Source organism: Peromyscus eremicus, chromosome 5 (assembly GCF_949786415.1).
Source record: "Peromyscus eremicus chromosome 5, PerEre_H2_v1, whole genome shotgun sequence".
In the NCBI taxonomy this organism is placed as follows: Eukaryota; Metazoa; Chordata; class Mammalia; order Rodentia; family Cricetidae; genus Peromyscus; species Peromyscus eremicus.
This window is the reverse complement of record NC_081420.1, coordinates 66,280,087-66,856,802: the sequence shown is the minus strand read 5'-3', so window position 1 is coordinate 66,856,802 and position 576,716 is coordinate 66,280,087. Positions and strand designations below refer to the sequence as shown.

General features: G+C 40.7%; 3 protein-coding genes across 4 annotated transcripts; 1 reads left to right on the top strand and 2 right to left on the bottom strand.

The window, feature by feature from the left end:
* Positions 1–39,216: 39,216 nt before the first annotated feature.
* On the bottom strand, positions 39,217–64,905 carry Arl5b (ADP ribosylation factor like GTPase 5B). The gene is made up of 6 exons (XM_059263618.1): positions 64,383–64,905; positions 48,643–48,703; positions 46,879–47,026; positions 43,316–43,399; positions 41,060–41,211; positions 39,217–39,833 (listed from the first exon to the last, which is right to left on the bottom strand). The coding sequence occupies exons 1-6, from the start codon at positions 64,429–64,431 to the stop codon at positions 39,785–39,787; spliced, it is 543 nt and encodes a 180-aa protein (XP_059119601.1). The 5' UTR covers positions 64,432–64,905; the 3' UTR covers positions 39,217–39,784.
* A 6,836-nt stretch (positions 64,906–71,741) lies between these two features.
* Positions 71,742–124,541, top strand: Nsun6 (NOP2/Sun RNA methyltransferase 6). The gene is made up of 11 exons (XM_059263617.1): positions 71,742–72,204; positions 73,595–73,750; positions 79,378–79,457; positions 86,662–86,771; positions 88,263–88,416; positions 90,492–90,573; positions 104,434–104,553; positions 112,267–112,411; positions 117,449–117,597; positions 121,985–122,110; positions 124,293–124,541. Exons 1-11 carry the CDS (start codon positions 72,130–72,132, stop codon positions 124,524–124,526), a joined length of 1,431 nt encoding a protein of 476 aa, XP_059119600.1. The 5' UTR covers positions 71,742–72,129; the 3' UTR covers positions 124,527–124,541.
* Positions 124,542–128,794: 4,253 nt separating this feature from the next.
* Cacnb2 (calcium voltage-gated channel auxiliary subunit beta 2) lies at positions 128,795–496,224 on the bottom strand. Of its 2 annotated transcripts, none has more exons than XM_059263616.1 (14): positions 495,916–496,224; positions 485,974–486,066; positions 237,933–238,052; positions 161,033–161,155; positions 159,225–159,361; positions 155,916–155,992; positions 151,811–151,944; positions 148,363–148,443; positions 147,911–147,969; positions 138,196–138,305; positions 134,375–134,526; positions 132,957–133,052; positions 131,461–131,646; positions 128,795–130,574 (listed from the first exon to the last, which is right to left on the bottom strand). In XM_059263616.1, exons 1-14 carry the CDS (start codon positions 496,021–496,023, stop codon positions 130,086–130,088), a joined length of 1,965 nt encoding a protein of 654 aa, XP_059119599.1. In that variant the 5' UTR covers positions 496,024–496,224; the 3' UTR covers positions 128,795–130,085. The 2 variants fall into 2 exon arrangements, with proteins under 2 accessions (XP_059119599.1, XP_059119598.1); XM_059263615.1 differs by having other exon boundaries at positions 131,461–131,649; positions 495,916–496,223.
* Between the last annotated feature and the right edge of the window lie 80,492 nt (positions 496,225–576,716).

Here is a 576,716-nt window from a genome sequence, read left to right as displayed (position 1 = left end):
TGACAAACTTGGGTTTTTTAAATTCATTTTCTCTCTGCAATGACATATAGGAAAACTCAAAACACAGCAGACTGGCTTTGCCTGAACCTACTTAACACCACACAGAAGGACTAGGATGATTAGTTTCTTGTTCTTAGTAACAAATAGGCTTGCTCTCCAGTTTTACATTAATACACTTTTCATCAGGTTCTAAAATTGAGAATATAGCTTTTGAGTATCTCATTCTCATCCTTCAAGCTGCTCTACTTGTGTTTCTTAAAGACGATGAACAATTGTCTTTTGCCCATTAGTTGTTATTGGTATTTTACTCTTTTATAGGGTCTGCCACCCAGCTTTCAAATAAATCACTCACGGAGGCTTAATCTTAATTATGAAAGCCTGGCCTTAGCTTGGCTTATTTTCTTGCCAGCTTTCTTAACTTAAATTGTCTCATCTCCCTTTTGCCTCTGGGCTTTTCCCATTCTCTTACCTGTAAATCTTACTCTTACTCCGTGGCTTGCTGTGTAGCTGGGTGGCTGGCCCCTGAAGTCTTCCTCCTCTGGCTGCTCGCGATCTCAGATCCCCTCTCTCAGATTCTCCCTCTATATATTCTCTCTGCCTGCCAGCCCTGCCTATCCTTTCTTCTGCCTTGCTATTGGCCAGTTTTTTTTATTAGACCATCAGGTGTTTTAGACAGGCACAGTAACACAGCTTCACAGAATTAAACAAATGCAACATGAACAAAAGTAACACACCTAAAAATATTCCACTACACCTGTATTTTACCAGCTCTGTGGAAAAACAGTTATTTGTTGATCAAACCAACTTTGTAGTTATATATATGAAGGTGTGTGTTTCTGTGACTCTCAGAAAGCTTGATAAAGCTCAGCAAAGGATGGTTAGCAGAGAAAGGTTTAAGTAGCTCAGATGAAGATGACTCAGACAATCCTGCTAATTTGCTGTCTCTTGCAGACAGTGGTTTTGAGCTCAGCTTCAGCAGCTAAAGGGTCTTCTGCATTTATTTCTGAACTTTAATGCATATCTGTGGCATAAGCTGTTAGAGGCCTCAAAGCCATAGTTGAGGTAGGTTTGATGGCCAAGAAAAGCTAGCCCTGGCCATGACTAGCCCAGACATGACTGCTTTCATGTCAAGCAAACATGTCTCCTCCTACAAGGAAGCTATTGCTTCTTCCACAAAAGCAGCATGCAGGTGGCAGGTCTGTGCCAGTGAGGAGTCAGCTCAGGATGAGAGGCTTTCCTCTGCCCAGGCTGAGTGATTCATGTACCAATGGTGTTTGGGCTGAAGTAATTGTTCCCAAAGCACTTCCAAAGCACCACTTCGCCTGTTTTAGCAAGTGGACAGGTATTAAAGGCAAGTTGGCAGGAAAACAGAGACTCAGAGTTCTAACATAAACAATATTTACCTCAGAAGGCTGGAGGAAAAAAAATACATTATTAGTGGTTTTAAGCCCCATGACTGAATCCCAAGTCTCTCTCTCTCTCTCTCTCTCCCTCTCTCCCTCTCTCTCTCTCTCTCTCTCACACACACACACATACACACACACACACACACACACACAAGCTCTTGATTCCTACCCATCAAAATGCTAACAAGGCTTCTTGCAAATAACAGCTTGCAGTGACTGTCCTATGAGATGTCCACACCCATTGATCCTTTGAATGTATAAAACTTCTTTTTTTCTTTCATGTGTATGTTTCTCTTTCCCGCTATTAATAGCCATGCTTAAATGAGTATTAAAACCACTTCTTAATAAAACTCCAACTTTGCTTCAAAACATAAAAAAAGCAAATACTAATTTGCTCCTCTTCTCCTTTGTCTGTCCTGTAGAGAGGGAACAGCAATGAGGCCACCCAAAGGAAGAGGAGAGAGGATGGGGGAGGTGTAGAAATGGTGACTGAGGCAACAGCAGTGTGGTTAGCAGACTGGCATGGGGGTTGTCTAGTATGCAAATCAATACAACAGAGATGAATGGAATCAATTTTCTCACTGATAAGGACTGTGAAAATATAAAGAGCAGGAAGTCCATAAAGAAGTCCATTCCTCAAGAGTTAAATTGGAATAAGGATTACCTGTATGAATACATGACCAAGATGATACATGATAGAAGACAGACAGATAGATAGATAGATAGATAGATAGATAGATAGATAGATAGATGGTAGATGGATAGATAATAGATGGATAGATAATAGATAACAAGTGGATGAGAGAGAGGGGGGCAGAGGTAGAGATAGATGAAAGAGAGAGAAAGAATTTCACAACTTCACTTACCCATGCTCAAATGCACTCTAAAAACATTAAATAGAAACTTTCTGAAAGAAATAATACAGCACACTGCCTGAAATCTATATGGTCAAGAAGCATGAAACAAACACAAACTTTGAGGCAGTCCACAAAAGTCCTAAATGGTACTTCTCCAAGGCATCAAAGTCAAGAACAACAAAAGGTGAGACCCTATAACAGGTAGAAGGTTGAAGACTAAGGAGGCTTACTGTCTAAATACACCTTGAAATCCCACAGTCATCCTTGGAACAGGAAAGAAGATATGTGAAAAGGTAGGTGAGATCACAGAAGAAAAATTCTATAGTTTAATAAATGAATTTCAATGTTTACTTCTTAGTTTAATCACTGTGTCATGATTATGTAAAACACTGACATTCAGAGAAACTGTGGGAAGGGTAAAAGGAACTCTGTTCATGTAATTCTTTCAAACATTTAAAATTACTTTAAAATAAACTAAAAATGTAAAGGACTAAAAACTGTTACCTCAATATTTTATAGTTCTTTAAAAAAAAAAGACATGAAGTTGAGAGGAGATACGTTGGCGAAGAGCCCTTGGTTAGTTGAGGTGGAGAGTGGATAGTATGCATCAATGAAATTCTCAAATAAATTAAGATATTCTAAAATTCAACCTCCTTTGGATGTTCATATGCTATCCTTCAGTCCTGTGGAAATTTTTAATAACATATTTTTAATTTAAAAGATTCACTTGAAACAAGAAAATGAGAAGATAAGGTACAATCTGAGAGGAATTTAATAAAATACATGCCTAATAAAGGGCTGATTCCAGACATACAAAGAACTCTTAAATCATTAATAATAAGAAAATAAGTTAGAATTTTTTTTTAAAGGGCAGATGCTTTAGGGGTTAAGAGAATGAACTGCTCTTACAGCGGAGCTGAGTTTGGCTCCCAGCATCCATGTCAGACAGCTCACAATCACCTTATAACTCTAGCTCCAGGGATAATCTGAAGCCCTTTCCTGGTCTCTGTGAGCACCAGCACTGATACATGCACATATGTACAGATACATACATATAAACACAATTAAAAATATATCTTAAAAATGTTAACATGCCATCACCTGCCAAAGAAGATGGCAAACAGCATCTAGAAAGATGCTCAGTGTCCCATGTCATTGAAGAAAGTTGAATTGATTAGCAATACTACACACATACAAATGGCTTAAACCCAGAATACTGACACCACCAACAAATGCTGGTGAGGATGTGGAGCTCCAGCAACTCTCTCTAACTCTTTATAGTCTTTGGAAGACACTTGGATAGTTTCTGTCAACTAAATATACCTTTACAATGTAATCTGACCTCTAAGTTCCTTGAAATTTGCCTCAATGGGTTGAAACCTTATACTTCCACAAAAAAACATATATATGAGTATTTATTATTATAGTTTTATTCTTAATTGTCAAAACTTTGAATCAAGGATATCCTTGGTAAATAAATAAAGTGAATGTAGCTTATGCATACCATAGGATTATGTGCCTAAACAGTAATTAAACCTCAAAATATGAAAGGAGCTAAAATGCCCATGGTGGTGTGAAAGGAATCAATTAGAAAGGTCTGAATTCAAAATATACGAGATTCTGGAAAAGAGAAGACTTTGGAGATAATGAGGTCAGTGGTTCCCTGGGATTTGGAGGAACTACAAAGATGAATAGGCCTATCACAGACCATTTTTAGGGTAGCAAAACTATTCTGTATGATAGTTTAGTAGTAGATACACAGTATACCATAATTGTCTAAACTCATAGAATGTATAACCAAGAGCGACTCAGTATAGACTACGGACCTTGGGTGGTGATGTATTTGTGTATGTGCACCCATCCTAATCAGACTGATGAGTTCATGACAGCAGAAGAGGCTGTGCACTGGAGGATTCTCTGGACCATCTGCTCAGCTTTGCCATGAACCTAGTACTACTCCCCCAAAACAAAGTGTGTGTGTGTGTGTGTGTGTGTGTGTGTGTGTGTGTGTAAAATTCCCAAGTAATGAGTAAAGAATATGTACAGAGAAGAGAAAGCAGCTTAATCTTTTTTTGAAAAGTCACACAATTAGCTGAACACAGTCTGCTCTGTGTCATATTCAAAAAGCTTTGTGGGCATAATTATGCTTAATAATTACAGCCTGGCTGTGGAGCAGTGACTTGTATAATTACTACTTTGCAGAAAAGGAAGCAGACAAGGAGGTGAAGCAAGCAGCTGAGAAGGCACAAAAACAGAGACAGGTAAAGGCTGCCTCTCACTTTTTGGAAAACAAAAAGACAGGGCTCTCCTTAAACATTTTTTTCCTTAAGAATATAGCTGAAGGCTGGGGAGATGACTCGGTTGGTAAAGTATTTGCCTTGCAAGTATGAGGACCTGAGTTCAATCCCCAGAACCCATGGAATAAAGAAGAAGAAGAAGAAGAAGAAGAAGAAGAAGAAGAAGAAGAAGAAGAAGAAGAAGAAAAAGAAGAAGAAGAAGAAGAAGAAGAAGAAGAAGAAGAAGAAGAAGAAGAAAAAAAAAGAAAAGAAAAGAAAAAAGAAAGAAAGAAAGAAAGAAAGAAAGAAAGAAAGAAAGCAGACAGTGAGGGAGGGGGAGAGAAAGAGGGAGGGAGAGAAGGAAGAAGGAAGGAAGGAAGGAAGGAAGGAAGGAAGGAAGGAAGGAAGGAAGAGAGAAAAACTAGGCATGGGGGTGTATACTTGTAATTCCTCCTGAGGAGGCCAAGATTAATGGGTCCTCAGGGATCACTGGCCAGACAGCCTAGTTGTTCTGTATGGTCCAAGAATGATCTACAGTAGCCAGACTTTTGGTTTTAGATGAGTCTGTGTATTAAACATGTAGCAAGCCCAAGTAACAAAACAAATAAGTCATGACAATTCACCAATATTATGCATATAAAACTAGTCTACTTGGTGAGCCTACTAAGATATCCTACTGAGAGATCCTCTATCAGAAGGAAGGAAGAAGAGGAGGAGGATAGCTAAGGAATAACAGCTGTGTACATATGTACATGCTTCCCCACCACACACACAAACACACAAAAGAATGTACCAGACTTGATATATTGGCACACATCCCTATAGGTGGGGTTTCTCATTGGGACTGCTAGTTCCCCAATAAATGACACAGAGACTTATTAATTATAAATACTCAGCAGATAGCTTAGGCTTGCTTGTTACTAACTAGCTCTTACAACTTAAATTAACCCACATTTATTAATTTACATGCTGCCGTGTGACTCATGGCTTGTTACCTCATTTTCTACAGGTCCTGCTTTCTCTGCATCTAGCTAGTGACTCTGCCCTTCTTCTTCCTCAAGTTCTCTCATTCTGCCTTTTCTGCCTAACTCTTCCTGCCTAGCTATTGACCAGTCAGCTCTTCATTAAACCAATGAGAGCAACACACCTTCACAGTGCACAAAAAGATTATTCCACAGCACATCCCTAATCCCAGCACCTGGGAAGCTTGAAGCAGTAAGATCACAAGGAAGTTCAAGGTCAGCCTGGGTTAGTGAGTTGTGAATGTGTCACAACAAACAACAAAATAATAAAATAACAAAACAAACAAAATACAGCTGTATTTAGTGACCTTAAACAGCGTTCTCCTAATCAATGTCTTGACATTTTATATTTTGTATACTATAATATAGTACTAGTTAATACCTAAAATACACATGGAAGCACAGAAATCTCAACAGAAACACACTTGGTTTTTATGAATTCTGAATGCATTTTCCCCATCTATCTTTTCTTTAAACTTGTGCTTAGCTTGCATTCCAACAGAATGCTACTGCAAAAGAATTCCCATTTTATGTTAATAAAAGCAATCATCCACTAATGAGTTTGTATTATCAACATGTGACTAAAGGCAAACTTGATGTACCAGGTGTTTATTCAAAACTAATCATGGAAGACGCTGAAGTCATTAGACTATTTATTCTAAAGAAAGGCTTCTTTGCATTTATCATTTTGAATACATCAATGTAGTGAAGAATGCATTAGGTAGTAAATAACCTTCTCAGAGGGTAGGGCACACATAACCTTATGTGAGGACTCACAGTACTTTCTGGAGCTGCAGAAGTCCAGTGATAAGGCAGACAGAAAGGTTAGTAGGGCTGATAAGGGCCTTCTACTGAAGCTCCTTTATCAGTAGTGCAGAGAAAGAAGGAACAGGAGAAAGAGAAGAGGATGGGAAGTGGGGGTGGGTGGAACTGATATTTATACCTTTGTGTTTTTCTCATTTCCAGGAAGTGACTTGCAAAATCCTTAAGATAATATCCTAGCTTTCTTGCCACTGATTACTGAGCTGCATTTCCAGGCATGACTTCCTAAGTTCCAACCTCATTAGATTACTTTACTTCTAATTCATATTTTACCTTCTCGCCTCTGTGCCCTTACACAGCTTAAAATGTCCTTGTGCAAGGTCTATTGCAAACCCTAAACTGGCTGAAACACTTTGCAGACTGTATTTCACCAGTTAGAATTTGCCCAGTCCCTCTCTGTATTACCCATGTGTACCATGGTTACTGTATTTGTTCTAATGCAGTTATCTAAGAACGTCCTCTTTCTTGTTTCAGGGCTATAACGTGAAAGAAGACACCACATATTACTCACCTTGGATGGTTGGTCCCAGAATGTCTATTGCTGTGGTGGTTTGAATGAGATTTGACCCCATAAATCTGGAGCATTTAACATAACAGTTGGTGACTGTTAGTGGAGGATTAGGAAGGTAGCCTTTTTGGAGGAAGAATGTCTTTAGGGGTAGGTAGCCTTTTTGGAGGAAGTATGTCTTTGGGGGTGAGCTTTGAGGTTTCAAAGGACTCCATTTTGAGTTAGTGCTCTCTGCCTCCTGCTTGTGGATGGAGATGTGAGCTCTCAGCTGTTGCTCCAACCACCCTCTAGAATCAGAAGGAAATTAAACTCGTTTATAAGTTAACTTGGCCATGGTGTTTTATCACAGAAATAGAGAAATAATGAAGATGACTGCAGTGCCTGAGATATAAAGACGTTCTACAACCCAAAAGCTCTGATAGGAAATGTTATAAGCTCTGATAGAAAATGCCATAAAGAAATGTCGGATGGGGAAAAGGCATAGAAGGTTAGGAAAAACAAACTGGAAAGAGCAATAGAATAAAAAATATTTGTTAAGATCTATATGCCTCACAATGGTACGTACACCCTTCATATGCATTATTGTCAAGGAGCTCTACCATCCACCTAATTCTCATAGAAATGGGATATGGATGGGCCATGGGAACAGGAAGAAGGATTTAATTAGTGACTAAGATGCCACCTTGCTTCATTTCCTTCTTTTTCTCTCTCTGGCCCCTTGTACACTTTAGAAATCAGGAACCACAGATCTGAATTATGAGCATTTTAAGACTAAAGACAAAACTATTCCCTAAACAGGAAACATTCATCGTTGCAAAGTTGCTCTGTACTGGGTGGATCCTGAAAGAATGGCTGGAGGTCATGGCCAGACTCAGACAATCTGAACTATTGTGATGGACAGCACCAATCTGGCCTCTGTTTTGGTTAGCTATAGAACACAGAGATAAGAACATTGGTGACTTTTTTTTAAATTTTGTATGTATGAGTGTTTTATACCTACATATATATCTGCACACCATGTGTATGCCTGGTTCTCATGGAAACCAGAAGAGGGCATCAGAACCCCTGGAACTGGAGTTACAGGTGATTATGAGCCACCCTATGGGAGATCTATAAGAGCAGCAAGTGCTCTTAACCACTGAGCCATCTCTTCAGACCTAAGGAGTCATTTCATTTCAGATAGTTAGATTTCTCCTCTTCCAATGTGGTCCCGTTCTTGTCTTCATCACCTTTTGTCTCTGTCCGATTGTCTGTCTGTCTATCTATCTATCTATCTATCTATCTATCTATCTATCTTCATCATCATCATCATCATCATCATCATCATCACCAATTGGCAGTACTTATACATGCTGATTGAACTCAGGGCCTTATACATGCTGAGAACCATTTGCCTCTTAGTTGGCTTTTTGGGAGAGGATAGCTGAGCTGCAACTTCCTGGAGCTGGAGCTTCTGCTCTGTCCACACAGAAAGTACAGCTCTCACTTCCAAAGGAGTACAAGATAGGTAATTCTAGAGCCAAATTTGAGTGACTAACAATGGCTGAGGAAACATGGAGATAGGTTACTTCAGATTCCATGTTCCAACATGGAAGCAGTTTCATGAGGTTTTATAGTAACAGAACAAAGAAAGTTATAAAACAATGCATTAAAAAATACATTGGTGGAAACATTAAGTAGCTTTTCCACTGGTGAAGAATGGCATTTTATTAAGGTAATACATTTCAGATGTTTTTATGTGTTTATCAGAATTAAACAAGCAAGGAATGGCTCTCTAGGGTAGGAGCTAAAGAGAGCCAAAAGAAATTGTCATTAGGTTATTGGATCACAACATTCCAAACTCTCCATAGTTGAAGTTTTTAATAGTCAGCTAGCCTTTGCAGACAGCTTCTTTCCTGGAACTCTCATTTACCAACTTAACTCTAGTGCCATTATCTCATTTAATTTTTACAATTCAACAAGGTAGACATTGGTTCCATTCACATTTGGTAATAATAGAGCAAACCTGAGATACAAAAAGATTAAATAAGTTTCCAGGGTAGAGAAACTAGGAAATCACAGAGCCAGATTTCCAGTCCTAGGAAGTCTAACTCTGACATCTGGCTGTAAAACATGTTTTGATAAAGGGGCATTTCACACAGGAGATGGAACCCTCAAGAAGCACATTCCATCTGGTAACATTAGATATCAGCACTAGGGGAAGTGGGTGCAACATCTTGAACATTACAGTCCTCAACCAGCTAGGGAGATATCTTAGTTGGAAAGTACTTACCACTCAAGTACAAGTTCGATCTTTAACACCCATGTAAAAAGCTAGGGATGGTGGTGGATGCTTGTAATCACAGTGTTGGGGGATTAAAGGTGGTCCCCAATGCTTGCTAGCCAGGTAGCCTACTCTAATTGACAAGTCCAAGGTCTCTGTAAGAGACTGTCTCAACTAAAAAAAAAATGCAAATGGCTCCTGGGGAATGAAATCTAGTGTTGACCTCTAACCTACACACATATGCATATACACACACACTTTTAGAATCGATTTTAATTCTCATCCAAAATGGTCAACACTTAAAAATACTATAAAGCATCCATATTTCTTGACATTTTTAGACAGCTTTCTGTGAATCCTATTATAGAAGGCCCCTGAAAATAGAATGCTCAGTAACTAAACCATGCATCAGAGCAACCACAGAGGAAGTTCAATAAATTAATCAAAAATCAAAAGCTGGGTAGTGGTGGTGCACACCTTTAATCCCAGCACTCAGGAGGAGGCAAAGGCAGGTGGATCTTTGTGAGTTTGAGGCCAGCCTGGTCTACAGGGTTAGTTCCAGGACAGCCAGGGCTACACCAGGAAACCCTGTCTCGAAAAACTAAAAAAAAAACTAAAAGCAAAAACAAACAAAAAAAAGCATGCCTGCCACCACCACCCCCATGAGAAATGCTGGCTAGGAAGGCCCACAGAGCTTTCATTGTCTGTCAACTGGCCCTGAAGCAGCCCTTGGTTCTTCTACTTAGTAATAATTCAAAGCAGGTTGCCTGTAGTAATGATTTTTTTAAAGACTAATTTTTATAACTTTGATGCTAGGCAAATATTTCCATTTTTCACATTCCAATCAAAGCTCAAGAAAATATTTATGAACTACTGAGGCTGATGGTTCCGTTTTCAGTTTTTAAGCAACATGGAATAACACCACGTATTGACGTCATATACATTCTCTGTGGTCATAGCACAGACAGGCTGTTAAGTCCACTTGACTTAGGGGAAATGTGTAGATCAGCTCAAGTTTCCAAAGCTTCTTAAAATTAGTCAGTGTAACAGTAGAGCAGACTCATAAATTTGAACACACACACACACACACACACACACACACACACACACACACACTTTGCTCCTAGTGGTTAGACTGTTCCCAGGGGCACCATTCATATTGTAGTCTGAGTAAATATTCCCATTTAGTATTCTCTTTCTTATTTATAACCTCTTCTATCAAGTGGCCTCAAGGTGCTTCCATTTCCTAGGACCCAGATCTCTTGCCTTTCATACAAATTACAAATATAAGAGCCAAATTTAGGCCTTTAAGATATAAACTTCTTCTTAACAGAAAGAAAAAAATGTATATCTATTTTGATCAGATTAAGGCCAAAGGCTTAAGACTTTTAGCATTTCAGGCAGTAGACAGCAATAACAGAAAATATCTGAAGATATCCAAGCATCTCATTTTTATAATAAATCCTATAAATGCAAGCATCTAATCCTCTTACATTAATCCAGCCCTGCCCCTTACTTTTTCATAGAACTTCCCAGTCCTTAGTCCCTCGCTGTTTGCAAACTGTAAATGTGCCAACACACACGGAGATGGGTGGGGAATGAAGCAGAAGGCCTAAGGCTTAAGCCCATTTTTGTTTTTTTGCTGTGTAGCCTGAGCTGGTCTCAGCCTCCTGCATGCTGAGGTTCCGGGAAGACACCACTACACTCAGTCCACTGTCATCTCTTACCAGTCACTCCAGCCTCAGTTTCCCCATCCCTGCTCACTGTTCTGGTTGTTTATGCATTCCTTCCCTTCAGACAGAAGAACACTCAACTGTAAACCCAGAATGACAGTAATACCATTTCATGGGGTGTGGCAAGTTTTCACACATAGACATTTGCCTTGATCTCTGTGGCACCCCATCAATACAACTGGTGTTGTGATATAGAAAGTTTTGCAGAATCCAATCTCTACAGAAATGGCCCCACAACTTGCTTCTTGTTTACAAAAGCTGGCATTGACTGGGCCCCAGGCTTTCATTACTGGCTCCCACCAAGATGACAGGCCTCCAGATGTTGTTTCTCTTCTTTCAAATTGCATAACACCTCTGATGCTTCACTTTCAATCAGCCCTAATAGGTCCTAATTGCAAACATTATCGATGCGAATGGTGCTACTTCCTGATAAATGAGCTGCTGTACAGGGTGTCCCGCCACAACACACAGATGAGCACAGAGAAAACAGCCTCTTCCCACAAATCACTCTTGGCACCTAGGATGTGGTTGGTGGCACCTGCAGCCTCCTTGTTTTAGGCCACTTTGCTTTGCCAGTGATGGACTGTCATCCAAGAACATAGTCTAGTGTTACTCTATGGTGTGCTTTAGCAAAGAGACTAATTCAAAAATAGTCCAGTTGGTTCATTTCCAAGCCACTGGCAGAGTTGCATAGAACAGAGGACATTTTGGTGGCTTCACGAGTTCTAGGATGAAAATTAGGCAAAATGAAAGGCTGTGTTTTGGCTACAGTTTGAGACCAAATGCAACCAGGGTCAAAAAGAGGATACACACTCATGGCCTTCTAATGGTAATTTTTGCAAAGAGTTTGAGTAAATTCTTTGGTTAAAATGTTCTCCAAAAAATTAAACATAATCCATACTACAGAATATATTCTATAACTGCCTCAAGCTTGAGCTTGAGCGATTAACCTCTCAAGTTCACTGACATGTTAATGCGTTGCAGATGATTTTAAGTAAATAGAAAGGCCAAGACTGGGGTGTGCAAGCCAAATATAATAAGCTCAGCCATCGGTGAAGGTTGAGGGGAAGTGAAAATAATACCTTTGATCACATCCATTTTACAGAATATGGACAAAATAAAAACCAGGAAGGAAAACATCTTATTTTTCTGGATAAATGTGTAAGTCACTTCTCAGAAAGTCTCTTTCCCACAGGCCAGAAGATGTTGGAGTCAAGGTTAGGCTCTGGAAGATCCTCCTCCTGCCTCTTCCCAAACTGGTTAATTTGGTGCCTTCAATGCATTCAGCGCGTCCACATCTCAGAGCCTATACTACTCTCAGCCTTGAACCTGCCCTAGGCCCTCTAACACCGAGGTAAGTACCCACAGTTATCACGTTTGCAGAGTCGTTCACTTGCTTTCTTCCCTCACACCCTGACACAGCATCACCGTCCCACATTCCTCTGTAGCCACACACACCCCTCACTGGCCCCACCTATGGTTTTTTTTTCAGGGAACCATTCCTCAGACCACTCTTGTCCATGAAGACCAATACCACGTCTTCTTGATCATTGTGTATCTAACAATTACTATGGGGCTTGGCAGATTTTAGGCACTGAATAAATGCTTGCTGAATTGGTTACTATTTTTAAAGAAATAAATACAGGTGCTTTGATGTACTTTCACAGGGTGAGCATAAGTTGACAGAAAAAGATTGCTGCGTTTACAAAAGTGACATCAGGGGCATTTCCCCACCTCCTTCATCAAAGAGGTGTGTCTAGGAACCTGGTTATAGGTGTGGCTTAAAAGACAAAAATTAAAATAACCAGGTATGTTGTAATCCCAACCCTGGGAGGCTGAAAGAGGAGGATTCAGGGTTTAAGGCCTAGGTGAGCTAGTGAGACCCTGCCACAAAAACAAAACAAACCAATGAAAATCTTAAGAATAAAACAGAAGGCCCAAAGCCAGGCTGTGGTGGTGCATGCCTTTAATCCCAGCACTCAGGAGGCAGAGGCAGGAGGATCTCCTTGAGTTTGAGGCCAGCCTGGTCTACAGAGAGAGTTCCAGGACAGACAAGGCTACACAAAGAAACCCTGTCTCAAATAAATAAATAAATAAATAAATAAATAAATAAATAAATAAATAAATAAGGCCCACACTACATCTTGGTCTATTTTCAAACTAATCTACAATACTAACAAGGAAGCTGTTCTTTAGTGAAGAGTGTGGTTCTGTAAATCTAAGCCTGCTCTTGCTATTTGTCATTTTCTAAAGGACTGTGGAAAACCAAAAGGTTTATAGACTATAAGAAAAATAAGTATATGTGCATACTATATGAAAAACAAGCAGGGCTAAGGCTGTAGCTCAGTTTATACACTACTTCCCTAACACGCAGGAAACCCTCTATCTAGTCCCCACCACTATGTAAACTCAGCCTGGTAATGCTACCCTGTAAGTCCCAAGGTGGCGGCAGGAAGAAGAGGGTTAAAGGTCACCCTCGGCAACATAGCCATGGGATCCTCAAGACCCTATTTTGATGAAAAAAGAAAAAAAAAAGTATAGCAAGTTTTACTGTGTCCCACCAGCCAGCTCCCAAATCACAACATGGAGACTTATTATTAATTATGAAAGCTTGGCCAATAGCTTAGGCTAGCTCTTATAACTTAACTTAGCCTATATCTTCTAATCTACGTTCTTTTATGTGGCTTGGTTACCTTTACTTTATAATGCCCATGCTGCTTGCTCTGTGCTTCCTCTGGTCTCCCCTTATTCATCCCAGCGTCCTCTGTGCCTGGAAACCCTGCCTAGCTATTGGCAGTTCAGCTTTTTATTAAACCAATCAGAGTGATGCTTCTTTACGGTGTACAAAAAGATTTTTCCACAACAGAAAAGTAAAATAAACAAGTACATAAGACACTAAAATGTAGAAATCTCAATATAAGTTAACTGCTTGCCAAGATTAGTTGGACAATGATGAGAAAATATAAGCAGCATCCATTCCCGTGGGCATAGATTGCATCTCAACCCTTCCCAGCTGCTTAGCTAGATCATGGTAGAAGTGATGAGTACTTGTGTCACTGGTAATGGTGGGGAGCAAAGTGGGACATAAAATGTCCTAAAAATTGGGCCAGTAGTATTGTGTCCATATATAGAAAGTCTGTAGTGCTGTGGAATGTCGTTCTGTATGCTGTATGTGTGTTGCTCTGATTGGTTGATAAATAAAACGCTGATTGGCCAGTAGTCAGGCAGGAAGTATAGGCAGGGTAAGCAAGCAGATGAGGAGAATTCTGGGAAGAGGAAGGCTGAATCAGGAATCACCAGCCAGACACAGAGGAAGCAAGATGTCAAGGCAGAACTGAGAAAAGGTAACAAGCCATGTGGCTAAACATAGATAAGAATTATGGGTTAATTTAAGTGTAAGAGCTAGTCAGTAATAAGCCTGAGCTAATGGCCAAGCAGTTATAATTAATATAAGCTTCTGAGTGATTATTTTATAAGCAGGCTACAGGACTGCTGGGGCCTGTCAGGTCCACAGGAAAACTTCAGACTACACTGTTGAATCCCAGGATGACTAATTTTCATTGTCAACTTGATTGAATTTGTGATCACCCAGGAGACCCACCACTGGGCATGTCTTGGAGGATGTTTTTGGAGAGAATTAACTGAAGAGCAACAATCCACCTTAAATGAGGGCAGTGCATGCTGTGGGCTAGAGTCCAAGACCGAATAAAAATAGGGAAAAAGATAAAGCCAGCTCAGAGTTGGCATGCTCCTCGCTGTTTCCTGGTCTGTAGAGGTGTGAGGGTTCCCTACTGCATATTCCCACTACAGACCCTGTCATGCCTTTCCTACCATAATGGATGGTTCCCTTAAACTGTAAGACACAGTGAACCCCTCCTTCCTTAGAATGCTTTGTGTTCAGTATTTTGTCTCAACAACAAGAAAAGTAACTAGTACAAAGCCACACCACTACTATTCTGTTCCATTGCCCTTTACATTGTGACCCTCACTGGTTGTGTGTGACATGATAGGCATGGTGTGCTATGGTAACAAATAGCATGTGAAGTTGGAGCGCTTATTCGAACACAAGGTTATCTCTTATTACATCTTTCATTTGAGGAGCTCATTATTTTCTGAATTATGGTTTAGCCAGCATATTTAGGCAGAAATTGACTAGGAAGTAAAATCCTTCCACTCACAGTCCCTTGGACAGAATTCATCATAAAGATGATGCATGTATACTGAGAAGTACTAATAGTCCTTACAGTCTATTTTGATAGCTACTCATGTATTTTGGTACTGGCCAGTGTATTTTGGTATTATCAAGAAATTCTGCTCTTCGACATGAGGTCTTATATATTTACCTAAAGGAACTGTTTCCTTTTCAATAATTGGATTTAGCCCAGAAGCTTTTAAAGTGCATTCCCAGGAATTGCATCAGTATTTTTGGCATTATATTCAAAACATACTTAACATACTGCTGTATGTAATCTATTTCTATATAAATTACCAGAGGACTTCACAATTTCAAGCAGCAAATATTTATCACTACTCAGTTTCTGTGGTACCTGAGTGGAAGGCTACGTTGGGAAATTCTGGTTCAGGTCTACCATGAGGCTGGAGTCATACTATCAGTAGAGCCAACAAAGGAGGCTCTTTGCTAAGCCCACTCCCAAGGTTAGGGCAGGATTCAACTTTTCTCATACTGTTGGGCTATGGGCACAGCTTCTTACTGGCTACAGTTCCTCAATGGTTTTGAGCCACAGTATTTTCTTTTTGTTTGTTTGGTTTTCATCTTAGTTCGAGTTACTATTGCTGTGATAAAACACCATGACCAAAGAACTTGGAGAAGAAAGGATTTATTTGGCTTACACTTCCACAACACTGTTCATCATCAAAGGAAATCAGGACAGAAACTCAAACAGGGCAGGGACTTGGAGGCAGGAGCTGATGCAGAGGACAAGGAGGGGGGCTGCTAACTGGCTTGCTCCCCATGGCTTGTTCAGTCTGCTTTATTATAGAACCCAGGACCACCAGCCAGTGGTGGCACCAACCACAATGAGGTGGGCCCTCCCCCAACAATCACTAATTAAGAAAATGTCTTACGGGCCTGCCTACAACCCAATCTTATAGAGGCATTTTCTTAATTGAGGTTCCCTCCCCTCAGATGATCTTAGCTTGTATCAAGTTGACATAAAACTAGCCATCGAAATTTTGTTTTTGTTTTGTGATAGAGTCTCACTTGGTAGCTCTGGCTGACCTTGAACTCACTATGTAGACCAGGCTGACCTAGAACTCAAGAGATCCACCTGCCTCTGCCTCCCAAGGGCTGAGATTAAAGGTGTGCCACCACATCTGGCTCACAGCACTTCCAAGTTCCTTCCATAAGCACCTCTTCATTGGGCAGCCCATATCATGGTAGATGGTTTTCCTCAGCACAGGTGCACACCATGACAAGATAGAGAAGCCAAGGAAGGAAGCCATAGTTTTTGATAAACTAACATCGAAAGTGGCAGCCATAGTTCTCACACTCATTAGTCGTGAACTGTGAGATCAGGCCACCCAAGGGATGGACATTTTACAAGTCATGATTCATCAGAGAGCATTCAGAGGCTGCTTTCCACAAATTTTCTATGCTATCTTGCTTGGAACTGCCTTTTTTCATTTCTTGTGTTTTGTTGCTTTTTTTTTATTTTTTTGAAGAGGAGGTCAGCATTGCATTGGAATTCTTCTCAGATCATGTTACTGAACATTATATGTGATGAAATAGTAGTAAATAATCAAAAAGTGAAGCCAAAACTAGGTCCTTGTTCTGCGGTCATTTAAAAATTAAGAGTGTTACCCTTCTTTGAACAGCTACCATTATGTTATATATATTCTCCTAGTTGATCTCTTACAGGACTTGCTGGGGTTTGAGGTTATCTGAGTTTTTAAAATTAATTTTTAATTTATTTTTTAACAGTTTCATTATATAGATATAGGATATATCTTGATATATCCATTCCTCTGTTTTTTGTTTGTCTCATTATTGTTCTGTCAATTAAAATAGTTCAAGAGGTAAGTGAAATGGTCTATTAACAAATTTGAGTATATTCATGATTATTTATTAATCATAACACTTCCATTCATAGAAAATTTTGTTGCCTGATTGATTAAATAGATTAAACCTCATTGATTAAATAGACTAAAACTTCCAAGATTCATTTCTTGTTTTTGGATATGTTCTCTCTCAACGGGTACAGTGGATGGAGATGGAATGAAGTACTGAGGGCTTATCACCGTGGAGCATTGGTTAGTGGTGGCACTGGAAAACTCAGGTTAACTGAGAACATTATCCCAAATGTTGTCACAATGCTAAAGGAGAACTTTCCAGAAGGTCTTATCACAGCAATTAGAAACTTGGCCCAGAAGTGACATGCATCCTTCATATTCTTAAATCATTGATCAAAGCTATTTAGTAGGTTACCAATGGCTGGACTAGAAGTACAATTGACTCATCTGCCCAAAGTAGGGAAAGCTCCAGATGTTAGCAAACAACACGGATGAAAAACTCTGACTTGCCATCAAATGTCACTAGGAGAAAATATGTCATCTTCGTTTACAACTTGAAGGTCAAACAGCACTATTAATGCAGTCAAATTGTGTTTTATAATAACAACAACCACTGTTCTTTCTTCCACACCCCATAGATTCCTAGAATTTCCATCCAAATTGCTTGGATCAAGTGCCTCGGTGTGGTAACAGCTGAATCTGGGCACAAACTCAGCACCCCCACAGTCTGTGCAGCCTGAGAGATAGGACCCGGTGTTTCTTTTATGGGGTGTGTGTGTGTGTGTGTGTGTGTGTGTGTGTGTGTGTGTTCTGTCTGTTGGTGATTGATTGGAGGGCCTCAGGCATTCTTGCAAGCACTGCATTATTGAGCTACACCCTCAGGCTTCTTTTATGTCTCCTAATATTTAAATTAAGACATCAGCAGCTGCTAGGAGTGATGGTGGGCTGCCTTTATCATCTCAGTGCCAGAAAGCTGAAGCAGGAGGATCCAGAGTTTGATACCAGCTTGAACTACATAATAAGTTCAAGGTCAACCTAGGTAACATAGGGATATCATGTCTCACTCTCTTTAAAAAAAAAAAAAAGGCATTAACTTGTTTGTTTACATTTCTTTTATTGTTTAAAAGTTAGCATAATGATCATTAGCAAAATGATAGGTTTCATTACATTTTTATATATGTATGCCATTGTCAATGACTCTTTCTGTTCCCTGAATTCTAACATAGCATATGAAATACAGATATTGGAGCCATATAAGACAATATAAAACACTAAAGCTAACTAGATTTAAATGTCTTAATGGGTATATGAAGTTTTAGTCTCTGAGATTTTGGCAACAATATACAGTTTTATATAAAGTATAAAAATACTTAAAAATTTTATTATAACTCTCTTAGCTACTTTTCTTTTTTTATTTATTTTATTTTATTTTACAATATAATTTAGTTCTACATATCAGCCATGGATTCCCTTGTTCTCCCCCCTCCCGCCCCCTCTCCTCCCCCCAACCCACCCCCCATTCCCACTTCCTCCAGGGCAAAGCCTCCCCCGAGGATTGAGATCAACCTGGTAAACTCAGTCCAGGCAGGTCCAGTCCCCTCCTCCCAGGCTGAGCCAAGCGTCCCTGCATAAGCCCCAGGTTTCAAACAGCCAACTCATGCACTGAGCACAGGACCTGGTCCCACTGCCTGGATGCTTCCCAAACAGATCAAGCCAATCAACTGTCTCACCTATTCAGAGGGCCTGATCCAGTTGGGGGCCCCTCAGCCATTGGTTCATAGTTCATGTGTTTCCATTCGTTTGGCTATCTTAGCTACTTTTCTACTGCTGTGGCAAAACACAATGACCAAAGTAAATTGTGAAATAAAGGGTTTAATTGGACTTCCATTTTCAGAGGGACAGAGTCCATGAGGACAGAGCACAGAACATATGAAAGTTCACATCTTGATAGATGACTAGCTAGGAAGAGAATTAGAATAAAATTAAGTCTCAAAAATACAACTGTATTGTGAAAAAAAGTTACAGACATTATTGGGGTAGTTTGAATGAGAACAGCCTCAGATGCTTGAATGTTTGATCCACAGTTGGTGGAACTTCTTGGGAAGGATTAGGGGGTGTGGCCTTATTGAAGGCCACCAACAGACAGAACACACACACACACACACACACACACACACACACACACACCATAAAAGAAACACCAGGTTTTATCTGTCAGACTGCACAAACACTGTGGGGTGTTGAATTTTTGCTCAGATTCAGCTGTTTCCACACCTAGGGACTTGGTCCAAGTAGTTTGGGTGGAAATTCCTTGGGCTAGAAACCTGGATTGTTTAAGGAGAAAGGGAACTGAATTCATGCATTCATCATTACTTCTTGACTGTGGTTGTAATGTAAATAGCCATCTCAAACCCCTGCCACTGTAACTTTCCCACTAGGGTGGGCTGGACCCTTGAACTATGAGCCTCGATAAAACTGTCTCTGTTGTTACTTTAGCCGTGGTATTTTATCAGAGTGACAGGACACGAAACTAAGATACCCACTCAGCAAAGTAATTTTAGAGGAACTTGAATCCAAAAGGAAATTCCAGAAGGGCAAGACTTTCCCCTCCAGCACTATAAACCTCCAGACTTGACAAAGAGCCTGGTTGCATAATAGCCTTTTAAATAAGTATCTGCTGTTGAAATTCATGAATAAATGCCAAAATTTAAAAGAGTCACTGCTTTGGATTCTTACAATGTGCAGTAAAATATTTCTCCAGCCAATACCTTCTATATAAGAGAAAGAGAGACAGACAGTGAGGAAAAGAGAAGAGAGAGAGGAGAGAGAGAGGAGAGAGAACTCTCACACACTGCAAAAAACAACCTATGAATTTGCAGACAAGTCTTCTAAAAATCTACGAAAGGCATAAAGGACAATTTGAAATTGCTCACCTCTGGGCTAACCTACGAGGAAGTGGAGCAAAAAGACTTCTTAGAGAGACTAGTCTAATCCTGCAATCTAAGAGCCACGTGCTGAATTCTTTTGAAGAAATGAATTTGAAATCCCTGTGATATCACAGCCAGAGCCTAAAGAAGGCAAAGTCCCAAGGCATCTGCCAGCTTCCTGTCCTTCCATCAGCCCAAAAAATGCTGTCAATCATAGCATCCTTTCCCTTGGCACCAGAATCTTCTTTAAGGGTCTCCTAGAAGTCATGGCCGCAAGTACTCTAGAAATCCATTTATCATTATTGCCTCTACATTTACCAAAAACAAATCTGCTGGAGACTGAGAAAGCACAAATCATGTTTTTCTTTGTTGCCTAACACAGACATTACTGAATTTAAACTTCAATATGGCAAATCTAAAATGCAGAAATTAGGTTTTGTTTGTTTTGTTTTTCTCTGGGTTTTGTGGTTGTTGCTTTGTTTTGAGGCAAGTTTTCACATGGCTGAGGCTGTCCTCAGACTCACCATGTATCTCAGGATAAGCCTCAACTCCTGACCCTCAAGCCTTTACCTCCCAAGTGCTGAAATTACAGGCATAGGCTACAAAGCCCAGCTAGTTTTCATTACTAGAAATGAGTCTTCATCACTTCATCCCTTTCTAGTAGATATTGATCTTCATTTTGGACTATATTAGGTCCAAACTTTGTGTAGTAGGAAAAGAGGATCCCTCTCAAAAAGAAGATTACACTTCAACTCTGGGGTATATTTCCTTAGAAGTTTGAGATCAAATGTGACTTATATTCAAATAACTCAAATTCATAAGAATTGACAGTCACTGCTATATGGGGAAAAGTATTCCCAAGTTGGAATAGGCTATTGAGAGATGGAAGAAAGCTAATAGATGTCTAATGGTAACTGTGTTATGAGAAGACACCTATGGTATCATACACTCATAAATAATTGGTGATTACTTAAGGAGCATGATATGAACTCCATCTTTCAGATGTGACTAACTTAAAATTCCTAATAATGAAATAGGCTCTAATCTAAAGCTTATTTTGAAGGTATCCTTAGGGAAAATGTATTAGTAAACAAGTTTGTGACAAAGAAGCCATCTTAGTTACTGTTCTGTGGCTGTGACAAAACACCATGACCAAGGCAACTTACAAAAGAAAGCATTTAATTGCGTTTATGACTTCAGGGGGTTTGAGTCTGTGACAGAGGCACAAAGATATGATAGCAGAAATGGTGGAGAGCTCATACCTTGATCTGTAAGTAGGAGATTGAGAGGGAACACTGGGAATTGCATGAGTCTTTTGGAACCTCAGGGCCTGTTCCCAGTGATGTATTTCCTCCAACAAGGCCACACTTCCTAACTCTTCCCAAGCAGTTCCACCAACTGGGGACCAAGTATTAAAAAAATATGAGCCTGGGACAGGGGCATTCTCATTCAAAACATCACAGAAGCAAAGATTATAGTATAATTCATCTGCATAAAAGAGAATATTTAGCCAGGCATGGTGGCGAATGCCTTTAATCCCAACACTCAAGAGGCAGAGGCAGGTGGATCTCTGTGAGTTCCAGGCCAGCCTGGTCTACAAAAAGAGAGTTCCAGACCAGCCAAGGATGTTACACAGAGAAACTCTGTCTTGAAAAATAAAACAAAACAACAACAATAAAATACAGGAAGGAAGGAAGAGAGGGAGGGAGGGAAGAGAGAGAGAGAGAGAGAGAGAGAGAGAGAGAGAGAGAGAGAGAGAGAGAGAGAGAGAGAGAGAGAGAGAGAGAATATCTTTGAGGACACCAGCAGGTTTCATTTAGTAGCAACAATATATTACTGATAACAGTCAGCTAACAGTATCACCTAACTGTGAGAGCCAGTCCAACAGTATCTTTGTCTTTGCCAAGATAAATCATTAGTAACTGATTCAAATCCAAGTTTATGAGTGTTGACATGGTGCAAGAAATGGAAAATTCTATATGTGACTCCATATATCAAAATTAAAGGACGCTAAAAATATAGTATAAAATTCAAAGCCACATGTACATGAACTATGAGCGAATTTTCTGATTAGTGGTGAGTTCCATTCCCTACATAGCTCATGATCTACATACATACATGTATGGAGCCAGACTGACCCAAGACTTTCTCAGAGGCTCTGACAAAAGTACAAAGGGAACTTTAATTCTGTATTCTTGTCCAGGAATGGGCTTGGCAAGACTGGCCTGAGGCTGGAGCCAGTGCCTTGAAAGAGTCAAGGCTATGGTTTCTGGGGACCTGACTCTTCGCCCTGGGCTGTGGTTATCAATCCTAAGACAGCTGTGTCTGAAGGATCTTGTGTTCTCTTTGCCAACACTGTGTGATGTAGCTCTTGGCTGACTTTGGCCATTTTCCCCCAGCAAATAGTATACAAGATGCTGTGTTTCTTAATAAACTTTTTGGCATAAAATGTAGCTTATGGAAGACCTGCTGGGCTCAGTGTTTATCTTCTCTATCTTCTGTCTTTTCTGTCTTTCCCTAGGCACCTTCTCATCAGGACCCCATCACTGAAGAACAAACTGCTGTTCCAGCTGTTCCAGGTCTGTCTCTGTCTCTGTCTGTGTATCTCTCTCTTCCACACAGACATGCACACACACACACACACACACACACACACACACACACACACACACGCAAACATTTCCAAATCCAGACTCTAAGATCCAAACATTCCTGTTGGAAACATTTCAAAAACAGAATACTGAACTTGTATAAAAACTCATCATCAAACATAACATCAAATTTGGGTTAATTAAAATAATTCATTATTTCCATCTCTCAGGGATCTACTAAGTCTCCTTTTGAGGATATGTGAATGGAAAGGATTTATCTTTACAAAAGAAAAGATTTAAAGCATGTTAGTTACCAAAGAACTAAAACCTGTAAAAATAGGAAATCTTTCGTGAACTAGCCAAAAGGAGTCAACAGTACAAAATGAAGTCCTATTCTGCCATCTAGAGGACACACACTCACGATTAGAAAGTGATTCTAATCCAGGGCCTCTTAGCCCCTGAAACTTAACAAGAGATCTTGTTTTACAAAAGAAAAATGTGAGGCAAAGAGTTGGCTCAACAGATAAAGGCTACCAAGCCTAGTGACCTGAGTTTGATCCCCAGGTCCCATGTGGTGGATGCAGAGAACCAACTCCCCCAAGTTGTCCTGTGACTGCCACAAATGTGCTTCGGTACACACACACACACACACACACACACACACACACACACACACACGCACACACTTTGTGAGGATGATCTGTGTTACTGTATCAAGTTTCATTACAGAGAATTATTTTTTTTTTAAAAAAAAGCATTTTTTAAAAAAAAACTATGGGTTATCTATAAAGCCAGTACTATGGAAGCTGAGACAAGAGGATCATAACTGAAGGTCAAGACTGGGATATATAGCAAAATCCAGGCTAACCTGGGGTAGAGAGAGACCTTGTCTCAATGCAAAACAAAAAGCAAAAACAAAGCAAATGTGGATTATACATGTAAAACTGAGTTTTTAGCCTTGTCAGGTCTGCACCTCCACCTGTTCTGGACAGCTTTGGCAACCTGCAGATGCAAGGGTTTATCCCCAGCTTCACCGCTTTACACTGGCCAGACCTGATCTGTGTTGTGCTTGCCATGTCATAACCATAATTATTATGGACACTTCATTTTTACCTCATTGGTGTGAATCAGCCTTCCAAATATTGCAGTAGATGGGGGCTGGGATGATGATGGTTCAGTTAATCGAGGGCTTGCCTGAAACTTGAGGACTTGAGTTCAGGCCCAGCCCCCAGCCAGCCTGGAGAACTCCAGCTTCAGTTACACACCCTAACTCAGAATATGGAAAGTGACTGAGAAAGACTTCTAACATTGGTTCCTGGCCTCCTTTGCATGTCTGCATGTGCACACACACACACACACACACACACACACACACACACACACACACGAACACACAGAGACATATACAAAGAGTAATCCAAGATATGGTCTCATTGGTTCTGTCCACCAAATGAGTTGTTCCAGAATCCTTCCATCCACCTTACTTTGAGAATGCATGTCCTTCAGCAGCTGCCTGTGTTCTTCTTTGAATATTATATGACATTTCAACTCCTCACAAGTTCTCTGTTAGATGTCAGGGGACAAGAAAATGAGAAGAGCAAGAATAAGGCCAACAAGAAAAATTATATCCCTCAATATATTCTGTGATGGTTTAACTGCATCTCATCCTCCCCCCCCCCCCCCCGCTTAAATTGGGAAGGAAGAGGAGGAAGAGGAGGGGAAGAAGGGCAGAAGAGAAGGAAGAAGAAGAGGAAACAAAAGACTGAGGAAGAAGAAAATAATGAGAGACAGGAATGAAACCTCTGGATCCTCTGATTGCTGATGAGCTACTCAACATTTTCATACTTTACATTTCCTTGTTTTGGATGGGGGAAGGGGATGCACACACCAAGGAGCATATGCGGAGGTTAGAGGATAACATAAGGGAATCCATTTCCTCCTTCCACCATGCGAGTCCCAGGGATCAAATCAAGATCATCAGGCTTAGCAGCAAGCTCTTTTACCTGCTGAGCCTTCTCAAGGACCCTAATGACCTTTATTATTATTTCATCTTAAACTCTGGTTTTTGCAATTCCTTACATTATAAACTTTATGCACCACTGTTAAGATTATATAACTTCCCTTGGCTAATTTCAAAATAGCATTATAAACAACAATTTAACTATATTAACAGAATATTTGTATCACAATGTATATTGCACACATGCATGTAAGCCACACAGCTGCCTGAAACTCACTGGGATGCTTGTGAACTCTGTGTCATATCTGCACCTCTCCTGGCACCCACTTTGGCTAGCAGATTGGTCTCAGTGCTCACTGGGATGCTTGTGAACTCTGTCATATCTGCACCTCTCCTGGTACCCACTTTGGCTATCCAATTGGTCTCAGTGCTCTCCAGCTGCTTTTTATTCTTCAATGTACATCATGCTTTGTGATGCACTGTTGAAAGCCAGAGATTCTGTACTGGTAGACGCACCTTCAGTGTGAAATTCTATGTTCATCTGGCTAAGAGGTAGGCCATGCTCACTGATGCAGCTTTGATGTTACAGGCCAAATCCCTGAATGTCCTTGATTTGGCCTTTGCCATTGTTTTCTTCTTCTTCTCCTCCTCCTCTTCCTCCTCTCTTCCTCCTCCTCCACCTTCCTCCTTCTGATTCCTTCTTAACTATGTTTTGCTGTAATCACCATCTATTCCTGGTAAATGGTGATTTCTTCACTCTGCTTGTCTTTGTCTCCAGTTATAGAGAAATAAACCAAAGAAAATCAGTTTTGCTGTGGCTTCTGTTCTCTGAGGAATATAAGATGGGTGATTATTTTTCAGTATCTTTGCTTATTTTTTGATAAGGATAATTTCTAAGTTCTTTGCTAGACAAGAACTGGAAGTCCTCCCAAGAACTTTTTAAACAATGCAATCTTACTTCAAAGGGCTTGCTTCCGGTCTTGTGTTGGTACCAATTTGACAGGGTAAGTGGTAAAACTAAATGTTGTGTTTGGTTCAGTTTTAGGTCAGAATGTTAATGGTTTTGACCAAAGGTAGTTATGAAACTACTGAAATAAGAAAAAAATACAGGTTATACTTATTTATTGATTGGATTCACTATGTTGCCCAGGCTAGCCTAAAAATTTCAGTCCTCTTGACCCTACTTTCAGGGTATTTGGGCTTCAGGGGGTGCCATCCCAGCTGTATTTTTAATTTTATTTTCTAAGGCTAAAACAGAGATATTGGCATGCAATTTCAGAGTGATAGTCCCCTGAAGCATTTATCTTTAGAGATCCAGGAAGAGAAAGGAAAGGCCTTGCAACAAGTACTTTGACCAGTGATTTTAGGTGACTCCAATGCTGGGCATTTCCTGACCAGTTCATAAAGGCACAGAATAGACCCGTTCATTTGCCATCAGACTGCTGTAAGTATAGAGATTCTAGCTTAGCCATTCTGCAGTATTAGGTCTGTTGCTAATATATGGGAACTTTGTTGTACAGATGATAACACTTCATTATAGTAATAATTATCATTTATTTCAGTCCATGAACTTCCGTACTCTGGGCATTCTCTTAAGCACTCTTCCTATCTTAATTCATTAATATTTTCAATACACCAGATGAGGGTTTCAGAGAAACTAGGACACAAAAGTATAACCTGCCCAAAGATTTACAAAGTAGAAGAGCCATGGCTGAGATGTACCTAGCCTGGTATTTGAAGATGCTCTGCGTCGTTTAGATCAGTGGACATAACTTATTTAGTTGTGACTTGACAACTTTGTAACTTTATTGGGTCCCACTACATGCTAATAACTACTGAACTTACAAATGCATTTTATTATCATTTCAATTTTACAGTTAGAGGGCTTTATCTTGACCTTAGAAGCAACTGGCACAAAAGACTATGAATAGGTTTTCTAAACCTGCCCTTGAATTTACCTCTGAAATACTATGCTCAATAACTTTATGATATGGAGTATGGAGAAGGTAGTAGAGGTACATAACTATCACATAGCATCTATTTTTTCATCATAGTGAGTATAAGACTGGTACCAGAATCAGAATCTAGGGTGATACATAATGCACAACAGTAGTTGTGTTTACATTACTCTTGGCTTCTGTACTGGCTACTTTTATGTCAACTTGACACAAGCTTGAGTCATCAGAGAAGAGGTAGCCTCAATTGAGAAAATGTCTCCATGAGATCAGGTTATAGGCAGGCCTGTAGGGCTTTTTCTAAGTGATTGATGGGGGAGGGGAGGGGAGGGGAGGGGAGGGGAGGGAGGATGGTGCCATCCCTGGGATGGTGGTCTTTGGTTCTATAAGGAAGCAGGCTGAGCAAGCCAGTAAGCAGCCCCCTGCATGTCCTCTACATCAGCTCTTGCCTCCAGGTCCCTGCCCTGTTTGAGTTGTCCTGATTTCCTTTGATGATGATCAGTGCTGTGGAAGAGTAAACCAAGTAAATCCTTTCCTTCCCAACTTGCTTTTTGGTCATAGTGTTTCACCTCAGCAATAGAAACCCGAAGACAGCTTCCTTCTCTATTTGTTTTCAGCTTCCAATGACACCCCAACTCCCAAATAATGCACATGCCTACACTTGTGTTCAAGTTCACTACTCACTTCTGATACCTAGCTATAAAGTGACCCCCTACCTCACTCTGAGCCAATCATAGTGCTTCGCCAGGATGCTAGCAGGAAAGCAACTCTGTTCTGTGGCCATAAAGCTATTAGACTGAACCTAGAGCTGCTGGCGATGGGGTCTCTGCTGCAGGGAGGGAATGGCAGCTACTGATTATGAATGCTGGAACTGCTGTCATTTGCAATGTACAATATGAACACTTGCATGGAAACAGATTTCTCTAGAATGATGAGGAAAAGTCATTACATACTATCCCATAGCATTTAGAGAAAAGTGAAGTGGACTGCTTTGATCAGAGATTTACTCTTAAAGGTAACTAAAGAAATGAGAATTGAAGTGCAAGAAAAAAAGTTGAAAATAATGAGAGCCATAGTGCTCTGCAACAGAAATGCTTTGTCTCACAGTTCTAGAGGCTGAGTCCAGGGTCTCCAGGAGAGTTGATTTCTTTCCACTGTTTGTCAAAGATTAAAGCTTCCTTCCACAGTCTGTCTGGTATTGTTACATTCCTATGTCTTAACTCTCCTCCACGAATATTTCTGTGCCCAAATTTCCTCTTCCAAGGTACCAGTCACATTAGATTTCAACCTACCCCAATGGCCTCATTTTTTAAATTGAAATTAGTTTTTTTCCATACAATATATTCTGATCATGGCTTCCCTTCCCTCATCTCCTCCCAGATCTTTTCCACCCATCCAATTCCATGCCTTCTTTTCCTATCTCTTTAGAAAATGGAAAGACCAAAAAAATTAGACAAAAAAATCAGAAAAAAAAGAAAAAGCATGAGAAACACAGAAGGGGAAGGGATTTGGAGGGAGGGTGAAAACAAAAGACAAAAATCATAAAACATGTATTTGGGAAACGTAATATTTAAGCAAAAGACCCATAAGGTAGAAAATGTCCAAACAAAGCATTATGAGACAAAACATCCCCCAAAATACAACTGAGTTTGTTTTGTGTTAGTTGGGCATGGAGCCTGCCCTTTAGTATAGTTTGTATACCCAGTGAGACTCCACTAGAGAAAAGTGATTTTTTTCCTTTTGAGAGGCTGTCAATTAGAGATAGCTTCTGGGTCAGGGATGGGGACTCCTGTCCAGTTACCCTCTCAGCACTGAGATCCCTATGCATGCTGCCAGTTTCTGTGAGTTCATACTGTGTGTGAACTGTTCAGTCCTTTGGTGTCTGTAAGCACTTTCACTGGCTGTCTTCCAGCCACACTGGTTCTTACAATCTGTCTCCTCTTCTGCATAGCTCCTTGAGCCCTGAGGGGATTTGATTAAATCATTCCCTTTAGGACTGAGTGATCCAAAGGTCTCAATCTCTGCACATTGTCTAGTTGTGGGTGTCTATACTAGTTCCCATATACTGCAAGAGGAAGCTTCTCTGATGATGGCTGAGCTGGGGGAGACACTGATCTACGGGTATAGCAGAAGGTCATTAGGAGTCATTTTGCTAAGTTCCTTTTGAAGAACGCTATTATTTGGTTTTCCCTTAGGTCTATGGCCTATCTAGTCTCAGGTTTAATAACTTCATTTTAATTTAATTACCCTGATAAAGACCCTACTTTGAAATAAGGTCATACTTATTTCATAGCAATATCACAGCTATAAAGCTGTCCCGACATTCTTCTCATAGAACACCATTATGCATCTCTACTGGATGCTCCTTAGATGGGTTTTGTTTTCATCTTACATACAGATAGACTAACCTATTAAAATCAGTCAAGTAGTGTTCGGCTGTAAATGGGACATGGGGCATCTACCCGACTATCACCCTTTCCATCCCCTAAGGCTCAGGGAACATCACCAAAGAAGGGACAGAAAGAATTTGACCAGATAGAAGTTTTTTGAAATGCTGTTTACTGAACTTGACATAGTTGCCACACCCCTTAACTCACAGCAGCAGTGGCTATCTGCAACAAAACCGGGCCATCAATGTTCCACCGGAATGAGGAAGGGCTTCCTAAGACCCCACCCTTCCTTGAGGATCCAAAGAAAGCTAATTGTTGCTGGGAAAGGAGTCAAATAACTCCCAGCCATGCTCATACAAGCAACAATAACTAAATGCAGCACTACAAAGAGAAAAAGACATGGAAGTAGGGGGACTTGTTGGGAAGAAGGGGTTTGATGGGAGGAGGGATACAAGATTGGCAGGATATGATCAAAGTATTTAAAAATCAGTCCAACTTCATTAAGTAGTTGCATTCTCCTCTGCTGCTCCTTCCTAAAAGTCTTATTAACTTAAAATTATGATTACAAACACTTCAGGTGTCAAAACTCACAGGTGCTGCAGATGATTGGGCATCCTAACTTTGGAAAACAAGAAGTCCTCAGGCTGTCACTTCGACCTGCATTTATTATAGCACAAGTATTTGGCACCAGTAACTGCAACTTACATTCATTATCTCCACAACTGGGTTGTATGCTCTGATGATGCAAATTCACAGCTGTCACCTCAAAGGGAGTAAGCATATATTCTTACCAAAACGTGAGTGATCATGGCTCAGCAACACAGAAGCGGAATGCCAAACACGACGTTCTACTATGGTAACACCAAACACCATCTTCCAATATGCTAACAGTTTCATGAAGTTATTGTAGTAGCAGAACAAAGAAAGTCATGAGTTACTTTTAAAGCATCTTGTTGGCAGGCACAAGAAAACAGGGGCATTCTACTGTAAGCCTCAGATGTTATCAAATGACATTCTTAGCTTTTCAGATGGGAGAAGCTAAAAGTCTGTACATTCCCAAAAAAGGTCTGACCTGACAGTCTAGAGGTGAGCAATGAATGGCTATTGAGAAGGCTGAAGATGGACAAGGATAATTTGCCTCTGGACCTGTAACATGCTCTATAATCATTTAAATTCTAATCAGTTAGTCAGCTTTGTAGAACTGTGAACACAGGCATGCCCTGCCCCGAACTTCAAGTCACAGCTCTGTGAGGAAATGGCCCATTGTGACGTTTTTACTATTATGTGTCCAGGGCTTGAGCAAATAGGTGTTGAATATACTTTCTTTTAGCCAAGACTGATAATACAGGACTATAATCCCAGACAAGAGTAGAAAGAGGTCCAAGTTCAAGTCCAGCCTCCTAGGCGGGCCAAGGTCAAGGCAATCCTGGGTTCATTTAGTGAGAGCCAAATTAAATTAAAAATCAGACTGTGGACATAGCTCAGGGGTAGATCACATAGGTTCAATCCCCACCACCACAAAACAAGTGGAAAACTTTCTTTACTTGTAATATCACAGACTTCAAGAAATAAGCTATGAACAGGTAATCAAAGCCACACCCCCATCAGATTTCTTCTGTATATCCTGGGAGATTCAGTGGTATGGAGTTAATCAGTAACCACCTGACCCCATCCTGGGAGCTCTAGGATGTGGAATAGATTCTTAAGGGATCTTGTGAGTCATAAGCATAGGAAGCTATTTCTAGGGAAGGCCAGAGTGGGAAGTGGGTACATAATTCTTTACTTGTGTTGATCTTCAACACTCTCCTGTGTATTATGTAGTGAAGAATTTACAAGTGAAGAAATTTTAACATTGGTGAGAAAAGAATAAACATTCAGTCTGTTCAGCTCCTTTTACTACACATAGTGATGTATCCACATGCTGTGAGGAGTCAGTGAGCATGTCATGGGTTAAAGAGGCATACTTCCTGAACCAAAGCAATCCCTGCAATCAGTGGCAGCTGCAGCAAAGGGAGGCCCTCCAACAAACCACTTGGACATCTCTAGCCTGTCTGCGCAGTGGGTGACGCCTATAGGGAAGTCCCTGCATTATCAGCTATGATGGGAACTCTGGGCTTTAAAATGCCAGCAGAACCTGTTCACAGAGCTAGTATTCACACTGGACTTCATGGTACCACTGGAGCTGAATGTGTGGAGCACTCTGCAAGCCCAGCAAGGCTGAAGCAAGATCACCAGGTCAATGTCAGCCTGAGTTAGAGTCAGACTGTCTAAAGACTAAGTTTATTCCCTAGCTACAGCCCATTTTGTATTTCATATTTTGATTAACTAGTATTTTTTGCACAGTAAAATTTTTCTGGACCATCCAAAACTTAGAAATATGCCTAAAAGACAATGATATTTTTTCAAAGTCACATTAAGACACTATCAAGTTCACTTTAAGACTATCTTTCAATATGCACATAATTTTCTTTTAATTATTACTATCAGCCGGGCGGTGGTGGCGCACGCCTTTAATCCCAGCACTCGGGAGGCAGAGCCAGGCGGATCTCTGTGAGTTCGAGGCCAGCCTGGGCTACCAAGTGAGTTCCAGGAAAGGCGCAAAGCTACAGAGAAACCCTGTCTTGAAAAAACCAAAAAAAAAAAAATTATTACTATCAGTTAGGCCCTAGAGTCTATAAAGTTACATACACACAGATACACAGACACACACACAGCTTTGCATCAGCTTCATCACCTATTTGTTAATTACTGGGTTTATTTTTCAGTCTTATGTAGCCCAGGCTGGCCTCCAATCAACATCCTCCTGCTTCAGACTCCTGAGTATTGTTGCTACAGAGTGTGGGACAATTGATGGCTAAATAAATTTTTGACAAGTGTTCACTGGATACATACAATAATGTTTTATTATTGTTATTTGTTGTTGTTTTTGAGACAGAGTCTCATGCAGCCCAAGTTCACTTTGAATTCCTAATCCTTTACCCACAACCCCCATCCATGTGATAGCTTTACAGGCTTATGTTACCAAGCTCAATGAGAGTTAAATTTTTTTAATTTAATTTTATTTTACAATACAATTCAATTCTACATATCAGCCACGGATTCCCTTGTTCTCCCCCCTCCCGCCCCCCTCCCCTTCCCCCCAGCATACCCCCCATTCCCACCTCCTCCAGGGCAAAGCCTTGCCCGAGGATTGAGATCAACCTGGTAGACTCAGTCCAGGCAGGTCCAGTCCCCTCCTCCCAGGCCGAGGCCTATTAACCCTGTATAAGTCCCAGGTTTCAAACAGCCAACTCATGCAATGAGCACAGGACCCGGTCCCACTGCCTGGATGCCTCCCAAAAAGATCAAGCCAATCAACTGTCTCATCCATTCAGAGGGCCTGATCCAGTTGAGGGCCCCTCAGCCACTGGTTCATTCATGTGTTTCCATTCATTTGGCTATTTGTCCTTGTGCTTTATCTAACCTTGGTCTCAACAATTCTTGCTCATATAAACCCTCCTCTTCTCGCCAATTGGACTCCCGGAGCTCCACCCAGGGCCTAGCTGTGGATCTCTGCATCCAGTTCCCTCAGTCATTGGATGGGGTTTCTAGCACAACAATTAGGGTGTTTGGCCATCCCATCACCAGAGTAGGTCAGTTCGGGCTGTCTCTCGACCATTGCCAGCAGTCTATTGTGGGAGTATCTTTGTGGATTTCTGTGGGCCTCTCTAGCACTTTGCTTCTTCCTATTCTCATGTGGTCTTCATTTACCATGGTCTCCTATTCCTTTTTCTCCCTCTCTGTTCTTGATCCAGCAGGGATCTCCCGCTCCCCCAAGGAGAGTTAAGTTTTTAACTCATAAAAATTAAACTGACACCAGGAGTCTCTTGTTGAGAAAACAAAGGCAACCAACCAAGGAATCAACCAACCGAACAAACCCCAAATCTTTCCTACAAAGCATAGGAATTCCTCATAAGTTTACAGCAGTGACCAAAAACCAACATTTTTAAGATATTAAGAAAGTAGACTTTATGTGAAGTAACCCACAAATCTGTGAGGTCATTTTCTCTGCTTCACTGGCTCCCCATGAGAATTGGGCTGCTTTGCTTCTCTCCCTGTCTGCCATGAAGTTGTTTCTCAGGTATTGGGTCACGCTACACAAAAGTAACTAATACAGTAACTGCTGACACAAAGTTCTTACCACCCTATGTATTTAGGGATCTTTCCTAACATTCTCAGAGTCTGGGGAAGGGTGGCATTAAAAACTACTAGTAAAAGGGATCTAAATAATGAACACAGTATTTTCAGTCTATTCATTAAATTGCATCAATTGCTTTATGGGAATGTAGGCACAAAATACAGGCATCCTCTTCCATGCTTTCCTGCTCCCCAGGTTCCCCTGGTTTAAATGGACCCTCTATTTAGCCAGCTGTTTGGATCAAAGAGGCAAACTGGCTACCTTCAGGCTAGTGAATTTCTCTAGGGAACAAGGAATTGTTTCTAAGAATCCAACAATGATCTGACTTTTCCCTTGTACAAAGAAATATAAGAACTATTAGACTTTGGAATCATAGCTGCCATGTGGACAAGAAAACAAGAGTCAAGTTCAATGGAAGATTAAAAAAGAGGGGCAGAAGGAAGGTAAGTCCTGGTTGTTCACAATCTTCCAGTATTTGGCCTGAGAGTTGTGGAACTGAGTTGTTTCTTACCTTGGGTTCTATGAGCCTCTACCATATCACCATCATAATAAAATTCCTGTTAGCTTACCTGGATTCCTATCATTTACAACCAAAAAAGCTGTTAAACTACACCCTATCTTCAAAAGAAAACACAGGCTACACTTGATATTGGAAAAGTATTTATTATGACAAAAATAAAACTGTGGACTGAAAACAATTGGATGTTATGCTATATTGCACCATGATTGCAAATGAGCCAAAAACCTGTCTAAAGATTAACATTCCAGAGGAAACTGCATCTTTTTACTTGGGTAAGTCGGCATGCACACAATTCATTAGAACATAATTGCAGAAATAAAAAATCATGAGCATGACCTAACATATAAAAGAAGCATTTCATGATAGTGAAAAGTATTAAAATCCAAAACCCATGTCTTTTCAACAACCTCACAATCAAACAAGCTTGGAACCATTTGTGGGGCGTGACAGTGTGAAATGCATTTGGCATTTGCTTTTACATTTTCTTGGTTATCACTTAAGTATGAGAGCAATGGCATAGATTTCAGTTGCTTGTTGAGGGTTCAGAAGCTGTGTGTGATGTGGACAACATTGTTTCCTCTTGTATAAACACCAGACTGTCCACAAAGAGACGGGATCCTACCTTGATCTTATTAATAATATCTTCTATTGAACTGGACTGCTTGGTAAAGATATTGTGAGAACACTTGCACAAAGCCTGAGATGTAACCAATAGCAATTTATATTTAAATCTTATGAAATGAACATACATGTACATTTAAAGAGTTTTACAATCTGAGCTAGAAGTATAATGAGTACAGGGTTTACTTTCTCTTTAATATTATAAAGCACCAAGTTATGTGTGAAGATGACAATGTGTAATTACAACCATTACACTCCCTTTAGAATAAACGGGACAGCAAGGCTATAACTGCCAGGAATTTGCTTTCCTTATTTTAAACTACATTCTGTGGAACAGTCGAGAATGGGGAAATAGAAAACTATCTCATAATTGGAAAGGCCATAGCCATCATTTTATTTCACAATTTCAATGAAACAGCAGCTAAACTTTTTTCAAAACCAAGATGACAAATGTTCATGACTAGACTGAAAGTTTACTCCAAGAGAATCCACAGGGGCCTCAGAGTCCCTGAATTTCCTGAGGGAAAATTTATGTGAAAATGATTAGTTTCTCATTACTACAGCTAAAACATGCCAATAAATCATGAACTACTGGGATCAAATGATGGTCATTTGCTGTCCTAGCACACTGATAGTCACAGTCTATCATCACTGATCAAATTACAGTACTTTCCTTAACTAATTATTGTCTGAGTGCTTGCTCAAGTGCATTGACTGAAAGGATACCTGTTCACCTTGCTGCTGAGAAACAAAGAATAAAACCATAGCCCCACCTAGCACTTGCTTCAGCTGGGAGTCCTGCATATTCAAAGCCATTTGGGTGAAGGGGGATTTATGGCACTGCACAACATCCCAGACACTTAAAGCACCTTGAGAACTAAAAAATGAGGTAATTATTAAAATTAAAATTTGGTAAGTTGTGCAAGAAAACATTTTCATTCTTTTAGAAGTTTCATTTGCTATATTCAGTCTACACACAGCACATATTATATTTCTCCACTCCAGGAGAAAATGCAGAGAATTAGTTTTAAAAAAAAATCAAGATGCCTCTGTGTGATTAAAGTTCCAGATTCTAAGCCAGAATGCTAGCCAGTCTCAGGCTTTCCAGCCATGGTAAATGCAATGTAGAGTATCTACTTCTCCCATGTTGCCAGAATTAAATGCAAAAAAAGGGGGGAAAAATCCATGCTCTTGCATCCATATTTTCTTACCTAATTTTAGATGATTTTACTACACCAAGTTCATCTAATTTTGAATTTGTTTCTAGGAATACTTCTAAGCTTCCAAATAAACATTTAAGCATTTCACCAAATATAAAGGTGATTTTAGGTCCAACTGAACACTTTTTTTCTTACTTTAAAATGAAATAATAGAACTCCTTCCCCCTTTCTATTGGACTCTATTCTTAAAATATACCTTTCTTTTAAAGCCTGGCTCTTGGGTTTCAGTCTTTACACTAATATTAAATGAACAGAGATGAGATGACAGTGAAAACTGCTGACCTTAAACATCAGCCATTTTCACACTTAAGAGGACTTAAGTCTGTAACATACTGATGCCCTGGTCCATGCTACTCTTTCAGTACTGGAAAGTGTTTGGGATGCCTTAAGGAAACAAACAGAACAAGCTAACCACTTCCATCGAGTCAGCAAAGGCAGAAAAATAAGGTATGTTCTCCAGAAGAGGGTATCCAACACACATGGGTGCTATTTCTAAGTAACCCAATGCCATTTTCTGATGAATATGGCTTCTCTTTTGCATTGTCATTAGCTAGAAGTTCAGTTTAAGCTGAAGGAGAGTTATTAAGTTATACTTTGTTCCTACCTGATTGTATACACATACTAGAGGAAGTGATACTGGGAGGGGGAATCAAACAATAAATAAAATGACTTAAATGTGATACTACAAGCATTTCTCCATTATTTTAGATTTAAAAAAACAGTAATAGTATGTAAGGCTTTAGAATATTAAAAACAGAAGACATAGCTGAGACTTAGCTTCCTTAAAGGCTCCTCAGTTTGGGAAGAATAAAAAGAAGGCCACGAACAAGAGTGGCTTAAGTCAACTAGACACATGATAAACGGGCAGATTGGGATCAGAATCCACTTCTTTAGACAGCCAGTGCAATGTTTGGCTAGATACAGGACAGGAAGATATATCTTGAGGTGACCCACTGATAGAAGATTAAAGGACCTTTAAAACTAAAGTTTAGGTGTGTGAGGATCTTGTTCCAGGGCTACAGATAAAAAAGTTGGCCTCTAGAGATAAGTGCCAATAAAACTCCATCATGGAGAGGCACAACCCCTGTTTGCTTGCTAATGTATGCTTTACACAGTGAAGGATAAAATGAATGCCCTTGGAAATAATTCTGCTTAGAATTTGTTCTGAGATACAACATCAAAGATTTAAAAAGTTTTATCTTCTTCAAAAATTTCTTCATAGCCAGACTTGCCAGCATCAAAGACTATTGTTTTTAGCATTGTCTGTATCCTTCATTGTTCCCACAGGAAAATAACTGGTTTCTCTCTATGCTACAATGAAAGTTAAATTACATTTAATTAAATACCTATGGCAATCCTGGCACTGGGGATGCAGAGGCAGGAGCTTTTACTATAGGAGTTATTTAAATGTTTTTAAAGGAATGAAATGTACATACTGTTTCTCTAGTGAATATGGAATAAAAGTACTATCCCTTTAAGAATGTTAACACAAGAACCTAAAAGCATATGTTATATATTCAACCCTCAGTTTTCAATAGATTTTATATATATATATATATATATTAATATTTCCAGTTTTAAGAAATTAAATCACATTAACAATAAAAACACTTAGTGCATTCCCTTACAGAAGCGAGTGCTACTTCGACAGTGATTCTCACATGTGCTCAGGGCAGAAAATGGCACACTTGATTCGCAAGGGTAGGTTTTTTTTCTCTTTTTTCTTTTTCTTTTTTTTTTTTTTTTTTTTTACATTTTTAGCTGTAACATATTGAATAGATTTCATACAAGCTTAATTTCTTCATTTCTGAATTAAAAATACAAGGTTAATTTCTGAAATTAACATGTAGACACAAAGGAAAATGTGAGATACAAATCAATCCCCTCCATCTCATCAGCTGTTAATGTGACCTCTAAAGAACAATGTAAAAAACTGAGAACTCATCTCAAAACAACAAAGGTACCATCACAATTTTACATTTTTTCAGCAAATAACATTTTACGGCCATTTGATTTTACAGTGACCATTCAAGTCAAATGCTTTAGCATCATATACTTGTTTGGGTCCAAACATTCTCTTGGAGTAAAGGATAACTAGTTTCACGCTGCTGTAAACCAAAAGACTGACAAAAGCCTCTAACTTTTTAATGAACCCTATCCTAATCAATGGCACAATGTCTACTTGAATACTGATTTCATATTGAGATGCCTAACAGACGTTGCTTCTAATCCAAACTAATCATATGCTTTTAAAAAAGGGTGTAGAAGTAAAATAAACTGTACTTTTCACAATTCAATAGCAAATCTGCATCTATACTAGTAGCTGTTTGACAAAATATAATCAACTATTAAAAACACTTTCAATATAATGCTGATGTGGTAATATAAAAATAACCATATTATCTGATAGAAGAAAATTGAACCAGCCAATCTTATTAGATATAAGGAGGCAAATAATTATTTCATAAGAAGAAATACTGGGGCATTAAATATGTTTTATCTCAAGACAGATTTATGAGATTTTTTTTTATATTTATGGTAAACAATATAACGAAGTAAAGTTCAGGCAAAGTGTGCTTTAGGTAATTAGTATTTTCTTAGTTCCCACCCCCAACCCAACAAACACCATCCACACTGATTTATATTTGCTTTTCTCTCTCACCTTTGATTATGAGTTATATTTAAAACACACAAGAAAATTAAACTTACCCTCTACTTGGCATAGAATCACTAAGAAAAAGATTCAAAGTTTAAACGATTTCCCACAGCCCAGAATACTTTTCCTCTGGCCACTTCCTCAGATCAAGGGTGCAAACACTAAATAAAAACATCATCAGGTTCAACTAAATTAACTAAATAAAACAAACGAGTACACCTGAAAAGAGAGCAAAGTTTAAGGCAACTTACATACAAAAAACCTGAAATTAAAATACCAATTTCGAGCAGGTATTTATGAATACTGAAGCTTATTTTGATCCAAATAAAAAATACTGCAAATGAGGAACTGTCCCTAAGTACACATTATATCCCTTACATACAGCAAATAACACCCGTGAAAGAGACGGGTAATGACAACACTTGTCCCCTTTTTTCTTAAGGGTTCACTCTTACTTCCACCTTAGACAACTGCCTTGGGAACCGTTACCACCACCCAGTAAGCCTGATGCCTTAGGCCCTTTTCCTCCATTTTTGTAGTCAATAAAAGCATTTGTGTTGCTAAGTATATGACAGCCTGGTCGACCTAGTGAGTTCCAGGCCAAGGATTACTTAGAGAAACCATGTCTCAAAAAAACAACCAAACAAGAAAGAATATGAGCATTGAGTCTTATAGGAATATTCTAAAAGCTAGGGTTAGATTCAGCAGTACCCTAGAAGATTTTAGGACACAAAGTCTACCTACAGAGAGAGAGAGAGAGTATGTGAGACAGCAACTGTCTGAAGCCTCTTTCACATCACCCTCAGCCAGATTTAAAGAAAAGCCATGTTATTTTGCCTTTCAGTAACACACTGCTGGTGATAAAGATGCTCTGACAGATACTACTGCAAACCCAAGAAATAAAAAGGATTGTTCACACTTTGGCTGCTGCCCAAAGCAGGTATGGTATCTCTGACAAAATAGCTGAAGTTTTTGCTGACAATAAAACAGGTAGCAAACTGATAGAAAAACATATTCCAAATGTCCTAGCTTAATTTCATGTTGGTGTGTTTTACTAAATTCTGACAATTATATACACAGTGAAAATCTTAAGCTATCAAATGGAGCCAATAATATTTCCCATTGAAGCTGGCTTTCAAATTCATGCTTCACCAAGTGTTTTTAACCAAATATTGTTGGCAGAAAAGTGAACTTAGTTCCTTACATAAATAGATGGACTACTTAATTCCCATGCAAAGAGCAACTTAAAATTAAACTATGATATGCAATGAAGTGAGGGAAATTTAAAGGCAAGTATTCATGATGTTTACTCTTGCACACACACACATACACACGCATACACACAGCTTCTAGGTAATTTCATCATTGTAATTAATCTGTCCAAAGATAAAAAGGGTTTGAAGAGAACAAATGTTTAGCGCTGAAGAAGTAGTACATGACAATTCCTACTACTGCTCTGTCAAACCACTAAGAACCGGGGAAGAAGGAAGCAGTGGCCAAGAAGTGAAAGAAACGGGATGTAAAGGACATAACAAAATTTCAGATAACATGAAATATATGACAAACAGTGTTTACAAGGCAGTCACTAATAATTAGAATAAGAAGTCAGAAGAGTTCTGTTGCTGCAAACATAGTTAGTTACACATTATGTTCATCCAACTGAAGATTAGTGCATCTGAAACAAAGGGAAGAAAACATCTTTATGTTCCAGTACAGCGGCACTTGATTCAAGTGTTGCTCAGAGGTTTGTGTTGTTATAAATTAAACATGCTGCTGCCTCAGCAGCCAAAGGTATTAGGAAAAATGTTCGTGTCACGGAATAAATAGAGAAGTCTTTTTCAAGCAAAAAATTATCTCACACCAATCCTGGACGTCATCCACTCTAGACCTTGGCATAACCTAAACAAAAGACAGAAGTATTTTATAATTAGAAACTTTCTGCTGAAAGATTGAAGCTATACTTATTAAGTCTTACCTAAAGGTTCTCATTACAGTCAAATGCTATTTACAGATATTGGTGACAACCTTTTTTTTTTTTAATCTCCCAAGGAACAGGGTCTCATGCATCCCAGGCTAGCCTCAAATTCTCTATGTAGAAAGGATGAACTTAATTAAGCTTCTGATCCTGCTGCCTCAATCCCACCTCCAAGCATTGAGATTACAGACATATGACGCCATACTCAGTATATGCAGTAATGCGGACGGAAGCCAGGGCTTTGTGCATGCTGGGCAAGCAGTCTACCAACTGAGTCAGATCTCCAGCCTCTGTCAAGGACAGCTTTCAAACAATGTTCTGAGTGAAATTTTAATAGAAGTGCCACTTAAATAAAATGATCTTACTATTTAAACAAAGTGGCAAACTGCTCTGGTCTCATCTCAAGTTTGTCCGTTTTTCCATCAAAGTTGTAAATACCACATCCACTCCACCCCTTTAAAATGAGCTGAAATCACTATGAAAAATAGCAGAAACTTCTACTTATTCACCCAATTTATAAAGAATGAAAGCTTATAGTCTACACCTAGGTATTACATTGCCAAGAATTTTGAGTTAAGAAAAACTAAGTAATCAGGTTGATATGAGGGTCCTAGGCATAAACTAAGTAATAATACAAGGCACACTGGCTTCTCCTTGGCATAATATCTACACTCAACGTTCCTAGGAAAGCAAGAATACACTATAATGGCATTTGTCAAATGTTTACTGTCTAGAAGTATGTCTCCTGAAGGACTCTTGATAATACAGGAGATACATTCTTGGAGAAGACTGGCTCAGTTAAGTCCTTTTGGAAAATGTGTAATTCCTTTAGAGCTTTCTCTTTAATTCAGGTGACACTGCAGTTTTTGCTTAGTAAATAAATGATGAAAACAACAGATGAGCAAAATACCTGAATTCTAAACATTTAATCCCAAAGCTGCTTATGCTTTTGAAAAGACTGCATTTATTTTTAAAAATATGAAGAATTTTGTTGGTAAATTGTTCACTAGAAGTATTTCCAACTGCTAAGCCTGAGAAACAACATACAAACCATTTTTAAGAGAAACAACAAAGGGAACGAGGACCAGGAAGTTACGAAGTTGTCCTAGAACTGTGAAATGACCTTCTAAGGAGCCCCAAGAGCACCTACCCTTCTCCTGTTAGTGCACAGCATGACTGGATGTGCCACGGGTGGTCCTTAATTGAACTAAGGGTGAGGTATTTGGAGATTTCAGCTGCCGTCATGCACCCTTTCATATCCTGTTTATTGGCAAAGATGAGGACTGCAGCTTTCCTTAAATCCTGCAATTGACACAAAATATTGAAATGCCAAACTTGAGAACAATCAAGAATCAAATTACTATGTGAACTATCATAAAACAAATTAAACTATGAAGTGAGAGTGTAAGACATACCCTGCTAACTATATTAAAACACCTCTATTTGCGAAAAATCTTATAGAAACATTTAATTGTAAAATAATCACATTTTAATTATTCATTCTAATAAAGTATATGTGTAAGTCAGATAAATAAGTTATTTTTCTATTTTTGGATGAAAATGGGCAAGTTGAAAAGAAAATAAACCTCAGGTTAAACACTAACTTAGCATTGTGTGATACTCTATGCAGGTGAGAACAAGGTAAACTTACTAGCCTTTACAGAACTTAAACTCACTGAACAGTGTTCACTGTGGCTTTGTTTTTTTTTAAGCAAAACAATATGACATTACCTAGCAAAACAGATCAACTGTGACAGACTTACAGTGAAGCAGTATCACTTCTGAAAGCAATGAACTTCAGCTATGGGCATATTCTTTAGCTATGCACATATTAACATAGCGAAATCTCATGTTTACAGTGTTGGTGGGGTGAATACCAGTGCAGCCACTATGGTAGACAGTGTGGAGTTCCCACAAAATACTAGAAATATAATACCATATGACCCAGTTACACCACTACTGGGTGTATACCTCAAGAACTCTTAAGCCAATAGGCCACACAGATACAAGCACATCCATTTTTATTGCTGCACTAATCATTAAAAGCACAAAATGGAAGTGGTCTAGATGTCCATCAGTAACTGAATACAGAAAATATGGTACATACACAATGAAAATTTTCAGCAATGAAGAAAAATGAAATCCGACTTTTTAAAGGACATGGATGAAACTGAAGATTTTAAGAGAAATAAACCAGACTAAGAAAGACAAGCGTATTTTCTCTCATATATGTGTTCTAGTTCTAAACTGGTGTGTGTGTGTGTGTGTGTGTGTGTGTGTGTGTGTGTGTGTGTGTACACAGGAGGTTATTAAGGAAGAGATCTTAGGGGAGAAGGGAGGAAATTCATGTGGCCTGAAAGCAGACAGGAGGACAATTTGAAGAGGACTAAGGGGACCAGCAAGAGAATGCAAGGGCACAGAATCAACTCACTGGGACTCATGGGGGCTCGCAGAGATCAGGGAGCCTGTAGAGGTCTGACATAGGTCCTCTGCATTTGTTAGGCTGAGTAGCTTGGTGTTCTGGTGGGATTCACAAGAGTGGGAGCAGGGGCTGTCTTCGACTCTTGCCTACTTGTGGGATCCTTTTTTCCTACTGGGGTCTCGTCTGGACCTGATGTGATGGTATGTGTCTAATCTTATCGTAGCATGTCCTGCTATGTTTGGTGGATGTTCCTGGGAAGCTTGCTCTTTTTGGAAGAGAAACAGGGGTAGATCTGGGGGAAGGGGGAAGGAGAGAGACGTGGGAGAGGGGAAACTGCAGTCAGGATGTAACATAAGAGAGAAGAAAAAACAGGCCTGTGCCACCAGTACTCATGAGGTAGAGGCAGACAGATCTCTGAGTTCATGACCAGCCTGGTTTGCAGAGCTAGTTTCAGGACTGCCAAGGCTACACAGGGAAACCCTGTCTTGTATAGGAATAATAATCACTACATTAAGATTTGAGATCACCTAAGAAGGAAAGAAAATCAGACTGGAAAGATCTCACAATGCATTTCACACCTCATGTTAAACAGCACGTGCAAGAATGTTTTACTGTCAATTTTTTATATCTCAAATATTTATAATCAAGCTACCTCAATTTATTCTTTGAAGTTATGTTAAATTCTTGGCTGAAAGACATTTAAGTTTTGTTGCCCCCTCCACACTCCTAATCTCAATTTATCAACTTTTTTAAAGCACAAATCAGTAGTTTTAATTCTAAAAAAAAAAACAAAAACAGTTTTTAATAGTTGTAGCAAACAAATCAACAGGCTTGAAAATATAATGCTATTTTGATTCAACTTAATATATAAAGTTTTGCTTATGATGAAATGACCAACACTGTTTCACATTAATGTTTGCATAAAACAAAACCAGTACATAGATAACTTATTTCATGTTTTAAAGACTTGCTTTCAAAATTTACCTCATGAGCCAACATTCTGTATAATTCTTCTTTTGTGATAGCCAGTCGTTCCCTGTCAATGCTATCGACAACAAGAATGATGAACTAGAAGGCAAGTTTAAGATAAAGGAGGAAAATTAGTGGCACGTTTGGTTTTCTGCAGAATCATTGCAGTGACATTAGGTCTCACTTGGCATCCTCACTAGTGCGTCTCCATCAGAGGGAGCTTCACACAGAAACACAGCAAGCAGGAAATCCAGATGCTAGCAAGAAAGCAACCTGCAGCTTCAGCAACTAAAAAGCAAGACCAACCTAACTTTTAAAAGCTCCTGATTGTGGGTAATAAAAAGTAATATTTATAGCAAAACTGGAATTTAATACTTTCATTAAACTTCAAAGTCTTCATTCTACCAACCAATTACACCAATGGGGGGGGGAATGACCCTTTCACAGGGGGTGCATATCAGATATTTACATTACAATTCATAACAGTAGCAAAATTGCAGTTATGAAGCAGCAATGAAATAATTTGGTTGGGAGTCACCATAATATGAAGAACTGTATTGAAGGGCTGCAGCATTAGGAAGGTTGAGAACCACTGAACTCCAGACAATTAATAATCAATTACTTCTTTATGTATAAAGTCTTTTGCCTATTAAAGAAAGAGTTAATTTGACAGAAAAAGCGTGTTTTTCAAAAATAACAAATAAGACATTTTTTACAGAAGGAATTGAAGCAATAACAGCTCAAGAAGAAAGTGTGCTGAACTGTGCTAAGTTACATGCACTGACATTAATATGCTAAGATGTGGGTTATATTAGAAAAAGGCAGGAAACTGGAGAATCTCTGTGTATGCATCTTTGTGTTGGGGTGGGAGACAGGGATAGGAGTGTGTGTGTGTGTGTGTGTGTGTGTGTGTGTGTGTGTGTCTAAAGTAGGTATTAAACATTAAAAATACAAGCAAATAAAAACCTAAATAAAAGCAACTTTGTGAATTACAAACAAGAAAATTGTGAAAAAGAGCTACTAAACCAAATAATGCGCAAGAGAGTGTTAAAAACTCAGGGGAAACAGTGTCATCTCTCTTATAGAACAGGAGTGATAAAAGCCACGTTACAATAGAGGGGCTGACAGCAACTTACAGAATAGCTACCTATAGTAATCTCAATACAAACTAGAAGGGCTTAGAAAGGGACAAAAGGAACGGAGCATGGCATAGAATGGCAGACGATTGGCAAGTGACTGGGTTAATGAAAGGAAGCTATCAGGAATTAAGGCCTGGAACTCCTTACATTACAATGGAGATATTCACTTTGGAAGGCCATCGCAAAGCAAAGAATTTTCTCATGCAAGACTACAGGGGTGAACAAAGTGATGAGTGAAACATCACCTCATAAAATCTTTTCCTGGAATCTAAGTCTGCTAATGTAACAGACCATGCTGGTGTGTTGCAGTAAATTCTTTGTGGTAACTGAAATATACTTGTAGCCATGGTTCACAAAAAGAACATTTATTGCTAATAGCATCAGTAATGAGATATCTCTGTTTGGATCCAGGTTAAGCCTTGATTATCAGCAATTTCAAAAACTACCCCCTTGAAGTGCTTTAAGTGCACTCAGCTTGAGTCATCTTTAACCTATTTATGTATAAGAACTGCCTTTCTTCACAGCTGGAGTCAACTGTAGGCTTTGACAATGAACTTTAAAAAGGACCTGTTACCTGAGTATATTAAAACGCTGTTATTCTCCAGTAGTATTTTACTATACACGTATATTCAGCTGCCTTAAAACCATATTTGCGGGCGGTGGTAGCGCACGCCTTTAATCCCAGCACTTGGGAGGCAGAGGCAGGCGGATCTCTGTGAGTTCGAGGCCAGCCTGAGCTACAGAGTGAGTTCCAGGACAGGCTCCAAAAGCTACAGAGAAACCCTGTCTCAAAAAGCCAAAAAACAAAAACAAAAACAAAAACAAAAACAAAAAAACAAACAAACAAACAAAACCCCCACCATATTTGCTTACTAGCTACTTCTGTGCTGCCCAGCCCCCACGAAGAAGATAGTTCAGTGCCATTACAAGTGTTACATACTGGCAACATGCCATTTTGGCTCATGCACTACACTGGACTAGCACACACCGAAAACTGTATTAGTAAATACAGATCCAAAAAGTGTTCTTGTATTTTATTTTACTTTAAAAGGCAACTTGTGCACCAAAAATTCTTTGCTTTATACTCTTTCAGCTCCATTTTTATGTCATTTTAGAAAATATGATTTCTTAGCTTTACCTCCTTACAAAGAAAGCTTACATGTGTAACTGCACACCATTATTCAAAGTGATAAAAACTAAAAAACCCTGTATAGGCATTAAAACAAATCTGCCTCTGGACAGACATACAAGTGAAGATAATGTGGATATATTCCCCAAGCTAATACTGAACTAATAAGTATTTATTAGAAAAAGAAAACAATACCCTGGAAGGCTCCCTGCTTAGAAATTGCTTTGCTGTGACACTCTGCAGACACACTTGTTGCAGAATTTCCCATGCACTGCCCTCTCGGGGCCCACTAGAGACCAACACATTCATCTCTACAGATGATGCTCCCGTGTCCTTTAGTCACTCATGTGCGGGCCTACATGACTTCTTCTATAATCATGTCAGCAACAGAACACTGGGAACCCATTCTCTTGTGCAATGGAAGTTTGCAGAAGTAAATATTCTTAGGTGGCTTCTCTTGATTAACTCCTCTATTTACTTTATTTTTAACACAAGCAATTTCTTTCCATGTTGCAAAATACTCAATAAATATATAATAAAAAATTCAGTGTTCTCTGCCTTTTTCTGTCGCAGAGGAAAAAGTATAAAAATAACCTCTAAAATGATAGCAATGGCTGGGGATGGCCTGCAAGTCTATTTTTCACATTAATTACATCTGAAGATCTGGGATGTTATTTGAAAAATTATGCTTAAAATATTTTATGCCATCCCTCATCAGATACTTGTGTGAAGCTCTCAGACTGTGGGAAGATTCATTATTCAGCTAGTGTCACATTTCTCCAGTCCATGGAGCACTGAGAGCACCACTGTGAGGATGGACTGAGCCAGCCAGAGGAAGCGCTCAGCTAAGAAGGATCTTGGCCATGCATGGTGTTGAATACTTACAGTCCCAGTCGTCTGGAGGCAGAGATTCAAGAGGATTGGTGTAAGCTAGCTCCAGGCCAGCCTGAGCTGCACAGCAGGTTCTGTCAGCCAGGTATATTTTACATGTATATAACCCATTGACTTTAGTAAAACAGGTTTACATTTCAATGTTTTCATTGACTCTTCCATCCCCTTGTAGGGAAAAACCGCAAGCACCCTCTTGGATCTTACTCCTAAACTCCCCTCTGTACAAGTCTCCACAGTGAGACACCACTGTGAACAGAACACAGTCTTTACACTCCTTTACCTGCCTTTTTCTTCCACGATGAATTCTGAATTCCTTATTAAAAGCAACTGCTAACATGCCTCATTACAGCCTAGCCATCTTCTATGCTGATTCTTAGAGAAATTTTTTAAATTAAAATTCAAGGGTAATTTTGGCATACCTCTGTGTTTGAATAATAGGTGTTCCAGGATGACCGCAGGGACTCTTGACCACCAATATCCCACATAAGAAAATGAGTGTTCTTCACAACTATTTCTTCAACATTGCTTCCTATGGTTGGAGAAGTATGAACTACTTCATTCATTAAGCTGTTGAAAGACACCATTGAAAACTCTTTTGTAAATCTTGAGAACCCCAAGCACGTTTTATCTTTTTGTTTTTAAGAGAAGTCAACCTTTCCTATTTATACCAATCATAATAATTATTAACACAAGAAAGAAAAGCTTGAGACTTCCTGTACAAATAAAGATGTAAACACAGTTAACCCCTGAAGAATGTTTTCTGCTTTTTAACGAAATGAATTGCAGGCCTAACAGAGAGATGGGAACACAGTGGTGTGTGTTTGAATGTCTGTGGGCAAAATGCCAATATGACCAGTTACTGTTTCAGAACCAATGTTCCATCTTGAAAGTGCAATTTTGGATAACTGAGACAACAATACTTACAAAGTAGCAATAACTCAGTAATATTCTATGCATTCATTTTGCTTAATGTCTATGTAAGCAAGGTGAGAGTTAGTTCAGCCCTAAAAACTATTTTAGGCTTACCAACCTATAGCCTTAAGGTCACAGACAAATAGAAATTTTTCTTAAATTGAACTATATCTAGGATATTGATTCTCATATCACTTGTATTATCTTAGCAATTGCTTAAATACTTTATTCAAAATGCATATTTGTTGATAACATTCCATGATACACTTATAATTTTCTCTTGAGTTTTATATGTTACATGTTTGACACTATGTACAAGTCTGTTACCAAAGATGAGAAGTTTCAGAGATATTTGAGCTTCATATTAAAGGCTAAATGATATTAAAATACATTTTGGCCAATGAATGAAGACATACTAAAAAAAAAATAATGACAACTCTGAAACAATAACATATAAGGAGCCACCTGTTAGCAAATGTGTCAGTTAGGCATTGGGCAAGGGAGCATCTTTGGCAAACTGAAGGCTAACAATACTGCTTTTTTCCCACCCTCTTCTTTTGTAGTGCTAACAATTTAGCCCAGTGTCTTGTAGGAAATTGCTCTGCTGAGCCATAAGCCAGCCAGAAACCAATAGGCTTTAAACACAAGACGAGGAAGGGAAAGGTGAGATCAATATAACAGTGCCAAGTACTGAGTGGCTATTTGTTAAAATGCTCTGGGTATGTAAATCCATTTCCACAGCTTAAATGTCTTTGGCCCTGAAAGAATGGGAACTCCTCAGACAGTGGATTCATGAGGTGTTAACATTTACTGATGATGAGCCTTAATGTATTTCTGAGAATTTCAAGCCTCTCCCTTTTGAAAGCTACTAAAGTAGTATTTTGACGGCCATCACTTCAGACAAGTCTGGCTCTGCTAAACAATCCCAAAGCTCTTAGGGGAGAGCAGCGTCCCAGAGACAGAGTTCTATTTACACAGGGCTCCTTCGGGAAGCATTAAGTGAGAGTCATATTATCACCTCACCCCAGGATAATCTGCCCTTTAGTTTAGTTTAATATTAAAGTCCATCTTCCTTGGGAAGTCAGAAGGAGAGTACTTGTAGGAGGCTTTAGTGAGCCTAAGACATTTTATTTTACTTTTTTATTTGGTAAAATAGAAAAGGTTGCACGTCTAAGCCTAACTGTTGTATTATTAAAACTGGGAAGATTGGTATCTCATTACTTATAAAAACAAAGTTTTTCAACAACTATTAAGTAGGCACCAATACTTACAACTGATAAAGAATGGTGGTTTTCCCTGCATTATCCAGTCCCACAATGATTACTTTGTGCTCTAAAAAAAGAAAACAAGTCATGAACATTTATACTATTGCATGCATGCACTCTACAGTACAGGCTTCCCACAGAGATGATTATAACTGAGACTCATCTATTAAGCACCCACTACTGAAGCATTATAGGAGGAAACTTTATGCAAGTAAGGACCTGCCGTGAGTGAAACAATCCACTACAGTGTTTTCTATGGAGTTTTCTCATAAAGGTGTTTAGACTGGTTAGCTAGAAAAAGAGGCTATGATCACTTATGAGTGGAGGCAGGGTCACTCAAATACAAACCTGATATCATGACTTAAACTGTAAGTGTAAAATGTTAGTTCTACACACCTGCTCAATGTCTGGTATTCAAAATGGCTTTAAGTTGTTTTAATATAAGCAAATTTTCCCACCCACATGTACTAACATTTTTGCCTTTCATTTAAAAATGACGTTTACTGCTGAAAGCTGCAATGCTCTTTCCATTAGCAGACAAAATTTTATTTTTACATTAATTGGCAGAAGTAAAAGCAATTACTTAGCCTTCAATGGTTTTTATTGAAACATGTTTTATGTAATCATTCTAAGTAGATGTTTCTGCTGACACTGTCCAACAAAAGCCTTTCCCCTTCTGATGACAGGCACTAAATAACCATTCTGTTAAAGGCAGTTATTAGGCCTAATTATTCTGTTAAGTGGTACATATTTTGAAATCTGTTTTGAACGTATGATAGAAAATCGCCCCACATCTATTCAGAGTATGTTCAAAATTCCTCTCTCTTGGGAAATAGGGGGTTCAACAAGCCCCCACCACTAGCTGAGAAGCTACTGATAGTTGATGACTCCCGGGGAGAGGGATATTCAGTTTTCCTTAGGGCGTGGCTCCTGGTAGCCACCCATATTCCAGTGAATGGCCCCACAGGCAAGAATATGTGAGCAGCACAAATAGGGCTTGGTAGGTGAGGGAGGAGAGAGACAAAAAGACAGGGGTGGGGAGAAGTGAGGGGGAAGGGAAGAAGGAGATGAAAGGGAAGGAAGAGAAAGGGAGGGAGTTGAGGGGATCTGGGGGTACATGTGAGGAGGAATGGGGAGGAGTTGGGGGAGGAGTGGGAGGCGAATGTGATCAAAAGACATTGTATGTATGCATGTATGGCATTTTCCAAGCACAAGATACACATAAAAATCCCCCTCTCTAGCACAAAATGCTTAAGGAGCTGCTACAGTGCTTCAGCAGGGCAGGGAGGGAAGCTCCCCAGGAACACGGACAGGAGAGAGGCACTTCTTTCGCTAGCTGCTGCTTCTCACGTGCACCACTGAGAGTGAACTCTTCTCTTGCCTTTACCCCTACTTCCTGTCTCTTTCCCTGGCCTTTGGGGATGGGTAGCTGTGGGACCCCCAGGACGGGACCTCTGACTAAGGACTCCAGGGACATTTCTACTCTCGCACCAGATTAGAAAATAGTTTAAAGGTTGATGATGTCAGATATGAGGCAAGAATGTAGGTCCTCTACTATTTAACCACCATTAAATGTGTAACAGTCAGTCTGAAAGACAATGTGATAAGATATGTTTAATTAAAAAGGGGGAAAATGTGTTTCCTCTCTGACCCACATCTTCACCTTGACAAATTTTCTCAAGTTTCTACAAAGACAAAAATGCTCAAGAATGACTGCAGAGTTTCGCTAGCAAGACCTTGGAAACACCCAGACATTAGTGGGCAACCACGTTTAGCTTACAGATATAAGAAACATTAAATGAGTCTTTTCTATCAAATACTATAAAACGTGTTTATGACAAGGAATTTAAATCTTTGTATCTCCCAGCCTTGACCTTGTAAGAAGACTTTTATGCAGATGTTTTAACACCCTTCCCGATGTGCCCCCAAAGTAAAACCTTTGTTTGCACAAAGGCCCTGCACTTGGATTAGAGTGGCAGACCCTTCCCCTTTATTTCCTTTGCACCAGGGCTTTTAAAGCTAGCTAATTTCAAAAGACCATGAGGCCAGACCCTCAGACAACAGGGAAAAAACAGGGTACCCACCCCTATCAGAATTAAAACTAAGTGCATATCTCTGAGTGCTTGCTTTCTGAAGTGCACCCTCTTGACGAAGAGGGAAGTTTGGACAGGTGGAGACACTTCAATTGGAATGGTGGTCTCTTTTTTAAGACCCCAAACTTGCTTCTAACACAGAGAGGCAATATAACAAAACAGTTTGTAGCCTAAGAAGATGTGGGAGGCCTAAACATTTCTCTGTGGGAAGCCTACTCCCACTTTTTCCCCAAGGTACTCTTGAGGAGGGAGGAGGGAGAAATATTTAGATAGAGGGGAGAGAAAAAGATAGAAACACATGATAGCCTCAGGAGGGCCTGGATCAATATCCACCAGCCCCTTCTGTCTCTTCAAAAGGGATTTCTATAGGAATGCCAAGGAGTGGAGCAAAAGACCTCCCCCTCGCACAGCTAAGTGCAGACCCTTCCAATCACCTGGTAACCTTGCAGGTAGCCAAGCAATCCTTTAATGCAGTCCTGCTGGGTAAAGCAAGCTCAGATTTCACTAGGAAACATCTGTGGGCCTCCACAACTTCTGTGGGTCTCCACAAGAAGAGAAGGATGCAATAATATCTAGCACTATGGTGATATGCTCATTACTTAAGCAAAAAGAACCAGCGTAGCACCAACCTGTAAGCTTAGCACTCAGGAGGTTCCCTAAGTTCAAGGCTAGTCTGAGCTACATAAATAAAATGCTGCCTTAAAGTAAACCAAAGAAAAGAGAAATGAGACTGCCTATATGATGCTCAATACTGGAAACATTTCACTTTAGAGCTCTGCTTCCAATGATAAGCTCTAAAGAGCATCAAATTACTGCTAATATATTTTTAAAAGCCTTAACAGTGCATCAACCAACAAAAAGACGAAGCACAATTTGTAGACAAGTTGCGATGACAAACTTCTCTGTCTTCCAATGATGTATTTATCAGAAAGAACTATCTGTAGTATATTACAGGACAAGCAGACAGTGGAAAGGCTATTTTCATGTTGGCAAACTGCTTCGTAGAACAACAACAGAATGATTATAACTGACTTAATTTCCTTTCTGTGACTGTTGGTTTGAATTCCCTAGCTTCTAATGGAACCAACCTTGATGCACTCCATTGGTTTGTTGTTCCTTAAAAAATAAGAACAAGAGCACTCTTTATCAACAGAGGCACAAACAGACTGCTTGGCACCAAGCATTCTCGATCTTTTTAACAGCCTAGCTCTAGAGACCTCGGGTGACTGCAGCAGTGAGAAAACAGCCACTGGAACAGCAGAACCTGGTTGAACAGAACTCCTGCTCAGGGAAGAGAATGGACAGTACCACCAGATGGTTCACTGTTGAAGCAACTTGTGGGTAACTGCAACTATTTTTAAACCATTTTGTATTATATTTGTACACTATGAAGATGTGTCTTTGCCAAGGCGCCTTCTGACTGCTTTAATACAGAGCTGAATGGCCAATAGCTAGGTAGAAGAGGATAGGCGGGATTTCTGGGGAGAGAGAGGAAGAGGAGGAGGGGATTTCACCCTCAGACTTGGTCTTGCCTTACTGAGGAAAGGTCACGTGTCAGAATGTAGATTAATAAAAACAGGTTAATTTAAGCTATAAGAACTAGTTGGGAAAAAGCATAAGCTCTTTGATAATTAATAATAAGCTTCCAAGTCATTATTTGGAGGGTGGCAATCCAAAGACTAAGCTTACTACAGGTGAAGATCACAGTATTAAAGGCCTGATGTTTACATTCATAAATAATGCATCATTTTGAAATTTGGTCTCCAAGTGAACTGAGGGAAAGAGACTGGTGCTGGATAGGGTATAGACTTCAAACACTAAGGTTTTATCTTTCAGATCCCCTTCTCTTCACTTTATAGGGAACTCCGGCAATTAAAACAAAACACATAATTTCAGTCTTTCCTAGGATGAAGGTATGCACCGTATCCTCCAGATAAAGTGGCCTAACTACTCATGAAAACTGTCACCAACAACCTAAATTTACACATACGACCAACAGAAAGGACTGTCCTCTGTAAAAGTATGAAGTGATACAGTTTAGTTAAGATCTTAGCTCTGAAGAAGTATCAACACCATCTAGAAAACAAGAATGAAAGCAGGCTCAAAGGCCAGCTACTAAAGGCCACGTTCAGAAAGGCCATTTGCCCTGTTATGTAACTGCACCTCTCCCTCCAACTGCCTGCTATGCTTAAGAGATTCTCAGTTTGTCAATGGCTAAACAATTCAAGTCACATATACTAATTAGTGAAGTTTTTAGCACTCAAAGAGCTGTGAAGAAAATGGAGAAAGTGATGTGAGTGTGTGTATATAGAATCTACTTCTTCTAAGGAAAACCAAAAACAACAAAACAAATCAACCCTGAATGCATTGTCCCTGTGCAACGCTTCAATTAATAAGTCGAGAAGCTTCTTAAAAGGTGCCCTTGCCAGAGTGGTCTGCTTCCAGTCAATCCACTGACTGAGCTACTTCTGTGTACAGCATGTCTATGTCTATGTACTATGTCATGTCTAAGAGGGACCCCAGGCTTGAAAATATGACAGCACTTGTTCTACACTGCTGTCTTTTGGTTGGGCATAATCAATAGGCCTCACACATACAACTCATGTGTAGGAAACAAAACTGAACTCTTTGTCAGAGGCACTTTCTGTGATGTTGCGTAACTATTAATAATTTTCCTCATTTGTGCCTTAGTAAACTACAGTAAATGTTGAAAGGTATTTATAAATATGTAGCTGTTACTAAAGCAGTAACTGTTAGTATCTGTTGACCAAGGAGGTTAAAAAGAAGAAAAAACAAAACAAAAGAAAATGAGAAGGACTCTATCCCCAAAGTCAAAATTGCTGCCAACCTGATGGGGCATTAACGTCACTTAATGTAAATGAATGTAATTTAATGTCATTTTGACCTCAGTGTAGGAAGTAGAGATCTCTATTTCACTAGACTTTAGATATCTCAAGTTGTGCCGAGACATTTAAAAACCCCATCTGATTCTCAAGGTATGGAGAGGAAAGCCAGCATTCGTACTGTACTTCTAAGTCCTCAAGCCTCTCTCAGGAAACTAAACAGTCAACGCACTCTCTCAGTCTAAATTTGTTACTTAGAACAGGTTTTGAAATATCAAATGAACCCTTTAGCCATTATTAAACTCAACTTGCTGTCACTGAGCACAGGCAGGAATACTCATGATGGAGGCCACACACCACAATTTGCATCTTTTGTGGAAAGCTGGGAAGAGTGGCAGGGCTGTGAAGGACTGAGGCTAGTCTGGGCTACTACACAGTAAGACTGCCACAAATGAGAACAAGGAAAACTAAAGAAAAACAAACTGTGAACAGTCACGTTTTTAGGTTTAGGGTCATGCTTGTAGATAAGCACAGGTAGAAAAATGGTTAACAAGAAATATAATTAAAGGAGAAATTTCAAAAAAAAATCCAGAAAAATTTAAGTTTTCTCCTTCATTTTTTTTTAACTTTCACTAACATGAACCAAACTGTTTATAGTGTTGGTCCAGAATACCACGTGTTACTGAACAGAATAATACTATTGGGGGGAAAAAGATCAGAAAATCAGAAAAGCACTATGTAGAGACATGATTTTTAAAATTGTGAAATAAATAATATGCAAATTTAAGTTATCACATTAAAATTCCATCTTGTTAAAACATTATAATTGTAAATTTCTTTTTAATGTATACAGGAAATTTCATGACACATAGACTGCTGCTTTCTAGGTATAAATGGCTGTATCAACACCATCATTACGGGAAGTTTTACATGAATTAAATACGTAAACCACCATATAACCAAGCTAATATCAGATACAGCACACGTGCAATAGTCATACCACAGAATATATCTGAATTACTGCAAAGGCTAGAGGCTCTTTTGCTTCCCTGCCTAGTTCTCCAGCCTCTCCCAATCCCACTCAATGTATCTGTCCAATGCATCATCCAATGTATCCAGTCCATCTGATGACTCGCCAGTTAGAGTCAATGTATCATGTCGATCTGATGATTCAACACTTACCTCAAGAGTCCTGAAGGTAAACACTTGCAAAATCCCATCAGTACAGAATACCATTAGGACAAAGTAACAAGAGAGTGAGCTATGTATCTCTTGAAAAGCAAGAGCTGAACCCCAGCTTTCAGCTAAGAAAAGCAAGGCCAGTAATAAAAAAGTAAACTCTTAAGTGGTTTATCTTTTTTATTTTTATTTTTGAACACAAAGTCTCCTATAGCCCTTGCTGGCCTTAAACTATGTAGACTAGGCTCGCCTCAAACTCAGAGATCTGCCTGACTCTCTCTGCCTCTGAGTGCTGAGATTAAAGTTGTGTGCCACTATGCCCTCCTATGTTTAATGCATATTTTATAAATTAATATTCATAATTATCCTGTGACAAAACGCCATCACCCCTCATTTTACTGTTGAGGGAACTAGGTGTACTGGCTGGTTTTGTGTGTCAACTCGACACAAGCTAGAGTCATCAGAGAGGAGGGAGCCTCAGTTGAGGAAAGGCTTCCATGAGATCCAGCTATAAGGCATTTTCTCAATTAGTGATCAATGGGCGGTGGGGGGTAGCGGGGAGCAGCCCATGATGGGCGGTGCCATACCTGGGCTGGTAGTCCCAGATTCTGTAAGAAAGCAGGCTCAGCAACCCTAGCCAGTAAGCAGCATCCCTCCACGACCTCTGCATCAGCTCCCCATCGAGGGTCCTGCCCTATTTGAGCTCTTGTTCTGACTCCCTTTGGTTATGAACAGCAATGTGGAATGTAAGCCAAATAAATCCTTTATCCCCCAACTTGCTTTTTGGTCATGGTGTTTCGTCACAGTAATATAAACCCTAGGACACTAGGCCTCAGGCTATATAGCCTGCCCAACATCATACTACTGGGAAGGAAAGATGGTCTTAGCTGGCATGTAAATTCAGGGACAGGGCTCTAGATAATGTACTGTCTTGTTGGTTAGCTTTGAACTCTATATCAAGTAGCAGTATGAAGACAAATTAAAGTTTACCCCTTTTTTTTTTTTAAATCCCTTCATACATTAAATGCTTAAAATGAGTACAAAATCTCTATGGACATTAAAAACACATAGTTTGTCTAAGGAAAAAGATAATCATGCTATATGCATCTTAACTTCTCCTTGACTTAGTAGTATAAAAACATACTTTATCAGTAATAAACTACAAGTCTGAGTATGATGCTTTCCTAGTATGATGATTCCCCACTTCAGCCAAGATGTGAGTCTTAACCATACTTTAACTGTAAAAAATAGTTCATCAGGTAGAGGAAAACAAGCTTCTGATAGAAAAAAAGAACTAAATACAGGCAGAGCAGCATCAAAGACTGAGAAGTTCCTCCAAAGAACTAAATATACAGGCAGAGCAACATCAAAGACTGAGTAGGTCCTCCAAAGAACTAAATACAGGCAGAGCAGCATCAAAGATCTGAGTAGGTCCTCCAAAGAACTAAATACAGGCAGAGCAACATCAAAGATCTGAGTAGGTCCTCCAAAGAACTAAATACAGGCAGAGTAGCATCAAAGATATGAGAAGGTCCTTCAAAGAACTAAATATACAGGCAGAGCAGCTCAAAGACTGAGAAGGTCCTCCAAAGAACTAAATACAGGTAGAGCAACATCAAAGACTGAGAAGGTCCTCCAAAGAACTAAATACAGGCAGAGCAACATCAAAGATCTGAGTAGGTCCTCCAAAGAACTAAATACAGGCAGAGTAGCATCAAAGACTGAGAAGGTCCTTCAAAGAACTAAATACAGGCAGAGCAGCTCAAAGACTGAGAAGGTCCTCCAAAGAACTAAATACAGGCAGAGCAACATCAAAGACTGAGAAGGTTCTCCAAAGAACTAAATACAGGCAGAGCAGCTCAAAGACTGAGTAGGTCCTCCAAAGAACTAAATACAGGCAGAGCAGCATCAAAGACTGAGTAGGTTCTCCACAGTAACAAACTGCTATGACTGAAGTGTCTGCAGAGATAATGGAGATGTGTTTCTTCAACTCACTGAACAAATGTAATAGTAAGATTTCAGACCTGAAGTTTACAAGCTGCCCACCCGAAGGCTGGAAGGCTGATGTTCAAGGGCACAAGCATCTAACCCATGTGTTTTAAGCTTGTTCTGAGCAGTACTACAGTTGAAAAATAATTTACTTTTTGACCCAGAACATTACCTTAATACCTGAGATGGATTCTGAGTGTTTGTATTTTAGAAAATTCATTTCTTTTTAAACTAATTACTGGTCTTCACTAAATATGCATCCATAATGATTCATGCAGTTGAGAAAATATGGAACTATAAACTGAAAACATAAACTGGGTGAGTACAAAAATGTGAATAACCCAAATTTGAGAAGCTTAGTAAGTTTCAAAAGAAAAATGTCAAAGAAAAAGTAGATTCAAAAAAGCTAATTTGTTATAAAGGAAAAAATGAAGGAAAACGATGAAAGCAACAAGAAAAAGAGAGGAAAAAGTCAGGACACACAAAGAGAAAGAAGACAGGAATATCAACTGATGTCTTTCCAGGAAGAAAAAAAATCAGCAGCTGTAGTCCACACACCAAGAAAAAAATAACTGGCCAAAGATGCTGTAATCAGCAAACATGTATTTTACAAATATAAGCAACATAAAGACATTTAAGGTAAGAGACTGTCATCAATACAAATAAGATGAACAAATATGAGATAAGTTTATCCCTCTCTTAACTTTACTGCATATAGGAGTTGAGTTGCACAGCAAACATTATGCCACCATATTCTTGGAGGTTTATTAAATATGCAGACATAACAGAAGTCACAATCCGGCAGCATAAAGACAAGTGGTGGATACAACTGAGCTGCAAGTATGTGCATTCTATAAGAAATGTGGCATTTGCTGTCTTAGCTGACAGCACAAATAATCTATGTTGCACTCTCTAGGAGGGTGTCATAAAAATAATGCAAAAAGGAAGAGATAGAAAGTCAAGAAAGGAATTCTTTCACAAAAAAAGTCACTTAACTCTAGAAGTGGAAAAGAACAGCACAACTCCCACCAGAAGCCAAGCAAAGGAAACACAGTCAACAGTGAAGTGGCAGACCTCACCACATACATAAACAAACGCTACCACATCGGTAAGTTCCACCAAGCATCCCAGTCAATTTAACAGGGCAAGTTTCACAGTGGGCTCAAAAAACACAGCAGTGTGCTCTTATGTAAGAGATACACATGAAAACATAAAAGGTCTGAACAAGATTGAGGCAACCTTAACCTCAGGAACATTCACAAAGCATTATACAAGTATGGAATACAAGTTTCCTCTCCAAAGGTACATGGACCCAAAGAGATAACAGAAACATCATTACTCTCAATAAATCTGAAACAAAATAGAAACCTCGAGGTTTTTACCACACTAGGAAACAAGATTATGCTACCAAAAACAAACGGACTCAAAAATCAAAACTAAAATTATGTGCAAACTAGGCAACAAACATCGATATCCAGTCAAAAAAGAAATCACACAAAAATGTAAAATACTTCAAATTGAATAAATGAAATACAACACATCCAAACAAGTGACTACATAATAACCAAAGGGACATTTTCAACTCTGAAATGCTTATATTTGACATGTCCTTCAGGATCTAGTAATAAAAGACAAACCCAAAGTAGATAGAAAGAAGGAAATAATTAGCAGTAGTTTAAGTTAGAAAACTTTGCGTTTCTTTATTCCCATTAAAAGATCAAGCAAAGTTCAAGGACTCTACTGAACTTCAAAACTCACCACGGTTGTAAGGTCATAACTGAGATTATGAAAATGGCCTAAAGATCAATGCAACAGAACAAAACACAGAGATAAGGCTCACTTTTTTTTTTTTTAAAATGACAATCTGAGTTTCTACAAGGGCTCCAAAGGAATCCACTTAAGGGAAAATGTCTTCAGAAAATCATGTGGAAGAAGTAGATGTCTATGTGAAAATACGGAAATTCCACCCCTATTCACATCACAACACAAGATAAATTGAAGTCTATCACAGACATTAACTGAACAGGCAACATTTCTGGAGGAAAGGAACAGGTATCTTGAAGTTACCAAAAGCAAAGAGCCATTACAAATACCTTGAGAGCTGGTTTGATGGCAAAAAGTTTAAAAGTTTTTTAAATGGGTAAGGAATCTGAACTGTCTACAAATAGCAAGTAAGGACATGAAAAATGGCATGGCCAACTCTCACCAGAATGACTAAAATTAAAGGCTGATGCCATCAATTGCTGGTAAGGCCATGGAACACTGCTGCCAAGAGTATGAAGAGAATGTAGCAACTTAAGAAAATAAGAGCAGTTTACCTGTTCTTTGACTTAGAAACGGCTATTTTACATTTAAGAGAAGCGGAAATGTCTATAAAAGTTCTCACAGGGGTAGAGAGAGGAGTGGCTCAGAGTGGAGCACTACTTAGCCCTTATTAGGCCCTGAGTTCTATGCCCTGGACCATAGGGCTGACTGTCTTTTGACTACTCATAGTGTTTTAACCCATCAGGATATAAGGGAAGAGTCGCAAGACAGTCATGGCGAACACTTTCAATGCAAAAAACTGTTCAAAACTAAGTCAAAACATAAAATAAGGCAGTATCAAAGAAAAGAGTGACAAGAGCCTTTATAAAAATATGCCACCAGAATGCTAAGAACATATTTGCTGAACCAAAATATTCAACAGGAAGACTGAAAGACAAAGGAAATAACCTAAGACTAGAACCTGGTCCCCAATAAGAAAATGTTCATGTGCATCTTTGACAGTCACCTTAGCATACACTGACAATAGAATGTACAGAAAAACAAAGGAATAAACCCTAAAAATAAATAAATTCCCTAGGACCAAAAAAGGTACATCTTTAAATTGAAAAATTCCTGAGAACCCACAGAAATGAATGAAAAAAACAAACGTACATGGAATTACATCTTTTTGAAACTTAAAATTATCAGAGATAAAGATACAATTCTAAAAACAAAAACAAAAAACAAAAAGCAAAAAAACTCTACGAGATAGAGAAAAATAAATCAAGATGCTACAGTTTTACTTAGCAATAGTAGAAGGTGAAGGTCAAGGCAATGTCTTCAAAATTCTAAAAGAAATGTTTTCCAATTCATAGCTAAACCAGTTATAAGTCAAAAGTAAAGATAAGTGATATGTCTCCAGGCATCTGAAATTGAAAAAAATTACAATTTATAGATACCCTTTTTGGTGGGGTGCAAACAGAGTTCCTCTCTTTCCATAACCTTGGCTGTCCCTGAACTCAGTATGTAGACCAGGCTGGCCTTGAACTTGAACTGAAGCCTCTACCTCCCAAATGCAGGGGTTATGTGTGCCATCATGCACAGCTCTATAGATAACTATGTGGCATCTTTTAAATAATTGTATTGTTCTTTTGTTTGTTTGTTTGTTTGTTTGTTTGAGACAGGGTCTCTCTACATAGCCTTGGCTGTCCTGGAACTCACTATGTAGACCAGGCTAGCCTTGAACTCACACAGATCTGGCTGACTCTGCCTCCCAAGTGCTGGGATTAAAGGTGTGCACCACCATGCTCGGCTAAATTTGTATACTTTTAAAAGGAAGACATAGTGTAAGTACAGAAAATCACTAACATGGCAGCAAAGACAAGCCCAGAACAGCTATGTACCTGAGATGCCAAAGGGAAGCCAAAGCATCTGCTGGGGGCGAGGTGGGCAAAACGTGAGAGCCAAGCTTTGGACACTGCAGAATCTCTCAGCCAATGAAAGGAAAACTAAGATGACCTGTGATTTTCACTCTAGTAACAAACTGAAGGAAAAACAGTAAGACAATTAGAGCAAACTGTCGCTCAGGATAACCAAATTTTATCCTCACAATAATGACAATTCAAGGTGTAGAACAAACCAAAGTAACACTGGGATGGAGGAAGGGAAACAGGCAGTGCCTTTTCCTCCTCTACCAGAAGAGGAGAAATGATCATGGCTAAAATCCCCATCTAGACATACTTCTCAAAATGAATACAGCACTGGAGAGAAATGTTGAGAGTTGAAAGATGGACTCATACATTAAGACTTTAGCATTATTTCACTTTAAAGTATAACCTACATGTTACTACTATACAAAATTTTATACTGAATGCAATAAAACAAAACAGCTGGGTGGTGGTGGTGCACGCCTTTAATCCCAGCACTCGAGAGGCAGAGGCAGGCCGATCTCTGTGAGTTCGAGGCCAGCCTGGTCTCCAAAGCGAGTTCCAGGAAAGGCGCAAAGCTACACAGAGAAACCCTGTCTCGAAAAACAAAAAACAAAAAAAAAAAAAACAAAAAAAAAAAAAAAAGAAAGAAAGAAAAGAAAAGAAATAAAACAAAACAAACAAAAAGGCAAAAACTAACACCCAAAGTAAGTATATTTTGCCAGTGAGTAAGAAAAAGTTCATGCCTTAGGGAGATTATTTCCACTGATTGAAGTAAACAACAGAGAAATTTATAATACAATTACAAACAGTGATAAACATTACCCCCGAAACCAGTAATTACACAGAGTTAATGCTAGGCAAGAAGTATGTTGCTTCTGGTAAAACTGTCAAGAAATGACTCTAACTAGTGAGTCTCTTTTTTATTTATTTATTTATTTATTTATTTATTTATTTATTTATTTATTTATTTATTAAATTTTTGAGATGACAGGGTTTCTCTGTGTAACAGTCCTGGCTGTCCAGGAACTCGATTTGTAGACCAGGCTAGCCTCGAATTCACCTGCCTCTGCCTCCTGAGTGTTGGGATTAATAACTAGTGAGTCTTGATCAGAAATCTGAATGAAATTAAGGACTGGACTTTTCAAAAGTAGGATACAAATACACTCTAAGAGACTGGGAATAGATTTGTTTGATGTGTAGGGAACTAGTGAAAATCTAGAATGAAGAGCAGAATTACCCAAAGGAAAAGGTTAGGACAACCGCCAGAAGGAAAAGCAACACTTATTAACAGCTGATAGCGCCCAGGTGGACAACATGAAATTTACTAATGAGAAGGAAATGAATTAGATGACAAAATTAATAAGTTATTGCTTTTTGGTTATGAAAATGAACTATGATTAAAGCCTTATTTGTCTTTTTGGCTACACAAAAATCTGGTGTCAGGTATGTACAGTTAAAAAAGACCAGGCCTATGGACGTTAGAAAATTTTTAAAGTGTAAGTTAAAAAAAAAAAAACCCTTCAAAACTTTGAGAGCTTAAGCATCACACACACACACACACACACACACACACACACAAGCATGCATTTTATAAGAACACATGAACAGTCACAGGCTATTTCCTCCAGTGATAATTTATCAGCCTTCTATTACAAATCAAACAATACAAAGTTCCATTAGACAATGCACGGTTTAGTAAACTTATCCCTAGGAAGATATCTCACATGAAAGGATGCTTGGAGCTCTTTAGAAACCACAAAAACAAGGTAAGAGTGAGGACTTACTGAAGGAAAGATAGGAAAGAAGTCTGTAGGCTACTGTCAGCTCTTTCACACTGGCCACGCCTTACAACCATTGCCATAGATGTCCACCCCACCCCATTCTAACTTAACCGGTAGAGTGAAGACTTGGACATATTATTCCAATAGTCAACTCTAACTGGGCACCACTACATAAGAATTGTACAATGGGAAAAAAGGAAAATGCCAACACTGGTAACACTGTTTACACAGAAAACAAAAATTCCAGACTACTAAATGAATCTGATCCCATTATTCCACCTCAGGGAAAACACCTAAGGACCACAGTCTTCATGGATTCCCACTGCTTTCTTATTCAGTATACAGTCTTGGTCAGCATGTAAGAACCTCAGTGATACAGTTTCCTGGCTACTGCTCCGATCTCATCAAGTGAACGACTGTACAGCCTAATTAAACTACGCTCAGTCTCTTTAGGTGTATCCAACTGTCTCTTCTCATACATTAGTCCATCTGCCTTCACCAATATGCCCAGTTCTAGTCAGTCTACCTTGCATTTGTCCCAAACTCCCACTCATCATCAAGTCCAGGTATATCCTACCCTGAAAGGCTTCGAGGAACCACCTGATAATGAACACGTGCTTCCCTAGCACCATCATGCCACACTTAGAAATGTCTATAAGCCATTCCTCCACTAATTCTTGCGTGTTCTGTGAGCACAGGGTAGGCATCTTGTTTGTTCTTAATCTCTGTAGTTACTGTGTCTACTTTGGAGGACTGGTTTACCGACTAAGAGAAACTGATCATGAATGAGCATAAAGTGACGTAACCACTAGTTCCAATTTTCAGAAGGAAGGATAAAGACATTTCAAGTAGTAAGGGAGCTATGGAAGCTCAAACAATTATGTAAAGATGGATGTGGACCATATGAAGGCTTTCATCATCTTTGATGACTGCTCTTTTAGTTTTTCCCCCTTTCTAGTCAGCTTATGGACTCCTCTAATGAACAGAGATAAATAAAAGCAATAACCAGACTATAAAGGGAGAATCAACGCTTTGATGATTTTTATTGCTTAGGCTAGGGGGTGGTGATATCATTGTGTAATTTATTTATATTTACACAAATTTAATTGTGTAATCAATACATAATAAAATTATATATTGAAATATTCCTTGACATGGTACATTTACAAGCATTAGAAAATGTTAAGTTGCTTAAAAAAAAAAAGTCTTACATTTATGGGTAACACTGCTGGAAGCTGAACTCTGGACACTTTGAAGTCTCTTTAAAAGGGTATTTATTGGTGGCATTTGCATACATACACACATGTTAGTGTGCTTGCATGTATTCATACTCATAAGCTTGAAAAGGGCTTTTTAAAAATCAACCCACAGAACAAGTGAACTAAAGTCATTTACATTCATTTCATGGTTTAAATCCACAAAACAGATAAGCACCTTAATGGTAAGAAATTGGTACTCATAAAAACAAAACTAGTTTATAAATCACGCCCTACAAAATGAAACAAATGGGAAAAAAGCAAAACAAAACAGGTCTTAATTCTCCGAAACCATTCTGTTACAAGAATGCCCAAGACTTTATCTCTGGGCCCCATTTCTGTCTGGTACTAACTCTTCTCAAGACATCATTCTGACTCAGAACAGGTTTTACAACTTCTAGGTATTTCCTGACCTGTTCTAGAATAATTACGGCCACGTAACATCTTACACATAACCGAAAGCATTTAGTTTTTTTTTTTTTTTTATTTCAACGCCTACGGGGGTGGAGGGAGCTGTGCCTGTGTGTGAAATTTTCAGAAACCTGTACACCTGAATACTCACTCCTGAGTCAGACGTCAGAGCCAAGTCAGACAACGTGGAGGTGCACTGGCTTACACAAGAGGAAGGTAAACAATGCAAAACTAGTGTTTCGTGTTAAAGGAAAGGAAAGTTTTGGGCTCTTGTGGAGACACTTTCCTACGGCTAACCAGACCTAAGGCTGGTTCACTGAGGCGGAAAAGGCCCGCAAACAGAATGCAGGAATCTGTTTCCACCTTGCTAGGCTAAAATCCGCACACGCATGGGATTCCCGGCCACCAGGTGCCTCCCCTGCCCGGGCTCCCAGTCCCCAGATCCGAGTTCTACCCTGAGCCGGGTCCAGATCTCAATCTGGACTTGCCGGCGCCGCGTCCGCCAACCCGCCGGCCTCACCTTGGTTACAGAAAAGGCTCCACAATTTAGCGAAGATCAGCCCCATCATGAGCCCCGGGCGGGACGGGCTCCCTGGGCAGCACTCGGCGGCAGGTGCCGCGGCGCCCGCGGTGGAGCCGAGGCGAAGCCGAGCCGGAGCCGCGGAGCCTCAGAGTCCCGCGAAGCTTGGGTCCTCCGCGGAGCCGGGAACCGCCGCAGACTCCTTTGTTCGCAGCGCGCTGAGCCCAGCCCCGACCCGTAGTCGCTCCGTCTGCGCCCACCTACCCAGCACAGCCTCAACCGGCCGCGAGCCCCGCCCCCGCCCCGCCTCCCGGCCTCAGCCCGGGACCACCCATCGCCGGAAGGTCGGCACGTGACCTCGGCGGGCTGACGTCAGCTGGCGCTCGGACGTGGCGGGTCCTCCCTGTGCACTTCCGGTGGGTGTCCCGCCGGCCGGTTGGCGTCAGCGGGGGTGGGGAGTGGCGGAGCTGGGGATTTCCTCGGCGCGCGCTCCCTCTCCCGTCACTCTGAGGAAACGCGGACTCGGCTCGTTCCCCCAGCGGCGTCGCTGCTACGTCCCTCGCTGCTAAAAGCTGGCAGAAACTCGGCTTGTGCGGTCCTCTGGCTGCGCGGGCAGGAGTGGGTTTTCATTCCTGTTCCCCCCAGGCTGGCCGTCTCGGGATTCCAGCGTGATTCTTAATTCTTAATAGAACTGATGGGGACACGCGCGCTGGAATCCCTGTAGCCAGGATGCAGTTAAGTTTCTAATACCGGTCGTTGATCTCAGAATCCTTACCAGTTGAAAAATGGAAGTCTCATAGGCCGGAATAGTGCTTGAGGCCGCCTGGCGGGCCCCACATAACTAGAGAAGGATTTTTAAGGCCGGGTTAGCACCATAACCTATTCCATGACCTCTTCTAAATAAAACAAGTGAGTGTGACTTAAGATACCCTGCCGGTGCTGCGCTTCAAAGACCAGTGAAGACTTAGGTGCAAGATCATGTTCGCCAACTTGATGACACTAAACCCTAGCTCCAGTCTCTCATATGGAGGAAAAGATGTACTGATCTTTCAGCATTCAAACATTCAAACTTAGCTTTAATGACCATTTCGTTGGACCATAAATATAAACGAGTTTATAGTTGTGTAAGCAGGTTTAAAGGGTCATGATGTCTGCTCCTGGTTTCATTATTAAAACGACAACTTTAGATTCTCTAACATCCCTTTCAGTTGAGAATTTAGAAATTTGAAAGTTTTACTAACCGGAAGGAAAGGAAACCTACTCTGACTAAAAAAAATTATGCTGACAAATATGGTTGAATATTGCTTAAACAAATATGCTGATGTGTGTGTACTGATGTTACAAAAAATGGCACTTAAATTTATGCTGTGCACTTGTAATGATTATATATATTAAATTGTAGTAGGAATGTTTATCAAGAATTTAATGAAACTAGAAAATTCTAAGAATGTACTTTTTAAATGTAGCTCATACAAACTAAATACTTTTTCTTTAAATATCCCTTTAAGGTTTTGTTGACACTAATTTCAGTGTTGCCTTTGGTATAGAAGAGGTAACATTGTTCTATAGAATGGTGCCATTTGAAAATGAATATAATTTGAATTCTTGAGATGAGAATAACTGCATGAAAATATCAGGAATATAGGCTATTGTGTTATGCGTTGATTGGAAATGACAACTTTCACTAAAACAGAATCCCGGTAAAAAAAAACTGTCCAACAAAATATTTGAAAGGTTTAAGAGCTAAATTAGCAAAAAATAAACTGAAATTTCAAGGAACTCATGGAGCTTAAAAAAGCAAAACTTCGTAGATTTTCATAGGAGGAACCATTATAAACTTACCAGATGACACTTGGAAAAACATGATATCTTTGGCATTGAATTCAACTTATTAATCAGTTAAGTTAGATCAGTTTGTACAGAGCTTGAAAAAAAGCATTCGGGGAACTTGGTGTTCTGCCAGCTGAGGAGGAAAGCCACTCTTCCAAAACTTAACCTTGCTCAAGTCAACTGGATTTCAGTTCAGTTGGTCGGCTTCCAGATGAGTTGGGATTGATTGCCCATCAGGAAGTTCTTTTCTGCCATATGGTCAAAGAAATCAATATAACTTCATTCAGTAAATATCTATTAGACACTTTTAGATGCTGTAGGTGATTGATTGATGCAAGCAATTTACTATATCATTCCTGAAAGTAAGAAAGAACATATTGACAAATTTCTGATGAAGCTGTCTTTTAGAGTCACAAAGAAGTTACATAAATACCCTGTATTAAGGCCAAAATATCCTTAAGTCTATGACTCTGGTCATAACTTATACAACGAGACATGACGTCTCTCCTCTGTACTTCAGGCATCACCACAGTCAGCCTTCTCATAGTTTGTAAGTGTTCCTCCAACCGGTGCTTGGAAGCTCTCACATTGTGCAATGATATCATTTAGGGGCATGATTACTCTCCTTCCTGGTTCAATGGAAGCCAAGGGAGTTTGTAAAATACGATTTGTGGGAGGATAGGATTTTGTGACATGTTCTAGTTCTCTCCTCTTTAGAAACCACTGTATCCTGCCCTTTGTTCCAATCCTGTACCTTCCGATGGGACCTATTACACACATTTTTATAACTTCATTAAAACCCAGAAATCTGCACTCGCACCTCCCTTACAAAACTAGTTAATTCCTGATGTGTCAGAATTTGGGTCACTTCAGTTCTTTCCTACTGAGTGAAGACTGACAGCCATTCCTTCAACATGGGTGATCGTGTCATCTAACACTTAGAGAAGCTTGGCCTTTTCCAACACTCTTTAAAGCAGGTTATCTAATGTGCAGTCTTTAGTAACACCATAAAGCATGACGTGTTATCTCCATTTAGATGAGAAAAATAAGGTGTAAGAACTCTTAATAATTTGCCCAGTGTGCAAGAGCCATCATATGAATCATAGCAGTCTAAATTGGCAATGAAATTCTTTTTTTTTTTTTTTTTTTTGTTTTTGTTTTTTTTTTTTTTTTTTTTTTTTTTTTTTTAAAGATTTATTTATTTATTATGTATACAATGTTCTGTCTGCACACATCCATGGAGGCCAGAAGAGGGCACCAGATCTCATTACAGATGGTTGTGAGCCACCATGTGGTTGCTGGGAGTTGAACTCAGGACCTCTGGAAGAACAAGCAGTGCTCTTAACCTCTGAGCCATCTCTCCAGCCCCCGGCAATGAAATTCTTAACAGTTAAGAAGATATGGCTCATTCAACAACTTGATAAACTCCATCCTCTAAAGTTAAAGGCATTTTATTTTCAGAATCTTTACTGTTTGTTTCTTTCTCAACTGGCAAGGATACATTCAGGACAGAACAGCAGGGATTTAGGCTTAGATTGGTGGATCTTCAGAGAGGTCTGGCTTGTAGCCCGTTGTGGTGCTAATCCTCAACGTTTTGTAACCACAGCAAGAGAAATGAGGAGGTCCAGGTAAGGTATAGACTATAATTTGTAGAACTAAAGATGAACAAATCCAAAAGCTGATGTGCTTAGTCCTGGCAGCATTCTGAACTAGATTATATTCATTCTTTGACTTTCCAGACACTGTAGGTCCTAGTTTGTATTTTCTCAGATGACAACTGTATTTGAAAGCTGAGATACTATATTTACAGGATTAGATTTGTGGCTAAATGGATGTGTGTAGATGTCATGTTGTCTTTATAGAACATGAGGGATTATCAGGAGGAGCTGGATGTTGTGGTAAATGCCTATAATCCTGTCTCTCACAAGGTTGAGATAGGAGGATTGTGAATCAAGAACACCCTGGGCTATATAAGGAGGGTCTGTCTCAAAAACAAACAAACAAACAAATGCAGCTAAGGAGAAATTTTAGATGCCCAGCATTTGGGTTTAAAAAAAAAAAAAAAACAGTTGGACTGTAGTCGGATTTTTCTTTGGGTTGCCAGCTAACAAATAACGATATGGAGACTTATTATGAAAAGCTTGGCCTTAGCTTAGGCTTGTTTTTAACTAGCTCTTATAACTTAAATTAACCCAATTCTATTAATCTACCTTCTGTCACATACAGGCCACCCTGCTTCCTCCTGTCTTCTCCCCACCTCTCCCTGTCCCTGTCCCTGTCCCTCCGTACTCCCCTAGATTCTCCCTCCTACTTTCTCTCTTTACCTAGAAGTCCTGCCTAAACCTGCTGCCTAGCTTGACCACTCAGCTTTTTTTTTAAGATTTACTTATTTATTATGTATACAGCATGTATGACTGCAGGCCAGAAGAGGGCACCAGATCTCATTACAGATGGTTGTGAGCCACCATGTGGGTGTTGGGAATTGAACTCAGGACCTCTGGAAGAGCAGTCAGTGCTCTTAACCTCTGAGCCACCTTTCCAGCCCCCACCCCCCTCAGCTTTTGTATTAGAGTAATACATCTTCACACAGTGTACAAATATCCCACAATACTGGGCCAGGAGTGTGTGCATGTAATTCCAGACATGCAGATCCCTGGAGCTTGCTGGCCAGTCAATCCAGCTGAATCAGACAGTTCCAGATTCAGTGAGAGAACTTGTCTCCCCAAGATAAAGTGGGGAGCAACTGGGATTGCTACATTGATCTCTGGCTTTCACATGCATGTGCATGCATATGAACTTGCACCTGCACACACACATTTGTACACACACACACACACACACACACACACACACACACACGTGTTCATGCTCATCCACACAAATCCAAGAGAAAAGCAATGAAAGAAAAAGGAGTAAGTTCCCTTTACTGCAGAAGTCTAGAATCCAGAATTAAGATTCTGTTCCCAGGATCAATCTGAAATAACAACCTCAGAGATGAAATGAGGTCAGGTTGTGGTAGAAGAAATAAAAGGTGAATATGATAAAATATAAAATGAGAGAATTAGATAGAAACTGGAGGTTAGATAGAAATTGGTTGTCCTTTTTTGCATTGGGAGTGAAGAAGCTACTTTGAAATCAGCGTTTCTTCACCATTTAAGAATATCACCCTTGTCAGTAGCCTTTCTAAAATCACCTCCCCTTCACCTTGTGACCCCTCCTCATGAAATTAAATAAGGATTAAATCTTCTTATGTGAAGTTCAATTTTGGAGTGCCATAAACAAGCTTAAAATGATGGGATTATATCTGAGATGTATTCCTCCCATCAGTCCCTACCTGGGGGCCATACTATCCCTTTAAAGAATGCATAACCTCAGTGGTTTCTGCATGCCTGTATTCCTATAGGAGTCTTCCTTTGCTTAGACAGTACATGCTCACTTTACCAACTGTAGATTTATGACATGTTTTCTTGATTTTAGTTGTACAACACCAGCACACCTACTCATCCACATAATTGCCACTACAATCATATCTAGCCAAGATTAATATAAATATCTAGTCACTGTTCAATGTTCTAAAGTAGTGAACTACTTTATATTAAATGTGTGTTTAACAGTCATTTCCTTTTCTACTTCACAAAGGTGTCTGTGTTCTATTAGTCATTCAGGGAGTGGCCTTTATATGTCAAACAATGAATACACTATGTGGAAATGAAATTTCTCCCTCCTGGAGTCTATATTCAAGTTCAGGTTTTCTTTATTTCTAAAGATGTCTACTGCAGCTAGTGTCAGGGCCACTATAAAATCGCCTGTCAGAATTCCCTTCCTTCGTACGCTTGGCTAGCCCTCTGAATCCTCGCCAAGGCATCCATGTTGCCGCAGGATGCCACTTACCTGTTCTACCTGCCAGACTGTAGCAGAACAGGCTGCCCTTCCCAGGCTGGACAATGTCTACTGACAGCAGCAGGATGGCCGTGACAGCAAGGCTAGAGCACACATGCACATACAGCCTTCCCCAGAACTTGGTTCATCCGGGCCTCATATTGTCTGAGTCTGGGTCACCTCTGCTGCTTTTATACCGGTAGCTCTCTGTTTATGTCAGCTCAGCTATAGACCTAGAATACAGCCATATAAAATAGGAAAAATAGGAGTGTGGTGGGAATTTTGGGTGGTGAAGCTGCCCGTGAAGTACCCATCCTGCTGTATGTAAGTAAGCCTAACAAACAAATTTATTTTTCCAAGCTTGATTTGTCAAGTTTTTCTTTGATCACTTCATGCTTCTTATTTGGGGTGAATAGATGTTGTCTTCTCAGGAAAGTCATGCAGTGTTTTCAAAACATGTGTCTCTTGGACATTTTCTTTACTGATTTTAGATGATTAGATCAAGAAAGAACCCCATGCATTCACTGAAGATACATGATACTGCTGAAAGACTGGGTATTGGTTTCTGAAAACAACTTACTGGTCCTAAGTCTTTTTTTAAAATGATATAATGGAAAGTTCTTTCAGCTTTTGGAGCCTTGGTTTACTCATTGAAAAACTGTTTATAACCATGTTGCAGAACCATGGCAGAGTGCCATTGCCAGTGTTTTCACCTAGTAAAGAGTTGGCATGCCATTGAAAGGAGCAGGTATATTTTTTTAAAGCCAATGTGAAAACTTAAAAGATTTAAGAAAACAAAACAAAACCCAACAACAACCCTTTCCTACCGTTACAAATGAGATACTGCCCAAAACAACAAAAAGCACAAAACAAAAACAAAACACCCACTCAGCGGCAGAAACAGAACTGTCCTTCATGATCAAGTATACAACAGCCCTGTGACTTTTTGGTTACTTATTTTTAAATCCTTTTGTCCTAACTATGATCAGGAAAGTCACATCAAGGCTCTTTTCGTGCTCTGAAGTACGTTAACTATTAGCCTTATGACTAATTGTAAACACTGTTAGGGCTTTTAAGTTTTACCTAAGTACTCATGGGTGTTAGCACATTAAAAAATTGTGGATATTAGGGCTAGAGAGATGGCTTAACAGTAAAGAGCACTTGTTCTTGCATAGGACCCCGGTTCCATTGCCAGCACCCAAATGATGGCTCACAACCATCATAACTTCAGTTCCAGGAGATCGAACAGGCAAGCACGTGGTGCACATACATGCACGCAAGCAAAGCATTCATACACATGACGTAAATATGTAAATACGTTTTGTTGTTGTTGTTGTTGTTTTAAAGAGTTGGTTGTGTTGTTTCACAGCTGATGTCAGATTCATGTGTCTGAGGGAGGGAAATAATTTCATGAAATCCAAGGCCACATAAATTGTGGCCTTCACCACCACTTGCACGGGGGATACTAACTGGAAATCTCACTCAGACTAGCAAGGTATTCTGCTCAACCCAGGCCGGTTCCCAGGCCCGGAGCCCAGGCTGAATCAGGCAAAGAGCGTTCCTCCGGGAGAAAGCACCACCCTCATGGGTCAGGACTGGAGGTGATTGGCAGGTGCAGATGGGGCGTGCACAGAAGAGTGAGCTGCAGGCGCCGGAAGTGACGAACCAGGAAGCGACTTTCTGCGCCCGAGTTGGGGGCGCGGTTTTGGAAAATAGTATGTCAGAGTGGAAGTCGTCGCTAGCCGGTTTCCGATCTGCGTCTAGGTACATTTATTTGTCACGAAGCCGTTTTTTGGCTCAGCGTCTCAGTGGCGTTCGGAATTTTCTCACAGCATCCTAGAGAACGACAAATCCAGAGAACGACAAATCCTGGACCCTGCTCACTCCTGAACGCAGCCCCTCAAAGCACTCTGCTCGGCTATTGGCTGGCAAGACTGTTCGCTATAATTCCGAAAGAAAGAAAGAAAAAAGAAAAGAAAAACACAAACAAAAAGCTTCCCAACAATTTTCTTGGACAACTTCAATCAGAAAAAAAGAAATGCCTATTTTTCCTAAGATATCTTTGAGACCCGAAGTTGAAAACTATCTCAAAGAGAGCTTTATGAACAAGGAGGTAGGTCATATAAATAGATATTTGCAACAGTTCAAGTACAACTTCTTGGGAAGCAGAAAGAAGACAAAAAGGCAATCTTTACAGCCTTGGTTTTTGACACTAGATTGTTAGAATGTCTTGCGTTGATTCTTACTGAGATAACATGAATATATGTGCTCGAACTTAGATGTCAGAAAAAAAGTGTTATGTGCTTACTAGTACACTTGTTACTGAAGGGAGAGAGAAATCAACAGGGAAAGTTCCCTGGCCACGACACTCTAGATTTAATGTAAATGATGGACTGGTTCTTTTAAAGCGCATGCTCTTGGACTCAGTTGAATGGGGGCACACTATGAGTGCCTCTTTAAGTGCTTTCAGTTGTTTGATTGTAAACCTCTACATTTTAGACTAAGCAATCTTGGTAGAGTGATTTGGTCTCGTTTTTAAGAACTGAAATCAGAGTCCAAGGAATCCTGTTACCCATCCAAACTGACCTAACTGTCAAACAACTAAAGCTCAGGTATAATGAAAGAAAAAGTCAGATTTAGATCTCGAAAGCTTGGTTTATTTATTTATTTATTTTATTTACTTATTGAGATAGGGTTCTGCACATGGCCCTGTCTATCCTGGAACTCACATCTTATACCAGGCTGGCCTCAGACTCACAGAGATCCGACTGCCTCTGCCTCCCGAGTGCTGGGATTACAGGCGTGCCCCACCATACCTTGATGGAAAGCTTTATTTTCGTATGAATTACCTTGAATTAATTCTCACTGTTAAAGCTTAATTTACTCTGAAAGTCACATAGACTTAAACGTACTTTCGAAAGTTGTCTTGGGCATCAAACTTAAGGGAAACCAACTACGTTGATTTGGCAGGCGAGTCTTCAAAAAAAGTGTCAATTACTTGTTACTGGATACACTTAACACAGAAGTTCCCAGTGAGTGTGGATTGCCTTCTAATGAAAGGTTCTTACATGTTCTGATCACCCTACCCTGCCACCCCTAGGCAACTTTGTTTTTTTTTTTCCTACATTTTTGGTTTTCTCGCAAAACTAAATCCACTTACACGCTTTTTATTTTTGAACATTATTGGAGCTGGGATTTTAAAACTGATTTCTATGTCTTATTTCCTGATTATGTTAAGAGGATAGACTATATGGAAAGAGAAAATATTTCATGTTTAGCTCAAGGGGCCCTATAAAGTGTGTGTTAAGAGAGGAAGGAATATTTAGCAATCATTTTCAGCAGTTTTATACCCAAAAGGTATATGAATTTTTTTTTTTTTAAAAAAGGAACTGTTGTCAAACAGTTTGGAAAGGAAAGAAATAATACCAAACAAAACTAAACCTTACATATGTTAAGACTGATGGATACACATTGAAATTGAAATCGTGTTTTTTTCATTTCAGGTTGTGTCTGCCTCAAGCAAACAAGAAGCAGAAAGGAAATTTGAAGCTCTGCTCATTCACTTGTCACACCCTCCGTCCTTCACAACTGTCAGAGTGAATACCCACTTAGCATCAGTTGAGTATGTCAGAGGTCTGCTGCTTGAAGAGCTTCAGAAGGTTTGTTCACCTGTAATACATTATGCAATCACACTTCTATACTCTTGCCACAGTGCGCTCCATCAAAATCCCATGAACAATATAATATTCCAATTTTTTTAAGCTTCTGAATATTTAGAGTTTATTATTTCATAATTTTTAAACATTCTTAGTGGAAGTGTTATGGAATAAGGAATATATTTTAGATATAGAGGTATTACCTTTTACATGCCTTTAGTGTTCAATTAAATCATATACCTCTATGATATGTTGACAGCATTTCAGTGGTACATGTCAATTAAGTATACACTATAACTGTACTTCTTAATATATTTACACTCAAAATAGAACCCTACTGAATAAAGAGATTTAAACCTTTGTGGATATTTCAGTTTTATAAATAAGGAAATTAAGTTATAAAATGTTAAATTGTCCGAAGGTTATAAGAGGTGAGGTTAGAATGGGCCTGGAACTTCTGAGTCTAAGTTTATTAGTACTTAGGCTGAGACTCTAAGCCCTACAGGCTTTATCATTAAAATATATGAAAACGTTCATTCTGATGTGTAAACCTAATCATATAATGAGCAGCATATAAATGATTAGGAGGGTTGCTTGTGCTTTAAGATGAGTTCAGAGATATGAAGATACCTGCTAAGTAGTTGTAGAATCATATGTGTTTTTAAAATAATTTTGGGGTAAACGAATGAGTTTATTGGGCATACTTATAGAGCATGGGTGAATGGTCCTTTTAGGAGAGTGGGCGACCCTGAACAGTTAGCTGCGTCTGCAAAGTCCCACCCCATGATGGGTGGTGACCTCACAGAAGCTGCATCATGGAGTCACACTTTCAGTTCACCACCTCAGGATTTTACTTTTAATTGTAGTTAATTGAATTAAACATATGTGTGTTGTTATAAAACCACCAAATTAGGAAGAATATGGTTTAAAAATTTTTAACCAATAGGTTTTATCAGAATTACTCATGTTCTAAGTGGAAACAATATTGTGAAGTGGCATTTTATAATTAAGCATAAAAGTAGTATTTGATTATGGTGTTTATATTGGAATCATATTGCTTATATTGTTACCTCTTTATTTTCAAGAGCTTTGTATTTTGTGTTATAACATTGTACCCTGAAATTTGTCTCCAAAGAGACATAAGGTTGGAAGGAAATTGACGGTGGAGGGATTTACTTATGAATTGCATATTGTAGTTATAAAATATTTGATGACAAATAACTGGTGGGTGTAAGCAGATCTGGTTCCATCTAATTCTCATATAAATTAAAAATGAGACAAACATGATTACAGATCCAATTGTGTATCACAAGCTGTTATCAGTGTAGAGTAAATACAGTAATTGGATGTTAGTCTGTTAAATGCCACTGGCATTGATTCAGTTGTCTCCTTTGTGTGTGTGCTTGTGTGTACATGTATGTATGTTTGCGGGGGGGAAGGTGCACAAGTGCATGTCTGTAAAGATTAGAGGTCAACCTTGAGCATTGTTCCCCAGGCGCCATCTACCTTATGTTGGAGATAAGGTCTCTCTTTGACATGGAGCTCACCACCTTCCCAGAGTTAGGATTACAAGTGTGTGCCGCCATACATGGCTTTTTTTTTTTCAACCCCAGCATAGGTTCTAGGGACCAAACTGAGGTTTTCGTGCTTGCGTGGCAAACCCCTTTCCAACTGCACCACCCCTCAGCCTCTTCCTTTTTTTTAAATCTCATCATCTTCGTGGCACATCTCTCATGTCATGCTCTTTTGGGGAATAGTTCTATAATTTCAGGTTGGACTAGCTGATGGTGCTATCAGAAGAACCGAGTAAGACTGAGGATCCTAACTCAGTCTTACTAACTCTGGGAAGGTGGTGAGCTCCATGTCAAAGAGAGACCTTATCTCCAACATAAGGTAGATGGCGCCTGGGGAACAATGCTCAAGGTTGACCTCTAATCTTCACCTCAGTGTTTGAGAACTCTGATTTTGAGTCCTAGCACTATAGACACAGACGGACAAATGCTCCACAAAACCCAGCTGTGATGTGTGAGTGTATGAAACTTAAGATGTAGTACAATAATTAAACAAAACATGAAGATGTTTCTTCGTGGACAGTGATGCTGTTGTTGAGAGCAAAGGCAGGCATAAAATATGAGCAGTTCCTTTAAGCAACCAAAAAATACATATTCACAGCATGCACATATACCTTTGGCTAAAAGGAAAGCAACCGTTTCCAGAGTATTGGAAGGTGTGTGAAATGCTGACGAATCCAGATTGCTTTCATTTCTACAACTGTGCTACTCTGGCATCCTAATCTCATAGGAACGGCATCGAAGGAGCTAAGATCTAAAGTGTCACTCTTGACTGGGTCCCTTTCATTATTGTTAAATTAAAAGAGAGGGACCATTGAGATGGCTCAGTGAGTTAGGGCACTTGTTGTATAAGCCAGAATTCATGTAAAGATGGAAGGAGAAAACCAGCTCCATAGAGTTGTCCTCTGACCTCTGCACACACACTGTGCCGCACGCACACCTACACTTACATACACAAAAATAGTAGTAGTAATAATAATAATAATAATAATACAAAATAAATAAAGCTGAGCAGGAAAGCCCAAACAGTTGGCACTCGATGGGAAACTGATAGGACAATTCCTAGTTCTAGAGTGAGAGAGGATCAGGAGTGTGAGATTGGACACTTCCTTCTTCTTCCACCCCAACTCTGCGTGTTCCAAGAACAGCTCAGATGGAAAAACACTTGGTGTTCTATGCTCACATTTCTCTGACCACATATTGGGATAATATCCCTTGGCTAGTGAGAAGGAATAAGCTGAGACCTTCCTACATCATAGTTGGTAACCTAAGATCGTGAGACCGCTGTAGAAAAGAGTGTTGTCATCTCTTAAAGACTTGTATAGAAATGTACAGGGTACCCCAGTGATTCCACTCCATGGCATCTACCTGAGAAAGTAAAAACGTGTGTTCACAAATTCATGGCTGTGAGTCTACATAGCAGCATTATGTGTAATAGTGAACGGGAGATATGATCCAACTAGTGACAGCTAATTAGAATATTCCTATGGTGAGATACTGGTCAGCAATATAAGTAGTTACTGACATGTACTAAGATGTGGATTAACCTCAAGACATGAAGTAAGAGACAAGATATCATATCTTGTATTACACAAAAGGTTTAGAAAAAGCAAATTATACAGACAGAAAGATGAGTAGTTGCCCAGGATGACAACAGGAAATGCTGGCAAATGGGCCTGGGAGACTTTTGTGGGGTGATGGAAGTGACCTGAAACTGGATTGGGGTGACGATTGTGCAGTTCTTTAAATGTACTGAAAATCTCTTAACATATATATGGAATGGGTGGATTTTATGACATATGAATTATACTTTGAAAGGCTATTTTAAAAAAGGGAGGGGTGCAGGGGTGGGATGGTTTGGTGGGTAAGGGTGGTGCTTGCTGCCAAGCCTGGTGACCAGAAACTGCATGGTAGAAGAGAGCTGACGAGGTCCCGTGACCTCCATGTGTACACCTTAGTATATGCGTTCCCTTCCCTTAGAGGCAAGGAAATGTCAAATACTTTTTTTTTTTTTTTTTTCGAGACAGGGTTTCTTTGTGTAGTTTTGGCGCCTTTCCTGGAACTAACTCTGTAGCCCAGGCTGGCCTTGAACTCACAGAGATCCGCCTGGCTCTGTCTCCTGAGTGCTGGGATTAAAGGCGTGCACCACCACCACCACCACCACCACCACCACCACCACCACCACCACCACCCCCAGCTTCAAATACATTTTTGTTATTAATTAAAACATTTAAAGGGTAGAGGAAAGAAACTGAAAGATATTGGGCAGTATACTTGGCTTGACAAAAACAGCTCGTTTGTGTTGTCATGAAAGGGAGTCACTTGTGTGACGTTTTCTTTCTGTATCCAGTTCACTTGTTCTGATAGGAAAGGAGAAGAAGTCTTGACGCGACAAAGACTCATCTCTATGTAAAATAATTGCTGTGGTATAAAGCAAGTAGAATCGCTGAACAGAAATACATGACAAAATTCATCTCCTCCTCGGAAATACCATGTTTACAGTAGTTTCTCTGTAAGGTCATCAAAACGGCGAAGCAGAGAGGGAGGAAGAAGGAAAGGAAAGGATCTGGCCTCAGTGAGAAAGGACTTACCATCCAGATTGTCCATCAGTCACCTGCTGGGTGTGGTCATAGTCTGAAATAGCCTTTGGAGGAAGTCAGGATGGTGTTGGCTTTGTGGACTTACTTTCTAAAATGTGGGATTTTTTTTCTCCTCAATTTAGAAATAATCTGGATTTGTACACTTATAATTGGTATGGATTCTGCAATGTGATGCACTTAGTTTTGTTATTACTCTTTCAGGTAGTATGGGGAAATTAATAAATGTGTAAATCCAAGCCATGCATAAACTTTTATCAAATATTTGTGTATTTCCCCCATAGACTACATAGAGTGCCTGTTCTCAAACCTGCTGTCTGCTCTCTACCATGCTGCTCAGAGGCTGCCCACTCAAACTTAGCCTGTAGTAGCAATATAGTGGCTCATATTCAGCAACATGTTTTCAAAGAAAAATAACCCTGACTTATAGTGTTTGATAATTTTACATGGTATAAACACTGGCATGAAAATTGATCTCAAACTTCTAGTGTATCCATAGAATTGGAAAGAGATGCCCACAATGAGTCTATGTAAGCTGTGCCAGTAACTTATAGCTCCAGGCCTTGTATGTATATCCAGTCTAAACAGCTAAGTAAGTATAATTGATTTTCAAAATCCTGACCTTCTAATGAAAGTACATTTTGATATCAAAAATGACATGGCCTCCAGTGTTCATGGTATATGTCATATTTAGTAATTTCAATCTTTAATGTCCTATTCTGAAACTTTTAAAATGACTTTCTCTGTGTGTATATGAGTTAGGATTTGATTATGTATCCAAGGCTCACCTGTAACTTACTGGGTAGCTTAGGTTTCGCTTGTATTCATGATCCTCCTCCCTCATCCTCTCCAGTGCTGGGATTACAGACGTATACCACTGTACCCAGCTTAAAACATGGTGCCTGCATGTGATTATGAGTAGAAATATGTTTTCTGAGTAAGTCACTTAAAATAAACATGGTTTGTGTTTTTAAAATTGAACAGTAAGCAAAATTGAATCCTGTAAAGAAGTCAGAACTGGGTGTGGTGGCCTGTGCCTGTAACTTCAGCTCCTACAGAATCTGAGACAGGAGGACTGAAAGCTTGAGGCAATTGTGGGCAATGTAGGGAGATTAACTCAAAATTAAAAATTAAAAACGAGCTCAGGGTACATCTCAGTGGTTCAGCACTTGCTCAGTATGTTTGGCCCCCAACACTCTTTCCCTCTAAAGTTAGGATAACATTGAATCAGAGAGGAAATACTTAGAGATGTGTTTACTTTCACAGTATTCCATGAAGTAGGGTGAAATAGGCCTAAATCAAGCTTCCTCTGGTGGGAGATGGTGGTGACACTGTGAAACTTGTTGCAATTTACCAATTGCACTGGGTTCTTTATCACCGTGTTCATGGTGACATGGAGAAGCCTGTGAGATTTACCGAGTGCACTGGGTGCTCTGTAACTGGGTGTGCTTGTTTTTAATAGCAATTCAGTGGATTCAGCATTCCTGTTCTTCGGCATCCAGCCCTCCCAGATGTCTTACTCATTCCTGTGACCGGACCAAGGTTTGTGGCTGTTTTCTTTTCCCTTTATTCTTCTAAATTAAAATTTCTCCCAAGATCTTTGCTTGTTGGTAGTATTGTCTGCATTCTTAAAAACTCCCTAGAAACTGGTAGTCACCAGCTTATAACCACATACTTCACATTCTGTTATGTACTATGCTAAAAGACTAGGACTGAGCCTGAGACCTTGAAATAATGCATCTTATATCTGTGTAGTACCATGATGGATGTTATTCTAACTTTTTAGAAGTTTCATTTGTTTACTTCTATTTTTTTTAAAACGGATTTATTTATTTTTATTTTATGTGTACAAGTGTTTGTCTGCTTGTGTATATGATACCATGTACATGCAAAGGCCAGAAGAGGGCATCAGATCCACTGGAGCTGCAGTTAGAGATGGTTGGAAGCTGCTGTGTGAATGCAGGACTGAACCTGGCTTCTCTACAGGAGCACCAAGGGCTTTTACCTGCTGAGCCATCTTCCCAGCCCGTTTACTTCTTTCTTTTTTTTTTTTAATTTGTTTTTTTGAGACAGGATTTTTCTGTATGTAGTCCTGGCTGTCCTGGAACTTGCTCTATAGACCAGGCTGGCCTTGAACTCACAGTGATCCACCTGTCTCTGCCTCTCCAGTGCTAGGATTAAAGGCATGTGCCACCACCACCCAACTACTTACATTTCTTATGAGATTCCAGCATTAAAATGTTTTTTGAGTTACAAAATAAATAAATACATAAAAAGTATTATATTTCATAATTGGGTTTGTAAAATTTTATACTTAACAATTATGTCAACTTATTTGTTACCTAGTTCTCCTCATTAACATATTTAGGAGATGTATTTTTGAAAATTGAAAAAGAGGCTTGCATATTATAATGAGGATTTCTTCCCAGGTAGTACATTAAAGTCCCTAATTATGCTATAAAATATTTAAACTTGAGTTATGGTAAATATAAAAATGCTCGTATTGCTAAAGCTTTGAAGTAGTTTGAAAGTAACAAAACAATGACTTTATAAATTATGCTTTGCTTGATCCATGCTATGAAATATGCAACCATTAAGATGGCAGGGTTTTGTGAAGCAATATGAGATGTTTATGATCTGTTAACTATTAAAAGCTAACTGCCTCACTTAGAATAATTATAATATTTAGCACTTAAACATAAAGCTATGCATTTTTGTTTATTGTATATAGAAAATGTCTATATATACCACATCTACCTATGAACAGTGGTTTATGCTAATGAGGTTGGATTCAGAGAAATGGAGACTTATTTATAGAATTTTTTTATTATAAACATGTATTAGTTTTGTAATTAAAATTTGATTTTACAGACTACACAGTTGAACAGAGGTGCAATTTATATACTCATTGTAGAGGCATGGTCTGTGTCTAGTTTGCTAAATGTTGCTATATATATCCAGCTGCCTAGCCAAGACCCAGTCTACCACAATGTACAGCACTTTGATCAGCTTGGAAAACTTTCTTGTATTCTTCTACCTTACAGGACAACCCATGTTGATTCTGCTTCTTAATTCTGAAGCAGTGGCTACAGTAGACGGTAATCACAGGCTATTTGGTTTACATTTTTCCTGTGGATGCAAAATTGTCGTTGATTAGCTTCAGCTTTTGGCTGTCTCATTATGTAATAATAATCTTACGTTCATTTAATTTTCTGTGTTGTTTTCTTTTCTCTCCTCACATACAATATGAGGTATGTAGATAGGTAGGCTGTACAGCCAGCACAGCCTGGCTTCCAACTCTCCATCCATTTGTCTCCGCCTCTCTGTGCTGGGATGCTAGGCATGCTATATATAGCACACCAAGTTTTAGTTTGTTGCTGTTAATGAGCAGAATTTAATTAGGGTTTTTACTTTATGGGAACTCAGACAATTTATCTGCAAGAGTGACTATTTAGAATTGTGTAAGCAGTCTCAGAGTTAATTCTCATGACGTGAGCTACTGTTCAGAGGCTGCTGCATGCCTTGGACATGAACTCCGTTTTAAAAGTGGCCCTTTGCCAATAGTATATTATGTAAGTTGTCTGTCTTCCTGCTTTGTTTTTCTGGTTTCTCTAGTGGGAACTAAAATCCTTTGCTGGCTGCAGGACTTGGGGTGGGGGGCTTCAGTAATTGATTAGAGCAGTACATGTGCATTGTATATATTTCATTAAGAGTTAGCAGTTCTTACCTGTTTCTAACTAAATTTGATTTCAGAAATTTTGCTGTCATTTGTTTCCTAAGTTTATGTTTTTATTGTTTTGTATTTTCATTGTTCTCTCTCTTTTTTTTGAGTTTTTTCTTAAGTGTATTTGAAGACACAGAGACATATTCGAAGTATTTCCCCTTTTGTGCACCCTTTGTTTTTTGTTTTTGTTTTTTGTTTTTTTTTGATTTTTTGAGGCAGGGTTTCCCTGGAACTTGCTTTGTAGACCAGGCTGGCCTTGAACTCACAGAGATTCACCTGCCTGTGCCTCCGAGTGCTGGAATTAAAGGCGTGTGCCACCACTACCTGGCTTTTGTGCATCCTTTTAATCTGCCTTGTGCTTATTAAGATTACTCTTTTGGTATCATGTAGGCACAGGTTCCTTGTTGCAAAAGTCTTCCGGCATGTCTCTCCTTTCTTTAATTGTTTTATGTGTATATGTGTGGGCCTGAGTGTGGAAGTCACAGGAGAACTTGCAGGAGTGAGTTCTGGGGATCGAGTACTTTTATCCACTGAGCCATCTTCTGTTCTCTCCTTAACTTTCCTGTTAACACTCCTGAAGGGTCTCATTTTACCAGAAGGTCTGAATTTGTGCTGTATGTAGGGCATGTAGGGGTTACAAAGATGACACATCAGTTGTTGAGTCTGCAGTCAGGGAGCTCTGGAGCAAGTCATCCTGTTAGGCTTCCCATTTAGAAGTACAAGGAAAGTGCCATTAGAGGTAGACTAGGGAGGTCTGAGATCATAGGGATTGGCAAATGTTTTATTTCAGTTAAAGATGATTAGTAATTAGTAATGGAGGAGATAGGGTGCACAAGGGTGTGCTGGATAAGGAGAGAATAAAAGCAAAGGCACAAAGACATGAAAAGATGTAGTGAGCCTTGAAAGTGCTCACATTTGACTACTAAGTTGGTTTTCAGAAGGGCAGGTGAAGTCAAGAAGTTGAGAGAGGCAGGCTAGGAAATGCAGAGGACTGTTTTGTTTTCACTAAAAGCATAGCAGCCAAAGACTGGGAATGAGGGTAGTGATTAGAGCTGCAGCTTAGGAACGACACTGGTAGAAGTTACTCATGAAATAGTGCATCGTGAAATGAGTTCAGTGGTTGTATTGTAAGCATTTAAAAATAAATGGGCCGGGCGGTGGTGGCGCATGCCTTTAATCCCAGCACTCGGGAGGCAGAGCCACGCGGATCTCTGTGAGTTCGAGGCCAGCCTGGGCTACCAAGTGAGTTCCAGGAAAAGGCGCAAAGCTACACAGAGAAACCCTGTCTCGAAAAACCAAAAAAATAAATAAATAAATAAATAAATAAATAAATAAATAAATAAATAAATAAAATAAAATAAAAAAATAAATGGGGGGAGTGTTGGAGAGATGGCTCAGCAGTTGAGAGTCCTGACTGCTCTTTCAGAAGACATGGGTTCAATTTCCAGCACCCACATGGAAGCTTACAACTGTCTGCAACTCCAGTTCCAGAGTATGGACACCCATGGCAAAACATCAATATACATTAAAAAAATGAAAAAAAAGAGATTTGTTAAAAAAATAAATGGAAAGTTTAATCAAACTGTTATTCTCATAGTAAAGGAGTTTTTGAAGTTTATTATAAATATAAATGTATATCCATATATTTAGCATTCATTGCATTTTTTAGATCAGGTTATAACTGAAATTGCAAGAAATCTTTGTCACAAGAACATGAATTGCAAAGCTGTAGACCAGCTAGGAAGTTATTACAGTCTTTTAGTTCTAATAATATAGTGAACTTGATAATCTGAAAAGGCTTTTGCTGTACACTTTTGGGAATCCTAAATAGAGAGAGTAAAGTGTTTCATAAAATGCAAAGCCAATAAAGAACATGAGTGAAAGCGAGGAATTAGTAAGAATAAACAGGACCAGCTAGAAGAACTTGAGCTAATATTAGGGAGCTGGGCTTTGGGAAAAGCTGGCTAATGGCTGGTTTTCCAAATGTATGGTTTTTGGTTTTAGCAATGGGTTAATGCTGGCAGTGAAGACTATCCAGCAGTCAGCTTAGGAAGAAAGTCTCTCATTGTAAGATCTAGATTTGAGGAAAAATCCTTCTGAGAATGCAGAATGGTTGCAGATCTGCCAGAGTCTTAGAGTTTTCTTCTGACTACTGCAGTTGTCTTAGAACCTTCAATCTGGGAAATTGCCACAGATGTTTGATTTTGTCAGTTCTTGAGAGGCATGGTGGAAATGAAGCCCAACTGTTCTGTCTTCACATGTTCTGAATCCATGCCACATACTTTTCACTTCACACTGTATTAGAAATCAACCCACCATGAGAAAACAGTATGTACAGTAAATGGCAGGGGAATTTCCCCAAAAACTTTAACAAATTAGATCTATCTGGTAGACACATAATGGCTTTCTTAAAATGATTAGGCATAAAAGACTTAAGAGGAAAAACAAGTTGATACAGAAATCAAGTATCATTGGAATTAAGCACTTGTTTCATAAGTTAAATTTAGACACAGCTTTCAAATGTATCTGTCTTGAGAAACCAAAAGGAAAAAAAAATTACTGAACTAGCTGATGATTCTGAGGACATTAACTACAGTGCAGCAGAGACAAAAAGCTTAGAAATATGAAAGCAAATTAACAGAAAGGAAAAGGCAGCCTGGGTTCCAGATGTAAAGAATAGAAATAATTGGTGAAAGACAGTAGTAAGAAAATGTGAGGATAGGAACTCTCCACAGTTGTGAAAGACAGCTTTAGGAACCACAGGCCTGAAGTCCCAAATGAAAAAAAAGCAAAATAAAACAAATACCAAAAAACTGAAAGCCTCCCAAAAATGTGTATCTAGACACTTGAGAATGAAACTGTGGAAGTTTGAATGTAATTGCCTTCATTGGCTCATAGGCACTATTAGGAGGTGTGGCCTTGTCGGAGGAAGTGTGTCACTGTGGAGGCGGGCTTTGAGGTCTCATATATGCTCAAGATACAGCCCAGTGCCTCCGACCACTTCCTGTTGCCTGCAAGTCAAAGTGTAGGGTACTCGGCTACTTCTCCGACACTGTGTTGCATTGTGATGATATTGGACTAAACCTCTGAAAATGTAAGCTACCCCAATTAAATGTTTTTCCTTTTATAAGAGTTGCCAGAAACCCTAACTAAGACAGAAACCAACACCCATCTATGCTGTAAAGAATAGATGAAGCAAACAAAGACAGAAGTTGGGAAATTGAGTAATGGGCTTAGGAGACCTATCAGATAGGCACAGCATGACTCTCACTTTGCAAAAGGGTTAGGATTGTGCAGTGTCTTAGTCTGTGTTATTGTAAATGCTGGAGATTAGGTAATAAAGAACACCAGTTTGCTTCCCATAGTTCTAGAGGCTGGCAATTCTAAGACCAAGGTGCTGACACCTGGCTTTCCTGCTGTAGCCTCATGTGATGGAGGGTATGAGCCTAAGTGAGAGGGAGCCCATTTCTACAAACCCTAGAGCAGCCTCCATCCATTCATGAAGGCAGAGATCCTATACTTATAATATTGTTATACTGAGAATTACATTTTATAAAAGGTGAACTTATGGAGACATCTGTAGACCATAGCTCTGAGCCTTCTAGTTTAATTATCTAGGTATATTTCATTCAAGACTGAGAATGAAAAGACCTGCTTTCATGCCAAGAATTTAAGCCATATATAGGCAATAAATATTGCTTGGTATTTGTTGAGTTTGGAGTGACTGTGGTTCATCTATGTGTAGTTATTTCTACATCAGTAGAAATACCAGTTCTAAATTTTGAAATATGAAATGCTAAGGATATTTTGCTGCTGTTCTTTGGGTTTTGGTGACTGGTTTCACTGTGGTGTTCAGACTGCTCTTTTAACAAGTTACCTTCCTGATATGTTGGGTCTCCAAGTCTCATAGCACTGTGACTAACCGTGGGTTAAGATTGCCAGTGGCTAGCATATGGGGTCAGTAATACATGGTGGCATGTTTTGAAGGTGGAGGAATAAGCCTCTTTAAGAAGTAGGCACAGAATGTGAATTTGTGGGACCAGGAAGGTGTGAGGTTGATAAGTGCTGTGAGATTTGGTCATCAACCATCTTAGGGGAAAGATGGGAAACACTTGGTTTACTCCACAGTGAGTGGTGGCAACACCTGAGAAATACCGCCAGCCGGAGACGTTCATTAGGAATGCAGTGCTCAGAACTGTTGAGTGTTGGTCAGGAGGAGTTTTCTCTGTTAGGAATGATGCCAGGATTAGTGGTGTGAGGAAAGAATGATCTGGATGTGAGAACGTGGACAACTGAAGGCTGAGCAGCAAATGAAGGAAGGATAACTTGTTTTCTTTTGTTTAGCTTAAAATATTCATAATTTACCATGCAACAATATAACCACTTTAGAAGTATTTTCATTCCTTTTGTATTATAATCCTTTCGGTTTTGAGGGCAGCAAAATCTATTTAACTCCTAATGCTGTTATGAAAACAGTATTGCTTGTTAAATGACCAGCAGCTTCTCAGGCCACTTGCCTTCTTTCCACTAGAGGGCCCTCTTTTTCTTTTTCTTTCCTTTTTTCAATTCTCTGTGTGTGTGTTGGGGGGGGGGCAGGTGGGGGTGGTCAGAGGACAACGTGCGAAATCAGATGTCTCCTACCACATGGACCCAGGGGTATGGAATTCAGGACCCCAGCCCTGGCCGCAGCTGCCTTTTCCTGCCGAGTCATCTCTCCTGCTGGCCTTTTTGTGTTTTCTTTTCTCAAGGGCCATTCTTTTACCTCTTCACCCCTGCTTTTTAAACTGCTGCTTTGTATGCATCTTTCTTTTTCAGCATTTTCTTTGTGATTTATTCAGGAAAATCAAGACTTAACAGGCTATGTATAGGAAGTCTTTTTTAATAATATTTTACTTTTTTAAAGTTTTATATATTTATACTGTGTGTATTGATCATATCCATCTACTACTATCTCTAGTGAAACATGTAAAAGCTTATGGCCCTAGAAGAATATTATTCTTTTTTGTGTTTAAATATTCCTAGAAAGAACATAGAAAAGCAACAGTGTGAAGTGACTGTTGGAGCACAGTGTGGCAATGCAGTATTGAGAGGAGCCCATGTCTACGTTCCAGGAATTGTGGCAGCTTCCAAATGTAGGTATAAGATTTGGGGCGCCCTACAATTCATGAGTGTGATCAGTTGGAATTTACATACATTAACTCTGCCTTTGTTATGTATTTCCTGTGGAGGATTTTATCCTCTAAAAATAAGTGTGATGGTTAATTTGAATTGTTATTGACACAACGTAGAATCATTTGGGAAGGGACTCAATGGGGGGATTGTCTAGATCCCCTGGCTTGTGGCATATCGGAGGTGGATTGTCATGATAATGTTAACTGGGGCAGGGAAGCTTGCCTGATATTGGCAGAATTCCTTAGGAAATGGGATCCTGGATTGTCTAGGAGTGGAGAAAGCAAGCTGAATGCTAGCTAGCATGTGTTCATTTATTAGTTGCTCTCTGCTCCTGACTGGATGTAATGTGACTAGCAGCTTCAAGTTCTTGCTGCCTTGATTTCCCCACAGTGATGGACTGGAACCTGGAACCATGAGCCATTGACCCTTTCTCTTAAAGTGGCTTTTGTCACAGCCATAGGAAGCAGAACTTAAGACAATTAGGCATCCACATAAAGCTTTTTGTCACTGTTCTGCTTTTCCACATGAGAGCCATTATGGTGATATTTCTCTAGGGAACAGAGAAATATAGAATGTAAAATGATAGTGAAGGAGACTGAATGTTCATAGTTAAGAGCACTTGTTGCTCTTGCAGAGGACCAGAGTTCCCTTTCCACTATGTCAGGTTGCTCATAACTGCCTGTAACTCTCCCTCGTACACATGGCACAAGCATGGATGCGTATGTGCACAGACATGTTTTTACAAAAGGTAGTGAAGCTCCATTCTCTGTTCCTGGCTTCACTGCCTTAAAACCGCTATCTAGTCCCAGGATATTTATCTGGGTGACATCCAGAATCCTAGACAGTGGGATGAACTTGATATTCTTCATGGGTTCACTTTGGTGATTTTGAATTAAATGTGCTTTGTTGCTTCAGTGGGACCTTATTTGGGCTTGTATCAGGAAGCACTAGTTTAGATCTATTATAGACGTGTTCAGTTCCTGGACCTCACCCACCGTGTGTATGATGATCTGGAAAATGATTGCTAGCTGGCCTGATTGCTAGCATGGCCCTGGATTCTTTTTTAGTGTACATATTTGTTGAATCTTTTTGTAGGCAACTTAGAATGTTGAGTCATGATACTAAGACTTATATAATAACTTTTACTTAGTATTAGATTTGGGGGAAATAAGTCATATAGATGATACTTCCTGTTTAGTTGAAGATTTAGGTCAATGGTTTGAGTACCATTTCTGTGTTTGTAATGAAAATCACTTGTCCATTTAGATGTTAGGGAATGTTTAAAAGCTAAGAGTTGAGTTGCTGTTGAGGATTATGCTGAGGTAATGAGCCAGTTTGGATTGTTTCTTGTCCATAATTGATATCTCTACAGATAACCATTTTAGCTTGAAGGATTTTTCACTAGTCTGCCAAAGCATGGATTAACAGTCTGATTTTCTTCTTTAACTTAGTTATGAAAGCTGGAGATGTTATTTCCGTATATTCTGATATTAAAGGGAAATGTAAGAAAGGAGCCAAAGAATTTGATGGAACTAAAGTATTTCTTGGAAATGGAATTTCTGAACTAAGCCGTAAAGATATCTTCAATGGGATACCCGATCTGAAGTATGTCATCGAGCTCTGTTGGGGAATAGCATCCTTTCTGTGGTTCAAAAAGCTCTAAAGAGTGAAAAGGTGTATTTTGTTTTACTACATAAATTTTTAAATGACTTCAACTGGAAAAAATGAGCTGATATTTCCATGATTTGTGGAAAGAGCTCTTTTTTGGTCAAAAAGGGTAAGTGGATTAAAAACCAAAGCAGTAGAATGTGGACAAAGCTCAGGGATAGGGTGCAGTGCTGCTCTGCCTGAGGCCCTAGTTCAGTCCTCAGCCATACAAAACAAAGCAAAAAGCCCGGGCAAGTGACTGATCACTGTAATTGTTTAAGAATTTTACTTTTAGATTTTAATTGTTTAAACTTTGAGGAACAGTACTTATTTTAATACAGAATTAGATTACTTACTTTTTCAAACATTCTCATTTTATCAAAAAGTTTAATTTTAATGTAAATCAAATATAAAAGAATTATTTTAAGCAAAAGTAAATTAGACTTGAAATGTAGCACTCGTGAATGTTTGTCGTCAAAACTAAATGTTTCAATTTGTTCAAGCCACAGTGAAATAGAATTAGTTCTAAATCATATCTGGATGTTGGTTGCACTAAGTAGATTGAGGCCATGAACAAAGGAGGCCCCGCTTTGCTTTCTTCAGCTTGTTTTAGGAGTGCCGTGGAGCGCCATTACTCCAAAGTTGGCAGCTGGCACACAATGCTGAGCACTGTGAATTGAGCTATTTAGAAAGGGGCCAGAGCCCTCATTCCTGGACAGTTTGTCACATTGGAGCAGTTTTCCTATGTGAATGAAATCAGTTCTCCTGAAGAAACAGATGATTAGCCTCTTAAGGTCTAAGAAAGAAAAACTTTGCAAGTGTCTAGAACCTGGTTTTATTCTCCTTGGAATGTTTTGTTGATAGAGTTATGTGTCTCTGTGTCTGTAGTAGGAAGTTGATAGCTTTGACTGCCCACTTTAGTTGATGAGTAATAGAGTGCTCCTCAGCCTCTCATTTGATGCAGTGTTTCTAGTGATGTGCTGAACTGTGTTTGCTTTTCTAGTGGGAGTAAAAGAGCCTGTCGGTTCTCTCTGCCAGTGCTCGTGAGCTCTCTCCCGCTTTGATAGTTATGGCACACGCCTCTCAGGTGCAGTGTTTGTCTTTATGAATCACTGTACATCATGCCCTTCCTGTTCCCAGCCCTTCCTGTCCCAGAAGCTCCACTGTCACTAGGGAAATGGAACAGAGGTAGAAAAGGTCAACTGGGGACAGTATCAGTACTGGGTATACTGGGTGTGCTGGGCAGCTTTTCTTTAAAAAGATAGGGTAGAGCAGGGTCCTGCCTTTGTCAGTGCTCAACATCAGCCTGAGTGTCGATATTTTCCCTGTTTGTGCTACCAGAAAGAGTAGAACGAAGCAATAAGGATTAGGTCTTGTTTCCTTTTTAATTTATTGACCTCTTTAAAGGAACTCGTGTGCTTACTAAAATAGTTATGTAACTTTATTTGTTTATTTATTTATTTGGATTACCTCTCCTATAAAATAAAAAGCAATCCACAGGACTATGTAATTTGTTGTTTGCTGTGGGATGGTCTGTATGTCAAGTGTGTTGCTGATTGGTCAATAAATAAATCACTGATTGGCCAGTGGCCAGGCAGGAAGTATAGGCGGGACAAGGAGGAGAATAAAGCTGGGAAGTGGAAGGCTGAGTCAGAGAGACACTGCCAGCCGCCACAATGACAAACAGCATGTGAAGATGCCGGTAAGCCATGAGCCACGTGGCAAGGTATAGATTTATAGAAATGGATTAATTTAAGCTGTAAGAAAAGTTAGCAAGAAGCCTACCACGGCCATACAGTTTGTAACCAATATAAGTCTCTGTATTTACTTGGTTGGATCTGAGCAGCTGTGGGACTGGCAGGTTATAGAGATTTGTCCTGACTGGGCCAGGCAGGAAAACTCAAGCTACATTGTTAAATAAAAGAAGTCTTAAAAATGAAGAACAGTTTATATTTGATGTGTCATAGTGGGTGTTCCTAGAAATATATACTATATAACTTATACAGACTAATGTTTAATTTCTTACTTTTTAGAGGTATAGGCATAAGAATGACAGAACCCATATATCTCAGCCCTTCATTTGACAATGTTCTACCCAGTTACTTATTTTTACAGGTGAGTAAAGTAAAAATTGAGTGACATTGAATCACTCAGATAAATTATTAGAAATTATTTTTCTTTTTTATTGATATTCTTGTGGTCTCTTCATATTCTGACCTACCATTGTCAAATACTAAGACAGTCTTATGAGCACTCTTGTTTTCTTTTCCTATATTAATTTTAATACAGTTATTTAATCCTCAATGTCCAAAGGTGACTGCTTTTCATCTCAGAATGTTAGTCAGAAGTACTGATGTGCAGCTGTGGGTTCTAGCTGTAAGAGTAATATGCCAATGGTTTGCTGCTGGCAGGTTTTGTCAGGTTGTTGATGAAGTGCCGTGACATCATGAGCTCTTTTCAGTTTTTGGCTTCTTAAGAACATTCACAGACATCAGCTCATTTCAGTGCTGTTATTCTTTTGTGAAGTAGAAATACTAGACTAGATCTGTTGGGGTTCTTGGTCAAGTCACACTGCTAATAACTGGCAGCATCTGAAATTAAAGCCAAACCCAGGAGCTCCATGCTTTCTTCTCTTCCCAGTATGAAGCTCTGGGAGAAACAGAAAGAGTTTGCTGTCACTTAACCTCCTCAGGACCCACAGCTTTCTGCCTACTTGGTTGTGAATCACTTCAGGTGATTTTGTTTGATTGCTTTCACTTGGTGGTTATTTGCCAACACACCCATGACTCACTGTGGGTGTTTTCTGCACACCTTCACATTGTTAATAATGAAAGAAGTGTTAATTTTCGCTTTGGTAATATAAAGGACCACAAGCCTCCTCATCATATAAGTTAGTTTAGACTTTGGAAAGGAGAAATCCATGTAGTACAGACTTCTTTTACATCTCTTACTGTTATACCAACTTCAGCTACCTTCCCTCATTTGGGACTTTATATTCTTTTTTCAGTGTATGTATGTATGTATGTATGTATTTATGTGTGCATTGTGGGTATGTGCTCCAAGTGCAGGTGCCAAGAGACCAGAAGAAGGTGTTAGAGCCCCGCAAGCTGGAGTGGGGGTGATTGTGAGCTGCCTAATGTGAATGTTGGTAACTAAACCCAGCTCCTCTGCAAGAACAGTACACTCTCTTAACTGCTGAGCTGCATCTCAAGCCCCCTGGATTTCCAACTGTAAAAACAGCTCAGGGATGGTTATAAAATATAAATCACATGACAATTTGTGATCCATAATATCCATTCATGCCACAAAGTTATTGTTTGTCATTCTGTAACAAAAGAATTAGACCACTGCTGGACTAAAGCTTTTGTATCTGAGGATAGAGTGTAACTTTTCTCATTTTCTTAGTGGAAACTGTTTTATTATATATAATATTACAATATTATATGTAACTGGTCATTGATTGGCTAGTGAAGCTGACTAAAAATTATAATAATGATTGCAGTTAATGTGTACTGAGTATTTACTTATGTTCCACAAGTGTTTCATATATACTTCATGGAACATTTAAAAATCTCTAAGGTCATCGATAATGGAACAGAGGCTTAACAAAGTAAAGTATATGGCAGGCAGTGGGCTAAATGCTTGCCTCGCTGACTGTGAGACAGACAGAAAGAGCAAAGCCAAAATTTGAACCTAGGTCTTTGAATCAAACTTGTGCTAGTTCTTTAGACATGGCTCCTGGAGACCTACACACACATTAGTACAGGGCTCATTTAAGATGCAGGCCATAGTCCAGTCTGAGCTGGAATGGAGGCTCTAAGTCAGCAGTTCTCAACCTATGGGTTGCGACCCCTTTGGAGGTTGCATATCAGGCATCTTTGCCTATTTGATTTTTACATTATGATTCATAACAATAGCAAAATTATAGTTATGAAGTAGCAATGAAATAATTTTACGGTTGGGAGTCACCACAACATGAGGAACTGTATAATAAGGAATGCAACATTAGAAAGGTTAAGAACCACTTAGAGTCTAAGCAATTTCTATGTTTCCTAAGTGTTCTAAATGCTGTTTTTATGGCTTTGTGGCCAGAGTTTAGTTGGTCTAAAAACATTTATTGATCTTTTTCTATCAAATTTCTCTTTACAAACTAGTTCAGATCTAGCAGATTTTTTTCAAGTGAAAAAAAAATTCTATACAATATATTTTGATCATGTTTTTCCTCTCCAGCTCCCAATTTCTCCCAGGTTCCCCCCACCTCCATACCCTGCCCATCTTTATGTTCTTTCTCTTTCAAAAAACCCAAACAAAACACCAAGCAAAAACAACAATAAACAAGAACAAAACCGAGAAACATACCCCTAAAGAAACCCACAAAACAAGCAAGCAACAGATCAGTAAGACACACACACACACACACACACACACACACACACACACACACACACACCACACACTTTAAAACAAAGCAAAATGAAACAAGAAGTCCACAGAAATACCATTGAGTTTGTTTTGTGTTAGCCAACTACTTACTCCTGGGCATAGGGCCTGCCATGGTATGTGATTTAAAAATACCCGATGAGACTCTGTTAGAAAATTAATTTTCCTTTACCAGCAGGTATCCATTGCAGATAGCTTCTTGGTTAGAAGTGAGAGCCCATGTCCACTTCCTCCTCTCAGTGCTGGGACCCTGTCAGTCTTGAATCTGTGCAGGTCTTTTGTGTGCCACCACACTCTCTGTGAGTTCATATGTATATCAGTCCTGTTGTGTCTTGAAGAAACTTTCTGTGGTGTTATCTCTCGCTCTTACAGTCTTTCTGTCTCCTCTTTTGCATAGAATTTTGAGCCTTGAGGGCTTTGATGAAGACATCTATTTAGGAATAAGTGTTTGAAAGTTGCACAGTGTCTTCACACTGACCAGTGGTGGCTCTCTGTTAATTTCCATCTATGCAAGAAGCGTCTCTGATGAAGGTTGAGCCAGGCACTGGTCTATGGGTATAGCAGTGTGTCACTATGAGTTCTTTTATTATTCTGTTCCTTTAGCAGAAAAATAGTATTTATTAGTATTTATATATCTCTAGGTCCATGATCTAACTCAGGTTCTTGGCAAGTTTAGTAGTGTTAAGTATGGGTCCCATTTTATGGACTGGGCTTGAAATCCAATAAAAAATTAGTTGGAACATTTGTGCCATTTTTGCACCAGTGTGTCTTGCAGGCAGGTCAGTGTTCTAGGTTGTAAGATTTGCAGCTGGGTGATATTGATGATTACCTTTCTCCTTTAGTAGCATACAGAGTACCTTCCAGCACCATGACTGCTAGTCAGTGGAGGTGAAGCTTCTAGTTAGGTACTAGCTTGTCTTCTCAATTATTCGATGACATATGTAAGAGTTGTTGTCTTAGTTAGGGTTTCTGTTGTCGTATGTGATATGGGCTTCACTGCCTAAGCTTGGCTGTCTTGAAACTGGCTCTGTAGACCAGGCTGGCCTCAAACTCAGAGATCCACCAGCCTCTGCCTCTGGAGTGCTGGGATTAAAGGTGTGCACCACCACACCCTGCTCTAAGCTTTTATTGAATTCCTTTTCACAAGTTGGAAAATTAGGTGGGTGACATCTTGCCCTGAGGTCACCACTCTCTTTATTCCATTTCTTAATCTGTTTGTCTCCTTGATCAGAGGATTTAGCTCCATTCCTCTTCCTGGTGCTCCCTTTCTCCTCAAATTGTACATTTCATTTTTTTCCCTGCTCAACTTGTTCCTTTTCATTATAAATCTTTATAAGCATGAACACTAATAACCACATGACAGAGTCTGTACTAGACTGTTTGAGATTTCCTCTGCCAACAAAATTAATCCAAATCTCTTCACTTTAGCCTCAGACAGACTCTTCAGACAAGGGCAAAAGCAGCCATATTCTTCACCAAAATATCACACAAACAATCTCTAGGTCCTCACAGTTCAAATAACTCCCAGTACCACTTCCATGCTCTTGCTATTATGGCCCATAAAGAAGTGCTTAAAGCATTCCACTGCTTTGCTAACCCAAACACCCGAAGACCAAATTCTTCCAAACAAAAGCATGGTCAAGCCTATCACAGAAATACCCCAGTTCCTGGTACCAACTTCTGTCTCAGTTAGGATTTCTATTGCTGTGAAGAGACAACATGACCATGACGATTCTTATAAAGGAAAAGATTTAACTGGAGTGGTTTACAGTTCAGAGGTTTAGTCCCTTATCATTATGGCAAGACATGGCAGCATGCAGGCAGACATGGTACTGGAGAAGGAGCTGAGAGTCCTACATCTTGATCTGCAGGCAACAGGAAGTAAACTGTGACACTGTGCATAGCTTGAGCATAGGAGACCTCAAAGCCCACCACCTCAGTGACACACTTCCTCCAACAAGGCCACACCTCCTAATAGTGCCTCTCCCTTTAGGGGCCATTTTCCTTCAAACCACCACAGTTATCTTCAGCAATAGCGCTTTACCATCAGGTTGTAGAAAACAACCAATAGCCTTGGCAAGAGTCTGTGATGTTTGGGAGTTCCTGTAGAGACCCTTTGGCAAAGGACATGACAAGAAGTAACCCATCCCTTACACTGGATGTTTTACTTGGTGGCATAAGCTACCTAGTTGGGGCATTGTCTCCCTTGTATTTGGTGTCACCATTTAGATTCCTTTCTTATATGTGTCTATCTTAGGAAGCTTCTACAGTAGGTTTCTATATGGTATTTCAAAAGCCTTTTAGTGTTAGTTGTCCCTCCCCATGTCTCTGCCTGTACCCTTCATGCTGATCTCCTTCCCTATTTAATTATCCTATTCACTTTTCCTTTATCTCTCTATAACACTATATTCTGTTTCCCTTCCTTGGAAAGCCTTTCCCCTCTCCCCAGTCCCTTATAAGATACCTAACCTCTGTGTTATTTGTTTTGTAGCATACATTTCAAAAGCTTAAAAGCTAATATCCACGTATAAGAGAAAACATAGACTATTTATCTTCTGGGATCTGAGGTTCCCTCATTCAGGATGATTTTTTTTTTCCAGCTTTATTCATTTATCAGATGGACATCTAGGCTGTTTCCAATTTCTGGTTGTTATGAATGGAGAAGCATCTCTGTAAGTGGGATGTAGAGTCCTTTGGCTGTATGCCTGAGAGTAGAATAGCTGGATCTTGTGGTATGTCAATTTTCAGCTTTCTGAGGAACCTCCATACTGATTTCCATAGAGTGTGTACTAGTTTTCACTTCCACTAGCAATGAATAAGTGTTTCCTTCTCCCTGCATCCTCACCAGCGAGTGCTGTCATGTGTTCTATTGACCTTGGGCACTGACTTGGGTAAGTTGAAGTCTCACAGTAGGTTTTTTTTTTTTTTGTTGTTGTTGTTGTTGTTTTCCCCCCGAGACATAGTTTCTCTGTGTAGCTTTGGAACCTGTCCTGGAACTTGCTCTGTAGCCCAGGCTGGCCTCGAACTCACAGAGATCCTCCTGCCTCTGCCTCCCAAGTGCTGGGATTAAAGGCGTGTGCCACCACCGCCCGGCTGTCTCACAGTAGTTTTAATCTGCATTTCCCTGATGGCTAAGGGGATTGAACATTTCTTTGTGTTTCTCAGCCACTTGGTGTTTCATCCTTTGTGAATTCTTTGTTTAGATTGATACCTGATTTTTTAAATTGGGTTATTTGTTTTCTTTATGTTCAGTTTTTTAGTTCTTTGTATATTCTAGATGCTAGCCCTCTCTTAGATGTGTCTTTTTCCATTCTGCAGGCTGCTGCTTTGTCCGAATGATGGTGTCTATGGCTGTACTGAAGCTTTTCAGGTTCATGAGGTCCCATTTATTAATTGGTCTTAATGCCTGTGCTATTGGTGGCGTGTTCAGAAAATCCTTTCTTGTGCCAATGAGTTCAAGACTATCCCCCACTTTCTCTTCTATCAGATTCAGAGTATCTGGTAATATGTTGAGGTCTGTAGTACATTTGGAGTTGAGTTAGAGGCAGGATGATAGATGTGGATGAATTTTCATTCTTCTACACGCAACCATACAGTTTGACTAGCACCATTTGTTGAAGATGCTGTACTCCTCCAGTGTGTATTTTTGGCTTCTTTATGAAAAACAAGGTGTCCATAGGTGTGTGAACTTACGTCTGGATCTTCAATTCAATTCTTTAGATAAACATGACTGTTTTTATGCCAGTACCATGCTGTTGTTATTATTATAGCTCTGTAGTCCAATTTGAGATCAGCATAGTTTTACCTCCAATAGTTCTTTATTATTCAGCATGTGTGTGTGTTTCCATATGAAGTTTAGAATTGCTTTTTCAACTTCTGTGAAAAATTGTATTCCAATTTTTATGGGGATTACATTGAATCTATAGATTGCTTTTAGTATAATGGCCATTTTCACATTTATTAATACTTCCAATCCATGAGTATGGGAAATCTTTCCATCTTCTGGTGTCGTCTTCAATTTTTCTTTCAATGTCTTAAAGTTTTTATTATACTTGTTCACTTTCTTGGTTAGAGGTTTCCCAATTTATTTTATTTATTTATTGAGGCTTATGAAAGGTGTTGTTTCCCTGATTTTTTTTTTCTCAGCTTGTCATTTATATATAGGAAGGCAGCTGATTTTATGTGTTAATTTTGTACCCTGCTATTTTCTTGAAAGTGTTTATCAGCTCTAGAAGTTTCCTGGTGGAATTTTTAGGCTTTTTTTATGTGTAAAATCATTTCATCTGCAGATAAAGATATTTTGACTTGTTCCTTTCCTATTTGTATCTTCTTGATATCCGTCAGATGTCTTATTGTTCTAACTAAGACTTTAAGGACTATATTGAATGGGCATGGAGAGAGTAATCTTGTTCCTGATTTTAGTGGAAATGCTTTGAGTCTCTGTTTAAGTTGATGTTGGCTGTAGGCTTGCTGTAAATTACCTTAATTACATTGAGGTATGTATATTCCATATTTTGCTAGGACTTTTGTCGTGAAGCGATGTTGGATTTTGTCAGAGATATTTTCTGTATCTAATGAGATGGTCCTGTGGTTTTTGTCTTTTGGTATGTTAATGTGGTGGATTATGTTTATTGATTTACATAGGTTGAACCATCTCTGTCTTAGGGATGAAGCCAACTTGATCATGTTAGAAATCTTTTTGATGTGTTCTTGGATTAGGTTTGCAAGTACTTTATTGAGAATTTTTGCATCCCTTTGTGTTCATAAGGGATATTGGGCTATAATTTTATTTTGGTAGGATCTTTGTATGGTTTGGGTATCAGGATAATAGTGGCTTCACAAAAAGAAGTAGGAAATGATCCTTCTGTTTCTTTTTTGCAGAATAATTTGAAAAGTATTGGCATTAATTGTTTTTTGAAGGTGTGGTAGAATTCTGCACTGAATCCAACTGTTCCTGGATTCCTATGGTTCTGAGACTTTTAATTGCTGCTTCTGTTTCACTAATGCTTATGAGTCTATTTAAGTTGCTTATTTGATCTTTATTTAAATTTGGTAGGTTATATATCAAGAAATTCTTTGATATTTTTTCAGTTTTCCAGTTTTGTAGAATACAGATTTTTAAAGTATGTCCTATGAATCTCTGAAATTCTTTGTTGTCTGTTGTAATGTCCCACTTTTCATCTCTAGTTTTATTAATTTGGATCTTCTCCCCGTTAATTTTAATTAATTTGGCTTGGGGGTTGTCAATCTTGTTGGTTTTTCTCAAACTCTTCATTTTTTTTCTTATTTCATTTTATTGATTTTAACACTGAGTTTGATTATTTCTTGCCGTCTGTTTTTGTATGTTAGGTTTTCTTGTTGTTGGGCGTTCTGGTGTGTCTCTATATCACTAATGTGACATCTCTCCAGATTTTTGATATAGGTACCTAATGCTATGAACTTGACTCTTAGAACTGCCACCATTGTGCCCCACAAGTTTGGGGTGTGTTGTGTATTCATTTCCATTTGATTCTAAAAGGTTTTTCATTTCCTTCTTAATTTCTGTCTTGACTTATTTTTTTTCATTTGGTAGTGAGTTAAGTTTCCACAAGTGTATATACTTTCTGTTGTTTGTGCTGCTGTTGATATCCCGCTTTCATCCATGGTGGTCGGATAGAATCATGGGCATTATTTCAGCTTTCTTATATCTGTTAAGACTTGTTTTGTTTCCGAGTGTGTGGTCAATTTTGGAGAAAATTCCATGAGGTGCTGAGAAGGTATATTCTTTTGTGTTTGGGTGAAATGTTCTGTAAATATCTGTTAGATCCATTTGGTCTATAATGTCAGCATTTCTCTATTTAGTTTTAGTCTGGATGACCTGTCTATTGTCGAGAGTGGGGTATTGAAGTCACCCACCCTTGTGAGGGTCAGTATGTTATTTTAGCTGTAGTATTGTGTCTTTTATGAATATAGGTGCCCTTGTGTTTGGTACATAAATGTTTAGAATTGCAATATTCTTAGGGTATATTTTCTATTTAATGCATATGTAGTCTATTTCCCTATCTCTTTTGATTAGTTTTTGTTTGAAATCCATTTTGTTAGTTATTAAATTTGCTACACCTGCTTGCTTCTTGGGTTTGCTTTCCTAGAATTTCCTTTTCCATCCTTTTACCCTGAGGTTATGTCTATCCTTGATGATCCTTGTTGGATGAAGCAGAAAGGTGGATTGGTTTTTTTTTAATCCAATCTGTCAGGCTGTGTCTTTTGACTGGGGAATTGAGACCATTAATATTGAGAATTATTAATGGAGTTTCTTGATTCCTGTTACTTTGTTTTTCTGGTGTTCATTTTTTTCCTTCTAATTTATTGTTATAGAATTGTTTATTCCTTGTGTTCTCTTGGGTCTAGTTAACCTCTTTGGACTGCAGATTTCCTTCTAGTGCCTCTGCAGAGCTGAAATGATTGATGGAAATTGCTTATTTTCGTGTCTCTGTGTGTGTATATATGTGTGGAATATTTTTCTTTATCAGTTGTGAATGGTAGTTTTTGCTGCGTATGGTATCTGGACTGGTATCTCTAGTCTCTCAGTTTGTAGAACATCTGTCCAGGCCCTTCTGGCTTTTGGAGTTTCTATCAAGAAGTCAGGCATTATTTTTATTAATGGTCTTTAAATGATTATTATTATTATTATTTACATCCTGACTGTAGTTTCCCCTCCCTGCTCTCCTCCCAGCCCCTACCTCCCACCTCTTCTCTTGCCCCCCCATCTACCCCCTCCTCTGTTTCGATTCAGAAAAGGGCAGGCCTCCCATGGATATCAACCAAACATGGCATATCAAGTTGCAGTAGGACTAGGCCACCTCCCCTTGTATTAAGGCTGGTCAAGGTGACCCCGTATGAGGAATAGCACCCCAAAAGCCAGTAAAGGAGTCAAAGACAGCACCTGCTCCCACTGTTAGAAGTCCCATAAGAAGACCAAGCTATACGACTGTCACATATATGCAGAAGACCTAGGTCAGCCCCATACAGGCTCCCTGGTTGGCGGTTCAGTCTCTGTGAACCCCCATGAGCCCAGGTTAGTTGATTCTGTGGGTTTTCTTATGGTGTCCCTGGCCCTTCTGGTCCCTATAATTCTTCCTCCCCGTCTTCCCACAGGATTCCAAAAGCTCCACCTAATGTTTGACTATGGATCTCTGGGTCTCTGCATCTGTTTCTGTCAGTTGCTGGATGAAGCCTCTCTGATGACAATTGGCTAGGCACCAGTCTGGTCACAGGAGATGGCCAGTTCAGGCTACATATCTGCTATTGCTACATTTCTAAGCTGTGATTATCCTGGGAGTTTCCCTTGCACCAGATTTTTACCTGACCCAGAAATGCTCTTTCAGTACTCTCCTCCTCCATCCTTGCCCACAACCTGATCACTCATGATCTCATCCCCACCCACCCTCAGTCTACTCATGAAATCTCTTTTAGTTACCCTTCCCAGGGAGATCTGGAGCTCTTCTTGTTGCTTAGCTTCTCTGGGTCTGTGGACTGTAGCATGGTTATCCTTTACTTTACAGTTAATATCTAATTATAAGTGAGAACATACTGTGTTTGTCTTTCTGGGTCTGGATTATCTCACTCAGGATAATTTTTTTCTACTCCCACCCATTTGGTCAGGTGTTATTCTAATGGACCTGCATTATATGTGACTTGGTCTTCTTCCCTTTTGGCATTTAATATCCTTTGTCGTGTACATTTAGTGTTTTGATTATTATTTTTTCTGGTCCTATTTAGTGTTCTGCATGCTTCTTGTACCTTGATAGGCACTTTCTTCTTTAGATTGGGGAAATTTTCATCTATGGTTTTGTCAGAAGTATTTTCTGTGGCTTTGATCTAGGTTTGTTTTTTTTTTTTTTTTCCTCCTTCCTCTTTCTTCCTATTCATGGGTTTGGTTTTTTCATAGTGTCCCAGATTTCCTGGCTTTATTTCTGGATTTTATTTATTTATTTACTTATTTGGTTTAATGTTTTCTTTGGCTGAGTTGTTCAACTCCTACGTGGTCTTCAATCCTGAAACTCTATCCGTGTCATGTAATCTGTTGTGAGGCTTACCTCTGAGGTTTCTGTTTGACTTCCTAAGTTTTTCATTTACAGTTTTTTCAGTTTGTGTTTTCTTTAGTGATTCTGTTTCTACTTTCATGTCTTGAAATGTTTTCATTATTTCATTCAACTGTTTATGTCTTCATTAAGACAATTGTTCATATCCTTCTTAAGGTCCTTGAACATATTCATAACTTATATTTTAAAGTCCTTGTTCTAGGCTCCGCTAAATTGCATGTTTCAGGGTCTACTGCAGTAGGTTGCTGGCTCCTGGAGAAGACACATTATCTTGGCTGTTCATGTTTGTGTTTTTGCTAGGAACTAGGCATGCTTGAGGTATTTTTTTGCATAGATATCTGGTCTTGTCTTTGTTGGGTGGGTGTTTTATTCTTTGGTGCATTTGCCCACTATGGATCCTCGGCAAGTATGGTAGCAGTGAGGCCACAGTAGAGAGTGTTGGCAGCTGGAAGGAAGTCTGAGAGGGGCAGTAGTGAAAGAGCCAGGCCACTGGGGTGTGCACTAAGAGGCAGAGGGAATGGAGGTGATGTGGGAGGAGGGCTTCCTGTAGGCAGGCTGCACAGAGGTGATGTGAAAGGAAGGGAGGGGCTCCTATAGGCAGGAGGCATGCAGCAGGGCTAAGAGCGAGTCCGAGAGTTCAGAATGGAGGCGGGAAGGATAGTGAAAATTGCTGTCTGCATCTCAGCACAGTGTAGCCACTGGGTTTCCTAGCTACCAGCTTCTTAACTAGACCTTGTTTGATCTAGGAGAACCTGAATAGGTTGGTTGAATCTAGGCCAGAATTGGAAGACAGTAGTTTCCTTAAGGAGTTAAAAAAAAAAAAAATCAGAAGAGTAACTTTTACCCAAAATTACATTTATATATTCATAATTTTGGAGGGGGCATTTGCTGCTATGGTCCATGTGTAAAGGTCAGAGGACAGCTTCTTCTACCATGTGGGACTTGAGGATTGAACTCTGGTCATCTGGCTTAGTGGCAAGCCATTTTACCTGCTGAGCCATCTCAGTGGCCCACATTTAAGATCTACATTGAAAAAAAAAAATCATTATCATCATTGTTTAATTCTTTTTTTAAAATTTTATTTTATAATTTAATTTAATTTTACATATCAGCCACGGATTCCCTTGTTCTCCCCACTCCCGCCCGCCCACCCTCCCCTTCGTCTTTTTCCTAGCCCATCCCCCATTCCCATCTCCTCCAGGGCAAAGACTCCCCTGAGGAGTTCAACTTGGTAGATTCAGTCCAGGCAGGTCCAGTCCCCTCCTCCCAGGCTGAGCCAAGTGTCCCTGCGTAAGCCCCAGGTTCCAAACAGCCAGCACATGCACTGAGGACAGGTCCCGGTCCCACTTCCTGGATGCCTCCCAAACAGATCAAGCTAATCAACTGTCTCACTTATCCAGAGGGCCTGATCCAGTTGGGGGCTCCTCAGCTATTGGTTGATAGTTCATGTGTTTCCATTCATTTGGCTATTTGTCCCTGTGCTTTTTCCAAATTAATTCTTAAAGATGTACTAGATTATGACAAATGGAAAAGTTTCACAGTTGTGCAAAATGGTATAAGAATACAGATGGCTTTTTAGACAGATGTGAACATTCAAGTGACTGTAGTGTTCACAGTTGATTAAAGGGTAGACACTGAAAGTGCGGTAGAGGCACCATGTCAGTCTGAATGGTTTTATATTTTTAAATACTATTCTTAAAATACTATTCACGGGCTGGAGAGATGGCTCAGCGGTTAAGAGCACTGACTGTTCTTCCAGAGGTCCTGAGTTCAATTCCCAGCAACCACATGATGGCTCACAACCATCTATAATGGGATCTGGTGCCCTCATCTGGCCTTCAGGAATACATGCAGGCAGAACACTGTATACAAAATAAATAAATAAATCTTTAAAAAAAAAAAAACTCTTATTCTTAAAAAAAAAAAAAAATACTATTCACAAGCTTCAAATCACCCAGGGAGGCTGAGGCAGAAGGGTGAGTATTGTTATGTTGTCCTGGGTGGCATACCAGACCTTTTCTCAGAAAGAAAATATGCATGCACACACACACACACACACACACACACACACACACACACACAACTTCAAATGATGAGAAGATACTCTGCTACTCCAATAACAACTTGGAAATCCTTTTTGCTCTTAAGTAGTTGTCAGTATCCACACTTCATTTCTTTGAAAGCTAAGAAACTATTGAAAGTCTTGGCTTGCTATGTTCCTTCTGGTTTCAGGGATTCATTTGCGATAATACAAGAGATGAGAACTGCCCTTCCTAGGTCAGCCTACACAGAATCTTGCTGTGTAGTAAGTTTTACAGTGCCGTCACAGCAGTCAGCAGGACTCTATAAATTACTACATGCCACTTTACGTATAGAGCTGAACGTTGATCTACCTGGGGTCTGTTCTTGGGGAGTTCCTTTTAAAAATGAAGCAATCCAGAAAAAATTCCTAATTGCAAAGTCTAATTTTAGAATTGCACCTTGGTGAGGCAGGGTCTTGCTTGTTTCTGCCATCCTGCTGTCTCCAGCTAGCTGGCCCCTGAGCCGCTGGATGGCTGTCTCCACCTCCCATCTCTCCTTAGGAAAGGTGGGATGATTGTAGATGCTGCTTTTGAATGTGGGTTTCATAGCAGGCTTTCTCCCTCTGAGCCACTAGAAAGATGAGTAATGCCATCTCACTTTGAGTTTAAAATTCACTCTTGTAATTTTTCAAAACATCTTTGAAAATATGAAAGCCTTCCTGAACTATAATATGAATTTTGATACAAAGTAATATTCCTTATTATTCAGTAATCCATGCCAGTGGTTGTTTTCAAAGTTTGATATTAAATTGGGCACTTTATATTTATTTTGGCTTATAACTTAAGAAAATGGATATTGTTCTTTTTATTAAATGTGTTTGTGCACTCTCTCACACTCTCACATGTGTGTACATGCATGCATGCATGCATGCACCTGTGTCAAAGCATGTGTGTGTAGGTCAGAGGACAACTTGTGGTAGTTAGCTCTTTTCCTCCATCATGTAGGTCCTGGGGATCAAAATCAGTTCGCAGGCTTCACAGCAGGTGTCTTTACCCACTGAACCATCTGATCAGCTGTGGTACAGTTTCCTGACTGATATTTAGTAACTAACTTTTGAAGAAGTAGCTTGGGGATAACTAAAGCAGTTACATCTTCAAATCACGTGGGGGTATGCTAAGAGTTTGGCAGAAACTAACCCTTGCAATTCTTAGGATTACTGAAGTCACTGTAGAGAGCAGGTGGGGAAACCTCTAGGGCATTTGTGGTCTTCTTGCCTTTTGATGCCTCTTTCCTTGTATTTCTCTGGAAAAACCATTATCTTCCAAATCTGTGTCCTTCATTTCTCCAAACAGTAAATGCAAAAGTGTTATGTGTGTTTATTGAGTTGAGAGGCTACATTGCCAACACCCTGTCTTTTTTTTTTTTCTTACAGAATTTACCATCTACTGTTGTAGCTCATGTTCTGAATCCTCAACCTGGAGAGAAGATTCTAGATTTGTGTGCAGCACCTGGGGGCAAAACTACACATATTGCAGCATTGATGCAGGACCAGGTGAGAATGTCTTCATGGCAGGCTCCTCTCAGATAGTTACCATGGCCACTGAAAGTAACCTAGGTAACAAGGGTGTTTAACTGAAAGACTCTTCAGCTATGCCATTTACTACATTCAGTTCAGTTGACAGTTACTTGTGAGGCCAATCTCGAGATAGTCCCAGTTTGCTAATACAATTATATACTTGTTCTCTTATAGACTTTTTAGCTGAAATATTTAAGAGATCTTTTCTTGCTCTTAATTTTGAGATTTTTGTACTTAGATGAACTACTAAGACATAAACTTCCATTAAAAATTAATTTGAGAGAATATTATCAGTGTTGACATCGTATGTATGGTCTGTATGCACACATACTCTGTATCAATAAACAGATGCACATACATGTGAATGTTCAGTTGTGTATCTACAAAAGAATATAGTCCTACTAGTGTTTCCTTATCACAAATGTGAGTAAGTCTGATCCTGGATAACTTTCATCCAAATTTTACTGCATTTTTCTCTATATGTGTGTGTGTGTTCCAAAGAGCTTTCTTTTTATTATGGGCTGGTTTTCTCTGTGTTCAAAACTCATTAATGTTGTTCTCATTTTTTTTCTTCAATTGAAGAAATACAGCCATTTGTTGCTGTCATTTTTGTTTCAGGCTTTACAAAACTAAATGCTTGCTAAAATGTCACATGCAGAGAATGGGGCAGTGCAGTGAGATTGAATTCAAGGAGTGTGGATACTTTTGATAATGTTTGTGTGCTAATGGGGATATTCAAGTGAGAAGTTGAATACATCAGGGAGAGAGAATAATGACAAATAACATCTGAATAGGAGACATGGACTAGAATTTGACATGCAGGTGACGTTAAGTGGTATCATGAAACAGTTAACTCTACAAACAAGAAGGAAAGTCCCACACACGAGTGTAAGTGCTGGTGAAATGGAACACATTCTCGCACTCGCTTCAATTTTCTCAATGAAATAGGAAGAAAAGTGAACAGATGCGAAGAGGATGGGGAGAAAGTAAGAATTTTGGGGTGTGAAATATCAGGCTAGGAAATTGAGTGCAAAATGAGATAGAAACACATCCACTTTTTACTAAGGGGTCATGATGTAGTGGTCAGAACTTTATGGTGAGGTTAGTTGATGTGACTTTATGCTCTTTAGCTGTGTCGGAGTGGGTGAGAAATTGACAAAGAACTGATTTAACCATGGCAGAGAATATAAATCTGCAGCAGAGAAGCATGGTGTGTATATGGTTAGGCATGCGTAGAAGGGAGTGACTGATGTGGTACAGGATCTAAGATAGTTGAGGGTGTAGCCTGTACATGGAGCACTTTGGGAGGCCAAGGCGTGATGATAGCTGGTAGTAAGTCAAGGGTTAATTTATGGAGTATTTAATGTACATACTTTTTCAGTTTACTCAGAACTTAGATGTGATTATCAATACGCTTTAAAAATGTGATGATCTGCCTATAATTTGTGATATATTGGTTGTATTTGTTAAAAGCAGTTTGCTTGGTTGTGGGTCTAATGCTGGGGATTGAAACCAGGGCCTTTGTACAAGCCAGGCAAGTACATTTAAGAAGCTGTACTCGCTAGACATTTTATCTTCTCTAGTAAAATCTTTCCAAAGAGAGAGAATATTTATAAATGAATCCATTTGCAATGATTTTATGATTCTGCTTAAAAATACAGTTCCCTGGTGGCATTAAATGTTTATTGAGCTGAGGCAGTTTAGGGGATTGGGCTAGTCTGAAGGGTCTAGTCATGCACCTGGTCAGCTGCAGATAAACTGGTGCTTCTGGTAATGTGGGATGAGCTCATTTGCTTGGTTTTTATGGTTTTTACTTAGCAAGCAACCTCTACTGAAACAGCTAAGATGCCCTGCCTCTCTGGTCCATGTGTTTATCTCCCCTGCTAATATCTGAGGACCTGCCAAGCAAAGGGCAGTAGTTGAGGCTGTTGTCAATTGTCCAAACACTTTTATGTATCTTCTTATATCCCGTCCACCATCTTGCTGTCAGCCAAAAATAGCGATATGGCCTAGTTCTAGAGTGGAAGGTTGTTGAATACTTCAAGTTTGCTGGAGCTTTAAATTTTTTGTTATTAGTTAAGCAAGCATATACATGCAGCTTCTAGACTTGTGCATTTGTGAACATGGCCAGGAAACTTTTTCTTTTTCTGTAGTGTAGTTGAGCCTTATTTGGCTTTTTTTTTTTTTTTTCCCCTTCTACTTTTCCTGTTCAGGTCACCTTAAATGCCAAGGTTTTGCCTATGCAGCCTGTTTGTCAAGGTATTGGATTTTTTATTTTTAAGCCCTGATGATGATGAAATATGACCAGAAAATTTCTGTATTATAGTATTGATTCATGAGACATGTAAGGGTGATATATATATATATATATATATATATATATATATATATATATATATTTTTTTTTTAAAGACAAGAAAATATACAGATGAGTTGATCCACCATGTATGCACTGTTACTTAATAGTGTGTTTCAAAATCTCACCCAGATGACTCAGTATGTTCTTAAAACTGTGACTATATGACTTTGACTTAAGTGTGATTGGTTAATATATCTTAAGTTAGTTTCATTATGACCTTTCCATACATATTGGTCATTATACTTTGTTTTTCTTCATCTCCTTTATCCTTTGCTCTTCCCATCCATCTCTCATGCTGTCCCCTTTCCTCCCCACAAATCATCTTTGCTTCTGCTTACATGTCACATAAATCCCATTACTCTTTTTTCCTGCCTCCCACTTCCTTTAAAATTGCTTTGTCTGTTTTTATGGTCCCCTTCTACTTTCATGATGAACACACACACACACACACACACACACACACACACACACACACACGCACAAATTCTGCATATGGGAGAAACTATGTAATACTTGTATTTTTTTAATCTGGCTTGTTTTGCTTAACATAATGATATCTTCTTCCATCCATTTTCTTGCAAATGTCATTCAATTTCCTTTGCATGTATTTTCTTGAGGATTTTTGTCTGTGTTTATCAGAGAAATTGGTCTGTAGTTTTCTTTGTCATGCTCTTACCTGATATTAGCACAAGGATAATCAATACTGGCTTCAAGAATGAGTTTGACAGTGGAAGAGTTTGAGTAACATTGATTTTAGCTCTCTTTTAAAAGTTTGGTAGAATTTAGTATGAAGCTTTCTAGTTCTGGGTTTTTCTTTGTTAGGAGTCTTCTTTTCACTGCTTCAATCTCACTGGTTGCTATGGATCTGCTTAAGTTCTTGAATTAATTTTAGTAGATCATATGTGCTTAGGAATTTACCCATTTATTCTACATTTGCTAGTCTTTGGAGCATCAGTTTTTACAGTATTCTTTAGTGAGCGTCTGTATTTCATTGCCATCGGATATAACATCCTTTTTTTTTTCCTCTTTAAGTTTATTAATTGAGTCTTGTTCTTTTGGAAGGACTTGTATGGGTAGAAGTGTATTAATCTTGTTCATCTTTTCAAACAACATTTGGTTGAGTTTATGTTTTATTCTTTTAGACTCCATTTGATTAATTTCTGCCCTTTGTTATTTCTTGCCTTTGTGCTAAACTCATTCTTACATTCCTGAGACCTCAAGCAGCATCATGAAGTTATGTAGTTGAGAACTCTGATCTTTTTTAAATGTAAGTGCTCATAGCAAAAACCAACCAAAAATGTTCCTCTTCAGAGTTCTCTTAGCTATGTCCTAAATGTTCTGATATGTTTTCCTTTCATTTTAATTTTTTTCTAATTAAAAATTCCTTCTTGATTTTTTTCAATGGTCTACTAGTCACTTGTAACATGAATATTAAGTGGTCTTATTAATAAAAAACTCAGTGCCAGCTATTGGGGTAAATTCTGAAAGATCAAAGAAGCAGAACAAGCCACAGGTAACCTCACCTTGCCAACTTCTCAGCCGATCCTGTTTCCATGAATCTTCAGACAGAAAGCTTCTGAGTGCTCATCCGAATTGGTCTCCCCTGAACTGCTGCTAAAAGCCTAACAACTTAAAAGGCTCTAGTTCCTGGTCCTCATGCCTTATATACCTTCCTGCTTCCTGCCATCACTTCCTGGGATTAAAGGCATGTGTCTTTCCCAAGCAAGACATGAGATCTCAAGTGCTGAGATTAAAGGTGTGTGTCACCATGCCTGGCTGTTTCCAGTGTGGCCTTGAACTCACAGAGATCCACCTGGCTCTGCCTCCCGAGTGCTGGGATTAAAGGCATGTGCCACCATAGCCCAGCTATTTTAAATTATTTTAAATATCAGTTTCTTGATAAATTTTTCTTTCATGTTTCTTTTTCTTCCATAACACCTTTTCCTTCATTTTGGTGACTTTCCTATATGTCTTGGGTTGAATTAATCTGCCTGCTTGTCTCCTCTTTGATTCATCAGTCATTTTGCAAGCAAACTTCTGAAGCTGTCCTCCTGCATCCTCTAGTCACCATCTTTGAATGTACTAGTTAAGGAGTTAGGGTGTTTCCCAAGCCCCATTGCCTGGCTTTGTATGTTTCTTGTGTATCTGTGATATGATTTGTTTATTGGATGGTCTGGACAGCTCTGCTTTTCTTTGGGGATCTTATTGAACATCCTCCTAGTGAAGGCTTCTTTTCCACTACTGCCCAGAGAAGAAAATGATGCCTTGCTGGAAGAGCAACAATGTCAAACCATGTAAGATATAGAAATACCTTTAAAAATCTATTGGAGCCATTGATATTTATGTTATCAAAGATCATGAAAGAGAAAAATGGTAAAACTTACACAGAATAACAGAACATGCTACACAGTTAAAAAGTACTCAACGTGAGTGCAGAAGTCGTGAGAAAACAGAGAACTATGAAATTAAAAAGTACTGAGTGGGAGTGTGGGATTATCAGTGAGGTCGAAGGGTGGGAGAGGAAGGGGAAGATGAGGAAGTGAGGTTTAGTGAGTGGAAGGAAGTGAGCAGTAGTGGAGAGACATGCTGTGAGAACAAGGAAACAGCACAGGATAGGTGAAGCACAAGAAGTAAGATTTCCCATTAATGAGGTGCTTTAACGGCAAAATTAGAGGGAAGCTAAGGAGTAAAAGTGGAAAGCATAAATTTTTATTTTAAAAAGGTAAAGAAGAAATGTTAGTGTAAGTACCAGCACTTACTTACAAATCAGGATGTCCTGATATGGTCAGTGGCAATGAAAACCAGGCCGGGTTGGAGGGGGTCTCAACAACACTGAGGCTGAGACAAGTTTATTCCAAGCAATTGGGCTTTTTATACCCCTATCAAAACAGAGTACCATGGTGGTTGCCAGGACAGTGGTGGTTGTAATTGATACAGGGCATATAAGAATAATGTCTAAGACTTAATTGTCAAACTTCTGCATGTGCCAGTAATTTCTGAGGGAAACAGAGACACAAGTGACCTGCATGCTTCACTGCCTGTGGGGGTGCCTCAGTTTCTCAGGAACTGAAAGACACACAGTGCCCCAGGAGCCATGGACTCTACCCTGAAAAATTTGTGATGCACGCCTCTTAGGGCAGCTAGCCCAGGCCCACTCCATGATTCCCTCATGCTAGAAAGGAAACAATTGGAGAACAGGAGACAAAAAAGAATAAAACACAACAAAATAGATTTTTCTAGTAATAAAAAATGCATTTAAAATGTAAAATAAATTCATGAAGGGCTATAAAAAACATGAAATGTTCTAAAATGCAATGAAGTGAAAATACTGCTAAAAAGTGCTAAGAAGAAAAAAAGGAGGCAGAGGGGACAAAAGAAAAAAAGGAGAAATTGTTGGAGTAGTTTCTGGGGTCCTTGAGATAGAGACTAAGGGCAGTGAGTGGGTCAGATGAGTTTGTGGCCTCTTGTCTTTCCCCTGGTTTGTTCTGCTATTGAACCTGTATTGGCTCCTGATTCCCACCAAGCTCTCTTGACTTTAGTAGCTTCCCTTTGCACACCAGGTACCTCAGGTGGCCACCTAGCTTTGCAGTCACATGTGGGTATCTTCACTCTGCTGAAAAGCTCTGGATTTTATCTTTTGCTATTCTAGCTGAGGGGTGTCTCCCAAGCACACTGGGACTGTGGAAAAGAACTACAGCTCTCAGATCTGTACAGGAGGAGGACCTGTCTTCATAGTTTCAAAACCTCCTGAGTCATAATCATCTGCACTCCAGAGTTCTTAAGGATCTATAACACTGAAGGGTGCTAGGTGGCTCTTGAGGTCCAGCCACCCTCTGACCTCAGGCTCTGTCCACCAGGCACTACTCCTATTCCCACTCATTGAGATAATGCCTGCCTGCGGAGGTTCTGGTGCAAGACTCCTGCAGCCTGCACTTTTCAGACTGTCAGCCCCTGGCCCTCCTGCTCTGCCCAGCCAGCCCCCAGGCCTGTAGCAGATTACATTTAAATTCCCTGACATATGGTCATTGCCTGCTCTCTGGGCTCAGGGTAGCTCATTTTAAATAATAGCATCCTTCTTGAGATAGCACCCAGGGCGTCCTAGGGAGTGACAACTGGGAGTCCTCTCTACTGCTGACCACCAGAGGCACTGCCTCAGCAAAACCTGCTCTAGGCTTTGTCCTAAAAGTAGGACTGCCAGTCTTTCTTCACCAGGATCACCTGGGGATCATGCTGCTGGGCTGTGTTCCTGTCACTGCCTTTGTGGCTCTGACCCTCTTCCTCATCCCTCTTTGGAGAGGAGTCTTTCCTTTACTGGCTTTCTTATGGTTTCTATGGCTGTGGAGAGACACCATGACCACAGCAACTCTCATAAAGGAAAACATTGAATTGAGGCTGGCTTACAGTTCAGAGATTTAGTCCATTATCATGGAGAGAAGCATGGCAGTATGCAGGCAGACATGGTGCTGGAGAGGAGCTGAGATCTGGATCTGTAGACAGCAGCAAGAGAGAGTAAGCCCCTGGGCCTGGTGTGAGCTCCTTAAACTTCAAAACCCACCCCCAATGACACACTTCCTCCAATAAGGCCAAACCTATTGCAACAAGGCCACATGCCCTGATCCTTTCAAATACCACTCCTTGTGAGCCTATGGGGGACATTTTTATTCAAACCACCATACTGGCTCACACTTGAGAGCTTCTCAGTTGCCACCTGATCCTGGTGTCCTATACGAGTGTTTGAACTTCGTGTCTTTTCAAAGCATTGTTGCTGTGGTATACAAAAGTTTGGGCCAATGATATTCTCATTTTGGTTACCGTAGTTCAAAGAATTTTGTGACACTTGAAAATATTAAGACGAGGATCAACTTTGCAGATACTCATTTGTATGTAATCCCTTGAAGCTAGATGTTTCATATTTGGAAGCTCACTTTTCCCAAGGTAAGCAGTCACTCAAGATTGGTGGTTTATGTTTACCTTCAAGAGTGTTTCTAAGCTTCTTAAAATATAGCAAACATTTTTTTTCAGTTTGATTTCTGTAGATTAAAGATAGGCTAGGTGTAAGAACAATTGGCAGGTATGTGTTTGTTTAAAGGAAAGATTAAGTATTTAAGGAATTAATTTTTCAGTGCTCGGAACTGTCTCTGGGACCCGTGCTTGCTAGGATACCCTCTACCCCTGAGCTAGACCCCTCAGCCAATGTAAATTTGATGTCCATTTGGTGAAAGGTTTCAGCAGACATGGGAGGAAAGCAGGAGACCACAGTTTTACACTAGTATTTTGTATTGCTTATTTTCATAACTGCTTTGGATTTATGCTTTATTTTCATTTTTTAGGGAGAAGTAATAGCACTGGATAAAATATTGAATAAAGTGGAAAAATTAAAGCAGAATGCTTCATTATTAGGACTTCATTCTATCAGGGCGTTTTGCTTCGATGCAACAAAGGCACTTAAACTTGATATGATTGATGGCATAGAAGGTAACCTTGTTTTTCTTGTTCCGTGTGTTTTGCTCATAATTACATGTACTCATTTGATCTTGATACAGTTATGAATGTGGAGTGAGCAGAAAGTAATTAAGATAATGTATTAGTGTTTATGTAATGTTTAATGTAATGTCTGTGTTGATGTTTTAATGTAATAATGTTTAGGTGTCAAGACACTCAAAATTTACTCTTGACAGCTTTGAAATGCAGTATATGTTATTACTAAGTGTAGAATCCTGTTGTGCACTAGGTCATAAAAATTTACTCTTCCTGTCTAGGTAAACTTAGTAACTTTTCTACAATATCTCCCTGTCCTTCCCAGCTATTCCCCGATAACTACTGTCTCTCTATCTGCTTTAATATGTTTTGCTTTTTAGCTTCCAGATACAATTGTCTTTTGGTGCCTGGCTTAGTTTCATTTAACATACTATCCTCTGGATTCTTCGATGCTGTTGCAAGTGGCAGATTTTTTTTTCAAAGCTGAGTAATATTCCATTGTGTATATGCACTACATTTTTTTCATAATGTTTCTTGTTGGTAGACTCTTGAGTTGGTTCTGTAGCTGCTTTTATAAAAAGTGTTAAAGTGAGCATGGGAGTGTAGATAACTAACAACAGTTCCCATCCATACATTCCCACTATCAAGCATGATTGCTGTATCACACAGTTGTTTTATTATTTGTTTGAAGAACCATGCCACTTCATTAGTGGTTATATTAATCTATGTTCTTACAACACTACATGTGTGCCCTTTCTCCTCCATGCTCTTACCAAATTACCTTCTAGTTTTCTTTTGATAAGTACTTCCTCATAAGGGTCAGGTTGTATGTCTTACGATTTTCATTGCATTCTCCTGAAGGTTAGTTGTAGTGAGCGTCTTTTCCATATACCCACTGGCCATATCTTCTTTTGAAGAGCAATTAATGCCAATCTAAATCTTCCCCTTTGGGTTGTGTATTAGTAGCTATGATAAAACACTGACAAAAGGAAACTAAAGAAAAGTTCCTTTTGCTTCACATTGTGGAGGTGTACCCTGTGTTTCTAACCTCCCGTCATGGTGTACTCTGTGTTAATGAGTTTTCCATCATGGTGTAGTCTGTCTTAATGACTTTTCCATCATGGTGTAGTCTGTCTTAATGAGTTTTCCATCATGGTGGACTCTGTATTAATGACCTCCCCATCATGGTGCGGAAGGTGTGTGCAGTGTCAAGTGCTTCTCCAGCTGTTGCAGCAAGAGCCTGAGGAACTGGTCACATTACATCATAGGTAGGAGGTAGAGAGAGAGGAATGCTGCTTTCCACTTCTTTGTCCTTCTTTTCCTCCCGGACTTCAGCCCAGGGAGTGATGCTGCCAGGTTTAGGGTGGGTCCCCTCTCCAGTTAAACATCTCTGAAATGCCTCCACAGACACACCCTCACTGGCACTTCCTGAGGTGTGTTTCTTAGGTGACCTTAAATCCAGTGAGGTTACAGTGATGAGCCATTACAGCAATGAATAGTTATTTTTTGTTTGATTTTAGTACGTATAACTACTGTTTTTGTTTTTTTGTTTTTGTCTGAAATACTGAATCCATTTTATTCCAATAAATAACTGAGTGGTGAAGACTTGAGCCATTTGTTCCGTATTTCCTAAGTGATGTGTAGATGTGCTTGCTTTCTGTGTTGCTGCCTTCTTTTGTAATTAGGTGTGTTTCTAGTGTGCAGTTGAAATCTTCTGCTTATCCATTGTAGGTTTTGGTCACCCAACTTACCAACTTTACTGTAAAACTTATCCATCACAGGCCATTTGAAGCTGATAAGGACTGAATTTTGCATTAAAAGCTCAAGATTTTTTCTTAGTTCTCCATTTTTATTTTGTTTTTATTGCATAATTTGTATATTTCTATATTGTGTATCCCTAAACAAATTATTGTAAATTACTCTTTTTGGTGATTTGGATGAAATGTCTCTCACAGTCTCAGGCATTTGAACTTCTTGCTTTACTTTTTATCTTCTTCCTTTTTTCCTTCTGACTATATATTTTTCAAATAATTCCTCTTTGGATGCACATCATTTTTCTTCTACTCAATGAATTTTCTCTTTGACACTCTTACTTGTCTTTCTGTTCGTTATAGTTTTCAGCTCCATTTGTTGAAGAGTCTGTCTTTGCAATGCACATTTTACACTTTTGCCAGAAGCGAGGTAGCCATAGCTGTGTGGGTTTAAGACTTGTGCTCTGTTCCTTTGGTTGGTGTGGTTCTATGTGCCTTTGTCCCAGTGTGCCTCTGTTTTTATAGCTTTGTGGTGCGATGTGAAGCTGGTATTACTAGTATTGGCATTTCTGTTTAGGGTTGCTTTGGCTATTTGGGTCTTTTGGCTTCTGAATGAATTTTAGGATTGCTTTTTTCTGTGAAGAATGTCATTGGAAATTTGATGGTTCTGGTATTGAATCTGTGGGTGTCTTTGTAGAATAGAGCCATTTTCACAGTAGTATTCTACCAATCCATGAGCACGGGTGATCTTTCCATCTCTTGGTGCTTTCTCCGGGGTTTTAAAGTTAGGAAGAGCTTCTGGTAAATAGAACATATGTATTCTTACAGTATATTATTATTTGTTTGTATTTGCCTTTCTGGTTTTGTTTTGTTTTCCAAGACAGGGTTTCTCTGTGTAACATTCCTAGCTGTCCTCGAACTCACAGAGATCCTCCTGCCTCTGCCTCCCAGCATTAAGCACACCATCTTAGCTTCATGTTTGTTGCTGTAACCAAGCATCTGACAGAAACTTAAAGAAGTAAAGATTTAATTTGGCGTTTCAGTCCATAGTGGCAGGCAGGGCATGATGGATCACAACAGTCCATTGTGGCCACCAATAACCAGAGCAAAAGGGGATAACATCTAGGGCAAGATACTGTCCCCAGGACCATTCCCCCAGTGTCCTCCAGCTAGTCCTCCCTCTTGTCTTCTACCGCCTCCCAACATTAGGAATTAGTCAGTGTCTTAGATTAGGGCCCCTGTGATTGGATCTTCTATGGAAATAGCATCACAAACATACCCCAAGGTGTATGTAAAGTTACTAATGTCTCAGGTATTTCTCAAACCAGTCAAATTGGCAAGAAAGAACAGCCATCACAGTTTATTAGGAACGGTGAGATTAGGCATTGCCATCACCTTCATCAAATTACAGGTATAGTAGTGCCCTATAAAGTGTGAGTCAGTTCTGAATTACAACCTGTTATAGGTTTTCAAAGTGCTGGGCCCTGCAAATACGGAGCTTCAGAAACATATTCAGAACAAACTCATAGTTTGCGTGGACGTTCTTTGTGGAATTGCAGGTTTCTTAGTTTTTAGGCAATTGTTGAGAGTTGTATTTCAGGTGAATTATATGGTCACAGAATAAAAAAAATGTACAAAGTATTTCAATAGCTAATTTAGTTTAAATTTAAATCAGTGAGAGACTACTTATATGAAAATAAGCAGTAAGAAGAACAAGGTGAATGGATACTTGCAGGCTGTAAAGCAGAAGGGAAACTGTGGAGACCTAGAACTGCCAGCTGCTGGGGGGAGCACTGCTTAGCTGCTGCAGGAGTCTCCACACAAGCAGGGACTGCCTGCACCTGAGATGTCGTTACCTGGAGAGGGCTCTGGCTACTCCAGACTGTTACTTAGAGGAAAGGGTGGAACTTGTGGTGCCAAGGTAAAAAGGACTGTGAAGGTTTTGACAAGAAAATAGAGGATGAGGAGAAACTCTGTTCTCCATACCTGTTGTCTTTCCTTTCCCCACCCCATCACATCACTCTTGGACCTCCTGTTAGTGGCTCTTGCAGGCAGCAGGCAAGTATGGTAGTCATTAGCGTCATTTTAAGATGACTTCACACTGGGAACCACTTGAAGGAATGAAAGCAAAGTTTTAATAGTTGACATTTGTGTATTCGAGTTAAAAAACTAAAGCTATGAAAATAGATTGTGGAAAATATTCATAGAATATTATGGGAAAGATTCCTATCTTCTATATATAAGAGATGTTCTGTTCAGTAAGAAAAGGCAATGATTTCAGTAGGGAAAAGCTACACAAAGGATGTAATTATTTAAAGGAAAAATACAATTGGTCAATAAAAAGGTGTTTTGATGAGGATTTGGGGAAAGCGGGTACCCACACTCATGATAATGACAGTATGCATTGGTATAATTTTGTGTGTGTGTATGTGTGTGTGTGTGTGTGTGTGTGTGTGTGTGTGCGTGTGCAAGGGGGGGATTATCAGTATGTATCAGAAAATAAAGATTTATTTGCAAAGTATTTTTTCCAAGACAGTAGAAGAAACAAAAAAAAAAGATTCTAGATTAAAGTGGGTTAAATTGATAATTGCTTGTGTCCTTACAGCCTTCTAACCAGATAAAAACAGAAGGTGATTCTGGGTTTAAATAAAAGTGTTCAGTAACAATGCCAAGCTTGCAGGTAAAGAACACAATTTTCATAACTTTCTCCAGTAACACCAAATACATCAGAAATTATTCATGAGCACACAAGGGAAACCTGATGGACTGTTAACTCCAGGGGGCTAGTGGATCATAGTAGACAGTAGCCATACACATTGCCATAAAAGCAGGAGAATAAACAACAGCAGCCAGACCAGCATGCTTGACCAGAGCCGGGTAGGCTCTGACTTTTCGAGAGCTGCCTGCAGGGGGCGTTACCAAGGAAACAACTTCCACTATGACTGATGACTGGAAGTGGTACTAGCTGCTGACTCTGGGGCATTATGGCTTCTAATACTGGGAGTTGAAGTTCTTCATTTGATTTGGTGTGGTTTGTGTTATACTAACAACTCCCGTCTACACCAGCTGCATTTTAATGTTCTTACAAAGTCAAATCTATATGAAATAGAAGTAATTCTTAGCTTAGCCAAGGACTTGCTTAAAGGGAGAAAGGATTTTTCTTTCTTTAATATCTTGGATTATGATGTAAATTTCTCATTGTTGCTTCTATCTCAAGAGTATTCTATTCTTTTCTAGACCTACATGTAAGAAAGCAGATAATGTTTAGAATTCTCTTTTATAGGGGCACCTCCATTCCTACCAGAATCTTTTGACCGAATCCTCCTCGATGCACCCTGCAGTGGGATGGGACAGAGGCCAAATATGGCTTGTACTTGGACTTTGAAGGAAGTGAGATCATATCAGCCACTACAGCGAAAACTCTTTAATGTGGTATGGATCGTTTGCTGTGAAGAAATTGACCATTACTAGTTCAGTGTTCAGTCTACCAAGACTATTGTGTGTAGCAGCAGCCTTCACTGTGATCAAAGGGTAGATGGCGGCAATCAGGAGTCATGGGCAGAGACTGCATACATATAATTTGATATGGCCACATTGAATATTTATTCAGCCTTAAAAAGGAGTGAAATTTGGTACATGCTACAATATAGATGGCCTTGGAGACTTTATACTAAGTTAAGTAAACCAGACACAAAAGGAAAATTTTGTATGATCCCAATTATAAGGTAATTAGAATAGGCAAATTCCTAGGAACAGTCAGTAGAACAAAGGGAGTATGTTGAGAGAAAGGGTAGTTATTTAATGGTTATGGAGGTTAAGTTTGGGATGCTTACACAAATGAATGCTTAATGTCATTGGGTTATTCAGTTAACATGATAAATTTTATTTATCTTTTTTTATTTGTTTATTTGCTACAGACAAGAAAGAGATTGAGAACACCTAGTGTTTTGTTTGTGTGGCTTTAGTTTTTTTTTAAGACAGGCTCTCATGGTGTATCATAAGCTGGACTCAAGCTCTCAATATTCTACTCTCAGCCTCATAAGTGCTATGATGATTTGTATGCATTATCATATCCAGTTACAGCTTTAAACCTAGGGAGCTTTTCTTTATGTTGACCCGTTCTTTAAAATACACAACAGTAGCCTATAGTATGTTTTCATTGAGACATTCAGTGAATTGGAAACATTCTACCCCTTAAATGAAAATAGAACAACAGAACAAAAAGACAATTAGCTGAGTTGTTCATGCATAGTTGCTAATTGAAGTGAATAATTCAATATAAATGAATTACTCTTTACTCTTCCTGGCTTAGTTTAGTTATGAGGTTAGAAGTCAAAAGTCTAATACAAGGTAACACATTATTAAACTAGGCATGATAACATCCAGAATGTAGAAGGATCATAACAACTGCAAATTTAATTGATCAGTACAGTACACATAGAATATTTGAGAATTTATGTCCATTTTGTTAAACTTAGTATATTTCAAAATATGATGTACTTCATTTTATGTTAATTTCAGTTTTTCTATTTTAAAAAATTTATGAGCAGATGTGTGTTTATTTGTCTGTATATATACTGCCTGAATGCAGGAGTCTGAATAAACCAGAAGGCCTCTGAAACTAGAATTACAGGTGGCATGAGCTGCCATGTGGATGCTGAGAACTGAACCCGAGTCCTCTGCAAGAGCAGTAAGCGCTCTTAACTGTGGAATCATCTTTCCAGCCCCAATATGTTCTTTTGATGAGATATGAATTCATTATTTCTCCCTTTTCCTGCAATGATAATGCATAGACTACAGCAATAAGTAATATGCTGTAATTACTCAGTCTCTAAAGTTGTCTTCGAGTACATTTCTGATCTTTCTTTCTTGCTGCCTCCTTTCATAAACAATAGAAGCCCTGGTTGTGGATTATTTAAATAGTTTTCAGAATAGTCATCAAAGAACATGCCTCTGGCCTGAAAGGATGCTTTCCAGACAAAATGCCTGAGGGTAAAAGAAAGTTACCGCTTTATTGCTTTTTCCTTCTGTTGTTGCTTTTGGGTTATAGTGAAAATGGAAATTCAGAAAGGTTGCTGAGAGTAGATGGATGATTTCAGTGCAGAGTGCCAGCTGTGAGGGAGAGCTTAGAGAGCAGGTGTGCCCTGTGCCATGGCTAGACCGCCAGCTGTGAGGGAGAGCTTAGAGAGCAGGTGTGCCCTGTGCCATGGCTAGACCGCCAGCTGTGAGGGAGAGCTTAGAGAGCAGGTGTGCCCTGTGCCATGGCTAGACCGCCAGCTGTGAGGGAGAGCTTAGAGAGCAGGTGTGCCCTGTGCCATGGCTAGACCGCCAGCTGTGAGGGAGAACTTAGAGAGCAGGTGTGCCCTGTGCCATGGCTAGACCGCCAGCTGTGAGGGAGAGCTTAGAGAGCAGGTGTGTGAGGCACGGTTAGACGTGGAGAATGTGAACTTTAGGATCAGAACTGTCTTCATTGGAGCCATGACTCCTCTACATTAGTGACTTTGGGTACGTCGATTTCTAGTTGGATGAATGGGGAGAACAACACTATGTCGTAGGAATACTCTATTGGAAATAGCAGCCTGGCTTCATTGTTGATAAAGATTCTTTGAGAAAATTCATGTGAAAGTCTTTAGCATAGTAGCTGGCACAAAGTCAGTGTTTACATTCCTTTAGGTAAGGCACAAGTATGGATTATGATTTTTTGAAAGCTTTTTATTAAAATTTTAAACAAAATCATAAGTTTATTTAAAAGGAAACAAAGTTGACTGGGTAGGAAATGGGGGAGGGAGGAGAGTGAATCAAGGGAGAGTTAGGAGAAGAGGCTAAATAAGACCAAAACAGATTGTATAAGATCCTCAGAGAACTCAGGAAATCTCTATGAGCTTAAAAAGATAAACTTTAGGGATGTAGCCCATTGGTAGAGTGCTGGCCTAATGTGCTCGTCACTTCTTGTTGCTGTGACAAATACCTGATGAAAACAACTTAGTTTTTGAGATCCAGCCATCATGGTGAGAGTCATGGCATCTGGGGCTGAGGCATCTGGTCACATTGCATCTGTAGCTCGATGCTGAGAGCAGTGAATGTTAGAACCCATCTTGCTTTCTTCTTCTAATCAGTCCAGAACCTTAGCCTATGGAATAGTGCTCCCACAGTGAAGGAGAGTCTTTCACCCAGGTTAACCTAATCTAGACAATCACAGGCATGCCAAGAGGCCTGTTCCTCAGTGATTCTAGATCCTGTCCAGGTGACACTAACCATTACTCCTGTCATGCATGAAGCTCTGGATTAGATTCCCAGTAAGACATACAGAGTGGAACAGTACACACCTGTGATCTTAGCACTTGGAGATAGAGGCAGGGAATCCCAAGTTTAGTGTCATCTTTGCCTAGATGGGGAATTCAAGGCCAGCCTGGGATATGTGAGAGCCTGCCTAAAAAGAAAAGAAGATAAACTTAAGATATTTGGGAGAAAATTACTTTAGCATGGTAGTACATATCCTGATTCCTGCTAAATACCTACAGCATGCAAAATAATGTCTAGATGGTAACCAAGAAAGCGAATAATCCCTGCCCTTCTCTAAGAGCTTCTGTTCTGACTGGCGGTTTGTTCTATTACATGATAGTAATGTTGTAGAGCAAACAACAGAGAGAAAGGAGTGCTGTGGGTCTGTTGTGATCAGGAAGAGCATTTCAGAAAGGGGATCAATGAGCAACAATGGGTAGACCATCGTGAAGGAACAGCAACTTAGAGAAGTAGAGTTTCTAACCTACTCAAGGATCCTCAAATAGCAGTGACTTTGGGTGTTAGAGGAACAGCAGAAGGCCAGGAAGGGCAGAAGTGGGGAGGTCAGTGTGGCAGGAACACCTGTATGTAGAGCCTTGAAAACTTTCAGGACTTTACTTGTGAAGCTGAGAAGCAAAAAGTTGAAAAGCATTGTTCAGACTAGTGTGTAGAGACTGGCTTGTAGGAGGGCAGAGAAACAGACTGGCAGATTTAACTGATGTATAATCCAGCTGAAAGTTAAAGAGTCTTGAATTGGAATGATGGTAATGGAAGCTGGGAGTGGTAGCCAAAAACTGGATTGTGTGGGTTCACACACATATTTTTTATTTATTCCATGTGTATACATGTGTGCCTGAGTGTATGTATGTGTACCATGTGCATGCAGGCACCAGGAGATGTCAGAAGAGGGCATCAGATCCCATGAAGCTGGAGTTATAGGCAGTTGTGAACCATTATATAGATGCTGAACTTGAACCTGAGTCTTTTGCAAAAGCAGTAAACGCTTTTATCCACTGAACCGTCTCTGTATTACATATTGAAAGAAGGGCCAGTAGGGTTGACTAGTGGAAGGGAAGGTGAAAGGACTACAAGCATAATTGGTGCTCTGAGGTTCAGGGCTGGAGCTTTGGGAAGACTGGGAAAGCTTTTCCAGCAGGTTTCAGAGACTGATGAGTATTTATTTGGGGACACATTACCTGAGATAGCAGAAATGTTGACAGACAACTGAATATGTGCATATAGGATTCAGAAAGGAGGTCTCCCTACAAATATAGGTGTGGGCATACAGATAACATGGGAAAGAAAGTAACTGAAGGTTGTGTGTGAGATGCTGAGTCCGTGTATATCATAAAGCTCCCAGGTAAGGCTGCATGCGGTTTGCAGCGTGTATATTGAGCTCTAACAACAGGAAGAGGCTGCTGTCACACAGGACAGCATTTTATCGTCACTTGTAAGATACCATGTGCCATTCTATAACTTACTTTGGGTTATTTATTGGATCTTGTGGCATGCATAGTCTGATCATTGATTTCTTTAGGCAGTTCAACTGCTGAAGCCAGGGGGAGTACTGGTTTACAGCACATGTACAGTAACTCTGGCAGAAAATGAAGAGCAAGTTGCCTGGGCCCTCACAACATTCCCCTACCTTCAGCTTCAACCCCAGGTGAGAACACTAACATTTCCCAGTGTTACCAGCATCTCACAGTGTGACATGCACTGTTACACACAGGATGCTATGGAGTGGTATGTCAAAACTCTGAAGCACTCTATTCATAAGAGTGATGGTGTGTTCTGACTGACCATGGGGATTCACATGACCAAATGAGAAAACAACTCCTCTCTCTGTACTCTGCCATTGTGCTAAACTGGGACAGGCATGGGTATCTTTCTGATGTTTATTCCACTTGCTAGTATTAACACTGCATCTCAAAAAAATGCTTTTCCTTTTTTTCTTTTTGGTTAGATTTACTCATGTATATGAGTATGTTGCTCACATGTTTGTATATATACTATGTGCATTCCTGTTGCCCATGGAGGTTAGAAAAGGCATCAAATCCTCTGAATCTGGAGTTACAGATTGTTGTGAACCACCATATGTGGATACCAAGAACCAACTCTGGTTCTCTGCAAGAGCAGCAAGTGCTCTTAACCATTGAGCCATCTCTCTATCTGGGCAAAAACCTTTTTACTTCCTTTACAGACCTACATTTTTCTAATTTGGAAACAATTGAGCAATTTTGCCTCTGCCACATCAAACATACTGCAACAGTGGGCTGTAGGACGTTTGAAAACTAGACATGGGGACAAACTGCAGCTCAGGAGTGTCACCCTTTACACTTTTATGTTAATATAGGATATTATTCAAGCCCTTTGTAGTTTGTTTAGTGACCACTAACCTGAGTTCTTTGTTACATTTTTTATTAAAGCTGATTCAAGTTTGAGATATTTATGTCTACAGGGATGTAAACATTCAGAGACATTGAGTATCTGACTTTGTGGCTTCCTATGCAGAACTCTAACAGGTTAATAACAATCTAGAAAAGGCCCTAGACAAAGTGATTAAGATAATTACATGTAAATGAAAGTAAGACTTCAGAATGCATATGGGAATCTGTTTAAAGAAGTAATGGAAGATTCTCCCCATCACTGCCGTGGATAACTGTTTTCTTGACAGTAGTTTCTTTTCCACCAGTGTCCAAAACACTTGTCTGTGGAATGATGACTTGTTGGCATTTCTGGATCTTTAGCACTAGTGGTTTGTTTTTTTTTTAAAGTCACTGAATTCTCTCTGATTCCTTAAAACCTAGTTGATGCAGCCATGATTTACATATCCTTTTCTAATATGTATTCTTCTAGTGTGTATAAAATAAGAAAACTTCCATAGTAGAGTTGATGTAGTTAAAGGCATTTTAGATGTCTCAGGGGCTAGCTCCTGTGGCTGTTAGAGAATGAGAAGACTGACTACTCATTTGCTTCATCGATAAAGTTCCACTCACTGAGTGTCAATGATACACCAGGCCCAATAGTGTTGTGCTGTGGGATGTTCTGTGTGCTGTGAATATGTGTTGCTCTGATCAGTTGATAAATAAAATGCTGATTGGCCAGTAGCCAGGCAGGAAGTATAGGTGGGGCAAGCAAACAAGGAGAATTATGGGAAGAGGAAGGTTGAGTCGGGAGTCACCAGCCAGACACAGAGGAAGCCAAGGCAGAGGATGACAAGGCAGAACTGAGAAAAGGTACCAAGCCATGTGGCTAAACATAAATAAGAATTATGGGTTAATTTAAGTGTAAGAGCTAGTCAGTAATAAGCCTGAGCTAATGGCTAAGCAGTTATAATTAATATAAGCCTCTGTGTGCTTCCTTGGGGGACACGAGCAGGAGAGATTTGTCCCAACTGCCGGCAGGCTGGGACACAGGAAAACTTCTGACTACAGTATTGTCTTTATTTAGCTTAAGAACTGGGTGTTTTACCTATCTTATATGTGAGTAAATAGAGTTAGGTAAAGCTGCTTGCTTAAGTGTTATAGCTGAAATATATTAGAGCTGCATTTTTAAATCTACAAGCTTCTAATCATAACCTTCAGGCCTTTTGTAATATCATAGAACTATATAAACATGGAGGATCCTAAATAAGTAAGAGCTCCTTCATCAGGTGGCCACATAGCACTGCTTCTCTACTTCCCTCAAATTGGCATGTGCATCCCATAAAAGCAAGAATGTTTACTTTTACTTATTCTTCTGGAAGGGGTCAAATGCACAACCAGTTTATCTTTTTAACTTGCTATGAAGAGGCAACTTACTAACTGTAGGACATTCAACCCTATTTGTTCATTTCTTCCCAACAGGAACCACAGATTGGAGGAGAAGGAATGGTGGGAGCTGGCCTATCACCACAACAATTGAAACAGCTACAACGATTTGATCCATCTGCTGTGCCACTGCAGAACGTGGACGCTGATTGTCTCGGAGATGGTAAAAGAGAAGACATGATCTGGCTGGCCAACAAGGATTGCATAGGCTTCTTTATTGCAAAGTTTCTAAAATGTAAAAGCACAGAAGAGAAGGTTTCTCAGAAATGAAAATTCAGAATATTTTCTCTGTGTGTTGCTTTTTCTTACACCAAAGTGTTGACAGGCCGATGGAGTGATAGCATCTTCCTGTTTGCTGAAAAAACATGCCAACAGTTTCCCTGGGATCAGAAGGAGCAGTGTGTATATGTGGCCCTGGAGAAGTGGAGGGCTGGGAAAGCATAATCTGCCTTAAATGATACAAAAGGAAAGGAGGAATTCCCTGGTGGGGGGTGGTCTGAAAAATATTTTCGGTTTTAACTCATAAATATTAGTCTTTCTAATATGAAAAAATAGTCTAAAGATGAAAGAATAAAACTTTAAACTTTTCACATGTTTATGAAAAAGCTGTTTTCTATTCAGAAGATGGCAGTGACCATTTCATTATGCATTCAGGCCAGGGGCAGTAACACTGACTGCATCATGCCTGAGGTAAGTGGGCTTGTTACCTGAGTCTCCCCACTCTCTCTGCTTACTAATTCTAAATCAGGCCTCTTTTAAATATTTATTCACTTAGTCACTGTGTATGATCTGTGTGTGGAAGTACTGCTCATGCCATGGCACATATGTAGAAGTCAGAGGACAACTTTGGGAATCAATTGCCCCCTTTTACTTTGGGTTCTGAGGTTCAAACTCAGGTTGGCAGGTTTGTGCAGCAAGTACTTTTACCTACTGAGCCATCTTATCAGCCCTCAGCTCTCTTAAATGAAGTTTGGAGTTGTGCTGGATAATAATCTAAAAGGTGAAATATAGGTATTTACTTTGCAGATAAAAAAGCAATTGAAGCCGGGTGGTGGTGGCGCATGCCTTTAATCCCAGCACTCGGGAGGCAGAGCCAGGCAGATCTTTGTGAGTTCGAGGCCAGCCTGGTCTACAGAGCGAGCTCCAGGAAAGGCGCAAAGCTACACAGAGAAACCCTGTCTCGAAAAACCAAAAACAAAACAAAACAAAAAAAAAAAAAAAGCAATTGAGAATAGTCCATATTTTGGCTGTATTTATCGTTTTTCTGGAATAGAAATCATGGGAAATTATAGAAAACTGGTTGGTAAGAAGCAGAAAAACAATTACTGACAGCTAAGACCTGGCGCTGTCTGTTGGGCCTCAGCTGCTCATGATGAACATAAGCAGCTTCACAGAACACAAGCTCCAGGCAACTGTGTCTGATAGGTAAGACAAAATAAAAGCTCTTCCTATTAAATCTGCGCTCACCTCAGACAAAAAGAAGAAGCTCACCCAGTCTGCAGAAGTGACCAGGCATCCTGCCACTGTGGCTAGTCTACTCTGGATAATATATCCAGTCTGCCTGGGCCACAGTAGCAGCCTGAGTATCTGCTTTTCAGAGACTTGGTCATGTCCTCAGGCAGGCTTCATTCTACCTGATTTGGAGATATACTCTCTTAAGATTTCCAGTACCCAGCCACATTGGAAAGGTCTCGTGTGAAACACACTAGACTGGCTTGTTATCTTTCATTTACATCCTTCCAAATTACTGGGCTTTGGTTGTGTCAAATGGACAATTGGAAGCAGGTGCTAATAGTTTCTTTTCCTTGTAGGTTTCTTGTAGGAAGGTCTCACAACAACTTACCATATCCATGATGACTACAGCAGCTCTTGGATCAGGAAAGCCTTTGGGTGGCTACTTCCTGGAGAAGTCTCTTAGCAGTTGTGATTCCAGTTTACTATGTGTTAGCTTGAGCTCGTTGCTACACTTGGGAAATGTACCAGGATAGATAAACGAGGTTTTTTTTTTTTCTCTTCACTATCACTGCTTCAGAGTAGATAGTCAATAGGTGTTTATTGAATATGAAAAATTATGTTGAATTTCCTAAGATTCAAGTATATAAACAAGCCCTTTTCCATCTTTCATTCTGGTTGTGTCCAGTAGATGCCATTTAGACTAAAGAGAACACCATCTCCTTGTGGTACTTCTCTTTCAGGGACTCAGGGTAGCCCCTCTGATTTTAAAAAAACGCCATAATCATTTTTTTCTACTCTCTGCACATCCTTATGTGCTAAGGTGGGGTGAGAATGGGAGAGAAACAGCCTACCAGCAAACCTGCATGGTGTTACCTTTTAGCCATTCTAGTAAATACCAGAGTGCATTCAGAGCTAGCGAAAGATAACTCTGCATGTGTTCAAAACAGCAAGGACACAGAATACTGTTGACAGTTTTCCTATTTAACATGGGCCATTTTCAGTGGATTTCTTCCCCTTAATTTGAAAGCAAACCACACATTCTTCAAGGACACAAAAATGTTAGAAAAAGGTGCAATAAATGAAAAAATCAGGGACACTTGGAAGGATATTAAATATATCTTTTTAACATAGTTTTAATATAGATTATTTCTATGAAAACAGAAAAAATATTTAATTCAATGGTAAATACATATTAACTAGAACCCTATGATAGATTTTAGTTTATATAGCAAAGTGAATAAAGCAGTTAATAAGACAGAGAGCCAGCAGTACTCCACTTGCTGGAATAAGACCAGAGCATCAAGGAGCGGCAGCACCTCACTGAGCAGACAGGGAAGCTGTGGGTCCTCTTAAACATGAAATAAGCCTCTAGGTATGAATCGGGCTTGTTCTACAGGTTGAATTTAGGAGGGAAGAAGATGCCTCTGGTTTACACTGTAAAAATTTTGACCTACCTTGTTTTTGTTTATTTCTTAAATTAGACATGAGGGGGAAGACCAAAAGAACACCAGGTTATTGGCATTGGCCGGATGACGATGTTCCACATGGTAAGTGTGGAATCTAACATGTTCATTCCTCAAATGGCAACTAATACCCCTGGTAAACAGTGTAGAAGCCAGCTCTTTGTTTCCATGAATGACTTTAAAACAAGTTCGTTAAACAGTTTAGTGTCGTGACAATTCGTGTTTAACAGGAATGCAGAGCAGGTGATATTAAAATGTGGCATTGTCTCGAAGTACAGTATGACTGAGACATCCTACGTTTAGCAGCACCTTTTTTGGTATCAGTTAAGTAAAAGAGCAGTAAAGAAAGAGCAGAGGAAAAACTGAAATGACTGACATAGAAGTATAACACTATTAACTCTATTTCTAGCATTTCCTAGGTTGACTACGGAAAAAAGAAATAAGGATTCTACAACTGAGTAGGTTAAGATTAAGCCTTTGCTTGTGAAAAGACTGGCATTACATTTCACAAGTCAATAAATACCCCCGTCTTCCTTGGGATTATTTTCTTATTTCTGGATCTGCTGCCTACTGCTGATATAGCCCCACTGTGCACCTTTCTACAGATGTGACCCTATGTCAGCTCCTTCAGCAATATAGAGGAATGCTCTGATGTGCAGAAGCATATTCAGAGTAAAGTGAGGACCTAAGAATTGAGTACAAAATTTACCAGGTGGACACCATTAGAACTATTTTCTGAAAGGGATGAATGGTGACAGCAAGTGAGAGAAACAGCATCCTTCATGAGTCTGAGTGCCTCAGAGCCATTCCATTGGATGCAATAACATATAGGAAGGGATTAGATCACTGCTAAACATCTGTGAAATTACTTATATGTTATTTTATGAAAACAATCTTAATTTGGGTCAGATTAATTTATATATATAGTCTGTAAATTCTATAAGCAGTATAGTGCTGATTCTAAGGGGGAAATTTCATTTTATAAGCATCTAAAACACTGGTAAAATATGTATACAATTCATATTTTAAATGTTTTAGTTTTCTCGGGTATAGGATAAAGTATTAAGCGTAAAACTGCTTTAAATACAAAATTGCTTTACTTATAAATGCCTAAGAATACTTGGGAAGAACCTGGAATACCAGGAAACAAATCAAAAAAATATATTTATTATAACCATTATTTGTTTTAGTAATATATGGATCTGGTTGGGTAATCGCAGATAGGCATTTTCCTGGGAAAAGCTTCAAATGCTAGTGGCCCGTGCAGCTAATACAGTCTTACTTATCCATCAGCACTGGACTCCTGAGAGATACAGGTTTTATAGCCTTAGCATAAGAGCATTGTACACTTCTTAAAGCAGGCAAATTGAGGTGTGAAGAAAGGGTCTTCTAGGTTCTCCTTCAGAGTAGATGTCTCATGTAAGAAAATATTCTTAACTTTTTTCACTTCAAGTCATTCCATTTTTGCCCTTATAATATCTAAGGACTTAGCAGAAACTTGGGTTATAAGAAGCACTTCTGGGTTCTGATGGACAGTGAAACTGTTGGAGTGGATTCCGGGGAGACCAGTAGGGAACTGACGATGCACAACAGGAGCAGTAGGCAAGGGTGGAAGTGAAGTGGGATAAGTTATAAAAATTTATTTCCCTACGAAATAATTGCACAAGCTGTGTAAACATTTCTTACTAAAACAAAATACTCTGACACACAAGATTGTACATTTCCAGTGGAACACTCACAGTACAAGATGCCCGTGTTTTCTCTTTTCAGGAGTAAAGCAAGGAGGCAGCAGATGAGTGCTCCCCTAGTTACCTTTGGCAGCAAGCTTCTTCACATTCCCTGGCTGCTCCATGGGTTTTTAAAGCAACATAAAACACAATTAAATACTAAGCCAGGTGAGCAGAATTCTCAGCCATCAGCCTCTAGTTTCTGCATTAGTCTTTTGTATTCCACTTCATCTCAGTCACTCACACACTCACACTCATGTGCACACGGCAGCTTCGGCTTGGATACTCCAGTGCAGTGACTATAGCAGACACTAGCTGCTAAGAACGTGTTTGTCACAATCAGTTGTGGACTGTATGGAGTAGAAAAACCTCTGGAGTTTGGTTATAGTTACCATAATTTATGGTTAAAATTAAAAACTTCAAAGGATGGGATAACATTCAGAAATCAAACCTCAAGTCAAGCAATCACACATATTTACAATATGTACAGTCTCTCTTTTAGAATGGGGAGAGGTGTCTAGACAATTTTATTAGAAATTTCCTGAATGTGGGCATTTCTAGTCCCTGTGATTCATAAAGCAAATCTGCTGACTTGGCATTAAGACCCTAAAATAGTGTGATCAAACTGATATATATATATTATATATATATAATTATAATAAGGTGTTTGCAGAAATAACATTTACAAACTGTCTATACAGTACACAGTACTAGTACATAGAAAATAGATTCTAACTTTATAATCCCCTTTGTGTAAGGCAAGACTGAATCTGTCCCCAAATTTAGTCAGCCAGAGGTACAAGCAAGAAACAGTGGTCCAGGAAAGAATGACACAGGTCAGGTATCTGGGTATTAAAAACCTGGAGAAATTCCACTGGTTATCTGTGCTGCGTCTGGCTCACTGGATACATCAACTACATTTCAGAAGCCACTCTGTTACGTGGCAGCTACCCCAAACAGCTTTGGGAGAGTCCAGGATAAAGGTGGAGGACTGCAGCTGGACTAGGCCCATTTCTGTGGTACTTACAAAAGAATGTATATTAATACTCGATTGCATGCTATTGCTATTCAAGCAACAGCAATACAAAATATACAAGACAGATCACAGATGGTTGCAATGTACCCCCAAAGATTTTGCTTAAGGATGATGTTACACAAGACTTGGGGGGCAGGAACACACACGGTCATTGGCGGATGTAGACGTCTCTGTTCCACTCGCCAGCCTCGTTCCTTCTCTTGGATATTACTTCCCCTTCCTTGTCACAGTAGCGATCCTTAGATTTATGCCGGCTTCGCTGTTTGTTGCACTCGTGGTCCTGCTCTCGACCCACGTCCCTAGAGCGGTGGCGAGACTCCCTGTGTCTGTGGCCATTGCTGCTGTGGGTCTCGTCTCTATGGTTATGTTCACGGTGTGGGGCATAGTGGTCCACATGTTCATGTGAATAGTCTTCCTTTGGCTCCACATAGGCAGAGTCTCGGCTCTCCTGGGTTTCAGAGTCAAATGTCTCTTGCCTAGAGAGGCCTCGACCTGTCCCACTGCGGTGGTTTTGGTGTGTGGCTGAGGAGGAAGAACGATGTTGGGATTTCTTGACTGGTTCCAGACAAGGTTCTTCTTCAGCTTGGGAAGCAGACCGGGGAGCAGAGCGATCAGTCCTCTGATCACCTTGAGAACCCTGAAGAAAAGGAACACATGAGGGCATCAACTAAGGACAGAACCTAAGGAACTTGAAAGTGTAAGTCCATCCCTTTGAAATACCTAGAATGCTGAAAGGAAGCCTAGCTTAGGCACTTTTTGAAACATTTGGCGGCACTGCTTAAATTGGACTTGTGTTCATGGTAACATTTCATTTTAATGATGGGGAAAGAATGTTCTTTTATAGTCTTTTGTGATTCTAGTACTAATACAGGTGTCTTATACCATTTAACTACTCTGCTTGAGTAGATTAAAACTCATTAAGATGGGGCATTTAATGGACAGGTACTACTCTAGAACCCTCCCAAAGGAGACAGTGTCCTTAAGTCAGCTGCTAACTTTTCATTCTCCTGCCTTAGCCTCCAAAAAGGCGAAGATTATAAGCAAGTGGTATAACATGGAGCTAAGTACTGCTCCTTTACGTCAGTTATTAAGCCCTTTGGGCTAGCGCACTGTTACGGTTTTGGAAGCAGGACCAGCCAGAGAACTTGCTGAGGTTTTAAACACAGAAAAGCAGAGCAAAAAGGGTTTGACTGCAGCCTGTCTACCACCTTAGTTACCATGCGGTTAGTGGGCTTCAGAGGCTGAGCTGTTGGGAGTGTGTTCAGTTTACAGGTACACAGCTCATACTAGAGAGACTTGGTTAAATGGTACACATGTTTCTTAGTTTGGTTAGCAAAGGATAGTAGAGCAAGCATGGAATTACCTCTCTGGGATTGAGTCCCAGAGAGCAAGCATGGAATTACCTCTCTGGGATTGAGTCCCAGAGAGCAAGCATGGAATTACCTCTCTGGGATTGAGTCCCAGGGGTGTCAGCTCAGGCAACCTAGATTCCCTATGAAAACCATAAAAGGAAGCTCTCTTACCTGTGAATTAGAGGCTAGGGTGGGGCTCATAGGTAAAGTTGAAGTGGCTAAAGTTCGGCTAAGGAGAGGGTTGGGGAGGTTACTGCTGGGTGGATGGGTGGCCTTCCAGTAGGCCTCCAGATAGTCGGCAAGATGCTCACAAGCATCCTCAAGCTGGTTCTCATCCAAGATCACATCAAATGACTCCTGCTAAAGCAAGCATTTCAGATAGAACATAAATGCAACCCAGGACCAAGCTCCCTCTCCTCCCCAAACCTACAACCCAGGACCAAGCTCCCTCTCCTCCCCAAACCTACAAGTAGAGGAGAGGCCTTGCCCATTGTATTTGTTCTTGCCCTGTTTTCTTCTTTTCTGTTGGCTGAGTCTCTTAGCTTATGCACGTGTGTCACCTCAAATCCTTAATTAAAACACTGAATGGTGGTTAACTGATTGCCCAAAAGTGGACAGTTGTCAGCATGATTGGTAAGGGCAATGTACAGGAGTTATTATCATTTGTGAAAAAAACACACAGATACTATGGTTGAAAAATCTAAACCGTTTAGAAGGGTGCTTATTTTTGATACAGATTGCAGGAAGTTCTGGAAGCTAATGAGACAGGATTAGGTCATGCACTTTGGCAGAAGTAGCTCAAACTACTGACATTTTGACATGACCCAAACTTCACAGTTCAGTGGGCAGGAGAGATCCTTTACTTTTGAAGATTTAAAGTATGTTAATTTCTAGATCAACAATTTTAAATCAATCCAATCCAGAATTATAGCTTTTGAAATAGTTGTACTTTAATGAACACTAGCTGGGATCTATAGTCTCAAAGTATATAAAACTAGGAATGTATTTCTGGGAAACTTCCTGGTTAAGATAACTCACTTGGTAAAAGTGCTTTCTGTGCTTTCTCCAGAACCCATGCCCAAACTAGATGCATAGCATTGCGCTTCCATAATCCCAGCACTCCTACAGGAGCATAGGGCACAGGCAGGAGAATCTTGGAAATCAGCTAGCCTGGCGTACACACTGGCCAACAACAAAAGACCTTGTCTCAAACAAGACAGAAGGTGAGGCTGACACCTGCAATTGTCCTCTGACCTCCATGTAGCCGTGGTAAGCTAGCTCACATCTGCATTCTTATATATGAAAGTCAATGTTTAGTTTGACATGATCCCAAGTCAATTTCTCAGACACCTGTTAAGAGGAGACAGTTTATTCCCTGTGGCTAGATGTGGATAAAAACCAGACTCCAAATAGGTCCATCTTACAAACCACAGTCCTGTATTAGAAAGTGAGGCCTGCATAGGATGTGTGTAGCATTTTTGAAAGGGTGATCATTACCTGGCCTACAGATGCTCAAAATGCATGGTCACATAGGCTGTGACATACTTTACTTTTTTGAAATGAATGCCATTGTAAGTAAGGAGGAGTATCTTCCCACAGTATGTAATTGCAGTTTTTAAAATGTGGGTCTGATCTCTTCAGCTGTTTGCACTATGTAGATAACTTACCGGAGGACACTGGGCCAGTTTATCAGCTGCTACCATCTGGACATTGAGGTGTTTTGCTTGAGATTTCCCTCGAGATTTTATTAACCTTTGTAAAACCTGGAAAAGGTAGGGATTTGTAACATGAATATCTGTGCTCAGGTAGGCTACGGGGTACACTATGAACTCCTTTATAATATATACAGTAATATAATACATGGATGAACAGCATATATCATTGAGAAATAGAATACAACAGAGATTAATGTTTGCAAGAGACTTATGCAAGAATGTTAATTTGGGGATTAAACACTAGTATAAAACTGATGCAGAGTCTTTTTTTCTAGCCTAACAGTTCTCAAACTTTCTGCCTCAGGACCTGTTTAAGTTTAAAAAAAATTATGAACCCCAAAGGGCCACTGTTTGTAGGAAATATTTCTAATATTTATCAGAAATCTTAGCACTGTTAATTCATTCAAAAACAAATCTAGCACATGTTAATATAAATTACTTTTTAAGAAACCTTTTATGAGAATAATGCTTCTATATGCAACTTGCTATAGTGTACAGCTTTCTTGATAGCTGTAAAGAGAACATTACAGAGTTAAAATAAAGGGGGTTGTGCCTCTTCAGAGAGTTGGTGACATTCTTCAATGCTATACTGAAGATGAGTAAGTTTATTCCTTCCCATAAAGACCTGTGGCCAGGAAGACTCAGGAGCCACAGGGAACAGCTTCATGTACCAGACAAGTGCAGTCTTGTGGTCTGTACTGCAATATGACTGGACCTTTCACTATGCATGCTGTGTGAGGTCATTCACGGTATTCTGTATCTTCTACACATTTCCATACTTCATTGTTTACTATTAGTATTGTTGGCAACAAATGGTTCTTCTGAAGTGTCAGCAGATCTTTCCTTCAGCAAAATCAGTCAAAGTACGTAAGTCTGAATGAGCACAGTGGCATTGGTGTTGCTCCTTGAGACAGTTCACTCTGGACAGTAGCTGAACATTTTAGTTCATTACACAGGGTGTCAAACAGTTTGTTACTACTGCATCAGGACATTCTTATGTGGAACTGTGAGAACATAATGTGTTTGCTGCTACATGCACTCATGCTTGGACCCCCACAGCTTTAGCACCATGTATGCAGATGCCACAGTGTGGAAAGGAAGCAACTTCTTCATTTTATCATGGAAGCGGCTTCCACATTACGAGCTCTCTGAAATCATTCAGTGAGCCATGGCCCACACTTGAGACCACTGCTCCCAGCTATAACACTAACCATGCTCATACTTCTCTTCAAACTTCTTGACTAGTATGGATTTTTTTCAAAAACTCTATGTCCGTAATAAAGGCATAGCCGGTGACTACTGAAAACCAGAGCAATAAAACACATTGCAGTAATTTCTGAATATAGAAAAACAGTGGCAACCTCACTTACCTTAGGAGAAGAAATCTTTACATACACTATAATAGGGGCCAAAGAGGTCTTACTGAGTTGAGCTGGGTGATTGATCGTATCTGCATCAAGGACTACCAATTGTAGTGTTCTTGCAAGTTCAAAAATCCTTTCGATTTCACTCTGAACTTCCGCTGTAAAGGTTAAACAGAGTTAATTTTTTAAAAGGACACATTTTTAAACTACAGTAAGCTGGAATAAAATGGCACACTATTTCTTTATCCAAAGAGTCAGCTGCTATTTTAATGATTATACTCAATATGACTGATGAAAGGCAAGGGCTAGTCCTCACACCTGTAGTACTCCAGGAATTGTTCTTTCAGCTAGCACCAAATACACCACCTTTCCTTGCACATGAGCTTACCTCATGTTGTTGGATCATCCGTTAATAAAGATGTCCAACATAAAAAGAGAGAGATGAAACTTGGCCCAAACCATACTTCATACTTTCCACCAATGAAGACATGGTCTTAACGGTAATAATCTGTTCAGTCCATACAGTGCTACCTGTAAGTGTGTTTTCAGGGTTGACCGTTTGGTACTGGTGAATGAATTGGCATGTTCTGCCCTGGGGAGGACTACCTCTCCCATTCCCAGCTTTCCTCAGTTGCTTATAGTTCTTTGTGTGAACCTTCCTCCATCCAGTTTGTTATGTTCATTGTTATTGTTCAGCTCACATTTGGGCAGTCATGTTCCTAGGAATATATATGTATATACATATATGGTTTGTAAAAAAAAAAGAAAAAAAGAGGCCATGAATTTAAAGGAGAGTAGGGGAGGGTATGTGGGAGAGTTTGCAGGGAAGAGAAATGTAATTAAATTAAAATCTCAAGAATTAAAAAAAAAAATGGCCTTGTAACATGCTTCAAAGTGCAGTTTCCCACTAGAAGCAGCGCGTAAAATTATATAAATGGTATCAGGTCTTCCACTCTGCAAAGATTCCACTACAGGACTTCCTAGTTGAACATCTGTGATAATGGGGGATACTTTCCACTCTCTGTGTGGTGGCTGCTAGCCATGGGTGGGTACTCAGCACTTAAAAATGTAGCTATTCTGAATGAAAAACTGAATTTTTTAATTAATTTAGTATTGAACTGTAAAGCACATGTGGCTTGTAGTTCTGAGGGTGAAAGGTCAAGTTCACTGGATTCCTTCAGACCAGCCAGCTAGTGCCTGTGAATGACTTCATTTTCTTTGATTCATTTATATTAATAGCAGAGCATTCCCGAAGATGGTTTTAACTCACCTATTCTTCTAGAAAAGGCAAGTCACTAACTGTCTGCATCAAATTCTTTACTTGGATGCTTTGAGAAACCACAACCTACTCACTTGAGATACTAACTTCAAAATAATGTTTGCTCAGATACCTCTGATACATACAGTCTTCTTACAATAAATACTACATAACACATCTGATCAACCTTTTAAGTTTACTAATTTATAAAAAATACAGGGAACATGCCAGGCGGTGGTGGCGCACGCCTTTAATCCCAGCACTCGGGAGGCAGAGCCAGGCAGATCTCTGTGAGTTCGAGGCCAGCCTGGGCTACCAAGTGAGTCCCAGGAAAGGCGCAAAGCTACACAGAGAAACCCTGTCTCGAAAAACCAAAAAAAAAAAAAAAAAAAAAAATATAGGGAACAGAATTGGATAAATGATAACAGTGTAACACAGTCAGCAAAATTCAGACCATCAGAAACTTTCAGAATAAGTAGCCCAGTTTTTCAAGAAAAAAAGTTTTATGAAAAATGAGACATTTGAAACACTGAAATACAGTATATAGACTCTATCCTATTAAGATAGTAGTTTATATATTTGTAATGAATAAACTTGGTAAAAACATGTCTGCGTTTGCTTACCAATAATCTGTGGGTGGGAGGTGAAGAGTCTACGTACAACAATCTTTAGCTTTGCAGCTACCTGATGAAAGTGTCTCCAGCACTATATATCTACAGGTGTCACTGTCTAGGATGTCATTTCCTCCCCAGGGCCGTCCTTTTATCCAGTGAAGCCCTCCTCAATTTATTCTCTGCTCCCTGGGCTCATGAGCCACTGACCAACTATCTGTGATTTCTAGTTCATTTATATATCTTTTGTGTCCTTTGCTTCTATGACTCTGGCACCTAGAATACTGCCTAGCAACCGTTAGTTCCTTAATGCCTTAAAAACAAGCTCCTTATTGTTTTACCTTGCCTCTTAATGATGTTCCTTATACCTCCCTTTTCTTTAGCCAAAGTGACGTATGTTTTCCAGAAGCTTCTTAAAATTGCCACTGTCTCAAATCATCACCTTCTCAACCACTTTCCCTTCTACATGCTTTCAAACTTTGAATCTCAGCTCAGGATACTTCCTGTGAAAACCTTCCCCGTGCATGGCCTACAGCTACTGCAGCATTAGCTCTTTGGCACTGGGTTCAGCTCAGGAACACTGTGTTCACTCTGTACTCCAGTGACTCTTATTTGCCTTATTGCTGTTCTGAGCTCCTGCACCCAGCCAGGCTTTAGCACGTTATTTAGTACCTATGCTCAATAAATACATGGAGTAGAAGAGGCATTTAAAAACTGCACAACCAATAGTTGTAAAGCCTTTTAGTTGGTCACTGTAAATAAACTGCTTGACTTTGTTAATTGGTTAAATCTATGAAATGATAATGTAACAATTTTCTCAAGTATCAGATAAAATAAGAGATTACTATAAGCAAAAAGTATCACATTTTCCTTCTTAAGAAAGAACAGTTATAAGAAAGAACAGTTATAAGATGGGGTATCACTGTGTGGCCCAGGCTACTTTCCGCCTCATCCTCTGAAGTGCTGAGGTTAGAGGTATGTGCTACCATACCTACATCCCTAATATATTTCCAGACCTGTTTCACTAAAGATTCACCACTGAGGGCTTATTAGGAGACAAATTGAAGTTTTATTTTATGTGTTATGTCAACATGCATGCAGGTGCCCACAGAGGCCAGAAGAGGGTATTGGATCCCTTGTAGCCAGAATTACAAGTGGCTGTCAGCTTCCTAGTGCATACTAGGAACTGAATTCCAGTTCTCTGCAGGAGTAGCAAGTGCCCTCATTCATTGAGCTATCCTTCCAGTGCCCCAAAACAGTTTTATAAAGTATTACTAAAAGATAAAATGTTACTATGTTTCTCTATTTATATAATTATAGTTCAGAGTAACTGAGAAACTTGTATTCTTAAAACCTGCTTCCCAAAGGCTTTACATATCTAACATAAAGAATTAAGTGAACCTAAACATGTCCCACAACTTTTAGAAGTATATAAAACCAAAAGCCTAACAATATAATAGTTAAGCATACCAGTAATTAAAGCACCAAACACATATTTCAGCAAGCTATAGTAGCTGCTAGAAGTTCTGAATTTTATCTTACTGTATGTTAATAAACAATTTCCAGTCACCTCTCTATAAATCTGTAAATGCATCAAAGTCCCCATGCTGGTTTTACAAATAAAAATACTGATGCAACTCAGAGGACAGGACAGACAACTGACTTCTGTTTGCTCTGTTATCAGCCTCAGCATGTAAATCATAGTTTTGAATATGATTTCATCACGGATATAACTGTTCAGTGAACATTTCTGAGACAAACCACACTGCTGATGGCAGGTGGAATGTTCTGACTTAAGTTATCTTAATAATCTACACTGAAATCATTAGGACTACAGACTGTTTACATCAGTTTTTCTATATGGTACCTGGAGTTATTCTCTATTCAGATCTGCTCACTGTTACTATTAGGTAAGGAATATTTAAATAGCTTAAGCTCATTGTTATTGACTGACTTACCTAAGCTTGACCTTGTGTTGGATCTCTCTATTATTGCATGCTTACTGGGATTGTTTAACACTGAGCGTTTGGCGAGGGAGATATCAGCAGTGACTCTTGTGATGGATATCCTGTTGGAGAAAAGAGAAAACCCTAAGGTTCTTAATCGAATAAAACAGAAGTACAGGTCCAAAATTTAAAGGATGGTTGATATATAAGTATACACATAAGGGGCTAAAGAGATGGTTCAGCAGTTAAGAGCATTTGTTCTTGAAAACTCAGGTTTGGTTCCTCACACTGACATGGTAGTTCATAACCTTCTGTAACTCCAGTTCTAGGAGATTCAATGTTCTTCTGACCTCCATGGGCACCAGGTACACACATGATGTACATAACATACATGAAGACAAAACACTCATACACATTCAATAAATATAAACTTGAAATACACATGTGTAAGTATCAACATATATCTATATTCATACACATACATATATGTTTCAAAACAGACTTATTAGGACAAGCAGTTGTTTATTATGCACCTGTTTTGCCTAACATTTACTGGTTGCTTACCAAGTCTGACTAAATTGTCCCTGAAACTTGTAAGAGATCCACATTTGCTGATGTAAAATAAATAGAAAGGAAATTACAAGCAGCCTTATCTAAAACTTCGTGTTACTGTAAACAAAAACAAAAATTACTCTTAAATTGAACTGAGATTCCTAATTCTGTAGTCTCAGTGCCTTTACAGTGCTGTGACATTCGTGAAGAAGACAGCCTTCAGAGAACTGAGAATCTAGTGGCGGATGGAGAATGAACATAGACCCTAAATGATGACAGTATGATATGCGGAGCACGTGCAGTCTATTATGACAGCAGTGATGAATTGAAAGGTTTCACATGGGGTAGAACTAAAGCAGTAGTACATGGGAGCTGAAAAGAGGAAGCAGCTTGTACTTGGGAAAGTTGAATATTCCGGGAATATTCAGATAGGCAGTAGGAAAACTGAGAAAAACGGAAGGCTTACAGTATCCATGAAGAAGCCGGTGACAGTAAAACCACAACCCAGAGGCGTGGTTTAAAAGTCTAGCCCAAAGTCAGAGCCCCTAGAGCATCAAGTGGCCTGATAAGAATTATCTATTTGGTGTAAAGCCAGAGACTTATGGGAGTAAATCAGAGGGCCCCTGACTAGGGGGCTGTAGGCAGAAAAAGAGGGGCTGGGAACATTAGATGGCGAGGGGAAAAAACGATTCTGAATGTTGAGTCCTCCACCTACTTCTCCATCTTGGACTTTTGGAAGCCCGGCTTATATTTATTCTTTTATATCCTCTAGGTGTCAGAAAGGAGGATGCTCCTCTGGACAAACAGCAGAATGACTAAACTATGTGCACCAGATGTCTCCTCTACAGATTACTCAGCAAGAATGTCCTACAGGGAAACGAGAAGCCAACAAGCCTCAGCTATGAGCACATACTTTCTGCTTATGCCTGTTTGCCCTTTTCTTAAATATAAGAGCAACACTAGGGACCTCTGTAAATGTCTTACAGGGGAGGCTATAAAAGAAACAACCATTAGTAAATACATATGAAGGCTAAATTATGTTCATAGAACTGAAACATAATTTATTTTTAAAAGCTCAGGATAAGATTTTTGGAAATTTTTAAAAAATGACAGTAGAAATCAAAAGTGAAAGGATGGAATTAAGGGCTTCTCTGAAAGAATTAAAGCAAAGAAACAAAAAATAGGAAAGTAAAGTTTGAAAGTTGAAGAGTTGCCCAGCAGTTCAAACCCCATATAGTTATAAGCTAAACAGTTAATTCCAGAATAAGAGTCTGTATTTTTATATTGAAAGCACCTAGCACTGATTAAAATCCATACCAGACATAAATCCCATCACACCAGGAACCAAAAAGCTTCCAGAGGAAAACAGAGCAAGAGCAACAATGGGGCTAGACAATAACAATGCAACAGCCTTCAGAATCTCCTGACCATGTCCAAGTGCCAAAGGGTACACTTGCCATCTCAGCACTTGGAAGGATGAAGCATGTGGACTTCTAGTACAAGGCCATCCCCAGCTACGTAGTGAGACCCTGTCTCAACAACAATAAAACCCGTAACCATCTACACCATCAGTTAAGTAGGTTGATTAAAGACCTTTTTAGACATTCCAGAAAATCATTTTAGGGATATGATTGAAGGATGTGTTTGGCAGAAATGGAAGGATGAAGGTTGAGAGATGACAGGAGACTGAGGATAGAGGAGCACCAACCCAACAGCCATTGGAAGAAATCCCCAAGGTACAGTGTACTGGGATGTTAACACAAAACGCTCTCATGTATTTGGGGGTGAGACGGTAAGGTGGAGTGGCAGCGCTGGGGAAGCTCCAGCTGTACATCCCATAATAGGATTCTTTTTATGCTGAGCACAGAGAACACATAGCTACTCAAGTCATCATTCCTACAGTACATGTTTACAGAATACCTGCTGTATGTTCACTTGGGTTGGGTATGTTTATCTGGGCAACATAGTAAGATGACCTGACTTCCCCCCTCAACCCCCCCAAAACTCATTAAAGTTTTATAGAATTTAAACTTTTATGGAGGAGCCAAGATGGCAGAGAAGTAGGCAGACACCTGATGTCGGTGTGGCAGGTCCCATTTAAAAATTAAGGCAGGTTAGTGAGGATGGAGATGAAACAGTGTGGAGGGTATCACTTCAGTGTTCAGAAAGTTTGAACAGTCCATTAATGTGGCATGTAGATTTGGAAGGAAGGAGTCATGTGGATACTGAGGGAAGAGGATTCCAGGCAGAGGGAAGAGCGGGTACCTAAGTGAGAAGCATTGGTACCACGTGATGCTGATGACCAAAGGGCTAGTTGTGAGCCTCCAGCAAGCTCCTGCTACTCACTGGGAGGCAGCTGCCCTGTGATGGGGACCATCAGGGGGATACAGTGGTGACACATGTACTACCTGTGTGGTAGGCTTTCTAGGCTGCATAATTATCGTTGCTTTGGATCTGCCCCCAAGTAGTTGAAAATCTAAGGGCAAAATTTCTGGAGATAATTAGGTTTAGACTAGTGGTCCTCAACCCTCGCAGAGTATCTAAATCATCATACAAGCATGTAATGATAGATTCCTTCCTATATCTTAGCCTCCGAATTTGGTCCAAGTCAAAATAGGATATAGACTCTTAGGAAGGTTGCTGTTCTAAGGACAGAGGGGGAGAGAGATGTGGAATTGCAGTGTGTGTGTAAGGGGGCGGGGGCTGGAGATGAAGAAAACTAGTGCAGTGGAAACTCCATGGAGTCTATGAGAGTGACCCTAGCGAAGTCTCCTAGTTATGGCTATCTTCTATAATCAGGCAAGGCTTCTAGCAGTGGGGCTGGAATGTCAATCCACCCACAAAACCACCTACGTACAATCTGCCCTGCCTGCAAGATGTCCTGGGGTAATGGTGGTGTAAAACTTGTGGGAGGGGCCAACCAAGGACTGGTCCAACTTGAGGCCCACAGCACAAGAGAGAACCCACGCCTAACGCTGCCTGGATGACCAGGAACCAGAGGCAGGACATCCCGGAGACCCAGGGTAGAACCAACATGAATGGCCAAAAAAAAAAAAAAAAAAATGAAATGATTCTTAATGATACTCTGCTATTCTCATAGATTGGTGCCTAGCCTAATTGTCATCAGAGGGGTTATCATCCAGCAACAGATGGGAGCAGATGCAGAGACCCACAGCCAAACACTAGGTGGCGCCAGAGGAACCCTGTAAAACGGGGAGGGAGGATTGTAGGAGCCAGAGGGGTCAAGGACACCATGATAAATATGGCCCACAGAAACAACTAAGCAGGCCTCACAGGGGCTCACAGAGACCAAAATGACAAACACAGACCCTGTATGGGTCTGATCTTGGTGCTCTGAATAAACCTTATGGTTGTATAGCTTGGTGTTCCTGTGGGACTTCCAACAGTGGGAGTAAGGTGTGTCTGACTTTTTTTGCCTGTGCTTGGGACTCTTTTCTTCCTACTGGCTTGCCTCATACAGTCTTGATATGAGAATTTGCACCTAGTCTTACTGTAATTTAGGCCATGTTCAGTAGATATCCCTGGGAGGCCTGCCCTTTTTTTTTTTTTTTTTTTTTTTTGAGATAAATGGAGAAGTTGATGGGGGAGAGAGGAAGTATGGGGAGGAACTGGTAGTAGTGGATGGAGGGGAAACTGCAGACAGGATGTAATGTATGAGAGAAGAACAAAATAAGAAAGGATATACTCTGTGTCATGTAGTTCTTCCTGCTGCAGCTTCCTAAGTACTGGAACTACAGGTATATGTCACTAAGCCTGGTCTGTCCTCAACCCCCATCAAGTGTACTTCAGATAATTCTGTTCTGTAGACCAGATATAAAACTATTAATTTTGAAGACATTGTCTCACATCTAAATAAATTTCCTACACCAGAATATAAAGTGATGTAATGTTTCCCAGGATTATTGATTTCCAATAAGACTCCTTCACAGAACATTCTGACAACAGTGTCTAATATCCCTGTAGCAATTCAGTACACATTCCACACATTTCAGGGCTGACAACTGACATTTGAGAGTCACCAGGGAAGAAAGCCAACTTCACCCCAGATGGTAGCTTGCCTTCTTCACTACTTCCTTGTTAATGCACCTGTTATTGTCCTGAAAGTTACAATGATTGCTTTGCTTACATGGCAAAAACAGGTTATGGCAGGTCCAGCTGCTCTACATGCTGCTGGAAGAAGAGGATTTACCAGCTCCTCCTTAATGTGACACATGCTGTTTCACAGCCCACAGTGATTTTGACTGGTCTCCAGAGCTCCCACAAATGATCTTAACTGTGAGGGCTTAATACTACAATTCTTGATAGCCTAGAACCTTGGCATTGCCAACATTTCCCATTGTACTCCTCCCTTGTGGCCTTAACATTTTAAAAATATAACTCATTCAGTGAATTCTAAAGAGTACTTAAGTTCTCTTTTAGACTGCCCTGTGCACACACCTATTAGGCTTCTGACAAGTTCCCACTCTGTCTTGCTTTGCCAGCATTAAAGACACTTACTCTGGATATGCTTCCATAAGTGAACGTGAAATTTTTACATCCTTTGAAATTCTACTTTACTTGGGAGCCCTTAATTCATGGTCACAGGACCAGACTGTTGAAGAGCGGTTCAGGATGGGCAAGGCAAGACCATCAGTAATACACATGAAAATACTTTTTGCTACAGGCTGCAGCAGAAATATGAAGTAGAAATTCTGCTGATTATGACAAAGCTATACCTGGAAGAAGCTAAGGGCCTTCCAGAGGATTAAGCCAAATCTCAGGGAGTATTTGGTGTTATTCAGCGTTTAATATATCAGCTGTTTCCTGCAATGAATTTCATGTGTGCTCATAACTTCCCCCAAGAACTTTTAACAATGTATTTTATCTGAAATACTTCTCAAGCATCCTAGACCAAAAAGGCAAACAGACCAACCACTGTCTCCTGAATTAAGGTAAACACCCTTATGGAGATACCCCCTAGCATAGCTTTGTTTCTTGTGCAAGTGAAGCTCAGACTCTCCTTCCTCTGAGCCCAAATGGCATTCCAGAACAATTGACTCAGAACAAAAGGGTTTTTTGCATACCAGGTGCAATGAGACTTTGAGGCAGGTTTCCTGAAAAGCCATAGGGCAGAGTTTTTGCAGATGGTAGGTGGATTGTATTGGGCACCAGAGTAGGAGAGGAAGGAAAGAAGATGGACAGAGGAACAGACAGAGAGGAAGATAAGGTGGTGACGTAAAGAGCCTAGTTAGAACTAGGACTGTAAGAGGACAGGAGGTGAAGGGACAGAGAGGAGCTAAGCATGAGAACAGAATTGAAGCTGTGTAGATAGAATTTTGTCTCAGAGGAATAAAGTAGATGGATGAAAGAGCTCAATGTACTTAAATTCATTCCCTCAGGTTACCCCTGCTGCTGTTCATAGCATCTTCCCCGGGACTCTCAGAGAAATCTCCTCAGGGCAGGCCCCCAGAAGAAATTTCAGTACCTTTTGTCTAGAAACAATAGATTGACCCTACAATCTGTTATTTCATTTATCCTCTTCCCAGATAAAATAAATTTGGCTATGTGATTCCATAGAAAATAGGTCTGAGATCCAGATTCATAAACACTCAGGGTTGAACAGAAGTAGTAAGTTTGTGAATCCTATTGTCTATTTTTTGCAGTTAGAAAATGGCAATGAGGGTTGGGGTTTTAGCCCAGTAGTAGAGCGCCTGCCTAGCAAGCACAAGGCCCTGGGTTCGGTCCTCAGCTCCAGGGGGGGAATGGCAATGAACACATCATTCATAGACATCATAGAGCCCACTTCAGCAGAATTTGAGGGTTATGCAGATAATTCCAGATTGTGATAAATGAAAGAGCCAAAAACAATGAAATAAAAATCATTTATAGGACCATTTGAAGCCTGTCTTGCCTGGCACAAATGATGAAATACTTGATAAAGTTTTGCAATACTCTAATGGCATTTGGCTCTGTAGATGTTTACTATAATGTCTTCTGTACTGTTGAAACATAGCTGCTGCCCCTCTATTTCCTTCAGTCCTTCGCTCTATCACACACGGTATCAGTTGTGCTATAAAAATTTCCCTTCCTATGTCAGAAATGATTATATGTGTAGGCATTGTCTACACAACACTGTATAGAAATAGAAAGGATGCTGAAATCTACAAATATGATCAATTGTATTTTTGGTGTTAGCATAAAGAAAGAAGAATATGGCAAAGAACCAGATTTATCATGTGAGAAATGAAAATATGCATGCTAGTGCTACATGCTCTCGGGTTGCCTGTTAACTAGTCTCAGTTTAAACCTTGAGGTTTTACATTCTGGATTCTTACCATGTTTCTGATGGGCTAGAGTTGGCTTGGTGTTTATTATGACATCCATTGATTATTTGATTCATCTGTCTTTTAGCAGTTATACATGCTTTCTGTTGTCTCTGTGATTACAGGAAATAGTTTCCTTCAGTTCTATTTGTTCTAAGTAGCTATTTATCATGTGAGTGTAGTATGTTTGTGTCTGGGATACTGTAGCTCTTGTACCAGTGTCCATAAGCTAAACTTGGCTTGACCCCTGCTAACTAGCTGCGCACTCTGTGTGATCAACTGGCCATACCACTCCCCATACTCTTATATTCACTTTCTCCCTCTTCCAGAAGACTTGGACCATTTTCTCTCTATGTAGATCTTTACCCTCTATGTAGCTGAGGTCCCTGCCTTTTTTACTTTTTTTTTTTTTTTAAGTTGAGGAGAGAAAGGATTGAGTCCCATCTCTTGGCCAGGATGTTTTAGTTATGCCCCATGGCTATTAATGGCAATATCCTGTAGAGGTCCTCGGAGTTCTCTAGTTGGCTTGCTTTATTACATCATTCCTTGGTACCTTCATTTCCTTTCCATCCTCTATTGGCCACGCCTTCCTCTGATTTAGTTGGTGAGATCCTAGTAGATTAAAAACCTTTCTGGACAGTAACATCCTCAAATCTGTTGATTACTCCTTTCTCTGTACTACCTGTACATTGTATACACACACACATGCTGGGATGCTCTTGTATTTATATTCTGTTTGGCTATACAAGTTTCAACTTAAAATTTGCATACAGGGAGCCAGCAAGATGGCTTAGTGGGTAAGTGCACCAGCTGCCAAGCCTGAGGATCTGAGTTCAATCCCCAGGACCTACATGATAGAAGGAGAGAACTGACTCACATACACATATGCACACATGCAAATAAAAATAAATATTATGTAATAATTATTTAAAATTTGCATATGGGCTCTTCAGAGGCAGGGGCAATGGCTTCAATGTGTCTGCATTTCTCTAGCAAATAATATACAGCAAACACCAATTCAGCACTCAACTGTCATTTTCATATTGAGTTTCTACAGGCATGGAGAGTACCAGAGTTCACAAAACATTAAATACTCTGCCTTCACATTCTTGTTGGAGAATGGTAACAAAAAATTGTCTTACACAAAAAAGAACATTAGAAAAATGGAGAAGGAAGAGAGGCTGGGTTACCAGGAGAGCATGTGAAGAAAAAGTTCCTACCAGAGAGAACAGCAAGCAGACACTGATGTGGACATGGAGCTGGCTGGCTGGAGCACACATAATGCTAAGGAGTGAGTGTCAGATGCTGGGAAGTGGAAGGCTAAGGCAGAGAGATGCTGCCAGCCACCACCATGAAAAGTGAGATGTAAGGTACTGGTAAGCCACGAGCCACGTGGCAACTTATAGACTAATAGATATGGGTTAATTTAAGATAGAAGAACTAGATAACAAGAAGCCTGCCACGGCCATACAGTTTATAAATAATATAAGTCTCTGTGTGTTTATTTTATAAGTGGGCTGCAGGACTGCGGGGACTTGGCAGGACCTGGAGAGAAGTACTTCAGCTACAGTCAGGAGAATCTAACTGGAGTGGATAGGAAAGTTGAAGGAGAGCAAGTACAGTATGAACAACCCAGTGAGATCTCTAGGAAGAAGGGAAAACTTAGGTATCCGGGTGGGAGGTAGGAGGGATGTTAGGTCAAGTGTGAAGAGAAATGACTACAGCTAATGGCATCTCCATTGGGACAAGAAATACTGATGAAAGAAGGATGTAGGTGAGAACAATGTCTGGGTCGTTTGAGTGGGAAGGAAATGAGGGATGTGGTCTAGTGCCCAGGTGGTTGTGGGTTAAGTTAACCATTGCTAAGAGAACCATAGGAAGGGGAAATGAAGAATATTCAGACAGACATGTAAGCAGGGATAAATGTAGTAGGGCTCACTCATGTCTTCTCTTGGCTTCTAACCCTCCAGCCTCCAGAAAGAATCTAGCTATGAGACCTAGTCTGGCCTTATTCCTCTGCCTCAGGTCAGGTGCAGGTATGTGTCAGTCCCTGCTTGCTTTTTTTTTTTTTTTTTTTTTTTTTAAATGAAGCAAGAATATAAGTTCACTGTAGGAAAGTGCAGAGAGAAGAGGTTAAAGGTCGATGAGGGAGAAGATGGTAGGAAAGTCTTTTGGAAAGGTGGGAACGTGAATAGAAGAAGATGTGCTCATGGTATCTGGGCAGCAGTGAGGACCAGTGGCTCCTGAACTGAAGGAGAGACAAAGACCAGAGGTGGGGCCACATCCAGCTCCCAGATATAGGTGCTGTGGGAGGCCAGCTCCCACCTTTCAAAGGGTTCCTATGAGGAGGAGAGAGGGACAAGAAACTTAGATAGAAAGATAGCAGAGAGGAGACAGAAACACAGGATAGCTTCGGGAGGACCTGGATCAAAACCCAATGGTCCCTTCTGCCTTTTTGAAAGGGCTTTTTATAACAATGCCAAGGGGCGGGGCAAAAGACCTCCTCCTTGCTAGATCAAAGCATACCATACAGCAGATACGTCCAAACACCTGGTAACCACACCCATGGCCAAATCATCCCCTTATGCCATCCCTGCTGGGTAAAGCAAGCTCAGATTCTCGACTCTTAAGTTCTCACTAGGAAACTTGTGTGGGTCTCTACAAAGTGCAGGGACTGGAATATCCTGGGATGAGGATACAATGCAAACACTGGGTCAGATTGCACTAAATGAAGCCTACTTCCTGTCATAGAGAACAGAAAACAGTTGACTCTGGGGATCGACTATCTACCCCACAGAATTTGACCATCTTGAAGACAAAAATGTCCAAAACCAGCATTGTGGACTACTTACCGCCCTTCAAATCTGTGTTTTAAAAAATCGAACAGTGCTTTTTGCATCATATCTGTAACCTGTAATTGGATAATAAATTAAAATGTGAGAAAATCTGAGGATTAAAAAATTGTTACTGATTATGAGAACCAATTTCACTTCTCATCATTAACATTTAAAAACCTGAGCATTATATTTGGAAGAAGTGTGGTTACCACATTTCCTGTTTCCAAGCCCTAATGAAACAACCAGATAAAATTTCTGAGCTTATGATGTTTTAGTGACAAGAAATTACTTTCAAAGGCTTGCAGTGTTCTCCATTTGATATTGTTTCCTGGATATGGTGAGTTATAGCTAGCAGGAGTATCCAAGGCAACCTTCAGGAAAGCAGAGTAGTGAGCAAACTATACCACAGCCTGAAAAACAACATGTTTGGCTGCTGTGAGCAAAGCTCAAATTCACCTCACACTCACCTCATACCCCTTCAGAGAAGGGCCCACTAGGACCACTGGTCGCATGGAAGGTACCACATCATAAGGAGGAGTGTGCTCTGTCTGCAGAGAGAGGAGACATTTTTAGACTTCTCAAAGGCAATGGACCTAAATACTTTAGGCATAAGGTACTCCTTTCTAAACTCTAATATATAAGACACTGATTTTTCAGACATTTAAATATTTCCATAATTGCTTCTTTTCTAAGTAAATAAAACCAATTAAAGATTGGTAGCTTTCTTTTCCTAAGGTTCAAGTTACTGAATAATCTCTAGTTTCCTTGCACACAAGCTACTTGGTAGAACAAACAGAAACATGCCCAATGCAGACTAGGTGCTTTAGGCTCAACTGTACATGGCTTCTTTGCTCTCCAGGTACACTTGGACTTTCTGAAGAGTTGAAAGGATGATGGTTAATTATGGAAGAAAAATTCCTGTTAGCTTTGCATATGAGATGTTGGTCTTACCTGTATAAACCTTAGTTTCCACACACTGTGCCTCTCACTACCAAATGCTTAGAATTTCCACTGAAATTAGAGGAAGCAGCAATTGGCATGCATGCTTGCTTCTTAACAGTGATAATCATCACTGTTCACAGCTTCAGGACTAATGCTTTGGAAATTTTGACCTTTGTTTTTTGGCATTTATAAAACTTCTCAAATCAAGGTTTATGTGCATTGGAATGAAGGTGAATGATTTTCATAATTTTATTTGACCATGCTTCAGTGGCTTCAAAATGCTTATTACTGCCTTGCATATCTAATATGTTTTTGAAGCACATATTAGCTAGTTTCTGCTCCATAACTGATTCATACCTTTTTAGGGATACTTTGTTTGTTTGTTTGTTTGTTTGTTTAGAAGAATAGGGTAGAAACTAAATTTTATTGCCATTTCTAAAACTATCACTTTTCAGCTTGTTTTTTTTTCAAATAAAAATTTGAAACTTGGGTAACATAATTTGCTTGATGAAATTTAAACTAGCTCTGGTAACAGGCTATTGTAAAGTGATGGAGAAGTAACCTTTCTTAATGCATGAGGGCAAGAGATAGGGCTTCGGACACTGGATGAACAAATAATTTACTCTTGTTAAAGACGCATGAGCTCTGTAAGACACATCCTCCATTAAGGAGCATCTGAAAAATGTATTTTAAACATGGCATATACCAAAAGAATTTTAAGAGTTTGATCAACCGATGTGCATGCAATGTTTGCACCATTCTGTCACTAAAAACCATTTGACCGTTGCTTAAAACACTCATCACAAACTTGATGTATTCCTATGTTTCTTTTGCTTATGGAGCTATTTAGACACACATCAAATTCAACAGCGTCCACATGAGCTTTCGCCAGTAGCTGTAGACCATATAATCAAAGGGGAAAAGATAGTACTGTTAACTGGGACGTTCACCTTTTACTGCTCAAAGTTTTCCCTAGCACTCAAAGCTTCATTTTAATAGACATGATAAAGATAAAATACATATTTGAATGAAATTTTAAAAATTAGACAAACACAATACAGTGACAGCACAAAAGGCAGACAAGCAGCACTCTAAAAGCAACCTAAAACACGGAAGACAATTGATGTGGACTCGCACACAGCCAGCTCAGCTCTCCTGTCTAAACTCCACATTATCACAGAATAAGGAACACGAGAGTGAGCATCAGTGCCGCAGGCATCAGAAGCAGATTTGTTAAGTGACTGGATCTCATAGCACATGGGTTTGTACTGAAAATGCCTGGAAACCACATCCTTTTGATACTGGAGTAAGAACACCCCTTTCACCATCACCAGTAGGGATATAAATTGCACACAGTGTAAGAACAGCTATTAAGAAATCCGAGTGGCCCAGTATTAGACAGTACTTTGGTTCCTTCAGTCTGTGACTGCCAACTAGCAAGGGTTACCCGTGCTGGCCATCAATCAGCTTCTCTATCAGCAGGGGCAGCAATAGAAATTACCTTATTTGATGGAATATTGGTACTCCATGCCATATTGCTAATGATAACATTTTTATCTGTCCTTTTTGGCTGAGCTATTTTTGTTTTGCACCTTTAGTGGAAAAATTAGGATAAACTTGTTCAATGTTTTGAAACTTACAGGCAGGTGAACTGCAAAATACTCTCTGATGAACATGGTCATATCAATGTTGCTACTTGAAGTCCAGAGTGGCTGAGTAGTGTTGACTGTCTGAGAAACACCTGCATTTACCTAGCTGCAAGCTTCAGCTGTGGTGACAAGGACAGACCAGAGAGGTGGCCCACTCTTGTGGAAGATCATCAGGTTGGGGCTTTCTGTGTCAACACAGGTGTTTAAACATGTTTTATTTGTGGAGGTAAGACTTTTAATTTTCTGAAAGTCTAGGGAAGAACAGATTTTGCTTCATATATAAGTTAAAAAGTACCCACGCTTGTGCCAGACTTGGTAACAATAGGGAGTATGAGTCTGAAAGGATAACGGCTTGGAAGGTGTTATGTCAAAGGAGAGGAAAAAAAAATGGAAATAGGGAGGGCTTTTAAAAATAGTGCTACAAAGCAATGAAACAAGCCGAGAGGAAACTTGTATACAAAGAGGTCTTGGGAATTCCCTGGAGTTTCCAGTCAGGGTACAGCATCGGTATATCATCTTGATTGGCCAAGGAAAAAGGCTCTACATATGGCCAGCAGCCCCATTGTCTAAGAGGTGAGATGCTGAAATCTGACTGATGGAGAAGGCAAGAATATTGGGAGAGTGTTTATATATGACAATAGGAAAAACTCACAGTAAACCGCCAAAACAAGCCTGTAGTTTTCCACTGGTCTTGTTCATCAGCAGATTTTGCACCTAATGGATTAGAAGTTTAAATACTGACTGAATTAAAAATTGAATAACCTTTTTTAAAGCACAAGCAATGTATCTGGATATTATAAATCAGAATCCAATAACTGCCTTAATATGCTTTATTATAAGTTATGCTTCTGGCAAAAAGAGAGACAGACAATAAAAGCATGTACAACTGAGGTGTGTTGTACAGCATGGCCAGTGTTGGACATCCTTGAATATTTAAACAAAGTCTCTTGTGGCAGATATTATTCCATCAAAAAGGATAAGTATTGTAATGGCATTTCAACAGGCCACTCACTGAATTTAGGTGGTGTAAGATACATGGATTCAGTTAGCTGTTGATAGGCTGTTTTAGGACCCGGATGACTGTACTTAATAAAACTGAAGGAACTGATGCTAATGATGCCAGTGACAGGAAAAACACGGGTATGTCAATGTGGACTTACCGATTTCTGCTTCTGCTTAGCTACAGCAGCATGGAAAAGAAACAAAGAATAACAGAGCATGCGTGTTATTGGCTTGTCAAAGGACGCAGACAATCAACAGGACTGGAAGTGTGACGCAGTGCAGTTGAGCAAGTGGACAACAGGAGCTGGGAAGTCTGTGTTACCTTCTTAAAGAAGGGCATTCTTTTCTCTTTGGAGTGGGGTGACGTTACACTGTTTGCACTGGGCTTAGGGGAGCGGTGGTTTGCTGGAATATCATTCTCTTCTGCATCTAAGCCAGTAGCATCTATGTCTATAGCTATATACAGACAAACAATTCAAAAGTCATCAGGTGGATATGAGAGGAAAAGTAGGTTATAAAGAAAATAAAATGAAAGCAAATAGATTAACCACTGTAGAAGAAGATTTATCATGAGTGAGCAGCGTATTACAGAACAAAATATAAACATAAAACATTAAGGATGCAATGCAATCGAATTTATCTAGACTGAGAGATACCCTTGGGATAACTGTTTTTCGCACAAGTCAGTTTTGTGCTAGATTTCCTGAGTACTTTTAGAGAAACATTTTTTACTGTTTCAAATGTTGATATTCTTCATATTAGCTTATAAATGTAAGATACAAAGCATTTGGTCTCACTTTGTACAATGTCTTAGAGCTCAGCTCTTAGGTAAAAGACAAGTGCTTTGGACACATTTAATGTGATAGGCCTCAGTCTTCTCATTTTGTTTGATTTTAATGTTAGGAGAAAGGGGACCACATAAAAAGTTTCATCAAAATTATAGCAGACATTTGAGGAAAAGAGACTAGAAAGCCCTTAATCCAGGCAACACCCAGGAAGTCATAAAGAAGACAAATGATTGTTAGGGTGTTCTGGGATGGGCAGGATTGAAATGAGTTCAAGTTAGTGTGGGTGCTCTCAGAGAGCCTGATGGAAGACCGATGGGAAACAACAGATTAATGAAATCATTATATCAAAATCAGTTAAGATTTGTGTGCTTTCCAAGCCTCTGGGGCAGAATGCAAGGTCCCAAAGGCACAAGAGAACAGGCCTCTTCTTTCCTCATGAATAAAATAAAGGTTCCAAGTTGGTTGCTTGACATGTTTTCACTTCTGAAATTCTTTTACCTGAAAATATAGCTCTAAAACTAGACAATGAAAAAGGCTGCATAATTTCACTTTCAAGTTTCTGCAATCTTTCTAATATGAAATTGCTATAAAATTTTATCAACTACAGAAGCAAGTGGTAAGTTACAAAGGTCAACTCAAACACTTGGTTTTTAAGACTTAGAAGCTAAACCCACAGAATGAAAGGGGCTTGCTCTTGGCAGCGTTCCTGCCTTAGAGCTGTACCCGTTCCTGCACCACACTGCCTTGTGGGCGAGGTGCCTTCACCATCTGAACGCATTCTTTCTGTTCCTTTTACTTCTCTGTTGCTCATGTCCTTGGGCTCATGGTTCAGAACAATATCAGATTTGAACTTGCTAGGCAATTACTTTATGGGTGAGATTAGGTCAAGCAGAAGAAAAGAAAATTTATTCATCCCATTAAGCCTCACGCAAAATATGTTAACTCTCAAACAAATTCCACATTGTATTGATATAAGGGATAACCAGTTAGAGTAACAGTTTGATACTTAGGTTCAGCTCCCATGCCCTGTGATACACAAGCTGAGCTGAGGGTTACAGAAGCCTCTCCTGGCCTTTTCAAAGGACCCGAGATCATCTGAGACAGCACATCATTCTGCAGGTTTGCAGTTTCTGTGGTCTGAGAGGTTTCAGACTTGAGAACAGGGATTTTCTGTGTAGTAGTTCAGAAGTCTGTGAAGGGGTGAACACCTGACTTATCTGCACAATGTTGCAATTATCAGCTCTGGTATTTTATGGGTAGGGATTTCTATCCTATGCATACTAATTAGTTACAAGTTCAGACCTTGATCTGCAGAGGAATGTCATAGTCATAGGATTTTCAGACCAACTTAGATTTTTACACCGCACTATAGCTTTGCTCATGTTGGAAGGTTTCTATATGGTGCTTCTTGAGCAATATTATCCTGAAGAGAATGTGAAAGCAGGTCTTGAATCCCAACAAGGAAGTATGCTGTTACAACTTCCAGACATGAAGGTGAGGATCTAGGCTACTATTTCATTCTTCTAATAATAGGTCTTAATCAACATCAAATCTGCTTCCTTTCTGGTGATGTATTCCCATCTACTTCATCGTCCCTACCTTTCCCTGGGTTTATGAAAGCCACATTTGAGGAACAGTACCCTCCAAGAACTTGATTGGAACTGAGACTAAAACCCCTGATAAATGCGAGAGTTCATAGACCTTCATGATGGTGGCATTTCTGAATTGAATTTTAGGATTTATTCACTGAATCTCATCTGTTATGGTCATTGGATGGATTTGTTTTAAAAGGAAATTCATGAAATGGATTTAAACAGGAAATTCATAAAGAATGGAAATGCATACAGGTCTAGCCCTGACAAGGATGAGCTATTCAGCCCCCTATAGAGAGCCTGAGTTCCAGATGGAAGGTGACCTGCACCTCAACACCAAGGGCTCCAAATCCCTTTCCAACTTAGTACTTGGTGACTTTTTGTTTAAATTTAGGTCTAGAAGTGTTTGGGTTCATTCTGAAACAGAATTCTAAAATGTCACATTCAGAACACATTAAGAAACATGCTTTTCAACTCTTCAGTTTTCTGTACACTTCACTGAACTCAGATAATTCTCCTCCTGAGAGATGCTACCCACTTTTAATTACATACTTGTATTCCCATACTCTAGCAAACACTAGCATTTACGTGGGGAAAAGGTGCTTCCACATAGTTTAAACTATTTTATTATTCTTCACTATTATTTACTTCTTGTCTCATTCCTTATTTATTTAGAAAACCTTAGGAACATATTTTAGCTTACTCTTAGAGCTTGGGTCAAGTCAAGCCAAATTCATGACTGGGGTCTATGCACAGGTATAATGTGAGGTACTATTGTGCAGTTGGAGACTACCTCATTGTGTATATGGGAATTGGAAATTACTCCTTGGTCTAGCAGTGAGTTGGGAATTATAGTTGGGACCTCTGGTAAGCAAAAGAGATGAAAGTTACACTTGTAGACCAGTCTACATTTGTTATGGAGCAGTTAGTTGTCTTTGGAAGTAGACTTGGAAAATTTTCTCTGGAATTTTCTGAAGATTCCCTTTAGATCCATTGAGCTATTGATATGAAACTCATTACAGAGCTTAGATATTCTGATAGTACATCGTACGTTTGGTTTTATCTTCAGTCCACTCAGTCTCAATGTTGATTTTTAGTAATGATGACATGTGACTCCAAAATTAAATACTATTTTGCATTCACACCAACTGACTTGTTCCCCAGTACAAAGGCACTTTTCAGCATTTTGTTAACACCAATCAAGGTTGTGTTATCATTAGAGGACATGGAAGAATTCTACTTGTCTCCAGCAGGGGCTTTATCACAATCTGATATGACTTCTTCCCATGTTAGGGCCCTCATGACAGTCTTCAGATATAGCCTTTTAGAATGTTAGGTTATCTTTAAGGGCTAGAGAGGAATTCCTGTAACTTCACATGTTTGAGCAAGGGCAGGAGTGGACTCCTTCCCTTGTGCATACAGAGATTCCTGACTCCTCTTTCATCATGGTAGACACATGCCCCACATTAATACTGCAGGCCTTCAGTGTCTGCTCTGAGCAGACTAGCTTGCTTAATTTTCTGTGGCTTTAAATTGCTGTGAGTTACAAGTGTATAGTCTTTCCAACCAACCCAGATCCTAAACTGACAGTTCTTTTTCTGCTCATATTTTCTCACTTAAAAATTTATACTTTTGGTAAATGTTTACTTGATAAAAGGTGTCAACTTTCAGGAGGCACATATAGATGAACTTCAACTTCGAACATGACAGATTTATCAGGTAAAATACAATGTAATACACTGAAATTTAAATTTAAATTCACATAAAACTTTTCTGCCTTTGACAACATGTTACAGTAGGAATAAGGTGAGCAATGACATTACATCTATCATTTCTGTAACAACTTAGAGCAAACACAGGCTATTTCCTTGCTGGATCTTCAATACCAAGAAAAAAAAAAAAACCTGTCCATACTGTCCCTAATTTCATGGGGGCCTTGTTATTTCTGATACACTTTAACATGTGTAGGTTTGTAAATTCACATAACTAAAGTAGTCAGGGTAGCATGAAAGGTGTATACAGTGGTCAACACTGATCACCTACTTACCAGATGATGGAGGTGTCGATTTTCTGGAACTAGGTACTATGTCACCCAGACTGGATGATGAATTTCCTCCTGATTTACTGAAGTAAAGTAAACATTCAGATTAGACTCAACCATTGTTTTAGATGTTAAAACATTGTACTGCTCAATAAATGTTATAATTTTTCATGGTTTTTAATTGAACCAAAAAATGTCTGCTTCTAAGAAGGAAGCAAATTTCCCAATGGAGAGTATTTCCCTAGAGAACTTGAAACAGTTTTATGATAGTGTCTGTTTTGAAGTTCATGTTTTAATTTTTTGAAGTCCCTGGGAGAATGGAAAAGAGCTAGGATAATTTCTGCAGCCCTCCAGTTCCATGCCCAGATGACAGATGGCTAGACAGAAGAGATTTTCTTTGCCTTTACATTTAGAGGACTTGGAGGCAAGGTGTAAGACATCAAGGCTAACACCAGTTCCTTTGGCTTAGCTTGATTACTTTTAGTATCTTAATATTAAAAATTATACCTTGCATGGCAACCTGTAAATGAAAAACGCCCCAATTCACCAATCTTTAAGATAAAAGATGAAACTTAGACACAGATTGTAATATGAATTAACTAGAAGACAATAGTGAAAATTTTCAAAACAAGACAAACAAGGATCCAACTTGGTTGCATTGTGAAGATTATTCATTACTTATGAACAGGGCAAAGGGGTATCTACTAAAACATGCTTATAAGAAAATGTTATGATGACATCTATATCTTGTATGATAATTTTAAAAGTAAAAAATAAAAATTAAAAAAACAGTTATAAGATTCTAATGTGATGGAGCATATGCTTACATGTCTTAGAAACTTTGGAGTTTATAGTAGAATGTACGGTTCACCAGTACATAGAAACGTATGTCAGCTCTTAACACATAAAGATCCCAGAAACATGCTCACAGAATGTCATGGAATTCAGACCACATAACTGCAGTGCCCAGGGCTTCTTATTATGGATGGTCCAGGTCCTACTAGAAAGAATTGTGGACCATGGCTGTGCCTCAGGGGACCCTGCTGACAAAGCTAAGTACTGATAAGCAGGTAAAAGATATGCCCTTAGTGATTGGTTGAATTTTTTCTAGTCTTAATAGCATTTTAATATACAAGCAAATGTCAAGCACTTTACTAAACAACCAGCAGGTGGGTTCTGTCTCTGTAAGAGCTTAAATACTTCTGCATATCCAATAAGGACATGCAGGGGTGTATACAGTTCATAAAAAGTAGAACTTACAGAATCACTTTTGCCAATTACACAAGGATACTAATCGCTAAGACCAAGCACTTCCTTTCTGTGGCTTTTACCTTTTGTTTGTATCCTCGATAAAATCCTAAGTCCAACTTTAGTTCAAGCATGGGTGTGCTCTACTTTATTTATAAATTTTAATAGGCAATATATTGTGTTGCGAAAAATTGTGACAGATGTTGCTAGTACCTAAACTGTTCAGAGGCAAATGTGTCCTTTAAATGCCATATACATGCCCAATTCTTGAACTGTGCACCTTTGATTGTTAATCTTTTTTTTTTGTTGTTGGTTTTTCGAGACAGGGTTTCTCTGTGTAGCTTTGCGCCTTTCCTGGAACTCACTCTGTAGCCCAGGCTGGCCTGTTTGTTAATCTTTTAAAACATTTTATTATTATTTGTGAGTGTTCTGTCTGCATATATGTAAATATACCACCTGTTTGCAATGTTGATGGGGGCCAGAAGAGGGCATCTGAACCCCTGGACCTGGAGTTACAGAAGTTGTTAGATTCCATGTGGGTGGTAGAAACTGAACCTAGGTACTCTGGAAGAGCAGCCATTACTCTTAACCCCAGAGCAGGCTCTCCAGCCCCAGATTTTTGTCATACTTTGAAATCTTTGTATAACCATACATATATGCATATGTATGTGTGTATATATAATACAAATAAGTATATGTGTGCATATATACACAAAATTCAGTCTTCTTTTAAATATATATATATATATATATATATATATATATATATATATTTAAAAACACTGGACTCTGACTCTAAACTGGGCATGGTGGCTCACATCTTTAATTGCAGCACTTGGGAGGTTGAGGCAAGCAGATCTCTATGAGTTAGAGGCTAGCCTGGTCTACAGAGCAAGTTCCAGGACATCCACAGCTTCACAGAAAAACTCTGTCTCAAAAGAACAAAACAAAAGAACCCCACTGACTCTGATTATGTCCTCACAAAATATACAAAGTGTTAAAAGGCAAATGTAAACACTGTGGAAGTAAGTAGAAGTACTTAAACATAACTAGACAAAAGCTTAGTAAAGAGATGTAATAAAATAAAATCAGAAAAATTAAAGAAAGAGTATACAGTTTTAAGAAAAAGTAACCAGTTCAGTAGAATAAATTGCAAGATGTTGATAGTGTGACAATGATCCAAAGCTAGTTTTAATAAGGTTGAGTATATTCTATTTCACTTGTCTGTTGACAGTAGGTGAAAAACTTGCTAACATTAAAATATTATCACTAACAACAGAGTTTATGTCATCATATAAACAAGCAAGATATAACAGAATGAAAACAGAAACTCAGCTGTCCACATGAAGATAAAGTCTTCTCCATCCCCCTCCATCCATCCATGTGAGAAGCAGCATGCCGTGCTCTTCAGCTTGGCTCTGTCGGCTTCAATATGAAATTCACCACATGGATGAGAAGCCCTCCTAATGAGTGTCTTGGTGAAGGGAAGGGAAGCTTAAGCCTCCTAGGAAGGTGCAGTTGGAGTAATAGGCTCAGCCTATTATATAACTCAGCTAACAACTATTGGCAAAGGCAATTTTAACATGCTTCAGACATAGTGTCTTTTTACAGGCTCAACAGCTGGGAGAACTGAAAATTGAATCTGTCTGGTGAACACAAAACTAACAGACTACAGAAGCTGCTGTTTGCTAGTGATACCTGAGACTGAAATCCCTAAAGAATCTCTCAGCCACATTGGTTAACTAGAGACAGTCACCATGGCTACTACGTGCCTGACTATATTCAGCAAATGATTAGGACTTCAGAGTCCCCTCCGTGCTGAAGGCAAAATTTAATGCTTTGTGACCTTAGCTGTTTTTATTAATGACCATAATGAATTTGATTCTCTCTCAAATGGGATAAAAATCAGAAGCTGGGATGAAGTGTTCTTAATGGGAGCCATGGTGCTGTCAATGGACTGCATGGACATCTACTAAATATGTAATAAGGATCACAGCTCTTAGTGAGAAACAAGACAGAAAGGAGAGCATCGTCTGCATTTCATAGAAACAGCTATTTTCCTCCTACCTGGAGTAGAATTTCCCTTGCTTGGCTCTCTGTTCATGCTGTAGCCTCATGTTTTCTAGTTTGACTGGGCTTGGAATAAATCCGATTTCACAGCCTTCTTTAACCAATCGTCCTATCCACCAGTCATTATTAAATTTCTACACACAAAATCAAAAGTATTAGAATGAATTAGTGCACACAAGTTTAAAGATCTGAATCGATTTCTTCTATAGCAACTGCTTTCACTGGAGAGAAACACGGCAGTTAGAAGCATGCATCGAATACCAAAACTCGAGAAGCCCTTGGGTTTATGGGTTCAGCTCAGAAGAGTGAAGTATGCTCGGTGTGATCAGCCAGCAGCCAAAGAAAGGCTTTGCATTTCCTAGTCTCCCTTCCCAGTGCTGCTTTTAGGACCAGGCTGATTCTGTGAGAAGCTTTCAAGGTTCTATTGTCCATACCTAGCAAAAGACAATTAGGAACTAGGAAGTCTTATAGAGCCCTTCCCCTTATAAAACTGGATTAGCTGGAAGTATTAATATTTAGAGAGAAGTATGGAAATGTACCTGAAATATTTTGTATCAGCAAAATGTACTGCTATGCTATTTTACAATCATATAGTACAGTGTTCACAGATGGTTTTTCTCATGTTGATGCTGACGGTTTGTCTCTTGCAGGTAAAGTATTTATCTTGAGTCTTCACAATCTAATTTTAGTTTCCTCAATTAAATCTATTTTCAAACATTTGAAAGAATGCCCATGGTTTTTCTTTCCACAGTAGAAAATGATCCCGCTCAAAGTACTGGCGTCAAGCAAGGTCCCCATATTAGTCTAGCTTCCTACTGTAAAGTAGTTCACCATCATTTCTGAACACCTTATCTACTCTTTGGAAATTGTGAGCTCTCCTAATGGGCGGTCATGAGCTCCTTCACTCGTGCCCCTTAGTGCACGTCTCAGTTAACTGTCATAAGCTCCCTATGAATTCTTCCAACTCCAAATTCCCTCGGGTCAAAAAAAAAAAAAGCTTATGTTCACACAGACTCATCTAGAAAGAATTACTGTCACTATGGTGTCCCACAGAGCAAGCATGTGACATGTGGACACCAAACAAAACTTAATTAAAGGTGAATTTTCCAATCTCCGGCCTGTGTCATTGTCAGCTTAGGGGACAGGGGTTTTCTTGGCATCAGCTTCTGGTCTCACTTGCTCTAATTCCCACCGTTTCCTTCCCACTGCAGAGATTATGCTTCTCTGGTAGAAAGCAACCAAACCCTCTCCCGGGAGGCAGGCATGGTGACTCACAAATATAATGCTAGCACTCAGGTGAATGAGGTGGAGGGGAGTGATAAGTATGGAGATCACAGCAAATTAAAAGCCAGCCTGGGCTATATAGTTAGCTTCAGAACCTGGGCCTCATAGAAAGTTCCAGGCCAACCTGGGCCACAGAATGAAATCTTGTCTCATAAGAAACAAAAAAGAAAAAAGACTCTTCCTTAGATAACTCCAACTTCAGACATCAGGGGAAATCACACATAGTCAATCAAGGTTAATCATTAAGAGAGACAATGCAAGACACACATAAAAATGGATCACCTAACAAAATAGTTCCCAATTTCTAGGACACAAAGCCCAAAGGGGCCCTGGCATTCCTGCTGGGAGTCTCTGACTCCTTTCTACATTCAGTTTATTTATACCAGAAAAGGCTGCGAGCCGCTGATTTAGCTGTATTTTAGACAACTGTAGCTAGACATGATGCTTTTCACAGCAGTAAGAAATCAGTGAGAGTCAAAGGTGAAAAAAATCACACCGAAAGAAACTGAAATTTTCCTTACTTCCTTAACATGCAGAAAATCTTTTGCCTCGAATGAGATGGCCATGCCTGGCACCGGAACATCATCCTCCTGGGCTGCGCTGTACCTGACATTGGTCCGAACTGCAAACGCAACAGGTTTTGTCTAAAGAGGGACGGGAGGAAAAAACAATAAGAAAAGAAGTAACAGTGGCCCTCCCTTTTCCCCCTCAAGTACAAAGACACCCTCAAAAACAGTTGGAATCACTGCTCCTCCTCATCGGTTCCTCATCACAAAGCAGCTTGTTAGTATTCTCAATGAAGGTGCTCGGTCTCGGCCACACCCACCCACTTCTGAACTAGAAAACAAAACAGGTATTGTGCTCTTTGAAAGCACTGAAGTAATGGAAGTGAAGATAAATGAATGAAATACGTGTTTACAACACTATAGCGGGCAACAACCGGAAACCACGAGACACACACACACACACACACACACACACACACACACACACACTGCCTAATTTGGTTTGGATGGAAACAACAACAACATAGAAACTGCCCCCCCCACTCTGAACATCCACTTCAATTAATCATTAATGATGTAATTCCCAGTAGTATAACATTTGGAATGGAAAAATAACTAGAGAATACATGCTCCAGTCTTAGCAACTATTATTCATGGCTGCAGGGAATTATGAAAGCATTGACCTTTTTATCCTACCATTTTTCCTCCTTGAGTTCACTCAGCCACTAAAGATAACATTAATTTAGCCATCCTTCACTGTTTGGTGCTTCTGAAAATTCACAGATAAGTATCTGTTCTCATTGGCAATACATGCATATTCAGGAGATGGATAAATTAAGGAGGCTGATTTTTGTGGCATGCATATTCTGAGACCAGGGGCTATTTTCCCTTTCCTTGTTTCCTGGGTGCAAGATCAGACAGAATCTGAGACACCTTGGCCTTACAGAGGGCTCACGGGAAGGTGAGACAGGGGAGAGCATGGTTATAGACTCGTACAAAAATCTGGGGCACAGTGGGACCCAAGAGATGATCTAGACCTTGAGGGCAGCAAAGCTAGGTCAGCCTTCTAGACCGAAAATCAGGATGAGCTCTGAGACTGAGTTCAAGCTGCTCTTCTCCCAGCTTCAGGCTCATGGACCTCCCAGGTTGATCAGAGGAGCTTCTTCAGGGCTTAAGGTAAGGTGGCAGGGAAAATGGACTGCCCAGACGCAGGGCTAGCCTGCAGCCCTGGTAAGACATCTATAGGGGGACTCCAGGGCTGGCTGTTGCAGAATTATATTTACACCCATGTTTATTCAGAGTCATGATTAGGATACCAGGTTGGCTGGGGATCACTGTGGTCATTCCGCTGTCACTGGACTCTGTCACTGCTCTAAGGACCACATTCTCAGACCACTCTCCTGGCTCCAGTGTGCTAGTCCTGCATTCCTTTCTAACTTGCTTTCCTGCTGTGAAGCACAAGACACCTGAAGTAGCAGTGGATCATCCAGTCCAGTTTCACTTACGACCCTGTGCCAAGGAGCCATGTGGGCACATGCTATACTGTTTAAGGTTGACTAGTAAGGTGCTTGTGCTCTGTTGCCCCCTTTATGGCACATAGAATTCAAAGCTTACTATAGATCACCTCGTGAAGTAAACCTAAACAGATTACTGAATCAATAAACACTACTTCACAAGAGAGTAGCACATCACCCTCCAGGTAACAAAGTAAAAGTGCTTCAAGAATATAAAGTGAAGGGGCTGGAGAGATGGCTCAGAGGTTAAGAGAGCACTGGCTGCTCTTCCAGAGGTCTTGAGTTCAATTCCCAGCAACCACATGGTGGCTCACAACTATCTATAATGAGATCTGGTGCCCTCTTCCGGTGTGCTGGGATACATACAGACAGAACACTGTATACATAGTAAATAAATAAATCTTTTTAAAAAAAAAAAAACCAGGTGGTGGTGGTGCACGCCTTTAATCCCAGCACTCAGGAGGCAGAGGCAGGCGGATCTCTGTGAGTTCGAGGCCAGCCTGGGCTACAGAGTGAATTCCAGGACAGGCTCCAGAGAAACCCTGTCTCAAAAAACCAAAAAAAAAAAAAAAAAAAAAAAAAAAGAACATAAAGCCATGTCTTAGTTACTACTGTCTTCACCCTATTTCTAGTACCTAAGGAGATGAGAACCAGCACATGATACAAAAGTTAAAAACTCCCATTCTTTTCTTCTAGGTGGTTCTTCGCCTTGCATGTGACATAGCTTATAGTGAAATTAGAAAAGCAAGACTGTGGGAATGTCTGCCACCTGGCAAGCAGTGTGCTGAGTGGTGTGCATACAGTGGTGAGTATCACTAAGTCACCAATGGTTGTTTTCCCAGATGAGGCTCCAAAAGCTTTCCCAGAAGCCTGGCATGGTGGCTCACATGGCTAACCTCAACACTTGGAAGGCTTAGGCAGGATGAGAGCATGTTCAAAGTCAACCTGGGCTAAAGACCAAGACCCACTTCGTAGAAACAAAACACACCACACCAAAGTTGTCCCAGGTTATAAGCAATGGAGTGGTTACTCAAACGCAACCTCCTCCCCCCAAAAGCCCAAGTTCTTTTAGTAAACTTAACTTCGTGGCAGTCTCAGGCTATTTATGTGTTTGTATGAAATTTTGAAGATCTGAAAATTATATTTTACATAGTGTTAAAAAGTTGACTGCTGTGGGATATCTTTTCATATGCTGTGAATATGTTACTCCCATTGGCGAATAAATAAAGCTGCATTGGCCTATGTCAGGGCAGGATGGAGCCAGGTGGGAAAATCCTAAAGAGACAGTGAGAGAAGAAAGGAGAGTAAGGAGAGACACCAGCCACCACCCAAGGAACAACAAGATGCCAGCAGACTGGTAATACCACGGCCATGTGGCAACATTTAGATTAATAGAAATAGGTTGAGTTAAGTTATAAGAACTAGCTAGCAAGAAGCCTGACCCATAGGCCATATAATTCACAATTAATATTAAGCCTCTGAGTGATTATTTCATAAGTGGCTGTGGGGCCAGGTGGGACCGGAGAGACTTCCAGCTACAGTTGACTAGTAACCCCCAAAAGAAAAAAAGCCATGAGTCTACCTTGATTCTCATAGTAACTGAGCAGGTTCACAAGGGAAAACTGTCGTTCATTAGTAAAGTCACACACTTTCATATTGTTTTGCTTGAATCAACTTGAGGTTTAGTATGTCAGTAGCAATGGTAAATAATATTTTTCATTTATTTGGATATATCTTTCTTATCTCTTTTTTCCCTCAGGATATAAGGCAGTATTCATGCAATGATGATTGAGATATTAAAATTCTGTTGCTTCTTAGCTTCTAAAAAGCTCTTAGGGAGACCATGAGGAAGGACATACCTACCTGTATTCTGAAAAAAAAAAATAGTAGAAAGCTATGGAAAATTCCTTGGGATGAAGTATTAACCATAAGGATTTTTAATAGCCTGGAAGTTATTTCAGGAACATGATAGCTTTACTTTGCAAGTTGACTAATTTTTTTTTTTGTGTGCAAGACTGATTTTCTGTGTACCTTTGCTGTGGCAGCCCTGAATGCCGTGGCCCAGTGTCCTCTACAGAGTCACTAAGAACTCCGTGGTTCATCCGCATGCCTCAATTCTGTTTCCTTACAGTTTTCATCAGTTTATGGCTGTCACCATGAACTTCCTCGGGAGATGAATACACTTCATTCTAAGGTGAGCCCTGCAGTTGCTAGACATGTTGCTAAAGATCCAAGCCACATGGTATTATCACCACCCTCTGATCCTTCACTCTCACACTAGCCCTACTTGACCTAGAGACCCAAAAGGCTTCCAGAAATATCTCCTAACACTAGTCCAGCTGTCCACCTTTAGATGCTCCTGCTGACTCCAGCCCTCTATCCCTCACTCTAGTCAGACAGTCTGTCTAGAGTCATCCAGTGACAAATGTGTACACAGAAAGCTAGTATGACAGCCCCAGAGGATGGTCTTGGATAGCTCTGTGGGTACAGGACTTTTGGTTTTTTATATCTAGTGGGTGTTCTACTGGCTCTACAAAAGTTTCTGTGGAAGCCTGTCGGAGATGAGCTTACAGAAAGAGCAGCTCTTATGTCCTCACATCCTCCTACAGCTACTAGGCTTCACTGTCAGAAAGCAATTATCGTAAGCAGAAGATAATTCTGTTATGAACTCCTCTGGTCATAAAGTAGAATGAACAGACCATCATAGATCTATGATACTAGCTCCAGCTTTCTTCCCAATAGATGACTTAATGAGTTCATATTGAAACTAATAGTTTAAATAAGTACAACATAATATTTGTTTTAATTTTACTAAAGCATGCCAATTGCATAATACTATTCAAAGGCCAAAGGGAATTCCTTGAAGATTAAAAACTTCCAATTATGAGTAGTACAATTATGTAGATTTTTATGCATGGACTTCTTTATTCTTACAAAGCTGCATTATATTATGTTAAGTAGCAAAGCATACATTTTCATTAGGAAGGAGCAAAGAGCATAGGGTGAAATTTATAGTTTCTCTTCTAGTGGTTATGATGGGCTTGCCTTAAATATGAGCTACTCCCAACTTGCTATCTTTTAATGAATTTACAGAAAAATACAACCTAATTCCCATTAGATGGGATGATCAACAAGAAAAGGGGCTGGAGAGCCATGGCTCAGTGGTTAGGAGCGCTTGTTGTTCTTGCAGAGGACTGGGTTGGGTGCCCAGCACCCACATGGTGGCTCACAACTATCTGTAACTCCGGTTCCAGAGAATCCAATGCCTTCTTCTGACCTCGGGTGACACCTGGTACACACATGGTGCAAGCCAAACACACACAATAAATAAATAAATCTTTAAAATCTTTCAAATTGCTGACCTGACCTAACCTGATCTAATATTCCAGCAGAGATGATTTCTTAAGTAGTGCATTTCAAAGAAGTTACAAAAGTTACATAGAGATACGTCAGCACAGAGTAAACATGGGGATGCTGGACGGCCGAAATAAATCAGGGTGATAAGAAAGGCTTTTCTGAATTCTCAATGATCTGTGAACCTTCAGTCCATCCATCTATTATCTTTGTATTAGAGATTGTTTTGAACAATGAGGGTGCATGAATGAACAGCATTGCTGAGACTACCTGCTCTCCAGAGTTCACAGCTGCAGAGACAGAGCAGGTGTGTCAGGATCTTCTAGTAGGCCAAGAGGATGAGGACCAGAAACTGCTGTGTGAACCTTATAACCCAAAGGCCAGCTGTTGATAACCAGTTCAGCAGCATGATGAGGGTAAAACCAAACAGAAGAGGGGGAATAAAAAGAGAAGACACAGTGGGTATATAGAATGTCCAGGGAAATCTGTGATGAGAAAGAAAGGGATGGAATTGGAATGTCACAATTTTTGTTTTTCTCTTTCAGTAGATGTGAATAAATATATGATGACACACGAAAATGAAGAAAGAATTGATGGTAAATGCTTAAGATAGAAACAATGAATTCCATGCTAGACAAAGGCAAGAAGGTGGACTATACACATACACTAGAGGCTTCAATGATAGAATGTTATCTCAATGACTCACTTTCTCAATGGAACAGGAAGATGGGGTACAGGCAGGGGAAAAGGCAAGGTAGGGGTAGAAGAGAGACAGATGGTCTAATACTTAGCTCATCTAAGAGTGAGTTAAGTGAGTGGAGTAAGCAGTTGTGGTGGGCTTTGAAGCAAGCTCCTGTGAAGTCCAGGTAATTGATTTCTAAGCTATTTGTAAGCTAGTTCTGCTACGCTAGACTATAAGGAAAATCATAGGTAATTGAGTTAAAAGTATGGCCCTTAACAAGATATAACAGCTTTAAAACTGCCTTCACCATGTTGCCTTCAATGTTACACAATAATTTGTTATATATACACATATATATGTATATGCTCACATACATAACATATATATAGATAGATGTATACACATGATATATGTCACACATATATGTTACATACCTTGCATGCGTTACATAATATATGTAACATGTATGCATAAGTGTGCATATGTAACGTGCATATATATAAAACCAATCTTACCTATGAATCTCAGAAATGAGTTACTAACCATTCAGGTGATTTGAATTCCTATTTTGATAAATGTTTCATGTATTTCCCATAGTATTAGTTATACTTTAGTTACTGCTAGAGAAATCAAGTTGATTTCTTTCTTTTAGAGGAACCAAATATTTAGCAGGTACTCTACACGGGACACTGTTGGGAATGGTTAACTCACTACAGACACCAGGCTATAGTCTGATCAGGATTAAGTTTTAGTTACACATCTGTAAATGCAAGTGTATCTGTGTTTACTTAATTTAATTAGAATTAAGAAGTGTGTGTGTGTGTGTGTGTGTGTGTGTGTGTTCCTATATTTGTGTTACTTTGGAATTAACCTGGGATCTCAAACATGCTAAACAGGCATGACACTGCTGACCACAGCTTCAACCCTCTTTTTATTTTTTACTTTAAGACAGGGTCTACGAAGTTGACCAAGTTGGACTTGAGGCTAGCCTTAAACTTGTGTCCTCCTGCCTCAGTCTTATGAGTAGCTGGGATTACAGATTTACATCACCATTCCTAGCGAAGGAGTAAGTGTTTTAAAATAAAATTTGAAATTTCATCATGCTAAAACTATTAAACTTTGAGAATATGAAGTTAGAGTTGTATATAAAACAAAATATATAGGATATTTATTTTATCTTCTAAACAGACAATTTAAAGTGATAAACCTGTAAAAGCTCCAAGAAGTAAATAGTAATTCCTAAAATATAACTTTAAAGATCTTATGATGGGAGAATGTCTTTTTGTATGCTGTGAAAATATGTTGCTCTGATTGGTTGATAAATGAAGCTGTCTGGCCAATGGTGAGGCAGAATAGGGTTAGGCGGGGCATTCTAACTAGAGAGGAGGAAGGAGAAAGGAAGAACAGATGCTGCCAGCTGCCACCATGAGAAGCAAGATGTAAAGATACTGGTAAGCCACAAGCCACATGGCAAAGTACGGATTTATAGAAATGGGTTAATTTAAGATGTAAGATCTAGCTATCGAGAAGCCTGAGCCAGTAGGCCATACAGTTCGTAATTAATATAAGACTCTATGTATTCATTTGGGTCTGAGTGGCTGCGGGACAGTGAGGCCGTGGGAGCTGGGTGGGCAAAGGAAAACTTCCAGCTACAATCTTATTTGAAAGGAAAAATAGGGCATCATCCATGAATACCCAAACGGGGATAGTGCTCAGAATTACAGAATCCTATTGCTAGTATAACAGTGACGACAGAAATATGCAGCAATGTAACACATTTCCTTTCTCAGACTATTCACCCTGGACCCATAGCTTCCCACTAAAGTATACTAGAGCATCAATTACTAGCTTCTTCAGGCTGTATGCTTACGCTCCCATAATCAAAGGTTAAGTCCTAATCCCAAAGTGATGGTATGAAGGCGGAACTCTAGGAAACAATCAGGTCATGAGGGTTGAGCCTTCATGAGCGGACTAATTGAACTCATGATCTTCCTTTTTTAGCCTCTTGATGGCTAGGATTATAGTTATGCGTCACTAAGCCTGGCCTTATCTACAGTATTTTTATACCAAAGCCATTCTAGCCAAATATTATTTATTTGTTCGAAATTCCTATATGCATTGAAAAATTTTGATAAATGTTCTGTAAGTAGAAATCTGCTATGTATTTTGATACTCATGTACTTAGAATTCTTTTTTATTTGAATTTTTGTTTTTAATTCAGCGTTGCATAACTGACTGGACAGGGAAGTTCAGGACACAGGGCTTGCATCTGCATGTTGCCTGGGACCCCAGTGGGAGAACTCATGCTGACCTCAGACAGAAGACAAGCTAAGCAGTGGAGATGCTTGGCTTCCCATGTGCATAGATTCAAACACAACTATTAGGACTCTTAGTGGCTGGCTATATCTTTTGTGTACTTGCCTCATCCAAATCTCAGATAAACAGCTTTATTTATATTCTTTGCTTATGCTTCACCCACTTGAATAATCCTATTTCCTAGCCACTTTCTCCCAATGTTGCTTCTATCTTTTTGTGAAGTACGAAAACCAACAAAACACAAAAAGTGGAATGATGTGGGGCTATCTTTCGAGACAATAGCAACAACAACACTCCCTGAGGGGCCTCGGTCCAGAGTGTGGCCCAGCAAACTCAGGCCTGAGGCACTGCCTACGTTTACCTCAGCCACCATGGTTCTGCTCAGTATTTTTCTCTTGCACAAGGATGGGAGGGAAGGATTTAAGTGGAATCAATAGCAGGGTCTCTTTAAATGACTGCCTGGCATTTAAACTATTATAAAATGTCTATTCTATACTTATTTAGAAAATTACACACTACAAGGAATTTCCAAAGAAGCATTCTAATAAATGCGAGAAAAGCCCATTCAAAGTCCGTGCTGACAAGCACAGGCAGACACATTATGTTTTGTGGTAATTAGCCAGCATCACTTTATCCTCTGCTCAACAGCTGCGGTCTTTGCTGAGGTTGTAAGCTCTAGAGATCAAGAGGTATGCAAGTACTGGAGCATCTCTTTTCCTATTTCACTGAGAGTGGTTTGTTTTCTTGAACTGAAAGAACTGAGCAGATCATCCCCATGACCAAACCAAACAATTTTGCAGAGCAAGTTAGCACAGAGAATTGTAGGTAGTCAATTCTATAGAAATGTACAGTGTCGTCCGTCCCGTGCCCCCCCCCCTCCCGTAGCCTGACTTCGCTGTTGTGGGCCTTTCTAAAGTAAGGCTCTGTGGCTGGCAGATGCTCAGACCGAGAAGGTGGGATGGGGTCCAAAGAAGTGAACACCAGGGGAAGACAGAAATCTGTATTGTGGATGAAAAGGCGTTTAGGAATGAGGGACACTCAGTGTGACCAAATTATCATTTAAATCCACAAATGAGCTCTGAAAAAAACCTTGTAATATGAGATAGGTGAGATGGCCTAATGATTAAGCACATTGGCTGCCCTTCCAGAGGATCCAGGTTCAATTCCCAGGACCCACATGGCAGTTCAGCACCATTTGTGCCTTCTTCTGGTTTCCACAGGCACCAGGAATACACATGGTATATAGACATGCATGCAGGCAACACACACACATATCGTTAAAGATATTATAACGTCTTTAAGGGTCAAAGATAGGCTGGGCAGTGGTGGCACACGCCTTTAATCCCAGCACTCAGGAGGCAGAGCCAGGCAGATCTCTGTGAGTTTGAGGCCAGCCTGGTCTACAGAGTGAGAAGCAGGACAGGAACCAAAACTACACAGAGAAACCCTGTCTCAAAAAACCAAAAAAAAAAAAAAAAAAGGCAAAGATGTTCTAAATGGTCACTCAAGACATCTTCATTTCAGTCTCCCAGATATTTACAAACTCTATGGCCTTCAGAAGGCAAAATGTGGAAAATAATTAGCAGTTGGCGATGGTGGCACATTCCAGTGACCCCAGCATTTAAGAGGTCAAGACTAGAGGAGCATGTGTTCAAGGACATCCTGAGCTACAAAGTAGTTTTCTTCAAAACATCAAAACCAAAGCAAAGGAGACAAAAAGTAAGCGGATACTACTCTGCGATCACCTTCAGTTCACACGGACCAGATCTGCAGTGCTAGAAACATGATTTAACTGGAAACACACTTCTTTTTTCCAAATAGTTTTAGAATACAAGAGATAAGAATAAGCTTAATTTGAATACTAACCATAGAAATCAATATGCTTTGTAAATCATCTCAATTACTCCTCTTACAAACACACACACACACACACACACACACACACACACACACACACACACAGAGACAGAGAGAGACAGAGAGAGGAGAGAATCATGAGATATGGCATTACTTCTAATTACTGAAAAGAAGAAACATGTCTTTTATATAAAAAAGTGTGTGAGTGTGTTTCTGTGTGCATGTGTGTGTGTATCTGTATTGGTGTATGTATAGATTGACAGATATGTGCAGACATGTATATGTAGCCTATGGAGTCCATTTAGCTTAGCTTGGATATGTATGTGTCCAGGGCTGACCACTTGGAATGGGATAACCTGTGTGGGAGTTTTCCCTGGATTCTCTCTTTCTCAGCAGCCATTGACCTCCTGTGGCTCTTCCTCTATGGGTGGAACCATGTGGAATCTCACTTGTCTACACTGGCATGCCAACTGGTATTATCATTACTGACACTGGTCTTGTTCATGCAACCTTATTGGATGGATGCCTTTCCCCTCTTATGTCTAGGGGATATAATCTATCCATGGGTGTCTTGGGCATCTGCTTCTTACAATCTTTCCACTTCCTCTTCCATGATTTTTCCTAAGCCTTGGGTTTAGGGGTTGATTTTAAGATCTATATACCCCACAGTCATTCATTCTCTGCATTTTGATCATGTGTGCGTCTCTGTTATGGTCTCTATCTGTTGCAAAACAGAACTTCTCTGATGAGGGGTGAGAGCACACTTACATGTGGGTCTAAGGGTAGGGATTCAGAAAACAGATATTACATGGGTTTAGTATAGTGGCAGAAGTAGGTTCTCCTCTAGGCTCTAGGGCTTCCCAGCCACAGGTAGTTGACAAGGTTTACAGAACTAGGCATGATTTCCCCACTGCTGCAAGGGCCTTTCAGTCCAATTAGACAGCTGTTGATTACCTCCAAGGTAAAAGTGCCACTACTCCACTACTGTGGATATCTTACTGGTCCAGGTTTTGTGGTTCAGGGACTTTATAGCTGAATAGGACTACACTACTGATTGTTTCTCTCCCTTGACAGCTTGAACAGCATCTTCTGATACTATGAGGCTTTCAGGTCAGTTCCTGTCTTAATACTTCCAAGTCCTGTGTTTGAAGTGCATGGTATCTTCAGCAACAGAGGCTTACCTCCAAATTCTGGGAGGCAACCAAGGGCAATGGCAATAGCCCATATTGTTTGGGTGGGTCTCTTGAACTCCCTTGACCAACCTTACAGGAGGAGATTTCCCCTCCATGTTACTGGGGTTTTGTTAGATAGTTTATTGCTCTGTGTGTGTGTGGAGGTGCATCATCAGCCCAAGTGGTGTAACTTACTTAAACCATATATTATATGTAATTTGAGGTAAACAAAAATATTTTTAATAGTTAAAAAAATGTCTAATAATAGCATAGACACCTCTCAAGTACCCCTACAGACCTTTTTGGTCACTACCTGCCTCTTGTGCCAAGCATCTTCTTGGCAATCCCCTTATATGAGGCCCGTGAGTGGTATGGGATCCTCTTCATCATGCTTGAGTATAGAGAGGAACAGACATGATGTCCAAGGGGCAGACCTCAGAACAAGTGTGATTTAAAGTGCTAAGTAACATCATCTATCTGACTGTCTTGAGACACGGTTTCTATAGTACCTCAAGGGACAATCTGAAGGATTAAGCAATCAGTCACACTGAGAGGCAGTCAAGTCAAGGATGGCCATCACATTGGCTTTCCTTCCTTCCTCCCTTCCTCCTCTTACTTTGGACTTCTGCTGTGTTACATCACCCACATAAACTCTTTGCTTCTGCTTTTTAGGGAACTGAGAAGTTGTTTAGATGGGCAAATAACCTATGTCATGTAATTAAGTGAATATACAGATATGTGTAGCCACTGAAAAACACATACAGAGAGAAAGCATCTATTTAAAAGAACCAAGGTTAAAAATTGCATATCTAATATAGCCGCCATATTGGGTTTTTTGTTTGTTTGTTTTCACAAAAATGTGTATACAATCTCTAAGCTGTTAGATGGATGCTGAGTTCATAAACAACGTTCCTTTTTTAGGGGTTATTGCAATCTAAATAGTTCACTTCTGTAGGTAATATTTAGAAAGAATTCAGCTGTATGTGCTATGAAAAATTTAACTGGGGGACTGGAGAGAGAGTTCAGCAGTTAAGGATGCATGTGGTTCTTGCAGAAGACCTGGGTTCTATTCCTAGCTTTCATATCTACCAGCTCACAACTCCCTATAACTTCAGTCTCAAGAGATCTAATCCCCTCTTCTGGCCTACATGAACACCTGCACACAGGTGCCACCCCCACACACACATAATTAAGAATGAAAATCTGAAAAAAAAAAAAACCTAGGAAAAATAAGAAATGCAATGTAAAAGCTCTATGTCCAATACATAGCAAATAAAAATAAGTGTTATTTTTAATAATTAGTAAAAATTTATGAGAGAGACTGAAATAAACTTTATATGTCAATGAGATGCAACGACACACAAAGGCCTTAAACTGGAGACTAAATAGAAAGGAATGAAATCTAAAGTCTTACGAAAGAGGCTGTGATCCCTTTGGGTGATGGCACAGAACATGTGCTTTAACACACACACACACACACACACACACACACACACACACACACACACCAAAACAAAAAAGCCCTCAGTTGTTTCTCTCTGTGTGTGTGTGTGTGTGTGTGTGTGTGTGTGTATGTGTGCCTATGACAGTAATTTAAAAAGAGATCATAGATTGGGGGAGGGAAGAGTCCTCATGCACGAAATTCTCAAAATCCTATTAAAAAGAAATCTAAAAGTATATTTTCCTGTTTCCTTACACAAATTCTTAGATCAAAAGGTATTTACATCTTTAAAAGTTTGCCATGAAGTACCAAACTCCCCTTCAGAAAAAATTGCTAATTTTCACGCCCACCAGCAGAGGATAAATGTATCTATGTTCTCCACAGCTCCTAAGCTTTGGGCCTGAAAATGACAGAATAGGTGAAATTTGTGGGTTCTATTTTCTGTAATTGAGCTTGTAACACTTGACAGAATCAGGACAGTTATTAAGTTATTTCCTCTGAACTCCAGAATTTACTTGTTAAGTGTCTCTCACATCCAGGGCATATTCTTGGCAATGGGAACACAGAGAAGAATGGGTTTGCTCTGACCTGCTGGAACTCCACTGAAGAGAACAATGAACTTTGTCCATTCTTTGTATGTGTGTAAGTTTCCCAAGGGAGACATTCTAAATGATTAACGTCCATAGGTAACACAGACACAGGGGTTGCCTTCCTCTCCAAGGTCAAGGTCAGGAGTACCAATCATTTACTGGCCAGGCTGGCAACTTAAAAAAGAGAAAATACAATTCCATACTTCTAACACTTCTAATTTTAATAATCTAACATTAAAAATTCATAATCTTCAAATAAATGAAGTATTGCTTAAAACTGGCAAGTGTACATAAGCTTATCAAAGTGAGAGGTGGGTCCTACAAGCAAATGTCTTTGGGGGAAAAGGTACCTATGTTCTAGATTTGCTTCTACTGCCTGGAAGCAATTTAAAATTCATTGTTGGAAAGCATCAACAGAACCAAAGGCATAATATTTTCATGCCCTTAATGTAGGTAACTCATTTTCCTTTGAGAGCAAGTTACCTTTCTGAAATAGCCTGGAGCCATTCAAGGCCAAGTTACATGGACAGAACAAGTGGATGATCAATTTGGGAGATAAACTTTTTAAATTAAAACCATTGCCTGAGGGGCTGGAGAGGCGACTCAGCAGTTAGGAGCCGCCACTGGTCTTTTGGAGAGAACCTGAGTGGCTTTCCCAGTACTCAGGTCACAACAGCTGGTAACCCCAGCTCCAGAGGATCCAGTACCCTCTCCCCACCTTCACAGGCACCAGACTCATGTTCACATACCCCATGCTACACACAGGCATGGAATAAAATATAGAAAAAATTAAAAATTTCACTTGACTATGAGTCATGGGTATTTTCCTTGTACACTGAATGTACTGTCTCAGAAGTTAGTCCTAGTAGTCGGTTAACAATTTTTATGAAAGAATGTCAGCCTTACTGTAAACCAATTTCTAAACGGTCTTATTAAATAAAAAACACGGAGCCAGAAATGTGGGTTAAAGCCTTAGAGAGGTCAGGGAAATACGGAAAGCCATCAGCCAACCTCACCTCACCAACCCCCGCAGCTTCCAAAGAGAGCAGCTTCCTATCTACCTAGGCTTATATGCCTTGCTTTTCTGCCCTCTCATTGGCTCTTAGCCCAGCTACCTCACTTCCTCTTCCTACACAGATCTGTCACTGTCTGTCTGTCTGTCTCTCTCCAGGTCTCTATGGTTGGTACTGGGATTAAAGGCGTGTGTCACCACGCTTGGCTCTGTTCCCTCATGTGGCCTTGAACACACAGAGATCCTGCCTGCTAAAGGATTAAGGGCATGTGCTGCCTGACTTCTTTGTTTACTTAAAATGGCTGGCCTTCCCCCGCTTCCCCATCTCCAGGCAAGCTTTATTTATTAACACACAAATAAAATATCACCATATTTTAGCACAAATAAAATATCACCACAGTCTTACTATTGAAAATCTAGAAGTTTCCTTAATTTCTTTGGTTATCATAAGCTATAAGATTCTCAGGTATGGTCCTGTGATTGCTCAACACAGGCTTGTCAAGAGATAGGATCACAAAGTCTATAAAATTTGTGTTTACTCTTCATAGAAAAAAATCAGGAATGGGGCTTCAGGACACACACATGCACACATCTCACATACATATACACACACATATGAAATCACATAAAATCAGTATATTGATATCGGGCTATTTTGTAAGAGGGATTTTTTTTTTAGGCTGTGCAGCATTTGGTCCCATTTTGAGTGTAAACACAGAAGCAGGATGACGCCGCACTTTACTGTGCCTGTAAACACGGCCATCTGTCTAGCATCACCCATACGACACAGAGCAATAATTAACTTATTTGTAAAAGCAAAAAAGGGTACCACCCTATATGCTTTTCAAAATAGACGGGGAGAACATCAGCACATGGGCACATTAAAACTGCACCAGAGGAAACAGGTCTGAGAACTTAAACACAGCATAAAGCATCTTTATCTGGACTCCATAAAGAGGACCCCTAGACCAAGCAGTGATGGCTTCCACCACCCTGACATCTAACCATCCAGTTAATGACAAATGGGCTGACAGGCAGAAAACTGCCCATTGGCTGAGGGGCTTCAGTTTAGCTCAGCTGCCACTGCCAACGTGGCCTACCTTATTTACCATTCGCCCCCACGTGCCCCATTGATCCTTCTGAGATCAGTCCTCTACGACTTTCATGATCCTGCATTATTACGGTTGGTTTTAATGTCAGCTTGCCACAAATTAGAATAACCTGAGTAGGGAATCTCGCCTGAAGAATTGCCCTGATTGCCTTGACTGATGCGGGAAATCCCACTCTGATTATGGGCAGCCGCTTCTGGTAGCATCCCAGATTAAAAAGGGTACTTCAGGAGGAGGTTTGTCTCGGTTTTGCTTGCTTGGCCTTTCCATCTTGCTGAAGAGTTGATTACCTTGTCCCTGCTGCTGCTGCTGCTGCTGCTGCTGCTGCTATTTCCTTGCTGATAGTAGACCAGTATTTCTAAGCTTCCAATGTGGACTGGGGGCCAGTGGCTCTCCAGGAACCTTTGGGCGCCTGGTGCCAGAGTAGGAGTACTGATGAACCCTGTCTCGTTGATTGAGTGACTACTGGTCATCACCTCCCCCTGCCCCTCCCCCGCCCCGGTGAAAGACAGCTATTTTGGAACTCCTCCAACTGTTGAAGCATCCAGCTTCTAGGACCAATGACAGGGTCTCAGCATCCCAGGAGTGGTTTGGCTATTGTTACTATTTTAAAGTTCATCTAATAAATTGCCATACAAACATCCATCCATCCATTCCATCCCCTTGGTTCTGCTCCTCTAGAAAACACTTGATAACACATATACCAACTTGACTCATGGTTCTGTAGCTTGACTCAAGCCTGAGGCTCAGCCCAAACCTGCATCCCTGTGGCTTCTATCTAACTAACCCACCACAGAGATTCTTTGCATCTCTGTCATCCTCCTGCCTCTTTCTCTAGGACTCTGAACTCTGCTGTGGTTTCTTTAAGCCTATTGTAGCCATTCTGTTACATGCATATATGGGTGGATGTATATAGTACATATAGGTAACTATATGCAGATTCATATAGTTACTCTTCAATGTGATATAAAATTTTAGAGTTAATATTAGTGGTTAAGATTAGAATGGGAAAGTTTGTGTTTGCCAAGGGCCAGCTATAATGTGGACTATCAGCAAGCTGGAACTGAAGGACTAATGGCCTAAAAGCCACAGGTGGATTGAGAAGCTCTGCACAGAAAGGCTGGCTTGACTTATAACTTTTATGGAAGCTTCTGATGAGGAGATTCCCATACCAAACCTGCTGGTGTCTACCACTCCGAGACTGCAGGGGAACTGACCTGTAGATGGACTCATCCATCACCCCTTTTCCATCCTATAAAACCCCAAGTCCCCTGTGCCATGTGTGGACAGACTACTTCCTCAGAGACTGCAGCTCCTCAGTTGTTCGGATTAAAAGATTCTGGAGATGCCAGTCTGCTTTTGTATAATTCCAAGTCGCCGCCATCAATCCTGATTTAACAGTAACCAGTGAAACCCAGATAGCTTATGACTGTGCCATTTAATAAAGTCTGACTTTGTAGAAAGAAACAAACATATCCATCTATGCTTATGATATAGCATGTTCATCAAACATGGGTGTCACACCAAATCCATTTTTCTTCTCTTAAAAAGAAATGCTGACTATTATCCTGAAGTTTAACCACTCAGGTTATCACAGGCTTCTAGGATTTACCCCCATGGTGTATGAAAAAGAGTTTGGGGAACAGAGCAACAAAAGCAGGATGAAGAATTTACTCCTCATTCATTTCAAACATCCTGTGGCCTGAACTTAAAGGCAGGTGTCATCGGGGATGCCTGCGATTGTTTGGGATGAAACCTAAGGAATCTGTAGTGTGTTTGAGCAGGAAAAGGCTTTGAAGAGCATTTTCCCCCCTGAATGTCTCTGCCTCATGGGAGGGCCCCCTAGAAGCTCCAGAATACCTATTTTCATTGTTAAGATTTTTCTGGCGGTGCTAAAATTGAACATGGGGCCCAGCAAGTGCTCTGCCTCTGAATACATTCCTAGCCCCTGAATAGCTACTGATAGCCTTGGATGGATATTTTTAAAAAACTAATAAAATAGTCAACTTCTTTCAGTATTTATTCATAATTGACTTATAACTATACATATTTATGGAATGTGGTGTGATGTTTAATACATACACACATTGTGCAACAATAGCGGTAACTGTACCCATCACCTGGGACATTTATTGCATTGTGGAGGAACATTCAAAATTCTCTTCTGTCACTGCTTTGAAATAGACAATACCTTATTGTTAGCTATAGTCGCCCTACTGTGCAATAGAACCAGATGTGGAGGGGATTTTCAACCTGTATCTGCAAACAAGGAGAAGATGAAGAAAAGTGGAAGCCTTGTTACAAAAGAAAATCTGCACTCAACCTATTCTGTAGCGGCATCAGCAGGAATCTATCAAAAGCAGATGACACATGCTTTATTGCAAGCTTTCTATTAATTGCCACTTATCCTTTCCATAGTGTGGTGGCTGCAAGCTTCTCTGCTCTGATTCGATATAAAACTTCCTGCCTCAGATTTCTAGGTTCAGCTGCTATTTGTGTTCCCATGATCTGCCTTAAGCTTAAAACTGGCAACATTTGTGTCCATACTCTACCCCCTCTCACTGGAAAGAGGAATATCACAGGTGGAGCAAACATGGGCAGAGCCCTGAACACCACCATGTGGGCCTCCAGCTGCCATTGTTTCCTTATTTTAGGAGCTTAACAAGTTTTCTAGTTAGGGATCATGGCATATTTACTAACATTGTATGTTTTCCACTGCACACCTTTTTTTTTTTTTTTTTTTTTTTTTAACTAAGACATCCTTGGAGAGTGCAGTCTTGTTCATGAACTTGGCGTGTAAGCAAGTCACTGCCCCTCAGCTGTTCTCAGCCACTTTGTAAAAGTGAAACCAAATGGAATTAACAGCACTGTGCATGACCTGGTCAAGGGAGGTATGCTTAACAAAGATTAACTGTCAGTATATAACCAATCTGAATTCTGCCAGGTTAGTACTGCCAGGTAGATGAACAGATCCATTATTTGGAGGGAAAGCAAAAAGGTTCCATGGAGATAAACCAATAATTATAGTTATACTCTAAGAATGTGGCCTAAGGGTAAGCATATGTTATAGTGAATGCAGTTTTGGTACACGCCCCTGCTCCCTAGAATATAATTCCTAAAATTCTTAGATTCTTCAAAATGAAGAGTCTTCTTGTATGCTAATGAGATAACCACTGGATAGTGGCCTGGGCTTCCTGGTTAGCCTCAGGATCAGAGCTGCCAGGCAAATCCAACCAGTGATCAGGGGTTAAAACTTTTGACCTCACCCAAAGATACCCACAGGAGAGAAAATGGACTGAGATTGCCTTAATTACCAGAGATCAATGATTCAATCATTCATACATAAGTAATAACACCTCCATAAAACCAAAAAGAAACTTCTAGGTTGGTAAACATGGAGGTGAGGTACCCTGAGAGCATGAAAGCTCTGTCCCCTTTCCAATGCCTTGGTTTATGCCCTTTTCCCATATTATTCTTACTGAGCGGAATTCTTTTTATAATAAATTGGTCATCTAGTCAGTAAACGTGGTTAATGCGTTCCATGAGTCATTCTTTTTTTCTTCCTTCCTTTTTTTTTTTTTTTTTTTTTAGTTTAGTTTTTCAAGATAGGGTTTCTCTGTGCAACAGTCTTGGCTGTCCTAGAACTCACTTTGTAGACCAGGCTGTCCTCGAACTCACTGAGGTCCGACTACCTCTGCCTCCTGAGTGCTGGGATTAAAGGTGTGCGCCACCATTGCCAGGCTTCTTTATTTTTCTTAAAGACTTTTTTTTTTTTTTATGTATACAGTGCTTTGTCTGCATGTATGCCGTAGACCAGAAGAGGCCATCAGATTATGAGCTGTCATGTGGTTGCTGGGAACTGAACTCAGCACTTTTGGGAGAGCAGCCAGTGCTCTTAATTGCTGAGCCATCTCTCCAGCCCTCCATGAGTCATTCTTACAAATTATACAAATTATTGCATCCAGGGAACAGGTATAGAAACTTCCAATGTATAGTCAAATCAAACAAATCGTGTCTAACTTAGGGGCCCACTGGTGTCTGAAATGGGGCTAATCTTGTGGGACTGAGCCTTTTACCAAGGAGGTATACACAAACTCTAAGTCAGAATGTCAGAATTTAATTAAATTATAGGGCACTGAGCTGATATCTGTAGAAAATGGAAGACTTTCTTGGCATATGGTTGGAGAAATAACATACCTTTTATTGGAAGTGCTGAGAACTGTAAGGGAATAGAAAGGATGCTTCCCTGCTAGCATCCCATGATTGAACACAAGGCTAATGTAGTCAACACTGAATTTGATCTTTCAAAAGACTAGTCAGGTGCTTTGCTGTTCTTCTCAGCTACCAGCTTATCCACCAAGGCCTTCTCCTTGGGAAATGGGAGCTCTTACCAAGAGCATGAACAAGGAGGTCACAACTCCTAGGGGGCAGGGAGGTACATTGACATTCCTACCATTGTCCATCTCAACAATGCACACTATTGATTAATGCCATCTTCATTAGCCCAGCTAGAACCGGCTTACTGCCAGGCCTCATGCCATCAGACTACAGTCCATGGTCCCAGAGAGCCAGTCATCCTTTGGGACCTTGGCTTCTTTGTGTACTAGACAACAGGTACCCAACTGTCCCAACATGTTGTCATATTCAAATTTGCAGAGTTCCCCTACTCCACCGTGAAAGCTCCTTTTACCCCAAACTCTAATTTTTATCTTTTCAAAAGGCCCCATTCCTGGGTAAGTAATTTCAGCAAAATATCTTGAACTATCATGTTTCATGATCTTCACTGTCAGATCTAGAAGGGCCCTTTGCCAGAGAAAGCAATCTTCTCATTTTAAAGATGAAACACTGAAGCCCAGCAATTGCGTGTCTTGTTCAAGGTCACAGAGAGCAGCACGGCAGGGAGCTGCACCTGGGCTCCCAGCTCCTCCAGCACTGTCTCCAGTTACACCCAATCCTGGTTCTGATACATGCAAAACACAACTGAAACCTCAGCAAACTATTTTTACCTTGAGGTGGTAGCTTTTAATTGCTAGTTTACAGCCAGGAAAGAAAAAAAAAGATATATTTTTAAGAGGCAAGAAAGACTGTAAAGTCGATCTCATTCCCCACTTTGGCTATTTAAAGCAGGCATGTTAATTCTCTGTGTGAACGACAGAGGAAGGCACCCATTTCTGGCATCACTTCCCAACACACCAGTGCACCAGATGAGTATTGACTGATGGCTCCAGACACTAATAAGTCCAGAATCTGTTCCTAGGAAAAGGCTCTGCCTGCGTCATGGGGGCTATTTTCAGCCTTGCTGCCTTCAATTGAATGTCAACCAGCACTGGTGATTCTGAATTTAAATGGGATTTCAGTGAGGGGAGGAGAAAGTGAACATTATTTTCAGGTTTTGGAAAGTTGACAATGTTTTTTAAAGGGTGCATTAAATTTTTAGGCATTTACAAGACTTTTTAAAGCCCTTTGAATGATAACCCAAATAATACCTTTATAATGACTGATTCATATTTGATGAAGTAGAAACACGGCTGTCTAAATCATGTATTTATTTTGACTGCAGATGGATTCTAGCATTCTGTGCTGCTATGGTTTAAATAAGTCAGTGGTCTTCAGTCTGTGGTGCTTTCAAGAGATGGTGAAACCTTTAAGATGTGAGATACAGAGGAGGAAGTGAGGTCACCAAGGGCATGACATCCATCCTCTCACATTTCTTCACTTCCCAGCTGTCAGGAGGTGAGAGCCTTCCTGTCCTCCCACTCTGATATACTGCCTTGCCCCAGCCCCCAAACCAATGCCAATAGACCAAAGACCAGAACCCAGGCCCAGCTGGACTTTCTTCTCTTGGACCCACTTGGGATCAACAGAAAGCTGACTAACACATATGCTGGCTGGAAATGGTTTGTGGTGTGTGGGGAGAGGCAGTTTGGGTATGAAGTACACACATTAGTGTACACCACTATGTGTGCACATGCAGTCAGGTAGCCTCTTCTATTACTCAATGCCTTATTGCTTTGAAAAAGAGCTCTTTGCTGAATTGCAAGGTCACCATTTTGGGTAGACTGCTCGGCCAATGAGCTCTTGGGATCTGCCTGTCTCTGTTCACAATGCTGAAGTTATACCTACACTCAGTCATGCCTACATTATTATGTGGGAGCTCGAGATTTGAACCCAGGTGCTTGTGCTTACATAACATGTGCTTTTACCCACTCACTCATCTCCTCAGTTCCATGTACTTTTTAAAAAGTAGAGCTGGACCCACCAGAAAATAATTACACTGGAATGGGTGGATCCAAAAGCACTGAAACATCACAGTTGATTTTCATTGATGTCTGCAAGAGCCGAAGACCGCTAACAGCCCTGCAAATGCTGCTGAGCCGTTTTACCATCTCACAAAGTTCTGAAATATAGGTCTGCAAGTAAAGAAGTGCAATGTGTTCATATTCACATATTTTCTTCTCTCTTTTTAATCTCCCTCTTCTCTATTTTTCTTTCTTTTTTTTCCTTTTCTTTTCTTTGAGACAGAATCTGATATAGTCCAGCCTGGCCTTAAACTCACTATATAGGCAAGGAGATTCTGAATTCCTAATCATCTTGCCTCTATCTCCTGGCTGCCGGACTGCAGGCTTGCATTACCTCTCTTGACTCAGAACTTACTCTTTTCACAATGGCACTCAAGTTCTGTTTTATAGCAGATGTGACCAGTACAACGAAGTTGTCAAAAATGAGAAAGCAGGTCCCACCACAACCTGATAAGCTGAGATTACTACAGAAAGGTAGACTGTGGTAGCTGCATTCTAAATAAAGCTACATAGAATATTCGGAAGCGTACAAAGCCTAGTGACCAAAACTACTAGAAGCTTTCTCCTAAGTCTCCCCAGTTTCTAAAGACTGAAAAAACAATAGTCAATTGGGAAGTTTAGTTGGGAGATATATTCATGTTAAACACAATTGTAGTATCGATTCAAGTTTAACAAAGGACCAAACCCTCTCCTATTAATTCTGCAAAGCCCCACTCCCAAGAGTAACATTACGATGATGAGGAGTAGCTGGAGTTTAAGAACAAAGTTAGGCAGGAAGGTGGGTTATGGAGTCAACAGAACTGAGACTGACAGATTCAGTCAGTCAACTGGGGCTGAAGAAGCAAGAAAAGAGCTGAGACCAGGAAGCCATGGGGTGAAAGTGGAGGAGCCTAAACATGTAAGGTCACAAGAGCTCTGCAAGAGATGGGTGGAGCGCTGCAAAGGAGCCAGAAAGAGTTGACTGGGAGAGGAGGAGATGCTGGTGTTCAGCAGTTCTGGGGTGTGACTGGCATGATTCTTCCTCTAGGCACTGATGTTCCTGAAAGGCAGCTCGGCAGAAAACATGTGTACTTTTGTCATGGTGTTGGGTGGCAGGTGCACAATAGGGGTTTATCCATCAGAAAACATTTGCAAGATGTTTTGTAACTACGCACATATACCTTGTGCTTCCTTTTCTTATTCCTTCTCTCATCCTTTCAGGTTTTTGGAGACATAGTCTCACTTTGCACTACCTGGCCAAGAACTTGCTCTTTAGATCAGGGTGTCCTAGGATTGGCAACGTTCCTCCTCCTTGAGCTTCCTGAGTACTGAGCTTGCCGGCTCCAGCCACCAGGCCTGGCTTTAATCATGTCTCCTTTATGTAAGTTATATAAAAGAATTTAAGGGCCCTCTGAGTTACAAAGTCAAACACTTCTGCCAGGGACATCGAGTGTTAGTCTTCCCACTTGGCAAGTTAAGAAAATCAGATGGCAGTCCTAAAGCAGATGGCCGTATGTGGTAGGGACGCTAGCCCATAATTTCAACTCCCCTACCCCATAATTTCTCCTCCAATTTTAGGCTTTGGTTAACTCATGAACCAGAGGAAGTGGAAAAAGCCAAAACCCATGGGCAGTTTAGTAAAGACCACTGGCATTTGCATAATGGCTTCCTCTCTTGCAGCAAGTAATCGCTATAAAAAGATTGAGTCTTTAATGTATCAAGGCAGATATTTTAATAAAACTTAATGAGAAAAACATAATTGGTTTTTAATCACATGTAAAACTTTAATTTGAAGGCTTTCTAAAAACAGTTTTTTGAAGAACCTTTCCATTCTATATAACATCTGGACATATGACCATGCGATGTGGGCAGGCCTTGAGATGGCACCTGCAGTCACGTCCATGATGTTGTTTGCTTGGTGCAGGTACTCACTCCGGCTTTGCAGGTGTGCCTCTGTCATGAGATCCAGGCCCATAAGGGGAAGAAGATAGCTGCCTTCTATCTTTTTATTTATAAAAGGCTACCTACCCTTTTATCTCTTTATTCTGCCACCGCCAACATTTGTTATCCCAAGCATTCAATAACCAAGCATTTGAAAGCTGAGCGGAGAGAGACCTGGAAAAACCTGCTGAAAGCATTGTACAGAGCAGGTGTCCGAAGATTCGGGGAACGAGCAATTCTGGTATGAACAAACTGGTCCAAGTCCAGGGAATAAGAAAAGCCTGTGACAAATACTGTAAACTATATTTCTACTGAGTCTTTGGAACACTGAAGAAGTTTATGTTTGATTCATGAAAAATTATAAACATGCACACACTATACACATACTGAGAAAGCATTTTGAAACAATGAAACTGAGTAGAGAAATTCATGCAGATATATATCTGCTGCTAGGTGCAGGGGTGCATGCTTATAATCCCAGCACTCAGGAGTCAGAGGCAGACTGATCAGTGTGAGTTCAAAGTCAGTCTGGTCTACATAGGGAGTTCTAGGCCAGCCAGGGCTACAAAGACAAACCCTGTATCAAAAAGTAACATTAAATTAATTAATTAAAATCCAGCAACTACAAAGTATGTTGACATAATTATTTGGACTCTTGTCCACTTGTGATAATCTGAAGTTCTTCCCCTCAATTCATTTCTTTTTAACCTAACACCTTTTGGCTGGTTTAGTTATCAGGCTTCCTTGAATGAAGACAGAAATGCATGCGTTTGTTTGTTTGAGACAGAGTTTTTCTCTGTGTAGTTTTGGTGCCTGTCCTAGATCTTGCTCTGTAGACCAGACTGTCCTCAAACTCACAGAGATCCGCCTGGCTCTGCCTCCCCAGTGCTGGGATTAAAGGCGTGCGCCACTACAGCACGGCAAGAAATTCATTTTTTATAAGTTTATGTCTAAGAAGTAATTACTAAGCTGAAAACTTTTATTTTTAAATGTTTGTGATTAACTTACATGTATACTACTGATTGAAAATATGACAAATGACAGGAAAATAGATCGAGCATGCATGTTTGCATTGTTGATTTTCAGCAACAATGAATAGAACGAGGACCCTCAACCTCAGGACTCTGTGACTAGTCAGAGTGGAACAATCTATGTAAGTACAGTTGTAATGAAACTCAATAGAGGAGAGTTACAAAAATGCAACCAACCATTAAACTTCTTCTTGGTGGCGTATATTACTTGCAGAGACGTGGTAAGATTTGATAGGGTTGTTGGCATAAACTGTGTCAGGTCTATGGAACTTGGTGAACTAACACAACTTCCGCCCCAGGGAAGCGCAGGTCTCTATGACTCAGGCTGCTTAAATGCAGAGTTGGGAGGTAAGACTTGGATTGCCATTGCTTCTCAATAAGTCATCCCATGAACCTGTCATTTACGAGAGTCAGATTTTTAAGTTTGAGAGTGTTCTAGGAATTTGCTGGAAGTAAGTAAAAGTAACTTGGAACATCTACAGTCACTTCTTTCAAAACCTATGAAGTCAACCTAAGGTTGGTTTTGTTTGTCAGTTTTTACCCAGGGGCTGGCTGTGTACCCCAGGTTGATCTCTAAGTCAAATTCCTCCTGCTTTAGTCTACCAAGCACTGGGATTAGAACCATGTGCCACACACCTTTCCTTCTCTTTCTTTCTGATCACCATGCACCTGGCAAAGCCATGCTATTACAGATGTATAAGGGCAGAATTATAGTGTTCCTAACAGCTTGTGAACTCACTGATTCCTTTTATTCCTTATAAAAGAAACATGGAAGGGGGTGTTGTAAGAATACTGTAGGGATCACTTGAAGCTCTAAAATGATTCACAGATGAACATACTGTAATCCCAACACTTAGGAAGCTGAGGCAGGAGGAGCTCAACTTCAAAGCCAGCCTGGTCTAAATTACACCACCATAACTCAACATATGCAAAAAGGGAAGAGACAAAACAGCCTGAAGGAAGTCAGAGTCTTGTAGGGGGACACACTCACACAAACAACCGTGACACACAACACAGAAGAACCCAAAGTGTAATAAAGAGAGGTTTGTGGACTGTATCAGAGGAAGGGTCTTAGAATCACTGAGTCCACAAAACTGCTCCAAAGTGGGAAGCCATTTGAGATGGATGGAAAAGACAAATAAATAGTGTTCCCTGCTCCCAAGCTGCTGCTATTGAGTGAACATCAGTAAATTCTTTTTCTGGTTACTTTTACCATAGCCTTCCCATTCCTCCTCCCCTGAAACACAGGGAGGGCCTCACTTCATGTGTGTGCTCCTCAGTTGGCATATGATGTCTACTACATCTCTGCACATTTTATGCAGGTCAAATAGCCAGACTGCAAACTCATCCAACTGTGAACTGTGTGGGGCAGGAGCCATCTCACATTCATCATCACTTTTAGTACTTGGTATATGTTGGACACAAAGGTTGATTTAAGGCTTTCCAGAATCCAGATGGAAATTGGGTGAAGAATTCAGCATTAATGTCTGAAAACCAGCGCTGACCCCAATCAGTAAACACTGACATGTCATCATAAAAGGAGACGGCAGAACAAACTTATCATTTCAGTTGGGAAAATCACAAGTATCTTACCTCATACTCTGAAGTGGAAGTCCTTTCTGTTTCATCCTATTCCATCTAAAGCATTGTTTCCATAACGGCAACATTATTTGCAGTTTCTTTAGACTTGCTTCAATCTGGGAGCTAGTTTATTTACATGTATTTCTAACTGTTGTTAGTCCACTTTTAGCTAGTTAACTGTTGTTAGTCAACTGGTATCCCAGCACCACTGAGCTAGTTTTTGAAATGAATCATGAAGTCCCATGATAATGAGGGCAGTTGGTAATATGCATAATGGATTATCCAATGACTGGCTACAAAGGAATCTGGTGTTTGTTTGTTTGTTTGTTTTTTGTTTTCCTCTCTGCCAAACACCAGGCCAGACCCTTTTGGTAGGATTTTCATAGAACTCAAAAATTAGGGGCCATAGTCAGAACAACAAACCTCATCAGAAGGATAGGGTAGAGAGATGAAATGGATTCCTGCTTCAGTGCCTATGGGTTATACTATGTGAGTGGCTGAGAGGTTTTAGTTCTCGATTTGAAATTTTGGCATCATGCACTATCAAGGAGCGTGTGAGATAAGTAATGCCCAGGGAGGGCAGGTGTGACTGGATTTGTCTGTCAAGTGTTGTCACTCTCTCACTGGGTTTAGATAATTGAAGATTTAAGTGCCAAAATGTTCAACAATGAAGCCTTTATAAAGAAGGGGGACATGAATGCTTATAATGAGTGGAAGACTGAAAGGGACATAGGTACTGTGCTTCCTTCTGTGTGTATCCTGTGAATGGATATTAAGTGTGGTAGGACACAGTGAAGAGACAAGAGGTCCATGCCTAGGGCCGGAAGAAGAACAGCAAGAGGTACGAGATGTCAACCTGAGGCCAGTGAGCAAACATCCTTAGTCTTCCATTGATACATTTTTTCCTCACTGCTTGTATGCATTTCCATGGATTCAGACACAATGACATAGGTATGCATATTCATCCAGTGTCTACATATTTAACCTGGGTATCTTGGTTCCAGCTGTCTATACTCAAATACCTCCAAGCATATCCTGGTGATCCCAGAACTTACATTCAGGAACAACCTACCGATACCTAGTTTTCCTGCCTTTCCCATTTTGTTTGACATCTTCTTTGTTCTTACTATCTACTGATCACCACAGTCGCGTGTCCTACTTGCTACTTGTTTTGAAATGCATCCCTTCTCCTCTAGTCCGTATCATCCCTCCACAAGACACATTTTAAGGACCATTTTCTCCAATTTTACTTCTTTACCAATTTGGAAATGAACAAGAAAATAAACAGTGTTCAGCTGAGAAATGAGGTAGCTGGTGTTAGTGTCACATTTTATAGGTAAGATGATAGGACATAGTCATGCTAGGACATTATTGAGAAGGAGAAACCAAGCATGAGCACACTGAGAGTAAATCAAGTGCTCTGATATGCACAAGTTCATTTTGAGGTCCATGTGACTATAAAGTAAGTATCAAGGCCATACAGGCAGTTGGGCATAAAGTCTGAAACTCTGGATGGCAAGTCCAACAATAGAAAAAAAAATGAGTCTTAATGTTGAGAAATTGAGCAGAGGTTAAAGAGCCTGTGTCCCTGTACTCTCCGGTTTTTTGTTTTGTTTTAAATCTGGCAGGAGTTGGCCAGAGAACATGATGTCACAGAAGTCAAGAGCTGACAGCATTTCAAGTTGGAGAGAGCAATGGACTATTTTGAATGTTGCTGACAGCTTGAGTGAGATCAGGCCCAATTTATGACTTATTTGACAGCCCAGAGATTTTTGGTGACCTTGCCTGGAGCCTTCTGTTGGAGTTTTGGGGTGGACATGGATGCAGGGGAGTGAACATGACTGGAGTAAGGAATCCAGAAAGGGGAAGAATAGAGGAGAATATCCTCACAGGTGGAGGGTGCTCCTGCTGTAACTACAGAACATCTAGACATGAAGGGGCGAAGGAGGGAGAAGCTATAAGGGCGATTCTATTGTGAAAAGTCTGGCTGGGAGAGAGTGGAGATGCTGAAGCAGCATCGGGCAAGCTGTGATACAGGGGCTTTATTTACACTTTTAGAATGGCTAACACCACAGTCTACTGTGGTGTGTGGATTGTCCAGAAGAGATAGATGCGAGGCATGGATGATGCAGGGGAGTGAACATGCCTGGAGTAAGGAATCCAGAAAGGGGAAGAACAGAGGAGAATATCCTCACAGGTGGAAGGTGCTCCTGCTGTAACTACAGAACATGAGGAGATGGGGGTTACAGAGGAAGACAGTTCACACATTTGATTAGATATGATGATATGATACATGACCAGCTGTGACACTTTCTGGGTGGAGCAATCAAACAAGTGGAAATTAATGAGGTAGGAGTGAGTTACTTGGCACAAGTTTAAAGGGAAGAGGCAAAATAACTGCAAGTGAGAGATTAAGTTTGAAGAGAAGGTAAGAGAATCATCTCAGGTTACGTGGAAGTAAACATTGGTTGGATATGCTTTACAAAAAGCTCCTACTTACTTACATTTGGAGGGTACTGTGAAAGATGCTTTTAGGCACATCGATGATTTCTTATATCAAATATTCTATCCTAGGAGCCTTAGGAATTTCACAAAGAAAAAGATTGGGAAATCAAGCCTACTGGGAATCTCATGTAAAGAGTCCCTGCAGGGAGAAGAGGGACAAGGTGAATTTCCCATTCTGCAGAACTGGGTGAGTTCTTGTTTGCTGATGACAGAGGAGGATCTTTTATAGTGAGTATATCCAAAATGAGAAAAAATAAGAAACACCAGACATCTCTCCAGAGCTCCAGAAGGATTTCTGTATGTGGAGGCAGCTATGTTTTCTCAGAGACTGGGTGAACTTCCTCCTGGGGTGACAAAGGACAGATTGGGAGCTAGTAACATGTCATATTTGAAGAGTTACAGACTTTTGGCAGAAGTATAATCTCAAAATATAGAATACATTTCAATAGACCCATGGGGGAAGCATCGACTCTGTGTTTGAAGGGAAAGAGTGAACAATATTGCACATGGTAAGTAAATTCTAGGACAAGGTCTGTCCAGAGCGATGTGTCTGTCACAAGTTCGTTCTGGACAAAATTCAAAACCTCAGTGCAGAAAGGCCCGGAACCACGAGAAGAAGGTTCTATACAAGTCAAGAACTACAGAAGAGACATCAGCATAGAAAAGAGGAATCTCATTGCGAGGAGAGGGTTTCAAAGACATCATGCTTTGCCGAAGAGACAAGTCTCCTTGAAATGTGTTGGGGGCAGTTTTCAGGGGGTGTGTGGGAAGGGAGAGCTGTGGGTGGTTAGGATCAATATACAGCATACATTTGTATAAAGTCAAAGAATAAGTAAAAGATATGTATAATTATTTTATGGGTATTATTTCAGCATGAAATTTTTGTCTCATGAATGTCTTAAATTTTGTTTAATTTCATGTTTAGTCCTGAAGGAAATCTAAAGTTTCCAAATGATACCATTATAATCATTCATGTAGGTACAGTCAATATGTATTGAATACCTACTGTTTGTAGAAAACAAGATATACAATCCCATCTTCACAGAATTTATACAATATATTAGAATCACTACAAGCGGAAATTTCCCAAGTGCAAATGAAACGTGAGCTGTGAAAAATAATTAGAATCAAATTTTTATAGTTTTTCACTTACATAATACTTGATTTTCCAAATTTGTTTTTGATTTTTAGCTGGGAGGTTAATATTTCTCATCTCCAATGAGTATTACATGGGGATATGGGGATTCATCTATTACCAAGCATCTTAGTAGATTATATTACTTATTTTCAAACACGTCTCAGTGCTTGAATAGGTTTGAATACTGTGTATTTTTAAAGGGAGTTTTTCATGAATTTCAGAAGGTAAAAGATCTCCCTCAGTGTCATGAGTATGGCTCCAAAATAATGGCTCAGCAAAATACATTTGTAGTCAAGACTGGTAATCATCTAAAACAATTAGCCACGCTAAGAGTAAGTAAATATATTATGCTAAAATATGCTAAAAATAGGTTGTTTTATTTTTCATATTCGGTTCTTTAAATGTGGTGTTTACCCTAAAAAGAGTTTCTGTAGAAGATTTCTACTCTGCTAGAGAGAGCTGGCACATGTTTAAACCCAGTCCGTACTACTACCCCGAAGCATTTGAAAGTGAGGCACTTCTGGGGAGGAAGAACTTAGCTAATGGCGTATAATCTAAGAAAGAGTGTACATTTTCTGATATAACTAGTAGGATTTCATCTGAAGGTTCTTGGGGGTCGTTTGGACACCCATGTCCACAGAAGCATTTAAAGGGCAGAAGTAAGGTGTTTGACAAGAGATGAAGGAATAAAGCAAGTACCATATTCACAAAGATCAGCCCTAAAGAAAAGAAATTCACATACAAGCTCCAATACCCACAGAACTAGATAATACAATAGAAGTCAATTGAGCCTATCAGAGAAGGACAAGCATTGTATGATTCCACGGACATGCACTTGGCATAGTCCAAGTCCTAAGCACAGAAAGGAGAACAATGGCTTCTAGGGATGGAGGGGGTGGAGTTGAGTTCTTGACTGATATGTGGCTCAGTGTCCTAGATCACATTAAAGTGTCCTAGATCACTGAGCCTTAGGTGCAAGACTTGAATGTAGATGTATCAGCTGGACTGTAAGAGCCAGAGGAACAGGGAGTTTGCTGTGAGATTATGTCTCCTAGAAATGTCAGAAAAGCTACACCCATAAACTCTCAGCAACATGGCGGCCTAAACATGACCTGAACAAGGAGGACACCAATAGACATGTTAATGTAAAAGGGTAAAGCTCACAGGGCTTCAGTCTTAGACAAAGAACTACAAACCGCTAAAGAGTGGGAGAAATAGTCTTTCCCAGGGATGAGCACACCAACTGGTTCTCTAATATGAATAATACTCATTCGGTACTGAAAATATATACATACAAGTAACAGATTGAGCAGGTTGTATTCACGTATTTAAGAACACACACACACACACACACACACACACACACACACACGTAACAAGTAAGGGAAAAAAAAGACCATGAATTTGAGAAAGAAAAACAGGTGTGGGGGGGGTAACAGGAGGGTTTGAAGGGAGGAAATGATATAACTATAGCATAATTTCAAAAATAAAATGTCTTGGAAATGGATAATGGGGATGGTTACACTAGTGTGTGAATAGCTTACCCTGTATTGTCTTAAGGCTGTTTTCTTTCTTTTTTTTTTTTTAATAACACAATTCTTTATTGATTCTTTGAGAATTTCACATCATGCAACCCAATCATGCTCACCCCTTAGTCCCTCCATATCATCCCCTCACCCCTGCAGCATCCCCCCAACAAAGAAAACCCAAAAAAAAATTAAAAACAAAACAAACAAAAACCCCACCTCACTCCTTCATCCTTCCCACTTCTCCAGCACCACTTCATTCACCCTAGTGGCACTGGAAGCTGCAGTGTGTCATGTAGTAGACCCTTTTGTCCACTCATCCCCAACAGCAAATGTTCATTGCAATGAACCATTGGTCTGGTTCAAGGCCTCTGGCACTCCATCATCACTGGATCCTCACTGAAACTCTTCTTGGATATCATGTTGTTGGCCTGAGTCATGGATCGTTCAGTAGGACCAGTTCCTTCATACGTACCAGCAGGTCATAGATGGGGTAGATGTTAGGGCGGGCCAACCCAAAGCCCAAGATATAGGCCTGGGTAGTAGCTGAGCTAGTCAGTCTGGGCCACTGGGACCAACCGCATCAGGTAAGGGGCAGTATGCCCATGCCATAGGGGCCAGTTCTCGCACATCTGTGGTGAGGGGTGGGGCCATCTCTCCCGAGTGGGGGAGTGGGGGGGCGTGCAGCTCTCCTGCTGTAGTGTCTAGAGAAGGGGCAGGACAGGCTCAGCACAGTCCTTGGATTTCAGCACACATGGTTCCTATAACCCCCTGTGATAACACAGGCCATGGACATCAACACAGTCCCAGACATGGCCCTTGGAAGCAGCTTGGCCCAGAAGTTACCATGGCCCCAGGTGGCAGCACAGGCCAGTGGGGCCCTGGCAGCAGCATGGCCCTTAGACACCAACATGGTCTCAGGTAGCTGACCTGACCCCAAGCATCTGCATGAAGACTGTGTTCTTAATAATGTAAATTAATTTTATATTATGTGGAATGTGTCACACTAAAAATTGTAAAACTCACCACAAAAGTGTTAAAATAAGGCTTTTAAGTGGTAGTACATGACAAGATTCCATGAAGTTTTTAACGAGAGTTCTTCTAAGAGATGAACACTCTATATACTCATCCAAACAATTGCTATCAAATATCTTTCCTCATTTATTATTTGAAGCCTTGAATGACAAGTGAAACCCACATAATATCTGTTTTGCAAGTAGTCATCATTACACTTATCCAATGTAAGAGAATCTCTGCATTGTTGGATCAGTGGGTGAGTAACAACAAGACATACTGAGTCTTGGGTAAGTTCCTGAGTCATTTATAGCAATGTTAAGGGAGTAAACAAGAAAGAAATGTATGCCTAAGCAATAGTAAAGGGTTCCCTCTGTCTATAGTGAGAGTGAACAGCATTTATTGGGTGCTTAGGTTATAATCATACATAGAGTATGCACAGTAGTAAGAAGCAGAAGTGAGGGGCACTGTAGGGAAGAGAGAATACTAAGCAGCAATGGGGGACAAGAATTGAAGTGGCTGAAGGGGTAAAAAGAATAAGAAGATTACAGCTCAGGGTGTATGATTGGAATGAATAGCAAAAAAAGAACGTTTAAGAAGAATGTGGGTTAACTACAAAATAGAGGACATTAGCAGCCTGTAGGAAATACATACAAAGGTCAGAATCTATCTCACATGAGAGGCATTAAGAAGTGATGATTTACATTAATTTGTCCTCAAAATGATGATTACATTAACAAAACAAAGAATTGGCAACAGGGAGCCTGGTTAAGTGACGAATGGGTTAAGAGTCAAGCAAGTGTCTGCTCTTATTTCTGTCGCTGTACAACCCACCCTCAATATAAATAGGGATGTCAGCTTTAACAGGACTAAATGTCGCCCTCCCTAAGCATCCTTCATGGACCATCAAGCTAGGCCATGTCTCACTTCACTGCACATCAGTAATGCTCACTTCTGCTTGGCTAAGGAAATGAACTTTTGCTCAAAGCTCAGAACTGGAAGCTCGCTGCATTTGAGCTCTCCACTTCCTGTTATCATGAAGTGTTATCCCTTTGCTACTGCCAAATACCAACTATTATACTGAATGGAGCCTGTGGAGTTAAACCAGAGAGCAAAGCTTTGTCTCTTAACCTTCTTAAAATTCCTGAAAGATAAGCAAGTGTTGACTGATACACAGTTTGCCCTTGGGCTCAGTTCCATCCCTGAAACCTCCTTCAGCAGCATTCCCCACACACACCCACTGAGGACGAGGCCCTGGGTATTATTCTGTTGCTGCCTATGCTCTGACTTGCAGCCACAGCACTGGTGGGATGTAAAAGTCACTCTTTCTCTGAAAATGTTTACTGGGCTCCGTGAAGCTGTAAACTCTCTCCTACTCCAGCCTCTTCCAGGCAGCTTTATCAGCACTTTACCTATTCATGTAATTGTTGTTTCTAAACCTAAGTCTTAGGCTACTCTCTCTACACTACGTCACTTCCCTAGTATACCACCAAGAATTCTTGGCACCAAGGAGGCCATGTGTGCTCCTTTCCACACCATGCAGTGATCACCCTGCATTTGCCTGTTGAGGGGACCCACGGAGATTTCACTGTGTGGCCATATTCCATCTTGACTCAAGGTCAGAGAGTCTGAGCTTGTTTTGCCCCACAAGGTAGCATATAATAGGATGTTTTGGCCAAAGCCATGGTTTACAGGTGTCTTATACTTCAAGGTCTAATTACAGGATATTTTGCTGAAAGGCATGGCTACTAGATGTTTTGAGAATTAAGGAAGTACTTACACTTTTCTGTACTTTGTACCTTAAACCATGGTGTCCTTGAGAGGGTCTTTTGTCTTTCCCCTTGCTGGTGTATTAAAAGTCCATGAGGAATAAACTCCTGTGGTATTGACCCAGAGCCCTCCTGATGCTATTCTGTGTCTCTGTCTTTTTCTTACGTCTCTATTTTTTATATCTCTTTTTCTTAATCCTCACCCCTCCTTTCAAGGACTGTTCGAATAGTCGGGCAGGACATGGCAGCCTGTCATAATTTCTCCTAAAAATACAAGAGTTTGCAATGCATCATTTCATGCTCTTTTTGCAGGTCAGTGCCCCATGCCATATTGGAGAATATTTTTATGTGAACTGTTGTTATGACTTTGATGGTGACTTTTAAATTTAATGAGTATGATGCCACTTTTTTTTTAAACAAAATTCAATATCATCCTTCTCCCTTGGTGTTTTGTTTTGCTTTAAACATTACCTATCATTGACATTTGTTTGCTTGTTTATATAGTGATTCGCTGATATAGTGACTGTGTGTGTGTGTGTGTGTGTGTGTGTGTGTGTGCGCGCTTGCTTCCTGGGTGTATGTGTAGAGGCCAGAGGCCAGAGGCCAGTACTGAGTGTCTTCTTCAATCCCTTCTCCATCTTACTTTTGAGACAGTGTCTCTCACAGTTTTGACTCTACTGGATGGCCAGTCAGTCCCTGACATCTGTCTGTCTCTGGTCCCTAGGGGTGAGGTTACAGATGCGCACCACCATGCCAGCTTTGGCTTGAGTTTTGGGGGTTCAAACTCAGGTCCTAATGCTTGCACAGCAAGCAAGCATTTACCCACTGGGCTATCCCACCCAGTCCCACCACTAAGACTTAAAAGAGGAAATACTACAATGATTCTCAACCGCATTTTCTTCCAAGTGTGGTCCTGTGAGCTATGTCAAAGCTTAATATATGAATTTCAACAGGGAAAATGCCACTCCCAAGGAACCAAAATCTGATTAAGAGATAAAAGGCAATGTTACTTTTTAATGTATAAAGAGCCAAATACAGCATAGGATGATAGAAGACTATAAATGTATCTACATCATAAAATTTTATGTCAGCCTTCACAAGCACATGTACATATGTACTCATACATACTCAAATATATGCACACACATATTCACGCGAAAAAGTAGGTAAACAATATATAGAACAATCTATAAGCCATAGGCTTACCATCCCTTATCTACAAATTTGGGGGACTGCTAATGTCTTAGTTTTCTTTCCTGTTGCTGTGATAAAAGCAACTTACAAAGGGACTAACTTGACTCACAAGCCCCGGTGACAGCCCATCACTGTAGGGAAGTCAAGTTGTGAAGGGGCCCCAAAATAGCTTGGCCACACAGCAGCCATGACAGGCTTAGGGGCCTAGGCACAGCTTCTGTGACAGGCTTACTGGCAGGCAACACCCAGATCCAGGAAAAGAAGCCTTAAACTGATACTACCCAGGGATTCACCCAGGGGTGAGGAAGTACCTAACATCTCAAACATTCCAATCATTAGATAAGGTGGCCAGATGTCCTTGAGTCTAGAACACACCAATTTTTTTGTTTTACAGATACCTGGAAATCCCCTTACCCCAACCTCTGCTATGATAAAACAAAAACAAAAACAAAAACAAAAACAAACTGCCCCATCTGAGCTCAGGGCTCTCTGCTCTCACCATTGTGTCAGACTGACAGAGGGACCAAGCTGCAGAGCTTGAAATAAAGGCTCTTTGCTTTTACATGCGGGATTCAGTCTCCATGGTGGTCTTTTGGGGGTCCCTGCGATCTGGGCATAACAAAGTATGCAGGCACTTGAAGCAGCCAGTCTTGTTGCATCCATAGTCAAGAGCAGAGCACAGGGGACTGAAGCATGCACGCTAGTGCTCAGCTCACTTTCTGCACTCTCACACAGTCCTGGGTCCCAGTCAGGGATTGGCCCCACCCACAGTGAGCAGAGGCCTTCCCACTTCAATTTGTAATCTAGACAATCCCCCATAGGTATGCACAGAGGCTCGTCTCCTAGGTATTTCTAGATTGTCAAAGTGACAATACTAATCATCATAGGTCTTATTGCAGGTTCTGGTTTGTTAAATTTTAGAATATTTACATATACATAATATAATACTTCCAGGATGAGATGTAAACCTAACCATAGAAGTCATCTATAAAAATGGACTTCTGCATAACACCTGCAGGTGACTTTACACAACATTGTTAGGATAGTTGCCTTTCCACTGTGATACAGCATGAAACCAGGCACCGGATTTTTTTGTCTGTGGTATAATGTTGAAGGTTGGGGTTCAGAGACCAGTATCTGTATCTGAATCCCATGAAGGTTCCATGTAGACAGGGGTCAGGAAGAGTCACTGAAGAGGTGACAACTAGTTGGTATGTAGAAGATGACAGAAGGCAGCTACACAATGGCCAGGGAGATCTCTCAAGCCCAAGAGACAAACATGGAGGAAGCTCAAGTGGGCAGGAGACTGAAGCATGTTCCAAGCAATGAGCCTGGAGGAAATGACAGAGAAGTCAGGCCAAGAGAGAGTTCACACACCACCTTCAAACCACAGCAAGGGCTGATGTGGCAGCAGAGCACCAAGATTGGTGTTAAGCAGGCTAGAGACAGGACCCAGACACATGTGAGGGAAATCTCTGTGGGTGTCCTGAGGTGGGATAATGGAGAGAGAAACAGTGGAGAGAGGAGACAGGCAAGAAGGCTATGACGTAGAACATGATGCAGACTAGTGTGGTAATAGCAAGATGAAGTCAGGTAGACATATATGAGTACTCTCAGCTGAAGGAAATGAAATAGGTATCATTTGCCAAGAGGAGCAATGTGAAGAATGCATAATGGATAATAAAGTGAGTCCAATGTAGACTTGGACTCTGACTTACAGACTTTCCATCCAATCCACCATACACATGCCTTGTAATTCAATACACTGAAGGTGTACACTTTACCAGCGTGTTTACATTGGTAGCTGTTGGTACAACCTTTAATGACTTTGGGTAATGATGTTCTCTCAGTAGAGTTGTGGCACAGCCTATATAGTAGGGAACTGTGGGGTCAAAGATCTTTTTATAGGTGTGGGTAACCAAGAAGATCATCATTTCCTAGAGGGAAATGATTTGCTTTCGGGAAGGAAAATGTTGAAAAGCCAGTTTTCTTCTTTCGACACAGGGTCTCACTATGTAGTTCAGGCTGACCTTGAACTTGTGATCTTCCTGCCTCCACTTCCTGAGTGGTGGCATTACAGCACATGCTATCACATCTAGCTCCAATCTCTCAATCTACTGGATCAGGAGGACTTCACACCGCTTCCTTCTGCTACCATCCAGTTTAGAATGGTGCTAAGTCGACATATGTCAATGATACATTCTGCCCATGCCTAAAATGTACATGCACAGGATTTGAAGCAAACCATAGGGGCAGAGGGAAGTTTTTATGTCTACCTGGTTTAGAATTGAAAATAAGTTATAATGATTCTAATCTTGTTGGAATTACAACTGTCTATTCATAAGCTAAACCACCCAGACAGCTGCTGCTTTACTTTGGATCTTTTATTGGAATGTTGTTCTTTAAGGCTAGGGAGATGGCTCAGTTGGTATGGGGACTTTCTGAGCAACCATGAGAACCCGAGTGCAGTCTTCACTCATGAAAAAGCTGAGCTTGATGGCATATGCCTGTATACTCAGCACTGCAGCCAGAGACGGGAGTTATCTCTGGGGCTCACTGACCAGCCAGTCTAGGGGAGTCAGAAAGCTCCAGGTTCAGGGGGAGACTCTGTCTCAAAAACTAGATGCCAAGTGATTGGGGCGTGACATTTGAAGTACATTCATACGTAGGTGCACAAGAACATGTACAAACATTCATACATACATACACACACACACACACACACACACACACACACACTCTTATGAGTGGCTTTTCACATATCCACTGGCTGAGAACAGGAGATAAACGGGAAATGCTCATACATTATTACCTCACAGCCATTTTTCAAATCCCAGCCTGGACTACTTCCCTTCAAGTCTGATAAAGGTTGACAGTCAACTCTGTGGTTTTAGGTACATTTTAACACTTTATGGTCCAAATTGCAAATTTTTCTATATTGCTCCCATTATTATGGTAGCTGATGAACTGTGTTCCATGTAAGATTTTGAAATATCAGCAGTGATTTTGTTGTTGTTAAAAGGTAAGCTGGCATGAGGGAGGGTCATTCTCACGTGCTTTCTCTTCACCTGCCTGTTTGGTTGCTCTGGTGTACTTCCTGAAGAGTAAGTATGATGGAGTATCCAGCGCCTGTATTTTTTTTTTTTTGTTTTTGTTTTTGGTTTTGGTTTTTCGAGACAGGGTTTCTCTGTGTAGCTTTGCGCCTCTCCTGGAACTCACTTGGTAGCCCAGCACTCGGGAGGCAGAGCCAGGTGGATCTCTGTGAGTTCGAGGCCAGCCTGGGCTACCAAGTGAGTTCCAGGAAAGGCGCAAAGCTACACAGAGAAACCCTGTCTCGAAAAACCAAAAAAAAAAAAAAAAAAAAAAAAAAGAAGTACAGAGAAACAGCAAAATGCTCTTTTCCTCATGCTACCAGTACTGTGCCCTACACACTGGTAAGAATGGGCTCCTTATGCACTATAGTTCTGCCTGTCTCTGTCTTTGCGCTCCCTTCCCCCATCCCCCCACAGTTCCATTTTTCAGTTCAAGCTGCCTTGCAATTACAATCCTCCAGCCTCAGCCTTCTCAGTGCCTGTGCTCTGGGCTTTTTAACACAGGCAGTTGGATACAGTCTTGGCTGCCTCAGCAAGATTCACAAACATGGAAAATCTCAAGCAAAATCCTCATCTCCCTGCTTCTCCCAGCCTGTGGGTGGTGTCAGCACTGGGTCCACAGCACTGCCCTCTACCTCACTCCATCCAGTATCATTGTCAGAAATACAGTATCCATGGCGACAGCCTTCTGTACTCTGGTATGGTGTGTAATTCTCCATTTCCATAGATTGCCACCTCGATTGTATTTCCTCTTCGAAAGGTTAAGTGTCTTTATCCAGTGTTTCTTTTTCCTCATTTCTGGTAGGTTGTTGTTGTTTTTTTAAACAAAGATAAATCTTTTTGACCCAAAGCTTCCTCTTTCTCTTTTTCAAAGCAGAGGTTCTCAAATAGTGGTACTCAGATCAACAGCCATGGCACCTGGGAGTTTGTTAGAAATGCCACTTACTGGGCTCCTCAGATATATAGAAGAGCAACAAGCCTGGGGGCCAGTGTAGGCTCACACAAGAGCTGTAGTTCCAGGCTGGAGATATGGTTCTGTGCACACAGCACTTGCTGCACAAATGTGGGACCTGTGTTTGAATCCCCAGAACTCTTATAAAGCTGGGCACAGTGGCACACATCTGTAGCTGTGTGCTCCCATTTTAAGATAGGGGCAGAGATGGGAGAACATCACAGGAAAAAAACAAGAGATGGGTTCTGTTTCCAGCACCCACTTTGGACGGCTCATAACTACCAACTACCTATAATTCCAGTTCCAGGGAACTGCACACTTTTTTAGAATCTGCAGTCATCTTCACATATGAAGTGCACATAAATTCCCTCATGTGCATACACACACACACACACACACACACACACACAAATAAGCAAATCTTAAACAACTATGGCCACAGGAGTCCAACAGTAAGACAGCACAGCTCTCCACCCCTGCCCCTTTTGCTTCTTTTTCTTAACCATGATCTGAAAAAACCTGAATCTTGCTCCTTCTGCAAACTTCCATGAATTATTTCTTTCATAGACAGCATTTTCCTAAAGAAGGGGTATAATGTGTTTTGTTTACATAGTCACCCTAAGACTCCTTAAACCGGGATTCTAGCCCCACCCTTTCACATCTATTAAAAGTCCTCCTTCCATCCCAGTGATAAGTACTTATGTCCCCAAACTTTAGGACACTTCTAGTCCTCAGTCTCCCAGCTGAGCACCTGCCTAGTCCTGAAAGCTAGCCCTATTTTTCTAAAAGAGCAAGGATACATTGTCCTTCTCCCTGGCCATTCCATATCCACCTCACTGCTCACCTGCTCCTGCACCAGCCTTGCTGCATGGTGCCTATTCCTGCACCAGCCTTGCTGCTGCTGCTGCTGCTGCTGTTCACCTATTCCTGAATCAGCACAGCTGCTCCCCTGCTTCTGCATCAACCTTGCTGTTTGCCTGTTCTCCTGTGTCACAGAGATGTTTTCCAGTTCCATCCACTCTACAGACCACAAATTCACTCACTGTCCTAACCTCTGGACAAAGCTGCAGTTCTATAGGACAAGAAAGCTTCTCGAGGCTTCCAACTCAGGGCCCACAGCACCTCACACTTAATAATTTCCAAAGTTGACCTACCATCTTCAGCCCATACCAAATTCTAATTTTAGTCTCTTGATTTTGATTCCTGACACCCTTATTTTCCAATGTACTTCAGTGTGCTGCCATGTGCTCATAATAATCTTGCAGAACACCATAGACTTTACAGTTACATCGGGGAAAGCTTTGTAAGGACTAGCAAGTTCAAGAAATGGGCCATCATCTTCTTCGATGTCCACTTTGGGTAGAAACAAGCTCTGAGAAATCCTCCATAGCAAATAACAATGCTTGGGCTACAGATGGATTTGAGAAAAGGCTAAATCATCTCCTAAGACTATGGAAGTACCTGTTTCCATCCATGTCTCCTCTCAGCTCAGTTATCTGCCTACCTCACTGATTTCTCCTTGCAGAATGTCTGTGTCCAGTCATGTGCACCATCCTGCCTCAGGCCCCCCACTGCATCCTGCCTCAGGCCCCCCCCCCCCCCCCCCGCTGCATCCTGCCTAAGGCCCCCACTGCATCCTGCCTCAGGCCCCCCACTGCATCCTGCCTCAGGCCCCCCCCCCCCCCCCGCTGCATCCTGCCTCAGGCCCCCACTGCATCCTGCCTCAGGCCCCCGCTGCATCCTGCCTCAGGCCCCCGCTGCATCCTCCCTCAGGCCCCCGCTGCATCCTGCCTCAGCCCCCCCCCCCACTGCATCCTGCCTCAGGCTCCCCCTGCATCCTGCCTCAGGCCCCCATTGCATCCTGCCTCAGGCCCCTGCTGCTTGCCCTTGCTCTAGCATTACCGCTAAGCATCTGTCTCCCTCATGCTCCTGAAACTCAAACCAGCAAAATGAATTTCAGGCCAGATTCATTTGCCTCAAATGCTGCTCAGATCATTTTCACTCCCTGGTTCAAAAGCTTCATTCAGTGAAAGAATAAATGTCGCTATACAGAAAAATAACAGGTGATGTCCTTTCTAACCCAGACTGACTGCTCCATTTCCGGCCCCCTAGGCCTACCTGTGTCCTGTGTCTCATCTAGAGTGGACCCATTGACCCTTACATTCCCCCACCCAGCTCTAGCTCTTGTTGCTATGTATGCAAGGCCACCCCTTTTCAAGACTTCTCAGTCTTACCTGTTCTCCACAGATGAGCTGCACTCCCACCCCGCCCACATAGCTCCTTGATGCTCTGCTTATAAATTATTACTGCCCCGTGGGAATCCTAGAGCCTTTGTCTTCCTGCAGAAAGAGGCATGCTGAGGACACCAACTGTCTCATTCATATTTATGTTGTCAGCTGTACCTCACATTGCAGCTTGCTTCAAGAGCTCTAGAAACAACTTGGATACTGGATGAAAAGCATACTTTGTTGGTTTGTGCTTCGAGGAGGAGATGCATGCCCTTTGATTCAGAAGTAGCCATACTGGAAAGCCAGTACAGTGGGGAACGGAAACGGAGTGTTCTTCCTTCAGGTGCAAGCTCCCTTCAATACCGAGTGCTATAATTTGGTTAAACTGATACTTCATGGGGTCATTATAAACACCAGAGCTCAAGATTAACCATCAGACATAGTAATTTACACCAGTTCCTAGGAAGCCAGCTGCTCCACCAATGCCGCTTCCTCCCAAGAGGCATCAAATGGGTCAAATGTCCAATAAAACTTTAATGCTGAACTGAAGAACCACAGAATGATATGGAAGCATTGGCATTAGCAAAAAATGTCAAGGGCATGAGTGGGGCATGGAGAGAGGACCTGCTGTCATCCTCGGTATACATCTGCCAAAGAAAAGCCAGATGAGTTCACTTTGCTTTCTAACAACCAGCAACAAAACTAAACAAAGACACCAAAATTACTCTCTCCACAAGAGCTTTTCACCTCTCTAGAAAACAAAGACAAAAACCACTGAATGAAGACCCAAAACAGTAATTTTTAAAACCTACTCTTTGTATGTCTTTATTATGCCATTATTTTCTGTTTTCTACTCCCAATGCACAATTCTACATACTCTAACCTTTCCCTAATAGTGCAGCCCAGCATGTCCCTTGATCCTATGTGAACAGCAAGGGAAGGCAGGAGCCATCTCCCCCCACTCTCCCCCACCCCTGCACCCCGTCCAGTCTCATACATTCTAGGTATGAACCATTCTACCACCGAGTCACATCCTGGGCTAATTGCATCACCATAGCAAGCTTTGCTAAGTGCTGATTATTTTATCAATTATTAAAACCTGCTGATTACAGAGGGTATATAAAGGGAGTTACAGTGTAATCAGAGCATGAATTCAAATCCTGGCTTTTCTTCTTTACTGACTCATTATGTAGTTTTAAGCAATAACACTCCTTGCCCCTAAGCCAACATACTGAAGTAACTATTTCCTGAAGTTGTTACAAATATTAAATCCGTTAAGTGCTTAGAAAAGTGTTGGCCATGGTAAGCTCGACATGAAAATATGTTTTAAAATCAATAGAAAATGTAATCAACCACTGAATACTTGAAGACCATACAGATAAATAGTACAATATAGATTTTGGCTTTGGAGGGGAGGCAGTGCTAGGGATCAAAAGCAGGGACTCATGCTGGACAAATGTTCTATCCCTGAGCCATACTCCTAAGCCCTAGTGTGAAGTTTAACCCAGGTCTTTCTGGCTCTTTCACTCCATCATCCTCAATGGAAACAATAACTATGCTTTACTTACAAAATAAAATATAAGCTATTGTAGTTATAAATAAATATAAATGGAAGGAAAGCATATGATATCTTTCTCTGAGAAAAATGTCTGCCACAGATTGAACTGTTTCCCACCAAGTTCTGATGCTGAACTCTTAACCCAGAGCCCTTTAGAATACGGTCTTCATAGTGTGTTATGGTTAATATGAATATCCTCTAGGGGCTCCTATGTTCAGTGCTGGGTCACTTTCTTAGGAAGTTCTAAAAACTTTAGGAGTCCGTTCTAACTGGGCAAAGTAGGTCACTGAGGACGGGTTCTTGGATGTCTATTACATGTGGCTCTTGCCTATATCACTTCCGGCTTCCTTTATGCCATTAAGAAAGCACCTGTCTTTTGTCACTCACTCCTGCCACCATGATATCCTTCTGCCTAGGCACATGGGACCAAGTGACCATGGACTGAACCCTCTGAAACCATGGACCAAAAAAAATCTTTGTACTCTTACACTGTTCGTGGCAGGTATTCAGGCACAGCATTGATAAGAATGACTACCACGCCTTTAATCCCAGCACCCAGGAGGCAGTCAGGCAGATCTCTGTAAGTTCAAGACCAGCCTGGTCTACACAGCAAGATCAAGGACAGGCTCCAAAGCTACACAGAGAAACCCTGTCTCAAAAAACCAAAAAAAAAAAAAAAAAAAAAAAGACTACCACACACAGGTTGGTCATCAAGTTCAATGGGGTCATGGGTCCCCAAATAAACGACTGGTGTCATTAAGCAAAGAGGCAATCTGGACACCAGGGACATATATAAATGGAAGTCACTATGAAGACAAAAGGAAGAAATGACCACTCACAGGCAAAACAGAAAGGCCCAAAGAGACTCCTCTCTCTTGGACTTCAGAAGGAACCTAATCCTAGCTTCACATTGCTTTTGGACTTCTAGTTTTCAAAAAAAAGTGAGACCATCACCCAAGTCAACAATGTGTTGTTATGATAACTAGCGAATATAGACCTATGACAAACAAAGCCTAGTACAGTGATGTCCTGAAGCTGATTTAAAGTTTCTTCCATGGGTGCCTGTGTTAGGTAACTAAGGCTGCTATATCAAACAATTACATGCTGGGTGGTTTAAATAACAAAAATGTACTGGCTTATAGTTCTGGCCACTGAAGCTGAGCATCTTTTATGAAGGTGCTAATCCCCATTTATGAGGGCTCTGTCCTCACAACTATCACCTCCCACAAGCACCACTTTCTAATTCCAGCACTGTGGGAATATAATTCTTACTTATGAAGTTGAAGGGGACAAGAACAGATCACAGTAGGCCACGGCAGACTACAGCAAATGAACTTCTTAAGGACAGAAAGGATGAGAAGAAAATCAGGTTTCAGGGTATGGTTTAAGGGGGGCACACACAAACTGAGTCATCTCTGCACCCAGATGGGAAACAGACCACATTCATGATGATATGCTGAGGAGTCCTGGGAGAATAAAGTATAAAGAGATTCTTATCTTTAAGAGAGCAGCATTTGTTGGAGGAGTTAACACCCTTTCAGGTGACTTGGAAAACTGGCCTGTGCTTTCCTCTTAAGTTGTTCAGACAACAACAAAACAAGAAGCAAACAGCAGCCAAGGCCCTGCAGAGAAGCACGATGGGGTGAGAAGTTCCTCTGGGCTCCTGCCGGCCTCTCACTGACTACCCTGCTGGTCAGAATCCACTATATTCACCTTGTCAACCAGACTAGAAACCCCAGGTTCTTGGTACAGTGATGCCTGCCAGATAGTGTCTTTTTACCTGGAAATGACATCTTCCTTCTGTTGGCGTTTACTAACTTGGCATTTATTGCACGGACTCCATTGACTCTCTCTAAACATAGCATCTATGGCTCAAACAGTGTGCTTGAGGTGTCAAAATGGACACAACATATTTATTCCTTTTAATACACTATGATCAGATAAAATGCATCCCCCAAATCCAATAAAACCAGGTAGAAAAAAAATGGAATTGTGGAGCCTCTAAATTTCACTTATGAGTATAATTTTCCCTTTAATTATCCCACTTATTTCCTGGAGAGGTGTGATCATATTTTCTGCACAAACAGACTGATCATATTACTTGACTGTAGCTTATACACAGAGCCAGGTTCAAACTAGGTGTGTATCTACCAAACACAGGCCCTTTCTGTTCCCTCCCATTGTTTTTGTTTGCCTATTGCATTCACAGGACTAGCTTTCTAATCATGGAACACTGTAGAAGGAATTATGAGAAGAGCTTGAGTGTACCTGAAAATAAAACAAGTTGTACTGCCTTGTGTGTATAGACAATGCTTATGTAGAGCAAAGCGCCACATTCAACCTGACAAATAGAATTTTCAATGGTCAATAATGCCTCAACAAAGCTAGAGGAAAGCAAAAGAGATAATGATTTTCTGCTTTAATATAAACTAGAGAAAGAGAAGGGGGAGGGAGGGAGGAGAGAAGGCACAGAGAGGCAATGGGGGATTACTAGGATGACAGAAGATGCCACCAAAACCCAAACTCCACCCTGCTGGCCTTAGCCCATCCAGTGGTTATAAAGCTGGATCCACGGCTGAGGTAGATACTCTGGGTCAGGACTCCCATCTGATTCACTGTTGGCCTTCAACACTTGCTTCTAATGGTGGGCCTGCCTTATAAGTACCAAGTGCTTCTCTTTCACTTTTTTTTCTGATTTGGATGGCTCTCAGGATTTAAATTGAATCATGTTACCCTAGCTCACTGCCTCTGGTCTAACACTCTGTCATCCCCAATCCAATCTAAAGGCTCTAGTCAGTCTATAAGTTTCTGTCTAGTCTTCAGCCTGCTTCCCTTTCCCTGAGTCTAGGACTCAAGACATGCTGGTTGGTTTCTAGGCTACTGATAGAATATACTGATAGCAAAGACTTTGCCCTTTTCATCCATATTACCTAGAATACTGCACTCCATCTCTTAAACACCCCACATACTCATCCTTTCTCCTCTCGCTCCCTTCCCCTTATCTTTCTCCATCCATTCAGGATCCTGATCAAATGTCACCTGGGTAGAGAATCTCTATCTGGTATCCACAGTTCCTCAGACCCTTCTTAGTTTGTGCCATGGTCTGAATGTATCACCTTCAAGTTCATGTGTTGACACTAAGTTCCCAGCACAACAGTTTTAAGGAGTAGAGTCTCCTGGGATGGTAAGTCAGGAGAGCAGCACTACTATGGGATTAGTGCCTTTCCAAAAGGGCTTGAGGAAGCCCATTGTCCCCTTTCTCCCCTCTGCCCCTCCTGCCACATGAGGACACAGCAACCAGGTGCCATTCATGAAGAAGAGCCTGAGTCTTTAGACATTGAACCCGCTAGCACCTTGGCCTTCCCAGAACTGTGAGAAATCAATTTCCACTCTGTATAAACTCTTCAGGCTTTTATGGGTTGCTGCAGCTGCACAATATGGGATTCTGGTGTTTTCTTGTTGGTTGGTGCTCTGTTTTTTTCCCCTTGATACAGGGTCTTACTATGTAGACCAGAGAGGCCTTAAACTCTGGAGTCTCCTGCCTCAGCTTCCAACGTGCTAGAATTACAGGCATGAGCCACCATGCCCAACAAAAAAGTTTCTCATCATTTCCTGCCATGTTACATTATAGATGCATAGACTTGTATACAACCTTTTTCCTTCAAATAGTCCTTCTGAGGACAGGGACTTATTCCTGGTTGCTGGAAGAGAAGGAAAGACAGGAGAACAGGAAGAAGGAAGGGAGGAAAGAGAGAAAGGAAAGATCTATCTTCATTTCAGCCAAGAATCAAATGAGACATCTTACCTTATGCAGACAGCAGCAGAAGCTGCATAGATAGATAAATAATTAAGTTCCTTTATAGCTTATTAAAACAACTAATCTCCAAAGATCCCTATTTACAGAAGGATCATCCGAGGGGATCTTTAGAGCATAATTTGAAGGTGGTAGTGGGATTGGGGGATGTATGCATCCATAGGAAAGCAACTAAGAATGAATGAAGTGAGGGAACAGGTATCCAAGTACACCTTGAAGGGATCAACCCATGTCACCCCAAAGTCACTTTGGCATAAAGATTATTTTGAGCTGAAGCCAAATGAAACCCAACCAGAAGAGATCTTTGCCATTCCCTCATTTCACCAACACCAGGGCACTGATTGATTCCTGGGGTTCCTCCCCTCACTCCATCCTGTTCCTAGTCACTGACAATGGAAAGTCAACATTGAGAGTGCAAATGGACATCTTAGACAACTCTTACCTTCCATTAGGCTCCCTGTGTGTTTCCTAGTGTGACTGTTCTACAATGCAACATATCTTAAAGTCCAAGTCCATTTCCTTTGCTATAAATGGCATCTGAGCCCCTAAAGCAGATCACTTTTTGAGTTTTATGTTTTCCTGGGAGTATGGTGCATGAACACATGTGTTCACATGTGTGTGAGAAAATGCGTGTGGGGACCTGAGGTTGGCATCACATTTTCCTCAATCCCTCTCAATTTTGGCTAGTGCAGGCAGGCAGCATGCTGTGGGGCTCCTCTGTCCCTGCCTACCCTGTGCTTGGTTTACAGGTGCACCTTCCTTATCTGGCATTTATCTGGCTGCTGGTTGCTGGCAATCTAGATGCTGTTCCTCACAGTGGCATGGCAAGTGCTTTATTAGGAGAGCCAGCTCTCAGGCCCAAGTTACATTTCTTTTTGGTGAATGCCTCTTCTTCCCTATTCATCTGTCTTTTGTTAATTTAATCAGAGGCCATTCTAAACTAACCTCAGAAGATAAAGAAGGTTTTCCTCCCTGACAAGCTGTTTCACCACCAATTCACATGCCTTTCTAGTTCATTCTCCTCAGTGCTTGGCCAGATCAGAACTCAAGTGTTTAATCTGGCATGTGCTATATTTTGTTAGAGCTCTATTTATATCACATTCTCACTGGAAAAGACAACGTAATGGGCACAGGATGATATTACACGAGGACTTGGGTGTTATTAGGCCAAGATTAAAAAAAAGAATCTTAAGAGAAAAAGATGATCAAACACACCACTAGACCCAGAGGGAACAAAACCTGCATCAAAGAATTGATGGTACAGAATGTCAAGTCTCTGTCTTTATAACCCAGAAGTGGTTGGCAGAGGGCACGGGCTGCCAGCCAAGAAGAGGAAACATGGCCTTTCTCAGTAGCTGTAGAGTATGCATGTAGACACTTTAACAGGCCTGGAACAGTCCCAGCGGCACTCAAAGTAAACACAAGCAGAGCTCAGGTAGGCCTGGGACCTCACAGATCCAGCTGTGGGGACTTTGCTGCCAATGGACAAATTTAGGCATCACTTTGCCCACAAAGTAAGGTGGATTAAACTGGTTGCTGGCTGCCATGGTTTGAATGAAAACGGCCCCATAGGCTCATAGGGAATGGCACTATTGGGAAGTGTGGCCTTGTTGGGGGAAGTATGTCACTGGGGTTTCAGAAGCCCAAGCCAGGCCCAGGGGCATTCTCTCTTCCTGTTGCCTGCTGATCCAGATGTAGAACTCTCAGATACCTCTCCAGTACCATATCCTGCCATGATGATAATGGACTAAACCTCTGAACTCTAAGCCAGCCTCAATTAAATGTTTTCCTTTATAAGAGTTGCTGAGGTCATGATGTCTCTTCACAGCAACCAAATCCCAACTAAAACAATGGCCAACCCAGTTCCTCAGGGGCCCAGGTTCTGAGGAGATGGCTGAGGAGAGCTGAGTGGCAGTTGGAAATGGCAATTAAACAGTCCTATGGTTTCTTAAGCAACTCTTATAACAGAAAACATTCAATTGAGGCTGGCTTACCGTTTCAGAGGTTCATTTCATTATTGTCATGGCAAGAAGCATGGTGGCATGCAGGCAGATATGGTAGGAGGAGCTGAGAGTTTTACAACTGGATCCATAGGCAGCAGGAGACTGTGCCACATTGGGCATAGCTTGAGCATAGAAGACCTCAGAACCCACCTCCACAGTGACACACTTCCTCCAACAAGGCCACATCTCCTAATAGTGCCACTCACTATAGGCCAAGCATTCAAAACACATGAGTCTATAGGGGGGCATACCTATTCAAACTACACCAGCTGAGGCAGGTTGTTGTAGACCCCAACTTACGGACACATCTCTCAATCTACTAATGCCGCTGTGTTGTTTCAACAACTAAAGTTTGGCACATGTCATCTGAAAGGGGGATGACTCTAAGACTGGAAGAGGAACAACTCTACTAAGAAGAACTTAAAAAAATAAAATTCATCGGAATAGACTGATACGTCTTAACCAGAGAATCCTTTAGAAAGAACAGGAAATGTAAATAGAACTTAAAGTATGGCTGGAGAGGTGGCTGAGTGGGTGAAGTACCTGCTATACAAGCATGAGATCAGAATTTGAACCCCCAGAACTCATGTACACCTGGACATGGTAGCACGCGTCTCTAATCCCCATATTCACATGGTGAGATAGGAGGCGGAGTCAGCAGAGTCCCCAGCTACATCGACATACACAGCAACAGACAACAAAGAGACGCTGCTGTAAACAAAGTGGACGCTGAAGACTAGTATGCAGAGTTGTCGTCCCCCCCCCCAAGACAGCCATGCATGGCCATGGCATGCACTCACACTCATACACGTGGACAGACACATGCACATATAACAAAGAAGTCTTAGATTAACAGCATTTGCTCTTCCTTACTCAGCACAGTTGCTTTGAGACATTTCTATGTTCCTTCTATGTCCCTTTCTCTTATTTGGAGGAAGGAAAGAGAAGGAAGAAACAGTGTAGTTATAATCTCAAAAAAAAAAAAAACCCAAAAAACCAAAAAACCAAAAAAAACAAAAACAAAAACAAAAACAAAAAAACAAAACCCAAACTAATAACTTTCCTCTCTGACTAGAGATTAAAGGCAAGAGTTCCCTATGTGTAAACAAGGAGAATCCAAATGTAATATGATCATATATTCTACAAGTACCACGTGTAGTCGTGCATACCTTTAATTCCAGCACTCTACCTGGGATGCCGAGGCAGGAGGATCACATGTGAGTTAGAGGCCACCTTGGTCTGCAAAGTGAGTTCCAGGACAGCCAGGGCTGTTACACAGAGAAACTCTGTCTTGAAAAAACAAAAAACCAAACAACAACAACAAAATATGGTAGAAGATGCTGTGGGAGAGACATTCCCTGCTCACTAACTCCATTTTCCTCCTTGGCCACAGATGCTATGTAGTTTTAGCTTTCCTTGTAGAGAAGTTTAGCCCAGGTGACTGGATTTTAGCCAGTGAAATTCCTAGCCACCATCTTTCAGCCTGGCAACAGAATGCCACAGGTAGAGGTCCTTTGTCCTTTCTCTTCTCTTTGGGCAGCTCTGGAGGCTGGGTGTTAAACAGGGAGTGATCACAAAGCAGACAGAGCCTGCGTCACCAAGCACTGCTTAGAGAAGAGCAACTTAGAAGATGCTGGATTCTGACATATATGAGAAAGGAAGTCTTTTTTTTTTTTTTTTTTTTTTGAGACAGGGTTTGTCTGTGTAGTTTTGCGCCTTTCCTGGAACTCGCTTTGGAGCCCAGGCTGGCCTTGAACTCACAGAGATCTGCTTGGCTCTGCCTCCCAAGTGCTGGGATTAAAGGCATGTGCCACCACCTCCCGGCAAGAAAGGAAGTCTTACAAGGACAAACCAGTGAGCATCTAGGATTGTTATAACAAATGACATTATGTGGCGTGGCCCAGTATACACATCTCCTTAAAATTCAAATACACACCATTTAAATGTCATACTGTGTAAATATAACTTTACAAAGGAACATTGTGCAAATGCTTCTACCCCTTTGTGGACATTTGTAGAGATACTAGAATATCTAAACCCTTTATAAAGGATACTTTCATCCAATTTGTTGAGACTAATGCTTGTTTGAATAATATTGAGTTTACCCTAATACCCATTATTTACCATTGTGAGTCCATATTCCCAGAAATGAATGCTAAATCTCTACTTAAATGGTTAAGATAAATTTACCAGGTGACTTACATAAACACATGAAAGTAAGATTGATTGAGATCATTTAGCTAATGTCATCTTTGGTAAACAGCACACAGTAATTGAGAATGTGCTCTCCTTTTTCCACTAGGGATGGCTGAGAGTTCAAGAATAGGCTAACTCTCTTTTCTACAGAACACCTTTGAGGGGTAAAAGAAACTCATCTTATATTCAGGCATGTGTGGCAATCTTTGGCAGATTCCTGTTTCTGAACACTTACTTCTGCACATTCTCTTTCTAAAGTGCAGATGGAAAAAATAAACATGATTTATTTTTGTTCACTTGTATAAGCTCATTTGGGTTGTACATCCATGTGGAGAGGGAACTTTGGAACACTGTGTACATATGGGAATCTCTGCTTCTTTTTTTCACATGTTTTAAGGTTAAAAAAAAGTCAAATATACTATGTAAGCAAAAGCATTTCTGATTATAATTCAATATAAATGAAGGATAATTAATTCACAAACAAGTTCAAGAATCAATAAGACCTAATGCTTTCTTATTTTTAAAAAACCTATTGGTAGAGGGCAGGGAAGAGAACGAGACAAGTAGACAAGCTAAATGGAGTAGTTCTGGCTCTTCCAGTGGTTTTGAATGTGTTTTTCACTTAAGAAAAATCCAAACTGTTGTTCTCAGATTTGCACTACAAGACAAAATTGTTCTAGAAGGCTCAAGTTTATACTTTCCTATCAAAACTGCTGGGTTGCCAAAGTATACTTGAAATGACTTCTAAGATTTTCCTGAAATTTGGAATTAAACAGAAGTTTCTAAACTCTCACAAGAAGGGGAAGCTCTTACCAGTCAACTAACGATTGCTGTTCATAAAATGTAAGTAAATTCACTGTTTGTCTTATTCTTCTTTCAATGCATATCATACATACCTAATAATTTTTACCTTTTAAAACAGTCTCAGGCCTGTGTAGTAGTGTGTACTTTTAATCCTAGCACTTGGGAGGCAGAGACTGGTGAATCGCTGAGTTTGAAGCCAGCCTAGTCTACATGGAGAGTTTTAGGCCAGCCAGGAGTAGACAGTAAGACTTGCCTCTATAAATAAACGAATAAATATTATTTATAGAAGGTATAATGGTCACTTACGAAGTCCTTGATTTATTAAACTCACACTGTTTAAACATTATGTAAACATTACATATCTTAAGTACTTAAGTAGTTTTCTTCTCAAGGCCGAGTCCACAATGAACATGCTAATGTTCTGGGTTCACTGATACCAGGAGCCCCACCAAGAGAATCACACTTAGCCAACCTCTAAGCAGATGATAGAAATTCTGGTGTGTGTGTGTGTGTGTGTGTGTGTGTGTGTGTGTGTGTGTATGAATGTTTGCATGTACAAAGTTTAGAATAAACATATTGAAAAGTTCTGGAGAAAGTAGCCCAAGATCAAGTTGGTTATATTTGTTTTTACTGTTCTCAGATTGAGACGAGGAGGCTGTCATTGGAAAGGGGTATGGAGTTTAAGGAATAGCATGATAATTTTCACTTTACATCTATGCAGAATCATCAGCTGGGTAGATTTTCATAGGTGTTTAATAAGGTGCACTGGCTAATTCATTGCCGGTTCAGGATGGCGCTTCTCTTAGCCTCATATTTCTCTGTATATGACAGCCCATGGATGTCTGGCATATTCTATATTTACAGAATCTCTGCCAGTGGGCTCTGGTTGGATGGTTCAATGGGGACTACTGTGTGTGAGACATAGAAGGCAGGAGGGAAGCCAAATTATTGCCCCATCTCCATCAGAAGGCAGGCACATTGGCACGAAGAGACAAGAGACTTCTCAGATGCATTAGTCCAGAAGTACTTAAGCCTGATTCAGGAGCCCCTAGAAGTAACTGAGACCCTTTTAGGAATGCCACAAAGTCAAACCGATTATGACTGTACTAACATCATTGACCCTTTTATATACCCATTTCCTCATGATCACACAGTGTGGTATTTTCCCAAAGCTACAGTTGACCTGCAGTGAGCTCCTTCATCTCTTGATTTGAGGGAATGCCTGCTTGTGGAGTCTTAAGGCTCTGACATTTCTTTTTTATTTTTAATGCAATAAGTATCAAGAAATACAGTGTACAGAACAAAAGTTCTTTAGAGTGTTCAGCAATTTTTAACAATATGAAGTGTTTTAAAGAGCAAAAAGTTGGGGAGACATTTTTTTTTTTAGTTGTCCTGAGAATCACACACCCAGAGGTTCAGGTAGCTATAATGGTCAGTGTTCGTTCACAGCAGTTCCGCCATCTTGAATCTTCAAAGGCTTCTGGCCCACTTGAGAACTGAGGGTTTCTTCTGATTTTATTCCGTCAGTCCTTATTGTTTATCTCTTCATGTTTCCCTATATTAAATCACTTCCTCTTTGAAATACTTAGAATGGTCTTGTTTTCCTGATTAAATCATGAATAGAGCTGACACTCAATACAGGGTACTACAGATTTGTTACAACTTTAAACTCATACCATGTGGGAAACATCCTTCTAACTTCCACTACTAATTAGAAAAACCTACTTCCAAACCACTGCCTTTATCTGATGCCCTACACTGTTCACTTTTTTTTATGTTCTAAAAAGGTTATTCTATATACAATATGCTATATGCCCTTCCAAGAAAGTTCAAAACTCCAAAAGCTTTATATGAATTCCACCATAGTTCTTATTGACATTTCCATTGTAACATAGTTTGTACTGACATGGTATTTGTGTCTATTAATAAATATTCTAATTTTTTAAGCTATTCTAAGCTATTAATAAATAAGCTGATTAAATATGGGTTTAATTTCAGGGAACAAGGAACAGAGGCTGGAAGGTGTCAAACTTTGAATAAAACAAATACTGCCTGTAGTATTTATATAATTCTTAAATTAAAAACTTTCTATAAATGCTAGTTATAAACTTACCAATATATTATCTCATTACATCTAGTGTTTTTAAGGGAAAGGACTTTTCTTTCTTTTTGAAATGCAGGGATCGAATCAGGGCTGCATGAATGTCAGTCTCTACCTCTGAGCTATAGCTACAGCCCCTACCAGTACCAGTGAGCACCTATGCCTATAGGTTCTTAGATGGGCTTGTCATTCTGAGACAAACCAATGCAATTCCAACAAAGCTGCTGAGTGGTATAAATGACAGATACTCTTCTTGTGTTCTTGCATGCTTATTCTTGGATACCAGACATTCCTAAGGCTTGACTCAGTCACACTTTTCCCCTTGGCTCTGATTATGAGTTAGCCAATCAAGTCAGTCTGTGAAGTAGTGTTCCCACCAATGGGGTGAGACACAGTCATCACCCTGCTTTAGGATGAGAAAGTTCAGCACCTTCCAGGGCTGGCTTACATGCTAACAAGGTGTGAGCTATTACACATTCTTTTGCAAATGTAAAAGTTGTCTTGCTGAATTACTTTTACTTTGTTCTGGTGTCCGTTTTGCCACACTAAGTCAGTCTTTTTTTTTTTTTTTTCCCGAACACACGTTAGTCACTCTATGAGGTCTCCTGACACAGTCTAGGGACACAGTAAATGTGATAAATGTGAGATGATGCAAGCATAAAACTAAATTGTGTTTCACAGCAAGCTTTTTCTTTCATAGGCAGGAGTCTGAGCTACACTAAGAAGTATAATCTAGTAAACAAACAACAGCCATTTGGTGGAAGTCTTATCAAATCCTGTGGTGTATTTACTGTACATAGCCATTAGTAATAATCTTGGTATGAGTGGCAGCACAATGTTCCCATGTATTAGCCTTCCCTTAGATAATGCCTGGAATGCGACAATACAGTGGTTATGATGTCACAAGGAATTCAGCTTGGCTCTAATCTTAGGGGTCCACTGTGGGATATGCAGTCCGCTGCTGACTGAACTGTTATATGACGTGTGACTACAGTTCTTCTAAACTGCAGACGAGATAAATTCGGATTTAACCATGTGAGTGGGGGAGGGGGAGTAAGTGGATACCAAGGGCTCCCTAGCCAGCGAGTGTAGCAGGAATGGTGAGTTCCAGGTTCACTGAGAGACCTTGGCTCAGGAAGTAAGGGGTAGGGGTGGGGGGTTCCCAAAGGCAACCTCCAGCCTCTACACTCCCATGTATCGGTGAACACCTGTTTACACACACACACACACACACACACACACACACACACACTAATAATATCTTTGAAAAGATACAAAGATAGGAACTTAATATTGACAATTTTTTAAACCCAGCAATTTTGAATAGAAAAAAACTTCTTTACCTCAACTCAGTGTGTCTACAGAAAGCTCACCTAAAATACTATACTGAATGGTAAAAGTAAACATGTTTTTAAAGGTTCACTAATGGCTTGTTAAACCAAGCATGCCACGTGTAGCCAACGTTGCAATACGGGCTGTAGCCAGTATACTTAGATAAGATAAAATCCAATCTGAGAAAGGATTTTCATTATTCACACATACCTGTGACTGACAGAAAACTTAAAATCTACAGAAAAATTCTGAGCACTTAATAAGCTTAGAAATATTGGAAAATAAAAGGATATAAAACCAAACAGCATCCAAAAGAAAACAAGCTTAAAAAAAAAAAAATCTACGAAGCGCAAGCAGGGCTCTTTTAGAGAGAAGAGTGCTGGGATGAAATGTCAGACTCCTGGATGATGAGCAAATGCCCTGCCAATGACCCAACCCTCAAGCCCCTCTGCATGGTTGTGGTTGTAGTTGGGCTGTTCCCACCCGAGAGAAGGTGCCCAGGATGACCTCTTTATGAATCTGAAGTTTTTATTGCGCTGCCCAGAGCCAGCCTGGGGCATGCACTCTTGTGCTTATACATGTAAAGAGTGGCCTGAGTCAGTAGAGGAGGAAGTTCACGAAGGCAAAAAGCACGAGTTGGGTACTTTCCCTGACGCAGGTGCAGTGAGAAGAGCATGGCAACACAGGGGCTTCTTATAAGAATTGGGGCTAGCTGTTGAGGTTCCAGAAACAAAGCGACGGACGGCAGGTGAATTATGGTTCCTGTAAAGTACTATGCATACCTGAGGGTCAGACTGACCTCAGTTTTAGCCTGAGGTTGGGTAAGGGTTTAACAAATATGTTTTTTCTCACTTCAGTTTTTATAGGAAAACTTGTAAAATACTTATGAACAAAACTAATGAAAAAACATTTCTTATTCACAAATAAAATAACTCAATGCTGTAACAAAGGCCTTTCACCTAAATTGATGTAAAGACTTACTGTAATGCCCAAATCTCAGCACAGTATGTTTGAGTCTTTCTTTTCCTTTCTTTATGTCTCTCTCTCTCTCTCTCTCTCTTTCCCTCTCCCTCTCTTTGGCCGAATTAAAAATATGGTGTCTAAAATTTAAATACAATTGAAATGTATAAGAGCTGTTGATTCTATCCTGAGCAATAGAGTGTGATGAAGTGCTGAAAATGTATCAGGGTTTATTTTCACACTCTAGTGACTAAGCAGCAGTGACTGTAGCACCAACACAAGAAAAGAGGCCAGAGGCTGACCTGCTCAGTGATGGAAAAGTCACGTACGGCCGAGTAGGTGTTTCGGGCTGGAGGGAGATAAGCCATCAAACAAAAATACCCATGAAAGAAATAAGTATCCTGTGTGAATCACATCCTTACCTCACATCAAACACAAAAACTAACTTTAGAGAGATTAAGGAATTAAATACAAAAGATAAAAACTTGAAACTATTAGAAATAAAGACAGAAGAATTTCACGAACACTGGTAGTAAAAACTTCTTTCCAAAGACCCCCAAATCAGACAGAAAGAAAAGAGAGACTTAGGACTTGGCTGAATAGAGCACGATAAAGAAATGAGACAAGAGCAGCCGTGACCCAAAGTTTTTCAGCAAATGATCAGCAAAACTAGTGAGAACAAGAAAACATAAAGTTCTTGTATCAATTCTTAGAAAACACAATTTGAATATCAATGAGCCCAAGGTTATGCACAGCAATTTCACTGGCGAAGAAAACAAAAGTTAAGAATAAAAAAGGAAAAATGTCCCAATTTCATAGGTAAGCATGAAAACACAATTTAGGTTACAATGAAATTTTAAAGGTTACACTTGCTAGATCGACAAGAAAATTAAATGTGCTAAGTGTTGTCCATGTAGGAGAACATGGAACAAAATGAACATTTCGATCATGGTGTCACGTTTACCATTTTCCTAGTCATGGTGGCCTGGTTTTGTTTCTATTGCTGTGACAATATACCGCCCCCCCCAAAAAAAAGCTATTTTAAGGGGAAAGAATTTATTGGCCTGAGTCCGGATTACAGTCTACCACTGTGGTCCAGCTAGTCCAACAATGGCTATCTACCAACAGAAGGTCCAAGAACCCAGTAGTTATTCAGTCCACGAGGCTGGATGTCTCAGCTGGTCAACAGGACACAATTCAAACTAATCATCACAAGAGGTAAAGACATATATACTTTATCTCACAACAATTTTACTGTTACACACACACGCAATATATATATACACACACACAATCTTTAATTATGACTGCGAGGCAAAGGCCATTAGATTATTATAAATAACCCCATTTATTAAGCTATTAAGGCATAATTGAAAAGTCACCTGACATCCTTATTTCAATAAATTTTTATTCTGTGACTTGTTCTCAGTCAACACTCGTAGAAAAATGCTGCCAGTGAATACCAGTTTGCAGCGACAGCTTATGTACCAGGAATGAGAGAAGAACTCTTCCCAGGAGCCAAGAAGTTCTCCAAGGGCGTTTTGTAGTTCAGTCCATAGCATTTTCTTCTCCAGACTCAGTAATCATGTAGTTTTCTCAGGACAGCACAGGAGGCGTTTTTCATGTCTCCTACTTATGTCTTTTCTAGTGCCCTCTTCACTAATTATTCTGCGTGACAACAACCAAACCTCACATGAACTGAGAATTCAGAACACTTGTTTGTAGGATATACATATACATACATACCTACATCTACACATACACAGAACTAAAAGTCAGTCTGCAAATCCCTCTATAATGGGCTGAAGGCTGAAGAGAAGAAGGTCTGAATTAACAGTATGCCCTCAATATCCCCTTAGGTCACTTATAGTGGGGACAAAACATAACCTTAGAACTGGGGAGATGGCTCAGCAGATGATGCCCTTGCTGACAAGCTTGATGAACTGAGTTTCATCCCTTGAGACCCACATGGTACAAGGAGAGAACCAGCTCCTAGAGGTTCTCTTCTGACCTCCACATACATGGTATGGCACGGGCACACTTATTTATCCACACACATATACACACATACAGACACACACGCACAGATGCTGGGGGAGGGAGAGAGAGAATAAACAAGTTTAATTTTAAAAATCAATAGTATCATTACGTTATAAAATAATGATGATGAAATATTACAGCCAAAGTTCTAGTGTTCCTGTATACATCCCCTATTTCCTATTACTTAACAGATCCCATGATTTATTTCTTCTCCAATGATATGTTAATGTAGAAAAGAATTAATTGCAAGTGTCAAGAAAGGTCTCAGTTGCTGTGAGTTGTGTATGCTTGGGAAGATAAACAAATGACATCATAGAGGTGAGAGAGGTACAAAATAGTTTTCTGAAGGTGAGAGAGTTGGACAGAGCAACAGTCCATTTGGTAACAGAGCACATAGGTACCAGAGGGCAGGGAATGTGTCAACAGAACCTTTAACATTTAGCCACAAAGTGTCCTCTGCTGTTGTTGTTGAATAAGCCAGAAAGATGTCCATGTAATCCAGGGGAAAGAACAACAGGGAATCAAAGGTCCCCAGTCGTCCTTCTGTGACCACAGGCAGACAGAATCTCCTTTGTACAGTTAACTCATGTAGTTCTCTAAGTCAGATAGATAATCTAGGCAAGAATAAACAGAAAAACCATGGCAATTACATTTTATGTGAGTTAACACAAGATAAAGCAACTCAGAAGCCACAAACCAGTAAACCATACCGGCATGTGGCCAGCCAAAACCACAGAGAAGTTTAGTTCCCACCCTCTGCTCAGCTTCTTAAACTGGAGAGGAGGTTTCCATTTGATTTACTTTCCTACAGACCATTAAGAATCTCAAAACCAAAACACTGAAATCCTAATCCCTGACAACTGTTTAAACTAGAACACGACCAACAGCTATAGAACATGAAAGTATTTAGAGTAGCGTGTATTTGTCCAGCCTCCACTTCCACGCTAGACTAAACACTATAGCTGAAATCAGAGCTTGGGACCCATGTGAGAATCAAGTATTCAGGAGCAAAGGAAAACACTCCACATACTTACTTAGGGTGACGACCCATAGTCTTTTGGCATCAGCCATTCTGACTGAAAGATGGCTGGATGACTACCATGAGTGTCTCATAGTTTATATATCCTTAGGAGACCCGTGAAGACCCTGCAAACACAAACCAAGCTGTGGCAATATAAACTGACTGTGCCTCTGTAGAAAGCTCATAGATGTATCATATATTCAAAAGTATTTGGGATACAGAAAACAACAGTAACACTGTTTCTGAAATAAGAGCATCATTTCTGAGCTGCTATAGTATGAATTTCCAACCAAGAAAACAAAACATACATCTTGCAGAACTGTGAAAGTTAATTACTTATTTTATTTTACTATTTTGAGATAGAGTCTCACTCTACCTCTGGCTGGCCTGGAACTTGCTGTGTAGAACATGCTGGTCTTGAACTCACAGAGATCTGCTTGGCTCTGCCTCACAAGAACTGGGAATAAAGGCACGTGCTACCACACCTAATTTTATTTATTTTTATTTTACGTGTATGAGTGTTTTGTCTACATGTATGAATATGGTATACCATGTACATGCCTAGTATCCACAGAGGTCACAAGGGGACATTGAATCTTCTAGAAATGAAGTTACATGGGTTGTGAGCACCATCTAGGTTCTGGGACCTAAACCTGGGTCCTTGGGAAAAGCATCGACTCAAACTGATAGTTTTTCTTATTTATTTATTATTATTGTAGGGGAGGCAGAGGGAGGGAGGGGGAAGGAGAAGGGAGGGAGAGAGCATATCAGATCATACACATGGAAGTCAGAGGATCATCAATTGACAGTTGGGAGTCACTTCTGTCCTTCCACTGTAGGTTCTGAGTATCAAACTCAGGGCATGAGTGATGTGAAGTAACCAGTCACTTTTGAAATGCCAACTCAAAGTTCTACCACACGGTAAATAGGATACATAGAGGTCTCGTTCTCTCTCTCTCTCTCTCTCTCTCTCTCTCTCTCTCTCTCTCTCTCTGTGTATGTATGTGTGTGTATCTATCTATCTATCTATCTATCTATCTATCTATCTATCTATCTATCTATCAATCATCAATCATGATCTCATTCTAGCACCCTTTTTATTTTTTAACTTAAGTTACTATGTGCCTGCTACAGTACATATGTGCGGTCAGAAGACAACTTATAGGAGTAGACTTTCTCCTTATTCTATGTGTGTCCCAAAGATAGAACTCATGTTTTCAGACTCAGTGGTAATCACCTTAACCTACTGAATCACATTGCTGATGCTATTTTATTGAAAAAAAAAAAAATCGAGGTGGGTGCAGCTCGTGGGGGGCAGGGGAAAGGGTCTTTTTTTTTTTTTTTTAATCCCAGGTAGGCCTTAAACTTGCTATGTAGCCAAAGAGGATCTTGAAATCTTGATCTTCCTGCCTTCACCTCCAGAGTGATTAGATTATAGTCATGTGCCCCACACCTGGTTTAGGTGTTGCTGGGATGGGATCCAGGGATTCATGACTTCCGAACAAGCACTCTACCAACTAAGCCACATCCACAGTACATATCCTCAATGGAAATCAAGGAGTTGAATAAGATGGCATTGCACATCATCCCATTACTATTTTAAATTTGCTCTTAGGCAGATCACAGCCAAGGGTTAATCGTTTTATTTCCCCCAGACTGTCACTCAGCACCACAAGGTGGGCACCTCTTGCAAGTGTGAGGCCTAAACAACATTGATACAGCATGTAGAGAACTTTTCTACACAAAAGGATTTCCCTCCCATTCTGTTCATCCATTACATGACCCGTCACAAATGAAGTCAGGAGTCAGACGTTCAGGGCAAGCAGCAGTCTGCTGCCTGCCTAGGGTGACATCCCCTCTTCTGTTAGTCATTCCCAAGGATCTCCCTTTAGTTGGGCTGAGCTCGTGTGTGACACTGAGTTCCTTGTAAAGGAACCTGTAACATAACTCTCATGTGTAAGGAATTGTGGTTGACATAAATACAGGAAACAATTGACTCTGTAAAATTTCACTTAAAGATGAGTACAGTTCCTCTTGGGAAGAAAGGTAATAATTAAACATCCAGGGAATACAACTTGAATACTCAGGCCAGACTGTCTATATTTTTGTCTAGCTTCTTTCCCCACCCACTTCCTACTGTGTCTAGGGAGGGCATGATGACCATGGTTTGGACCTCAAACATAAAAAAATTAACATTAAAAAATAATATATGCTAATTTTGCAAATAAGTATCAGTACAAAGAACATTTGGTAGGAAATCATGGGAATATAAATGATTTTGATACCTAATGGTGTGATTCATCCTCTGCTAAAAACAGGGTTTAGCTTTTCTTAAAGCCATAAATATTTTTTTAAAAATCATTATGGCAGTAGTTTCCTAACCTTCCTTTGTAACATTTCTTTTCTCTTAATCGTCAGTGGTGAAACAGATTTTCACTTTTGTGTGCAATGATTTTCTCTCATCTTATTTTCTTTAGAAACAGATAACAATGAAGTATCTCTTTTCAAATCATTTCATTATAAATTTCAATCTTCTCTCCCTTACATACTCAAACTTTTTCTGCATTCTTTATGTAACCCAACTCCCAGGTAGTTGGTTGCACTTCCATTTCTCCACAGAAGTCCCACCACTGTGGCTTCAGGCACTTGCCTCTATCTCCAGCTAACCAAGAATAGACTGTGCATATGCTCCGATCCCTTTCGTTAACAACTCATTACATGAGGAATTTTAGCACAAGATGTTTGTTTAAAATGTGAAGATGGAGGCTGGAGCGACGCCTCAGAGGGTGAAGGCACCCGCTTCCAAGCCCTGAAGACGTGACTTTGATTTCCAAGACTCACATGATGGAAGGAGAGAACTCTCACAAGTTGTCTTCTGACCTTTACATGTGCACCAGGGTACATACATATACACAAGTGCACTTGCCGTGTGCAGGCAGGCACACGCACGCGTGCGTGCACACAGGCAGTCAACCTTTACAGTGTAAAAATGCAATTACTTCATGTCGGTCTCATATACTTTAGTAAAATCATACTCTGCTTGTGAACTCCATTTGTACTACCTACACTTGATAGAAAAAAATAACACAGTGTTGGTTTTACTTTAACAATCATTTTGATGGCTGCTCCATTTTATTTTCATCTTTGTCCTTAAAGAAGAGTGTTTACTAAGAAGGGGGTGCGCTCATTGGCTAGGTGAAGGAAGTTAGTTGTTCTTACAATAATTTTGCCAGTTAGGAGCTCAGTGACCTTAGGCAAGATTGTTTACTACCACAGTTTCTTCATTTATAGCACGAGGTTGTTGTCAATTCCCTTTTCCCTCTCTGGAATAGTTACATGGACCAAGGGAGGGCAGTTACTGAGTGAGAAGTTAAACAGAGAGATTCTGAATTAGCACAAGCTGTCATTGTTACCTATTGGTGGCTCAGCTGGTAAAGTGCACAAGCATAAAGACCCCAGGTCAGGTCCCCTATACCATGTAAAAAGCTGGCTGTATCTGTAACTCCAGCTCTGCGGAGGCAGAAGCAGGAGGATTCGAGAAGCTCTCTGGCCAGTCAATCTAGCTTTATCAGTTAGCAGCAGGTACCATTGAGAGACAGTCTCAAAGAATCCCAAACAAGTAAACAAAACATTGACTTCCCCCAGTGTTCTAAGGAAAGGTATCAAGAGTGACCTCTGCCCTCTGTGTGTATGGTATGTTATGTACATCCAAACATCAACACCCCCTACAAACACACACACACACACACATACACACGAGAGTAAAAATAACACTTCAATTAAAGACAATCTCAAAATTAAGTGAGGCTTAATGTTAAATAAAAAAAAATAGTAGCCTTTGTTACATTCTCAGTTAGCAGCCCTCTTACTCCCCTTACAGAAGCACATGGCTGACCAGCAAAGCCTGGGTCTCCACAAAAAGATTCACTTGACAGTGGGGGCCATCCTATCCCTAACCCATGCTGTCCTCTGAACCTTCTCCAGCACAGCAGTACAGAGGTCTACCTGCTTGACACCCCTAGAGCATCTGGCTTGTAACAAGGCTGCCAGTCTCACATCTGTCAGATCACTTAGTGCAAATGGATTATGACCCTCTTGGGGGAAAACACCATACCTAACCTTGACTTCCCCCAGCTCTCCTCAACACGATACTACCCATCCAATGTTGGTTAATAAATTCTACTCTATCACAGTTCTGGTTCTCTGTATTCAGCGGTGATGGGGCAAAACTCAGGAGAACAAAGAGGATCCACTCAGCTCTCCATAAGGGTCTTTGGCTGACCCGTGTTCATACCCGGAAGGGAAGAAACAAGAGAATGATGGGGGTATTTATAGCTCTGTTTACAACAATACAGCAAAGATGTCCGGCTACAGCTCTTTAAGAGATTGAGAGGAAAAAGACTTGAGCCATAAAGTTTATAATCCTCTTTGCCCAATCCATTTATGGTTTTGAAATGGCAAGAAGTCTCTATTATGCTAACAGTCCTTATAAGGATTCTTAACCAAGAGTACAGGTTTTTTTGCTTTTGCTTGTATACATATGTTGTGTGTGCATGTGTGTGTGTGTGTGTGTGTGTGTGTGTGTGTGTGTGTTTGCATGCATGTGTTCAAATGTATATGTGTACACAGATAGGGAGTGTACATACATGCATATATGTATGTGTAAAGGCCTTAGGTGGACCTGGACTTTTTCCTCACTTTTTACCTTTTTCATTGAGGCAGGGTCTCTTAATTAAACCCAGAGCTCACTGATATAGGTAGACTACCTAACTAGTTTGTTTAGGGACTTCCCCTGTCTGCATCTTCACGGTGCTGGAATTAGAGGCAGGCTGCCATTCCCAGCTGGAATTAACTAGAGTTCCTGGGACCCAAACTGTGGCCACTCTTGTACAGCAAGAACTTTACCCATTGAGCCATCTCACAGCCATTTTTAATATAGGAAAACTTCAGTCAGTCCTCTTGAACTTCTGTTAATAAAAGTCACCCATGCATTGTAAGAGAGTTCTTGTATTGGACTTTATCTAATTATATAAAGCATTGGGTTCTTTTTAAAACATGGAACTTTATCAGTAAGAAACTTAGCACATACTCATAACAGAATTCCAAGTAAATATAATCCTAAAGTAGAGTAAGCAGCATTTGAGTGTATTCCCAAATTATTCCAATGTTCTCAGAAAAGAGCATAGATATTAAATTGCACTTGGTTTCTAGGGGACCGATCAGCTCTGTGTGGTAAACTACAAGGTGCATCTTTAGAGGGAACTCAGTCATAGTTCAAGAGAGAAGAAGAGTACTCTGGGCATAGGAATGGGGAGAGATGCAATCTGAGCTGTCGCAGTGACCCACCATTAGTGTGTCCATGCCAGCCATATATCCCACTCAAGTCTGCAACGATTAGGTGCCACAAATCTGCCTCACAGCACTCGCCACCCTATCAGAAGCTAGTCATGCTGACAGGATAGTGACTGTATATAAAGTAGTGTATTGCAGCAGTATGTCACTCAAAGGGAACAGAGAGTTTTATAACTTCTGATATATGCTCCCATGAGACAGCAGGCTGAGTGATGAGAGGTATCACAAACACCAGTTCCTATGCCCATCTCAAGAGGTCCAAGACGAAAGGAGGTTCAGGAACCATGTTCTTGACTCGCACAAGGTCATTCAGATAGCACTGCAGTCTTGTGAGAAGCAAGACTCGCTGTCATTTTACAAATGGGAAAAATGACCTTACCATGTCTTTGTTACTATTTCATTGCTGTGAAGACGTACCATGATCGAGACAACCTATGGAAGTAAGTATTTATTTGAGGGGCTTGCTTATAGTTTCAGAGGGTGAGCTGAGGTCATCATGGCAGGAAGCATGGTAGTAGGCAAGATATAAGCTCTGGATCAGTAGCTGAGAGCTTATATCAGATCCTCTAGCAAGTTGACCGAGAAAGTGAGAAACTAGGCCTGGGGTAGGTTTTTAAAACCTCAACATCCATGCCCATTCACACTGACACACCTCCTTGAAGAAGGCCATACCTCCTAATCCTTCTTAAAAAGTCCACCAACTAGAAATCAAACATTAACATTTATGAGCCTATGGGGGCCATTATCATTCAAACAACCACAGCATGTAATATATCAACAGATCAAGATCATGCTTGTCCAGGGCAGAAATGGAATTCAAATTCATTTCTGAGTTGAGCTGCAACAGAGATCCAAGGTACCTAAAATATTCCCTACAATCCTTTATAGGAAAAAAAGTTGGTAAATCTTTGATCCCTGAACTAGGGCTTCAGCCTTGGGAAGATGGAGACAACAATGATGTCAATGGCCAGCCAGCCAGGCTATCTGAAACAGTAAATTCTGGTTCAGTGAGAGACAGTGTCTCAAAATTAAGGTGGAGAGCGATAGAGGAAGTCTACCTATGTCCTTCTGTAGCCTCGGCATGTGCAGCCCTTGGCATACACACACACACACACACACACACACACACACACACACACACACACACACACAAACTATCTGAAGGGAAATAGCCAGGCTAGTTAATGACATAGAGAGCTGATTTGTCAGATGTGCTGGTTAATTTTTGTGAACTTGACACAAACCTAGACAGATCTAGGAAGAGAGAATATTTTCTTCATTAATGATTGATGTGGGAGGACTCAGTTCATTGAGGATGGTGCTACCCCTGGGCAGGTGGTCCTGGGCTGTATAAGAAAGCAGGCAGAGCAAGCCATGGGAAGGAAACTATTGATAAGCACTACTCTGTGGCTTCTCTTTCAGTACCAGCTTCCGGGTTCCTACCTTGAGTTCCTGTTCTGACCTACCGCAATGATAGCCCTCAACTTGTAAGGCCAAACAAACCTTCCCCTTCCCAGGTTGCTTTTGCTCACCATCTTTGTCAATAAAAACCTAACTAGAATACCAGAGAAGGGGAAAATGTGGTGACATTCTGAGCAGGCACCGCAAGCTTAGCCAAAGGTCAGTAAACATGGTGACAGAAAAATCATCAGAGACCATCAGCAGAGAAATACGGAAATCATGGTCAAGGGGTTAAAGGTTAAGTGACAGAAGAAGTAAATAAATTGAGGATAAATGGAGTGGTATTTGCTTCGCCCATGACCTTGGGCTATAGGGCTCAAAGGAGAAGGTGCTTCCTCCTGTTGTTTGTTTCCTGTTAAAAGGAAAGGGAGAGGGATCACAAGCCCCTTCTCCCTGCTTACTACTTCTTGGTGTGATGGAACTGCAAGGTGGATTTGCTCCTGGGTCAGATCAGAGCAGGACTTCTGCTGTCCACTCCGTTCTGTATTCGTGAGTGTATTTCCTCAATTTACCCTAATAAATTTCCCTAGTACTCCTTAACTAGACTCCTGTGGATATCTCACATTAGATAAAGCTTGGGTGACAAGGTTGGCATAAAGGAATAAATAACAGGATGGAAGAGGTGACAGAGCTGAGGATCCTAAATGGTAGAGGAATTTCTTCTTCCAAAGAAAGAAGAAAGAAAAGGGAAGCATGGGCAACTGTCTGCACAGATCCACATGCTACGCAGCTCCTTGTCTCCACTGATCTGAGATCATCCTCGTGACTTGCTTCAGCCAACACAGCACTAGCAAGCGTGGCACAAGAGGAAACTGCTGATCACCCCTGGAACTTGCTCTTTCTTGTTTTGTTAAGGTTCAGGGGACACAGTTCAGGGCCTTGCATATGCTAGGTGTGATGGTTAGTCCTGAATGTCAACTGGACAGGATCTAGAATCACCCAAGCAAGCCTCTGGAGACACCTGTAAAGAACTGATGAGTCAGCATCGGGGCATGCCTATAAGGGCTTTTCTTGATTTGGTTAACTGAAATGGGAAGGTACCCCTGAATGGAGGCAGCGCCTTCCTTCTAGAGGTGGCCTGAACATTAGGAGGTGTGAGGGAACGGCTTTTACATTTTGCTGATTGCCTGTGCAGCCTTTTGGCAAAGTCATCTGTTCTATGGCTGCTGTTACCACCCTCTGCTGACCATGGAACCCAATGCCTTCAACCTTCCAATATGCACCGACGACCAGTGTCTCTCCAGGAATCCTCCAGGCTTTGAGTGCTAGATTCAGACTGCTGAAGCATCCAGCCTTATGTACTAAAAAAACTACCAGTTCTCAGCCTCCTCCGTGTGAAGACAGCCATTGTTGGACTATCCAGACCATGCCACGTCAACCAATCTAATAAATCCCTTTTAATGTGATCACTCTATGAACTCTGTTCCTCTACTAGGCAAACACGCTACCACCTAGTAAAATCCCTAAATTTCTCTTGATGCATCTCTGAGAATAGCACATGAAGGTGCCAACTCAGCCTGTTGGAAGACAAGAGGCCACCAAGATAAAAACAAACTACTGAAGGTGACAGCTGCCCATGATCCAGATCACCTTGTCACCAGCTAATCTACTAGCTAGACGAAGTTGCACGGTCTTGAGGGATGGGCGGGTAGCAAAATACACTTTAAAGGACTAAGCTGAGACTGCTTCATAGTATAGCAAACCTCAAAGGATTTTTGCTCATGTTTTTAATCAGAGAGTGAGTGAGGGTTCTGCTAGCAGAGGAAGAATCCATGCTATATATTCTGCAGGGTCATGACTGTCCAACAGTATTTAAGCTGAAAGACACATAGGCTTGTACAAATATGTTTCGTGTGATGGTTGGACAATGAAATGTCCCCCATAACCTCATGTGTTGGAGCACTTGGTCCCCAGCTGGTGGTCCTGTTTGAGAAAGTCATGGAACCTTTTGGAGGCGGAGCCTTGTTGGAAGAATTACCTGCTGGGGGCAGGCTTTGAGGCTCTATAGCCTGGTGCTAATGGGATGTTCTCTCTCTTTCCTGAGTGAGGATATAATGTGATCTGCCAGCTTCTTACACATGCTGTTTGTTATGTTGCCATGTCTTCCTTGACATGATAGACTCTGTGCCTTCTACAAGTAGAAGCCAAAACAAACCTCTTATTTATCTTATATCCTGATTGCTGATTCTCCTGGCTCCTCTCTTCCCATTCCCTGCCCTAAGCTATCCGCCGCCCCCCCCCCCCAGTCTACTTCTCTGTTTCTGTCTAGAAAGGGGCAGGCCTCCCTTCTGTATCAATAAGGCATGGCATATCAAGTTGAAGTAAGCCTAAGCACCTTCCTTGTATTTAGGCTGGGTGTGGTTGATACATTGTGTACCCTAATAAACTTATCTGGGGGTCAGAGAACAGAATAGCCACTAGATTAGACATAGAGGCCAGAAAATGGTGGCACACATGCCTTTAATCGTATCTCTTGGGAGGCAGAGATCCATCTGGATCTCTGTGAGTTCAAGGCCACACTAGGAACAGAGCCAGGTGTGGTGGCACACACCTTTCCCAGCACTTGAGATCTCATTTCTTGCTTGGGAAAGACACATGCCTTTAATCCCAGGAAGTGATGGCAGGAACTAGAAAGGTATATAAGGTGTGAGGACCAGGAACTAGACGCTTTTCAACAGCAGTTCAGCTGAGATCCATTCAGGTGAGGACTCAGAGGCTTTCAGTCTGAGGAAACAAGATCAGCTGAGGAGTTGGCGAGGTGAGGTTGGCTGTGGCTTGTTCTATCTCTCTGATCTTTCAGATTTCACCCCAATATCTGGCTCCCGGTTTTGTTTTTTTATTAATAAGACTGTTTAGCAATTCTATATTGTATCCCCCAATATATTGTATACTCTAATAAACTTATCTGAGGATCAGAGGGAAAAGCCAGGAACTATATTAAACATAGAAGTCAGGCAATGGTAGCACATACCTTTAATCCTAACATTTGGGGCACAGAGATCCATCTGGATATCTGTGAGTTCAAGGCCACACTGTGGAACAGAGCCAGGCATGGTGACACACACCTTTAATCCCAGCACTAACCACAGAGGTCTGGAGGTCTGTACAGACAGACAGGAAGTGATGTAGCTGGGCGGAGAGAGGAAGTGAGATACAGAAACAGAAAGGCATATAGGTGTGGGTATACAGGAAGTAGGTCTCTTTGGAAGCTGAGGATTTCCAAGTGGTAAGATCGTGGCTGGCTTCTTTCTGCTTTTCTGATTTCTCAGTTTAAGCTTTATTAGGGTGCACAATATATTGCAGGGATACAATATATCACCACAGCTGGGCAAAGCAATCAATATGAAGAATAGGTTCTCAAGAACCAGCTAAATGGGAGCAGGGGCTGTCCTAAATCTCTCTTTTAAGGTGTTTTGTCACAGCAACAGGAAAGAAACTAATACAATTTTATATTATTTATCATGATACTAATCAGGAGTTATTGTTTTCATCACTATTACTGCCAAAAAACAGTAGAAGTGAGTAGAAAAGTAATAGTATTGGGATATGTGACTGTACCTTCCCAGCATGACACAGGTCCAGGGGCATCTCATGAAGAGAAAAGGCAATTTAAGCTAACAAGCCTTTGAACAATAAACAAATCCACACTGATGGAAACGTGCAAATATTTAGCAAACAAATTTAGCCAGCGTTCTAGCTCTTAGAAATTAGATGTTTTGATAAAAATTAAAATTTCAGCTGCAAATAAAAGTTTCAGCTGATGGGTTAGAAAATAAGTTTTAAAAAAATCAGAACAAAACAATAAAGAGAAAATCAGTGCAGAAGAACTCTCTTCATCACACGCCTGACACCCTAGAACCAGAAGACAATAATCAAGGACAGACTGAGAAGAATTCTAGACCGAAGTGACTGGCCCTTCTCAATGCATGTATAAAAAGCCAAGCACAATAAACAAAACGATTCACACCAAGGCACATCAAGCCCAGCTGTCAAAACAGCAGAGGAATCACAATTCTTAGAGCACAGGAGAACTGAACGTGCCCACAGCATATTCGTCAGTAGAGTACCACTGTGCTCTGACAGCTCTGGAAACTAAACCACAAACCAATGCCTTCACCAAACCGAAGGCAAATGTTTCTCATTATTGAATATTATACCCAGACAAACCAGTAATTAAATGTGGGGGTACAACAGAGACATTTCCAGTTGGCAAGAGCTTCAAAAAATTAACTTCTTGCTGCCCTTAGTTCTACCTGCCTTTATCAACTTTGCACCTCAGGCCCTATGTGGTGCATCCATTGATTTACTCTGCATTTGCTTTCTTTTTCAGGCACAGAGCTTCATTTGTCTATTGTGTGGGACCTGCCCCCACTTTTTACCCCAGGGTACTCTTGAGCAGGAAGAAGTGAGAAATATTGAGATAGAAATATAGACAGGAGAGAGACAGATAGAAACACAGGATAGCCTCAGGAGGGCCTGGGTCAAAACCCAACAGCCCCTTCTGTCTCTTCTAAAGGGCTATTTATAGAAATGCCAAGGGGTGGAGCAAAAGACCTCCCCCTAAGCACAGCCAAGTACAGACCCTTCCAAATACCTGGTAACCACACATGTGATCAATCTATCCCTTTATGCAGCCCTGCTGTGTAAAGCAAGCTCAGATCTCACTAGGAAAACTGTGGACCCCAACAGTCTATCTTGGAAGGTCTAGCTTTAAACTTCTACCTTCTCCAAGAAGGATTTTCTGTACCAGCCATCTCGATGCAATGTTTTCTTTTCCTGTTCACAGACCCTTCTACCTTACCAGGTACTTCTGTTCTACCTTTAAAGAAGCTTCAGTAGGCAAAAGACCTACCTGCCCTTTGCCCTTTGTCACTCTGGCTTTATAGTTTTTCCTATATACCAAGGATCCAAGTACAGCCCTTTTATAGTAGACAAACATATTGAAAAGAGCAGTCAAAACTGAATGTCAGTCTACTCTACTGAAAATATCACATTGATGTGGTAATATTTTATTTGTGCTGAAATGTGGTGATATTTTATTTGTGCTTTAATAAATAAAGCTTGCCTGGAGATCAGAAGAAAAAGCAAGCCATTACAAGTTAACAAAGAAGTCAGGCAATGGTAGCACACACCTTTAATCCCGTCACTTGGTAGGCAGGGATCTGTCTGGATCTGTGTGAGTTCAAGGCCTGGAAACAGAGCCAGATGTAGTGGCACATGCCTTAAATTCCAACACTAGTTAATCATGGAGGCCTGGAGGTCTGTACAGACAGATAGAAAGTGACAGAGCTGTGTAGGAAGAGGAAGTGAGGTAGCTGGGCTAAGATAGCCAATGAGAGGGCAGAATAACAAGGCAATAAAGGCGTGGGTAGACAGGAAATAACTCGCATTTTCCCTGATCTAAGGCTTTCACCTCTATATTTGACTCTGTGTTTTTTATTTAATAAGACCATTTAGAAATTCATCTACACATTGAGACTATTATATCTGTGTGCCACAACCCCCCAACACATCCAGATTTCCCAACATTGTGTCTACCTACAGAGAAGATGGCATCATTTTGACAAGTATGAAGGGTAAAAAAGAACGTAACTCTTCTAATAAAAATGTGATTCAACAATTTTAGATATATACACAAACTAGATATATGTCCTAGTTTGTTTTGTTGCTGTGATCAAATACCATGATCAAAAACAGCTCTGGGAGGAAAAGGGTTTGTTGGCTTGTAGGTTAAATTGAAGGCTGAAAATCAAGGCCATAGCTTGAAGTGGAAACCACAAGGGAATGCTACTTACTGGTTTGCTCCCAGGCTTGCATCCAGCAACCTTTCCTGTACAGCACAGAACTATCTGCCTAGGGATATTATCAGTCTATAATGAACTGGGCCTTCCTATATTCATCAGCAAGCAGAAAATTCCCTATAGGCACCCACAGGCCAATCCGATAGAGGCAATTCATAAATTGAGGTTTCTTCTTCCCAGGTATATCAAGTTAGTAACAAGACTAATGAAAACAAATATCAACAATCCAAATGCCTTCTAATTGATAAATTTGTCAAATGTGAAATACAGATGTAATGGTATATTCCTTGACAACAAAAAATGAAGGGATGATAGGTGTCATTGCATGAGCAATAAAAACATTAGGTAAGAGAATGTAGGCATTCACAAATGACCAGCTACAACCTATTTCATAGAAATATATTCAGCATCCAGAAGAGATACCCAGAGAGAAAGTTGATTGATGGCTTTCTAGGGCAGGGGGTTGCAAAGAATAAGAAATAACTTAATGGACTTGGGATTTCTTATAAAGGAAATGAAATATACTAAAATTGGTTATAATAATGATAGTACAACTCTAGGTATCAATTTTTTATCTATCTTATTTTTTGGAGACAGGGTCTCCAAAATGTTATATGAGCAGAGTTTGAACTCCTGATCCTCCAAAGTGCTAGAATTACAGGCATGAACTACAATGTCTGGCTATCATATACAGTTATTCTCTTGTCTGTAAGTTTATTTTTAAACTCTTTGGGGGCCCATCACCCTACTCTCAAATAAATACATGTAGACTTCTTACTTACGAATAGCCGGGCTTAACTTGGCTTGTTTCTAGCCAGCTTTACTAATTTAAGTTATCCTGTTTCTCTTTAACTATATTTTGCCTTTGGACTCATTACCTTTCTTTATTCCACATATCTTGCTTTCCTTCTTACTCCGGGGCTAGCTATGTGGCTGGGTGGCTAGCCCCTGGCATCTTCCTCTCCTTTTCTTACTCCTCACTTTCTTCCCTAAACTTCTCCTCATTTATTCTCTCTGCCTGCCAGCCCACCTATTTCTCTTTCTTGCCTAGCTATTGGCCATTCAGCTCTTTATTAGACCAATCAGGTGTTTTAGATAGGCAAAGTAACACAGCTTCACAGAGTTAAACAAATGCAACATAAAAGAATGCAACACATCTTTGCATCGTTAAACAAATATCCCACAGCATAAACAAATGTAACCCATCTTAAATTAATATTCCACAACATTGTCTCTCAATTTGTTTATTAAATGCAGAATATAAATTTATCTCTCACAGTTCTTTAGACTGGAAAGTGAGAAATCAGGGTCCTCATTAGTTGAAGACTATGATGCTTAGTGTTGTCAGCTTGACAAAATCTAGAATGACTGGGAGATGGGCCTCTGAGTGTGTCTGTGTGGTTTGTCTGGATTACAATAATTATAGTGGGTAAACCCATCTGCTGTGGGTGTCATCATTCCCTGGCTGGGATCCTAGACTACCAAAATGGAGAAAGAGAGCTGAACCTTAGTATAGTCTCCATCACTCTCTGTTCCTGATTCAGGTGTGATGTGACCAGATGCTTCAAGCTTCTACTCCTTAGTTTCCCCACCATGATAGTGTACCACTGGATTCCAAGCCAGAATGAACCATTTCTCCCTTAAGTTGCTTTTGTCAGGGTATTTTATTACAACAACAGGAAAAGTAACTAAAACAAGGGCCTTCTCTCTCTAATAACCCATAGTAGAGGAACAAAGAGAAGGCAAGAAAGAGAAGATACCAAATTCTCTTGATAAGAAACCCATCCTCAAAATAGGAAAACTTAATCGTATAGAAGCATCATTAATACATTCACAAAGGTGGAATCTTAGTGACCTAAACACTTTACATTAGGCCCTACCTTCCAACATTTGCAAGCATCTCACAAAGAAAGTCCAGTGCCAGCTACTAATAAACAGAACCAGAGACCACTGGAGCACCTAATTAAAAGACCATCCTTGTCACAGTTTCACAAGAATTCATCCCTTTTCTGATTCATCCAATAAATATTTGTTTGGTGTCTAGTATATGCCAAGCTAACTTTAAATGGGGGATTATGTCTCAATATGTCTCAAAATAAAGAAGAGATTAGTAAGAACTCATTAAATTCATATTACTTGTCTTTAAAGCAATCTCAAAGTATATGAACTTTTTCAAGGCAGCGTATGCAAAGGATGTCAGAACTGAACAAATCAAAACACATCTGGGACCTAAAAACATCAAGGTAAAAAAACAAGGTCATCCACTGACAGTAACGCCTCAGAAACTGATCTGACCTCTGCCCACTTCATGCATATTATCTCAGAGAGGCCAGAACAAAGTGGGAGGGGGAATTCTGGGTTTCAGTGGCTGCATGGCTGTCTAGTTACATAACCTTTTGTAGGTCACTTAATTTCAGAAGGCAGTGTTTCTAGTTTCACTATTTGCCAATTGCCTTATTTCACATAGGTATGATTAAGGCAATTAATGGATAATGTAGTTCATCTTTATATAGGACCAGGAACCAAAAGCAGTTCAAGTCTAGTCTAGGTATCAAACATATGTATTAATGTGATCTGTTGGCCAAGTAAAAACACCAATTTGTAGTACACCTTTTTTCTATTGGAGGGACATTTATAAAATAAAGGTTAAAAAAAAAGTTTGATTCTTTCAGAGCAGATAGGGAAATGTTTAGATTATTTCAAGCCAGATCTTTAATTCGTGTGTTTTTATTTTTACTTGTTTGTTTCTGTGATGGGGTCTCATGTATCTGGCCTCAAAATCACCTTGTAGCTGAGGATGACCTTGAACTTCTGCTCCTCCTGACTCCTCTGCTTTCTAGTGTATTTGGTGTAAAGGTCTGAACCCAGGGCCTCCTACAGGCTAGGCAAGCACTCTATTTCCTGAGCCACACCCCCAGCCCTAATATACTCATTTGTAAATTCGAAGGTCTCATTTTGAAAAGGTCCCACAAGGCCATGATGGTGACTGACAAGGAGAACATGCAGAAACAGCCTAATAAAGAGGTCGGTGGAGCTCTAACCCTGCTTTTACATTCGATCTTCAAGGAGACTAGAATTTAGACAAAACCCACCAAGCCACAATTTGAAACAAACGCTTAAATCTCAGTCCTTCCATCTTTAATCAGAACAAATTCAAGTTTTCACTCCAGATTTAGTCATCAGAACACCTCAAAGGTTTAAGGTATTGACCTACTTTGGCAGATACAGATATAAATAAACTATTTTGATTAAACATAGGAAAGAGTTTTTCCATGACTTTGCCGTTGTTTTAAATTGTCTTCCTTGTTCTTTCATAGTTCACATTATTTTCATCTAGAGCAGTGGTTCTCAACCTGTGAGTTGCGATCCTTTTAGGGTGGAATGATCCTTTCACAGAGTAGCATATCTGATATCCTGCATATCAGGTATTTACATGATGAGTCCCAACAGCAGCAAAAATACAGTTGTGAAGTAACAACAAAAATAATTTTATGGTTGGGGGGGGGTCACCACAACATCAAGACCTGTATTAAAGGGTCGAAGCATTAGGAAGGTTGAGAACCACTGATCTCTTCAGGCAGTGAGACAGAAACATGAGCCTGGTGTGACTTAGCAGCCACACTTTGATGCATGCTAGGGTGAGGGACTTAGACCTTTCAGAAGCTATACCAATGAGTCCCTGACTTAACAGGGCATAGCCGGGGCCAAAAATATCCCAGTCAGATAATTAAAGATTTCCACGGCCAGATCTATAACACACCAGGTTGTAGAAAAATAGGGAGGAAAATGGTTTAAATCTGTGAACATAAATTAGCTGCAAATAGAATAATCTAATTTTTGAAAATAAACACTGCTAATTTTTCTTTGCCCTTTCTTTCAGTTCAGATGCAAAAGATAGAATGTAGAATTGGGTTCTGAATTTCAAAACATGTCTATGACAGTATACCCTTGTGGCAGATTAACTTTACCAACCTTTCATTATTTGCAGTTATTTATCTTCAGCTCTATAGTGTTTTCCAATGGCTAATTTGGGTGGAACAGGTCGGTGGATGGCAACTGGGCTACACTTTGCTTTTCGGTTTCCACTGCCAGAAATCCCTCTCTGCTGCTGCTCTTAAGATGTGTCTAGCAATTAAAGCTGTGAGACCTGGAGACAATTTCCCTGCCAGCTGTTAAGGCAGAAACACTGTTTGGTAGAGGTCAAGGTAGCTTGGTAACCACTACAGCAGCTGTGCTAGAGGCCATGAATATTACACAAGGTCTGTCCATGCATTCAAGCCAAGTCACCATTCCCATAGCAACACACATGGATTTTACTCCTCCTAGAGACAAGGCAGCTAGCAGAAACACTGTGATAATGTCCTGATTTTCCTAGCAAGATCAATGTCCTACTTACTCTTTTTCATAGTAGTAATTTTTTTTTCAAAAGGCAACCAATAACCACATTGAAATATGCTCACTCAAAAATTACAAACCAAGACACCTTCAACTTGAACAACAAGCCACGGTTTCAAATTAGCTATCATTCAAATGACTGCAGGGGATGATAATAAAATTCCAATCATAACCATAATGACTTGTCATCATTTCATAGTCCTAGTGAAATCCAGCCTCAGATCAATTCCTGACAGACCTCAGAACTGATCTGCAGTTTCTCCTCCATGAGCACACACTTCCTCATCATGGAACAAAGAGGCAAACTTTCCAGAGGAAGGCTTAGTTTAACCAATGAATCCTTTGTTGCTTTATTTTTCAAAAGCAGCATAAATAAACACATAAGGAGACAGCATTATAAAACACCTATGAGGTAAACTTTAGGAGAATGGTTGTTTTAGACTAGAAAAATAAACATTAGCATCAAGACTGTTTTGTAAACAGAGATGGTTCACTGGCAAGATCAAGCAAAATATTTTGGTATTATATGCAGTTTTTCCTTTGTGTATTTGGAGATCCTTTTATTTGTGTTTAAATTAACCTCCCACCACGGAAACAAGTTGCTTAGATTATAAAACAACATTAAAGATTATTATTAAAATCACATTTCCCCTTAATTATGCCTGTGTTAAGCCAGCTGATGGAACACTCCAGTGGACCAGGCGTGAGCTTAGGGGGATACGTTCACAAGCAGGCCCTCAGAGACACAGTGCCATTCCCTCCAAAAAGATGTGGCTTTTACCTTTGCTTTTTCCAACTGTGCCTGGGCCTGCCGCTCAGCTTCTCTACGTACTGCCTCCCGGTCCTCTTCCAAAGACACATCTGAATCGGATGGGCGGCTGGTGTAGGAGTCTGCCGAACCCTGAAGAGGAGAACATATATTTTTAAAATAGATCCAGTGTGTGATGGGTGCACTGGAAAAGCCTCACTGGTGTGGTAGTTTGCTTCCTGGAATATGGTGTACATTCCTGAAAAGAGGAGCAAATAATGCATTTTGCTGCACCCCACCTAGAAAACCACACTTGGCAGAGTCGTCACTAAGGTAGTTGTGTGTACCAAGATACCATTCCTCCCCCAGGTTCATTTACCCGAAACTACCCCTTCTGGAAGCCTCTACCAGCTCTTATATCATTAAACCAACTCCATGGTGCAGTGCAGAGCTGAAGGGCACTGATGTGTTTCAAGGATAACTCCAAGAACAGCCTGAGGGCTAAAGCAAGTATTTACACCCAGAGAGACCAACAAAACGCATCAAGGGCAATCTGATGAGTTACAAGCTTGAACCCTCCCTCCATAATCTGCTACGATACAACTCCCATTATCATCTTCAGGATGCTTTCCACGTTACGCTTCACCTGCTACCTTCTCAAACTAGCTGGGGAGACACTCCAGCCTGCTTCCCTCCCACTTTCAGAAACATCTTTAGAAATACCTGGACGCAGACATTTAGTGAGAGCTGGCTACAGAAAACACCTGCTTGAGAGATCTCCTCTGGTAATAAATCACGACGCAGGAAAGGGAGCTCAGAAAAATGACAGGAATCTCCCTTGCTCCCTCTCAGGCAATCATGAGCGTCTTAACCAAATCAAACCACCCTCTCCGCAGGCACTTGCTGCAACAACAGAAAAGCAAAGCAAACAGTGTCTCCCCCGAACAAAAAGCCCTCTCGCTTACACAGATGTCCGAATTCTTCAGCCTTCCTCCCTTGGCTCTTTTCAGAAGCCTGATCCAGGTGGCCTTCATGAGCCGGCTAGCGCCTTTATCGTCCGCAGCTGCAGCCCCGGGCACAGATCCTCAGAGCGCGCTGAGCCCTGGAGAATCCCAGCACCTTTGCTATCCATGCTCTAGGAAGCCCCTCTTCTCAGTCCCCTTCTCCCTCTGGGGCTCTCACTCTCAGCCCCAGTAGACTCCTGTCTGAGGAGAAATCTTCTTGTTTTCCCATCTCAAGAGGAAACACACACACACACACACACACACACACACACACACACACACACAGAATCTAATGATTTCTATTGCTTTCAAAATAAAGACAGGTCCAAGTGCAGAGACTGGCTTCAACTTGTTTAAACTTAATGCATTAGATTACTCTAAATATTCTCTTCCCTGCATTTGGCTTGTTAAAGGAAATTAGTTTCAAGAGGACATTTAGAGAAAAAAAAAAAAAAAAAAAAGTAAAGACGCAAACAAAACCCCCAAACTATGCCCTGGTATTTCCAAGTGTAAAGTTCAAGCCTTATCTTTAGAGATCTGGAGGGGGGTGATGGGGGAGGGAGGATGCACTCTTTACACTGGGCATGCTCCACATGAAGCGTCTTTGCAGATGCTGGCATCACACTGTTGGTTTATGTCAAACTGCCATTTTCCATCTGAAGTGTAAACAGCTGGGAGGGTCTCTCAGCTCCTACAGTAACAGGCACGGGGTGTGTCTGTCAGCTTTCGGTTCCAGATGAAGCCATGTCTCAAAGACAAAACTTACTGTCTTTTCATTGAATAATCATTCTCGCTCCCTGCCACAGACAGGATATGCCATGCCATAAATAATAATTCATATAATAAACATCATACACAATATTAAACAGCCAGAACTGAATAGTGCCCATCCATCCTATCAGAAACTAATCTTTATAAACAAGATGCAGACAGAGGTGTGGCCATGTAATTAGGACACAAAGTAATCACGGCTTTATGAAGCAATGGATTTAATGGAGCTCAAAATTACTCTGGCCTGCTTCTCCCAGTGAGAAACCATCACCCAAATAAGTGCGTGAATTGTTATAGTGATGCATATAAAGACTTTTCAAAGCTTTGCTGATTTATTAGCTGGTGTTAACATTCACAAAATACATTGAATCCAAATTCTTCTTGTAGATAAGGGGGCTGGGGCTTAAGAAGGAAAGATGAGAGGTATCACTGTCCTGGGTGAATAGGGTTACATTTTTAATGTTTCCTCATGAAGAAATGCACAGTGCCAAGTTTCACAAAATTTTAAAAACAAACTGCATCTATATGAGTATGGCAGGGGATTACTTTGTAAAGTCTCATCTAAATAAAAGAAATGTGTTATTAAGAAAATCTTAGCTAGGCAAAGTGGCACACATCTCTAATGCCATTACTCAGAGGCAGGAGGATCATGAGTTTCACCAGACTGGGTTACATAATGAGATGCTGGCTCAAAATAAATAAACAAATTAATTAATTAAAAATAATAATAATGGGCCGAGCGGTGGTGGCGCACGCCTTTAATCCCAGCACTCGGGAGGCAGAGCCAGGCGGATCTCTGTGAGTTCGAGGCCAGCCTGGGCTACCAAGTGAGTTCCAGGAAAGGCACAAAGCTACACAGAGAAACCCTGTCTCGAAAAAAAACCCAAATAATAATAATAATAATAATAATAATAATAATAATAATGACTTCTTTACCTCCATTCCCTTCCTTTGGACACTCAGCTAATACTAATTTACAGGCGCCAAAGGCCAGAAAATAAATATAGCAGGGACTATATAATAATAGTTAGAAACTGATTGCATCTGAACTTAATATTGTGACATAAATTAATGGCTTATTTATATTGTTATGAAGTTAATGTAAAGTGTCAGGGGCTTTGCAAATTTTTTTTGTTCAAGCAAAATATAAAAGGGACAAATTAATCCTCAACACAGGAGGGTTTCTAGTCTTCCAAAGCTTCTCCCAACTGTAGCACCCAGCTGGGAAATAATCAAGAAGCACAATTAGACTCCACGGTGGGCCTTGATCCCCATCGTTACCAGTTTGAGCATCTAAAATCAAATAGCAAAGGTTCAGTTCACACCCCAGTGCCGCTAGAAAGTCTCTGTCATTGGTGCAGTAGTCAGGCCACAAAACTCTTGTCTGTCTTCCCACCCTGACATTCTTTCTGCTTGCTCTTCTTCTCCAATGTCCGCTGGGCCTTAGACAGGGTGATACAGGTGCTTCACGGGGCCTCCTTTCAGACCCAGGACTCAAAAGTCACTTCTCCTCTGTACTTGCATCAGTTTGGAGTCTGCATTAATCACAACCGACTGCAAATGAAGTCACCGCAGCTCTGGGTACCTGCACAAGGGTGCCACCAGGCTAGACCAATCACCATTTCATCATGCACGCTAGAGGGCTTCATGAGGTTCCACAACCCACTGAGGGGTTATGAGAAAGTAATGTTCACTGGGGGAGATGTGTGTCATTTTCTTCAGTGGTTAGCCACGGATATGTTGCCCATGTTCCAGTAAATAACTCCTCCTGACTCTTGCTCAGGAAAGCAACTACAATTAAACTCAGTGGAACACACACACACATGCACGCACGCACGCACACACGCACTCGCACGAGAGCGGGGAGAAGGAGAGGGAGAAGGGTAGAGAGAGGGATGAAAAAGTAGGAGGGAGCTATGATAGGAAGAAATGGATCAATAGGAGAGAGAATTAGTGAGGCTAAAAGGGTGTGCATGGGGGTGACAAAAGTTGATTATATACACGCATGAAACTATTCATGCATTAATGATAACAGCTAGTGTATTTATCACTCTATGAAAAGAACTCATTATTAACATTTTTTAATGAGTGGTCAGATGGTTCAGTGGTCAATAGCACTAACTTTTCTTTCAGAGAACCCTAGTTCAACTCCTAGCACCCACGTTGACTGTTTATGACCATTTGTAACTCCAGTCCCAGGGGATCTGCCGCCCCATTTTGGCATCCTTGGGTACCAGGCATGCACATGGTACACAGAAATACATGCAAACAAAACACCTATAAATATTAACTAAATAAATAATTAAAAAAAATTAAAAGACAAAGCTTCTTATCAGGGAGAATTCACAGGATCCAAAATCCTGATTACTTCATTCTCTTTTAAACAAATTAAAGACCATTGCTAGTAATCAGCTTTAACTTTTACACAGAAAAATCATTCTGATGGTGTTTTCAGGTTTGAAGAGTTCATCAGTCTTTAAACATCACTTCATCAATGTTTGTTAATGATCTTTTGAATATTTGCAGCAATTTATTAACCTCTGACTATCTTCTAAAATGAGACTATGAGCTCCTCTTCATAGGAGCTCAGTCTATCTAAGAGTGTATACTCACAAAACAGTTGTCCTAGGAGACATATGTACCTATTGTGGAAAGAGATATGAGGCCACATCCTTAAATTCTCTGATCCCCAGTCACTGTTAAATAGTACAAAGTTTAGTGTCAGAGTTGCAGCATTTTTGAAAGTCACACATCCAACAGAAGCATTGCTCTTAACCTCCTTTCTTCTGGGAGTAGGGAATTACGCAGAGAAAGGTGATCTCTCCAATTAAGCTTTTGCCTTTAGTACCATATGGACTTTCTGGGTCATCGTGCCTGGAGTAGTCTTGAGTTGAGAACATCTGGCTTTCATTTCCATAACTATTGGACAGGTTCATTATAAAATGTATCCTTGATGAGCTGATTGCTGGTAGCATTTGTCCTTACAGACACCATCCTTTCAGCTATGTATTCTTCCCTTCTGCCTCTTCACATTCACACTGCTGATTGCACAGCCACAAAATGCAAGTAGAGCCTCATGTCTACCAAATGATCATCCCAGGAGCACCTCTATTTATCTTCAGAAGTCTCACTGCACATCTGTGTTTCTTGCTTACAAGAAAACTGAGTTATCTCAGATCGACTTATGGCTTTACCTGCTCTTCAATTTCTCTTTCTGCTTTTATATCAAATGTGTGCACAACAAAACACTATCCTTTTCCTTCAGTGTTCTTCTTATGTGTGAACTTTGTTTTCTTGAAGCTGTACTCAGTTTTACAATCTTAAATATCCCCCACATCAGTCTTCTTGAGCATTCTTGTGTTTTCTTTTTTCAAGTCAAAAGGGTAAGAGCTCTAAGCCTACTTGAGACTAGCATCCTGAATCACAAGTAATATCATCTCCTTCTGTAGGAATCTTCCCATGCAATCTAAGGCAACACTTTTGAGCAAACCAACTTAACTTCTCAGTTTTCTAGTCATCTGGTTTCTCCACCTGGAGACTGCAAACCTTCTCCCCATTCATAAGACTCCACCAACTCCCTAGCAAATTTGACTCCAATTGTTTCCCTGCTTGGACCAACCATGGGACAGTTGTGCCACCCATCACCTTCCTGGTCAGGAGGGAACAGACAAGAAGCAATGGGGAAGGAGGCTGCATGTACCATCTGCTGCTAGGGGCAGTTCTTTCAGTCCCCATACTGTCATCGTCACCGTCTTTTTCTAGAGTTTAGAATTGGTTTTGCTTTTCGGTTCAAGAAGTGACGTAGTTTTGGTTTTTTGTTTGTTTGTTTTTGTTTTTTAAAGTAATGTGATTGGCAGTTCCCTGCTTCATGGATTTCTTCACAGATACAATCCTAAACTATTTTTATCAATAATGACAGATCTTGACTCTAAAATTTCAGAATGATGGTAAGGTGTTGAGATGAAGCATGCTTTCTTAACTACTGGATACGTTAGTTGTAAATGTCACAATAACTGCTCTTCAAATTCCTATGATAAGCGTCTCAAATATGACTGACTATTATTTGGCTCAATGTCCAAACAGTAACTCAGGTGGCAGTAAGGGATTCTTGCAAGGCCAACCCTCTGTGATCCTTTCATGTTTATATAAAAAGCCAGTGTGTTAGCTTCAATTTTATTAAGAGAATATGAAAATTTACAGACATTATAGCACTATAGTACACACTGATGAAGAGCTCAAATTTTAAAGTCAAAGATCCCACAACCCCCTAAACTATGTGCATTTACTGAACACATACTACTTTGAAACTGTTGTAGTACCAACCAAATATGGGAGATGTAGCTGTGGAAAAGACTCAAGTGCCCTGCTGTCATTGAATTTGACAGAATTATGAGGAAGGTGGATTTTTTTTAAAGGTTAGTAGGAAAAATACCTGTTATGTGAGAACATTCAAAAGGCTGAGATGATAGACTCATGGTGGGAGGTTTGGTGTATAGGTAGGGTGATGACAGTCTTTAATGACACTAAGCCAAAGTCCAAGTGATAAAAGAAACTAATTCAAACTGGGGTGTGTTGAGAGAAAAGACAGAAGGAACAGCACATGATAAGACTCTGAGGACAGAGGAAATGAAAGGGTTTGTCTCAGCTCACATGTCTGGGTCACACACAGCCCATCACTGAAAGAGGTCAGGGCAGGGAAACATGAGCAGAAACTGAAGTAGAAACCACAGAGGAAGTGTGCTTACTGGCTTGTTCTCAGTCTCATATCCAGATATCTTACTGTTTTAATTAGTCCAGCCCACCTATGTAGGGAAGGGACTGTCCACAGTCACCTCTGTAGGAAAGGGACTGTCCACAGTCACCTATATAGGAAAAGGATTTTCTACAGTAGTCTAGGACCTTGAACATCAACTGGGAATCAAGAAAAAACCTAACAGATATCCACAGGCCAATCTGATGAAGGTAATATCTCACTTGAAGTCTTCTCTTTTCAAGTGTGTCAAGTTCACAACCAAGAGTAGCCACCACAAAGATGTCTGTGTAGCTGACAGGCTATATTTTCAGGAGGATTCATTTATATTCTCTTCCTCTGATGACGTAGATTAATACTAAAAACTACATGGACTGTGTTGAGACTCCTGCCTACATGTTCTTATCCTGCTGAACTTACACACTTATTCTTAATTAAAGGAGTGCCATTTATGTTGCTATCAGTATGATCTCCATTATTAGAAACATCATTGCTTCCAAGACTTTAACAGGGCTATTAGGTTTCTTCCTTTTAAATCCTTCATTGCCTCTTAAAAGCTAAGATGTGTGTTTTTTAGACTGTCCTGGGCTATGCTAAAAGGACAGTCTACCCATGCAAGTTAGGCTTTTTGTGTGATTGACAGAGAGATTGTTGATTTATGAATGTTTATAATAGCACCAGGCACTGTACTAACAAGTCTCGCCCAATGGAATCTCTAATCATCTTTATTTTTACTGAGGAGAAAGCTGAGGCATTGCGAAGTTAAACAACCTAACCGAAGTTACACAGCTCACAATTGAGTTGGGAATGAACTTTTAGCAAAATGAGTCCAAGTCCCATCATGGGCCAGTTTACAAAAGGTAAGGCAGAACTAACCTCTGTATGCAACTGATGTTCCTCTATTCAAAAGCAGGCTTTTCTGTTTGCCTGCCATATGTACTGTACTTTCTAACAGTTGTGAAGCACCATAATGACTTTTAAATTAGTGATTTCATCTTTGTGAAGTTTGGTACATGTGTGTATGTGAGCCCCACTTAGCATCTTCATTGTTTTCCAAATTCCACCTTGCCAAAAGGCATGACGAACATACAACGAGGATCCAATAAAACAGATAATTTCACATTTATTCATGCAATGCTATTTTGCAGATTTGGCCGTGACTCTGAAATTTTCCTCAGAGTATCTCAAAATTGTGACACATTATTTCGTCACTTATCTATGATTAAAAAGTAGATGGTAGAATGGGAGAACAATGGAAGTCAAGGAACCTGGTATTAACATGTTTCTCTCTTCTCTGGAAATGAGCGTAACTTTGGCAAGCTGGCCTTCGGAAGCCTCAGTGGCAGCCAGCCTGCATTGAATGGGCAAGAATTCAAGATCATCAGAGTAACCTTTCTGTTCAACAGGAAACACAGCCACCTCTTAGCACTGAAGCAGAAGGTATTATAAATTTTAATGGCATGCTTCAAACTCAGAGATATGAGCTCTGGTGTGTCTATGAAGGTGTTTCACTGATGATTAATTTAGGGGTAAGATGAACCCTGACTATGGATAGCAAATCTAATGGACTGGAGTTTTGATGGAACTATGGAAGAAAAAGAAGGTAAGCTAAGTGCCAGCACACCTCTCTCCCTATTGTTTGGCCCAACAAAGAACACTGCAAACTCCCATCTCCATGGGTGCAGTCCCTAGATATCACCCCTTCCCTGCAGGATGGATTGTATCCCCTCAAACCAGAGCCAAAAGAAATCCTTCCCCTGTGAATTGTTTACTCTCAGGTCCTTGTTCACAGCCCTGAGAAGGTCACTAAGACACAGGGACATTATTATTACTACTCTTCACATGTGCTATCATTCCTCTCTTCCTTTGACTATTCGCTCTGCCAGCGTCTATTTCATTCTCCTTTGCAGAAGAAAATTACTCCAGAAAATGCCGAGTATATGGAATCCAATTCTACTTCTCTCTTAACACTGCTTATGCCCCCACTCCACTAATACTCGGCATTTCTTACCCATTGGCTGCAACTTCTAAGTCTTGCTTTCTAATATCTTTTTCTCCATCTCTTCCTCCATCCCACCTCTACATGCTCACTCTTCCTAGGCCCATTCTCCTCATAGAAACACATCTTTCAGTCTTAACTTTTCAGGGTCATTGATGCAGAGACCAGGAACCTTCTTCTCCTATTCGTCTACATAAAACCATCATTGCCTCCTTTTAATTTTTTGCTCAAAAATTTTAATTGTTTTCTGCAAACATATCATTTATAAAACTGTGACCTGCCTATCAATGATTCCAATCTCATTTATCTTGTTTTACTTATAGAACCAATGTTTCTACCTTCTTATCCATAATTTACTTACTATATTTACTGTTTGTTGTCTAATTCTACAAGGGTTTTGTTTTCCTTCTGTTTCATTTGCTCATGTGTCAGAAGTGTCTTGAATAATGAGAAGCATGCTCTATAAATATTTATTGATTGAATAAAAGTTGAGAGAGAGAGAGAGAGAGAGATTCTCCCTCACATTTTAAAATTTCTTTAGAGGGTAACATTCCTAAACCTTTCTAAACATTACTGAACATGCCCATGCTTCTTTCTTAATAACCAATCACAAACAGAAACTTGACTGCCCAGGATAAATATTTATGAAGAGTAAAATACTGAAACAAAGATTCCAGCTTGCATTTATCCTTCATGCTTTATCATAAGCCTCAGTAAATACCTACTCTATTAACTTACTGCAAATGTCGACCACGGGTCCATTGATGGAAAAACCACGTTGTGCAACAAGCTAGCCAACTCCAAGTGACAAAGAAGTTATTAATTATACTGAAAATTTTTATCTGATCCTCCTTCCAAGCATACAGAGGTTTTATGTTTTGACAATATGACTAAAGTTTATTAGTGTGCAAATGTGCAAGTCTTCTTTTCATAGAATTTCATTTTCTCATTTTAGGAATGCAAGGTTCCAACCCTAAAACTGCCAATGACTCATAGCACACCCAAAGGCAACTCATGTAATCACTAACCCCCACAGGCTAACTTTTCCCTGTCTGATGAGCATGCTGAACTGGGGTGGCTAGAAAGAATGTGCTGGAAGATTTTCTTATAGATGGCTCAAAACACACTGTAAATATTATGCTGTGGATATTTCCTGACTGTCATCCCAAGGTACTGTCCCTTCCATTCCTACAGAGCTGGACCTTAAATTCACAGCTGAACGTGTGCTTACCATATAACATCTAACAAAATAGAGTGTTTTAAAAGCTCAAGCCAGAGCTGAGTGTGGTGATACACTCGAGAGGCAGGAGAATAATGAGTTTAAGGCCATCCTAATTTACAGCCTGGACCTTGTCTCAAAATAACAACAACAACAATAAACCACTACCACCACCAACAACATGTAACAACCTAGAGTGAGTACTATTTAGGAAGAAGCAGAGCACCTGTGGGAGGACCCAGGGGAGATAAGAGGACATCAGAGCCATGAATATGACCCAGTACATTATGCACATGCATGGAAATGTCATGAAACCATTATTATATAGAATTAGTAAATACCAATTAAAAAGAATAAAAACATCAAGTGCATACAAGGAGGAAATAGCTCTTCAAGTAATTTTGAATGTATAATACATAACTATACATTTACATATATATATATACATATCAATATACCCATATTGTAGTGAACCTCAGTCCCCAAGCATACTAAATATGTGTTCTACCACTGAGTCAAATCCCTAGGTCCTATGAATGCACTTCACTGAACAGATACAAAATTCTGGAATATCTTAATGAGCTCTCTAATAGTTAATAATGGTCACACGAAGAGATGGTACAGGCACATGTTAGCCTTTCTCTTTGGCTGCAAATCAATCAGACACATGAATCTTTACTCTTTTTCTTCCAAGGTGAGCTTTCCAACGGACACTAATGCACAGCCACCATATGCGCCCTCCACACTGCTGTGAAGGGAGATGGCTTCCATCCTAAAGAGTTCACCTCATTTAACATTTTCTTGGCACATGCAGGAGGCATATTACTTGGTGAGAAAACCAGTAAGAGAGGAAGAGATGTAAACAGACAAATGATCTGAATAGAGAACTCAACAAAGAAATCAACAGCCCCAGGCATCTGGAGAAAGTATGCTATCTTGCTAAATTAAACAAAATACCATTTTCCTTAGTGAGTGATACTCTTTGTAAAGTACCAGTTCACAACAAAGAAGGGACACAATAACAATGACCTCACATACCTTACCAACAGCAAGACTAGAACATTTTTTGTGAAATTCAATTTCCTTGTCCCTAGACCTTATCAATAGTTATACTTTTGTGCACCAGCTTAATAACATTCATAAGTTATGGTTTACCTACGTAGGCTATTAGAAAATCTTAAAAAGCAATTACAAAGACTCAAAAAGCTAATATAGAGGTAAATATTTATGAGGACACTAATAGAAAAGACTAAACCATCTATATAATATCTACATGTAAGTACATTCACATTTCATATATGTAAAAGTACTAAAACTGTAATAAAAATAAGAAATAAGGTTTCATTTGAAAAATTATAATGTTAACAATTCTATGAATGAAAATAAAAAGCTCTTCTGACTGATATTAAGTCTAAATAAACACCTTGATTTTTTACCTCCACTTTTAGGTAGTGAAGCCAGGGCCTAGCATTAGCATATGGTAGGCAAATGTTCTACCATTGAGCTACTTCTCTACCCTTCTAAACAATATTTTTCTTGACACTGGGTCTCTCTAAGTTACCCAGGCTACCCTTGAACTCACTATGAATTCCAAGTTGCCCTAAAACTCAGTCTATAGTACCATCTGGCCTTATATTTGAGGATCCTTCTACCTTAGCCTTCCAAGTAGCTGAGGTTACCAGCCTACACCACCATGCTAATTTTGAACATAGCTTTGATGTGGCAAAAATGGCATACACACACACATACTTCTCTAAATGGTTGGTTTAACCTTAATAATATTTTTCATGTAATGAAAAGACCTAATGAGCAAGTTTCCTCAAAGATCTTTTGTTCACTTTGAGAACAGAGTAACAAAGTAAAGGTTGATGTGGGAGGTAAGTCAGGTAAGGAATTAGAATGGAAAGAAAGGGTTTACACATAAAATGTTAACATTCTAAATATTTCCCATTAAAATATATAAACTAATCATTTAAGTTTCCATTGCAAGCACTAGGTTTTTCTTACGTGAGTAATTAGGTGATTTGTTGGTACTGGGTGAGGTATTTAAGCAGGCAGGATGACTCAGTAGTTCCTTAGTACATTATTAGTACACTGCTCTAAAATTCTGACCTTCCAGAAGGATATGACTTTGGTTCTGAGAGATTTTAATATTAAAAAGAGGTTACTCGATCAGGGAATTGGTTAGAAAAACACTACCAGTATGGTGTGTTCAGTAATCAAGTACCTCAGAGCACCCTAGTGACCTAATAGAGTTAATTCATCCTTTAAGCAGCTTAGCTACCTTTGGGAACTGATTTAAGGAAAGACAATCTGGGTCACATGAAGCTGGGTATACTAAAAGGCTGCAAATTCAAGATGAGTCAGCTAGAAATGTGCCATGGGTATGTAATATTCATGTTGTAAAATCCAGGGTATGCGAAGCTGTTTCATAAAACATGGAATATATAGAATTGGTTAAAATAACTCATGTACTGTTTGTGTTGCACAAATGAGAAAACAAACAACTACTCAATAGATATTTAATACACAGAAATACCTGCTATTGGGTTTTTGTTTATTTTTAGTTTTTATTCAATTTTTTTTAAGGAGCATTTTAAATGAGGTGTCTTAATTTCTCCTTGCTGTGACCAATACTCTGACAAAAGTACCTCAGAAGAGAAAGGGTTTACTCTGGGTCACAATTCAAGAGTGCCATGCAACACGGGGGTGGGGGCTAGTAGGGGTGCAGGGGGAGGGGCAGTACAGTAGGCGTTCTAAGCATCTGGTTAAGAAGCATCTCCAATCAAGAAGCATGAATGCATGCGCTGCTTGGCTCCCTTTCCTCACTCACATAGCCCAGGATCCCAACCTGGGAATGGCGCCACCTACAGGGGGTGAGTCTATTCACCTCAGTTGACATAACCAACCAAGTAATCCTCCACCTCCCAGGAGATTTTCAATTCTACCAAGTGTCAGTCACACTGACCAAGAGCATTTTGTCTGTCTTCTGCTGTTTCTATTGCTCCTGCTGTTTCTATTGCTCCTGCTGTTTTGTTCTCCTGAAGGGTGTTTACAGTTCTTCCGGAAGCTGAGAACCAGAATGTGAGACTCCTGTAGGATACTGTCTTCGTTTCATTTCCTATTGCTGTGATAAAATACTTTGACAAAAACATGAGGGAGAAAGGGTTTATTTGGTTCCCAATTCCAGGTTACAGTCTATCACTGCAGGGAGCTCAAAGCAGCAGGAACTTAGAGCAGTTAGTTATACTGCAGCTGCAGTCAAGAGCAGGCAGCAGGATGAATGCATGCTGGTGTCACCTTGTCCTCTCTTTTGCATTTGGCCTAAGGCCCGTCCCATAAAATGATGCCAGCCACCCTCAGGGTGGGTCTTCCTATCTCAATAAATCTGTTTAATAAAATCCCTCTCAAACATACCCACAGGCCAATCTAAAAAACTCCTCAGTGAAACTACTCCTACCCCGAGGTGATCCCGGCTTGTGTCAAGTTGACAAATAAACCATCAAGGATAGTGTGTAGGATTTTGCTTAAAATAGTGACAAGATAAAAAAGACATTCAAGTCTCATTCCACCATGCAAGTCCAATCAATTTTGTGTTGTCCTTTTCATAAAGAACTCAGTCTACCAGTGGTGTTGCCTAATGTTCAGAGAGGGGCCTGAGATCAGTGGCTCCTATCTGCCTCGTGCCAACAGCACTTTGGAGTTACAGGCAAAGCCCCTGATGAATGAGTGTCATTAGGAAATGATATATTTCAGGACCTATTTCTGTCTTTAGTTGTCATTAATACAACACTCACTAATACAGCCCTGTTCCTCCGTACCCCAAGCTCTGTAATCAATTAAATCATATTAGAATGCACTGTCTATTATGTAGGAGAGGCAGGCCTTCCTGCTTGTTATTGCTGACAACAGAGCCAATGGATAGTGGTCGAGAGTGTAATTTCCCCAGCTGGAACGACATCTGCAGCCTTGCTCTCAGCAATTACTAGTAAGAACTCTGTTGATCTCACGTCTTTCTACTTTTGGAAAAACCAGCTGCTCTTATTCTTCAGACTGGCTCCTGGGGGCATTTTCAAGCAAAGCAACCCACCACAGAGGGAGGGCGCTACAGTTTTCTTTATGTATGTGTGTGTGTGTGGAGTGGGGGATGTGCTCATTAGCATAACATTTGAATTACATGAAGAAAGTTTATACTTTTTTTTAGAGTAAGAGCCCCAGTTGATATCTTATTTCTTTTCCCATTTTTATTTTGTAGCGATTGAAAAAATGTGTAAAAATATTGCAATGCTTCTTTCTCTAAACCTAGTCTCAAAAATCCATTTTTCTGTTTATTTTAGAAAGCAGTCAGAAATTGGCCTGTTCTCACGAGCTCCTCATTCCCATGCAAAGAAAGCACCTGGATTTCCCTAGTTAGTTTATAATATTCAATGATTTCAACCAACCGAGTTGTTCATTTCTCTCTCCCTGTGAGTGTACATGCATGTGTACATGTGCATGTGTGTGTGCACGTGCACTCACCTTGTGCAGGTGCCTGTGGAGGCCGGGGGCGGATGTCAAGTGTCATTTTCGATTACACCTTCAGCCTATTTTTTGAGAAAGGGTCTCTCACTCAACCTCTAGCTCACTGTTTAGGCAGACTGAGTGGCTAGAAAGCCCCCAGGATTCACTACCCTCTGCCTCTAGCGCCTGGGCAGATGTCACCGTACCCAGATTTTTGTGTGGCCACTGTGAATCTGAGCACAGGTCCTCATGACCACACAGCAAGCGCTTTACCCATTCAGCCACAATCCCAGACCTGAAACTCCGATTTTGAGCTACAATAAAAGCAAAATGAAAATGTTGCCTGCTGGCTGTTCAACTGCCATCTGAAAATGCTTTTGAACAGAATTAGGAATACTATTGATTCTTGAGTTAGCAGCTTTAACCTGATTGAATCCTCACTTAAAATATTTTTAAAATTAAGAGTCTCTGATGACCCTTGAGGATATCATATGGGCTAAACTAGGCCAATCACAAAAGGATAAATACCGTATAATGCCACGTTATGTTGGATGGATGACAAAGTAGAATGTTGGTTGCCTGGGGTTGGTGGGAAGTGAAAAGAGATCAGGAAGTCAGTGTGTAATGGGGCAGAGGGTCAGGTGAAAAAGAAAAACAATTTTGGAGATGTGTGGAAGCAATGGCTGTAAAACAATGTAAACATATTTAATGCCCTGGGATTGTACACTTGAAAATGGTTAAAAAGTATATGGGGACTGAATGTGTACCTTAGAAGTAACTTGTTTAGAATGTGAGAGACCCTGAGTTCAATCCCCAGCATCATACACACAAAATAAAAAAATGATAAATGTATGGCACCCAGGCCCCCCCCCCCCCACGATCACGATTTAAAAAAAAACTGAAATAAAAATTACTGGTATTAAAACTAGAGTAAGCTTTATTAAAAATAATCATCAGAAAGACTATCAAGCTCACTAACAAAAGCTTTCTAGTGAAATACAGGGCTCCTCCATGCACTGGATTGTCTGTTGTCCCAGCACCCACATCAGAGAGACAGCAGGTATTGCAACTACTCAGATTGGTTCTGGGGGGCCGGGGGCAGAAGGGAGTGAGGAAAGTATGATCTGATGTTTATACTGAAGCTCACAATGAACAAACCAGACTAGTTCCCAGGCCCTGTGCTGGGGACAGGCAGACTCCAGCTACCAGGATATCACGTCTGACAGTTATTAATGGATTTATATACTTAAATTAAGCAGTCAAACCTAGAGAAACACATTCTGGATGTGTTATCAAATTATAACATTGAGAGAATTTCACATTGTGTGAGTGTTTTAGGTTACAAATCATTTCAGCACTGAAACATCTAATTAACACTCATTCAGAATTAAATGTTGACATATCGCCACATACACAGACATTAGCTGAGTATAATAATTCAAATGTGAATAGTGACACATTTCAATACTACATTCACACCTACGGAGTTTATGGTGGTTACAGGTTGGGTGTTCTTTGTTACTGGTACCTGTAACTTGGCCCTCCCAGGTTTCCTGGTCTTTAGGCCCAATAATCTCCATCCACATTCCTAATTAGACCAGCTCTAATAGCAGAACCTGTTACAACCAAAGCTTGTGCTTCCAATTAACACAAAGACAATGACCTTTCCAAAGAGCCCCAGGAAGGAGTTCAAGGACCTTTCACATCTATGATGTTTCCAGTCTGTTGCCAGACCCAGGTAGAAATCTGAAAGAAACACTGGGGTTAAGGAGTGATGGTTAATGTTCCTGTTGGCATGTGTGACTTTTCAGAATCCTCAGTAAAAATGCTGTTTACAAAGTGACAGCTGCAGTGAATTCTAGATTTCATATGAGGCTCTTACAGAAAGCACAGTATATTTACTAATGTAAAAAATACCATAGAGGGGCTGAAGAGATGGCTCAGTAGTTAAGAGTACTTGTTGCTCTTGCAGAGGACCTAGCTCTGTTTACAGCACCTACATGGTGGTGACAAGCATTGTTAGTTCTAGTCCAGGGGATCTAATGCCCTCTTCTGGCTGCCACAGGCACCAGACACACCCATACACATAAAGAAAATTAAAACAACAAAAAATACACAATATTCGTTAAAAAAATGCCATCAAAGTTCTGACCACATACCTCCTACAAGGAATTAGTCCACTATACATTCAAGGAAGTGATCAGCTCAGCTGCCTCTTTTTATATAACTTTTGAGAATGATGTTCACACTTTTAAAAAGTTAAAAATCAAAAGAATAGTGACTCATGGCACATGAACATTATATGAATCTATGATTTCAGTGTCTGTTAATAAAGTTTTATTGGAACATGGCCACAGTCACATGAGTTACGGTGGTGGCTACTACTCTACAAGAGCAGAATGGAGCAGTTGCAACAGAGAACTTGAGGCTGCAAATATTTATGGTCTTCAACATAATGTTTGTTGATGACGCTTATACAATATTGATGACAAATCAAATTCTTTTTTTTCTTTTGGTTTTCAAGACAGGGTTTCTCTGTGTAGCCCTGGCTGTCTTGGAACTCACTCTGTAGATCAGACTAGTTTTGAACTTTCATAGATCTGCCTTCCTCTGCCTCCTGAGTGCTGAGATTAAAGAAATGTGCCACCACCACACAGAGATAAATCAAATTCTTTTATTATTATTATTATTTTCTGAGATAGAGTCTTGTTATACTGGTCATTCTGGGCTTGAGCATCTTCTTCTTCTCCTTCTCCTCCTCCTCCTCCTCCTCCTCCTCCTCCTCCTCCTCCTCCTCCTTCTTCTTCTTCTTCTTCTTCTTCCTAGACACGGTTTCTCAGTGTAGTTTTGGTGCCTTTCCTGGACCTTGCTCTGTAGACCAGGCTGGCCTCGAATTCACCAAGATCGGCCTGCCTCTGCCTCCTGAGTGCTGGGATTAAAGGCGTGCACCACCACCGCCTGGCATGGGCTTGAATTTCTTTCTTTCTTTCTTTCTTTCTTTCTTTCTTTCTTTCTTTCTTTCTTTCTTTCTTTCTTTCTTTCTTTCTTTCTTTCTTTCTTTCTTTCTTTCTTTCTTTCTTTCTTTCTTTTTTTTTTTGTTTGTTTTTCGAGACAGGGTTTCTCTGTGTAGCTTTGCGCCTTTCCTGGAACTCACTTGGTAGCCCAGGCTGGCCTCAAACTCACAGACATCCGCCTGGCTCTGCCTCCCGAGTGCTGGGATTAAAGGCGTGCGCCACTACCGCCCGGCGGGCTTGAATTTCTTATACAGCAACAGCTGGCAGGACACCTGACACCCTCTCTTGGCTTCAGCATATGCACAGGTATGCTTAACTGCATACATACATGTATATACATCATATGCACACACACATGCACAGGTACACCCACCTGCATACATACAAGTGCATAAATCACACACACACACACACACACATACACAGGAGAGACAACAGTATTTAGACATCCACTATTCAGCCTTCCTGTCTACTGGTGGCCACACTCAGGCCTCTGAGTATCAGCTATCACTCAGAGTACAGGGTGCTCCATGCTGCCACTAAGGCAGGGTTCAAGAGAGCTGAAGTTTCTAATTTTTGCTTGTTGTGTTTTGTGACAAATACTACCTTTGATTTCTAAGCTTTAAGGAAAAAGCTTATTTAGGGAAATAGGGAAAAAAGTCTTTTCAATAAATGCTTTTTTTTTTTTTTTTTTTTTTTTTTTTAGTTTAAATGGCCTGACGTTTTCCCAATGCAGAGATCTGAAGACTCAAGCTAAAGGGTAAATGAGACCTACTAAAGGAGTCAAAGAATGATTAATCTAATAATGGACTTCATCCCCAGGATCACACTCAAGAATCTTTCTCCTTATAGCATTCGGACAGGCTGGAGAAGCCAAAATCATAGAACACAACAGAACAGAATGAAACACTTCAAAACACTCAGCTCCCAATCACTTTTGGTCTCTGTACCAGTGAGATTTTTGGATACTGTAACAGATAACCTAAGATAAACTCATATTACAAAGAATAAAGACTTATTGGGGCTCATAATTTTGAAAGTTTCAGCCAAAGACACCCTTAGATCTCATTGCTTCATGCTGTGGTGGCAGAGTCCATCAACATGGAGAAGATGTGCAGACAGTGCCAGCAAACAAAAAAAAGAAAAGAGGATGCATCCAGTGTCCTATAATCTCCATCTGGACACACCCTCAGTGATGGAAAAGCCCCCCCTCCACTTGTCTCCACCTCTTCGAGTCTTCATTCTATTACCATAGTGCCAATCCAGAGACCAAGTCTTTAGCACACTGACCTTTGGAGACATACCATAGCAAAACTGCAACCATCTCTAATCTTTTTCTACTAATTTTTATCATGGTAAATCTTGAAGAAAAGTCTATTAGCTATTTGTTACTCATTTTGTGTGTGTGTGTGTGTGTGTGTGTGTGTGTGTGTGTGTGTGTGTGTGTGTGGTATAAGCACATAAACAGGTACGTTCACTTGTGCTGGCACATGTAGAAGCTAGAGGTTGATGTCAGGTGTCCTTTTCAATGGTTTGCTTCTCCACTTTATTTTTTTTGATCAGAGTTTGTCAGTAAACCTAGAGCTCATCATTTCAACAAGACAGGCTGGCAAGCAAACCCCATGGATCGACTTGTCTTTCCCTTCCAGCACTGGTGTGACAGGTGCATGCACCACATCTATCTGGCTTTCACATGGGTGACAGCATGTTCTTTATCCAGTGAGCCATCTTCCCAGCCCTTATCTTGTTTTTACACAGCAATGCAATAAATATATAGTCTGGTATTTATGAGTTGAGCAACATTGGTGAAGTTATGTAACAGTAGGAAGACTGTTTAAGCTGGGGAATAAGAAAGGTACACAGAGAGAAATAGTACCCAGAGAAAAGATTTTAAATAACACTTGTAGGGACCACACTGTCATGTGAGCACTCAGTCATGTGTTATTTGAGGCTACTTTGTTATTATTATTGCATAGGACCTGAAATGCTAAGTAATATAGGCTGCTAAGATACTTTGTAGAATAGGGAAAAACCTACTGTGGTAGTTTGAATGTAATTAGCTCATAGGGAGTGGCATTATTAGAGCTGTGGCTTTGTTGGAATAGGTGTGGTCTTGTTGGCGCACACATGGGAGTATCTCAGTTTACTTCCGGGTGCCTGTGTATCAAAGATATAGAACTCTCAGCTCCTTCTCCAGCACCATGTCTACTACATGTCACCATGTCCCACCATGATGCTAATGGACTGAACCTTTGAAACTGTAAACCACCCCTATTAAGTGTTTTCCTTTATAGGAGTTGCCATGGTCATGGTGTCTCTTCATAGAAATAGAAACCCTACTTATGACACCTACCTTGGTGACAAAGGTCACTGAAGGATTATTCAGACCCTGTCTTTTCTCAGTGGCTGTCTGCAGGCCTCCCTTCTGCAGAAGGCTGGCAGATCTAACACCAGGCATCATGAGACAGTGTTGGCCCGTGATGTGGAGAAGGCCATTGGGGTCCTTAACTTCCTTCAGGACTCAGTGGGGGGAGGGAAGGAGACAGGAAGGAAACTTCCTCTGAGCTACAGCATCTGTTCAGTGGCTGTGCCATCTCACACCAAGCAGCAGTGGACTGCTAGAAAGCTGCCATCTCAGTGAAACATGAGAACCATACACTGGAGTTTGGAAACTTCTGGTGGCTGACTGGAAAAGCAGCTCAGGATGAGAGACAGAAATCCTGGTTCCTAGGAGCTGAGAAATGCATCTGGAACTCTTGGGTGGGGACTCTTAGAGACAAGAGACTTGGAAATTAAACTTCTCTCTATTACTACCAAATAGAAAACAGAAATAAAGAAATATATATTATCCGGGAAGCAATATCAGCTTTCCCTGATGGTATTGCCTCTATTCCAGCCCACAAGGTTCTTGTCCCCAGCAAACATTTCCTTTTATTCATTCAGAACCAGCTCTTCTATGTTCACCTTTGGAAAGCAACACACTTCTACATGACATGTCTTTAGCAACTCATTTCCCCCTCCAGTCCTCTCCACCTTTCTGGAAAGCTCAGAAAGCACGAGTCATTTTCAAGTCTTCCTTCTCTCATCTACCTGGGTCTTTAATGTCACCCCTAAGTGTCACTCCTAAGTCATGTGTTAAAGGCTGGAACCCCACTTGACATCACAGCAAGGCAGTGAAGACTTTGAGAGGCAGAGGCTATTTTTAAGTCTTTAGGAGCATGCCCTTGTAGGAAATGGAAGGTTCCTTGCAGGAAATGGAAGGGCCCAGGCTCCTTCCTCCTCTATTTTCACAACTGGTCATGAGGTAGACGGGTCTCCTTCACAGTGTGTTCCTGCCTGGATGCACTGTGCTGCCACAGTTCCAAAGAAATGGCCAACTGGGACTTATACAGCTGTAGGGCAGGACAGCCACACACACACTCCTTTTAGAGGCAAGGTCTCACTAAACAACCCTGGCTGGTCTGGAATTCACTATGTAGACCAGGTTGGCCTTAATCTCACAGAAGTCTGTCTGCTTCTGTCTTCTGAGTACAGGGGTTAAAGGCATGCACCAGTGTGCTTGGCTCATTATCTTTTTTTTTTAATTTAAATAAGCTGATTTATCACACATATTTATTACAGTCACTGAAAGTAGAGAATTGTGGCTTTCTGGGTGATTTCTGCAGCCTTTCCAACCTGAATTATAACATCACTTTACATCCCCTATCATTATACATATTCTTCCCTTCTTCTGTGCCATTCTGCATAGCCTTGGTCATATCATACCCTAAAATACATGCATAGGTATAACAATATAACATGGAACAAAAAGGAGAGAGGCTAATGTATATATTTTGCATTTGATTATATTCCTTTATGCACATTTTCACAATTTCCACACAACTTTGACCTTGGATCGATTTCTTTACTTTGTTTTGTAACTGTGGGTACTCTCAGGAACCAACATCAGCATCATTTTGGAAAAACAGCTGGTATAAATTCAGACCCATGACACATGGACTTCAGAAGAGATCTATTGAATAAATAGTTCTCTCCAAGCAAATACTCTGTCAGCTGAGCTAATCACTATTATTAGTGAGTAGTACCTTAGTCACTGAACCAAAACAAAACAAAAACTCCAATTGTTGTGAGGTATTTTATCACACTATGTGAAACTATGTTGCTGCTTTATTCTGATTGGTTTAACAAAGAGCTGAATGGCCAATCGCTAGGCAGGAGAAATCAGGCAGGACTTCAGGAACTCTGGGTTAGAATCTGGCAAGGCAGGCGATGCCAGTAAGACGTAGAATGGAGGAAAGGTAAAAAGCCATATGGCAGAACATAGGTTAATAGATGCAGGTTAATTTAAGTTAGAAGAGCTAGTTGGGGACAAGCCTAAGCTAAAGCCCAAGCTTCCATAATTAATAAAAAGTCTCCATGTCATTGTATGGGGCTGATGGTCCCAAAGAAAGTCCGACAAGAAAGACCAACTACACCTAATGGATTCAAAAGTCTGGAGAAAATATACTAATATCAAAAACTTGAGAGAGGAAGTTGAATAAGTGGACATGGCCTTGTGAAAAGAGCAGCCTGCAGCAATAGAGAACTGGAACTTAACAGCCAAGTGGCCCAGGTTTGGGTTCTGCTTCTACAATTGTCTATGTGATCTTGAGCTGATTTTTAACATTCTCAAGATCTTATATCTTATTTTCATGATAAGATTATTTTGAATAATTAATGTACAAAAATACTAATATGTACTTCCCCACAATATTCAGTACATAGTAGCTGCTCTCACCACCATCATGACCTCAACAAACATCCTTTTACAGCAGGCTGAGGTCTCACCATCAATATTACCATCATGTTAACACTCTTTCACAGCAGGCTGAGGTCTCACCATCACCATCACCATTAACATCCTTTCACAGCAGGCTGAGGTCTTTTATTAGTTTTTTTTCTATTGCTGTGACAAAATATTCTCACAAAAGCCATTTAAGGGAGGAAGGGTTTATTTTTGCTCACAGTTTCAGAGGGACACAGTCTACCATGGCAAGGGAGACATGGTAGCAGGCAGAGAAGGAATGGTAGCAGAATAGGAAGCTGGCTGGTCAGATTGCATCCATACATATAAAGCCTTAAGGCCCACTCCCAGTGACCCACTTCCTCCAATGAGGTTATCCTTCCTAAAGGTTTCTCAACCTTCCAAACAGTGCCATCTGCTGGGAACCAACTGTTCAAAACTGTGAGCTGGTGCATGGTATTTTTACACCCAAACCACCATGGGTCTGTTAAGGAAAGCTACCTTAGCCTTGTTTGAGACAAACAAGGACTGAAATCAAGATATAGGAATGGAGGGCTATTGTTAGAGTGTGGTGGTAGAGTACTTGCTTAGCATGTGTAAGGACTTGAGTACAATTCTCAGTACTACAAAACAGCAACAACCAAGTAGATACACCCACACACCCTCCATACACATGTCAACCTGAGAATAAGCAGGAGGAAGTACCAGTGGTCCACAGCAAGCATTCAATTAATACTTGCTGATAAATTGATAAAATAAATGGAAAGGGCACGTGTCCCCCCCTCATCACGCATGATAAGATTCTTCCAAAAGAGGATGTTTTGTCCTTGTTTTTGTAATTTTCCATTCCACTGGATGGAATGTTTCCTTCTGGAAGTGTCCCTTTGATGATGCCGTTAACACTCAAGAGTCCTCAAGGACAGCTGTATAGATGTTCAGCTAAAGATGTCATTCTGTAGTTTCTAAGAAAGAGATGGCAGCAGCAGAGAGGATGGAGACCCTGCCAGTGAGTGTTTTCCGCTGGTAATCACAATAATGGAAAGAAGGTTCTCTAGAGAGCACCAAGGAGCTAGGGAATTTTGAACTGTCATTTCAAATCAAAATCAGAATTGGTGTAGTGTTCATTTAATGAAATTCCTATCTGGTTCATTATGTCAGAAGACGAACAATAGCAAAGGTTCTAAGTCTACTGAAAGTCTGCTTAACTGACCTCCCTACTGGTTATGGTGTTCGGTCAACAAAAAGGCAATACCCCTTCAGTGTCAGTGAGACACTCTGGCAATGCATACCTCTAAAGATGGCAGTTATGATGGTAGCCAACAGGTAACAGGAGCCATAAGCAAGACTACTGGTGTAGATGACTTGTGTACTTATTAACTTGCTTCTCACAAAGGACTGCACACTTCTGAGTGGCCTATTTTCTGTACTGAAAACACACACACACAGAATCACTTCTTATAACTGCAACTGCCTGGCTTGGTGTCACCCTTTGTCATGGCATGACAAGGAAATACACCAGATAGCTATTTGGAAAGTGGCATTTAAAACATCCTTTCTATGGCAGCCACCACTGAAGAACAGCAGCCATGTCTCTAAGCCAGTGGTTCTCAACCTGTGGGTCGCATATCAGATATTTACATGACAATTCATGACAGTAGCAAAATTTCAGTTATGAGGTAGCAATGAAATAATTTTATGGTTTGGGGTCACCACAACATGAGAGTATCAAAGGGTCGCAGTATTAGGAAGGTTGAGAAGCACTGAGGCTAGGCCCAGTTCTGTTGGCCTCAACAAGGGTCACAAGGTGCAGAAGAACGTGAGCAAACCCAGGCACTGCCAGTACACACAGGCATCTCACCAAACACACCAAATACTTGCAGGACATCATCCAGGAGGCACACAGCTCCACTCCCTATAAGCAAGTACCATGGGGTAGTTCAAGGTCTCCAAGGACAAGCTGGTGGTCAAGTCCAGCAGGGAGAATGTGGGGACACACATCTGTGGCAAGAGACTACCAGAGGAAGTGTGTACTGCCAGTCTTGAGGAAGGCTGTGGCCAAGAAGGACAGAGCCCACTCCACCTGTCCCTTCTTTCAATAAATATTTATACTACCAAAATGAATAAGGCATTCCTTTGAAATGTGGCATATTTTAGGCTGTTGCTTATTGATATACAGTTTTCGTTTGTGCCGATTAAATCAGTACTATGATAGTCTCACACATGAATATAGTGTATTCTGTTTACTCTCACTCTCCACTGTCTCTCACCTCCCTCTCATCCCTGTCAATTCCTACCCTTCCCTACAGGGCCTGGCCCTTCAATGCCTTTTGTTTGTTTTGTGACCCACTGATTTGACGCAGTGTTATTTGTGTGGCTATGAGTTTGGGGACTGGTAGACTCATTGTTTGGTACACAATTGGAGAAAGCGACTATCTCTATGCCAGGATCTACCAGTTGCTAATACTTCAGCCATCCTTGCTAATACATCCTGCTAATACATTCAGCCAGGCTGAATGAGCCTCTCCAAGGCTCAGTCTTGTGCAGGCCCAGAGCAGGAAACCACAGCTGACATACAATCGTGTTTGCAATGGCTGTGTCAAGCCCAGAAGACAGCATTTCACAGAGCTTCCCCCTGCCTTCCAGCTCTTATATTCCTTCCACTTCCTCTTCTCTAATGTTCCCAGGCCTTACAAAGTATGGAATACATGCCCTGCTCAGGGCTAAGTACTCAGTCATCGTTTGTTCTAAGCATCTTGAGAAGCCCAGTCTCTACATTCCTTGCTGCTGACTGCAAAGAGACTCTTCTTACTAAGGATAAGAGTAGCATTTATATGTCCTCACTGGGTGCTGGCCAGGAGCAGAAATGTCAAAATATGTATTTCATATTTAAAATAAGACTGTCTCTAGAGGAAAATGATTACCTTTCCACAAAAATGAAAACCTTGCTATAGACAACACCCCAGGACTGAGGAAATGACTGGGTTAGATAAAGTGCTTGGTGTGTAAGCATGATGACCTGAACAATTCCTCAGAATCCAAATCAAAAGGTAGTAGGTCCTCTAATCCCAGTGCCAGGGATGCAGAGAGATAGGATACCACCCGGGGCTCTTTGGCCAGATGGTGGTATCTAATCTTTGAGCTCCAGGTTCAGTGAGAGACCCTGTCTCAAAAAGGAAGATGGAAAGAAAGGAAGGAAGATATCTGGTGTTGACCTCTGGCCTCTGTAGGCATGCGCACACAGTATATATGTATACACAAGCACAAACTTGTCTACATGCAAAAATAGCACATTATACTTCTGCTGTATGTACATGCAAAATATAGGACATTTCAAATCCTCAGTAACACTGACCAGTCAGCACAAAGAATGAGAAATGGCAAAGCAATATTTTATTCATGGGTATAAAATAGAAAAAGGATTTTGGAACTATAAGAAATAAAAAAATTATTTTTTATATTTTAATATTTCAAATTTTAATTTAAGTAGCATTAGTCTAGTATGTTTTTCTTATAAATCCCAAAAGAAATATCAGACCCACAGTTTAAAAGCCAGGCTGCCAATATAAAATAAACACACTCAAATTTCTTAACTCTGTGAATTGTTTGCTTTGATTTTCAGGGACTTTACCATTTAAATAATTCAAATTTGGTCTCATAACCAGAATGACAATCAATTCACAGAGACTCTACACCTCAAGTAGATATGAGGTCCTTGTCCTTCCTGAGGTCACGTCAGTCAAGGTCAGCACATTCTTTATATAGTGGTTTGTTCTGTAACTATGTAACACGGGTACAGTGATTGGTTGTGTAACTGTATAAGGTGAATAGAGTGATTGGTTGTGTAACTGTGTAACATGGGTGCAGGGACTGGTTGTGTAACTGTGTAACATGGGTGCAAGGATTGGTTCTGTAATTGTGTAACATGAGAGCAGTCTTTAAGTCCTCCTCCTCCTTCTTCATTATAACCAGAGCATATGGTTTCTCAAATTATGTAAAACAGATGCAAATTATTCATGAGAAACTGGTTCCTGTGCATAATCATAGCAACAGGTGTCTATTTTAAACACACTAGGGCTAACTAATGAGTGTTTGTATTCCTAAAATATTCTCTGGGATGTATTCTAGGAAATCATTTTTGAAGACATTCATGGAATTTATTAAAAAACAATGAATCTTGGAAATCATTTTCAGGGATGCTCTCTTTGCAACATTGATAGCATTCCTCAAAATACTTTTTTTCTGGACCAGTGAGATGCTTCGATGGGTGCAGTGCTTGCCGTACACACGTGAGGACCTGAGTTAAGATTGCCAGCTTCCATGTAAGAAAATAATGAACTTCTCCACTGTGGAAATCACTATGGCAGTTCCTCAGAAAACTAGAAATAAATCTACCATATGACCCAATTATACCACTCCTGGGCACATACCCAAAGGACTCTATTTCCTGCTACAGAGACACATGCTTATCCATGTTCATGGCTACTCTATTCCAAATAGCTAGGCCATGGAAACAGCTTAGATGTCCATCAACTGATGAATTGATAATGAAAATGTGATAGCTATGTCCGATGGAATGTTATTCAGTTGTAAATAAAAATGAAACTGTGAAAATTTCAGGTAAATTGATGGAGCTGGAAAACATTATACCAAGTGAAGTGACCAAGACAGTAAAAGAAAAGTTATTTATGGTCTCACTCATGTGGAAATTGATAATTTGTAGAATCTTTAACTTGGAGTACCTGTAGAATCCAAGAAGCTAAGAAGGGACAATTGGCTGGGAGGGGGTGAGAAGAAAGACCTTAAGAGAGGTGGAGTAGTAGAAGGCAGGTAATATTAACGAAAAAAAGAGGAATAATAGGGAGGGGAGATGTCACAGGAGGGCAAGGGAGAGGCACCAAAAATGAGGATAGTTGAAGAAGCCATATTGAAGCCTACTATTTTACACACACACACACACACACACACACACACACACACGGAGTTATGTAATGCACATCATAGCTTGCTAAATAAACATCTCAGCGCTAGATGCGGGATATCTCCCTTCCAGTTGTTGGTCACGGTGTTTCAGAGACCACAAGACAATATGGGCTATCACGATTGCTCTTGGCTGCCCACCAGAACTTGATGGCAAGACTATACTGCTACAGATACTAGATGCATTGGTCACAAGACATGGAGAAATCAAGTTGGTTCCAACCAAGATACTTTCGCCCTGGTGGGTAGCACTTCAAAGGTGTTAACTAGGCTACTGAGGGGAAAAGCATAAACAGTCTTACTCAGTTGTGAAACTTGTGAGGGCTAGCATGGAGGATATGTCCACTGGTGCAATTGTGGCAGAATGTCATGGGGTAACCAAGTGCTCTAGCTTGCATATTTGCTAGCTTTTTTTTTGTTTTTATGGAGTCCAGGCCCACTCTGGTGCCTGAGAAACTGACAAATGGGGAACCTGCATGGGACCGAACTAGGCCCTCTAAATGTGGGTGACAGTTGTGTGGCTTGGTCTGTTTGGAGGGCCCCTGGCAGTGGGACCAGGATTTATCCCTGGTGCATAAGCTGGCTTTTTGGAGTCCATTCCCTGTGGCAGGATACCTTGCTCAGCTTTGATGCAGGGGGAGGAGCTTGATCCTGCCTCAACTTGATATGCCAGGCTTTACTGACTCCCAAGAGAGGCCTTGCCCTCTCTGAGGAGTGGATGGATGGTGGGGTGAGGAGGAGGTGGAGGAGAGCAGGGGGAGGGGAGAAAGGGGGAACTGGGGTTGGTTTGTAAAATGAAAGAAAATTAAAATAAAAAATAAAATACCTTAGCACAATTTCAAAAATCCGTAATTCACTAAGTTTAGTCTCATGGTATATTTACTTATACAGAACAGGTGGCTGCACTCTGTTCATTTTGCTCTATATATTAACACGGATTTTTATATAACTTAGAGTGATCAAGATGTAAACTTCTCCCTAGTTATAGACTGTTAAAATACTTTTTGGTGTCTAAGGACAGCATGGCTTAGAGTGCAGTTTCACTAACAACTATGTAATCACAAGGACTTAGGGCAAGTCATGTGTCCTGTGATAACTTTCACTTTAATTAGTTTCAACTACATTCAACAGATATGATTTCACTGGAAAATCATAAACCTTTTTAAACTCTAACTCACTTAGAGTTTAATACAAGATCTTCAGAAACCATCTTTTGAGAAGATGTTAAAAATACTGAAAACTATTTCCAACCCAAGTTCAAGATAAAAAAATAATACCAACTGCAAAAATTAGCAGACAACAGACATAACTTACGTCCTAAAATTTCTTTTAGAAGCAAGTCATCTTACACTTAATTAATGACTACCAGAACTCAAGTAAAAAGTTTAAAAACACTGAACAGGTAAAAGAACAGATAAAATGCTACTTGTCAATTATACCGTGTTTAAAGCACCAAAGAATGTTCCCTGTAACTGTCATACCTCGTACACACGTTATAGGTTCTCAACGTTCCATTAAGAAGAGGCTTTCTGAGGGAAAGAACATAACCACAGAGACCTGCTTCCACAGAAGAAACAACTTCCCATGCTTAGCAGTCTCTTAATACTACAGGCTCTCAGTCCCAGAAACAAACAGAAAAACAAGACAAATATTTCCATACACCTCAGGAAACATCATTACAGAAAATTCTAGAACCAGATAAAATCAGTTCCATGTAATAATAATTGTGTTTAAACAAGTTTTCATTATATTATCCAGGCAGGGCTTGAATTCATGAATTCAAGTGATCCTCTAGCTTCAGCCTCCTCCAGGTACTACAGGCATGTGCCATCGTAATTGGTTTTCATGAAATATGACAGCTAATTATGAAAAGAAAAGCCATCTGCCTTTGTAGTGTGCTGGGCAGCACATCAGTCTCATAAAACAGAAGTTAATGAGGGCCCTGTGAGCTCAGTCAGTAGAGTCCTTGCTCCTTAAGCAAGAGGAAGCTCTATTTTCAGAAGTCACACAAAGAGCATGGGCCATGGTGTTGTGCACTTGCAATCCCATTGCTGAGGAGAAGAGATGAGCAGACCTTTTAGCTGACTGGCCAGTTAGACTTAGTCTATTCATTAAGTTCTCCAGCAATGAGACATCTGTCTCAAAAAAAAAAAAAAAAAAGGTGGACGGCATCTAAGGAACAAGACTGGATGTTGATTTCTGGCCTACACACACACACACACACACACACACAGAGACAGAGAGAGGAAAATCAACTAAAGAAAATGCTGAACCATAGATCCTTCTTTCAAGGTTCTATTAAGTAGGTTAGTCACCTGATTTAGATCTATACATCAAAAGCTCCTACAATTCAGAGCTAGGGAGATGGTTTAATGCAAAAGAGCATTTGATGTGAAAGCAAGAGGACCCGAGTTCAAATCCCTAAGATGCATACAAAGTCAGGCATGCTCCTGTAATACCAGCATTGAGGGTGGAGACAGAAGATCTCAGGAGTTTGATAGTGAGCCAGCCTGGTCCACACAGCAAACTTCTCAGTAAGAGATGCTATCTCAAGGCAATAAAGCAGAGAGAAATAGAGGAAGACATCTGATATCCTCATCTCCTACATGCACGCACGTACACACGCACATGCACCACCCCCACAAAAGATTCTACAACTCCATGGAGGACTATGCAACGTTTTAGTAGCCTAGGTAGATGGTAAAATGATCTGACCAAGAAAGACATATTTTAATGGGTAAAAAAGATTGTCCAAGAATTTAAAGAAATTTGGAATGTCAGCTTATAAAGGTAAATTATTTTGTAGTTTACTGGTTCCCATCAGCTCTATGAGCTAGAGAAACAGATTTTTAAAGCTTCAACAAAGACATGTATTTCTTTCTTGAGCTGTATCTGTTTCAAATTATGAGCATTTTGTCTGGGAGGCAGTACAATGAAACCCTTGGATAGCTGATACACTGGAGCCTAAATAAAGAGGAATGTGGCTCTGTCAGAGTTCAGGTAGTGTATACCAAGAATGTCACAAAAGTACATTTTATCTCAATATTATGATACAAAGAAATACTTCAAAAGAAGACTTTACTTTCCTATAGCCTTTAAAAAATCATGACAAAACTCTTGCCAAACATCTTTGCAGTTCAAAGACAGGATTTCATCCAAGGAAGCCACCATGTTTAAATTAGAAATAATTTGACCAAATATGGCACAGACTTAAGAGTTTTAAGGCAGTGTGCAAAAGATGGACAACCTCAGGTGCTATTTGAAGAAAACGACACAAAGGTAGAGCAGCTTGGGGGAGCTCACATGCCCCTGCACTTATGCACAACTGTCTACCAAGTAATTTGAAATAAAAAACAAAGGAAGTCGGGAATTTTTATAAAATGCTTTAAAGCTAGTGAGAAGACGCAGTGGGTAATACAATTGCTGCTTAGTTTGGCAACCTGAGTTTGATCCCTTGGTCCCATGTGGTGAAGGAGAGAACAGACCCTGCGAGTTGTACTCTGACCTCCATACGCGTACTGCGGCAATATGTGCCCACACATATTCACACCCACACAAAATATGCAAATAAAAGTATTTATCTGATCCCTTATATTCTGGTAAGAATCTCTAGGCCAGAGGCGGGCATATCTCTGAGTTTGAGGCCAGTCTGGTCTATATCCCAAGCCAGTCAAGGCAACACAGTTAAGACCCTATCTTTAAAAGAGGTGGAGAAGGAGGTCGAGGAGGAGGAAGAAGAGGAGGAAGTGGAGGAGTTGTAGGTAAGAAGCAAAAAAAAAAAAAAATACTGAAAAAAAAAATGACTGGAAAGAACCCAGTACATTTCTAGAATCACTAGAGAGGTTCCAACTGTAGGTGACCATGAGGAAACATTCAGTGTCCACTGACTGCTCAACAAAGTGGCCTATATGTGCATAAATATGTGGTAGTATTATTATGGAAGTTAGAAATAGAACTTGGTTTGGGAAAGGGAACTTAATCATTTTGACTTAGAGCTCATCATGGCAGAGGTGCACCCATGGTGAGATGCTCAGCAAGAGACCGAACTTCTGGGAAAGGGAAAATTTTAAGAGTATTTAAGTCTCGGCTACAGAAAGGTAAAGGTTGTATCTTAAGTGCATGAAACTTTCAAGAGATAGGCCATCACAGCGGGCAAAAAAAGAGAGAGAGATTAAGGTAAAGTTTAGGGAAATTGCACAGGGGTCTAGGGAGACAGCTGAGTTGGCAAAGTGCTTCTTATGTAAGCATGAGGACATGAGATTGGATTCCCAACACTGACATAAGAAAGCTGAGCACATCTGTAACTTCAGCACTGGCAGATAGACACTCTGTCTTTACTGTCCAGGACCAGGTCTGGAGAGAGACTCTGCCTCAAAAAATATGATAGAGAACAAATGAGAAAAAAATTCAAAGTCACCCTCCGGCCTCCACACCTACACACAGGCATGTACGCGCGCGCACACACACACACACACACACACACACACACATTGTGCAGAAAAGAAGAAAGTCACCTAAAGCATTTCTGCTACTGTCATGCATAATGTGTATAACAGAAAAGATCTGAATTAAAAGTTTTGACAGACATAAAGGACCTATAAATAACCAGGCTATTTTCAGGCTCCCATTGCTATTTGATTGTTTGTTTCTTAAGCACAGTTCTCATCTCTCAGTCACAACTCCCCTTTCCTTCTGCTCCTTTGTGTCCTTAGCAGTCTTCTGCCTCGTAATCAGTCGCCTAAACTATATATAGTAAGTATTCTGAGCTAAGGAAGACTTTACATGCCAAGATTATCATCACCTTTTATGGAAATCCAGGTGTCACATTGCAGTCACAAGATTGTTTCACATATGGAGGGAGAAAGCTCATTAGAATAGGAATTTGTTTCATTCACTGTTGTATTCCAACAGCACCTGGCATATGGCAGTTTTCTCAGTAAATATTTGTTGACTGAATGAAAATGCTTGTCTGTTCCCATGTATTTCCATGGGAAATTTCATTTATTAACGCCTTAAACATGTGGCATTTATTGTCCTGATGAAGGTAACCTGCGAACTGTTGAGGCTTCTGTGGTTCATAAGGCAAACGGGTTCTTGCACTCAGTGGAGCTTATATGTGGAATGGTAGGACTAAATGAGGGCATTTTAGAAGTCAGTTGAAGCCTTTGTGTTTATCTCAGCAATTGAAGAGCATTATAGACCATATGCAAACATACCCCATGGTACATAATCATCCCATGTAGCTGCAGGGTGAGTATGAATTCACATGCACACTTGGTGTCTTATGAAAAGCGATGAAGATTATACAATTATTAGACCTTAGACTTTAATTCTGTTTCTCACAAAAGCATAAAGCTTTTTGCTTAGGTATAACATTTATCTGATTTTCTAGAAACAAAATTTCTATGTAAATCAATTGAAGATTGTTTAGAATTTAACAAAGAATGGGCAAGTATTGCCACCCATGGCCACAATCATGTCACACATCACCACTAATGTGCATTTAGATGCTGCTTCATAGATATTCCCTCCACAGAGAGATGTCTTTGACTACTCCACCATACCCCGTGGTTTGGCAATGCCAGAACAATTACACATTCAAACACATGCTGTATAAGCAGAGTTCACTCTGCTGGGTGTAAAGATGGAAAGGCCATCAACGGCATGAAAAGTTGGAGGAAAGCGAGCTGGAGAGATGGCTCAGCCATTATGAGAACTTGGTGCTCTTCCAAAGGACCTGAGTTTGATTCCTGGCACCCCCACGACAGCTCAAAACCATCTGTAACTCTAAATTCCAAGGGATCCAATGACCTCTTCAAGCACCAAGCACACACATGTTACACAGACATAACCTGTAGGCAAAACATCCATACACATAAAATAAAATAATTTTAAAAAAGATTGGATTGGAGGGTCAGGGAAGAACATTCAAGCCCAAAGCAAGAGCTGTGAAAATGGAAAGTACTTGGCTTGTTGGAGGAATTAAAAAACAGTGATAATGAAGGAGGTACAGAGCAGGAGGCAGCCTGGGAGGCAGGGGTTGGATTTCCTGGTGGGTGGGTCTATAATGAGTAAATGTAAAGTGAGTGCTAAACAGTTTTGGAAGATTTGGGTAAAAGAGACATCAATATTTCAGAAGAAATGGGGTGGAGGCTCAGACTTACTGCTCCAGGGCCTCCCATCAGGAAGGAATCAGAAGATAGATGAGACACAATGGCTATGGGGTGGGGCTGACACCTCAACAGCCACAACTCTTGGGATCTGTGTGGTACTGAAGCTCATCACTTCATGATAACCGCATAGGTTTTGCTCTAGGCATATTTAAACTGGGTGTTCTTTGAATCAGACACATCAGAGGAGAGAAACAGGTGAGTGATAGAAACATGGTCAGCTAGGCTTCCACCACACCCTTTCTGGCTGACACTGTGAGTTGAATGTCTAGCAGAGGCTCTGTCACAGCATAAAAGAAGCACGAAAGAGGTTACACGTATTCAAGTGCTACCATCACTCACACGATATCACTTCCTATCCCAAGAACAGTCATGTATGAAATAACACCAAAACGTTAACCATTTATGGGAACTCTACTTTCAATAAGAGGATTCAAGTTTTATAAATTACATATATATCTGTAATATATATATTTCTGCCATGACCCATTTGGAAAAGAAAAATTACAAGAAAGGTTTATGAATTAAAATTTCCGTATTCAGCAGCCACAGATCTAGAAAGATAACCATTTGAAGTAGGATATAAAGCACCTGGCACTCTGGAGTAGCTTTGTTTTCAAAGTGACTTCTGAAGAAAGAACCCCCGTGTGGCTCAAGAGTTGTGTCATATTTTAACGCTCGGAACCCTGCCAGTCTGCGTACACTGTGCAGCTAATGAACCTATTTTCAGAATGTTCTAGGGCAGGTACTTCTAGCCAGTCATTACCTTATTTCTCATCTGTTCACCATTACTCTGTTCTTGGGCCTTTGCCCTAGTGTGTCATGATACTGTCCTAAAAATGCCCCCTAGCCACCTGTGAAGGAGCAAGCAAAACCAACGACCACGAAATACAAATAAAGCACAATGACCTTAGTTCCCTTCTAGCCTCTCCCGTGTCCTCATTGGAATCCTAAGCAGCTGACTAATCCACTTCCATCTGGCTTTATGCCTGAACACAAGTGTGTTAGATCAGCTGCTATTTTTCTCTCCCCAGAGAGACTTCTACAGCCTTCTGACCTGGAGCAAAAAGGTGGAAGGGGGTGGACAGGGTCCAATCTGTAGCCCAGGTGAGCAAGAGTTATGGGATAGCAAGAAATGCAGTAGATCTCGAGGTCATATCACCATGTCTAAAGTGGACACCCTGCATGGGACCTCATCAAAAGACTCATCTGGGGGAAGGGGGCGGGGGGGGGGGGTCAGATTACCAAGCTGGCAATGAAATAGCTCAAATTAGGAGGAAAAGGACACGAGGATCCTTAGCAAGTATTTGTTAAATAATTCATTTCTCACTAACATATATTGATGTTCTTATCTCAAAGTTTTCATATTATATTAGACCCTTGAGGTCCATAGCCAAGTATCATCATTACTTCAAATTTAAAAATATGAAACTTGACTCTTGGAGATATTGTGAGCTGTTCCCTCAACTAGTTAAACCTGCTCCGGATTATTTTTTTGCACTGCTGGGGACTGAACAGAGGGCTTTGTACTCGGCCACTGAGGTAGAATGCTAGACATCTGTTTATATATATTTTAAATTTTATCATGGATGTATAGTATATATATTTTTATGGGGGTACAACCTTTGGGTTGCTCACTGGTGGAGGCCAAAGGATGATGTCAGATGTCTTGTTCTGAGACACTCTCCACCCCAGTCCTTTATGACAGGGTCTCTCACTGAACCTGTAACTTGGCTGGTGGCCACCAAGACCCAGAAATCCTCCTGTCTCCATATCCTACAGTGCTGGGTTTACAGGTGTGTATGGCCACACTCAGCTACTTCCATGGGCATTGAGGATTGGAACTCAGATCCTCAGGCTTGCAGAGAAAGCACTCATCCACTCAGCCATCTTTCTATCCCTGCACTTGCTCATATTTTTCTGTATTAAAATCATTTCATAGATAAACTAGAATATAGATTTGAGCTATGCCTAGGAGAAACTATTGTGTTGGGGAGATCTGTCTGTGATGATTGCTCTAAGACCACAAATACGAGTCTGATCTTGGTTTGGAGAGCTAAGCATAGTCCACATTCAGGGTGAACCCAAGACTTTCCTGGCAGACTCAGAAGGAGATAGGAGGACATGCAGGGGAGGAAGAGGAGGAGCTGAGGGGTTGCATGATTCTTTTGATCTGGGAAGTGGAGAGGGGCACGATTGTGTTTTGGTCATTCTGTGGAGCTCTTATCTTTCTTTTCTAATATTTACCCCTGAGCTTTTCTTTTTTAATAAAATGATAAAAGGAATCACAATACCATTGTTTACCCTAGAAACAAAGCTTTGTTCCAGCATTTTAACACCAAAGAAACAGATACTGATTATATTGGAGTGAATAGACTGCACAGGTATTCTCAGATGCATGAGGTTACCAGTGAGCTCTTTCCTGCTATAGAGCAGCAAAGGTTTAAGAGCTAAGCTGGAAATCAAAATTTGTATTTGCAAACTAGATTTCAATGAGTGAGGAATGTCAACAGTTCATAATCCCCAGAGCATTGCATTCTCTCTTATCAAACATTTGTTTTCTTTTTCCCTCCAATTAGTTCTAGATGTTTCAGTGGCCCATTTTATTTTGATGTGTTTCATATACTGAATCACCACAGAGTAGTCGAGCATGAAGAAAGGAAAAGCTTCCATGTTTAGTTTATAAAGATTCTGGAGCCAATGGGATGGTTCAGTGGGCACTTGCTGCCAGACCTAACAACCGAGTCCCATCCTTAGAATCCAGAGATGAAAGGAGAGAATTGACTCAGAAAGTTGTCTTCAGCCACATCACACTGGTCAACATACACATACACACTCATGTGCACACACAAAATAAATAAGTAAATGTAAAAAAAATTAAAGATAGTGAGTTAAAAATACTTGAGAAGATTCATGCTCCTAACTAGTTTCTTCAAGTCCATGAAAAATTTAGATTTTATGCAAAAGCCAAATAAAATTTTGAAGTTCAATTTTTATTTTAAAGTATATCATCATCTAAAATTAAAGTGCAAGTCATATTATTGTCTAGGAATCACATATTTCTACACAAAAAAGAGTCCAAGCTTTCTGTCTTTCATTAACTTTTTATAGAAAAGACCACACTTTCCTATTGCCAAATGACTTATTACATTTCACTAAGAAAAATAGGTCCACTAAGATATCTTATGATTTGGGCTAGGGAGATAGTAAAGTTCACACAAAATGAGAGGGAATAGGAGAGGAAGAAGAAGAGGGGCAGGAAGGAAGGAGAAGGAGGGAGGGAGAGAAGAATGGGAGGGGAGAAGAGAAATCCAAGTGTGGTTGGATATATCTGTGATCCATGTGCTAGAGAGGCAGAGACAGACAGATTCCTGGCGCTCACTGTCCAGCTAACGACTCAGGAAGCTCTAGGCCAATGAAACATGCTGCCTTAAAAAAATAAGACAAATAAAATAAAACAAAAAGGTGAATTGAGCTAACCCCCCCCCAACACACACACAAACTACCTCTACCCTCTCACTGATGCCCATACTCATGAACACAGCACACAATACCCTATAGTCCCATAATTTGCAAGAATGGCAAGGACATAGGGCATCTAGTATATTCAAAGCACATTCTTGATATATCACCCATAATGTTTATGACAGCTAGTTATCTATTAGAAACTCCATTATACTAGCCAATATGTCCAATATGCTAAACATTCCTTGTAAAACCTCCTTTCATAGACTATGAAATGCCATGTTTCCTATACTATGCATAAAACACTTTTGCAACTAACTCCATGTGGTTTCTTGTATTCAAATAACAAACTAAGCAGTATGTATTTCGAAAAACTTTAAGTCTAGTAAAAGGAAACTCTTCCAAAGGCACAGCAGGCAGAAAATCAAAGTGAATGGGGCTTCTTACGATGAAGGTCCTGGGATGCTCTTAAACCACGCACTTGCTTATCAGGCAGCTTACTAGTTATCCTTTCCCATCCCAATTTATCAATCCCGCTGCTCTCTACTTTGGTGTCCTTCTGTGATAACATTACTGGCCAAGTTCCACTGCGTAAGAGCATTTGCAGGGCACTGACATGCTCTGTCTTCACAGCCCGGTGAGATGGAGCAGCCATGTTCCCTGGTGTTGCAGCAAAAAACAAGAGCAGATGCCATGTATTTCCTGCTTCACACGAGAGCCCACACTGGGATGGGATGGGATGTGTGGAAGGTGCCTTGATTATGTCATCTGGAGGATAACATGGGTACCAAACAAGGTGGCGTTAACTTTTATCACAGTGAAAATAACCTACAGTGAGGTTGATATGAGCCCCAAAGTACACTTAGCGGTTCAAAGAGTCAATCTAGTCCACTCCTAGAGAATTCTCATGCATACACAGAGGGACAACCAGCAGGATGTAAAAGCATCATTGGTCAGAGCTTGACCAGCAGGACGCATGTCCTTTCAGAAGGTTCCAAATTAGCCATGGGAAATCACCAGGAGGGGAGAACAGCTGAAATCGGTATTTTCAATGCATAAACATCTTTATTTTTTAATTATGTGCTTGGTTGTTTGTGTGCTTGTATTTGTACCCTGTGTGGATGCCCAGTGCCTGAAGAGGCCAGAAGAATGCATCTCATCCTCTGGAACTGGAATTACAGATGGATCTAAGATGCCATGTGGGTGCTGGGAACCGAATCTAGCAACCACCCCCCCCCCCCCCCCCCCCGGCAACAGTGCCAGCACTCCTAACCGCTGAGCCATCTCTCCAGCCCCATTACCATCTATAGTTTTTTAGCTTTGTATAAACTGTCAGCCATTATGGTGTGCCGAACAGGTGAATGAACAGCAAAATGCATTTCACACATTTCACATTTTAGAAGGGGCTTGCAAATTTGAAAGCAATATGACTGTCAATTTCTAAATTTATATAATTTTTCTTAGTTTGGTAATTCAGAATTTGATTTCGTATTAGACAGAAATTCATTAATCTTCGCCCCACCGTGCTCCATTAAGGACAGAAGAAATTATGTAAAGATACTGAGTTGCAAGTTATTTCTCTCAGCTCATGTAAACCACTTGGTTTTCCACTCTACAATAAAAGGGCAGAAAATTATAACAGCAGGACAAGACAGGTTCTCAAGAAAATTGTGAAAACTATTTAAAAATTTTCTGAAGTAGAGTTTAAAGTTTATCCTTTCATCTAGTTAAAATGTAAGCAGAGAGATTTAAGGTATGAGGTGACAGTCCATACGCAGCAAGCGTAAAAAAGATAGAACTGGGCTCAGTTTAACCCCTCCCTAAACACCTTCCCACTGAACAAAGCTTGCCTTTTCATAGAATTGTCTTTAGATCCATAATCCACCTGGAAACTGGATAGACTATATTGGTAGCTTTATGAATAATTATAAACAACATCCAAGAAAATAGATTTTGTTGAGAAACCTGATCATTAGCGCATTATTTCTCCATGGGGAAAATAAAAAGCGAAGAAGTATAATATACTTAGTCTTTACAGACACATCTTTACATTTATATACATTTCCCATGGGAATGTGTCTATGCTCTTATGTTCTGAAAAACAAATGTGTTGTGATGATAAACAAAAGTACCTGGCTTTTTATTTCTAATTGGTCACCTCAGAAGATAAAAATACTATGTTAATAATAACGGCTTGCTTATAGAGGATTAAAAGTGAATTTTAATTTTGAGTTGATTTTCCTATGAGGTTTGTTGGGTGATTTGCATTAACTCTGCCTAAATAAGGAAATCTCTGATCTTAAGATTTGCAGCTTGCAGGCCGTGAGCCCTTAGTCCCCCTCAGCTACCTGAGTGCTGGCATCTCAGAGGCGCACCATAGTACCTAGCTTTCACAACATTTTGAATGTCAAGTTTATGCTGCAAGAGTGGAAAAATGTCCTGGAGAGGTCCAGCATTCTACTTGGCTGTAGAAATCAAATGCCGTCTACTTTCTCGGTCCTAGGCACACACTGCATTAGCAAAAGAGTCATTGCTATTCGCACATACTTTCCCTTATTAACTTGGGAAGTGTTACTAATCCACAGCTCAGTGAAAACTGCCTTTTGGAGTCTCTTTATATGATCAGCTCTCAACAATATCTCTACCAACTAGTTGTCCCAGGGATAGTATCCCACCCCTTAAAGGTCATACAGGAAGAGTGAACTGGAGGTTCTCATGAGTAGTCCAGACCTATCATAGTCCCACAGATCACCATCTTCCCTATGAACACAAAGACAGAACAGTATTGAGGGCTCTTAAAAATATCAACTTTTGCTGAGCTCAAATTAAGTCCACACAGCCACGCTGGGTTTCCCTCTCCAACTACAATACGAAACATATGTATCTTAATTAAATCAGTTTAAAGGGGAGGTTGGCAAATTGACTCAGTAATTGTTGCCACTCGGCAAACATGTTCATTTAAAGTGAATCCTACAACTTCAAAATCTTAACTGATTTGTGTCCTGAGCATTCTCTAAATTATCATGTCTCTAATGTGAAGATTCATGGCTTTTGTCCCTCAGTATTTGCATACCTGCAAATACATCTTTGTATCTTGCTGTCAGAGCACAAGGTGATTTCCTCACCCGCAGAAGCACATTCAACTTCACTTAGTTGTTGATATATGTCACGTGTAGGTGATTAATGTTCTTGGCCATCACACGAGTTACTTTTTTACATCGTTGTATTTGAAGGCTTACACAACCTCTTTTCAAAAATACCCAAAAGTCAAATTAGCATAAATTATTCAGAACCCACTGTAAAAGCCTGGAAGCTAAGCTGTGCTGGATACACAAAACCTCCCGAAGTGGAACTTAGCCTTCAGAGAAGTCTTCCAAGTATTTTTATTGAACATTCAACCTTATTAAACTAAGTCACAAAAACAGCCACAAGCCTCAATCTAACAGGGGGACTTCAGTCTCACGGCTTTTCGTGCCACAGAAATGTCTACACTGTTATAAAAAACAAAACAAAAATAATATTTTTATTGAATATGCTTTCTTCAAATAGTTCCTAGGCCTCCAAGAGAAGACTAACTGATAAGCAGCTATCCCATCGGAGGTACTTTGAGAATGTTGGGTCGACTCCCGGGCCTTTCCAACCTCTTAGACAGGACAATGAAGACATTTTTTTAAAAAAAAAAAAACATTAAAATTATAGTTAAGTTCATTTCCCATGTTTAAAATAAATAAATCAGAACTAGAGAGATGGCTCAGTGGATAAGAGCACTTGTATGGGGACTTGAACTTGGATCCCAGCATTATAAAGCTGGGCATGGCTGTGTGCCTGTAACCTCTATTCTGTGGGGTATTGAGTACAGGAAGTTCATTCAGACTTGAAGGCCACCAGCCTAGCTCCAGGTTCAGTAAGAAACCCTGTCTTAAGGAAATAAGGTGAGAAGTGATAGAGCAGGATGGATGGATACCCACCTTCACCCCTGGACCTACATGAATGTGCACATGCAGGCACACACACACACACACACACACACACACACACACACACACACTCACCTAGCACCAGGGCAAGTATCAAAAGTAAAACCACATGCTTTTGCTATAAGTGTACTGAAGTCCATTCACTTATTACATAGGAACTCAAAGCCCTGTTTGGTCTGAGTAACTATGAGGATAGGTAGGGTACAGTGCAGAACAAAACAGACTTTGTATAGTTGATGCATTGGCAGTATCCACCTTCCTGACAACACAGCATGCCTATCACATGTGCTGGTAGTGTAGATAAGGGCCTGAGATGATTCTGGAAGGCAGATTTTGTTTTCTTGGATGGGTAAAATGAGACTGTTAGATAACAAAGCTGAGAAATTAGACTAAAGTCAGGCCATTACCATTTGTAAGGCTAACAAATGACATAACTTACACGAAGGTCAAAATGGCAGCAACTTTGATTTCTCTTACTAAGAAACAGTATAGAAAATTCCAGTTCTCGAGGCTGGGGTGTAGCTCAGTGGCAGTCACTTGCCCAGTAGGCAGGAGGATACAGATTCAACCAGGCAGTGAAAAAAAAAATTCAGTTCTTAACTGGAAGAGAGGCAGGTCTCTAAATGCCCAGAAGAAAAGAGAGCACCCACCAGACCTCTAGGTCCCTTCTCCAGGCCCTGCTAGCCCCTAATCAACGCAGACTTGATGCTTTCTTGGCTTTGGCTATCCTTGACAATGAAAACCTATGGCATAAAGGGGGGCTAACAGGCACTTCTCATATTTAACTACATGTTAGGTCAGAAGTGGCTTTTGTCTCATTCTGTGTAACATTTAACAGCTCTCTGCTCTAAATAATTTTGTTATTTGAATAATCTCAAGAGTTTTATAAGGTTGGCTAATTTTATTTTCTTAATTGGGATCTTACCATATTAACCAGGCTGGTTTTATGATCCTCTGTTTCAGACTCTTGATTATCTGTGTCTGGCTAATTATATTGTAATGTTAGCACTGCCAATAGAAGCATTTCAAACAGCAATATCAAAGGCACAACCAGAGAGAATAGGAACATTTAAGCCTACCTATTAATGCAAATAGTCCCACATCTGCAAATTTAGTCCATAGAAATTATTCAATGGGGTCAAAAACTATATAGTCACAACGGTTATTACAAGTTTGTCTACAAAAACAAAATTATAGAGTTGGTCTGAAATCCAGTAACTGGGTCTAGAGAAATGGCTTATTTGGTAAAGTTCTTGCCATCTTACCATAAGGCTGGGGTGGTGGTGTGTGTCTGTAACTCCAGCTCTGGGGTGGGGAAAGGTGAAGACAAACTGATTCCTGAAGCTCATTGGCTAGCCAGTTTAGCTGAATTGATAATTATTCCAGGTTTAATGATCTTTCAAAATATTGTCTCAAAAACTAAAGCTGAGAAAATTGGAGGAAGACACTTGATATCTACCTGTTTTTTTACACGCTAGCATGCGCATGTGCACACACACACACACATGCGTGCATACGTACATGTACACATAAAAGTTCAACAACAAGTGATAACTTCATTTGGACAAACAATGGCAAATTGATACCCTGTTATATAACGTTGTGATTGAACTGTGATGTCAGCATATGGTTGAAGGACAAAGTTGTCAATGAAATCATGAGTACTGTAGAGACAACTATAAAAACATGCACATTTGTTGAACAGGACCAGACAACAGCATGCCAGTGTAAGTGCCTGCCCAAAGATTGTGCTGTGGTGGTGCCCCCACACCCATGGCATCTCCTTCAGATTTCTTCCAGTTTTAATAGTTATAAGATAAGTAATTTCTGAAAGGCAAAATGCTACTCCAAGTTTGTAAGTTTTAGTAATAAAATAATTTGGCAAATCTGTCAGGAGTGCACAAAATGATCACTTCCATAAGACAATTGCCTAATACAACAAGGTGATAGCAATAGGCTGGCATCTCTAGGTGATGAAGCCAGCATCTTTGGGTACCTATATAATCCACAAAGCCTTTCTAACATTATGCTTGCATTTAAATGCAGTGTATATTTGTAAAAAGATGCAGACACCTGTAGCTTTAGGCCATTATATGCCTTCATAAATACATAAATAAAGGGAAATGCATGCTCATGTGCTGATTTTCCTTAAGTCTAAACTAAATAATAAACAAAAATCTAAAGTGGACAATAGCCAGACCAAAGGGAACAGAAAGTGTAGGCTTTTAAAAGAAGTTTAAGAGAACAATTGTCCCTGTGTAGATTCACCATAATACTTCAACAGAGTGAAATGAACCACAGGGTAAAACTTCCTATGTGAACCATGCACATTGCTATTAGTATTAAATCGTTGTGCCATTATTGTCCCTAGTAATTGCTCGAGTAGCTCTTATAAAAGAATAAAGAAAGAGAGAGAAAATTCATTTAAAAAGTCAGTTCTCTTGGAATATTTAACTCCCATTATCCCCCTTCTTCCACACTTAAGCACTGGTTTGTCACTATTTGGTAGATGAAGATAACTTTGAGAATCAGCTGAAAGCAGTAAACAGACACATTTTTACACGTTGATGTGCTTGCATGGGTTCAGAGGGTCGCACGACCCTCCTTTCCCAATCCTCTGATAAATGAGCCACAGATACCCAATGAGGAGTCCACTCCCCAAGGGAGCCCTTGTTCCTCTAATGTGTAAGTAAAGAACATAACTTCCCTTGCTGCCTATTATGAATATCAGTTTGTGTCACAGAGCTAGGTTCCTTCATCCCCAGTCATCTCAGAGAATGTAGGAGGGCGTATGTATTCCTCTAGTAACTACAAACCCCATTCTGTATAACCAGTCTATATGCATCCCAATTTGCTTTAAATTCTCTTGCTAATGTATATTATTATTCTTAATCTTACAGATGTTAAAAACGAGGACAAAATACTTGCAAATCTCAAAATATAGTCAGAGGAATGTATAGAATTCAGTGTCAAGACTGACAAGATCCAAACCCTTGCTGTAAGCCCAAGTCAGAGAAACACTTCTGGTTCCTATTTAAAAAGAGTCAGAAAGGTGTGCACATATCTAAGGGGTCATTGCCACATGGAGGAAAGAGCGCAAAGACACAGAAGTAACATTCGTGGTCTAACCATAATGGTACACAATTGCAGCCACTGGAGAAATCATTTTTAAGCAACTCACGAGCCAACAATACCAGAATACATGAGAAGCAGCAAGCTCACTGAATCTGAGGTACACACATACATTTGCTTGTCTTTTGTACTGAAAAGCATCTCTACAAAATGTACTGATTAATCAATTTCATTTCAAGGTGAGATGAAAATTAAATGTTTTTTGGCTGAGTGTGGTGGCATATGCCTTTAACCCCAGCACTTGGGAGGCTGAACCAGGCAGATCTCTGTGAGTTTGAGGCCAGCATGGTCTATAGAGCAAGCTCCAGGACAGGCACCAAAACTACACAGATAAACCCTGTCTGGAAAAAAACCCAAACAAACGAAAGAAAGAAAGAAAGAAAGAAAGAAAACGAAAATTAAATGTTTTTCAAATGTGTCTTCATGTAGTTGGGATTTGAAATAACTTCAGAAAAAACATAACACAAAATCATACATTAATTGAAGCAAAAATAAAGAGTATGTAGTATATTTGACAGTCTCAAAAGCTATTCTAAAATATATATGTAGATGCACATAATGACATATATGTCAATGTATCTATCAAAAATTTCTCTGTATGACTGCCCAGTCTTGAGAGAAAGTTTTCTGTCAATACTGCAGAAAGTTGAGAAAGAGTAGATTAACAGTGTTAAACACGAGAGAAGAAAGCTTTCATGAAGTGTTATTTTAATCATTAAAAAAAATCCATTCATTGATGAGTCCTACTCAAACACAGGCACAAACTACATAAGAACCAAACTAGACACAGCCTTGTAACTCCAGGTACTCAGGCAGGTGAGGCAGCAAGGAGATTGTGAGTTAAGGCCAAGGTAGACAAAACAGTAAGGCCCTGCCTCAAAAATACACAAGTTAGGTGTGTGGTGGTTCTTGTCTGCTATCCCGGCATGTGGAAGGCTGAAGTGTGAGGATCATGAGTTTTAGGCTAGCCTGGACTACATAGAAAGATGCTGGCCCCCAAGCAAACCGAACAACAATGAAAACCTAAAATGAGTACTCGCCAGGTCAACGGGAACAGAAATCCAGGGCTTGGGACAGAAGTTTAAAAGAACAAACTCCTCAGGCAGATTCATCAGTACTTCATGACAGGAGTGAAATGAACTATAGAATAAACTACCCATTTACAGTCACACAGATTACCACTACTGTTAAATAACCATGGGATCATTGCTCCCAATTTCTAAGTGCAAATGGAATGCACTTAGAATTCAGATTGGGAGTTGTACATATCCATTATCAGTTGTAAATGCTAATTTCATAATTAACGTCTCTCTGTAGGAAAAAAATGAAGTAGCTATCTCATTTCTGATAATATTCTTAGAAAGCAGGCAAGCTTACTTAGAAGTGATTATTCCAGATGTCACTGAAAACAGGCACAACAAAGGAGGTATTGACTAATTTCTATATCACACATAACATTTTAAAAATTGGCTAATGTATTCTTTCTACCATCTAGAAATCCTTTGTGTTAGTGAGTGAATAGGCAGCCATATCAGAGCCTAAAGGAACATAACTATAGTACAGACAGTTTTACTTCTAGCCTTGAGGACTGAACCCAGTGCCTTGTACAAGCTAAGCAAGGGCTCTACCACTGAGCTACATCCCCAGCCTGTACATACACCAAAGTGAACATGCGCAACACAAGAAGAGAGTTCTGTATCCTTAGAAAAAATAAAATGGAGTCTAGTTTTGAATCACACGGAATGAAGCCAAGTGCCCCCAGATTTACTGGTTGTGCTAATATTTTTATGTGACTGAGTTCAGAACAAATAATTACCACACAACTATTTTCTTAGCACATATTTTCTCCTCTTAAACTAGGAGCAGTATAGGTTGAAACAACCAGGAAATCTAGGAAGAACTTTTAGATAACATGTATTTAAATGACTATCAAATATGTGTGGATCCTACTAACACGTATTTATAACCTCATGACTAATATTTACGAGCTCTAATTTAATTGTTGGGGCTGTTTTGTTTTTCCAAAGCTTTTCTCAGAAAAAAAGGAAAATAATAATATCATCACTAATACAATTTGCTTGAAAACTCTCCTTAAACACAGATATCATTATTCCTAGTCTTAGATGATGTAGTTAACGTATAATAATAACTTGATGATTATTATAAGGTTGTATTATAAAAACTTGCTTTAAGTGTCATTAATATTACATGATGTTTTCTGTAAAAATTCTGAATCTAAAGATCCTAACATTCTTTGTGCGATAAGGCTCCACACTTTTAAGTGTCTTAAAGAGTAGACTCTCCTGTCTGGACTTCATAAATTCAAAATGTAAAAAAAAAAAAAAAAAAGATAAACTGCAATACAATCTTAATTTGTAACACTTGAAGTCAAAGCACCCTGATTTTCAGGAAAGTCTCAAGAAGAAAGCAAGAGGCCAAAAGCATAGTGCCCAAGCTGTCAGAGTGGTCTGCAACAAGTGCCCGCTCACGGCCAGAAAAACATTTTCCATCTCCATCAAGTTCTCCTGACCCTGACTCCCTCCTCCAGCTACTAATGGAATCTCAGCAAGACTGTTTAAAACTAGAGTTACTGTTTTAATTGCTTAACCCACCTCAGTATTTAAGTAAACACAATGCATACGATGTTTTGGCAATGATCGGAAATTTTTTTACACAGCAAAGCAGCTAGCATGATTGTAGCTTGGGTGCATTAAAAGTACAGTACATTCCCATTTCGCTCCAGAGCACACAGTTCATCAGGACAGCCCCCCTCCTGTCTGCTTACCCCAGGAATACTGCATTGAGTCTGAGAAGACACCAGGTGCCTGTCAAGCATGCCAGACCAGTTCCAAAATTGTGCAGAACTCCAGAGAAATAGTCTACAGGCACAAGAACCAGGTACCGGCTAAAGGCGGCCGATCCTCGCTGTGCTGATCAGGAGCATACCACGGGCTACAGTTTTCCCTGCTGGTTTGAGATGTGTGATCTTAGTCAGTATGACTTTCTGACTTTCTAAAGTTCTTCAGATGTCAAGAGCTTTCTCTGATTGCAGGACCACTTCAGGCAAGGCAGAGGAGCCCATCATAGTCAGTTAACAAATGCCAAGTGGGAGGGACTTTTCCTACTTTGAATTACGTCAGCTGGCTCAGAAGAGAGACGCCTGTAAACTTGTCAAAGCAGAGTAACACTTCATTAATATCAGATGCATGCCTTCGGGCAGCCCTGGCCACAACAGGGCTTCTAAAGCTACTTTCTGCAGTATAGAACAATAGATTGCACAACCGGAAATGCTGTTAGCATTCAACTACTGTCCTGAAAAGTCTTGGAGAAAAGTGAAAACATTCTTTCTTTTTTGTATGCAAGAAAGTAATCTTTTTCTTTTCTCTCTTGTTGCCTTCCAAGTTCTCCGAGCACATAATTACGTTCACAGTCAAGTACTGCTTGATTCAATCTATTTTATCTAAAATTGAAACTTTTTTTTTCTTCAAAAGACATTTTCAATCCAGGTGTGGTAGCCTAAAACACCAGCACTCAGAGACTGGAGTAGGACTGAGTTTAAGGCAAGCCTGGGCTACATAGGAAGAGCCTGGGCTATAAAACCAGATCCTATCTTCAAACACTGGCAACAAGAAAAAAAAAAAATCAAGCAACCACACAAGAAATCACACACACTTTACCCAAGTGAAGCAATTCCTGCTGTGCCCTGAGGAGGTCGGTACAATGCATATTACAAAGGGTTACTATCTAGCAAATATAAAACAGGGATGGCTCCAGGGTAAAAGTGCTGGCTGCCCAGCATGACGACCTTAGTTCAAATCCCTAGCACCTAGTGAGAGGGCTGCCAGTGGCAGTGCATACCTGTAACCCCAGCACAGTTGTGGGGGGGACATGTAAATAGGCAGACCCCTAAGGCTTTGCTGGCCACCCGCTCAGCTCCACTGAGAAAACCCATGCCAAAATAGTAGAGTGGAGAGTAACAAAACCAACCGCCAACCTACAAGGTAAGGGTGTATGTTTTCTAGTAGCTCCAATTTTGCATTTAATGACAGGTTCTCACTGAACTGCTCGGGCTAGCCATTTACTCACTCTGCAGCCTAGGTAGAGCTTGTCTCAGTCTCCCAAATAGCTGGAATTATCGGTTTGTGTCACCAGACTAGATGTTTCAATGATTTTTAAATGATTGGCAAAAATATCCAAAGCAGAAGGGCATTTTGTGACACATTATGAAATTTCTATCTACATTCACTAATAAAGATTTGTGAAGACATGGTCATTCTTTTTTAAAAAATAAAACAAAACACATTATTATCATGGCTGTTTTAGCCTTCCAGCAGAGTAGAATAGTTGTGACAGGAAGTATATAACTTACAAAGCCTTCAGTATTTCTTAGTGATTCTCCAAAGAAGCTTGTCAGCCCCCTCACCACCACCACCAACTACGGGTGGGAGGCCCATTTGGTGCACCCTTTGGGCCGTAGCTCTGTACTGTGCCAATCCATTTCTGTGAAGTCCTTGAAATGAAGAGCAGTCTAGCGGCTGCCAGGGCTTAGGGATGGAGGGATAGCTTTAAAGCTGCAGTCTGAGAGGCGCCCTGAAGCTGAAGGTAGAGTGACTCATGCCTTGGACTCTACATTCACACCATGCAGTAGCCAGATACTCCTGTTTGCTGCTTCAGCATCTACAGAATCCACTAACCATTTGAAGAATATTGCATCTGTACTGAACATGTACTTTTTTTTTTTTTTTTTTTTTTGGTTTTTTGAGACAAGGTTTCTCTGTGTAGCTTTGCGCCCTTTCCTGGATCTTGCTCTGTAGACCAGGCTGGCCTTGAACTCACAAAGATCCACCTGCCTCTGCCTCCCGAGTGCTGGGATTAAAGGCATGCGCCACCACCGCCCGGCTGAACATGTACTTTTAAGATAGTCATTTAATACAAATTTAAAATCGCTTTTGTTCCCTAAATAATTCAATATACAAATTATTAATATTTACAATGTGTTAGGTTTTAGTAATCCATAGGTTCTTTATAGGATATGTATACTTCATAGACAACAGAGGGCTATTTCATACAAGGGATTTCAATGTCCATGGATTTTTGGTGTAAAGGAGCTTTTGGGGCCAATCTCCCTGGATACTGAGGATTGACTGTACACACCCAGAGACACTATCACCCATTACCAAGGAAGCAGACAGGTAGAATCTTCATGGCTGCAATGGGGTTTTAGTAAAAACTGGAAATGACCTGAAGAAAGAGAGGTGGGTAAGCACTTTGGGGAAATGACCTAGATTCTAGAAGTGAAGTCCATGGACAATCTTCACAGCATAACGTTACAGAACGCAAGCAGCACAACCCTACCTATGTGTACAGCAGTGCCCTTTTCTGTACCAACCAACCCATCAGTCTCTTGGAATCAGCCAGTCTCACAAGTACAGGTACTCTCTCATTATCTTTTGACTTGGATTTCTCTGACAAGTGATGTTTAATATCTTTTCAAGCACCCATTGGTCATCTTTGTGCCTTTGTAGTGTCTATTCATATCTTTTGCCTATTTCATATTTGAGTTGTCTTTTTCTGTTCAGTTCTGTGGTTGTTTGTTTGTTTATTTAGCATATCTTAGATGTTAACCTTGTATCAACTATACAGTTTGTGGTATTTCCCCACTGGCTCTTTCCATGTAGGTGATTCTTTCATTTGCTGGGAGAAGTCATTGTGCTTGCTGAAGTCTCACTTGCTTACTATTGCTTTTGTTTCCCTAAGTTTTTGGTGTGAGATTCAAAACAATCATCACCAAGGCCACTATGAAGAAACTCATTCCCCATGTGCTTTCGTCTAGCTTTATGGTTTCAGGTCACATGGTTAGTACTGGGGCCCATTTTTAGTTGACTTCTCTATGTGTTAGAAAATTAAGGTTCACTTTTGTCTCACTGTGTAGATGTACATCAAAATATAATGTACATCAAAACATAATGTACATCTTAATTTTTTTCAGTGTGAAATGTCAAATCTAGAATCTTATACATGCAAAGCAGGTCACCAATCTATACTCTAACCTTTCATAAAGGTTTTACGTTTTTTAGACTTATTTTATATGAGTATTTTGCCTCCATGTATGCATATGCACCATATATGAGCCTCATGCCCAAGGAGACCAGAAGAAGGCACTGGATCTCCTGCTGGAGTCAAAGTTGGTTGTGAGCCACTATTTGAGTTCATGGAATTGAATCCATTTGCTCTGCAAAGACAAGGGGCTTTAGCAGGCTCCAGCTTGGCAAACATGGCTCTGGCAGGGCTTGCCCTCCCCCCATTCCCTCTGCCTTGCTGGAAAACCATTAGATTACATTCCTAAAGCTAGCCACCAAGGTCTATTCCCTTATGTGGCCACTTCCTCCTGAGGCTGACTACCAAGGTCCAGTTATCAAAGAATTACAGTCCAGTGATCAAAAGTCCCCTTTTGGTGGCTCACCTAACTAACACGTCCAATCAAAATAAACCAACTCATCCTAATACAGGGTTTCTTCCTTTCCTTTTATAAACTGCCATTTGCCTATGGGCCACAACTGTCTGCTCTGTATCCAGAGGCAGTCCTTTGTCCCTCAAGGGTAAATATCCCTGCCCCTTCTTTTGTTCCCTTCTCTTCTCCCTCATCCTCTATCTCCTGTCTTTGCCTCTTAATCCCTTATTTGCCTCTGGGGCAAATAAATCTCCACTGTGCTGAGAAGTTAGTCTTGGGGTGTCATTTTTAACTTCTGAGCCCCTTCTCCAGACTCTCAAATGTTAAAAAACAAACAAAAAACACCAAGTCACAAAACTTCGATCTACACTCTTACAATCTGTCCTAATTACAAAATATGCTAGGGCAATGGTGGCATAAAGCTTGTAGAATTAACCAACTAATGTCTGATTTGACTTAAGGCCCACTCCACAAGATGAAACCTATACTTGACACTGCTTGAGTGATCAAAAATCAGAGACTAGCTAGTCCAGAGACCTAGGTAGGGTAAAACCAAATAATACTAGTCTAAAGAAAAAAGTGTCAATAAAATGACTTCTGTATACGCATAGATCAGTGCCTTATTCAGCCATCATCACAGAAGTTTCCTTCTACAGCAGATGAGAACAAATACAGAGACCCACATTTAGACATTACACAGAGAGACTTTGGAACACACAGCTCTGAATGGGATATCTCCATCAAATTCTTCCCCTCAGGGAGACTGGTGGACGAAGAGGCAGAACAAGTGTAAGAGCCAGAGGATGCCAGGAGAACAAGGTTCTCTAAATCACCTGGAAAAAAAAGCTCGTATGAACTCACAGAGACTGAAGCAGCAAGCACAGGGCCTATGCCACCAGTCTGTACCAGGTCCTCTGTATATGTATTATAGCTTTCAGTTTAGTATTTCTATCAGACTCCTGAGTGTGTGAATGAGTGGGTCTCTGATTCTTTTACCTTCTCTTGGGGCTCTTTTCCTCCTGTTGGTTTGCCTTGTCCAACTTTGATATGATGTTTTTTGTTTTGTCTCACTGTAAGCAAATTATGTATGAAGTTCAAAGTATAAGAAGCTTGTATGTACTTTATGCAAGTGGTTAAAAATTACTCGCGGTGACTATGACAGCATGTAAAAAATCCATGCAAGCCCAAGCCAGACCAAATTCCAGCTAGGAGAGAGGAGATGAGCCTCCAATTCCACCTCAAGCTGTGGAGCTACTGGCAACTGTTAGCTGCTGGGAGAGGGCGAGACAATTTTAAAAGTATGGCCCTTGGGAAGTTGACCTCTCTCCAGTAGAAGATCACACATCCAAGGGTATTTGGTCAACATAAAACTAGCCTTAAAGGTTTTTTAAAAAACAACCATTATAAACTTGGGTGAACAGGGAAAGGGAGATAGAATTAAGGAAGAATTGGGAGAGGAGGATAAATATGATCAATACATATTTATATGGAAATCTCAAAGAACTAATAAAAATATAATATACAGGTCTATGAAGGTAAATACGAAAAGTAATGAATACTAAACCCAAGTTTTGTGTAGTAGTTTTCTTATAGATTAAAATATTCTATTCTGCAGGGAAGGTCCTTGAACAGGAAGGTCAACAACTCAAAAATAGCTTCAGGAAGTCCCTGAAACTGACGAGATTGCTCACTGCCAGAGTAAGCAATAAAAGCTGAGAGTCTCTCTCAGCTTAGGAAAGCTGAGCTGAAAAGATTAGTCTTGAAGGACAAAAGCTGCAAAGAAAACTGAGACCAGACAAGGTGCCTGGAAGAAGCTGAAACCAGTAAACCAGTCTGTAAGAGGTTCAGACCAGAGTCACTTGGAAAAGACACTCTCTAACATGTTGAGCTGTCTGCAGGATGGAAAGTGCTCCAATATCTCAGCTTTTATGAGCTGTCACCCATGCTGGGGTGGGCCTTGTTTATTCAGGGGTCTTTGAGTCCCCTCAGCCATACTTCTGCAAATAACCGCAATAAAACTCATTGGTTCTGAAACACTCTAAGTAGCCTGGAACATGAGAAACTTGTGCCTCTACCCTGGTAGTACTGGTACTAAGGTTGTGATCCACCACTGTGTGCCATTTAACATTTTAATTAGACAATATGTATAAATATGGTAGTAAGAGGAAAACACACAATCAGTTTTCCCTTTGCAGTAATAATTCCACTGTTAAAATTTTAGAAAGAAACTTGTAACAAATTATGAATATTAACAGTGATTGTGGTTTGCTGGGGAGGGGTTTGAGGACTTCTTTTCTTTTTAAAAGTTTAGTACTCTTCAAAACTTTCTACAATGAGTTTCTTTTACTTTTTCAACTTTGATTTTTTTCCCTCCTAGTGTCAAACAGGCAATCAAGAGTAATTTTCTAGAGAAATTGTTTGGTTTTGCTCTTGTAGTGACAAGTGGAACCAAAGGCCTCACATATGCTACTCAAGGGCTCCATCACTGAGCTATATCCCAGCCAGAAAACTCTATTTGATACATTTTTGAGACTATTTTTGTTTTTCTTTTCTCATACAGTATAATCTGAATACACTTTCCCCTCCCTCTAACTCCTCTCAGTTCCTCCCCACCTCCCCTTCCATCCAAATCCAAGCCCTTTCTGTCTCTCATTAGGAAAAAAAAAAAACAAAAACAAAAAACAGGCTTCTAGGAGATAACAACCAAACATAACAAAATAAAACATCATAAGATAAAACAAAAAACATCATATTGAAATTGGACCAGACAAGCCAACAGAAAAATAAAAGAGCCCAAGAGAAGGCACAAAAATCAGACCCATTTGTTCTCACATTCCAGTGTCCCATAGAAGTGCTGAATTGAAGGCTGTATGATGTATGCAGAGGACCTGGTGCAGACATGCAGGCCGCATGACAGCTGCGTCCGTCTCTGGGAGTTCACACGAGCATTGCTCAGCTTTGACACACTTTTCTTTCTGAGAGGATGGTTTGTGTTTCTGTGAAGGCAGACCCTAGCCTGCAGAAATCTTACAGAAATGCAAATGATTTTGCCCAATAGAATGAGCCTGCCTAGTGGAATATAAATGTCTTCAGTCTTATGTGAAAAATAACCCTCTGAATTATGGTTTTAGTGACCTGTAGAGTATAAACTAGTTCAAATATAATGGTTTTAACCAAGCATTCATTCTTCCAATGACTCCAAGTCGAATGTTTCTCTGAAATCTTTTAAACTGTCTTGATCATTCTGCTGGTTCCCTCAAGGAACATAACCAACCAACCAAGCAACACCAAAGTGTCTTTAGGAGATAAGGATCTTGGCAAATGGCCATGATCCCAGTACTCCTGAGGAGGAGGCAGGAGGTTAACAAACTGAAGGCCAGCCTGAGCTGCACACCAATAATTATTATAAAAAAACGAAAGCCCAAACCCATTGGCATATATTAATCAGAAATTCTTTTTTTTTTTTTTTTTTTTTTAAACATAGGGTTTCTCTGTGTAACAGCCCTGGCTGTTCTGGAACATACTTGGTAGACCAAGCTGGCCTTGAACACACCTGCCTCTGCCTCCTGAGTACTAGGATTAAAGGTATAAATTTTGTTTTAAAGAAATAAATACCCTGAAATTCTGGAAGCATTATATCTGGTGATGAACCTTAAATAAATATGAAACACAATGTCTTTCTTTTGGACACTAACATATGTGGTTGTTAGTTTTCCAGGCCCAGTCCACCTTGATTCATAATGCTACTAAACTGTATAAGCAATGGAGAAAAGCTACTAACTCATAATGGTTTTGAGAGCAAAAACATTTATGGTTTCAGAAGGATGAGGGTGGAAATTCTGTATGAAACATATGAAATATCCATGCTTTCCCAAGCTTGTAAAAAATCTCTAATACTAAGCAACATTATTTCTTTTTCATGTGCTCACTGGGATACTGCTTCTCTTGCTCTCAAATGAGACTGAGAGATACTGTATGGAGTTGGTTGGAAGATCATAAACAAAAAAGCTAAAGACAGCAGGTACATGACCAAAGGAAAGAGAGCAGGAGAGGGTCATGCAAGGGACCTGCACCAAGCAAGTGATGGGCATTAGCCCAAGGATGTCTTGCCATGCCTGAAACCAACAGGTATGAGAAATTCAAGATCATTTTATCCCTTTCCAGTGTTAGAGGAATAAAAAAGGGAAAGAAACTTCGACTCAGATAAATAAATCCCCACCAAATAGTAATTATTGGCTTTCCATACTTCCGGCAAAATTTCAATTTAGATATCCATGATTTATGGGAATACAAAAAATTATACAGCCATATTATGGAATAAATGCATTAAAATAAGATCTTTTTTTTTCTTTAGGAATAAATTCAATTTTCTGGTTATAATTTATTTTTATTGTTGACTATTAGGAAAGAAGAAAACAAAAATAACAAGTAACAGCAGCAGCAACAAAACATTTATCCCTGCCTCCCCCTAGGCTCCTAATCTACAAAAATGGGGTCAGACTCCACAGAATGATTGCCAGATTACACAAAACATCTAGTGCACATCTGCCATATCAGAGTTTCCAAATAAATGTTAGTTTCCTTCGGTGAGTTTATTCCCTGGGAGACATTGAGCAATGTCTAGAACCATTGTGGATTGCTACAACAGGGAAGGGTGGGTAGGTCACTAGCATTGAGGAGGGCGGGGCTACAGAGGCTGCTAACATCCTGCAAATACACAATAGCAATGATCCAGGTCAGTGTGCCCACAGTGCTATGATCAAAACACTCGGCAGAAGGAAGGTTCTCTTCACATCAATGCTGTCAGTGAGAGGTGCTCTTAGAACCAAAGATAACAGCACTTGAAATTCAGATCCTTTTTGGATCTACAGCTAGTTGCCTCAGAGTGGGAGGTGGGACTGGAGAGGGACTGTGGAGGATTAAGAAGAGTGCTGTGGCCTTATAAAAGCCCCAGGTTCCAAACAGCCAGCTCATGCACTGAGGACAGGTCCCAGTGCCTGGATGCCTCCCAAACAGATCAAGCTAATCAACTGTCTCACTTATCCAGAGGGTCTGATCCAGTTGGGGGCTCCTCAGCTATTGGTTCACGGCCTGGGAGGAGGGGACTGGACCTGCCTGGACTGAATCTACCAGGTTGAACTCAATCCTCAGGGGAGTCTTTGCCCTGGAGGAGATGGGAATGGGGGGTGGGCTGGAGGGGTGGGAGGGGGGAGAACAAGGGAATCCGTGGCTGATACGTAAAATTAAATTAAATTATAAAATTAAAAAAAAAAGAAGAAGAGTGCTGTAGTCTAGAGGGAGATGAAGTCTACAGGAGCCACTGCGGTAATTGGCCATCAGAGTTTAACTGTAAGGACAGAAGTTCCTTGATCCTTGGGGAGTTTTCACACCAATAACATTTTTGCCTTAGCTACTTTCCAAGTCCCTTCTAGCTCCCCACCCACTCCCCAGCACCAGATCCAACTCATCTGTGTGAAACCCTAAAGAAGAACTGATAGTGTTAGAAGTCCTGGAGGGCTGTCCTTATAACTAAAGATGCGCGCTTTCTTAGAGGAGAAGCAATCTTTGCTACCACATGGGTAGGCAGTCCTGTTACTGCCTGTAAACAGAGACAGGGAGGGCTTTCAGTCATTCTGATTGTTCAAACCCAGACAACATGGCCAATTGTTGTTTTAAACTCTAAAACGGCAGCAGACCTTTGTGGATAGGGATGTGGTAGCCAGAGCACAAATACATGATGTTGCCAGGAGACAGGAAAAAATGCAGAATTTTGGAGGCCACATACTTCAAATGGCCAGTTCAGACTTCAAAGTCCAGACTGGTGATCCAACCAGCCAGGATTGTGGAAAGCTTCCTTTGCTCACACCCCAGTTGGGAGTTTCTCCATCAGTAGTGTTGTCTTTTATTACAAAGGCCGTGATATGCGTATGAATATGGGTAATTATGGTATGCGTGAGCCAGACAGTGAATCAGAACAGCAAAACAGAACGCTAGCCTGAGTGCACACGCTAAGGCTCACATGTGGTTTTGGTAAATAACAGCCAAACACATTATTTTCTCAAGAAATAAAAATAGGAACCAATTTGACATGCCAAGTTAAAAGAAAAAAATGGAAATAGATACACACACGCTTGAGTTTTCTTTCCACTGAACAATCTAGACTGACACTAAATAGTAAATTTTTACACTTCATGTAACATTTCCTGTGTTCTTCATCATTGCCGAAGAGTTTATGTTGTCCCCCAAAAAACTTCATTTGGGGGTGGCATGTTAAACTCAAGCATATCACTGTAAACTAACTAGAAGAATTGAAAATAACCTTTGTTTCTCATAGCCCATCACTGGATGAGACATACTTAAAGTGAATCCTGCAATCGGCAAATATGAAAGTTTCCACTTAGGCAATTCTAGGAAAAATAAAAGAAGAGGTGGGGATGAGGACACGCTATTTCTTCATGGATCTGTCCCCATTGTCAATTTGACCCCAAAAGGCGTATCTCAGAGTTCCTGATGCTTAGAACCCACATTCAGCATGTAAAATTTTCTTTCCATGCCACTAAAATTAGACATCTTTCTTGAGTTAACCTTAGAACCAGTGATGATTTTCTATAGTAAGTGAATAGACCTATGTAATCCAAGACATTGTATATGATATTTGAATGTTTCCTCTAATACAATTGCCAGTGCAGTATGAGGCACATGCTGTGGATTAAAGAAGCCACATAAAGTGTTGGCCACATTCACTGTTTTTGAGACATCCTCCCATGTTCCTTCCCCTGATCTTCTTTCTTTACCCCCAATCTTTTGTTTGTTTATTTCACATGTGTGAGAGATCAATACAGGGGAAGTGTATGTGTGATGGATGCACATGGGTATGTGCGTGCATACACCCATGTGTACGGAAGCAAGAGGAGGATGTGGAGTGCCTGCCTTATTCCCTTAAGGCAGGGTCTCTTACTAAACCTAGGGCTAGTTTAGAGGCTATCAAGTCTCAGCAAGGTTCTCATCTATGTCCCGTATCACGGAGTTACAAGCACATATGGCCACACCTAGTCTTTTATATGAGGCCCAGGAATTCAAACTGTGCTCTGAGCACTCTTACCCACTGAGACATTTCCCCAGCCCTACTTGCCCTAATTCTGTTTTTCCAGCTTTTCTCCATCTTGCTTTCTGAAGGTTTTCCTTCTGAAATGTTTATATCGGATAAATAAGTATCCCACAGTTGTGGATTTCAGGATCTAGGTCATTGGAGTCCATTCTTAGCATGCATGAGGCCTGGGTTCTGTCCCCAGCACTGTGAAAAGCAGCCAAACAACTGACAGCAGAAGCCCCACGGAACCAAAGTCTTGGATTCCACCCTCTCTTCCATGTTCTCAAAGGAGTCTTAAACGTTTTGACCAAAGTAAAATTACTCTTCACTACATTATTTTATCTCTCATAACATATACTTGAAGGTACACTTTTAATATCTATGTGAAACAGATTAAGTATATTTAATATATTAGATACAGTTAATATTCATAAATGTTTGCATGATGCATATGTACAAACATTTACCTTCCTTAATTAAAATAAAGACATTGAAGCTTCCCCACCAGGCTAATTTCAGCTTCAATGCTACCACTGTGAACAGAATTATTTTTCTGATAGTAGTACAATTTGGTATGTTCCATTAAGTGAAAAGATACAGTGGATTTACACTTGGAGCTCTGAGTTAGTCCTGGCTTGGCTGCTCATAGACTAGCTAGCTAAGCTGTTTTATCTGCCTGAATTTCAGAGCTCTTCCGAATAAAGAGATGTTCCACTGGGGGTTGGGAAACGTGGGGCGAGAAAGACACCTAAGAGGAGTGGGTGATAACTTGGTTCTGGGTGAGAGGGAAAAGGAGTTAATGTCACCATCTCAACCACAATCTACAGTTATAATAAGCCAAGATACCTTGGTTAATGTTGGCATGGGAAACTTGCTCGGCTAACTGGATTTTCTTTTCTTTTCTTTTATAATTAATTTAACTTTACATATCAGCCACAGATTCCCTTGTTCTCCCCCCCCCCCCCCGCCTTCCCCCCAGCCCACTCCCCATTCCCATCTCCTCCAGGGCAAAGACTCCCCTGAGGATTGAGTTCAACCTGGTAGATTCAGTCCAGGCAGGTCCAGTCCCCTCCTCCCAGGCTGAGCCAAGTGTCTCTGTATAAGCCCCAGGTTCCAAACAGCCAGCTCATGCACTGAGGACAGGACCCAGTCCCACTGCCTGGATGCCTCCCAAACAGATCAAGCTAATCAACTGTCTCACTTATCCAGAGGGCCTGATCCAGTTGGGGGCTCCTCAGCCATTGGTTCATAGTTCATGTGTTTCCATTCTTTTGGCTATTTGTCCCTGTGCTTTTTCCAACCTTGGTCTCAATAATTCTCGCTCATACAAACTCTCCTCTTTCTCGCCAATTGGACTCCAGGAGCTCCACCTGGGGCCTGGCTGTGGATCTCTGCATCTGGTTCCCTCAGTCATTGGATGAGGTTTCTAGCACGACAATTAGGGTGTTTGGCCATCCTATCACCAGAGTAGGTCAGTTTGGGTTGTCTCTCGACCATTGCCAGCAGTCTATTGTGGAGGTATCCTTGTGGATTTCTGTGGACCTCTCTAGCATCCTGCTTCTTCCTATTCTCATGTGGTCTCCATTTACCATGGTTTCTTATTGCTTGTTCTCCCTCTCTGTTCTTGATCCAGCTGGGATCTCCCGCTCCCCCAAGCTCTCTTTCCCTCGACCCTTGCCCTTCATTACCCCCACTCATGTCCAGGTTGTCCATGTAGATCTCATCCATTTCTCTGTCATTGGGCGATCCCTGTGTCTTTCCCGGGGTCCTGCTCTCTAGGTACCCTCCCCGGAGTTGTGAGTAGCAGTCCAGTCATCCCTGCTTTACATCTAGTATCCTCCTATGAGTGAGTACATACCATGTTTCACTTGGTAGTTGTTTACACTAAAGCTTGGCGATGTGGTGAGGTGTAGACAGAGTGCACTCAACTGCATTGGCACTCAAATGTGGTAGGTATACGCTTTCTATGTAACTAATATACTGCTAGCCCGTTAAGCCTGTCAAATATGTTATATCAAATAACAAGTGTGATTTTTATGGTGCCCTTGTGCTGTACTTGCGGAGGACTTCTAAAATTTAAAAACATGCATTTATAAGCTTGAGGTATAGAGTAAAATAAGCATAAAGAAGACATCTGTGAGAAAATAATGTGTGATGAAAGTATTTTTATTACATTTTAAAGATTTATTTATTATTATAAAAATAATGGTATTTTGTACAATGTATATGGTATTTTGTCTGAATATATGTGTGTGGAATGCATGTATGCCTGGTGCCTGCAGAGGCCAGGAACTCTGCTGCAGGCCCCCGGAACTGGGGTTACAGACAGTTGTGAGACACCATGTGGGTGTTGGAAATTGAATCCGGGTCCTCTTAACCACTGAGCCATCTCTCCAGTCCCAAAGGAACTAGTTTTAAAAGGACATAAAACATCACTAAACATAAGACCATGAGCTAAGGAAGAGAGAGGTTCCTACCATGTGATTTCATTTTACTGATTTCTCCAATGACATAGTGAAGTAGTCCTGCTTTCGAGATGTGAACAATATAAACCACACAAAAAAGGGATGGTTTGCTCCCTGATTTTGACCACAGTAACATATTTTGAAGTTTCTTCTCCCCATTTTTTTCTTAAGAGATGATTTATGAATCAACTCTGGAAAAAAAATCCATTCATAATCATAATTATGAAAACACTACAGGCATGATTTACCCTTTCCCTTCTTTTGAGAATACAAACCCGAGACGATTGTTTTTTATTTCTTGTAGAAGTTTTGGAATCTGTTATGAGCAGTAGGACCTTTATTCAAGTTTTAAGATGTGGTTCATGGCTGCTCATTGCCTGACCTGGGGGTCATTCTGCTGGGGTGTTTATCATCTTTCTGTGAAGCACATTTAAGCATCCAAAACCTAATTTTATTTGTGTGTGTGTGTGTGTGTGTGTGTGTGTGTGTGTGTGTGTGTGTGTGTTATGTATGTGTTCATGCAGGTATGTGCATATGTATGTGCAGGTCTCTTCCTCATAAATCCCAGTGTTATAGACATGCACCACTGTGAATGACTTTTACATACTTGCTAGGGATCTGAACTCAGGTCCCCATGCTTACCAAACAAGCCATCTTTCCAGCCCCAATATTTTAATTACACATGACCAAGAATGAACACATTTGATCTGGACCATGGCTGAGTGGAAGGATTGGTAAGGCAATTTAGAGTGAAAAGAAAATCCTTACAATGACAGGCAATATTTTTATACAAATGTACCCTGAAAACGCACACACGCACCTGTGCCCATTCTTCCTTATCTCCTTTCACTGTGCGCAATTCCTGACCTGTGCCTCTCAGAGTGGCAACATGAGCTCCTGGTTGTCGTCCCAGGCTTTGGGGATGTGCATTGAATCCTTACAGTGACGCAAGACTCCTTAATTGTCTGCACACGCTCTGCTGTAACTTGAATACAAGCATGCTCAAGTACAGCTGCAGTGGATTGGTGAGTTATTACGAATGTGTGTGTATAATACTTAAGTGGCTAAAACAAGCCACAAGTACTTCAGTAAACATCTTACTTCAAACCATCCATTCTCAGTCTTGCTGTAAAGTGGGCTCATGGGCAACCTAAAGTTATAGCAAGGCCTAGATTCCAACCCCTGGGACACTGCCTTAATTGCTATGGGATGCAACTCAGGCATGTGGATTTTTAAAAGCTCCCCAGGTGACCCTAATGTGCAGTCAAGGTGGTGAAAGATTGCTTTAGGGCAATTAAACTGTCCTCTTTCCTCTGAAGATCTCATCATTGGATGGACTTCGAATTCTCCTACCTCTTGAATGTACACCATGAAACCCAACAGTTACTAACTGATGCCAGAGGCTGACCTAACAGAACTTGTCTCCACGTACTTTGTTGCTCTTCAGCTGTTCTTCTAGAAGGACACCCAGTATCTTCCAATGACCCTGAATGTAATGCTCCCTTTACTGTCCAGTCCAAATGTCAGATTTAAACATGTGGCATTTCTGATTTGCTCTCAACCTTTGCTCTGTCTTCACTGACGTCTTTGACCCAAGTTCTTGCTCTAAAGGTTTGGAACAGCCTTGCTGGGTCTCATCTTAGTCCTGGCCCTAGTATGCCAAACCTTGCCCATCTACCATGAGGGGATACTGAGATTCTGTTCTACACTTCTGCCCTTGGGGAATATTGTGCACAAATATGGTCCTTAACACTACCACTGGGGCAATTTATTCATTCCAGATGTGCCTATTTCCACAAAACAGCATTTAGGTGTATCTGATATTTTTGGAAGCTGAAGAAATGAATCAGAAGAGAATTATGCTGTTTTTATTATAAAAATGTAATGGATATACTTAGGAAAAACACGCCTTTTATGTAATAGGCATGCTTTTTTTGTGGTCTCTACTTGGCCTCTGAAATACACAGGTGCTTTGGAATAACCCCAAGGCATCATCTCAAACAGAATGAACAAATCAGGAATGTTCTAGGAAGTTATTCTTTAATATCATGGAATTTGGACTTGCTAGTTTTCTAAGAAGGGTGGACTTTGCAAGTACTTTGAAAAAAAAAACATTAATTTTTCCTCCCAAATTGACATGAAGTATACATGAAAATGTCCCTTAGTTCAAGGACTGAACTATTATGTTCCTGATGAAGGTGAGGAGAGCTAAGGGTGAGCCTTCCTCTGAGTAAGCTGTGCTTCTGAAGTAGGCACTGAAATCCAAGTCAGATGCAGAATTTAATTAACGTGCTCAGAGGACAGAGCAGTTTTGATGAAGCCTAACATAGTAGGGGCTGTCTAGCCCTCCAACTGCTCCTGGTTCCTGGACAAAGTGGAAGCTTCTCTTGTATAAATTACCAAAACAGAGTTAGATCCACACTGAGTTAGCCTGTGTTGTACAAAGACTACAGATTCACGTTGAGACACAATTTTGGGTTCAGAGCAGCATTTACATCATGAAAAGACTTTCCAGTGGCTAATGACTTCTTTTGGGTTTCCCTACTTAGCTCAGAATCATGCTCATGGTAGCCAGTTTTTATTTATTTATTATTAAATTACTCATTAAATCTATATCTTTCTTTTTGTACTGCTTTATTTCTTCTTTCTTTCTAATTTAGTATACTAACTCTGATTGCTTTTTTGTATTCATTCTTTTGTGAGAGAGTCCCACATAGCCCAAGATGGCTTTGAACTCACTACATAGCAGAAGACGACCTTGAATTCTTGATCCTCCTGCCTCTATCTCCCACATGGTGGGATTACAGGTGTGCACCACCATGCCTGTATTTTAACTGTAGTTGCTCTTTTTTTCTGTTCATTCACCTTGAACACTGGAGACAAAGCCAGTCAGGCTTGATGAGTTTGGCATGGAGAAACACATGGACTCCATTTTTACTACATAGCCAAGTGATATACAGTGTGTTGCTTTGCTCTCTAGGTCCTGATTTCTGCAGCGAAGGAATGGAAATGCTGGACTCTATCAGATTTATGGGGACAAGTGCACCATGACAATGCAGCATCTCATGCTTAGAATGACTAAGGATTTACGATGGTGATTGTGAAACATCAGCCCAAATGTAGGGCCCTCTAAGCACAGAAGCTGACCCTCCCACGCTAGCAGCACATCTTTCGTGGACAGTGTGTGAGGAATAAACAGCTAACCCGTATCAAAGGCTAATCACGGTGTCCCTCGAGAAACGTGACATTTAAAAGCATTCTGCATTCGGTCACCATACACTTAATAAACACTTGTGACTGGTCAAGTTGGGAACACTTCTCCATTCTAGCATGGACCTTGCTTCTATGTTTTTTTAGCCAACTCCAACCCATAATGAGTCCCAGTTGCAGTTTCCCTCCTTTTAGAAGTAGTCTCTGACCTTCTCAGGGAGAAAACCTCCCTTCATTATCCACTGCATATTCCTCTCCTGCACCACCACTCTGGGGATGCAAATATTTGTCTATAATATACTTCACTTGCCTGTCACTCAGAGCTCCCCACGAGCAGGTGCTGTGACCACTCATCTCTACATCCCTGGGCTGAAATGCACCGATGGCACCACATCAATATTTGATGGATGAATGCATGACTTATTAATTCTTTGCAAGTTGGACTAGTCAAATTTCACTTGCTCTCCTGGCTGTTGTTCTCATTCATGTGACGAGACAGATATTTAAAATGGTACTTTCCATTTCCCATGATGTTCTGTCTGTGAGATACGGGCAGGTTACTAATGGCATACAGTGTTGGGTTTTCGACAAATGATTCTCAGATTCAGATGAATGAGCTTATGTTGTCTTATTTGAATATTTCACAAGAGCTACAATAAATTTTAACTCCTTAAAAAGATGAAAGAAACTTGCTATTTTGTTCAACCTTTCTTTCTTTCTTTCTTTCTTTCTTTCTTTTCTTTTTCTTTCTTTCTTTCTAGAAAAACAGACAGGAGGAGCTGGAGACATGGCTCACTGATTAAGAGCATGTATCCTTCTTGTAGAGTCCAGTTCCCAGCATCCATTTCAGGTGGCTCACAATGGCCTGTAGCTCCAGCTCCAGAAGAACTGAAGCCTTTAGCTTCCAAATGCACCTGTATGTACACGCACATATGCACATATACAGACATACATAATTCAAAATAAAATAAATCTTTTTTTTTTTTTTTGGTTTTTTGAGACAAGGTTTCTCTGTGTAGTTTTTTGCCTTTCATGGAACTCACTTTGTAGACCAGGCTGGCCTCGAACTCACAGAGGTCCACCTGTCTCTGCCTCCCAAGTGCTGGGATTAAAGGCGCAAGAAGAAAAGGAAATGTTTTAGCTTCTTAAGATTTTGCTTTGCCATTCAGCATAATTATTGAATGTGATAATAATTTTCATTAGATCATTAAGTAATTTAATTTTTCTCATATTGAAACTCATTCCCTTACCTGTCAAGCCAAAATTTTTCACATATATATGCATTATGGTTGCAATAATCTCTAAATCCACATATTCTTATAATGAACTTCACACCAATAATATGAATGGTAACTGCACTATGGTTGATACTGTTCATTTCCAAATTAGAAAAAGTTCAAATGTCCTCAGTCAGTAGAGTTAACAAATTGAGATGAAATGCTGCAAAGTCAAATTACACAAAGATCTCAGAACAATCTTAGACAGGTGCATAACTTAGTGAAAAACAAATAAGCCCATCACACATACATAGAGACACACAGGTACATGTTTGCACACACACACACACACACACACACACACACACACACACAGACAGACATGCATACACAGGCATATACACACATGCATACCCACAGACACACATGCACACACAAATACACATTCACATGGACACACATACATAAGAGAGATGGGGGGAGAGAGAATGACTATGGAGTATCATTTTATTTATATGAAAAGGACAAAGAGGACAAGTAACTACATTGCTTTGAACACAGAGAAATCAATGACAAAGTCAAGGAAAGCAGTTATCTCTGGGAAGTCAAGGCGGCAGCTAGCTCTCTACTTATGTCATGGCTTTTAAAAATCTTTAAGATTTTCTTTAATGCTTTTAGACAAAAATGTAAGTTGTAAGTCAATAAATTTATTACTACTGTGCATATAGAAACAAGAATAGTCAATTTGTTTTAATTTTCATAGTTTGGTCACTGAGTTTAACACACATATGCATTCTCTCTCTCTCTCTCTCTCTCTCTCTCTCTCTCTCTCTCAACAGTAATCTCTTGTCAGATGGATAGTTCTGTATTTCCTACCATTCTGGATCAAAGCTCATAATGTAAGACTTGAAATTTAGAAACTTCTCCAGGAAAACATAGATAAAACACTTTAATATATAGACACAGGCAAAGGCTTTTCTGAAAAGTAACTCCAGAAATAATACCAAGAACTGACATGCAGAATTGTGTAAACTTTAAAATACTTCTACAAAGAAAAGTAAATAGTCACCAGAGTTCAGAGACAGTCTACATACTGGGTGAAAATCTTTACAATTAATTACCAGACAGGGGGTTATTATCCAGAATATATAAAGAATTCAAAAAAATTCAACATAGAAAACAAATAAAAAAAACCAACAAGTGGGCAAAAGAACAGACAATTCAAAAGAAGTACAAACAGCTAAGAGATGGGAAAATGTCCAGCATCATTAGATATCAGAAAATGCAAATCAAAATTTCATTGAAATTCTCCCCCACTCTAGTCAGAATACCTGTTGGTTTTTTCTTTTTATTTCTTCTTCTCTCATACAATGCATCCTGACTGCAGTCTCCTCTCCTACCACTCCTTCCAGTCCTCCCCCAACCTCTCCTTTTCCCCAGATCCACCACTCCTCCATTTCCCTTCAGAAAAGAGCAGGTCTCCCAGGGATATCAGCTGAACATGGCATAACAAGACGCAATAAGGCTAGACATAAATGAGGCTGAACAAGGCAATCCAGGAGGAGGAAAAGAGTTCCAAGAGCAGGCAAAGGAGTCAGATACACCCCCACCCCCACTGCCACTGTTAAGAGTCCTACAAAAAAAAAAACCCAAAAAACAAACCCCAAGCTAAACAACCATAACATATACAGAGGACCTAGCACAGACCCATTCAGGCTCTGTAATTGCTGCTTCAATCTCTGTGAGCACCTATGAGCCCTGCTTAGTTGACAGGATGCCTATTATTAGAAACAAACAACAAATTCTAGAAAAAATACAGAGGGAAAGAATCTTCTATACTTTTGGTTAGAATGTAACTTGGTCTAGCCACTATAGAAATTAAAAAAAAAAATCTCAAAATAGAACTACCATATAATCCATTGACACTACTTCTGGCCATAGACTCACAGGATTCTATGTTAGTACATCATAAGCATATTTGCATAGTGTTTATTATGGAACTATGCACAATAGCCAAGACCTAGAATTAACCTAGGTGGACATCAGCAAATGAATGGATAAAGAATATGTAATGTTCATAGTTAATGGAGTATTTGGGTCAACCAAAATGAAGAATGAAATTATATAATTACATGAAAATAGGAGGAACTAGAGATGTTAAGTACAATAAGCTGAGTCAGAAACTCAAATACTGTTTATGGAATTTCTATGTGGAATATAGATTTTTTAAAAATAGACATGAAAAGAATGAGGACTATTTGAGAGGATGAAAAGGAACAGCATGAGTGGAAGGGGGTATAAAAACGGTAACTTAGGGGCTGAATAGACCAAAGTTTATTATATGTATATGAAAACTGATGACTTTAGTTTCTCTATTCTGCAGGTTTTCTGTTCCCTCTGTGATTCTATCCCCTGCTGTGCAGAAGCTCCTTCATTTGAAGTAATCTCATTTGCTGATTTTTGCTGTTGTTATCTATAGAATCTTGGTCAGTGCCAATACATTAAAGTACCTCTAGTTTGTTTCTCCTAGTAGTTTGATCATTTCAAATCTTACATTTAGGTTTTTGACATATTTTAGTAAGTTTTTTATGTTGTAAGAATTAGGAATCCATTTAATTCTCTTGCATATATATCCAGTTACCCATCACTTGCTTAAGAAATGTTTTTTTCTCAACTTTGTAGAAAACCGTTGGTTATAAGTATATAAATTCATTTCTGTATCTTCTATTATATTCCATTGGCATTAATTTCTCTATTCTATAAAAAAATAAAATGCCATCCAGTCATAAACCCACGAAATTCTGTCAATGGTGGCAGCACGGATGGAAATCAATAAGTGAAAATAATCATGACATGAAAGACTAACGCCACATGGTCTCTCATATTTTTGAATGCTGAAAACATTGGCCTCATGGAAGCAGATGCTCCAAGTGCAGTCAGTAGAGCCTGGGAAGGCTGCAAGGGAGGGATACAGGGAGATCGGAGGACAGACACTGAAACACAGGAGGACAATTAGTTCTAGTGTTCTCAAGTATGGTAAGGTCATTATAATAATGCATAGTAATTTATTACATATCTCAAAATAACTAGAAAATTATGAAAAATGATAGATATTTGAGGAGGGATGGTAATTAAAATTACATTGAGTTTTGTCATTCCATGTTGTATACAAGTACAACTTATTGCACTGTACCCTAAAAATATGTACAAGTGTCTTATATTAAACATATTTAAAAATGTCTACTAGTCTTAATGATTTTGCCAGTAGTAGTCTCTAATCCAAAATAAGACATCTGAATAATTTACTCTTTTGGTGTCATATTTTGATTATCTTCAACTTCAGTGGGGACAATTATAGTCATTATTTCTTTAACATTAGTTTGTTTTGATATCAGAGCTCAATGTAGTATTAAAATGCTGTTTTCCTTAGAGGAAATAAAATCTTAAGGAGATACATTAATCACTCAGTATCCATGGACAATTAGTTCTAGGACCCTCCCCCTTAGATACTAAAATCCATGAATGCTCAGGTCTCTTACATCAAACAATATCCCCTTCTATACCTTACAGTTTAAGTAGTCTTTAGATTAATGATGTTACCAAGGGCAATGTAAAATAAGAAAGAACCCTGATAATCAACAAAGACAGACATAAAATGTTTGTCCATTAGTTCATTATTTTACAGCATGAGATTTCATCCATGAAAGGTGATTGAAACTTGGTCTCAGTGTTTTCAGCTCTGTGAATTGCTTTTGCAATGAGCTGTTAACTTTTAGAAAATGAGGCTAATGCTCTCTGATTTCCAAGATTTCTATTCAATGGACTTTATCATCTTAGAAACATTTCTCAATATTAGCAATCGACAACTAAAGCAAATCAAGAGTTGGGGACAGAGAGGAAGAATGTGCTTCAGCAGAAAGACTCAGTAGAAGGTGATGATGCCAGTGATTGTCATATACCTGGAGCCGTGAGGGAAGTAAAGCACCAAGTAGAAGCTGCCATCTGGATTACTGGTTTGCCATACTGTCAGGAGCTAGTGAAGAAATTCTTAAGATATTGCGGTGGTTTTGAAATTATACAAATGATAGACGTGTACTAGGACAAGAGACAGAGTGTGTACTAAGACAATCTTTCAGTCCTCGTCCCATCACTGTATCTATATACCAAGCTGACCCAGACCATGGATGCCATCAGTTTAGTGTCTCCGGTGTTTTGATGCTTCATATCAATTTTTTAAAAAAAGGAGTTTCCAAGACAGGGTTTCAGTCTGCAAAAGTGGCTTGCTTCAAACTCACAATCCTTCTGCCTCTGTCTCTTAAATGCTTGGATTATAAATGAGTGTCAGCATGCTCACCCTCGCCCTCTAGTTTATCTGGTCTATACAGAATAGTGCATTGGCATTGACATGAAGCTCTGTTCCTACTCTCCTAATTCCCTGCCTTGGAGAATTACTTTCTTCTTGGCTTGTCTTTAGAAAGACTTTATTTTGTGGTGTGGAGAGTGAAGAATTTAATAATGATCTCCTGAGAAGGAAACTCCCTGCATTTCCTGTCCGCCTTCAGTGCTGCCGTCAGTATTCTAACATTAAAGAAATTAGTCTTATTAGTCTTTCTTTTTTCTCTCTTCCTTCCTTCATTTCTCCCTCCCTCCCTCCCTCCTTTCCTTCCTTCCTTCCTTCCTTCCTTTTTCTTTCTTTTCTTTCCCTTTCTTTCATTCTTCCTTCCTTTCTTCCTTTCATTCTGCTTTCTTTCTTTTGCCAATCCCCACTCTACTTACTATGAAACGACATTGAGAATACTCTGAAATTTGTTGCAGGCATTGCATGTCCACCCCAACTTTCTATTCCATCTACTACATCCAGAAGGCGTTTCTTCACCTGAGCCAACCAGGAACACCTCTCTGCAAGGCCCTCGCCCTTGCCTCTCTCCCTTGATCCCCTCTGAGGCTTTCCTTATCCAAATCTCACCTCAAAGGTCATCTTGTGAGGTCATCTAGAAGTGACTATGCTCTGTTGCAAAATGCACATCTTTCTCCTGAATTTGTTCATTTTTTCTTTATTTACTATCTTTCTTAAATGAAACAGAATCTTTAATAGAAAAAAAAATTTCCTTATTTGTGACTAATTTCCCAATGTCAAGAACAGTGCCTGGCACAGAGAAGAACTCAATAAATATTTGTTGAATAAATACATTAGCAGCTGAGTAATAGTAGAATACTTTCAAGAAAGAATGGGTTTCCTTAGGGTCAAAAGCTAGAGAATAAGTCGGGTAGAATGAAGGCCAACAGGCAGGCATGTGATTCAGCAAGAAGACAATGGTGGCCTGAGAAACACCCCCATAGACCCATGTATCTGAGCACTTGGTCTCCAGTTGGTGGCACTGTTTGGGGATGTGGAGCAGCCTTCCTGGAGAAAGGATACCACCATATATATATATATATGCCTCTGGGAAGACTTTGATAGAATACCCAATAGTAAGGTAGGTTGTGAAAGATATAGAACCCCCAAATGGGCTTGGATTAGGCACACAGGACAGCACAGGGAGGTAAGGCTATGCTTCCTTTTATTATCCCCAGAGAAGAACAAACAGAAGCAAAGCACAGCATTCTTATAAAAGGGTCATGTTTTCTCTTCTGTGTGTTCTTAAGAAATGTGATGAAGCAATTGTTGGAAGGGTGAACTAGGGAACATCTGCCAGGGCTGAGAGCATCCCTGGATTTTACATGATCCTAATAAGGAAAGGCACCTATCACCTACAGGGGACTCTTTATTGAGCCTTACATTGTCCTTATGCGGGCCATGGGGACTTGCACTCTTTTATAAAGATTTTCAGTGCTGATGACATCAACAAGCAGTCCTGAACTTCCCTTTGTTCCTGTTTCATGTTAAAATAGTCCCCAGGGGGGCTGGAGAGATGGTTCAGTTGTTATGGATACTGTATTTACTGCTCTTCCAGAGGACCTAGGTTTGACTCCCAGTACCCATGTGGTATTTCATAACCATCTGTAACTCCAGTTCCAGGGGATCCAACACACTCTTCTTGTCCGGTGAGTACCAGGCGTGCATACGGTACATAGACATATGTACAGGCAAACTATTCATACTCACAAAATAATAAATGTACTGGGGAACTGGTATGTGGAAGCTCCTATTTTGTTTAGTTTGTTCATTCTTCCTTTCTTTCTTTTGGTGCTGGGTGAGGATGGGACCCAGGACCTTGTGCACGCTAGACAAGTGCTCTACCACTGAGTCACATGCTGAGGACCTAGCTCCTGTTAGCTACCTGACCCATAGAAGTGAATAAATACACATCAGTCCAACTAGGAAATTACTTTACTTTGGAAATTGATGTTCCTAGTACCTATTAACCTTTCAGGAAGTCTGCATACAAATGAAATATCAGTGGCATGCTTCTGGAGCTAACCCAGCGGAGGGCAAACACTTCAGAGCCCATGGACAAGCATAGCCATTACTGAAAGTTAAATGATACAACATTTATAACTAAATAAATTATACTAATGCAAAGATAACATTAATTTTCTTGCTAATTATCTTATTACTTTTTATTTGCATTCATATTCTTGGGAGTCTTCCAGTCTACAGTGTTCACATATTGAAAATACCTTATTTTGAGCTTACTGTTATTGCCTCCTCTTTCTGGGTTCACTGAGGACACACTGGAGTATGAGTTCAGCCATGGTGGGAAATTCTGCACTCCATGGAAACTGGTGAGCACTACAAATAAAACTTGTCTTCCGTTTATATTTACATATATTAAACTTTTTAATATTATACATTTACCAGGAAATACCCCACCCATTTGTGAATTACCTTTATGCATGCCTTTAAATGTTTTTTTCTTTTTTATATGTGTATACAGCCCTGGATATTGAACTGAGGGCCTGTGAAGCCTAGACAAATTTTCTTCCACTGAGATGTACACCCAGCCTTCTTTTTATTTGTTTATTTTATTTATTTTTGAGTCAGGGGCTCACAAAGTTGTCCAGACTGACCTCAAGTTCACTCTATAGCCTAGACAGGCAGGCCTTGAGCCTCTAATCCTCCTGCCTCGAGTCTTCCAGCAAACTAGGATTGCAGGCCTGTGCCATGAGGCCTAGTTTTTATATAATTTTTAGTGTGGGAATTTCCAAGCATGAGATTCTTCAAAAAAACAAAACAATAAAAAAAAATTTATCTCCCTTATGAGTTCTTGTGTGCTAATAAGTTTTGAGTGTTTACAGTTTTTAATCTTTTGAAACAATTTCTAAGGAGTTTCCCAGATTAAACAAAATTCTTTTATTGGATTGGAATTGCTATTGTACTAAAATTCTTCTGACATTGGAGCCTGGGAAGTGTTTTTTGTTTTTTGTTTTTGTTTTTAAATGCCATAATTTTTACTGTATTTGCTGGAGCAGGTGCCGAAGGCTTTATGCCTCCAGGGAGCTGGTCCTCAACAGTAGCCAGGGGCAATGTTGACAGATGGGGTTGGCCATTTTTGTCATTTTAGAATGCCTTGCTTTCCCCCCACCCCTATGCACAGATGTAGACAGATGAACTGTCAAGTTTTGGATTGTTTAAATATGGTCTCACTTCTCCGCTCCAAATTTCTCATACAGGAGTTGGTAGGAAAGCCAGCTTTACTGGTCTAAGTCTAGGATGTGTGTTCCACTGAGATGTCAGTCCCAAACAGTGCAGTCATTTCTGCCATGTGGGCAAGAAGTTGAACATCCTCCATTATCCCCATCCAAAACAAACAATTGAACTAATACTCAAATTCATTGATAGAAATATTCCTGAGAATTAGTTTTTTGTCAGGTTGAGAAATGAAATGGTCCTTTCAACACTATTCCAACTTTCACTGTGGGTACACTGTCATTTGTAACAATTCTCTTTCCTAGAGAGTTGATAACTACAACATTGGGATTGTTACATAGGAATTATAAATACTGAGGTTCTATATGACAGAACTCCATTTTTATTTATATTCAATTATTCACTTAGCAATCAGTATTTATTAACTACAAAAGGGCATGGAAGGAGCTGGGGGGGGAGCTCAGTGAGAGAGTGCTTACCATGCATGCCATAGCCCTGGACTCCATCCCCAGCACTCAAAAGAAAAAAAATTAACAATACTCCAAGCTTACACCAAATAACTTGATGTTTCATTCACGTTAAGTTTAATATCCAGGACCCTCTAATAAGTTGGTTCCTTTCATCAAAAGCCTAGAGTGTTTCAGTATTTATCCTAAATAGATGACCTAGGGTCATTGTTTCTGTAGTAACCAGGAGAATACAATGTCTTGCATTTGTGTGGGAACATACCACTTTCCTCAGTGGGATACATCTGCAATTCTCTTAACCAGCAGCAAACAGAAGCAAAAATAAGGCTCTTAGGAGGGACAGCGGCTGACCAGTTTTGAATCACATTTTCTCCTGAATAGGTTCCTTATTCATTTTAATAAAGTGTTAAATTTATTCTCACCCTTAAAATGGGAGGAAATGGGAGTGTGGTGTGTCATCCAAAATATTTAGAAAAAAGGCAGAAAGATAGAGACATCCATACATTTAGTACATTTAAATGTGTATGTAAGTGTGTATGTTTTTACACTTGTCTAGCTGTAAAACAGTGGTCACCTTGCAATCGATGTTCCTCTTAGAACATCATGCTGGCCATATAGTAAAGTTGTAATACATTTTCGGCCATGACACTGGAGAAGGGATCTATTGGCATATAAGGAGTCAGAGCCAGGGATGTTGTTAGATAATCTACAAGTGCTGCAACAATTATCCAGCCTAGAATAGCAATAATGCTGAAGCTGAGAACTTGCTTTAAAGCTAAACTGTTTAGAACATTAGATTAATAAAATATTTATCAGAACAAATAAGAAGATGATGAGTATATATAATGCCAGCTGACAAATTATGAATAATGTTATTAAATTGATTTTTTAGTGACAGCTCTTCATCCATTCCAGCCTAACTAAATGGTGCTAGTCACCGAGCACTTAATGCTAAGCTCTGGGCTCTGCCTGCATTATCCTGATCTAAATACCTTGTAGCCATATGTGTCCTTGACATCTTAGTACTGGAAATGATTATTTATTGTGTCAAATATCCTCTAGGGGTCAGCAGTCACTTGCTCTGCCTCTCAATGATTGTCAGTACCATGACCTTGAATTTCCGGGACAAAAATGAGTCAGTATCTTGGGAAGGCTCTCTAACTCAGAAGGATATTATATAAAAACTTCCTAAGGGTTCTACAGTGTTACATTAGAAAATATGGGGATAGGTGTCAGGGTGTATCAAAGGTGTTTGAATTAAAGGGAAGAGGAGCATACACATCTTATAAGCTGAAGAAAGACGTCAAAATCTAACCTTGGATACATAAGGAAGAAGGAAGAGTGATGATTTAACTGTACTGGGCTACAACTCATCTCCATCCCATTCAAAACAGCCAAACACCTTCAAAGGCTGAGGGTGAGTGACATTGATAAGATGACTTTAAAGAGCTAAGCATATCATGTCTTTGACCTTGATAAGAACTTCAGTATCCCAAACCAGGGTTTCTTGTTAGATAATCCTACCTGGATAAGATGATAAGAATTACCCTTTTGTAGGAAAAATCCAGAAAGATGTAGAAATTAAGACACAAATGTTATGACCAACGAAACACAATCACTACTTTTAGCTAAAGGAATTTGTTCATATATTAAATGATTAAGAGAATCTAGCTCAATAAAAGCAGATCAGCCTTTTGATTACAGTTTAAAATATGTAACTGAATAATTAATTGAAATTGGGGGTTTTAAATGCAAAACTATTAAGTTAATATGCTTTACTGAATAATTAGAAACCTTTTAACTATACCTTTTTTTTTATGGAATGCTTAATGTACTACATAAGACTGGCTTCCCTGGGAGACTGGGATGTGTAACAGTTCAGTGGTAGAATCTTCCTAAGGAGAATTCTGGGTTCCATCCCCAACACCACCAGTAGTCTTTTCTCTCTTTGGGAATAGTTTATCAATGTATAGGCTTCACAGAGATAAAAGTATTAAATACATAAATACCTTTTGAAAAGATGCTGGGACAGAAAGAGAAACCAAGCAGTTGAGGGTAAATACTGGTAAACTCAGAAGTGCAGAGCAGGGTGAGAGAGGTAAGGAAAGGCAGATGAGTGAACCAAACCAAACTGCTCCATTCCCAAGGGTTACAACCTTCTGAAGTCAGGGGTTGTGGGTGGAAGAGTCATTCTTCAAGCAGACATATGAAAAACAAAGACAAGGTAAAGACTAATAGAGGAGATACAAAATAAAGGGCAAAACTCGTTCTTCGGGAACTAGAAATGTGGCCAACCTAAATACATTGGTAAGGTTAGTAACTTCAAGGAGAGTCAAGAAATGTACTGCATTTATAAAACAAGAACACGAATCTAAGACAAAAGCACCAATGGGCAATGTCTTTTGACATCAAAATATACTTCCTAATATAAAACACTAATGGACAATATTTTAATAGTTGTATTTAAAGCCCAGAGGGGAAGTATACACAAGACAAAAAAGGTGACAATATGAAATAACAAGAAATATAGATATGTTTGAATGTTTCAATGTTTATCTTTAAAGAAATGGAGAAAATGTAGGGAATACAGATAATATTTAAATCAGATATTCTACTTAATACTAAACAGGAGGATTAAGAAAAAGAGTCACCTATATTTATCACAATAAAAATTGGAAATTCAAGTAAAAATTAGATATAAGAAGTAAAAAAAAAAAAAAAAACCCATGATCTACAAGCCATAGATTGATATGCTTATCAGTAACTGAACATGAGACAAGAAAGATAATGAGGAAAACCCTGGGTACAAAATACATTCTGAAAGTGAAATTCCACATCAGTGAGACTGAAGCACAGCATGAATAAAACAAAAAAAAGAGGAAGAATTTAGAAAGTTTACTAAATGCAGTAAATACCATATATGTGTATAACACGAGAGTTGTCCCAGCAAAATAAAAAATGAATCAACCACCCAAATCTTCACAAGATAGCTATAAACCACTTAAAAGTGACCCAGAAGCACAGCAATATGACAGAAAATAGGAGCCGGTGCTACCTTGGAGATACCTGAGTGTCAATTTTTAATGATATCAGAGAATTTTATTTTCTGCATGGAGTTAGCTTTTAAATTATATCTTCATAATTGTACCATAAATGTTGATTAATCAGTCTCAGGTCAGAGTGCAATGTACACAAACAAGAAAAACTACTGTTTATCAGCATGTTCCAAGCTTTTCATCTCTCATAATACAAAGTTAATTAAGTTCCTAAGTAGGGGGTTAAGTACGATACTCAAGTCTGTCTGAGACCCATCATATAACTTAAGATGTAAACCCTTCCAAAGAGACTGCACAGGGAAGGGAAATAATTTGCATTTTAAATCTGGCTGTTCTACTTGCACAATATTTTTTCAATTCGAATTTTGATACTTTTTGATACATTTCTTGACCTTTGTACAAAAATATATCCTTTAACAAAATAGTAGTTATTATATACTAAAAATAAGAAATAAGTATAGGGAAAACACAAAAAGTTTGAGATAAGAATTTAAAGAAAAGGCTTATTGAACAAATATCTCCCATATTTGATATACGAAACTGAATTTTTAAATATTTTTTTCTATCACATGCTTTCTTTGGCTTGCCAGCAAAATAAACTGAATGATTACCATTTTCATGGCCTCGGTTTTGGAGAGGATACTACAGAGGTCTTGCGGGGAATGAATGCTGACTGTGCAGGCATGAGAACCAGAGTTTGGCTTCCAGTGCCCAGGCGAACAACGTGGCACGGCCATGGGAGCCTGCAACTCTGATGCTGTAGACGGTGGAGACAATAGGCTTCCTTGAGTTTGCTGGCAGACAGCCGAGTTTCAGGTTCAATCAGAGATACTATCTCAAAGGAATAAGGAGGAAGGGAGAGAGCGGGACACTCGACATGCCTCTAAACCTCAGCAGGCACACACATTTACATTTAACACACACACACACACACACACACACACACACACACACACACCATGCTAAAGAATTACAAAATTCAACCTTAATAAGCAAATTCTAGGATTTCAAAGAGGAACTGTTAAAGAAAAAGCAGTACTATCCCAAAGAAAAGCAAGCTCTTTGGACATAAACCACACAGCGACCGAGCTGAGTCCCGCCAACAGGCTGGGAGCAAACAGGAGCACCTTCACTTTGAAAGACTGGAATCATGCGTCCAGTGATTGCTTTCTTGAACACACGCTCGCGTCTGGTGAAAGATCCCAGAGCAAGAGAGGTCCACTCACGCCCTCCACAGGAAGCTCTGTCAGTCTCCTCCGCCGCCTCCTTCGCTCCCTTCCGTGTCTCTTGCACTGTGTATTTGTTTTCTGTTTCTCCAGCCCTGAGAATGTCAATTCTTTTCTAAAGGACGTTAGTCCTCATCAATTCCTCAGTACACAGACAGGTTCTCAATAGAGAACCTGTTATTAGTTGGATGTGTCAACTAAGACTTCTTACAGTTTTTTCACATAACTGGTCCCAGAAACTGTCTTCAACTGATTTATTTAAAACTGACAAGCCTAATGTCCAATTATTTTCCTATCTCCACTCGATTGTCTAACTAATTAGTTATGTTCACACTGAAAAACACACATTTTTCCATTCCCAGGATTATTAGAGAATCCATTATAAAATAAAGAGACACACACAGGATCCAATAAAAAAAAAAACAGCCCTTCCTTCCATCTCCCCTCCACCGACCCCTGCTGCCTTCCTTCTTTCCTCCCTCTTCCTCTCTCCCTTCAGTCTATATAGCTCTGACTGCTCTTGAATTTAGCATCTTCCTGCCCTTGTCTCTTGAGCATGGCTCATAAATGCATGGGCCGCCATACCCTGATAAGTCCCTATGTCTTAGGGTCTCTCAGGCTTGTCTAATACTGGGGATGACTGGATGAATGAGGAGTACTATGTGACTCAGACTTCCTTATAAAAACCCATGGCTGCCTGTGCACATGCTAGAGATGTTCTGATCCTTCATGTCTTCCTCTCTGTTTCCAAGGCATCCCTTGCCCCTCCACATCACTCCAGGATCCACTCATATCTAGCTTTCTGCATAATAAGTATAACTTATTGAGTCTGGAAAGATACCAGCTGCTACATTAATATTTTAAAACCACATCAGACAACAGCTTCCTTTATTTAAGTACAGAAAACATTTATTTTAGTGGGGAGAAAAAGCATCCAGAACAGAAAGGCAATGATGTTACTTATAAGGCAGTACACAACATATTCAGATATTAGCTCGTACTTCGTTTTCTGGCTGACATCAGCAAATACGCTTCAGTGAGCCAATGACATTTTTATGCAATAGGGGACAACATATTCATCCTAAAAAGTTGTCAAGTCATATCCTTGACTTATTTCGCCAAGAGCCAAGGGTGTCAAGCATACCTTATGCCTTCCATAACTTGGCTGCTTCAGCACTTGGCATACTGAGGGTTGGTTTTGGCAGGCAAATGCATATCCAACTTACTATTCCTTAGGGCCCCAACATGGCTGACCTGTTGAAAGTGACCTTGTAGGAAGCTGAATGGCAACCCAAGAAATCACTTCTAGAGTTCCATTAAAAAAAAAAAACAAAAAAAAAAACAAAAAAAAAAAAACTTGAGTTAGGGATGTTTGCCCTGTGGTCTAGCATTTGCTAACATGTGGGACTCCTGGGTTCAGTTCCCAGTTCCTGCTACTTTATAATATTCTTTCAAGAAGTATGAGACATGGAAATATTGATGAATACTACTTAGAATTAACTCATTTTTGTTTGTGTGTCAGATTGAAGCTGTGCTACTGACAAAAAAAGAATCAATTCACCTCCTTTTACTTCTTTCTTCAAAGGAAATGTTTTTGTCATCTTATTCTACTGTTATTGATTTGAAGGGATAAACTTTCTACTAAAAACTGGGCATTTCACATTTTACATCCATGGCATCACATTCCTCCCCCCCCCCCCCCCCCCCCATTGCTTTCCTGTCATTGAACTCACGCACCAAATGATTGCTGAGCAGGATTCTGTGAGCAGCACTGTGCTGGGAACAAAGTATTCAGTGATAAATGAAATACACACAATACAGTCACTGTTTCCAGTTGTCTAGACAAGAGAGGATTCAGACACACAAACTGATACAAGGTTGCAAATTATGACTGGCACCGTCAGCACAAACTACAACATCTATTTATTAGCTTGGGAAGTAAGTGTTACTTGGGGTTTTTAAAAACACTTTTTCACCTGGCTTGGTTTTCTCCTCCATAGTGTCACCAGGACATCATATACAAAATGTTGAGCCTTTGTCCTTGCCTTCCTGTCTTAGACAGACTTTTACTTTCTTATTAGCAACTCCTGTGCATAACCTGCAAAATCATGGCACATGTCTCTAATTATGACCTTTTATTTTGTCTGCTCCTTTGTTGTGGCTTTTTGAATGTGCCTGTATGAATATATAGAAGGAAGAAGCTGACAGATCCCTCGGAGCAGGGCTATGGGTGGTTGTGAATAGCCTGATGTGAGTGTAGGAAACTAAATTCACATCCTCTGGAGGAGCAGGAAGTACTCCTAAGCACTGAGCCACCCCTCTAGCCCCATACTTCTTTGTTGTTAATGAAGTTACACTAAGTCTTTCCTATGTCCTTGAATGTCCTGAACAGTGACTGGTTCTCTCACCTCCTTCCAGAATCCTCACTTTTCCCCCTGCTCTACTTTGTGTTACCAAAGCCCTCTGTTTAACGCCTAGGAATCTTCTTTGCTGTCTTTGGCTCCCACCTCTAACAGAAATTGGTTCTCCATCCACAAGTATGCCCCCATCTTTGTTCAACTTGAATACTCTCAAATCACGAGATCATCCTTCTTCCTTCTGTTATCTTTGCTGCTTATTTTCACTTCCATCACTCATACATCCCTTATTTTATTTGCTGTTGTTTGGGGTTTCTGTCTTGTTTTGTTTTATTTTAACCTCATTACACTCCTGCTGGACTCTGTCCAACCACATGAAATTGCCCTTCCAAGGTGACGATCAGAGGCTGAGAGGAGTGTTGACCTGCAGGACACCCTTCTTTGCCCCCTCACAGACACCAACTACGATCTGGTTTCTTGTCCTTCTTCCCTGAGAGCCCCTTACTTTTATTTGCAGACGTTTAATTTGTGACTTTTTTTTTTTTTTGAAATTCCTCCACCAACACTCTTTCATACTAGGATGACAGTTGACAATCATGAGTGTATTTTGACTTCCATGAGTTCTTCTTGGCCTATAGTGTTGAGTGTCCTAGTTTATATTGAAGACAACACTTACAAATTTTATGAACAAAGTAGATGTTCATAAAAACCAAACATCTAGTGTCCCTTATGGAGCCATAATTTATGCCCACTATGACACAAGGATAAAAGAAAACAGACTATTGAAATGACTATTTGGTGGCAAAGTAGGAACAAAACGCCAGTGTTTTCTATCACATGAAATACAAAAGCTCTATTGACCAAAGAGTCCTAGAACCAATGCTAACATCGAATTTACAGTCTGTGTTCTGCTGCTCTCCTTTTCATATTTTTCCTGTGTTTGCTTCAGCAGCTGCTGTGATTTGCTTCTTCTTCTATTATTCTCCAAAAGGGTTTGACTCAAAGTCCTTTAGTCCTTTCTCCTCTAAATGCTGAATTTACCCAATAAAAGTCGAATTGTAAAACAAGTAAAATACTAAAAGAAGATATGTAAAATTTAAATGAATAATTCTTTCATGGTCACAGAGTATATAAATTACCCAAGGTAGACAGCATTTACTTCCTTTATCCCAGAGGCCTTGCTTATTCCTAATTTCCAAGGGACTTTTTATGGGAGAAAGTTAAGAGAGCTAAGGAGAAAAAGATGGGAAGGTGGAGGAATCTGAACACGAGAAGTCATCCTCTCCATTTTCCTTTTCACTCCATTGCATAAGACACACACACACAAAAATATGCTCTGCAATAATTAATCCTAAAACTTCTATTTCTCCAAGATGACACTTCAATTTCCATTCCATCTTATTCCAGGAATAAGGCATACATCTTTCTGCAGAGGAAATAAAAAGCACGAGTGGAAAGAACACTATGACCTACAAGCAAAAGGACTACCCTTGCTTTAATTAAGGAGGAGCAGAAAGCAATTTCTTCTTCATTCTTATTCAACCACATTGAAATGTTACCCCCATGTACTGTCATTTTTAAACTTCTAATGGCATTGAGCTAACCATCTTTGAAAGATTTATTTTTGTTTTGAAAATAAAAATCCATGCAGCATGCAGAGAGAATGAATGTCTGCATGGGGACAGTGTAAATCAAGACTGCGTTGGCTGCATTCGATAGCTTGCCTTGATGCCTCCTAACCCACCAAGCTTGGTTGCTAAGCAACCGGGGCAGCTTTTCTGAATATAGTTATTAACAGGTTTAGGTTGCACTGGGGGAAAAAAAAGACAAGAAAAAGAAAAAGAAAAAAGAAAACAACAGAGTGAAAATGAGGACAGATGTATTCCACACCTGGAAATCTGGGAGAAACAAGCCATCTTATAAACTAAATATTTGCAAAGAAATGCATTCAATACCTTTTATTATACTCTGCAACTCTCTAGTGGGACAAAGGTAGTTCAGTGTCTCACTTCAGGTAATACCTTTGGCCACAGAATATAGAGAAATACACTTATTTAGTGTCTCTATGACTTGCAATTCTGTGTTTTAAAACACTGGCATGTTATATTTCTTATTGTAGATGAGTGAGTTCATTAATATGTAGCAAGCAAATGTAAACAAACAGCAAACAGCAAGTAGAAGCAGCAGACAGGGGGCAACACATCACTGGATCAGGAGTTCACAACATTCAGTAGAGATAGAGTAGCCTGATTGATAGAGCAAATAATTGTGACACTGTCACATCCCCCATAAATCAACTTAGGAAGCAACAATAATGCAAAAGTTCCTGATTGAGACCTCTTCTCCCACGGACAAGCTTCCTGCTTTCGATTCCCAACAGAGGCATTTTTACAGTGAGGAATAAACAATAACGAAACACCTTACCATTGGTTTAAACAGTTTATATCTTCTACCTATTTTCATGGGAGCAGTTGTTTTTTTAAATTTTACTTCTTTTGAGAATTTCATATATGTGTGTGTGTGTGTGTGTATGCATATATATATATATATATATATACACATATATATATAACATCTACTTCTGTTCTGCCCTTCTAACTCCTATGTCCCCACCCCCAGGTTCATTAATTTTTTTTGATAACTCACTAAGTACAGTTAGGGCTGCCTGTATAAGCATGGGTGTGGGGCTGTGCACTGGAGTATAGAAACCCTGTCAGTGGCCACATCCTCAAAAAGAGTGATTCTCCTTTCCCCAGCAACTGTCCACTGCCAGTAGCTCCTTGGTGAGGACTGGGGCCTGGAGATCGATCATCCACCCCATCTATGTTAGAAATTTGGCTGGCTTGGTCTTGTGTAGGTAATCATAGCTGTTGTGATTAAATGAGTTTCAATCTCATCCTCATAAATGAGAAGAACTTTTAATATTGTATGTAATATTGGAGACCATTTTATCTGCAATTCTCTGTCAAAGATTGGTAAGACAGATAAAATACCATGGAAGAGAGGAGAAACCTGGCTTCAGGAAAATAAGTAACTAGAGCTACAACTAATTAGGGACAGAGACAGAATGTGTATCCAGAAGGATAGCTCATTTCCAAAAGCCGTCGTCCGGCCTCTTGTGTGGTTCTATCTGATCACTGATAAAGCGGCAGAAAAATGAAGACGCTGTAGAATCTCTCACCACTGGTAAAACTTCACCACTGCATCTTATGATGTAATTGTGACATCTGAGATACATGCAACAAGATTTGCTTATTTTCCTTCCTCTCACAAACAGTTACAAGATCTGGCCTTTCAGTCTGTACTCCTGAAAAGCCCTTAGGGAAAAAGAAAAGCAAGAATAAAGTCTCTGTTTACTCATTTATCTCAATAGGTGACGTTAGTGTCAAAGAAGGTTTGAACTTGACCTTATTCCGTGCAAGTTACCATATGAGACTAACGACCCCAGAGAGACTGCATGAAGCTTCAGAATTGAAAGGTTACCAGTGTATGGACACAAATCAGTGTGAGAGAGGGCTCTGGGTTCAGCTCAGCCTATATAATGTCGTGCCAGACCTGTTAGATTAGAAAAGTCTACCCCACATCTGTTTGTTGTTCATGTTTTAAAATACATGTTATTGCTGCTGCTGCTGCTGCTGCTGCTGCTGCTGCTGCTGCTGCTGCTGCTGCTGCTCAGATATACAGACAGCTAACACATAGTCTGTGCTGTGCTAAGATAAATATCTTAACCAGTTCAGTTAGACTCTGGGCCTCATTGGGCAGGATCACCAGATCACCACCTCTGTTCCACAACTCATGGTCCATTCACTGATTTCACTCAATTACCCATTGTCAGGCTGGGATACCTGATGGGACTGATGCTGAGTATTCTATTGTGATATTCTTCCTTCCTTCTACTCGGTTAAGTTGGTAGCATCTTAATACCTAGTCTTCTAAACTGAAATGACATATGTAACTTGGGTAATTTTTTCAGGTGCTAGGGAAGGTGGCCAATTTCTTCCTGTGTTTGAAGAGGAGGCCTGGTAGATTTACTGTGTGCAGCTTGGCTAACCAGGCACAATGGCCCCGAGAACCTTATCATCCACCTTTTGGTGCAGGTGCATGCTTTCCTGTCTGCAGAGAGCAAACCCAGCTAATTTCACTCTCTTGGTTTGATATGGGAAATTAATGATGATGATCATAAATTTAAAAGCTAAGAGCTAGCAAACTGTGCTAAGATAAAAATACCCAACTTCTGTGGTGACAGAAACCCTGATATGTTTGCAGTCCTGAATATATTAGTCCCCTTTTTTGAAAGGAGTGGGTGTTCACTCTGTACATTGAGAGAGCTTAAGAGTTTCCATCTTCCCTTTTTTTTTAATGTAGAAGAACTAAAGCTAAAACCATGTACTTTTAAATTAATTGACTCATTTTCTTGTGAATTAGCACTCATTGCCAGGAAAATTTCATCTTTCCCCCAGAAATGTTGAATGTTCTATTCGTTTATTCCCCCAAGTTGTTGAACCTTTGTTTTTTGCTTGCATTACACATGCTAACTTTCAAAGGCAAGGAAAACACCTAGTAGTGTTGCATACACCATAACATGTTTTGTCATTTCTAGCAGTTTAAATGTGAATTTACTTTATGCCATGGCTACGGCTATACACAAGATAAGGGTAACTCCAATAATCTCTTTCATCTCCCAGAATCTTTGCCAATAATGTTCAGCTTTGATCTTGGCTTAGGAGAAAGAGCAGCAATGAAGTCTGAGAGGGCTAGGAGTAAACTTGGTAGCCAAGGAGAGGGAGCAGAGGTAGATAGGAGGATCAACAGCATGCATCAGAAAGGTAGAGGTTTTCTTCATGGAAGTGACAGGTAGCGGAGTTGGAAGTGTAGGCTGATGCTGAACTGCGGATATTCTCAAATGGCTGGCCTTGGAAATCCAGACTGTAGCAAAGGGGCATGTGAGCAGCACGGCCAGGACAATCCTGCTTGTTTCTTTCATCTTTAATTCTTTTTGCATTCTTGTGATTGATCTTCACAATCATCAGCAAATTGGATAGAATGATCTCCATTAGGTATGTAAAGAAAGAGAGCCTTGAAGAGATCCGTTTATCCAGAGCCAGCAAAGTAAATGCTCCATAGTCTAATCCAGGGACCTCCACAGGCTGATCCATGATTCCCCTTCCAATTGTAGAGTACTTGCGGCAGAGGTTTTTCCAGAGGAAGCTCGATCTTCCCAGACCCATCATTTCTTCTTTTCTCCTCCCACATCCCTACTCTCTGATATGAAACCCAGACCCTCACACATACTGAAGAGGCATTGTACCATTGAGCTGCATTCCTACACACTACCATGGTTTTAATATATTCCTGGAAAAATTTTAAAAATCCATTCCTAACTAATTTAGCAATCTCTTACAATGGAATCTCTCTACCATTTTCTCCAGAGGGAAGGGGCAGCCCTGAACCTATCTCAGGCTGAGAGCTCAGTGGAATCACCTAGAGCCACTTCCTCAGGTGGCAGTAACCACCTCATCCTTTCTACCTCAGTTTTGTGTTTCACTTCTAAAGAAGGGCCGTCATACCAGCTTTTCTTCCACATGTATGGCATAGATATGCCACCCCCCTACAGCAGAATGTGGCATCTTCTCTCTGCTAACATGGTTGTCTTAGGTAGCTAGCCACCAAGACTGTCACTCATAGTCTGCCTACATCAACCCATAAGTAAGTAGGCACAAAATTCCCACACTAAGCACTGTCCCAGATCACGTTGAACAGGTTGTGATTTGTGAACATAATGCAAATTGCACTGTCTCTCAAATGGAGGGAATAAGTCACAATTGGTCTCACCATTCCTAGGCCCTAAAACATGAATGTGCCAGCTAAGATGAACTCCTAGGCAGAGATACTAGTCCCAGAGGGAGAATGTTAACATCCCGGTGTGAAGCATTTTCACAGAATGACAGTGTTGCTCCAAGGCACTTTCGTTTCTGTCCTTATTCTCAGACACAAGAGCTAGAGATATCACTGCAGATTTCTGGAGGCCAGAGACACTGACAGGCTGGAAGCTTTTCTAATTGAAACATCTGGGCCCTATTATGATTTGAACATGGTGAAATGTCTCTTAAAGGTACATGTGTCTGAATCCTTGGTCCCCAGGTGGTGGAACTGTTTGGGGGGCATTAACTGCATCTCTAGGAGGTGAAGCTGAGCTGTCGGAAGCAGGGACTAGTACTATGTTTTGAGGTTTCACAGTCTTCTATCACTTCCATTGTCTTCACTTCCGCGTTGTGGATGTGTGACCAGCCTCTTCAAAGTCCTGACAGCATGCTTTCCCTGCCGTGATTGCCTATACCATCAAACCATAAACCCTTTCTCCCTTCAGCTTCTTCTTGTCTGGTATCATAACAAGAAAAGAACACCAAGCTCAAACCCGGGGGGCTGAAGTGAGAGTTGATAAGCAGAGGGCCCCCCGGGAACAGCTGGCCTCTGTCTTGGATGCCTCACCCTTCTGTCCTATGCAGGCAGTTAAGATGGATTGTAAATATTTAATTATATCTGGAGACAGTGAGGAAATCTGAGAGGGCTTTAATCTACCTAGAAACTGATGAGGATCTCGCCTTAATGAAGCTTACTAGAGAGAAGAAGCATTTGGAATGGGTGGGAAAGGGGAAGGGTTGGAAGTCAGCAGTAAATTCAGAGGCTGCTGTACAGCCTGGTACATCAGAGACAATAAAATCCTAAGTGAGGGTCCCAGCAGGAGAACTGGAAAAGTAAGCAGAGAGAAGCAGGTCGTCCTTTGCACGTGCTGGCGGTATTGTAAGGAACTTCTATATGGGACCTATAAAAAGACTCCCCAGGACAAGTTTATTGCCCTCATTGACGGATGAATACACTAAAATTCAAATGGCTAATAGTTTATTCAAGTTTATCATGTAGCTGGTGGTAAATGAGGATTAGACCTAGGGTCGGTCTCTGAAGCAGACATTTTGCCGCTGCAGTACACTGTCAGCAATGCTTTAGACTTGAGTGTAGGGTAGAAGAATGCCACCACGATCGAGGTGAGAAAGAAGTTGGTTCTGAGACAGGGGGCAACTTGTTTCCTTTAAAACGTCTAAGAACTCTGTGAGTTTGAAAAATGAGTGTTAAGAAAACATACACATTTAAATAATAAATAACAAAAATTAATAGTGGCAGGCTGAAAACAAGCACAGGCTTAATGCTTTCTCGCTGGCCCAATAAAATGTTACATATTCATGTCCACTAATGCCAACCTGGTGTGCAACCTCTCAGGTTTCCAAGACTAGAAACAGTCTACCTAGACCAAAACAAATCTTTATTGAAAATGCCTCCATGTGTGAGTGTCTGGAAGAAGGTTAGTGGCCGTGTCTGTCTCCAGTCTGTCCCCAGGCTCACCATGAGTTCATTTGTTATAAGTGAGGTTTGGAAAAGTTCAATGTTGCACGTATGTCTGAAGAAGGTTTACTTCTAAGTCAACCTTCTGTTGTTTTGTTTTTCTACAGGGTCCTTTTGTATAGCCCTGGCCAGCCTTGAACTTAATAAGCTTTCTGCCTTATCTCCCAAGAATTGGGAATACAAGCATGTACCATCTCATCTAGCATCTTAATAAGAGAAGAGAGGAGAATGGATAACAGCCAGGAAACATATATATTATATATATAATTTTAATATTTTTATGTCACAGGGTGCTTTGCTGGCATGTATGTCTAGGTACCATGTGCAAATCTAGTACCCACAGAAGCAAGAAGAGATGTTGGATCCCCTGGAACTGGAGTTACAGAGGATTGTAAGCTACTGCATGGGAGCTGGGAATTGAATTTTGGTCCTCTAGCAGAACAGTTAGTGCTCTTAACTATCTCCAGCTCCAACAATAGGGAAATAATTTTTATGACAATGTCTTATGTTCACGGTACAAGAGGTAAAAATTTGCCTTCGCATAGTTTCCAAAACTGTTGTTGTCTGAAAAAGCAGGAGAGTGCATGTGCAGTGAAATATGCATATGAAATGAAGCAAAACCAAGAGGCAAGCTCTGACCAAGTAAGTCATGACTTCAAGCCACTCGGTTTGAAATTTGCCAAGATAGGCCTAGTGATCACAGGGGTTAGAAATAAAAACAAAAGCTCAGAAGATAGTGATCCTTCACAATCTGCGAGTTGTTCATGCTGAAATGTGTGCATGAATTCAAATGACCAAGAAAAGGCTGGGGATTCTGGTCCCTGAGGATAGTTTCTACATAAGGAAGGCGCCAGTGTTCCAGCCTATGGGCCTTATGCTTAATAATCACATTAGGCTTTTAGCCAGCTTTTAGTAGCACATGTTTTACGAAAGCAGGTGTGTGTTGATAATATCCTCCATTAGTATCTTTATTAAGAACAGAAAACCAGTCCCAAGGTTCTGAGTCCCTACTTAGTCTCTTTGCTATGGTACACATGCTCATTTGTGTTCTTGACGATTACCCTTCATTTTCTTAAATAAACTATATTAATTCCTTGTGGTTTATAATAAAAAGGAAACACCAGCAGATGACACACTATATACTTCCAAACTTATATATAAGACTATCTATTTGGAATACTGGGTAGTTTGGTATGTCTGAGTTCAGCTCTTGAGAAGTTCAAGAACAGCAGAGAGGTGGCACAGTCAGGAACCTGAGTAGTTCCATTACTTTTGCGTTTCCACAAAGTAGGTCAGTCTGGTATGAAGTCGAAGCCACATTTTCAACTGTTCTATATAGCTGCCCCAAGCAAGTGTCAGTAAGATCATAGGTCAAAAAGCAGAGGACATATGATGACTGTTGGTATACTTAACTATATCCTAAGCAGTTATTGGAAAAGCTGTTTCCATCAACATAGACATTTACCCCTACCATCTTAATTATCTTTAATATTACATTGACTTTTCTTCTAATTTCTATTACATACAAAAGACCATTATTTTGATTTGAAAAGCTATTTCAATAATATTTAAAAATAATCAATATCTCACCTCTTAAAAGCCACCACCAGCTGCAAAGCAATGATACACCATGATGCTCAGTCTTTAGAAGGGCCCATCATTCCACTCTCCCCTGCGCTCCCCCCATTTCCTTCCTTCTTATCATCTGTAATTTGATTTGTCCAGCGCTCTTATCTACCCAACTATGATGTCTCCATATGAAAGGAGTCTGTGGGGATTGACCAGAGAGATACACACCTGTCTTTGAATCCAAAGGGAAAACTCCTGGATCTGTCAGTACAATCACTCTGCCTTATATCCTCTTTCTACATCTGTGGATTCAACCACAGATCATAAATAACAAACTCCTACATGTGCTGAACATCTACAGACCTTTTCTTGCCTTTATTCCTATAACAATACATACTAGAAACTATTTACAAAATATTTACATTAGATTGTGTATGATAAGCAATTCAGAGATAATATAAGCAAATATACTACTTTATACACAGCAGTCAACTCTAAGGACCATGGAGCCAACTTCCTGGAGATGAGCTGACTGTCCACACAAGACAGCCACTTCAGCCCATCCACACTGGTCTTATTGCCATTCCTCACACACTCCAAGCATGCTCCCGCCTCAGGACCTTTGCACATAAGCATTTCTTTTGTTCTTTTCCTTTCTTCATGTCTCTGCTCAGATAAATTTGACCCAGTTTTCAGCCCCTCCTCAGTGCCTGGCATTCTCCAACACTTCATCATTGGATTTTACTCTGCATCTCATATACTACTCATGGATTTTTCTCTTTGTGTCTCCCCTCACTGCAACGGAAGCTTTACAAGGTCTTGGATTTCCAAGTATCTGTTGACTGCTGTTTTCTCTAGCCTACAGTATCATGGGGAAGGCATTCAATGCGCATTTTGGGGAATGGATGTGGAAGTCTCATGCCAGGGTGACTTGACAATCCTTCCTTCATCTAGGAGCACAAATCATAAGTTCCGCTTCTTTGTCATTTGACAGACAGGGCAGGTGTCAGGGAGAGCATGACCAGTTTCTGACATAGGAATACACAAGGAAAGAGAAGGTGGCATCTCTCCAGGTACTTGTGTACCAAGACTTGGCTGTTTACCTCAGGGCCACAGTGCTCTGCAGAGACAAAGAGAGCCAGCCCTGTTCCCACCACTGTGATATCCAGTTCGTGGTTAGGGGCAGGAGAGCTGTCATTGTACTGGCTTCCACAACTGAAGTCTGGTGGGAACTGGCCAATGACAAAGCAGAAGTACTGGATGCCTTCCAGTCCACACAGTTAAACAACTTGGAAAAGCGTTCAGAACTCCAAACAATCACAACTAGTGCAGAGCAATCATCTCAAGTGGTCAACATTTGGGAGCATCTCTGTACATAAATATTCACGATAAGGAATTTTGTAATAGTAACAGGAATTATGGGTTCATTACACAATCAGCACACAACAACCAGCCTATTGCTGTCTTCCTTGGAAAGCAACAGTAATTAAACTCATAAGCTTTACTTTTAACAAATAAATTTATTATTTTTGTGTGTGTATTAGTTTTTTTTTGTGTGTGTATTCATCTGTGTACACACTTGTAGATACAGGTGCATGAACACGTGTGTGCGCATATGCAGCGGTCAGAAGTTGACACTGGCATCTTCCTCGATCACTCTTCATCTTTGGAGACAGGTCTTTCACTGGACATAGAGCTCACTGACTAACACAAGAGCCCACTGGCTGGCAAGCAAGCCCCAGAGATCCTCCTGGCTCCACCCCTCTGGCGCTGGAGTAAGGCAAGTGGCGTTGCGCCCTACATTTTACCTGGGTGCTTGGGAATTCAAACTGGAGTCTTCATGTTTGTGTAGCAGGTGCTTACCCTCTAAGTCACCTCTCCTACCCTCTGTGTAACACATAATTTCAAATTTACTATTTGTAGCAAGGTGGGAGTGGGGGCGGGGGGAGACTGGCGTGTTGACCTCCCCTGCTGGAAGTATTTTACACTACTTGGAATAAGTGGTTCTGGATCATTAGTGAAAGACTTGAACTTTTCAACAGATATCAGGATAACTGAGCTGAAGTAAAGCAAAACCAAGGGCAGTCAAAGCCTGTAAAATGTTTCAAGTTCTGTCCTCGTGGGAGAAACTCTCCATTATGGAGCTGCAGCTCTGGGAGAATTAATCTTTTAGGAAGATTAATCAGATGAAGGGGAGATCTTCTTTGGAAACTCCCCCTTTCTTAGTGAGTGTGTATGCACAGGGGAAGGTGCTGAAGCTCGTGTGATCATGAGAATTAGACTCGAGGTCGTCTATGCGGGAACACAAACAAATCTATCACTTGGACAGAGGGACTTGGAGTCTCAGCCCTTAGCTATGATAGAAGGATTGAAACAGCAATACTATCAGAAGTACAAGGTTTTAGCACAAATAATATCAAATGTTTTGTTCGTTTGTCTGAAATAATCATGAGAATCGTGTTTTAAATTAAGATATGTCTCTTTAGGTAAGTATTATGAAGAATAACTGGGCCAGGCATGGTATTATTCCTACGTACACCCAGCACTTGGGTGTCTGAGGAAAGGGGGTTGTTATGTTTGATGCCAACCTGGTTGACAAAGTGAGACTATGTCTCAAAATCAGGGAAAAGCGGAAAACAATCCACATTTTCCATAACAGGCAGGAGTCACAACTGCCGCTTTCAGGGAAACCGTTGTTTTTCTAAAAGTGGTCGTTTCATACACCTCAGGAATAGCTGTTAAATCTCAGCTGATATGGTAAACTTGTGTTTCGAATGGAGTTGTTTATGTTTCCTGAGTTACCTTAAGAAAACTGTAGCCAACTTCATACAAACTTCCCACTGAGTGTGGCCACACTTGTGTAGTGACAAGCTACGAAGCCGGCACTGGACACACAACCTGATCTAGAAAGCAGGAGAGCACGCATTCCCAGGAAACGTTCATGTCTTGAGATCACTGAACCTGGCAGCTACATGCCAGGCCATTTTCCTTTTTCAAGTCTACAGATGGGACTCATTACTCTGAGCTCAATCTGACTTATTTTCTGTCTTTGGTAAGAAACTACCTTAAGACAATATTCCACAGTCAAATTTGATTAGGATTTGCATGCCAGCCATTCCTGAAATATTCAGTGTTCACTAGACATACTTGTTATTCACCGATGAGAATTACTTAGGCATACAAAATTAAGAAATATTGTTTGTTAGCATGTTTTTATGAAAAAAGGAACAGAATGTATTGAAAATAATCTCGGGGAATGAAATCCACAACCCACCCCTCACATCTGCTATACCCCTGGCCCTACTCAAAAGCTACGCTATCAGGCCTTGGAGCTGAAAACATTTTAAAATCATAGGCTTAACTTTCGATGAATGCATTTTAAATTCTGCCTGTGTACACTAAGATAAAGCAACTCAAAAATGCCAGAAACACTGCAAATCTCTTGTGTCTTCCGGTTCATATTTTAGCAAGCATGCCGTGATAGTTGGCAGAAGCTTGCTAGCCCATATTTATACCGTTTCCTAAAGCAAATGCGCCCGAGTCTTTCCAAACACTCCTACCACCATGAAGCCACTAAATGTCGTTGTGTGCTCACATTCTGTGCTGGTGCTTAAAATATAGTAAGAGATAGCAAAGCATCATCTACTTACCCAGGAGACATTTTTACCCTTAGGTGTTTTTAGCATGGCAACATGCAGGACAGTTGAGGTGACCAACAGCAGTTTCACCAACATGGAAAAATCAGGTGGCGTTTATTCCAAATGTCTTTGTTACCCAAATGCAAAGAGTCCCCTGGTTTGCCAGACACAGATGTCATAAGTCACAAGAAAGGTCATTTTCTGATACCCCATTTTCCTGCTGGAGACAAAGCCTGGGAAGGAACACATCACAATCAGGCCGTCACTCAGGTCACGCAGTGCGAAGAGGCCCCTGCTGCCATCTGAGTTTCGTTCGTACGTGCACCAGAGTGGAGAAATCCCCTAAAGAAAACTCCAATCCTTGTGGAGCAGCCCCAAATGAGAGAGGGGTCCGGCTATCAGATGCTCGACTGTCATTTCCGGTTACTCTCCAAGATTTGCTTAAAAAGCTGGGTGGCATTAGTTTGCAATTACTGACCAGAACAAGAACAAAAGCAAGGGACATCCACCAGTCCTTGCAGCTCAGCCGCCGGTGGCTCCATGTCAGGAGCACCAGACTCCAGGGCTGTCCGGAGGTGAAGAGAAGGGAGGGTTCAGTTTCAATAAATAATACACCGTCTCAGTTCCAACGCACCTGGAAGGGCCTTCTGTGCAGCCTCAGGAGGTAGGCGTCGCTGTCCTCACTTCCCCTAGACCCAGCAGGGTACCTGTTGTGGATGGAGCCGCTCTGGAAAAGGTTGGTATCCAGACAACCAGGTGTGGATTTGTTTATAAGGTAAGAAAGAAAATCCCCAAGGAGCTCAAATTAGAAGCTCTAGATACAGGAGTCAGGCGAGAAGTGAGTGTTAGCTCTCCTCCCTCTATTCCTGTGTCCTTGTGTCCCTTTCCTCTGCCCCCTGTCAGTCCAGATTAACTAAGCAGATCCAGGCTAAATTTTGCTACTATCAGTAGTGATTAGTGTGAGTTGATGAAATCGGATTATACAGGCAGCGTGGGGCTGCTCTCTCTGCAACACCACACAGCCTCCTCTCCCTCTCAGCACTCCGCTGAAGCCGGATAGAAGGGGCTGTGTTGACAAGAGAAAACCCAGTAGAAGGAAGCCACAAAGCCACAAAGCACGGGTGGAAAGGACTATTTCAGTTTCCATTTTACTCTCCTTCCAAATTCTAACGGCCTCTTGGATTGGAAGTAAAATCACTATAGAACAAATGCATGGTGGTGTCTGGTGTCATTAACATTTTATTATTATTATTATTATAATCAGAATGGCTACTGTGGTGTACAAACTGAGGTCATGGGAAATGACAGAGCGGGCTGTGAACCTGGAGCCTGTTTTCTTTCCTCTCTACTTCCTTTCCCCCTTTGTTCTTTCCTTCTTCCTTTCCATCCATTTCCTTCCTTTATTTTTCTACATTTTTTGAGATGGAGTCTCATATAGCCTAGGCCTGCTTAGAACTCAATATGTAGCCTAGGCTGTGGATAAGTTCCTTGTCCTATTTCAGCTACCCAAATGCTGGGACTACTTGCTACACACCTTCACACCTGGCAGGGTCCCTTTTCTTGAGCATCTGTTATATACCAGGCATGTACAAATGAATTCACATATACTCATACCCAAGCAATTGATATTGACATCACCACTTTAAAGAGTAGGAAATTAAGATTTAACTAGCTCTCAATAGTGACTTAATGGACCAGCACAATGTATTCTACACTCCTGTCTGAAATCAAATGACATACGAATTTGAGTCTCTTACATCTCTCAGTGTACTCTAAAGAAGTTCCTGCTACACACACATAAACACATACACACACACACACACACACACACACACACACACACTCACATCTAAAAGAGCAATGCTGTTCTAGTGTTTCTAAGAATTAATTGGAATTATTGTTCTTAATTTTAATATGATGTTTTAGGGCTCCTTATAAAAAATCTTTCAGGATAATTTTTTATTAAGCATAAAACAAAGAGGGACCACAGAGTTTCCTGCATACATATGAACACTGTCAGCATCTCTGATGACTCTGGTATGCATTTAATATCTATAAAAAGAGTAACAGTTAACATGTTTTGAAAATATTTTCTGTATGGAATGTTTTGTATAATAATACTCTAATAACCTCATGAGGTTGATTCTGAAATGATTGTGGATTTTTTGGTATAGACAGTATTAATCAGCTTTTATTTTAAAAAAGGAAAACCATTATATTAAAATCTAACAGAGATATTGATAGGATTTATGTCAATTCAAAATTAGAAGAGAAAATAAAACAGACATAGATAGGAGTAGACATAAAATAATTTTTTTTAAATTAGGAATTGGATTGAATCCACATGTGTTGTTTTGTTTTGTGTGTGTGTGTGTGTGTGTGTGTGTGTGTGTGTGTGTATGTGTGTGTGTTTGTGTGTGGTGGGGTGTGTAGGGGATGTATAGGGTTGGGTGAAGGGGGTAGTAATGAGTATGTGTGGTGTGATGTGTATGTATATGGTGAGTGTGTGTGGGAGAATGAGTGTATACATACACGTGTACATGTGAGTATGTGTGGTGTGCATGTGTATGGTGTGTAGCTTATATGTGTATGGGGTGAGGTATGTATATATGGTGAGTATGGGTGGGGTGTGGTGGTGGGTGGGTATGGTGGTGGTGTGTAGGGAGTGTTGTAGGGTTGGGTGTGGGGGGCAGTAATGAGTGTGTGTGGTGTGATATGTGTGTGTATGTGGTGAGGTGTGTATATGGTGTTTGTGTAGGGTGTGTGTGAGGTGTGTGTGTGGCTGGGTGTATTTGTATGTGTAGATCTCACTGCCCAGTTTTGTAAGTTCCTGAGGACATGGCTCATGCTGACTACACTTTCTCCTTGGGGAATATAACCACTCCAGGCTGCTCAATAACCATTGCTGACTAATTGGATACAGTTCTGTTATACAATTTCAACAATTCTTTAAATACAATTTTTGGTTAAACAATTTTGCACTATAATATAATTGAAAATGCATAAAGCAACTTGAAGTCTGATGTTTTTGTTAAAATATGAATGTCAGGCATTACTTATTTAGATTTGGATCGGATTCTTATATTTAAAAATTTCAAAAAGCCATGAAGGGACATCAACACAAGCTTAATATTCTGGGAGAAGTTGTTTTCTATAAAAGACCAGACCGTGGGGCTCCAGACACACTTGATTTCAGCTGTTGCTTTACCTCTTATGGCCTTGGTCCTATGTGAGTGTCCACTTATAAAATAGGACACTGGGCATAGAATCAGAAGGACAATACTGTGCTTACCCCAGTGTAAAGACAAGCACATGACTTCTGCAGGGCTACATAGAAAGCCCCAAGAAAGCTGGGAATTGTTCCAACCCCCAGGGGCTGGGTAGGAAAGTGGGAGGAGTTCTTCTGTGGACTCACTAGCTGCAGCAGGGCCCTTGATTTGCAAGCCTCTAGTCTCCAGGATGGCGGCACAATCAATTTCTGTTGCTTCAAGCCTCCCCAGGTTTGATAGTGTCACACCCCCAGCACACTCACATACTGCCAAGTCTTTTTCCTTCCATAATTTTGGAATATTCAAAGTTTTCTTTGCCTTGCTTTCTTTTTTATCTTTTAATTTCATGTCAAAATCCAATAGATAAAAAATGTTGTACTTACTTGTTTTTTTTTAATGTGACTGTTTAAGTATACCTGCAGTATACTTGGCTTACATTTTAACCTATCCATGGATTTTCTACATAGCTCATATATTGGGTTTCCACAAAGTGGGGCTCTCAGATTCCAAGGAGAATACAGCTTAAGTTTATGAGCTCAAATGCAAAAAACAAAACAAAACAAAACAAAAAACAAAAAAAAACCATGTCTTTATTCTCAGTAAACCTCTTACTGAAATTCATTACTATTTTCAATTATGAATATTACTAGCAAGCCTTAGCATACTGATACTTCCTATAGCAAAGAATGAGCAATTAAAGATATTTTAACTATGGATTTTCCTCAGAAATAATGAAATTACAGATATCTCTAGTTAATGACATACACAACTGTTTAGGGTTTAAGTTGAGAAGCAGAAAAGCACCAAAATTGCTCAATAAGGTTTGATACATCAAGAAGAAGCACAGTAAGCCTTCATGGGAGAACAGGGGGCTTGAGCACATGGCGATGCTCCATAAAACTCTATTAACTTTATTGCATATTTAAAAATGTTTGTGATAAAATATTAGAAAAGTGCTATCATTGCTAGTCCTTCAGTGATGGTAGTAATTATATCCATTAGTGTTATCATTTATTGTAAGGTGTACATACATTACTATGCCACAGACTTCCCTTTTATGGTGGTTTGAAAAGTATATCCACATATTACTAGTTTCATTTATAATCCTACAAAATTTCACATTGTGCATGTAAAAATGTTCCAAAGAAGGCTTTTCTAGGTTTCACTAGCATCTTGGAGAGTCCCTGGAACAATGAATATAAGAATTTCACCTACAAGATTTTAATGAAAACAGCTAAGAAGCACCAATATTACTCCACAGAACTATGTGAAAGAGGAAAGAAGCCTTCTTTATAGTTAGTAAAAAGTAAAATAATTAAAAAGTAAATATTTGAAGTATCGAGCTATAACATGATATTTGTGCAATATTAAACCTTTGCTGATATCTATTAGAGAGTTGAATTGAATTCATGTCAGTTACCAAGTTTTCTGCCAGTTTGCTTTGTAACTAAGAGTCTCAAATATAATAGCTTCACAAAACAATTATGGTTCTGTGGATTCATTGAGAACAAAAGGACAGTTTGCATTTAGGAACTCTGGTGTATTACTGGTGGCCAGAAAGCTATCAGGGTTGAGTTTTTGGAGCCTTAGTCAAGCCTTGGGTGGACACGCTGGATGAACATCCAAGCAGGCTCACTCTCTCAGTTAGCAGTAGATGCTGCCTGTCAGTTGGAAGATCAGCTGGAGCTGGTAGCCTCAGGAAAATGAGAGACTGCTCTGTGTGATATGAGTGTCTGGCTACATGCCACCTAGATACCTAGAGACAGTGTTCTCAGACTAAGCATTCCCAGAAACCCAAGGGGGAGCCTCAAAGTTCTTCACTAACCTTGAGAGTCATACAACATCTATCAAGTCATAATTATTAAAGTGAGTCAGAGGGCCAGTTCAGAGTCAGAGGGAGGGGGCTACACTGGCATGTGACTATTGGTTGTATGGTTTATGGCAGGCAAGAAAGGCATTCAAGGAGATTGGGTACTCCATGCAACTCTCAATCATGCAAGTCCCACCGACATCTATGAGGCAGAGTGTAGCGTGGTGATTGGTGAGTGGTGACTAGTGATGTTTAGTTCTATTGACATACTTCTTCAACATACTCATTGCAGCTCACTATTTCTCAAGGAGACCCAGGTGAGTTCCCTCTTACTCAGTTTCTTTTGGCCTTCAGTAGGTAAAAATGGGACCAAGAGCTCCTTAGAACCTCATCAGCTCTGAAAGTTCAACCACTCTTGTTCAACTCATATAACATGAGTGACTTTCCCCCACTTATTTTTATGGGGTGGAGAGGTATAGAGTACGTGTCAAAGGTTGGTCTTGAACTTCAGTCCAGGCTAATCTCAAACTAGTGATTCCCCTCATCTCAATGTCTCGAGGTCCATGATTAAAGGCATGTTTCAACATGCATGGCTAAGAATGACTTTTTTTAAAGATGATAAATGTATTGTATATGTATTTTTTGTTTCTGTACCCTTCCTGTTTCTATAAATAAGCAAATGAACTTATAAGTAGCAGTTGCTCAAAAATAACCCAACAATTTTTATCATCTTAAAAATAAGATGTGCAAAGCTATCCTGGCTTTTAAAAGTGGGTTGGAGGAACAAAACGCAAATTCATGTTTATGAGCTTTGCTGCCGAGAACATGGCAACAACCCTTCTGGGCTCAGTTTTTTGGACAGAGTATGGAGTTTTAGACTCCTTATTGGTGGGATTCAGCATTTTCCTTATAATGTACGTGCATGTGTGCCTTCCTTCCTTCTTTCCTTCCTTCCTCCCCACTCCTTCCTTTCTTGCTTGCTTCCTTCCTTCCTTCATGTGGTTTTGTGTGTAGTATGTAGCTCTTCCTTCCTTCATGTGGGTATGTATGTAGCTTATGGTGCATATATGTGACTCTGCAGACGTATACATGTGAGGCCAGAGCAGGATTCTGCTGTGTTCTATCACTTTCCCCTGCCTTGTTCTGAGACAGGCCTGACTGAATCAGAAGCTCACAGATGGGGCTAGGCTGGCTGGGCAGCAAGCTCGAGCTCTGTGTATCTGTCTGTCTTCACCCTGCTCCCAGCAACAATGCTGTGGTTACAAGTACAATCCATTTGTTTTCAACAGAAGAACTGAACTTCATTCTAACCACATATCAAATTGTCACATCAATCAAGGATACTTCAGGAGAGCTTAACTAACCTTAACCATTTAGTAGAATTTTTTAAATGGAAACAGGTATGTGGGGGTGGTACATACTTTTAATCCCAGCACCAAGGAGGCTGGAGAAGAGGATAAGAGAAACAACAACCTAGATTAATTAAAAAGTTAAAAATTATAAACTAATAAAAATAAAGAGAAGCCAGACATGGTATGTTCCAACACAGTCAAAAGAATGATGCCTTGTGAACAACTGGGGAACCTTCGGGAAAAAGGGCATTGCTCACCATGCATCATTCTTTTGATCGTGTTCTAACAATGATGCACATTTCTAATCCTGGCATTTGGGAGGTGGAAGGAGGAGGATCAGGAATTCCAGCCACCCATGGCTACATAGTGAGTCCAAGATCACCTTGGGCTACATCAGAGTCAGGTAATAGATAAATAGATAACTGAAAGAAAAATACACTTCAAAACAGGCCCCCTGTTCAGTCAGTATAACCTTTTCTGGGGTCTGTTTTCCACCAAGTTGAACACCTACTTACTGTATGCTAAGCAACAGCCTAAGAGGCAGGTAGTATTACTATTTCCATGTAGGGGTGACAGCTCTGAGGGTTTAAGTGACCAATGGTCCCTTTGGTCCCCTAGTGTCTGACTTCAATGCCTGCCTGGATGGCTTCTCTGTTTGCAGCTGTAAGAACAGTTGTCCAGGGCTGCCAGGGGCAGAGAGGCCTGAAACAGGGCTGTAGCCCATGCCCTGCTGACTCACCATCACATTCTGTCAAGTCACATCTCATTTCAGGGGCATCTCAGGACACTCTGTGTCCTACTTCAAGCCCAAGCCATGTGGCCCTCATGCTTCACTCTAGGCTCTCATGACCTACAAACATCGACTAAGCCCAAACATGAGGAGGAGTGATTTTTCCCTACACACAATTCTCAATGAACAGGAGACAAGACCTGGTGAGCACATCTCCACCTGCCATCTACAAAAAAGACATTTTGGAAAAGTTTCGGTAGTTGTTTTTTGTTTTTTTTTTGCGGGGGGGGGGGGCTGTGCACCAGTTTGTTTCACTTTATCCATACCCTTGTTAATTTTCTTTATATCTGATTTTCTTTCTTCTGTCTTTCAGGAACTACTCTGGCCCAACATGCTGCCTGTATTAAATCCTTGTCTCAGGCTCTGCTTTCAGGGACCAATGTCCACAGAGAGCATGGAGTGGACTTTTCCAATCTGAGAATGTTCCTACTGTTACCCATTTGGTAAATGAGTATCTACTGAAGGTGGCCTTCAAAATGACTAGCTGCAGTTTTCACATTAATGCTTTGTGTATCTCACTAATGAGACTACAATCCTCTAGAAGGTCAGGGGCTTGGCTTTCAGCTGTGTTCCTCATGTAGCACCTCAGTGACTGCTTAGCACTGCAGCTGCTCCGTTAGTCAAGGAAAGCCTTCTTCCTGTGGATGGTCTCACTTCCTTGGGCTCTGTGTTCATTCCTTTCTTGTTGCTATGATCAAATATCCAACAACAAGCAACGGAAGGAAGGAAGGAAGGAAGGAAGGAAGGAAGGAAGGAAGGAAGGAAGGAAGGAAGGGAGGGATGATGTTGACTCACACTGAGATGGTGCAGTCCTTCACAGTGGGGACCATGTGGCAGCAGGAATGTGAGGCATCTGGGCACACTGCATCTTCAGTCAAGAAGCAAAGGGCTATGGGTGCAGGTGCTCTATCTACTTTCTCCTTATTACTCAGTTCAGGACCCTAGCCTGTGGTGGACGGGTGCTATCTGCAGTTAAAGTGAGTCTTCCCAACTCCTCTATCCTAACCAAGGTAACCCTCCCACACCGGCTCAGAGGCTTATCTCTTCCACCATGATAGGTCCCGTCAAGTTGACAGTCAGCACTAAGCATCACAAGCCTACAGCTATTAACAAGATAGGCAGTGTTAGCCGAGACAGTTTCTCCATCCAAACAATGCTTATCCTGAACTCCAACTGTCTGGTATGGATAACGTGTCTATACCTCACAATCAGCTCTATTTAAATAGAGATAAAGTCAACAGACAAGGAGTATAGATTTGGAGCCAGTCAGACCAGGATTAAATCTCAACTCCTATACTTAGAAAGCATGGAGACTAGAAGGCAATTCACCTGATTCTACAGGCCTCGGACTCCACTCACAAGGAGCTCACCAGGCTTCTCTCCACTAGGTCTTACTTGGGCTTTATGGTGAATTTATTCTATAACCCAAACCCAAACCCATTTGATTTGTAGGCCTCCCTTTTGTAAGGGAGATAGAGGAAATGTTCACTCTACATAGTGAAGACAAATATATGCCTCCGAATGCATGAGTGAACACTACTTGAAATTTGTAAAGGTATTCATTAAACAGCAGAGCTCAATGAAAACAGGGCTTCCCATGGAGTGCTGTACATTCTGTGCACGGCTCAGAGGCCCCAGTCAAGGGATCACTTACAGAAAAAAGGTGAAAGGTCGCATCCTCCTAGTGGGGTGTATTTTCCTAATCTGGCCATTCAAAGAGAGGACCTTTGTCTAATATGCACCAAGGGTCCCTGGTGTCCATTGCAGGCCTTATGTATGCAAATCAAATAGTAGACTTCAGAGCCAAATGCATCAAATTCAAGTCCCACCTCTGGTGTATCTTTACCATACAACCTTAGGCATCTCTCTGCCTCCCTTTTTCTTGTCAATAGAGTAAAAGGCTTACACAGTCCTTTCAAATGAGAAGAACCCTAGAGGCATATGGAATCTTCAGGATGTCACATTTACCCTATGATGCACATGACAGCATATGGCCATGGTGTTGATACACAGGCAGCATTAACAATCTGAAGTAGATTTTTGGGTCCTTCAAAACCAATCTACATGTGCATATGTTCTTGAATGATGCCATCTAACAACAATGTACAAGTTTGTTTTTCAGAATTTCTGAGAACTATAATGGAAACATGGATGAACCCAGTTCAAGGTACTCCTGAAACATACAAGCTAAGAAATCCAAGCCCTAATAATTTGAAATAACTGTCAGCATTTGTTCTATTAGACTAGAAATTGTTTTATTTATCTTAAGCCAATTGGTACCAATGACTTTGAAGAGCTCTTTATTTGCTTAGGGCAATCTCAATTTATGTTGTCTAGAATTCTGTTAATAGGTCATGATGCATATATGTATGTATGTAGTATGGGCTGTATGTGTGTTCATATGTATGAGGGCATATCTTTACACAGGTGCATTTGGAGGGTACATGTCATTTCTCAGGAGTCACCCATCTTGTTTTTGGAGACAGTTACTCACTGGTCCTTAAGTGGTCTGGTCAAGTAAGCTAGGCTGACTGGTCAGAGAGACCCAGTAACTGCCCATCTCTGCCTCCCCAGTGCTGGGATTACAGCACACCTGGGTATTTTTATGTGGGTTCTGGATATTAAACCCATGTCTTATGCTTATGATTTGTCCTAATGCAGACTGAGCCATACCTCAGCTTCAGTTCATGACTTCTTATGCTGACTTGCAATAACTCACAAACTAAATGCTGACCCTTGTTGGATCATGAATTCCTCAAGACCAAGAAACATATTCATTGCTTTGGTATATAGGGCCAGGACATACAATGTACAAAGTGCTGGCTAAAAAAACATAGATTAATATAAATGTCTTCCCAGTGAACTTCTAAGACATGTTGCAGTAATATAACCCAGGGAAGACAAGAATACTGGTTATGTTATTAACCAGTGGCTTTTAAAGCAAAGCTCTAACCACATCCTGTCTCTTGGAAGGAGTAAGCCATAATAACTTACCACTGTTAATAACAGTCACAGAGCCCATCTGCTTCTTTTTTACAGTGACCACTGGAGATGGGGGAGGAGGTGGAAGAGGCCAGAGAGGTGGGGGAGGTGCTCTGAATTGTTTATAAGATGAACAGAACCATTTGTTGGGCCATTTCTAGGACAGCTTTAAAAAAAATAGGCATGTTCTTCCAGATTTGGTTAATTTGGCTAGCCAACTACATCAGAATATCTTTGCTAAGAAAGTGGTGACAGACAGCTTTGCAAATTCCTCAATTTCTACTATAATTTCTTTATAAGATTACTCTCAGAATTCATTGACCCCAAAGTAATATAAACATTAATTGATTATTTTTGGCTATCTTCAACAGTTTGAGTGCTATGGCTTTCCTGATAAAGGGGAAATAAATCACGTTTTAGATATAAAACTAGAAAGCTACCATTACCTTGGTTACTATATAGGTTCTTGTCCTCCTTTCAAGGGTTCCTGTCATTGGGATTTTCTCATCACTCTGAACTTCACCTTGGGAACACATGAGACTCAATGCTGCCTGATAGTCTGCATTCAAACAAGAAGGGCAAGAAGATGGAGGGATACTCACACTCACAATGTTCAGGAACAGGGCAGCTCCTTATGTCTTATTTCATCAATTCATAACCCAAACTTTGTGTCTTTGGCCATGATGTATACAAATGTGACTTAGGCTTGAAATGAATCTATATAGTAACAGCAATATTCAGCAAGGTATAGTAACATATGCCTGTAATTCTGGTGCTCAGAGTAGGGGTATGAGTAGGCAGATGATGAACTCAAGGTCATTCCTAGTGAATTTGAGGCCAGTGTGGGCTACATGTGTGACCATGTTTCAAAAAACTAAAACGAAAAAAGAAACTAAAATAAAACAAAATTTAAAAAAACCCAAAGAACAACAAAAAAGAAAGTAATCTTTTGATTTTCTAATCTAACCATTTCTAAACAAAACCAAAATTATTCACTTAAATCTAGGAACTAAGTCAAAATTAGATGTGAAAATACTTCCATATTACAGCTGGCTACAGAAAATTGGTTCTCAACTTGCCTATATGGTTAGCTCAGTGGTCCTAACAGGTCTACTCAGGACTCAAAGGCAATGGATTGAAGACAAGAGTGTCTCCCGGTGCAGGCATACGTGCCTTTAATCCCAGCTCTGGGAGGCTCCAGGTCAGCCTAGTCTACAGGGTGAGCTCAGGACAGCCATAGCCATAGCGACAGGTGAGACCCTATCTTGAAAAAAAAAAAAAAAAAAAGGAAAAGAAAAGAAAGGAAAGAGAGAAAGGAAGGAAGGAAGGAAGGAAGGAAAAAAACAAGACAATCAGGGTCACTACAGTCTGGCTTCTCACAGTGTTTTTCCTGGGGGAGCTATGACCATTTTCAAAGTCCCAAGGAAAACTGTGTCTGGTATGTGCGGGTGCTAAGTACCTATTGATTAAATGTATAAACACCAACGCCATTAAGTTACAAATGAACCAGGCACTTCTTTCAAATCCCCAGATCTCAGGCTTTTCTTGCTTTTGTTGGAAGAGTCTCTTCATCCTGATTTCATCTCAGCCTTGTACAGATTTCCATGCTAACGGCAAGCATTCTCTCTCATCTCCTCAGGTGATCTTTTTTCTTTTCTGCCATGTCTTAATAGAATTTGGCCCATTGGTTGAAAAGAATGTAGATCCCTGAAGTCCTCACAAGTGAGGGGGGACTTATTTAAAGATTTGTGAGAATCCAGCAAAGCTAGGAGATCAGATGTGGTAGGAGGTGACATGACTGACATTTTAATAAAACTGACAGTTACTCACTTCATATTGCTTATATTGATTTCACAGTTTGTTTCTAAATTGATTTTTTTTTGTGAAATTCTCCAAAATCTGCCCTTTTTTTTCCTCAGGATTTATATAGTTCTAGTCTTTTATATTATATGAAGCTGAAAATAGTGCATGAGATACAGAGGACCTGAATTTTTTTATTTTTTTTGTTTGGAATCACCACAAAGTAAGTCTTGACACTTTGACATTGAAATTTTGGAAGGGCTGGCAAACAAGAAGCAAAAAAAGAAACACAAGTCCTCCATTTAATCTGGACAGAATTTCACAGTACAGCTGTAAGTAATTTATTTGGAAACTAGATATACTGATTAATATTATTAATAAAAGAGGTGGTAAAGCTTTACTCTGAATTGGGGTTTATTGGTCTACCCAGTCACTTAAAAGCTGTTAATAAAGTCCTTACTAAAGTAGTGTATGAATTGCATGGAGAACACAAACATGGTGTTTGCTTTGCATGCCAACTATCTTACTGAGAATAATCCCCCATGCTCACTCTTACATTATCATCATCTAGACCAGTGGTTCTCACAGCCTTCCTAATGCTGTGACCTGACCTCTTAACACAGTTCCTCATATTGTGGTTACCCTCAGCTATAAAATTATTTTCATTGCTACTTCATAACGACAAGTTTGCTACTGTTTTGAATTGTAGTGTAAATATCTAATATATAGATAGATGACTTAGGTGACCCCTGCAAAGGTGTTGTTTGACCCCCAAAGGAGTCGTGATCCACAGGTTGAGAACCACTGACTACAGGCTGCCATTCAGAAACCTTGTCTGTGGTCTGTTGTCGTTTCTTCCTTACTGTGAAGCTAGCTTTATTCCTTCAGGAAGAAGTGCAGCCCCCCAGAGGATAACATTGCAAAACGAATTCTGGGAGCTGGCAGATGTCTCATGAGTTTGTGTACCTGAATCACTTCAGGTCTGGCAGGTAAGAAGTGTGTGCAGCCATGTGGATGAAAGCTAGCACATCTCTGTCACTGGCCTTGCCTCAGACAGCAGCAGAGCAGAGCTTGCAGAGTATGTGTATGGCTGGCCAACTTGATGCCTGTATGAAATGACACATGAAGACTGGGTCTCATCAAGGCCTTAAAAACACAGGCAAACATGAACACCCAATCAACCAAGAAACTTAGAGAGAAAAAACAAGCCAGCTTGGCATCTCATTTTCATGAGAAGCCGGGCAAATGGAGCTCAGTTCAGTGTCTTTCATAGGTGTGCTCTTTGATCTGATTGTGCTGCCAATCACCAGGACAGACAAACCAGAGAGGTACAAATCAGAAGCTTTGTCCCTTGAGCTAGAGGTTCGTTTCAAAATGTCACTGCTTTGGGGTTGCAGAAATGAAAATCTATCAATTCCAAATGGTAGTGAGTAGATTATAATCCAAGATGGAAATTTTATTAGGCTGATTGCTTTGCAGAGAATGACCAAGAGTCTGACAAAGAAAAAAGAAAACTATATGACTTTAATTAAGGTGGAGGGGTGTACTGTATGAAAGGAAAAACAGAACAAAACATGGATTTCTCTTCCGTATGTATGTGACTCTGCAGGAAACAGTATGACACAGGGAAGTTCTGACCTTGGATCTAGCTATCTCCAACCACACAAAATTCCACAGGCCAACCACGCTAAGAGTCAATACGGTATAATAATGTTTATTGTTGCTTTATCAGACCAGAGCTGCAGGCATAAGGAGGCTGGTTGTGGATATTTTTAGGTTATTAAATCTCTATTGAAGATAGCTCAGTGAGTAGAGGTGCTTGCTCTAAGCCTGATCACTGGAGTTTGTTCCCTAGGATCCGCACGGAAGGACAGAACCAATTCCAGCAAGTTGTCCCTTGACACCCATGCACGGCACGACACATACATGCCCGTACACAGACACAGACACCCACACTAAATAAATGTAATATTTTAAAAATCATCATTTCATCAATTTTCAGTAACTCTCAGAATAACACAGGTATGAGAGGTGCTGCCTGATATACTGAAAACATTCAAGAGTGTTCTTCATATTCCTTTCTATTTCACCTGCCTACCTTCTTTTTCTAAGACTGCAATTTATTTTCATCAAAGTAACTGGGTAGGGATTGAGGTGATGGATCAGTGGGTAAAATCTTTGCCACATAAGCCCAAGGATCTGAGTTCAATCCACAGTACCCACATAAAACCCGGCATGGAGCTGGGCATCCATAATTCTGGTTCTGGGGAGTTGGAGACAGAAGATCCCTAGAGCTTGAAAGATAGTCTTGTCAAATTGGTGAGCCCCAGGTTCAGTGAGGGACCCTGGACCAAAAACATAGGTAGAAGCTGGATATGGTAGTGCATATTTTTGACCCTAGCAGTTAGGAAGTAGAGGCAAGCAAATTTCTGTGGGTTCAAGGTTATCAAAGGCTACAGAGTGAGATCCTCTCTACAATTAAAATAAAAGGTGGCAAGTCTGGGGACGCAGCTCACTTGGTGAAGGTGACTGCTGTCAGGAGTGACAATCTGAGTCAGCCTGAGACCCACCAGGTGGCAGGAGAGAAGCAACTAATGTGAGCTGACCAGTGACCTTCAGGTACACACTGTGGCACGTGTCCCCCTCACGAAACAAGGAATGTAATGACAAAAGCAAACAAAAGAATAGGGTGGAGAACAATAGAGGGGGACCCTGGACGCAGACCTCTGGCCTCCACACACACGCATGCACACCCACACACACGCACTACACAGTCATATACCACACAAACACATGTACAGACAAAATCGGTTGAAAGTGTGCAAGTCAATAGATTTGAGGCAAAGTTAATACTGATCTACTAAAAGTTGCCAATGAGCTTTGGAAAAGCACAGCCCATCAGACACCTACAAGAGACATCCTAGCCATTTTTCACCATCTACAATCCCTTTACAGTTGGAGGTTAATTAGACATCTTAGAAGTAAGCTATCATAGTTGCAGTATCTGTTCTGGACTTTTCCTAGCTGAGTCCACTCACGCCATGGTCCCTGCAGTCAGACTCACTTGCTTGAGCTTGGGCTCTTATCAATATACTCTTTTAAGTGTTTCTGGACTAATTCTATAAATTTTTAATGACATTCAACATTATAATTCAATACGAAACACACAACTTTACTAAATTCAATTCAAATGTTTACTGAGTCTTTACTCTGTTTTTACCAGGTGTAAATCCCACTGCAGAGGCAGTTCTGAACTCTTCCTCATAAACTCATTGATCTTACCTATTCATTCCATAATGTTCATTTACATACAGAGAACCTAGACCAATCCACACCGTCATCATGGACTCCGTGAAAGCGTCTTCACTTCTGAGCCTTAACCACAGTGTGATGCTTAACCTCAACTGTCAACTCCATGAGATCTAGAATCACTGGGAGACAGGCATTTAGGCACGCCTGTGGGAGATTGTTGTGACAAGTAATTGAGGTGGGAGGTCCTACCCACTCTGGGCTGAAGCATTACCTGGGCTGGGACCCAAGACTATATGAGAAGAAGGGAAGGAACTGAGTGCAAGCATTCACCTCTGTGGTGATTCACTGTGTACCCTAATAAAATTTACCTGAAGATCAGAGAACAGAATAAGCCACTAGATTAAACATAGAGGCCAGGCAGTGGTGGCACACACCTTTAATCCTAGCACTCAGGAGGCGGAGATATATTTGGATCTCTGTGAGTTCAAAGCTACCCTGGATTACATGAGAATGATTCAGTGTAGGAGAGAAACAGAGCCAGGCAGTGGTGGCACACACCTTTAATCCCAGCACTTGAGATCTCATGCCTTTGCTTGGGAGTCACACGCCTTTCATCCCAGCACTAAGAAGGAAGTGATGGCTGGGTGGAGAAAGGTATATAAGGCATGAGGAGAAAGGAACTAAAGGCTTTTCAGGCTGAGGAGTCCTAGAGGTAAGAGGTGGCTGTGGCTTGTTCCTTTGTCTCTCTGATCTTTCAGCATTTACCCCAATATCTGGCCCAGGTGTTTTTTTTTTTTTTTTTTTTTTTAAATTAAAAGACAATTTAAGATTCAAGCAACATACCTCTTTCCCCCTACTTCCTAAGTGCTGACTGTGAGGTGACCAGTGGCTTTAGGCTTGCTCCCGTTGCTTTGGATACCCCACCATGATGGCCTGCACCTCGAATTGGGAGCTATACTCTCCCTTCCTTGAGTTGTTACATGTCCCAGCAACTGTAAACATAACTAATCCACACAGGACACACATTTGCCTTCAAAGCATGATTTCATTGTATTCTATTTCTATATGAAGAACCTCTGTAGTGTGTAATCACACAGATCATGCCTCCCCTTTTCAGTAAAGAACACTTGGATTTCCCTTTGAGAGACCATTGTCCTCCACGATATGCAGGGTTGTTGATGGTGTCACTCAAGTGGTTCTTCCTCTTGGGCCAGAGGAGATATAGCTGGACCACTCTGATCTCTCCTCCTTTTTCCAGAAATCTGAACTTTGAATAACTACACAAATTGACCTAACATAAGCCAACTGACCACAGAGGAAGGATTCCAGATGCTTAGAACCAACTTTCAGACTTCCTGTGATTTTTTTCTCAGTTTTCCCATTGGCTAATGGACCTCAAATCACAGTGTACATTACAATCACACGGGGTTGGGGAGATGCTAAGCCAGGAAAGTACTTGCCTTGTAAACAGGAGGACCTGAGTTTGATCCTCAGGGCCCATGTGAAAAGAAGCTGGGCATGGTGTGCTTGCTTTCTCACAGCTGGGGAGGAACGGACGGGTGCAAGATACCCAGCACTTCCTGGCTAGCCAGCTTGCTCTACTCAGTGAGTTTCAGTTTAGTGAAAGACCTGAGCAGATAGCTCCTGAGGAATAACAGCTGAGGTTGTTGTCTGCCCTCCACAGACATGTGAATATGTGCATATGAACTTGTGTATGCACACACACACACACACACACACACACACACACACACACACACATATCACATCACATCACATCACATCACATCACATCACATCACACGGGCAGATTATTTAAAACAACATGAAAGGACTCATCCCTCTGACTCACATTTTGCAGGACTGCAGTTCACTTATTTACTGACTGAGAAGAATCTGAAGGATTTTCAATGTTAGTGATGAGGAATACACTGAAAACATTGCTACAAGTTGCCAATGGATTTTATGTTTAAAGTTAAAAAGGTTATTTCTATCATTTATCACCAGGAAACCTTATGATATTTAGCCTCTGTAAAGATCTAGAAAGTTGTTATAAATACAGAAGCATGGAACCTGGAGGAGAAGACAAGAGAGGATGCCATATCTTCCAGTTGCATGATGATGATGGTAGTGGTGGTGGTCATCATGATGGTGGCTGTGGTGATCATGGTGGTGGTGGCAGTGATGGTAATGATGATGATGGACTTTCGTGGGGCTGGGGTTGAACCCAGGCCAGGGCCTGATGCATGATAGACAAGTATTCTACCATTGAGTTATATTCCTACCCAGTCATAGGATTTGTTCTTAGCTACCCCTTCTCCAGCTATCCGATTGCATGCCCCTTACTGAGGACACTTGACAGTCACTGAGAAGTATGTACATCTAGTTAGACTGCACCTCACTCACCTTTGTTGGAAAAATATTGAGATCCATGTCTATGAAAACTACAATTGTGTTATTTGTCTCTTGACATCAAGGGGGAAAAAACTGATTGTGAAAGATCATAGGGGAGGCGGTGGGGAATTTGGGTGAAGTCTCAGACTCACTGTAACATTATTACTAAAGAGAAAGGGAAGAGAAAGAAAGGAGAAGGGGAAGAAGGAAGGAATAAGGGAGAGGGAGAAAGAGAAGGGAGAAAACAAAACACGAAAGTAAGAAGTCAAGTGATAGAATGTGCTTTGGGAGCAGCCTGGAGCTGCTTTGCTCTCACTAGTTTATTCAGGTTTGTTGTCTGGAAATCAGAGATTACATAAATCCTTTCTTCCTTTGGTCCTGGGGAGGAGAAGGGCCACATGCATACCACAAAAGTGCAGGGAAGAACAAAAGACAGTCACCACAGAAGGAAGCTGCTGCTGTGGGCGATTCACAGTGAAGTGGCTGCTCTCTCAATGTAATAGCAAGAAAGACACGGAACACAGGAGTCCTGGGAAGCAGGTCTATTCAGCAGAAAGGTCACCCTGTGATGGAAGGCTGCAAAGCTACACAAAAGGCAGCTACCTGCCTGAGCCAGGACTTGGAAGGGAGGGGGCTGATGATGAACAGCACAGCTCCTACAAATGGAGCCGCCGGCTTTATTCATGATAAGGATGCCAGCGATGATTTTTAACACATGTACCTATTAAACCTTTACTTCAAGGGTTCATGTAAGAAATCCAGCGGTGTATTTTGTTTATTTATTCACATATTTGTGTATGGTGTATGTGTGGTGTGTGTCTGTGAGTGAGCAAGTGCACACATGCAAGTGTGAATATGTAGAACAGGGCTCCGAGAGTCTTCTTCCACTGCTCTCCACTTTACTTCCTTGCGACAAGCTCTGTCACTGACCTGGAAGGTTGTAGATTTGGGAATGGCAGCTAGGGAGCTCTTGGGCTCCTCCTCACTCTGCCCTCTTGCTCCATGTTAGGGGTACAGGCTTCTGTAACCATGTCTCATTTTGTGTGAGTGCTAGGGATTTGAACTCGGGTCCTTATATTTGCATGCAGGTATTCTTCTGTACTGAGCAATCTCTCCAGTCTGAGTGTGTTTGTTTTTAAATGGTATGCTTAATGATAATTCAAAATTTTTGTTTGTTTGTTTGTCTTTAGAGAACATATTTTCCTACTTTGTAACTTAAAGTTAGTTTGTGGTTTTTAGTAAGTTTCATCATTCCAATCAGAACTGAGATCTCCTCTGTATTTGAAGGGCTTCTTGTTACTGGGGAGGAATCTGATTCTTTTAATCTAAACTTTTGAAAGAAATGGACTATACACAGTGAAAAGAGATCAATAGAATAAACTGATTAGACAATTTAAAACTTCAGCAACAAGGCATTTTCTACTTCATCCATATTCACAAGAACTGCATACTATACCAAAGCTCTTGTGTGTTTATACATACAAATCTCTGATGAATTCTGTACACATATACAATGAAAATTTCATATTACATTGACGTATGAGAACAGAGGGTGGCAGCAGGGAAATAAGAATCTGCTAGTTTCTCCCTGGCATGAGTTTTATATTTATTCATTAAGTCTACTGAGAGTGTGTCTAGGGCTGAGTATTTTTGCTGGGCCACAGGGATGCGCAGTAAAGAAGGAGTAGAGAAAGTGTAGAGTTCAGAGGGGACAGATAAATAAAAGGCACAATATGATATACAGAGTGGGTGCCTTTAAGAGTAAAAGCAACAGGACTAGCTAACCAAGCATGGGTAAAATCTTCCACTGAGGGTATGAGGGTGAAAGAGCCCAGGGCCTTGAGACTCTGCATAGCGTTCAATGTCACTGGGCCTTGAGATTGTGAAGGGGCTCAGGGTGAAGGCCGAGGAAGCTCACGGAGGCTTGATCATGAAGGGTCCAGGAGTATGTTGCTCAGACTGCACTGGAATTTTCAGAGAATGGCATCCAGCTGAGGGTTTTCAGTGGCGGAAAGACACCAGTGTAACCCTAGGATTGTTGGGAACATATTGATGAAGAATGGAAAGAAAGATGGGACAATAGTCAGGACGTTGCTGTGGTCTTTGGGGAGTGAAATAACGAGCTGCTTAAGAATTGAAGTCCGAGCCCAGAGCTCTGTTCTGCCTGGTTGGGATCTTCAGGAAAAGGACAGGGACAATGAGCGGGTATCTGGATCAGAGAGAAGCATGAGTTCAAAGGGGCCCTTTAACCTGCCAATGAGGTGGAGGTGGAAATGGACATTGGGGAGAGGGAAACACTGACTAAGACAGCACACCATACTAGGGTACAAATAAACAATTGTAGCCTGCTAAGCAGAGCATCTGCTCTTGCTGCACAGAAGGACACCTGCCTAGAATACCCTGTGACTCCAGTGTATTCTGAATATACATGCCAGTTTCTCAAGCAAGGTTATCACCCAATACACTTCAGATTAAGTATTTTCTAATGCATTAGTACATATATCTTAATTAAAAATAAGTATTAAATATATGCTATATGCAATTTTTATACAATGAAAATATATTATAGAAATATGTGTGTGTGTATATATATATATATATTTATACATATATATATAAAATTTGCATGGTACTGGAAATTGGACTAGGACCTTGTGCATTCTAGGAAATCACTCTACTCCTGAGCCATATCTCCAACCCTACAAATTCATATTTTATAATGTTTTCTGGAAAAAGACAAAGAATGAAGCCATTTATCACACCAAATATTTATCACAAGATAAAACTTACTCATCAAATACTTGATCAAGTAAAAAGCAAGCTCTCATCTGTATCTTGATGGCCCCATTTCTGTGAGCTGTTCACACATCAGCATAGACTTTGTGAATTCCTCTCATATAGATATCAATAGCAACCTAAGTACTTTTGGGAAAAACGTTGTTAGACTATAGATATGGTCCTGAAGCTTGATTTTCATATAAAATACTGTCTATAGCTGGAATTCCTACACATCATCTCTAGCTTTTGTAAGATCTTCAGTGTCGTCGTGGTATTCTTCACCACAGGCGGCATGTGGTTGGTTCACCAACTGTCAGATTCTGTCAAACTAAACACGCACTGGTGTTTCATAAACACATACGGCTCCATCATTGAAGTAGGCTTTTCTGAGGACAGAGGTCAGAGGTCAACTTCATCATAATATTTATAACCTTCAGAGATGCTCAGAGGGAAGACAATGAACATGGTAATCACTTCATGAATGAACAGGTGGGTATGACTCAGGCAGTTCTGCATCAGTCTGCACACTTTACAAAGCCCCCCTTTACAGCAGTGAACACACTCCCCGAAGTGATGGCCCACGCTCAGCACAGGTGAAGGTGCTTGTTGCAGGGATGGCTGGAAGCAACAATTGAAGCAGTTCACACTGGAGTGAAGGTATGCATTTCCTCGCATAGCTCAGCATGCATAATAATCACAGGAAACTATTAGGCCGCACTCCCTCGGGAGTCCTCATTGCACAAAAAGGACCTTGAGTCCCACTGTAATGGAGCAAGTCTCCCCAAACCTTTTTGGCATACAAGCTGTAGATCCATGCTTCGGAGTATGCTTTCATTCATGTATGGACCTGTCTCTCTCAGGTGAAGAAATGCATAGTGACCCAGGACTTGCTCGGGAGGACGTCAAGCAACTGGACGTTCCAGTTGCCAGAAAATTCTCCAGCAAACTTGTCCTCTCACCTGCACAGAAGTGGCTAGCTCTCGACTTCATTTCATTTCCCCATCCGAGCCCCTTAATACGTATGGAACGAAATGGTCGTGAAATGTTCACTTATCTCCTTCTGTAGTAATAGGATGTCAGCAGAGAGAAGCTAATAATTCAAGCAAAATTTAAAGCTCTGAAAAAGTAAAGCCTTCAGTAGCACTTGTATTGCACAGCATTTAAATGCTCAGGTTTGGTATTTCTGAGGCTTAGACACGTTGCTCCCATGTAGACATATACCTTCCTTAGGACCATCTCACTTCCAAGATACAGGGATATGAGTTAGCAAATAGGAAAGTAGGACACTGTGCTAGTTTTAAAAAACTGAAGGGTCAGGCTGGCTCAGTGGGTAAAGGTGCCTGCTGCTAGGCCAGACAAACTGAGTTTAATTCTCAGGACCCACATGGTGGAAGGAGAGAACCAACTCCTGAAAGCTGTCCTCTGACTTTCATATAAGTGTCTTGGTGTGTGTAGCTCTCCCATGCACAAATAAATAAATGTAATATTAAAAAAATAAAATTTGAAGGGTATAATAAAAGATTTTTAACAGGGACAAAGTTAAAAGCTACTAAAACTCATGTCTCAAATCTGGAAAGTCAGAACTCTCTTAGATATAAATATGACTTAAATTTTTTATGAAATTTTACATATTTTGTGTGGCGTGTGTGGGCATGTGTGTCTCAGTGCATGTATGGAGGTCAGAAGATAAGTTTTGGAGTGGGTTCTCTCCTTCCACCATGTGGGTTCTGGGTATAGAACTGAGGTCTTATAGCTTGGTGGTATGTGTCTTCACCTTCTGGGCCATCTCCATGGCCCTACACATGATTTAAAAGGCGGGCCTTAAAAGTCAAAACACCATCCTTAAGAACACCTTAGAATTTCCCTCGACTGGTACCATTTGGAGAAAAGCATGAATCATGAGTGAAAAGTTACAAGGCGAGCTGGACAGGACCTGCAATCCCGCTAAGCAGCAACCTCTATCAGCTGGCACAGCAGCTCGTCTCAAGTTCAATTACCATTGATTTTTATGCTCCAAAGCATTATAAAATTTTCATGTTAATTAAATTTAATTATAATCCAATTCTTTAACCATAGGAATACATTCCAAGTAAGATGAACAAAACACGGCACCCAGAGAAGGAAGGGCTCATTTCATCGTGTGAGTCTCAGCTCAGCTACCGTCAGCTGCTGAGCCCTTTAGCAATACAGTGAGTTCACTGCCTTGAGGGACGGCTTCTCCCCTATGACTCAGTAATTCACCTTGTCTACCTTTGAGGTTATCTTACGCATTATTATCAGCGTACAAAGAGTTAAGCTTTATTCTGGCACTTTTCAAACAAGATCGGTTTTGTTGTTGGTCTTTTCTCTGCTGTGGCCTCCCTCTTCCCTCCACTGCTCTCCCCCCTGTGCCCTTCTGCTTTCATGTCACAGGCATCTTCCCCTAACCCCAAACCACTCTCCTTCTCTGCTCCTGCTCTCCTCTTCAGTTTCACAGTCTAGACTCACTCTCATAATATCACCTTAGTCTTATACACACAAACATTTGGAGTTAGGATCTGCCTGTGAGAGAACATACAATGTCTGTCCTTCTGAGCCTGGGTCATCTCACATAGCACAATACTTTCCAGATCCATCCATTTCCTGCAAATTTCATTTTTCTTTACAGCTGAGGGAAATGACAAGGGTGAGCATATTCCAAAATTTCGTTATCCGTTCTTTAATATGACTTAAAAAGCAGGCAAAACGGTTAACTTAAGAGACTGTGCATGAGGCAACCAACTGTATTAATCATAGGTGAAGCTCCGAATGACTAAGTCATGTTAAATGCACAAAAGTAACACACGTGGTGATCTCAGTTAAATGCTCTAAAAGTTAAAAGATTATTAGAGCCTCACAAAAATGTTGTCTCATCAAGAGATTCATAATGTATGGATGAGTTTTCCCCCCCACCTTTATCAAGCTTTTTGAGATTATTAGTAATAACCAATGAATCTATGCTGTGGGATGGTCTGTATGTCAAATCTGTTGCTCTGATTGGTCAATAAATAAAACACTGATTGGCCAGTGGCCAGGCAGGAAGTATAGGCAGGACTAACAGAGAGGAGAATTGAGAGAACAGGAAGGTGGGAGGAGACACTGCCAGCGGCTGCCATGACAAGCAGCATGTGAAGACGCTCGTAAGCCATGAGCCACGTGGCAAGGTATAGATTTATAGACGTGGATTAATTTAAGATATAAGAACAGTTAGCAAGAAGCCTGCCACGGCCATACAGTTTGTAAGCAATATAAGTCTCTGTGTTTACTTGGTCGGGTCTGAGCGGCTGTGGGACTGGTGAGTGATAGAGATTTGTCCTGACTGTGGGCCAGGCAGGAAAACTCTAGCTACAAATCTAGGCAATGACTATGTCCAGGACAGTCACCTACCACTTTCCTCCCTTCCTTCTCTGCTACTCTCTTATGGTTTTGCCTCCTGGGTCCTCTTGTAGTGCTGCCAGGTTTTTCAAAAACAACTATACAGTAGTTGATATGCATGTGCTGACAAACTATTTTATTTTTACTCTCAAATCTTTAGTGTTCTACTGGGATCCTGATTATATAGGATAATTATCAGGCTCAAAAGAGAGAAAAACTCTCTGCTATGATGTAGTAAATAAATGATCTCATCAAAATCCCAACCTATGCCAAGTCTACTTCCACAGTTTGAGGAGTCTTCTTTATAGACACTGTCTTCCAATGCTGCATTACATACTGATTGCCAGTTGCTACTTTATCAGTTCTTTTATCCACAAAATTGCTTCAAAAGACAGATGACCTAAAATAAAAGGAACACGGTACTGCAACAGGTACTGCACAGAGGAGAGCCAAATGCTCACATGTCTGACTTTGTTAGTCAGTAAATGCAAAGGCAAGCCATCATGGGACACTCCTGCTCACAGGCTGGCTCAGGTACACCAGACAAGCAAGGCCCTGGTAGAGCACTGCCAGCTAGGAGGAGTATAAACTCACTGAATGCTTTGGATGCTTACCAGTGCCCACTTAAGATGACTATGGGAATCCTGTAACCTCTAACGTGACACTTTCACTCTTAGATTCAAATCCAACAGAACTGCATGCCTAAACATTAACATATCACAATTGTTTAAAAACCGTAACGTTTACAGCATCTTCAAACTGGAAGTTACCAAGATGCCCATCAACAGCAGAATGACTGACTAAATCACGGTTTAGTCCACCACGGAATACTTACTATATAGCCACAAGAATAAGAACAGAACTATAACCACAAAGAGCTGTCTTACAAATGAAGGACAAATGACACAGGTAAATGAGCTGAGAAACTTTCTATTTGTGTCCATTTGTAGAAGACTCAGATACAGGGAAGAGGAAATCATGATGCTAGAAGTCAGGTAAATGATTCCACTAAGGGAAGTAGGCAATGGTGAACAGAAGGGATAGCAGAGGTGTCAACAATGACTGGTTTCTTTAAAACAAAACAAAACAACAGCAACAACAAAACCATTTTCACATATGTGGTAATGTGCGCCTGTGAGTGCAGATGTGTGAAGAGGCCAGAAGAGCATAAGATTCCTAGAGTTGAGTTACAGGTGGTGGTGAGCTGACTTGGGTGCTGGGAACTTCCTCTGGAAGAGCAGTCCATATTCTTAACTGCTGAGCTCTCTCTCCAGCCCCGAGGCAGGTTTTCTTGACGTGAGGGCTAGCCACATTCCTCAAACTCAGCCCTTGAAATTTTAGCACCATCTCTCCGGTGTGTTTGATTTGCAGGTTACTCATCCCCATATTTTGAGTCTGGATTTTGAAGCATTTCAGAATTTCAGATTAGGGATGCTCAGTCAGGGGAAAAAAAAATCTATGAAAATATTCCCCAAACAAAAAAACCTTAAGGACCTCAAGAATCTCAAACATTTCTCCTCCTAAGCATTTCAGACAAGACACATTCAATCTGTACATCTGTACAACCTTAGTACCCACATCCTCTGTGGGTATCAAAATTGATGGAAGTTTGTCGCCTATATAAAATGGGATGAAATTTGCATGTGACCTATGTCCATTCTCTCGCATACTTTAAGCCGCATCTAGATAATCTAACATGTAGTACAATACTAATGCCGATAGCCATTATACCGTACTGTTGAGGAACAACAAGAGGCCTGTTCAGGCTCAATACTGATAGAACTTCTCTCAGAGACTTTTGATCCTGCCGTGAAATCCACAAATGTGGAACCTATGAGCATGGAAGGCCACCTGAACCTCAACTAAATGCTTAGCAGAATAGGAATCAATCCCTTCTCCTAAAGGATGCAAATGTCAATGTTTTCCAAGTCACATTAGAGCTCTCCATGTTTAAATTAATAATTATTCAGTTGACAGGTTTTTATATCATTTTATAAAACAGCAAAGCAGTTTAGGTAAATATAGGAATTTCCTGTTAGGTATAAAGCCAGATTCTTAAAAAAATTACTGTTAGGGATAAACAAAATAATGAAGACTAGATTTCAAAAATAAACAATCATATCAAAATGAGAGCCTATGCATTGAGTCTTAGAAAAACCAGGCTTTCCAGCCCACACTCAGGGCTCATTGCTCACAGAGCAGGTTTTGGATATCAAGCCAGTGTCGAACAGGAGAGGGAAGCGAGCTAAATGAAAGCAGCTCTGAAGGGTAATAGAGCTAGAAATGAGGGAAGACGGCACGTGCACAGAACTTTCTTGGCTGCCCACATAATGTTCACTATTCTCTCTAAAAGACAATGTTAGAGTAGGAGGAATCCTTAACAAAGCTGTCATCCCCAAAAGAAAATGGTTAAAAAAGAAAGGAAGAAAAACTCCCAGAAGATTGAACACACACACACACACACACACACACACACACACACACACACACACCACTTAGCAGGGGATAACGTGCCTGAGGATACATCACCAGGCAATCCTGTAGCTGCACATACATCATAGGGTGCACTTACACAAACTAAGATGGATAAATCACCAGGCATCCTAATCTGCCTAGACTTCTGTGATATGTGCAATCCGTCACTGACTGAAAGGCAGTCATGCAATGGATGACTAAGCATGTATGTAATCTTATTTACATGTTTAATTGACCATGTTACCCATACGATATATATATAATAGATATCTGATTCATATGTATATACAAACGTTTGAATTCAGTCTTGGTATGATCTAAGTTGCCATTTCCCCAAATTGAAAACCTATTTGAGAAATGACAGTAGAACACCCCATCCATCAGGATAGATATTGGGGTTCGGGCTGCCTTCTGAAATGCTGTAACCCAGTAATTTAATGAGTAGCCCCAGATCCACCAACTTTGCAGACAAACTTAGATCTCACTCACAACTATATACATTGCTTGTGTTTTCCCTCTAAGGAAACAGTGTATGCTTCAGAGTTGGAAGCATCAATCTACCGATGGCTCCGAGTTGGTCATCTGTAAAGAAAACTGAAAGTCAGAGGTTAAACAGTGGTCAGTTAAACAGCCAAAGTAGCTGCATGTGGGTAACAGGTTAGAGCCCCAAGATAAAATATTCTAAAAAAAAAAATCATACACCAGATCAAAGTATATGAATTTACAACGTCTTTAGAAGTACACATGCTATTTATTATTGTGGCTCCTTATCCAAACTACAAGGTAAAAAGTTTGATAATTATAAAGAAACAAGTGTTCATACTTTTTAGTCATCACTCCAAAAATACAAAAGCAGATTGTAGTGTCCGTTGTTTCCATGTATTTCCATGTGTAACACAGAAAAGGGGCAAAACCAAGCAGAATATGAATTAAAGCAGCCTTGTTCAGAAACCCCCTATGCAGGAGGCAAATACAGCAATAGAATTCTTCTAAGTCACAACACAAAAATAAACAGAAACATATAAAGCCACAGAAGCTAGAGTCCTCAGTGATTCGTGAAAATAGAGGTGTTTAACGTCGTTATTTTAAAATTTTCATTTTTAGGCAGTTTTGCACATGAAAAAGTTTATAGCACTTGTTCCCAAATCATATTAAAAGTGAACTATTTTTTCTATTGGAAAAATCCATCCATCTTTGCAGATGTCGTCTTTATAAAATCTTGGCTGGCTACCTCACAACTACGTTTACTCCTGACATGTCAGCTGTTGCATTCAAAACACAAACAGCGGCAGAGCACACAACAATCCTAAAATCTTTTCAGTTAAGGGAGCTTTTAAAGGCCTTAATTATTTATTTAATAAAGGGGGAATCTTCCAAATCTGATAGGAATGTAGTGACCCCGTCACCCCCCTTCTCACACGCTTGATCTTCAACTTTATGTTTTAGAACACAGCAGATTTTGACCTTGTTTGTCCTGAGATCTCAGGTGCATCTCTTCTGCTTGCCAAACTCCCAAGGTCACAGGTTTCCTTAGCGATACCCGGAAGGATTGATCAGTGCCCATTGTCAATTTTCTATTTGTTTTGCATTCAGGAACCTCAAGTCAGCGTTAAGCCATTCAGCACTGCGGTCTGGCCAGCCTGCATAAATCGCCTGCTCCCTTTCACATCGCTCCCTGAAAATAAAGAGGCTGCACGCAGCAGAAGGAGTGTAAAAATAAAGCTGGCGCTTCCCCGGAGCCTGCCGCTGGTGTGTAGCAGTGCAGTGTTTCAATTAACATCCAACCCTCTCAAACAGTGATACTTCAGAATCCGTGAGAGTCTGCCTTTTAGAATTTAATACTCAGACAGCCATTTTGCAAACACCCAGCAGGTCCACGAAATAAGGGCTGTTTCAGAGAAACAGTCAGAATGATAAAGCCGTTGGAGATGCTGGCGATATCGCAACAGCTGTGTCATCCGTCAGGCGGTTATCATCCACTCTTTTTCTGAAGCTCTTCAAAATAGGATTTAACATTAGCCACCATAGCTGTCTGTAATTTGTCAAGCTCCATACTCTTTCATATCTAGAAAATAATCTCCTTTCCCATGCCATGATCCAAATATGAAAACTCCAAGCAAAAGAGTCTATCTACTGGTTTGAACTGATACAGATATTTGAGACAATAGATACCCTCCCACACACACATACACACACCAAACGATCCCTCCACAAGTCATTTCCAACCTTTTGAAAGTAACCTGGCCCAAAAGATAAACACACAAAAAAACATCTCTGGAGAGACCTCAGAATCTCACAGACCTCAGGTGCCTTGACAACTCATGGCACAAATGATTGATTTTCTGTTTGGTTCAGCACAGGGATTAAAGCATCCAAAAGAAGCAACACAGACCAGACAGACACAAGTTACATTTTCAGCTCCTCGGCACAACTGCACAGCAATAGACACTTACATAGGACACCCGTACTCGCCGGCGATGTACCAGCCCGCAGCACTGCATGAAGAGGGGGCAGGACGCAGTCGGAGCGAGGCTTCACCAAGCTGCACTGTGCCTCGTCTTCTCGTCACGGCCACTGTCCATTTCTTCCCACCTTCCACTCCCAGGTAAGAGTCATGGGCAAATGAACCCTTAGCTTCTGTCTCTAGGTAGCTCTTACAGACACAACTGTTTCTGCAGGCATGCCAAAACTTTGTTCTCTCTGTCTGCCTTTTAAAAATTTCCTACAGGTAATTTGAGATCTTCTTTAAGGGGGCTGCCTACTGGCAAAAATCTAGAAAAGGTAGCATTTCTCTTCCCAAAGGAACTATTGCTAATGTGGAGTTTTGCCTGTCCAGATCATCAGGGTTTCTGAGCAAGGCTTTTACAGTAGCCATGCTCACCTCCGGAGATTTTCAAACCTCAGAGCCTTGCATTTCACCAGGCTGCAGTATGCTGCTTCGGAAGGGAGGAGGCCTACCCGGGCTGCTGTTTATGTGACTGTTTCTGAGAACAACGCTGCTCCTGCTGCTGCTTGGCTGTTACATCGCCCTCCTCACTATGCACAGACTGGCAACAGCATCCTTGATTCACTGGTACCTCTGTCACATTTTGGGCATATCTGATTTGCTCTTTCTCCCTCCTCCCCCTTCCACTGACAAATGAGTGAGTCTAGACTTTAATTCACTGTGGATTCTTAGGACTACGGAGCCACTCTTACACTGTGAGATGCTTTGTCCTGCAGTATGTATTTCAAAGGAATTGTAAGGAAGATTGCTGGAGTAGCCTTAGGACCGGACTCACTCAACCACTGCGGCTTTACAGTTTGCTTCTGCTTGTTGCCAAAGACTCATTTTCTACATGGAAGCATATTAAATAAACATAGCTCTGGCGGGCAAATGTGATCAGAGTCAGACCTAATTAATTGGTTAAATAATATATCATCTATGACTTAGACACAATAAACCAAATGTTCCATAAGCCAGAGAGCTTACAAGTCAATACTCCACGTAGACTATTATTTATGCCATTCCACAAGGACACCGTTTTCTGACTGGGAGCTGATCTTTACATTCTTTGTCTAAGGCCTTGTACATGTCACACCATGAAAGATGAATCATTAAGGCATTGGGGACTCAGCTATTAATTTGGATGATATCAACCATTCTAATAAGCAATGATTCATATAACCTTTTAGTACGCCACACATATTGATCCAAATTTGCCCCCACACCCAAGTCACTCTATATCACTTAAGAAGGTACATTAATTAATTTCACACCGTAGTCTAAGATCAACAGCCATCATCATGATCTTTAGGCCCATAGAAAATGAGAGCTGACTAATTTGTAACCTTTTGCCTGTGTTTTCTTTAGAGCCTGGGTAACAATCCTATATTGTTATTCATTGACAACTGAGAACTGGAACATGTCTCTGTTTTAATTCTGACCTCTTATATGATTGAGTAAGGAACTGAGGCCCCAAATGGTCAGTGTTTGGTAATATAGCAGTAGTATAATTAATAGCTTGGACTTAATACAGTCTCCCGAATTCTATGGCCTTATCACATACTAATAATAGTCCATGTTTTTGAAGGACCTAAGGTGAAAAATATGACTATATAGAGCCGGGGTTCTCAATCTGCCTAATGCTGTGACCTTCTAACAGAGTTCCTCATGTTGTGGTGACGCCCGACCATAAAATTATGTTCACTGCTACTTCATAACTGTAATTTTGCGACTGTCATGAATTGTAATGTAAATGTCTGACATGCAGGATATCTGATCTGTGACCCCTGTGAAAGGGTCATTCAACCTCCAAAGGAGTCACAACCCACAGGTTGAGAACCACTGATAAAGAGCAACTAGGCTTTGATTAAGTCAGAGACATTTCTGAATTAATTTGGAAATTAATTTTCAAATTGTCTTATGAAGAAGATCGACATTTTTTGGACTATGCAAGATACATTCACAGGATTTCAGTTTGATTTTTTGAAGAAACTTTATTAAGAAGTATAGTAATATAATAAAAAGTCAAGGTTTTCATTAACATGTTTTCATACAATATATTTTGATCATTTTCTTTCCCTTCTCTCAACTGCTTCCAAAGAGAGGGGGGGGGAGAGAGAGAGAGAGAGAGAGAGAGAGAGAGAGAGAGAGAGAGAGAGAGAGAGAGAGAGAGAAGAGCATGAAGTTAGATGGGTAGGGAGGTGGAGAGGATCAGGGTTTTTTTTTTAAAGCCTCTTTATGGCACATTTCATAAAAACAAAGAATAAAAATGAAGTCAAAGTTAGAATAAAATAAAAACACTGGAGGAAGAGTGCTCTCTTGGTAGATTCTGACTTTGATCTGGAATTCACTTAACTTTTTATTAAGTATGATATTTTTAAATACAGTATGTGAGAGGTTTCCCAGTTCATTAGAGATTCCACCCACACCGCCATTCAAGAACCGAGGAAAGAGTGCTGGGCACTCCAAGGGGGCTCTGCAAACATTTGCTGGGGGCCTTCTATCCTGCTGTCGCCGGGCTAACACGCTAGGGGTAGGAAATAATAAAGTACACTGCATTCGTGAGGCTCTTTTCTTTCTTTGTAACGAGGAGTCCATGTCACCATCTTCCTTTATGAGTTGACATAAGGCAGGTGCCACGACGCCCAAAACGGACTCCAGAATCTTATGACACAATGTAGGGAAGAGAACACAGTGATGAGGGGAATTGGGGACATAGGCAAACAGCTCCTAACTACCCCTCTCGAAGGAACACACAAGACTCTGTAAAGTCAGAGATGTGTGGGCTCCTTTTACAAGGGAGGCAGGACTGCACTCAGTGGACAAGAAGCAGGGAAATAATGCCCGGTGACTAGGTGGTAAATGCAGCACAGAAATGTGCACGCAGACTAGACACATGATGCATCTGCTTATATAGAATATACAAGCAAAAACGTGTGTAGATGACATGTCCATGACACATGAAGGTAGCAAGGATATACCCAAAGTGTGTTTAGGGATTTGTGTTTTTACTTCTTGGTGTGTGTGTGTGTGTGTGTGTGTGTGTGTGTGTGTGTGTGTGCATGCACCACATATGTTATAGGTGCCTGCAGAGGCCAGAAGCAGGCATCAGGACTCTGTGGAACTGGAAGTCCAGGCAGTTGTGATCCACATGACTCAGGTGCTAGGAACCCAACTCTGTGTTCCGGAGGAGCAGCAAGTGCTCTTAACTACTACTGAGCCATCTTTTCAGCCCCTGGACTTTTTTGAAGCAAGGTCTCACATCACTCGGGATGTCCTCAGATTTATTATGTGCTATGTAGAGAAGGATGACCATGAACTCCTACTCCTCCTGCCTCTGCCTTCTAAGTGCTAGGGTTACAGGTGTACATCACCACACCTGGTCCAACGTTTTCAAACTAAACTTAGTTCTCCCACAAATTCAGTCCTTATTTATGTGTACATTCCTAGCATTGAGCACAGCAAATGACGTGTAGAAAAGGAGACATATATTCACACTTGCACCTTCACTATTCACTTACCAATTCATCCACAGTAACCAGAAAAGACAGAGAGCTTGTACTAAGAGAAATATTCCGGCTTCCCTAGCAACTGGGGGGCCATGTGACTAGCTTCTGGCCAATGAGAAAGAAGCAAAAACGGCATGTACCAACCTCCTAGATGTTCTTAGAGGGACTGGACCTTGTCTTCCTCCTGACCTTTCCGCTTTCCTGCTGGCCTAAGGTAGATGTACTGCTGAAGGAACACAGAAAAGCCTGTTGTATGTCCAGGGAAACACAGCAGCAGGTTTCCAGTCTTTCACTGGGAGCTGCCCTATCAGTGGGCAGCTGCTTTTCATTGTACGACAATATGAAGAGAAACATGCCCCCCGTATTGTTTAAGCTACTGGTATTTCAACCTCGGTTAAAGAAATGAAACCAGTATTTTTAAAACACCTCTGGGTATTGTTACTTTTGCAGTCAATAATTAATTCACAGTATCCAAGCAAGCATGTGGGGGAGCAGGAACGGACAGGGCAGAAAAATGAAGGGAAGAGAAAGCTCAGGTCAGGAGTGCAGTCCGGGCCGGACTAGAGCATCCCAAACTCCACAGCCGAGTTCAGGCTTCATCCAGCAGGACAGGAGAGCTACCAAAGCCTTTAAATGTGAAGGTAACTGCTTAGTTTTATTAACAAGTAGGAAAAATAAACTTCTCTAGATAATGTGGTCTAAAAATACCGGACTAGTCTCTAAAACCAGTAAAGAATCTGGAGCTGCTGAGCATATGTACTGGCAATTAATGTCCAGCTACTTAGTAATCAAATCAAATGAAGTTAATCAAATAGCTGACGATTTATGGAGTTCACTGCAAACCTAATGAGTGTCTCAATGAGGTATATTTGTAATAATCTATGGTATGTTTAAATTAAAATATTGTAAAGTGATAACAAAGAAAGGATGAGAGAAATAATTACAAATAACTACAGATACATACATATGAAGTCAATGACATTTTAAAATCTAGGAGTCTCATCCCTGGGTATGACTTATGAAGTGTGGGGATTGTTTCTTTACTATTCATGTTATGTGCTTCTCCTATTGAGGAGGGAGAAAACACACCTCAACCGAGACAATGGAGAAATAAAGCCAGCTGCAAAAGGATGCTCTCACAGCAGCTGAGACAGACAGAGAGGGAGCGGAAGGAAGAAATTGAGCACTGTGCTATCAGCTACCCAGAGGAGCAGGAAGTCCTGGCGCAGAGGCCTAGGAAGATAGCATGCACGCTGAGTTCGGATTCTCGGCCCCTGCATCATGTTTTGCCATGGTGATGCCCACTCTAGCCACAGTAAAATGAGAAGCAGCAGAGAGAGGTGATCCTAGGGGCTTGCCGTCTAGTCAGCCTAGCCAAACTCATGAACCCTAGGTTCAGTGAGAAACCCCGTTTTAAAAAATACTGTAGAAAAGATAAAGATGTTGACCTCTGGCCTAATGTTGACCTCTGGCCTCCACATGTGTGTGCAGAGTTGAGCACATCCGTACACACATCTGTTCAGGCATGCCCTGACCACACATATGCACACACAGAAATTCTAGTATGCCATTGTACAGCAGGGTGACTACAGATATCTATTATGGCATATTTCAAAAATTTAGTATTATGAATGTTTTCACCAGAAACAAATGAGAAATGTTCAAGGAGGTAAGTCTGACCTAATTCAAATATTATACAAGATGCACATGTATCAAAATATTTGCCAGGTGTAACATGTATACATGTCCATGTGTTTGTTGCTGTAGGATGGTCTATATGTCAAGTGTGTTGCTGATTGGTCAATAAATAAATCACTGATTGGCCAGTGGCTAGGCAGGAAGTATAGGCGGGACAAGGAGGAGAATAAAGCTGGGAAGTGGAAGGCTGAGTCAGAGAGACACTGCCAGCTGCCACGATGACAACCAGCATGTGAAGATGCCAGTAAGCCACGAGCCATGTGGCAAGGTATAGATTAATGGAAATGGATTAATTTAAGCTATAAGAACAGTTAGCAAGAAGCCTGCCACAGTCATACAGTTTGTAAGCAATATAAGTCTCTGTGTTTACTTGGTTGGGTCTGAGCGGCTGTGGGACTGGCAGGTGAGAGAGATTTGTCCTGACTGTGGGCCAGGCAGGAAAACTCGAGCTACAGTTTGTTGCACTTATTTATTTTCGTGCACAAGTAGGTATGCATATACTACAAATTATGTATAAAAGGAGTCACATCTGACCTTCCACTGTGTGGGTCCTGGGGATAGAACTTAGGTCATCGGGCATGGTGGTAGACATCTTGACCTGCTGAGTCTTGCCAGCACCTGTTTTATAATTTTATACATCAGTTAAAAACAAGCTTAATTTTGAAATGCCCAAAGTCTCCACAATTTTTAGATACTTTCTAGAGTAGAATGGAAGGTATCTCATCCTGAGTGACTCTTGTGGTGGTATTGTGTCCCCCAAAATATTGTGCACCCTAATAAACTTATCTGGGGTCAGAGACAGAACAGCCACTAAATACAAAGGCTAGAAAATGGTGGCACTCACACCTTTAATCCTAGCACTCCAGAGGTAGAAATCCCTCTGGATCTCTGTGAGTTCAAGGCCACATTGGAAACGGCCAGGCATGGTGACACACGCCTTTAATCCCAGGGAGTGGTGGTAGAAAGCAGAAAGGTTTATAAGGCGTGAGGACCAGAAACTAGAAGCATTTGGCTGGTTAAGCATTTGGCTGGTTAAGCTTTCAGGCTTCTAGCAGCACAGTTCAGCTGAGAGCCATTCGGATATGAGGACACAGAGGCTTCCAGTCTGAGGAAACAAGATCAGCTGAGAAATTGGTCAGGTGAGGTTAGCTGTGGCTTGTTCTGTCTCTCTGATCTTCCAGCATACACCCCAATACCTGGTCTAGGTTTGTTTTTATTAATAAGACCTGTTAAGATTCCTGCTACAGATTCACCTTGAGGGTGACAGCTCTTTTAGTGGTTCTGGTTTCATAAAGGCAGTCTTCAGCCTCAAAGCCACAATAGCCCCTGTGCTCAAGTCGCACCCACCCATCATAGAACATTGTTACAACTACACACATTCAGAGCCCAGAGTTCTGAAGTGCACTGGAAATCACTCCCCTACTTTGCATAAATGCAAAAAAATGGTAACAACTACAAAACAGAATCAACAACAACGACAAAACCCCAACTACCCGTATTGGTCTGTTGACTCAGAATCATCTGCGTGTCACTAAGCATGTGCACGAGTCTGTTAGGTACCAGTCACAAAATAGGAAGTCAGTACAATAACCAAGATCCTTAAACATAGGGAGTTCAAGGTCCAGGGGGACCATTTGACTCCATTAGTCACAAAAACATAGTTCAACAAACTGGGAAGTTAGCTGGATGAAAGCAGAGTGTTCTGTAAATAGAGAGCAGGTAGACATTTGAAATTACTGAAGGCAGAGAAGGCATTCCAGGGAACGCTCTTTGAGCTGAGGCTGCTGGGTGGGAAGGAGCTGAGATCGGAATGCAGGGGAGATGATGTGAGGAGAGAGATTAGAACAGAGGAAGAGGCATGGACACATGGCTCTGTAGAGGAAGGGATGATACTGTTTAAGTAGCTGGAGGGTCAAGGGAGAGAGGGAGGGGGACGAGAGGAGGTATGGGAGGCCGGTGGCAAGCATAGCAGGTGCTCTGTGGTAAGATTATGTGGTAAGATTATCTTTATGGAAAGATCAGTGAGATGATTTCATCCAGACAGCCAGAGGCGTGATCAGACAGATGACATTTACCATACACTTTTGGAGGGAAGTTTACAGCTGGGTTGGAAGATGGCTAAAGAGGAGGAGAGAACTGCTGAGACACTACATTGAGACCATTGAAATCAAAGATGATGGTGTTACCTACTGATAACACAGGGGTGAGAGGTAAGAGAAGAAGATGAACTGGGGGGATTAGAGTAGAAAGGTATGATCAGAGAAAACAGGAAAAACCCTCTACGTACAAGATGTTTACTTTTACATCCCCCTCACTTCTGCCCATTTCTATCCTTCATTACGGTTCAGTCTCATGTACAATCTGACATAGCGTCATAGGCATGAGCACTCTAGTTTGGCTCCTCGTCTTGTTCAGACCATCATTTCTCACTTTAGGATTCTAAGCAGAATACTTATCAAGCCCCTTATATCTTTGCTAATCATCATCCCCACCTTCTCTGCTTCTTCCCTCCTCTTCCTCTTCTTCCTTTTTTTTTTGTCTTCCTCCTTGTGTGTCCATGCACGTGTGAGCACGTGTGTACACGAGTACATGCAGGGCAGAGGTCAATAATGGGTACCTTCTGCGATGGTCCTCTTTGACCTTGGTGGTGTTTGTTTGTTTGTTTGTTTTTGAGACAGAATCTCCCATTAAACCCACAGCTCACCAATTTGGCTAAACTGGATGGCCAGCAAGCTCCAGGGATCCCTCTGTCTTGGCCTCCTGAGCACTAAGATTACAGGTGTGTACCACCACCCTGGCTTTTTACAAGGGTGTTGAGGTCGGAAACAGGGTCCTCATGCTTGCCTAGCAAGCATTTTACCAACTGACCCATCTCTCCAGCCGTCATCTTTACTTCTTTAGCCACCAAAGAGCACAGTTCCATTTTACTTAGCTTCTATGGGAATGCATATCATTCTTTTTCTTTTCTTTTCTTTTCACCCAGGTTTCTGTACTCTTCTTTGATCTACTACAGTGTTTGTTTTTCTCAGACCAACACCCATCTCTTTTCAGTAATAAGACTACATTCAGATAACAGCAGAGGTTAGCAAAATAATGAGGTAGTCAGGGGAGAAGTATGATTATACTTTCCAAACTAAGAAGTCATGGAATGGGTATTTGGCTTCAGTAAGGTTGTTTTGTTGTTGTTTTGTTTTGTTTTTTGTTTGCTTATTTTTTGTGTTTTTGGTTCTGTTGTTGTTTGCTTTTGGGTTTTGTTGTCATTGTTTTGGTTTGGTTTGGTTTTTGGTTTTCTAGACTACACAGAGACACTCAATGTCGACCTGTGTTCTCAATGTATTCCTGTACATACATGAAAACACAAGGAGGAGGAAGAGGAGGGGGCGAAGAAGGAAGAGGTTTTTTGGTTATAATTTCTCTGTATATCCCTGGCTATCCTAGAACTTGCTCTGTAAACCAGGCTGGCCTCAAACTCACAGAGATCCTCCTGCCTCTGCCTCCTGACTGCTGGGATTAAAGGCACGTGCCACCACCACCCAGCAGCTTTAGGAAGTTTAAGGCATGTCCAACCTTTTAAAACTGACTCAAAATTATAATTTACAAAGCCCATACTTGAAAACCAAGTAGGTGAACACCCTCCCCCCTCCCACAAAGAAAAAAAGCCAATGTTTTGGATGACATTATGATTTTGTATAGGGTCACAGTCATAACTATCATTGGCTACATGCAGCCCTTGGCCACAAGTTGTCTACCCAGAGGACAAACTTTGTGCTGTAGCTTATGTAATACATGCTACACTCGAGTGTGATAAAACTTGGTAATCCTAATAATCCCCTCTTGTCTTGTAATGCAGTCACATCTAAGAGAATACAACCTGCAATGAAAGTCATTTAAATCCAATGCCCTCCTTACTGTGCATAGCTCAAGGAAATCTGCAAAGAATGTCATAATCCACTCTGTCCTTTCTCCTTTGATTCTCTCAAAACTGACCCACGGGCATGTCCTTACTTGGCAACGCAAGGTAGTAAAACATTTAAACATTCAAATTCCCCCAAGTTCCCAACGGTCCCCTCTGCTTTACATTGAGGAGACTTGGATCTGTAGCTTACTATATTTTCATTTAATTTCCCTGTATCACTCTTTACTTGGAGTCTGTGTAAGAAGAATAAGCAAACAAACTTCCACCCACCTCTTTCTCGTACTTTAGCCCAATCCCTCTCTTCCCAGACTTCTGGTTTTCCTCAACAGAGCTCGGGTACTGAGGGAGACATCACTACTTTCCAACTGAAGGAGAAACACCATGCAAAGGCAAAGGTCCATTATGCTAACCAAAGGTAATGAGGAAAAAACAAGTCCAAACTATCCATTGCTTAAAATTCACCGCAAGACATCCTTTACTCCAAAAATAAGTTTGACCCATTCATTTTATTCATTATAGATAGAAAGAAATACAACCTGCATATAGGAAAGGAAATACTGGAAAAAGGCATGTTATTCAGATAATAATATCTGATGAGCAAATCCATGATGATCATAGCATAAAATACTTCCAAGTGGTTATGTTAATTTCCTTTTCAATTGGAATGACAAGAAAGGGAAATACACATTGCCTCTAAAGTTGCCATAAAACAGTCTCTAAAATTCTCTCTCTCTCTCTCTCTCTCTCTCTCTCTCTCTCTCTCACACACACACACACACACACACACACACACAGAGAGAGAGAGAGAGAGAGAGAGAGAGAGAGAGAGAGAGAGAGAGAGAGAGAGAATATATTTTATTAGAATCCTTGTCATAAAGATTCTTGGCCACAATTGTCCTACCACCATGACACATTTACAAAATTAACCATTTGCCACTTCATTTACTCATTTTATTTTTTTGAGATTATAATATTATTACACCATTTCCCCTTTCCTTTTCCTCCAATCAAATCTACCCTCACAGCTTTCCTTGCTCTCTTTGAAATTCATGGCCTCTCTTTTCATTAATTGTTGGTACATGCACATATGCATGCATACCTAAAAACATAAATAAAATCTACTCAGCCGGGCGGTGGTGGCGCACACCTTTAATCCCAGCACTCGGGAGGCAGAGCCAGTCGGATCTCTGTGAGTTTGAGGCCAGCTTGGGCTACCAAGTGAGTTCCAGGAAAGGCGCAAAACTACACAGAGAAACCCTGTCTCGAAAAAACCAAAAAAAAAAAAAAAAAAAAAAAAAAAAAAAAAAACCAAAAAAACAATCTACTCAGTCTGTATAATGTTACTTATATGTATGTTTGCAAGGATGGTCATTTGGTATTGGTATATGTCTGATTTGGTACGTGTCCAAGTTAGGGTTACTATTGCTGAGATAAAACACCATGACCAAAGCAACTTGGGGAGGAAAGGCTTTGTTTGGCTTATGCTTCCACATCACTGTTCATCATCAAAGGAATTCAGGACAGGAACCCAAATAGGGCAGGAACCTGTATGCAGGAGCTGACATGGAAGCTATGGAGTAGTGCGCTTGCTCCCTATGACTTTCTCAACTTGCTTTCTCACAGAACACAGGACCACCTACCCAGGAGTGGCCCCACCCACAATAGGCTGGGCCCTCCCACATCAATCACTAATTAAGAAAATGCCCTATGAAGGGATTTTCTCAACTAAGGATCCTTTCTCTCCAGTGACCCTAGCTTGTGTCCAGTTGACATAAAACTAGCCGGTGTGCTCTTCCCTGGATAAGACTACCTCCTGCTCTCAACATTCCTTAGTTGTTTGTAGTTCTTTATGTGAGGTTGAGGCCTTGTGAGCTTTCCCCACTACACTTTATATGCCTATTGTTGTCCTTGTTCAGCACATGTTTAGGCAGTCATGTTGGTGAGACTTTATGGGTATAGCTTCTGACATTACTAGGAGACACAATCTCACAGGAAATCCCCTGATTCTCTGGCTCTTACAATCTTGCACAGCTTTGATGCCTATGAACCACAACATGACCAGCCCGGCACTATAACCCTAAGGGTATAGGCATGGCATGCATACCTTAGTGGTAACAAACTGTTCTCTAACTTGACTTATGGCCCACTCAACAAGAGGAAAATCATTCCTGGTACTTGAAACAGCCAACTACCCAGGGCTAGTGAAGTAATGGATCTCAGAGAAGAACCTACAACCACAACCACTTCACCAAAACAGCATGATTCCTAACTACATTCTATTTGTCCTTCTATCCACAGGTAAGTGGAGTCCTCACCCATCAATAAGAAAACTTCTCTTTGCAACAGATGGAGATCATTCCAGGAAACCACAACCTATCAAAACCCGGAGCCCAGTCCTAATGAACACATCTGTAATCTGACTCCCACATCTAAGTCTCAGGGAAACATTGTGGAAGAGAGGGAAGAAAGATTGTAAATTCCAGTTTAGCCCTTTTAGAAATCCTTTGCTCAAGTAGAAGACAGAAAGAAGAGTAAAAGCTAACTAACATGTACCAATTCCTACTGGGCTCTAGTCCATAGAGTAGACTAGAAACTTCACACACACCCACACACCCACACACACACACAGGTGATGATCAAGCAATTCCTATAATGTAAGTTCTGATTTATTTCCAGTTTATAAATGAAGAAACTTAGTCACACTTTTTGTCACTGTGACCAATAACTGAGTAAAACAACTTAAAGGAAATAATGATTTACTTGGACTTACAGTTTCAGAGGTTTTGATCCGTCACAGCAAAAAAAAAAAAAAAAAAAACACCAAGCCAGGGTAGCTCACATCATGGCAGGAGGGAGGAAAAGAGGAGGAGTGGATGGGGGTCGAGAGGGAAGAGGAAAGAGGAGATGGGGTCGGGGAGACTGGTCCTTGCTTGGCTTCCTCCTTTCTCAGCTTCTATCTCATCCAGATGTATGGGATAGGGCCTCCCACATTTAAAACAGGCCTTCCCTCCTTAGTAGTTCTCCCTGGAAACGTTACAGACATACCCAAAGGAACTTTACTAAGCTTCAAGGTTTTCTCAGTCCAGTCCAGTCCATAGTCAAGGTTCACCGTCACACCAAAGACGGGGAGTTACTTGTCCAAGGACAGGCACTGTAAGGTTTTCAAAATTGCGAGCCAATGTTTTCACCATCTTGTTCTGTACCAGGCAAAAAATCATTTCACAAGCCAAGCCTAGAGGAGTACCTAATGGCTAATTAACAGTCTAATCAACCAGCAGCCACTTGCCCCCAGGGTCAACACAATCATCCTGCCTTTAAATGGCTTCCCTTCTAGTAATTTCCAAACTGTGCTCACAGTCTATAATCATTCACTCTCCAAACTTCTCTTTCCCTTTCTTGCAAAGTCTAAAATTTTACCCATTGGAAAATTCATTCTACATCACTAGTACCCTCCCCTTGAGATAGGGTCTCACTATGCAGTCATGGCTGGCCTGGAACTTACGATGTAGACCCAACTAGTACCTTCTTATGAAAATTAAGACATCTCTTAACTATAGGAGTTATTAACAAGTGAAATTGATACAATCCATATCTCTCCCTCCCTCTCCAACTCTCTTCCTTCCTCTCAACAAACTTGAGAAATAATTTAAGGAAATTTGAAAGAATAATAATTTGTTTTTGGTAGTACTACAGGTTGGGTTTAGGGCCTTAGACATGCTAGACAACCCCCCTACAGTGAACTAAGCTCTAATGAATACATTTTAAAATAATGTTTAAATTATATAAAAAGTACAATAAAACAACAACAAAGATGGTGGGGGGGGTGTTGAAGGCAGAAATAAAGACTGAAACACACCCTGTGATGACCAAACACACTTCCTCCAGATGAGCCATGAATCTGGCCATAAGCTTTCTAGCAGGCAACTCAAAAAAGGGAAACTCGGTCAGTTACATAATTTACTGGCCATAAGCTTAAAATAAACCCAATGCTCAGAAGCGCCACTCTGCTTGGCACTCAGAGCAGACACCAAATTCTCCTGAAGTCCCATAAAAAGGAACATCTTGTAAAGGCACAAGCAGTGTTCCTGATGGTCCTGACGGGAAATCCACAGCAGGCTTTAAAGGTCTGTTTCTTGGACTGACCTTCAGAGGACGCTAAATGTCCCACACCGAAGTGGCATTTGGTAAGATACTCAGGACAGTGAGGCAGAAGGAACTATACACCATATTCATAGGCTGGGCATGAGCCAAGAGTAAAGGGAATATAAGGACACAAAGAGGGGCTGTGTACTTGTGCACAATGAGCATGGTTCCTATAGGATTGGGACTGTTGCAAAGATTAATGTTGCTACTTTCTGGATGGCAAATCGGAAAGCAGATCTGAGTTGAGTGACTGGGTTAGTGCTGCATATCTCCCTAGTAGGATTTAAACCTGGTCTGGTAGACCTCACACTATTTTCTCCCTCTCTGGGACTCCAAGGTACAAGGTAGTCTCTGTTCTTCAAATAATTCCACTGCCAATTTGAGGATGGAAGGAAATCATTGCCTGAGTCATGTACCCATCAATGACTCCACTAGGTTCCAGGGGGTACTTCCAAGCTAATGGTTACATAGATGGCCTTGGTTAAATTAAATGGGTCATATGACAAAACCAAAAGTCACAGAAAGGGACTGGAGTGTGTGTGTGTGTGTGTGTGTGTGTGTGTGTGTGTGTGTCGGGGGAGAGGGTTGTTTGTTTGTTTTTTGAGACAGGGTTTCTCTGTTTAACAGTTCTGGCTGTTCTGGAACTCACTTTGTAGACCAGGCTGGCCTTGAATTCACAGAGATCCATTTGCTTCTGCTTCCCAAGCGCTGGGATTAAAGGTGTGCACCACCACCACCTGGCCTAAATCTTTAATCTGAATTTTGGCTAAAGATAAAAGATTTTTCTTCTGTACTTGCTGCTCACTGAAATGATCTGCAAATTTAGAAGAATCATTTTAAAAGAGATGAGATAAAAAGGAGAAGAAACTTATTGACCCCAGGGCTAGCCTGCTTTGTGTGTGGCACATCCTCAGGATGTTTTTCCAGAGCATTGCACATAAACAGGAGTTAAAATGATACATAAAAGTATATGTATGCATGCCTTCAGTTTACAGTGGAGTGAGATTAGAGACTGCTAAACTTTTATATTAATATAGATGGCCTGACTTTCTTAGCAAGATATCTAAAGAAAAAGAACACACGTAGTTATGTATTCAAAAACCTCATGCTCATTTTATTTTCTAACTCTCTTTTTAAGTCCATCTTCCTTTAAAGGGAAAGTTTATCATTTCTATCCTAATACAAAACCACTATTCTTAGAGTGAATATGTCTTACTGACATATTCATGACAGTCATTTTGTTGTTTATACATTGCTTAGACTCTCATGACACACTCATGGACATATTTCCCATACTAACACACTTCATACTGGATTTTTCTTTTTAGTGGTCCTAAGTCTGAAAATAACGCTTTTAAAAAAATCATTGTTTTTTTTTTCCCTTCAAAAGTCCTTGTTAATAATGAGGCTTCAATAAACTATTGTTTTGCTAAATAAATGGGTGAATAATTGTAAAATTTCTTGACTTTGAAAAGACATAGCAGGAAGTCAAGAAAGAACTGAAATGCAAACTCCAGAGGAACATGGTTTACTGGCTTGCTCCCTGGCTCATGTTAATCTAGTGATCTTCTACAGCCCGGCTCCACACGGTAGGAACATAAGTGAAACCATTCTGTGTAACTTAAAAACCATTTTGCATGTCTTGGAATAATGTGATGCTTGTAAAATAAGAGCTTGCCACGAGGCAGCTCTGATAAGCCTCAAAAAGCCAGCCCCAGGCAGGCCTTGATATGCTGATGAACTCACCCCAAAGTGGTGTTGATATGCTAGTGAACTAGCTCCAAGCTGTGAGCCCTGAGAGTGCAAAGGTACCACCCAACAAAATGATACAAATATTGGAACTCTGGGAATAGTGCTAGGATTGGATCATGCTGCCATGCTCCAGAAATGCAGCTTCTCTGGCTTCTGTTGACACCTGTCAGCGAGAGGACACACTGGCTTCAGTGACCATTGGACTTTCAACACTGTCCACTGTCGCTCTGCTCACAGATGCAGGAATGTCAGTGCTAGCAGCTACCCAGTGCTCTTAAGGACTTTCTGGCCCTCCATTAGTGCCACCCTCCCAGCCTGCCACAGCTGAAGGACTTCACAGGGGATGTGGGTTGAGCCTCAAGCTTCTCAAGGGTTCTCACTGGAAAAGATTCCCAAGTGAAACCCTGCAGCATTTCCTGTCCAAGTTCCCCACTTGGTGAGATATTTGTTTGATTTTTATATTAATATGATATTTATTATAAGGAATGTCTGTGTAAATAAACTGAGCATATTCAAAAGCCATATCTTGTGTAGACATCCTAATTGCTGAGTACCTCATAGCCCATAGGCTTTGAGTGATCTCTGCAGCACATGCCTTGTGCCCTCCTACTTCAATCATCAATCAAGACAAGCTCTCACAGATTAGCCAATCTGATTGAGGCAATTTTTCAGTTGACGTTCCCTCTTCCCTGGTGACACAAGGTTGTGTCTAGTTGACAATAAAAATTAACTGGGACCCAGATGCTGGAGATATTCATGGGAACAATGAAAAAAAACTCTGCTCCCGTGGTGCTATGCAGGTAAAGAAAATAGGAATAAGTATTTTTAAATGTCAACTTGCAATTTCTCTGCATTTTGTGAAGAGGGGTAGGAATGACAGCCAGGAAGAGTAAGTTTCTGTCTCCTATAAGGCATCTGTGGAAGGTAAGTGTGGTTATGGTAAATGAATAAGAAATGCGACCTAGGGGAAGAAAAGACTAGACAAGCGTCAGAAGTAGGGGCACACAGTTCTCACAAAGGGAAGAGTCAGTAGGTGCTGGTGATTTCATCTCCTCCGATGGCCAGGCTTGGGACCACTCAGGTTCATCCTATCACCATAGCAACAGGGCTTTGTCCACGAGTGAAAGCTACGGGAGACTGTGAAGAACAAATCATATGACTGACATCTCATTGGTGGCATCATGCATGCTGTGCGGCCACGGCAAGGAGCTAAAAAGGACCGAGAGATGGTGTTTGATACTACCTCAATAGCTCAGTTGGGAGAGAAGAGCTTGATCTAGAGCATTTGTTGGAGAACACTCTTGAAAGATGGTTTGCTTCAGAAAATATCTGAAGGCAGAGGTGGTAGAACCCATAGATTCATATGGCATGAGATAAGAATGCATCAAGCTGTGGGCTGAAAGGGGACAGAAACATGGGCTGAACAACCCTGTGGATGGCAGCTCTAGTTCCTAAAAGGAACACCTATGGAGAAGCAGGCTTGAAAAAGAAACAAAATGAATGTGGGGAATCTTAATTTTGAAAAAAAAAAAATCTGTAGGATATTTGGCCAGATATGGTGGCACATGCCTTTAAAGCCAGTATAGGGACAGGCAGATTTTTGTTGAGTTGGAGGCTAGTCTGGTCTATGCCAGAGCTACCTAGTGAGATCCTATCTCAAAAAATAAGATTAAATTAAACGTCTATGGGATATTAATGTAATGAGACCAGGTAGACAATTTATTGCATGATTTCAGGCTTCCAAAGGGAGCTGTGGGCACAGATGGGAATTTGGAAGGTAGCACACAGATGGTCTTTAAACCATGAGCCTTCTTAAAACCCTTAATGAAGATGTCTCAGCACTGACTCCAGTAAAGAGGAGATGCTGTGGACAGTTTGATAAGATACAGGAAATGATTTCTTTGGTTCAAAGCCAAAGTGAATTCAAATATGATATAGACTACAGATTTAATATCAGATCCCAACAAACGAAGATCAATGATTGTAGATGAAAGGAATTCACTGAGGGTTTGGGTCAAAAGTGTGTTGAGGACCAGCAAGATGGCTCAGCAGGTAAGGGTGCTTGCTGCCAAGCCTGATACCTAAGTTTGATCCCCAGAACTAACACAGTGAGATGAGAAAACCAACTCCTAAAAGTTGTCCTCTGACCTCCACAGGCAAGCCATGGCACACATGCACTCTCCTCCCTTGCCAATAAATAAAATTAACATTAAAAAAATATTTTTAAGTCTACTGAAATAGAGTCAACTGACATAAACAATTTGATATTGTAGGTACAATTTTTCAGGATGATTTTATTTAGCACAGAGTATAAACACGAAAACATGGCTGTGGAAAGATGTGGAATCAGCAGTATTTTCTATCAAGTAGAAGGTGCTACAGGCTAGAGTCACAAAAGATGCTTCAAGAAAGATCACAGGTAACTATAGAAGAAAGTCCTTGGGTGGTCCAGAGGCGGGAGGGCACCATATATCCCAACTGGATGAACTGACTGACTTGAGTCACCCACTATAACGGGAAGGGAGGAGAGAATTGGGCACCCAACCTCCTTGCATCTGCTGTGGGAAGGTCTTCTCAGAGGGGTGCCTTTTCAGATGAAGTTAGGAGAAAGACAATAAATGAGAATGGAGAGAGGAAATGGTTGGACACTGGAGGTCAGAGAAGGTGAGACAAGGGCTTCTTGGGAATCGTCCTATAGACTGGCCAGGTAAGCTGAAAAAAATGGACACTATCAAGTACACATTACTGTCTGTGTAAAACTGTCCCCATGACGGTGTTTCCAACACAACCCATCATGCTCATCTGCTGGAGTTCAAGGGCCAAGTCAGTGAGAATCAGATTCAGCCTGGCTTGGTGTTTCTCAGGAATGCTAGACAGAGGGAGAGGAGGGCAGCAGAGAGCTGGGAAGGTCTAGTGGACCAAGGGGTCCACGTAAGCAGGAAACTGATGATCTGCTGCTCATGAGAGGTGAGAAACTAAAACAAAACAAAACAAAACAATAAAACAAAAAACAAAACAAAACTAAGCAAAAATCACAGAACAGGAGGAATTCTTAGAGCAATAGCAGATAAGTTAGATTAGATCAGCCTCTTCCAATGTGGCTTCCAGAGGAAGTCAGCTCCTGGTGATACTGTACTTACTAGTGTGTCAGTCATGGAGGCACAACCCCCAAGAGAACCAACTGCAGGGAGGGAGGAGGGATGCACTTGGTGCAGTGTGTCAGGAGTGTCCGTTCCTGGATGGTTGACCTGGTTGTGCTTGAGGCCTGTGGCGAGGCAGAAATATAGCAGGAACGTGTGGAGGGTTCACTTTATAGTGGACAGGAAGTAGAGCCAGAGTGAGTGAGTGAGAGAGAGAGAGAGAGAGAGAGAGAGAGAGAGAGAGAGAGAGAGAGGCAGGCAGGCAGAGAGACAAAGAGACAGAGGCAGAGAGACCAAGAGAGGGAGGAAGAGAAAGATTCACTTCCTCCCACTAGGCCCAACCTCCTACAGTTTCCTCCACCTCCCTCTCAGATGTCCCTTCAGCGGTGAGTCCAGCAGAGGTTACACTATTGAAAGTCCTATCCCTTGTGACCCAATACCCTCTGGACTTTGCTGCACTTAGGACCAAGCTGTCAACACAGGTGTCTCTGGGGACACTTCACATCCAAACCACATTAACTAGCAGTAGAACAGCCTGCGATAAAACAATATGTAAAAAAATCTCATTTTTCTCCTTGTCTAATATAGTTATACGAAGTATAGTTATATGTAGTAGGAAAATAAATGGAATAGGAAAATACTTCTTCAGTTTAAAAGCAGAAATGGTAGAATCCAGGGGGAGTCATCTGATTAGGTAGAAAGAACTTCAAAAATAGTATACTTGTCCAATTATTTTATACTCAGACCACAGAAGCCTTTTATTATTCTCATTTATGATGCAGACAGTCACCAAGGCAAAATAATTAAACTATGAATCTTCATTTTTTGAAAGATCCTACTCATTATGCTTGACACAAATACCTTCACCCCTTCCTAACTAGCATTTCAAGTGGGTTTTGACATTAACTCAGTTGATTTTGGAGCAGCAGAACTTTTCTGACACATTTCAAAGCTGATAAGTCCTCACAGTGTTAGGGACAAAGTCCAAGATCTCACTAAATAAATGTTCTACCACTGAGCTATATCCCCAGGCTGAAAGGTGACACAGAGTTCTATGTCACTTGTCTGATTGACGAACGCGACACAATGTGGTCTCAGTGTTCACGCCAGCTTCACATGCTGAAACCTGAGCAACATAGTATCAAAAGGTAAGGCTGTGTGGTGCTGAGGTCACTGGGGTGGGCTCCTCAAGAATTACTGCTTTTATATAAAAGCTCCTAGAGAGCCCTCCATGTTCCATGCATTGTATGAGGTCACAGCAATATGGTATTTGTGAATTAGAAAACAGGTCCTAACAAAATGCCAAGTCTGCTATGAGCTTTCATGTCCTTTCCAGGCTTCAGGTCTGTAAGAAACATCAGCTGTTTGTAAGTCCCATTATTAATGACATTTTAAATATAGTACCCTGGATGCACTATGAGAATAGATTCATTTTGGCATCATCAACAGACATACCTAAAATCTCAGTATGACTTTCTTCCCCACCCCCACCCCTTTTTTTTAGAGCTGAGGACCGAACCCAGAGCCTTGTGCTTGCTAGGGAAGCGCTCTACCACTGAGCAAAATCCCCAACCTCAGTATGACTTTCTTAAAGGGTAGCACGGAGGAATTCATGACTTGTGACACTTTACAATCTGCATCCAACCATTCATGTCCACTTGGAGCACTGCATGGAAAACTGAAGCATGGAGTTCAAGTCCGAAGACCTTTACTGTTCCATTCCTTGGTTGTATTTAGCTTTAGATGGGTTCCTACTCACACAGAAGTCCATTGGGATGTTCCTTTTCTGAGAGCTAGTGTTGGAAAGAGGATGGGGACTCAGAGGGAATTGGAGGCTGTCAGGAAAAAGATATAACCACAAGATGGCAGCAGCATACAGCTCTGGTGACAGAGAGGGCTTAGGCCCTTAAGGCAGGATTCTGTCCACAGACTCATCATAGGATGAGGGGAGACAGGTTAGAGAACTTCCAGGCAAAAAGGAAATTGAATGGGTTCCCAAGTGTCTCACTCAGCTACAATGTGGGGAGTTTCTGGGCCTGATCACCACAGGTCTACATCTCTTCACTCGATGGGGTGAAATCCTCTAGGCCAAATAGCTAGTCTACCTGTGTGGGCTGTGTTGAAGATGATCCATCAGATGTACCAAAGGAGCTGCTTGTGCTGATGCACTCAGGAAGCAGAAGCAGATGGATCAGAATTCCAGGCTATTTGTGGCTTCAAGTTTGAAGTCAGCCCAGACTAAAGCAGACCCTGTCTAACATTTGTACTCATGTATGAAATTCTCAAGAGATAACGAAAGGGAGGGAGGGAGAGGGAGGAAGGGAAGGAAAGAGGGAGGGAGGAGCGAAGGAAGAAAGGAAGGAAGAAATTAAGAATAAACTGGAGTCTGATTTTACAAGAACTGTGAGCTAATAGAATTTCAGAAAAAATAAAACAGCTTCTAGATGGATCCAGAGTCCATCTTTTTATCATTTAAATAATAAAGTAAATAGAAAAGGCTATTTGTAACCACAGTTCTCATATTCTATTTTAAACAAAAAAAGAAATGGTACAGGCCTTATGCTATGCCACCACGGTCCTAGCACTCTGGAGGCAAGAGGATCGATCTTGTCTCAAGAGGAGAAAGAAATTCCTCTTTTCAAAATTTTGAGGTTCTCCAAGATTACTAATGATACAGTAGTTTCTCACTGGCAAGCAGTGTACGTTGTTTCTTTTACTTTTCACGACAATTCTTGAAGTTAGTACTTTTGTGCCCATTCAGTAGAGGGGAAAATAACATTGAGTATCACTAAAATGCTAAGCCCACGCGGCCAAAGGAGCAGAGCCAGACTTCAATTCCAGGCAGTCCGAAGAGAACTGGAGTGTTAAATCCTCCTACAGATAGGATCTTAAATACCCAGAAAGGTCAGAGTGCTAAAGGCTTCGACTCTATGATGGTGTTATTTGGAAGTGGTCAGATCTTTAAGAGGTGGATATAGTGGGAATTTGTTCCACCAATTAGCTTTGAGGTATATAAGCCTTAGGGTGTGGCTTCTGATCGCTTCACAGGAGAGGGAGAGGCTGTTGCTTGCTTTCCTCTTGGGATGGATTCAGAGGGCTGGATCCATTCGCTCCCAGGGCAGAACTGACGGGGGCTGTTCACTTGGTCCTATATTCGTGAGTGTTTCTTCCTCTTTATTACTTTAATAAATCCTCGTCACCCCCTTAAATGGACTCAAGTGGATTTCTCATAATAAATATTTAGATCATTGGAGGTGTACTTGAAAGGGTTCTTGAAAGGGTTCATGGGGCTCTTAGCCCTTTCATTCTACCTCTTTTGCTGCCTGGCAAAGAGAGAAAGTTTTGCTCTGCCTTATGACCCCACCATGATAAGCTGCCTGATCACAGACCCCAAAGAGAACTGACTATGGACCAGAACTTGTTTGTATAGTGTGTGTGTGTGTGTGTGTGTGTGTGTGTGTGTGTGTGTGTGTGCATGAGTGCACATTTTCATCTGTTCCCATGCAGAGGCCAGAAGTCTGTGTTGGATGTCTTCTTCTGTCAATCTCTGTCGTATTTTTTGAGACAGAGCCTCTCCCTGAACCTGGAACTTGCCATTTTGGCTTGACTAGCTTGTCATGGATCCACATGTATCTGCTTCCCTATCTCGCCATCAGGATTGCAAGCACACACCACCTTCTTGGATTACGTGCGTGCATGTCTTTTGCAGCAAGCACCTTACTGACTGAGCCTTGTCCCTAGCCTTAATCTTCTCTTTTGTAAGTTAACAGCTTGGGATACTTGTTACAGTAACAGAAAACCAGCCGACAGGAACCAGTAGGCTACACAACTTTCATCTGAGGCTTACCACACTTTAGAGTTGCCCGGAGATTCGTTGGGTTTTTGCCAGAGGACTATTTTCTTCTCTGGATTAGAGGAATGGAAAAGTCCACAGGGGATTCTTTATTTTCTCTGTCTTTTTAAAATTTCTTTTTGACAAAAAAGATTTCTTGGTTGTTCTAATATCTTCATTGATTTTCATAATTCAACACTGTGCTGTTCAGACTTCAGTTTTTTACAGATCCCATTTTTAAAAAAATAGATTTTCAAGTTACCACACAGAGTAACAGTTTTCATGATGGCATCTTTCTTTCTTTCTTCCTTCCTTTCTTTCTTTCTTTCTTTCTTTCTTTCTTTCTTTCTTTCTTCTCTCTCTCTCTCTCTCTCTCTCTCTCTCTCTTTCTTTCTTTCTTTCTTTCAGTTTTTTGAGGCAGGGTTTCTCTGTGTAGCTTTTGGAGCCTGTGCTAGAACTCACTCTGCAGACCAGGCTAACCTTGAACTCACAGAGTTCGCCTCCCAGTGCTGGGACTAAAGGCGTGTGCCACTGCCACCTGACTCATGATGGCATTTTCATGTACATGTGCCAGTATATTTCATGCTCATTTATTTCCATCCCTCAATGCCCTCCCCCACACAGACATTACCCCAACTTCTGATTTCTTACCATGGAGATCCTATTACCAATGGGGTCCTTTCTGAATATTTATTCCCAGCAACACCATGAAGGCCTTCTTCACCTTCTCCCAAGCACTGATCCATTTGTGTCTACTGACTTCCTTCCAATTTATGGGGTGCTCTCAAAACTTAAAAACAAGGTCAGAATAAAAGTTAAGGGGGAGGGGTGTCTCACCATACAAAGGAATACAATAGCACTTCCAAGGCCACATTTCATCTCCCCAGGCACCTATAACTGAATCCATTTCAGACCCTGCTGTCTGCCCTGTGCATGATCTTGGTAGGGAACAGAAGGACTAGGAACAGAGGCCCCTTCTCACTTCTGCCAGAAGCAGAACTCAAAGGTACATTTTGTATTGTGTTTGGCCAAAGTTGTAAACTAAGCACAATGCTGCACGATTCTTTGCTGTGTTTCCCCTCTCAAATCTCACACACTGTAGACATAGGTGGCATTCCTACACACTGCTGCAGGCATCTCCCCCACACTGTAGATCCAGGTGACACTCCTACACACTGCCTGTAGGCATCTCCCACACACTGCAGATCCAGGTGACACTCCTACACACCGCCTGTAGGCATCTGCAGGGTACTGCATCCCATTACCATCAGCACAGGGGCTGAAAACAACACAGATTAGCATCTCACAACCTGGAACCCAGAATCCAAAGTGAGTCTCATCAAAGAAAAGGTCAAGGTGTCCCTAATGGAGGCTCTTGGCAAGAATCAAGTTCATGGCTTTTCTATGCTTTAGCAACTGCTGTGTCCTTTGGTTTAAGACCCTTTCAAAGCCAGCAGGCATCTCCCCTTCATGTCTGCTGCTGCTGACATGTCCTCGGCTACTCTGACTCAGCCTCACTCGTCGACATAGGAGAGCACTGGTGATTACATTGTGCCTTACTGGACAATATACAACCATGTTTCCAGTTTAAGACTCTTTATCATCTCTGCACAATCCTGTTTGCTATCAAGGTAACGTGTAACATTCATAGGGTCCAGGGATTAAGACAGAGACATCTTTAGAGCCTAGCACACTGCCCCATGCCTTCTCTAAGACTGTGTGTCCACCAACACCTCTTAAGTCTCAAGTCCTTTTATTTAGGACTGGTAAATGAATCCCTAAGGCTGTTGAGAAATTTGAAGCATACTGAAATAAAAACTCACGGGGTGGGGGTGGGAGGGTTGCGGAATGCTAACATGCACTTAGCAGAACCAGTGTCTACCTGAACGTGTGCAGCAGTTTTCTACAAGTGATCATGTTGAGGATTAGAAATCATGTCACTCAGGACACCGTAAGCAATGGTCAAATGACCCTCATTCTACTTTTGAAATGATTTCTGTTCAAATGTAAAATTTTGACGTCTAAAATGTATTGTCGAATTCAATGATGATATTCTATATGAATCTCAGCAAAGAAACCACACATCTGTGACTCCAAAAGGTGGTGGTTTGAATAGGAATACCCCACCCCCAGGCTCATATATTTGAACGCTTGGTTAATAGGGAGTGGGCCTCTAGAACAGAGATTAGTAGGTGTGGCCTTGTTGAAGGAAATACGTCACTGGGGGGTCGGCTTTGAGGTTTCAAATGCTCCAGTCAGGCCCAGTGTCTCTTGTAGTGGGTAGCCATTCCAGCTTTGTTCTGGAAGTTCCAACCCCCATTGAGACTTCGGCAACTGTCACACCTACAAGGCGGGGCCAAGGGAGGTGCCTGGGGACCCGAGATCCGGATCGGCGAACACTCTCTTGGTTCCAGGACCCTGGATGGTGGAGGTGGACAAAGCAGAGCTCCAGAGAACACCGCTGGACTGTGATACACCTTCCCCAGACCCCGCGACCTACCTATCCCTTAATTTGTAAGTTACGCCATTAAATAAATCTCCTTTTAACTACGTGGAGTGGCCTAAATAATTTCACCAATATCTGGCGCTCACGTGGGGCAAATTCCAAAAGCCTGGGTGGCTCCTGCCCTCAGCCTCCTCCCTGGCTAGCGGGTACCTAAACCCGCCTGCAAAGTTCCATATAACCAGGGAACACCTACACGGTTCCATTCCTGAAAAAGGGAGCAGCTAGTCCGGTCTCAGCTCCCTAGCTTAGCCCCGAGACCAGCGAAAGAGGCACTCCTCCGCTTCCTGAGTGCATGCACATCAGCTGCGGCTCGGCTCCGCCATCTTGACTCTAGCGAGCTGCAGTCAGCCAAGATCACCAGCAGGCCCTGCTTTGGAGCTGTACCATCGCCACCTGCTGGCTGAAAAGTGCTACTACACCCCCCAAAACCACAAAAGGTAAGTAAAAGTACCTGATAATTTTACACCTTAAAATTGACTAACAAATTTTGAGTAATTCTTGTAATATGGCTGACAACATTACTTCACAAGAATTTGAAAACCTTTTTGCCTGTATGATGAATGACATCTTCCTGGAAATATACGACCTTCCTAAGGCATATCTGGCCTGTACCATTTTGGCATTCATTGTAATAATCCACACAGTGTTCAAACACTGGTTTAAAAACAAGAACAAAGATGAGTCATTATTGGGACTGATACAGGCTTTAAGCGAGAGCAATGAAGGCTTGCAGAAAAAGATTCTTTCTCTGGAATCTGCTAACCAGGATTTACAGGCTTTCAAAACTAACAATGAAGGCTTACAGAAAAAGATTCTATCTCTGGAATCTGCTTTAATGGATAGCAATGAGACCTTAGAGAAAAAGATTCTCTCTCTGGAATCTGCTAACCAGGATTTACAGGCTTTCAAAACTAACAATGAAGGCTTACAGAAAAAGATTCTATCTCTGGAATCTGCTTTAATGGATAGCAATGAGACCTTAGAGAAAAAGATTCTTTCTCTGGAATCTGCTAATCAGGATTTACAAAACAGGCTTGTACCAAAAATTGATCTTATTGATAATAAATGTGAATATTTAATGGACAGAACACTAACTCTCCAGACACTATATAAGGAAGAAAGATTATCATTAATTGATAAGATAAGGTCCATGGAATCATGTGTTTCTGAGGAACATAAAAACTTCTATGATTCCATGAGAAATCTGGAGTCCCTTGCCAGAGAGGAGGTTCACTCCCTAGAACAGACCCTAGGTGCTCGTTTGCAGGCCTTAGAAGAAACTCTCAGTAAACATGACAAGGGACCTAATAAGCAGAAAGGCAAGACCATAGAGGTTGTAACATCTCCAAATGGCTCTCACACAATGGCTTATCCTGTTATCATCCATGAGAAGCCAGCGGATGACACACACCCCGAGCCATATAATACATATACATTACAACCAATTTCAACAAGGGACTTTAAAAATATAAAGGAAGCAGTAGTTACGTATGGGATACACTCCACATACGTAAAACAATTGTTAAATTCGTGGTCTACCTCACATAGAATCATCCCAGATGACTGGCATCAGTTAATTTCAGCTGTTCTAGAATATAGTCAGCAGCTACAGCAGAAAAGCTGGTTGAAAGAAGAGGCAAAAAATTTAGAACAACAAGGTAAACTCAGAGGTTTTGTGATCTCCCAAGATCAAATACTTGGTGAGGGATGTTTTGCTGACAGGAATGTACAAGCCATTTATGATGAACATACAATATCCCTATGCCGTACAGCAGCTCTAAATGCTTGGGAAAAAATTCCAGAACCTGGAAAACCAACTGAGGTATACACAAAGATATTTCAGGGACCGCACGAACCCTTCACTGATTTTTTACAAATACTGAACACAGCTATAACAAGAGCTGTATCAGATAAAGAATTAAGAAAAGTATTAATTGAGTCCTTGGCGTTCAACAATGCTAATGCAGAATGTAGAAGAATACTTACACCATTAAAGATCAGATCAGCTCCTTTGGAAGAATGGATTCAGTATACTAATGGTGTTGAGTCTCGTAACTACAGTAATGAGGCTTGGATAGGAGAGACAAATCCCAGAGGTGAAAGAAGGCCCCGTGTTACCAAATGTTTTAAATGTGGTACACCAGGTCATATAAGTAAAAACTGTACGTGGGGTACTCCTAGGAGTAATACTCCTTTTAGGAATAGCCTAAACAGGAGACCCCAACCACCTCCCGGATTATGTAGAAGGTGTGGCAAAGGTCGACATTGGACCAGTGAGTGCAGATCAAAAATAGATATACGAGGTAACCCTTTACTGGCGGGAAATGCCTCAGGGGGCCTCTTGCAGGCCCCCAAATCAAATGTAGTACGAACATTCCCAGCCACTGTGGAAGAAATTCCTCTCCAGGACAACTGAATAAACCACTGCCTAATGTAAAAACCGATACTGCAATGGATGATAAAACAGCTCTGATGGATGGATCACAGTTTACAAAGAACACTATAAAACAAATATTTTGGCAGACTTCCATAAATGATCAAAAACCAAAACTTAGAATTCGAATTAATGGCCTGGTTATGGAGGGACTGGTAGACACAGGTGCAGATGTGACTATAATTACACCAAAATCATGGCATCCGAATTGGCCTCTTCAAGAGGTAGATGTCCAACTTTTAGGGATTGGCACCCTATCTCAGATAAAACAGAGTTCGAGATGGGTTGAATGCATAGGGCCAGAAGGACAGAGAGGAAGACTGAAGCCATAAGTAGCAAATGTAGCAGTAAATCTTTGGGGCCGAGATCTGTTACAACAGTGGAATACCCAGATTAAAATTCCTACACTTTCAGAAAAAGAATACAGACCAATGCATGTTTCTAGGAATAATATCATCGCATGCTATAAAAATCAGGCACCAACCATTCAGGCTGTTCACAAACAGAGCACGACTGCTGTTGAACTCTCAGAAGTACCAACTGCCTTACCTAAAAATGGCTAACTAATAAACCTGTCTGGGTTGGACAATGGCCTTTGACAGAAGAGAAGCTACAAGCTTTAGAACAGCTGGTTCAAGAGCAGTTAAATGCTCAACACATTGAAGAATCTACCAGCCCTTGGAATTCTCCTGTATTTGTTATTAAAAAAAAGTCTGGTAATTGGAGAATGCTGACAGATCTGAGAGCTATTAATAAAGTAATTCAGCCAATGGGCTCCCTACAGACTGGGATGCCTTTGCCCTCTCTGCTACCTAAAGAATGGCCTATAATAGTTATTGACTTAAAAGACTGTTTCTTTACCATACCCTTACAAGAAAATGATAGAGAAAAATTTGCCTTCACAGTACCTAATTATAACAATTCTCAGCCAGTCAAGAGATACCAATGGAAGGTCCTCCCACAGGGAATGTTAAACAGCCCTACTTTGTGCCAATACTTTGTGCAGAAACCATTGGAGATAATTCATGTAAAGTTTCCACAATCCATAATTTATCACTATATGGATGATATCCTATTAGCTGATCCAAAGTTAGATACATTAGAAAGCATGTTTGAAGAAGTAAAAAAAAGTTTTGCCTCACTGGGGACTGCAAATTGCTCCTGAAAAAATACAAAGAGGAGATTCTATTAACTACTTAGGATATAAGATAGAGCTACAAAAAATTAGACCCCAAAAGGTACAGCTAAGGAGAGATCGATTGAAGACTCTTAATGATTTTCAAAAGTTATTAGGAAGCATTTCCAACTTACTGGGTATCATGGGAATACCCAAAGATGGACTACAAAATTTGGCTAATACTCTAGAAGTGGACAAAGAATTAAATAGTCCAAGAGAATTATCAGCTGAAGCTGAGAAGGAATTGGCTCTAGTAGAAAAGACAATTCGAGAAGCACATGTGGATCGTGTGGATCCAGAACTTAAATGCATTCTTGTCATATTCCCCTCCAGACATTCCCAAACAGGTATTTTGATGCAGAGGGAAGATATTATATTGGAATGGATATTCCTACCACGTAAACCAAATAAGAAATTAAAGACTTATATAGAAAAGATCTCTGATTTGATTCAAAAAGGTAAACTAAGACTTCGCCAGTTGACAGGAATGGACCCAGCAGAAATTGTAGTACCTTTAACTAATGAAGAAATTTCATCACTATGGAAAGATAATGAATACTGGCAGAGAGCCTGCAGTAACTTTTTGGGAGAGATTAACAACCACTATCCCAAAAGCAAGAGAATAGAATTTATAAAGAAAACTGAATGGGTCCTTCCTCACATTGTACGACAAAAGCCAATTTCTGGAGTCCTCACATTCTATACTGATGCAAATAAATCAGGGAAAGCAGGATATAAATCAGGAGACTTAAGTAAAGTGGTACAAAGTCCATACAGCTCTGTACAAAAGGCAGAACTGTATGTCATTCTTATGGTACTGATGGACTTCACAGAACCCCTCAATATAGTCACTGACTCTCAATATGCAGAGAGAGTTGTTTTACATATTGAAACTGCTGAATTTATTCCTGATAATACAGAATTAACTTCATTATTCATACAATTGCAGGAAATCATCAGAAAAAGGGAACATCCTATATATATATAACACATATCAGATCCCATACAGGTCTGCCAGGACCTCTAGCACAAGGTAATGATGAGATTGATCAGTTACTAATAGGTAATGTGCTAGAAGCTTCAGAATTTCATAAGAAATACCATGCAAATAGCAAAGGTTTGAAGAAGGATTTCTCCATCACTTGGCAACAGGCTAAGGATATTGTGAAAAAATGTCCTACTTGTTCCATCTATAACCAACTTCCATTACCTGCAGGGAGCAATCCAAAAGGTATACAAAGAAATGAAATTTGGCAGATGGATGTGTTTCATTTTGCAGAATTTGGAAGATTAAAGTATGTACATCATACCATTGACACCTATTCAGGATTTCAATGGGCAACTCCTATGAGTTCTGAAAAGGCTGATTCTGTGATTACACACCTATTAGAAGTTATGGCCATCATGGGGATACCTGTACAAATTAAGACAGACAATTCTCCAGCATATGTCTCCAATAAAATGAGACAATTCTTTGCTTATTACAATATAAAGCATGTTACAGGTATACCACACAATCCCACAGGCCAAGCAGTCATAGAAAGATCCAATCGAACTTTAAAGGATATGCTAAATAAACAGCAACAGGTAACAGTGACTCCTAGAAATAGATTGCATAGTGCTTTATTAACCTTGAATTTTCTCAATGCTGATGAGAAAGGAACAACAGCTGCAGAGAGACATTGGACGACAGACAAAACTCCTGAGCTAAACCAACCAGTTTATTTCAAGGATGTGCTGACCTCAGAATGGAAACCTGGATATGTTCTACGTTGGGGAAGGGGTTTTGCCTTTGTTTCTGCAGGAGAAGAAAAGCTATGGATACCAACAAAATTAATAAAAATTCGATTTGAACAGGAAAAACCCTTTGATGAGGTGAAGTAAAAGGTCATCCACCAATGTGACATCTCTACAAGGTGTAAGAAAAATTTAACAATCAAGGTTGGGGTAGGGTTCTGTTTTTGTCTTTCCAGGATAATGGAAATACCCATCTTCCAAAAATCATAAGGCCTTGGATATCCAGATGTTTACAGCAGAAAGAAAGAATCTATTGGTACCAATCTACACACGGTAAAATCTCACTGTCTAACATCTATCTCTCTATCAATATAGAAAAGTTGTGGTTCCAATTCAATTATAAGCCAAGCTGGCTTTGGAGATGGAATTGGCTCACTCCTTCTCTAAACCCAAGCACATTGCTAAAAGAAAAGTTTGAGAGATTCTTCAGTACCATATCAGAAGAGCCCTCTGGTGTGGGACAGAAGGAAACCAATAAAAAGGGACCATTGTCTTCTAGATTCTAATTCTCTCCATGCTTACTCTTGATTTCTCAGAATCCTTTCTTACATGCTATGTCCTCTTTAAATCCAAATCTTCCATTTTGATAACAAATAAGTTTTTCTAATAGCAATCTCAGAAGTCTCCAGAAGGAAGATGGGGCCCCAACAACAACTCTACCCAATCCAGAATGATGCCATGGTAATCATCATCATACTACACTTCTTACCAGAATTTCAGACAATCTTACCCATTACTCTAAGACTTGCTGCAGAACCTACAGTTAGTCTAACTGAAATTTAACTATCTACGCTTTCTCACAGTACCCAACAGAGATAACATCACCCCCAAACAGCAGGAAGCAATTCTAAGAAAACGACGCCCCTTCTCCCTTAGGTTTCATAATTCTCAGGGTTATGGATGATGGTTATAGGGTTGGGGGTGGAAGGAAATATTAAACTCAGTACTCTTAAAAAAAAAAAGGAAAAGAAGAAATGGAATGGATAGGTATAAGACATTATGGTAGATTATTGTGTATACTAGTAAACAAATTTAGTAAAATAGCAGCCTTAAATAATTTGCACTGTAATTTGCACTGTTATGGATTCTTATATGTTGATACAAATGTAAACTATTTTTATATTCCTGTTTAAGATAATTTGTATATTGATACAAATACAGAACTATACTTGGTATAATGTACATATATTTCTACTCTTATTTGAAACATTTGTATATTGATACAAATGTAAATTTATATCTGTCATACTTTATGTATGTTCTACTTCTGTTTAGGATATTTGATATATTGATATATATTTAAGATTATTGTCATATTGCATATCCCACTACATACTCCTACCTCTGTTATAAATATTGATATATATTTAAGATTATTGTCATATTGTATATCACACTATACACTCCTACCTCTGTTATAACATCTTGTGTATTGTCACAATTTTGAAGTCATCGTTCTTTACCATACACTTGCTTATAGACTGTCTACCTTGTTTATGTGAAGCCTTAGTCCTTAGGTTATTTCGGTAGATAAGACTTATAGATTTATAGTCACCTATGCTTGTCATCTCTATAGTTACGTTAGTTAGGTTATACAGATTTACAGATACATAGGTCAGATGGACAGGTAATCTTCAAAAACTTCATAGACCTAGAGAATATGACATTTAAATAACTTAGAATTCTGTCGATGTGAGACACAATTGCTCCTGGCTGTACCAATTTGATCCCGAGAGAATGTTGGGCTTCTAGACATTTCCATTTGGAAGTTTGTCTTCTTGGCACAAAATGGCCTACTGGGCAAAGAACTGCCCTTGCCTCGACGGCTGACAGTACAAATGCAATGCTATCCTTTCTGGACAAGCGGGACACAAGGAAAGCGACCACTGTACTCTGCCAAGACAGGGTAAGATGGTCTTTCAGAATTCCTGCTTCTGAAAATGGTCTGTCAGATACTTTAGGCCTGTAGCCAATTTGAATGCACCAACAATGCTGAGAAACATTAGGTGACTGTCCAGGCTGCCAGCTGTCTCGGTCTACTCTCGCAAGATTCCCGAAAGTTGCTTGCATCCATCTACCATTTCTCAGGTACCATTATATTCCTTCTCAGGTCTTTGATGGGATTGAAGACTAGCAGTTATAGTTACAACTTAGTAGATAGAACATATTAAGTATTAGATTCAGGTTCTTTAGGATAGGACACCTTTTGGAATGATCTTTGTAACATGCCATTTACCTATGCTCTATACTTCTCTGGATTTTAATATGTGTTTCTTGCTTGATATTGTTTGCATTGGTTGTAGTTCCATCTTATCTAGGTCATTATCCCTCATTATTCCTGGACAATATTTGATAACCATTCCTTTGTATATAGTCTTGTATTAGGTTAGAACTTTCTTATTTAGACAAAAAGGGGGAGATGTAGTGGGTAGCCATTCCAGCTTTGTTCTGGAAGTTCCAACCCCCATTGAGACTTCAGCAACTGTCACACCTACAAGGCGGGGCCAAGGGAGGCGCCTGGGGACCCGAGATCTGGATCGGCGAACACTCTCTTGGTTCCAGGACCCTGGATGGTGGAGGTGGACAAAGCAGAGCTCCAGAGAACACCGCTGGACTGTGATACACCTTCCCCAGACCCCGCGACCTACCTATCCCTTAATTTGTAAGTTACGCCATTAAATAAATCTCCTTTTAACTACGTGGAGTGGCCTAAATAATTTCACCAATAGTCTCTCTCTTTCTGCTGCCTGCTGATCCAGGTGTAGAACTCTCAGCCAGATCTTCAGCACCGTGTCTGCCTGCATGCTACCATGTTTCCTGCCATGATGATAATGAACTAAACCTCTGAACAATAAGCCAGGCCCAGTTAAATACTTTCCTTTATAACAGTTGCTGTGGTCATGGTGTCTCTTCACAGCAATAAGACCCCAACTAAAACAAAAACTGAATTCATGCCTTCCTATGAGATGTTTTTAAAGTCCTGAAATGTCTTCTGAGGATGAGCAGAACCATTGCGAAGGTCATTACAGCAAGTACTTCAGGCGCTGTCCTATACAGACATGAGTCTGGCTCCTCTCGACTGAGAGCTTAAAACAGGCAGTAACTTCTACCCAGCACCACTGAATTTTTGAATTCTCCCCAACAATTCGGCACTGGGATTGGTGTAACTCAGTTTCCCACATGAGGAAACAGAGTCTAAAAGGGAAGTGACATGTCAAGGACACACTGTGTACAAGTTCTAACGATAGGGCTCAGCTCAAAGCCCAGGACATCAAAGCCCAAAGATCCTGACCCTCTCCCGGGTTGTCACATGTGTGCTCTCTATCAGCATTTCCCTGTTAGAGGCAGGGTCATTCTTTACAATGATGACTCACACTACTTGAACCAGGAGGCCAGGAATCTTGTGAGCCATGTGTTTTATTTTCTAACTCGATTAAATGTCTTACCCGGAATTTCAAGTGTCTACATTACTGTTGGCACACAGAGATTTTACGCATTCAATTTGGTGTGTTCCAAAAATAGTCTCTACCGACAAAAATAGTTGCTTTTAAGATCTCCTGGAATGCTTGATGTTTAATTTCACTGAAAATATAATAATGCAATAATGACAAATTTGAAAGTATCAAAAAATGTAGTCTCTACCTTCATATACATCCTCAAAGGGTTTTTGTATATTTTCTTTATAATTTTTATTACCTTTACTTAGCTGTACTGACACAGACTAATAAGCCTAGCTACCTTATTTATTTCCATAGCCATATGGTTCATAGAAACTGTTTATATGATATTCTGATCCTTTATATTTCTACATGAAGCTTTTCATGACAGTTGTTTCCATGTGACTTGTTTTGTTGTTATGAAGTAGAACATTTTTAAAAAGCTATTACCTTTTCACTATATTTTTTTCTTTTAAAATATTTTATTTATTGATATTGGGTATGTGTATATGTGTGCCGTGTGTGTGTGTGTGTGTGTGTGTGTGTGTGTGTGTGTGTGTGTACGCACCTGTATATACACAACTCGGGAGTTGGTTCTGGGGATTGAACTCTAGCTGTCAGGCTTGCAGGGTAAATACTAAGCACTTTTCCCTGATGAGCCAGCTCCGGGACCTATAACTGCTCTTCTAGAGACATTCTAACCTTTTCATTGTCCTCATAAATCAGCATTCTTATTCTTCTCATGATTTGCTGTAAGTCCAATGCTGGTTTCAAGTCCTGCTATCTTTAACTCTTCGACATAATTATGGATCTCATTTGTCAGTAATTAGTCACATCACTATAATTTTATACTGCCTATTGAATAATTAGTGCTCTATTGTGTCATTATATAAACTTTTATATTTTACATATAGTGAAGGCCAGCTAAGATTTAAATTTATATAAAAGGGTATTCCTTGTTTACATATTTATTCTCAAATGCATCTGCTTCATTTATTATTACCTACATATTTTTAAATTTAATATGAGTATTAAATATGAGTATTGAAATTCTCTAATATATATTTAAATATAGTTTAATCCTAAATACTCTATTTATTGTTATTTCAGTATTAATACAAAGACCCATCTTCTTGCTTATTTCCATTTCAAAATATAACTCCAAAGCTCATTTTAGCCAACAGTTATTGTTTTTACAAACATTTCAAAAGTAATTTATTTGTTTTTTTTCATTAAAATACCCTATTATTGAGAGATGACTCAGGGGTTAAGTGCATTTACTGCTCTTCCAGAGGACCCAAGATCTATGCCCAGTACCCATGTCTCCAGCTCCAGGGCCCTGATATCCTAGACTCAAAGGACATCTGCATTAACACATGCACATACCCACAGACATATACACATATGTACACACAATTAAAAAAATAAAAAACAAATCTTTTAAAGACATGCTATAAAGATTAAAAATTCATTGAAATTAGATATATATAAAAATAATTAAAAACATGTAAGTTCCCAGATTAACTTCAAAATTGAATTAATCATAGAAATGTACAGTATGGTCAGGAGAACAATTTCCCCTTTGGGCTTTAACTAGCGGGAGGCATATATGCCCTTAAATACCAAAAGCATTATTAAGACTTACATGCTATCACAGAGGTGTGCAGACTTACAGGGCCATAGCAGTGATACGAACTTAGTGTTTTTGTTTTATTTTTATCATAGGGTTGCATCAAACGTTTTGCTTATTAACACATGAAATTACATACAAGGGAAACTTCCTGTCCCAGTACCTTTTTTTTTTTTCTTTCCTTTTATTTTTTTTTCTTTAGACAGTATCATGTCAAGGTAGTCTGGGCTGGCCTTGAATTTTCCATATTCCTGCTTTGGCTTCCCAGATGCTACGATTCTGGGCATGTGCCACCATGCCTGCCCTGTCCTAATACTTTACATTCTCATGTTTTTAAATTATTTTTTTTTTCTAGAAAGAATGCCTCTGGGTTGATAATGATGAAGCTAAACTTATTCATTTCCTTGGGTGAATACCTGTATATTCAGCATCCTTCTCAACACGTGGTATGGAAGAAGGGGGTGTATTTGGGCTTAAAGGTTTAAGGAGGGATGAGGATGGGATGGAGGGAGGGGGAGAGGAATGAGTAAGGAGTGGTTTAGCACTGAGGATTTATGGCAAAGCCTCATGGAAACCCACTAGTTCAAAAAATAATTACAAAATGCTTTTCAAAGATTTTATTTTAAATTACGTGTGTGTGTGTGTGTGTGTGTATATATGTGTTTGTGTGTGGATACCTGCACTTGAATGCAGGTACCCACAGAAGCCAGGAGAGAGCATTCCATCCCCAGAGCTGGAGTTAGAGTCAGTTGTGAGGCAAATGGTGAGTGTTCTGGGAACTGAACTAGCATCCTCTGGAGAAGAGCAAGCGCTCATAACCACTGAACCATCTCTCCAACTCCACAAAGTGCCTTTTAAAAGAAGTTTGAATGGAGGTACTCTGCATGGATGGACAATGCAAAACGTGGGTATTAAATGAAAATCATAGAGTGAGGCATAGGATACCTCCCTGTGAGTTATCTGTCAAGAAGACCACAGAGATCTGAGCAAACAACACCCACTATTATCATCTCCCTTGGTCGCCCATCATAACTAGATAGTAAGATCCTAGTGCTGAAGACACCACACTCTTTGGCTGCAGGAAACAAAAAAAATCTTAGTGATCAGGAAGGTATCCCCTTGCTGGCCAGCTAGCTTTAATAGCATCAGAAGGTGCTATGAAGGCTGCGTGTGTGTGGGGTGGGCACATCAACTGTCTTATCCAGCAGTGGACCCTGCAGCTACAATATTGACCTACCAGGGAAGATACACCCCCTGGTACAGTAGTGGGATGACTGCTATGGCATAACCAATGCCTTTTTAAAATTTTTACTTTATGTGTATGAGTATTTTGCTTGTATGTATGTATGTATGTATGTATGTATGTATAGCATGTGTGCCTGGGACCTGAAGAAGTAAAAATAGGGCATGGGATCCCTTGGAACTAGAGTTACAGATGGTTGTGAGCCTCCATGTGGCCATGCGGGTACTGAGAACTGAACCCAGGTACTTTGCGAGTTATCAAGTGCTCTTAAATGCTGAGCCATCTCTCCAATCTCCCCAGTTACTTTCTGATTGGATTTGAGACATGTTCCATGGGCAAGAATTCACGCCTGGACTGTAAGCTTAGGTTTTTATTTGTTGTTGGGCTTTAAAAAAAGTTGGTCTGATTCTTGGATATAAGGAGAGAGGATGGTTATCAAAAATGACTTGAGGAGAACAACACCATTTCAAGCAAGACAGTGAGAGAAGCGAGCCTGTTTAGGACAGGCATGATGACATTTCGGTTTGGGGTGTGTGAAGTCTGAAGTGCCTAGAAAAATCAGGAGAAGATGTAGAGAAATGCTAGGATTTGTTCCCAGTTGAAGGAGTGTAGTGATTCATCTGCTTTTGCTCTTGTCCCCTCCCTGGCTCACTACAGACAATTTCAAAATTGGGCAGGACTCTTGAGAGTGTCGCTCAGCCCAGGGCGCTGGAGTGATGCTCAAGCTTCCAGCCACAGAAGACTTTAATCAGAGGCTGCGTTATGTTCTACACCCGGGGAGAAATCAAACAGCAAACTTAGTTATCTGAGTCACCGTGAAGTGTTTGCGACACACTATTTGGATTCTAGATGAATATTGTCCAAGAGACAGTCAAGTGGAACCAAATGAAATGTCAGGGAGAATGTGTTTGGAGGCATTTTTCTAATCTCAGTAAGAATACAGTGTTTGTTGTGTTCCTTCAAAGCGTAAACTATTTCTATCATTCCAGTTATTCGACCTTTTATGAAAATATTATGAAATATGAAGTATGAAACCATTTAGCTTTTAACATTTAATATTTTCCAATTTTTTTTTCATAGGAGGCTGCACAAAGGCCATGTGAGCTAGACATGACAGTTTATGCCTGCACTTGCCAGTATTCAGGAGGCAGACACAGGAGAAACACTTCACACTCAAAGTCAGTCTGGGCTACATCATGGGTTCCTGGCCAACCTGGGCTAAGAATCAGATACTCTGTCTTTTTAAAAAGTTCAAATCACTCACTCATTCAATCTGAGTTTATTGTTGCAGTTGATAGAGTCAAGATGTAGTAGCTAACAAAAATATAAGAGGAATCTGCGTGGCTACAATCATATGTTGGTCCCAGAAGAGACTCCAGGTCTCAGAACCCTTGTGTCTTTATTAGAGATAGATGAAAATGTTTAGTGTTTTTAAGATTTAGAAAGGAATGGCAGTCTAAAACTTAAAATTTTCTAGGACAACTAAAATTCAAGTTTTGTGTGTTTTTAGACCACTTTCCTCTTTTTAAACTAGGTTTCATTTTCAAAATGTTGCCTTTATTGTGTGATTATATTCAACAGTTGTACTCACCTTAAGAGCCCTGTTTTTTCAATGGTTTAGAGCCAAATGCGATGTTAGTTATTGTTTTGGCCACTAGGTGGCAAACTTTGCTAAAAAATATTGCAGTCATGGCCAAGATTTACATCCCCCCTCCCCCCTCCCCTCGCCCCCGGGTTTTTTTGTTTTTTTTTTTAAAGAGTCAATGCCTAATCAAAGCATTTAGATTACAGCTGCCACCAAATCTTAAAATACTTCCCAAGAGGTCATATTACTTCTATCATTAAAAGGTAAACTCACAATTTCACAATCAATGGATTTTAGATAGAAATCTAAGTCGAGTATCCTTTACGTTTGAGCCTCCACAGGCCAAACACAGTTGGAGGTTTTGGTAGTTCCTGCATTAACCGCTGACAGGCTCATGCTCAGGCCTCTGCCATCTCCTCTCTCAGTCCTTTTCTAGTCTGTTTTGAAGTGGCTATCACTGTTATCTGAATCAAGCACGCCTGGCAAATACTAAAACATTCTTTCATGCGGAAACTTGAAATCACTACAATTTTATGTTAATTCACTAATGAGACATTATTTAGGCCAACTTCTTTAAAGGACCCTTTAAGATATCTCCCTATGAGTTATTGGCCAGGGAGACACAGCACAGGCTTTTATTGTTCTTGGCTGCCCACTGTAACTAGATGTGAAGCCCCTATTGCTGAAGACACCACACACTTTAGTTGCAGGACACAGAGAAGTCAATCTCAGACTTACACAAAAACTCTCCCTACTGGATAGCTTTCATGGTGCTGACAGATGCTATGCAGGCTACTGGGGGAGAAAAGTCCTGAATGGTAATACCCAGCCCTGGACCCTGCACACTACAGCACCAACCTTCCAGGTAAGTTGTGCCCTCTGGTGCATTATAGCATGATGGTTGGGGGAGGGGGTAACCAACAACTTTTTGATTGACTATTAGAATGGTTCCATAGGAGGGAATTCATGTCCAGTACTGTAAGGCTGGTCAAAAGTCCATGGCGAGGGCAGTCATAGGCCTTAGTGGATAACTTGCTGATCTTGTTTCATTAAATGTTCATGCTTTCAAGCTACCTCCTCAGTATTTATGTTTAAACACATAGATCTGTGCTTTTTTCCAACACTGGTGAGAAAAGCTTCTTTTTGCAGTGGACAGTGGGTGATGCAGAGACTCGTGACTAGCCAAAGTGCTGAGTTACCTGTGTTCACCTGTGGGTGGGTCATCTACATCAATCTCCCACCATCCAAGTCTTAGGGAACATCATGAAGGAAGAAGGCAGAAAGATTTTTAAGAGCCAGAGATTTGGGGGGCCTGTTGTGTCTTTTGGACATGATGGAACCATTGCATGGATGGATTACCAGTGGCTGTGGTTGCCTTCACAGACATGTAGGATATCAAGATCAGCAAAATTTCAGCGTGGATGGGGAAAGGGAGTCTCAAGATCCTACCCCAGATGAGGAACTATTGGAAGTGGAAGGATATTGAGGGAAGGAAGTCACTGTTCATTGAGGATGTGGCCCCTAGAAGTTTGCCCATGGTTCGGTGGATGGTCCCACACCTACTACACATGGTCAGTACTAGTTAGACTCAGGGAGGCAAATAAGAATAAGAATGGAAAAGGAAGAGACAGGCTGATGAGGTTGATGGGTCCTGAGGGAGTTAGAGTTAGGTAGTGGGAGATTGATGAGATCAAAATATATTATATATGTATGTGAAATTTTCAAAAACAATAAAAATATTATTAAGAAATAAATAAAATGGTTCTTTAAGAACATGTAGCCACCAGGCCCTGAAAGTGAACCTCCTACCATTTATCTGCTAAATGGAAACAATACCAGAACACCCTCGTAATTAGCATCTTTTAGCCTGTAGATCAGTGTCTTTGGAGTGCTCAGCAAAAACTTGGGACAACTGCATTGCACCCCTCTGTAAGGCGTAGGGACCATCTTGGAAGAGGCCAGAAAGACTGTAAGAAACAGAGGTTGGGGAAGACTGGAGAAAAACTGTTTTCTGTACATGATAGAACCACTGACTCATGACTGACAGCAGCTGGGTTGCCTGTACAAGACTTGCACAAGATCAAGCCAGCCAACATCCTAGCATGGAGTAGGAAGGAGCTTATGAGCCCCCATCCCTAACTTAGGAACTATGGACATTCATGGCTTCTAGAGTGTGTAAGTGTGTGTGTGTGTGTGGGGGGGGGTCAGTTTCCTTTAAAGTGTGGCTTCTGGTAGGTTGACTGTGATGGAGTGGGTGGCCCCATACCCAGGAGTTTACAGGCAGCACAAATTGAGTCAGAGGGTTATAAAAACACAAAACAAGGACACAGAGTTGGAGGGGTCGAGAGGTGGGGGTGGATCTGGGGGGAGCTAGGGGAAGGAATCGGGGTGAATATGATCAATATGCATTGTTTGAAATCCTCAAGTAATTTAAAATGAACTTTACAGCTTGGGGGTGGTTGTTTTTTGTTTTTCATTTGTTTGGTTCACATGAAATGGGAACTAGATTAGAAAATCACGAAACATCATTAATCACACAATGAAAAAAAGGAAGCGGTGACATAGGCTCGTAAGAAAATACGAACTGAAAACCCACAGCAAGGTAGACTCCAAGACTCCGGCTCTCCACAGTGTACTTGAAGTGCAATTTGAGGCCATCTTGGAATAGGGACTATCGGAATTTCTGGCTTTGTTAAGTGAAGGCTAGGTTAAAATTGGAAGGATTTCATGAAATGGTGCCAAGAATCTGAAAATCCAAACAGACTCCAATCATGGTTTGGATCTAAGCATACTATATGCCAATCACTAAGTTGTGTCTGGGGTGGATATGGGAGCCATAGAATGTCAAATGCAATGAGGAGAGATGTTTTCAGAAAATAGTCTTATATTTTTCCATCCTAGAATCAGTGTACATCTGGCCCTCTTTTTAGCTGGAAGATTTCCAGAGGGCTAGATGAGTTGGGTCCAAACCAGGAGATTCTTCTGCCTGCTACAGGGACAGAGTGAGGGCTGAGCACAGGGCTACAGTAACTTTTGGCATCTTATTTAGCCTTGAAAATCTCTATGGATCAAGGGGAGACTTTGTTGCATTAGTATTAGATGGCCTTCCCTGCCTGCCTATGACCATCATCACCTGTTACAATTCCACTGTGACTTCAGATAAATCAGAGTACCCTAATACCCCAGCACAAATGCTTCGGTAGTTTAGAACTGGACTGGTCCCTAAATTTACACATGTTAAAGCTTATTCCCCAGTACAAGCTCCCCCAGTACAGTTCTCCTTGATGCCACAGGATGTGGTGGAATCTCCAAGAGATAAGGCCTAGAGAGACACTCTTAGATCTTTGTGCGCTGTGTTCTCATGGGGCACAGTGGAATCTCGCTTCCTTCTTCTTTTCTCTTTTTCTTCTAGGCCATGAGCTGAGAAGTTTTGCTCTGCCATGCATTTCTGCCATGCTGCATTATCTCAAGCACAGGGCCAAAAGCTGTGAGGCAATAGATCACACCGAGACCTCCAAGACCATGAGCCCAAACAAACCTTTCACTTGATAATGTGATTACCTCTCAAATATGTGATACAGGAACAGAAAGTTGATTAATATAGGTATGCCACTCCACCATAGGGCCAACCTCCTTTCTGAGCAACTCTTGTGTATCCCCAGCTCTTATCCTTGGCTATCTATTTCTTTCAAGGCCAATCCTTCATTTAGACAAGTCTACCTGTGCTCCCTTCCTAGGAAACATGGGCACTAACAGGTGCCATGGGATGGGAGGCTTAAGGCAATAGAAATACTTTCTCACACTATTCTGAAGGCCGAAGTCAAACATCAAAGAGGCAGCAGAGCCACGCTTTCTCTGAAGGCTCCAGAGAAGGACATATCTCATGCTTTTCTAAGTACCTCATGCCTTTCTAAGTAGCTCTTGGTTTGTCCAGTAGTCTTTAAAGTCCCTGGACTGCAAGTTCAACTAGTCCATTGACTTCCCTCCTCACATGGCCCTCTTCTCTGAATCTGTGTCACTATTTTCTCTTCTGATAAAGGCATCAGTCATACTGGCCCGGACCCACCCTCATACCTTCATCAAGCATGACCTCTTATTGATTTGATTACATCTGCAAAATCCCCTTTCTCCAAAAGGTCACACCCACAGCTTCCTGCTATGAAAAGTAAGGAGCATGCAATTCAACCCATGACACTGTTATGCCTCTTTCTGCTCACTCTACCCCCCTCTGTCCTCCAGTACGAGCTGCTTCCTTTTTGTGTGGAGCCTCTGTACATCACTAACAATGCTGACCACCTTGGAGGCAGGAATCACACACATATCTCTGGGCCTATGGGTGAAACATCATTTCTTGCAATTTCACTCAAGAATTAAGCTTGCTCCCCAGCATTTTCCCCAGACATGAATGAGACTGTCTGATGGCAACAATCCCCTCAAGAAGCCCTTCAACTGAGGTTCAGGTTGCCAATTCCTGGATAAGAAAGGGTAGAAGAAGGTTGACATAAGCTTGGATCACTGACACATTCTCCAGGGTGTTAGTGGCTTCTGGGGAACAGTAGAGAGTGGCTAGGCTATGAACCATACCTGTCCTGTGGGAGAGATTTTTTTTTTTTTTGCAACAGAACAAACATATGTCTCATTCGATAGTATGTCTTTTGTGTCATGCTAGGTAAACCCCAGACTACTACATATTATCTATGATCTCATTCACTAATCCTGATATTTGTTTCAAGCTCCTGCAGAAATGTGGCCCTTTTGCTCCAGAAGGAAACCATTAGGCAGCCCTGGAGAGACAGCTAACAACGTGTAAGATTTCAGCACTGTTCCCTGATGATATCAGAGCAAGGGAGGGGAGAACATGTGTGTTCCTGAGACAGGCAAAACGTATCTCTCAGTAACAAGGCCAGGCTCTCCACCAGAAGCGTATGTTCCAGGTCTGGATGTCTTAGGTCTTTGGTCTGTCTTAGTACCAGGAAACGGAAATCACTGTAAGCTCACAGTCTTAAGTTCGCAGAACAGGATCCTTCTAAGCTCTGAGCAGGAAGATATTGGCAAGTCTGAAGCTGTGACAATAAGTGTTAGCAACACTCTCTGTGTGGTTGAGACACTCATAAGCACTTGCTGGCCATGTTTAATATACCAGAAGGGACAGATCGAGGAGGCACAGATGCCTGTGACTGACATTCCTACTGAAATTTATTTTTAAATATGATTTGTGGTAATACATGTGAACATGAGTTGATGAATAAGCTTGCTTTAATTTTTGTGTGCCGGAAAGAACCTAGCCGAGTCCTTTTTTTATACATAATGGAAACGGAAAAGATGCCTGATGATAGAAGAGAGCATGCATAACACACTCAGCACAATGCCTCTGTGCCAGAGTGTGAGATGTGCTGGGCTCTTCGAATGATGGTGTTGAAAGAGCTGATTCAAAGCACAGACTTTTCAGAGCCCACAACCAAATTCTTAATTCTCAGTGTAATTCTTTCAGGATCTCATTCCTCTGTAATTCAGTGAAAAGAAAGCTAGCAAATGAGTAACTGAGAAAACAGATGTTTGTACTGGAGACCAACTCCTAAAACTCAAGTGCTGATAAGTTTTAGCAACAATAAACAAGACACTAGATACTAAAGGTCACTAAACACATAAAAGTAGCAACATCGCTAGTAACGTAAAAGGCTCCAGAGCGCCACGCTCAAGTGCAAACTCTGGTGCAGGAAGCAAAGGTGGTAATCCTCAGAACTGCAGTCCACGCTGGTAGCTGGACATCTATCCTGATGTCGGGCCCTCACCAGTGTTTGGGTTCTATGGCCCTCAACATATGAACCATACATCTGTGTGGTTTCCAAAACTCACTAAGCTATCTAAAAGAATGGCATTATGCTTTTAATGTGTACATAAAAAAGGTTTTAGTATTTTTTTCAAAGCGGCCAATAAGATGGCTCAGTAGGTGATATTGCTTGCTCTGCAAACCTGTAACCAGGGTTCCGGCTCTGGATTCCGCACTGAAAGGAAAAAATAGACTCCAGAAGGTTGTCCTCTAACCTCCATGTGCACAGTGTGGTACATATGTTCACACACACACACACACACACACACACATGCACGCACGCACGCACACATACAATAATAAATAATTTAATTATTTCCTTTCAAAATGATTAATACTCACACAAAGGATATTTCAAATATTTTACAATAGCAACTTTCAGGGTAGATTTATATATTCCATACCGGTTAGGTCATCTGTTGACTCAGTTACTCCACTCCCAACCAGCAAAGGAAGACATGGGTGTAACTCTGACTCCCCAAAGCATAACTGCAAGAATTCATAGGTAATTCAAAGTCTCTTTCCCACTAAAACCATGAATTTGAGGCATGAATTAGTCTTTTCTTGACCCCTTGCATATCAAGTAGCCAAATGGTACAGTGCTGTACGTGTGCCAGTGTGCCAGGTATCTCGCATTGACTTCTCTGCTCTAAGTTCTCTCTCCTGCAATGTGAGAATGATGGCCATCACTAGCTACAGCCTGTCTTGGTCAAGAGATTTATTTACTTATTTATTCTTTTATTTTTTGTTTTTTGAGACAGAGTATCTCTACATAGCCCTGGCTGTCCTGGAATGCACCACATAGACCAGCCTGACCTTGAACTCATAGCAATCTGCCTGCCTCTGCCTCCCTAGTATTGGGATTAAAGACATGTGCCACCATGTCTGGCACTGGTCAAGAGTTTTAAATGAGAGACTGCACATAGTGTGTCATGGCAATGTTAGCGGGATCATAAAATATTCTGGGACAATTCTTCTCACTGTGTTCTGAGACATTTTCTTCATTATCTACCAAAAGGAAAAAAGAAAATGTGGTGATATATTGTATACCCCAATAAAGCTTACCTGAGGATCAGAGGACAGAGCCAGCCACCAAATTAGACATAGAGGCCAGACAGTGGTGACACACACCTTTAATTCTATCACTCGGGAGGCAGAGATCCATCTGGATCTCTGTGAGTTCAAGGCCACACTGGAAACAGAGCCAGGCAGTGGTGACACATGCCTTTAATCCCAGGAAGTAATATGGCAGGACACAGAAAGGTATATAAGGTGTGAGGAAACAGAAACTCACTCTCTTGAGGCTGAGGACTTCGTAGAGGTAAGCTAGTGGCTGGCTCTGTCCTCTGATCCCCAGGTAAGCTTTACTGGGGTACACAATATATCACCACAAGAAAACATAAAATATATATCACTGTCATTTTCAAAACAAAGCCAAGAAATGCTTTATATAAATACATTTAGGCCACTTTCCTATAAAGTCAAGAAAGGACAACTTGGAAAAATAAAAGAACAGTACATTTTATGTGGCTAGGCCTGTGAGGGGGGGAGGGGAGTTGTGTGTTGATCTTGAAAACATGTATTTGTGCAGATATTATCACCACCATGGTTCAAATTTTTTCAAAAGAAAAATATTTCTTGCAGCTTACAAAGAGGTCTCAACTAGGAGAGTCTGGGGAACTGTAACTCCAGGTACGAATACCCTGCACTATGAATAGTGAATCTGGAATTAAAAAAAAAAAACTGGGAGGCAAAAAAAAGAATACAGTATGGAAGATGGGCTTTTGTTGTACAGCACCTGAGAAACACACAGACAAGGCACATCAAGTTTCTACTTTGAAGGAACTGCTGTCAATCAACTCATAACTCTGTCACCAAGATTTTATGAGGTGCCACTTAATATACTAGGTAAGTATGAAGGATAAGAAATGGATGAATGTATGTGGTATCATCCCAAAACAGGGAGAGGAGCCTAGCTGAAGATATGATTCAAAGACACACAAGAGAAACAGAGAGAGACAGAGAGAGCTGAATGCAGCATATACCATGTGCTATAGTAACCAAAGACACAGGATGGGATCTAATTTCTAACTTGACCGTGAGCCATTCCCAGGCAGAGCTCTTCCTGTGCTGAGGCTCTGAAGACCGTCCCCTTTCTCAGACTGGTAATGCCCCCGCACTCGTGGAGAATACTCCTCTCTTCCAATTGTTTTGGCAAGAATTGGCCAATAAACTTGACGATTACATGCACAGCCATTGATACAAAGCTACAAGAGCACAATGTGACTTGTCCCAACCCTGGATTTCCTCTCTATGGTCAGTTCTGGTTCATGCAGAGGGAAGTGATCACCGGGGACTTTAAGTTAGGAGCTCTCTCTCCATCTGGTAACCCAGTATGAGTTCAGGAAGCCTGGCTCTGTGATCTTTAAGATTAATTCTAGCTATAAGCATCCTTTAAGAAAGACACACTTTGGTTCACTCATCATTAATAGATGTTGCCAAGAGAAAGCAAATGTTACTGATTTGAAGTTTTTCCTCTTATTGTGACTGTCATTTGTCCTGCTAGTGTCTTTAAGTCTCAAAAAACTATCATACTGTCCACACATGCTATTGCAAGGTTTTATTTCCTAGCAATAGTTCTAATCATGCTTTGGTTAGTAAATTATCATTTTATATTTTCCACAAAGTAAATAATTAATGTTCATTTTTTTGGTAACACTATAAACAAAAATAAAGATGGGGGTAGTGGTGGAAGTGACTGCCAGCGCCCACCTAGGAGCTCTGAGGAATCTGAGAAACTCATGGAGGCTCCAAAGGGTGATACAGCAGCGGAAAGGAGTCTGTAGGACCCACAATAGCTCCAGAACAAGTAAGGGGGAAAAAGGCAAGTCTTATGGAAAGATGTTTTTATATGGACTCATGGCCTCTGGCTTCTGCTACACCATCAACACTGGACCCTCACTGAGACTCCTCTTGCATATCGTGCTGTTGTCCTGAGTCATGGGGATGCTGCCGCTACGGTTCTGAAGGACTATTCCCTTCACACACTTCAGCAGGTCATAGATGGGGTAGATGTTAGGGTGGCCAGAGGCCTTGAACCATACCAATGATTCACTGCAATGAACCTTTGCAAGTAAAGCTGTTTGGGCTAAAAGGTACACTTCATGATCCTGCAGCTTCCAATGGCACCACAACAAACGGATACGTGATGGAGAGGCGGGAAAGATGGAGGAACAGAATGGTGCATGCACAGTGAAACTGGAGGAGGAGGTTGTTCCTAGAGGAGCTGGCAAGATTTTTTTTTTTAATTTCTATTTTTAATTTTCTTTTGGGGAGGAGGTTACAACTGTGGAGGGCAGATATGGAAGGACTGGTAAATAAGTGGGATTCGGGTGCATAGTGTGAAATTCCCCCCCCCCCAAAATCAATAAAAAATTATCTAAAAAAAATGTGGACTCACAAAATTAGAAGGAAAGATGGGGGAATAGAGCCACTCTCAGAGAATGACGACCTATACCCTTCGCTGCCCCATCTCAGCCAGCAGGCTGCAAGAACAGAAGTTGTTCCTGATGATCTGTGGGGCTGGGGACACTGATAATGAGGAGATGTGTGGCTCCCTGGAGCTCCCACAGAAACAAGTCACTGCTGAGTGGGGACATCCATAGGCCCATGTCTGGGCAGCCACCAACATAAAACCACTCTGGCTGCAGCCTGTGCTGCTTGCCCTGCTGAGAGATGAAGATTGCAGGCATTGGTTTGGCTACAGGCATCAGTTCAGCCCTGTTATGCCTGGTGAGCCAAGCCACGGGGCGGCCGGCACCAGGGACAAGGTGGCATGCAGCGAGCAGCCTGGAGTTCCCAAGGAAACATGTCATAACTGAATAGGAAGAGTAGCAGGCCTGCCAGCCCAGGGAAAAGAGCTGCCTGCAGGCTATATGCACAAAGCCAAGCCTAGAGAGCCTTAGGGTGGCAGACACCAAGGGTAGGGAGATGTGTGGCAGCCAGGAGCTCGCACAGAACCTGCCCCTGGATACCCTGCATGGCTGCAACATCACCCTGACTCTGAGCAACAGCAGAATATCCGAGACAAGTTTCTCAGCAATGGTCCAGTATTTGTGATGCTTCAGAAACCAGAAACCTTGAACCAGACCAAGGACTTGTTGCTATGAATATTTATATGCAAAGATGTTTGGTGAAATATATAGTTTGTGACACACTGAAGTTTCCAATGCCACTATGATGAACGAATTACTTGAGGGAGAGGTGGAAAAGAGAAGGGAACACGTTGCTGAGTAGGGCTAACAGGGTGGTGTACAACAGTCTAAAGCTTGCACTCCGACTCAGCCCCTGAACATGCTGCCCAGTGCATTGTGGCCCTGGTTCTGAGCAAGAACAGGATGTCCAAGATAAAGAATGGTTCATTTTCTAGATTGGACCTCATTGAAAGACCTCTATGGTTGATGGTGCCCCTGGAGGCCACTTTATTATCCTTGGTCTGATGCCCCAGGCCATGTTGAAGCCTGGGGTTCATGTGGATATCTGTGGTCCTACAGCAGTGGGGGCAGGGGGGAGGTTGTGTTGATGTCCCTAGCCCGTTATCACTGAAGACTATACAGAAGTCCTTTATAGTGGGTAGTTGTTCCAGCTTTGACCTTGAAGCACTGCCCCACTGAGGCATCCAGTAACTGGCACACCTACCTAGGACCTGCCCCTGGGGCATGCCCGGGACAGGAGCCCTTAAGACCCGAGATCCAGATGTCCTGGCCTTCTTGGTTCCTCATGACCCTGGATGCTAGATGGCAGACTAAGTCAGAGTTCTATAGAGAACCCTGCTGGACTGTACTTCACCTCTTCCAGATCCTGTAACCAATCCCTTTACTGGCTGTATGTTACCCCCAAATAAACCTCCTTTTAACTACATGGAGTTACCTTGTTAAATCCCCACATTAGTCCTTGGTCTGGGCCACAGCCTGAGGCCATGCTGGTGACAGTGGGCTGTGTTTCCGCGTGGGGCCATGTTGATGTGAGTGGCCTATATAGCCACCTGAGGTAGTGTTAATATCCGGGTCCATGCTGCCACTGAGGTTCATGAGCCCTGCCATGTCTGGGTTCATGGTCCTGCTGTGGCCCAGGTCTGTGTTGATGAATATGGCCCATGTTTCCACCAAAGGCCATTCAGATCTGTCTAAACTGCAGCCTGAAGCCATGTTGATGTCCGTGGCCTATGCTTCCACCAAGGGCTATGATGGTGTCCACGGCCTGTGCAGTGGCAGATAGCCATGTTGAGTTCCGTGGTCTGTACTGCCACCAGAGACCATGCTGAGGTCTGTGTCATGTGCAGACATCAGAGACCACGTGGATGTCCAAGGTCTGTACTCCTGCTGACTGTAAAGAGCAAGGAAGCTACTTTTGCCATGGCATTGATGATTGCAGACTCAGTTAAGAACACAGAAGGCTTCTGTGGCAATTCCTTTCCAGCACCCTACCCCCAAAAAGTAACAGCTTAGACAGAAAGCCACTGAAGATAACTCTTAAAAACTGTGATAAGGGGGCTGGAGAGATGGCTCAGTGGTTAAGAGCTCCAACTGCTCTTCCAGAGGTCCTGGGTTCAATTCTCAGCAACCACATGGTGGCTCACAACCATCTGTAATGAGATCTGGTGCCCTCTTCTGGCCTGCAGGGACACATGCAGGCAGAATACTGTATTCATAATAAATAAATAAATAAATAAATAAATAAATAAATAAATAAATAAATAAATAAATCTTAAAAAAAAAACTGTGATAAGGATGCTGAAGTGTAGCTCTCCACAATTGATGGCCTCTGGCAGGGGTATAGGTGGGGAAGGACCCAGTTTATTTAAGGGGCTGCCTACTGGGAGTTTGACCATGCTCCAGTGAGCATATGGGCAACACAAACTGGACTTGCTTTGTTCTCTTCTTGTTTGGGGGTGGGTCACAAGGGCAGGGGATCTGGGAAGTCTGGGAAGTGAGTGTACTCGAGATTCATGATCTGAAATTCCCAAATAATCAATAAAATATTATATAAATAAAATAAAACACATCTAAAAAAATAAGTGTTTAATAAAATTGAGTACCCAAACCAAAAACAGTTAGTATACAGAAAAAGAAAGTTGAAAAGTATGTTTGTTTGTTTTTGCTGTTTTTTTTTGGGGGGGGGGGTGGGCACAGGCTGAATTCATAACTAATCTCTCATTTAAGGTTGCTTTTTGTTTTATTTTTTATTTTATTTTATTCTTTTTGAGAACCTAGGGCACCCTTCTGAGGGAAAATCATTTTTATTTATTTATTTATTTTTTTGGTTTTTCGAGACAGGGTTTCTCTGTGTAGCTTTGCGCCTTTCCTGGGACTCACTTGGTAGCCCAGGCTGGCCTCGAACTCACAGAGATCCGCCTGGCTCTGCCTCCCGAGTGCTGGGATTAAAGGCATGTGCCACTACCGCCCGGCTGGAAAATCATTTTTAAATACTAAAGACAATCTTGTGTTCTCATTAAAGATGTTAAGGACTCATACTATACCTTGGATGCAACACCTTCCTCTAGAACAGTAAAGCCTTTGGAAAGAATCAGAAAAAAAGATGGGGGACACAGGGAGAATGGGCTGGGTTCACTCTTCGTTCATTTCCTAACTTCAAGGAAGTTTTACATTATTTCAGAAATATTCACTGCTGATTTAAGATCCTTTAAACAGTTCAATCACTTTTAAAAAGCAATTCCATTGGGGGGGGGGTACTGTTTGTTTTGGAATGAGGCTATGGGGGATGCAGGGTTAACTCTAAAAGCAGTGAATTTCGAACAACATAGACAATGATATCAACAGTCCCCACTGGTGAGTGCCATGGTGAATGAAGTGGCAATATTGTGGACTACAGTCAGTGAAGGAAGCACTCGTGAGACTCGTGAGACTCGGGTGACAAATAACTGCTGCATACGAAAAGGTATGCTGGCTGAGGGACAGGTCCTGTGATACTCCTACACTTGCTGTTTTGCAAATGGATTCCTTGTTTTTGTACTAAGGAGATGGCATGCTAGAAACTCATATCTCCAAATTAATGCTGTTTCTAACTTTACTGAGGCCAATCTAATTTTCTATTTGCTCAACTACACGAGAAAGAAACAACCATAATTATCTCTCTAAAAAATGCTTCAATAACAGGGTTGTAACACTAATCATTGCCCCATATTACCATAGATGCCTCTATAAGGGTACATACTTATAGCTAAGAACTAAGAAAATCCACCATACAAGACTTATTTAAATGTAACAAAATCTACTAAAGAATTTATTTTAAAAACAATCATTACTACTTTGATATTGCCTACATTTTTCATGTTGCCAAATATTTTAAGTATCGTGATCATACAAATGTAAATACATTCCTTAAATGATGCTGATAGCTTACCAAGGAAAACTAAAACCATGTTGAAAGTGCATTTTCTATTTGCTTTGTAGAGTGCTACTTTGAACTATTTAACTCTGTGAACTTTGAAAATCCCACATTCAATTTGGCTGGGTACATATCTGTGGTCTAATAAGACTAATTTTAGATCTCTGCTATTTTCCCAAGCAGAAACACAGCTCAAGTTTTGAGCTTCTGCCTCAACCCCCGAGTACGGGAATAACCATCTTGTTTTCTAAGAATAAACAAATACAACAATGTAACTGGAACTACGGTGCAGTTGGCAATGTCCAGCCTTCTTTTCTCAATAATGTACAAACATTACCCGGACTACCTTCAGCGGACCTTCACCAGATGAGCCGCTGGGGAGCATTTCAGATCTTGGGTATAGCTGCATCTTAGGTAAGACCAAACCTGGGACAGCGATTAGTCAACTTCAGACATTATAAATGTGAGATATAAAGTCTATAGCTATTCTTAGGATCTGAAATATTCCCCAGGGAACCATCTGTTAAAGGTTCACTGACAGGAATAGATCACAAGATTCTCTATGGTTTCTGTTGTTGTTGTTGTTGTTGTTGTTGCTGTTTTTGCAAACAGATTCTCTGTTTCAATACTAAAGCCATAGCATGCTATTGTAGGTGGTGGCACTAATAAGTAAGGCCTCCTTAGAAGACCATGGATGGACTGTCATTAGAATGAATACTGTGATACCCTGACCTTCTTCCTCCTCCTCTCCGTCTGCTTCCTGGCTGCCAAGAGGTGAGTAGTTTTATTCTACTCTGTGCTCCTACCATACTATGTTGCCTCCCCATAGGCCCCAAAGCAATGGGGCCTAGTGACAATGGGCTGAACACTCTGAAACTGTGAGCACAAACACACTTTCTTCTTTTTAAGTTGACTATTTCGGAAATGTGTTACAGTAATGGAAAACCAATCCAGCATCCACCTAATCAATGCTTCAACACGTTGATTCCTGGTTGAAAATCATTTGATAAAGTATTTGTGGCTTGCAAGAAGAGATGGGTGGTATGGCTCCTGAGCAACACATAATATACACACACACACACACACACACACACACAGAGAGAGAGAGAGAGAGAGAGAGAGAGAGAGAGAGAGAGAGAGAGAGAAAGAGAGAGACAGAGAGAGACAGAGAGACAGAGAGAGACAGAGAGAGAAAGAGAGAGAAAGAGAGGGGGGAGATGGGGGAGAGAGAGAGAGCACTCACATGGTAGAAGCAGATGAGGTTTTAAGCCTCATCTCTACTACTTTTTAATGATGAGGTCAGAGGTCAGGGAGGTCAGAGATGATGGAGAAGCAAGGGGCTGACTTCTAAGAGACACTGAAACATCAGCAGTGTAATTTGGCTGTGTGTGTGTGTGTGTGTGTGTGTGGTGTCCTCTTTGAAATACTTACATCACCAACAAGGCTAACCTTGCTGTAGTAGCCAATGTTAGTGAGTAGAAGTTAGAAAATATCCCTCATGATGGGCAGCCTGCCATCGCCTATGATAGTTTAATACACTTGAATGATTAATAATGTACACCAAGCCTATATGGTCTACCAATCCTGGAATAGTCTTGTCTCAGGCCATACTTCTCAGGATCTCAGTTTCCTGCCCTGTAAAATGGGGGCCATATAGTATTAATTTCAAAAGACCATTACGATATATTGACCTTTTTCTTTCTGAGTCAGGTTGACCTCAAAATTTGTGATCTTCCTGCTCTGACCTTCTAAGTACACAGACAGACCAATAGATCCAGCTCTTCACTGTAATACTTTGAGATAGCACATGCAATGTTTGTATGAAGCATGGACTTAAAACACTGAAAGCTAGTAATATAATTTTTAAGTAAGATAGCTATATCCCCACTCTCTTCACTCTCCCACTCTCCTCTGCCAAAAATTTTATAATGCACAATATTAAAACAGGCTAATTGACTCCTTCCAAAACAACAGGATATCAAAAAATACAATGAATCACCTTTTTTGGGGAAAAGCTTATTATGTACAGCCAGAAGCCTGAGAAATGGCAGGTCATGAGTAATGAAGGAAATGTCTTCACTAAGTAGTCACTCAACCTCGTCCTTGAGCAAACAGAGTATTGACTGATACAAGAAAAGAACAAAGACCTTGCAAGAGAGAGAGATGCACAGACATTCTTGGTGCCCATGCTAAGCTTATCTGGTAAAAGTCAGTCAGTAAACAATGATGGGCTGGAGTTTGTGTCAGGGTACAGATGGGATGTGGGAGAGCAGAAGGGCTTGGGCCACTGAAGCTATTTTTGCTTCCACAATCCAGAAACTCTGCAAGATTTCAATCTGGCTTTGCTCACCATAGAATCTTGCAACAATGTTATTGCCTTGGAAGAGAGATCCTACATCCAACTGAACTCGAAGATACTGGGCTGGTCTTGGTTGTGGGACATAAACTTCTCTCCCTAAGCATAAGCCCTTATTCTCAGATTCAGGAGACCTGGTTCTTGTCCAGCCTTGATTTTTGGACAAGCTTTGCAACCTAACTCAAATTTCCGACTAAGTCGTACTAAAAGAAGACTATAAACAGATGCACTGTTCCTTCGTGGGTTAGAGAAAAATACTTTGGAATGTATGAAGCAGCTATAACATGATCAAACAATTTTTATCAAATAGAGTGGAATTCCTTTTTTATTTTGTACAAAACTCACTTCTCAAAATTGATTTCATATCTAGTTGGCTCAATGTGTTTCCTGTTAGCCAGCTGAGCTCTGAGACACACAGCAATCAGACACTTTATTTAGGAGAGAGACAGTGGGAAAGCCTGGAAGAAGGCACGAGAGTGTCTCAGGATCTAAGTAGGGGCTGAGGAGATGGCAAGGCACAAGTGAGCAAGTTCAAAAGCCCCAAAGCCATGTAAAATCAGATGGGTGTGGCAACCCACCTATAACCAATCCCTGGGAGGCAGAGGTGGAGAACTCAAAGAACAAGTTGGCTAGCTAGGCTCGCTGTAATAATGAACTCTGGATTCAAACACCCTGTCTCAATAAATAAAGTGGGGAATGATAGACACCTCAGGCCTCCACATGCACACATGTTCATGTAAACCTGCACACACACACACACACACACACACACACACACACATAAACACATGCATGAATACCATATGTACACATATATGCAAAAATTTATGACAAAAAGGATTGCATTTAAAAGTTTCTCTGGGGTCAGGATCAGCATGGAAAGGAACTTCTTGTCAAATCTGAAGAGATGAGTTCAGTACATGGGACCCACATGGTGGAAGCAGAGACCCAAATCCTTCAAGTTGTCCTCTGACCTCCAAACACGCTCATGGTGTATGCACATGTACACACACAAATGCATACATGGAAACAGAGACATCAATGTTTACAATAAGATTCTCTGTGTTGAGTATTTGCTGTACATTCTAGAAGCCATTCTGTGGAAAGAGAACAAAACACAGCAGACTAGAGGCAAAGAGGTTCAGGAGAGAAGACACTACAAAGAAGTACTGTGAGTTAGGAATCCTAATCTGAAAAACCAAATTTTGAAATCCTAAGCATCCATTTGACTCTACACCTCTGGCAGTTCAATGGGTACACAGACTTAACCTCATGCCGTTATAGTATTATCAAGTTGCCTCCAGAATGTGGGTATAAGATTTATAAAAAAAATTAACTTCATGCTTGAACTTCTGTTACCCCAAAGATGTATTATGAATATGCAGGTATTTTAAAAGCCAAAAACCATCTCAAAATCTGAAATACTTCGGATCCCAAGCACTTTATATAAGGTCTATTTAACTTGTACTTTATTTTGTATATAACTTGTGGCAGTGCTTACCAAGCCAAATATGACTCTTTTGAGTTTTTTTTTTTGGGGGGGGGGAGTGTCATAGTTTCAAACTGCAATTCAGGCTATCCTGGCACTCACTATGCAGCTCAGGCTGGGCTCAAACTCAAAACAATTCACCCGTTTGACCTTTATGGGATTGTAGGCATGTGCCGCCCCATCCAGCTTCAACTTCATTGCTTCTGGAGAATAAAATGCTCCCATTGTTCTGGGAGCAAAACAGCAACAAAACAAGCCCCTTTATTCTAAACACAGTGAGTGACAGGCTCCTGGATGGAAGGCTTTGCTTATTTTCTGTGCATGGTACTGCACTAGACAGATGAGCTCCCGTTTTATAAACACCTAGAAGTTCCTGCCTTGTTAGAGGAAAAATATAACCTAAAGGAAAAAAAATGTTGAAAAAATATCTCTGCAAGAAGATTCTGTCTCTTAAATGGAAAACAAGAATGATTACAGGATTTTTAAAGAATGAGATGAAATTAACATGTTAATAGTGGTTGTGTCTGGTGAGGGAAGAAGCATTTGTTTTCATAGTCTGAATTCATTAGTGACTGTGTTTATAGAGTTTTCACAGTGAGGGGAAGGTGTGGATGTTTTAGGGGCAGTGCTAGGAAAAGAAGCAAGAGCGTTGCTTCCTTTCTCACATCCTAGGCTCACAGTCCCAGTATCAACCAGCCTCTCTCTGCCCTTCCTCTCTTCCCTCTCTCTCCAGCCTTTTGCCATTGTTTTTTTTTTTTTTTTTTTTTTTACATTCCTTTTTGAAGTGGCTCTCATTATGTAGCCCAGGCTGGCGTCAACTTACAGCCCTCCAGCCTCAGCCCCCAGACGATCATAATTACAAGACTTTGCAACCTTGCCTAGTACAGAAAGTTGAATGTCAAAACAAAACAAACACAAACCGGCAGTATAACATAACCCTGTTCCACGTGCTTGTCTGGGTAAGTACTGCAAGGAGTACATGTTCAGCAACTGTTCTCGAATCTTGTCAAAACATCAATGAAGTCTGGACTGAATAAGAATGTACCAAGTAGAATACTCTTTTTTCCACAACAAATTAAGTATACTAAGTGATATTACATTTGCTCATTCAACAAGCACCGGGTGGATGTTTATTACTGGTTAGCCTCTTTGTGGACATAGTATTCCACAGTACTGTAGAGCTGTCATATTGTATCTTACACCAGTGTTGAATATTACACATGTAGATGTAGGCCACATGGTTTAGTTCATAGATCATATGTGAAGATCAAAGATGTAGGAGTTAAGCAAAACAGCACCAAAGTCTAAGAATTCTTTCTGAAGTAAAGCTAGTTATGCTTAGAATCGAAATTAAATGGTTTCATCTGTCCAGGAGGCACGCCTATAACATATGCATATTAATGACTGACAGCAAGCCATCCAGCATTCCTGAGTATGTCAGACTGCACTTCTGAGTCATCTATGCAGCACACAAATTGTTCAAAGGAATTATGCTCAGAGTGGGCTGAAAGCTTAATTTTGAGACAAGTTGAACATTATATCCAATGTACTTTCATTTCAGTATTACTGTTTTTATTTCATCAATGAATGTTCCAGATTTCTTAAAAGATTTTGGTCCTAGTTGAAAACAGCTGAGATGCTTAGATGGCTCAGAGGATTAAGGTGCTTGCCATTAAGTATGACAGCCTGACTTTGCTCCCCAGGACCCAGAGGGTGGAAGAACAGAACCAACTCTCACATGCCCCCTTTGACCTCCACACACATGCTGTAACATCCCTCCATAAGAAATAAATCAGTGTAATAAAAGTTTTAAAGACTTAGTTAAAGCCAATTATCACAAAGCAAAATTTCATAGCGATTTTCAGTATCGGCTCGGTTCATATTGTCCCTGTGATCTGATAATTGTCCCTTCATAATCCATGTAAAGTCTGTGTCTTCCGATGGGTCTCGGGCTTCTTTACTCTGCTGGCTCTATGCCCTTTCTTTCCTCTGTCCCCCTTGAAGTACGGCTGTAACAGAAAGGTGGCCATCTGTCCTATAGAGTTCCATGTCACTTAGCATTGGCACTCAGTGTGATGTCATTTAGCAGTTATCAGTATAGGTAGTTATTTAGATCTAGAGGTTCCATCATATTCTGCTATGTGTTCACCAGGATATTCCATGGGTGTGTTCTCCCACTCAGAGCCCTGCTCTTGTCATGGCAACCTTAGTACCTACTTACATCACTGCCTAGAAACAATCAACCATTAGGGTTTCAGAGGGGTGAAATTTGTTTCCTGCTTCAATACATCAACTAGAATATTCCTATAAAGACACACTATCTTAATAACAACTCAGCTAACAATGGTTTTCAAGTGAATATTTCAGTGCAGTCCAAGATTCTGAGTTGGATTCAGTAGTTAAAAGAGGAAGGAATCCATCCTCTTTAAACCACTTTACTTCTTTTTAAGAAAGTGTATAAAGGGTGTTGAGGATTTAGCTCAGTGGTAGAGCACTTGCCTAGCAAGCGCAAGGCCCTAGGTTTAGTCCTCAGCTCCGGAAAAAAAATGTGTATAAAGGCCCTTTAAAAATATATTTAAGTGCTTGAGAGCAAAATCTTCTTTTCACTGAAACTTGAGAACTAGCTACTAAAATCTGATAGAGCAATGATTCTCAACCTTCCTAATGTTGCAACTTTTTTTTGGTTTTTCGAGACAGGGTTTCTCTGTGTAGCTTTGCGCCTCTCCTGGAACTCACTTGGTAGCCCAGGCTGGCCTTGAACTCACAGAGATCCTCCTGGCTCTGCCTTCCGAGTGCTGGGATTAAAGGCATGCGCCACCACCGCCCGGCTGTTGCAACCCTTTAAATACAGTTCCTCATGTGGTGGTGACCCCAACCATAAAATTATTTTGTTGCTATTTCATAACTGTAATTTTGCTACTGTTTTGATTATAAGTATCTGATACACAAGGTATCTGATATGAGACCCCAAAGGGGTCGTGACCCACAGGTTGAGAACTGCAGTGGTAGCAAAAGCCACAGTCTAGGAATTAGCAATGATAGGTGATTGTGTGAATAACAATGATCTTAAGCATATATTGCTCCATGACACAATGTTACTGCTACTTGGAATGAATGTGTGTACATCTACTGATTATAAGTAGGTGTTAGGCTTTGAAATTTGTTTTTTTTTCTTTGTTTTTACTTAAAAAAATTACAAATAGATTGTTTTCCATATGGCATATTTTGATTATGGTTTTCCCTCCCACAATTCCTCCCAGGTCCTCTTCTCTACCCACCCACCCCAATCCTTTCTCTTCCTCATTAGAATATAAACAGGCATCTAAAAAATAATCAGATGAAAACACACCGGAATAGAACAAAAAGACATTTAAAAAGAGCCAAAGAAAGAGAACAAGAAACACACCCAGACATGAGACACACATATCCACACATACAGAGAAAACCCATAAAAGCAGAACCCTAATATGTAAGCAAAAGAATCTGGAAGATAAGTAATAAACAAACAAACAAACAAATAAATCCCACACAAAGCACTGTGAGGCAAAAACCAAACCAAACAAAATGAACAACCCTCCTCCAACACCACTGAATTCATTTCTTGTTGGCCATGTACTACTGGGCATGCGGTATTCCCTTAAGTGTGGTTTGAATACTCAATGAGACTCGGTTGGAGAAAACTAGTTTCTCCTTTGCAAGAGGTTATCAGCCAGAGACATTTTGGGGTTAGGGATGAGTTCTCGTATCCACTTCCTCTCTCAGCTCTGAGACCCCACCTGGCTCAGGTCTATGCAGGCCCTGTGCATGCTGCCATGATCTCCATGAGTCCACATGTGCAGCAGTCCTGCTGTACCTAGAAGGCCTTGCTGTCTTGGTGTCTGCCTCCTCTTTTACAGAGAAGCCTCGAAGGGGAGGGATTTGATAGAGGTGTCCCATTTAGGACCAACTGTTCTAAGGTCTCTCACTCTTCATACATTGTTCAATTGTGGGTCCCTGTATTTGTTCCCATCTACTGCAGGAGGAAGCTTCTCTGATGATGACTGAGCAAGGCACTGATCCATGAGTAGAGCAGAATGCTGTTAGGAGTCATTTTTACAGCATCTTTTCTTTCACAGAACAGTAGTGTTTGGTTTTCCCCTATGTCCATGGCCTATTTAGTCCCCGGTTCTTAAAGGCCCAGGCCATGTCAGAGATGGGTTCTATCTCACGGAGGGGGCATTAGATCCAATCAGATGTTGGTGGTTCCTCCTACAAGCTTTGTGACAGTATTGCGCTAGTGCATCTTGCATATGGGTCACCATTAATGACGGAAGAGTTTGTAGCTGGGTCAGTGTTTACTCTTCTCTGGTTGTGTGCAGAGTATCTTCCTGTACCATGCACACTAATCAGTAGGGGCAAAGGATCTAGGTAGGCACCAGCTTAACTTCTCTATGTTCAGTGAGTTATACACATGTTTGTCTTTAACAATAAGGCTGTACCGTCAGTTTGTGGAGAGCAACAAAAGCCTTGGCCATAGTCTGGGTTGTTTGGGGCCCCTTTGGTCAACAAGTCTATTAGATGTACCCATTTCCAACACTGGAGCTTTCATTTGGTGATGAGAGATGTCCAGGGGAAAGACAGATGAACTGAAGGGCCATTTGAGGAGGGGGGTTATATGGGAACCTAATATTGTAGAAGCTTCTTAAAATATATACATATATGAGAGAAATCTAAATTCAAATCACCAAATAACAGAGGAGACAAAGCCCAACCAGGCTTTGAAAATTCTTAAGACTTCATGGAAAGGATGAAGATCTTGGGCAGGAAAGTGTTATGAGGAATCACAGAGCATCCTGGCTTTCCTCTTTCCTGAGCCCATCTCTAACCAGATCAGAGAGGCCAGGCTGGAAAAACTGCTCCATCCCCAAGTTAAATTCTCATGCCAGCTACTTTGATCATTTCCATGGCAAAATATCTGACGGGATCAACTTTGTAGGGAGAGGTTTATTTTGGCCTACAGCCTAGACAATGCAGTTATCATGGACAGAAAAGCATGGTGGCTTGGGCAACTTGGTCCATGGCATTGGGAGCTTGTGGTAAGGCTTCTTCACATCTTGGCAGATCAGGAAGCAGAGAATAGGACCAGAATTAGAGTAAGACTCTAATCCTCAAAGATCCACCCATAGTGGTATATTACTAGTTGGTCCTATGGACTAAGGTTTTTGTAACCAAAAACAAAACAGTGTTACTAGGCAGGGACCAAGAGTTCAAATATAGCTGGGAGGTGGTGGCACATGCCTTTAATCCCAACACTTGCAAGGCAGAGGCAGGTGGATCTCACAGTTTGAGACCAGCTGGTCTACAGAATGAGTTCCAGGACAGCCAGAGCTACACAGAGAAACCGTGTCTCAGGTAAAAATAAAAGAAAAAAGAAACAACAACAAAAAAAGAGTTCAAATATATAAGCCTGCGAGGGACATTTCAAAACCATATCATAACATATTCTACATCACAAGCAGGACTATATGCACTGTCCTGTAACAGGAGCAATTCAAAGCTCAGCACTTTGGGATTCTGGAGGTCACAGAAATAAACAGAGATGATGATATCCAGTAAGAACTGAGAAGAGTCATGATAGAAGGCAAGACAGTCACAGGGAAGCCGGGGCAGCAACCAACAACTCTAATAGTTACAGATAAGATGAGCAGCAGTTATAAGGTATTAAATGCTGGAGAAACAGAACAGTTAAACACATAATATACAAAATCCTCCAACATCTCTATATTCCACAGGAATGCCTAATTGCCTGTTTAATCTGTAAGTGACAAACAGAGTCAGGAGGCGGCTTCTTCTTCTCCTTCTCCTTCTCCTTCCCCTTCCCCTTCCCCTTCTTCTTCCTCCTCTTCTTCCTCCTCTTCTTCCTCCTCTTCTTCCTCCTCTTCTTCCTCCTCTTCTTCTTCTTCCTCTTCTTCCTCCTCTTCTTCTTCTTCCTCTTCTTCCTCCTCTTCTTCTTCTTCTTCTTCCTCCTCTTCTTCTTCCTCCTCTTCTTCTTCTTCCTCTTCTTCTTCTTCCTCTTCTTCTTCTTCTTCTTCTTCTTCTTCTTCTTCTTCTTTTAAAATCAGGTCTTCTGTATTAATTCACTTCTGTCCTTGACAGTCTCTTCCAGAGATCTCAGCCTTAAGAGGACCATGGGACAATCTCTAATAATTGTATTTTAAAGTTAGTCTTTTGAGGATGACCTTTCTGAGGTCAAATGTCTGCCAAGTGCACCTGGAAACAAAACCATCAAGTCATCTGACTTTTCTGTTTTTCACCACTAGCTGAAACTGCTTCTTTCTCTACCCTTGAAAAACAAATACTTTTCAGGGGGGAGTGGGGAGGATTCTGTGGGTAGAAGTTTTTTTTCCCATAGAAAATAAATTTCAGACAGATATAGACAGATAGACAAACAAGTGCACACACGACAAATTGATGGTGGTAGCACACCCCCCATATGTGTTTCAATGATGGGATGAAAACATTTTAACAGATTCTTTGAAGACTTAGAGAGATGGCACAGCCAGCAAAGGCCCTTGCCACCAAGTGTGTCAAACCCGAGTTCCAGCCCTATGACCCATACAGTGAAACAGAGAACCAAATCCTACAAGTAGGCCTCTGACCTCTGCATTGGTGCCTTGGCATGTGTGTACATACATACATACACATGCAACACACACACACACACACACACACACACACACAAATACACACACAAACACAAACACAAATAAATTGATAAACACAGATTTGAGAATCGACGATTTTCTTATTTCAAGCAGATTGAATTAGAGTCTACAATGATCAATATATCAGGAAAAACAAATCATTCATCTGACATAATGAATAGACCATTTGACTGAATTAATTAGTCAAAATGACACATTGTCACACTGTGGGTGGCTAAAAGAGCTTTAGATTTCAGTAAGACAAATTCTTCCAAAGAATTTGCATTTGGTACAGATTAGTCAAACTGAAGTATTTCCATTAAATGGGTAATAACATGTTAGACCACAGTGGCCTGCCTTAGGCCTTAGCCAGCAGAGAGCCGGCATGTACCATTCATTAAAATTTAATTCTACCTCAAACTTTTCGGGTGTCCTGAAAACCATAACATGTGGGATGAAGGGCAGCAGACATGATCCAGTATATGGAAAAGGAACACATGCAAAATTGTCTCCAGCACTGAGAGACTACAGGGGGCTGTGCAGAGACAGGTGGTTCCTGAGACAAGGGAAGTTGTAGGCGTGAGCTGGCTTTGGTTCCCTTTCTTGCCCCATCCCCTTCCCTCTTAGATATAGCCATCTGTCCTCTCTGGTGGTCTGAAGATACCAGACACACTTTACCATGCTTTCTATCTGAAATTTCCCCATAGGCTGATGCGATTCCAAGCTAGTGAGACTATTTTTATGGGTTCTGGAAACAATAGGAGGTATGGCTCCCAGGAGGAAGTAGGTACAGAAAACATGTCCTCAGATGCTGTATCTTATCTTGAGCTCCTCTCTATCACTGCTTCCTGTCTGCTCAAAGGTAAAACATTTCTTCTGCCACATATGCTTGCTGCCTCGATGTTCTAAAGCCCATGAACGTGGGCTAAACAGCATGGTTGCTTCATGTTACCAACCCTCATGGTCCCTTTATGTTGTTACTGTCGGGCATCTTGGCCACTGCCGCACAAAACTACCAAGAACTACTCTACATTCACCCCGTAGTCTCTACAATGGCTGCTCCTTCTTCTTGGAAGGTTCTCTTTAAGGTTTGCCTGACTTCTTGTTCACATCAAGTTTTGCTCAGATGTCATTCCCTTAGTGAGGACCCTCTTGACTTCCCAACTTAAGGCTGAATGAAATTCATGGCCTCTTAACCTGGTCTTTCATTCTTTTACTTTTGAAAACATTGGTAAACTTTAGATATATTGAACAATTGTGACTTATTCATGTTATATAATGCTGATAATTGTACTCTCCAAATAAAGCATGTACTCAATGGACAAAGGAAATTTTCTTGGGTGTTCAAAATAGGGTAACGAGGAAGAGACACTGAACAATGTTTTCCCACCTGCCTGGATGGTAGAGTGTGCTGAGTGAATATCTGTTCAGTGGTTATAGGAAGAAGTGAATCAATATGAAGATTCCATTCACAGCTCAAGAAGGATCCTGGGGCTACTCTGGCAGCTGGTAGACTTGGGCCTAATCAGTGGACTACATAAATGTATGGACAGTACCTCCTTTCTAATTTGGCTGGCTCTGCACTGTATACAGCCTCATTATCCAGGAAGAACTAAATAGCTCATACTATTTGTTTATGCTCGCTTTTAATGAACAATTCTCATAGAACTCTGTCTTGAAATTTGGAGAGGTTATGGAATGGCTGAGTTTCACAAAATGAATTTATTTAAATTACATGTAGGGCTGTGGGAGAGAGGGATAATTCTAACAAATGGCTCTCTAGCTTTTGCCCACCCCCCCAACTAACTCCAACCAACAGTTTAGCATTTGTTATTGATAACTATAGCAGATGTCTGTTTTTTAAAATGCTTTTTGTAAAAAAAATAAAAATAAAAACATCCAATTTTTAGAACCACCGAGATAGAGACAGTCTACAACTGTTGCTGCCATCTCTAACTAGTACAAGTGCCCAGAGCTGCAATCACAAGAAACGCCCATTAAGAAAAAAATTAGCATTTATTTTTGTTATACTTAAAACAGAAGGGACTAACGATCTATGGAAGAGTTCTCTCTTGACAAGACAGTGCTAGCCACATGTACATACCCAAGACCTCAGATATGAGTTTTAGATTAACAAGCAAGAACTATAGAATGACAGTGAGTGGGGACCCCAGAGGCACCTATGCTTACAGCCCAGCTCTATGGGCATCAAGAATTGATCTAAGGAGACTTGAAGAGATAACTCAGTGTATAAGAGCATTTGCTATGCAAGCGCATGGCTCTGAGTTCAAATCCCCAGCATCTAAACAAAAAGAGAAGCTAAGCATGGCTGCAGATGCCTACAAGCCCAGTATTACAGGGTAAGAACAGGTTAATCTTAGGAGCTTGCTGGCCAGCTAGCCTAGCCAAAATAGCAACGAGAGAACTTCTTTCAAGGCAATAAAGTGGAGAGCAATAGAATAAGGCACTCAATGATCTCCTCTAACATCTACATGTATGTCCATGAATGTACATCTGCACCCTCACATCCATGGACCACACACACCACCACCACCACCACCACCACCAACAACAACAACAACAAGAACTGATCTAAATAAGAAAAAATAAGAAGACATACTTGGTTCTAACATCAGACTAAAGCCTAAAACATGGGCTACTCTTAAATATTTGTATAGCCTTGGGACTGGGCAGCAGAGGCTTAAGATGCAGAGGAAATTTACAGGCACCTGGACAGGGTTTTATTGTTTCTCCAGTGTTGGATTCACCAAGCAGTACAAATCAGATACATATTCACAAAATTCCAAGCGTTAGAAAAAGTTATCTTTTTTCTAAAAAGCACGTGTTAGTCCACATACAACCATAAAGGAGTTTGGTGAGCATCATTTTGATTTCTTAAGACCTTTCCAATCACTTCTAATTCAAAACGATCATTTGTGTCACAACGAATTAAGAGAAAAGGTTGGGGCTTAGCTTTGCCCTCCTTTTTACTGAAAGTAGTTTTGTGCTCACTTAAAATTCTTTGCAAATCTTCAGATTGGTCCCAGAAATGCCTGATTCTCAGGGGGCCTTTGAGCTCTGAACTTGCTGGAGCTGGGCCAGAACACAAGCAAAATGTCTGGCCACCCTGCAGCCCTGCAGAGAAGTTATAAAAATCTGGAATAAGCCAGGCTCTCTGACTTAGATGAATGCGATGTGCTTCAGAAATTGTCAAAGTCAGATCCTGGAGGAAGCCATCCAGTTTGTAGGCTGCTTCTGAAATAAATTCATTGCCTTCGTTCAGAGCCACGGCTATCTTGGGAGAGAACACTAGATGTCACTGTTCCCATGAAATGCCACCTTGCAAATCTATGTGTGGGCATGGAGGCACACTTAGTACCTTTTGTCCCAACTGTCTTCAGTTTTAACAGTGCAGAGTTAGCACTTCACATTAAGCCCCAAGGAATTTTAGCTAGTTCTTTTATAAAAACTAAATCCATTTAGGCAAGACACAGTACTGTGCTTTTGATCATTAGTATGAAATTCCACCTTACTCATCAAGCCACAATACATAATGCCAGTTGTTGCCACACTGAAACTCTTTTTGTTACGCCATTAAAAGTTACTGTTCCATGTTCCCAAATGTGTCCCCATCTCACTATCTTCCCTGAACTCTCATCATGATTGACAGCTGTATAGTTGCAGGCTAACCCAGATGGATGGTAGGTAGTGGGTGTTCTTAACTAGGATTTTTCTGTGTTCAACAACTGTTGCGTGTTCTTTCTATCAGCCCTGCACATGGGTGCTGAAGTAAAGGGCTTTTGATTTTAATCCAGTCCAGGTAGAATCACTAGCTTCAAGTACACTCTAGGGTGTTCTGGAAGTATTGCGTGGGTACCTTTCAGCAGAAGGTGGAGTGCATCCTGTGGAATAATCAAAACACCTAAGCTACATAAATAATAATACAAGGAAGAGCAAACACTGCGGCCATTATCGTGTATAAAAAAAAAAAAAGTAAAAACTCAGGACTCCTCTGTGCTTATGTATATTACAAGGAGTGGAAGAAACATTCTCTGACACTCGCTTCCATTCCCGGAGTTCATTACACTGTTCGGTTTTCATTCTAAAGTTTTCAAAGCTAAAAGACCTAGCAAGATGAGTATTTTTTTAAAGGGCACTTTATAGACAATTTGTTTATCTAAAAAAATGAAATTTTTAGTTGAACTTTATGCCTATGCACTTAAAAAGGGATTCATTTCCACACAACTTAAGTTCACAGAAGAAACATATTTCATGAAAGGTATATATTTCAGAGTTAGAATTTGCAAAGTAAACCAACCTTGTTATGAATCACTTCTATGTATTCATGGGCATCTACCTTTGAAGCAGTGAATCATTAGGGTAAGTTTATGCATTCCATGTATAAACTTATATACTCCATGGGTAAGAATTCTATTTTTATCACTAAAGCAGTGTTGGGAATAAGTTCCAACTAATGGAGTGGGCCTTAAGTCAAATCAGATGTTGGTTGGTTAGTCCCACCAGGTTTGTGCCACCATCACCCTATGGTACATTGCAGGCAGGACAGCATTGCAGATGTTTGTGGCTGGGCTTATGGCTGTGTTGGTGTTCACATTTCTCCTTTGGTATTATGTAAAATACCTGCTTGTACTGAAGATACTAGCAGGTAGCGGTGAAGACTCTACATAGGCACCAGATCAAGTTCTCCAAGTTCAGTGAGTTATGCAGGCGCTGTCTTTTGCTTTGCCCTCAGTGTGCGGAGAGCAACCTAGAGTCTTGGCACCAGCCTGGCAACAGTTGTTTAGGAATTTCCATAGGACCCCTTGGGCCAACAACTCAATCAGATGTAACCAACCCCAGTATTAGAAGTTTCATTGGGTGACATTATTTGGAGATTTCACTTAGATCCCCTTCATATAAATAAATAAATAAATAAATAAATAAATAAATAAATAAATAAATAAATAAATAAATATGGAAGCTTCTACTGTATTAGGTTTCCATACTACCCCTCAATGATTTTTAATTTTAGATGACTCTCCCCATATTCCCTCTCATCTCCCTCCTCCCTCCCTCTCCTACTTGGTCTTCCTGTTCTAATAACCCCATCCATCCACACCTTCTATTTCCCCTTCCTAGGGGGTTTATACATTTATACAATGTTTATACATTGGGCCTGAGCGGGTCTTCACCAGATGGGGTCTTAGAGCTGAAAGGAGAAGCAGCCACATGCCTTAATTCCTAACTCAGAAACTATCTTTAATATGCAAATGAAAAATTAGTTTTCCACAATGGAAAGTCTCACTGGGGAAAGAAACTACCTGGGAAAGAAACTACCCCAAAGGGTAGGCTGCATGCCCAGCAGTAGACACCAACAGAAAATGAACTCAATGGCACCATCGGAGATTCCTTGTCTCATAATGTCATGTCAGGAAATTTTTGCTTAATATTTATTTATTTATTTTGGTTTTTTGAGACAGGGTTTCTCTATGTAGCCCTGGTTTTCCTGGAACTCACTCTGTAGACCACACTGGCCTCAAACTCAGAGATCCGCCTGCCTCTGCCTTCCAAGTACTGGGATTAAAGGTAATTTTTATTATTTTATGTATTTATAGTTTTTCTCTCCTTTTACCATACAAGTCATTTGCATCTATATTGTGGCTTCCAGGTTAGTATTTTTATGGGATTCCTGAGTGGGCAAACAAGTGGGTCTCCACATCAATATCTGTTCTTGGGCTCTTTTCCTTCTGTTTGTTTGGTCCTTTTCTGATGTATTAGTTTCTGTTTTATCTTATGATTTTTTTATCTTATTATTATCCCCTAGAAGCCTGTTTCCTTTTTAATGAGAGACAGAAAGGGGGTGGATCCAGATGGGAGGGGAGGAGGGGAGGAACTGGGAGGTGTAGAGGGAGGGGAATCATAATCAGGATATATTATGTGAGATCTAAAAACGCTACTTTCAATAAAAAGGAAAACAAGAATTATATTTTTCTTAATATATGTGTAAAGGAATACTTTTTTTAAAGGAAGGAACATTTATAGACAATGTGAGGAAATTATCAGAATCTGTCTGGTTTTTAAACAGAGAGCTATTTATTTTTGTCTTGTGTGTATGGGTGTTTTGCTTGCATCTATGCACTTGTGCACTTGCGTGCAGTGCCCACAGCAGCCAGAAGGGGACTCCGGAGTTCCTGGACACAGAATTACAGATGGTTGTGAGGCACTACGTGGGTTCTGAAAACCACATCTGGATTCCCTGTAAGCGGATCTTAACTGTTGCGCCATCTCCCTAGCACAGGAACTAATCTTTTATTCTATTATACTTTATGTTTAATACATAGACTTTTATGGCTTTTTGTACTTACTACTAAGAAAATTTCCCTACAAACTGCATTTTGTTTAAGTTCAGAAAAAGGCAGAAAAACATGCAATTTCCTGGTAAGGAAACCATGCACTTGCTATGTAAATCTAGTACATGACTTACTATCTCTAAAGCAAGCATCAAATCTTCAATGTCCAGATTGTTAGATATGCAAATTGGCTAGAGATGACCTACAGGACAGGAACTTCACACATGTAGGCTGAAAACCCATTCTCCTCATCCAAGGGCTCATCCTGCTTCAATATTAGAAGTTCTTTTGGCTTCTCTTTCCTTTTTAAATTCATTTTTAAAATTCTGACAGTTTATTATGTGTGCATAATACACTACTATCATACTATCCCCTCAATCACTCTTATGGCCCTCCCACACCAGCTGATCCTCTTTTCTTTCCAACCACCTCCCCCTTTCACGTCTGTTTTTGCTGTTGCGGGTCTTGTGCAACTGGTCACAGCTGGTGTGTGTTCCTGACACCCATGCCCATGGCATATCCAGGAGACAGCATTTTATAATACTCTTCCCCATCCTCCAGCTCTTCTAATCCCATCCCCTCTCCCAAACCGTGCTCCAAGACTCCTACACAAACTTGTGCAGTTCTGGCTTCTCTTCATTCTATTTTGGTTGTATAACCGAGGAATAACTACTTTCCTTTCCAAGACAGTCCCAGGAGTCATTGTGTGCTGCCCAGTGACGTCCCCACAGGTGTCTCTGAGGGTTCTCACAAGTCCATTCTGATATACAGGCTAGAGGGGTCTTGGCTAGGAGTCCCATAAAGGAGAATTATGTTACACCTTGTCAGTAAACTATAAAATTTCTCTTACAACAATGAAGTTAAAGTATGTCTCCAGGATATTTAACCTCCCAAAATAATCTGTATCATATTATATTGAAAAGCAGATGTTAGAAAATGAATTTTATAAAGTTCTCTTATCTTTATAGTCAGGTTTTGCATACACAAATAACATAAAAAGAATAAACTTTTTTTATATGCCTCTCAAAACCATATTTTTTATTAATTAAATTTACTCCTTTATTTAACATCCTGACCACAGTTTCTCCTCTCCTGAGAATGAACTCTTAAGAGTAAAATGCTCACCAAGCAGGACAGGCTGGCTAGCTAGAGCCCCAGAAGTCTTTGTCACTGATTTCCTAGTGCTGGTATTACAAACACATGCCACCATGCCTGGCTTTAAAACAAAACAAATCAACCAACCAAACAACAAACAACACAAAACAAAACAAAGAAAACACATGGGTTCTGTGGATCAGACTCTGGTTCTCAGGATTTCACAACAAGCACTTTTTTTTTTTACTGAGCTATCCAGCCCTGTAGCATAATTTTTAATTATTTAATAAATCAGACAGTGTACAAAAACACACCAATTACAGTATTAAGTAAATGGCATGCGCTGGCTGGCTACTACGTAACTGAGCACTCAGCATTTTGTACTTTTTATTTCATTAGAAGTTCAGGGCCACAGGAGGACGTTCATCTTAACAACTCCATCTCACAGAAAGCAAACTTTGGGGTAGGAAAGTCAGTCAACTTCTGCGCAATCCCTTTCCTAGCTCATCCCTGAAACTGACCAGCCTTGAGTTGGTTCTCTTAGATATGACATTAAGTTTCTCAGGAAGTGTCCTAAAAGATACGTTTACGGGCAAAGGCTAACTCTCTGCTAAGTATCCCGTAGCAACTCGGCTCACAAAGGTGTCGCTGAACATCTAGTATGTATTGCTGAAAATATGTCAACAATACTCAAAACATTTCTACAAGAGGGGAATTCTATTTAAGCACTTTTGCTTGTAGGACAGTTTACATTATAGAATGAAGTGTGGAAAATTATTGAAAAAAATAGTACTTTCTAAATCCAGAAAAATGAACACGCCTTTTAGACTTTATGAAACAAATCAGTATCAACCTTTCACAGAGCAAAGGAAAGGTCACCTAACTGAGTCCAGAAAGCAATCAACGGGCATTTCTTTCATCTCACAGGTACTGTTCACAGCTATATACAATTGTATTCCGCATTCTCCTCAAAATCAAAGGCAGGAGAAATCACTCACTTCCTCTTCAACCCAGGAGCAAACCAAGGTCAAAGAGACTTAAAACTCGCTTTACTGAACTGGGTCTCCCCTACTCCAAGTGTCCACCACCTGCTATAGCCCTACTGAGGAGTCGGCCTGAGGGAGTCCCTCTGTGTCAGCCCAGCTGCAAGGCTTTCTGCCATAGTGGCAACAACCGTAAAAGTGAATGAACTTCAGTTTTTGTTGTTGTTTGTTTTTGTTTTGTTTTAGAATCTCACTGTGTAGGTCCGCTGGCCACAAACTCAGATCATCCTGCCTCGGTCTCCCGAATGCTGGGGTTGCAGATGTGCAGCCGTCATTCCCCCCTCCAGGGATACATTTTAAGTTCTGAACACATTTTTTGGTGCTCTGCATAACATGCAGCTGCATGAGGCTGAGGTGATTATCTGTAGAGGTGGCCCCTCCGTTCCCTTTTTTTGGCTACATGCTTTCCCACAAATCTACAGGAGATAACTGTAGATTTTTTTGAACACATTTCACCCATATCCATAGCTTCTACTGACTCAGGCAGAGGCTCCACCTTCCTAGCTGTTCAGGACCCAGGTCTTCTGATTTTCAATCCAGTGGTTGTAAATTTAGCAGTGTGGGGAGGGGATTGTGGGCACTTATTTTCTTTGCTTCAATTTTTTTTTAAAATGATTTATTATTATTTTATCTGTATTGGTGTTTTGCCTGCATGTGTATCTGTGTGAAAGTGTCAGAACCTCTGGAGCTCGAGTTACAGACAGTTGTGAGCTGCCATGTGGGTGCTGGGAATTGAACCCAGGTCCTCTGAAAGAACAGCCAGTGCTCTTAACTGCTGAGTCATCTCTCCAGCCCCATCAGTTTTATTTTTAACTTTGATAAGAGAACTTAAAAATAAAATTCAAATAGGCATTTGATACATGGTACAGTTGCCCTCATAGATTTGTGAAAGGAGAGAAGACCATGGGATAAATGATTTCAGAGTAATTTATTATCTAAATAGAAAACAGAATTAGATTCCTCTCTCATAGCACAAAAAATAAGCAAATAATTCAGAAGGCTTTACAAGTAAATATAGAAGAATGTTTTTATGGCTTTCTATTATTAGGGAAAGTTTTCTTGCAAGATGAGAAATGGAAGAAATATTAGAAGAAAATGATTGAAGTCGACAACATTACAATTTAGAACAAAGGGAGTGGATACATGAATGGTAAGCTGACAGTGTATGTTTGCAACACAGACAAGGGTTACTGTAAACCAAATAACATAAAATCTACAAAAAGCTATGAGGACAAGGTAGAAACACAGAAGAGGGGTTAGCCAAACAAAACACTGGAAGTCGGGCTGGGGAGACAGCTCAGTCAGTAGGGTGTTAGCACCTAAATGGACCTGTCCCAGCATCCACATGATAAAACCTCCACAGTAGCACACATCTGAGACCCCAGTGGTAGGAGCCAGGGGTGAAGACCGATGAATCCCTGACGCTCACTGACCAGACAATCTAGCTGAGTCAAGTGAGACCAGGTTTAGTGAGAGAACCTGCCTCAACAAAGTAGAGAGCAATCCAAGAAGACTCTCTATGTTGATGTCTGCCCTCCCTCCGTGGGCAGAGGCATACTGCACACTTGCACACACCCTCATGAACATGTATAAATACTAGCGCAACACTGGCATCTCCAAGGCTGTTCGGCAAGGGCTCAAGGGACTAAGAACACATATGCTGCTGTCTGGAATGTATGTAAATCCCCTCATCTGGACAAAGATGAGACATACTCAGGGGAGAAATTAATGAAGTTACTTATAAATCTTGGGGCCTACAAAACAGCATATTGATCTTACTCTATTTGATACTAACAACAAATCAGAGAGGGAAAGTTGTTGATTATGATGAATTCTCAAACAGGGAAACTGTGTATAATGAGTGGAACAACCAAGCTTACATGCAGCAGCAGAGCCAACACACGACTTGAAATTTTCTCTAATACTGAAGTCCAGATTTCTAATTACATATGACTCTTGTTACTGCCTCTACAGATTTACCCCTGCCAATTCCTAAGGTCTATGGGGAAAACATCTTCACTTTTGTTCAAAGCGATTATACAAAGAGTGGCATGAAAGTTCTAGTCTCAGTCAGTAGACATGAGATTGATTGCCATGATGGAAGCATTATAAGGGCCAGCACATGCAAACACACACACACACACACACACACACACACACACACACACACACACACACACAATAAACAAATCATTGTCCTACTCGAAGAACAAGAGGTTCAAAGTAGAAAGTCTGAGCATGCTGTATATAAATATACAAATAGCTAATACTCAGTTCTTTTTAACTAAGGAAAGTATAACTACTTCAAAGGCAGCAGACACGGCATGTTTACAGCTTCAAATGGTCTTCTTCGTTGTCTGTGCAGTAAGCTCAAAATTGTTCCAAATGTAGGTATGAGCTGATGAAACCACTGAGCTGATAAATAGCAAACAAACCATCTGGAAAAGCACATGCTTGCTTTGATTTCCTGCTATAAAATTTCAAAACAGGCAGAATTAAGAAAAGACTTTTCTAGAAAATTGAACAACCACTTGTATGTTAAGACAGAAAGCCCCCAAAGAAACACACCCATCAACCTAAGAACATCTTTACTCCTTCATGAAGTTGGTCTTGTCATTAAACTGTTTCATGCTCAGGGCATACAACAATGACAAATTAAGCCACATTTTTGTGCCTGTAAGAAAGAGTGCTTTGCAAGGCAGCTCTTCCTGGACATGGGAATAAGATGTACATTTCCATTTTCCTTCAGGTAAGGTCAAGCCCAGGCCCACAGAAGGGATTGAGTCCTGTGGCATGTCACGTGGGCCAACAGCTAATCTGGAACACATTTGATTAGCTTGGCATTGCATACTTTAGTTACACTGAATGTGCACATTTTCCAGTTGAGATACAATGATTTCACAGTCATCCAAAGAAACAGTAGTTACACACCATGAAATTCTGCTGGGAACTCTACACAACCCTGGGTTCTGACATGAATGTTCATTTGCCAAGTTGAGAATTCTTTAGAATTACTTTGAGCTTGGGCTCGTTCTCTCAAAACACAGTATCATCAATTGTGTGGTGAAAAGGGCCAAGGAAAAAACACCCTGCCCCTGACTAGACCCAAGACTTGGGCCAAGGAAAAACACCCTGACCTTGACTTGACCCCAGGACCACGGCTTGAAATCCCAATCTCTGAGCTTGTCCCAGAGTCAGGCTGCAGAATCCCACCAATCCCTGAGGTCCTGAGCACGAAATCCCATCAACCCCTGAGCATGAAATCCCACCAAACCCTGAACTTCTCCTAGAATCAGGCTATAAAAATCCACCAATCCCAAACCACCCTGGAAAGCTTCCCCTGCCCCCAAGAAACTCTATATAAGCTCTGTATTCTGTTGAGATTGCTGCTGCTTCTCACCCTAGAGGCTGCCACCCTTCTTGTTTCTTCCGAATAAATTTCTTGAGTGAGGTGTGTTGTCCAGTTTGACACTTTTGCTGGATTGGAGCCCAGCTGTAACAATTTTTGCTGGAGCCAGAGTAGAGCAGAACTGTCACAGTTTACCTGGGGAAACTTTCTCCTAGAGAGTAGAGCTGTTACACTCTGGGGTAGGGGGTGTGGGCTCTGATAGAGCTGTAACACTTCTCCAGAGTAGTGCAAAGAGCTGTAACAACTTTGATGGGGAAACGCTCCCCTGCCAGAGCAGAGTTGTCACACTTGCATTGGGGAAACCTTTCCCGGGAGCAGAGCTGTGAACGGCTATGCTTATGGTGACTTTGTGGTATTCCTTGGCTCCTGATTCTATCCGAGCTGCAATGCTTACACCTATGACTTAGACTGTGTCTCTAAAACGGTAAGAGTTGCTTTTCCAAGAGCTGAGACAACCAGGAATGTCCTTTCAGGCTTTCTTCATGCTGGGCTCCAGTCTATGAAAATTTAACAAATGGAGTGACCAAACAATAAATGAGTGGCAGCAACAGAGCCACTGTCTTAAGATGGCCCCTTTGAAGGTATCCATAACACAGGCATTTTCTTTCCTGAGACACAGAATTTGTGCTGTTATTTTACAGTGCTTCTCACTAGAAAGATGCACCTCCTGTTTACATCATTTTTAAATGCATGGCTTTAAAAAGAATCTTGGGGTTTCAGAAAAGTAGCACACACAACAAATATACACCAACTGCACTATGTCACATCTAACATCAAAACTATTCATTTGATCTCTTCTCTTGCCTGTACAATAAATTTTTACATAATAATGGTCCTTTCTTAATTTGTAAGCTAATTTTAGTTAACAGATAAAATCTGTACGTATTTATAATATGCGGCATAATGTACTGAATAATAACATTCTCTGTTTTGCATGTGTATGTATGTGATACATTTGTGTTTGTATGTGTGTGGGCATTCATGTGTGTCCAGGTAAGCATGTGTACACATGAAGAGGCCTGAGGTTGATATTGGGATTCTCCTATTCAGTGCTCTGTTCCTTATTCACTGAACCCAAAGCTCATCAATACAGGCTTCTCTAGCTAGCCAGCTTGCTCCAAGGTCCCCTTTCTTTGATCTTTTGGATGCTGGCAGTACAGGTGGGCTGCAATACTCCCCTGGCTTTTACTTGAGTTCTGGGAATCTAAACTCCAGTCTTCAACCTAGTATAGCAAGCACATTATCCACTGAACCACCTTTCCAATCCCAATAATAATTTTCTTACAGAACAAATGAAGCTGAAGTTCCCACTGTTCTATAAACCTGATCTGTTATTGTTCACTATAATGAGCATAGTAAAGATATTGTAGAGAAAGAAAGAAAGAAAGAAAGAAAGAAAGAAAGAAAGAAAGAAAGGAAAAAAGGAAGGAAGAAAGAAAAGAAAAGAAAAGAAAAGAAAGAAAGAAAGAAAGAAAGAAAGAAAGAAAGAAAGAAAGAAAGAAAGACCAATAATAACCTCTCAAAAGGTAAAGGGAATTGGTACAGATGATTTTATGGCACTACTTACATTATTGACCTGAGTGCCATGTGCTTTCTAAAAATATCACAAGCATTAATTTTTTTATTAAGAGATTTTCTATTCATTTTACATACCAACCACAGATTCTCTTGTCCTCCCTCCTCCCGCCCCTCAGTCTTCCCCCCGCCACAAGCATTAATTTTTGATAAGTGATAAGTATATTTTGTAGTGCTCTAGGATACAATGCTTATTATGCTAGCCCCTGCCCGTGTAGATTTTAAACCTTGAATCATAAGTATTTGTTTTCAGTCTTACAACATCTGCCAACAAGGCTAGCATTTCACAGAGCAGCCACTACCCCACTGCAGTAAGTACATCTTTCAAAGTGCATGGAAATATTTTGAGAAGTTCATGGGGGAATCTGCATACTCCCCTACAGTTTAAGGGCAATGGCTGTTACAGCCCACATCTTATTTCTCCATTTCCTTAGACATGTCTGAAGGCTGGAGAAAGGCTTGCTTGAGCAACCAATCCCAAGACAGAAGAAAAGAAAAGAAGATAGTATCATCTGTGGAGAATAGGAGAGAAAAGAGTGGGCTGTGAAGAGATAAAAAGTGGGCTGTGAGTGTGACTGTTTCAGTACAATAAAATTTACAGGTTGAACAATGGGGTAGTTGCCAGGCAACTGGTCGTCCCACCTGCATTAGGAATGGGGGAAGAACAGTTACAGGTGGAAGGATCCAGAGGGCCTCAGAATCAATGTGCCTTTCCCTGGGGCCTATTTCAAGAGGTCATCATCAACAGATGGATGATGACCAATCCAGAAGAAAATCAAAGATATCTTCCCACCTCTGGAAGGTTATATAAAAACTTGGTCTCCTTGATTTCTCATCTACATCACAGCACTAGAAGAACTAGACTTTGATAAGGAGCAGGGAATCCTTAAGCAACCTCCACTCTATCCAGCTCCAAGGAGTTACAGTTGAAGAGAGACATGAACAGAACAAGGGTCCAACCCTAAGATCTGGGTTAAATTGCAGAAATAAGATTGTTTGTATATTTGTTATTGGACTTTTAAATTGTACAGGACTGTTAAAAATCCAAAATTATAAATTAAACAAAAGCCCAAATATTGTTAAGACATTCTCGCCTAGGGGAAAGGTAAAAGCTAACACAGTGCCATGACAGACATAGAATCAGAACAAAAAATAGCAAAATTTTTGGGCTGTTTAACAGGTGAGCTAAGTACATCATTTATGCATACAGAAACAGTAACAGCTGTACATTACAGAGACCCTATTGTCAATGATTAGTACTTTATCAATAATTCCATTAAATTCTCACATTTACTCTTAACATCCCCATGACAAGGAAGCAAACTGAGGTTCATAATAAGCTATAACTTTTTGAATGATTCCAAGGGAATCAAGTCATACACAAATCCATCTGACTTAATGATTCATGTTTGAACCATTGAGGAGACAATGCCCTTGTTAATGATGTATCATGGCAGGAAATAGAATTTACCTTTAAGGAAAGGGAAAACATAAAAGCAAAGTAAAACACAAATAAATAAAAATAAATGGATTGGTACAAAATATAGTTTAGAATATAGAATGAAAGCAGACTTGGGGATGTATCTCAGATGGAGGCATATAGGAGACCCTAGCTAGTTCTTATTTGATCCTTAGCACCAGCAAAACAAAGTGCATATCATATATACATATATAACATCTGGGCTAAAGGCAATGGTAATTGCTCTCTCTCTCTCTCTCTCTCTCTCTCTCTCTCTCTCTCTCTCTCTCTCTCTCACTGTGTGTGTGTGTGCGTGTGTGTGTGTGTGTGTGTGTGTGTGTGTGTAATTGAAGCCAAATCTATTTTTAATACAGTAGAGGGGCAAGAAGAATATGTTACCACTAGCAATAATTCAGCAAAATAAATCAACTTAGAAATTAGTAAATAAAATAAACTTAGCATAGGAATTAGATCACAAAACACCACGTGAATGGAATATGTGTGTTCCTTCACTCAACAAGCAATTTTGAATGCTGAGTATGTTCTAGGTTCTGCCTAAACACTAAGCAAATTCTGGATGCATAAGAGTAAATGAATCAGGTGAGGTTCATGATGCCACAGCTGCATTAGCTCATTACATATAGATGTTAAATGGCATGTAAAGTCATAGATAAAATTTCAGAGTAAACATTACAGAAAAGGAATCCTAAATCTTCTAGCTTCTTAAATCTTGTAAGTAGCATCATACTTTTCATGAGAGAGAGAGAGAGAGAGAGAGAGAGAGAGAGAGAGAGAGAGAGAGATTTCAGTTGATTAAATCAAGTTTTGTCACACTAATATTTCCAGTAGCCCTATTAACAAGTGTACAGTGCACGTCTGTGGATAATTTCAGGCCCTGCTATTTTGCATCTTAATGGAGAAATAGTAGCCAGATTTCATTGCATTGGTTGTTACAAGATTGATCTGATCTGCTTCATTATACGGTCAGCAGTGAAAAGCAGAAATGACACTTTATACAAAAAGTTTACATGTGGCAGCTGCAAACACACCATAGCAACAGAGAGAGATTGATGAAAAAGGCTTCGTTTCTATAGCAACTATCACATGGACCATCTGTAAGCTGCACCACAGCAGCAATGGAAGCAAGATGAGCACTCTTCAAACCTGCTATGGGCCCCTTAGACTATTGAAACATAATGTAAAAATTTCAGATTTCTCCTTCTATATGAGAAAAATTCTTTTATTTGTTGTTCCACAGTCTGACTGCTTTTGTTTGAATGAGGTAGTTTTTATTGAAGCTTATAAATCTAACCTTTGCAAAAATGAGTGCATTTTCTGTTTCAAACTCCCATGCATAAATGAATAAGCTCCAATACAATGGTTAATTGGCATAAGCAGAGAAATATGGGTTGTTGAAAAACTGCATTATATTTCGAAAGACAGATTCTATGAAACGCTATTGTAAAACTATAGTCTTTTTTTTATTTAGTGCTTTTAAAAAATTCCAACAACCTGCTTTTCATAATAGCTGTCACTAGCAAGGAGCAGAGGAGGGAAATTACCACACAATGATTTGTTCTTTCTTCATTACCATACATGTCATTGTGTTGCTCACTCTACAGTCGCTAACATCATCAATGATCACTCACATGCAACTCAAGTTCTCTGCACATAAACCCATCACCTATGCATGCAGATATGTGTGCATGTACGTGTGGTCCTTTATTTACATTACCCCAATGACGAATCTTCTTATGGCAGCACTGCTGGATATGAGAAAATAGTCAAGTGTTTTGATTTTCATTATATGGAATGCTTTTCTGAGCTCACTTATGGCATGGTGTGCAAATGAAAAACTAAGGAAGAAAGAAAGCTGTTAAGCATCAAGGGAATATGGAGCATTACCATTTGAGGACCAAACCCCATTTTGGTTAGAAGGTCACACCAGCCTACTGATGTGTGAGCATGCCACACTGCTAGCCTTGTGTTTGCACTCTGTTCACTTCCTCTGTGATACCACTGGGTTACAATTTTTAATCTTCTACCCATTTGCCCTACTGTGCCTCTTTCTGATTGGTTGCATAGACTCAAAAAGGGACCAGCTTTCCTATAAGAATTGGGTACAGACATTGTGACATTTTGTTGTTGTTGTTTCTCTTTCTTTGTGTCTCCTACTCATGAGCCACTGCAGGCTATAGCCTGCTCTAGCATTGAAGAACCTGGGATCATCTGAGCAGTAAGCATCAACTCAGGGAACAGCAACAACTCCCTAAAGACCTGTAAACACAGGTATCCAAACACAGCCTTCTTGTTGTATAGTAAAAGCTAAAAGTAAATAGATTTGAGACTACCATGTCAGTTTAGATCTCAAGAAATAAAATTTCAGTGTAAAAACATCACAGATTACAAAGTCAGTGTCTCTTGAAACAAAGACAGCTAGGGCAAAGAGCTGCTATTTCTAGAAGCTACAACATTGCAGATGGGAGTTATTGCACCGACAAAACACAGAACAGATAAACATCCCAAAATAGAACCTGGGAGGGATGCTGGAACCATGGACCCTGGTACAACCTCCTCAAGTCATTCTACTTGTCTGCCTTTTATGGAGTAACTAGTCTAGTCCAGGTATGAACTAAATCCTTAATCTGTATACCCTGAAATATTTTCCCAAGCACAGCAGCACGGCACAGAGTAGCATACATATTATGATGGTTGTATATTGTTAGGCCCACTGTACTGCCGAGGAAATAAAGGTCTAAAGGAGAAAGAACTTGAAGTCAGTGGTAGAGGTGACTTGAACCCAAGTCTCTGTGAGTCTCTAGGCTCCATACTCTCACCATCATAACCTTTGTTTGGTATCTTGTTTCCAAGAAGGAGAGATGGATGCCCAGAGAAAATGGGAATGTGTATGTACTCACAGTTAGAAAAGATACTAGAAGTGAGATCTTTTAAGCCAGAGAACATTTGGCTTCTACATCAGTCAGAATGATCTTTACAGGTTCCCTTTGGCTCCACAAATGGACAAATCACTATATTTTAGCCAGGTTACATCATCATGTCTTCCAATTTCACCTTTATTGTATTTCCAGTCAAAATTTTTACTAGCTTCTTTCATCTACCCAAGTCCATTTTGTTTTCTCTTTCAGAGGTCCAAAGCTACGAACTACTACCTCCAGAACAGAGAACAATCTACTAAGAATAAATTAGTGAGTAAAATGTGAGTGAAAGAGCCTTTTAAACAAAATACATTTCAAAATGTTTATTTTTAATTTTATGTGTGTGTGGGTTTTGTCTGAATGTATGTCTTGTACCATGTGTGTGTGTCTGATGTGATGTCCAAAAAGGCCAGAAGTGGGCATTGGATACCTTGGAACTAGAGTTAAAGACAGCTATGAGCTATCATGTCATCTCTCCAGCCACCAAATAACATCTTGGTCACCCTCCTTCGTTGTGTAATTCAATATTCTGTTACTTGTTAAGGAAGTATTGGGAATCAAAAGCAGATGCAAAGATAAAATCATTGAAATTCCTCCTGTTTTGGGGGGTTTCAAACAGTTCAGGACAGTTAAAAAAAAACCCCATCATACTAGCAAGTAAGGAGGGCCACACAGATAAACCATTCAAATTAGTTGGTAAGTACTACACAATCAAATAGTAACTCTCCTGGTGAGCCACCAAACCACATTCGTCCCATAGGTTTCAGCTGGTCACAAAGCTAAAGTCAATGCACATCTGTCAGTCTCATACTATAGAAGCTAAGTTCTCCCCGCACTGTATAGAGCCACCATATATGTTAGGGAGGTGATCTGATAGAGGAATCACAGATGTTGTGCAAAACCCAGTGAGGATGCTCCAGGTGGCATTTGCCTCAGACATTAGAACATTAGCAAACAATTTCCAGATGTCACTCACCCACTGCCCCATCTGTCTTGTGTATGTTCCAATATGACTTGATTTACAAAAATAGGCAGTGGGTAAAGTTGTCTTGTGGGCTATTTTGCCTAATCTTGTCCCTACCTGCTTTATCTATCTGTTCTTTAAGAATTTTATACATGAAAACAATGTATTTTGGTCATATCAACCCCCAATCTCAGCTTCCAACTTCTCCCCAGCCTCCCTAACACCTCCCTGACTATCATCTCCTTTGGTTTTCTTTTTTCCTTTATCATTGTCTTATCTTTTAAACTGTCCATATCTGAGATTGTAGAAGCAACCAACAATTGTCACTGGAAAATTTAAAATAAAAGCGAGTACATGAATTATAAAAGCGAGTACATGAATTATAAACATAATAGTTTTAAATGATTTTTAATCAGATATAAGATTAGCAAAGTTTTCAGTTGTGTAAATAAAAAATTACTAAGGAAAGTAATTGAACAAATGCACCTGAATAGAGAAAATAATGTGCAACTAAATAATACTGAAAACATTCCTAACTAAAAAAAAAAAAAGAGGAAAGAAAAGAAAAGAAAAGAAAAAGAAAACCCAAAGGGTATTTTTCTAGGATTTAATTTTTTTTAACTTTAAAGTATTTCTGCTCTTTTGTGGAATTCCAAGCAAACATTCCCCTTCCTTTTATCAGTCAAAAAGGGCCACATTCAAATTTTAGTCAAGGTATGTGAACCTCCAAGATTATAACAAATGTAACTTTAAAAGTCGGTACAACTGTAGTAGGTAGGACTCTGATAAAGAGGGCAAATTCTTGGGAGCAACATCTTGTCCTGACCCTGGCCCTTTATCTCTTCACTTCCCTTTTTTCAGATATGTTGTCACCACAATGGAAGGCTGATTGACACCAGTGTCCAGATTGTCTCTCCATTACAGACAGACACACTGACGAAAAGGACTGCTGTCCTTCATTGTTGCAATGTTCAGCATCTGGAGCAGTCTGAGGTTCAGAGCAGTTTCCTGATAAGTATCCGTACTACTGCTTTGCCAAGAATCTTCACAGCTTCAAGGCTCCTAGCATGTTTATTTGATGCTCTTTCCCTTACCTGGTACAGACAGACATGTTTACTGAGTTCTTCCCAGTGCTCCCAACATTAGGAAGATAAGAATGCATCCAAGTGTTTCACTTGTCTTTGAGGAGACTGAGAAACAACAAGTAAACATTACAAAGCAATGGGTGTAAAATGCTATGCTGTGTTAATAAAGGCTAAGGTTTTACGCCAGAGGAGATTGATTCGGAGTAGGCTGCTTATAGAGAATAACTTAAGGAGGTTCTTGGAAGCAGTTAGGACTTGAGAAAGTTTTAAGTGCAGAGGTAAAGACAGAGAGCTTTAGCCCAAGCCCAGTTTTACTTGTAAGTGAACAGAAAGATGAATCTGGAAGACTGACATGGAGGTGTCTTGAACAACAGAAGTTTCCTATTTCACATTTTTCATCACTGTTGTGTCTTCCATGTCACGCTTCAGTCTAGACGTAGTGCATGGACAGGGCAAGAGCAGGGGTATCCATAAGTAGAGATGGAGAAGAGGAGGTTTTACCCCGTCTAGTAGTACTGATGGCCAGCCCATTCCTGCCAAACAGTACCCCAAACTGTACTCAGGCTTCTCAACACATTCTGGAAGAGGCCATATGCTCCATGACTATATTTTTATGTGTCAATGGAATCCCATCTCTGTGTCTCTTGTCTGGAACACAAATCTAGCTATATCTGTCCCAATATTTTTTCTTTTCTGGCCTGGAGAATGGATCTGGAACAGACAAGTGACTGAGGTCATACAAGGAAACACAAAGAGAAGGTTTCTAGACACTTCCAGGAAAAGAATCTCCTTAAGATAGACTTTGGATATGATTGGATGAATTGAGGCTCTGGACTCCCATTAGCCGGAGGGAGACCGAGCCAGGAGAATGACAAGGAGGGTTGCTGGAGCATTTGATGGCAGCCTGTCTCAAGGTCTGCTTCATCTCTGGGTTCGCAGTTCTGTCAGCCAATAAAATCCTTGTTGCTGAAGCCAGATTGAGCCGGTCTTTTCTGTTACATGCAGGCAAAAGCATTCCCGCTGATATACCTTAAGCATGAACTAAGAATAAAGGCCTGGAGTGGGTTATGAGCAGAGGCAGAGCATGAATTCAGGAAGGAAGGGATTTGCTCATTCAGTAAACATTTACTGAGTGGTCCCATGTGCCAGGTGCAGATGCTGAAAGAACAAAAAGGAGAACATTACACAGCCCTGCCAGTAAAGAGCCCCGTATCTGATAGTCATCGACTGACGTCATGGCTCTCCAATGCCGCGGAGCTGAGGCATCATGTAGTGCCTTGTGGGATGAAAACTGAGGGCAGGGCAGAATGAGGGAGACAGAAGAAGAGCTAAAGAGGAAAAGAGAAGGGAGAGCAAAGTCCAGTGATGTATCCTCACATAAAAACAGCGAGCAAAACTCAAGTAGGGACAGAATCAACAGACTTAACTAAAATGGTCAGGAAGATGGACAATCACTCACATAAATATTATTTGAAAGATGATTATCTTCAAGCTCTTTCCAAACAAGCCTAGAGGCAAAGAAGGGCACACATATCAAGGACACTGCATTAGAAAGGAAGACAAGTTTGCTTTAGACACCAAGGGCAACAAATTCTGAGAGCAAGATAGTGAATGAAGACTTTCTTTAATAAGATGGTGGCCCAAGGACGTCCAAAGAGTCTGTTGTTCTTGTTGCTTCTGGTGTGTGTAACCACACAGGCTGGTTCAGGAGGGGATGTAAGTCCAGGGACCACATTATGAGCCCAAACCCACAATTGACAAATGATTTGACTACCAACAATTCACTTAGTCCCTCTGTCACAATCATACAAAATGATGGGCCTGATAATAGTAGCATTCTCTCTATAGGTGGGTGACACTAAAGGCCCAATAAGGTGAGATATGCAAAGTATATGTAAAAGGACCGCTGGAATAGAATAAGTGCTGAGCCCCAGGCTCTGCTAACATGCCTGTAGTAGCTTTTAATTGAATTGTAAATAGGAGATAGCATGAAGTTTTGAAAAGCCCTCTCAGAGGTCAAGATTGAAATTATTTTTAAGAATACAAGTTTATCTTATGAACAGACCATAGAAGATGTGGAGTACCAAAGGGATGATGCTCAGGATGAATACAGGCTCATAGAGGGTCCACAGAAATACTAGCAGTGAGACTCCTGAGTTCTTTTGGAGCACCAGCTTGAAAGGGTGGTCAGCTTCACTGAATGTGTGAGGACCACAGCTTCTCACCAAGGGCAGGAGTCACACTAAGAAAGAGCTGCCTCTACCCATCAGGCCCTCACAGTCCGTGCAGATTACAGTCTTCTAATGCTAGCCTAAGGACTGCTGTGCGTCCCTCTGGCTGGGAGCCAGCAGCTCATAATCCACACTCTTTTGATGAGTGGAATGCATTTATGAGACATTCACCAAGGGCCAAGACACAGCCTGTAACCACAGAACACAGTGAATCTAGCTCTCCTCCCTATCCACCACCACCCCCGTGCCCCCACCCTGAACTTGAACCAGAGATCTGGCCTTCCCAGTCCCACTTCATAACCTGCAGATATGAATCATTCCAGATCCTCTCTATCAGTTAGGGTAGGTCAACTTATGCTCATGAACTTGTCCTGGGGAGCCCTTCCTCAGTTGGAATGAAGGATGGTGCTGGGTGCTTCCGTTTGAAGCCTCGAATCTACTCTGCCCTGTTTACATTGGAACATCTCCTGTGGCATTTAAAGTCTCAAAATATGTAGTTTCATATAAACTTACTAAACGGGCTAACAACTGTTTAATGACTGCCTAAAATAACTGAAGTGAAAAAGAGCAAACTCCCTAAAGTATTCCCGAGACAGTCTTGAACTCTCCTTCAAAATTGCTGGATATTTAAAGAAATGTTTTCATTATTCTCAGTCATATTTTTTTTTAATTCAAAGGGAAAAAATTAGAGACTGTACACATACCAAGAATACTCTTAAGTGCAGTTCTTTAAATGCTGAAGAAAAGTTAAAACTTTAAAACCAGAAATTCTGAAACAAACTTCTGACAAATTGGACATCAAAATCACCATAAAGTGAATAGACGTCATGTCTAAACTGCTTTCTACTCTACTAATGAGAGCTGCTAAAAGCTTAATTATGGGTGCTTCATTTGATAAAATGCAGACATCACAGAACCATCAAAGACCTGCTGAGACACCACCTATACCTGACAGATACAAGGGGAAAGAGATTTACCTTGGGTGCCACTGATTTTAAAAAGTACTTTTTATGTTCCTGCGGCTTGCATCACAAACAGAAATACAAGACAAGTCCAAATGTCCCTCTAGCTAGAGGCTCCAAGGCTCCTTAAGTATTTGTAAAATTCCACTTGGAAACTGGAAAACTTTACATAATAGTTAACATAAATTTTCTCAGGCATTGCAAATCATAGCATCTTCCAGGGCTAAATAAATAGTGTTGAATTTATATGACATACGGGGTCAGAAACTGGATAACTTGTCTGTCATCTATGGTAGGAACACATCATGAGACTAAATCCTATTTCATGAGACCAGTCCGGGGAGTAAGTACTGAATTCCCATGGCTGTTTTGCCTATTCTCCATTATCAAAATCTGAGGTCACAATCATCTTTATTGGCATGCGTGCTTGGTCACCCACGTGAAAAAAAATAGTTACACATTTTCACATAGTAGTGGGTAGGAAAGGTTTAAAATAATGGTAGCATCGAGTCATGGTACAGGTGTGATGTGAGGGCCAGAGCTGATGTACTGTTTCAGAATGGTCAGTGGGTGACATGTAGCAGAAGCTTTTAAAATATTTAGAGAAGTCGAGCTGGTGCCTACTCAGAACCTCCACTCCTCCTGACTAATGTTCATGGTATTTGAAGTTACTAAAGTCTTTGATCTATAATAATGTCCTGCCTGCTAGACGCATTCCTGCAGTAGTAGTGCAAAGCTTGTGGGAGTAAGAAACCAATTTGTGATTGGATTTAAGGCCCACTCCATGAGATGGAACTCATTCCCAACATGGCTTGTGTGGCTGAGAATCAGAGACCAGATGGGCCAGCGACCTAGTGGAAAACCAAATACTACTGTTCTGCTAAAGAAATTAATATAATATAATACAATATAATATAATATAATATAATATAATATAATATAATATAATATAATTAATATAAATGGCTTCTAATGAAATTCCAATATTCTAAGAGATCAGTTCTCAGTTATCATCAGAGAAGCTTCCTCCTGTGGTAGATGGGAATAAACATAGAGACCCACAGCTGGACAATGTGCAGAGAATGAAAGAACTTGAAACACTCAGTCCTAAATGGGATGTGTCCATCATCTCTCTCCCCTCAGAGCTCAGGAATCCCTGTAGAAAAGGAGGTAAAAATATTTTAAGAGCCAGAGGGGATGGAAGAAACCAAGGAAACAAAGCCTTCTAAACACAGCAGGACCAACACGTATACAAGCTCACAGAGACTGTGGCAGCTTGCACAAGGCCTGCTCAGGTCTGCACCAGATGGGGTCCCAGTGCTGAGAGGAGAAGTGGACCCAAGATCCCATCCCTAACCCAGAAGCTATGTCTAACTGATAATTACTCACAAGTGAAATACCAGTTCTCTCCAATGAGTGTTCCTTAAGGAGACAACTCTCAAGGCCAGACTCTATGCCCAACAGTGGATAGCCAACATAAAACGAACATAATGGCATCTTTGGAGGACATCTCATAAGGTTTTGACAGGGCATTTTTTTTTACATACTATACTTTTCTGGTTTTGTGTTTTTAGAGGATTCCTGTGCATATGAACATGTGTGTCTCTGCATCTACATGTATATCTCACACTTTTTCTTTGGCTCTTTTTCTTTGTTTGTTTGTTTTTGTCCTATTCTGGTTTATCTGTTTTTATTTTATTTTAATAATATTCCTTAGATGTCTGGTTTATTTTCTAATGAGAGACAGAAAAGGTGTGAATTGTAATGAGAGGAAAGGTAGGGAAATCTAGGAGTTGGGAGAAGGAGAAACTGTGATCAGAATACAATGTATGAAAAAATCTATTTTCAATAAAAGAAAAAATAATAAAATATTTACATTTGAATACTGACAGTTCAACTTCTAAAAGAATGCATCTCCATGCAACAACATCAAGCTCACCACTATGCTGTTTGTGATAGTGTAAGCAAGCCAACCTACTTACATCAAAAAAACTGCCTTAAAAAGAGTCATGATACAATACTAACTTGCCTCTGAAAATACTAAGAGGGATCTCTGTGACCCGAACCAGCAAAGTGCTTATGATATTCAAGCTCTGGAGGACAACAAACTATAGAACAAAGCTGATGTGAAAACCTACACACTCACATGCACAATGCATGTGTCCAATAGTGCTAGGAAAACATGGAAGTATCTTGTCTGGCTTGATGGAATGTGTGCCCTTTTTTTTTTGAAGTCATGAGTAATAGAATTCTGTTTAAAATAAAACCAAAAGCGAAGAAATCAAATCAGCCAGTGTGAAGACAACAGGATACATGCCCAAGTGTAAGAGCTCAAGGGTTCCAAGGAAAAGCTACTTTAAAAGAATTGGTTTAAAATGACAATTCAGGATTAATGCATATTCTTTATCCCTTTCTAAGGTCTGTCCTGATACTAATCTGAGTTCAAATATCATTATATGGAATAAATATACACACATGCACACATAGAAATATACACACATACAAATGCACACTTATATGAACAGAAACAATATACATGCAAACACACACACACACACAGAGAGAGAGAGAGAGAGAGAGAGAGAGAGAGAGAGAGAGAGAGAGAGAGAACAGACCAAAAATCTCAAAAGCGGTGATTACATTCTACATTATCTTTCTCCCATGATATTAAGCAGACATTTTTATCACCAGAAAAAAATAGTAGACTATTTAAATTTAAAGCATCCCTTTTGGGTCTGGAGAGATGCTCAGTGGTTGAGAGTGCTTGCTGTTCTCACAGAGGACCTGGGATTGATTCCCAGTATCCATTCCACAGCTCACAACCATCTGTAAGACCAGTTCCTGAGGACTAAATGCATTTTTTGGCCTCACTGGGCATCAGGAATGCAAATGGTGCACAAACATACATGTAAGAAAGCACTAAAAAACATAATTAAAAAATTAAAGTATTTCTCACATGATATATGGAAATTATTTATTGAAAAGTTGTCTTCTTATATGTGTATGTATTTTCCAACTTGTCCAAAATAGCAGTTATTACTTTCAATACACAAAATATTAGAAACAGAAGCCTTGGCATAGTGGTACACACAAAGAAGCCTAGAACCCAGGAGGCAGAGGCAGGAGGATGTTCTATATAACAAGATTCTGTCTCACAATAAACAAGAATTTTAAAAAAAAACTATCAGAAAGTAGTCTTCATTTGCAAAGTGTAGAGTTGTGAGGCTCTGGAGATAACTGAAATAACAAATGTAACTCGGGTTGTGAAGTTATTACTATTGTTAACAGAAATCCATGTTAGCCTGTAGCTGTTACCACGCAGCCTTGTACCCTTGGGAAGGATCATTATCGAGTTCCATGACACCCTGCTACTCCTTCCCGCTCCACACCAGTGGTCATTACAACTGTCACCATCTCTCCATTAAAGGGTCCTCCTCCGTCCCGTGTGCACATGCCCAAGACAGCAAAGATACCTTAAAAGCCAGGCATTTGGCATTCGGCACCCTTAACAAGCACAGTGCTCAGTCTTCCTAAAGCCATTTGCCTCTGAGGATGTCATATCAAAACTCTCTTCAAAGATGGTGCTCAGCATTAAGTAACTGAATGTACCAGAGGAAAAGTTTGGAACAGAGATAATTCATTTTATTAGATTAAAAAACATTCCCTGCAGGCTGTTCTGCCTCACAGAGCCACAAGACAATTCTTCCAAATATATTTTCTAAAATTTCACCTACTGATATTTGGAGCAGAAAAAGAAAAAAAAAAGGAAGAAAGAAAGAAAGAAAGAAACTTCCATGTGGAAGTAAAAAACTATCTTTGTGAAAGAAAAGCACTTGCTCTGTTTCTTATTAATACAATCATTTAAAAAGTGCTGGCACCTGCGCTGTTTCTTCTCACATTCAGCTGCTCGAACAAAGTACTGGGAATTTGCGATGCAGTGGCTTGTTGTAGCTTACCTAGCAAAATCCAACACACATAAAAGCAACAACAACAACAACAACAACAACAACAAAAAGGCAAAGTGAGTCGACCAGGGGCCCTTTCCAGATTATTCTCACTCACTCCCATTTACTGAGCAGTGGTAGTAATAGAGCTATTCATCTACAAGAAATGAATGTTAATGAATGGTTTAGGATCTCCTCCTATTCAGCTAACTACCGTCTCTTGCTCCTGTCGTCTAGGCTCATGATCCATCTTTACCTTTGTCCACCCCAGTTCCTGGATCTCAGCCTGAGTCGCCTCTTCCAAGAAGCCTCCCCAGACTAACCAGATTGTCCTGGCTTCCCCATTCCACACCTTGGACCTTCGTTCTCCAGGCTCTCCCTTGCCAGCTCTTCCCATGGTGTGCCCTTAAAAGGTTTACTTCAACTTACTAACACTGTATTCCTGTTCAAGATCGTAAGTTCCAGAGAGCCTGTAAGACTTTGTTTTGTTTTGTTTTGAGCGTATGTGTGAAGAGTGTGCATGTACACATCTCATCTGTGTGGGCACATATGTATGTGGGAGCATGTACTTGTACATACAGAGGCCGGAAGTTGATTTCATGTGTATTCCCCAATCACTCTCCATTTTATTTACTGAGACAGGGTCTGTGTTGCTGAACCCAGAACTCGATTCTTCTAGTCTAGCTCACCAGCTTGCCTCATCTCCCATCTCCACATCCCACCATGTCCAGCTAATTTTTACGAAGGAGCTGAGAGTGTGAACTTAAGCTTGCATAGTAAGTGCTTTACCCAGCAAATTTTCTCCCGGTGCCCTTAGACCCTGCATTTTATTAACTACTGAATCCGAAGGGCACAGCACAATTAGAGTGATGTGAAAGCAATCTTACCCATTACGTTATGTACCACTTCTCAGCCGATTTCCATTTAATAAATAATAGTAACAGACTTCCCCTCCCAAAGAGGGGAAACACACATAGTAGACACACTTTTACCAAAATGTGCATCTGTGTCTCTACCAAATGGCAACTTGAAGGCTTTTCTGGAACTCCTCCCATTGGCCATTCCCTGTCATCTCACCCTGACGGACACTTCTTCAAACCAATGAGTGCTTATCTGCTCATTGTGGACCTGCACCATCAGCAGATCATCTCCAGACGGCATGTTCCTGTCCACTTTGTTCTTTGCTGGATCCTATGGACCTAGAAAAGCTTTCGGCAATGGCAAGTACAGAATAAATGTTCACGGGATGAATGAGTGAAAGGCATGAATGAGTGAAGGTGTATAGCACATGTGGAAAGCAATACAAGGGAGAGTCCCACCTGCACATCCCAATTTCTGCTTTCTGCCCATCTCTGTCCATCCCTTGCCGGTCTTCCATCAAGGTGAAGGATGTACCTCCACTTTTCTTTCCATTTCCCTGGGCGAGCTTCTCTGACATCAGAACTATTTCAGTTAGTATGTAAAAACAAGCACCCTGCGAGAAGCTGTGTCCAAAACAGTCCAGGATGCCAGAACAAATTCATTCCTCCCAGCATTTCCTGGGCAACAGTGAACCTAAGATGACCTTCCAGTTCCCTTTTGCCAAAATGTGTTAAACCCTGCTCTAATAACACTCACCAGAACCAGCCGAGCTCACCATATGAATAGAATTTAAATCACACATTTCCTATCTGGAAGCATTTTACATAAAATTAAAGTGGTCTGGTCCTGTTAACAAATTTAAGAAATTTTAAGTTGGGCAGGATTAAGCTACCAAAGAACGATTTTAAATGGACTCTGCTACATATTTTAGATTGTATGAAATTTATGGTCTATGGTGTTATCTTCATTTTAAAGAAATACTAATTAAGGATTAGGGATGTGGCTCAGCAGGTAACAAGTCTGCTGTGGAAGCGGGAGATCTGAGTTTGAATTTTGAGTATCTATATGAACACAGGTGTGGTGGCCCTTATCTGTAACCCCAGTGCTCTACAGGTGAAGATTGGAGAAATCTTGGGGCTCACTGGCCAGGCAATCTAGCCCATTGGTGAGCTCCAGAGTCAGTGAGAGACTATGTCTCAAAAGCAAATTCAGAGAGATCGTGGAAGACACCTGACATCAACCTCTGGCCTAAACACACACACACACACACACACACATACACACACACACACAGAGAGAGAGAGAGAGAGAGAGAGAGAGAGAGAGAGAGAGAGAGAGAGAGAGAGAGAGAGAGAGAGAGAGAGAATATCACTAGTTAAGGAACGTTTCACAAAATCCCTGACCAGAAATCCTCAAAAAATGTCAAGGCCATCAAAAGTATAAAAGGCCTGACAAACTGTCCCAGGCAAGGGGAGCCTAAGGAGAAGGGGCTGTTAATGCACAGTGTCCTGGTTGGGACACTTAGACTGAGACAGGATTTTAGGGAAGGACTGTGGAAAGTTCAATATATATGCATATTGGCAGTAACAGTACATGTGCCTGGAACAATCACTGTAGCAAACTACACGAAGATGTCAAAAGAAAAGGATACTGTGCTTAGGTCACATGGAACTCTTCATAAAACTCTGCAGCAAATCTATAAACTTAAAAACTATCTGTAGAAGTTCATTAAGGGCAGGCTGGGTATGTGGCACATGCCTCTAATACCAGCACTTAGGAAGCAGGGGCAGGTAGAATCATGTAGCCCAACATGGCCTCAAACTTGCCATGTTGTCATGAATGAACTTGAACTTTCTGATCCTCTCGCCTCTACCTCATGAGTGCTAGGGCTATTGGCATGCACCACTGTGCCCAGTTTAGGCAGTGCTAGGGACTGAACCTAGAGTCGTGTGCACGTAAGACAAGCACCCTACCGACTGACCTCCACCACCAGTCGTCAATTGAAATTATACAATTTCATCTAAGTGCTTACACTTCTTATACCCTACTACAAAACTGACCAACAGTTTAGCAATGGAGTTCTGTGGCTTTACTTTTGCTGAGGATATCTGAAACCCTGGGTCCACCCCTCACATAGAAAAATAATATTGATAAACAAGCATCCCATGCGTAAGTGAGCCAAGGAAGCAGCCCACTGTCTGCTCAGAGGCGGTCAGGCCAAAGGGAACTTTCTCTAATGGCCTATCAGTCCTCCACAGAACCACCTTGGACACTACAATTAGGATGCCTCCACCCTTCATAGCACTTCTTAGGATTCAATTCGTTCTTCTGCTAGTTGAAGTTTATCTGAAATTCCAGAACCCTGAGCAATAGTCCTTCCTTTCAACATCAGGGTGTATGTTATTTTTCTCTCAAGGCTATACCTTGGTACCAAGTTCCAAATGGCCAGGCAGGTTACCTGAGACTCCAGCCTTACGTGTACTCACTACAAAGATTAAGAATATTAACTTGGGAGGACGTCTTTAAATTCTTAGCCTTGCTTTGTGGAGGAGGGAAGTTTTGTGGGATAATGGAGGACTGGGAAAGAACATTTTGGTCAATCTCTCAGATGAAGAGTTTCAAGGGGCGAGGCAACTGTTGGTCAATGAACACAAAAGGCAAAAACAGAAGGAAATGGAAATGGATTTCGAAGATACACCTGACCATCTAGTTTTGGTCCTCAGAAAAAGCTAGCTTGTCTTTCGTCTCCTTTGTTTCTTCTACTGATTTTCCTAATTTGGCCAGCTCTGGCTCTGGGCCAGATATTTACAAGCTATTTAAATTCTCATTTTGCAGAAAAGGACACGGAAGATGAAGGAGATGACCTTCATTCACATCACTCCTGGCCAAGATTACAAGCCAGCTTTATGTGATCCATGCTCTGTTTCCCATGACATCCCCCTGCCAGTCCTGGTGGCATGATGAGAACTCACTGGCCCTGAGGGAGAGGCTGTGACTCTGATAACCAAAGAAAATGACAAGGTATGGCCCACAACCCAAAGGAACTGAAGATTTCAGTGAGCTCTTCATCTGGGAAGGCATTCCTACAGCTCAGCCTTCTGCAAGTTTCCTTCCTCTGTAGACGGCTCCAGTTCCTGCTCACGTGTCCTGGGGGTGTTTGGAGGTTAGAGGGATATGTCTTGTCGTTCACCGCATCCTGCTACATTTCTGTGCTGGCAAATCGAGGACCATTCTTCTCTCTCCAGCAAGGGAAGGCAAAAGAGGCCACTGGGTTTCTAAACTACAGTCTTATATGGCCTCAGAGTTCTCCCTTGCATAAATACTCACTGATATGCTCACTTGGAAGCCAAGAAAAGAAACTATAAATAGCGCCAGCTCCAGCCAGCAGAGGAAGCAGACCCGTAGCTATGCCAACTTGCACATACAAGCATCGGATGGAATCTTTGGGATATGCCGTTTTTGAAAGCTGCATCTATATCAACCCCATGAAGAGCGACAGACACCTTTTCCGACAAGAGTGCAAATGTGTGTTTAAGAAATTCTGCAAGTCAAAGGAAGGTAGAGTGAGGAGGAAATTTGTCTTGAGTTTGTTGTCTGGCCTGAGTTTTAAAGTCGTCCTTTCAAGTTAAAATGGCTTTGAAATAAAATATAGATCTGTTTATTAATAAGCAAAAGTAACCCCTGTGCAGGTAGTCCAAACTGAAAAAAAATATGCACTGCCAAACAAAAACACTTGGCAAAAAAGTCTGTGAATTTGATCTTTAAAAATCTACGGGAAGCCATCAGCTTTCCAAAAACTATTCCACGGAAAGAGGTAAACTTTTGTGTTGCTGTGTGTTCAGAATGACTTGAACCTAAAGAAAAATTAAAGTTGACTATAAAAGCCATCCTATTCAGTGTCAATGACTAGCTGGGTTCCAGACTAAATGGAAAGAAAGTGGTGGTAAAGTGGGAAGCAGGGCAAAGAGGAGCAGCAAGGGAATGTTCTCGTTCTCTCTCTCTCTCTCTCTCTCTCTCTCTCTCTCTCTCTCTCTCTCTCTCTCTCTCTCTCTCTCCCTCCCTCCCTCCCTCCCTCTGGGGGCACAAAGGGCCCTTAGTAAGGATCTTAGGATGCACATTAACTCATTAAAAATTTTCCACACACTATTCTTGCTATTTATATAAATTTTTTCTCTCTCTAGGCTCCTCAATACAATTGCCATATTTTTTATATTCCACTAAGACAAAACAGAAAGTAGCATTCCAAATCAAATGTTTGGAGTCACTCGATTGCCCAAAGTCTGCTCTTCAGCAACACATAAAACAATTAGGAACGATTTGTACAACTGAGCCTGCAGCAGCACATATCTGCTGGGAGCTCCGACTGTCTGTCTCAGCCTCTACAGAGAAACCTGGCGGCTCTCTGCAGACCTCTCTGCAGACTCAGTTCCCCATTTATATTTTAGTCAACTCTATCCCTGCAAAATTTCACATCTGAAACACCCCCAGGTTCCCCCAAGAATTCATTACTAGGCATATCGAACACCGCTCCCCTGAGCCTCAAAGGCTCCCAGAGTTTCAAGCAGATTCACTAATGCTGGCTTCGTCCGACAGTCTCCATCCCCATGGCAACACCAAGGTGAGCCTCCAGTGCCTGTACTGAGCACAGTGAAAACACAACCGCAATTTGGGTTTGACTTCATTTTCGCTGAACCTTCCATCTGAGAGGTTTATTCACCCTCAAACTGACACCACCTTTTATTTCTTTATCCAATATATTTTGATCACAGTTTGCAATCCTTCATCTCCTCCCAGATCCTCCCCTCCTCACTATTTGAACTTCACGCCTTCTTTCTCTCTCTTTAGAAAACAAACAGGCAAAAACCAAAACAAAACAAAAAAACAACCAGCCAAAATAAAAAATAAAAAAAAACCAGAATAAAAACAAAACAAAAATCAGGAGAAAGAAATATATGCAAACAAAACCCATAAATAAACAAAATCAGGAATCATAATATGCAAGCAAAGACTAGCAATACATGTACAACTCAGAAATCGAACACATGTTTCCTGAGGGAGAAACGAACCTGGGAATAGTACTTATTGCTTAAACTTGAACAAAGCCTAATGAAATATACTTAAGGTTTCAAGTCTATTTTGAACTACTTTGAAGGTCACTGATTGCCAGCATTGCCCCCCCCTCCACAAAACAAACGAACAAACAAAACAAACAGGAAAAGAAGTAAATAAAATCAGGTGTGCAAACTGTCATTTTAAGGTAAAGTCCTGGGTCTCCACAGACCTATTACCTAAGTGAACAGGCACAAAGTGATTGTGGTGGCTATTCTTGGTTGTTCACTTGACTACATTTGGAATGAACTACAATCCAGAAATGGAGGGCACACCTGTGAGAGACGATTTTTGCTTGGTTTGAAGTGGGTGAATCCTTGTCTAGTCCAGACCTTTGAGGCAGGAAGACACACCTTGAATCTGGGCCACACCTTCTGTTGGCAGCCTATAGAAGGACATGAAAGAAGGAAGCTTGTGCCCTCTGCCTGCTTGTTCTCACCTTCCTATCAAGTCCATTCCTTCACTGACATTGGAGCCTACTTCTTTGGGATTCCAGCGTCTACTGAAGACCAGCTGAGACATCCAGTCTTACGGACTGAGCAACTACTGGATTCTTGGATCTTCTATAAACAGCCTGCCATTGTTGGATTAGTTGGACCATAGCCTGAAAATAATCCTAACAAATTAACAAATCCCATATATATCCCATATATATTCATTCTATAAGTTCTTCTATTCTAACGAATCCTGGCTAATACAGTAATATTAATTTCTTCTTTACCCCAAATGAATTCAATGTCCTTATTACCAACCACACATACATAAAGCAAACAAAGAAACAAAAACAGAGTGTAAGAAGCCTGCAATAGGTTTGACCATGGAATATGTTTTACTCTGAATATGAAATGTCAATCTCAGGCTCATGTATTGCAGTTGAGGTCCCCACATGGTGGCTGGTAGTATACTGTGAAGTTCTGGAAAGTTTAAAATATTGAGTATAGCTGATAGATGCAGGGCACAGAGCTGGGTCCTTGGGGACGTTCTGTCTCTCATCTATTTCCCCTTCTGCTTCCCGTGTACCACATTGTGAAGACAGGATTCCACTGTAATGATGAACCCAAGTGGATGAGGCCAAGCAAGCACTGACTAAATGTCCTGAAATCATGAGCCCAAATCAATCTTTTCCCCTTTATACTGTTTCTATTAGATGCTTGGTCACAGCAAAGAGAAAACTAACACACATCACCAACACAAGACCAGTCTTACTCCTGTGTCCTTCACACACTCATCTTGCTGTGTTGGCTAGGAGTTCAGTGTGTGGATGGATCTTCTAAATTTAAAAAAAAAAAAAAAAAGAAAGAAAGAAAAGAAAAGGAAAAAGTCTGCCTAATAGCCAGGTGGTAGTGGTGGTGGTGGTGGTGGTGGCGGCGGCGGCGGCGGCGGCGGCGCAGGCCTTTAATCCCAGCACTCAAAGCAGAGGCAGGTGGATCTCTGTGAGTTTGAGGCCAGCCTGGTCTACAAAGTGAGTTCCAAGACAGCCAGGGCTACACAGAAAAACCCTGTATCAAAAAACAAACCAAAAAAAAAAAAAAAAAAAAAGAAAAGAAAAGAAAAAAAAAAGAACTCTCTATATACAGTATTGATAAGTAACTTCTGGCTTCTATATATTATCTTTGCTAAACGTGTTCATAACTTTAAGCCCAGGTAAAGTGAACAAAACTCTCTCATTATTTGGAGACCTTTCTCCCTTGTAGCTCTGTGGAAGTGCACACGTGTGTATCTGTATACATGTGTATGTAGTATATGTGAGTAGGCATGTAGATGCATGTCACATGCACATGTGTCAGCATGCGACAGAAATTGCCACAGGTATCTGCCTTTCTCCGCCTACCCACCCAACCTCTGACTCTGGTGTGACTGTCAAAGGCATGTCCACCACACCTGGCTTAGAAATGGATAGTGGGGATCTGAACTCAGGTCCTCATGCTTGCACGCACATGTCCAGCTGAGCCATCCACCCAGATCCAACCCCTAAAATTCTGAACCATGATGAATAGACTTCCTCATGTGTTTTTCCTCTTAGGCTGAAATGTGTCTTTATACCCAGCCTACTCTGACATAGGTCAGCTTACAGGATACCACCTCTACCGCAGCCCTCTGGAGCAGAGTATTTCCTTCAGACCATTTTGCCTCTGTCCTGTGTATGTTCTAATTCCCCATTTGCTATTCTAGCTCTCCCAAGTTTCCTTCAGCGCCTCCTAGACTTAAATACTAGTTTTCAAGGCTCACATTTCTACAGGAGTCCTGCTTCCCCTTCTAAAGCACTACCTAAATTGGTCCCTTCTAGAATGTTCTTCCTTGTCACCCCCCTTGTGAAGCCCCTAATGTAATTCATCCCCCAATACTCTATAGACTACCCCCAATAGTCATTCCTCTATAGCACTTTCTCTCATTCCCTCTGCAAGGCATTTCCCCTCGTACCAAGCAGTGGGCTTCCTAGCAGTACAGCCTGTATAATTCTCAAAGCATTCGTCTTCCTTGCCCAAGTCCTGTGGTGCATATTGAAGAGTCATTGACCCTTCACAGTAACTGCTGCTTTCTTTCCTTACTCTGTTTATTCAAAGCCAAATACACTCATGTGCTGTGGAGTGAAACACAGCATTAAAGGGTTCAGCTTTCCTTAAAATGCTAGAAACATCACTGATGAAGGAAAAGGGGGTTCTCATGTACAATGTGCTGCATCCATAATCCCAATACCCCAAAAGTGTCCATTCGAGCACAGATCCAGAAGCTTCCTTGCTTCAAGTTCCTACTGTAAAACCACACAAAATGCTTTTTTTCCCACTGGCCACCACAGTGGCTGGTATGTAAAGAGTCAGAGTACAGAGTTATCTGTCTTCCATCAGTGTGTGTGTGTGTTCATGTATATCTGTATACGTGTGTGTACACATGTGAACAGGTATATATGCGTGTGTGTTTGTATGTGCATGTCTACGTGTGTTCATGTGTGTGCATATATGTGTGCATGTGTACGTGTGTGTGCTTGTGTCTGCATGTCTATGTGTGTGTATGTTGTGTATGTGTGTGTGTACCTGTGTGTATGCATGTGTGTGCATGTGTGTGTATATAAGAGATCTCTTAAGACTTCAGTAACAGAAACCTATATACATAACAAAGCAAAAATTTCTCAGGTTTGTTCTGAATACTGACAATAATTCTTAATTCTTTTCTAAACAGAATGATTTCATTTTGATCCAATGTGTACATTCTTTACCTTGCCTATACTTTTAAAATAAGCAACAGTGTAAACTGGTAGAGCAAATATTGTCCATTATATGCTTGAGGGGATTGATCTCCTGTTCCCATTTTTGGCCGCTTTTCTAAGATCTTTCTTCAAAAGAGACACCCCACTATCTAAGGAAAGCCACTGTGGAAAATGAGGGCAGCACTGGCCATTCACCATCTATTCACTATTCTGTGGCGTGGGAACTGACCCCAGGGTCTAGTTCACAGTAAGCAAGCACTCTGTCATTAACATCCTGTGCAGTGTCTCAATCAGGCAGAGTGACATAAGACACATCTGAAGTTATAAATGAAGCATTAGGATGCCCATTTTCAAATTGTTAAGCCATTATTTCCTTCAAATTATAGTAAGATTAAACAAAGACAAGACAATTTTACCACTTATTTAAAAGATGACAATAGGGACCGCGGAGATGGGGCAAAGTGTGTAAATACCCGAGTTCAGATCCTCAGCACCCATATAAAAAGCTAACATGATGGCACATTTCTACAACTCCACTGATGGGGTGGGCAGAGAAGGGTGAATCCTGGGAGTGAGCGACTCACTGGCCATCCAATCAAGCTAAAAGAGCCAGCTCAGATTCAACAAGAGATCTTATGTCAAAAAATAAGTTCAAACATAGTGGAGCAAAACACTCAACTTTGACCCCTAGCCTCCACACATGCACTCACAGGTAAGTACACCTACACACACACACACACACACACACACACACACACACACACACACATACACGCAACAGAGGGGGTGGGGAGAGAAAGTCTTTGCAAGCTATCCCAGACGAGAGTCTGTCATTTTCCATGTGCTTCCTTAAGCAAACTCCTGAAATAAACTAAAGTAAAAGTAAGTAAACTGAGTAAAGGCCATCTGAGGCTCACCACTCTTGGCTTTCTGGGGGCATGCCACCCCCACCTGCACCTCCATCACTTCCCTCCCAAGCTCACTAATTTTTCAAGGACGTTTGTGGTACTTTTATAGAAATCTGAAATCTAAACATTTCAAAATTTCAGCGAATGTCCAAGTATGTTAAAAACCTACAAAAATGGGAGACACAGCCTCAGCACCAAAGAGCAGCATCTTGGTGTCAACAAAAAGAGCCACGTTCTTACTTCTTGTGTTAGGGAAACGTGTTAAAGACTCCTAAAGCAGTCTTCTCATTCTCAGAAGCCCCAGGATTCATTAGATAATGCTAATTTCAAGAAAAGAACATGCTGAGTCATAATTTCTTTGGTGAACAGGGCCTTACTGTGTAGCTCAGGCTGGCCTCAAACTCTCAGTCCTTCAGCATCAACAGGCCAAATGCTGCAGTTATTGGCTTGTGCCACCACATCCAGCTTAAACCATAAGTTTGGTAAAAAGGAATCCAGAACCTACCTTCCAAAATGTCAAACCTGTTCAAGTTGCAAAGGCTTACAACTCTTAGCATTATTGTTTTTAAAAAAATATTTCTTTTATTTGTTTGAGGTTACAATATAATTACACCTCTTCTCCCTTTCCTTCCCTCTCTAAACCCTTCTATATATCCCACCTTGCTTGTTTCCAAGCTGAACGACAACAAGAGATATGCTAAGCTGGGATGGCCCATGATGACTCAGCCCTACACAAAGATCTACAGGCAGCTAAGGGATGCTGAGAGTGGGAGAAATAGTCCTCCCCAGGGAAGAGCACACCCATTGGTTATCCAGTACCAAATGGTCAGCCCTAAAAACAGACAAGAGTCTTATATTGATGATAGGGTCTCTCAGGCAAGAATGTGTCTCTCTCCTCTTTCATCTGTGGAAACCCCATGAAAACACACAGGATTCTAAGATAAACCACCAGCCTGGAAGCTTCATTAACACCTTCAGAGGCAGTTACATCAGGCACTGTGCTGATGTAAACCACAGTATCTGGTGGGTTATCTTCACTGCATCTACACCATCCTTCCTTCTCACAGCAGCATCACAAAATGGCCCTCATTTCATAAGCTGAAACTCATAAGGAACGTCCCTGAAATCAGCCAAGTGGAGAGTTCAAGGGTATAGGTTTAAACTCGGGCAGTCTTACGCTGGGGTCTGAACCTTTAAACACTTGGGTGATTCTGTTACTAAATGACACAGAGCCAGGCTCATCTTATGCTCGCTCAATAATGATACACATTGAAAACAAAGTCAAACAGTCTGGGCTTTAGCAATAAATACTGATGACACTAATATTAATCAAATTTTAAAACAAAGCCAGCCTGGCCTGGTAGAGTGAGTATACAAACCCCAGGCCTCTATCAATTTCTAGCTTTGGAACTTTGGGCCTAATTTCGCTGGCTTCTATTTCCACATTCTTAGGGATACTCTAAGTCTTAAAATGTATGAAAAACTAGAAAGTCCAATGCAAATAGGATCTAAGAAAGGATTCAAGACAAGAGAAAATTAGACAACTCTTCAGACAAGAGAGTGTGATGTTGTGTACATAAATGTTCCTCACAGGCCCAGGTCCTAAGCTGGGGTGCTCTTTTAGGTGGTGGTTGAGACTTGAAGAGGTGGGGCCTCGCTGGAGCAAGTAGGCCACTGATGACATGCCTTTAAAAGTTATCCTTATTTTCTGATCCCTTCTTTGCTTCCACCATACAGTGATGAGCCTTCTCAAGCCATGTCCCAACCACAATGATGATCTTCCCAAGCACATGCAGCAAGCAACCATGAAGTCAACCTTCTAAATCATGAGCTGAAACAAACAACATCTTCCTTTAAGTTCCTCCCTCAGGGGTTCGGTCATAGCTACACAAATGTAGCTAACATGAAGACTAGTTCTTTCTTCCCCCAAGACCAAGATCTCTTTATATCTGGTATCCCAGAGGATACCAGACCTACTAACCATGGACCACCATTTCCTCTTTAACTAGGTGTATTCCTAAAGTGAGACTCAAGGACTTCATGGTGATTCCACGGGATATATTTTACTCTGCACATTGTGTGGGAGCCAAAGAGATAGCCACACAAGCATGTCATGTCATTAAATCTGGTTCTACCTACTGACAATGTGCTTGTTCAGAATCCCTTGTTGACTTCCAGTAACCACGCCACTGTCTTTCTTGATTTGACTAAACATCTACTCTAATGATACGAGCAGCCCATGCTTCAGACATACACATTTGATCCAAATTGGTCCACCGGAATATTTCATCCTAGTCCACAGAGACAAAGCCTAAGTGTTGTTCGGAAATGAACTAAGCAAGTCAAAGTAGCCCCTCTCTGTTGTACTTTTACCCATAATTTGGAAGAATGGAGAGGACAATTTTCTTTCTTTTTACCATGAAAAGCCGATAAGGAAGAAGCCTGAAGCTTGCACCTGCCATCTCCGCACCTACATGGAGAATCACGTTTGTGATGGGAGACTCAAATGCATTTTCAGGATATGCAGCCTGGCAGCATCCTGCTGTCTCCCATGATAGCTTCATGCCTTTTACAGTTATACACGGCAACATCCTCCTTTGCTTATGAAAATTAGACATGAGATTCTGACACATGCAAGAAGAAGAAAACCCTAATGTCCCACGGTCTTTTACAAACCCCGATTTAAACTGTCACAGATGATCCAGATGCCCAGCCGAGGACAGGACTGCCAAATTCCACTCATAAAGATGGCCTGGGCTGTCCCATCAAGTATTAATACAGAGGTCAGGAAACAAGCATGGTAATTTTCCCTGCATGTGTGCCACACGCAGTTCTAAAGACACACTCAGCAATATCCAACACAACACACACGGTGTCAAAACACCTTGGTATTTGCTGAATGACTCTTCCTTTCCTTTGAACTAAGAAGATACCAAGCAAAGTTATCATGATTTTAAAATTACACTTCAAATCCTAATGTGTTAATTTCCCCCAATTAGTAAGATTCTCAAACATCTCATTAATTTTCCCCCAAGATGTCCAGCATTGTGGTGAAACTTGACAATACCATATTATATTAAATCTTATTTTAAAAAACCACCCTAAACCTATTATCAAGAACATGACTTAAAGTTTATAAACCTGAAGTGACTCTCTATTCTTTCTTGGACACATTGGTACTGCTCAAATGATTTTAAGATCTTTAAGGTCATAATGACCAATCTTAGCCAGTCATCTCGCTCCCATGGGGTCTTTTCATAATACATAGATACTAGTCTAAAATATTCCACTATTATTTGGTGTTATCACGAAATATTAAAGACATGATGATTCAGTGTCAAGGTAGCCTACACAGTTATTAACATGTATTTATATGTAACACTTGACTACGAAATGTCCCCTCTCAGGCTCATACATTGAAGTTTTAGTTCCTAGCAAGTGGCACCATTTTAGCAAATAATTCAGGCTTTGAGATGGAGCCTTACTGGAGGAAAACGGGTCACTCACTGGAGGTATGCTCTTGACCATGGAGACTTCCTGTGCCCTCATTTCTTCTTATATGTCATAAAGTGAGAGGTTCTACCATGCCATACTCGTACAGCCAAAATACTCTGCTTCCCCTAGGATCCCTAATGAGGGAACTAACCTACCATAGGCTGAGACCTCTAAAACAATGAATCAAAGTGGATTTTCCTCCTCTTTGCTGTTTCTCTCTTAGATATTTGTTACAAAAGAAAACCAGACCAATACACAATATATCCAAGAAGACACATTTCCATAGTCTCACATATCCATATTAGGAATCTATTTGTTCTTAGACAGAAAAGGGCATGGCATACTTTGAAGAAGCCAGGAGGGGCTCCAGTGGCATTGTCTTAGTTGTACTCAGGGCTCGGTATTTTCCTAAACCATTCCAAGGAAACTGTGAACACATCAACAGTTCCATTCATCTTAAAGTAGAACAGTTCTCAATTCTTTTGCTCCTATCCTGTATCCATTCATTCTTTCTCTGGAAACAGCCCTCTGAGAAAATGCTCCTTTCCTTACATGTAGATCATGTGACTTGTATACCACTGACTCCCCAGTGAACACTCAGTTCAGGCCCGGCCTGGGAGTGGATGAATAGCCCTAGTGTAAGCCATGACTGTGGACACATGATCACCAAACTGAGCCTTCGAGCTGACACTCAAAGAGATCATGGAAGGCCTAGGCATAGGCCATTGGGACCCACTTGGCCACCACCTGAAGCAAAGGATAAAACCAACACAGAAGAAAACAGAAGGCAGATATGGAATAACATGAGGTGCCCAATGACATAATACAAGCCACTCTGCTGTTGACACCTAGGCTTCGCAGTTCAATGATGCCATAAATGTCCTTGCCACTTAAGCCACCCTGAGTCATGTTTGTGGTCCCTGGCAACAGATGTGACCTGTTTTCTTCATTTTAGTATCTCAGCCTAAAGAATCTTTGAGAGAAGATGTTCAAAGTGACAGGAATAGCTTCCAGAAATATGTCAGCATGGAGCCAACATGGTGATGGAAGATGTAAGAGTTCCTCATAAAATGTTCACCTACATTCCACCTTATAAAACGTTAAGCATTTGTTCAAAAGGCTGCAGTAGTCACATGGCACCCTCTACACTGAAGAGTAACAGAACCAGGCTCATACCATAATGTCTCTTATTCTCGATTCTCTGTATTTAACTTTGTAATGGACTACATTTTCTTAGATTGGAAAAAGCTCCTGGTCAAGAGAATAGGATCTCTGGCCTGATGGAGACCTAACTATTACTAAAGAGCTAGGTTGGTTCAATTACACTGGCTAAGGAAAAGTGGGCTCATCTTAAGCTATGTTAAAGAGATAGGTGGAATAATTATTAATTTAATGAGATACTGTACTTTTCCTTCTTGAAGCCCTGTCCCTTCAACAAAAACTTAAGGCTTGCAGCCATGGAGGGTTCTAAGTCTGCCTGGCTTTCTAGGTTCCCAAGTAAAGCACCACTTTCTCTTCAATCCATCTCTGTTCTGAGCATGCTTTCCTGAACAGCCTGGGCTTCCACCTAACACTCAGAGCTTTCTTACTCTTTCTCTAAACCCTCCCTCCCTGTCATGTGGCTATTGGTGTACCATGTGTCTGGCCTCCATGCCGGCTTAAACCAGCATGGCTCTTTCCTTCTCCCCTCCGTCCACCTCCTTCAGGCTGTCTGCCCTGAGCTTTTTCTTTTAAGTGTTAATAAAAGTGTCATTGAGCTTCCATTTGAGTCCATTCTTACATTTTTTCATTAAAGAGACTAAAAGCCCCCCCCCAAAAAAACCCTGATTTTCCCTAAATCAAACTAAGTAGAAAGGCCATTCGTTTTCTGAATTGTTTTTGTTGACATATATTCATTTTATAATCATAAAGGAAATTCCATAACTAAACATAAAACAAGTAGCTGTGTATATAGTAATGCATACCTTCAATCCCAGTATTGGGTAGGCAGAAGCAGGTGGATCTCTTCAAGGTCAAGGCCAGCCTGGCCTACATATGGAGTTCTAGGCCAGCCAGGGCTACACAATGAGACCCTGTTTCAAGAACAAACAAAAAACAACAACAAAAACCCCAGAGAATAATGGCAGATATTTTAAGTTGAATGGACTGATAGTACATAGATGAACAACTGGTTATATATGAGACTTTTTCAGTTTAGAATCCCATGTGTATACCATTGCTGCCCATCTTTAAGTTAAACTTATTTTTACAATACATGAGAGCTATAATAAAAAGAAGAAACAGATTATTAAATTACCACAAAATGCAATTGTTTGAACACTCCTGATTTTCATTAAAATTCTGCAGTATTGCAGCTATGATTGGTACAATGAAATTACTGAGGCTAGTCTGGGTACCTATCATTTATGATGGACATTTAAAATGACAGTTATGAAAAAAACCCACCAAACAAAAAAGCCCAATTGCTTTGAAAATTGCTCAACTATGTATTCACTGTGGAAGGGGAAAGAAACCTAAGACTGAGTACATTTTATGAGGTCTTTGCAATGGAACAAGGCAGCCAAATTAATATCATTGTCCTGTGTGAACCTGCCATGGTTAATACCATTCACAAGGACCTTATATTGGGGAAAATAATGCATTTGCTTTTCAAAGTGGATTTCTTTGGATCTAACAATCATCCATTAACTGGCCGAGGCCACACTCAATACACTGTATCAGAAAAGGAAGGAGCAATGATTAAAGGGACTTCATGCTTGCTTTCAAATCCTAGGGTAAAATGAAGCTTTCTGTGCGGACACAGTGGCTCCTTTAGCTCCCAAGGGCACGGAAAGATGAAACTGCAGTATGAGGCCATGAGTGCATCTAAATGTGGATTTTTATCACAGGAGATGAGCAAAAAGGGGTAGGGGGAGATTCAAATTTATAATAATGTACTCTGTAACAACCAGAGCTGGACACAGGGGCTCACATTTGTAATCCCCATGCTCAGAAAACCGGACCAGGAACATTGGACCAGTGACCACTCATGATTTCAAAACCAACCTGGACTACCTACTGGGTTCCAGTCCATCTGGAGCTATAGAATCAGACCATTTCTAATAATAATAATAATAATAATAATAATAATAATAATAATAATTTTATGTGTGAAGAATGAAGGACTCTAAGGCCCTACTCAACATCAACTCTGGGAGAATTTCTAAGTTACATGTGGATTGAGAATTCTTCTGGTAGTTGGTTTACCCAATAACAGTACCTTCAGCCTAATCAACAGTCTCCTAAGCTTTATTTTGCAGGTGTAAAAAAACTAAATAAATATTCCAAAGAACGTTTTAAAGCTGACAACTCCAGGTAGACTGGAAAATAAGGCATCTGTATGGTTAATTCTGAAGACATAGAGCTGGTACAAATGGTTCCTCCAATCTGTACCCCAGAGGTGCTTAGAGGGAGCACAGTATTTAGAACAGGGTTGGGTGAAGGTGGCCTGGGGACCTGTGCTGAGAAGCCTAATTGGCTTGTAAAATAGGTTGATTTAACACTGCAGTAACCTATGGACTGCTGCTGATTTTCCTTCACCTATACATTTGTTGATAATGACAGCAATTATGAGAGAGCTGACCTTGTTCCCATCTGGCCAGGCCCTGTGCCATTCTATATCACTGTCCTCACTTTTCAAAGGGGCTCAGAGTTGACCTAAGTATTCCAGGTCCCTTAGGGACTGAACACTAAAGCCTCGAATATTGTTTTTCACAGTCAACACAAACTTTTTGAGATAAGTTGTAAGGCAGGGTAGCTCGGACAGAGAAAACAATGAAAGTGCCTCTCATACCTGCACATACACATCTTACAAGCTGTATCATGGTACTCTCCCTAAGAAGCTAAAAACTATACTAGCCATCTTCCCCTTTGTGAAGAGGGTAGGGGAATATCTCCACAGGTGTTGTTGGTCAGAGAAGCCCTGAAGTTCCACTAAACAACACAGCCTCTTGTCATTCCTTGTGGTTGCCCAAGAAAATGATGAGATTCTATTGCTGAAGACACCACACTCCCTGGTTACAAGATATAGAGAACTCACTGTATAAATGAGCTGGACAATTCCTCCCTGCTGTCTAGACTTCTTTTGGCCAGAAGGTTGTGTGAAGGCTGCAGCAGGAAATAAGGCACCAGTTGTCCCACCAAGCTATAAACCCTAAGGACTATACTACAAACCTGACTGGCAAGATGCTCTCACAGGTACAATAGTGACTCACGCTTATGAGGGCAAACAGCTGCTCTCTAATTGGGTTTGGTGCCAACTCCAAAGAAGGAAACCCATGCCTGACACTGTAAACATGGTTAAAAACTCATCCTGGGGAGACCATAGGCCCTCAGAAAAAACTTACCATTGTTGTTTGGCTGAATTGTCACAGTCTCAAACTCTCTTATAAACATCTGTATTTTTACACATAGATAAATGCTATCTCAGCCTTAACCCGAGAAGTCTCTTTTTGCAGTGAACAACAGTGAATGAAGAGACTCGTGGGTAGCCAACGTGCTGAGAAAAAAAATGATGGATAGGGGCTCATCTCTAAATGAAACATTTACACCACTCCTTCTAAAGTTCAAGAAACATCAATAAAAGAGGGTGGAAAGAGTGTAAGAGCTGAAAGACAGGTAAAGGCTGACAAATCAATATCCAGGGCATGATACAGCCATTGCAAACATGATCTCACAATGGATATGGCAAACTACCTCGGTCTTGCACAAGATTGGGCCTGTCAACAGTCAATCAGGGATTAGGGAGGAGCTCAAGGTGCTTCCAGGTCAACGAATGGCTACTGATGGATTCTAATGAGGGGCCGTCATTACCTCTAGTTATGTACCCACTGCTAAGCCTAGGAGGCTCTAATGGAGAGCTTCAAACCAGTGGCCTCACAGATGACCTTGGATGAACTCAGTAGATCGGAAAGCAAAACAAGAAGACGCGAATGTGGGAAAGAGATTTGTAGGGGGAGGACTGACAGGAGTAGAGGGGAGATGGGAGGTGAGAATAGTCAGAAAGTACTATGTACACGAATGAAATTGTCAAAGAAAAAATTAATTTGTAAAAAGAATAAATGACAAGCAACAAAATAAAATGAATAAAGTATGGCAACATGGAAGGCTGGGGGATGCCCTCCCCCACCAGTGGGGCACCACAGACTTTCCAGCTTTGCTCTCAGTAATTAAGAAGGGAAATGGTTAAGACACAGTAGGTTTAGTGACTCCTAAGAACTTGGTCCTGCTCACTCTTCTCTTCCCCATCCTGCAGAAAGGTGGATCCCTCAACACTGTTGTTGTTCTCTGTCCTCTGGGCCAGGCCTTAGTATCCAAAAGAACTGATGCACGTGCACATAACCATACTCAAAATAACAGCTGTGCCTAACCTCTCAAGCATGTCTAGGAACATTCATGGGGTTAGAAATTGAAACAACATAACTCAAAAATGCATGGACTATCAATCAGTCCATGAACTGCTGTAGTTTCAGGTTTTAACACTATTGGCACTATGGAGATGGCTCTGTAGGTAAACTTCCTGATATACAGTCTTGAGGACCTGAGCTGGTATCCCCAGCACCCATATAAAAGCTGAGTGCGATAGTGTACACCTGCAGCCCCGGGGCTAGGAGACAGAGATAGCTAGATACTGGAGACTCATTGACCAGCCAGTATAACCCAAACACTGAGTTCTGAATCAGTGAGAGACTCTGCTTTAAAAATAAACTGGATTGCCATAGAGGAAGATCCTTAGTCAACCACTGGTCTCTGCTCATACACTTATAAGTGAGTACATCCACCTACCCACCCACACACACATATATGCACGCACAAATTAAAAATGATTTGCCACTACCAAGTAGTAAAGAAATATTTATGACACTAATAATAGTGTTAGTTGGCTGTGGTGACTAGCACATGCCTGTAATATCAATACTCAGAAGGCAGAGGCAGGAAGATGTCAAGTTCAAGGCCAGCTTAGGCTCCGTAGTGAATTCCTAGTCATCCAGGATTTTGAAGGGAGACTGTCTCAAAACAAACAACAACAATAATAATGTTAGGTCATTAAGAAATCCAAATTCATAATACAAACCTTATGCCATTCATGGAAGGAAATATACACATTGGGCTTGGAGACAGTCTGGCACTAAAGTATTTGTTGTGCAAGCATAAGGACCTGAGTTAGATTTCCAGAACCCAAAGGAAAAGGCATAAAAATAAAAACCAGCCGGAAAGGAGAAGAGGTTGAGCCCAGGAGCTCACTGGCCAGGCAGACTAGCCTGCACCATGACTTCTAAGCCAGTGAGAGGCTCTCCAAAAAACAAGATGAACAGCATCTGAGGAATGACATTTGAGGTCATCCTCTGGCCTTTACACACATGCACACACACATGTATGCATAATACATGCATGCACACACACATATATACAAACAGAGAGAAATCTGTGTCCACTTTGACATAAGATCAATTTCTAGATAGGTTTTGTAAGGTACAGGAGTTTCTCAATAGACCCTTTTTGATCTACACTCTAAAATAAAATACAACATTTTTGACCCAGAAACTTACAGCTCTTCAAACCACAGACATATAAACATCGAAGGTCAATCTGAAGTCAGTTTGAGGGAAAATGTGAAAGCATGTGGTGATTGTTAATAAACACGCTGCCCTTTAAACTGCGTCAGACTAACAGAAAACTCTGAAAACATAGTCTTGTTTGATGTTTTCTGGGACAAAGTGATTCTTGAACAGCTCACTTAGGGCCAATATATAGTTTATCTTCTGAGTCCCAGATATAGAAATACTTGTAAAATTTTTAAAATGTGTCTTTTGTGTACATATATAAAATTTTTCTTGTCATTATTTCCTACAGATACAGTTTAACAACTAGAGACACAGCATCTGCCTTGTGTCAGACATTATAAGTAATACAGAGATAATAAAGCTTACAGAAACATGTGCAGAAATTATAAGCAACGCCACATTTCATACCACAGAGAAGCATAGAGATGTTGGATTCTAGGGGTCCTGGAACCAATCCCCTTGCAGCTACTGATGGGCAATACAAGTCTGTGAGTATTGTTTTTAAAGACACATGAGCGTCTTCCCTGATGGGATAGTGGTACTGAAGAGAAAAAAAAAAAAAAAAAAAGAGTTATCCCATATATGCACTGCCTGCAAATCTCAGGTACAGTGCCACGTTGCTCTCTGTTTTTATTTCCAATACTCTCCAAATTTGGATTCCTTATACTTAGATGGCTTCCTCTGCCATCCCTGCAGCTTCCCATCCACAGCAGGTGAGCTCCAAACTACCTCTCCTTTTGCCTTTATGTAAGAGGCACTATCTCAGCTTGGCACTGCCACCTCCAGGATTCTTCTCCCAGAAAACAGCCTCATCTTTCAGTATCCAGCTTAAACCCAACTTTCTCCCAAAGCCCTCACACCATTTCCTCATGGTAGGATAACCTAGTCAACCCTGTGTCCCATCCACCTCCACTGTAGAGCCCATAATAATGGACATCCAACACTCTATAAGTTGTATCATTTTACCTATGCCAACCTCACTGCCTGCCAAAGTCACATCACAAGGTGGCAAATGGATGGATGAATGAGTAGAAGCATGAGAACCATAGAGAGAACCTTGCACAATAAAGCCTTGTGGAGTCAGCAATGTGAAAGAGCCTTCGTTCATGCTGTTTTCACACACAAAATACAGTAAACACTGCAAAGGCCAGGGGATGGCTCAATCTCTAAAATGCCTGCTGCATAAGCGTGAGCACATGAGTTCATATCCCTAGCAGCACCATTAAAAGGGAAGAGGAGGAGAAGGAGGAGGAGGAGAAGAAGGAGGAGGAGGAGGAGGAGCAGGAGGAGAAGGAGGAGGAGGAGGAAGAGCAGTAGCAACAGCAGCAGCTGCAGCCAGGTGTGGTCACTCGCATCAAGAACCCTAGCACAGGGTGGGCGGACTAAGTGGAACATCAGAGCTCTCTGGACAGCCAATTTAGCTCATTGGTAAGTGTCAGGTTCAATGGCTAATGATGTTGAAAACAAAAAGTAAGGTAGAGGAGCTGGAGAGATGGCTCTGAGGTTGAGAGTACTGGCTGCTCTAATAGAGGACCAGGGTTAGGTTCCCAGTATCCACCTGGCAGTTCACAAACATCTGTAACTCCAGTTCAAGGGGATCCAGTGCCTTCTTCTGGGCTTTGAAGGCACAAGGCACGCATATGATATACATGCATACCATACATGCTGGCAAAACATCCATATATATGCAAGCTTGATCTTTAAAAAACAACATATTAAAAAAGTAAGGTGAAGAGCAATCTGAGTAAGGCATTCAGCATTAACCCATGACCTTCACATGTGTATACATGCACACATGAAAATACATACCTCTTCATACCTATACCCTCATACATATGTGAACACACATATACCCACATCTATCCATGCACACATAGCACATGCCTCCCCACACCTGTACCCTCACACATATACACACATACACATACACACAAAAAATAAATTACTTCATAATAAAACAAAGCACCTTCAAACCTTGAATCCACAGGCACTCTTCTGCTTTGAATAAAAGAGACCAGACACAGATGTGTGGTTCTAAAAAAACAGTTAGAATATCAGACCACATGCCATTTTTTCACAACACTGTCACAGCAGTTTATTACATTCATGTTATAAGTCACATTTTCAGACTGGTGCACAAGAAAGAAAGAAAGAAAGAAAGAAAGAAAGAAAGAAAGAAAGAAAGAAAGAAAGAAAGAAAGAAAGAAAGAAAGGAAGGAAGGAAGGAAGGAAGGAAGGAAGGAAGGAAGAAAGAAAGAAAGAAAGAAAAGAAAAGAAAATGCTAGTAGAATTGCTTTGGTCTGTTTTATGAGAATATTATAAACATCTCCTGAAAGAGTATTAACATTTGGAGCTGTCTAATAAATACTAAGAAAGGTTTCAAAAAGACAGTGAGTATATGGGGCAAAGGTCAGTGTCTCTTGGTAACCAAGAAACCTAATTTTCTCAAAAAGAAATAAAGAAACCCCACTCTTCCCCAAAACGAATGGCCTGAGGCAGGGGGAATTTTCAAATTCTAAGACCACTAATGACTACTTCTGTGCAAAAGGAAATGGTCTGTTAGCCTGAGTTCAAAGGGGTTTACACAAATTCACAGAAAAAGCCACAGCAGGGCATTAGAATAAGCAGCTGTTTGGAGTCCACTAACCTTCAACTTGAGCTCTCTGAGGCGAGGCCATCAATGGGACTGCACATGGTTTTATCTGCTAAAAAGTTTTAGATGTTTTTAAAACGGCAAAACTGGTCAATACAGTTGTCTGTATAGGATGTCAGCTTTCCCTCGCCCTTGTCTCTCATCTAGTCTGGCCCGTCAGCCCTCAGACTTCTAGGAAGAGACAAGCAAGCAGGTAGGCACCATCTAAGGAGTCTTTCCAGTCCTCTTTTTCTGGACCCACTTTCCTTGTTCACCTCCAAAGAATGTGAAATTCCTTCCGCTCTGTGTCTAGGTGGAGGGATCACTCCTCACAGAGCAGAGGCCCCAAATCCTACCCCCAGGTCCTGGTCTGTCTCTCAGAACTTTTGACTTTCATTTCCCCCATACTCTGTTCACATCTACCCATGCCATGGCTTCTCTCTGCATCCAAGTACTGATTTAAAACAATGGAAACCATGCTGAGACAATGGCTCGGGCAATGCAAACACAAGGACCCGAGGTGAACTCTCAGAGCCCATTTTTAAAAGTTGGCCTGACGGCCAGATGGATGCCTAAGGCTCACTAGCCAGTCAGCCTCGCCTATTTGGCAAGCTTTAGGGTGGTGAGAGACCCTATTGCAAAAACAGATTGATTGATTAATTATTAAAGTGGTCCGTTGTCCTCTGGCCAACTCTTCTCTCTCTCTCTCTCCCCCTCTCTCTCAAACACACACACACACACACACACACACACACACACACACACACACACACACACACACAGAACCTAAAGGTAAGACAGAATAAATTAATACTTTTAGAATCTTCAGATACATTAACTATGAATATTTTTTATGTTCAGTATTAAACAGAGAATCCCCTAATTCCTCAATAGTTTCTAAAGCTTTGCCTTGGGCCATCTCACCTTTTGGCCCAAACATGACCAAAAGCACACTAATTTGGTATAATAAATGCTATATACTTTCAGGTGTGTGAACTGAGGAAAACTAAATAGTTTATCAAGGTCTCTCTCCATCTTGTTACATGGGGATACACACAGGATTCACCTCATTAAGACATACTGATAACTCAAGTGCTTACAAGAGTGTGGGCACATTGAAAGCATGTAGTGATCAGTATGTCTTACTTGGTTTTCAAATTTATGGACACACCTTTATTTGTTCATTTGTTGGCAGTGGTGATTTGGATACATTTTTGAGACTGGCTCTCACTATATAGCACAGGATAGCCTCAAATTCTCAATTCTGTGTCTATTTCTACAGTGTTAGGATTATAGGCATATGCCACCAAGCCTGGCTACTAATGTATAGTCTTAACACCCTTCTTGATTTTGGGATGTGGCATCAAGGACATGATGACACAAGGACCCTTGAAATTCTAGTGCACTCCCTCAAGCCTCCAGCCTCACTGATGATCTCCCCATGATCCCAAATGCCAAGCACACAGGAACTTCCCATCTCAGAAATGTACCATACGCTTACATTGTTTGAAATCACTGTTGATCATTACCCCGATGGTTTCTGGATCTGCTTTTTTAAACACAGCATTACTTCCTTTAAACTCACCCAGAGCTTTCTTTTGCTCGTCTAGCACACACTTCCTGTAGGTTCACAGCAACAGCTATTTATGTATTAGTCAGCCACGCTTTTGTTTATTACTTTCCTGGGAATTGGTTCCTACCTCATTTGCTTTTCATTATAACCCAGTATAATCTCCTGAGCCCTTCTAGGTCATAGTACTCAATCATCAGTGAACATGAGGTCCTTCAAGAACTCATTTCAAAGCATACCAGTCCAGCCCGTGATACTAGGAATCTATGGGGCTCCGTGACCTTTCATAGAGCTATCTAGACTTGACTCCCTAAGCACATTCTACTTAGCAAAGGAACATAGCTTGAAATAACATCTTGAAAGGAATATGAACTACACTGTGGTGAATGAGTGAGCATCATCGAATAAATCAGCAAGAGGTGACATGGGATCTTTTAAGGATATTTTGTACAACAAGCACATAGCAGGGCATCTTGACCTAGGATGTGGATTTCTTCCTGATACAGCTCTTCCTGTAACTGTCAGGGGAAAGATTAAGTGAGACTCATAAGGAAGCCTCCTTTTGGTGCTAAACTTCTGCAAGCTTGAAGTAATAACTCTAAGGATTCAATCATGGATTTTGAAAACTAGAAGTAGGAGAATTATTTTAAGTGGGTGTTAGGAAGTGACTGATAGTGGGTAAGGACTTGTTGAACAAGCATGAGAATCTAAGTTCAAATCCTCAGCACCCATATAACAGGTTGGTGATGCAGGATCCATTGGTAATCCTAGTGCTAAATGGTCAGAGACAGGAAGATGCCTGGAGCTTGGTGGCCAAGCCAGTATAGCTGAATTGGTAAGCTCCAGATATAGTGAGAGACTGAGCCCCTATCTCAAGAGTGAGGTAGGAAGTAATGGAGGAAGACCCACAACAGCGAGTTCTGGCCTCCATCTGCATGCACAAAACTGTGTACATGTACCCACACACATACATGCACACATACATATGCGACATATACATAAAACAATTGCTTTTAAATAATTTTATCATACTATGAAGGACGTTGACTCAAGTATATTATTAGATAATAAAATATAAACCTCATTTACAATATAGAAGGTAAATGGAAAATCCAAGTGATAGGAGATTCATATGCACATATATATGTAGAAGTGTTGTATATTCGAAGCTCTCATGCAACTAAGACAATTCATGTCCTGTTCATATGCAAAGGGTCTGGTGTATTATCCTATCAGACATTATGCTACAGAGGTAAACAGATTCTCAGCTACACTGATGAGTTCAATCTTCAAAAGCCCCAGGTCAGGTTTTCTGTGTGTTCTTTGTTTGTTTGAGACAGAGTCTTACAACATAGACCATATTATCTTAAAACTATGTAGCCCAGACTTGCCTTGAACACTGATCACAAGTGCAGGCATCACAGCTGTGTGTCACCATGTCCAACGAAAGTTCTAAGCCTTGTACATGTCTTATAGATTTCTGACATGCACGAACTACAAGTTATTGAGGCCCTAAAAAGGGATTTGAAAGTATGGAGAAACAGAATAATCCAGAGGAAAAACCCATGAGATAGAGAAAATGGAAATAGGTCTCAATGAAGATACTGGTTGAATTTATTAAGCTGATTTCTCTAGGCATTTTATTTAATAAAACTAATAAAAAATCTGTGATGTTATTCCATTTTATTGAAGCCATCCAGTATGGCAGCTCTGTTTCAGCAGCCCTGGCAAGTTAACATGTCACCTATGCCACACGTTTCTTTCAAACTGAACATTGCTTGCATGTGTAGGTGATGAGGGGTACTAAAGAAAAAGTATGTTTACCACTTTTTGATTTAAAGAGGCAAGACTTTGCCCAAAGAGAAATCAGCAAACCTTCCAGTGACGAGGAAATGTGACTGGGTGTCAAGCTCAAGTTTAAGTCTAGAAGATAAAGACCCCAGACCTAGAAAGGCAGAACCTTCCAAGAAAGAAAGGCTGCAAAGATGGTGAGGGCCATGAGGATGGAGGAAGCAGGGTCAGAACGTAGTGTCCTTGTCAGAATGAGCAACGCTCTCCTGTGACAGGTGCAAAAGAAAGGGAGGACCAGGCACTGGGACTTTCCTCTGTGCACTAAGAACACTTGGACAGGAAGAGATACAGAAAGCCCTATATGAGCATAATCCTCAGAACAGCGGTGACATGGTCGTCAGCTTGTGGCAACAGGGGACAGTGACTTCCCAAAGAGCTATCATTGTCATCCCAAACGTGCATGCCTGGAGGACTCAGAGCTTCCTAAATACTCTGTGATGCACTTCCTATTTTTTCCTTTGATTCTTGAATGCTCACACAAGCGGAAGACAGGAAGCATGATGAACTGGGGTTGAGAGGCAGGTGTCGGGCAATGACAAAGAAAACTGTAGAACTCACCTGTTGGGGTGAAAGTTAGAAAATACTTTTTCACACTTACTCCAAAATCTAAAAAATGGCTTTTTCATCATCCAAGAATTATCAAATGTGAATATTTCCAGAAACCAATCCATGTGGACAGGAGTTGGCCCTTCTCACCCATGTATAAGACAGAAAAAGGACCCCTTTTCCTCGCTCATATGAGACTCCTACCTTAGGCAGGACACCTGTGAAGAACATGAATAATTAACTTGGAGTAACTGATCTTTGGCTGGGTTTAATGGAAACATACACGTTTCTGTAACTTCACTGTTTAATGAAACTCTTTCCCTAGTCACAATGGCTAGTTATTCTGTATTAGATTATCTGAATAAATTTCAATTATTCCCATGCAGTTCACTTAGTCTATGCAACTTCTAAAACTTCACATGGCTTTACCCAAGCTGAACATGAATAAAAATAGAAGAAAGAGGGAAAGTGCAATTCAAAACATATCTGTGAGGCTGAAAAAATAAAAGCACCTGCAAAAATAATTCTTGGTTTAAAAGATATATTTATCCCAGTGGGAAAAAGGGTGCATACAAGAATTATTTTCAATGCCAAAATTCACAAAATAGTAATGGAGATCTAATCCAGGCTAGTTTATAGAGTGAGTGTTCAAATACGTGGACAAAAACAATTCTGAGAGTGAGCAAAATTTTTACATACTATAGTCTTATTACACACACACACACACACACACACACACACACACACACACACACACACACACAAATATGTTAACACAGACATGTGTAAACTAGTGTATCCATAGTGATTGTTACACTTGTTTGCTCTGTAGAAAGAGCAGGGAAACTTACAAAGGTAAATATTTTTATGCTGACATGCTTCAACATGGTTTTTAAAAGGACACAAAGCAGATTCTGCCATTCACAAAATGCAAGCCAATGTCTCGTAGGATTGAGAGACATTTACAGGAAATCAGAGGCAGTAAATCTACTAGCTTCTTATTTATAGCTGTGTTTGTGACGGATGCAGGATAACAAGGCAACAAGCCAGTATTTAAGGGCTGAAAGATTTATCCAGCCTTAAACACACCAGTCTCCACAGGCCTGGAGTCTGTAACCATTATCACAGTTTAATCTGCCTTTGCAAAACAAAACTGAAAAATATACTGCGTGTCTCTGTGATTAATCATTTATATTTAAAGCCAATCTGAACAAATATAAAAGATCCAGAGAAGCAGAACTAAGAACACTGGTACTGGGAGATGATGGAATTTGTTTAGAATACCATGTTCTAAAAGTGTCACCCAACCTCCTGTTCAATATTTGCCTCATTCCATGTTGTCACTCTGATTTGCATTCTGGAAGCCCTTAGAAGCTATAGGATTACTGAATTACAACCACAACACATGTTGGTGAGCCAGAATCCCAGATGAGTGCCTGGGTCCTTCCCTGCCAACCACAGAAAATACTGGACCTTGAAAATTCCAGGAAAAAAAATGGTGTGGATTCAAAAGCCTCAACTTCTCACATACCAGTACCAGTCAGTACAACTCAAAGACCTATAAAAGTCATCAGTACAAACAGTTACTGAATCTTGGCCAAACATGGCAGGAACCTATAGCAGAGCTCAGATCTCAAAAGAACAATACTCAACTTCATATAGAAAAACAAAAAACCCAGGATAGCTAAAACAATCCTGTATAATAAAGCAGACTCTGGAGGTATCACCATCCCTCAACTCAAGCTCTACTACAGCACTATATAATAAAACAGCTTGGTATTGACATAAAAACTGACATGTGGCCCAGTGGATGGAATTGAAGACCCTGACATTAATCCACACACCTATGAACACCTGATTTTTACAAAGAAGCCAAGACTATACAATGGAAAAAAGAAAGCATCTTCAACAAATGGTGCTGGCATAACTGGATGTCAACATATAGAAGACTGCAAATAGATCCATATCTATCATCATGTACAAAACTCAAGTCCAAGTGGATCAAAGACCTCAACATAAAGCTAGTTACACTGAACCTGATAGAAGAGAAAGTAGGAAGTACTCTTGAACACACTGGCACAGGAGACCTCTTCCTAAATATAACACCAGTATCACAGACACTGAGAGCAACAATTAATAAATGGGATCTCCCGAAACTGAGAAGCTTCTATAAGGCAAAGGACAGGGTAAATAAGTCAAAATGACAGCCTACAGAATAGAAAAAGATCTTCACCAACCTCACATCTGATAGAGGGCTGATCTCCAAAATATATAAAGAATTCAAGAAAATAGACATCAAAATACTGAATAATCCAATTAAAAAATGGGCTACAGAGCTAAACAGAGAATTCTCAACAGAAGAATTTCAGATGACTGAAAGACATTTAAGGAATTTCTCAACATCCTTAGTCATCAGGGAAATGTAAATCAAAATGACTCTGAGATACCATCTTCTACCTGTCAGAATGGTTAAGACAAAAACACTGAAGACAGCTTATGTTGGAGAGGATGTGGAGCAAGGGGAACACTCCTCCACTGTTAGTGGAAGTGCAAACTTGTATAGTCACTTTGGATATCAGTATGGCAGTTTCTCAGAAAATTGGGAATAAATCTACCTCAAGACCTAATGATACCACTCTTGGGCATATACCCAAGGAATGCTCAATCATCCACAAGGACACTTGCTCAACTATGTTCATAGTAGCATTATTTGTAATAGCCAGAACCTAGAAACAACCTAGATGCCCCTCAATTGAAGAATAGATAAAGAAAATGTGGTACATATACACAATGGAGTACTACTCAGCAGTAAAAAACAATGACATGAAATTTGCAGGCAAATGGATGGAACTAGAAAATATCATCCTGAGTGAGGTAACCCAGACTCAGAAAGTCAAACATGGTATGTACTCACTCATAAGTGGATACTAGATGTAAAGCAAAGGAATACCAGACTACAACCCACAGCTCCAGAGAAGCTGGGTCACAAGGAGGACCCTAAGAGGGACACATGGATCATTCTGGGAAGGGGAAATAGATGAGATCTCCTGAGTAAACTGGGTGTGGGGGTCAATAGAGGGTAGGGGATGGGGGATGAGAACATAAGGAAACAACAGGATGGTTGAGCTGGAAGAGGGATAGAGTGGGGGAGCAATGAAAGAGATATCTTGATAGAGGGAGACCATGGGGATAGGAAGAAATCTGGTGCTAGGGAAGTTCCCAGGAATCCACATGGATGACCCCAGCTTAGACTACTAGCAATAGTGAAGAGGGTGCCTGAGCTGGTCTACCCTGGTAATCAGATTGGTGAATACCCTGTCATCATAGAGCCTCTATTCAGTAACTAATGGAAACAGATGCAGAGATCCACAGCCAAGCACCAGACCGAGCTCCAAAAATTCAGTCAAAAAGAGAGAAGAGGGATTCTGTGAGCAAGGGGAATCAAGATCACAATGGGGAAACTTAATGATATAACCAAACTGAGCTAGTGGGAACTCATGAACTTTAGAGCAACAGCTGTGGAGCCTCCATAGGACTGGACTAGGCCATGTGCATGGGTGAGACAGTTCTGTAGCTTGGTCTGTTTAAGGGGGCCCCTGGCAGTAGAATCAGGTCCATCCCTGGTACATAAGCTGGCTTTTTTGAGCCCACTACCTACGGTGGGACGCCTTGCACAGCCTTGGTGCAGTGGGGAGGGACTTGGACCTGCCTCAACTGAATGTACCAGGCTTTGCTGATTCTCCATGGGAGGCCATACCTTTCCAGAGGAGGGGATGAAGGATGGGCTGAGGGGAGCAGGAGGAGGGATGAGAGGGGGATCTGTGGTTGGTATGTAAAATAAATAAAAAATTTTAGTAGAAAGGAAAGAAAAATGGAGAAAGAAAAGAAGGGGAAATGGGGGAGAGTAGGAGAAATGCAGAAAGCAGGGGTGGGGTGGGAGAAATGACAGCGTGAGTGAGGAAGGAAGAGGGACAAGGGGAGATGGGGATAAAGGAGAGAGGATGGAGAGGGTGACGAAGAAGGGAGGAAGGAGAGACAAAAATACTGCAGAATAAGCGTGAACACTGTCTCCCACACTGTCTCCCACACTGTCTCCCACACTGTCTCCCACACTGTCTCCCACACTGTCTCTCACACTGTCTCTCACACTGTCTCTCACACTGTCTCTCACACTGTCTCTCACACTGTCTCCCACACTGTCTCCCACACTGTCCCCACAGCTGCTCTAATTTCCACAACCACACTTCTCCACGGTGTGCATAGTCTTCCTTAGTCTTGGCAATGTCAAAGAATGTATACAGTTAGGGGTTTCTACACTCACTCTTACTGCAAAAGAACAACACAAATGTTCTACCCTTTAATGCCAGGTAGGTGCAACAATTATTCCTAGTTCAGCTGTTTTTTTGTCTTTCAGTAAACTAATTTACCCCATTAGGCTCTGGTGTTAAAATATTTTTGTTTTCTTTCTGCACAACAGCCCTTGGGTATTTTACCTTCTTTCTTTGAATTTATAAGAAAACTTGATCCGTGGAAAAAATTAAGAAATAATGAGGAATGAAGATCTGTCATCCACTCATCTGTTCTAAACACAACCAGAGAGCACAGAGCTTATAGAAGAATCAAAGGCAACCTGAGTACCTCCAATTATCTTAACAGTACACAATTACAAGGGCTTTGTGTACTCAACATGTTTTAGTACATAAACAACTGGAACAATCCTCATTGATTTGCCATCCGGTGTCTGTAAGTCATGGGTAACACTTTCTGCCCTTTAATCCATTAGCATTAAAGTATTTGTTTTACTTATAAAGCCAAGCCCTGGTGGACTATAAACTATTTCTGAAGCAGTCTCACATAAAACAAGGTGTAATGTTTGCCTAGCCTCACCCAGATTCAGGACCTGGATGATTTCTGGGACCACGTCAGCTATAGCCAGTCCTCCAAACAGACCGGCACAGGCTACAGATGATTCACAGTCAAGTTCACTTCTGTTTGTTTAACACAGAATGGAAGCTTCCAGAATCCTAAAATTCTAAAATTTGCATGTTCCTGCAAATTCTTGGAAGGAGAGAAAGAAACAAAGAGTCTTCCAACTGTGTCTGTCCTTCTCGTTACCAACAGGAATGATGGGGTACACTGAAATGTGACACAAACTGAGACTTGAAGCAACTTTTGCTGGAAGAAATAAAGGGATGCTGGCATTTAAAAAGTCTGGAGCTGAGCTGGGTAGATGGCCCAGTGGGGAAGAATGTTTGCAGCTTAAGCAAAAGGACCTGAGACTGTATCTCAGCACCTTTGTTAGAAGCTGGTCATGGTTGCACACATGCCCAGATTCCGAATATTATGTTGGGTGGAGATAGAAAAATCACTGGGGGCTTGCTGGCCACAAGCTTCAGTGAGAGACCCTGACTCAAAGGATTAAGATGGAGAGATACACCAGGACTCTCAACATCCTTCTTTGGTCCCCACATGTACCAGCACTCATGTATTCATACACAAATATGCAGAAGCACCACAGTCACACACATTCATATTCTCATTCTCTCTCTCTCTCTCTCTCTCTCTCTCTCTCTCTCTCTCTCTCTCTCTCTCTCTCTCTCTTTCACACACACACACACACACACACACACACACACACACACACAAACAAACCAACTAATAAATAAATAAACAAGTAAAAATGAAATCATAACACAGAGTGAAACTACAATACTAAGGCCACCCTCATTTTCCTCTAAAGTTCAGAGTTGAGATGAACTTAGTGTCTTCACATGCTTTATGGTTTTGACATGGAATGTTCCTATAGCCAGGTACTTGGGAGGCAGAGGCCGGAGTATCTCTGTAAGTTCCAGGCCAGCCTGGTCTATAGAGGGAGTTCCAGGATAGCCAGGGATACACAGAGAAACCCTGTCTTGGAAAAAAAAAATCAGTAGGACCATATGTATGAAACACTTGGTTCCTCTAGCTGGTGGCACTGCTTTGCGAGGTTGTGGGGCCTTTGGGACTGGCATGACCACAAAGATGAGTCTCTGGGGATGTGCTTGAAGATGATATCCCCTTCCGGTCTCAGGCAGAGCCCTCTGCTTAAAAAAGACATGAGCAGTCTCTGCCACATGCTCCAGCCACCATGATGGACTGACAGCCCCTGAAACTGTGACCCAATCCTTTCCTCCCCCAAGTGGCTTCTATTAGGAATTCTGATACCACAATCAGGAGAAGAAGATAATACAGTGTGTTTCATTCTAAAAACAATGGTATTCATTTCTCCTGAGCTAAGCAAGTTAAACACTTGTGATAGATTTCCACTAATCTGTGTTTTTTTGTTACAGGAGAGTGTAATATCACAAAAAAAGAAAAAAGAAAAAAAAAGAAAATAATCTGGGGTCAGCTGCCTAGACTCAAATTCCCAATGCAATCTTCCTTATGATGCGACTGTGACTAAGTTACTTTCTTTGCCTGTGCCTGAGGTTTTTGAACTGCAGAATTGGAGGCCTACACACCGTAACACTTAATAAATGTCAGCTGTCAGTACTTCTCCCCAAATCCTTGTTTCTTATTGATGTTTTAATACATGTTCCAACCAGACAATTGCATTTTTTAAGTCATAGTAGTGAATGGGTAAATGGTGCTTATTTGCATATTTCTAATTAGCATACAAGTTTTAACTTCTGTAATACATAAAGCTAATTTTTTGGAAGGGGCCTATTTGCCATGTGAAAATGATGAGATGTCAAAAGGCAGAGTCATTGAGGAATTTATATTACCTAAATACATTGTATTCATGTATGAAATTACCAAAGAATAAACAAAAATTTGAAAAAAAATCTAGTTATTCATCCAAAGGCCAAATACAAATGGGAGAGGCAACACTAAGACTCAGCATTTAACTATTTTTCTGCTTCTTGCAGAAAAGCGTTTGGAACAAATCTCACAAGATCATAACTGATTTGGCAACACTCAGACTCAGCATTTAACTATTTTCCTGCTTCTTGGAGAAAACCATTTGGAGCAAATCTCACAAGATCATAACTGATTTAAGAGAAAAATATGAAAATTATGAGTTTAGGATATACTGCCCATAGAGCATACCAAGGTGATGGTTTACCCACAACATAAACAAATGAGGCAGAGTAAACACATAATTAACTTTCTTTCCAATCAACACTTTAACAAAGTACAGGCCAGGACAGGTGTCAAAATGTGTGACGCAGAATTTTAGGTAGTCCATCACATCATAACAGCTCATAGAGAGAGAAGGAGAGCCTAGAGTAAACTCTCTCTCTCTCCACTCTCTCATGCGAAATCTCATGATGTTTGTAATAGACAGCCAAGAAGCCTGTGAGCAAAGGCCCCTTCAGGACACAACACCAAGCCCAGCTCTAGCATGAAACTGATGTACTCGAGAGATACACTTTTCAACAGGGGCAGGAGTGAGTCATCCTTAAATCCCTGAAATATCACTGAATCCAAATAGGTTCCCAAAGCCAGAAAGATGGTTGCATGGTTGGGTAATGAGGAGAGGTGCCTGACAAAATGGAGCCCGTGCCTGGCACAGAACTGCTCTTTGTGGTAGCTGTAGTTTTACTTCTAAGCTGAAAGCAGAAACTTCCTTATAGGCATTTATTTTCTTAAGAATAAGGATTCTTTTTAAAAATTAAGCTTAGTTAGAGAAACACACACACAACAACAACAACTGGAAAAACTACAACAGCAATCTGAAAAATTAACCACAGGAAAATGCACTATATCCTTTTATTGCTTAGCCTTTTTTCCCACTTTGTAATAAATTCTAAAACATTTCATCATATTCCAATAGTTATGATACAATTCTAATCAAATATGTATAAATCTAGTTACTGTGGCTAATGACATATTTAGTATAAAGAATGATTTTATAAAACCCTCAGAAGATCTTTCAGATTGTATGTATTTATATATAATACTCCCCAGATGTTTCTTAGCTACAGAGAAATTATGGCTTAATTATTAGCAAGTCAATACTGACACCAGAGTGAATAACCACCCCACTTTCAGACTGAGATATAAAATATTGGCATCAAGTGCTGGCTACTTGTGAACAGTGAAATGGCCAGATGTTGCCAGAGGTAATGTGAATTGACAGTCACTTTGGAAAACTGTTCTTCACTACTGACTTTATTGAGCATATATACTCCATATGATCACAGTTTTCATTGTATTTATTGCACAAAAGTACATCCATATGTGCCAATAGTACACCCAAGAATTTACACGGCAGCACTGTCTTCTTAACCTCAAAGAGAAAGCAGCCAGTGTCTATCAAGGGCAACATATGTAAATTAACCGTGGCACAGCCCATGCAATACAGTGCTGTACAGCAAAGAAAATCAACCAAGTATTGAAATGGCCACAATGGATGATTATGACCAATTATGAAGCTGGGTGCAAGTATTTAGACATAAAGCAATTTAGTTTACCTAAAATCTCAAAAGAGGTAAAATGAATTCATATCAGGAAGGAAGAACTTGTCTTTAAGAAAGAGAGAACATAGATTGAAAGCAGTTAGCTGAGGGATTTGGGTGTGGAATGTTGACTCTTTGTGATGGTGGTTGTATGGGTCCATTGACTGAGCCCACTGATGTGAGCATATGAGTTACATGCTTCTTAGCAAACATAACCCATATCAATAAGAGCAAGAACTGAAAGGTAAGAAGGGCAGTGGTGGCACACGCCTTTAATCCCAGCACTCAGGAGGCAGAGGCAGACAGATCTCTGTGAGTTTGAGGACAGCCTGGTCCACAGAGTGAGTTCCAGGAAAGCATGAGCTACATTGTGAGACTCTCTCAAAAAAACAAAACAAAACAAAACAAAAACCCAAAACAAAACAAAGAAAGAATTGAAAGTTAAAAAAGACCTCTTTCACACCTCACAAATAGATTTGTTCTGTTAGTCTGCTTGAGCAGCCATGCCAGATGTCTGATGGTTTAAGCAAGAGAGAATTATGTTCTCACAGTACCAGAGCCTGAGGCTCCGAGGCTGAGACCTAGGTGTATGGCTATTTTCTTGCTGAGTCCTCAAATGGCCTTTTGCTGTGTATACAGCCTCCTTGCTGTCTCTTCATCTCCCAAGGCCACTGATCTCAAACTAGGACCCCAAACTTCTCATCTTATTTAACCTTATTGACCCCCATGAAGAAGCTTTCCCCACATAAATCTCAGTAGGGTTCTACACATGATTTTTCAGGAGAAGCAAGTCATCTGAAACAAGCTCCCTGATTTTCTATTAGTTATCAAAAGAGAGAGAGAGAGACAGAGACAGAGAGACAGAGAGACAGAGAGACAGACAGAGACAGAGAGACAGAGACAGAGAGACAGAGAGAGACAGAGAGAGAGAGAGATCTTAATTTCTTGATCCTAAATTGTCATAGCCCCAGCTTTTAAACCATTTAACCATGAGTAGTATAATTACCTAAAAGTACCCATTTCCCAGTTTTTAAAGCCTGTGTACTGTAATACATTAAAGAACAAACAAAAAACCCAGAATTCTAAGATTTTCAAATTACATAGAAATTATTTTTAAATCAAATATCATAATGAATCTAATTGAATAGTTCTGTTAAATAATGCCATTATAACCTTCATGCTTGTGGTCCCACAAGCTGAGGAAGAAGAATAATCTGAGCTCATGAGTTCAATACCAGCCTGAGTAATACAGCAAGACTCCATTAAAAAAAAAAGGAAAAGAAAAAAATAAATTCCAGTTCTAGTGACCAAATACCCCTCTAATACTAATTATAAATGCCCCCTAGCCACAGACAGGTACATAACCAATACTTGTTTAACAAACATGTTACTGACAAAAAGAAGAACATTTTCACATTATATAATAACCTAGCATGCTTGCTTCTACCATTGGCCACGAGTTTCTGCAAACACTCCCCCAATCCACTTCTATTAGGGATCTAACCATGTCAGAGTAGCTTTTGCTCAATTTCATATGGCAGGAAAACAGAAATGTTGTTGCAATGGAGATTACATTATCAAAAAAAAAAAAGTATAATTTCCAACTCGAAGCCCCTGCCAGGCTGCTGGGCTTTGCTCTGGATGATGCGAGCAGGTTTCTGATGAACTGCTTAGATGATTGCTACCCCAGATCCATGCCATACAAAGTACCTCATTCCATTGACATTCTAGAAGAGGCCCTCCAGTTTTTGACTCGACTTTTTTCCTTCTTACATGCTAACATATGTTTTAACAATATCTAGATTTAAATGATTGAACAGCTGCCCCAGTCACTCACAATTGTGTCTCAAACAAACATACTTTCCTAAGAACTAAATGTCAAAAAAAAGACATTATAGATAGGAAAAACAAACTCTAGTTCATTCATAGGCAGTGCAGAAATCCATGAAATCCCTCCTTGTGAATTGAAATCTCAAAATTTCATATACGAGGAACACATGGCAAAAAGAGATGGCTGGAAAAGGAGTTGGCCTTTCAATTAAGTGATTAAAGGAGCAAGGATGGACTCCGCACCATTAATTCTGATTCACTACAACTTGCTCATTTGAAACACCTCAGTTTCACCCACATGCCTCAAGCTGCTTGGCGCCATCTATTGCCTCACTGCAGCTCCTATTCCAAAGACTCTCAGAGGTGTCTGCTCTGCATCATCCAATGCTCAACCCTGATGCAATGATTCAGAGTTCTGCAGTTGCGCTCTCCCATTACCCCAAGAACAAAATCAAAGTGGGAGCTTGACATGTAAAAGGCTTTGGCTACTTTCCTTTTAACTGACTCACCTAAGCTAAATAACTAAATCCCAGGCCCTTCAGGCTTCCGAGGGACTCTAATACCAGTTCTGTGTATGTTGCCATCAGACAAGTAAACCTACCATAAGCTCCTCACACTATGCCCAGCTCCCTGACACCAGTGAAAAATTGATCTAGGAGGGACCACACTTAGGGAACCACACCTGGCTTGATCTTTTTTCTTTCTAAATGTTTCTTTGCAAACAAGTTTCCCTCCTTAGTAACCTTCTGTCTTTTTTTTTTTTTTTTTTTTTGACTTCTTGTAACCAAAACAATTCCCAATTGGTAGAGATAAAATTCTTTTCCCACTTGCATAAAAGTTGCTTGGCTGCACCTTTGCCATATTCAAACAGTGCAAGAGGGGACTGATGGTTAGACAAAAATCACCTGTGCCTATATAAGGACTATCCATATCACTGCTATGGAATCAGTAACTATAGACACAGCAGGCAGACATGTTTAAAGCCTACTGTGACAAATAAGCCTGAATGAAACTCTTGGGGCAGGGTCAGTAAAGTCATCAGAATCAACTGGGATAGAGAAAGGGTCAAGTGTTATGATCTCCAACAAAATCAAAAATAAAACACAAAAGATCAAAACAGGATTCATAGAGGACTCCTGTCAAAGACACATGGGGCAAGAGCAGAGTCTGGGCTCTTGATAAAAGACCCAAGAGATACTGGAAACAAGTGACATCCAAAGAAACCACTCAGTGTTTCCAGTAGAACCTTTGATCTAGGCAGTGAGCTGCATCCAAAGGAATTATATACAGATTCACTAGTCCGAAACTGACCATCAATCAGCCAGGAAAGCATGCTCTCCTAAATACCCTTCTCCTATGTCCAGTGTCACTGGGAGGTGCTAGATGACACATGCTCACCTACACACTTCATGAAGCTTCAATATGCTCACCTGTATCTCATGAGGTAACACTGATCATGTCCCTCGGAGGACTGATTACTGTGTGCCTCCTCTGGGACTTGAAGTACTTTCTGTTGCAATACATGAGTGTTTATTAGGTAGCCTGATGCTTTCTGCTGGGCAAGACTTTACCATAGTTTACTGACATGAAGACTGCTTCAATCTCTAAAAACAACAAACAGCTAAGTTGCATCTGAAGCCATCATACAATCTATGTAACCTTAGAAGTCAGAACCATTCAAAACCAAAGACAGTTTTCGCTTTCTCAATCCAAAGCCACAGAAAAAGGAGGAGGGGGAGGAGGGGAGGAGGAGGGGGAGGAGGAAGATGACAGTAAGCTAAAGAAAGATCCATATTGCCATGTCATAGTTGTGGGCACAGATGCCCCCTCCCAAAGACTGCCGAAACCCACAACTCACTCCATTGTAGCATTTCTGTCTTTCTGTGAGAAGAAAATGCTCCATAATGAATTCTGCAGCTGATTCTCCCCAACTTGCCAGGCAAGAATGCAATTATTATTCAGAGTCACACTTGAAGCATAAATATTTTCATTAGTACATTAAACTGCACGCGTTTCACTTTGATTTCAAGTAAAAATATTGCATAAATCTTCAGAGTGAGAATTTAAAACCACTTAAAAAAATTCATTTTACATCTACTTCTCAAGACCATGGACTTGAGAGCTCCCTTACCTGGCGGACAAAGCTGTTTGAGGTGGTGTCTGATGATGTGCTTCCATCTGAGCCTTTAAACCTGTTTTTCCTCCTGGCTCCTTTTCCATATGACTACATACAAGAGAAAGAGAGACAGAAATAAGATAATCATAACCTTTCACAGGAATCTAGCCCCATTCCAAACGTGTCAGAAGCCCAAATTGGTAAGAAATTTGCTATTGTATGGGCATCGTTGGAAAATCAATATTGGGGAACCATTAAAACTTCTTTCAGGCCGGGCGGTAGTGGTGCACACCTTTAATCCCAGCACTCGGGAGGCAGAGCCAGGCGGATCTCTGTGAGTTCGAGGCCAGCCTGGTCTCCAAAGTGAGTTCCAGGAAAGGCGCAAAGCTACACAGAGAAACCCTGTCTTGAAAAACCAAAACAAACAAACAAAAAAAACTTCTTTCAGATCTATAAGTACACAGGGGCGGGGTTTCGACAAAGCACTTAGTGACTGGTAGACTAAGGCAATGTATATTTGCTGAGATAGTTTTGCATCCGAGAAGAAAACCCACTAAAGATAAAACGTTTTTAAAAGGCATTTACAAACAAGAAAGGTAACAACGGGAGAAACTAACAGGGTTTCTTTCAAAAACAGAATGGAGTTGAGCACAAACATTTACCAACAAACTTGCTTTTTCTGTTCTATTTCTGTTCTAGAGTTCACATTCAGAACACTGGTAATAAACTATGCATGATTTGATGTGAATTCTAAGCAAGAGAAGTCACTGCAAAAAAATTAAAACATAGATATCGTTCTTACCACTTTGAGGAAAACAGTTTATTCTGACATCTAATCTGTATATGTGTAAAAATACTTCAGCCCTGAGTTTTAGAGTTGAATACATATATAGAGAGATGGGAATACTGCCTACAGTGTACTTTGAGAAAATTCTTTAAGTTTCAAGCACCACTTTTATTTTCAAATATGATTATTTTTATGTATTAAACAAAAGCATATCTCACAGGTTTGTTTTTAAGTAGTGAGTGAAATGAAGATCTCCAAATATAATTCAATGGTAGAATGCTTACCTAGCCTGTGGGAGGACCTCCTTTAGACACACACACACACACACACACACACACACACACACACACACACACACGAGTGAGAGTTACTTATAGAATTTAGGGTAAGAGCTAGCTTACAATAAGCATCCATATACTATACAAAAAGTGAAAGCCACTTGAGGGCTCGGAAGTGGAAGGAATATCCTGGGCTGAAGTACAAGACATCAGTTATTGTTAGGTTTATAGAAACTTCATTAGATGATCAAAAGTTATGCAGTCTGCCTTTTAAAAATCACCGTACTCTGCCGGGCTGTGGTGGCGCACGCCTTTAATCCCAGCACTCGGGAGGCAGAGCCAGGCAGGTCTCTGTGAGTTCGAGGCCAGCCTGGGCTACCAAGCGAGTTCCAGGAAAAGGCGCAAAGCTACACAGAGAAACCCTGTCTCGAAAAACCAAAAAAAAAAAAAAAAAAAAAAAAAAAAAAATCACCATACTCAGGTTTTGAAAATGCTACTTGATTATGTTTGATTATTTATAAGGTTTTCATAAAACTGAAAATACCTTATAAAGCATAACATACACAGGCTAAAATCTATTGTGAAAATTTGTGTCCTGGGCCATTTAAATGGATTTGCCATCGGTGAGAATGTGGTGCAATATTAAAGAAAAAAAATTCTTAAGTATGTTTGTTCTCTTCCAAGTATCTAAGGGCTTTATGTAATACAAACACGTTTCCATGGCGTCTGATTAACTCTCAACTTTGTAAAAGGAAAGAGGAGCGGGGCTGGTTTTTTGTATGACATACAAGGCTCTCCTCACTTCACAGCTTATTCTTCTTACTTATATAAACATTATTCGGCAAACTGTTGAAAAATAACATTCTTTTAACACACTCTTCCTTTTCCAATTATTTTGTAAAGGTTTGGACAAAGGCATTTTACCAGGCCAAAGAAGGCTAAAAGAGGTATGAAAATCCCCTACACTTAAAAAAAAAATCATGATTCCATATGGAAAATTACTTATTACTTTGAAAGAATTTTGTAAGATCTAGCATGTTTCTTTAGGACACTTACGAGCGGTCTATGTGAAACACATTATTTATCCTCATAAAGAATGTTACTTTTGAGAACAAAGACAAAATATAATCTTATTGCTGTGTTTCTTTTCCCTTTTGGTACCATTTTGAAATGGCTAGGAAACAACAATTCTATTATTTTTGATTTCATCTTTCTAATGATAACAATGCTTGTTCTTCAGCTGCTTGGGTGTCTTAAGCTTTTCCTGGCTACTCAAAATTGCACAATCAGCCCTGTGAGAACAGAGAACGAATGCTGAGGGGAGGCTGCTGTCCTTGAAAAAAGAAGGGAAGGAAGGAAGGAAGGAAGGAAGGAAGGAAGGAAGGAAGGAAGGAAGGAAGGAAGGAAGGAAGGACGGATGACAGATACATTCAAATTTCACATTAGTTTTTTTGAATCTCCTGGTAATATTGTTTGCAAACATTATTTTAGGTGTACTTAGCTTTCAACAGAATATATGTGCTATGAAGTTTTTCAGTTTTCAACTGTTTTAGACACAGTTTATAGTCTTAAAAAAAGTGTGGCATACCGAAGTATATGCAAACTGTTATTTTTTAGTCTTTGTGTGTAAATGATGTGTGTGTGTGTGTGTGTGTGTGTGTGTGTTGGTTTGTGTCAGTTTGTACAGAGGTTAGATGATGACCTCTGGTATCAGTCCTCGCCTTCTATGTTGTTTGAGACAGTATCTCTTGTGGTATGCTGCAATGGATAGCAGGCCAGCTGGGCCACAAACTTCTGTGGTTTCTGGTGTCCTTGCGGTCCCGTCTTACTGCAGAAGTGCTAGGACTAGAGCTGTGTGCCACCAGGCCTTGTTTCACGTGGGTTCTGGGGATTTAAACTCAGACCCTCACGCCTGCATAGCAAGTTCTTTATCCACTGAGCCATTTCCCAGACCCACTAGCAGGCTACACTCTCCCTCAACCACACATATCTTTAAGGAGTGACTAAAAGCATTAAACATTTGGAATTTTATACTGTTATAGGCAGTTGCCATTCAGTACATACCATATTTATTGGAGCCAAAATAAACCAATATGCTCATTTATATCTCAATCCTGTTATTTTACTCATTTCAGTATAACTATTTTTTTCGCTGTCTAAAGGCCTACTCCACAGGAATTATACTATAAGTCTTTCCAGGAACCTGTGTCCGGGGCACTCATCGGCCCTAAAGGAGAACCCACTGCTACTGTTTTGCTGAATGGAGCGTGCCTCAGCCCTAAGAGGGATGGATGTCTGTATCACCTCCTACCACCAAAACCCAAAGACCATCACAGAATTAGAGGCAGAAAGCATGTAAGGGCCAGAGGTTCGGCAGGCATACTGGAAAAAAAAAAAAGTGTTTTCTGAACATGACCTAGTGAAGAAGCACTCATGAGCTCACTACAGATGTGGTTGCCTGCATAAGACCTGCATAAGACAGGGCCCGTCAACATTCCATCCTGGAATGGGAGGGGCTCGTGATGCCCCATCCTTCTCCGAGGGACTGTTGATACCTAATGGTGGTTCAAGGAGGGAAGTCATTTTCTTCAGGGTTGCAGCACTGATAAGTTACCCAGGCTCACGCAGTCAGTCCTAACCAACTCAGTGAGGCGTGCACACAAAAAGGAAGGAGGAGAGGGACTTCTTGGGAAGAAGGGAGAATGAGACAGAGTAATAGAAGTGAAAAAAGTCTAAAACCTATTATGTACATGTAAGAATCTGTCCAGAAATAATAGTTTCCTTTAGCCCAATGCATATTTAAAATTAAGTCCATTTTGTCTGAAATGGCTTGCTTTTTAAAATTACTTTATACCCTGGAAACTTAGGGCTAAAATGAAGACGCTATAGAAAGGGGGAACCCTCTCCCCAACTGGAGGGCATATAAGAAGGAAACAGTATTTCGTTAACTATATTTGGGAAAGAAGTAGCATTTCCTTGATTTTCTACTTCAGGCACAGTTATCTGCATAAGCAATCGTCTCTCAATGCTGATTAGCAAGTGTATAACACCTAATACTTGAGACAGTTAAGCATTAGAGCAGCCCCAGTTGAAGGGAGGAAGAAGGGGAAAAGAAAGGAGTTTGGCTGGAGTGCAAAAGGCTACCCACACACTCTGCCAAACACACGCTCTTACTGACTCCTTCTTGGAACGCCCCAATAGCCACTCATTTATACTCAGAATGGTGTTGACATGCAGCTACATAAAACTAAACTGTGTCATTATAGTGAGGGAAAGGCACATAATTAAATTGTCTAAACACATCGAAGATTTCAGAAATTAGAACAAAATTAAGAAATTTACACAAACATATTTTAAAAGATACTCAAAATATGTGGTGATCTGAGTACAAGCTTTGTGTGAATAATTGGCAACACTGGTTAATTTTCAAAAACAGGCTTGTTTGGAAAGCAGCAGATAAATGCTCATGTTTGCAGAGGTAGCTAACATCTTACTTTCAAATGAGTGAAGGGGAGTATTAGTTAATTATGGGGATTTCAACAGGGCAAACAAAGTTCTCATGGCAGCCCCTGGGGACAGCTTTAAGAAAGATGTGTGTGCTTGAGGCTCATATGTGACAAATTGCTGTCCATGGGCAAAATGCTGATGCCTAAAACTAGTTTGCTTCCACTCAATTAGTAATGCTGACATTCATCCCTTGAATTTCAGACTTTCCTCATCTTGGGAACAATGTTAACATGACCGAAATTACTCAAGGGGGATCCATTAAGCACCCTTGTTCACAGGCACTTGACAGTGAACAAAATCCTTAGGTCTTTTACTAGGTGAAAAGTAGCTGAGATTGCCTCCTTAGGAAAAGGGAAATGTAATTGGTTTTCATGTGGATCCAGCTCACACAAAAGCAGAATCAGGAGGCAATACCAGTACAGCTCTTTGGGGTGAGGTCTGACAGGTGGAGCAGGGAAGAAAGGTTTGTCCTGGAAGTGAGGTTTAACCCAGTGAGGGCCTAAACAGGGAAGGAAGAGGGGGAAAGGCCGAGACAGGATGTATCTTTTTTTTTTCCCACAATGCCAGACTTGGAAGGATTCCTGAGATAGGCTCAATTGCTTTAAGCAGCATCATAAATAATTGTAATTTTCTGTAATTGAAAAAAAAAAACCTCCAATATTCAGTACTTATACATACATGGTTAGTAGAACACAAACATGTCTGAGTGTCACAAAGTTGAAGAGTTCTTCTACTCCCCTCCTCCACAGGGTTAACATTACCAGAAAAAGTCAAGACTACATTCGGTACATTACACTGGAGTCAAAGGCAGCAACAGGGAAACTGTAAAACGGGAAGCTAGGCTATGGATGCAGATCTGCAACAGAGTGCTTTCCTAGAATGTGCAAAACACTAGAGTCTGTCCCCAGCCCCACAAATTGGAGTTGGGGGGATGTGGAGAACAGCGGAAGGAAGGGCTCAAACTAATAGAATAATTAAACCTCATATCAAATATTATATTTGGAATTCCAAAAACACACTTCAAATTTCTGATTGGCATGATTTTTCAATTTCTCCAAAGCCCTGACACTAATGCCATTCAACAGGAAAGGAACCAACCGTTAGTTAGTAACCCCTACAGCATGGGAACCTGGCCACTGCATTTGGAGACAAGACTTACATACAGCAAGGACTTAAGTGTGTTTCTGGGGAGCCAGGACTAACTTGATTAAAGAGCTATGGAAGGAAGGCTGCCACTCATTTCTGATAAAGCCCCTTGCTACAGCAGGCCAGGATGTTGCCATGACCAGACCGTGTTTCTATGGTGTGCTGAAAGGCAGCTGGGGAACTGGCTGGGGCGGAACCAGCTGGGATCTGTTGCTAGGAGCAAAACAAACAGGCCCTCTGCTCCCTGTCCTTCATTGTCAGGTGTGACTGGAGATGCTGGCTGGCTACCGGCTCTTTGAGGCCTAATTTGCAGAGTGCCTGTTCTGTTTCCAGTCCATTTCCTCTTCTGTCACTGTCTTATTTCCAGTCCTTCTCATCTGCTTCCCATCCACCCAGCCTTCCCAGGAGCTTTCCCGTGCCTTAGAGAAGGACTAGCTACAATTTTTAGAGTCGTGCTGCTCAACAAGAATGTGAGCTACCTGAGTAATACACGTTCTCTAGTAGCCACAGTAACAGGGGAAATGAATTACAACAATGCATGCCTTGTATTTAACTCAACAAAACAAAATACTATCACTTCAATATGTATTCAGTTTAAGAGTTATTCATGGAGATGTGTCCTGTTTATTATTTGCACAGTGAGTTTTTGAAACCTAGTATGTGTTTCAGATGCACAGCACATCTCAGGTTGGGCTAGCCACATATCAAGTGACCAGAGGCCACAGGGAGCTAACACCTAATATAGTAGAGCATCAGATTTGTAGCCTGAAGAGCTCTAGGAAAACCTTGACTTTCTGCCTCCAGACATGCTCTCATACTATCCAGCCATTACTTAAAAGCCAATGCAATCTGGTAAAATCAGAACTTTTAAGATTTGTACTGACATGACCTTGTGCTTCTCATGTAATAAACACATCGCTTTGTTCCTGGTGTTGCCCTTGGGAGCAGAGCTCAAATGGATAAGTGTATCCCATCTCTTTAGGCAAAATAAATGATTAAGAGTTTGTGGATCTATCTTTCACTTTGCTCCTATGAAAACTGTAATCCTGAAGTGGAGGGAGGGGGAGGAAGAAGCACCTGAGTCTTGAAGCCAATGATGGCCGAGAAGTTTATTTGTGAATGGAGGTTCCACTTGTACATTTCTGGGGAGAATTATTATTTAGCACCTTCATCAATAGAAACATGACCCCGACCCTCCCACACACACACAAAATGAGAATGACGAAGAAACAGAAATAGGAAATGGTGAGAGGAAGATACTCCCAAGGCAGCCTTCTTTCTGGGTAGAATTTAGAGACAGTTTGTTCTACCCAAACAGAGATGGAAAGGTTTAAGGGTTTGCCAAGTTTCACAGGGCCCCATGACGCCAGAACTTACCAGATACAAAATAAGCAGGGCAACTCTGCACTCACATAACGCACGTGAGATGAACACAATTGAGGCAACACTGATTTCATTTTTAGGAACCCCCCCACCCCCCACCCAAAACAGGAGAAGACAAACATTTAAACCTTCCTTAGCATACATGTATTAATAAAATCCATTCCCCCTTTTCATCTCTTTCCCGTATTAGTGCAGTCATGTGTTAATTCTCCTGGCTTGGTCTGTGAAAGGTCTGATGGTCATAGGCCGACCTAACATAGCCATGGTCTTTTCATCTATTTGAGTGTAGACATTACTAACTCTTGCCCAAATTGTTGAATACCCATTAACCTCCCCTGCTTTGCAACTTTGCCTCTGCACTCCAAACTATCCTAGAGAACATTCTCCTTGGATCTGTTCAGTGAGCTGTCGTATGGCTCCTTTTCTGAACCCTTCCCACAGATCTCTGTTATTCAAAGTCTCCAAGATATGACTTTAAATAGCCCTGTGAACCTTTGCCTGGCATTACCCAAGTTAATCCTGCCCATGCTAATCTACAATAGAGATTACAAATACATATTATAGAGAAGACTTCAAATTTCTACAATAGCTTCACATGTGGCTCCCATTATGTCTTTCAAAGTTTTTGTTGAAATCTAGAACACCCTTCAAGTGTCCTTTCAAATGCCACCTCCCTTGACAAGTATTGCAGATAACTCGACTTGTGACCTTTAGCTTTTTTTAACTCACCACATTCTCTAATAGACCCACCCACACAAATGTCTTTTTTGCCATTCATGAAACTACAGGAATATAAATTATTTGAAGGGAGAAAATTCTCTCTGTCCACATTAGAGTAATTCCAATTTATACACTGGGTATTTGTTGTCTTACATTTAATTAGAAATAATTGGATAAATTAGTACTCTCACCTGAATAGTCAATTTTTCCCTCCTAGTATATCAGCTCTAACTTTGCCAAGATTTCAAAACTTCTATTTTTAATCATAAGAATAATAACTTTAAAAAAAAAACCTAAAGAAACTTCAAAGAGAAAAAGATACCTCAATTACCTTCCTCTCTCAACAGTCAAGGCCTTCGTCCTTGCACAGCTGAAGTCTCTGAGTACATCTTTTACCTCTTCTCAGCTGGCAAGCAAGTATCATGATAAAAATCAGGAGCCTAAAACAAACGTGAGCTCTGTGGGTTCAAATTCGGATCCTCTGGCAGAATCTGGCTGGGAGTGCTCTGGCTAATTACAGGTCCACCCCTACCTAGGCTTGTCAGCCAACAGCCCCGGCAGGCTGAAGCCTACCTGTTTTACCAAATAGAAATGGATTTCTGATTTACAAGTCTATACGGCCCATGCTTTCCCTCATCTCTAATCGGTGTAAATTGTGCGTTCTATGTTAAAATATGCAGTTTCCAGCGGTCAAAGAGAGCTCAATAAAGAGTCAACAAGATGCCTCAGCAGGTAACAGCAGTAGGCAGGAAGCCCTAGGACCTGCATTCAAACTCTGAGACCCACATGGCTGAAGGAGAGAACCCACTGGCCTTCTGCAACTCACCTTCTGACCCAGCACAACAACCTTTCGGTCTGCACACACATGAGCGCACATGTCAATGAGTAGCAGCAGGCAAATGTGCACCCGTGCAAAGTCACAAACACACAGGAGGAGTTCAATAGAGTTTGAATTATATACATGGGTTACCATTGTCACAGTACAGAAATACTCCCAGAGCAAGGGAAACGTATTAGTGAGCTTTCTCGGTATGTACGCCCCACTACTACACAGTAAGCACTCGTCCCAGTGGATTTTATGTTATGTATTATTTATGTATACACATATCACAGTTTACAACCTGACAAACGTGGGTTTGAAATCAGGAAGCCAAAGCCATGAAGCAGAGGAGAAGCATTCTCCTGGACCCGACCCAGTCTCTTCCCAGCACTCTCGAACTAGCCCAAGTGTCAGGTTTGAAGGCTTTGCCCCAAGAATGAAAGTTGAAGGATCCTTACCGCCTAGGTCTGGGGGTGTCTGGGATCCCAACTGTACCTGCCAAAGCCTTATGTAAAAGCTACCTTATCACACCCGACGCCTACAACCGACTTCTCCTATTTCACAATGAGCAGCGGGACAGAATTTTTCCAGAAACCACTAATACTCATCAGAGAAGGGAACCCAGGAGCAGCTAGAATGGCTTTCCATTTCAGGGTAAACAGAAACAAAAACTTTCTCATCCCCTAACTCTCTGCTCTCTTCTTAAAGCAAAGCAACACGGGGTCCAGGCAAATCCTGGCAAGAGGAGGGCTGAACTGTCTGGGTGGCACAGAGCCCCAGGAGCCCAGGGGGGTAGAGGCTGCTCTCCGGGGACAAGGCAGGGGGTTCCACGCCCACCTCGACCCCGCATAGCATCCCACCTCCCCGCCCAGCTCCTAGCGGAGACCACCAGAGGCAGCGGCCGGAAACAGCGCTGCGGGATGCGGAGCCCTTTCCCGCCCGCGCGCGGACTCACGATCTTGAGCCGGTCCAGTCCGCTCGCCTGGTCCATGGCTCTCCATGTGCTTCTCCCGGGCAGGGGCGCGGACGGCCGAGCGGCGTGGCCCGGGAGAAGCCGGGGCGGAGCGGCAGGTCGTCCTCGCCCCTTCCCACTGGCTTTTCAGAAAGCAGAGAAAAAAATGGAAGCCGGAGCAGAGCCGGGGAAGGCGCGCAGGGGCAGGGTCCCGGTCAGCCCGGGGATGGGGGAGGAGGTGGCGCAGGAGACCCAAGCAAGAGGGGGAGGCGAGGTCTGCGATCGGGAAAGGAGGCGGCGGGAGGGACTGAGGTCGGAGCCCGGAGGCTCACAAAGCCAGCAGAAGGCGCGGCGCTGTGGCTACCTGTGCTCCGAGCGCCCCCGCGGGAGCCGCGCTCTCCAGCAGCTCCATCTGGCTCTCCTGCGCCACCGCCGCTATGGGAGGCGACTTGGACGTGTCGCTTTGGACCATCGGCGAAAAGTCGGCTCCAAGGCGGCGGGTCCCCTCCTCCACGCCCCGGGTGCCCCGCTCCTCTTCGCCCTACGATCGGCGGCTCTCAGTGCGCGGGACGCCGCTGGAGCATGTTGCAAAGCCTAGAGGCGGTGGCTCGGGCACGCGGCTGGGTGGCCAAGGAGAGGGGCGCACGCTCTTTGGGGCCTCGGGGCCAGCGAGCGGCCCAGACGCGGACTGCCGGGCGGGCGGTCTCCCGGGAAGGTCCCCGCCAGGAGGGAGGGCGCTCCGCGAGCGCGAGCCAGGGGGAGGCGCGTCGGAAAGCGAGAGTGACAAGCCACCGCCACTCCGAAAAGTTCCTCGCGGGAGGCGCGGGCCGCGTGGGCTCCGACTCAGCTGCCGCCAGTCGCTGTGGCACTCGCGCTGGAAAGTTTCTGAAGCCAGGAAAGCCAGCCGGGGCTCCCTGGGGAGGTAACTGGCCCAGCTGCTCAGCTCACCTCCTCTTCCCGGGGACCAAGGGAGGGAAAAGATCCACAGAGTTGGTCTCTAAACTGAAAGTCTCCATGATTCAGAAAAGGCTGTGGACAGACTCCTGAGCCTCTGCAAACAGCATCAGTGAAAACACTTGAGTCAGAAAGCAAACGCCGTTGAGGAACTAAGGCTTTCTCCCACATGGTCCTGAGATGACAATTGGCTCAAATCCACTACACCTGCGCCCTAGCTTTTCGGTTTGTGGCGACCTGTTTTGTTTTTGTTTTCTTTGCTAGTAGCACTTCTTTGCTAGCAGACTGGATTTTTTCCCCTACATGGTTGAGAAGTCTTACTGTGACCCTTGAGACAAAAAAAAAAGGGGGGGGGGAGGCACATTTTTAAAGACCCTAAAATGCTTATTAAGTGTCTAAAGCCAGAATGTTTAGAATTGGATGGGTGGGGAGGTAAAGAGGAGATGGAAGAGGGAGGACCATAAATAGAATATATTGTACGAATTTTCAATTTAAAAACAAAGACACGAAGGAGGAGGAAGAGGAGGAGGAAAGAAAAAGAAAGAATAACTTTCCATTCTAATATTCCTCATAAGACAGCTTTTCGCTTTGTAAGAGGCTTCTGGTCTGACAACCTTAACTCCCTTGAAAGTCTACACACAAATTTTCTAGGTAGCAATCATTTTGTAGCTACAAAACATAATAGTCGTGTAGGCTGCAATCCATAGGAAGACCTTTTACTAAGGTAAACTTTTTGTACTGTGTTTGACTATGGGGATGAAATACAGTACTCGCTCTTCTTAAGGATAACTGAGATGTTTTAATTAAGCAGATGTTTACCATACACTGGATTCAGCCAGTGTATGGCAACTTAAAAGAAAAAAAAAAAGGAAAAAAAACAGATCTTGGTATGTTTAAAGATTTAAGCATATACAAAGTGCCACTGATTTTCCTAATCTTCAGTCTTGATGCCATTTTTAATTACATCTTACTAAATGTTAAGTAGTAGCACTGAAGTATCCGCTTACAGTTATTTACCTCATTAGAAGGGTGACCTGGTTCAGACAGCAACAAAGCAGGGAGCAGAGTGTAGCTAGAGTTTTCCTGCCTGGCCCACAGTCAGGACAAATCTCTCTCACCTGCCAGTCCCACAGCCGCTCAGACCTGACCAAGTAAAAACAGAGACTTATATTGGTTACAAACTGTATGGCCGTGGTAGGCTTCTTGCTAACTGTTCTTACAGCTTAAATTAATCCATTTCCATTAATCTATACCTTGCCACGTGGCTCGTGGCTTACCGGCATCTTCACATGCTGTTTGTCATGGTGGCAGCTGGCAGTGTCTCTGACTCAGCCTTCCAGTTCCCAGCTTTATTCTCCTCCTTGTCCCGCCTATACTTCCTGCCTGGCCACTGGCCAATCAGTGATTTATTTATTGACCAATCAGCAACACACTTGACATACAGACCCATCCCACAGCAGCAGAGAGTTTGTGGGTTTAGGGCATGAGGTTCTGCTTTACAGCCATGGCTGGACAGAAGCTTCCCAGCACTCTGGCAGGTTTGGGTTTGTTTAAGTTCATTTATGACAACCAGCAATATTGTTATATTTATGTCTATCCATGCCATGTATATGTGTGAAAACGGGAAAGAAACTGTTTTGAAAGCTCTCCACTTAAAGTCTACAATCACCCCACAGTGTGCTGACGGTATGATCACTCTCTTGATCCTGTTTCTTTATTCAAACTGGTGAGTTTTCTCCAGTCTGTTAAGTCTCAGGGACAGCACTCCATCTACTATACTAGATGCTCTGTATTGTGGGAACCATAGTTGTCGCTTGGGGTACATGCAGGGTACAGTAATTGTACTCCAATTCTTTCAATGTGTAATTAATAAAGTACAAATCAAGAGGCTATTTATGCCTCCAGATGACCACAGCCAACACAGGTCAGGTCACTGACCCTCTAGGCCTTACAGTGTTGTGCATCTTTAGAAACTAATTAGTATGTTTATTGAATGAATGAGCGAATGAATGAATGAGTGAGGAACTTCAAAGCAGTTTTATAAAACTATGGGTTTAGCAGGTGTGTTAGCATGCATCTGTAATCCCAGATCTTAGCAAGAGGGTTGTGAATCTGGGTTCCATAGGGAGTCCCTGTCTCAAACAAACAGTTCAAACTTTGATGCAATGTAGTGTTCTCCCATGTCATTGGCCTAATATCCTGTGGATACTTCATTGATTATCTGTCATTCTCTTTCAATTATGGCCATTTGGGAAGCAGAATCTTATCTTTTCATCAGATTTTTAAGAGACCACAAAATGTCAGATGAACTTTGGAAACTTGGATTAAATGTTCCAATGTCAAATGATATATTCATTTTGTATAACTTGTAGTACCGAGTTCTTTAGTTTCCTTCCAGATCTAGGCAGACACTCCTTGAGGGCAGCAGTTGGGGTCATCACATTTTATCCCTAGGACTGAGAACAGTGCTCCACATCTGCAGTGCACTGTGGCTAGAAAAACTTAATACTATGTAGATAAATTGATGAATAATGAATGGTCTGTCATGTGTTTTAAAACATTGTATAAACTCATGAAGACAACACTTACTTAATCATGAGCCCCATGAGAACAGTGATTCTTCCTTTGCAACCCATGCTAATTTAATTAGCATATATTGAACATACAATACAGCTTACCATTCAGACTTTTGTCTGGCTTGTAAAAGTTGTCTAATAAAAAAATTACAAAATGTGACTCCTTTAAATGACCAAAATCAGAACAAAAACAGAGTAAGAAGGTTTAGAAAACCCATCCTAGTCATCATGAAATGCCTCCTATCATGGCCAGTTTTCTTATCTTTAACATGCTTTGAAAGGTGAAAGTGAACATTTTTGGTAAGTAAAATCTTTTCATATTAAAAGTTACAGAAATGCAAGAAACACCAGCAATTCTGACTGGACTTATTGTAGTGGAGGCATTCAAATGCAGAGGACTGATTTCTCCAAGCTGCTGGTTACTGTCCCTGTGCTCATTAGCCTTTGTAATGGACAAGCATATTCTGGGCATGCTCTGAAATGAGGAAAGGGTCATGGGGAAGAACACTGGCCATCACGGAAATGAACAGTTTAAGAGCGAGTTTTGGCTTTACTATGTGAAAGAATTGTCCATGATGACAATTACTTCACCTCTCCTTTCCCAACAGAAGATTTGTGACTACATTTAAGACCTTGGAGCAACGCTTTTGGGGAAAGGAACTCACCATGTGTGATTTCTCATTTTATTGAGACTATTTTTTCACCTCAAAGTTCTGGATTTCTGCCATTTTGAATAGCATCTGCATAAAATACATCTATGCTGACCACAGTCCTAATTTACTATGATGGATTCCATGATGTCACACTCAGGCTGTTTTTGAAACTATAGTATTAAATGAAGGCCCTGAATTATAAAATGTTAAAACAAATTACAGTTCGAGCAAATCCAGTATAAAAGACTTATATATGCATAATGAAAGACCAAAACTAAAATGGGCAAGTGGAAAAGATAAAGTTTCTTTCTCTCCCTTAGAAAAGACTTCCCAGAATTTAAATTTCATGAATTCTTAGATTTACCCAACAAAAAGGATTCTGGGGTATCCAATATTTGCATAGCACTTCTCAGCTCACAAAACACACTCATTTGACATCTGATTGACTTCATATTGAATCTTGTTACACAACAATACATACTCTTGTTTACAAAAGAGGTGTCAAACTTTGTGTTAAGGACTTATATATAGACAGAAGTTTCCCTCTCCCGACTACCTGCTCCCAAATAAACACACTGAGGCTTATATTAATTACAGATGCTCAGCTGGTAGCTCAGGCTTATTACTAGCTAGCTCTTACAACTTAACCCATTTCCATTAGTCTATGTGCTGCCCCAAGGCTCGTGGCTTTTACCTCTATCCCATTTTGTGTGCTGACTCATTCTGCATCTGGCTGTCAACTCCTCTGACTCTGCCCTTCCTCATCCCATCATTCTCAGCTTGGCTTTCCCGCCCAACTTTATCCTGTTCAGCTATTAGCCAGTCAGCTTGTTTATTAAACCAATCATAGCGACATATATTCACACAGTGTACAGGAGGATTATTCCACATCACTTATATATATTGTTTTATCTGTGTGATAGGTATTATTATATTGTATGTTAATGAGATAAAGTCAAACTTCAGGAGTGAACCTTAAATGTTTAATGCACTGTAAAGAAGCGATTCCTCTGATATTGGGGTAGTTGTCAGAAGTGGTTCTTCTTCCTGTTTACACTTGAACATAAGGTTTGAATGACTAATTACCAAAATGACTTCTAGTCTGGCTTCCAGTATTGCCATGTTTATTTCCATCTGGGTGAATGAGAAGGCCAAAAAGGGATGATGGAACATGGGTTGGGGTAGAAGGTGAAGTATGTAAGGTATATTTTGCCAGGCTTAGAAAGTCCGCATCACTCCCACTTACATTAGCTAGAATTCAACCAATGGATAAACTGATGAATATGGCCCAGTTGTGAGCCTTAGATGGAAACGGAGAGTGGGTTTGAAGAGCTGACAGTGACTGGCTGCACCAAGTCTCAATAGCTAATTGGTGGCAAAGGCAGAAATCAACTGCCTTCTAAATCCCAGCTTTCAGCTTCTTTCTCAGTCAACTGTCTGCTGTATTTCAAAGGGCCCCATCCTAGCATATGAAAAGAGTTGAGACAAATTTGCACAGCTTCACTGGCACTCTGTGATGTCTATAGCAACATAATTGTTTAAAATAGGACTGAGGGGCTGGGGAGATGGCTCAGTGGATAAAATGCTTTCTACATAAGCTAAGAGGCCTGGAGTTTGGATCCCCAGCCCCAGCTGGGCATGGTGATGAGTATCTATAACTCCAGTGCTCGGGGACAGGGACAGGCAGATTCTAGAGCTTGATGGCAAGCCAGTCTAACTCAAACAGTGAGCTCCAGGTTCAGTGGGGGTCCCTGACTCAAAATATAAAGTGAGTGGGGGGGCAGGAGAGGTGGCTCTGTATGAAAGATTAGAAGCAGTTGTTGCTTTTGCAGTGAACCCAGGTCCAGATCCCAGTACCCATGTGACGTCTCACAACTGACCTTAGTTCGAATTCCAGGGGATCCAGCACCCTCCTCTGGCCTTGGGGACCAGGCAGAGATGTGGTATATATAATCAAATTCTCAGGCATATAAAAAAAAAAAAACTCAAAAAAAAAAAGAAAGAAAAATAAAAACTAAGGTGATTGGACCAGGGAGATTGCTCAGTGGTTAGAGGCACTCCTCACACATACCTGGTTACCTGGGCTTGACCCCCTAAAACATGTAAAGGTGCAAGGAGAGACCTGAACCCAAAAAATTGTTCTCTGACCTCCACATGATGGTGATGGTGATGGTGATGATGATGATGATGATGATAAAAAATAAGGCTAACAACCTCTAGCTGTAAATGTGCTCACATGGGGGAGTGTACCCACCACACATGCATATGAAAGAAAGAAATGGGACTAGTCTCCTAAATAGCTATGAAATACAGAAATTTTGTCAATATATGTCATTGTGTAATAAACTTGTATCTGCTCTGTATATATGGAGAGAGGGAGAGAAAGAGGGAGAGAGGAAAGGAGGAAGACAGGGTATGGAGGGAAAGAGAGGGAGAGGAAGGAGGAAGGGCAGAAGGAGGGAGAGGGAGAGAGAGAGATTACTATAGGCCAGGGCTATAGGGAGAACAGTACTGATCAAGGCATGCCTTATGCACTTATAAAGCACTCAGTAGAGTCAAGAAGACACAGTCACAGGATGACAAATGTGATTGCAAAATACTGTGGGTGACAATTAAAAGAACAGGGGAAAATGTTCTATGCAAAATGACAGAACACATGAGAACGGAAGAAGAGAGTTCAGTGCAGATTAAACAGTGAGTTAGAAAGCAAGGGCACTGACAGACAATTGGCAATGAGAACAAGTATCCCCATTTCCTGCTGCCATTCCGTAGACCAAACCTGTGTTTCCGTAAAACATCAATAAGCAAAGGCTTTGTGTGTGTGTGTGTGTGTGTGTGTGTGTGTGTGTGTGTGTGTGTGTGTGTGTTGTTATTGTTGTTGTTATTTTGCTTAGTGTTTTGCTTTGCTTTTATTTTTAGTGTGTTGTTGCTGAAGGTTAACAACATCTCCTTTTTAAGATTCAAAAACATTTTTAAAATGTATATGTGTGTGCTTATGTCTGAGTGTATACCACTTGTGTGCAGGTGCTCATGGAGGCCAGAAGAGGGCAATGAATCCTCTGGAGCTGAAGTTACCAGGTACCTAATGTGGATGCTGGGAACTGAACTCAGGGCCTTTGAAAGAGCAGCAAGTGATCCTAACCACTGAGCCACCTTTCCAGACTGACATTTTACCTGCCACTATGGCTTTCCACCTTATCTTCTGAGACAGCTTCTTACACTGACCTCGGGCCTTACATTTGGCTAGAATGGCTGCCCAGTGAGCACCCCATGAACCAATTTTACAGATGCAAGGGATCACATCTAGCTCTTCCTTCAGTTCTAAGGATCTGCATTCATATCTATATGCTTGCGGGTGAAAGAGCTACTTCACAGGCTGAGCCATTTTTCCTGGCTGTGTTTAATTTTAATAGAAGACATTCATCATTCATGCATATTCTCTCTCCCTCACCCTCTCTCATAAAGCCCTTTATTGAGAAACACACTTGAATTTATACCTATATTCATATTTTTCCATGTCTTTGATTTCTTTTCATTTAGGTTCTTAGTTGGTGTCTTTTAGCAAATTCTTCTATTTAACTTTGATTGTATATTTTATTGGCATAGAGATGCTCATAATATTCTTTTTATTATCCTTTCTATATTTGTAGTCTGTAGTTATGGCTTCTTTTGATTTTTGATATAGATAAAACGGTTTTATTTTTCTCTCTTCTCTTATCCAATATAACTAAAAGGTTGTCCTGTACTCTCTGGATATTAAAACTTTGTTTTCTGAGAGGAGCTCTACTTACTTGTGATATCTTTAAAATGTAAACTTAGGTCTGGAGGGATGGCTAAGTGCATGAGTACCCGACATGCAATGATGAGGAACTGAGTTCAAATACTTAGCTCCCACACGAGAAACTGAGCTTGGCTATGCATGTGACCATCATTCCAGTGCTGTGTGGTGCCGAGACAGGGTATGTCTGGGGCTTACTGGCACCGGCCTAGTTCCAGATTCAGTGAGAGACCCTGTCTCAGAGGAGTAAGAGGAGTGACAGACTGACAGCATCCTCTGGCTTTCTTGTGCTCTCAGGTGCACACACCCACATCACACCTCCTAACAGTGCCACTCCATTTGGGGGCCATTTTCTTTCAAACCACCTCATACACCCATACCACACCACACACACACACACACACACACACACACCCCACAAAAGTATGTTTGGAACTGGCAATATTTGGTTTACTTGATTTTCTATATAGTTTGTCTATTTCTAATGCTTTCCATTCTTATTATTTCCTATCAGGTACTTTGGGCTTAAGTTGCTTTTTTTGGTGGCTGTTTAAGTATAAATTATTTAAATATTTTTTTATTAATTTTTTTTATTTTTATTTTGCAATACAATTCAGTTCTACATATCAGCCATGGATTCCCTTGTTCTCCCCCCTCCCGCCCCCCTCACTTTCTCCCCACCCCACCCCCCATTCCCACCTCCTCCAGGACAAAGCCTCCCCCGAGGACTGAGATCAACCTGGTAGACTCAGTCCAGGCAGGTCCAGTCCCCTCCTCCCAGGCCGAGCCAAGCAACCCTGCATAGGCCCCAGGTTTCAAACAGCCGACTCATGCAATGAGCACAGGACCCGGTCCCACTGCCTGGATGCCTCCCAAACAGTTCAAGCCAATCAACTGTCTCACCCATTCAGAGGGCCTGATCCAGTATAATTTTTAAGCCCACGTTTGGTTAAAAGATTAAATAATAGAATGTATAAGGAATTTAAAATTCATTACAAAAAATAAAGTAAATATTAAAATACAAACCTAGTTTACTTAGTTTTATAAAATATTGTCTCCTAAAATTAAAAAGCACATATTAAAAGAAAGTAGCTACATAAATTTGAACCAATAAATTTCTTAGTAAAATATTTTAGACAAATCTAGCTTTTTAAGATTTTGAGGTTTAGTGAGAAGATATTTCTAATTAAAATTCTTTGTAATTCCCCTGTTTATCATACATCTTATAGAATTAGTGTCTCATTTTGTATACTATACATAGACCCATATGCATACAGGTGTATAAATTAAAGAACAAATCAGGTTGGTTAATGTTATTAAATTTTCATGATCACTTTAGGCTATTGTTACAGGCATCAGTCTAAATTTTTTCTACATTTCAGAACCAAGATGCCAAGTGGGGGAAAGGCACCTGCTGCCACGCCTGAGGATCTGATTTGGTCTCTAGGACCCATATGGTAAAAAAGAATTGACTCTGGCAAATTGCTCTATGATTTCCATGCATCTGTGGCATGGCACTTATGTACGAATACACACACACACACACACACACACACACACACACACACACACAAAAGAACAACAACAACACACATAAATAAATGTAATAATTTTTAAGAATCAGAATATAAAGAGGTGCAAAAACAAAAAAACAAAACAGACTCCCGCCCCCCACCTCCCCCACCCCCATGTTATTGGTCTATGGCTCCCTCTTGTACAAGAATCTACTTGAGTCCTGTGGAAAGAAAAGATGTGACAAGTTAATTATTTTCCTGTTACATAAGCACTTTCCCTAATCAGATCCTCCACACATTCTGATACAATGTGTCCCCAGCAGCACAGCAGCATTGGAACTTGGGGTTTCCTCTTTTACAGATACAGAATTTGAGGTGGGAAGAAGTCTTTTCCTGAGCTGCAGATGACAGGAGAGCAGATAATATAGGTTGTGCTTCAGTAGTGCTGCGTGAAGAGTCCTTTAAATGAGGTGTCCTCTTTTCTGAGATGAGGGTGTATCCCAGAGAGCCTGTCAGCTGTCAGCCTTACCCATCCTAGAGTCACCTGTGGGAGTCTCAATTGAGGGACTGCCCATATAAGATTGGCCTATGTCTGTGAGAGACTGTCCTGACTGATCATTGATGTGGGAGGGACCAGACCAAAGCAGGTAACACCATCCCTAGCACTGGAGGCCTGGGCTGTATAAGAATGATTGCTGAGCATGCATCAGTAAGCAAGGCAGAGAGCAAGCCAGTACGAAGTGTTCCTTCATGGTTGCTGCCTCTTGGTTCCTACCCTGGCTTCCCTCAATGATGGACTGTGACCTGAATGTGTAAGTCAAATGAATGCTTTCTTCCCCAAGTTGCCTTTGGTTAGGATGTTTTATCACCACACCAGAATGGAACAGGACAGGGTGATTCTAGCTAGCCATATGGCATTAGTCCTGTGGCTATCAACAGACATATCAGAAAAGCCTATGTACAAGGTCATGCCTTTAATTCAATGACATGGACTGCTCTTATGCATCCTCCAATATCACAAAACACATAGGAAAAGAAGTCACCAGGAGTGACAGTCATCAGCAACAAAAAGAGGAATGAGCCTTCAAGATCTTCATAAAATGGGATCATGGTCACTCAGTGATTAAATATCCCATCTAAGAGATGTTTGATTCTTAAAAGCAGCAAAGCTTAATTCTGACCCCTCTAATGGTTTTTGTAGACAAGGAAGCATCTAGCTGAACTGGTCCCTCCTCTTGTGTTTATCTTTTGTGGCACCTTCAATGGCCAATAATCAGAAAAATTGGGCCAAGGAGTTGGCTCAGCGGGCAAAGGTACTTGTTGCAAATCCTAACGATCGAGTTCTATGCCTGGGACCCACAAAGAGAAAGGAGAAAACAGACTCCTCAAAGTTGTCCTCCAACTTTAACATGCGGGTCCTAAAACGCGAGAGTGTACATGCAAGCATACACACACACACACACACACACACACACACACACACACACACACGCACGCACGCACATAACTGAATATAATTCTAAAAATCAGAAAACCTCTCCAACAAGCCCATCCTCTAGGGAGCTACACTACAAAAGAAAGCTGCCTTCACAGATTATGGAAAAGGGTAATGTTCTCCATAGAAGCCTTGATGGAGATTAAGTTGTGGGACTCAACATGTTGCCTTCCCAAGTCAAGGACTGATGTCACAATTCTCATTCTGTTACCACTTTCCTTGGTAGTAGTCATGTGGTTTTATTTAGCTGAGCTAGCAAGCTGGCTTGGATAGAATTCCACATGCAGGTTGTTCTATGTATTGTTACTTCACTAAGTACTTCCAGAGGAATATAACATTCTAATTTTGAAATCCTATGTGAACAATGACAGCATGAGAACTGCATTTAAATTATGTATTTACTCAAGTATTCTCACAATAGTTACCCCTTATCAAATCCTACCAGGCATTGTAAGAAGCTCTTAAGCAGATTATTTCATTTAATCCACCTAATAATCCTAAAATGGCATATGCACATTGAAAATGTTGAGAAATTTCATCATGTCCCACCATGAGATGAATAAGGGGTAAAATGTTGAATACTGTATCTTTTGTTCTGTTAACTTTCATTTCTATTCTGCTAACAGATATGTTGTTTTACAACATACACATAGACTGTCAGTAGAAGATTGTTGTCAACATTGTTTTAACTTTAAAATATAAGTTCAAGATATTTTTCTTCTGAGCAGAGATAATTCAGGATTTTAAGAAGCATTTATTTACTTATTTCGTGTGTGTGTACATGATACGTGTGTTGATAAGGGATACTTACATGAATGTGTGGTGGAAGTCTGTTCTCTCCTTTCATATTATGAGCTTTGAAATCAGTACCTTCAAATTCCTTTCAAATTGGCAGTCTAGATTTTCATAATTTTGCTGTTGATGATTATTTACTTCCTTGGATTTAAGTGATAGATGCCAACTTGGAGAATCCCCACTAATAAAGTGATTTCAGAAAGGAGAAAGATCATAATATGTCTGGGTGCACATGTCTGTGTTTGATATATATGCACATGCATGTGGGGGGTTTGCATGGGCCCGTGCATGCAGAAGCTGGAGAAAAACTGTGGGTGTCCTATTTCATCACTCTCCACCTTATTCCCTTGAGACAAGGTCTCTCACTAAACCTGGAACTAGGCCAGTGGCCAGCAAGACCCAGCTGTCTTGCTGTCTCTGTCTTCCACGGCTTTGAGGTCATGGGCATGCATGGCCATGACTGGGTTTTTACATGGCTGTTGGGGATTTGGACTCAGTTATTTATGCAAGTGCTCTTACCCTCTGAGCCATCTTCTTCACTGACCCATCTTCCCAGCCCACATAAAATACATCTTTAATCTCTTTATAAATTCTAGTTTCAAAATAGTACAAAAGTACCCCTTCTCACTTTGCTCTTAGGGGATAACTGGATTGCTCCTTCACTACATAAACGAAAGGAGAACAAGTCAAGACATAAGGACCTCAAATGAATCAGGGACAGTCAAAATGCAGAACTCGACATTCCCAGTTTCAGTCCTGAGTCTTTGTAGATGGTTAAAGAACTTGAACATTATGTCCCTGAGAAACAGTAAGAGGAATGTGGTTATTTGGAGATGACCATTTACGATAATCTTCAACTCCACAAAGTTTCATGTGGAGGATGTGCCTGTGTGCATCCCTTGGAGCTCAGGAGGGCGCTCAGGTTTAGTTTCTCTCTCTTTTTTTTTTTTTTCAACTCTTCATTTTAAAAACCTGCTTTTATCTGCCACCAAAAACCACAAAAAATGTAAAAGTATTATTGAACAGAAACCTCATTGAGATAATTTAGACAATAGCATATTGGCCTTTAAATTATGGACCTAGTGCTTGATAATTGCTTTCTCTATGCCAGGCAATCTGCTTTGCATAAGCTATCTCATGCGATCGTCCCCTGGTACTGAGAGGAGGGAGGCTTTCTTATAGTTGAGGAAACTGAGGCTTAGAAAAGATACTTCCTGTCTCCAAATATGTAGTGAATAACCATCAAAATCATTATAACAATTAAGCAAACACTAATCTCAACTGCAATGTGACTGGAACAAATGCCAGTTTATATAAACAGTGAAACAAACCAGTCTTTTTAATCCAGATTCCATCTTTTTACAGATGTGCTCCTAGCATTTGCTAAAGTGCTTTCATTAGGCTTAATTTTAACTCTTTCTACAACTCATATTGGCAAGGCAATCCATGATAAAATGCTATACATGCTGTTAGAGTCACAGAGTTAATTTTAAAGTTCAGTTCTAACTCTGTTGCTACATTTCTCACACTGGTAGTGGATTACTCTTCAGTTTCACAGGCTAAGATTTCTGTCTAATAGTTTCTATATCTCTAACACACAGACACATACACATTCCCTGAAAAACAACTTTCCTAAGATGTGTACAGTATTTAGTGAAATATTTGTGTACATTCTTTTTTGAGACAGGCTTTTTCTATGTAGTCCTCCTGGCTATTCTGGAACTCACTTTGTAGACCAGGCTGGCCTCAAATTAGGAGAGATCTGCTTACCTCTGGCTCCTAAGTTCTGGGATCAAAGGCATACACCGCCATGCCCAGCTTTGTGTACATTCTTAAACATATATTTATGTGTATGTATGTGAGCCTGTGTGAGTTATTGTGTACCACATACATGCAGGTATCCATAAAAGTCAGGGGGCATTGGATCCCTCAGAACTGGAATTACAGGTAGAGCTGCCTGATGTATGTTGGGAACCAAACCCAGGTCTGAAACGGACAGTAACTGCTCTCCAGCCCCTGAGCACTCTCTTATCATTTCAGGCTCACAGGTAATCCGCTGCCTTACATGTGGAGGAAACATTCACACAAAGTCATTTTACAGTAGCATTTGGGATATTACTTCTTACATAGTAAGAACCTTTTTCTAGTTCTGAAATATGTTAAATAATCCAAAGAGAACATTGTTAAGAAATGTGAAGTTTGTGATTCTTTTATTTTTGCCATTTTTCAAGTTTTTTTTTAAATATTCTTGTTATTTGTAGTCCCCTGCAATTAATTTCATGCTAACTTTAGGATTGTGTTTTTGAGCCTAAAAGCTGAGGGTTTTTTTATTTGTTTGTTTGTTTGTTTTTATAGGCATTACACTTAAAACATAAATGGCTTTGGGAAATATACCATTTGCCCAACCTCACTCTTCAGCACATCATTGATAGAACTGTCCCAGACTTACAATGAAAATAAAGGTGATTTATGAGTTATTGTTTCAGCATGACAAAAATACCAGATAAAAACTTACCAAAAGAAGGAAGGGTTTATTTGTCTTACAGTTCTAGGGGATACAGTCAGTATGGTAGGAACAAGCAGGGGACGCTGGTCACACTGTATCCACAGTGAGGACACAAAGGCTGATGGATGCTGGTGCTCAGGCCACTTCCTTCTGCTTATTAAGTCTGGGATCCCTAGGACCAGAATGCTAGGACCCACACTTAGGGTAGATCTTCCTACTTCAGTTACACTGGTCTAGACAACTCCTTACAGCCTTGCCTAGAGATTTGTTCCCATGGTAATTCTAAATCCCCTCAAACTGACAAGTCAAGCTTAACCACCATAGGCGATGCTGTGATAAGACACTATGATGAAGGCAACCTATAGAAGCAAGAGTTATTTGGGCTCACAGTTATAGAAGGCTGGGGTCTATGACCACCATGGTGGGGAATGTGGCAGCAGGCAGGCAGGCATGGTGCTGGGGCAGTAGCTGAGAATATATATTCACAAGCAGGAGACAGAGAAAAAGACTCAGAATGGCTTGAGTCTTTGAAGCATCCAAGTTCACCCCTAGTGACACGTGACTTCCAATAAGACCACACATCCTAATCCTTTCCAGATAATTTCACCATCTAGTACCAAGTATTAAAACATGAGTCCATGGGGGCCATTCTCATTCAAATTATAAGAAAACAAATTGACTGACGTGACTCTTGGTCCTGATCCTTGGAAGCACTAGTCTGGCACCTCTGACTTTGGTCCAACTTTCTCAGCCCTCACACTTCACCAGTCGGAGACCAAAGGCAAGACCTTCAATTTCAATTTTTCATCACTGGCCAAGATGATATGAAACCAATTCCAGATCCCAAGATAAAATTTGCACCAAAATGACAATTTTATAAATCCTTTGTTTATAGTTTAACACAATGACTTAATGATCATTTCACCAAAGTAAAAATAGTTAGGATTACTAATAACATTTCAAAGCATGACACTGGGAAGACATTTTATTTGTTATGGTTTTCATGAAAATTTATCAATATGTATTTGTGAAAATAAAAATTCAATTGTAAAAAAATCTATTAATCAAGTTTTCAGGAGCTCTCATATGTCTACTTATTGAATTCAGAGGAGTATCATTGGAACAATTAAAAAATATTTCATAATAATTTAGGTTTTTGTAATTTCTTATCCTTTGAAAGTTTCTTATATTTATACAATATACATCAATCATATCCACCTACCACTCCCTTCCAACTTGTCCTAGTGCCCCCATCTCATCTCCTTCACAGATTCATGTTCTCTTTTTTAATTGTTATTTATAATTCCCTGAGCCCAATTAGTACAGCCCATATGTACATGGGTGTGTACAATCCACTGGGGAATGAACAATCTACCATTGGCCATATCCCCATTTGAAACAAAATTTGAGTACTGTCACCATGCTTCAAAGATGCAAGAGTAAATTCTATATGTAAACAAGAATAATCTCTGCTCCCTAAACATACCATCCCTTGTTGTTACAGGAATAAACTACAGTGTATAATTGCATGACTCCTCAGGGTTCCACTCTGCTTAAAATTCTGATTACATAAAGAGAAGCTGAAAGCAAATGAAGTACTTCTGAGGCAGAAAAGCATAGGGAATAGCTTAGCAGTGTGGGGCTCTGCTTGGTTTGGGCTATGCACATATCCTTCACATAATGCACTTGTCAGTCTGAGACCCTTGCCTGCACATATTATATGCACACAGCCCACTCTAACACTGTAGCTAGCAATCTAGGACCCTCATCTGCATTTTGCTGTGCACAAACCCCACTCTAAGAAAGTTTTACCTAGTCTCATGACCATGAAACTTAGACAGATGTGCAGGTCTAAGAATGGAAGGGCTGATCTGGCCTGAACTGTCGGGGTACATAAGTACTAAGGCAGGTAAAACTGTCTTCCCAAGTGAACTTTTAGGGAGAATACCCTACTTACTTATCTAATACCTATACACAATTGGGCATACATATAATTAAAATCAGATGCATTATAGGAAGGGATGTGCACAGTAGAGAAATGGTTGCATAACTTAATCTGTCAAGCAGAATATCTATACCCAAACTATACCCAATGACAAACCAACTTCTTTTTCATTTGAACCTCATAAAAGGAAGTCCCAAACAATGACCCTTGAGTACCTCCAATCATGTGGCCTACCATCAATCTTGACAATGCACTCCTTTCTAATTTGTGCTACCATTTTGATTTGAATAAGGTTTCCTTGATGCTTTGCAAATTGTTGTGAGCTTTCTTTAATGCTGTGAAGAAAACACCAACAGCCTGGAAACACCTGTCCTATATCCTTACCGCCTAGCAACATAACCTCAACCACCATGGATTCTGTTCTTTCATCCTCTTGTTTGTTGAAACCTGTTTATAATAGGGTTTCTGAGAAAAGCAATGTAGAGTCTTCAATTATACCTGCTGCAAATAAACCAGCAAATTGTCTCCAATATGACATTACAATGCCAAATAAGAAGGTGCATATGTAGAAATATCAAAGAACACTGACTTCAGCCCAATATTTTCTTTCTGTGGCTTATGATGTGCAAGCACTTTAAGACATTCTGAAGCATTTTGCATTCTTCTAATAAGCAACCAGGCATCAGAATTACTAACTCTCTGACTTCTATATTTAAGGGAAATATCTAAACCATAAATGAAGAGGCACCTTTTAAAAGAGTTTGATAGTTAGACAGTAATAACAGCATAGTCTACAGATACAGAACATTAAATCAACATGTTTCTAAGAACTTTACACACTGAAGTACTCTAATATTTTGAGACCTAAGTTTCATGCTACACATTGAAGATGTTGGAAAGAGTGATCTGTAGCTACTTAAGTCACAGAAATAGAACAGACAAAAATGCTAAATGGCAATAATAACAGTAAATACCATTCTTTCATCTTGAAACATCTCAAGGGTTTTATAAATATAAATGAGCAAGCTTACATACTGCCCTTTCACAGAGAACATGGTGTACCTTTGACCAGACTCAGTAAAATGGGATAACAGATTGAGAAAGTGTTGTGTTTACTTGAAACTGTTGTAATGGATTCTTCAGCAACACAGGGGTAAGAACAGTATGGCAATTTGGAGATACTAGTTCACAAAAATAAGTAGTCAAATTAGACATTAGCAACTGAATAAAATATCTAACAGAATGTGTGCACAACTTGAATATTTTTACAGCACCTGATAGCTCCATACTATGTACCAAAATCTATACAAGCATTTCATAGTTTAATCCTCACAACTCTGAGAGGCAGGATGCTCCCACTATTATTTCAACATCAGAGCTATCTAGAAATGTGAGCAATCATGCCTGAAGCTTAAACAGATAATTGGTAACAAATATTAAAATGCACATATATATGTATGTGGACATATTGATTGTAATGTAAACATTCCTATTACTGATGGTAGAGACCTGTGGGTCATCACGTAGTTAAAAAATAGAAAGAAACAAATGCAAAACTACGGAAAATTGGCCATCATTGAGCTTCAGAGTTGCATTTTAGTTTCTGAAACAAAGCGGCTTGAGAGGCAGAGATGGAAACATATATGGAGAGAAGAGAGGAAAGAAAGATGAGAGATGAGAAAGAAGAAAAGAGAAGAGATGAAGGATGTGGTGGTATTGTGTTCCTCAAAATATTGTGCATGCTAATAAACTTATCTGGGCTCAGAGTACAGGACAGCCACAATATTAAACATAGAGGATAGGCAGTGGTAGCACACGCCTTTAATCTTAGCATTCTAAAGGCAGAAATCCCTCTGGATCTCTGTGAGTTCAAGGCCACATTGGAAACAGTCAGGCATGGTGACTCACACCTTTAATCCCAGAAAGTGAGCCTTTAAACCCAGGGAGTGATGGCAGAAAGCAGAAAGATATATAAGGTGCGAAGACCAGAAACTAGAAGCTTTTAGCTGGTTAAGCTTTCAGGCTTTGGAGATTCATTCTGGATGAGGACTCAGAGGCTTCCTGTCTGAGGAAACAGGATCAGCTGAGGAACTGGCGAGATGAGGTGGCTGTGGCCTGTTCTGTCTCTCTGATCTTCCAGCGTTCACCCCAATACCTGGCTCAGGTTTGATTTTATTAATAAGAACTTTTAAGATTCATGCTACAGAAGGAAGAGAAAGAGTAAAGAGAGAGAGAGAGAAGAGGGACCAGGAGATGGGAAAGGAGGGAGAACGAAGGTCTGTTGCCACCTTGTTGAATGAATGCTGATATTTGATTATCTTCATTATGAATAACTGTGGCTCTAAGCAGCTAAGCCCTCCATGTGAATTAAAACTGAAGTTTTAAAAATGTCTTAGTGCATCAGGGCTATTGTGTCTCTTGTGTGGCTTTAAAGACCACCACCCCCCCAACACCTCCCTGCTCCCTGTGATGTCTGAGAACTCCCATGACCTCACTGAAATGCAAGCCTTGTGAAATGGAATCACAATGCCGGTGTTTTGATATTGCAGGGATACAAGCATATTAGCAAGAAGTCACTCATAATAAGAACTGATGATTCTCCCTATTTGTTTTCTTATTGAGAGAATAATCAACTTTCAGCTACATGTGGGAACAGTAAAGAGATAAATGAAATTCACAGCCAGTAAACTCATGTGAGTCATTCTGTATAATTACCTCCTTCGGTGTCTTTTCTGAAATCATTGGCTGGCTGGTAGCTATGCACCCTTTAAATCCTATACTCTGTTTTTCTGTTTTTATTTATTTTATGTGTGGGAAAAGCACACTCATGCCACACCTGTGTCTATTCTCTCCTTCCACCTCATACAAAATCCCACTGAATAGATTCGGGTCACTATCAGGCTGGTGGAAAATGCCTTTACCCAATCAGCCATCTTTCTGGCCCCAAATGCTAAACCCTTTATACAGTAACTGGCAGCTGTTTGTAAAGGTTGGAGTAGTATTCCTTCTTTATGCCCTGTGATTAAAAAAACAAAACAAAACAAAACAAAACCTGGTGACATCACAGCTGTCTATGTGACATGGGGACACAAACATGAGAAACACACACCACACACAGATATACCTCATAAGCACACTCAGACATACAAAATATATCTCATCTCTCACCATATCGATCTCATATACAACATACACACATCTCATTCATACTAAAGATATACCACATAACTCACACACAGATACCAAAGGATACAGACATACTTTTACCTCACACACAACACATACATTTCGCATACACAGCATACACTAACACATACCACACATATGATGCATGTGTGCTTCTGTCTCATACAGTATGCAAACCACACATATACACAAACCACACAGTCCATATGATATACACATTCTAATTATACACCAGACACTTCACATATATGACACATACAACATGCATGCCTCATACATACAACACACAAATTATACAAGCACATATCTTTCAACATACATACATCTCACACACTGATCCAACCACACATGATACAGACTCAGTTCTACCTCACATACACATTTAACACACACACAGCTCACGCAGACCTCACATATGTAATGGAGTAGAGTAAGTGGGGCATGCCAGTAATCATCTAAGGCACTTGTTCTCAACCTTCCTAATGCTGTGACCTTTTAATACAGTTCCTCATGTTGTGGTGACGCCAACCATAAAATTATTTTTGTTGCTACTTCATAGCTGTAATTTTGCTACTGTTATGAATCATGATGTAAATATCTGTGTTCTCTGATGGTCTCAGGAGACCCCTGTGAGAAGGTCATTCAACCCTCAAAGGGGTCGCTACCCACAGGTTGAGAACCACTGACCTAGGGGCTCACTGAGCTCAGTCCCTGGTTTAGACAAGTAATTGAATGTCCAGGAAAAACAGAGACCTGAACAACAGAGAAAGAGAAGGCCATGTCCATTCAGGATGGGAGAGACCTAAATAGAACCAGTCTTGGGAATTTGCAGTGTTCCCTCCCCCCTATTGGTCCTGCTTAGATACCCACCTCCGTACCTTCCTGCCATTTCTCCTCATAACGTCTAGGAACAAGAAGCCAACATCTCAGGCAACCTGCTTTGCTTTCCCTATCTACCTATGTCCCCCTAATGCTCCTTCATATATAGCTTACAACTCACAGATGCCAACCACACATGATAAAACCATGCCTCTATGCTACACACTACACATCTGACACATACCACTTACGCAGCACATATAATATCTACACACCAATCACACAGCACAGACATGTCCTAAACCCAGCCTTAAAGGATGAGAGCAGGGAAAAGGTTATTCATAAAAGAGTTAATTTTCTTCCCTACAGATAAAGCCAAGCAGCCACCAGGTGTTGATGAACAGATAACACTCACTTTAATTATTACCTTAGAGAAGACAGATTAAAAACTGAAATCTTTTTTTTTTTTTTTTACTTGCTACACAAGTTAGTGAAATCGGAATGAAGCAACAACAAAATGCACCTGAAAATACCTAAAATAAAGTCTGTTTCCAGATCTCTTGGCTTCCTTTCCCACAACAGGAGCCCACTTTCTGCTTGGCTCTGCTGGAGGCCTCGGCTGGCTCTTTTCTCTCAGCCCTCTGACTAGATAGAAAATTACACAGTTCTCTCTTTATAATCATCTGAACGACTCTTCTCTCCCTCTGCTGTCATTACTGGATCAACAGCAATGTTCTTCTGTTCACTTAACATCTGGAAACCTCTGGAGTGCACCAGTTTGGATACCTTCTCTTTCCATCCACACTGAAACCCTGCCAACAGAATCCTCTAAAAATGGGAGCTGGGCAAGTCCCTCAGTGGTAGAGCAAGACCCTGGGTTTGATCCTTGCACCACAAAGCAATTTCTGTGCCAAGTCTAAGGTATGTCATAAACAAGTTCTTGATGCTGGGGGTCTCAGTCCACTCTGCCATCACCCTGTCTTCACCTCATAGGTCCACTGACCCTAGAACCCTGGTTCCACTGCCACCACCTCTCTGCTTGTTTCTGTCACATCATACTCACACTGGCTTCCCAATGAGTGAATGAGCCATCTCAAAGGAAAAGCGCTTGACATTCTCCCCTCAGTGTACTCAGGCCATCTCCACACAGAATCATTGTACATGCCTGTGTCTCTGTGCTTTAATTTAACGGAATGTGAATTATATGGGCAATGAGAGAATGACTTAAAAATGTTTGGGGAGGCAAATTATTTTATTGCTGTAATAAAGTCGTGTTCTATGGGAATCATGTTCAATATTTTAGGGACTGTTGCAGGAGAATAAATTGTAAAAATAGATGCATATAAATATGTTACTAATATAACCTTAGAAGTATTCATTGTTTTTAAATCTCTGGGGATAGTAAGATAGTAAGATAAAGCCTGGAACAAAAGAACAGGCTGAACCTCATGGAGGAGGTGTGACGGGGCTCACAGACTCCACATCTCTCCATGGATACTTTGCTTGTGTGCCTGTTTGGGTGTTGAGTGGAAGTCCTTACCATAGATTGAATGTTTTTGTACCAGCCCCCAAATTTGCATGGTTAAATCCTAATCACCAAGCAATACTATTTGGAGGTCTTTTGGGAAGTGTCTAGGTCATAAAGATGGTACTTTCAGAATGAGATTAATATTCTTTCAAACAGATAACAAAAGACATTTATGAGGTATGAAACATGGTTTTTCAGAGGCAATTTTTAAAATTTACCCAATTCTGCATATTAGGCATCTCATAACAATTCCAAAGTTGGCTTGTAAAATCTTTAATCCTATTACCTCTGGTACATTATCCACCTCATCATTTAATACATAACCTACAGAGATTACCCCAAACTTCTTAACATGATACTTCGCTCATTTATACTCTCACAAATAGCTGTTCTAGATTGCTTTCTGTTGCTGTGATAAACACTGTGATCAAAAGCAGCTTTGGAGAGGGCTTATTTGGCTTACTTGTTAGAATTTCTTATGGGGGAAGCCAAGGCAGGAACTCAAGGCAGACACCTGGAGGCAGGAACTAAAGTAAAGACCACAAAGAAACACCGATTATTGGCTTGCTCAGCTATCTTTTTGTTTATATAGTCAAGATCCATCTGCCCAACAATGGCTCCATCCACAGTGGACTGGGCCCTCCTGCATCAATTAACAATTCAGAAAATTTCCCATAGACATGCCCACAGGTCAATCTGATGGAGGCAATTCCTTAATTGAGATTCCCTCTTCCCAAGTATGTCAAACTGTCATCCCCCCCCCGAAAAAAAAATAGAAATAAAAAGAGTTAGAAACAAGCCAGGCAGTGGTGTTTCACACCTTTAATCCCAGTACTCGGGAGGCAGAGCCAGGCAGATCTTTGTGAGTTCGAGGCCAGCCAGGTCTACAGAGTGAGATCCAGGACAGGCACCAAAACTACATGGAGAAACCCTGTCTTGAAAAAAACAAAAGAAGAAGCAAAGAATTAGAAACATGTAGACACATCTACCACCAACTCCCAAAATGGAGAGTTCAAAGGAACAGATTAAAACAGTGTGATGGAAAATGCTAATTACTTCATTTATTTAATATTATGCAATAATAGTAAGTTCTAGTCTCAACAAATAAGGATTTTTTTCAGTAGTTCAGACAATTCTGTACTGTCCAATTTGACAAACTTGGACTAACTGTGTTGTTACCTTTGTCTAACAGTTTTAAATGGCAGATGAGTCAGGCACAAATGAGCAAGTCTAATGAATAATCACTCCAGAGTTTTGTAGAGAACGTTTTAGAGAAACGGTAGCTGTTTTCACCATTTTTTAAAACTTGAAATTCATTTCTTAAATCCTTATCATGATGTGCTATCCTCCTGCTCTGTCCATTTAGGTATGATGATGTTCTAAGGTACTGAATGACGCAAGTGTGGTGCTGGGGTATGGGCAGTGCAGAGTTCAAGGACTCTTGAACGCTATGGGGCTCTTGTAAAGTCTGAAGGATGGCATAGTACCCTTCAGTGATTGAAGTTGCTTGAAGGTAGGAAACTCACAGTAGTGGTTATTATTTTCGCATATTAAGAAATGAAAGATGGTGGCTAGAGAGACGGCTCAGTCGTTAAGAGCACTAGCTGCTCTTGCAGAAGATCCAGGGTTCAATTGCTAGCATCGACATGGAGAGGTTCACAACCACCTGTAACTTCAGTTCCAAGGGAGTCAAGGCCCTCTTTTAGACTCTGAGAATTTGCATGCCCGTGGAGCACAGACATACGTGCAGCCAAAACACCCATGTGCTTAAAATGTAAAAAAAATAAAAAAGAAGTAAAAGATGCTTCCTAGCTGTGTCAGTAGTGGCATGAAATCCCAAAGGAACCATGCTTCTCTATTTGTTCTAGATGAATTTAAGTGAACTCATTGGCTTTTATTTTCATGACTATAATCTCAATTAGTATCATTCATTCTATAATCTATTACAGCATTTCAGTAGAGAAGTGTGAATTATTCACAAAGACATGGGGAGATGAAAATATCTGGACCTCAAGCAATCTTACCACTGTGATTATTGTGGGATTTTATGGAATTTTTGAGCCATGTCTTCTAAACCCACTGGAGCTCCAAATTACAGTTTTATCTTAAATGAGATAATAACTAGATAGAATTACTATCTTGAAGTAACACAGCACTCTAAAAGTCCTCCAAGTTATGGTTCCCCACGCCACCCTACCCGCCGCCCCCCCCCCGTTGTTATTTCATTGAAATGCAGCCTACTTACAGGCAAATATAGGAGTCCTTAGTGCACAGCTTGATGCATTTTCAAATAACAAAGAACATATACTGTGCCCCTGTACTCAGCTTTGAGGCTACAGGCCTATAATCCTGGCATTTGTGAGGCTAAGGCAGGGGGATTGCCACAACTTTGAGGCCAGCCTGGCCTATATCATGAGTTCTATGCCCACTGGAGCTACAGTATGAGAAAACAAACAAACAAACAAATAAAAACAGAGAAAATGTATTCGCATATTAGGAAACACATCACTCCCTCAATTGCTGTTGCTCCCTGCCAGAGAAAACCTCTATCAAGACTAACACTATCTTTTAGCTTTCCGGATTCAGAATATACCATGGTTCAGATTTGTTGGTATATTGTTTTCTTGGTTATGTTTGGAGCTCCATCCATGGAATAACGTACATTCTACTTGAGAGTAGCATTCCCTCTCATTGCCTTCTAGTATTCCATTGATGAGTTATCTGCTGGTTCCACTGATCAGAACAGGAGACGGAAATTGGTCAAGTGGGTAGGGACCTCAAGGTCAATGTTCTGAGAATGTCCATGTTGAAGGGCAGGAGAGTCAGGAATGTTTCTTATTTCCTAAATGAGCACCTAGAGGTTGTATACGACTATGTGACTGACACTGAGGAGGCACTTGGACACCAGGTGGGCCATACGGACTGACCAGCCCACATCTCACCTATTTGGGGTCATAAAGACTTTATAAAGGCCCCAGACTAGCAGCTTGACAGTACCCTATGTCCTGGGATCCCTCCTGCTATGCAGAAGCTCAGTGTTCTCTCTCTCTCTCTCTCTCTCTCTCTCTCTCTCTCTCTCTCTCTCTCTCTCTCTCTCTCTCTCTCTCCTTTCCCTTAAGCTCCCTATAATAATACTTCTGTATTTCTTTCAGACACTCACCCTCTGTGGTCTGTGAATTTCATTCTTCAAATTCATGAGACAAGAACCTGAAAGCCACTGGCCAAAGAAGGCTTTGGTGACTGTTCCATTTCTGGGACCCTGGCTCTCTGAACTAAGCCCACCCAAGCTTCTTAGGAAAGACTGTTATTCTCAAAGACACCATCTTTTTCCTGTGTCACTATGGTTGAATAACATTTGGGACACCATCAGGGTTGTGGCTGTGAACATTCTCAAGCATGGTTTTGGTAAACACACAGATACATCGTTTTTGGGGGAATAAACCCAGAAGAGGAACTTATTGGATATGATGCTCAACTTTGGTAGAAACAGTCATCCAGTTTTCCAGTGTGGAAGTATCCATCTGGATTCCCCAAGCGGGGAGGTTTATCTGGTTTCGATCTTTTCCAGTACTGGATGTCAATTTTCTTACTTTTAGCTAGTCCGGAGAGCACAGAGTGTCAAAAACATGAAAGGGCTTGAGATTTATCCTATACCGAAATTAATTGGCTTGCCAGAGCTTCATAGAGCCTGGAAGACAAAATGCTCCTTAGTTACAGATGAAGGACAGCATATTACTTCATAATGATAGTCGGAGCATCAACAATTTATAGCATGTTTCAAGGCCCCGGTTCCAACGGGAGACTCAAGATAAAGGAAATAATACCACAAGAACAAGAGGTTGTGTCACAACAGGGGAAGCCTGAGAGACAGAAAGGGAGTGGATCTGCATGGGAGGGCAGGTGGGGAGGCACTGGGAGGAGCAGAGGGAGGGGAAACTGTAATCAAGACATATTATGTGAGAAAAACCTCTTTTCAATAAAAAGAATAAAATAAAATAAAAAGACGATGAGCACCATGGTTTTAGCCATTTGTGTGGCCTCTCTTAAAGATCCTATGTTCCAGTCTTCTTGTCTATGTTTCTGTTGAGTTTTCTGGTGGTGGTTTTTTTTCTTTCTGTTTTTGTTTTGTATTTTTGTTTTTCTTAACTCATTTGCAAGAATTCTGAGTACTAGCAATGTTTCTCATATTATTTACAAATATCCTTCCTTTCGCTGTAGCTTTCTTAATATATCATTTTAGTAACAGGAAACTTTATTTCTCCTATATATAAAACTGGAGAAAAAAAAAGACAGTCTAACGCCGGGCGGTGGTAGCGCACGCCTTTAATCCCAGCACTAGGGAGGCAGAGCCAGGCGGATCCTTGTGAGTTCGAGGCCAGCCTGGGCTACCAAGTGAGTTCCAGGAAAAGGCGCAAAGCTACACAGAGAAACCCTGTCTCGAAAAACAAAAAAAAACAAAACAAACAAAAAAAAGACAGTCTAGAAGCAGATCTACTGCCTTAGTCTACTTAGGTATCTATAACAAAATGCCTTGAGCTGGGAAGTGAAAAAATTATGGAAAAGTATTTTGTGCAGCTCTGATGGCCAAGAAGTCCATGATCAATGTACCAGCAGTGTGAATGTCTGCTGAGGGCTTGTTTTTAGCTGGTTTATCTTCTATATACCCTGATATCATGCAGCAGCAGGTAGTGATCTCCCTGGGGACCTTTGTTGTTTTTTGAACAGTGTCTTGGTATTTAGCTCAGGCTGTCATTGAGCTTGCCATCCTCCTTCCTTTGACTCCTAGGTGCTGGGATTACATACCTGTACCAACTCAAACAGTTCCTTACACCTCCTTCCTGAAGATACCAATCCATTCATGAGAATGGAGCTGTGATCACTTAATCCTTCCCAGAGGCCCCAGTTCATGCGATCACAATGAGTGTTAGGTTTCATTATGTATTGGGGGAATAAAAATTAGTCCACAGCACCAACATTTGTATGATTATTTGATTAGGTGTATGCATGTACATGCATGTGTTAATGGCATATGCACATGTCCTGATGTGGAGGGCATAGGACAACCTAAGCTTTCATTCTTTAGGGAACACCATCTGTTTTATTTTGAGACCAGCTTTCCTGCTTCATTGAATCAAGCTCAGGTTTTCATGTTTGTGTGGCAAGCACTTGACCAACAGAGCCATCTCTCCAACCCTGGAAGTACTGTTTTTCAATAAATACAGGGCTAATAATATATGAATAAGGAATATGAAATTAATCTTGATTTGTACCACGTTACATCATAATATAAATCTGTCCCAAGGTAGACTATTGAGGTAAATATAAAAGAAAAGGCATAAGATTTTAGAATAAAACAAGAATATTTTACTTTGGGATAGGTAACAATTTCTGAAAAGGGACCCCAAAATATTAACCATAAAGAAGAAAATTATCCTTTGACTGTATTGAAGTGTAATGGTTAATAACAATTATCACTTTGATGGGATCTATAGTCAAGCCTCTGGGCATGCATGTAAAAGTTTAATCTTTGAGGTTAAGTGAAGTAAGAAGACCCACCCCAAAGTGGGCCGTACCATCTCTTTGGCTCAAGTCTTACACTGCATAAAAAGGAGAAAGCTCACTGGGCATGGACGTCAATCCTTCTCTGCCTCCTTGGCTATGGATGCAATGTAACTGGCTGCCCAAGCACTGGCCACCAAGACATGTCCACCATAATGGATGGCACCCTCAATCTATGAACCCAAACAAACTCTTTCCAACAGCAAAAGTCACTAAGACATAAAGCTGCAACCTATAATTCGTATGCAGTCTCATATAGGCACTGAGCTTAAACATAATGCATTCCTACTGATGCTTTTCTTTTACTGTTTTTCTCTCTATGCCTTTTTTTCCCAATACTATAGCAGACAAATGCCAAGAAAATACATGATGTATAAAAAGCAACTTCAAACTCCATAATATTATCTCCATGCTTCACAAAGTATTTTAATAGTGGACACTATCTGCATTCCTTTTTAGTAGGACACAGAACCAAATTTTAATTAGTAGATTCATTAGTGCATTCAATATTTTTCTTGTTGCCACAATGATAAGGAAAAAATAAATACAATCTGCTTGTATTGCTCTCAATGTATTTGATGTAAGCATCAGATTCTGTGTGTGTGTGTGTGTGTGTGTGTGTGTGTGTGTGTGTGTGTTGGGGGTTGTTCATGTGTATGGGGCCATCTGTATGCTCATGAAGGCTGAGGCTTGAGGACAACTTCTAGTGTCATTCCTGATGCCATTTTTTACATTTTTGTTTGAGAGAGGGTCTCTTATTGGCCTGAAAATTCACCAAGGAGGCAATGTTAGCCAGCCAGATGACTCCAGATTTACCAAGGATGCTAAGCTAGTGAGCCAGCTAGCTCCAGGGGTCCTCCTGTCTCTGCCTCCCTTCTTTCCATCACAGAGATTACAGGCATGAACCATGTACCTGGCTTTTCAACCAGGGACCTGAACTCAGGATTGCACACTTGTGAAGCAAGTGACTTACCTTACCAAAGGAGCCCTTCCCCCAGCCTACAACATGTATTTTAATGAAATTCTGTTGTGAAATATCTCATACAGAACAGATGATGTTTATTTTAAGGAAGTTCAGCAACTTGATTATGATACCGATAGAAACTAATGCTGATTAGTGATTAGGCCAGACTAATTTTCCATGATTCCAATAAGGTTAGAGTTTCAAAGCCTATGACCAATGTGCGCTTAACCTGGAATCTGAGATAGTCTTCAGTGGCTTTATATTTACTATTTCTTTTCTTATATAAGTGCTTGAGGCCCTGGACACTAGAGCCTCCCCCATAGCTAGTTAACTCTTTGGCTTCTTTAACCTAATATGAAGACTTCTCTGCTGTGGCCTCGAGGTCTTCTCTGCACACAGGTGTTGACATTACCAATAATGCCATTTCCCTGTAAACTTGGTACACTTGGCTTAGGACAGTTTCTCTGGATATTCTTACTTTCATGGTGACTTCAGATTTTTTCATATTTGTAACTAATTCTTTCAACATTTCTCTATTAAAATATAAGACTAGGCAAAAAATCAGCTCAAACTGTCCTGTGTATCAGATCACATAACAACCCCTATGCAACAATTGGTCTTGTGTTGTATATCTTATCCTGACTCAGGAGAACCCACAGGACACACCTCGACTAGCTTCTTCTTCAAGAGGATTTGGGTTGTCATCTCTAATTCAATGAAGAACCCCAGTGTTGAGTTGAAAGGTCATATTTTGAAGTATAAGGCATGTGACATAATGTATTGAGTTATGTCAGAATGTAGCAAGAACCTGCATCTTTCAAGTAAGAGAAAGTTCTAGATGCACAGAAGTGTGTTATTAGCTTGTACTCTCTGGACTAGTTGTTGAATTCAGAGGCCCTGGCTTAGGGAAACCTTAAAATAGCCCAGATAAGCTCCTCTCTGGAATTCCATGGGCTACCCATGGAATGTCACCCTAGGACATGGACAGATGAGGTACCACAACTTTTCCCACAGTTTGTGCCACTTTCCATGCACTCAAGGTCATCAAAACTCAACCAATTTATAACAGTAACACATGCCACTCCTGCTAAATTATTCTTCAGGTAGGTTAGCAGTGGTCTCACTTGATTCCTTAATGGAAATTCTGGCAATAAAAAAGGAATAAATAACGAAGGCATTTATTTGGAGAACAATGTTAGAAAGGAAAGTTTCTATGAAGGCTCCATCCTCACCAGTGTTTAGAATAGTCTATATGGACATGAGACAGGAAATGAACTAGTATTACAAAGCACATTTAAGTTTTATAAGGAAAATAAATTTTGTCCCATAGAAGAAATCAGCTGCTCTGTGTGTGGGTAGAAAGACAGTTGGAAACATAAGAACAGAATCAAAGAGAAGTAAACATTGTTACATCAGAGCAGTGGGCCAGAAAAAGCCCCCTCTACCAGTGATGAAGCCACAAGAGGCAAGGACCACCCCATGATTGACAGGTAGGTTATGTTTAAATCTGCCTGGATCCCATCCTGTCAGGTGGGCTTCACTTCTGTCCGTCATATAACCAAGTGATGGTTCTATGATGTTCTCTCCCCTTTCTTTTCCCTACCCCCTCACTTTTCCCTACTTATGAGAATGCTCAGGACACACTGGAAAGAACTGCAGTATAAATGAGATGGAGAAAATCAGAGAGAAAGAGAAAACAAAAGAGAAAGCATTCCTTCTTTTCTTCAATAACGAAAGAGCAAACTGTTAGCTAAACACTCATTTAACATCGATCATGAGTAAAGCTTTGTTCTGCTTAAGGCAAAGCAAGATAAATCTCAATTCTGTTAATACAGATAGACTAACACACCCAGCGCCTACACAACAGATTCTGTGTTCTTTTACCAGATCAGAGATGTGGGTCAAGAAACTTTATTTTTTCCCTTTCTGTTTTCTTTGTGAGATAGCATCTCGTTATATAGCCAGTCTGGTCTCAAACGCACCACCTTTCTACTCCTGACTCCTGAGTGTTGAGGTCTTAGGTTGTACCATCATCCCTGTTGATCCAGGAATTTTCCATTCATCTCCTATTTTGACAATCCTCATCCCTCCTGTGGCCCATCTCATCAACACACAAACATACTTCCATCTTAAAACAAATGAGAAGATTAATAACAACAACAACAAACTCTCCTCATTTATTTTCTCTAACGTTGGCTTCTAATAATTTCTCTGCTTCTCTCATCAAAATTCCTCAGAAGAACTGTTTATACTCATGGCTTGTGATCGCCATGCAATTGCTCTCCTCCCGTGGTCTCTAGCATCCATTTTAACAGGGTTTCCTCTTCCACTATTTCATGGTGATGGCCATTTGCTCTTTATGGTCACTTCCTTTGTTTTCTAGGACACCACCCTCTTCTTGCATTTCCTCACACCTTGCTGGTGGTTCATCCTCATGTCTGATTCTCCCATATGTTTTTTGACCAGGTAATGATGGAAGGCGTCAGGACTCCCCTAGTTTCTGTTTTCACTCTTCTATTGGCATAGTGATCCTTTCACCAACTGCACAGCTTTACTATCTAGAGCAGTGGTTCTCAACCTTCCTATGCTGTGACCCTTTAATACAGTTCCTCATGTTGTGGTGAACCCCAACCATAAAATTATTTTCCTTGCTACTCCACAACTGTAAGTTTGCTACTTTTTTGAATTGTAATGTAAATATCTGATATACAGGATATCTGATATGTAACCCCTGTGAAAGGGTTGTTTGACCTCCAAAGAGGTTATGATCTACAGGTTAAAAACTGAAGATGTATGTTAGTGATACCCAAGCTTGATCTTCAGTTCAAACTTCTCTCCCATCCTTCCATATGTAAATCTCTACTGGACTTATCTTCTTGGATGTAAAAGATGTCTCTAATGTGTTATGCCCCAAACTGAGATACTGATATCTCAAACTAATTTTATCCAATGTTTCTTTGGCTAGTTAATAGAAAGTTATAGGATTGGGAGGTAGTTCAGTGGATAAACTATAGCTACTTGAGAATCCTCAGAACCTGGGAGATGGCCAACAGTTTGTAATCCCAATACTCATAGAGGCCAAGATAGAGGATCCCCAGGGCAATCCAGCTAACTGGACTAGACAGAACCAGTAAGTTCTAGCTTTAGAAAGATATCCTCTCTTGATGAAAATAGAGAATGATTAAGGAAGATACTGTAAATCAACTTCAGGTCTCCAGATGCACAGATGTGCCTACACACTCCTGTACATTCATACATGAGAACATGCACATGTATATTCACATACACCACACAGACATACACAGCAAAAAAGAGAGAGTTCTTCCTTGTTCAAATTCAAACTCCCAGTGTTCCAATCCCTCTTTCTTAAATTTCTGATGGTGTGGCTCTCAATATACAGCTAAAATATGACCATCAGAAACCACCTAACTTTCCACCACCACGGTCCTAACAACCACTATTACCTCAGAATTACTCAGATAGCCCCTAATAGGTCTCTGCTCGGCCTCTTCTCTGTGCATCCCTAGAGTCAACGTTCAACCCTGAGAGAGAGCGGAGTCAAACATTCCATCGCCCTCCCGCCTCCCCTCTTGGCTGCTTATTTTTCTACTTTGATGCTCTATTGTACTGAATCCTTAGGACTGCAGTTTCTGATCTGAAGAAGTGTGAAGAAGAGGATGCCCAGCTGGAAAGGGCTAGTAGAGCAAATGAAGCCAGGGTGATGACAGAGAGAGAGCCCAAAAGTCAAACAGGGAGAAACTAGAGCAACATTGAACAGCTTCCACAAAGGCTGAGGTTTTGGAGAGAAAATACTTCTGAGTTCTGCAAGGTATTTTCTTTATCTACTGGAAAACTTCAGTGAAGAGCAACAATACAGCCACGGACTTTTTTTTTTTAAATCAATTAGTGTTAAATTTTAACTGAATACTGAGTTGAGACTAGCCTCGGGGTAAGCTGACAACTTGTTTAATGGAGTATATTGCAGTTAGATAGAAACACTGGAGCCAGGAATGAAGCTCTAAGTCTGCAGTGCTAAAGATTTTAAACTATACCACCATGACAGTGAAGGGCCGCTTTCTTTTGTAAGTGGGAAATTAATAATCAGATTTACATTATGTTTGGGGACAATTTGAAGATAGAGATACTGGGGGTGGCTAAAGAGCTTTATTTTCCATTATTGAGGAAGATAACAGTGAAGGTTTTAGACTAAGGAAAAATAAAAGATGGGCAAGAACTGCTATGCTTGGCATGCAGAATAAAGCACAAGTGTGTCTTGTCACTAAGGAACTTCAACCCTAAGGATGTGCAGGAACTGGGTGTTGATTCAGCAGTGGAGGCAACAGACGAGATGGCTCACAACATGACTCTGAAGAATTAAGCTAGATGTTTAAGGTAGATAGATGATGGCCCCACTGTCCAGGAACATGGACTCCAGGACACAAGGGTAACAGCTGAGAAAGAGGCGAAAGAAAAAGTGTGCTCAGCTTTTTAAAAGGTTGGGTTTGAAAAGCTTGGAGAACATTCAAATCAGATGGCAGAGTAGGCAGCAGGATGTGGATGTGAAGCTCCGGGGAGCTGGGGACCCGGATCTGGTGCTTTCATTTAACGCATCAGAATCCAACACACTGGAGTGAATGTGAGCATCCAGGGGCAGTGTGGAAAAGGAGACAAGAGGTGTGAGGACAGACAGACGTGTGAGACACTCCTGAGTGGGGTGGACAGCAGGAAAGCGAGTCAGCAAAACTCTACAGGAAGCAGTGTGGAATGAGGGAAGCTCAGACGCCATACCTTAGAATGTCTGAAGACAAGCAGGGACCACAAGGCTTTGGAAGTTACCACATTCTGAGATACACAATGCCTTGTCAGAAGTTACACTAGCTCCAGAGTGCCAGCTGCTTCCTGTGGACCAGGAAACAACAGCAATACAAACATTTTGTAAGAGTCAGGTATGACATTAATATGCTACAAATAATCCTCACTAATTCTTTGTAGGTTTCTAAATTTCTATTATTAGTAAGTGGGGGTTCATATAACACCAAGAAGTGAGAGCTCAAATTAAGCAGTTAAAGAAAGAATCTGCATGTGAACGATGGCTCTCTCTGCCTTTACCTTGCTTCTCATTCCTTCTCAATGAGTAACATTGGGTATTCAATTGGATGAGGAAGAAGTTTCATATCATATGTATATGATTATATACATATATATTATATAATATGTGTACGCTTTTATAAGAAAGAAGAGCTAAAACAAAGTTTTAGAATAACAGTGATAGAAGCAGTTGATGTCGGTATTTCTTTCTTTTTTTCTTTTTTCTTTTTTTTTTTTTTTTTTTTTTTTGAGACAGGGTTTCTCTGTGTAGCTTTGAGCCTTTCCTGGAACTCACTTTGTAGACCAGGCTGGCCTCGAACTCACAGAGATCCGCCTGCCTCTGCCTCCCGAGTGATGGGATTAAAGGCGTGCGCCGCCGCAGCCGCCGCCACCACTGCCACCGCCACCACCACCACCACCACCACACGGCTGATGTTGGTATTTAAGAACAAATTTGAAGGTATAGTCTACAGAGCTAGTTCCAGGATAGCCAAAAATAAAATAAAATGAAAAAAAACTTAGACAATGAAGAGACTAAGTTGGGCAGCGGGCAGCGGTGGCACACACTTTTGAACCCAGCACTCAGGAGGCAGAGCCAGGTGGATTTCTGTGAGTTCCAGGCCAGCTCGGTTTACAGAGCTAGAAACAGAGAAACTCTGTTTCAAAAAACAAACAAAAAAAAAACAAACAAACAAACAAAAAAGATAAAGTGGCCATAGTAACATAAATAGGCCAATACTTATTTGTTTTATGAGAGAAATAGAATGTTTCAAAACACAAAGGAGGAAGAAGAGGAAGAAAAAGAGGAGGAGAAGAAAGCTAGTCCATGCTCATCCTGCAGATCATTTCTGTACACACAGCCCTTTTTCCTGCACTTTGTTATACTAATCCAGATAAATGTTCAGTCATTTTCACTTTATCAGGGAATGTCCAAGTGCTGACACTTAAGCCTTCACTCCATGTCCAAAAAAGGATCCCATTCCCCGAGTTAGGCTGGCTGTTCTGATAGGGAATCTTCAGATACCTTCCTCAGGGGACACATGAATGGTCTGTTTACACAGGGACATTTTCCCATTGAAATAAACAAAGGGCAATTTAACTACATCTTTTATTTAAGATTCTGGGATATATTTTCAACACTTAAACTGAACATTTTACTTGCTATAATTAAGGGAAACGATAAATGGAAGTCAGAAGGAAAATGACTGACAATTTTGGAACCTAGAGAATAAATTAAGGCACAAGAATATCTCTTTCAGTATGCTGGAATTCATTCAGGTTTTTCTTTGTCTTTCTTTTTTTAATAAGGAAATTCCACAATCATATGTGAAAATGCAATATGAAATTTTTACTAAGATATGAATAAAGAGATCTCAGATCCATGGATATGCTAAGACCCACAAAATAGCAACAAAATGGAGATGAGGAAGGCATATTCTACTGGAGTATGAGACAAACAATGTCTGACTAAGCAACAGTGGGTGCAAACCGAGAAGAGTGGGAAACACTATGATGTAGCCAACTCCCTGCTATTTTATAGATTCTTAATTGAAGTTTCTGAAAAATTGAATCCTCTTATAGAACAGGTAGAATGGAAACAATTTGAGAAATATTTATTTCATTTCTGTTGCTTTTTTTTTTTCTAGTGGATCTTACTATGTAGCCCTGGCTGACCCCCAACTCACAGAGTCTACCTGCCTCTGCCTCCCAAATGCTAGGATTAAGGGCATGTGACACCAAGTCCAACTCTACCAATTCTTTGACTCCATTAGTCAAACAAAGATTGCATGAAATAATTGCAAGTCCAATAACTTCAGTAAAGTAGGGAGACAGCACAGTGAATAAAGCCCTTGCTATGCCAGCATGAGGACCAAAGTTAAAACAGCCAGGTAGCATGGTAGCCAACCTACTATTATTCTAGTTCTTGGAAGTCAGAAACAGGGGATCCCCAGAGCTGTCTAGCTAGGCTAGCCCACGTTAGACAGCTCTAGATTTAGCTAAAGAATCTGTCCCAGTGAATAAGGAGTGAGCAGTTGAGAAAGAATCCCAATGTCAGCCTCAGGCCTTTTTGTACATCTACACATGTGGAGATGCATGCATGGGGCAGGGGCGGGGGGGGGGGGAGGGAAACAACCACAAAAACTGAACAGTAAATAAACCAGAAAGAAACATTACCTCCTTAGGATTCTGAAAAAGTCCTCAGTGACCATTTGAGATCATACTTACCTTCCCTGCTTCAATCTTTACTTAAACCTTATGTTACCTATATGTTTAGATTCTTTTCAAGACCTGGAAGTTAAGTTATGGCCATAGCTTTAATATGATTGCAAATGAGTAACCTGCTATTAAGTTTTAATTAAGCAGATTATGTCCCCAAGATGGATTGTTGGAACAAGGAATATGAGTCAGAAAGTGTGGGATAGCAAATGCATTTGGGCACTGGGCTGCTGTTGTAGACATATCTTAATGACTCATAGTGTTCAACTGTGGACTAAAAAGAGGGACCTCACACTTTACCACATTTAATCCACATGTACAAGTTGTTATACGGGTATCCTTCAGCATGAATATTCCAGAAAAATCGTGGAGGATGCCGGCACCTTCCACTGCAAAGATATGGACTTAGACCAACGTTAGGCTGCTAGATGTTAGGGATTAGATGTAATGCCTTTTCTAGCATGTAAGAAAATTAATTTATTCCACAGTCACATTTAAGAAGATCAACATTTCAACAACTCAAACATTGGCAATTTCATCTCTTACTAAATTATAAATTTACCAGACTGCCCATCCTGAAAGGCTGGGTACTTCCCAAGCAGCAGGACATGTGATTTGTTCATTGTTGGTATTTAGTGAGGAGTAAGGGCCCCTTCATGTATTGGATGAATGGAGTTTTTGATTGATAGACTCTTGCTTTTATTGGAAGAGCTGTAATCAAGGGTCATACCCACTAAGAGGACTATTCCTAATGTATTATTTTTCATTTTCTCTACTAGCAAGGCCAGACCAGGACAGTGGAGCACAGTGTAACAGATCATAGAGATGTTTTTATGGAAGGCATGACTTAAATACAGAGGTAGGAGCATAATGCAGGCAGGGGGAGCAGAGGGGGAGGTACTGGACTGTCATTGAATGCAGAGCACATAGCTTCCACTAGCTTTCTTTAACACTAATGTGCAGTGTTAGCCCGTTTCTGGCTGAATGCCGAAGTCAAGAGTAGGCTGTCACTTTCCCAAAGTGATATTGGTCCCTCAAGACTGTTGGATGTGTGGGGGAACATCAATCACAAAATAAAATATTGTAATACAGCTTTTTAACCGAAAGTATTCTCCGGTCGAGAGGCGAGTCCACACTCATGAAAACAGGACCAAAAATAGATGAAGCTACTTCAAACAATCCCAAAGATTTAGTATGTTTCTGACAAAGGAAAAGATGAAGGTCATTTATTCTCTTTGCCATAAACACCAGAAGGAATTCACATTATTTTTGGCAAAGAAAAGAGAACACAGCCACTGCCTCATCATCCTCCAAACCCTGCACATCCAAAGGTCATTCTGACAAAATCTGTGTACCTCAAAGTGCTATTAACTTATGATAATTTCTAGTGATGATGCTTTTTTGATTTTTCTAACATCCCACTTTAAAAGTTGTGGAAATGTTTTTAAAATCTTACATAAGGATGAGAATGAGCCTTGTAGAGCATTTCCTGGTACAGCACAATATTTATTCTAATTCACAGTGTGGTGTGTATCCTTCGCATCTTATTTGCAGCCATCTTTAAGGATGGAGTACAGGGACAGAAGTCCTATTAGGGCAGGCTGGACTCAGTGGTGGAGTGCCTAAGCAGTCCATGGGAGTCTCCAGATCCATTCCCAGGATCCCAAACAAACAACAGATAGCAATGCTGATGGAGTCTGCTCATCTTCCTCCTTCAGGCTTTTCTTTGGTTCTAATGTGTTTTACTTATTTGTTTAGATTACTATTTATTTATTTATTGTTGAGACAGCTTCTGCCTCTGTAGGCTAGTTGGCCTGTAAATTGCTATGTAGCTAGGGCTAGCCTTAAACTCATGACTAGCCTCTTAAGTGTTGGTATTATAAGCACGAGACACTCTGATATCTTTTTTATAACTTAATGTCAGCAACATTTATTGATTCCTTACTATGGATCCAACATTGGAAAGCTCCACAACCATGGCTTATAATTTATTTAGCTTGTGAGAAATCCTAAAAACCTAGGGCTACCCCTAAGTGTATGTGGAATTTGAAGTCCTTCACCTCAGAATGGAGAATATAAGTGAGCTGAGACCACCTACTCCAGAATTGCTCAATGCTCCAGCTTCAGAATAAATCTGAGGATGGCAATGAGTTGGGAGAGTCAAGGGTACTATACATCACTTCCCACAATTTCTGTGTACCAAGAATCTTAACCAATGGCAAGAGTTCAACAAAAGGCGAAAGGTTTTTGTTCCATTAAAAATGAGAGGGATTTGAAGTGATGTTATCTGATTTTAAGTGTTTTGAATAATTTGGTTTCCTAAACCAACACAGAATTTAGCAAGTTGAGATTCTCAACTTTTTGTTGAATGTGGAAGGAACTTGGTGGCCTCAGTTCAAGTAATGGACTGGGCAAAAAGGAGTGGTGCATGCATTGCATAAAACCAGCAGATACTCTCCAAACGATTGTGATCTGGAAGCCACTCATGCCCCCAACTAGCTTGGCCTCTAAACCCAAGGGTTTACAAACAGAACTCTCAGCTTCATGTGTAAAGAAAAGTCTTTCTCTTTCTCTGTCTTTCTGTCTCTGTCTCTTTCTCTCTGTCTTTCTCTGTCTCTCTGCCTCTGTGTGTGTGTGTGTGTGTGTGTGTGTGTGTGTGTGTGTGTGTGTGTGTGTGGTGTGCTGGGGCAAAGACTGTATTGGGAAGCCTTTCATTTTCCAAGGAGCATTGTCTTCGGGGAACAAGTACACAAGAATGATGTCCCTGTGGCTTCCTCTCTGTCCACACAGAGTTCTTGAGAAGGCCACTGTGTCATCACACTTCTCAATATGTACTGCAATGTTATCCAAAAGAGAAAACTCTATTTATCTACTAATTTATCTTTACTGAAAATAAAATTTTATATAGTATATTCTGATCATGGTTTCCCTTCTCTTAATACCCCACCTCACTATCCATCCAACTCTATTCCTTCTTTCTTTCTCTCTTTAGAGAACAAACAGGCCAATAAAAAAACCCAACAGAATGAAACAAAGCAAACAGTCAAACAGAGAAAAGAAAAAAAAACAGGCAACCAAAAACAAGCAAATCAGGGGAAACATATGTACACACAGAGACACAGACTCACACATGAACACAAAACTCATAAAAACACAAAACTGGAAACCATGATAGATAAGCAAGAGACAAGTGATGTAAAAAAAAATGCCCCAAAAAACATTATGACACAAAACATCTCTAAAAACACCATTGAGTCTGTTTTATACTACTGTAAATGAGGCCTCCCTTAAGTGTGGTTTATGAACCCAGTGAGATTAAATTGGAAAAAACTAATTATTCCTTTGCAAGTAGTTGTCAGTTGGAGATAGCTTCTGGGTTAGGGATGGGAGCTTGTGTCTCTTTCCCTCTCAATGCTGGGACCCCATCTAGCTTACACATGTACAGGCCCTGTACATGTTGCTACAATCTCCGTTGAGTTTGTACGTGCGTCAGTCCTGTTGTGTTTAGAAGGGCTTGTTTCCTTGGTGTCTTCTATCCCCACTGGCTCTTAGAAACTTTCTGCTTCTTCTTCCACGTTTCCCAGAGTCCTGAGGGGAAGGTTTGATGAAGATATCCCATTTAAGACTGAGTATTCCAAGGTCTCTCCCCTGTACATCATCCAGTTGTGGGTCTTATATAAGTTACCAACTTCTGCAGGAGGAAGTTTCTCTGATGCTGGCTGAGCAAAACACTGACCTATGGTGTCTTAGTTAAGGCTTTGAAACACCATGACCTAAAAGCAAGTTGGGGAGGAAAGGGTTTATTTGGCTTAACTTCCAGATCATAGTCCATCATTGGAGGAAGTCAGAACAGGAACTCAAGCAGGGCAGGATCCCAGAGGCAGGAGCTGATGTAGTGGCCATAGAGGGGAGCTGCTTAACTTTTGCTTCCCCTGACTTGCTCAACCTGTTTTCTTATAGAACCCAGGACCACCAGCCCAAGGATTGGACCACCCACCATGGTCTGGGCCCTCCCCCATTGATCACTAATTGAGAAATTGCCTTACAGATGGATCTCATCGAGACATTTCCTGAACTGAGGCTCCTTCCTCTTTGATGGCTCTAGCTTGTGTCAAGTTGACACACAAAACCAGCCAGTACACATGTGTATAGCAGAATGCTGTTAGGAGTTATTTTATTGTTTTGTTCATTTACCAAAACAATAGTATTTGGTGTGCACCTAGGTCAATGATCTATCAGTCTCAGGCTCTTGGCTACCTGAGCAGTGTCAGGCATGAGTTCCATATCATGGAGTGGGCCTCAAGTCAAATCCAATTTGTGATTATCATGCTCAAGCCCCCAAGCACTGGGATTACAGGTGTGCCTCCCATGTCCACCTTCTCTGGATAGGTCATAACCATGACAAGTGTGTTTACATGAACAGTGAGATGGTCAGAAGATCAATTCAGGAATCTTACAGATCTGGGCTTTAACCTGACTGCATTGTTTATAACTATTTACCCTTGGGCAGCACATTCTAACTCTCACCTCAGTCTAATTTTCTTCTCTAGAAATGGGTTTATAATAGTGGTTTGGGGTGTGCCTCAGTGATGGACTGCTTCTCCAGAATTCCTAAGGCCCTGGGGTCCATTGTCAGCACACGAGAAGCAGTAATGTAAAAATGGCAAAATGGATTAGAGTGTCATCTACCTCACAGGGTTGTTATGTGAAAACTTGAAACAAAAGTATCGCTGTGTGCTGTACAACACAAAGAAGTATGTGGTATTAATTATGTCGATGATCTTTTTTATATAAAAAAAGGCTTACATTAGCAACTGGACATTTTAAAACATCAAGTCCCATAGCATGTGATATTTCTCAGGATCTCTATGACTTCAGAACCCACACACCATATTCTCAACTCTACTGTCACTGTTTAATGTTTTCTGGTATAAAAAGACTTGACTTCGCTAGGAAAATCTTTGTGAAGGTTATGTGTTGTTGCTTTTATTAAATATTCCAATAAATCACTTAATATCAAAACTATTAAAAGTGCACACCTGCATTTCACTTAGAGCCAGTCCATATATCCCAAGTGGAACACATTAACTGAAATATTTTAGAAGTAAATAAATAGCAAATACCACCGGGCATGGTGACACATATCTGTAAGCCCAAATACTCAGGAGTTTAAGGCAGGAAGCTCTTGAGTTAGAGGCCAGTCTGGGCTATACAGTGAGTTCAAGACCAGAATGGACTACAAAGCAATGAACACACACACAGAGAGACACACACAGACACACACATACACACAGACACACACACACATACACACACACACACTGTAAAAGAGAAAGGAGAAAAAGCCAAGAAACAGCAGATAAATGGTTGTAGAGAACAATAAACAAAAAAGGAGGGCTTTACATAAAATGTGGGCTCCAACCGAGCCTTGCGCATAAGCATCTGAAGACAGTTGTACAACCCAAATCTTAAGTGAATGAGTTAATCAATATATCATTAAGTCACTTAGACCTTGTATTTTATTGAGCCAGGGTCAATAAAATTCTTGACTTGTCAACATTCTTGACTTGACTTACAGTCAAATAATTGATCATAAAAAGAACAAAGAAGCACAAAACAGGCAAGCATTTTATTGTCTTTTTTAAATGTGAAAATTAAAACTGAAGAACACACACAACCTGTAGTTATTTGTCTAAACACTCTCCAGAAACTTAGCCACCTTCTGGGCATTTGCCTTGGCCCTGTTGCTTCCTCTTAGGAAGTCTGTGTTTTCTCACTATAAATGGGACTAACACTCCCTTCACCGTTACTGTGAGGACTGTTTGATCTCTGTGAAGGGTTTCTCCTTGGACTATCAATGACTGATAGCCCTTTTAATTATTATAGGAATTTGTCTCAGGGATATGTTTACATTTTAGCAAATAAGCACCAAGAAAAAGATAGCAGGGGTTCACATCTGGAAAAGAAAATGTTCCTGTCAACTAAACATATTTAGGGATGTCAGAAGAAAACTTTGCTCTCCCAGAGAGAACACCCCAAGGTTATTGATCAACTTTTTGACACATCAATGAAAAAAACCCTGAGTTCTTTCCAGTGGAAATGTTACTTAGAAAACAGTACGTTATTGGTGCTGCATATTGGTAACCCCAGCATTTGAGAGACTGGGGCAGGAAAATTTCGAGGTTTTAAGGCCAATCTGGGTTACATAGAGAGTTTCAGGCCAGAGTGGGCTAGGTAATGAGACCCAAACTCAAAAGTCACCTTCTAGTAAAGTCTCATTTACCCCCTGGGGGAGGAAAGGAAGTAAATAAAGAAAAAGACAGGTGTAAGATGGCTCAGTGGGTAAAGGTGTTTGCTACCAATCCTGACAAGCTGAGTTTAATCCCTGGGACCTAGACGGGAGAAGGAGTCCTCTGACTTCCACACATGAGCATGTACACATACACATGTAGGTAGGTAGGTCGGTAGGTAAGAAGGTAGATGGATGGATGAACAAATAAATAAATGTTAAAAAAGAAAAGAGATGAGAAATAGAAAACTATGTAATTAAGTATGCTATGTTTTCTAGACACAGCAAACATTCACTTATTCAGGCATAAAGCAAAATGTGGTTCTTCCACACCTCTGAAACCAGATGACCTGTAAGCAATGTGAATGCTTGACATGGGCCCAGAGAACAATTTCTGTGGCTAAAATCATTGTCATTGTTACCACTCACTGGATGTAGTAAACAGCGGTCATATTTGTAACTGAGCTCTGCTGTTGTTGATGACCAAATACCACAAAAATGACAACTCACTTGAAAAAAATAAGACACATAAAGAGTATGGCTGGGTCTAGAGAGATGTCTCGGCAAGAGCACTTGCTAAGCAAACATGGAGATCTGAGCTCAAACCCCAGCACTCCTGGAAAAGCTGATCTGGCCGCATGAGCCTATATCCCCAGAGCTATGGGGAGCAATGGCAAGCTGGGGTATCACTAGAGCTGGTGGTGGCCAGCTAGTTCCATGGTCAGTCAGAGACTTGGTCTCCAAGGAGGAAGATGGAAAGTTATAGAACAAGATATCCAGCATCCTCTAACTTCCACAAGCCAATGTACTCATATACACACGTGCACATATGCCACATATAACATTTTACATTCATACACACATATACACAGTGTCAGATTGGTTATACCATTTCTGCCATTTTCACTTCCTTCCGCAAGCATTGGACACTTGGAAAAATATGTTGCCTTCAGCAACTATTTAAGTTACAGTGGTTTAGAGTACTCAATAAGCAGACCCTGGACAAAGGACTTGCCATGTATTACAAGACCAGACTGACTCTTGTGATCTCAATTGGAGGATCTTCCCTTTCCTTTCTTCTTCCAACAGAAAGCCCCACTTGCCGTATTGCTGTCATCACACATCATTTTTTCATGCATGAATGAAAGGCACCTCATTAAATTATGCCACTACTTCAGAGTGTTGTTTACAACATCACTAGAGGTGGAAATTATACCTTATAGATTTGCCTATTTCACAGCTATAAACTACATTACAAATGATGCTGCAAGGTGAGAGCTACTTGCTGCTTGGGTCTCAATCCACAGTATCCAAGCCCTTGAAAATGACCTGCATCTGGCAAACAAACCCTTGTTGGAGGACAGACTGGAACAGGATCAGCACTGGTTGATTGTCAATTCATGTCAGGTAGTTTTGCAAATGCACCTGATCCCATGACAGCTAATACTATTTTGCAATATGTGAGTTTTAGAAACAATTTCCATTTGTGAACTCAGTGTTAATGACTTGGACTCACTAAACAGAAATGATACTTCAGTCACAATCTCATTGAGCCTCCCATTCTAGTGTAAGATGCCTAATGTTTATGCAAAAAGGATCACTCTGCTTTGGGAAGCAAATCTCAACCTGGTCTAATGGTCTCATATACGCCTAATATCTATGGTCAAAGGTCAAAGCCAATATGGATTATATTTAGGTTGACTCCCTGCCACCTAGAACTCTCTTGTGCTTTTGTGAATCATTTAATTCTAGTGAGAAGTCACATGCAAAACAGACAAACATACTGACATTCCTGATAAAGGTGAGAGTTTTTAGTGAAGTGAGTAATCCTCCCAGATAGAGAGGCTTGGTGCTCAGTGACTAAGAACAGGAAAGTAAGGAATGTCACCTCCTGGGAGTTTCTCTACGAGGCTGGTGCACAGAGAAAAATCACCTCTAAGAATCTGATGAACTTCCTGGACATGGAAATCAGACTAAATTTATCTAAAGTTAAAAAAAAAAAAAAACCTGTCACCTAGAAATGACGGGAGCAAGGAGGTGCTTAGCTGCAGGAACTGTGACTGTGGAGAGTCACAGGCTGTGTTCACACCTACTCCAGGAAGGACTATCCAAGTTCATGTTTACTCCCACATTGGATTGTAAATGAATGATCTCTTTTGGCCATTTTGTTTTTCTCATTTTTCAATTTTAGATAGACTTTATCTTTAGAAACTTATGACAAAATTGGGGCAATGAAAAACTAGAGTAAAATATCTGTGCTGATAAGCCTTTTACTTAACAGAAGGTTGTAGAACACAAAATGAGCTTTGCAAGATCACATCTTGATCCTCATAAACTCAAGCAAAGTAAAAGTAATTTTTTAAAAAAATCCTCTTTATTACTTTTAATGTGTAAGTATGTGCACATAAGGGGAGGTGCCAGCAAAGACTCTAGATAGACACTCTATAACTGATGTGGTTACTAGAAACAGAACGTGCATCCTCAGGAGGTCTTCTGGAGTAGTACACATTCTTAACCACTGAGCCATCTTGTCTAGCCCAAAGTAAACACCATTTGAAGTGCTTCAGACTTCTGCTTTGAAAGCTGTGTGACCCAAGAAAAGTCAGTCTTTCCATGCTTCAGTTTTCCAGATGAAATGCTGGTATTGCCCATGGGGGTGCAATGTAGACACGTGATCAAAGGACTTCCTTAAAGTTCTGATAAAGCTTTATCATATGCTAGATCATCTTAGCTTTAGAAATCAAGGCACTGAAACAATGTGTAAAGTTTTGTATAGAAAAAGGAAACTCCCTCAGAAGTTTTCCTCCCCCAATCAGGAGCCTTCACAGGTCAGCACTGGCCCAGCTTTCCCACAGAAACAGACTGAAAAGACTCACAAAGAATGTTGAGGAGAAGGACACAGGAAACCCAAACACTGAGTGCTCCTAACCTTGCCTGGGAATCCTTTTAAAATGCTACCTTCTCATGGACATTCTAGAAATTCTTCTCCTAGCCTCGGCTTTCGGATGCCACTCAACAAAACAGCCATGTGTTTACAGATGGTGCTATGACGAGAAGAGGAATGTCAGCAGAGCTGCCACATGATGCTACAGAAGTCAAAGCTCCAGAAATCCAGGGACAAAACATTTCAGAGCTGAGTCATCTTGCTCATCAGGAGAGAGTCTTATCCCCAGCAAGAGGCTGTACCGTGGGCAGAAGTCAAATGGATGACTTGTGGGGGTGACAGAGTTTTCAGACTGAGCCTATCACCAAAGATAGAAATTCAGGGTCCTCCTATTGAAGAGTGGGAACAGAGGCAGCAAGTATCCTCCAGTAACTTGTGGTTCTTTTGTCTAGATCAATAGTTCTCAATCTTCTTAATGCTGTGACCCTTTAGCACAGTTCCCCATGTTCTGATTACCTCCATCCCATAAAATTATTTTCATTGGTACTTCATAACTGTAGTTTTGCTACTGTTATGAATTGTAGTGTAAATATCTAATATGCAGGATAGTCTTAGATGACTCCTGTAAAAAGGTCATTCGACCCCACAGGTTGAGAACCACTAGTCTAGACACTTAAAAGTCAGAATACCAACAGCCCAACCCCCTTGTCAGTAAGTTATCAATAATCAATGGAAGCATTATTGACCAATCAGGATGATTTTGCCATAGCCAAGAGATAAAGATTAGAAATGAAACCAAGTCTGTTGCCACTGTGTTCATTCATTCATGTATTAATTACAGGATACAAAGCTATTTCTAAAAAATAAGACATCCAAGTCCCTGAACCCTTATTCTTATCATATCCCTAACAAAAAGTACTGTTTGCTAATCTCAGTGCCTTAGTCTTCAGGCAGCTATAACAAATAACCTGAGACCAGAGGAAATATAACACCCAAATATAACTGGCCACTTGTATCTCCAGAGACTGGGAAGTCGGCTCAAGGCTTCAACAGGTACAGTCTCTGTTAAGGGCTGCTCTTTGCTGGTAAGGGGATAGATCTTCAAGTTCTGTGTCTTCTCACAACAGAAAAGAAAAAACTTCATTCTCTCATGTCCTTTTATGAGGGCCTTAACCCCATGCTACAGGCCTTAGAGCTTCATATTGTTGTCCTGGAGGATTAAGTTTCATCATGAATTTAAGAGACAATGTAAACACTCCAACTGTAACGCTCATTTTCTCTTTCTCTAAAATTCCTTTTCAAGGACTCAGATCTAGCTCATTCTTTTGAGCTGGCCAAATAGGGAAATAGAAATAACAGTGAACAATAACCAAAATGCCAAGTTCTATGTGTTATCTTATCTCCTTTATCCATCAACAATCCTTCAAGATTAGCACTTTCATTTAGTATCTTATGTGGGAGAAATCTCAGGCGAATGAAGACATTTTATTGCAGTTTGAGGAGTCAGAGCAAGGACGAAAAGACAGGTCTGTTTGATTTCACACTTAACTATTTTTACCAGGCCACAGAGACACTTCTGATTCTTGTCTCCATGCTCAATATCCCTCTAGTAAGGGCCTGTGAGGTTTTTACTGCATAACTGTTACTTGTCTTGTCATTGTGGTCAAGTACCTGAGAAGAGTCAACCTAAAGAAGGCAGGCTCTGTTTTGACTTATATTTTAAGGGATGTAGCCCATCATGGTGACAGGAAGAATAAGAGGCCATGTATTCACATCCTCACGGACCAGGAAGTGGAAAGATGGGGCTGGAACCAGGGCCAGGCTAAAAGTCCCTTGGCAGTCATCACACATCTGTATGATTTTCAGTTTTATAAACAAGGACAATTTATATCACTGTTAATTTTCTATTCACAGAGTTGTAAAAAGTTATTTTTAAATGGAGGAGGACTAGAGAGGTGGCTCAGTAGTTAAGAGCACTGGCTGCTCATCCAGAGGACCTGGGTTCAATTCCCAACACCATATGGCAGCTCACAACCGTCTGTAGCTCTATTTCTAGGGATCCAACATCATCTTCTGGCCACTGTAGGCACCAGGCCCGTAGACCTATATGCAAGCAAAATATCCATATCCATGAAAAGAAAAGGTAGTGGGTCCAGAAGACACAACTCAGTAAAGTTTACCAGCCTGGTAAAATGAATTCAGACCACAAGAGCCCAACTAAAAGCTGGACATAGTAGTACACACTTCTGTTAGCCCAACACTCCTACAGGGAGATGGGAGAGTGAAACAGGAGAACCCCAGAAGCTCATGGGTCATATATGTCATAGTCTAATATACACAGCCATAAAAAAGACCCTGTCTCAAACAAAGTGGATGGAAAACTTACACCCGAAGTTGTCCTTTGATCTGCCCATGTACACTTTGGTACTAATATGCCTGTACTATACACACACACACACACACACACACACACACACACACACACACTCAAAAGTGGAAACAACAAAGAATATTGGATACTCAGAAACATCCAGTAAAGTGTTAATTTCATTAATTTCTATGGGTAATTTTTCTCCTATATTTTCCAAACATTCAAATATGTTATTTTAATCTATTTTATTCATTTTAGGATTAAAAAATAGATGACATTGTATAGGTACACAACAAAACAAAGCTAGAAACAACTTAGAATTTGATTTTGAGCATCATTTTGCTTGGAATTTCCCAGTCCTCTGTAGTCAAGCCTTGTTCCCATAGATCCACATAGTCTTCCTAGGAAGGGCATCTCCAGCCACCTCCACTGATTTCCTTAACCACACATTTTCCTTCTCTTCTTTAACAGGAGGTGAATCTCACACTATTTACATCAATGTTAATACTGAAATTCGTTAATCACATCTAAAGGTCAAGTGGGTATTTTCCACATAAAGAGTGTGTTTCTGTATGAGCAGTGTGCTATCTTGCTAGGGATGTCTCTGCAAAGCCGTCTTTCACAGGAAAAGCTTCCTCCATTTACTCAGGCATTCAGGCTCTTTGGGAATTCTTAGCCCTTGACACACAGTGAGTTGTCAATAAATTCCTGATCTTTGGGAGCTTAGATAAACACAGAAACTAGAAGCCAGCCTTTCTTCCTTCCTTCCTTCCTTCCTTCCTTCCTTCCTTCCTTCCTTCCTTCCTTCCTTCCTTCCTTCCTCCTTCTCTCCCTCCTTTCCTTCCCACCTTCTCCCCTTTTCTCTCTTCTCCATCCCCCATCAGACCTTCATCTTTGCGTGTTTCTCACCTAATTTCTGATTCCTTCTCTACATCATGAGCTGTGTATTTAGCTTGTACCCAAGAGAAGTCGCAAAGTGAGGAAAAGAGCTCATTTCCTGCTATCCCAAGCCCATTTCAACAGTCTGTCTTCTCTTCCTAGCCCCACTAGTAAGGAAGGTGAGATGTGTAAAACTTGCCTGGTAATTGAGATAATTTCAATCAGAAAACTAAAATGAAATTCAGTCATAATGTTTCTTGATTTCCATATTTACATATTTGATATAATCCCAGAATGTAGTAAGCTAAACTCTCCAACTGTGGTACCAGAAGTTAAGCTGTCTATTAGAAAAATTACATTCACTCATGAAATGAAAATTTATTTACAAGATAATTGCAACAGATACAAAAACACTTTTGATCGGAAAGCCAATCCAAAGAATGGCAAAGGAAGAAGCACCAGGAATCAAGGACTGCCCCTAGGTATTAGTTCTTTGGTGTGTGTGTGTGTGTGTGTGTGTGTGTGTGTGTGTGTGTGTGTTAGAGGTGGGTTTACATATATACACATGCATGTGGAAGCCAGAAGACAACTTCAGATATTGCTCCTCAGGATCAAACTACTTTGATTTTTAAGACAGAGACTCTCACTAGGACCTGGGTGATCACCAATTAGCATTTTAGCACTGGCTGGCTGGCCAATGAACTTCAGGGATCCACCTGTCCCTGCCTCCAAGTGCTGGGACTGTATGTGCTCATCCCACATCTGACTTTCTATGTAGATTCTGGGTTCTGGGGTCTTCACACTTAGGGACAGCTATCTTTTCTGGTCCTTTTTTTTTTAAAGCTTCTTTACATTGGAAATTCTACTATCTGTGGAAGGGACAGACAGAAATATTACTCATATAGAGTGGAGCTGCAGAAATACATCTGTACAGATTATTTAAGTGGCAGCACGATATTGCAACTTGGACAACAGATGCCTTCTGTAAAGTCTGCAGCTGGTATTTGTCCATCCATGGTCTGTGACTTGTTGCTAAAGTCTAGTGGGTTCAACAGATTTTAATGAACATTCTGAAAGAACACAAGAAAATACCCTATCACACAAACTTATTTCCTACAACTATTTTAGGGAGAATGCTTAGCTTCAACTTGAGGATGGTGTGATGGTTTGAATGAAAATGGCCCCCATAGATCCATAGGGAGTGGCATTATTAGGAGGTGTGACCTTGTTGCAGTGTGGCTTTGCTGGAGGAAGTTCATCACTAGAGGTTGGACTTTGAAGTCTCAAAAGCTCAAACCAGGCCTAGTGGCTCATGGAAGACAGTAGTGCTGAGGATGATTTAAACTGTGAGGGGCTGGTTTCAGAGGAGAAGAATATTTATATGTGACCCACAGACTGTTCTTACAATATTTTGGAAAAAAAAATGTGGCTGGATTTTGCTCCTGTCTGAAAAGCCTTTCTGAGACTAAACTGGAGAGTTTTGGATTAGTTATGTTGGTAGAGGAAATTTCAAAACAGCCTAGTGTGGACTCTGTCCTGTGGTTATTAGTGTTCACTCTTATGAAGACCTATAATGAAAAGGAGCAAGCTGAGGAAGGAAAAATACAAAATGTACAGTTCAAGGAGAAAAGAGGCACCAGGAAGTGGAATGGAGCTAAATCCCGAGTTCAAGAAGATAAACAGATTAAGGAAAAGTCTGATGTTGAATAGAATAAAGGGTGTGGTGACCTCAGGACAAGACCCTACTCAACTAAGCACTCAAGGAATGCACCCAAGCAACCTACTTCCTCCAGCTGGACCCTGCTTCCCCCACAGCTCCATAACCTCACAAAACAGCACCATCAACTAGGAATCAAGTGTTCAAACACATGATCCTATGAGACACAAATCACATTCAGACTATGTCATCATCATCCAAGCCTTGGTAGAATTAAAATGAATCACCACAGCAATGTCTCTGTAAGTTCCACAACTGAACACCTATCAGCCACCAGCATCTCTTCACCACATACACACCATCTACCTTATATAGATGCACCATCCTCAAGTCACCAGATACATCTCATTCCAGCCCCTCTGACTTTTGTCTGACTCTTCATGTTACATGTCAAAGCCCTAGATTGGGCTAAACCAGCCCTCACACAGGTCATCTTCTTTGAATTCCTATAGTACTTAAGGCTCCCTTCTAGTGGCTGTATGTTCTTCGTTAAATGATAACTTTGTGGAAAGGACTGAGTTTTAGGACTTGGCATACAATATGGACTTTCCAGAATATGGCACAGAGTTTAGCTCAGAGCAGGTAATCCATGCATACTGATTGGCTGCTTCATTGTAGGGAGACTATTAACACTAGATGAGAAGCTTTTAATAGCAAATAAAAAGCTTTGTATGCAATATAAAGAGGAGGTAAAATAGAAACAGAAACTTGAGAGGACCCTTCAGGACTGGGCAAATGCAGTGTATGAAAATGACTTTGAAAAGATGGATTCAGCACTCAGGGACAATAGAAATAACTCTAGGAAATTCTTCTTCCTATCTCTGCTTCTCAGACATGGAGTTGAGACTCCCCAGTGAATTTGCACTTCAGGAGACCCACTGGACCCTCACAGCTCTCTCAGTGAGTATGGGTAGGTCCTAGCAACAAATGACCTTTAAAGTTTGGTCTTCATTCATGTATAGACCTCAGATTGAATGACACAGAACATCAGTGTCTCAGTTACTTTTAAGTTGCTGTGGTAAAACACTCTGACCAAAACAACTGAAGTAAATAGAGTTTATTTTAGGCTCACAGTTCAAGGGTAGAGTCCACTGTGGCAGGGAAGTCACAGTGGCAGGAGCCCAAGGGACCTGGTCACTTTGTATCTGCAGGTAAGAAACAGAAAGTGATAGATCCCCTGTCCAGGGACTAGTACTGCCCTCAGTAGGTAGGACTTCTCACTTCAGTGAACACAATCAATAATCCCCGCCCCCAGTCATGCCCACCATGCCCATGCATTACTAATTCAAGTAGGTCTGAGTCAGGTTGGACACAGACCCAACATATAGTATGAACAGATGACAAGAGAAGCAGGCAGATCCAGATGTGCTTATCAGCTCCATCTCCTGGCAGAAAGTCCTCAACTGCCTACTGAATGGAGATCCATGCCAGAGTGATGGAGTTCAAGTCTGCTTAGAAGAGAGTAAATGGGCAAAATAAAGAAAGAACAATTCAGAAAGCAAGGCAAAAACATACCCAGGAAATGGGAGAGGGCACCCTTGGCAAGGGTCTCAGAGCTATGTTCATGTGACCCTGATGTACGTTTCCATACTTATTGGCTAGGGGACATTCAAGAAATTATAATCCTCCTGATTACAGATGTCTTCATGTGGGAACTCTGTAATTTGCCAAATGTCAGAAAACATGTGACTGCTCTCAACCTACCCGACCTCCCATCTCTTGTGTAGACTCAGTGAGTTTTTCTTCCAATGTAAGTGTAGTCTTTATCCTTCACCCAACCCACAGTCCTATCGCTTACCTGATCAGAGAGCTACTATAAAGTTTCTCCATAAATTTCTTTTCTGAACTTTCAAAACATACTGGCTTTCCAATATTATTTTAAAATACCATGATGTTTCTTCTTGTAACCTCAAAAGGATTATCTCTTCTATAATATGGATCTCTAGCTCTGTCTCTCTGTCTGTCTGTCTGTCTGTCTGTCTCTCTCTCTCTCTCTCCCTCCCTCCCTCCCTCCCTCTCCCTCTCTCTCTTCCTCTCCCTCTCTCCCTCCCTCCCCCTCCCTTTCTTTCTCTCTCCCCTTCCTTTCTTTTGCTCATTTCTTCTTCCATTCTTTTCTCCCTCCTCCAAATCCTTCCACTTTGCAAGCTCTGCTAGGAGCTAGCAGAACAAGCCAACAAAACATCAGCATTTCCTTAAGGAGTTTATGAGCTATCTATTCTTGAAAAACAAAGCTTTCCCTTGTCTTATTATATTCTTTGATCATCGTTAATATCAAGGACGCACTGGCTTCCCTCCCATATCTCCTCATGTTGCCCATAAACCTAAAGCAAAGCACTGAGTGATAATAGATCACTGTTGAATTCTGTCCATCTTTAAAGGAAGATGAAAGCAAGGAGGATCAATTCAGCTCTCATGTTGGATTTTAATGAAGTTTTATTCTGCCCCACACAACTTGAAGCATTCCCAAACCCCTAATCCAGTTTGAAATCAGTATATGCACCAAGTCAGAATCCTATCATTTAGGGCCACTTACATTACAGGAACTTAAACACAACTGCTCCTTTCTGCATAAAGCCTTTGTTCTAGCTGCTCTGTAATTTCTACAGCTATTACACTTTGTGAAGGCCACCCCAAATACAGCCTGGCTGAAACTAATGATTAAAGGCAACAGACATCGAGAGTATGTACAGAAAGACTAGCATGTTCTGAAATACTTCAAGATCGGGCTGCCAAGCAAAGCACCCCCGTCTCTTCTAAAAGGAGGATGGCCTTTTATCTCTTGGTACTCGGAGTCTGTTCAAACAGGAAGCTTTGAATTCTGAGTTGGGCACACTTCCCAGGAGTCCCACATATCTTCCTCTGGCCATGGGCCAGCAAATGACTTCTCAAGGATGAGGCTGGGCTTGAAGTGTTCTGTGTATCTTGGCTTCCTGCTCAGGGGCTAGCCACCATGTTTTGAGATCTCTTTTCAGTCAATCTGAGATCTCTCTCCTGGAAAGAGTTTTGGCCCATGAACCAGAGCTCAGGGTCCATTCCCCACTTTCCCTTCCTTAATTGTTACTGAAAGTTCCTAGGAGGGTAACAGCTGGGGTTCCATATGACAAACTGCCTGGGATAAGTTGTACTACTCTGGCGAAATACTGTCTTTAAAAACAGAGTATAACCTTCAGACATGATCATTAGACTCTACACTTCAAAACTAATGAGGTGCTTCAGTAAAAAATAAATAAATAAATAAACAAATAAATAAATAAAAAATGAAGAACCAGGGTCCCACTTAAATGTGACAATCTGCTTACTTTACCAAAAAACGACATTTGAAAACCTACAATTGTAAAATGAAAAACTGAACGATATTATCTGGTACATAATTATCATTAAAATCTCAAGACACAGCCGAGAAGCTAGCTCAGTGGGTAAGGGGACTTACCACCCAAACTTACAGCTTGAGTTCAATCCCCAGGCCCCACATGGTAGAAGGAAAAAACTCTCATTAGGTACCTTCTGACTTCCACATATGTGCCCTGGCACGCACGCGCACGCACGCACGCACGCACGCACATAACAAAATAAAATGTTAAAATATTCTCAGTGTACCACCAAATTGCCTTTTATAGCATTTAGAAGATTGCTCACACACCAGAACTGGACTGAGCCAGTTCTGAGCCAGAAAGTATTCACTTGCTGTTACTGTCACATTAGACTGTGTCCAAAGACCCATGTCCTAAAAGGATTCTCCTCAGTCAGAGAGAGTTCACCTCTGCAATCTCAGATCCAACATTTGGTTGTATCAACTAGTGAGATAATCTTTAAAATTCAGTCTGTGGGAGAAACAGGCAGCAAATAGTTACCATCTATAGATTCAACACTGGCAGAAAACTCAGCTGCTCTGAGGAAAAGGGGGTTATGATGGAAGAATGGAAATGAAGAAAATAAGATGGAAAGGTGGTTTTGAAAATGGACCATAGAATCAGGAAGACCCAAGATGGAGTTGTTCCAGCATGCAGTTGTTTACCTGTAGCAAACGAGTTGTAGACTCCTTCTGGTGGATTATAGACTAAGGGAAGGGGCATGAGGAGGCACAGGCAGGGAGTGCAGCCATTCCAAGGCAGTGTCAATGCCTTGAGAGGTTCCTAGCCCTGAGTGTGTCTGTCAGCTCTTACCTTGTATCATGGAGTCCTTCTTCAAGTCTTAGTGGCAGCCTGAGTGCTTCCTGTAACCAAGAAGGTGTCATTGGGTGAAGGAGAGTGAAAGGATGAGGCACCTGGCTCTCTGAGGATGAGATTTCAAGGCGAATGAAGTAAGTACAGAGCCCTAACAAGGGGCAAGCTTGGCATGATCACAGGACAGAGGAAGGCAAAGCCATGGTGTTAGAAGTCAGCCCAGGGCTCAGAGAGTACTCAACAGAATGGTCAGGCTTGCCTTGTATTAAGATGGGAACACGTGGGGTTTTGAGAAAAGGAGTGTCACACTATGACAGTTTTAAAGGATTCTGGCGGCTGCATTGGCAAGCTTTTCCCTAAGAGCCACTCATGGTGAGGAATTGTTGGCTTTATTAAACCCCAAATCATCTCTCTGTATCTGTGGGCAATGGCATTCTTTAGCAACTCTGAGAATGTATGCTTCAAAAGGAACAAGTCATATACTTACTATATTTGTATATCTATACTTGTATTAGTTGACAAAATATTTAGGAGAATTTAACACGTATCTACCATTTATAAGTAAGTAAAACCTAGTTTTCTGTGATATCAAATTGGCTTGTTCTAAAATCTATTATCAAGAGAAGCATCTGAACTAAAACATTCATTTAGTCATTTTATCAAATATTTATCAATACATATTTCTATTAAGAGTTGAGGATCACAGTGGGAAAATATCTTTATTATGGAGGTGTTCCTATTTTACTCTGAAACTCTGCGATGAGTCTATGAAAGGCAGGTAGCTATACTGTTAAACTTTGGTGGCTTGAACTATTTCTAAATTATGATAAATATACATGAAATTATTAAAGTGTTTAGAAAGATGCAGGTTTTAAAGAAGATGGAATCAATAGGCTCCCAAGGTTGAGAGACAATTCCAGATGTCAAAGTCATCCCTTCCCTTCTGACTTTGCAAGGAGTATGAGGTTAACAGGGATTTTATGTCAGACTGTCACATCAAATCTTCAGTTTTCCTTCTGCTATCGTGGATGAGGGTACCTGCTAAGGGGAAGGAGGGTAAGAACGCTGAAAGAGACAGTGAAGTCGAACTCACCCCAGCTTACAGCGGAAGAATGAGAGTCCCAGAGATCAAGCCAACAAGGGCTTTTTGTGATTTGTCTTGCAGAAGGTGGAAGGAAGGGGAGCACACAAGCTGTGCAGTGATAGCAAGGTTGGGAAGCCGGTCCAGAACCATGAATTATATAAAGTACACATCAGTATTGTATAAAGTACGCCCAGTGAAGTACAGGGAAGCAGGGGCTGGGTGAAATGGGTATGAAAGGGCTGACATGAAGAAGGGTTTAGGTTTGGCTTAAGAGACACCATGAGGAGAGTAAGGCAGGAGTCAAAGTTGGAAGGGCTACTGAGAAGCCATGAGTCAGCAGGACACACAGGTGGTGAGTGAAACATCCTGAGAAAGCTGGGAAAGGGGAAGTATGTCTGAGAATGCAATGTTTGTGCATAAGATATCATAAAGGAGTGAACTGGAGTGGTGCTATAACCAGAGTGTCATGATGAGGGTGAAAAACTAAGAATGGGGGTAGAATTCTTGAGAAATTAGAGCTGAGAGCTTAGGGTGTGGGCATAAAATTGGGTATGTTTCTATCGCAAAGGCAGTTGGAATCTCATAGGATTTGGGGGAAAGAGGTTCACATCTGCATCGAGTCTCTTGTAGCTTAAATATCATATTGCTTCGATTTAGAAATGTAACTAACTGTAATTAATGACTTTCAGTGATGTTCAGTGTACAGTAACAAACTATATAAAAATTTCTTTATGACATGCCCATCCAAGCATTGTGTACCTCACACCACAGTGGAGGAGAAATCTGAATCAACTTGATGTGACCCTCTATTTGTGTCTGGGCAGTTTTATGTCTCCAAGAGTTTCCTCTGCTTTGTAAAGTGGGAACAGTACTGCTACTCTAACATGATTGTTGATATTGTCATCTACTACACTGTAGATTCAGTGGATCCTAAGATGACCTGCCTGACCCACTTCTTTCCTTCCTACCTGTGTTTGTCCTTCCCTGTATGCACAAGAGAGAATGGCTATACTGATGAGAGATGCCCCCATCACTGGTATGTGTTGGTCAATCAATGCTCGGATGTGTACTGGACTCAGGTGAAGCCAACATACAGTTCCAACTACTTTGCATTCAGACTAAAATCAGTGCAGTTAGTCTTTGGGCCTAAAGATTCCTGGAGTATCATCCAAAAGCTATTAGAATGTTAGGAACTGTGGCACTCAGTCATAGAAAGGAGCCAGGAAATTCTCTTTCCCCTGAACAGTAGGGTTAAAGTTCTCCATTCAATGACCAAATGCCAAGTGCAAAAGCCAACCACAGAAGAGTTCATGTTTCACGGCTGTTCTATTTCTTTCAGATATTGTCACATAAGAGAAAATAGCCCGACAAAAAGTGACGGCTTGACAGACAGGGAGAAGCTCAGTTGGTGCGTGGCTTGCATAAACACAGCCCCGAGTTCAATCCCAAGCAACAGATAAACAGGGAGTGTTCTGCACCTGAGAGATGGAAGCAGGAGGATCACAAGTTCAAGATCATCCTCAGCTGTAGAGTGAGTTAAAGGCTAGTTTCTGCAACATGAGACTATGCCCCAAAACTAAATCAAGAGGATTTATTAAGCACTAATCTGAGTGTATACATGTCTGTTTGAGGAGAGGGTTGATTTACTGAGGCAGAGAGAGAGAGATGATGAGGAAGAGTAGAAAGGTAGACAAAGTGAAGAGGTAAGAAAACAAGGACTAAAAATATTAGGACATTCTTAAATACTCCAGAATATTCCAGAAGAATGAATAGATCTATACAGGTCCCCAGTCCCTCCTCAGACCAGAACTCACTTCCCACTTCTACCTTCCCTTCAAGTTGAAGCCCCAGGTGCTCTTGGGAAGAAGCAATGGCTATATCATGCATCTCATAGCCAGAAGGAAAAGTGGAAAAAAAAGAAGTTAACTGTGATGATCGGAGCTGAGATACAGCCATGAGGAGCCAGAAAACGGGGGAGGGTGACTGTTCTGAAAAGTGTGCCTTATAATTCAAAAAATTTAGTCACCAGACTTTGAGAGCAGATAATGAGAGTGGGAGGAAGTAGCAAGGAGCAGCCGCGGGGAAGCATTTAATAAAGCTCCAAGTCCTTAAGCTTCAATCACAGTGCTTTTGACAGAATTCCACCCTTACTGAGCTGTCATAAAATCAAAGGACATCTTACAGGATGTGGCACATTGGCCCATGCTGCATTGGGGAGGCAGATATAATTAACACCCAATGGATAGAGGCTTTGAATGCTGGAGACTGTTAAAAACAAAACAAAACCCAAAAAACAAAAACCCAAAACAAAACCCACACCACAGGGTATGATTATAGTCAATCCTCATGGAGCTCGTAAAACCATGGCTCCATTCTGAAAAATAACCATTTCTTGTCTAAACAGCCTTCATCACACTCTCAAGCATCTTTATCGCTCTAACTACAGATTTGAGGGGAGAAATGCATTGTTCTTAATTGGCTCTGTAGGGGACAGATAAACACAGAAACAAAATGTGGCTCCTCAAACCACCTATCCAAATGAAGTCACCAGCACACAGATAATTCAATATACAATGCTACACCTTTTCATCAAAACAGAAGAAAACAAAAATTATTTGGAGCCCTAAAAATGTATTAACAAACCTCTCAAAGTCTGTGGACACAAGTTTGGGGTTTGGAGAGCCCTTTATACACCTTAGAGCATAAACTATGACTTGCTGGCATTCTGTAGGATGAACTGGTTAGCTGTGAGCAACAGTAGAGAGAGTTATATGGGTACCCATGGAAATGGTTGGCAGAGGGTAAGGGAGCATGGTGGCAACTGGAAAGAAGAGAAGATATGTAGACTTTAAGAGAAGGAAAGAAGCCAGACTGCACATGTCCTCATGGCGCTTGAGGGTGCAGAGGTACGAGAGAGAGAACTATCAGTGGTTCTAAGCATTAAGACACACATAGGCTTCAAGAGGCCTAATTATATTGCAGTATGTTTCCATGCTTGGATGTTAAAATGAAGGTCTATAGGAGGGATATTTAGCTCTACTTCATGAGATTTGTCGTCAGGCTTGAGCCTCATAAGAACATGAGTTGGGTCTGAAAGCCAATATTTGTTGCCTTCAAAATGGCAGGCAGAGGTGGGAGAGTGAACCAGATACTCCGAAGAATCACGGTGCAGGGCTGGAGTGCGAGCTCAGTAGGTCACATGCTCCTGCCCCATGTCAAAAGCCAGGAGTGGTGACTTGTCCTTGTAATCCCAGAGATGGGAAGGCAGAGCCAGTTGGATCTCTACGGGTACTTGGCCAGCCAGCTTCATCTAGTTGGTGAATTCTGGGCTAGTAAGAGTCCCTGTGTCATCAACAACAACAACAACAACAAAAATCAAGTGGGAGGATGACATCTGAGGTTGTCCCTGGCCTCTGTGTCTATACACATACACACAAAAGAAGACTGTGGAGACTGAAAGATCCAGGCTGGGGGGCAGGGAACACAATGGCACTAGATAAAAAGTAATTGTGGAAATCCATTTATAAGTAGTACTAGCTCTGAAATGACCTTTGGTTTTAAAAGAGGGGAAGATGAGGTCACAGATAAGATTTTCAGCAGTAATTTCAAGTAATTACTGTATTCTCTGCAAACAGCACAAACAGCTTGGCTTTCATAATAAAAGGCCATTTACAACTAGCTGTCCCTTCTCCAAGGGCCACCTACCTGCACAGCTGCCCTGAATGCGTGCTGCCATTTGCCACCCCCCCCACACACACACATGTGATGGCCCACCCCCAAACACAGAAAGAACTTTAACACAAAAGAGGTTTTTTTCTCTGGTGTTCACCACAACTGAGTCAGACTGCGATTAAAGAACAGCACATTTATATGGTTGTCACAGAGGCTAGATTCTTCTGCTGGCACTGAGTATTCTAAAAAAGAATGGAAAATTACCCGTTTACTTCAAAGAGCCATGCTGATTTCCTCGAAATACGTTGCACTTGCGCGTTGCCAGGGGCAACTGATTAATTCACAGAGAACCTGCCTGTGATGGACAGCTTAAGAAAGGTACGTTTATTTGAACCAGATTTGAGATTGGGTATAATGGGTGTGCAGAAAGACATCACGCAGTGTGGAAAGCAATGGCAGATTCTAGATATGTATGTAATTAGTTGACAAAAGCCTATTGCATAAGTTTGAGTTCTTGTGAGAATTTTCATGCCAGCATGGATAACTTCGAAGAAAAAGATTGACCGGAGGCATCGAAATAGCTAAACAAATCCAGCTAATGCATTTTCACTGAGTGAACAGATGTTGCCACATAAAATTCAATCCAAAACATTTTATCAAAAGTCTTTCAGACTAGGTTGTAAGGGAGTTGCACATATAACACAAGTCACAATCTGTAGGGGACTTCAGAGATGCTCCTAAAGAGTTCCCTTCAACACATTTTATTGTTTCTTGTTTAGTACACTTATTTACTTGGTGTTTTGAGACAGGGTCTTGCTATGTAGCACAGGCTGGTCTTGAACTCATGACCTTTCTGTCTCCTGCCATCCAAGTGTTAGGATTACATGTATGCACCACCATGGCTGGCACCAAACATCAAATCTCAGATATTTATATATGTGAGTGTCTCTAGTGATAAATTACTGGGTATGAGCATAATTTCATTTTCATTGGTTTACTCTCCTTCTGAAGAAAATAAGCAACCGGTAAAACTTTCAAAGACATATATTTGCAACCAAAGGGATATCTCCAAATGATCTGTTTATTAAGTGTAGCTTCCTGTGAATACTAACTTGCTGGCAAGGTCTGTTGTTTGACAGTAATCACTGTTGAGTCACAGGGCTGCTGAATCCAGATCACATACCAAGTTGGTCAGAAGCCATGGAAAATAACAACAGCACTCCAATTTTTGGTATTGCATTACATCTTTTGCTCAGACAAAACACGTTTTTCCCATTGGGCTCATTTCCCCTTTCTATCACATACACTCTTACACCATGGCCTGTTGGCATTATATTCACTACCTTTGCCTCCCTATCTAAGCCCTAGAAGTGTGAATATTTTGGAGAGCTCTGTGCTGTCTATTACTCAACAGGTATACACTTGCTGCATACCTGAATGAGAGTCCTTCAAATCTGGATGATCATCACACATCAATGTCTAGTGTATGTGGGGTATGTGGAAATCTGCAGAGCACTTGCTTTGCATTTTTAAGGTGCTGGGTTCAAGCCCCAGAACCACCAACAAACGTGCAGCAAGAAGTAAAGCCCTAATAATGCCATCAAAGGGCATCAGATTTTGGTCAACCCCAAATGAAGCACACTGTGGCATAGGTGTTACTTACAGCTGATTGAATGTCAAACATTAAGACATTCAGGAAGAGTTCTGCACTCTCCCTGTTCTGCACAGAAGTCTAACACAAATCTCTCTCTGTGGCTGTATCTACTGCCCACACCCAGGCCAACATGAGAAACAAAAAAGCAGTTCATGTCAGTGGAGATCTCTGGAGACCACTGGAGTCAATACCAAGAGAAATTTGTAAGATGACATATTACCAAGGAAACTTTTATCTTCTGTTAATTCTTCTGGGTGGCTATCAAATTGTCATTTGTAGACAGAGAGCCCAAGGTCGTGGAAGAAGAATCTTTCCCCTTATTATATTTATTACTATTTCTTTTTATATCAAAGAAATCTTTATTCTGGTTGTATTTGTTTCCTTATCCTTTATTTTGTCCTTTTATTCAAACATTTCAAAGTCTCAAATAAAAGCAACAAAATTCTTGATCCCATGGAACTCATTTGTAAGATTTTTTCTTCTCATTAATATCACAGTCTCAAATATCCACTCTGTGTATGTGTTTCAATCTGTGCTTTGTTTCTTGGTTTGCCACATTCAGAGATTGCAAAACTCACTTTAACTTATATGATTCTGATTAAGTGACACTATCTTGGAGACTCTTTCAGTACAGATTTAGAAAGATAATTTTCCTTTCCCAAATTCGGATCTTCTTATAGGTATACTGAGACTAGTATCTCAAAAAAAAAAAAAAAATGGGGTTGAGAAACAAACCTGTCTGCCATTTGCCATGGGTTTTTACCGTGACGACTGAGTGTGTGTGTGTGTGTGTGTGTGTGTGTGTGTGTGTGTGTGTGTGTGTGGTGTGTTGCTGTTGTTGTTGGGGGATGGAACCCAAGGCCTTGTACATGCTAGGCAAGCAGTGTCGTTGAACTACATCCTTAGCCTTCTTTCAACTTTTTCTCTTGAAATGACCTAAGCTGTGGTTCCCCTACCTCAGCTCTCCAAGTATCCGGGATTATAGGCCTCCTCCCCCAGGGCCAGCTGACAAATCCCTGTCTGAGAGAGTTGAATATATGTCACTCATTCCTCTGTCCCACACATCTGACAAAGATATCCAAACAGACTAATCAAGTAAATCCCACTGGTATAATAAATGTGGTTTGACATGATGGCCTTCCATGAACAAGAAGTAATACACATTCAAGATTGCCAAGACACAGATAAGAGTTGGATGTGAATTGTCCCCCACAGGCTCATATGTTGGAGTACTGGGTTCCCAGCTGGTGACATTGTCTTCAGAAGTCATGGAGTCCTTGGGACATGTGACCTACATAACAGAAGTGGGTCACTAAAGGTAAGCTTTGAAAGTTATAGCTAACTCTCGTTCGGACCACTCGAGTTCTCTATTTCCTGACTATCCACGAAGTGAACAAGTCAGAAGGTTCTGCTATTATCTGCCAAGCCACAACGTCATACCACCTCCACCATGATGGTCTCTATTTTCCAAAAGGAACCAAAATCATTCCTAATTTCTTCCTTTGGTCAGCTATTTTTTTTCAAAGATGAGAAAAGCCGTACAGCCACGGCTGAGTTCTGTGATGTGTTCTGTGAACACAGAAGAGACGACTGCTAGCTGTGGGTCTATTTGCACAACCTTGGGAATAAGTCTTAGACTTACAGTGATGCTGGATAATGGGAGGAGGGACATGAAAAGCAGGGGAAGTGAGTGCATAGGGCAGTACAGAAGAACCATGGGGGAGGGGTAAAGGAGCCCTAGAGAGGGAAATAGAACACAGGAGAATTGGGAAAATGGGGGAAGGGGAAGTAATGTCCCCTCTAAGAGCCATAATCTAAGAAAACCCAAGTGCCAGGCATAAGAAATTTCCCTTCAAGTTATTGATAGGGAGGTCCAGGAGACTCCAAAAAAAATGATATATCCTGTTGCCATTGCCTGTGGTTGCCTCCCAGAACTTAAAAGTAAGATCCTATTGCTGAGGACACTACATATTTTGGACATAGAACTTGGATGAATCAAGCTGGAACTGACCTAGAAGCCTTCTCCTTGAGAACTAGCTCCCATAGCATTGGAATGTGCTATGTAAGCTGCCAAGACAGAACCAAAATCAGTACTTCTACCCAGCTGAAAGCCTACCAACCACAACATTGACTAGTATGGCAAGATATCCCTAATGATGCAATAGTGACTCATCTTGGGGGTTACCAACAGCTGTCTAATTGGACTTAAGGCTTGCTCAAGAGGAGGGAATTCATGCTTGGTATTGTAAACCTAGCCACCTAACTACCTGTGGATGGTGAGGTCATCAACCCTAGAGGAGGACCCACTATAGCCATTTTTGTAACCAGTATAATTTCTAATTGCATTTGAAATACTTATCCTTGTACCCACAGGAACATGTTTCTCTCCCTCCTAAGAAGCTTAGTGTTTTTTTTTTTTTCAGTAGGTGGAGATTATTACAGAAACACACAACAAATCAAAATGCAGAGAACCACAGATTGCAGGGTTCTGATACATATACAACCAACTCCTAAGGCTCAGGGAACAGAAAGACTGTAAGAGCCACAGGACAAGGAGGTCTGCTGTGAGACAGTGTCTTCCATATTTGGCATGGAAGTTATGCCCATAGAATCACAATATGGTTACCTAAATAAGACCTGCATAATGGCTACACTGGTTGCCAAGCCAATGTGAGCGGGCTGGGGGGATGGGGGGGTGGGGGGGTGGAATCTCATAGGGCCCCAACCTGAGATGAAGTGCTACAGGCAATTAATGGTTGCTGAAAGAGAAAGGATCAGTTTTCTATGGGATCAAGCAGTATGATTAGGGATAAAACAGACATGAAAACCCTGAATCTGACTACAGATATTTAAGAAACAATCTTAGGTCTGAAGCTCAGTTCTGGACACCAGAAGGCCTTTGCAAACCTGTATAAAACTGAGATAGTAAAAGTTTTGGAAATATTCAGCATCCCCATTCCTTATTTATAGTGCACAGCATGTTTGTCTGTTCAGAATTCACTGTGTCTGGACTTCACTGGGGTCCTTCAGGCTGCACTAATTGCTGTCACACAGCAAGTTACCACTGGCCTTTTGGCTTTGAACAGCACAACTCCAACATCTGGGAATTCTATAAATTACAAATACGACACACTTCCCACACGGCTGAAAATGGGATTTGAACTATGGTTTCTTTCCAGAGGCTTCAGGGAAACCCTATTTTCTTCCAGCCTCTAGAGGCTATCCATATTCCCTGGCCTCTTCCTCTACCTTCAAAGTTGGCTATGGAGGATAAAGTTCTCATACAGACTCCTGACATTTCTTCCTCTATTCCTCTTCCATTTTTAAGGCCTTTTCTGTGTACATGGGACCTAAACAGGTAACTCAGTAACATCTCCATATTTAGGATCATCTAATTCATATCCTTAATTTTATTTTCAAACTTGAATTCCCTTTGCCATCTCCTCAGATCCCAAAGCTGAATGAATATTTGAAGTCTCTTTCAACACACAAGGAAACATATCTACAAAGTCCTGGGGTTAAGACATGAGCATCTTTAGGGAGACATTATTTTTACTACTACAAATATATGGTTTTAGTTCACCTTCATCACTCTATCGCTTATTTTATTTCTACTTTCCAGAGCCACACAACCCTAGGACTATTATTTTGTGTTATAGGCCATGAATCCACTGCTAAGGGGAAATAACACACAAATATTAAAGTGGTAGAGCTAGGATTTGAACTTGTATCTTTCTGCCTCATGTGTAATCACTTAATCACTGTATTAACTCCCACAGATGTCATGTTCTCCCCTTTTCCTTTAGCACAGATTAACCTCCTTTCCCATGTGGGATGCATTCCAAAACCCTTAGTGTGTAGCTGAGACTTCGGCAGTACCAAATCCTACATAGATTATGGATCATTTTACCTATACTACCTATGATAAAATTTAATTTATGAACTAGACACATTAAAAGATTAATGACTAATAAAACAGAGCAATATAACATACTATAATAACCTGCATGTGAACACAGTCTCTCTCTTGAGGTATCTTACTGTAACATAATTCATTCTTCTTGTGTCAGATGATACTCACATGCTTCATTGTTTCTTTACATATGTGAATTGGCAGCACCACACTCCTATGCTTTAGAGCAGTGGTTCTCAACCTTCCTCATGCTTCGACCCTTTAATACAGTTCCTCATGTTGTGGTGATCCCCAACCATAAAATTATTTTTGTTGTTACTTTGTAATTGTGATTCTGTTACTTGTTATGAATTGTAATGCAAATATTTGTGTTTTCTAATGGTCTTAGGTGACCCGTGTGAAAGGGTCACCTAAGAGGTCCTGACCCACAGATGAAGAACCCCTGCTTTAGAGTGCTTTTTAAGTAAAGTCAGGATTACTTGGATACATGTTGTCATCATAGTTGACATGGTAACCAAGATGTCTTCCAGGGAAGTGTATAACCTATACAGTGTGGATACACTAGATAAAGGATTATTCCTACCCCATATGAAGTGAAACATGATGGGTATGACAATCCATCAGTGTTCCTTGGAAGAGAGTATAGCTTAAAATTTATGAACTGTTTATTTCTGGAATGTTTTGTTCAATATTTTCAGATTTTAGTTGGATGGCTAAATGGTGCTAAAGCTTCAGATTAACGGAGACTGTTGTGTTATTCTTTTTAATGTCTCTCCTTAGGGACCATCATGATAAGAAAGTATACACAATTTGTTGAAATTTTAAAGAATGATGGATTAGGGACTGGAAAGATGGCTCATTAGTGAAGAACCTGTACTGCTCTTGTGAAGGATGTGAATTCAGTCACCAACTCCCATGTCAACCAGCTCACAACTGCAAATAACTCCAGCATTTGGGGCTCATACACCCCCAACTCCCATGTCAAGCAGCTCACATCTGCATGTAACTCCAGCATTTGGGGCTCATACACCTCTTCTAGCCATCATGGGCACCTGCACTCATGAGTACAATACACATAGTTAAAAAACAAAAATAAAATAAAAATAATAGTGCTTAAATAGTGCTTTAAATGACATCTATAGACAGTAGCCTTTTTGGAAGGTCAATGAAACATTAATATCAAGAAATAAGGCACAGGTTGGAGAAATCTATAAATCCAAGTGGGAAAATTTTGAGCTTGGGACCTTCTGAGGCAAAGCTGTTTTCTGCTTGGCTTGGTGTAGGGAGAGCCTTGATCTCAAGTAGTGGCTTTGGACACACCAAACCTACTGGCCCCTTAATCTTAGACTTTCACTCTCTGGAATGGTGAGAAATAAATTGCTGTTCTTTATTAAACTAACTCATCTATGGTATGTTGTTATAGTACCAAAAACTAACACAGGAGCACAATATGGAACCAGTTTCTGCCAATAAACTGAATTTAGGCCCACATAACCTGTGTAATTCTGAACTCCAGAACTATGAAAAATACTTGGGTACCAAATTAAGCTGATCACTTTGTGCTGGCTTATTACAGTAGCAAGAGAAGCAGAAAGCTCATGCATCCCATAATCACTTAAAATGTCACCCCCCCCCCCAGACCTCTTAGTCATAAAACCCAGTGACGTTTTCCTTGTCACCTTCCTTTTCAACCTCAGGTGTGCTACCAGACACAAATGACAGTGGGGAAGACATGTTTGTTTGTTTGTTTGTTTGTTTTTGAGGGGAGGGGGGGCGTGAAAATCTCCAACCTGATTTTAATTAATGTTCCTACTCAAGAATTCATTCCTAGAATTTCTTAGAAGTGTTTTTTAAAGTCCTGAGAAAAATCAGCTGAGAAATTAGGGGGAGGGGACAAATATACCAATTCTCCCAAATGAATAAAGAGTTTAACAATTTTCATAAGAGAAGAATGCTGGAGATTTGGCCAGTCTTCCTTGTAGCCTTTAACACTCTGTACCTGTGTGTGCCTGGCCTTATTTGCTCTGAACATTGGCTCATTCTGGCACATAAAATAAAAATAAAATATACACAACTATACAATGCATAAGTTTCTACACATTATATGCATTATTTAAATCCCATCAATGCTATTCTGAGAAACAACACCTTATAGAAGTGACTGAGTAGTTAAGTTGGCAATTTCATCACACAATTCTCCATAGTTCTGTTGACTTTGCTAAAAGATTTAAATGTCCAATTGTTGCCGGGCGGTGGTGGCGCACGCCTTTAATCCCAGCACTCGGAGGCAGAGGCAGGCGGATCTCTGTGAGTTCGAGGCCAGCCTGGGCTACCAAGTGAGTTCCAGGAGAGGCGCAAAGCTACACAGAGAAACCCTGTCTCGAAAAACAAAAAACAAAAAACAACAACAACAAAAATGTCCAATTGTTTGAACACTTCCCAGGACTATCTGCTGGCCATATGTGTAGTTATGAACCTTCTCCATACTCATAAGCACCATTCAAATTTGTTATTGAAACCTTCATAGTTATTCATGACAGCCAAGTGTGTGAGATTGTTCAATGACTCTCTCGAAGTGTTGGAGACTGTTTAACTCAGGGAACTCCTAAAAACCTGGTGAATCTGGCTGGGTCCTAAACACCACCCTGTCCCCAGTTACATCTATGAGGAATTTGGAAGCAACAGTTCAAGTATTGGCTCTACCAATTTAATCCTTCTACAGTCTTGGGAAAATTACTATTTTGAGTTTGAATGCCATTATCAATAAAAGGGGGACAAGAACACCACACAGATTTGTTGTGAAGGTGTAATAAAAGCATACTTTGAAGGTGCCTATCAGTGTTAAAACTGAAAAAACAAAGGGTTTAAGAAAACCTCGGGGTACTTTTTCAAGACCTTGGATTTGTCGATAGAGTTTCGGATGTAATACCAAAATTACAAAAAGCTATGGGCAACTAAATATAAAGCAGATAGACCAGGATTCATTAAAATTAATTTTTTTCATACATTAAATGAATAAGAGAAAATACTGGAAAGTTATAAAGGCAATATCTGATTATACATCTAGGGTATAAGAATTCTTCACTCTCAGTAGCACTAAGAACTAATTAAAAGATTAGGAGAGGGGGCTGAGGCTTAAGCTCAGCTAAGTACTCACCTGGCTGCCATGAAGGCATACGTTCAACTCCTGGTACTTCCGCAAATCAAATGTAAAAGACAACAGAGGGAATTCCATTCCCCCTTTACACATTAAGAGCTGGTGAGTCGCTGCTTTGCCCTAAGGATGGTTAAAAAGCAAAGCTCAGTAACTGAAAAAAATATTTTTTTCTTAAACCCACAAAGACAGTGATTTGTTGTGAAGGAACCCCTGTTCCAGAAACCAAAGACACAGACAGCAGCCCACAGAGCCTCATGATTTACCAGAATAGGCTCTCCCAAGCAGGAACCTCTCCTGAAACTGGCCAGTCATCACTGATGCCTGAGTCTCGGGGTGGAGAAATCTGATTCAAAGACTCCTGTGGGAGGTGGGCAAGCTCTGGGGATCTTAACCTCCAAGGGTATGACCAGGTTCTCAAGGAAAAGATGGCTTCCCGCAGGGACGCGTGGGAGGAGAGAAATCCGCCATTTTGAAAAATGCTCTCAGAGGAAACTAGTCAACCAGAGTCGAACCCATTGGGCATTCATTAGAGTTCATGCCTCTGCGACTCTGGGGAGAGTAAATGCCAATCTCAGCTATCCAGGCCTTCCACCTGCGAGAAGGAAAGCACCTCACGCAATCCACTTACCCATCTATCCACACGGTGAGTGGGAAGAGAAACACTGAACACAGCTGTGAAGTTTACTGAGGAGACTCTGAGACCCAATAAACGGACTATCATGTAAATCCTCCTCAACCTTACCACTGTATTATATAAGAGATGTTTACAGCTGTTCCTTTTACAATAATATTTGTAACTCTCTAGCCAGGGTTATTTCACGTCTTACCTTTAGTGGTGTAGACTTCAACATCTACCTATCTGTTAGAAATAGATCCAGCTGGCAGAAAATCACTAAGGTGAATTCAATGCAGCCTAATATCAGTCAATAGGATATAATCAACATCCAAAGAGTACTTTATCTAGCAGCTCAAGACACGTTGTTTTATTTTCATGTAGAATAGTCACCAAGATAGGCACGTTTTATTCATAAAATACACACAAATAAATTTTTTAAAGCAAAGAGCCCTACAGTGTTTGCTCTCAGGCTATGATAGAATTAACCTACAAACAAGGGAGAAAGCTACCGAGAAAGTCCCTAAACAGTTGAAGACTAAGCAACATACTTCTCTCTAGATAAAATACTTTTCAGAAAATGAAAAACAGTAAAGTTGTGTAAGAAAAGGAATTTAAGGTAAAGTTTGTATTATTAAATTCATAGATATTTTTAAAAAAACTGAAATCAAGGGATGGGGAGATTGGTCAGCAAAGTGCTGTACAGATGTGAAGAGTTGAGTTCAGCTCCCTAGCACCTACATATAAAGGCCTGAGTCTGTAACTCAGACACTGAGAGCAGAGACAGGCAAATCTCCACAGCTTGTGTGTAACCAGACCTGTCATGTCTATGAGCTCCAGGTACAGCAAAGGACACTGTCTCAAAAAAAAAAAAAAAAAAAAAAAAAAAAGGTAGAGAGTAACTGAGAAAGATGGCTAATGTTAATCTCTGACTTTCACACAAATGTGCCAAGTTATGCATGTGTACATATACACCTGGGCACACACTCAAACACATATATGCACACATACCACATACACACAAAATAAATCAATTATCTAAGTTACTGTTTGAGGGAGCTAGAAAAAGAGAAACTAATCAAAATTGTGTATCTCCACGTCTGATGTCAAAACACTCTTCAGATCTCTAACTCCTTTCAGCTTTGTTGACTGCAGCACACGTTTTTTCTGTTGGGCTGATTCCACTCCCAGTTAGCAGCTTTTCTCAGCAGGTATCCCACGGCTCTGACATTTCCAACATCTTGGGATCTCCAAGGAAATCTAGGCTTCAATTTCACAGCTTCATGCAATGGCCTCTTTAGACCTCCATTCAGGGACACCCCTGACATATGCCTAGCCTTAGCAACTTTCCTTAGTCTGGGGGGCAAATTCCATAATCCCTTTCTTCTATCTTTGACTCTGAAGCCAGAACCACATGGCCAAAGCCATCAAATCATGCTGCTTGCTGGGGCTGGAATATGGTCCCCTAGTTCAATTACATCTACACCAGCTTTCTGTCCTTTACTGCCTAAACTTGGCTGGCCTGAAACTGGATCTGTAGAGGCTAACCTCAGACTCAGAGATCTGCCAGCCTCTGCCTTCAAAGAGCTGAGATTAAAGGCATGTGCTACCACACCTGACTCTAAGCTTTTCTTTAATTCTTTTTCACAAGTTGGAAACTTGGCTGAGAGGGAGGATCTTGCCTCTTTCTCTGACAAAGCCACACCTGCTTCAGCAGGGCCATATCTCCTAAGAGTGCCACTCCTTTGGGGGTCCACTTTCTTTCACACCACCACGACTCCTTTTCTCTTTTTTCTTCAGTCAAGAAGCCTGCCTGTGGAATGGTGCTGTCCACACTGGAGGTTGGTCTTCCCATCTCAATCTACCAAATCTAGAAACTCCCTCTCTGGTAAATGCAGAGGTCTTGTGTCCTGTGTGATTCAACCCTGTCAAGCTGACAAGATTATCTCACACAGCAGCCCTGCTCCACTCTCCTGTGACAGTCCTGGAAATTGTGTAGAATATGTGCAGCAGTCTTGTCCACTAGCCAGTGGCATTTCTTTTTTTTTTTTTATTAAGAAATTTTTTATTCATTTTACATCCCAACCACAGATTCCCCTTTCTTCCCTCCTCCTGCCCCTCCAGCCTTTCTCCCCCAACCTACCCCTCTTTCCCTCCTCTGACATGATGATAAGGCCTCCCACGGGGAGTCAGCAGACCCTGGTCCATTCAGTAGAGGCAGGTCTAAGCCTCGTCCCCTGCATCATGGCCTTGCAAGGTGTCCCACCATAGGTAGTGGGCTCCAAAAAGCCTGCTCATGTACCAGGGATGGATCCTGATCCTACTGCCATGGGGCCCCTTAAGCAGATCAAGCTACACAACTGTCTTGCTTATGCAGAGGGCCTAGTCTAGTCCCATGGAGGCTCCACAGCTGTTGGCCTAGCCAGTGGTATTTCTCACTTGCTCGCCTCTACCCTAGCTCAATATCTACCTGCTGTGCTGTGCACTGCTTACTCTGTTGGGAGCGGGGCGGCTACTCTGCTGGAGCAGCTCTTACAAAGTCCTAGGTTGGAGCACTCAGAAAGCCAGTGCTGCCAAAGGGTATTCTGGTCTCAAAGTGGTTAAGGAGAAGCATAGAAAAAGGAAAGGAGTATGGGGTGGTGTTGAGTCAGACTAACAAGGCTCTGGTACCCAAGTCCCCAGATTCTGCCCAAGAGAGGGGGCATGTGGGGCCCCTGGTTGTTTGATTTTTTGCTGTGAGTTTCCGCCGTAGAAGCCAGGCAACTTGGAGCCAGCATATCTGTCACCATAAAGCACTAACACGAGGCCAGGCCTACTGCAGTGCTGACCTTCTCTGAAAGGCCTTATGTGACGAGAGGAGACTTGGCAACCTCCCTCTGCTGGGAGGAAAGGGCCGCGGTGCCGCTGGCTGTGGTGATGCCCGCTGCCCCAGCTCATTTCAACGCTGCTAAATGAAGGCCCAGCAAACATGGTGTCAACGTGATGACTGAGAGAACACAAACCAGAGACGGCCTCGCCAAGTTAAGTACATTCAAAGGAGAAATATTTATATTTTACATTTTAAATAGTCCCCAAGGGATGTGCAATATGTTTCTCATCTCACTTGTGTTTAAGAACGTACTGTACTTGAAAAGCAACGCAGGCCCCCAAGCTGTGTATTCAAATGATAGTGAGCTTCTTATCAGATGGATCAAAGTAATAGACTCTGAACACAACCGCTTTCTGTGTAAATGAACAAAATACAGGTTATTCAGATGAAAAGAGAAAACATCGTTCTAATGACATGAGCACATTCTGTCATAAGACCTGGCCCCCTGGACACAGGGGACTAAATTAAGATAAGATGTGTGATGTGTTTCTCCTGTGAGGTTATGTAACAGAAATACACACTCTCTGGAATGTGGTTCCGGGGACACTAGAGGAAGGTACAGATATTTGCAAGGTGAAAATCAGGACTGTTTCAGAAACTCAAAGAAGAGGGACAAATCTGGATGATCTAAAACTCACAGTGGGAGGAGGGACGGCATCTTTCTAAACTGCAATTAGGTTGGCAGAGCATAGTACTTCCTCAAGGTCTCCAAATGATCAGGAAGAGGTCCACACAGTTGTGTTCATCTCAGTAGAAGCCCAGGCTGATGACCAGACAGAATTGGACATTAGAGGATTGAGAAGCACTACATAAGGAAATGTGGAAAGAGGTAACTGTTCAACAGCTGAGTCATAGTCCCCATTCCCATAAAGGGCTACAACTTCTGGAAAAACACCAGAACAGGTTCTGAGGGATGTTCTAGCCCCATGACTTTGACCAACTTAACCCATGTGAACTGCTTCCTCCTACTGAGGAATCAGGTAAAATGGATTCATCTCTGTCCATTTTAATAAATACACAAAGCTGATGCTATGTGGCAGAAACTACTCCAGGTAATTATTTAGTCATTGACACTCACGATGACAGTTACAATAGTTAGAACTTATCAAGTGCTCACTATGTGGCAAAAGCCATGGTAGATTCTGTTAGGGGATGGATATGACATGACTTCCAGAAGTTCATGCATTGAAGACTTGGTTCCCAGTACAGAGTTCAGAGACAGAGCACTGGGACCTGATAGGATCATGATAGCTCTAACCTAATCAGTGGACTAACTCACTGATAGATTCATAACCCAATGGCATTATTTGTTGGTGATGGAAATTAGGAGGTGGAGCCTAGTTGGAGGAAGTGGGTTACTGGGGGCTTGCCTTTGAAGGGCATGCCAAGCTCCTAGCACCTTTCCTCACTCTCCCTGCTTCCTGGCTGCCTCCCAGTGAGCAGTTCTCTACTGCCACATGTTTCTTCTATACTCTGCCTTGTCATGCCCACGTAATGGAACCAGCCATGGACTGGAGCCTCCGAAACTGTGAGTCAAAGTCATTCTTTCTCCCTGGAAGTTGTCCTTCTAATTATTTGGTTACAGCAATGAAAAGGTGACTAACATATGTTCCTTGCATGTATAAATTTTGCAAATTAGAAAGTTCCATATCCAAGATGAGTAGTGAGACTCCGATAACTTAAAAGATTTACCCAAATCAACATAGGCAATATCAGAGGCACATATTGTAGAATATTATTTTAAGACATGTTGCATTCCTTTATGCTGTGGAACATTTGTTTAATGACGCCAAGTTGTGTTGCACTCTTTTATGTTGCATTTGTTTAACTCTGTGAAGCTGTGATTCTTTGCCTGTTTAAAACACCTGATTGCTCTAATAAAGAGCTGAATGGCCAATAGTAAGGCATGAGAAAGGTAAGCGGGGCTAGCAGGCAGAGAAAATAAATAGAAAGAGAAATCTGGGAGGAAAAGGTAGAAAGAGCAAGAGAGATCAAGCAGCGAGAAAAGAAGGAACCAGCCACCCAGCTACACAGCCAGCCATGGAGTAAGAGTGAAAGTAAGATATACAGAAGTAAGAAAAGGAAAAAGCCCAGAGGCAAAAGGTAGATGAGATAATTTAAGACAAGCCAAGCTAAGGCCGGGCATTCATAAGAAAGAATAAGACTCTGTGTGTGATTTATTTGGAGAGCTGGGTGGCAGGCCCCTCAAAGAGCCAAAAGAGCAAAGATTTAAAAAAACAACCAACAACAGGTACACTTCAAAACTCATATTCTCTTGCTGCTTCCAGTCTATGAAGGTTGGGACTGATAAATGAAGTATAGTACTGGTAAATAGACTACAGATTCTTCTCGACTTATTTGGGTTACTTAAGTTGAAAATATTATATGTTGAAAGTACATATAACACATCTCACATACTAAACATCAGACACCAAGCAGCTCTCCCTTAAACAAGTGGTAATCAGCATGTAGGCAGGCAAAACCATATGGCGCAAAACCTATTTTATGACACAGTGTTGAGAAACTTTATTGGATTCCCACATTAATAACATGCTGGCAACTGGAGGGTATCAGTTGTTCCATGTGTTCTCTGTGTAAAAAGTGATGCATGGTAGAGCAAAGAAGGCATGATGGAGGTCCTCATGTGAGATGAACCTACTGTATTTGGTGAGACCTACAGAGTTCAGAGAACTTCCAGAGGAGGATGTGCCTAAATCATGTCAGACAGAAAGACTCCTTGGCAAATACACAGAGGTGAGAAGCCACAGGTGTGCAAAGGAAACACACAGGCATGCAATTTTGTGGGAGCATAAAACACAAGGAAGATGATGGGACATGCAACAGGAGAATCTGGAAGGCAACTCTCATGCGGTCTTGATTTCATGTAAATCAACAAGGGTATGTCTGGAAGGCAATAGAGAGAAACAAGATGTTTTGATTAGGAGAATTATGTGACCTGATTTGTTTTCTAGATAGTTTATTTTAATTTTGCATTCACTATCAAGACAACAAAGATGTATGGCAGCTGGCATATTTGTTATGTTATTCATATGTTTACATGAAAAAGTTAATTCTGGGGCAAAGACAAGCAAGAGTTAACTCTGGAGTTTCTGTTGAGTGCTAGCACAGTAGTGTGAATATTTCAGAAGAGCATACTCACATACAGTTGGCAAACCCCAAACAGCTCCAAAAATACATGGGAAAATGCTTCCCTTTCCTGAACTGTATGTAGAACAAAGTTTGCATCTCTGTAGGGCAAAAACATTTTCATTCTCCAGTCTGCCCCTCTTACAGCAATATCTGTTCCCAGACGTTTGGTGTCTTAGAAGTTTCCCAGCTCTGTAGCATGAATCTTAAAAAGTCTTATTAATAAAATCAAACCTGTGGCCAGTTATTGGAGTGAATGCTGGAAGGTCAGAGAAGCAGAACAAGCCACAGCCAACCTCACCTGGCCATCTTCTCAGCTGGTCTTGTTTCCTCAGACTGGAAGCTTCTGTGTCCTCATCCCAATGGCTCTCAGCTGAACTGTGCTCCAAAGCCTAAAAGCTTAACCAGCCAAATGCTTCTAGTGCCTGGTCTTCATGCCTTGTACACCTTTCTGCTATCTGCCATCACTCCCTGGGATTAAAGGCTCGCTTTTTGGGATTAAAGGCGTGAGTCATCATGCTTGTTGGCTGTATCCTTGAACAGATGGATTTCTGCCTCTGGAATGTTAGGATTAAAGGCGTGTGCTACCACTGCCTATCCTAAGTATCTAGTAGCTTTTCTGTTCTCGACCCCAGATAAGTTTATTAGGGTACACAATATTTTGGGGAACACAATACCACCACAAAGCTCCCTTCTCTTTAATAACCTCCTCATCTGGGGGACCTTCCCATACTAAAGTAACTTGTACACTTCTAGGAAGCAGATACAAACTGTCTTCTTTGTTCCCTTCACTCTTACCTGGTGTCGGGCGGAAGACATTTGAGACAACAGAATCATATTGGCACTGCCTTATTCTTATTGTGTTGTCCTTGTAAAGTTTCTGAACTGTTCTGACTCAAGCCGCTCATTTCAAAAGTATTTTGTGTGGGACTTAAGTAACCAATGAGATAACAAAGATAAAGCGCTTAGTGAGCACCTTACAAATATTCAATAAATAATCTTTACTAGTACTTATTATTTAAATCCAACTTCTACATATGCCTTTACACACACTTCATAACCAGAAAGACTTTATGTGGTCTCTGTGGTGATATATTGTGTACCCCAATAAAGCTTGCCAGAGGATCAGAGGACAGAGCCAGCCACTAGATTAGACATCGAGGTCAGGCAGTGGTGGCACACACCCTTAATCCTATCACTCTGGAGGCAGAGATCCATCTGGATCTCTGTAAGTTCAAGGCCACACTGGAAACAGAGCCAGACGATGGTGGCACACGCCTTTAATCCCAGTACTGGGAAGCACACACACCTTCAATCCCAGGAAGTGATGTCTAGGCAGAGGAAGGTATATAAGGCCTGAGGAAACAGGAACTCACTCTCTTTAGACTGAGGATTTTGTAGAGGTAGAAGCTGGCTTGCCTTGCTTCTCTGATCTTTCAGCTTTCATGCCAATATCTGGCTCCAGGTTTTTTATTATAAGACCTTTTAAGATTCATGTTAGAGGTCTCTTCAAAGGATTTTACAAACATTAAGTTGTACCATATTTATTGAGAGTCCCTTGAACCCAGAGTTCATTAATTTAGCCATTTTTATATTTGGGACCAGCTTATAAGGTATCCCCTATCTCTCTCTTGAGTACTGGATGACAGGTGCACTTCCACATCCACCCGATATTTATATGGGTGCTGGAGATCTGAGCTCAGGCCGTCATATTTACACAGCAAGCACTTTATCAATTAACCTATCTCCCTAACCCTGATAACTCATCCATTCATACTGCTCAACTATACTCAATCAGATGACTAGCTCACTCTTCATTCATTTACTTACTGAAAACATCTCAGTGCCCTTAAGTTTTGGTAAAACCTAGTAACATTGATTTAACATCCTATATTTTTTATTTAGATGTAAGCTTGGTGAATCATTTGAGTAGATGTCAAAGGTCAATTAAAAGTACAAAAATACAAGATTTCACTGTGATTTCATTCATTTCATCTCCACGTTTTTTCATTGTTGATGGAGATCCAAGTTCTGGCCTCTAAAGCAGTTTCTTCCTGAAAATCTCTTTGAAGATTTCTTACCGGAAGAGTATATGGAAAATGAATCCTCTCAATGCCTGTTTTGGAAATTTTTATTTCTCCTTTACTTCTGAGGACAGTTTTGTTGGATGAAGTAGTATATATTGAGGGTTCTTATCCTTTCAAGCATAATACATGGCATGAGGCATGGTGGTGCATGTCTTTGCAAGTAGATGTCTGTAAGTTCAAGATCAGCCTGGCCTACACAGTGAATTGTAGGCCAGCCAGGGCTATAAGGAAACCTTGTCTCATTATATTAAAATAATAAAATATTTTACTTAATTCTTTCTCAGCACTGGGGGTTGAAGCTGGGGTCTTGTGCATTCTAAGTACTCCACCACTGAGTTAAGACCTGGCCCATCCATTATTTCACATGGATGTGGAAGAGAATCTGATGATAATTCCTATCCTATTTTGTTGTTGTTGTTGTTGTTGTTCTCATATAGATTTTTTTTAAAAATTTGCCTCTGACTTTTTTCTATGTATTTTCTGTCTAGGTTTCCTGCAGCTTGAAAACAGCACATCCAGGTGTAGACTTTTATATTGTTATTCGTCCCATTCGATTCTCTCTGAACTTCCTGAGAACATGGCTTGGTGTGTTATTATTTCTAAACCATCATTGTTTCAAACACCTCTGCATTCCTTCCCATTCATCTCTCCCCTCCCCTGCATCATCTGATTTTACCTGTATGTCACATCCTCCCCAATTGATCCACAGCTCTGGAACATTCTGTCCTGTGTTTTCCAGTTTTCTCTGTATTCAGGTCTGGATGTTTTCAGGAACACTCCTTCAAGTTGACTGGTTCTTTAATTGGGCATGTTTGTTGATTTAAAGAATTACCCAAGATATTCTTCACATTTCTGGTTTCTCTCTTAAGGATTTATAACCACATCACCCCCTCCTCTCGTTTTTTGAGAAAGCGTTACACACTGAACGCTGACTGTTCTACTACTATGTAAACCAGGCTGGACTTGAACTCATGTGATGTTTCTATCGATCCTTCCTTAGTGCTAGTCATAGTCTAGGAATGTACCTCTAACCTCCATGTCTAGTTATTTATTCTTCACAGTGTCTTTTCTGCTTACATTATTCTTCTCTGTTTTTTTTCATTTTAATATTTATTTATTTATTTATTTATTTATTTATTTTTTTATTTTTTTTTTTTTTTATTACTCTGTGTAGCCCTGGCTGTCCTGGAATTCTCTATGTAGACCAGGCTGGCCTCAAACTCAGAGCTCCACCTGCTTCTGCCTCCCGAGTGCTGGGATTAAAGGCATGTACCACCATCACCTTTAATAGCATCTCCTCTCTGCTTTAAAGATGGTCCATTTCTGTACCATAAGCTTTATCCTATTAACCATACCTGTTTACGTCCCCAGTCTGATAACTCCAACATCTCTTTCCCTCTTGAGTCTGGTGATGACGCTTGCGCTGTCTTTCTACCTATGCTCTCTTGTCTTGTTGACTGTCTCGTCATTTTCTGATGAGAGCCAACATGTCCTACGGGATAAAAGGATGTGACATGAATAGGCCTTTAGCAGGGCTTTGTGAGGATCCGTCGAGGAGTTATGCTTTGTGTACTCCATACCATCTCTGCAGTCAGAGCATCTCCTAAGTTATTCTTGTCTCCCATATTCTGGCTTTCCCTAGAGAGTCTTTGGCACTGTGAGATTTTCAGTTGCATTCCCTTCTGATTCTACGGGGACTGCACTGTACTGTACTGTGTGGGGGAGAACGTTTAATCCCATGGTTACATCTCAGCTTTTAGCCTGGAGTCCTGGACCTTGACCTTTATAACTACATCCCTGGTTTGTTTTATTTTGCCCTCTTATATGTATATTGCACACACACATACACACACACACACACACACACACACACACACACACACGCATACCACACACTCACATTTCAGCATGATTAGGAATGTGGAGCGGTTTAACATAACAAAGACAGAGAAGCATCAGGAATTTACAGATTTGCAATGTGGGCTGACAGCATTGTGGGGAAGGTCTTGTGAAGCAGATAATCCATTTTGGGGACAAGAACACTGGGGTGGATACAATGAATAGATCATTTAAAGATGTGATGGTGTGGGGGTTAAGACCCCTCCTGGCTTAGGGTCTCCACTTGGCCTCCCAAAACTTCTCCTACATCCCATTTGCATTTTAAAAGGTAAATGACAATGTAAGGTTTATTTCCCCACACTAAAGGACATTGGCTTGGGGTATGTTCAGCCCCTGCAGCCCAGGGTGCCTCTCCTAGGAGTACAGACTGTTTGTATACTCAGCTTGAGGAAACTGCCTTATCTAAACAGACCAGGCCTCCAGCAAGCCAATGCCCCACTTTCCTGCTTCTTTTGGGGGCTGGCTTCATCCCATCAGCAGGTGCGTTGGAACAGGGAGGTTCAGTTTAACTATTTTTTTTTTTTGTTTAGTTTTGTTTTCCTTCAGTCAAAATCAAGTCGTGACAACGGCCATGACCTCAGACATGTTCTTCTCAGCCAGGTTCCATTATTCACCCTCAGAAGTATAACTGCAGTGAAGCATAATAGATTCTCACTTATTGTGAGAGAGAAAGAATGTTAAGGGGATGCCTGCTGAGCGTAAGTACTATGACACAGGATGGAGCCTGCCTGGGAGGTTGGGCAGAGTAGGGCAAGCCAAAGGAGGCCCCATCTATTCTCTAGAAGTGAGTCAAAGCGAAACACACACACACACACACACACACACACACACACACACACACACACACACACATTCAGGATGGTATTGGCTCCATAGGGGAAGCTGGCTTGGAGGCTTTAAAGAGAATTATAGATGGATACAGATTTTTAATATTTTTTCCTCAATGTTGAGGATTGGACTTGGAGCCTTCTTCACGCTAAACAAACAAGCTCTCTACTGTGGAGCCTCAAGCCCAGGGGCACAGGTATACAGAAAGGTTCAATCTCCATTCTACACCAACAAAACAGTACTTTCTTAGTGAAGGGTACAGAGCTGAGGAAGAGGAGAAGCTATCAGGAAAACCAAGTATCAAGGAGGAGGGGTGTTTTTAATCATTATTAATATTTTTGCAGGCTCTGTGCAAAGTGTTTCACAAGCAGTACTCTATACTAACATCACCACAACCTTATTTCATGGGAAAAAAAAGAAATTGTTGTTTCAAGCAGTATGGCCGAGATTTGAACCTAGATCTCACTTTGGCACTGTTCTTAATGACTCAATTGATGAGCCCAAAATAACCTTAGTAATTAGCATCCTGTGACCATGACCTTTATCTTCAGTCCAAAAAAAGAAACAATGTTGTAACTGTGCTGTGTCTTGAGTAATGAGTCTCAAAAAGAGATACAAAGTCTCACCTGCAAAGCGAGAAGGTGGCAGAACAGTTGGGAGTGGCCACAGTTCACAGACACATTTACCTAAGACTCTGGTCTCCTCAGCCTTCAACAGTGAAGCCATCTTTCCCAGACTTTGCAAAGCATCACAGCACCATGGGCCAATTCCTCTGTCTCTAAAAACAGACCTGTCAGTAGATGATAGATGCTCAAATAAGAAAACTACATGGTCCACTCTCAGTTTTCCCCAGCAACATTTCTAGTTCAGTGATTTATGAAAAAGAACAAGAAAAGGAGGCAGGAGGAAGAGGAGGAGAAAGAGGAGGGAGAAGTAAACAAATCACCAGCAGAAATACAGTAGAAACCTAAATTGAGTCCTAGGAAACAGACACACCCCAATATTATTGAAAAATCTGAGCTTAAGGCATATAAATTATATTTAGCCTAAAGGGAGCCACTGTCAGCCCACCCCAAATTTAGACTCGGTTCATTTTTAGAGGGTATAGAACTGTCATCTTATTTTTATTATTATCACTCAATTTTGAAGACTAGAAACATTTTAGTAAAAAAAAAAAACCATGTATGCGAATATTGGTACACAGTTGCCACATTACACATAAGGAGACCAGAGAACAAATTTGGGGAATTGTTTCTCTTCTTCCATTTGTCTTTGAGGCCCAGCCTCACTTGTCTGTCACTCCAGGCTAGATGGCCCATGAATGCGAAGTCAGTTCTCCTGTCTCTGTCTCCCATCTTGCTGCATGAGGTCTGGGATTGCAGGTGCAGGCCACCATATCTGACCTTCTATATGTGGTTTGGGGTCTAACTCAGGTTATCAGGTTATGTGGCAAGTGCTTTTTACACTTAGTCACCACCCTGGCCCAGCTTAGCAACTCTAAGATTACTTAGGGTATGCTGTCTGGAACACATTTTGATTATCAACAAATCAATGATAAGGTGAAGGGGAGAAAAAGGGAACCCAAAAAGGTGCCCTCAGGAGTTACTACATCCTACTATCCTTAGGATGACCTCTGAGTGGCCAGGTCTCTGCTTCCAATCAGAAAACAGGAGTGATAAGCTTGCGAAGTACTCAGAATGTGTCCTGAAAGCTGGCTCCACTCAAGCCCCTCTGCATACCGATTCCAACTCCACTGGTATCAAAATCACTCTCATTTGAAGGTTATAGAGTACACAGCTCACATCTCAAATTTTAATTTAGCCAAGGCTTCTCTAACCTTGGACCAGAACCACAGTCATCCATCAGAGCTGTTCCAATTAAGTTAGCATAAATGATGGCTACATGTCCAAATCAGAACCTGGACATTAAAACACAAACACAGATAGTGTCTGGTACTTCTCGTTTGCAGCTTCTCCCCCAGGATGGCCTGTACAAAGGAGTGTTTGTTCAGTCTAGCTTGCTCTCCATAATTAGAAGGCTGAGGCTCTCTGTGCTTCCCTCCCAGGAAAAATAGCAAAGAACAGAAGTGTTAACCAACTTCGTCAAGAGCACACAGCTCTTGGGTAATAGGCCTGTGCTCTGTTCTCAAAGCCAGGTCCATATGACTTCTTTCGTCAGTGGCATTCAGAGTCTGGCCACAGCCAGCTGCTTTCAATGCCTGCAAGTTCTCAGTCAAGGTCTCAGGACTCTCTCAGACCCCTGGAGTCAGAGGTTCTGATGAAGCCAGTCATCTGTGCTCTCTATAGTGAAGTCCTTAGCTTTTCCTGGTGTACACTGAGTTCCCATACACAATAACCCAGAG

Bases quoted from the DNA above. Each gene is read 5' to 3' on its own strand.
- Cacnb2 (XM_059263615.1), bottom strand. From the start codon at position 496,023: ATGGTCCAAAGCGACACGTCCAAGTCGCCTCCCATAGCGGCGGTGGCG. The intron at 159,362-161,032 runs GTAAGGAAAATT...TTTTGTGTGTAG, and splicing joins ATTTTCTGCATGTTAAGGAA to AAATTTAATAATGACTGGTG. The intron at 130,575-131,460 runs GTAAGAGAGCTT...CCTTTTCTTCAG, and splicing joins CCCTAGCCTCTAATTCACAG to GGTTCTCAAGGTGATCAGAG.
- Arl5b (XM_059263618.1), bottom strand. From the start codon at position 64,431: ATGATGGGGCTGATCTTCGCTAAATTGTGGAGCCTTTTCTGTAACCAA. The intron at 47,027-48,642 runs GTAAGTATTGGT...GTCTTTCAACAG, and splicing joins ACCACCATTCTTTATCAGTT to CTTAATGAATGAAGTAGTTC. The intron at 41,212-43,315 runs GTAAATTTTGAA...TGTCAATTGCAG, and splicing joins ACAGAATGTTGGCTCATGAG to GATTTAAGGAAAGCTGCAGT.
- Nsun6 (XM_059263617.1), top strand. From the start codon at position 72,130: ATGCCTATTTTTCCTAAGATATCTTTGAGACCCGAAGTTGAAAACTAT. The intron at 88,417-90,491 runs GTATGTCATCGA...CTTACTTTTTAG, and splicing joins AATGGGATACCCGATCTGAA to AGGTATAGGCATAAGAATGA. The intron at 122,111-124,292 runs GTGAGAACACTA...TCTTCCCAACAG, and splicing joins ACCTTCAGCTTCAACCCCAG to GAACCACAGATTGGAGGAGA.